Source organism: Gopherus flavomarginatus, chromosome 6, assembly GCF_025201925.1.
Source record: "Gopherus flavomarginatus isolate rGopFla2 chromosome 6, rGopFla2.mat.asm, whole genome shotgun sequence".
Classification (NCBI taxonomy): domain Eukaryota; kingdom Metazoa; phylum Chordata; order Testudines; family Testudinidae; genus Gopherus; species Gopherus flavomarginatus.
Window position 1 is genome coordinate 117,672,118 of NC_066622.1, and position 422,356 is coordinate 118,094,473.

A 422,356-nucleotide genomic window follows, 5' to 3' on the forward strand; every position below is an offset into this window, starting at 1 on the left:
TTTTCTTTGTTTTTAGGATACTTTTTCTCCCAATTACTACTTCATTTAAACACCCCTACATGAATCATTCTCCATTAGAGATGACCTGCATTTGGATAGTAGCTTCCAGACACAATCTGGCTATTTTGGATTGTGATAATTTGCAAATTCAAAAAAATTTTTTGCTCTTATTGGGTTTAACTCATTCAGTGTGCTTTGTGCTGTACAGTACACAAAAATGAGACCCTGCCCAAAGGGGTTTATCTAGCTGTATAACTTGGAATAAGGTATCCATTAAAGACATACATTTTAAATGCATCTAAAACTTACCCAGATTTCACCTGCACAAAAGAGAGAAATGGACAAAATGAAACCATATTAACATTTGGTGAAATTTTATCAGAAACATATCCTTGCTCACCTCTCAAAAACTGTCCTTGTCGGTGTGTTCATAGAATTTTCTAGTGGGGGTGAGAAATGCAAATCAAAACTGAGAAATTAGAGAAACAGAGTTCTGCACATGTTTTGACACCTTTTGGTGGAGGTGCGGAATATCTTAAGTCTGAGGAGAGGTAGACGGCTAAAAGGACTTGTACTATTTCATTTCATGTCAGACTATACAAATCTTTCAAACCCATGTGTGATCCGAAGATACCCTTCATAGTGTAATTACTGCCCTTAAACTCACTAGAAGCAGGGCCGTCCTTAGGCATAGGCAACATAGGCAGCTGCGTAGGACACCTGAAAATTTGGGGCACCACTGGGTCTTAGTGTCCACCCTCTTGTTTTCCTATTCCTGTTCTGACCCTTCCTGCAGGCTCCCACAGATGGCTGCTCTAGCCTGGTGAGTCTTCCTTGGGAGGGAATCTAGTAGTTAAAAGTGAAAAAACCTCCAGCCTGCCAGACCTATTAGCACAACACTGAAACTGTTAAAGAGACATTCAAGGGGTAATAAAGCCATTTAACAGGCATTTGCCAACCCCAAGGTATATACTGACAGGTTTCAGAGTGGTAGTCCTGTTAGTCTGTATCAGCAAAAACAAGGACGAGTCCTTGTGTCACCTCAAAGACTAACAAATTATTTGGGCATAAGCTTTTGTGGACTAGAACCCATTTCATCAGATGTCCACGAAAGCTTATGCCCAAATAAATTTTTATACTGTCAGTTTCTGACTTTACTGACAAACACAGTTGTGCATTAATGTAATATTTACACAGAACATGTCAGTCTACAGGACCTTAGTTTAAAATTTGCTTTAAAAATATTTCATTAGTGAGCTGGTGAAGATTATAAAATCACATTTCTAAAAAATGCTTGCATAGAGTTTTAGATGCACAATCATCTTTAGCCTTAAATGTGTGGATCTTCACACATAGTTTTTTAAATAAATCCTTCAAAAGACCTCCCTTATCTAAAATACACATTTTAATTACTATAGTTAAAAAAAAAGTGCTTCCAAGTCTTCCTGTCCTTTCTGTCCATCCCTTCATCACCTCTCCCCCCACTCCCCACTGAAGAGAGCCCTTAAAGGGACAACAGTCCTTCCCTTCCAGATAGCTGGACAAAGAGTTCCCTTTCTTTACTTCTGACTATCCGACAAACTAGTTTTAAAAGAACCCTCCAGCAAAATCAGTACCTTAGTAAGACAAAATCCTTGTTATACCTAAAATCTTTGGAAACATATTTTTTTAAAGTTGGTGAAATTTCATAACCATGTCTCTTGTTATGGAGATCACACAAAGTAAATTACTGTTCCCTTTTTCTAAAAGCAATGAACATTGTTATGAACACACTAAACCTCTCTGATTAATTTAAAAGAATGTCTTTGTTTCAGTGAGTTAAATATGTAGTAATCTGGAATGCTGGCTTAAGATTTGAGTACATTTAAAATATAAATTCAACTTAGAAATACTGATGAAGAAAATGTAAAACAGAGAAGAGCTGCATCATGTATTCCATTATATGTAATGTTGTATTCAGCAGGAGAGCTGACTCACCCTTACTATGAAGTTTTTGCAAATAAATCTCTGACAAACTTCAGGGCATATCAAAAAACATGTGACTGACATTTTTTATTCCCAAATTTTAGTGCTTTTAATTAGGTACTTTCTTCATGTCCATTCTGCATGAGGGAGAGTGAATGGAAGTCTCTGCGGGGAACTGTGACTCTCCGCCACCATGAGGCAGGCTGGGCATCTCATTATCCTTTGCTGTCAAGTCCCTCCTCCCCCTCCCCCACCAGGCTGTGAGCTTGGGCTGCCATCCGGCATAGGGGCACCAGTTTAATAATACTGCCTAGGGCCCCATAAATCCTAAGGACGGCCCTGACTAGAAGAGTGGTTCTCAAGCAGGAGTGCAGAGACCCCTGTGGGGGGTGGTGGTGGAGGCTGTGAGCAGGTTTCAGGGGGTCTGCAAAGCATGGCTGACATTAGATTCACCAGGGCCCAGGGCAGAAAGCAGTGTGTAGTACTGCAGTCTGCAGTCCTGAGCCCCATCACCTGGGGCTGAAGCTGAAGCCTGAGAAACTTAGCTTTGCGGTGCTCCCTGTGGCGTGGGGTCCCAGGCAATTGCCCTGCCTGCTACCTCCTAACGCAGGCTCTGGCTTTTATATGTGGAAAAACAGTTGTTATAGGACAGGGGGCTTGGACTTTTTATAGCATGTTTGGGGGGGGAGGGGCTCCTAGTTACTAGATAGCAAGTGTGAAAAACCAGGATGAGGGTGGGGGGTAATAGGAGTCTATGTAAGAAAAAGCCCCAAATATCAGGACTGTCAAATTTGCACAGCTCTGTGGGGTTTGTGAGTGTGCTTTTGTCTTTGTTTTTTGTTGGCAAAGGCCCAAGCTTAGGCCCTCATCCTGAAAATTGTTCCACACAAGAAGAATCTTGAGTGGAAAAAATTGCAGAATTAGGACCTCACACATATGAGTTACTTTATGTCTATGAGTATTCCCCCTGATTTCAATAGAACTACATGTGTAAAATGCAGGCAGCTTTGTGTTTCCAGGATTGGGGCCTTTCTTTCTCCCTTCCCTGGGAGAAACCCTGAGACACATTAATTGCTGCATTTATATGTATCTTGGTGGCGGGCTAAGGGTTTGATGGGCATAAACTACTGTCTGGGTTTTTTTTTGTTTTTTTTTTGTTTCCCAGCTAACTGTTGACAATGTGAATGAGGAAGATATTTTTTTTAAAAAACAACCTATTTTGTTCATTAAACTTTTAAACACTGTAAAGTAGAAGCCCCAGGGATCAGAAATAACCTACAATAATATGAAACCAATAAAGAATCTCTCTGTTCTTATTACACGTTCATGTTGATTTTCCGACTAAGCTATCACCCTGTGTGTAACAGAAATCACTAGAACACTATACAACTCTCCCTGAGCAGCGAGGAGAAGCTTCATCCAGCTCACTTATCACTAGAGGGGGAAACTTCTAACACATATACCAGTCACTGCAGCAAAAGAGGGGGAGACTTTAAAGCTAACCTTAAAATTAATCCCACAGGAGGGAGTCTCCTTCCAACTGAAGGAGGCTTGGCAGGTCTGAGAATGGGGATGATGTGTCGTTTCAGGAACACACCACCGTGCCTGAGTAACCTCTCCTCAACAGAAAACTGTTACCGTGTGCAGGGCGAGAGTGGAGGGCCTTAGGACCCGGCGGAGACGCCGTGAGGGGCGGCAGGAGGACAATAATTTGTTCCATTGTAATGAGAACGGTAAATGTTGGCAAGGGGCAGATTTCCCAGGCCTGCCTTCTTTCACCAACGATCTTTAGTGCCTCCTGCTAGCCAACACGGACAGTGTGCTCATTTATTGCAACGGTCAACAGATAGTTCTTGCCAAAAAAAAAAAAAAAAAAAAGCAAAAAGCCAAACCCCAAACAACTTTTTTTTTTTTTTTTTTTTTTTTTTATAAAAGCAAAGCCCAGCTCATCAGCAGTCCATGCAGGAGCAGGAGGGGTTTGGGAGTTAACTGCATGCAGGAAATCTCTCACATCCTGCGTCCCAGCTCGCTCCTCTCTGTAACTGTATATTATGGTGCTATTCTCCAGCCCTAGCTGATGAAAGTTTGTCTCTTTCAGTCTGGGCTAAGATGTCAAAGCGTCTCCATGCAGAGCAGCGGCGTTTCCCACCTCCTCACCCCCCAGCCCAGAGATTCATGCTGCTGCTGAGCCTAAGCTGGCTCTTTATAGCATCGTCCAGGGCTCAAGGTAAGTTGACGATGCTTTTATACACATACACACACATTTCCAGGGCACAAGCCAGCATAAGATACGGCCAAGTTTGGACCCCTTCACCCGCGCCGACGCAATTAGAAAGAAGCAGAGTTTCCCTTGGCATTTCCCCGCCACCCTGGGGCTTCTGCATATTTGCATTCCCCCCCCCCCCAAAAAAAAATCCCCCTCCTCTCCTAGCTGCAACCTCTTCTTCCAGTTACCATCCCGTCCCGTCTGCTCTGCAAATCCAGCTCCTCTCTGAGAGCAGCAGCCGCACCGCGTTCCCCAGCCTCCCCAGCTCCTCTTTTGCTCTGGTTGTGCCGCTGTCTTTGCGTGTGAGGGGGAGTTAGCTTAGTTCACGCTGCGTCGGCTGTGTTCATTGCAGCCCAGAGAGCCGGGCTGGAGGGCTGCTGCCTGCTTAGCTGCAGCTCCAGCAGCAGAGTACCCAAGCTTGCATTAGCCCTCACGCCTCTCATGCCCCTTCCTCCCCCCCCCCCCCCCGGGGCAATGTGGCAGGCGATTCTCGTTACTGATGCAGAGGACCCCGGGACAGAGGGACACACGCCATACAAAAGTTGATCTAATCGGTTACTAAGTTCTGTCTTTGCTTTCAAGTTTTGCCTTGACAAACTCTAGCCGCACATTGCGCAAATCAGACCCAGTCTCACCTATTTGGGGATGAAGGAGCGTGGGAGACCTTTTTCTAAAGTCTCTCTTTTCTTTCGGAAGGATTTTGCTGTGTGTTTCAACGAGATACCAGTTACACTCGAGATTGCTTTGAAATCTCACCTCAATTAATTTGCCCTAGCAACTTGAAATGCGGACCTGCATAAATAGCTCAAGGACTGAGGAGTATTCACACCATAGCCTTTCTTTTGGGTACTGTTCCAGTATGTAGAGAATCTTCAACTGTTTCTCGCCCCCCTTAAACCTGTTGCTATGGGCTGTTCACCTGGTTCCCGTTTATTTTACAATAAAACACTCGCGTATGTTCAGTTGAGGACTTTCAAGCACTTTACTGAAAATTTAGCCTTACAACACCCCAGTGAATTTGGTAAGAATTATTTAGGGAAGGGCAAACAATTTATAAGAAGTAATCTATTCAAAACACTTTGCTTCTCTGTTTATGAATTTTCTGCACATAAATTGGGAGAAATGGATTTATCATTCAAAATTACGTGTTAATTCAGCTATTAATCCTGAGTCTGTAGACTCAGTGGAGGACAGTTCCACATGAATATTTGAAAGTGGATATTTGTACTTTGCTGGTTAGTTTCCTGGGTCATGTGGTATTGTTTCTGGTATCTGAGTGGATAATTTCTGTAAGCAACCACCAACAGTAAGAATTTTGAATTGCATGTTGGTGTAGAATTTGAAATCTGAACTGTTAGTCAGATGTGAGTCATAATCCACTTTAGATGAGTATTTGGGCATTTCGGCTTAACATCTGTTTTATTTTTCCTCCTTAGTGAAAGCTTTATTTTCTATCTAGAATATTCATGCTAAGGGAACACAGAATTTATTTAAATATTTGAATAAATATTTGCTTAAAATGTTTAACAGTATTGTCTTAGATTTGTTATGCCAGTTTCTCAGAAATATTTGGAGTCATCTTGTCCCCAGTTCACTCAGCAAGTTAGTGACAGAGTCAGGAATCAAACACAGAGGTCTGACTCTGTCCCCTGCTTTAACTAGTAGCTGACATTGTATAATTTATGAGAGAGAGAGGGAGTTGGTAAATTGCATAAATATATAGCACAGCAATGAAAGAAGTACCTGTTCCTACAGACCTGTTTGCATGTGTCTACTATTCCAATTTGAAATTTAGCTTTTGTTTAGTCCCTAAATTTATGCACAGCAGATTTATGCTGGGAATGTGGCTTTGTTTTTGCTAGGAAAATTAACGGTATGGTAACTAAGTGTTAACCCATGTTAACTAATGTGATAAGAAAAGATACCCTTATCAACATGTAACCCTTTGGGGTTTAGAGAGCATGGCCCCTTTAAATCTTTTTCCTAGCGGGTAGCGGGAGAGTGAGAAAAAAGGAGGGAAATTCTAGGGGGCTTTCTGGAGCTGGGGGAGAGAGAGAGAAGGGCTGCAGCCTGCAGGCCATCCCAAAGGAAGCAGCAGGGAACCTGCCTGAAGCCTGGGAAGAACAGGGCGGCTGATCGGGGACACCCCAGGACAGGAGCCAGGAGGAGCCCTGTGCCAGGGAGGAATTGCCGGAGAAGGACAGGCCGGAACTGGACCCAGTATCACGGCTGCCCAGAGCTGCATGGGGCTGTGAGTACTGGGGCTTGTGACTCTGCATTGGGAACAAGGAAGGAGGCTGCTAGATAGTTAAGTGAGGAGGTGGTCGCTCTGTGTGGCTTTGCAGAGAGTGGCAGAGGAGGGCACTGGAGGGGTTTGTTGGGAAAAGTTCACTGGCGCTGAAGGTGACCAGGAGCACCCAAGACTCACCACTGGACTGGAGCTTTGCTCAGGACTCCTGAACTCTGTGTGCAGACACATTGCTCAGTGTCTGCCCTTCCAGACTGTGCTACCACTTTGTCCGTGGGGCCTTGGCTTGGATGCAGCCTTGTTTTACTGCTCCTCCTATATTTCCCCTTGTTTTCTCCCCTCATCCCTCTGTAAATAAATAGTTCCCTTTCTTATATCCATTGTACATTTCCTGTGGGTATGTGTGTTCACTCTGGGGGGTTTGGAACAGGTGCCTCTGGGGTGGAAGGGATTTTTCCTGCTGCATTCCTGCATGTGCCTTCTCTTGGCCAGAGCGGCCTGCAGAGCAGACTCCATCTTGGCCCCAAGGGCACTAAAGTTACAAACATGTTAGTTAACATGGGTTAACCTATGTTAGTTAACAAAACGTTATCATTTTCCTAGTGAAGACAGAGCCATAGTCCTACCACAAATAGAACTTCATGATCCACTTGATCTGAGAACATGCATATTCTATGTAATTGTGCATGGGTGAACTCGGGCCATTATTTCAGTCAACTGACATCCCCAGATTGTGAGCTAGGAAGACATCAACTGGTCACAGTCAACTGGTAGCATACAAACCCATCAGGTGTGAGAACTAATCCTTGTCTCTGTGTGGGCCCAGGGGACAACGATGCATATGAGCTTGTGGAATCAAGGCATGGCTAGTGCTTCTTCAATTACTTGTGTTGCATCTGGGCTGAAAACTTGCAGTGCGGGGTTCATAATATAACCTGCTTGATTTTGGTATTTTGAAGAAGGAAAGATTTATACATCTGAGATATTAAACCATATATAATGGTTTCTGTGCTTGCATAGTAGTACTTCACATGGACAGTTTATGAGAGTTTAAGTGCCTAAATATTTATGCAATGAATGTTAATGGCTCCGAGAGTTTAAGATCATGGATGAATAGGCATAAACTATAACTTCTCTTAAGGGGCTACCATCTGTCAAGAGCCACTTACTGGATTTGACTCTTTCCTCATGTCTTCCCATTTCCAATCCTAAACTTTCTAAGTTAATAACTATTAGTTCTTACAATTCCCAGTCTCCTGCCTTTCTTACAGTTGCCACTGAACGTGTCCTTCTCCCACCTTTCCCCCCCGATCACATCTTATCATATATTCTCTTCTCTCTCAAATCTTGTCATCTTCTTTATTGATACCTTTGGATGAAATTTACCCTTTGTGTTGGTCTTCAGCATAGGAATGGATTTCATCCTTAGTAAACCTGCAAAATTAAACACTTACTTTCTTGTCATATTGCTCCCTCTGGAGTCTTTTTGGAGTCAATAGAAAATCTCCCTTTGATTGAGCCCTGCTTGATTCCCATGTAACCCTCAGAGCTCTTTTTAGTGTCATCTTGAAACTATTGCTGAGGTTGAGGGGGATAAACTTGGACTCTGTACAACCACTGCTCATTTGACTGTAGGCCAAACTGACTTTCCTACAGATATTTTGGACACCCTGTGTAAGTTCTGTAACTGGTGTACATAGGTGTGGCTCTGTTGTCTTTGATGGAACTGTGCCAGTTTACACCAGCTGAGGATGTCCCTCTTCTGACCCCGCCCTGAAATGCTCTGTTCCAGTTGATCTTGTCCGTTCCCCCTGCCTGCAGGGGAGGTATCCAATTTGTTTGTTTTTGCCATATTTCTAATCTCCCTTTTTCCTTGATGGTTGGAAATGTTGCTCCCTAGCTATGAGGAGCAACTTCTACGTAATGATCTACTGCATACATTTCAGACTACTTGTCATCCTGCTCACAGCACTGAGACTGCCATGACAGCAGCTCTTTAATGATCTGTGAGTGACTGCAACAAATCAGGGTTATGTTTATCTGTTATTTCTGCTGAAACTGTCAGCTGGAGTTGACACACTATTGATCATGAAATTCTGTTTAAAAAGTCTGAATTCCTGTAATAGTTTATTTGGATCTTCACCAGCCTGGTTCAGATCTCACATTTCCTAATCCTGACAGTTTTATCACTAGTGGCCCTTATGCTTCTAACATTTCTCAAATTGCCAGTGCAAATTGTCCATGGAGCTTGCCAGCGTTTCATTTTATTCAGTATTGGTATGCTTTTGGGCAGTATCATTTGTACTAAAAGGGCTTCATTGTAACATGCAAATTGATAACAGTGAGATCTATTTTTCAAGCAGACCGTATGTCACTTTCAATCCTCTGCTAGTTCAGAGCCTGTAGGGGCAATGGAGCAATGTGCATATTTGTATCTCTGGCAAACCCAGAGCTTGTTGTTGTTATTGCCAAGCCTTGCATCTGAGAGTCTAACTATTAAAGCCTGTGTCCCTTACAGACTGACAGGATGATTTTGTTCTTGGCTTTTCGCAGCGAAAGGCGTTGTAAGCTGGAAAATACCATTCTTAGGGGTGTTTTCTGTTTAGGTCTGAAATATTCGAATGCTTACAAGGCAATGCTCCATTACATGGGCAAGCTTTCCTTGGCTCTCTATCTCCTGCAACAACTAATTCTGCTCAGAAGGTCTGACTCTCTTCTTGGTATTCATATTGGAGGGATCTCTTGTTTGCTCTCATCCCTTTTTCTATTTCCATTTTTCTCTCATTCTGTTTTTGCCTTTTACCCAAAGCCTACCTCAAATATTGGGATTTTTTTTAAGTTTTACATTCAAACATATATAAACATGTATATTGTACGTTGAGGTGTATCGTTCACATCACAGTCAACATCTCTAAAACTCATATGATAAGGGATCTTGATCACAGGAAATCTCCAATATGAAAAGAACTAAGGTCTGCATTGTGCCTGTTAGGCAGAAACTTTTATTTGGGGCACTACTGAGTCTCCAGTAGCAGCACCGGAGGTGCTGGATCAAAACTGTAGCCTACTGAAGTCACTGAGAGTGTTGCCATTGACTTCAATGGATTTTGGACTAGGTACATTGTGCCACAAGCATGCAGGTAGCTTAATGTGGGGGAGGGATAGCTCAGTGGTTTGAGTATTAGCCTCCTAAACCCAGGGTTGTGAGCTCCATCCTTGAGGGGGCCACTTAGGGATCTGGGGGGCAAAATCAGTATTTGGTCCTGCTAGTGAAGGCAGGGGGCTGGACTTAATGACTCTTCAGGGTCCCTTCCAGTTCCATGAGATAGGTATATCTCCATATATTATTTTTTTTTATTACTGTATGTTGGTTAGTACAGTCTTGTAATGAGTTGCAAAATGCACTCTTTTCTTTGTACAGCTAGCTGTAGTGGCCAAAGGAGAGTAAGGATTGTGGTTGTGACAACTGGGGAAAGGTATGTTCCTTTCTCCCCCAGAGAGAGACTGGCCACAGTCTGGCCTTAAGTGGAAACTGAGATGTACTGATGGTAATGGAAATACACTTAGTGTCATGTATAAATATGTAGCCTTCTTCAGCTATATTTATTTCCGGACGGCATCTTCAGAAACCAATGTCACGTACTAAATGGTTTTTAGTACAGTGTAATTCTGTCCCCCTAAAAACTGTGGGTCCTTATTGCTACATTTCCCTCTCCTTGCCCTGGCGCTAAATTAGGATTAAATATGCCTGGTATGAATTGTCCAGGTGCAGTTTATTCAGGCTTCAAACAGAGATAAATTGCAACAATTTAAATCATGGGCCAGATCTTCATCTGGTCTGAATTAACATAGTTTTAATGATGTAACCCGGCAGAGCACAATTTAAACTGGCTGAGGACTGGTCCCTTGTAGATATTTGAAATTTACACCAGCAGTTAAAACCCACCACAGACAAGGTCTAGGTCCAGCTGCTGAGACAGAGATGCACTTAGGTCCAGATCCTCAAAGCCATTAGGTGCCAAACTCTCATTTAAATCAATGGGAGTTAAGTGCTTCAATCCCTTTAGAGGATGTGGGCCTTAGTCTTTATCCCTATGAGTAGAGCCCTACCAAATTCACAGTTCATTTTGGTCAATTTCATGGTCACAGGGTTTTAAATAATTGTAAATTTTATGATTTCAGCTATTTAAATCTGAAATTTCACGGTGTTATAATTGTAGGAATCCGGACCTAAAAAGGAGTTGTGGAGGGGTCACAGGGTTATTGTAGGAGGGGGGTTGTGGAACTGCTACCCATACTTCTGCACTGCTGCTTTCAGCGGCGCTGACCTTCAGAGCTGGGCAGCTGGAGAGCGGTGGCTGCTGACCGGGAGCTGAGCTCTAAAGGCAGAGCCACGGCCAGCAGCAGCGCAGAAGTAAGGCTGGAATGGTATAGTATTGACACCTTTACTTCTGCGCTGCTGCCTGCGGAGCTGGGCCCTCAGTGAGCAGCTGCCACTCTCCAGCTGCCCAGCTCTGAAGCCAGCAGCGCAGAAGTAAGGGTGGCCTGGTATGGTATTGCCACTCTTACTTCTGTGCAGCTGCTGGCAGGGCTCTGACTTCAGAGCTGGGCACTTGGCGAACAGCCGCCTCGCTCCGGCCACCCAGCTCTGAAGGCAGTGCAGAAGTAAGGGTAGCAATACCATGACCTTCTTCTAAAATAACCTTATAACCCCCCCCCGCAACTCCCTTTTGGGTTAGGACTCCCAATTTGAGAAACGTTGGTCTCCCCCATGAAACCTATATAGTATAGGGTAAAAGCACATAAAAAACCAGATTTCACAATCCGTGATGCATTTTTTCATGGCTGTGAATTTGGTAAGGTCCGACCTATGCGATTTTTATCTAGTATGAAGAATTGGGCTGTGTGACAGGCTGGTACTCAAGTGAAGCATCTTTTTGCTGGTGGGGAAAGGCCATATAATTCTACTCTGAGTGCTAAAATTATTGTCCAGGTGGAAAGTGTTAATTGATGGAATCCTGTCTGTGTGGCTAACAGCAAGTTTCTCCTCTATTAGTCACAGGGCAAAAATTGAAGTTTGGGCTTTCTTCTCTCTTGAGCTCCTGTTTAGTTATAGGGTTCAATTTTAATGTTTTTACTCAATCTTATGAGATCATTTTGACCTAGTAACTAAAGTCATCAGTCAGATGGAGGTTAAGGGGTTTCTTCACTAGAGTCTTTACCTTCAGTTATCTTCCCACTGACTAGAGGTAGTTAACATCTATAAAGGCTAGTCTGCCATTCCAGAAACTTCTGTTCTAGACAACAAATGCTTTCAGTTTACTCTAGATTGATCCCAGGATAAACCACAACCATTTGGGCAGTATCCAGACTAGCCTATGCAAAGATGCTAACTCTTAGTGAAGTAACTTGAGGTAAAAACTAGAGTACAGATAACTCAACTTTTACATTACTTTACAGAGTTTTAATTTTTAGTAGCAGTTTCTTCCTTCTTTCTTTTTGTTAAATAAATGTAAGAAATAATTACATTCGCCTGACAAAATGATTGGCCCCTACACAATCATTTGCTGGTATTTTCAGGATCAGGGTCTTAAGGAGGTTGGAAAAGAGAGGAATGTTGTCAGAACTAATTATCTAATGTTTGCACATCACTTTGAAAACACACTGCTATCTAATGTGAAGTATGTGTCAATGGTTCAGTGAGTGACTTAACAACTTCAGAATCCAGTCTGTAAAAATTGTGTCCACTATTTCACTTAACATCTTTAAGCAACCTTGACCAATTTTCCAAGTACTTCCAAACCCAAGAAATGCATAGAAATGACTTAAGTTAAGTGCCCTCCCTGCGGTTTGGAACTTGAATAAATATGAGAGAGCTGTGGGTTGATTTTGTTTGTTTGCCCATCCAGAAGTTCAACATGACGAATCCATAGATTGGATAAATGCATTCTTTCTTGTACCAAATATATGATCTAATATGGCAACAATGGAACATTTCATGGCCTGTTAACCATGCTGGCTATTATACAATGAGGCATAAAAAAGCTGAATGCAGAACTTGGCAAAAAAAAGGGTCATCAACTAGTTTATTCCACAAGATATTTGTTAACAGTTAACATTTGTCGTCATTAAAAGTATGTTCTAGTTATATGTACACATTAAGAGAAAAAGCCTTTTCTGACAATATGGTAGCAGTTTGCTATTTTCTGTATGTTTTTTAAATTTCTTATTACTCTACAGAGAACAACTGATCGGGTGCAAAAAAAAAATGTCATGTGACAGCCTATCCATGAAAGATTAAAGTATGAACTTCCCTGGGCCCAAATGTTGATGTGACTTTTTCTTTTTAATAGAATCACGAAAAATCCTCCAGCTCCCTGGTATTAACAGCACATTAAAATAAGTGACATGAACATACACACATAAATAAACATGGGACTTGGCATCTTCTGACTACTATTATTCATCAGTAGTCGTCAAAGTGTGCTCCTGGGCATCCACTAATTTCTTAATGTGCCTAACTCTGAGGAACTTCTGCTAGTTCATTAAAAAATGAGTATTGTGGCGAGTATTATTTAATCCACGTTATCTGAATTCTGTCACTGGTTTCACCCATTAAAACTGCTAACATTGCACACGTGTAGCTGAGAGCAGAATTTAACCTCAGATATAGTCTATTGAGAAGTATTGAGCCGTATCATTTGTAACTGGTGCTTCTCTATGAACTGGAGGTCATAAATATGACTTTCAAATGAATCTTTCTTTTCTTGTATTTTTGCCAGGGCACCCTGAGGACACGATGGACGTTTTTCTTGGCTGGAACATTTGTTTTCATTGAAAGAATGTATAAATAAAATAGGAAAGGATTGAGTGGAGATCAATGTCCTTTAAGTCCCGCTAAAGGGAAAGCCCCAAGGTGAATGCATGCATTTTAGGTGTGCTAATAGAACCATTGCTGGAAGTTTCAGGTTACAGAAGAAAGGATTTTGTATGTTAATGGGCCAGATCCCCAGCTGGTGTAGATTGGCATAGCTCCATTGATTTGGCCAACCCTATGTAAATCCATTTATAGGACACCAGGTGTCAAAGAATCTTTTATGCGAGAAATGTTACCGTTACTTTTGACTAATATATATCTAAATTTAATGAAAAGACTTAAATGGTAGCTTTGTTAGTACAGGTGAAGTCAATTTTCTTTTTCTATCATGTAGCACCAGTAGCAGATATAGGCATAAAAACAAAGGTTCATAATGGACATAACTACCCATCTTCGAATCCCATTCACCAAACTTGCGTAAATTCCACAAAATGCTTCTTTTTAACATTTACCTGAATTCATGCTGAAATATGCTTCAGCCACATTCTCTCCTCCTTTCTATATGCTTTCTGGAAACATTGGAACAAGTGACTTTCATGCACACGAATGTATGTGAAAAGCACATTTGAAGCTCACACTCGAGGTATTCCTTACTGCTAGTGGTATATGGGATGGAATACTGTCTGACAGCAGAGGTGGGGGTTCCCACCTCCCTCACCAGAGCCCTGACTCAGAGGCTATTGAATAATCCGGAAAATGATCTCACTGCACCTTCTACAACTAGGATGGAGAGAAAATTTAAATTTGAGCTTTGCACCCAGCCAATAAATCTTAGAGCAGTCTCTTTTTGAGGTTCCAAAAAGAAAAAGTTTTCATGTTTTTCTTCTGCGTGGATCTCAGAACCTGCAAGGTGGGTGAGGGGGAAATGCTGCCACTAATTTCAATGGAGTCACTTCAGATTTCTGTTTGTATAATGGCAGCAGAATGAGACTTGTGGTTTAATAAGCTTTATGGTTATTCTGGCTGGGCAAATAATTTGCTGCTAATATTTTACTTGACACACTTCACCGCTTTTTCTGCTCATAGAAGGTCTCTGATTTATTTGATGTTTGATTTTTTTTTCTAATTCTGTGGATCACAAAATATATATATATATGATGCTTGCTATTTGATGTTGGAGCTGTATGGATTACTTCTGATTAACTGATCAAAAAGATACTTGGTATTTCTCTTCCCTGTAAGCGTTCCTCTTGTTGGACACTATAAAACCCCCTTTGAGGTCAACGAGCTGCTTTCCATTGATTTGATTGTGAGCTGGATGGAGCCTGCAATTGGAACGAAGGCTTGGCGAAGTCCCTAGGCTTTGATTATCTTACGGAGAGGGAGCATTTGAGGTAGAGTGTGGATGAGTGAGGTGGGATTGTTCACCACCCTGCAGAGTTCAGGGGGAAAAGACAACACAGTTTTAGGCTGTAGTATCTTTCAGTGTCTCCCCATAACAGTGAGGATTGGAATCATGTTGCCAGGGAGTGGGGCTGCTGGAGACCCAGTGCTAGTGTGGGGACACAGCACCCCCTACAAGTGGCGTTGGCCTCCTACAGGCCTGATTTAGGTGGCATTCTCATGGCCCGTTTCATGAGGGTGGCCTAACTCTTCACTCCCCCATCTGGCAAAGCAGTTGGGGAAGAGGGTGGTATCCTTAATGGAAAATCTCACTGAGATTTCCTCCCCTTTAGCATTTTCCTTCTCGTTTTTTCATGGGATGGGACATCTGGGACCATTATTGTAGTCCACGTTGTATGCATCAAGCACTCCTGCCCCTATGTCAAATCCTGTCTTCAACTTACATTTTTTCTAAGCTGCCATATGCTGCTTTCTTTGCAAGCCTTCTTGGTTTAAATTCATCTGAGACAGACTGAACTCCAGGAGGCTGGGCTCTTAACTTCTTCCACATCATGGGAAGCACTGTGCACACGTGGAACACTTTATAAGCAATATAGCTTGGTTTACTGAAACATATTCTATTTCAAACTTTGTATAGTCTTTCCCTCTCACTGAATTTTGAAATGCTCAATCCAAAAAGAACCAAAATTCTGTTCTTTCACTGACCTTGATTCAGACTTCCTTTGTCAATCACAAACAAACTGCAAACAGGAATGGGCAACAGTTTCCCCACTAGAATGTATTTATATTCTATGGAATACACACATTTTATTTATATAAATAAAATGTATTCCATACAAAGAAAGTAAGCATAGATCCTGCTTGTTAAAATGCACTATAACACTTCCGGCCCCAAACAAATCAATGGCAAAATATTATTTTCAAAATTCTGCTTGTCACAGTTCATTGTGGTGAACAGGCTGGATATTGAAATATACAAGATTCCTGTCTGAGTGCATTAGAGTAGTAGTCTTGTGCATTTCAGTATCCATTCTGCATACAAATCATGCTCACGTTGCTTTTGTTTTAATCACCCCAAACACTCATGTTTGCCTTATTTAATCATATTGAAATCTGTGGCACTAATTGTATAAGGTGAGCAGGATTTGGTCTGAAAACAAGGCAGAGAGTCAGTACCAGGTGCATGTATAAAACTGAAACTTAAGAGTTAAGATTTGTCCTGGCTTTACTGTGGAGCCATCTAGCAGAGAACCTAAATTTGAATTTTAGCCATGTTACAGCACTGTGTTTGAGGAACAAATAGACTTTCCAGAATCTGGACAGTAGGGTGAACAAAAGTTATTGTTAAGGTTGTTAAAAAATGTAATTGAGCGGATAAAAAAATTAATGAATCAGGCAGTTGAAAAAATGAATTGGCTGTTTAATCGCACTGTGAAACAATAATAGAATACCATTTATTTAAATATTTTTGGATGTTTTCTATATTTTCAAATATATTGATTTCAGTTACAACACAGACTACAAAGTATACAGCGCTCGCTTTATATTTATTTGTGATTACAAATATTTGCACTCTAAAAAAACCCAAAAAAGTAGTATTTTTCATTTCACCGCATACAAGTACTGTAGTGCACTCTTTTTATCATGAAAGTGCAACTTAAAAATGTAGATTTTTTTTGTTACATAACTACACTCGAAAGCAAAACAATCAAAAACTTTAGAATCTACAAGTCTACTCAGTCCTACTTCTTGTTCAGCCAATCGCTAAGACAAACAAGTTTGTTTACATATACGGGAAATAATGTTGCCCGCTTCTTGTTTGCAAGGTCACCTGAAAGTGAGAACAGGCATTCTCATGGCACTGTTGTAGCTGGAGTCGCAAGATATTTACGTACCAGATGCACTACAAATTCATATGTCCCTTCATGCTTCAACCACCATTCCAGAGGACTTGTGTCCATGCTGATACTCTATAACAATTCAAAGCAGTATGGACCGATGCATGTTCATTTTCATCATCCTGATTCAGATGCCACCAGCAGACGTTTGATTTTCCTTTTTGGTGGTTCGAGTTCTGTAGTTTCCTCATCGAAGTGCTGCTTTTTTAAGACTTCTGAAAGCAGTCTCCACACCTCGTCCCTCTCGGATTTTTGAAGGCACTTCAGATTCTTAAACCCTGAGTTGAGTGCTGTAACTATCCTTAGAAATCTCACATTGATACCTTCTTTGCATTTTGTCATATCTGCAGTGAAAGTGTTCTTAAAATGAGCAGCATGCTGGGTCATCATCCGAGACTGCTATAACATGAAATACATGGCATATTGCGGGTAAAACACAGAGCAGAGACATACAGTTCTCCCCCTAGGAGTTCAGTCACAAATTTAATTAATGCATTATTTTTTTTAACGAGCATCACCAGCATGGAAGCATGTCCTCTGGAATGGTGGCCGAAGCATGAAGGGACATATGAAGGGATTTACTGCAGTACTTGTGAGGTGAATTGAAAAATACTATTTCTTTTATCATTTTTACAGTAAAAATATCTGTAATAAAAAATAATAAAAGGTGAACACTGTACACTTTGTATTCTGTGTTGTAATTGAAATCAATCTATTTGAAAATTTAGAAAAACTTCCAAAATATTTCATATCAATTGGTATTCTATTGTTTAACAGTGCGATTAAAACTGCGGTTAATTGCAATTATTTCTTTTGAGTTAATCATGTGAATTAACTGCGATTAATCGACAGCCCTAATTTTTTGGCATGTGTTAACTTAGAAAAAGTCTCATGCAGTCTAATGCAATAGAGATCATTTTGTAGTTTAATAATGACATGATACGAGAACTGAAAAGTTATATAGCTATTATACCAATATATAAACCATGTGTGTTAGAAAGACAAGTTCAGTTTTGAAATATTTGACTTAACTATGCTTTTCACTTTCAATCTGTGCCAAACATGTGCTTGAATGACAGATGGAGTCATATGGTTCCCTGAATAAAGCACTTTATTGTGCACAGTCATAGAGCCTTCCAACTGTTGTATTACAGAAGCTGGGAGATTAAGATGATTCAATGTCTTAGGGGGCATATTCTACAATGAACATTTTATTTTTGTGTGAGGCTATCGCCCCCCATACCCCGTTTGAAACTGTCACTGGTTTGTTCAGCTGGCCAGTCAGTGACACTGACCACATTAACCTTCAGCTTAGAAGAATAGAACATACTTTTAAGCTTTCATTCCCATGTTTATGTTCATTTTTTGGACACATGATATTTTCCACAAAATTTATGGGACTGTTTTGGTGGGCTGTTCTCTTTTGCAGACTGTTTCATCAGCAAAGATTAAATTTAGGAAGAGCAAGTGGTGACAGGAAATAGTTCTTAGAATTAGAAAACTGAACTATTGAAGGGTATGTTTTAATTCTGCTTAGTTAAAGGGATCAGTAAGACTTAAATTCATATTTCTCATCTGAGCAGTCAAACCTCATGAAACCGAGCAGCTTGAAAGATCAAGTGGACATGCCACAAAACCATATGCAGATTAGTTCAAAGTTGGCAGACCTGTCAATTTAGAGAGAGGATCTTTTTTGATTAGAAGCAGAAGGAACAAAAAATTAAATTCAGAAGTGCATGTAGCCCATCTCTCTGCTTCTTTTCCTCAGGCTCATCAAAGGCGTTTGACTTTTTTTTTTCTTCAAAATTTTATACAAAAGTAGTTATTTTGCAGGGGGAAGGAAATAATTGTTTTACAATTTACAGAATTGTTTCTCAGAACGCTTTGGTGCTTAAATGTCTTGGGGAAGGGATGAGAGAATTTTACAAGTCAATACAATTCTGTGTGTAGTAGATGAGGTTATTTTTAATGTCTCCGAGTACTCTTAGTAGAGACCTCAGCAGACTCTATTGTTTGAACCACGTAAACAGTGTGTGTTTCTACTGGTGGTTAGAACAAAATAGTAGATGAGTTGTAATCCAAGTCAAACTACTGATCATTTGACTCTTACTTATGCCTCTGAAACTGACTAAAACAAATATGAACAAGAATTCTTACAATATACAGTACAACAAAATAGTGTCCAATGGATCTTATCTCTCAAAGAATGAGTACCACCTTTGAAGCTGATCTGTGAAATACTCTTCATGTCTGTTATAGTGACCTTTTGGTTCTTATTTCAAGACACAGTGAAATCTTTATGTATATCCACTTAATGCGCTCTATGACTTTGGGATATTTTACATATGGCACAACATTTTACTAAGCATAATGCTAATAGTAATGTAGTGATTACAAATCCTGGTGCAGAGTCCTTTCTTATGTACTATGGACTTTGTTCTACCTTAATATTAGGAAAGCATAATTCCCTCATAAAATCTACACAGCCAATATGAAAAGGCTGAGTCATCTTCTCAAGCACAAAAAACATAAGGGCCTTATTCTGATCTCACCAGAGTAAATTGTGCAATTCCATTGAAGTCAGTGAAATTATAACCAATGCAAGTGAGATCAGAATCAGGCCCTTAATTATCAAAGAATGACTCTACTCTGAAAGGTGACTGTATAAAAATGGCTCGTCTTTACTCATCAGAACGTCTTCCCTTGTGTATTCAGGATCATATCTGCTCACTTCTGTGATTAAAATAACATTTTACTAGTTTTTACACTTGTCAGTCCTGGAGAGCCAATAGGATAGGGAACATAACTGGAGATCAAGCCATACATGTAGAGCAGGCTGGGCTGAGTTGTGAGGGGCGATGAAGGTGAGGGAAAGAAATTTTAAATTTCTTCTCATGGTCAAGGGGAATCCAGTGAAGCAATTTAAACTGTGGGAGGGGTGACAAGGTGGCATTGATAGGCAAGGAAATGGTTTTATCTGTGACATTTTGGAGGACTGGAGGAGAGTGAACTTGGTATCTGGGAGGCAAGAGAGAAAGAGGTTGCAGTAGTCAAGTGGGAGATGACATGGGGGGTGGACGAGTGTTTTACCTTTGAGAGTGGAAGAGAATATTGTGGAAAAAGTAGCAACAATATTCATGAATATGTGAGAAGAGGGAGAGGTCAAAGATGATGCTGTGATTGTGAGCCTAAGAGACAAGGAGGATGGTGGTGACAGGGATTGGGAATAAAAGTTCTATTTTGGTCATATTGAGCATGAGCTGACAGTGGCTGTCCAAGGTAATACCTGTTAGAGAGATGTGGATCTGAGTGCAGAAGAACAGGCCAGGCTCAGTGAGGTAGACTTATCTCTATACTGACAACTCGCTATAGTAGAAACCATGGGAGCTGGTGAAGTCTCCAAGGAATAAGATGTAGAGTGGGGAAAAGGAAGAAGCAGGGAGAGAATCCCTGTATGACTTTTATGGAGAAAGGAGAGGGAAGAGGAGGAAAAGCTACCAAAGGAAGCAGTAAAAGAGGTAGGAGAAGTAGAGAGAGAGAAAACAGTGAGGAGACCGGGTTACAGAAGCAAAAGGAAAACAAGCTGTTCCAAAAGCGTATGTGATCAACAGCACTTCAGTAGAATATGAAAGAAGTAGAGAACTTGAGACTTATTAACCACTTGTAGAAAGTACTTTATCTCTTGGTCTTTATGTAACTGAAAAAAGAATAAAGGGGCACTGCATCAGATTGTGGGTAGCATATGGATCATAAGAGTTCTCTTCAGTGCATACTGAAAATAGAAAATAAAGTTAGATATTACTGTGAAACTTTTCTATGTGAACAATGTGAGACATAATTCTCAGTGAAGAAGAAGTAAAGAGAATTCTACTAAAAAGGAAAATAGATGGGTGATTATAACAAAAGAAAACTAGATCTAATGAAGGCTTATGGAGATACAAAGGATCTGATCTCTCCTTTCATGCAATTTTACCCCAGTCTAAGCTTGCTGACTTATTATTTTATTGTTTTGTGTTACTGTGACATCTAGAGACCCTCAATAAAGATCGGAGCCTTGCGGTGCTAGGTATTGCAGAAACACAATGATAGTGTTGGCCCTAGAGAATTTACAATCTAAATAGACAAAGCAACCAAAGAGTAGAAAAGAATGAGTATGGGAAAGTGAGGCACAGAACGATGAAATGACTTGATCAAAGTCACACAGGCAGTCTATGGCAGGGCTAGGAACTGAGAAAAGGTCTCATAGACCTTAAGACCAGAAGGGACAATTGTGATCATCTAGTTTGACCTCCTGCACATTGCAGGCCACAGAACTTCACCCACCCACTTCTGTAGTAGATCCCTAACCTCTGGCTGAGTTACAGAAGTCCTCAAATCACGATTTAAAGACTTCAAGTTATAGAGAATTCACCATTTATACCAGTTTAAACCTGCAAGTAACCCATGCCCCATCCTGCAGAGAAAGGTGAACCCTCCACCAGGGTCTCTGCCAATCTGATCCCAAATATGATGATGAGTTAAACCCTGAGCATGTGGGCAAGACCCATCATCAGATACCTGGGAAAGAATTCTCTATAGTAACTCTCAGCCCTCCCATCTAGTGTCCCATCGTTGGCCATTGTGGATATTTGCTGCTAGCAGTCGCAGATCGGCTACCTGCCATTGTAGGTGGTCTCATCATACCATCCCTTCCATAAATTTATCCAGCTTAATCTTGAAGCCAGTTCGTTTTTTTTTGCCCCCACTGCTCCCCTTGGAAGGCTGTTCCAGAACTTCACTCCTCTGATGGTTGGAAACCTTCATCTAATTTCAAGCCTAAACTTGTTGATGGACAGTTTATATTCATTTGTTCTTGTCCACGTTGGTGCTTAACTTAAATCATTCCTCTTCTTCCCTGGTATTTATTCCTTTGATGTATTTATAGAGAGCAATCGTATCTCACCTCAGCCTCCTTTTGGTTAGGCTAAACAAGCCAAGCTCTTGGAATCTCCTCTCATAAGGTAGATTTTTCATTCCTTGGATCATTCTAGTAGCCCTTCTCTGCACCTGTTCCAGTTTGAATTAATCTTTCTTAAACATGGGAGATCAGAATTGCTCACAGTATACCAGATGAGGTCTCACCAGTGCCTTGTATAATGGTATTAATACTTCCCTCTCTTTACCGGAAATACCTTGCCTGATGCATCCTAGCACTGCATTAGCCTTTTTCATAGCTGCATCACATTGGTAGTTCATAAGCATCCTGTGATCAACCCATATATCCAGGTCTTTTTCCTCCTCTGTCACATAAGTCCCTGGTTTACACCAAAAATTCTTGTTGTTAGTCTCTAAGAGTGTGACTTTACACTTCTAAATTTTGTCCCATTTCTATTACTCCAGTTTTCAAGGTCCTCCAGATCTTCTCTTATGATATTGCAGTCCCCCTCTTTATTGGCTATGCCTCCCAATTTTGTGTCGTCCTCACATTTTATTAGCAGAGTTGCACTTTTTATGCCAAGGTCACTAATAAAAATGTTAAATGAGATTGTTCCCAAGAACGATCCCTGAGGAATTCCACTAGTAATCTCTCTCCAGCCTAACAGTTGACCTTTTCAGTTGTAGTTTCCCCTTTAACCAGTTTCTTATTCACCTTTCAGTTCTCATATTAATCCCCATCGTCTCCAATTTAGCTAATAATTTCCCATGTGGAACTGTATGAAATGCCTTACTGAAATCCAGATAGATTAGATCTACTGCATTTCCTTCTTCTAAAAAAAATCCGGTATCTTCTCAAAACAGGAGAGATTAGATCTGGCACAATCTACCTTTTATAAAACCATGTTGTTTTTTTACCCATAATAACTGTTTAGCTTTATGTCCTTAACTACTTTCTCTTTCAAAATTTGTTCCAAGACCTTGCATACAATTGAGATCAAACTAACAAGCCTGTGGTTTTGAGGATCACCCTTTTCCCCTTTCTTAAAAATAGGAACTGTATTGGCAATTCTCCAGTCATAGGGTATGACCCCCCCAAGTCTATAGATTTATTAAAGATCCTTGCTATTTATTAAGCTTGCAATTTCATGTGTCAGTTCCTTTAATATTCTTGGATGGAGATGATCTGGGCCTCCTGTTTTAGTCCCATTAAGCTGTTTGAGTTTGACTTCCACCACTGATTTGGCAATTTCTACTTCTATATCCTCGTTTCACCTAGTCACTCTGGTATCATCCCATGTTGAGCCATGCCTAGATTCTCTTTAATCTTCACCCCATCCTCTGTGTTTAGCGGTCTCCTGAGTCTCATTCCAGTGCCTTAATCATAAGATCATTTTCCTGCACTTGAGTGGAGTTAACGCCTATTTTAACCTGAGAACATAACAGTAGAACCAGGCTCAATATGTGAGGGTTGAGAGGGCAGTTAATAGATTAAGAGAATAGCAGGTAAATCCATAAAAAATAGACATGTCTTTTCTATTCAAGCTGGCTAATGACTTTGTTACCCTTACACACAAATTCTCTCATTAGTCCACTCATGGCGAAATCAGCACCAAATGTTAATAGAGCTCAAATACACATTGGGCCACGTTTTACCTTTAGGAGGAAAATCATGTCTCCTTGCCTTTATTTCAGCTACCATGGAGGGAGCCCTCGCAGTGGAACCAGGGGGGTTCTACTGTGGAAGAATGTATGTAGAATTCTGGGGGCCCATACTGGTGGGCCTCATTCTGTGTGGTGAGGATTCCCTGGTGTTCACTACTATGGTGGAGGCTGAGAGAAGAGCACTGCTTCAGCCATCTAATGCTTCCACCAATTAGCTCTGCTTCACCACCAGCATATCTGGGCAGTGTCCAGCTCAGCTACTTAGGCTGCACATTGATATGGGATTGCATGGCTGTATCTGAGGGCAAAATAGGGTCCACTATTCTGAGCTGTCCTGTATTTCTGTGTTCGTTTTCCTTCTGTTCATTGACGCTAGACACCAATTCTTCCAGGCTTCTTTTGACTGCTTGATTTCTGTTTGCATTCCCCCCTTTTAATTGGATTGTTACGGATTCTATTTTAATTTCTTACTGTTTACTTATCTCTCCACCAGACACCCTACCATATATCTATATACCTATGTTCAGTACAGGTACCATAGCTCTTTTTCATATCCTGTCATAAACATACAGCTAAGGGTAGCATAAAATCCCTCTTTACCCTGTAAAAGGTTAATCCCTCCTTTATGTGTAAAGGGTTAAGAAGCTGAAATAACCTGGTTAGCACCTGACCAAAAGGACCAATAAGGGGAGAAGATACTTTTAAATCTGTGGGGGAAGGTTTTTGTTTTGGGTTCCTTTGTTCTCTCCGGATTAGTGAGGAACCAGGGCAGGGAAAATAGATCTCCCAAATCCATATCTGAACTAAGCATCTAATATTACAAAAATAGTAAGTAATAGCAAGAAAATGCGTTAAATTATCTTTTGTTTTAGCTTGTGAATTTTCCCTGTACTAAGAGGGAGGTTTATCCCTGTTTTTGTAACTTTAAAGTTTTGCCTAGAGGGAAAATCCTCTGTGTTTTAAATCTAATTACCCTGTAAATTATCTTCCATCCTGATTTTATAAAGGTGCTTCTTTTACTTTTTCTTTATATTAAAATTCTGTTTTTAAGAATAATTGGGTTTTTAGTGTCCTAAAAACCTAAGGGTCTGGTCAAGCTTTCCCAGGAAAGGGAGTGAAGGGGCTTGGGGGGGATATTTTGGGGAAACAGGAACTCCAAGTGATTCTTTTCCTGAATCTTTGTCTAACTCACTTGGTGGTGGCAGCAGTACCCATCCAAGGACAAGGAAGGATTTGTGCCTTGGGGAAGTTTTTAACCTAAGCTGGTAGAAATAAGCTTAGGGGGTCTTTCATACGGGTCCCCACATCTGTACCCCAAAGTTCAGAGTGGAGAGGGAACTCTAACATATCCACACCTTTTCTCATCATATAAATACCTCTTTTCTCTCTACTTGCTTCATTAGCTCCTTTTTTTGGTCTATCCAGGTTATACTTTAAAGCATTGCAGTCAAAGTCTCATTTTAACTCTCTCTTTTTAGCCTGCAGCCTACTTAACTTTTATTTCCTGGAGTGTTTACGTTTTTGTCAGTTATACAGCCCTGTACCACTGAGCAATGAGTGGGTATGTAGATCTGTAGTAAAAGCATTGCATTGACAGGTGGATTCTGTTTAGTACAATATTTCAGGAATAGGAACTACTTGTGAGGGACAAAAGTAGCTCTTTCTCTTCCTTCACCTGTATGTAGCTATGTAAAGGATAGACCACATTTTAGAGACTTTGCAAAGTACAGAGAAATGATACTATAGCTAGAGGTGCTCCATATCCTAAAAAGGGGGCATGGCTGGGTGGTGTGGGGCAGAAGTATAATAAGAACCTTGACTTTCTTCTCTGCCTCCCCCCATGCCAACATGGGAGCCATCCCATTTTATATCAATTAAGATTTATTTTTAGCACCAATCCAGAGCCTGTACGGGGATTTTTAGAGCTGTTCTCTTTGACAAGCATAATACTGTTAGTATTTTTGGAGAGAAAAATGCCCATTAAATTATGTTGCATGCAGATGGCTATTTTATTTTTTGACGTTGTAATATGAATCTAAGTAATCTGACTGTGTAGGTAGAGCATTAACTCAGGGCTCATGTTCTCTCTCAGATATTTTCTTCACTGATGTGCATCCTGGACACGTAGGGATTCTAAATACTTTGTAACCAGCTTGAGTGTCTAGATAGAGGAGTCTGAGACCACTAAGATAAGTGACTATTAAGGCTTTTGGTGAACAAAGTTCGTATTAACTTGTTAAGTGGAGCACAACTGCAGATTGCTACATGGAGAAGGATAGCATGGTGTAGATTAAAAAGTATTTGGGGAATAATAAAAAGTCTAGGATTAAAATTGCTAAACCCTTTGTGCACAGTAAACTTGGAGGCTTCAGTAACCTAAAACTGTATCATTATGTCTGTGCAATGATTCAAATGTTCAAACTATGAGGACCAACTGACTCAGCCAAAGAAATGGAAAGCACAAAAGAGGAAATCTGTGATCATCATCTATCTTTTAGGGAACTAACACTAAGTAACAAGCAGAGAAGGACACTTAAATTACCCAAGAGAAATCAAGGATCTGGTTACACAGAAGAGAAATCCTAAATACTTTTTTATGTACACTGTGGGTCTGATCATGCCAACATGCAGCTGAAGGGCAATGATCCATCCCCCTGTTAACTTCTTACCTTGAATATGGAATAATAATCCTGATAAAATCTGAACTATACTACCTCATCCTCCTTCACATCCCTCTTTAAGGCTCTCGTTAGCCATGAGGGCTGCAGAACCCAATCTGTTGATTTTGGCTAAACAGACCAGCTATTCCACTTGTCCTTTTTTCCTTCTCCTACCGCAAATCTAAAGACACAAAAAATAAGTACAATATACATAACTAACTTAACAGTGCCAATTCTTTACCAGGTTCGTTGCTCATCATGTTGTATCTCCATGTCCTACCCTTTCTCTGTGTCTTTAGACTATAAGCCCTTAAGGGTAGGGATTGTCTCGTTTCTGTGTTTGTACGGCATCCAGCACAACAGGGCCTCAAAACTGATCAGGAGCTTTGACCACTACCCTAATATAAATATGTACTATAACTACTACCTCTGCATCGTGTTAAATAGCGGCTGCTGTTATTAATTAATTTCTCTACTTTGCAGTATGGAGTTGGGGGTGCAAATGTTATAAAATGGCACCTGGGCTGCACATCTCATTTTAAGACTAGGGGTTTCAGCTGCTCATGAGCTACTGCTGCTCTAGCTCTGCTACTTCGAGCCACTGAATCCTTCTTTTCACTCTCCCATCCAGCCTCTATTTTCATTGCATTTTTTACAGAAGTGCAAAGTTTGCTGAAAAGTAGAAATAGCCTTGACAGCCATAGGGTTCTGTCCCCTGTTCTCTTAGAATTCAGTGAGGTTTTTGCCATTGATTTCAATGGAAAGAAGCATCTGCCTGTTATGTTTTAATATTTCATTCTTCCTTGAACTTATTGTGTGTTGAAATATTCTGCCAAGTCACCTTAATAAGGATTATGTTGTCAGATCCTATTTCCTACTAACACACAACTTTTTTTTTCCTATCCCAGGAGAGAATGCGGACAGTAAATTGGAATCCTCGAGGCAACAGATGTCAAAGAACCAGTCAGAACATTATGAGATAATAATTCCCTACATTTTGAATGGAGAACAATGGAAACCAATAAATAGCATTGATTCAAAGGTTAGTTTTCATTTTGCTAACTATTGCAGTACAACATTATGCAACAACTGAAAGACTTTACATGAAAAAAAATGACTATACTTCACCACTAAAATGTCTGCCAGCTAGACATGATTATTTGCCTAATTTGAATGAAATCTTTAAAAAAAAAAGTGAGATCTTTGAGTGGTTAAAATGAACTCTTGCCTCAGTTCAAAGTGACATTTTTATTTTTTATAGCAAAAAGGTAAATTTCAAGAAACATAACTTCAGTATTCTGAGAGAGGTTAACATTAATTGCTTGAAATCTGTTGACAAGTTTTGACAAACGTTTGTGGGTTTTTTGTTCTTCAGATAGGAATCTGGGAAAGAAAGCACAGGGATGACTTTGGAAGGGAAGGAGTTTGAAAGGTCACTTAGAGAAATGGAAGATTTTAGGTTAGGGAAGATATTTTTGTAAAAGACAAGGCTGGGCTTAATAAAAAGTCAGTGTATGCGACTGACTATATTCTACTTTTATGCACCTGCTCTCTCACAAATCCTGGGACCATTCACCCCGGAGTAACTTAGAACATATATGTAGGTACTCTGTGACAAGGACTGCTCCCTGTAGCTTACAGTAATGTTGCTTGTTAGGGCTAGTTCAAGACATTGCATATCGTCCATAGAGGGGTTTGTGCCTAGTCATGCTGCTCAAGGAGCAGTCAAGGGAATGAATTCTGACTGAGTCACAGTTTGCTCCCTGCTTTCCTGCTTGCTTCAGGGGGGAAATAATCTGCAACTGGCTGTAACCAGTTAGATTGCTTCCCCCTTAGAGGTGGCTCAGATCTGGTGGTCAGCACTGTAGAGGAAGGTGGAGCCAAGCCACTGCCTATTTCCAGTCCCACCCACATTTCACCCGGCACATGGAGGAGGAGGACCACCCCCACTGAGCTTTCTCTCCCCTCTCATGCAGACATTGGTGATGCAGGTGGACTGCACAAAGGAGTAAAAGGACATTTTATGCCCATTAGTTTTCTTCATGGGCGTATAGATCAAGTGCCCAACTTGCTCCCTAACTTTTGCATGCAAATTTTTGTTTTGTTCCAATTCACTTTTTGAATTATTCCAAAAGTCATGTATGAAAAATCATGTGTAAAATGAAACAGAAGCTTAGCAAAAAAAAAGTAGAGTTGTACTATAATTTAAAAACCTTTTACAGGAAATCGTATTAAATTACCATAAGTGCTCTCCTTTTGAGGGACACTGCTTTTAAGTTGTGCTAACTAGCAATTGACAGAAGTGGATGTGAAGAGATTTTAAAGCAATGGATGAGACTTCTTTTAAAAAATTTCATGTTTAAATTTTTCTTCCTTTTTTTGTTTCAAATTGGAAAGAAAGAATAGTCATATCTTTTTTGAATTTGAATTTCTGTCCTGCCAAGACTGATGTTGTTGTGAATCTATAAAACCGTGAAATATTATGAGAGAGAAACTGGGATGGCTTTGTCCTAAATGTATGTGCAAGTCTATTTTTAGAACATTTAATTGGAAACAGACGTTCTCCTTGTAGAGTACTTCAGGCTGCTGTAGTTTTCTGAAAGGGTTACAATGGAGTACCTTTTATGTGAGTAATGATAATGATTTACATCATTAATTCGTTTCCCAGATTTGCTTGCAGTGTAAGATGAACATTAGAAAAGATTTGTGGTTTGGTAGAGAGATCCATTTGCTGTGTCAGCACTTCTTAAAATATTTCTCTTCCATGGAAACTGTTATAAATTAAATACATAAGTGCAGATCAAGCTGTGGGAAGAACAACAATGTTATACTGGTTGAGGGAGAAAAATTATGAATAGCTTTTCATGTTATTGATCAAAAGCAGGAAAGTTAAACAATGTGTTGGGAGTTAAATAAGATCCTTTGTTCTTTACCTCTTTTGAAAGCGTGCCACCATTTTTGTTTTGTTTTACTGTATATTCTTGGCGAGAGGTAACCAGGGGAGTTACACTGTAGTAGAAAATATAGAAAGGTAAACAATTCAGTCATTGCATGTGTGTAATGCTGAAGTATTAGTTGCTTGGGTATGTACTTCAAAATAGATAATTACAATCTGCTGTGTTCACCCAGGCAATAATCTACTTTGACCTCAAAAACTTTAAGGTAAGTTGATCCTGCTTATCACTTTTATGGGAGAGCATCAAATTAAACACAGAGAATTGTGTTGGTCATTCAGTAGATCACACTAGCTCTACCTCCTTAAGGCAAGATTCTCTTCTCAGTTATTCCAGTACTTGATGGAGATATGCCTGATTTACATTGGAGTATCTGAGATCAGAATCTGGTCCTGAATTAATACTGAAGCAGTGTCTTATGCAAGGGGCCACCCATGCAGAATAACCAGTAGAATTGGGTGATAGCGCCCAGTCTTGCTTAACTAAAATCAGTTACGTTGTCATTGACGACAGTGGGACTGGGACTCAAACTCTCAACAAAAAAAATTGTTAACCTTCTTAATTGCAGCCTATTCTTTATAAATATAACTGACACATGAGCTTTCAAGGATACCTAACAATATGGGAAATTCAGGGGGAAATTACAAGCCATTTTCAAGCAAGAAGAGATTAAAAAAAGTGGTAGAAGAAAAAACCAAAATTTCAAATCGGGATCATTTGAAATGACCTGTAATTCAAAATTAATTTTGTGATTTTTTTTCAAACTGTGCAGAAACAAAGTGAGACTTTTATAATGGAAGTTGGAACATTAATATGGAAAATGATACTGCTTCTCTGAAATATATATATTTTATACATATCTATCCACACCCCAAGCTAACTTATCACTTTATATTTAAACAAATAACCTAGGCATCTTTGACATAAGTTACAGTGGGACGTATATCTGTGATTGTGAATATGCAACTCTCTATATTTGTGATTGTTAGAGAGCCCCAATATTGTATGCAGTATTGTTGTAACTGTGTCAGTCCCAAGATATTAGAGAGACAAGGTGGGTTGGTAATATCTTTTATTGGACCAGCTTCTGAAGTTGGTCCAATAAAAGATATTACCTGACCCACCTTGTCTCTCTAAAGATTCACAAGGCATTTTTGGGTAAGAGTAGAACTGTTAGCCACAGTGTTCTGACTAACCTCCAGTCTGGGTATTTAATTCTGCCCAACTACATTCCTTTCTTAGTTTTAAGTAGATATAGTATATTTTTTCTTGTGCTGCCCTAGGAAACAATCCTGCAAACACTTACTCCCAGGGGTAGTGTCTATTATTGTGAGTAATCCAGTTGTCTCCAGTGGAACTACTTATGAGTAAGGTTATTCATGTGTGTGCTTGGAGATTCAGGGTCCTAAACAGTTATGTGGCATTGCTGTGTGCTTTTAAGCAGCTGCCACATTACACAGAGATATGGCTGCTTTTTAGTGTTGGGAGAAATTATTCCTCTATATGTGTGCATTGAAGAAGGTGCTGATAGTGGTATTATATTTTAAGGCTGAATTCCAACTTCCATTCTAACTCTCCCTTTTTACTTGTTCATAACTTTCCCTAACAAATCCATTTTAGTGCTGACATTTTCCATGCTTGGTCTCAGCCCAAAGGTGTTAGCAAAATCATTTCAGAGGCTTTTGTGTTATTCAAGTGAGAAAGAAATACTCTCTCCTCAGTTGCTCCAGGCTGAATTTTCACTTCAAATCTGTTTTGAGACTTAAAAGTCAAGCCAATTTTGATGAAAGTTGGGCCAATAACTTTATAGTGCACAGTAGGAGTTTTAAAATAAGAACTTTAAGGGACCATTTGCTTGGCCTCAACCTTCAGTCCTACACTTGGTGTAATAACACCCTACTGGTAAGTCTGTAAGCCAGATCACTGAATCACAAGGAATTTAGAAAGTCAAGTAATGATGCCTGAGTTAAAAATGGCTCTAATTGGAACTGGGGCCAGAGCCATGGTCAGGAGCCTGCCAAGCCTATCATTGCCACAGGGGAGAGAAATGCCAGGCCATCCTCAGGCTAGTTTACTAGCTCTGCTGCTGAAGCAAGTGGAGCATGTAAATCTCCAAAGCCAGTAAGATGCAAGTGGGTGGTGGGAAGGAAAAAGTCTTAACTAATGGGAACAGAATGGATGTAAAGAAGGCAAAGTGTGTGCACAGGTAGCACTGTGAGCGGTTCTTCACGGTTTTGTTCGTATGAGTACTCCACATCAGGATGTGCATACACCCGCCTTCTGGATTGGAGATATTTTTTTTTGTCAGCAGTGTCCATGGGTCTACACCTGTGCCCAGTATATCCTCCAACTCTGGTATGAGGGTATAGAGCAGTGGTTCTTAACCTGCTGCCCAATCAGCACACAGCTTCTGCCCATGTGACAATCTCAGGGCTGTATAGGTAGTATTGGATGCAGCCCATATAACAGGTTGGGAACCATTGGTATAGAGGGATGGGCTGACCCCTGCCTCTGCAGCTGAAGACAGAGTGTTGTGGTGTCTGCTAGCTAGCTACACAGCTTACTTTGTTTTATTCTTTTATTTCTTACTATTCCTTTCTGTTTAGTTTTATTGCTTTGTTTTGTTTTTTAGCAGAAGTTATGCTTTTGGGGGCCTCCCCCCTCCATTTCTATGCGGTCAGGTCCTCCTTGCCCTTGGTCCGTGTTTTGTTTGCAGCCTTTCCTGCACAGGTTATGCCAAAATCCCTGGGTTTAATAGCATGTCTTCTTTCCTTAGTGACAGGCATTCCAGCTGTCTCGGAGAGTCTCACATCCCATCTAAGTTCCAACTACAAGGCCAGATTTACAAAGCTGAGGGAAGATAGACTTAAGCCCCTCCTTATGGAATGTTCCCTAAGACCTGCTGGGTCCATCATCACCCAACTCTCTGGTATGTTGGCCTCAGCCACTCATAGTACTCTGATGATTTCTTCAGCCCTGGTAAGCAGAGGCCATGGGGCAACTTCAGATACTTCAAAGCCTTCTAAAAGGAAAAGACCCCATTTCCCAGAGGGAGACTCTAAAAGAAGGGGAAAAAACCACTTCTGGAGTTCTTCAAGGTGTTCTGTCCCTACAGGTGATCAACCACCCACTCATCCCTTCTGTTCCAGAGTCCTTGCCTGTGCACTTTGTGTTTGAGAAGGAACTGGAGCGGCAGTGGGTCTGCCCCTCGCCATATACCCGCATACCAACATGAAAATGTGTAGGCGTAGGTGTGGACCTGTGGATCCTGATGACAAAAAAATCTGAGTTCATGAGAGCATGCTCATCCCAACTTTGAGTATGGATAGGGACAGAACATCTTGAATTCCAGTTACCGTAGTATTAGTAGTTACCGTAGTATTAGTTAGTAACTTCTCGCACATCCTACAGGACTACACCACAGAGATGCACATATGGCTAATGCTACTGGCTGTGGACAAAACACAAATGGGAGGGTGTGAAAAAAGGCATAGCCAGGCCGACATCTTCACATTGCCATAGTACGTGCAAATCACTATCCAGAGCAGAGATGCAAGAACATGTTCCCTGCAACACGTTAGGCTGTCCCAGTGTAGAATCATTCCCTCTGCCGACAGGATTTCAGTTAGCAAGCAGATACCTGCTGACGCGCCTGGCTTTTTGTCATTTGGCCAGAATTTGGTTCAGTTCTTAAAGCACTTTGGGATCCTTGGAGCTGAAAGACACTGTGCACATATGCAATATGATTAAGTGTGCATATGAACACATGAACTAGTCCCCATGTCTTACTAAATGAGCATAGACCTTGAATATATACTCTTCAAAATGTGAGCTATTTCCCCCCTCCATTTTGTGGCATAGCATGTGAGGCGTTCAAATGCTGGTTTTCCCTTTCTCATTCTTTTTATGGCATTCATAAGGCACCCCATTGGCATTTTGGGGAAACAAGCATATGTGAAGACTGCAACGGGAGCAAGGGCCAGATTTACAAATGTATTTAGGTTCTAGTGGGATTTATATAACTGCCTAAGTAGGCTGGTTGCCTAATTCCCATTGGTGTCAGAATGGAAGGCAATGGGAGTTAAGTGCTTGGCTTGCTTAGATGCTTTCGTAAATCTCACTATGTGTCTATTTAAATCTTTTTTGTACCCAAATACCTTTGTAAATCTGCCCCCTAGTCTTTAGAGGTGGAATATTGGACTACTCCACATGTATTTTCCCTAGTGTCCTCCTTGGAGAAAAGTTCCTCCTTCCTGTAGTGTTTTTATATGGTCCCATGACACCTTTCTGTTAACTTTTCACACTCAAACTTTCTTTAAGATGACACTTTCAACTGTCAGTGCCTGTTTTCCTGTCAAGTGGCTATGGTTTGTCTTCATTACTGTTAATCAGCCTAAGCCTCACTGCTGTTTCAAGCGGCTCTGATATATTAACATAATCTGTCAACATAGGGAGCATCCATGGATGTAGAGAAAATAGTTTGTAACGCTATAATTTGGGACACACACAAATGATAAGAGAGAAATTGGTCCCTGGTTTCTTATTAAATGATGTGAGTGATCATAAATAGCTAGACACATGTAACAAACAAGCTTCAGTAGACTATGAGCCTAATTCTGCCTGCTTTAGGCACAATGAGTATTACCGTTTTGAGTAGTGCCAGTGATTTCAGTGAATAGAAGAAATTACTTGAGAAGTAAGGTGATCCTTTAGTGTGCTTAAGGTTGGGAAAATTGGACTAATAATTGGAAGGAGGAAACTCAGTGAGTCTCCACAGGTGGAGTTTCTGTCCTCTCTATGGTATGTTGAGGGGTTGACTCTGCAACACAGCAGGCAGAGGTGAGACCCCCCAAACACATTGAGATCATGAAATCTGCAGGAAGATCCTTTGGATCGTGGAATCCAGGCAGAAGGCATGGTCATTTGTGTGGATCCCCACTGTCTCCACACAGCTTCTTACAGTGACCAATATAGTTCTAAAACTCTTTGCTCAAAATGGGGTGGGGGAGTCAGCAGATATATTTGGAGATACATCAGAAACATTTTCAATAGAAAAGAAATGGACAAAAAATGTGTGTGGGCCCCACACTACAAGAAGGATGTGGAAAAACTGGAAAGAGTCCAGCAGAGGGCAACAAAAATGATTAGGGGGCTGGAGCACATTATTTATGAGGCGAGGCTGAGGAAACTGAGATTATCGTCTGCAGAAGAGAAGAATGAGGGGGGATTTTATAGCTGCTTTCAACTACCTGAAAGGGGGTTTCAAAGAGGATGGATCTAGACCAGTGGTTCCCAAACTTTAACAACCTGTGAACCCTTTTCACCATAATGTCAAGTCTCGCAAACCCCCTCCTAAAAATGAATATTTCCAGGGATTTTCTCTTTTATCTGAGTATAAATTATAAAAGCAGTGATCTTGGAAATATAAAATTTGTTTTTATGACATGCTTATTACACACTATTATTAATTATTATTTATCATTACATTATTTTTATTACATTTTGAAAATGACAGCACTCTTCAAAGATCTTACTTTCGTAGCTTGTATCACTTTGAATAAGCCTATTATAAGATGAGGCTCCTATGTTTCATCAAGAAGTATCAGATGTGAAACAGCATGAAGGTATATAAGAAGCCAACTCAAAGAGTTCCTCTTACACGAGCATTCAGGTCTTGAGCAGTTCAGGTAAACAATGCACGTTACAGCAAAACTTAAATTTGTTCTTCATAATAATTTTAAAAACAATACTTGCTGCCCATTTAATTTTAAAAACAGCAAAAAATAGTCACCTCCCTTTCCATTTCTTATAAGGAATCTTGAAGTTTAAATCTCTTCAGTGTGATACAGATGCTTGCTTTGATCTGCTTAATTCTTGGAAGTCCAGGGGCTCCGGGCTGCTGGTCCTGTGTGCCCAGGGTCCCTAGGGATAGCTCTGTCTGCCATCAGGGAATTTTTTCCTGAGAACTCCTTGTAACATTTCGTGAACCCCCAAGGGTTCACGAACCCCAGTTTGAGAACCACTGATCTAGACTGTTCTCAGTGGTAGCAGATGACAGAACAAGGAGTAATGGTCTCAAGTTGCAGTGAGGGAAGTTTAGGTTGGATATTAGGAGAAACTTTTTCACTAAGAGGGTGGTGAAACACTGGAATGGGTTACATAGGGAGGTGGTGGAATCTCCTTCTTTAGAGGTTTTTAAGGTCAGGCTTTACAAAGCCCTGGCTGGGATGATTTTGTTGGGGATTGGTCCTGCTTTGAGCAGGGGGTTGGACTAGATGACCACCTGAGGTCCCTTCCAACCCTGATAGTCTATGATTCTATACTTTCACTAACATATCTTCTCTAGAGCTTTATTTAAAAATAGAGACTCTTCTAACTCTATTAGAATGCTGTAGTGTGATTATGACTCCAGTACCGCTGACTGGAAAATCCAAATATAGTAAAAATTCATTATGACTAGAAAAAGTGATTTTGTGTGCCGTTAAAACTGCCTAACCAAATTTTAAACTCTCAAGGACAGATCCTTAGCTGGTATAAACCAGTGTAGCTCCATTGTCTCGAGCTGATTTACACCAGTTGAAGATATGGCCCTCAAACTTGCAAAACAAAATCTGGAAGAATTAAAAAAATACTTGGAAATCATAAAAATTGAGTTTCATTTCTCATAGCAACTTTCTTATGTTTTTTCCTGGTGTTATATTATACTTGAACACAAACTCCAGCTCCAAACTGCCATGATTAAGACCAGCTATAAATATGTAGTTAAGCCACATTTCTTCTATTCTTTAACTGTATTAGGGTCACAGCTCAATAGGTTGTGCACGTAAATTGGCAAGAATATCATAATTTTCTATTGCTTAGTGTATATTGCACTTGATTGAGTTTAGGAAGAAATAGTTTTTGTATTTCTCCTTGCCTCAGTCATTCAGTTCTTTATAAATTACTCTGATTAACACATACTACACTCTTGATGATCTGCATGTAATCAGGATAACCTTGAATGTAATTAATAGTTGTCAGAGGATGTGATGCTATTTCACAGGTTGAGTTTCAGGTTGAGGTTTGAGTAAAAAAGTTGAGTTGTCCTTTTTGCCTGCTTCACTGTGCGTTGCTACTGTGAGGGCCCAATCCATTGCCTGTAGAAATGAATGGGAAATTGTCCACTGACAGAAATGGTAGCTCAACGGGGCCCCAGTGGAGGGTTCAGGGAGGAATGGGCAATAACACTGATGTGGAGGAATGTAGGTAAACAGTTCACAATAATTATGCAAGGTGATCCCAAATCAGAGAAACTCTGAATTTTTATGTGTTATAATGACCATTAATTTAGGGTTTGATCCTACAAACCCATCCTTACAGGAGAAGTCCCTCTGAAGTTTTTCATACAGCGTATAGCCCTCCTGCAAGAGATAATTGTTTTCATTTGCTTCAGAAGAGCTGTGAAAGAAGATGATCTGCCCCTTTTAAGGGCAAGAGGCTTTTTTGTCAGTCAGCCCTGTTCAGTTAGCCCTACTATGCTTCACCTGGACAGGCTATGGGACTTAAAAGGAAGAAAGCTCAGCAGAAGCGGGTGGCAAGGGTAGCAGAGAGTGGTTGGGCTCCTGTAGGAGATCCTGAAACACAAGGAGAGAAAAGACTTCAGCTATGTACTGGTGGAAGTGGCCTGGCAAGGAAGGGAAAGTCTCCAGGCAGGAGGATCTAGGAGTGGCTGACTGGAGAAGGGCGTGCACTAGCTAAGGACAGAGGCCAGCTTTGCAGGGGGTTGGGCACAGAGCCTGGCTGAGCTGAAGAATCACTTGCTGCTACATTTTGTTTTATTGGACTGTATCAGGTGGACTCTATTACCCTGGAAGTGGTTTAACATTCTCAGAAAACTTAACTGGAGAGTCAAATCACTGCTACGACATAAGCAGGTCACAAGGGGACAAAAGGGAAATTGAGGCAGAGCTGCAGAAACATCCCATTCTGTCATAAGGTGGTGCTCTGGGACTGTGTTGTACAAGCCTCATGCTGCTCCTTCTCAGGTAAAGTAATTTACAAAGCTTAGACTTAGAGTTGTGTCAATGGGGTTTATGCAGCTAAATCTAAGCAACTCTTTGAAAACTTAGGGGACAGTGTTCCCATCTGTGATGTTGCATACTGTATAGGAGATACCAGTTAATAGGATATCTGAGCTTTTAGCAATTATGTTCTAGAAGATAATAATAAGGTGATAAATAACAGTCACCATGGATTTGTCAAGAAAAAATCATTTAAACCAACCTGATAGCTTTCTTTGACAGGGTAACAAGCCTTGTGGATGGGGGGAAAGCAGTAGATGTGGTATATCTTGACTTATTAGTAAAGCTTTTGATACTATCTCGCATGACTTTCTCAAAAACAAACTAGAGAAATGCAACCTAGATGAAGCTACTATAAGATGGATGCAAAACTGGTTGGAAAACTGTTCCCACAGAGTAGTTATCAGTGGTTCACAGTCATACTGGAAAGGCATAATGAGAGAGGCTGGGCTGGGTTTGTCCTGTACATGCCCTGATGAGGAGAGTTTTGCGTGGCCCTGTTTTAAGCCATGAGGACACATTTTCAGCCTCACAACTATGTGCTCAGTGCATCATGAGCCTTCCAAAGACACCTGACATGACAAACTTTACATTGGATACCACACAATCATTTTATAAGAATGAACATGGAGTGTAGGGTGTTCCCCCAAGGTACAGAGAGTCACAGCAATATAATGTTATATTACTTTATAATAATACAATGTTATATTACTTTGCATTTATCAACACTGAATTTCATCTTCTGTTTTGTTGCCCAGTCATCCAGTTTTGAGAGATCCCTTTGTAACTCTTCACATTCTGCTTTGGATTTAACTATCTTGCGTAATTTTGTATCAACTGCAGATTTTGCCACCTCCTTGTTTACCCCTTTTTCCAGATTGTTTATGAATATGTTGAACAGCACTGATCCCAGCACAAATCCCTGGGGGACACCACTATTTACCTCTCTCCATTCTGAAAATTGATCATTTATTCCTGCTAGAATGAAACCTAAGAAAACTGAAATAAGTATTTACTTAATTTTGTATGTGTGCTTAATTTTTTTTATTTACAGCCAAGGTTGTTCCTTTAAAAACTTGGCTCTCGTATTTGTAGCATTCCACATATTTAGTAGAGGAAATGTAATAATGATTATATTAAGTTACCAAGACAATTGACTTTTTTAAAGGTAATCACTCTGCTTTCCTTTTAGCATTTATGTTGGAATAGCAGCCATTTTAATTAAATAACATTCATTACAGTCTACTAAACCCTGTTACAGAATGTACCCCTGTATTTGCACCTTATACACTATTACAATAACCTTTGTACAAAGTATGCCTTGTAAGGTATCATATGGAAACTCATAATTTGCTTATCAGTATCATCCTGATAAAATGTGTGTGGTTACATTGTATGTGAAGTTATAAGATTATGCTGTATGGTGTTATTAACACATGTTCCAAAATGAGATTGGCGCACAGGTCGGTCTCAAACAACGGAATATATGGTCTGCTTAGTTTGCATTTAAGCAGTAAACAGAGTCATCAAGCAGGAAGGAAAACGATGGAAACTCAAACAGGTGAGTAAAAAGCTGCAGGGAACATACTTCCCCATTGACATATTGTCTCCTGGTACCCAGCTGGAAATATTTTTCAAGAAGGGTGCTGAAACTATAAAAAAGGCAAATACCCCACGGTATCCTGCCCCTCCCCATCCATGGCATTCTCTATACCTGAAGCAACAAAGGAAGCCTTCATTAGATTCTGGAAAAAGGGGTCCTGACCTAGAGGGTTTGGTCAGTAAGACTGCTGAAAGAATATGGTGAGAAACTTTGCCTAAATCTGTTATAGTTAAGTTAGGCACCAGTAGCATTTTAACTTTATTTTCTTGTAACCATTTCTGATTTTTATGCCTCATTACCTGTATTCACTTAAAATGTATCTCTTTTTAGTTAATAAACTTGTATTATTTTATCTAATCCAGTGGGTTTAAATTGAAGTCTTCAGGAAACTCCATTTGGGGTGGTAAGTTGTCTATTAAAGAAATAACTGACTTTATATAAACTTTGTATTGTCCAGGACAGGGTGAGGCAATACAGGACATATTTTTCTGGGGGAAAACCTAAGCTTGGGAGTGTGATGGGGTCACCCTGCAGTATAACCAAGATTAGTGGAGTTATGGTGTGGCTGGGTAGCAGCAGCACAGAAACAGACATAGCTGGGAGTGACTTGCATGCAGGAGGCTGTTTGTGAGCAATCCAGCTGGAGGCTACAGTAGCACTACATTGTAAAGGGGATCCCAGGTTAAAGGGCAGGAGTGACACAGGTACTCATTAGTTTGGATTGTAACCTGCTATGTCTCAAACCCATATTTACAAATCAAGTAAAAGCTACTTATGTCCCATAATGAAAGTGAGTCATATCAAACTTCAGAACTAACAGGGGAGCCAGTTTGGCCTAGTGGATAGAGCAGTGGACTGGATGCTCTTCCTGGTTTTGCCACTGGCCTTTCGGGTGACCATGCTTTTCCTGCCTCAGTTTCTCCTCTGTAAAATGTGATAATGACACCGGATCTCCTTTGCATGGCATTTTGATATCTACTGATTAAAAGTGTAATATAAGAGTAAAAAGTGCCCAATGCAGTACTTCCCATATTAAACTGCAAAAAATGGCATCCTTTAGTACCTACGTGCTAGGATCCTCTTAGATCTATCAAACTAGGGAATGTTGGACTTGAGTTCTTGGATTGGAAATGTCAGAGGACTATTAAGAAGTGCTGTTGGTAATTCAATAGGGGATGTTGTTTTCCATAAGTCAGTACTGAACCGATGCCCCAGTTTCAGCTGGATATAGTGTTCATTTCCTGCCTCTAAAGTGTTGGGGTACTGGGAAGTGTTAAAGTGTTGTTGGGTTTCATCCTAGAATATGGTACAGTGTGTCAAGTTTGTAAAGTTCTATGGGATGCTTAAGCTCTATATAAAAGGACCTTGTTATTAAAAGGCATTGCTGCTTCAATATACAGAAAATGGGGAACAGGGTTATATTAGATAATTTATCAGCCTCTTTGTCAGCATTTTGCAGTCCCCTGCAGGGTGAAAATCTCTTCCATAAGCATATGTCATGCTGAGAAGTTTGGCTGGAACTCAGTCCTACTTGGCCAGTGAAGGTTGGCAGTGGTATGATGGTCTTGGCCAACTCAGTTTTCCCACTGATCCTACTACCCTAGCTCAACCTGCCAGAGATTGTTGTATCTGATGGTGCTCCTCAGAGGTTATTTGTCACATTTGTTTCCTCTGACCCACCAACTATGAGGTAGCGTCTCAGACTTAGGGCCCAGAATCTGTTAATACATTCCTATGTAACATGATGTAGTCTAATGTGATGTTCTTTAATGTGAATTTTCAGACTGGTATTAAAAAAACCCCAAATCATATTTTCCATCATAAAGGGAAAAAGTAATTTTGATCTTATTTAGGAATACAGTTAATGCCTGTAACCCAGTAACCCTTTAACATCATATTAAAAGCTTCAGCTAATTTGCTGCAATTTTGTTGTATTATAGTGTGTGTGTAAAATGCTTGTACTGAGAGCATATTGAATTAATTTAGCCCATTCTTGGCTATTTCTTTCTCGTAACAGACTCTGGAAGCGTAAAGTATGAATTTCGATGCTGGAAAGTAAAGTCTTATTTTATTCCAGCTGTGAAAATGTGATCTTTCCTCTATAGGCAAAAAGGAATGTCTCCTATGTTCATATGCTTTCATGATAACATACTTTTAGTGCGTGGTAATAATAAAACACATGGGCTGCCTTTAGTAAAGATGAATACATTCTAACTGCTGTGTAAGGTTCTCTCCTGTAATAATAAACCTTAAAGGTGATGAGTGCTCCGAGCTCCATTGCTGCTGAGAGTAGTATACATCTCACAGAATCAGACCCTTATCTCATAGCATTCCACAGATTAAACTAAGTACAATGCAGCTTACTGTCTTTGAAGGATGAAGGGCTGAACTGAACCTATAGCTTCAGTAAATCCAGCTATTGTAAATGTGATGTCTGTTTGATTTACAAGTACTATAAAATCATCCCTGCTTTCTGAGGGCAGTGTAACCAAAAACACACAAAATATATGCAGTTAATGGCTTATTCAAGGCAGTAAGCTACAGTCAGTGGATATGAATAAGGTTATTTTTAGAGTAGAACCCTTATTTTATGAATTAATTGGGGACTGAGGAATTCATAAAATGTAACATCTGCAGTCTAAAGTACAATGGGTACAGAGCATACGTTGCAATATCATGCACTGCATCACTTTCTTATCATCCTTAAAACCACTTCAAAATGATTTCCAGTGCATTGAAGGCATCAGAATGTAAAAGCATGTCAACTTTATCTTCATCAGCAACATTTTTATGTAATTTTTTTTTAATTTATTCTTTTCCCCCTGTGTTTGAAAGAGTTTTGTATAACTGGTTGTTTGCAATACTGGTGTTCATAAAATCAAGGCTTTACTATACTCTAATATCAGCACTAATATCAAGGCATTACCTATAAAGAGTTTTCAGATCGTGTTAGCAAATGGCACCTTTCTAGAGACTGTATTTGTTTATTTAGGTGTTTCATTTGAAAGTAAGAGTCTTACCAAGAAAGATGCTGCTGACACATAGCTAGATCCCAGCTCACTTCAATAGTTTCATTGAAGTCAGTGGGACCATTTGCATAAATAAAGCAGGCAAGGATTTTAACCCTTAGTTTGTAGACAAGTCTGACCTATGTTATAAAATGGCTTAAAACTCCATAATATAGTCTAGAATAGATCCTACTTTTGTGAGTCATTTTATAACACAATCTTGGTTGAGTATTTAAATGGTATTAAAACTTTTATACCGGAAACTGTTTTTGCAAAACTGATCTCCAGGAAGCTGCTAACGCAATTAGTAAACTTTTTAAATACATGGTTTAAAGGTGGTGGTGTTTGAGGTGTTGTGAGGTGCGGGAAGAGGGCATTGTTAATTGTATTCAATTTCTGCCTTGAAGAAATTCTAAGTCCTTTTTTTTTCTCTCCAAGGATGTAATTTCAGAATATAGTTAAGCTTTAAAAGCTCAAACTGTTCTAAATGCTATAGATTCTGTGAAGCAATGAAGCTTAGTGAACATAAAATATGGTAATAGAATACAAGTTAATAATAATAAAGACTTGGGCATTGTGGGTTTTTTATACTTTTGCCTTATTTCACTTGCAAAATCCTTTTTGCTACTTACTTCCATAGATTCCAATGCCTCATCAGCCCACACCATCACTGTTAATAATTTGCACCTTATTTCCAGTCTGAATTTTTCTAGTTTCAAATTGCAGCCACTGGATCATGTTACTTTTCTCTGCTAAATTGAAGAGCTTGTTATCAAACAGTTGTTCCCCAGGTAGGTATTTATGGACTGTAATCAAGTCATCCTCAAAGAGCTCCATCTATTTAGTTTATCATTATAAGGCAGTTTTTCTAATCCTTTAATTATTATTTTAGCTCTTCCATGAACCGTCTCCAGTTTATTAACATCTTTCTTGAATTGTGAATTCCACATATGGACACAGTATTCCAGCAGCGGTCTCACCAATTGCAAATACAGAGGTAAAATAACCTCTCTACTCCTACTCCAGATTCTCCTCTTTATGTATCCCAGGCCTGTTTGGTGCTAGAGCCGCACTGGTGGCTCATGTTCACCTGATTATCCACTGCGACCCCCAAATATTTTTCAGAGCCACTGGTTCCCAGAATGGCTTCTGCCTGCATTGTGTAAGCGTGGCCTACAGTCTTTGTTCCTAGATGTACAAATTTATATTTAGCCATATTAAAACACACACTGTTTGTTTGAGCCCAGTTTACCAAGCAATCCAGATCTTTCTATATCAGTGGCTTGTCCTCTTCATTATTTTTCACTCCCACGATTTTTGTGTCATCTGCAAGCTTTACCAGTGACGATCTAATATTTTCTTTCATATCATTGATAAAAATGTTACATAGCATGGGGCCAAGAATTGATCCCTGTGGGACCCCACTAGAGACACACTCGCCTGATAGTTCCCTGTTTAAAGTTTCATTTTTGAGACCTATGATTTAGCTAGATTTTAATCCATTTAATGTGTGCCATGTTCATTTTGGATTTTTTTTAGATTTTTAAACAAAATGTCATGTGATAGCAAGTCAAATGCCTTACAGAAGTCTAAGCATATTACATCAACGCTATTACTTTTATAAACAAAACTTCTTATCTTTTTTTGGTGAGATTGCAAGTTAGTTTGACAGGATCTATTTTTCATAAACTCATATTGATTAGCGTTAATTATATTTCCCTCCTTTAATTCATTACTAATTGAGCCCTGCATCGCCTGATTTATTATCTTGCCCGGGATCATCCTGTTTACTTTTTTAAAATACTGGCACATTACCTTTCTTCAAGCCTTCTTGAATTTCCTCAGTGTTCTAAAATCAACATAAATGGTAGAATGAGCTCTTTTAGAACTCTTGGATGCAAGTTATCAGGCCCTGCAGATTTAAAAATGTCCAACTTTAATAGCTGCTGTTTTAATATCCTCCTAAGATACTAATGGAGTGGAAAGAGTGCTATCACCATATGATATGACTACATCATCTGTTTTTTTCCCCCAAATACACAACAGAAATACTAATGAACATGTCAAACAATATTAATGAACTGCTGTTTTTGCATTATTATTTATAATGCTACCATTTCCATCTATTAATGGACCAATATCATTGTTATGTTTTTTTCTTCCTTGTATACTTAAAAAATCTTTTATTGTCCTTAAGTCTGCTGGCCATAGATTTCTTCTTGTCCCTTTGCTTCCCTTATCTGTTTTCTACAATGCCTAGCTTCTGATTTATATTAGTTACTATCATCTTCTCCTTTCTTCCATTTTTGTTAAAAACTTCTATATTTTTGTTTTTATAGCTGCCTTTACTTCGCCTCTAAACCAGGTTGTTTTGTTAACCAATATCTTAAACTATGCTTAAACAGTTTTCTTAAACTATTCTCAATTTACTTTTCACTTTTTACAATTCCCTTTTTTTTTGCTTAAATTCTTCCTCCAAGCTGATCTGTCTGAACATTGTTTTCAGCTTTGTGAAATTGGCCCTTTTAAAACACCAAATATATATATAATATGAATCAATGCTCTGGACTGTATTCTCTTTGCATATAATAAATGTGATCAAATCATGATCACTTGTACTTCAGTTATCATTAATTCTGTGATTAGTTTGTCTTTATTGGTCAACATGAGATCTAATATACAATAGATGGCAAATTGTACATTTAAACTTAATAAACCTTGAATTCTTAAAAGAACTTTTGATTTTGGGGAGAAATGTTACTTATTTCCTTGATTTCCTCCCACGATATTAACTTGGTCTTCATAAATGAGGAAGAAATAGGCTTTTACCTAGAGTAAAAAAAAAAATCCATTTTCCTTTAATTTCCCAACCTATTCCCCTCCTCGAGTTTCTGATGAAGCCAGTGGGGTAGGTTCTTTAGATATAAGTAGATAACTTCCATTAAATCTAATATTGCTGATGGTTGTTTATATTCTTGTTTTAGGACACTTCTACTATGGACAAGGGTACTACCAATATCCATTTTTAAACAAAATCCCAGGAGTAGGACTGCATGTGATTGTGATATTTATACGTACACTTGTTTTGCTTTTGCCAGTGCGTAAAACATTAGAGAAGATGTGTCGGACTCCAACTTACAGAGGTTCTCTTCCAGATAGGTGCTCGTAATATTGCTATTTGGTGGTGCTAATTATAGTCCTATTACTGATATTAATTGAATTCAAATATACCCTTCACCACCTTGAGATGCGATTAGGCCAATCAGTGTATTTTTGGCAGCATTTTCAAACAGGGTTTAAAGTTTGACCGCCATATTTCTTGATGATCATGAGAGCTGTGGGTGGTTAATTTAATTTACATGGAATATATGGGCCCAAAGAGGCAAAGGTATTAACATGACCCTGTCACTGCCCAACATTAAACAGTTTTAAACAAGGTTTAGGGTTGGTATACAGAGACCTGAGCCTCTGCTTAGTACCATGGTAAACACACCATTAAAATCCTTTTAACCTTTTATTGAAGATACAGAACAGAAGGGGAAAAGGTTAAAGCATTTGTAATGTAAACTGTTAAGTAAAGCTTTCATTTTAACAACATCCCATGTTTCCTTTCTCACTAGCGGGACAGAGATTTTTAAAAAGAAAATCCCCAACCCCACCCTGCTGATTTGACACTCTTTTAGATTGTATTAAAAATGGCAATAACTGACCTTTTTGGAGGGAAGGAAAGAAAAAGTTAGTTGAGATGGACCGGAGCTGCTGTTAAAGTCCAATCCTGTTTCCTAGAGGACAAAATAAGGCACATGCACACAAAAGCGGAAAGAAGAGAACAGCAAAGATAGAAAATGCAACTTCTCTCTCAGGTGCGTGTTGACTTTCACTTGCAATCTGACACCTGGAAAAACATCAAACAGAGCTCACAGTTTTAACAACTGTTCCAAGACCTGGAAACTTTTATATCAGCATTGGGCTATTTTAGGGTATTTCTTTTAGCTTCCTTTTCTGGTCACAGGCTCACAGATGTGTTGCAGAAGATGCAGTTTGGATTAGACAGAAAGAAAAAGGAGAGGCATAGGAAAGAGAAGAAGTAAGGTGGGAACATACCGGTGGAGGAAGGGGGAAGACAAACTCAACATCCCAGATGGTGTTCAGGATTTAGCTGGAGTTGGTGGAGGTGACAGTGCCATCTGGGTCCCTGTCTTTGGCCTGGTCTGGTCAGGACATTTCTCATGATTAGGAGGACAAAGGCTCAGTGATGTCACAGTGGATTCCAGGGCTCCAGGAGATGATGGGGGTGGCGGCCATGGTAGTAAAACTCGCTCCTTCCTGTTCTCTCATTTTTCAGTCAGCCAGTGTCTGCTTCTTTCCTAATTTCCCCCCAAATCCTTTATTTTAAGGACCTGAAAAAGAAGTGATGTGTGGAATGGCCTGTCCTCTTATTATCTGGTACCCCAATTAGGCCTAATAGCCAAGGCACCAATTTTGGTTCACTGATTTCTAGTCCCACGATTATCTTATTCACCATGCATGATCTTAACATAGTCCCTGAGTTATATCAGTAGGCCTTTTTGTTTGGACTAATTCAGTCACCCAGCAACATTTGTCTTTATATTTGACTGGAACTTTTTGTAAACTTTTATCTGCTTTCCCACAGTTGAGCTCACAACTAGGGTAAAGTTGTAGGCCCACTTAGTACAAGTGTACAGTATCTCAAAAGGGCAGGCCCCTAAAGAGTATGTGAAGGACATAAATTTACTCCGTGTAAAGGTCAAGCCTAGGAGTTTATTACACACAAAAGTGCTGGCGGAGTGTCACCTCTCTTATTAGGCTTAGAGGCATTGTTAATTAACTGATTACAATAGAATATATAGATTTTTGCTTATGGGCGGGGGAAAGTGACAGGGTAGGCAGTTCCACACCCCGGGATAGGTTTTGCAGCAAGACAAGATAAGCACATTAGCCAATGGTTAATAGGTTATATAATGTTTTTGCTCATGGTTTTAAGTTAGCAAGTTAATATTTAATTAATACTTTAATAAAATTATTAGTATAAAATATATATATGTTGAATTTTGATTTGGGGTCCATAGGAATGGAGCAATTTCTTTGATTGTTTAACAGGTATATTTTTAGGGGTTAAAGCAAAGAAACAGTGAAAGTATATGACAATAAAGATTGGGTTTTTTTTATGTTTTAAGGGAAGCATTGGTTCCTGGGAAGGGAGGTGGAAGGATGCCAAATCTTATACTGACATGTGCCAACCTTTTATAAACTCAGGGTTGGATCTGTGGGAAGAACATTTCCCTACAGAAAAGACTAACACAATAGGAACAGGGATTCTTTCTTCAATTTGCAACTTTAAGACAATGGCAAAACTGCCATTGATTTCATGGGTGTGAGATCAGCCCTTTGTTTAGGTACCTAACTTCATCAACCAAAGTTGGACAATTCTTTTTCTTGTGAATCTGTGTGGGATCACAAGATCTTATGCAGCTGGGAACACAGACCACATTCTAAACTGGTGCAAATTGGCATAGCTCCATTGAAGTCAATGAAATTAAACTAACTTTAGCTGAGGAATCTGTCCCATCATCTTTCTTTGTGCATTGTAGCATTAAGTGCACATTGCATTTAATAAATAATATTAAGAATCTCTTCAAAGTTTGACAAATAAGAATGAGACAAAAGTTCTTACATTCATCAACCCAAAATAGCCTTAGCAACATTTCCTGCTTAAGGGGGCTGTTTTTCATTGCCAGGTATTGAACCTCTCCCTTTTTCAAACTGGAAAGGAGTTTCTGAAAACCAGTCTGTCACAGGAAAAGCCAGTAATAGGAGCAGCATAATTCTATCCTTCTTTGAGTTTCACACAATTATATTCCTGTTTCTAACTCCACTTACGTTGACACGGTCATGTACATTTTCGGTTAGAGAGGACAGGAGTGGTATACTTAAATATCATAACCAAATACAGTTTTGTTGGTTACAACATACAGAAACATTGTATAAAACAGTCTCTCTTTTTTTTTTTTTGGCATTTATGGACATTACTAAGGAAGAATTGGCAAGGAAAGTTGTCCAATGAAAATAAGTTGGAGAAGCTTTAAAGATATTTTTCTGTAAAATAAACGTCCAGAAGCTGTGTAAATGTACTTTTTAAAGTTAAATTCCTGAAGCACAACAAATGTATCTTTTTCACTGAAACCATAACAGTAACAACTGCCCATGTCCTCAAACTCAAAATGACCCAACAGACAGCCCATCGAATTGTATTCAAACTAGCCTATTATATTGATTAGCTTGCAAAGAAAACTCTCTTGCAGTCAGGGCAAAGTGGACTTTAACCATTTATTGCCAAGAGGTTGGCACTTCAGAGTGCTAGTGCTGTAGCTGCTGGAATATAGGGGAGGACATCAGCAGTGAAAATGTAGAATATAACTAATAAGTCAGAATGCATTTTTTCCAGGGAAATATAATATATCATTTATATTTAATTTGGGATATTTGGATGAATTTTAGAGATTCATATTTTCTTGAAAATTGGAAGAAAACCTGAGCAAGTATGTACCTCAAATTATTTTTCTGGGATAGCTATTCTCTGATCTCACTCATGCAGCTCCCTGTTTTCTGTTTACTATGAGCAAACTTCTGTTTTCAGTACAAAACCTGAATAACTAGGCTGTATTCTAGCAAGTTCCATGGGGGCAGGGAGGGAAAGCGTGTTTCAGAGAGTCTGCGTGACAGGGAATTACATAGGGCAAGTTATTGGTGAATCAATCAAAGGATTCAGAACACTAGGATAATGTGGTGTTTTTTATTGCTGGTTCTAACATGGTGTTTTGAGTTTTCCTCTTGCTAATGCATACAAATATCAGAGCAGCTCCTGGATCCCTATGACCCCTTTATAAATGTATGTACTTTTTCGCATACCAAATTGTAAGAAGTATTATGGTACAATATAAAGATATTAATGTTACACCATATTGACCTTCATTTCCCCAGTTTAAGTTTAACCAATAACAGTGACAAAGACATGTGAGCTGTGAAGCTTAAAGCACAGTGTAGTATTTCCTCAGATGCAAGATGTGTTGATACTGAGCAAAACACATGCTTGAGAATTTATTGCTGGAATGGTTTAGGCCCTGATTGTGAAAGCTGTCCATAAAAGATTGCTCCCCTCCCACCCTCTAAAGGATCAAACCCATGAAGGGCAGTTTAAGAAAAGGAAAGGGTAAAATATTTTAAGATGTAATTTTCTGAATTAGGTACACCTCTACCCCGATATAACATGACCCGGTATAACATGAATTCAGATATAACGCGGTAAAGCAGTGTTCCGGGGGACGGGGCTGCACACTCCGGTGGATCAAAGCAAGTTCGATATAACATGGTTTCACCTATAACGCGGTAAGATTTTTTGGCTTCCGAGGACAGCGTTGTATCGGGGTAGAGGTGTATCTGAATTTTAGAAATGGCGAGTGCTGTGCTCTGTTGAAAGAGCTCTGAATTTGGACAAGTCGCAGAAGGGGATTGTCAAAGGCACAGATGGGAGTTGGGTACCCAAATTCCACTGATGTTGAAATTGGGCACCTAACTCCCATCAGTGACTTTGACAATAATCCCTCATAATCTCTTTGCCTCCAACTTTCCACTTGTAAAATTGGAATTTCATTTACTTGCTTCCATGGAGTTCTGTGCAGATTAATGTTTGTAAACGGCTTTTAAGTTTAAAAGTATTATGAAACTGTATTATTATTTTTTGTGCTTAGAAGATTGAGGTGCCCAGGAATATGTTACAGTTCTGGGGAAATAGAAATATCAGGGTTGGGAAATGAGGTATGTTTTGCAAAGACAGGGAAAACTGTGTGCAATAGGTATGTGTTAACTTCTGTGTCTGAAGAATTTGGTATGTGCTGTGTATATTGTGTTGCATGCAAGTAGTTCACTATTAAATTATGGAACAGTTTGTTTTATAGACAGTACTTAAGTATCATGAAGAATGTTGATTAGAAAGTTATAGTATAGGCAGAGCCCAATACATGTTGATATAGGCCCCCCTGCCAAACCCTACAGTTGAGCCCCCTTTTGTCCTACAAGGCCCAAGGCTCAGAATGAACCTCTCCTGCTGTCTGTCTCAGACCGCTGTGTTATGCCAGTTAGGAGGGTCCACTCTCTGGGAAACAAGGGGAGCAGGGGACATCAATAGGGAATATGCCTACAATAGGGTATATTGGGAATGGTGTTTAGAGATTTGTTAGAGGGAGGTGTCCCCATCCAAGGCTGTCTTAAAAAGAGGTAGACATTCGGATTTTGCTGGGGACTCAAGCTATTATTGCTAGAGTCTTCAGATATTACAAAACAGCTGGCCCATCTTGCCACAGAGCACTGCACCATATAAATAGCATGCTAGCGTTTAGCCCAGTCCCTGCTGGCATGCAGCTTTATGACTGGGTATGAGCCTGCTGCTGCAGGTTTGGCAATCTTGTCTACCTCACCTTGGTGACAAGTTTTGGTGTCTGCCCACCTAGTTTGCTCTGAGTTGTGATGCTTTTTAGTGGGAAGCCTTCAGTTCTTTGTCATTCCCTTGTCCTGATGTTTTTCAGAGTTATGGAACCAAAAACATGTTTTTAATCTCCTCTGTATATTGAGATGAAGTTTAACAGAAGTCAGTGTTTTTGTTTGCTCTAAAGACATGCAGTCTAAACTCTGCAAGCAGGTTAGAATGCCATACAGGGGATTACAACTTTCATTAGCCCCTCTCCTTCCTCCTGGCCAGGTAAGGAGAAAGGTCCTGAATAAAGAAGCAGCCGAGTTCTGGGAAAGCAGGACCTGCAGGGAAGCTGGAGGCAGAAAAGATTTCCTGGGCAGAGACAACGCGTCACTGTTGATGGGGAAGAGGTCACAACTGAAAGGTTCTCATGATATGCAGAGGGGTTCAGGGCAGGGCATATAAGCCCTGGCAAAAATCTAGGGACAGAAATGTGACCCCATGTGGCCCCCCACAAGCCATCTCTGTCCCATCATATGCAGAGCTGTGTGTGGAACAGGCTGGAACTGCTGCACATTATAGCTGATTGCAGATCTATGTGGGATTTATGAGGGGGGCAGCAGTGGCTGGCCTGGGAACCAGTGCAGAAGGTGGCCCCAGTGAGAGACATTAATTGAGCCTCGCTTGCAAACCTGCAAGCTCCTACTTGCTTGCATAGTGACTGAGCTGGAGAGGATACTCCATGTGCTAGGCTTGAAGAGCTGTGACTCTTGATTGGATTGTCCCAGGGACCCAAACATTCACTACTATTGCTCACTGTGAACTGTAACAATGAAGTCTCTGTACCAAGGATATTTGCAACCTTCCCCTTTCCTGTCAGCCCTAGTAAAATACCCTTTCACTTACCCGTGTGTCTGAATAGTTAGTAGGACCCACCAGGGCTAGTGCTAACAAGGCTTAGCTGCTGCAGCACTACAGTGCTTGCCTCTGAGCTGTGGTACTCCTGGCATGCTACTGGCAACTTACAGGTTTGGTGTACTCCAGCATTGAGCAGCCTCAATATTTATAGAAATTTGAAGTTTAACTTCCAGAATGGAGAGGGAAGACCAGTGCAGTGGTTAGGGCAATAGCTGGAAACTCGGGACACTTTGGTTCAAGTCCCTATTCTGCCGGAGATTTCCTGTATTAACTTGAGCAAATCACTTAGCTTATCTGTGCCTCAGTTCTCCATCTATAAAATGGGGATAATAGCACCTCCCTACTTCAGAAGGGTGTCTCAAGGATAAATTCATTAAAAATTTTGCAGGGCTGTGATATTACAAGACTATATAAAGTATTGAAGAGTGATATAGTCTTAACCAATAATAACTGCCAGCATGAGGAAATCACAGCTCCTGGGCCATGGGGGTTCAAAAAATGTACAGCAGTGTAAAGGCACCTCTCATTTCCTAAACCCACATAGACAGGATATGAACAGTCTCTTACTTCCATATCTTATTGTCACCAGTTCCCACAGTGTATGTTCTTACATCATTTTACTCAGTCTCCCTTCTTAAACTAGACACTATGCAGTGTAAAGAACACAAATTATGTGCACAGATTAATCTAATGAAAGCATCTGAAATCTTCTTTGTAACTCCATACTGATTTCATAGAGAAATTGTTACACAAAAATCATCACTGTTGACCAGAAGTATTTTGTGGCTTTCCTAGGAGCATAATGGCCATAAGCCATGTTGGGTAGCAGCGACAGAGCAGTATTTGTGTCATGTATTATGAGAACCATCCAAGCTCTGAAATCTCTTCAGGCAGGGTGGGGTGTGGGTAACTGCTGTGCAACAAAAATACACAAAATCCTAAAATGACAATTTAACTGTTTACAATGAGCAAGGGGTAATTCAAAACACATTCTGGGACATTTGGGCTATAAAGGCCTTCTGGTAAATCACACAGGCTATGTCCCTGAACTGTTTTATTTTCAATTAGCAATGAGCTGAAATGTGAGAGCTTTTTCTATTTTAATTTAATGTGAAATGCTCACGCAGAGAGGTGTTCCGCCCGAATTTTCTTTCAGGACCTTTTTAGTTTTTTTGCAGCATGTGCTTTCTACATTTCAGCATTGGTACCTCTGATACAGGCAGTGTACTGTGGAGTACTGAAATATTTTGTGACTGAGGTGGTGGTGGTCCACTTACTAAAATGTTTCAGATGTTCAGCAGATTTTCACTAAACACTGTCTTGTTTCTTCAGTGTAATGTGTAAAGGGCTGCCAGCTCTTCCTAGTTTTAAACTGGAAAATGTGGTGTGTGTTTTTGGTTTTCTACCTACTACTCACTTTATAGTTTCAGATTGTTCTAATGAGGTTTCTAAAACAGGCAGGGAAGAGAACTCTTCAAATAGTGGAGATTTCCCCTTGGACAGAGTGCAGGCCCATTGCTGATGGAAAGTCAGCAGCATTCAATATCGTAAGTGCATCTAGTATAAATAGCTAGACACTTCACTGGTATATAATTCTTACTTCTGAGAGTCAACTGCTTGCAGATGGATGCCATCAAAATCTAATCTTCGGAGACTTTTTTTCAAATCTGGTGTCATTTTTCATTTGGTTTTAATATGTAAAAGATTCTCCATGCTTTAAATATGTAATCCAGAACTTTCTGATTGAGAAGATAAGCAATGTTTGAGTCATGATGTTTAAACTATGAAAGAGCAAATACATTTGTTTAAGCAAAATGATACATAAAATAGGCATATCTGTCTCTGATGATCTTAACCTTTTTGTAGACCTGTATTGGTATACCAGTGTGTGGTGTTACTTGTCTATATCAGACACAAAAGATGGAGTTGATGTACGAGTAACTAGGAATGAGCTATGAAAAAATGGAAAAATCCATAAAATTTAATTTAGGGCCAACTCTTTAACTCAAGTTGGGTTGGCACAAAGGGGAATTAAAGCTGTCCTGAAGAGGCAGTTGGCTATTCCCCTATCATAAAGGAATACTCAGATGGCAAAAAGCATGCATAGCCAGTTCTATGCTGCTCTCTGCTCGTGTTGGGTATAGAGGTAGGCCAGATGGGGCATGGTCAGTGTGGTGAACTCTAGCAATTCTTTGCTAGCAAAAGAAGTCACTAGGAGGCAAGATCTGTTTGCATAAATTGGAGCAGCCGTGTGGCTGCTCTAACTAAAATAAAACCTAGTTCTTGTATAGCACTTTCTGTCAGTAGATCTCAAAGCACGCTATAAAGAAGGTCAGTATCATTATCCCCTTTTTACAGATAGGGAAACACAGAGAACAGAAGTCATTTTGCCCAGTGTCACTGAGTAGGCCAAGGACAAAGCCAGAAAGACTCAGTGCTCTCTCAACTAGGACACATTGCTTTCTGAAGACTGGTTTACCAGAGGACCTGCACTGGTATTGGGGGAGATTGAAAGGTAGCTTAAAGTCACCTTTGTCTTCCTGCCCCTTCAGCTATTCTGGATCATGCCATTATAACGTAAACTAAAAATTGTTTATACCTTCACCCACGAAAAGTATCACATGAGACATCAATGAATATTGATTAGTATCCATGAAGCTTTTGAAGAATGGGAGATTTCACCTCCCTGTGCATCCCAGAGTAAACGTTCATCTTGGAGAAAGGAAAATGAAAGTAATGTTTATGGTGAGTTATTCCATTATCTCTTCATCTTCTGTAATCCCCTGATTGATTTCAGGTGTTTAAATGTTTGTATCTTCCCACAATTCTGTTGGGCACAAGACCCCAGCATCAACAGATTTAGCTGAAAAATAGTCTCATTCATTCTACTCCCTGGAACTGAGGTCAGGTAATTAAAGTGCTTTATAAGCCTCTTGCAGAATTTGCCGTTTGTTCTCTGCACAGTTTAACAAACAAAGTACTTATTCATTTACATCATGGGATAGAGCTATAGGAAGGTGACTAAACTTTTATAGTAAGGCTGCAAATGACTTTTGAGATTTTTCCTTCTGTTATCTCAGGCTGCTGTAGTGTATTGATTTTTGTTTTTTCTCTAAGGGGCTAAAAGTTTTCAGCAATGACACTGAAGCCAGCTCTGAAAATTGATTATCCGTTACCTCCTTGTTGGTTATTTTCTCTCATGCCCTTCAAATGGAGGAAGGATGTGATGTTTCTAGTGGGTTTAGCATGAAGGGCTCTTTGCTGATCTACAATATATTAATTTGTGTAACCTTAATAAAAGGGCTTATTCTTTTTTTTTTTTTTTTTGGTTTGTTTTTTAAATGCACAAACTTTTCTGGTATGTCATGTGAGAGAGCTTGTCCTGGAAAATACTATTTTGTAGGTTTTGTCTTTGAGCTTTGTGGTCTATGTTAAAATATTTTTTTAAAAGTAGCCTCTTTTAAAAAGCTTGCTAGGAAGATATTTATTGCACTGTAACATTTTCTGGTGTACTGATATTGTACAACCGTTGTACACCAGTGCAGCTGCAGTGCTTCAGTGAAGATGCTACCATGACAATGGGAGAGCTGCTCCCATCAGCATAATTAATTAACCTCCATGAGAAGCGGTAGCTATGTTGACAGGAGACGCCCTCCCATCAGAACAAGAAGCAGTGGTCTCAAGTTGCAATGGGGCAGGTCTAGGTTGGATATTAGAAAACACTATTTCACTAGGAGGGTGGTGAAGCACTGGAATGGGTTATCTAGGGAGGTAGTGGAATCTCCATCCTTAGAGGTGTTTAAGGCCTAGCTTGACAAAGCCTGGGCTGGGATGATTTAGTTGGTGTTGGTCCTGCTTTGAGCTGGGGGTTGGACTAGATGACTTCCTGAGGTTTCTTCCAACCCTAATCTCTGATTCTATCAACACAGCTTTGTTTACACTGGGGGTTAGGTCAACATAGTTGCATCACTCAGGGGTGTGGATTTTTCACACTCTTGAGTGACGTAGTTATACCAATGTAAATTTGTAGTGTAGACGTGGCCTGGTAAAGTGGTGTCCCTTCCATAGCATAGAAATGAATTTATAATGAAAAGAATGCTCAGATTCTCTTTTAGTAGCTCATTTACCAATTTAAAATATGTTGTGAACTTCTCTACAGCAAAAGTGTTTATGTATCACTCTGCTACGTAAGCTGCCCTCCTCATAGATCATATTTACATATGTTACTCTTTTTTTGACCCACGTGGCTAGCCAAAAATTCAATGCAGTTTGGTTTATTTATGAAGAGTCTACAAAGTGCTCTGTCTCTGAACAGAGAAAGGATCAAATAGCAGGAAACAACTTCTTTTGCTCACAGTACCAAGAGCACTCTTGTCAGCCTGCATCCCTGACCCAAAAACCTTTTCCCGGATTTCTTCCAGGGTGATATACCATCCTTTCAGCTGCTCCTTCAGGGTGTCTGTGTGTCTCCCTGGTCCTCTGTGGTCTGTCTTTTTATACACAACACAATCCCCTCTCCCCGACACACATACAAAAATCTCCTGGTCGGATTCACGTAGCCCTTTGGTCTTTGGCGGGGGCTTATGAATAATTTATTCTTAATTATGTTAACTGAAAGGTGCATACTCATTCATCAATTTCAGCAAGGTTTTAAGTAGACCAATAACAGGGTTTTGCCGAGCTCATAATGTTATTAACGACTGGAAGACCTATAAACTGTCAAAAAGAAAGTAAATACAAAATGTTACCAGAGTGTATTGAAAGGCCATAATTCTCCCTTGATGGCCATTAATATTTTGAGGTATGGGATATTGCTCAGAAGAGAATATTGTTTGTTTTCTCTACTCAGAGAATCTGTACTGTGTCCTTTTATCCTAAGGAATGCTTTTTTGGACAACAGTTTCTGAGCTTTCTAGGCTAGTTAGTGGCAGTGATTCATTTTATACATGAATGAAGATGTACAGATGAGGTATTTGGAAATGAATCCCATTTCTAATTACTCAGAAAAATGTGGGAATACAGTTCATGGATTGGTATAGTCATTCATTTTCCTAGAAAAGCTACAGATCTTCATTTCCAGTAGAACACAGTCCAGGATATAAAAAATGATTCATTTGTCTTAGGAATGGAGCTTTGGAAAGTTCCTTGAAGTATCCTGAGTAGTCTGAGAGAAGAGGTGAAATCTCCTCTTCCACTAGTTTATAAAAAAATGTTATCTTTTTTTGTAGTAACTCATTTATCATCTTCAAAAGATCATCAAAGACAAATTGCAGTTTAAAGGAAGAGAAATTAGATACTGACTCTTCTCTTCTGGCTCGTATTCCATTACTTCTCACGCAAAAGGGAACATTAATCCAGAAGCACATCTGTGATTGCAATAACAAATTAACAAAGAAGATTTAATCTGAGCCACATATTATAGAGGGATGTTTAAAGAGCATGAAGTCTGAATTATGGGATTTTTGGCACATAACTGGGGTAGTGAAACAGAGACTGGTCTGGAGGGTGGAGGATCCAAAAGGAGAGAACAACATGCAAATTAAGCCAAATAATTAAGCAATTTAAGGATTCATCTGGGCAGCCTTGAGAGTTCATTTAGAGAAGCAAACTGCATGTTATTGCTGCTCCAGAGACTGTTGAACTGTCAAGTGTAGTCAAGGATATTAAGTGCATCTATTTGGGTATATGCGCATTCTTAAATTTCTCTGAGTTTGAAGCTCGGAATATCTTTTGATGTCTAGAACAAATTCCAGTTAGTCCTTGGCTACACTACTCAGACTCCAAGATCTCGAACTCAAATGATGTAACTTTTATAATATTGATGGTTGATATTACCAGTGGTATCTTAAACCACTGTGACCTGAGCCAAAGGTTCACATTCCCTAAGGGCTACGGCAAGAGTAGGCAACCTATGGCACACGTGCCGAAGGCGGCATGCGAGCTGATTTTCAGTGACACTCTGTCATAAACAGATAGCTAAGGGTTAATGTCTCTTTCACCTGAAGCACCTGACCAGAGGACCAATCAGGAAACCGGATTTTTTTTCAACTTTGGGTGGAGGGATTTGAGTGTCTGAGTCTTTGTTTTCTGCCTGCTTTCTCTGAGCTTTGGAGAAGTAGCTCTACTTTCTAGTCTTCTGTTTCTAAGTGTAAGGACAAAGAGATCAGATAGTAAGTTCTATGGTTTCTTTTCTTTGGTATTTGCATGAATATAAGTGCTGGAGTGCTTTGATTTGTATTCTTTTGGAATAAGGCTGTTTATTCAATATTCTTTTAAGCAATTGACCCTGTGTTGTATCATCTTAATACAGAGAGAACATTTGTACTTATTTTTCTTTCTTTTTATATAAAGCTTTCTTTTAAGACCTGTTGGAGTTTTTCTTTACTTCAGGGAAATTGAGTCTGTACTCACCAGGGAATTGGTGGGAGGAAGAAATCAAGGGGAGATTTGTGTGTTGGATCGCTAGCCTGATTTTGCATTCCCTCTGGGGGAATAGGAAAGTACTTTTTGTTCCCAGGATTGGGAACAGAGAGGGAGATTCACTCTGTTTGGGTTCACAGAGCTTGTGTCTGTGTATCTCTCCAGGAGCACCTGGAGGGGGGAAGGGAAAAAGGATTATTTCCCTTTGTTGTGAGACTCAAGGGATTTGGGTCTTGGGGTCCCCAGGGAAGGTTTTTCAGGGGGACCAGAGTGCCCCAAAACACTCTAATTTTTTGGGTGGTGGCAGCAAGTACCAGGTCCAAGCTGGTAACTAAGCTTGGAGGTTTTCATGCTAACCCCCATATCTTGGACGCTAAGGTCCAAATCTGGGACTAAGGTTATTACATGAGTGGCAGCCGGTGGGATGATATAGACAGAATCCAGAAGCCAGTGGAAATATTTTATTTTTCTCTTCTCTGCTAAGGGCTTTTTAGCAGAGAGAAACAGTTGGTTTTAAAAGGGAACCAGAGAGAATTTTTTTTTTCTGCTCTCTCTGGCAGTTTGTGGCTTGCATGTTAAGGGTCTTTTGTCATGCAATAGCCCTCCCATTAGGAGGCAAGTACCAGCACTTATAGGCATGCAAATAAAGTGGTTTTTCTGGTTTCCCTTCATTGAACATTAGCTAGAGAGAGAAAAGGAAAATTAGCTAAAGGCACTGTTGCTAGGCAGACTTCAGGAGGCAACAGAGAACCTGCAGTTCAGAAGATAAACACCGGAGGGCACCCCAACACAAGAAAACAGGAACCATGACTTCTAAGGCAAAAATTGACGCCGAAGAACAAATCAAAGAAGCTGAACACAGGCGACAACTGGAAATAAAACAAAAAGAGATGGAGATGAAAGAAAGAGAAGAACAGATCAAAGAGGCAGCCTACCAAAGAGAACAGGCAGCCAAAGAGGCAGCCAAGGAGGCAGCACACAAAAGAAAACTAGAAGAAGAAGAGGTGGCCTACCGAAGGAAACAAGCAGAAGAAGAGTTGGCCCACCGCCAAGAAATGGAAAAGCACCAAAAAGAAATGGAAAAAACAACAAAAAGAGAATGAAGAGAAGGAAAAACAGAGAAAACATGAACTGGAGTTGGCAAAAGCTGGGCTGCATGTGCCAGCCAACCGTAACAACCCGGCGCCAATTATTGCTCCACAGCACAGGAAATTTCCCACCTACAAGGCAGGTGATGACACCGAGGCCTTCTTGGAAAATTTTGAAAGAGCCTGTCTTGGGTACAGCATTCCCGAAGACCAGTACATGGTAGAATTGAGGTCACAGCTCAGTGGACCTTTAGCAGAGGTGGCAGCTGAAATGCCTAAGCACCAAATGAATGACTATAAACTTTTTCTAACCAAGGCCAGATACAGGATGGGGATAACCCCAGATCATGCCCGTCGGCGCTTCAGAACCCAAAAGTGGAAACCAGAGGTGTCATTTCCCAAACACGCCTACTACATTGCAAAAAACTATGAGGCCTGGCTAACAGGAAACAACATTCAAACCTTGGAAGAACTGAACCTCCTCATACAAATGGAGCAGTTCTTGGATGGTGTTCCTGAAGACATCACGCGGTACATACAAGATGGAAACCCCAAGAATATCGCTGAGGCGGGGGAGATTGGAGCCAAATGGATGGAACTGGCAGAAAGCAAGAAAGCTACTGTCAAGGGGAACGATTACCCCAGGGGGCACACAGACCATAAACCCTACAACCGAGGACAGCCAAAGACCCCACATACCACCCAAGTAAAGCCACAGATACCCTACCCTTCAACCTCACCAGTCTCCAGTAACTCACCTCGGCCCAGTGACCCATCAGATGGAAGATGCTTTAAGTGTAATGAACTGGGACATATCAAGGCCAAGTGTCCCAAGAACACCATGCGAGTGCAATTCATTACACCACCATCACACCAAAGATCCCCAGGCCCGGATGCCTCTCAAATACCCTTGGAGCGAAGGGAAAATTTGAGAGTGGGCGGAAAGAAGGTTACTGCGTGGAGAGACACGGGGGCACAAGTGTCAGCTATCCACCAATCCTTCGTTGACCCCAAATTCATCAACCCAAAGGCCAAAGTTACAATTTACCCCTTCATGTCACAAGCTGTAGACTTGCCTACAGCTCAACTGCCTGTCCAGTACAAAGGCTGGTCAGGAATGTGGACTTTTGCAGTCTATGACAATTATCCTATCCCCATGCTACTGGGGGAAGACTTGGCCAACCAGGTGAGGCGGGCCAAGAGAGTGGGAATGGTTACACGTAGCCAAACCAGGCAAGCTTCCAGACCCATTCCTGTTCCTGAACCGTCCACAGAGGCCCCGTCTGTGTTACCAGAGACCCAGACAGAGGTAGTGGACCCAGATTCCATGCCTACCACTGAAACAGCCACAGCATCTCCAGTCCCAGGCCCGGAACTGGAACAGCAACCAGCACCAGCAAGTGCAACTACATCTTCAAACTCAACGCCAGTGGGCGCCAGTGAGCCAGAACTGGCAGAAGCAACAGACAGCCATACCCAAAAGGCTCAGCCAGAGCCTGAAATACCCTCAGGTGCACCAGCGGAGAGCGGTTCACCAGCAACGGAAACAACCCCATCACCTACATCGCTTCCAGAGGGACCAAGCCCAAGTCCACAGTCTGAGGAAGAACTGGTGACCCCAGCCTCAAGGCAACAGTTCCAAACTGAGCAGGAAGCAGATGACAGCCTTCAGAAAGCTTGGGCGGCGGCATGGAGCACCCCACCGCCTCTCAGCTCTTCTAATCGATCCCGGTTTGTTATAGACCAAGGACTTTTATACAAGGAAATTCTTTCTGGTGGACACCGGGAAGAATGGCAGCCGCAAAAACAGTTGGTGGTTCCAACTAAGTACCGGGGGAAGCTCTTAAGCTTAGCCCATGATCATCCCAGTGGCCATGCTGGGGTGAACAGAACCAAGGACCGGTTGGGGAAGTCCTTCCACTGGGAGGGGATGGGCAAGGACGTTGCCAAGTATGTCCGGTCTTGTGAGGTATGCCAAAGAGTGGGTAAGCCTCAAGACCAGGTCAAGGCCCCTCTCCAGCCACTCCCCATAATTGAGGTCCCATTTCAGCGAGTAGCTGTGGATATTCTGGGCCCTTTCCCAAAAAAGACGCCCAGAGGAAAGCAGTACGTACTGACTTTAGTGGACTTTGCTACCCGATGGCCGGAAGCAGTAGCTCTAGGCAACACCAGAGCTAACACTGTGTGCCTGGCCCTAACAGACATCTTTGCCAGGGTAGGTTGGCCCTCTGACATCCTTACAGATTCAGGGTCTAATTTCCTGGCAGGGACCATGGAAAAACTGTGGGAAACTCATGGGGTGAATCACTTGGTTGCCACCCCGTACCACCATCAAACCAATGGCCTGGTGGAAAGGTTCAATGGAACTTTGGGGGCCATGATACGAAAATTCATCAACGAATTCTCCAATAATTGGGACCTAGTGTTGCAGCAGTTGCTGTTTGCCTACAGGGCTGTACCACATCCCAGTTTAGGGTTTTCACCATTTGAACTTGTGTATGGTCACGAGGTTAAGGGGCCATTACAGTTGGTGAAGCAGCAATGGGAGGGGTTTACGCCTTCTCCAGGAACTAACATTCTGGACTTTGTAAGCAACCTACAAAGCACCCTCCGACACTCTTTAGCCCTTGCTAGAGAGAACCTAAAGGATGCTCAAGAAGAGCAAAAGGCCTGGTATGACAGACATGCCAGAGATCGGTCCTTCAAGGTAGGAGACCAGGTTATGGTCTTGAAGGCGCAACAGGCCCATAAGATGGAAGCATCATGGGAAGGGCCATTCACGGTCCAAGAGCGCCTGGGAGCTGTAAACTACCTCATAGCATTTCCCAATTCCTCACTAAAGCCTAAAGTGTACCATGTTAATTCTCTCAAGCCTTTCTATTCCAGAGACTTACAGGTTTGTCAGTTTACAGTCCAGGGAAAGGATGCTGAGTGGCCTGACGGTGTCTACTACGACGGGAAAAAAGACGGTGGCGTGGAAGAGGTGAACCTCTCAACCACCCTGGAACGTCTGCAGCGGCAACAAATCAAGGAGCTGTGCACTAGCTTCGCCCCATTGTTCTCAGCCACCCCAGGACGGACTGAACGGGCATACCACTCCATTGATACAGGTAATGCTCACCCAATCAGAACCCCACCTTACCGAGTGTCTCCTCATGCCCAAGCTGCTATAGAACGGGAGATCCAGAACATGCTACAGATGGGTATAATCCGCCCATCTACCAGTGCATGGGCATCTCCAGTGGTTCTGGTACCCAAACCAGATGGGGAAATACGCTTTTGCGTGGACTACCGTAAGCTAAATGCTGTAACTCGTCCGGACAACTATCCAATGCCACGTACCGATGAGCTATTGGAAAAGTTGGGACGTGCCCAGTTCATCTCTACAATAGACTTAACCAAGGGGTACTGGCAAGTACCGCTAGATGAACCTGCCAAGGAGAGGTCAGCATTCGTCACCCATGCGGGGGTGTATGAATTCAATGTCCTTCCTTTCGGCCTTCGTAATGCACCCGCCACCTTCCAAAGGCTGGTAGATGGTCTACTAGCTGGACTGGGAGAATTTGCAGTTGCCTACCTCGATGATGTGGCCATTTTTTCTGACTCCTGGCCCGAACACCTACTACACCTGGAAAAGGTCTTTGAGCGCATCAGGCAGGCAGGACTAACTGTTAAGGCCAAAAAGTGTCAAATAGGCCAAAACAGAGTGACTTACCTGGGGCACCAGGTGGGTCGAGGAACCATAAACCCCCTACAGGCCAAGGTGGATGCTATCCAAAAGTGGCCTGTCCCAAGGTCAAAGAAACAGGTCCAATCCTTCTTAGGCTTGGCCGGATACTACAGGCGATTTGTACCACACTACAGCCAAATCGCTGCCCCACTGACCGACCTGACCAAAAAGACCCAGCCAAATGCAGTTAAGTGGACTGATGAGTGTCAAAAGGCCTTTACCCAACTTAAGGCAACGCTCATGTCTGACCCTGTGCTCAGGGCCCCGGATTTTGACAAGCCATTCCTAGTAACCACAGATGCATCTGAGCGTGGTATAGGAGCAGTGCTCATGCAGGAAGCAACAGATCACAACTTCCATCCTGTCGTGTTTCTCAGCAAGAAACTGTCTGAAAGGGAAAGTCACTGGTCAGTCAGTGAAAAGGAATGCTATGCCATTGTGTACGCCCTGGAAAAGCTACGCCCATATGTTTGGGGACGGCGGTTCCAACTACAAACTGACCATGCTGCACTAAAGTGGCTTCATACTGCCAAGGGGAACAACAAGAAACTTCTTCGTTGGAGTTTAGCTCTCCAAGATTTTGATTTTGAAATTCAACACATCACAGGAGCTTCTAATAAAGTTGCTGATGCACTCTCCCGTGAGAGTTTCCCAGAATTCAGTAGTTAAAAAGTGTTCTTAAAATGTAGAAGTCTGTTAGTTATATACTTAGGAGTATATGTAAAGGTGTATGTGTTGTATTAATCTGTTTATTTTCAAGTTCTAGAAGGAAATCGCCGCCAGTGAGCTTCCCCACTGTCTGCAATTTGGGGGGCGTGTCATAAACAGATAGCTAAGGGTTAATGTCTCTTTCACCTGAAGCACCTGACCAGAGGACCAATCAGGAAACCGGATTTTTTTTCAACTTTGGGTGGAGGGATTTGAGTGTCTGAGTCTTTGTTTTCTGCCTGCTTTCTCTGAGCTTTGGAGAAGTAGCTCTACTTTCTAGTCTTCTGTTTCTAAGTGTAAGGACAAAGAGATCAGATAGTAAGTTCTATGGTTTCTTTTCTTTGGTATTTGCATGAATATAAGTGCTGGAGTGCTTTGATTTGTATTCTTTTGGAATAAGGCTGTTTATTCAATATTCTTTTAAGCAATTGACCCTGTGTTGTATCATCTTAATACAGAGAGAACATTTGTACTTATTTTTCTTTCTTTTTATATAAAGCTTTCTTTTAAGACCTGTTGGAGTTTTTCTTTACTTCAGGGAAATTGAGTCTGTACTCACCAGGGAATTGGTGGGAGGAAGAAATCAAGGGGAGATTTGTGTGTTGGATCGCTAGCCTGATTTTGCATTCCCTCTGGGGGAATAGGAAAGTACTTTTTGTTTCCAGGATTGGGAACAGAGAGGGAGATTCACTCTGTTTGGGTTCACAGAGCTTGTGTCTGTGTATCTCTCCAGGAGCACCTGGAGGGGGGAAGGGAAAAAGGATTATTTCCCTTTGTTGTGAGACTCAAGGGATTTGGGTCTTGGGGTCCCCAGGGAAGGTTTTTCAGGGGGACCAGAGTGCCCCAAAACACTCTAATTTTTTGGGTGGTGGCAGCAAGTACCAGGTCCAAGCTGGTAACTAAGCTTGGAGGTTTTCATGCTAACCCCCATATCTTGGACGCTAAGGTCCAAATCTGGGACTAAGGTTATTACACACTCTCACTGCCTGGGTCCTGGCCACTGGTCCGGGGGGCTCTGCATTTTAATTTAATTTTAAAGGAAGCTTCTTAAACATTTTTAAAATCCTTATTTACTTTACATAGAACAATAGTTTGGTTATATATTATAGACTTATAGAAAGAGACCTTCTAAAAACGTTAAAATGTATTACTGGCCGCGAAACCTTAAATTAAAGTGAATAAATGAAGACTCAGCACACCACTTCTGAAAGTTTGCTGACTCGTGGGCTACAGTATCAGAATTAGCAGGGTGAGAACCACTACTAGAAATAACATTAGATTTGGAGACTCTAGGAGCACATGAGGAATGAGAGCATTGACCACAATGTTAACAAGTTGTCAATCGTCCTTTTATTAATCATTTTATTAATCAGGTGAACAGAGCCTCAACTACTGAGGCATACACAGAGAGAAATAAACCATAAACTGGCTAACATCAAAGCTTTTATACATTAATCTCTATGGTACCTTTGGGGATGCAAGTATCTCTCCACAAGTGATCATTTGTGGAGGGTTTCCTGATGGAGTCTTCCTCCCTATTCATGCTGGTGAGTACCTCTTTTATTCTCTTACACCCATGCCCATAACCCTTATGCATTGACACAAGGATTGAAACCTGTTTTCTGCACTTCCCATAAATGTTGGGGTGCCCCGCTTCTCATTGGCTATACTCTTTGTTCCTTATATCTTCTTTAACATTTATGTCAATAAGTCCCCATAGTAAGGATTGCAGGATTTCGTATGTTATTATAATTGGGGCATCTTGCGGTAGTGACAGGCACATGGTAGCATGTTTTCCCAAGCATCACCCATTAATACGTCCTTTATGATAATCTTGCAACTTTGCTGTTACAGAGTTACCCCTGGGTCAACTACTCAGGCCTGAAAGCAGTTGACATAACGCCTGATATGGGTCAGCTGAAATTTGACAGGCCTCAAGCTTGCTTTACAGCCTTACTTATATCCCTTACCAATAATATATCCTTATCAATCCTATACCCCTGTAGTAGTATACTACATATTCCTACACTTATACCTAACACTTAAATCTATTCATCACTGTAGTGGGGCGGCTCCCCACTCCAGAGAAAAGAGGGTTAAAGTCAGCCATGGGAGAAAGTTGTGGCTAACAGCTGCTAAGATGGGCTGCTTGGGGAAGTGGCTGCAGCTGGACCACACCCCAATCAGGCCACAGCTGGCCTGTATAAAAAGGCTGTGAGCTAGAGAGCCAGGAGAAATCTCTCTCTCCAGGCTGGGAGAGAGCAGGGCCTGGCTGCCTGCAGAAAGAGTACTGGAAGTGAAGCAGGGCTGGGGGGAGCCAGAGGAGCAGGGGAGCTCCAGGGTGGCAACTCCCAAGACTGCAGGGCCTAGTCCAAGGCCCATAGAGGTACTGGGAGGCTGAAGAAGGCAGCAGGTCTGAACCCCCTTGCCTATGATGAGTGGCTTTTACACTGCAGTCTGCCCCAGGGAGAGGGGGCTTGGTGATGACTGGCAGTAGCCCACCACTGAGGCAATTAGAGAGTTGAGGGTTTCCCAGAGAGAGGAGACCCATAGAGACTGGTGGGGGATTGCCAGGGGGCAGCCCCAGAGTAAAGGGGCACCGGGGTCCAGGAGGGACATGAGGCCAGCTACAAGCAGGACACTGGCCTGCAGAGGGCACCCAGGCTGGAAAAGAGCTAATTCCCTGAGACAACCAGCAGGAGGCACCGCAAGGGTGAGTCCCGCTCCTTTACAAACACACACTGATTACATATAAATTAACCATAGCAATAGAAAACACATTACATTATTATATAAAGAGATTAGCTACAATGAATTAATGCAAATGAGATTGGAACTCCTTCCTAATTAGGAACTATATGTTTTGAGGAATATGAAAGGACCTAATTTAGAGAATGATGTTTGGAGAGCATGAAATGTGGCTTGAAGGAGATGTATGTGTATTTCATATAGGCTACTGAGCCCGGCTAGATTTTGTGTTGATGGGAAAGGCAACAAAATATCTGAAATCCTACTTTAGTGGTAAAAGTAAGTTATGTTGGTCTTTCGAAGCATTCTGTATGGATCTTTAGTGCTCTTCTACTTCAGTGAAATGAGCAGGGGGCTTCAGTTCAGTTCCTAACGAACGTGTCTATATCCCCAGATAACTTCTACAGCAATCACCATAGCACCACTAATTAACAGCTAGAGCTGATCATTTTTATCAGAATGTGTTGTTTTTCTGACCCCACCTTTTGCTTCGTTCCCTACTCCTGAGGGCATTCTGCACCAAAAATTAAAAATTCTGGTACACAAAATATTTTAAAATTCTGCAAGTTTTATTTGTCAATAATCAGGGCCGCCCAGAGGATTCAGGAGGCCTGGAACAAAGCAATTTGGGGGGCCCCTTCTATTAAAAAAGGTTGCAATATTATAGAATACTATATTCTCGTGGGGGCCTGGGCCAAATTGCCCCACTTGCTCCCCCCTCTGGGCAACCCTGCCACCTGGTAGTAATTGTAATAGATCTGATTATTATGTTCTGCATTTATAAAGGGCCCTTTGCTGTGGCAGGTAGAGCACTTCTCTACAGCAATTAAAGGCAGGCGCGCCTGGGCAGACACAGCAGTCAAGTTATTGCAATGTTTTCCAGGAAGAAAGCAAATGAAAAACTGAACAAAATCTCAAACTCAAATCAGTCTATCTTGCCCCAGAGCTCTTGAAACCTGCCAGCTAGTTCATTTTATTCACGCTCTGCATATGAATTAGTGCTGATTGTGAACTTGAGAACGAATGTGTGGGGGCGGGAGGGACCGTGTTTTTGTTCTGTGTTTGCACAGCACCTAATGCAGTGGGCCATTGTCCATGACCGGAGCTCCTAAATTGAGCTAAGAACTTGCATGATGACGATAAGTGGACTGTTACTGCCCAGTGTGAACTATTGATCCTGTGTCAATTGGAGGGACATGATATTTACTACTGTAAATCAGTTGAGTACATAAACTCAAGTGCAAAGACACACCAAAGGGTATATTATTGACTGGAGTTCAGGTTTATCGCAGAAGATTATTGCTCTGCAAGTTACCAGCGCAACTGGGTTTTCACCGTAGAGCTATGTACGCAGACACAGCTCTAGGTTACCACACAATGTGCTGTGGGACCATTAGCATGGTGCGGGGGCCAGTGAGGTCTCCTGTCTGTCAGGCTGCAGACTGTCCTGAATTCCATTAAAATCAGCCTGGTTTCCAGTCATTATATCACTGGGATACACAAGCTGAAGGTTGTTGTAGGGAAGCTCTCACTCCCACAGTACATTTTTTAAGGGCTATTTGAAGAAAAAAAACCAGACTGAGTTTTGGACTGTAGAAATGCAAAGGGGTTGTTTCCTCTTGAGGGGGAGAATTTCTGCTTCCAAAAGTCAACACTGTGCTTACAAGTCAAGTTTTCCAGTCAAGTATTGATTAGGACACAGCATTGTCCAGACACAGCGGGAACTATTTCCAAATGACTGGCTTGCCCTTCCTTGCTGAGGTCTGACAAACTCATTGCAGAGAATACTTCTAAATGCCCCCGCCACTGCTCCAACTTCCACTCCCAGCTGTGCGCAGTCCCTTCAGCCACTCACTCACCCATAACCACTGGGTGCGCTCTGTGTGCCCTCTTCAGCCACCCCAGCTCTGCGCACTCCCTGCAGCCAGAGTCACCCATAGCCAATGGGCGGCCCTGCAATAAATAAATGCAGTGGCTCCCAGCATGGCAGTGGGGTGCATAGGCCCCTGGCTTGCTGAAGGTTTGAGATCACCCTGCAGCCCCCACACCTCCTGCCCCCAAGACACGGACTAGGGGTGAGGCTGCACCTGACCCTGACACAGCACAAGGCCTGGGCCTGGGCCTGCCCCAGAAACACCCTGCCCCTCCGCACCAGGCGCACCAGGTGTGGGGTAGGCAGCTCAACCAGGCAGGATCCAAGTGCGGAGGGGCTCACTGTGGAGTGAGAGGATTCTGTGTGGGACAGTCTGGGTGCAGGCAGCTCAGTGTGGAATGTAGGTGTGGGGGGATCGGATGCCCAGAGGCTCATTGAGGGGATTTGCAGGGGCAATGGGACTCTGCAGGGATTTCCCAGTGAAGGTGGTTGGGGCTCAGCAGAAGGGTCTGGGTGCTGGGGGAGTGGGGATCTGGGTGCAGCTAGTTGGGGGTCTGGATGTGGAGGATCAGGCTATTGCAGGGGGTGGGGCATCGGGGTGGCGGTTTGAGTGTAGGGAGTTCAGAGGGGGGTGGTCTGGGTGCAGGAGTGGGGATCCAGAGGCAAGGTGTCTGGGTGCAGGGAAGCTCCAGATGCAGTGGTTGAGGATTAGTGGGGTGGGTTTTAGATATGTAGGGCTAGGGGGGTTCTGGATGTACCCGGTGAGGCTTGGCAGGGGTGTCTGAGTACGGGAAGTCCGGAAGCATGGGGGTTGGGTGGATGAGGGAGAAGTTCGCTGTACAGTGACCCCTCTCCTCACAGTTGAGGAGTGATGGGGGCAGGAACCAGGGGAGGGTGCTGAGCTTCCTGCAGCTGAGGGAGGTTTCTGGGGGTGGTTCTGACACAGCCACAGACACTCCTTGCAGGGGAAGAGAAAGTCCTGTCCTCTCCTGCCTCCAGCCCAGCCGGGACTAGCAGCTCAGGGTAGGAGCCACTGGCTGGGGTGTCTCCAGCCTTACAGTGATTTACCTCTCTGCCAACTGCTCTGGGTGCCTGAAATGATGCACCTGCTCTGCTAGGGAGAGATGTGTGACTGCTCTTGCAGCTTCCCTTTGCTTCCCTGTCAGAAAGTATTTTTTCTGTGGGAAAGCAAAGAAATCTGTGGGTGACATGAATTCTGTGCATGTGCAGTGGTGCAGAATTCCCTCAGGAGTAGTTCCTTCCAGCCGCTTTGGTTCTCCCTCTGTGGGTGAGGAAACTGCCATGCTGAGACAGGAGAGTGTGAGGATCAGGGGGCCGAAGACAGGTGGATAGATTTCAGAGTTGACTTCACAGTCTACTGATCCCAACCCTCCAATTTTCCTCACGTATGCACCCATTGACGTAAGCACACCTGGACATCCCCTTCTCCGAAACCAGTTCCCTACTGCTGCCAGGGCCCCACAGCAACTCATTTATTTTAATGCTCTGCTATCTCCCATCTGTTTGTGGTTTCTTCTTCCCCCTCTCCGAACACAGCATATAGGTTGTATGGCAAGGGGCACAGGTACTCCTCTCAGGACAGGACAGGCAGACAAGAACTCAGCACTCTGAGGAATGATCAAGGAGTTGTTTAATTCTTATAAATGTGAACCTTCAAGGAATGTCATGTTCATTGTAAACCTTTTCCCTCTCCAGGCCCAGATGCTAAAGGGATGGGTGCCTTATAAATGTGTGCAATAATAAGCAACCTTCAAAGGGGTGGAGAGGAGACACTTGTAGGGTGCTGACATTATTGTCAGGTTCATTATTCAGTTACAGGTTTGGGGAAGTGCGCTGGAGTCCTGGACATGTGGAGATCTAAGGGTGGTGGAGTGTGCTAAAGGATTTGGCTGTTGGGAAAATATATTTCAAGATGTGTGGTGAATACAATTCGCATGGTGTGAGAAGCTGCTGCGCATAGCCCTTGACTTACCTAGTCAATGTTTGAATTTGATTTACTGTGTTCATTTTTACAGTATGGTGATCCTTCTTTGTGTAGAAGGCAGCATTAAATTGGATCATAGTATTCTCTGTCACTAGAGGAAGGGAAATGAACTTTACTTTTAACACCTATGGATGATAGATCATCTACTAAATGTGAATCTTTATATGAGAGAGTTTATCAAAGAAGTTTGCCTACATTTTAAATTGGTGGTTATCATCAGCTGCTTGTTCCCATTACAATTACTCAGATTGCAGAGGATCTTTTGTAACAAGTTCTGTTTAATAACTAAGACTACCCAGATAGAAAGCTATTGCTTTCTCACTGCCTTCTCTGTTAAGTTTTTGTGTTGTAAGACTTCACTATAAAATATTTGTTTTTCCTGCAGAGGCTTAGGCAAAGCATTGTATAAGCAGAGTAAAATGTGTTTCAAGAATGATATATTTTTCATTAGCAAAGTGAACATGTGTGAGTCAAACATGCAGTATAAATACTGTATAATAACTATGAATTTTACTTTTAACAAAATCTAGTCTTTCATCTTAACGTCACCTGTTAGTGAAGTGTCAGTTTATGACACAATTCCTGACATAGGGCACTCCCCGTACAGCCACCAGTCTGTTCTGAGTAGACCTGACTGCTGGGTTCCCTGTGCTTCTAACCAGGATGTTTCTAGCTATGGGTCTATATGTCACACTTCCAGGCTAGAATCTTTTGTCTGAGTCCTTCCTTGGGATGTGGGATTCTGCAGTCCAGCACCTTAGACCCCCAAACCAGTGTATCAGCCCTCCTGAGGTTCCCAGTTGTTTACATACTCGCCCTCCGCCTCCGCCCACTGAATCCCACCTAGCTGTGGGCACTCTGGCTTCTAGTTTAACTTCATCTGGGGACAACATGGCATGAAAGCAAGGAACACAAGCTTAGCAAAAGAATGTCTTAACCACATTCACGTCACACTTAAAAGCATTTGAGAGTTACAGATCTTTGAAAAAATAAGTCTTGAGAAGCCTCTCTGTGGCTAATTTCATCTCTTACACATAAGGCTGAGGTTTGTCAGTATTCAGACTGGGCACAGTGCCTTCTGCTCTCTCTCTCTCACACACATGCACACACACTTTCAGCTTCCATGTGGCAATGATTGTCCCACTGCTCAGAGACTCAACCTCCCCCCTTCAGTATAGTCTCCCTCCTTTTTCCATGTGTCCAGGTTGAGAAGCTGCATATCCATCAGCCATGCTGCTGCCCTTAGAAAATCCATTGTTCCATGGTGTTTGTTCAGCAGTTGAGGAAAAAATGGCCCTACATTAGGTTGTGGTGGCTTCTGAGTGATAGTCCTTCAATGAGGCGACAAACACTTTCCCTACATCGCAATAGACTGTTGTTTGTATGTTCAGCACACAGAACTAAGTGAAGATTACAAGACAAAATGGAGTTCACAGTTTGGTGCAGATGCATCCTTCTCTGTCACAAGTATATGATTTTTTTTCCTTTCTTGGCAAATCTGAATTGTCTTCTCCCTTGTGCAATTCATCTTCAAAGTAGGTATCTATTGAAAATGAATGCAATGTACTATATTTTTCTCCAAATATGTTCTGTCCTCTGTTGCCTGTGCTCTTTAGTACCGGCCACTGGGACCATAACAGGAAATAAAAGAACTTGGAAGGAATACACTAAAATGAAAGATGATATTGTAGATGACGTTGGGTTATTTCACTTGCATCTTGAGATAACCATTGCAGTTTTATCATCCTCCTTGGGAGGCTTCATTTTCACTGCAGCACATAAACTATTGTCATTTTTCTATTTTTACAACCAAAGGAACATTGTGGAGGAATATCTGTAGCTGTTCACAGAAGCCTAAAGTTTTGTCATAAAATAAGTAAAAGTCTAACTCTTTATTCTAGAGATAATTTCTTTTAAATGGTCCCTAGTAAAGGTAAATGTCTATAACTTGTCTTTCTTGGTCATCAGTGGGAAAAGAACCCTGGAAGCTATAGCAGACTCATTGTAGTTGAGGCACAGAGAGGGACAATTGGTACATACTGAACAATGGATTATGTTTATACTTATTGCAGGGATTCAGGTGGGGTTTCCCTTATCTCTGACAGGATGTTTCATGTTATAGCAAATCATAGGATTGGGCCTGCCCTATGGAAAGTGAACACTTACTCCTAATCATAGTGGTTATTAGTCTAAGGCCTGGTCCACCCTAAGCAGTTAAACCGATTTTAACAGCGTTAAATCGATTTAACGCTGTACTCGTCCACACTACAATGCACTTTATATCGATTTAAAGGGCTCTTTAAATCGATATCTGTACTCCTCCCCAACGAGAGGAGTAATGCTAAAATCGATATTAACATATCGATTTAGGGTTAGTGTGGCCGCAAATCGAAGTTATTGTTATTGGTTAGCTACCCACAGTGCAACGCTCCGGAAATCGATGCTAGCTTCGGACCATGGACGCACACCGCCGAATTAATGTGCCTACTGTGGCTGCGTGCAATTGATTTTATAATATCTGTTTTATAAAACCGGTTTAAGTTAATTCAAAATTACCCTGTAGTGTAGTCGTACCCTAAGTGTTCACAGAATTGGGTCTCTCTTTTGTATTTCATTAGTCTTACTCCAACAACTTGTTTTTTAGATATCCCTGAATGGTTTTTTTTATCTGAAAGCTTGCTGTGAAAATAGGGTATTGATTTACCTATTTTTAGCTTATATACTTGGGCTTTACCTTAATGGGATAGCCATTTTAGGAATGAGGTTGGGATCTCTGCTCAGTTGAATATTAATCAACAACAACAACAACAAAAGAAAACACTCGACAGTTTAAAAGTTTAACTTTATGAGGTTTCTGTGGATTCCTGTATGTTTGGCCAGAAGCACTTTGATATGGTTTAGTATAGTTCCTCATGGGAAGATCACAAAAGTTACAGTTTGACTGTTGAATTAAATCTTTGGGCCCAATTCTTCTCTCACATCAGCAACTCAGTAGTTACAACAGTGTAAAATCAACGTGAGTGGGAAATCTTGCTTCCCAGCTCTAATTCTGTTTTCAAGAGCAAAATTGATTCATGCTGTTCAGATTGTCTGTTTCAGATACTTAATTTATTTTGAAAAGATTAAGAAGGATGCCTCTTGAAAAGGATATATTAAAGTAGTCTTTCCCCAAATAGGCATGGTGCCCTCATGTGTTTTCCTGCAGAGGTCATGAAACCTTAGTCCAGACCCTTACCTGGTCTAAATTGTCATGGCTCCATTGACTTCATGAGAGAGAACTCCACTCGGATAGATGGAATTTTCCTCCCAGGTAGGCGGATTTGCCTGCCCTGCCTACATAAGGATTTGTATGGCACTCCACCCTTTAAACCTAAACATGGATCTTGGGATGCCTACAGAGAGCAAGAACATCTTCAGTGAAACCCTTTGGATGCTGACGAAAGAGGAGCCAATTGGCTGCAATGAAATCTGTCAACGGAGAGTAGGGTTGCCAGTTTTGGTTGGAGTATTCCTGGAGGTTTCATCACATGATATATTCTTAAATTAGAGATTAATCTTTAATTCCTGGAGACTCCAGAACAATTCTAGGGGGCTGGGATTGCAGATGTATAGAGTATCAGAGGGGTAGCTGTGTTAGTCTGGATCTGTAAAGGCAGCAAAGAATCCTGTGGCACCTTATAGACCAAAAGACGTTTTGGAGCATGAGCTTTCGTGGGTGCATCTGACGAAGTGGGTATTCACCCACGAAAGCTCATGCTCCAAAATGTCTGTTAGATGTATAGAGGGATCTCTGACAAGTGGAATTTTGGTTGGAAATCTGAGGTGAAGCAAGATGCATTCAGCAGCTCTTCCCTGGCTCTTCTCACTCTCTCCTCTCCTGAATCATGGAACCCCAACTCCACAGCAGGGCTACTGTGGTGGCTGAAAAGCAAGAGGAAAGGCATCAGAGCTGCTGCTCTCCCCACCCTCACTGCTTTGGGCCCAACATGCCACAGGTAGCTACTGTGTACATCACCCAACAGAAGGATAGCATGTGGCCAACAGTTTGTGAACAAACCTTTGCTGTGTTTATGGCGGACTTACAGTTTGGGAAGTAGAAATGGAAGGGAAAAAGTTATGAATGTTTGTGGACTTTAAATTGCCTAAGTATAATAGGAGAAGAGAAAGTCCTAGATTGGATATGATGTCTTTCCAGACATTAAGGAAAAAAATGGTATAAACTTCGTTTTACTGTGCATGTTTGTGCACATTTATCATCCCATAAAGGTTGGGATTGCAAGTATTTTTGATGTGTCAGAAAGAAAATCTTTTTTTTTTCGTGTTGTGAAGAATTTCTTCAGGTTCCTACATTGAACTCACCCATGTCAAAGCATTGAAGGACTGTGGTTCTTTGCTGCTTCCTAAAAAATGCTGTGTTCTCTTTCGCGATTAGTTATTTACTTCCAGAGGGATGAGTGCATTGCACTTTACAAAACACCATAGAGTTCCCTACCCTGAGCAACTTGCAAAACAATCAACTAAATCTAAATATTTATTCTCTTTGTCTGCATGAAATATCATTTGGTTCTATAGATGTTTGCACAGAATGTACTCTGCCAGTGTTTGTTTCATTTCCTATGGTTTTAGTTTAGAAAGAAGTTTTTAATAGGAGAGAGAAATATTCTTAGGGTGGAAAGTAGTGCAAACCATTTGTAATACTCTGTTGTAATTATCTTAAGTAGATACGCTTGTTGGAGAACTTGTGTTTGTTGGGCTGCATTTTAGTTATCACTCTGATTCCCCAGGTAGTCTTGGATCTGATGGATCTTCTTACACTTCTCTCTTTTAAGTATGTGCTACCACGTGTTGTGAGGATATGTAATGCCAACATAGACATTTGAGAGGTAGGCCTGTGAGGTAATGCATATGTCTGACCTTGATTATTTGTGTTTAATTTTTTTCAGGAGCTTAGAGGAGAAAATAAACATGAGCCTACCCTTACAGTGAATGTTTGTACTTCTTACAGAGATCAAAAAACAAATGTGTGCCAGGATGCCCACATCAGAAGCATACCATTGAGCTTCCCTAAATGTCCTCAAGGGAATGGTCAGATCTGGAACTGACTGAGGCCCTGTTAATTCTTCTTTTACCATTGGTTTAAGGTTACCCAGGACACACATTGTCTTTACTAGTTTCTCCCCAGACTCCCACCACCCCATGTGTGTGTGTTACACACATGCACTTGGATCTCTTCCTTTTCTTTGCCTTCCATAAGAGGGCATACTTTGGTCTGGCCCACTGCTGAGGCAGCTCGGCCCCCAAATAGGTATCCGTTTTCTCGACCGCCTCACCAGCACTGGCCAGAACCACTTGACTCAAATTTGGACTCCCACAGGCAGAATATGCAGGAATTGCTCTTGGACCACTAGGTCCATGATTTTTTCTGTGGAGTTTGTCTCTGGAGCCAGTCAATGACTCATGCAGTCCCACAACTGTTGGGCTATTATCTGTGGTCATACTCCCTGTGGGAATAGTTTGACCAGAAACATTTGCTGATACCTCTTCTGAGTCAAGCCCAGTGAGCCCAAAATAGCTGCATATTAGCCCATCTGTTCATTACTCATTCTTATATGCTGCCTGGGCCACTCCCATCAGGGGATCCTGTGGCCACCCAAGATGACTCCTCCGAGCTGGCCATACTGGCTACCTGCACAGATGTGCAGAGGAAGGTCTCGGTGTCATTTTCTGGACTCAGCTTTGCTGATCCAGCTACAGGCCTGCCTGAGCTACCCTTTCCTGATCATCAGATTTCTTAAAGCCTATTTCTCCAGCTGTTTTAGGAACTGCTCCTGGTGCTCCGTCCTCTGCCGCTGCTGTTCAGCAGCAAGCTGTGTCTCCTGCAGGTTTTCTAGAAGTTTACAGGTGGATGGGCTGGGTCTGCCTCTGCTGTTCCTGTGTTGCTGGCCTACTGCCATCAGGCATAGAATGTCTTCCACCGTTCATTCATAAATACCACCCCCCCTCCAAACAAAAGGGCTGGGGGGAGGACACCAGAAAATTCTTGCTAGTTATCTCCCATCTATCACTGGCTCTTCCGTATTTGTTCCAATATCCCCTTGATTCCAGGGATCTAGTGAGTGCCCACATTCTCCACTAGGGTGTCATTGCATCGCCACTCCCTATATGCTTCTTTGTAGTGGAGCAAAACATTGCATCTGCTCTACCTTAGTTTCTCAAATGGAGTTTCTAGCCTGCTCTGGTCATTTGTGGGTCTGCCTGCCAGCTTGGTCACTACAAATATTCAACCTTCTTCTGGGGTAGCAGAGTCCAGCGCCACAGTCCAAAAGAAACACAAAATAATGGAGTCTTTGTCCCAGGTGGACTTAATTCTCAGCCCTTCTGGTGGTGGTTGTCCCCCCACTTCCCTTCCGGTGGACCTGACTCTGCTGAATCCTGCTTACCAGCTGGCAGGTCCAGGTACACACAGAGTCCCAGGTCAGAACCTACCTTCCTTCCATGAAGATAATGACAAGCAGAAATTTTATTAGTTCCTGGCCCTAACCTGGCTTCTCTCCCCAAGTTAGAGCTGTTGGTCTGCTCCCTTTCCCTGCCAGCTCCCAGCTAAGCAGGCTGTCCTCTTTTTAGCCCGTCCTTCAGGCCTGGCGTCCATTTCAGGTGTAGTGGTTGGGGCTGATGGAGCTAACAGCAGTTCATTGACCTTTTACAGGTCAGTGTGAAGTTTGTAACCCCATCACAGTGCTTACCTCTAAGCCCTCAAACTATCCTGTTGTACAATACTTTACCTTGACCACCAGATTATCAATTAGAATGTGACCTTGGTAAGTAATTGCTGAAAATAGTTACCATTTGGTGACCTGTCATAATTGAAATGAAATGGGGGTCTCAGTCCAGTTCCTAGTTGACAAGTGTCCATGTTAAGGTTGACACAAATTGTCACTGTTACTGGCAATCTCAGCAGAGGCCCAGAGAATAGGCACAGATGCTGAACTAGTTATTCACCAGTAGAGGTGCTCCCACAGGTCAGGCTGGAGGCATTCTTGTAGGGTGGTGTTTGGAGATTGTTGTACATTCTTGCTCTAGGCATATAGGCTCTAGCCAGCAAACACATAGGCACCTGCTTTCTTCAAAGTACTTAGCAGGTGTCTAAGTTCTTTGCTGAATGAGAGCTATAAGATTTGACCAGAGTCAAGTGCAATTTTCCATTTTGAATCAGGCCCACAGAACTTTAGGCGGGTATTTTCCAAGAACCCTCATGAAGTTAAGCCCCCAACTCTTATTGAAAGTAAATGCCCAATACATTAATTCTCATAAGAACTACATCACTTGATTTCCACTAAGGTCAAACTTGGGGGGAAAAGTAAGTGTTCATTACCATATCGGGGTGATTGGCAGGTTCTCGTGATGCGTTAGGGATCTAATTTAACCACTTTCAACTCAAAACAGCAAAGACTGAGGTAAACATGCACTTGATGAGTGTTAGCGAGACCATGACAAAACCAAAGAGCTGTCTGCAAATCACAGAAGCAGAGCCAATTTCTAAATACTGTCTTAAGTGATTTATGCACTAGTCAGAAATTAATTGCTGACTGAAATTTAAATGATATATCTATTTGGTTTCATTATGAAGAGTTTTTGTTCCATTTAGAGTTTATTCTAGTTTATTTATCTTCCAAAGATTTTTGCTTCCCCTCTCATTTCTTAACTTCCATTAAGCACGCGTTATTTTGCCTTTGCACTGACTCATGTTGCTGTATTACAAATATTGCACCATGACAACAACCAGACTTGCTTGGCGCTAGCCAACTCTGTCAAAATAAATGACCTTCATCTTCCACATTTGCATGTGGTTGGTGCATTCTGTGGGGAAATCACATTCAGGCAGCTGTGGGCAAATCTAGTAATATGAATGTCTGACCTAAGCTTTGCACAAAGATGAAACATTTCCCAAAACCTAGTTTCATGTGCTCCTCTCTTACAAGGTGAGTGATTTCTCCTCCCCTGAAGTAGAGCCCATGCAGTTAATCATTGAATGTGAAGGTCTATAAGCTCATTTTTGTTGTTGCAAAGTTTGCCTGTCTATTTTGGATCCATGTTTACTAGTGGCATTTTTTTAGACACAGGCACCTGATTATTATATCAATATACCACATATTGTCATTAAATTGACACTTGGGTGAATACAATAGAAATGTATGTGTCTACATGCTTTGTACACTCTGATGATTTGTGCACTCAACTATGGGATTTGACATTTTATACAATTTAAATTTGGACTTCCAAAATTTATTAATACTGACATCTGAAATTTTATAGAAGACATTTCAACTTTCAAGTTATTTTTGTGCTATTTCTCTAGTCCTTTTATTTCAACATGCTTTTATTTCTATTATATAAATGCTAAGAAAACATTTTTTAGATAGGGTAGTGCCAGCATAACTCATTTATCTTAATCAAATAAAAATGCTGAATCTTTTGATAGTGAAGAAAGTACAGAGTCCTATAGCTTAGGAGTGGCCACTCCATCAGCTTCCTCTTCCTTCAGATGTAAAATCAAATTATTTCTATCCTGATCTTGACAGCTGGTATCAAGGGGAAAGCTAACAGCACTGCAGCATGGTTACAGTAAATTCCAAATCTGCAGCCTCAAGCAAGGTGTAGTCCAGCTATGAATAATAGTTTTTCATAGATTACTTTGCAACAAAAATATGCTCTGTGCAATGCCCTTTGTAATTAAACTTCCAGTATGGATGCAACAAACATGCTGAATAAATCTACTCCATTAATATTTTCACACATGAAAGCTGAAGATGATTGTATGGCTATTGCTATAGTAACATCTTTGCTGGTTAGTCAGTCCATCAAGACAGGGACAGGTTTAAGGATCTGTTGTTAACAAACCAACATTGGGTTCAGTTTGAGGCATAAGACAAAAACAAGTACCAGTGAATATAGAATAATATACATACTAATAATTATTTTTATTATTTGTATTCCAGTACTGCCTAGACATCCCAGTCAAAACAGGGGATACATTGTGCTAACTGCTGTACTTATAGGATATGTCTCCACAGCATCTGGGAGTCTTCCCAGACTAGAGGCTTGCTCCCAGCTGCAGTATAGGTGTACCCTAAATGTGTTATCTCAACTTGACCGCAGACATTCTGTGTGAGATGGGCTCTGAACGTGCGTCTCCTGAAAACCCATCTAATGCTTTAGCCACAAGACTATCCTTGCTGTCGTCTAACTTTTCACCCCAATACCAGTAGATGTCTTGTTGGGAAATGATCTAGAGTCCTGGCCCTGAATCTGGGGCCACTTGTGTTGTTACTCAGAGCAAAAATCAGAAAGCCATAGCCCTTGGTTCTGACCCTGAGCTGTGAGCTTTCTCACAACATAAGGCCTGGAGAGCTTTCCTGTGATTCTTTTTTAACTTAATAGTGATTTCTAAAAGCAATATTTAATTAATTGTTTTACTTCAAAATTCTTCTGCCTGCAGTTTTCAATTTAAATCTGGAGATGAAAGTTAAGTGCAGAATGACCACAGGAGAGCTCTCCTGAAAGCAGCTTCAGTGCCAGGGAATAAGTCCAGACCAGGAAGTAGTTGTTTACATAAACAGTTCCAGCCAATGATGGCTATCATCACAAGTTGCAGCTGCTCTTAGCCAATCAGGAGCATGGAATTTTTGAAGCCAGGATTTTTTTTATGGAACAAATGATGTTTCCTAGTCAACTTACATTTTCATTTGGCATAGTATTGCTCTTGTATTTCTCAATCATTCATATTCCAGACGAGCAATAAATCTAAAAGTCATTGCCTACTCTACTCATCAGGTAGACATGCATAATAATTCTAGTTCCTTTATAAGAAATGAGAGGGTTTCTTTCCTGCCAGTTGGCTCTTGGATATGTCATATCTTTTTCTCTTTTGGTCTGTTTCTGTCAACAGTAGCCTAGCATCTCATTCACAAGAGATGATTTAAATTGTCCATTATTTGTTTTATTTATTTTTCAGGGGATTTGTCAGAGTAATTCCTGCTTGGCCTCAACTGAGGGTCTAATTCAAATTGTGTACTATTTATTCAGTGTTTCAATATTTTTTGTTCTCAGATTACTAAATAAATTGCACTAATCCTAATTCAAACCTACAGAAAAAAACAAACACCAAAAACGAAAACAAAACAGTTGACTGTAAATTTGCACATATTTTTTTTTAATTCAAGTACAAGCTAAGAGAAGTATGTGCCTTATAATTATGTCATGTGAGAGTGCATAATGAAATTAATTTAAGTACTCTGAATTAGGAGAGAAGTGAGGAAAACAACAGACTACTTTAAATGTCTTAGGGTCAGAGCTGTTTCTTAATGCACAAACCATTCTCTGGTCTCATGGGTACTAGTTGCGTACTGGAAAAAAGCAGTGGATTGATGGGATATCCCAATAGAATAGGTCAGAAAGCAACAGGCTACTTGAAAAAGCGGTTATAGACTTGGCACGTCTGTAGTGTGTTGTTTTAATAAAAGTATTTTAGTTTCACATTTTGTAATATTGAAGGATCTTGCACATGGAATAAGTGGTGTCAGCATGGAAATTGATGGTCTATATTCCTCATTATTTTTTGCTTGTCTTACAACATATGACTGCAAATTTTTTTTGGTTCTTTCTAAAAGAGACTGTACATAACACTTTTTACATACCACAATGATGTGGTGGGTTTTTTGTTGGTTAATCTAAGCAGAAAATATAAACCATATAACTGACATCAGCTTTTATCGCGAGTGGGATTTCTATTGAATCTTGCAATGCATTTTCAAAAAGTTGTCTCAAAGTGGAAATTATTATGCTTTTGCAATAAACATATACAGTTTTGAAAGACTTGCAAAAACAAATGGAGGAATATTAACATAACTTCCTATGAAATAATAATGTTGAGCATATTTCAGAGGTTTATACATTAAAACCCACCTTCTTCAGAATAATCCCTAATTCTCTTGCATATTTGAAATATATTTATGTAAGGTGCTTATATGGCCTCTGTTATCACAATATCAGAGCACCTCACAATCTCCAGTGTAGTTATTCTCTCAACATCCCTGTGAGATAGAGAAGTGCTATTATCCCCATTTATTTTCCAGATCAGGAGCAAGGCTATACATCTCTTAGGAAGTCTATGGAGGAGAAGGAGGGAATAGAACTCAGATCCTCCATGGTCTAAGGCTAGAACCCAAACCACTGGACTATCCTTCTCTAGCAGTGACAAAAGGACTCACTGTTCTGGATGAACTATTATTTAAATTACCTATGCACCTTTTGAAGAGTGACAGTTTTATCTTTTGATGGTATGTTCATCATTTTTTATATCACAGCCTGGTAGTGTTAATTGACTGTCAATGAAATTTTATTATGAACTCACGAATAAACATATCCATAATTTACATATTATCTAAAAGGCTTTAAGGCTAGGAGAACCCATTATGCTGCTGCAATATCTTAATTCCTTACTGTGTAACGTTATAGTTAATTCTGTTTTGTCCTCTTAAATTCTATGGTGTGCATATCTCCTGGGCTTTGGAATCAGTGCACTAATATTAAAGTGGTAATCAAAATTCCCTCTAAATATTCATGCAAATAAATGACTCCCATGTGTCTGAATGCCAAGGCTGCAGTCAGAAGCATTTATTTGGTATTGTAGAGCAGGGGTTCTCAACCTTTTTCTTTCTGAGGCTCCCCCGACATGCTATAAAAACTCCATGGCCCAGCTGTGCCACAACAACTGTTTTTCTGCATATGAAAATCAGGGATGGCATTAGGGTATAGGAGGGCAATTGCCCAGGACCCCTCACACCATAGGGGACATTGCAAAGCTAAGTTGCTCAGGCCCTGGGTAGTGGGGCTCGGGGCCCCTGGCTGCAGTCTTGTGTGGCGGGACTTTGGCTTTCTGCCCTGGGCCCTAGCGAGTCTAATGCCAGCCATACTTGGCAGACCCCCTGAAACCTGCTCGCAGCCCCCCAGGGGGCCCTGGATCCCTGGTTGAGAACCACTGTTATAGAGGGATCTATTTATTGAAAAGTACACTGGGACACAGTATTTTAATATTGTTACTGTTTTGCAAGGGGGGGGGAAAGAAGCTGCACATAAATCTGCACTAGTGACGTTTGAAACAAATGATTTAAAATGGAAGTGACCATCTCTCTTTAAAAGTCTAGTCTGTACTTAATGGTGTGTTTAAGAGAGTTGGAGTTTTGCCAAGTTTTTAATATAGTGAATTTGGAATTCCGCCTCAATCACCCACATGCGCACACACAAAGAGCAATCTTGCCATAATGATTTCAATTTTAATAAAGGGTTGTGATTTTCTAAATCACTTATAAATACTTATATTTAAAAGACGTGTCATTCAGTCAGTCTGAGGTAGTACAGACTCTTTAGTGAATAAATCAGAAATTTGGAAGCATTTTTTTTATAAATCAGTGAAATGCTAAATCACTGAAATTCAAATGTTTCAGCTCTGATTGACCTAATTTAGTTTTTCAAAAAGTAAATTAAATGTGCAGGTGATCCTCTGAGGTAACTATAAGAGGACTGTTTGGAAATAGTGACCATAATATAATAACATTTAACATCTCTGTGGTGGGAAGAACATCTCAACAGCCCAACACTGGCATTTAATTTCAAAAAGGGGAACTATGCAAAAATGAGGGGCTTAATTAAACAGAAATTAAAAGATACAGTGACTAAAGTGGAAATCCCTGCAAGTTGCATGGACGCTTTTTAAATACACCATAATAGAGGCCCAACTTAAATGTATACCCCAAATTAAGAAACACAGTAAAAGAACTAAAAAAGAGCCACCGTGGCTTGGCTTAACCATGTAAAAGAAGCAATGAGAGATAAAAAGAAATCTTTTAAAAAGTAGGAGTCAAATCCTAGTGAGGTAAATAGAAAGGAGCATCAACACTGCCAAATTAAGTGTAAAAATGTAATAGGAAATCCAAAAAGGAGTTTGAAGAACAGTTAGCCAAAAACTCCAAAGGTAATAACAAAATGTTTAAGTACATCAGAAGCAGGAAGCCTGCTAAACAATCAGTGGGGTTGGATGATTGAGATACAAAAGGAGCGCTTAAAGACAATGAAGTCATTGCAGAGAAACTAAATGGATTCTTTGCTTACGTCTTCACGGCTGAGGATGTTAGGGAGATTCCCAAACCTGAGCCAGCTTTTGTAGGCGACAAATCTGAGGAACTGTCACACACTGAAGTGTTACTAGAGGAGGTTTTGGAATTTAATTGATAAACTTAACATTTCTAAACAAATCACCGGGACCGGATGGCATTCATCCAAGAGTTCTGAAAGACTCAAATGTGAAGTTGCGGAACCATTAACTATGATTTGTAACCTGTCCTTTAAATCGGCTTCTGCACCCAGTGACTGGAAGATAGCTAATGTAACACCAATATTTAAAAAGGGCTCTAGAGGTAATCCCGGCAATTACAGACCGGTAAGTCTAACGTCAGTACCGGACAAATTAGTCAAAACAATAGTAAAGAATAAAATTGTCAGACACCTAAAAAAACATAAATTGTTGGGCAAAAGTCAACATAGTTTCTGTAAAGGGAAATCATGTCTTACTAATCTATTAGAGTTCTTTGAAGGGGTCAACAAACATGTGGACAAGGGGGATCCAGTGAACATAGTGTACTTAGATTTCCAGAAAGCCTTTGAGAAGGTCCCTCACCAAAGGCTGAGACGTAAATTAAGTTGTCATGGGATAAGAGGGAAGATCCTTTCATGGATTGAGAACTGGTTAAAAGACAGGGAACAAAGGGTAGGAATAAATGGTAAATTCTCAGAATGGAGAGGGGTAACTAGTGGTGTTCCCCAAGGGTCAGTCCTCGGACCAATCCTATTCAACTTATTCATAAATGATCTGGAGAAAGGGGTAAAAAATGAGGTGGCAAAGTTTGCAGATGATACTAAACTGCTCAAGATAGTTAAGACCAAAGCAGACTGTGAAGAACTTCAAAAAGATCTCACAAAGCTAAGTGATTGGGCAACAAAATGGCAAATTAAATTTAACGTGGATAAATGTAAAGTAGTGCACATTAGAAAAAATAACCCCAATTATACATACAATATGATGGGGGCTAATTTAGCAACAACAAATCAGGAAAAAGATCTTGGAGTTATTGTGGATAGTTCTCTGAAGATGTCCACGCAGTGTGCAGAGGCAGTCAAAAAAGCAAACAAGATGTTAGGAATCATTAAAAAGGGGATAGAGAATAAGATGGAGAATATATTATTGCCCTTATATAAATCAATGGTACGCCCACATCTTGAATACCGCATACAGATGTGGTTTCCTCGTCTCAAAAAAAGATATATTGGTACTAGAAAATGTTCAGAGAAGGGCAACTAAAATGATTAGGGGTTAGGAACAGGTCTCATATGAGAAGAGATTAAAGAAGCTAGGACTTTTCAGCTTGGAAAAGAGGAGACTAAGGAGGGATATGATAGAGATATATAAAATCATGAGTGTGGTGGAGAAAGTAGATAAAGAAAAGTTATTTACTTATTCCCATAATACAAGAACTAGGGGCCACCAAATGAAATTAATGGGAAGCAGGTTTAAAACAAATTAAAGGAAGTTCTTCACACAGCACACAGTCAACTCGTGGAACTTCTTGCCTGAGGAGGTTGTGAAGGCTGGGACTATAACAGTGTTTAAAAGAGAACCGGATAAATTCATGGTGGTGAAGTCCATTAATGGCTATTAGCCAGGACGGATGAGGAATGGTGTCCCTAGCCTCTGTTTGTCAGAGGGTGGAGATGGATGGCAGGAGAGAGATCACTTGATCATTGCCTGTTAGGTTCTCCTTCTGGGGCACCTGGCATTGGCCACTGTTGGTAGATGGGATACTGGGCTAGATTGACCTTTGGTCTGACCCAGTATGGCTGTTCTTATATTCTTATGACTCTCTTAAACTAGAAACAGAATTTCAAAACAAGAAAGTATTGTCTAACATTTCAATGAAGCTTATTTGTTAAGGTGCAAACTGAGCATCAATGGTCTTTGATGGATATACCAATCTGACACTTGGCAACAAGGGGTTAAGGAACTGCTCTGGACTTAGCCAGCTCTGCCCCACTACACGTGTAAGAGATGTACAGACTGGAGGAGGAGGTAGAAGGGAGCAGAACAGCTCACTTGCAGGCAGACAAGGGAAGAGGAAGGACCGCTATCTGGCAGCTTCTGAGGAAAGGGCTGAGGGAAGGGAGGACCTGCTTCCGTTATACCCTGAAAGGGAGGCATTTCCTTCTCTTGCATACTGGCTCTGTTTGTTTGTGTTAGTTTCCCTTGTTTTGTATATGGACTACCCTGGATGGGGAGAGTCTTAGAACAGACGTGGCCACCCCAAGAGAGAGAGCTGCCACACCACCACCAACTGCGAAGAGGCGCCCAGCGATGAGCTGATCCCCTTCACACCTTCCTGTTACAGGCTGTAAACTTTGGACATTAGATGGGTTGTAGGAAGTGGCCAAGGGAGGGCAGCCTTAAGGCTCTTCTAGCTGTCAGTCCCTTTGGTCGCCCTCACAGGACCCTGGGCCGGAGCCTGGTGGAGTGGCAGGGCCTGGGCTCCCCTACCAAAACCCTTCTCTGCATATCATAGGGCCTAATCCCCTGATCAGTAGGCAACGCTCCCCCCAAGCAAGATGATCACGTGGTCCTTAATATAAATGTGGGCTTTGTATTACGACTGACTTTGCACATGTAAACTGTAATTCAGCATTCAAGTGCAGTATTCAAGAATTACTGGATGGTTATTGACTCACTAGGCAAAGTAGTTGTGATGGGTTGGGTCACAGAGACCCCCTTGGGACTTCCACCTGATGTGCTGAGACTACCTCTGAGCCCGTTTTCCCTGACATCTTGGGACATCTCTAGCACCCAGACACCCAGTTCCCGTGGGATCCAAACCCCAAATAAATCAGTTTTACTCTGTACAAGGCTTATACAGGGTAAACTCATAAATTGTTTGCCTTCTATAACACTGATAGAGATGCACAGCTGTTTGCTCTGGGTCAATTAATAAGCAAGAAGTGATTTTTATTAAGTATAAAAAGTTGGATTTAAGTGGTTCCAAGTAATAACAGATAGAACAAAGTAAATTACCAAGCAAAATAAAATAAAACACGCAAGTCTAAGCCTAATACAGTAGGACACTGAATATAGAGGAAATCTCACTCTCACAGATGTTCCAATAAGTTTCTTTCACAGGCTAGACTCCTTTCTAATCTGGGCCCAATTCTTTCCCCTGGTACAATCCTTGTTCCAGCTCAGGTGGTAACTAGGGCCTGGACTACACTTGCACATTATATCACAATAAAGCCTCTCAGAGCGCTCTACTTTTCTCCCCGTCCACACTGGCAAGACACATAAAGCACTCTGACTCCCTGGCTGGAGCGCTCCTGGTACTCCAGCTTGGCGAGAGGATTAACAGCTGTTGCGTATTGAGCGAGACGCTTCAGTGCCAGTGTAAATGAGAAGTAACGTTACAATGCTCTAATTGACCTCCAGAAACATCCCATAATTCCCTTAACTGAAGTGGCCTCTCTTGTCTTTGTTGTGAACTCGGGACATGGAAGTGCTCTTTCAAAGCTCCATTTCGGAGTGCTGGCTGCTTATCTGGTCTCAGAAAAAACCAAACCACTAATGTTTGCTTTGAGTGAGAGAGAGAGAGGCGGGAGGGCTCTCTTTCGGAGTGCTGGCTGCTCCGAGGGAAAAAAAAACCAAACAGCTAATGTTTGCTTTGAGTGAGAGAGAGAGAGGTGGAGGATGGAGGGGGGTCTGAACTTACAAGACAGTGTGCTGACACACTCTCAGCACCCCAAAACTCCACTCTCTCTCCCCCCCACACTCCCTGTCACACTCCACCCACCCCCATTTGAAAAGCACGTTGCAGCCACTTGAACGCTGGGATAGCTGCCCATAATGCACCGCTCCCAACGCAGCTGCAAGTGCTGCAAATGTGGCCATGTCAGTATGCTTTCAGCTCTCAGTGTGGACAGACGGCAGCACTTTCCCTAGTGTGCTCTACAAAGGTGGGTTTAACTTAAAGCACTCTGCAGCTGCAAGTGTAGCCAAGCCCTAGGGGATTTCTCATGACTGCAGCCAGCACACAGGTATACAGGAAGACTTACAAGTAAACAGAGCCATTTACAACCAATTATCCTGGTTAATGGGAGCCATCAAGATTCCAAGCCACCATTAATGGCCCACACTTTGCATAATTACAGTAGGACCTCAGAGTTATATTTCATATTTCTAGTTTCAGATACAAGAATGATACATTTCTACAAATAGGATGATCACGCTCAGTAGATTATAAGCTTTGTAATGATACCTTACAAGAGACCTTTTGCATGAAGCATATTCCAGTTACTTTATATTCACTCTCATTAGAATATTTTCATAAAACCACAGAGTGCAATGTTACGGTAGTGTTTTAATGCGTACTCCTCCACACTCCTAGAATCTTACAATAGTTTGTTTCAGGCCTTTAATCTTCTCTCTGAGGATCTCTTATTTAATGAATGGAGCCTCATACCTCCTTGATATAGGGAAGAATTATTATTGGGAAACTGGGGAACAGAGAATTGAATATCTTGCCCAGTATCTCACAGAAATTGTGTCAGAGCTGGAAATAAAATTTAGAAGTCCTGAATAGGATTTTTAATTTTTTGGTGCTGTTCTCCAGTTGACATCTCCTTCTCAATGGTGCTCTAACTATGATCTAGAGAGATCAAATAGTTTGTCTGTTTTCACAGAGATTATTGTGATTATTTTCTTTATTTCTGATCACTCTGCCTGGAATGGCAGTCGTGGTGGGTTTTTTTTGTTTTGTTTTGTTTTTTAAGTTAAAAACCTTGGGAGGGAGAGGTTAGGGTTTTGGGTCTTTTTGTTTTTGTTTGGGTTTTGTTTTGTTTTACAGTAAGTTTATAAAAATACCAGTTAAAATTTACAATTATTCCTAGGGAAACATAAATTGATTCAGCAGTGCTGCCTTTCCCACCAAAGTTCCAATGATGATCACAGGTCTCTGCTACCCAGGGGGTCTATGCTGTAGGCCCTGATTCAGCAAAGTACTTAAGCACAAGCTTCAAGTACATGAATATTTTGACTGGAGTCATATAACTGACTCCCCAATCTCAGCACCGCAGATTTGGTTACAGGTGAGGAGGAAACTAGATGTGACTATAAACATCTTAATTGCAAACTGCCCCACAAAGCCTAAGGCTGATTCAGCTCATTTAAAAACACAACAGTGGGCAAGAGCTTTCATGAGGCATTTGTGGCAAGATGTTACACCAGCATTTGGAGAAGAAAAAGATTGTTTCATAATTGTATTGGGGACATTCCAGAAGGCCTCCAGGAACTGATCTGCAGTGTACTGCTGTGGTTCTGTCTTACAAACTGAATCAGAGCTATATTCCTGCCACAGTCTGATCTCAGGAAGAGTACATGTGATGTAATTGCTTACCGTGTATAGACTCTTTCATCTGTCTTTGTGAAGCAAGTGTGATACCCTGCTGATTCCCAAACTGCCGTTCTCTCTGTTTATTAACAGAGAATTATGGCTTATGAGATGTTGCATTGCAAAGAGTTAATGTTCTCTCAATGTTATGTTCTCCCTTCAAGGAATAAGGGCCCTATCGTGTCAGGTTCCCTGAGTTGCCATTGTATGCAGCAGGATTTGGGTGCTTAGCACATTGCAGCATCAGTCCCTAAGAGAATATTATTGGCATTGAACTTAGTTGTCATCTTTTTCGTTTTTCAGAGTCACCCAGCACTGATGAAGTTTCTAATACAAACTGAAAGTAAGCGACTAGTCATCAGTCTGGAGAGAAATGAGTAAGTAGATCTAATTCATATTCCTTGCACACAGGAGGTGCTAGTGGAGGGATTATAGTCTTAAAACTGATGGGGTGTGTAATGTTTGGATCTGTGGGAAAGTCTACTTCCTAGTGCTTATGGAAACAAACTCCTGCCAATAGTGTTTCATTCCAGTTTGTATTTTGGCTCTTATAATTCTGGTTACTGTACTGTAAGAATCCAGTATCTCTATATATGACATTGAAAAGAAAAGCATTTCCTCTCAGTGTTTTCCTTGTTATCAGCCTTTTGTTTTTCCTGTGGCAACTTCCTCTGTTTACATATTGAGGGAAACCCTGTGGGTCCTGGAGCATCTTCCTGGAGGGTCTGTTCTTCCCTGATACCCCCTGCTGCCATTGGCTGACTGCCTCTGCACACACACTGTGCCCCTGAGATACAGAGCATGAGTCAGTCAGTATTAATCCCCTGCTGGAATTGTCAATGGTTCCATGGGCTTCTTGGAGGGGGAGATGAGATGATGCTACATAAAGCAGTTACCATCTGTCTTGGTCCCACCATCCCTGGTAAGATGATATTCCCAAACTGCAAAGCCCCAGCTTTGTGATGTTCATGCAGTAGAGCCTCTAGGGGGGAGGTGAACAATCCCTATTCAACCCTTTTCTCTCTAATCTGCACTTACCAGCCACACAGACTGTGTTTTGTGCACATTTCACCTGCACTTGCTGGTTCTGTATGAAATGCCCATAAGTAGACAGGACAGAGCTGTGTGTTTCTCTTTGGTACCGCTAGTTCGGTCCATTATTATGAGACTGAGGTCAAGGCCCCTGGTACTAGGCACTATACATACACATAGAAACAAGGTCCCTGTCATGAAGAATTTACAGTCCAGTTAGACAAGACAGACAAGGGCTGAGGAACAGAGGTACACAGAAATTAAGTGGCTTGCCCAGGGTCACTGAGGAAGTCTGTGTCAGAGCCATTAATTGAACACAGATCACCCAAGTTTTATTCCTTTACCTTAACCAAGAGGTCATCCTTCCTCTTTAGGCCTAAGTTCTCATGCCAACAGTATCAACTACATTCTGGGAAGCAGACAGAGGTGGAACCATCCAAGTGAACAGAAAATGTTCTCTGTGTCTCATACAAAATACTATACAGTTTGTGTTACATTGCAGATCCAGGGTCAGATGCATTCTGTGATCACATTTTCTTAAAACTATAGAATAGCGAAAAGGATTTTCTGCAGGTTTTCTAGCTGATGAACTGTAGGAATAAACACTTCTTGTCATCTAACAGAGAAGCTGCAAGCACAGACATACAACGGTTGTACTGTATAAACTTTGGCGGGGAAGGGCATAGAGTGAGAGATGAAAGCAAATGTCCACAGTATGAAATGTGCTGCGTTCAAGCTGGTGACAAGTCAGCGTGGACCTCAGTGAGGACACCTCTTTACTATTTCATGGTAAAACCAGGAATAATGCTTTTTATTACCAGTCAGTTGGATGACCTGAACATCATCCCTCTGTGGCACAATGTCCACTGCACTCTCCCAGTCGGTGTTATACCCAAATCACAATGGTCGTTGATTTTCAGTGCTTCTTAGTAGTTCATTTCCTCTGTCTGAAACAAGGTGCAGATTGCACATTCTGAGATTATTCAGTTCCAATTGTTCATTGCAGCTAAAAGACTGAATTTGCTTAGTAAGTATGGTATTAGTTTTATATTCTTTTAACTTTTGAGAAAGGAGATACCTAGTTTTCTGAATGTAGAATATGCCACAATTGAGGAAGCTATTCATATTCTCTATCAAAGATTTAAAAGAATGTAAACCCACTAATATTGACATTAGTATACATATTAAATCCTGTTTTACCTGTAGTCAACAATTGGATTTAGATGTCTTCAGGACTGTAAGTTGTGTTGACTTTAAGAGATAAAAAGCACTTGAAAGGACTGCAAATCAGCTAATATGAGAACTCAAGTATCTGCTTGACTAACAGAAATGATGATATGCATCAATTTTGGAATAAAGGGGTTTACTTTTAAAAAAAAATCCTTTATTTACAAATTATCGTTACTTACCTATCCAATAAGTTCTTCAGGACCGAAATGTTGTTTTTTTAATGTATATTTTATTCATTTTTCTAAATAGAACAAATATACCAGATTCATCATAATACACAATGTAAATAAAGAGGGTTAGGCTAAAGGGAAGGGAGGAGAAGTGGCATACCTATCTTCAGGGTCTATATTAATTCTAGACCTCTAAAAAGTCATCCCTAATTGCTTTGCATTTTGGGGCACTCCTTTTTTGTGGAATGCCTGTCATTTGCTTGCTGCGAGGCCTGGCTCAGTGATACGGCTGACATCAGTATTTGGTGAGGATTGACTTTTCCATTTTTGCAGGATAAATTTAACAGTGACCAAAGCTGCACATTGGAACCACAGTGCCTTGTCAGATAATCTCCAGGTATCAAGGATGTATCCCAAAATGAAACGTAGGTGGGAGGGCTTCAGTTTAGCATCCAATATCAAATTGGTCCTCCTCCCCACCTCTTACCAAAATTCTTGATACAAGGGCATTCCAAAAACATGAGCTTTCATAGGTCTCACCTCCACTCTGAACTTTAGGGTACAGATGTGGAGACCTGCATGGACACTTCTAAGCTTAATTACCAGCTTAGAATACCAGCTTAGATCTGGTCTCGCTACCACCATCCAGAATTTCTGAGTACCTGGATCACTCCCTTTCCCCCCAAAACCTTCCCCTCCCTGGGTAGCCTTGAGAGACTCCTCCACCAATTTCCTGGTGAGTCCAGATCCAATTCCCTTCTAAAAAAAAACAGGGAAAAAATCAATCAGGTTCTTAAAAAGAAGGCTTTTGATGAAAGAAAAGAAAGGTAAAAGAAAGAAAAAAAAAAACCTCTGCGGGACAGCATATCAGCTAATTTCACAGACAATAGATTGAAAACACAGGATGTTCCCCTGGGCAAAAATCTTAATACACACAAGAATACCCAATTTGATAGTTCCCTTAATGGCACCAAAACAAGTCACAAAAGAAAATAAACATAAACCTATTTATTCCTTTCTAAAACTTACTACTCTAAGAGGCTGGCTCCTTGATCTTTTTCACTCCCGCTGAAACTGAAACTGATTAAACAAAGGAAACTTCCCTCCTTCCATTTGAAACTTCCCTCCTTCCTGTTCCCCCATTGGCTCCTCTGGTCAGGTGTCAGCTAGGCTAGGTGAACTTCTTAATCCTTTACAGGTAAAAGAGGCATTAACCCTTAACTATCTGTTTATGACATGAGCTAATGTGACATCAGCAGTGGTCAGCATTTATGAGTCCATTACCATTAGCCTATGTGGGGATCAATCAGTATGTTTGAACACGTATTTTTTGATTAATAAGCAGTAGCCGCAGGTCTAAAGTTACTTTTTTAACATTAGATACAATTGTATTCCCTTGGGTCGGAGATAGTTGTCCATCCAAATCTCTATTCTGAACAACTCTCAAATTATCAATCTTTGGCAGATATTTTTGGGCCAGAAACTTGTAGAAGGATACCACTGGCTGAGTAAATCAAGAAGTTTCCTCCAAAATAAGTAGTTCTGGAGCTCCCAATGCATCTGGTCCAAATACATTCATAAGTAAAAGCTTTAACTGGAGATATTTCCATGCTCCAGAGCAGAGCAAGCCAAATTATTGCTGATGATCTACAAATGGTTTTAAATTTACAATTGTCAATTAACTGTGACACTGTCATAATGCCTCTGTCCATCAAATCCTACCACCGGTTTTGCCACGGATTTTAAGGATAGGATTGCTTCATAGAACCACCTCTACAGGGAAGACTGGATGGGAACAAAATTGCCTTGCCAAGTTTGACCAGGCTTGCCTCACAGCCATTATTGTGGGACCTCTGGAATCATCAAATCTATAATAATTTGATCCTACAATACCTGAAACAGGGAGAGGGTATACCAGTTCTCAGTGTCTGAACATAAGGTGGGGTCTCTGGGGTCATATCTAACACCCATAAAGATGTCTGACTTAACAAAAGGGAGATATAATTGTCCAAGTTGGGAAAACAATATCTGCCCAGAGATAGGGGGAACTGTACTTTGTTGAGAGGCAGTCTAGGTTTCTTACGTGCACCCTAAAGGAACATTCTGAAAATATTATTGAATTTCTTAAAATAACATTGAGGAATAGAAATAGAGACTCCTCCAAACATACAAAATTCTGGGAAGGACATTCATTTTCAGTATATTAATTTTACCCTACACACTGAGGGTTAACGAACTCCATTTTCCCAAATCATTAGCCAATTGGGCGATAATTGGTTCTATATTTATCTTAAGGATGTTCCGAATATTTCTGAGAATCAGTATTCCTTTTTCAGGACTGGAATGTGTTTTTTAGTACATGTTTGTACAGCACCAGCACGATGAGTTCCTAGCCTCCACTGACTATCTGGGCACTTTTGCAGTACAATAAATAAATATTACTTATTACCCTCACTTCTGGAATTTGTAAAATACTAAGCTATTGACAGACACCAGACCACATAAATTGCTGGCCATAAATCTTGCAAGAGTCACTTCTCCCTTCTTTCTGTTTGGTGCTATTGACTTACGTTTTAAGACAAAATTTAGTCTTAAGGATTTTTTTTCCATTTAATTTAAGATTTTTTTTACTCAAATTCAGGAAATGAAAAAGTTAAGAATCCAACAGCAAAATTAGCACAGCAACATCAATAACTTGGTTAAGGTACATATTGGTGAACACCATTTTTGTGTATGTTGCTTTGCAGGGTGTATTGGATTAATATCTGTGTGGTATTCATAATTACTGTTGACGTGCACGGTATTATGCAGCTATATAAGAAGAAATAATCTATGCTTCACAGAGTTCACAATCTAAGGACTTGATGCTTTTCCCACAGAAATCAGTGGCTCCATTATAGTGGTGTCAGTGGTGTATGTAGAGGCAGGTCCTGTGTTGCAATATGTAGCTATAGAATGATGGGTACGAGAATGGTTGGAGAGAATGTAACACATGCTTCTGAAATTTGTGTTGTTTAGAAGCAGCACCATGCTTACCTTTGTTTCCAAGAATTTTGGGAGGTCATTGTGGCTAGGTTCTCAAATTCATGAAAAGAAGCCTTCAGAAGAAAAGAATAGAATAGGCAGGATGCTTAACTAGGGCCAGATCATTCCCTAGGCAGATTATTTCCATTAGAATTATTTTGTGAGGAAGAGTGTCCCCACCCATCTCCACAGAGCTGGTTGGGATTTCATCTCCTAAATCTCCCCTGAGGATCCACAAAGACAAAACATAGTCTGTCTTCCCTCCTCCCCCCACCACATGCTTTCCAGGTTCCTGACAGCACAGCTCCTTCACAAGCTATGCTGCTAAGAAATCCTTCACTGCTCTGGGATCTCTGTGGAAGGGAATTTCAACCTGCAGGACTGAAACCTAGTCATCCCTGAGGTATATGGGTTTGTGGGACATGGGTTCAGACCCAATCCCTTGGATCTTAAAACAAGGAAAAATCAATCCGGTTCTTAAACATGACTCCTAAATCTCTTCCCATCCCCTTTCTAGCAGCACAGCCCCAATCAATCAGGTTCTTAAACACGACTCCTTCCATCCCCTTTCTAGCAGCACAGCCCTACTCCAGTAGAAGGGTTTCTGCGGGCTCACAATAGGAGGTGGGGAACAATTCAGTGCAGCAGCACTGTTCCTTTCCACTCTTCTCCAGGCTGTATTCATGTAACCTCTACTTGTCAATATGGAGGGCATGATATGGCCCCTAGTGATTATAGCTGCTGGGGACTGGGAGTTGGGTGGATTCTATTCCCATCTGTGCCACAGACTCACTCGCTCTGATGGTGATTAAATCACGTATCCTCTCTGTTTTCCATTTGCAATATGGAGATAAAGACACTTGCTTCACATAGGCATTGAGGCTTAATTGATTAATTTGTATAAAGCCTTTTGAAATCCTCAGCTGAGAGGCACTAAAGAAACACAAAATAGAAAGTACCAAAATTAACCTTTTGGAGAATGGAGTTTAATATATGAAACACAAACTGCCTCTTACAAAGATGAGTGTTGGAAAAAAACATTGTCAGTGTGCTTGAGATAAAGTGGAATGCTAAGTACAAATACCTTTACAATTTGTCCTTAAATAAAATGATGACAAAGTCCTGACATGCATGCTCTGTAACGTTACTGCCGATTGTTTCATGTAAAATATGTTATCCCTTGGGGAATTGGGGCAAAAACCTAAATGACATAAGTTCTGCATTGGGTTATGCAAAAACTGGGTACAGTTTTCCAGACTTAGCAGAAACAGCTGCTCTGAGTAGCCTTCATATTAAAACCCATTTACTGAAAACTAGAGATTTTCCAAAGCTAGAGTTGTATTTCAAGAAATGATTTCAGATGCATTTGCTGACCCAATTGGGGAATGGTGTGTTAAACCATCTGTTATCTGTGGGAATATTTATTGTGAATTAAATAGTTCGTTGATCTTTTAGGATCAGAAGATGTGTTCGTTTTGTTTTTATGCAGCATTTATAGTTGGCACCAGGAAGGATTACGTAAATACATACTCAGACACATACATAGATTTCGGGTTTTCTTTATGTTCTTCAACTATCAAGCATACTTTAAATCTCCCTACATAAATGTTTGCTAGTGTTCGAGAACTTTTATTTTAGTGACCAGACAGAAGTCATATTTGGTAAAAGCAGAATTATTTGCAATAAATTCCATTTGTCTGTCTTAGAGGACTATCTTGGGAATGCATGTTGTAGGCACATTTATGATTTAGTTCCAAAATATGATTGCACTTCTGGGTGCCTTGGAGTTCTTCAATACCTCAAAATGTTTTAGAAACACTTGTCATCTGAAGAGACTTTCAAAATCAGCAAATCATCTACCAGCTACAAAAGAAAATTTCACTTGAAGTAGCCCTCACTGTCTTATACTGCATTACATGAAATAATACCAACGCAGTTTAATTGTGCAAGCTACAGTAATTTATGTGCTTGTAAATTCCATTAAAGTTAATGGGAGTTATACATGTGGTTTAAAGAGAGAGCAGATTTAATATAGTAAATGAAACTAGAAAAAAATTAACATTAAATATGAGTTTGTCAGTGGAGTGGTAGAGTCTATGTGGCAAATCTATAACTGTTTTCTAGGTGCAATTGTATGCTGATGGTAGAAACATACTGTATACAAAATAGGCATTGTCATAAACAGATGGTTAAGGGTTAATGTCTCTTTCACCTGTAAAGAGTTAAGAAGCTCAGTAAACCTGGCTGACACCTGACCAGAGGACCAATAGCGGGACAAGATACTTTCAAATGTTGGTGGAGGGAAGTCTTTGTTTGTGCTTTTTGTTTTGTTCGTTGTTCGCTCTTGGGACTGAGAGGGACGGGACATCATTCCAGGCTCTCCAAATCTTTCTGAATCAGTCTCTCATGTTTCAAAATTGTAAGTAATAGTCAGGCAAGGCGGATTAGTCTTATGTTTGTTTTCTCAACTTGTAAAGGTTTCTTTTTGCTGGAAGGATTTTTTACCTCTGTTTGCTATAACTTTGACTCTAAGGCTAAGGGGGCAGGGGTCCCTCTAGTCTATATGAATCTGAGTACCCTGTAAATCATTTTCCATCCTGATTTTACAGAGATAATTTTTACCTTTTCTTTCTTTAATTAAAAGCTTTCTTTTTAAGAACCTGATTGATTTTTCCTTGTTTTAAGATCCAAGGGATTGGGTCTGAATTCACCAGGGATTGGTGGGGGGAAACGAGAGGGGATGGTTAATTCCTCCTTGTTTTAAGATCCAAGGAGTTTGGATCTGTGTGAAGCCTCTCAAGGCATCCCAGGGAGGGGAAAGTCTGGGGGGAAAAGGAGGAGGGTGGTTAATTTCTCCTTGTTTTAAGACCCAAGGGGTTTGGGTCTGGGTTCCCCAGGGAAGGTTTTGAGGGAATAGAAAGTGTGCCAGACACTAAATTCTGGCTGGTGGCAGTGTACCAGACCTAAGCTAGTAATTAAGCTTAGAAGTGTTCATGCAGGTCCCCACTTTTTGTACTCTAAAGTTCAAAGTGGGGAAAAAACCTTGACAGGCATCTATTCAGCAAAGCATTTAAGCACATGCTTAATTTGAAGCGTGCGAGTAATCCAGTTGAAGCACTTTGCTAGCTTGGGCCATAATTAAGAAACACAGCTTTGAACAGATTGAATCACTTGGATGTAAAAGGGTCAATCAGACAAAGATGGAAGGTTAAAATAGGGAGGTAATTTAATAATAAATTAGAGCATCTGAGGGAAGAGTGGGGAAGAAGAATAGCTTTGTACTGAGGGCCATTCATTGAGACTCAGGAAATCCAAGGCCAGTTCCCAGCTTTACCTCAGACTTCCAACATGACCTTGAGCATCTCACTTATTATGGGAATAATAATTCCCCCTAACCTGAGAAAAATAATATGGCATATCTAAATGGAGATACAGAACACATGGATTTCACTGCAAATTTCCCTTCAAGTTTGTTTTAAGTCCAATTGATAATGTATTTTAATAAAGAACAGAAAAATATGATCCTCTCCTGTTCCCCTTGCAGATTTCCCCAGGCCTTTCTCTTGCTGGGGCATAATTTGCCCCACTACAGAAGAGACCAACCATCTAACCTGGCAGATCCTTGCAAGTCTAGATATCCAGAAGTCTAGGGCCATCTCGGACTATGCAGTGGCACTATGTCCCTGGCAGTAATGATACAGTGGAGCCACAATACCAGGGATTCCTCTGGTTGTGAATACCACAAGGGGAATCCCAAAGCAGAAGGTTCTCATGGAAAAGATAATTCAGCCCTGGTATGTGTTAACTTTTCCCCTGTCAGCTTATGGTGGCTGGAAAGAGGACGATGTGTGTGTCCCCATTATTATTATTATAATTTATTATCGTTTTGACCTGTCTACTCCTGCCCCAATTTGTCTTCTTCCCAAGGGTGGCTATCCAAACCACCAGAGAGGTCTCCAAGAAGCCTGGATTAAGTGGGGTTGTAGAGGCTACCTCTTACACAGGAAGGAAGAGTTGTATGCCTGGTGGATCCTCTCCATGCACAGCTCAGGGGCACACTCCCTCCCTGAGATTTATTGTACAATGTAGGCCTAGACTGTGGCTAGGCCATAGACTTCCTGCATGACCTCGGGCAAATCACTGACCTTTACTGTGCCTACATTTCCTCATCTATAAAATGGCACATTTGGGAAGGAAGGAGATGATTAAAACAGAAATGAAATACCCACAGGCCAGATTTGCATACTTGGATGACTAAAGCTAGGCATCTAAATCCATATTTAGGCCCATAAATAAAAGTGATCTGATCTTCAGAGGGGATGAGCATATGCAGCTCCCACTTAAGACAATGAAAGATGCTGGTGCTCCCCGCCTCTGAAAATCAGGACATTTTATTTAAGGACCTAATTATGGATTTTGGCATCTGATCCAACTCCCACTCAATTAAATGGAAAGACTCCTCCTACTGATTTAACTAGGAGTTGGATCAGGTCCTAAGCCCTTAACTTTAGGCGCTCACATTTGAAATTTTGGCTTAAACCATCCATAGACTCTTTTCTTAGTCATAAAAATACTTTGTGCACATTTCTGTAGGAAAAAAAAATCCCTCTGTTCCTCCCAACCTGTTCTTTCTGAATAGGAATCATGACGGGCCTGTTGATGATGCTCTAGCTGGCATGATTTAAAAAGAAATAAAGGACTTCCACTGCCAAAGAAAATAACTGACAATATTTGTTAATTAATTGACATATTTGTGTATAATCATTGGCTTGAAATGTGGATAAAGCAAACGAGTCAAAACAAACAAAATTATTAAATGGAGAAATAGGGCCTCCCAGAATATACTTACTGTTGTAATTCACTGCTATAATTTGGTCAAGGAGACTGTAACTCCCTGACTAGTTTTATCTGCAAGTACTGGAGCCAGGAGCCATACTGTGGTGTTTCAGAGCAAGCTGACAATTGTAGTTACACTTTAGTGGCAATAAAAATTTGTTCTGAAAGTCAAATGTAATTCACTTCCACATTGGTACTAGTCTAAATGTGTGCACCACACTGAGATATTGGGAGTCAGTTATTAACAGTTCGTGGGAAGAGGTAGTGTTGATATAATTGTTTTATTAATTTTGAAAAAATGAAATAAGGTCAATACTACTACTTAGCCTATGTGCTACATGCCTCAAGTGGCACGTGACCAGGATTCATCATCAAATTTGGTCTGATTGTTGGATCATTAGCTTCCCTGGCTTGGGTTGGGTACTGATGTGGAGTGCAACCTGAACATCGATCCATGCCCCTGATAAGGCTAATTGCAGCAGTTGTTTGGTTGTATGATTGCATGGTTTATGCATAGAATTGAATACTACTAAGTATTGTAAACTGTTGTAGCTTTGCTAAAAGTAAACCATGTTATTGTTTCCTAAAGTCAGCAATTATTTGTTAGTGTTCAAATATGTGTGCTTTGATCTTTTTGCAAGTTTTTTTTAAACAAAAAGGAATATTCTGTGTTTTGTGAGGAAAGAGAGGTATCTTTCCTGATTAGATGGCTAGTGCTGGTTACAAATTTCACTAGTCTCCTTAGTAACTTTGATAAAGTTGGTAATTATCCTGTAAAATTATCTAGCATTGGAACTGGCAAGCAATTTACCAATTGTAGGCAAAAGCCGTTGTTAAGGATAGAGTGAGACTTTCCATATAATGCTCTGTATTCATAGTCTCTCAACGTTCTGGAAAAAAAAATCTTTTTGATGAAATTGTTCATGCTTGATCTCAGACCAAAGATTATATTTTTAGAAGGTTTGAGCAAAATCTACTTATCAATTTTTGTTATATGGGGAAGAAAATATATGTACTACTTCTCCTACTGTTAAGACATTTCACCCCATACAACATAATAGTGGCTGAATTTTACAAGATGAAACTTTACAGGTGGCCAGTCTTCACCTAGAACTTGTCTCCAGGCCAATTTATGTAAACAGTGAAAGAATAAGTAATGGGGTTCCAAGTAACATGGAATTTATACGTGCACAATTTGAAATTTCCTCCAGTTTCATGGCCAGATTATTCCACAGTCTTGTAAGTAATATTGGAAATTGGAAATAGCAATGTTAGTTATGTACATGTGGATTTGGCTGCTACTTTGCTGTGTAGTTCCATTGTTGTACCAGTTTTTTGGGCTATGTCAAAATGGAAGTACTCACTGAAATCAGGAGAGAGAGCTATGATGGTTTGATCTGTCTCCCCCGCACCCCTTTTTTTTAAACTCACAAAAAGGAAGGCTGGGGAAAAGATTAATTTCAAATATTTACATTAATATAACACTTAGAATAGTAAGGAGAAAAGGACCAAACTGCTGTTCCAGAGCCGCTATTGTGACCACCATGATGATTGCAAGTCACCATGTCATGAACATGTCCGTGCCCTCTTTATCCCATGTCCTCCAATGTCCTGGGAAACAGCTGGATTGTGCCACATAATGAATTTATGGAAGAACATGCTTATACTACCCCTAGGCCAAAAGATTGTGGAGCCAGCTGGAGAATGAAGACGTATGAATCTCTAAGAACATTAGTTTTAGACGCTGCAACCTGGTAATAGCTTTGAATCAAGAGAACACAAGGTATTGTCTTGTGCAAAGTTTCTGTGTCACTAGCATCAGAGTAAGGCAAAGAGTTGTATCTGCTAATGAGCTTTATAAAAAGTGTTAGGAGAATATCTTGTTAAATACACAAGCAAGTATAAAGGAATGTTAGCTTTAAATTCTTACTTCCTCTCTTTAATGTCATGTTTTCAGATAACTTTATTCTAACATCACTTAGTAGGGAGGCTAGAGAAGAGAATCAGCTGTAATAATGCAAGAGGAATGTCTACTTCCTCTCCTGTGGCTTGTCAAGAAACAGTACTGATGGTGATGTTAATAAAAACAGAGAAAATATAATAATCCATGGCTTTAAAATAAATACCTGTAATTAGCAAAGAGGAGAGGGAGAAAAATATCTTTCCATAAACCTTATAAACACCCAACTAAATATTATGTTCCAGCACTTGTGGTATATCAGCATCAGAACTTAAATGAAGGCCTCTCAGATGCCACCAAAGCAATTTTCATTTTGTAAGTTGACACATTAATATTTCCAACTAACCCCACACATTGTTTGAAAAGCTCTCAGATGACTTCTTGATTATTCCCCCACAGTGGTCCCATCTCCCAACCAAGTAGATCTCAGAGTTTGCAACCATTTGGATTAAAGTGGAAATACTTGGGAAAAAGCATGCTGTTTTTCCTTAGGTGTTCAATGTTTTAGTGACACTGACAGTTAGGTGGTGACTTTGTCTTACAGTGTCTGAGAGGCATCTGCTTCCCTTCACAGAAAAGTTGGCAGGTACTACATTCTTGCTCTGAAAAGACAAAGAAAATTTTAAACATTCAGCCCTGATTCTGAAAATGTTCCTTTATTGAATTTTCTGCTAGATATTTTCATTTTGATGCTCAGTTCTTATTTAAATTCCTGAGACTGAGAGATGACAGTAAGTTCACTGGCCTCTAGAATTTATTTTCTCTTTGCTCCTAGTGACACACTCTGGGCTTGTATTCAATTTCTCAGAATTGTTAGCCTCTTCCAAAAGTTCTGCAGAAAAAAATGAATCTTGTTGCCTTGATAAGAGTTTTATTGGGAAAGATGCCAGCTACTTAATTATCTTTTATTATTTACTGTTGAAATTTGTATATATATTTTAAAGGTGTTAGTGAATACAGAATGCACTGAAGAGCAATCCATCAAGGGAATTTTCCCACTTTTTTCATGTAACATCTAGAGAATGAAGGCATCAAAAAGAATAATTCAATTCACTCCCTGGTCCTTCTTCTGGAACCCAAGCTACTGCTACACCATGTGTGGGACTCCAGTTAGTTTCTCTGGAAACTAAATGCAGGTTCACTTTCGGGCCCAGGAGGGCAACAGGCCTTTTTAGCCTGCCGTTAAACGACACTAAGCTTTCACTGTAGCTAATGCAGCACCTAACTGGAAACTACAAGATACAATCTTCTAGTAGCATTAGTTGTCGGTCTCTTTGTCAATGTCTGATTTCAATAGAACCACCACTGTTAGCAAGGGATTTGCTGTTGCTGGTATCTTGGGACATGTTGCTTAAGACTGACTGGATGTATTTGCTCTTCCACATACCATTCTTCCCCAACTACCATTCATTCTTTGTCGTATGTATGATTATTTAGCCAGAGTCAAGTTCTGGATTGTACGTCATTTTAAATATCAGTGGAGTATAGTACATGTGCTACTGTCCTCCCTAAAAAACAAAATAAAGCACAGCTCATGTATTTTAGGAGTAGCACATCAAAGATTTCTGTAAATAGGTAGTGAACTTTATAATCTTTCTAAAGCTGCATATTTTAGTATGCCGTTCAATCCATTTATTTTATCATAATATTATGGCTACAACCAGGGCCGTCCCTAGGAAGGTGCGGGGCCCGGGACATCGGTGCCGAGTTCCTATCTGCCGGGGGGTGCTTCCCTTGGCCGCACTCCTGCCCTGCCCCTTCCCATCCCCACTCCACCCTGTCTCTTCCTGCCCCATCTCTTCCCGGCCCAGTTCCGCCCTCCAGCGTGCTGTACCCTCTCCCCTCCCCCACATCACCTCCAGACATGACAAAACAGCTGATTGGCGATGGGAGGGTGGGGGAGGTGCTGATTGGCGGGGCCACCAGCAAGCAGGAGGCGCTGGGGGGGGAGGGGGAGGTCGGTACGGGGGCTCCTCCTCTCCCCCCCACCTCACCTCGCCACCCGACTCCTCACAAAGCGAAGGGCCCCCCAAAGTGCGGTGCCTGGGGCAGTCACCCCGATTTGTCATATCCTAGGGACGGCTCTGACTGCAACATCCATAAGTATTCTAGATCTGCTCATTTCCAATAAGCAGTCATGCTCCCGTGCTTCAAAGCCTAAAATACATTTTGGGTTTGAGGAACCAGGTGGAGGTAACACCACAGAAGGGAGAGGTTCGGGTGAGGAAGGACAAGAGCTACAGTAATAAGAACACATGACTATATTGCCAACCTCAAGTTGTTCAAAAATTGAGTCAGAGCCCCAACATCACACGATTGCTTTAAAAATTATGAGATTCTTCTTATATAGACTCCTATTACCCTCCACCCCGTCCTGATTTTTCACATATTCTGTCTGGTAATCCTAGTTCCTAGCAATTTATTTTTTCTCAGACCTCACTGGATCAGTGCAGGGATTGCCTATTCCTTGCCCTGACCCACATATTTACACTGTCTAAATGTTATAGATAAGGGGAGCAATGCCCTGTTCCTACATGATATTCTATTTTGCGTCTAAGAAAACCAAGTTAGGAATGGTTAGCATAGAGTGCAGCTTTGATGTGATATTTTCCTGATGTCTGTGGCAGATGATGTTTTTCTAAACTTTCATTGTTGTTTTTAAAATGATGTTCAAATGTCAATAAAACAAATTTCTAAAACATGTGACGTTGAAATGGTCTGTGTCTGGCTCTCCTAACAAAATAGGAGTCTCATTTCAGACAAGTTGTACTTCCACTGAATTTTACAGAGGTTTTGTAGAGCCAAATTTTCATAGTAGATACACACACATTTTCAGTAGGAATGGTGTGCATTCATGTGAGCAGGAGATGGCCCATATTATTCTGTGTGACTGTTACAGTGCTTCCATTTGTTATAAAATAAATGGAAAGTTCATGTCTGGGGCTGAAAGAGAATGGTGACCCTTTGAATGTTGTGATTTTTGAAAGATGCATGTGTTTATTTTTTATCATTGGCTTACCAGGAGTTTCAAAGGTGTAGTTTTCATCACACTACCACAGTTCTTCACATAAGGCTTGAGATTTCATTCTACTTTCCTTCACTCTTAGTTTTGTCAACAGTTTTCAAGTTTTCAGTTTTCAGTTGGCAGATTTCAGTTGGCACAGTTTTCACAGTTTTGAGTTGGCACACTACAGTTTTCAGTTGGGAGTGGGCATGGTTCTCCATTAACTCAGTATAGAACACACTCCAGGACTATGTTTTTCTCCTCCCCCCTTTAAGTAAAGCAGGTCCTACATTTCCCAAAAAAACACAGTTTATGCTTGTAATTTAATACTGTGGCAATAAATGCCTTATCAGTTCTGAAACAGCAGTCTGGATAATTCTAAGCAGATGTTTCTCTCTCTTTAATCATAACATCATTTATTTCTTGGACAGTCCTGATTAGCTGTTTTTTACATAATGAAAAAGGATAGTTAATGGCCACTCTTATGTGGGGGTGAACATGGTAAAAAGAACAACTTATTCGCTTGAGAATAAAAGACTGATGAGCCAGTAAAATTAAGCTAAATGGAATGTGTCTTCATTATGAGTCATTAGAAAAGATGACACTTTGGCTAAGAGATGAAAAATCTTTGAAGACCAGTTGTAAAAGCACAATCTAATGCTTAATAAATATATCACGGCAACTCATAAATTCTTTGTATGCATTTTATTTTGTTTGCAGTAAATGTCAGGTTTGATGAAACAACATTTCCAGTATTAGACATGACCCCTAGTTGGGTGTTGGTTTTGAAGAAACACTTTTGAAATTATTGGCTGCAAAGATTAGTTTAACGCTATAATTTAGTAACCACATCAAAAGTTGGAATAACAGTGTTTAAAACCCACTATGATTTGCTGGAAACAGGGCATTACGAGTACCTGTTAATAAGTAAAGTTTTCCATTATGGATCTGGTGCTCCATCTTGTGTGTGTGTGTGTGTGTGTGTGTGTTGAAATTTTATCTACATTTTCAAATGAATCTAACTGCATTTTGTAGTGGTGGGGTTGATGATAGGATGGCGGATATTGGCGCTTTCTCTTGTTTCAGTTGGACTAATAATAATAATAATAATAATTAATAATTAATAACTTTATTTATGAAATGCCCAAATACTCAGGGTGCTACACAAAGAATTAAAATAGAATATATCTCAAATTATCCTAATACTGATCAGGTAAAACCAGAAAAAATATTAAAAAGCCACACCAAATAGCATCATTAGTAGGGGTTTGGAATAGGGTCAACATAAACGCTTGCAATAATTATGATAGAAAACACCTCTGAAACAGAGTTTTGCATGTGTGGGAAAAATTGTGGAGGAGTGGGGTGATGTGGGTTTCTGATGCAAATGAATGTCAAATGTAAGCATCTACTATTTTCAAAGATTCATTCACCTGCCAAACTGAGGTGCAATGTTGCAACCCCTAAAATGTGATGTGTCTGTTACATAGTTTCTGGTCATTCAAAAGGTGGCTTATAAACTGTAATGAAATGTTAATCAGCTATAGCTTTTTAATATAGTATGTACTGGATAATATTTTGTTTTGGAAGGATGATCAGGGAGTTGATGGTTAAAATTTGCTCTGACTTGATCAATGACTCGAATTATTAGATAAAATGAAAAACACTATTAAAAAACAGAAATGTTTAATTTGTTAAAAGTATAAATAGATCATTGCTAGTCTGTGCTAATTTGATGAATAATAATAAACTCTTATTTCATCTGTGTACCTCAAAGTATTTTACAAACCAAGATAGGTAGCAGTATCCCTGTTTTACAGATGGAGAATATGAGACATGAAAGGGGAAGGTTATTAGCTTAGATGAGAGTATAACCAGGTCTCCTGATTCCCAGTCCAGTATTCTGTCTACTGGATAATGTTGCCTCTAGTGGTATTGTTTGTAGTGTGACACTGTTTTATTGGACACTAATACTCCAATAAATATACTGTATATCTTTTTTTGTTTATTTAGAAAGAAGACGGTGAATCAACTTTTGAGAATCAGTTGCTGCATTTAGTGAAAGGAAAAGGGGGAAAAAGCGAGTATCTTGCCCTAGTGTCCAATTTTAGTGATTTTCTAAAGCATCAGAAAAGAAAGTAATGCATAAATAAAAAATGCACTTGATTTCCTTTAAACTCACAGGTATATTGATTTAGTGTAATAATAAGGCTTATCTGAAATGGGCTTTTCATAGTTGTTACTGAAAGGGTTTAGGCTAGGAGCCACTTTCTGATCTATTAAAGAATAATTGGTGTTATTTGCAGAAGAGACGTGGTTGTGTACATATTTGGAGCCATTTCCATCAAAATTGCAAGTGAATTCTTCTAAGAAGGTCACAAATGCGTGAACATGAAAATGGCTTTGTATTAGAAAAGTTTGTTGGAGTGGTATTATCAGAGACAGAGATGTTGGTCTCTTAACTTGACAATTCTTAGAAGAAAAATACATAAACATTCTCTTGGCAACGCCAGGACTATGGTACTTCAGTCTGGTTGGAGGCAGGGGAATTCGCTACTTTGTTTTCGGGGGGGAGGAGGATTTAGCCTGCATTGCAATGTACAGCAATTGACTATAGATTATTGTCACAGTCTCAGAACATGTCTGTCTCCTTGCTGCAGTTAATGCAACTTCTGTGAACCAAAGGAGACATGCTAATTTTTTTTAAAAAGCCCAGAATGAGGGGAATGTGACATTTTTATCTCCCTCCACCCCTCACTGAAATTATGTAAGAATGTGTCACTGCCTTGAAGAAGTCAGAGATCCTTCCCAAACCCCACAATTGGATGCACCCCAAATAAAGTAGGTATACCCTGGAGCAATTAGTTGGAAATGCATCTCAGTGACTGGAAGTGGAAGTAAATGGAATAAAAAAGGACCAGCAATAACTTTTGATAGATAATGAATTCACTTAGTAGGAAAGGATAGAGAAGAGATTGAATTGTTTAGTGCTTTAATGTAAAAGTCTTTCACATCTTACTTATAAGCCTTTTAAATCCCTAGTGTGCAGTTCATATGGTGACCTGAGCCACATTTTGTTCCTGTACATGGGAAAGATTTCATGTTAGATTTTTTTCAATTCGTATGCAGATAGCGCAGAATTGGACTTGATTATATTGGTTTACTTAGCAAGTGATAAGAGGCTTCTCTGGTATGCACTGGGGAGAGGAGGAGCCCACACAAATCAAAAACTGCTGCACCAGCACAATTTTTTAGAACAAAGTAATAATCCCTCTCTGTTCTGTAAGCTCTCCACAAGGGGCTGGATTCCAATAGCCTTACTTGTGCTGAATAGCACCTTTCTTCCCAAATAGCCCTGCTGGCATCAGTGGAGTTTCCTAGGGAGTAATGCACTACAGTATCAGAATCTGGCCCTATGTATAAGCTGCGTTTACTGTAATGGGCAAGCTATCTTTGCTGTGTTTGGATATGCAAGGAGAGAGAACCTAGAAGCTTTAATGGTCCCTGAATGAAAGGGCTGGGGAGCCACTAATGTTGCAGGCAGAGTTTCACCTCCCCCTTGGGGGCTGGGTGGAGAGATTGTGATCTGGGCTCTGAAACTCTCTCCCTTAGCTAGTGTCTGGAGAGCTAGTGCCTGGAAGGGAGAGAAGGGCAGTCACAATGAACTTGATTGCCACAGCCTGACTCAGTTGTTCAGGGAATACAGCTCCTCTGCTAGTCCCTGCTCTGAGTGTGGCTCCTGTGATGGTGAGGACATCAGGAGCTACTCACCTGTTGTTCTTCATTGTGGCTCCACCCCCTTATTCACAGCCTATAGCAGCTGGCTGGATTCACATGGCGGAGAAAGCTGCACCACAAAGTAAATGGGGGAGCAGAGGCAGCTTCATGATTCTCTAAGTCACTTTCAATTTATTCTTGTTCAGCACCTGGGGTAGTGCAGCTACACGCCAGCCTTATTCAGGGCAGATTTTAGGGTTACAGTGTAGCTCCGTAAGTAATGATTTTGGGTGAGGTTGTGATTCATTTTGGCCTACTATATGAGGAAGGTTTCAGAGTAGCAGCCGTGTTAGTCTGTATCTGCAAAAAGAACAGGAGTACTTGTGGCACCTTAGAGACTAACAAATTTATTTCAGCATGAGCTTTCGTGAGCTACAGCTCACTTCTTCGGATGCATCGAATGGAACACACAGACAGGAGATATTTATACATACAGAGAACATGAGAAGGTGGAAGTATGCATTCCAACAAGAAGAGTCTAATCAATTGAGATGTGCTATCATCAACAGGAGAAAAAAAAACTTTTGAAGTGATAATTAAGATGACCCATAGAAAGTGTGAGGAGAACTTAACATAGGGAAATAGATTAAATTAGTGTAATGACCCAACCATTCCCAGTCTCTGTTTAAGCCTGAGTTAATTGTATCTATTTTGCATATTAATTCAAGTTCAGCAGTCTCTCTTTGGAGTCTGTTTTTGAAGCTTTTTTGTTGCAAAATTGCCACCTTCAAGTCTGTCACTGAATAGTTAGAGAGGTTGAAGTGTTCTGCTACTGGTTTTTGAATGTTATGATTCCTGATGACAGATTTGTGTCCATTTATTCTTTTGCGTAGAGACTGTCCAGTTTGGCCAATGTACATGCAGAGGGGCATTGCTGGCACATGATGGCATATATCACATTGGTAGATGTGCAGGTGAACGAGCCCCTGAAGGCGTGGCTGATGTGATTAGGTCCTTTGATGGTGTCACTTGAATAGTTATGTGGACAGAGCTGGCATCCAAAAACAGACTGCTGAACTCGAATTAATATGCTCTTCACTCCCCACCGAAATAGTAGAAGGCATTAGACAGCTTAGAAATTCTAAAACTAGGAGTGTTTTTTAACATAACCAATGAACAAGCATGCAATATTAAGTAGTTTTGCATTTTAAACCACTGGTAGGGTTTCTACTGATTACATTAAACAGAACTAATGCAAACTTTACATAAATATTTTAATAGTTTTTTTATTGCATTATTTTAGAAAATGTTTAAAGATCAGCTAATGTAAGGCAGGAGCACTTCATGTCCATGCCTCTATTAGTTCTTTTTTAATGGTTTTATTAACACTGTTTAATTGAATATTGACATATGGCACATTTCTGCACGGAGCCTATTTTATGTAGGGATTTCACATGAGCTGTTTAGATGATGTTCAGTAGGACGACATAAGAATGTTGATTAATTGCATGTGCATTTAATTGTATTTAAACTAATTCCGTATAAAAGGTAAAACAGTGACATTGATATTATTGCTAGAGGTTTCTTTTGTGATTAATGTTCACTATTTTATATGTATTCTTTATACCATTTAAATTAGGTACATTTCAGCTCCCAAGATGCCCAGTTAGCCTGTGTGATCAAACTCAGAGCTTGGGGTCTAAATATTTTAGTCTACGAAATGTTCTCCCTTTTATCTCTCCTGTTATGAATAATTCACTTGTCTGCTTATTTTCAAATGTGAATCCCATTCTTGGAGGTGGGGGTGAGGGGAAGAGAGAGGGGGAGAATCCATACAGGGAAAAGTAAGTACTACATTATTGTTAACCTTGCCCTTTAAAACCATTCACACAGTATAGAGGTATGTAGACAGATGCATTGTCTTATGTCAGCTGGCTAAATAAATTCTTGTTGTGAATGTCCTTTGCATGCGAACAGAGGAAGAACTGGCAAGGCCATATATATTTAACCATACTAACTTGGTTGCTTTTCTCAGGGAAAATGGATTTTCTTGATCTTTTGCTCATATCTTTGTAGAAAGTTGAGATAGGATGAAAGTCAGTCCAGCAGCAAGGGGATCTGTTCAAAATCATATGCAACCTTTAAGCTGCTCATTCAGACTTTGTGTGTTGTGGAGTGCCTTGCCTGGGCCTTCTTCACTGCGATGAATGTTACCCTGTTTATAAGAACTTTTGAGCCCCCAAAATGCTCAGCAAGAAGGTTGAAATCATGACGTCTCCCTCTCCTTGAGTGGTCATGTCAGGTGACCGTTTTTGTATACTTGCATGTTTCAGGAGGTAAATAGGTGTGTTCTGCATTTTCAGCTTTTTTTGATTTAGCAATGTCTGCATTTTAATTTAAAGATGCACTAAAACAGTGAAAGCAGCAAAGAGTCCTATGGCACCTTATAGACTAACAGACGTTTTGGAGCATGAGCTTTCGTGGGTGAATACCCACTTCGTCAGTGGGTATTCGCTGTGCATCTGATGAAGTGGGTATTCACCCGCGAAAGCTCATGCTCCAAAACATTTGTTAGTCTATGAGGACTCTTTGCTGCTTTTACAGATCCAGACTAACATGGCTACCCCTCTGATACTAAAACAGTGGTTCCCACACTTGTTCCACCGCTTGTGCAGGGAAAGCCCCTGGCTTGTTTACCTGCCATGTCTGCAGGTTCGGCCAATCGCAGCTTGGAGCAGCGAACCATGGTGGACGCGGCAGGTAAACAAACTGGCCCGGCCCACCAGGGGCTTTCCCTGCACCTACCTAAGAAACAAGGAGGAGGAAAGATGAAAGTTAAGAACATAAGAAAGGCCATACTGGGTCAGCCCAAAAGCCCATCTAGCCTAGTACCCTGTCTTCCTATGCCAGGTGCCCCAGAGGGAATGAACAGAACAGATAATCATCAAGTGATCCATCCCCTGTCGTCCATTCCCAGCTTCTGGCAAACAGAGGCTAGGGACACCATCTCTGCCCATCCTGGCTAATAGCTATTGATGGACCTATCCTCCATGAACTTATGTAGTTCTTTTTTGAACCTTGTTATAGTCTTGGTCTTCACAACATCCTCTGGCAAGGAGTTCCACAGATTGACTGTGCATTGTTTGAAAAAATATTTCCTTTTGTTTGGTTTAAACCTGCTGCCAATTAATTTCATTTGGTGACCCCCAGATCTTGTGTTATGAGGAGTAAATAACACTTCCTTATTTACTTCTCCACACCAGTCATGATTTTATACACCTTTATCATATTTCCCCTTATTTGTCTCTTTTCCAAGCTGAAAAGTCCCAGTGTTATTAATCTCTCCTCAGATGGAAGTCGTTCCATACCCCTAATTATTTTTGTTGCCCTTTAAACCCTTTCCAATATACCTTTTTTGAGATGGGGCAACCACGTCTGCACATAGTATTCAAGATGTGGGCATACCATGGATTTATATAGAGGCAATATGATATTTTCTGTTTTATTATCTATCCCTTTCTTAATGATTCTCAACATTCTTTGACTGCCGCTGCACATTGAGTGGATGTTTTCAGAGAACTATCCACAAAGACTCCAAGATCTCTTTCTTGAGTGATAACAGCTACTTTAGAGCGCATATTTTATGTGTGTAGTTGGGATTATGTTTTCCAATGTGCTTTACTTTACATTTATCAACACTGAATTTCATCTGCCATTTTGTTGCCCAATTACCCAGTTTCGAGAGATCCTTTTGTAGCTCTTTGCAGTCTGCTTGGGACTTAACTATCTTGAGTAGTTTTGTGTCATCTGCACATTTTGCCACCTCACTGTTTACCCCTTTTTCCAGATCATTTATGAATATGTTGAGTAGGACTGGTCCCAGTACAGATCACTGGGGGACACCACTATTTACCTCTCTCCATTCTGAAAACTGACCATTTATTCCTACCATTTGTTTCCTATCTTTTAACCAGTTACTAATCCATGTGAGGACCTTCCCTCTTATCCCATGACATCTTAAATGAATCCTGTGAAGGAAGAGAAGACTGAGGGAGGAGGAAGGAAAGGGTTTGGAGCAAAGTGTCAAGCAGCACAGGGTAGAGAAAATCTACTTAAAATTGTAGAGAGCTCTCTGGATATCCAGTGGTTCCTATTTTGGCAACTTCTGCTCCTAGCTGACTATATGTCTGGCTTTTCTCTGCACTTTCCCCCCCAAGGTGGGAGGAAAAGCGGCACCACTTGGGTCCTAGTACCCCTAGTGTTGTGGGGGGGGGCTGTGTGTTTGTGTGTGTGTTCCTGCACAATGCTGGGACCAGGGAGGTGCTGGGAGGTGGGTGTAGCCATGGCTGGGCCCCATTTTGCCTCCTTCCTCCAGTGCAGTGGCCCCTTCTTTGGCTGTTTTCTGCTCCTGCCAGCTAGTGTCTTGGCTGGCTCCTCTTTGACATTTTCTTTCTTCCTGTGCTAGATTAAAGGGTCCTTCAGTACCCATATTTGTGCCCCATGAAGGTAATTGTTCACTGTAATCAAGATGTCACGGTTCAAGGCATCTGCATTTGTATTCCCCATTGTGGTCAGAAAGAGCACCCACTCTAGGCTTTTGGCACCCCATCTGTGGTCTCTTCTGGGTGGAGACACATGTGTTTCTCCCTCTTGACCAGGATTTTTCCAGGCTGCCCAGTTCCCTGCCTACACTGTGATCCCCAGCAAGCCACACTACCCAGATGGCTTTCCTTTCTCCTCAGAGGCTATGTTAATTGCCACTGATTTTAAGTTACCTTGCAGGCCTTTCTGAGTGTGCACATATATTCTTAATGTAAAAGCATTACAGAGAAAACATTAAAAACAAAAGTGCTAATAACTTTATCAGTGGTCTCCCCCTCCCAACTCCGTGAGGGCTGTGGTCAGTGTCAGTGTCATAAACAGATAGCTAAGGGTTAATGTCTCTTTCACCTGAAGCACCTGACCAGAGGACCAATCAGGAAACCGGATTTTTTCAACTTTGGGTGGAGGGAATTGAGTGTCTAAGGTCTTTTGTTTTCTGCCTGCCTGCTTTCTCTGAGCTTTGGAGAAGTAGTTCTACTTTCTAGTCTTCTGTTTCCAAGTGTAAGGACAAAGAGATCAGATAGTAAGTTATATGGTTTCTTTTCTTTGGTATTTGCATGAATATAAGTGCTGGAGTGCTTTGATTTGTATTCTTTTTGAATAAGGCTGTTTATTCAATATTCTTTTAAGCAATTGACCCTGTGTTGTATCATCTTAATACAGAGAGAACATTTGTACTTATTTTTCTTTCTTTTTATATAAAGCTTTCTTTTAAGACCTGTTGGAGTTTTTCTTTACTTCAGGGAAATTGAGTCTGTACTCACCAGGGAATTGGTGGGAGGAAGAAAAGGGGAGATCTGTGTGTTGGATTGCTAGCCTGATGTTGCATTCCCTCTGGGGGAATAGGAAAGTACTTTTTGTTTCCAGGATTGGGAACAGAGAGGGGGAGTCCCTTTGTGTAGTTTCACAGAGCTTGTGTCTGTGTATCTCTCCAGGAGCACCTGGAGGGGGGAAGGGAAAAAGGATTATTTCCCTTTGTTGTGAGACTCAAGGGATTTGGGTCTTGGGGTCCCCAGGAAAGGTTTTTCAGGGGGACCAGAGTGCCCCAAAACACTCTAATTTTTTGGGTGGTGGCAGCAGGTACCAGGTCCAAGCTGGTAACTAAGCTTGGAGGTTTTCATGCTAACCCCCATATTTTGAACGCTAAGGTCCAAATCTGGGACTAAGGTTATTACATGAGTGGCAGCTGGTGGGAGATAGACAGAACCCAGAAGCCAGTAGAAATATTATATTTTTCTTTTCTCTGCTAAGGGCTTTTTAGCAGAGAGAAGCAGTTGGTTTTAAAAGGGAACCAGAGAGAATTTTTTTTTCTGCTCTCTCTCGCAGTTTGTGGCTTGCATGTTAAGGGTCTTTTGTCATGCAATAGCCCTCCCATTAGGAGGCAAGTACCGGCACTTATATGCATGCAAATAAAGTGGTTTTTCTGGTTTCCCTTCATTGAACATTAGCTAGAGAGAGAAAAGGAAAATTAACTAAAGGCACTGTTGCTAGGCAGACTTCAGGAGGCAACAGAGAACCTGCAGTTCAGAAGATAAACACCGGAGGGCACCCCAACACAAGAAAACAGGAACCATGACTTCTAAGGCAAAAATTGACGCCGAAGAACAAATCAAAGAAGCTGAACACAGGCGACAACTGGAAATAAAACAAAAAGAGATGGAGATGAAAGAAAGAGAAGAACAGATCAAAGAGGCAGCACACAAAAGAAAACTAGAAGAAGAAGAGATGGCCTACCGAAGGAAACAAGCAGAAGATGAGTTGGCCCACAGAAGGAAGCAAGAAGAAGAGGAGGCGGCCCACCACCGAGAAATGGAAAAACAACAAAAAGAGAATGAAGAGAAGGAAAAACAGAGAAAACATGAACTGGAGTTGGCAAAAGCTGGGCTGCCTGTGCCAGCCAACCCTAACAACCCGGCACCAAATATTGCTCCACAGCACAGAAAATTTCCCACCTACAAGGCAGGTGATGACACCGAGGCCTTCTTGGAAAATTTTGAAAGAGCCTGTCTTGGGTACAGCATTCCCGAAGACCAGTACATGGTAGAATTGAGGTCACAGCTCAGTGGACCTTTAGCAGAGGTGGCAGCTGAAATGCCTAAGCACCAAATGAATGACTATAAACTTTTTCTAACCAAGGCCAGATACAGGATGGGGATAACCCCAGATCATGCCCGTCGGCGCTTCAGAACCCAAAAGTGGAAACCAGAGGTGTCATTTCCCAAACACGCCTACTACATTGCAAAAAACTATGAGGCCTGGCTAACAGGAAACAACATTCAAACCTTGGAAGAACTGAACCTCCTCATACAAATGGAGCAGTTCTTGGATGGTGTTCCTGAAGACATCACACGGTACATACAAAATGGAAACCCCAAGAATATCGCTGAGGCGGGGGAGATTGGAGCCAAATGGATGGAACTGGCAAAAAGCAAGAAAGCTACTGTCAAGGGGAACGATTACCCCAGGGGGCACACAGACCATAAACCCTACAACCGAGGACAGCCAAAGACCCCACATACCACCCAAGTAAAGCCACAGATACCCTACCCTTCAACCTCACCAGTCTCCAGTAACTCACCTCGGCCCAGTGACCCATCAGATGGAAGATGCTTTAAGTGTAATGAACTGGGACATATCAAGGCCAAGTGTCCCAAGAACACCATGCGAGTGCAATTCATTACACCACCATCACACCAAAGATCCCCAGGCCCGGATGCCTCTCAAATACCCTTGGAGCGAAGGGAAAATTTGAGAGTGGGCGGAAAGAAGGTTACTGCGTGGAGAGACACGGGGGCACAAGTGTCAGCTATCCACCAATCCTTCGTTGACCCCAAATTCATCAACCCAAAGGCCAAAGTTACAATTTACCCCTTCATGTCACAAGCTGTAGACTTGCCTACAGCTCAACTGCCTGTCCAGTACAAAGGCTGGTCAGGAATGTGGACTTTTGCAGTCTATGACAATTATCCTATCCCCATGCTACTGGGGGAAGACTTGGCCAACCAGGTGAGGCGGGCCAAGAGAGTGGGAATGGTTACACGTAGCCAAACCAGGCAAGCTTCCAGACCCATTCCTGTTCCTGAACCGTCCACAGAGGCCCCGTCTGTGTTACCAGAGACCCAGACAGAGGTAGTGGACCCGGATTCCATGCCTACCACTGAAACAGCCACAGCATCTCCAGTCCCAGGCCCGGAACTGGAACAGCAACCAGCACCAACAAGTGCAACTACATCTTCAAACTCAATGCCAGAGGGCGCCAGCGAGCCAAAACTGGCAGAAGCCACAGACAGCCATACCCAAAAGGCTCGGCCAGAGCCTGAAATACCCTCAGGTGCACCAGCGGAGAGCGGTTCACCGGCAACGGAAACAACCCCATCACCTACATCGCTTCCAGAGGGACCAAGCCCAAGTCCACAGTCTGAGGAAGAACTGGTGACCCCAGACTCAAGGGAACAGTTCCAGACTGAGCAGGAAGCGGATGACAGCCTTCAGAAAGCTTGGGCGGCGGCACGGAACACCCCACCGCCTCTCAGCTCTTCTAATCGATCCCGGTTTGTTATAGACCAAGGACTTTTATACAAGGAAATTCTTTCTGGTGGACACCGGGAAGAATGGCAGCCGCAAAAACAGTTGGTGGTTCCAACTAAGTACCGGGGGAAGCTCTTAAGCTTAGCCCATGATCATCCCAGTGGCCATGCTGGGGTGAACAGAACCAAGGACCGGTTGGGGAAGTCCTTCCACTGGGAGGGGATGGGCAAGGACGTTGCCAAGTATGTCCGGTCTTGTGAGGTATGCCAAAGAGTGGGTAAGCCTCAAGACCAGGTCAAGGCCCCTCTCCAGCCACTCCCCATAATTGAGGTCCCATTTCAGCGAGTAGCTGTGGATATTCTGGGCCCTTTCCCAAAAAAGACGCCCAGAGGAAAGCAGTACGTACTGACTTTAGTGGACTTTGCTACCCGATGGCCGGAAGCAGTAGCTCTAGGCAACACCAGGGCTAACACTGTGTGCCTGGCCCTAACAGACATCTTTGCCAGGGTAGGTTGGCCCTCTGACATCCTTACAGATTCAGGGTCTAATTTCCTGGCAGGGACCATGGAAAAACTGTGGGAAACTCATGGGGTGAATCACTTGGTTGCCACCCCATACCACCATCAAACCAATGGCCTGGTGGAAAGGTTCAATGGAACTTTGGGGGCCATGATACGAAAATTCATCAACGAATTCTCCAATAATTGGGACCTAGTGTTGCAGCAGTTGCTGTTTGCCTACAGGGCTGTACCACATCCCAGTTTAGGGTTTTCACCATTTGAACTTGTGTATGGTCACGAGGTTAAGGGGCCATTACAGTTGGTGAAGCAGCAATGGGAGGGGTTTACGCCTTCTCCAGGAACTAACATGCTGGACTTTGTAAGCAACCTACAAAGCACCCTCCGACACTCTTTAGCCCTTGCTAAAGAGAACCTACAGGATGCTCAAGAAGAGCAAAAGGCCTGGTATGACAGACATGCCAGAGATCGGTCCTTCAAGGTAGGAGACCAGGTTATGGTCTTGAAGGCGCAACAGGCCCATAAGATGGAAGCATCATGGGAAGGGCCCTTCACGGTCCAAGAGCGCCTGGGAGCTGTAAACTACCTCATAGCATTTCCCAATTCCTCACTAAAGCCTAAAGTGTACCATGTTAATTCTCTCAAGCCTTTCTATTCCAGAGACTTACAGGTTTGTCAGTTTACAGTCCAGGGAGATGATGCTGAGTGGCCTGACGGTGTCTACTACGACGGGAAAAAAAGACGGTGGCATGGAAGAGGTGAACCTCTCAACCACCCTGGAACGTCTGCAGCGGCAACAAATCAAGGAGCTGTGCACTAGCTTCGCCCCATTGTTCTCAGCCACCCCAGGACGGACTGAACGGGCGTACCACTCCATTGATACAGGTAATGCTCACCCAATCAGAACCCCACCCTACCGAGTGTCTCCTCATGCCCAAGCTGCTATAGAACGGGAGATCCAGAACATGCTACAGATGGGTATAATCCGCCCATCTACCAGTGCATGGGCATCTCCAGTGGTTCTGGTACCCAAACCAGATGGGGAAATACGCTTTTGCGTGGACTACCGTAAGCTAAATGCTGTAACTCGTCCGGACAACTATCCAATGCCACGTACCGATGAGCTATTGGAAAAGTTGGGACGTGCCCAGTTCATCTCTACAATAGACTTAACCAAGGGGTACTGGCAAGTACCGCTAGATGAACCTGCCAAGGAGAGGTCAGCATTCGTCACCCATGCGGGGGTGTATGAATTCAATGTCCTTCCTTTCGGCCTTCGAAATGCACCCGCCACCTTCCAGAGGCTGGTAGATGGTCTACTAGCTGGACTGGGAGAATTTGCAGTTGCCTACCTCGATGATGTGGCCATTTTTTCAGACTCCTGGCCCGAACACCTACTACACCTGGAAAAGGTCTTTGAGCGCATCAGGCAGGCAGGACTAACTGTTAAGGCCAAAAAGTGTCAAATAGGCCAAAACAGAGTGACTTACCTGGGGCACCAGGTGGGTCGAGGAACCATAAACCCCCTACAGGCCAAGGTAGATGCTATCCAAAAGTGGCCTGTCCCACGGTCCAAGAAGCAGGTCCAATCCTTCTTAGGCTTGGCCGGATACTGCAGGCGATTTGTACCACACTACAGCCAAATCGCTGCCCCACTGACCGACCTGACCAAAAAGACCCAGCCAAATGCAGTTAAGTGGACTGATGAGTGTCAAAAGGCCTTTACCCAACTTAAGGCAACGCTCATGTCGGACCCTGTGCTCAGGGCCCCGGATTTTGACAAGCCATTCCTAGTAACCACAGATGCATCTGAGCGTGGTATAGGAGCAGTGCTCATGCAGGAAGCAACAGATCACAACTTCCATCCTGTCGTGTTTCTCAGCAAGAAACTGTCTGAGAGGGAAAGTCACTGGTCAGTCAGTGAAAAGGAATGCTATGCCATTGTGTACGCCCTGGAAAAGCTACGCCCATATGTTTGGGGACGGCGGTTCCAACTACAAACTGACCATGCTGCACTAAAGTGGCTTCATACTGCCAAGGGGAACAACAAGAAACTTCTTCGTTGGAGTTTAGCTCTCCAAGATTTTGATTTTGAAATTCAACACATCACAGGAGCTTCTAATAAAGTTGCTGATGCACTCTCCCGTGAGAGTTTCCCAGAATTCAGTAGTTAAAAAGTGTTCTTAAAATGTAGAAGTCTGTTAGTTATATACTTAGGAGTATATGTAAAGGTGTATGTGTTGTATTAATCTGTTTATTTTCAAGTTCTAGAAGGAAATCGCCGCCAGTGAGCTTCCCCACTGTCTGCAATTTGGGGGGCGTGTCATAAACAGATAGCTAAGGGTTAATGTCTCTTTCACCTGAAGCACCTGACCAGAGGACCAATCAGGAAACCGGATTTTTTCAACTTTGGGTGGAGGGAATTGAGTGTCTAAGGTCTTTTGTTTTCTGCCTGCCTGCTTTCTCTGAGCTTTGGAGAAGTAGTTCTACTTTCTAGTCTTCTGTTTCCAAGTGTAAGGACAAAGAGATCAGATAGTAAGTTATATGGTTTCTTTTCTTTGGTATTTGCATGAATATAAGTGCTGGAGTGCTTTGATTTGTATTCTTTTTGAATAAGGCTGTTTATTCAATATTCTTTTAAGCAATTGACCCTGTGTTGTATCATCTTAATACAGAGAGAACATTTGTACTTATTTTTCTTTCTTTTTATATAAAGCTTTCTTTTAAGACCTGTTGGAGTTTTTCTTTACTTCAGGGAAATTGAGTCTGTACTCACCAGGGAATTGGTGGGAGGAAGAAAAGGGGAGATCTGTGTGTTGGATTGCTAGCCTGATGTTGCATTCCCTCTGGGGGAATAGGAAAGTACTTTTTGTTTCCAGGATTGGGAACAGAGAGGGGGAGTCCCTTTGTGTAGTTTCACAGAGCTTGTGTCTGTGTATCTCTCCAGGAGCACCTGGAGGGGGGAAGGGAAAAAGGATTATTTCCCTTTGTTGTGAGACTCAAGGGATTTGGGTCTTGGGGTCCCCAGGAAAGGTTTTTCAGGGGGACCAGAGTGCCCCAAAACACTCTAATTTTTTGGGTGGTGGCAGCAGGTACCAGGTCCAAGCTGGTAACTAAGCTTGGAGGTTTTCATGCTAACCCCCATATTTTGGACGCTAAGGTCCAAATCTGGGACTAAGGTTATTACAGTCAGTCCATCCAACCCTTCCCTAACGACTGGGGCCTTATGCTTTGACAGAAGGTCCTGTCCATTTGATAGATCAGAAACACTGAACAGACTCAGTTTGAAATATCCTTCCTTTGTTGTCTGATCTCTAGAGAATCCAGTTTGAACCTGTGTATGCAAATGTTCCCAAGAGAGGGTGCCTTTCTGGAAGTGTTACAGAGTTACTGAGTGAATTTGCCTAATCACTTCCCAGTGTTCTTAGTTACTGGAGGGCCTGTGGTTACCCTCCTTCATGGAATCACACACAGTCCCTTTACCACAACGTTTTGTAAGATCTCCCAAAATATTGCAGGAAATTGCCATATCTGTCTCACAAGTCACCTCTCAAACTTCTTTTTGATAAACTAAGTAGACTGAGCGCTTTAAATCTCTCTCTGTAAAACATTTTCTACAGTCCTTGAATCATTTTATGGCTTTTTCTTACACCCGCTGCAATTTTTCAACATTGTTGTACACCTGATGCCGTATTCCAGTATTGATACCTCTAATGTTGTAGAGAAAGGTAAAATCACTTCCATACTTCTACTCATTGTTCTCCTGTTCATACATCTGAGGATTGCATTGGCTACCACAGCATTGCACTTGAAACTCACCTTGACTTGATTGTCCACTATGATCCCTAGATCCTTTTCAGAGTCACTGCTTTCCAGGGTACAGTCCCTCATTCTATATGTATGTCCCGCAGTGCTCGTTTCTAGGTGTATGTCTTTGCCTTTGGCTGTGTTAAACCACAGGGTTTGGGGGATGGGGTGTTTAATGGGCCACAGTGAATCTAGCCCTGTGTGACAGCCCAGTCCTCCTCATTATGTACCATTCCACCGATCTTTGTGTTATCTGCAAACTTTATCAGCAGGGCTTTCATATTTACTTCCAAATTATTGATGAAAATATTGAATAGAGTCAGGCCTAGTAACAATTCCTGCAGAATTACAGGAGAAACTTGTACATTCAGTGATTCCCCACTGACAAACTTCTTGAGATCTGTCAGTTAGCCAGTTCTTAATTCACTTTATTGTGCTTTATTGATATTGTATAGGGCTAATTTTGTAATCAGAATGTCACATGGTACTATCAAACTTCATAGAAGTCTAAAGAGCATATATTATGAAACAAACTTGTAATATACTCAAGCATCTGAGTTAACAGTGCAGCTCAGTTCAGTATTGGCTCTGCATTGCTTTCAGAAGTAAAAAGTGGTAAAAACTTATTTTTGTCACTAAATTAAGCAGGTCTGACTAAGCAGACTCACAACAATCAGATCCGTTAAATGAGATGGTATCATTAGAACATATTTTTAATAACTATGCTAAGGAGAGACTTGATATTGAGGACTAAAGGCAGAGTAGTCTATAGAGCAGGAAGTTGTATTTGATGGATGGGGAAAAAACAAATCTGTAGTGGGTTTTGTAGCAGAAAAGGCTGCATGTGAATAGGAGTAGGACTTGCTTTGTATACTGTAAATGCTGAGGAGAAGAAATGAAGGCGAGGGGAGACCTGACTCTGGTTTAACATGAAAGGGGCAGAGAGGACAGTAGAAAAAAGAATGCCATTATAGAATTGATGGAGGGTAGGAAAATCACAGAGTGCACAAGGGAGCTGACGGCAACCCAGAAGTCTGAATGATTAGTAGATCAGATGTCTTGCCAGGGGCAACTTGTTGTTGAGTAGGAATAAGAGAAGCAACAGATAGTAGGAAATTCAGTCATTGGGACTATTGACAGCTGGATTTGTGGGGGCCATGAGAACACAGCAGAGACTTTAATATGGGGCATGAGGCTATCAGATCAGTAGACAGCCTTGTAAGGAGTGCTTAGAAGAAACCCAGGACTGTAACTCATCTTGGCAATAAAAGGAAATTGTAGAAATAGGTATTGGAAGCTAAATTTAGATGTGTACGTTTAGTCTTTCTGTAAGTGGACGGTATCAGTTCTAAATGCATGACCATCTAGACTAAGGAATACTAGTATACTAGACAGACTACAGAGAGGAGGGGTTCAAATTCATTAGGCATTCAGGAATCGTCTGGGAAAGGGAGGACCTTTCTCAGGGAGATGGGCTCCACCAGGAAATGCTGGAAAAGGAAATATGCCCGCTAGGTGGAAGGGGTCATGTTTTTAATTAGAAGAGAGGTCATCATGGGATACACTCAGCCAGACTACAAAAATTGTTTGTTAACTTTGTGGTATCCTGAGGTGCATTTTGGAAAGAATTTGGTAGGGTGTCTCACATTCCAACAGTAAGAAAAAAAAAAGATGACAATGAATTATATACATCAGTCCAAGAAAAAGTAGAATGTCATCTAAATAAGGCTAGTAGTAATGGAGGTATTGTTTGTATTAAAATGGGCAAAATATCTGTATGCTGAATGTTGCAGACCAAAGCAAGGTAAGAATGCCTGGCTAGTTTTGGAAGAGGAGATTGACATAAATGACACAATTTCCTAAGGTGATTGACATAAGTTCCCAGACATGTGATGAGATGAAATCAACCTGAAATGATGATTCCTGACTACAAGCTGTACAGGAAGGATGCTCGGTCACATGGAAGCATTACTCATTAAGAAGTCTATAGATGATAATAAGAGGGATGATCATGGGACAGAATCTGTTAGCTTACAAACCCTAGGTAACAAAAAAAAAAAAACACAGTTGGAGGATATGCAGTAGGCACCTAAATCAGAAAAACTAAATGAAACCTAGTAGGTTTGCCTGTTGGAGCCCCTATAAGACAAGAGGCAAGTCTGTTTTTGTGTGTGAGATGCACAGTACGTTATAAGAAGACATGAATGTAGGTGTTTGTAACGGCAGCAAGGTTCCTCTGTTGACCCACTCCATTAACAAGTGTTAGAGCCCTGGAAAAAGCTACTGAGTAAATTCTGCTGACTTACTGTGATAGGTGTGTCTTGTTAATTTCACCAGACTGTAAAGGAGAAAAAAGAGAATGAGAGTTTTGGTGGGGGAGAGGTTTTTGCAAGGAAGCACTGGGAATTTCCAAGCTTAGAAAGAAGGATTAGTCTGAAGTTCATGATGTGCTATTGTTGCTTTAACTATTAATGAAGCCAAACTTCAAGAAGTAGGTAAGTTTGCACAGGATACTGACTGTATTCTGTATATTTACTGTATATTCCAGGGGCGGCCAAACTTACTGACCCTCTGAGCAACATACAGCTATCTTTGAGTTGGAGAGCTGGGGCACATCTGCCAGAGCTCAGGGCTTCAGCCCCACTCCTGCTGAAGCCCCAAAACCCCCGTCCCCACTGAGCAGAAGCCCCTACCCCACCACCCCATTGCAAGGCAGACTTCCTCAGCTCCCCTCCGCCCAGTTTGGTAGGTGGAGAATGGGGGGTGCCATGGAGAGGGAGGGGGATCTGCAAGCTGCACTTTAATGGTAAAAGAACCGCATGTGGCTCGTGAGCCACAGTTCGTTTGCCCCTGGTATATTCTGTTCAGAACAAAGTGGGAACTCCACTTACTGGACTTCAATTAAAAACAGTGATCATTGTACAACTAGATGAGAGCAACTTTAGTATTTAGATTGTGTTCTATAGGAATATAGTAAATGGAGACACTCAAAGTGAAATTTTGGCCTTATTTAAATCAATGACAAAACTCCTATTGACTTCAGTGAAGCCAGGATTTAACCTTCATATATTTTATTGTCCCTTTTCAATCTAATAGATTTGAACTGCTACAAATTACATTGAGGGAGGCTTAAGCTGATATTTATTTCCACAGTTTTTGTCAGTGTTATTTATAAAATACATTTTGATTTTATTTTGTTTGTGCATCAAAATTCACCCCCAACAGACTTATATCGAGAAAAAATGAAAAGTAAAGGATATTTCTTTCATATAAACTCTGCAAAAATGTAATGTTGAATGTCTTTTCTATATCATTTTAAAAACAATCTCAGGAGTGATCTAAAAGACATATAATTTGCTACTAAATCCTATAGGTTGGATTAAACATGATATAAAGGATATAAATTGCATGGTGGGTTTTTCAAATAATTTCTGTATTACCCATTAGTTTTGGAGAAAATGTTCAAAGACAAAAAGGCCGTTGGGCACCTAAACTCTCATTTGTGCCTTTTGAAAATCTTTTTCTTCACCCCTCTTAAACACTACTTATTTTTTCTCTAAGAAAAATTACAGAATGTGCTGTAAACATTTTAGTTGCAGTATTTAAGCTTCGCTGCGTCCCTATGAGGCAGGTAAGTTTTATACCTTCTTCAAGATGGACAAAGAGGGACAAAGGTGAAGTGGCTTGTCCAGCATTATTGAGCAAAATGGGGCAGGACCAGGAACAGAACCCAGGAGACCAGACTCTTAGGGGCACTGTTCTCATGGCTAAATAATACTTCCCTGTATTATCAATGCCAGTGTATTAATCACTGCAAAAAGTAGGACATGCTGGGAGGATTTTTTAAAACAAAAACTAAAAGCTTATTATTTTTCACATCCTGTCAGTTATGATATTTAATCTTACCTGTGTCTGAATTTGACTGATTTTATTCGATTGCCTCAGCTTTGCAAGAGTATGTTGTTGCTGGGACATGGCCACTCCATGTGATACCTCTATCATCTGTGTAAAAGATTAATTCTAAAATTGATTGGCGTATTTACACTCTCAAAGGTATTTTGAATGTATTTAGGACACCACCATATGAGCATTGTCACCATTCTGATTCTAAAATGAAGGCTTCCATAGGCAGCTAAGAGAAGCTCCCTTTTGCGGTGCGGAGAAAAAAAAATCTCCCTGATAAATCTGAGAAAGGTACACACTATAACATTGCCTATATTTTCATTAATTCTTCACCAGTTGTTTATTCATCATAATCTGGATGTTGTTTTTCAGGGAAATTAATCTGATTTTATTTTGCTTCCATTCCACTGTATCTGAAGAATCGCTTAAAATTATTCATTTCTTCAATAGATCTCTCTTCTTCTTTTGACAATAAACTGTTTATTTCCAAGAAATGACTCATCTATAATAGTTATGCATTCCCTTGTAAAATAGCAGCAAACTCATACATCCTACTCCTTTTTATGTGATCATGACCCAAAGTACTTCACTCTACACTCTCTCTCTCTGTGTCTCTCTCTCTCTCTCTCTCTCTCACACTCACACACACACACACACACACACACACACACACACACACACACACACACACACACACATTACATGTATTAATCTATTATGTTGACTTTCATTCCAATTTTATTAACTGTGAGGAGATTTCAAAGCAAGGATTGAAGCTAGGGTTTTTAAAAGGCCTGAAGGGAGTTTGGTGCCCAAATCGCATTGAAATTCAACAGGGAGCTTGACTCCTGTCAATGCCTTTGCAAATACCAGCTACAATAAATAAACCTGTTTACAATTCAAAATACCATTTGCAACATAATGATATTCGATGCAGGCCATGGGAATTCCTCATATAGTCATTCTGGAGAATCAGTCTCTGTATCTATAGGAAATGAGATTATCTACTGTTGTTTGGTTTGAACTGTCACTCTAATTCTTGAAAGCATAAATAGCTAGGTAGTGGTTGCTTGATATTTCATTTAAATTCAGAGTGCATTGTGCTTCCATTTATTTTTTTATGTCTGTGACCTAGCTGCAATGTTACAATACATTTTGAGCTGGCTTCATTTGAGAAATTGATATCCTGACCTCAGTAATCAGACTTTCTAACCTGAGGAACAAGTAATTTTAAATGTTAAATCTTTAAGGCTAGGCATTGGTGAGGAGTCTGCCAAAATTATGGATGTTCTTGGAGACCTGGGAACTTACGATGAGACCTGAATTGTCATACAGAACTGTTTGTTTTAGCTCAGTCTTGATTTAGCATTTTTTACATCGTTAATATATAGTTAGATGGCAGCACAGTTACAACAGTAAACACTTTCACTAACTAGCATTTTTCTATTATCTAATCAGATGTGCTTTGTCCATCTAACCCAATCCATCCAACTATCTGAAACACACTGATCTAATTTCTGCATTTATTCTGTACTTATAACAATGGTATCAGAGTACCTTAGAAAACAGCAAAGTCTAAATTCCATTTGGATTTGATTCTCTTGCCCCTGTTCCCTTTTCCCTGCATGTACATCTTTTGCTCTCTTTCACTTTTCTCTCTTCATTCTCCCAGCAACATCTGTTAATCTCCTGGAAGAATATTGGGCAACTGCTCACTTGTCCCGAATTCTCACTCAGATGGGATTTCATTCTGTTACCTCTCTTGACCAATGTCTGAAAGAGGGGGTTTAATAGAACTGGCCATAAAATGTGTGGTTTTTTTTTTTTTTTTGGTTTTCTGTTTTTTGCATTCCTGCAGAAAACTTTAATTTTTTGATGAAAAATTGAAATCTAAAATATTTCAGCTGAAAACCCAAATATTTTGATTCTGAACCAAATGCATCTGCATCAAATGATTTGCTCTAACTGGAAGATCCTATGTCATCAGGTTTTGTTTAATTTTCTCCAAGAACACTGCACATTCCACCAGGATAAGTGGTTCAGTGGTGGCAATGCAGGTGGCAACTGGTAGAGAAATGGAGTTAGGAAGTAGGCAGAGAAATTCTTCAGAAAGATGAGATGGATGTTGCTTATGCTTGCATGAGTTTTTGTCTGAGGAAAATAATATAATGATACACAGGATTCCTTCTGTACAATAAGCACTCCACATAACTTCAGATTTTAAGCTACCTAGAACAGATAGGCAAAAAAACGTTAACATATTTTACCTTCTATCCTTGCATGTAATTCCTGAGGACCTGGCACTAATACCCTACAGACAACTACCGCTTCACTCTGCCACTCTACTGTTCCGTTTCCCGTTCTGGGATTGATCAGCCCATCACATTGTGTTAGACGCCCCAGCAAAATGACAGTACAACATTTAGTGATGCACTGACTCCTACCTATGATATAAATTAAATAAAATATCTAGTATATAAGTGCTACATACAAATTAGGGTACAAATCCAGTTGAGCTGTTGACAAGTGCTGTTGAGCATGAGCCAAGTTACAATTTAAAGTTTACATCATTTTGTTATTTAATTGATACAAAACAACGGGAATTAACGTGTCTTACAGTGCTGCCAAAATACAGATTTTGCCTAGTATGTCAGTTTCTTGAGTTTGGGATTCATTTTCATTTGATCATTCCCACGGTGGACAATGAGTATTTTTCCTCTCAGCCACCTCTGATGTACCCTCTCAATGGCCTTTCTTTCATTGCCCTTTCCCCCATAAATATGTTTCCTCTGGACACTTCTTAGCCAAATGACTTTTAGCCTTTTGTCATTATTATTAGGGCAGAATCTAAGATGTTTATTGATATATCTAAAAAACAGAAATGGACTCAGACTGTAGAATTTAAATCTAGATTTTAAACACTCCAAAGTATTGGGCATGTTTGAGCCTGAAGTGCTGGGTTTGGCCTGGTAAAAAGATGGCCCATTTGAAAAATTGGTGTCCGGATCCAGATTTGGATGTCGAGCATGCTGCTAAAGTTTGGGGATGTTTGGAACTGTTGCTGTGGTTTGTGTCCATTTCTATTTAAAATTAAAAGCCAACACAACAATAAATAAAGTAATAAAAACAACGAGGAGTTCAGTGGCACCTTAAAGACTAACAGATTTATTTGAGCATAAGTTTTTGTGTATAAAAACCACACATCTTCAGATGCATGGAGTGAAAATTACAGATACAGGCATAAATATATGTTGGCACATGAAGAGAAGGGAGTTGCCTTACAACTAACACTGCTGTCCCTCTGATAAATAATTTAATGAGACTGTAAAAACTTAGTGACATACATAGGTGCCAATACTGCCATGTGCTGTGCAAGTATGGACTTCTGCGCCCATGTGGGTCTGTGGCAGGGCAGGGGTAAAACCCCTTGAATGCCTCACTAAAATGCTGGCTACGCCCTGCTTTCAGGCAGAGAGGGCATGGGCAGAGGCTCAAAGCAGCCAGCAGGGAGCCCAGCTGCAGACCCTAATGGAGGCTGGCTCACTGCAGTAAACTAAGCTAAGCAGCGACAGCTGGGCTGAAGGCTGGGAGGGCTATAAAAGCCCTGAACAAAACTCAGGAGGCTAGCCTGGGAGGGGACAGGAGGCTACAGCTCTGTCTCCTCACCACAGGAAGGGAGCCTCAAGGGTCAAGAGACCCTGGAATGGTTGGAAAGGGGATAACTGTTGGGGGATAAAGGGGACTACAGTAGCACTGTAGTCTAAAGCACAAGGGTGAAACATGGGAAGAAGGTGTGAGAACTGCTTACCAGCCTAAGCAGAGGGCACAGGGCGAGAAGGAGGAAACCTGTGTGGACCCTGTGACATGGTCCATGTGCAATGTATGATAGGATCAAGGCCCAAGGACTTATCTACATGGGCAGTTGTTCTGGAATAGCTATTCCTGATTAACTCCCTGTGTGGATGCTCCAGAATAAGTGTGCAGTATTCTTGAATTAATTTAATTCATTTTGGAAGTGGATCAAGGTAATTTAGAATAAGGTACTTTTATACCATAATAAAAACATCCACACAGGGAGTTAACCCAAAATGACCTGCATCCACAACCATCAGAGAGGAAGTTTGATAGACTGTAGGGGAAGGAAAAGGACACAGCACTCAAGTGTATGCGTGTTGCAGGGGTGGAGAGGCAATGCGAGAGGGCATGTATGGCTAGGAAGGGAGGGCGCCTGCTGCCTTCCCATTGGCTGGAGATGTGACAGTGGGCTAATAGATTGATTGGCTTTGAGGGCTTTTCCTTTGCCTATTGGTCAAAAGCCTCTTGTTCTGGCCAGCTACCTCACCTTCCCTCCTCTTGGTATGGAGTCAGTACTGTGTTGCTTATCATATTGGCTGTCTTACCAACTGCTTGTTCTGAATCAGGATGGCATTTTTCCCATTAGACCAAATTGGTAAAATGTGTGGTGGGCTTTTTCACCTTCTTTTCAGCAGCATGAAGAGACAGCTGGGTTACAACACTGATTTTAAAAGGACTAACTTTGGGAAAATTAACTCTTTTAGCTTGTTGCAGCTTGTGTCCAGTGCAGATAAGGAAAAAGCAGTAGAGCTGCCAGAGGTAAATGATCCCTGTGATTGCACTGGTGGTCATTTTGCCAATTGGAAAATTAGGGACCTGAATTATTCGCAGACTGAGATCTTCCCTTAGGAACGTCTCCTGTCTTGGTTCTTGAGGGAGGAAGAAGCAGAAGTGAGATGAGTCCTCGGTGTAAGCCAAGGTAGCTTTACTGCAAATTATTGGTTGTATGATGGGAATTCTGAACACCGCAGTGGATCCAGTTAGATACCTGGTAGGAGAAAGCAGGGCATGCAATGCCCTTCCCCATGTTAAATCATCAAAGTTGTGGACTGTTATTTAAATCCATCCTGTGTGTCTGTCATTCATTCACTTGCATGTACTGATCCATAGTTACTCTTTAAATTCACACCCTATCTTAATCCTAATTAACTTCCCTGTGTAGACAAGTACTTATTAATATACAATAAGAGCATTTAGTCTATTGTCCAGTTGTATATTTCATGTAATACTGGAAGAAGTTAAAGATTTGTGATAGTGGAGGCAATGGGTATTTTACTAGAGCCATTCACATCCGTCAGTTGCCTGAAATTAAGGATGTTCTCTTATAAAGTATGAGTTATGTTGGAATGAATCTCTGGCAACCCACATCTTGTTAGAGGCAAAGACTTAGAATGTGATAATGGAATAATACTTAAGAGATATATTACTAGATCAAAGTCTATTGATTTTAATATCAAATCTCAGTTTTCTTTATCTTTTACAAGAGGTCATTTCTTTAATTTTCTGTGATCCATATTGCAATACTCCACTGTTTCTTTGCATGTTTATGTAACCTTTTCAGGAAAAGTTGGGATGCATTTTTAAAATGCATGAACTGCCGTTTGACATGTTTAGATGAGTTCTTCAAACAGGCACCTTTCTAATGCAGGATTTTATGTAAAAGTGGGATGTTCCTGTTTCCACCATCTAAAACAGACATGCTGAAGGGAGAAAGGGACAATTTATATTCCAAGAAGCTCTTACTTCTTGAGGGTGGAGTAACATCTGGGACTACAATACAGATTCAGATGTCTTGAAAGAATGCAAGCAGTAATGGTTTTAGCCAGAAAAAATTAAACTGATGTATTGCTAATAAAAAAAATATTTGTATTATCACCCTTGGCTAACATTCCTGACTTTGCTTGTTATTTTTATATAAATTATTGAAAATGGTGTTTTTGTGTGTAATCCCTGAAGAACGCTATTTATTATTCCGAATACAGCTGACATATGTACAGCTGCCAGCACCATCTTTGGAAGATATAATCTTTTTACTCTTGCTGTGCCTTAATGTATACTAAGCCATGCCAGTGCGATACTGCATTAGGGAAGGGACAGTATATCAGATACTTTACATGCCATACCATGCTATTTAGTGTCATACCTTATAGACTGACACTAAATAGCACGTTCTAGGGTTTTGCTTGTTCTTCATAGACAAAGGTTTTACCAACAGAACCTAAATTTAGGCAAAGCTGACAAAATGTGCGAAGGATGCTGACTCTGGGTCAGATCCTTCCTTGGTGTAAATCAGTGTAGCTTCATTGACTTTAATTGAGCTATACTGATTTACACTAGCTGAGGATCTGGCCCAATATATGCTAAAATAAACCTAGGCAAAAGCAAGCCCATATCCTCCAGCAGATATTTGCTAGAGGGAAATGGCCCATTCTGAAGAACATTCAGGCTCATGATTGGCTGAATTGATGCATGCCTTGGGTCAGTTATGCATGTATTGAGTCAGTATTATGATCTCCATATTATGACCTGGGAAAATGTTAAGCAGTGCCATCCTGACTGGCATAATTAATATACAGAGAATAATAGCTTTCCCTGAATGCACGTTGCTACCAGTCTGATCACACATGCAGTTCTCTGTATCAGGATTTGCTCATTAGAGGGATTTTTAGAACCATGATATTCACCTCTTCTTCAAAATACTAGAACAAGCTACACCAGAAAAAAGCATTTTGCACTTAAGAAATTCATGGTTGTAATGGAGAGATTAGCAGAAAAGTTTGGATGAAAATATCCTGAATTCTTTGTAACATCTAATGATACATAACAAAACCTTGGTCCAGAAGAGCCTGAAGCTTCAAAACATGGTGCAGGGCTCATCACTTTAAGAGGGCTGCTAAAGGAGTGAATATTGTTGTGGAATGATGTATAGGGAAAATAGGGGGTATATGGGGTGTGGGTTGGGGACTGTTTTTGTACTGCATGGCTTTTCAGTACTGTTTGTTGTGGAGATGCTATTTATTTTGATTATGCTGATCTGATGCATTTTTTAAAAGATTATCAGAAGTGCCTAGCATTCTGATAAGCACCTATCATTCATTTAGAAATCCAAATAAATGCATAACCTTTGTGTTTTAGGGTAAGACTGTGAATCTTTTATTCCCATCAGTGAGTCATTACTCACATGACTGGTTTCACTGCAGTCAGTGGGATTGCCCTTGTGGATAACTCTCTTCACCAATGGGAGTAAGGAGTTCACAATCTGAGTGAAATATCAGGATTTATTGTTCCTATATGTAAATATCTCTATCTAATGTAAGCACAGATTAACATTAATCTTAACAGATATCAGTAGTTGCTTATAGTTACTGTGGGCCTGATCATGCAAATAGCTTTGGAAGTTTTGTATCCAAAATTATCTATTAGAGCAATTTACCAAGAGTGAAGGTGGATTCTCTATCACTAACAAGTTTTAAATCAAGATTGGATGTTTTCTCTTGGTTTGTTTTTGTTTTTTGTTTTTGTTTTTTGAAAAAGATCTGTTTGAGAAATTATTTTGGGAAGTTCTCTGGCCTGTGTTTATACATGAAGTCAGATTACATGATCACAGTGGTCCCTTCTGGCCTTTGAATCTTGGACTCTGTGGCCCTTCCATTAATGTCATTGGGAGTTTTGCATGCTGAATGAGTAAACAATGAGGCTATACTTTTATTAGGTCATCTTGGGTGTAGCAATAACTTGTAGGAAAGAAGTCACATAGAACAAATTTTGCTGTACATTAAGATGGGACTGGCAACTGCCACATCCCACGCTTTCTCCTAGTAACAGTGGAACCTAACTGCTTGAGGGAGAGATTTTAAAATAAGCCCAAAGGAACTAGGTACCCAGCTCCTACTGAAGTCCACTGAGATTTAAACACACAAATCCTTTAGGCCTCCTTGAAAATCCCAGCCTTAGGCATTTTTAATAAGGAACTAGTAGGCTTTTTCTACTAAATGGAAACTGACACAGTACTTTAGTGTAAAATCAAATAAATGTCAGTTAGAGAGTCAATTCTGCTATAATATATAAGCTACTAATATGTTTGTTTCAAAGGTTTGTCTTGCACTTAATATTTAAGTACTAAGCTCACACTGACAAACAATGTGTATGTGAGTTTGGATTGGCAGTTACAGTACTGATCAGTATTTTTGCAGTCAGCACACAAGGATTTCAGAATAAATGTTACATTTTCCCTTTTTTGTGCCTATGCAAGTTTTTGTATGCAGCAACACAAAGATATCTGCAGGGGAAAAAAATCTATGACTGTAAAATGCTGGGTCAGTTTCCTAGAGTATGTATCTGTGAGCCAATATATCAATAACATATGCGGACAGCCTTATTTGACAGAAGTACTTGGCCTCTCATTGTTCAACCTGTCCCACTTACTGTCGTAATATTTTTTCTTAATAATTAGTCATATTTAGTCAATTTCCAGTGAAATTTAGATGTTCTGCTATGCTTTTCCTCACTGTTTTGAGCTGTGATGTTTTGAACACTAATCAGTTTTGCTTTTTAAATCAGAACTTGCAAACATGTCAAGTTTCCCTTTTTTCGGTTTTTAATAAGTGACCAATTGGGCTAATCATGACAGCAGACTTTTTGGTAGTGCTGCAAGATGTTTAAGTCTGTTGTCATATAACTGGCTATAGTTTTGGATAACTGTAGGCACACATGGATTTTCTGTAGAGCAATATGAAGTTCACTGGCAAAACAGTGATCCGAACAATGTCAGCAGAAACATGTAGCTGTGCACTCTCATCTTGTGGGGTTTGGGAAAACATGGATTTAAGTAGAAATTTCTACTTTTAAAGAGATTATAAGTTTTTTTAACCCATATATGAGAACAGCAGCACCCTAAGAGGCCTGTTTGCCCCTTCATATATTGATATAATGCCAGCTAGTTATTTTGAAATGTATATCAGTGTCCATTGCCAAGCATATAAATGCCTTGCATCCATTCAAAACCGGCATTAGCAAAAATCAAAATATAAGTCTTTCAGCTTAAATGGCCAAGCAAAGAACCTCCTATTCCAAACCAAAAATCTTATAATGGCTGTTACATTAGACCACAGGTGAGTCAAAAGCTTGATCCAACTGTTAAGATTTCTATTGTATGTGGTCTCCACTGGGAATAACCTATGACCAGGCACAACAATTTGATCACAAGAACTGGCAACTGGAGCAACAAAGCAGATTTTAACTTCTGCAAGAAGAGATAGGAAGAGAGGGCAATCTCTCAGATAACTAGTTCTTGGGCCAGTAAGGCCTTTGCTTGTAATCAACACCTTGAATAGCTAGCGAGTACAACGTACAGATCATTTGTGTTGTGTGCTCATAATAGCTCACTCCATTTGAGGGACTGTAGTGAGGCGGTGTGGATCCCCTCCGCCCCAGAGGAGGAAGAGCCTAGCCGGAGGCCAGAGTGGGCAGAGCTAGGGAGCTCTGAGCCCGCCCCTCAAAGGGTCAGGCAGTGACCTGGAACTATAAAGGCCGGGCCTCAGAGCTCAGTAGGAGCACAGCCGCCGGAGAGAGCAGAAGTCCCTAGGGGAGCTCGAGACTGGGAACCTCCTGCAGCCCAAGGCAGCTGCCCAGACTGGCCAGAGCTACCCCGCGCTCACTACCTGGAGGAGCTGCAGGAGCTACCCCGCGCCCGCTACCCGGAGGAGCTGCCGGAGCTACCCTGTACCAGCTACCCGGAGGAGTTGTCGGACCTGCCAACCAACCCCTGCCACGACGAACCCATGCTCCAGGACCCTGCAGAGGCTGATGCCAGAACCCAGGTAGGGCCCGAGGGGGAGTGTGGAAGTGGCCTGGGGGCAGCCGACCCCAGTCTGGCTGCAGCATTACCAGAGCCTATGTCTTCTGGCCAGGATCCCCACTGACTAAGCAGCGGATCTTCAGCCGCTGCTAGGGCCCTGGGCTGGGACGCAGTGGAGTGGGAGGACCTGCGTCCCGCCTGCCACCCAACTCCTGGTTGGCAGACTCCCCTTCTCCCTGGCCTGAGGAGACCGAAGCCTATTATTACTGCTCAGCCCTGCCTGAGAGCCTGAGCATCCTGACTCAGTGTTTCTAACCCTACCCTGACCTAGGGCCAGGCTTAAACTGTTATTACTGCTCAGCCCTGCCGGAGGGCCTGAGCCTTCTGACTCAGTGGTTGTTGCCCCTCCGGAACCAGGGCCAGACGCAACCACATTGCAACCGACTACTGCAAGGGCTACCGAGGGAGACCCCCTGGCCAGACTAGTTCCCCGGACCCATCCGGGTGTAGTGAGCTGGTGTGGCTCCCCTCCATCCCAGAGAGGGTGAGCCCCAGTGAACTCGTGTACAGGGACACACTGTTATATTTTGCCCTACTTAATATAGTGGGTGTTTTTCAAGGATAGTCCCAAGCGGAGTATATTATAGCAATGTAGACATTAGATTAATAAAGCTTAATTAACTGTGACAACAGTCTTTAGGCCAACCACAGTTAGGAAACACTACTATGTGCTACACTCCAATAATAGTAATGGACCCAATTTAATCTTAAAACTGCAGACCAGGGCTGACACCTCTAAATAGGATGCATGCTATCCCCACCCACTACTACAGCCTGATCTATTTTGCACCCATCCATTTCTTTACCTTTATGCATTAAGTTGTGCATAGGTCTTGTACCTGGCTCTCTACATGGGTGAATTTTAGGTTGAGAGTACAGAAACCACAGTATCTGATTCAATGGAAAGGCGATATAGAGCTGCATGTCATTGCCTGTTAATGAGGTGATATTGCAGGCCAAAATGTAACAAAGTTCCTGTGAAAGCTTTGGAAGCCCGGATCTAATCTGCAGAAGAGTTTTGCTTTGGTTTAGTGAAATATAGCCTTTGGTAATGGTTTATTTGTAATTTAACAGTTTTTCATGGTTGCTTAACCTCAAATGTTTTGGATTTTAGTGCTTTTAAACTTCTCTGTTAAAAGTTGAATGAGAGAGTATGTATGGAAATACAACATGAACTGAGAAGACTCGAAAGACGAGTTGACTGGTCAGTACCCAGTCAGAATCATTAGTTGTGCATCCTTTCATTTGCCTATAGAGGGAATACATATAAAATTAATAAAGAAAGAATTCAGGTTTGAGGCTGACATAGTGCAGCATCTGTTCTACCAAAAAGATTCTAGACCTAGAACGACAGAGATTGTAAAGGGAACTGAGAGAACTATATTTGAATAACATGAGCTGTGTTTATAATCTGGTTGGCTTCAGGGAATTAAGAATTGATCCATTTGGAGATTCAGCTGAAATTGCTGATACTTCATATATAATGTCATCCAGGAGGGTTTTATTACTTGTTGTATTGCATGGTAAAATACCTTCATCTGAAATTCTCTAACTATAATTGATTATTTGATTTTGAGGAAACAAGTTATAATATGCTGAAGTAAGGAGGTCATAGGGTATAGGATAAACCAATTAGTTTGGAACTCTTCCAAAACTATAAATAAATGCCAATCAGGAAGCCTATGCTGTAAAGGAAGTGCTAATATTTAATGATCTCCTCATGAGTAGATCCTTGTTTGCAGCAGCAAAATGGACAGTCCTCAGTTTTCCCTATGAACATGGGTACGTTTATGTCACGGAGGTTATTGAACTCAAGGAATCCATGACTTCCAGAGAAATCCATGACATTCTCTGCTTCAGCCCCTGGGGCTGCAGGACTCTGGAGCTGGCACCCAGCGAGGCCCTGGCAGGGTTCCTGCAACAGGTGACGGGGGGGCCTGCAAGGTTTCAGCGACAAGTGACAGACTCCTGAGGTGGCCCTCCTCAGGGTTCCAGCGACGGGCAACCTCGGTGATGGGAGGGGGACGCCTTGGGCAAGCAGGTGGGGATGTCTGGTTTTCTCTTTGGGGAATATGGTCACCCTGCAGCTTCCAGCTGCTGCGGGCAGAGGGGGAATCCCACAGCTCGCAGCCACCACAGTGATGGGGGAAACCAAGGAGCCACAGCAGCAACAGTTACAGACAGCTCACAGCTTCTATGAATTTTTGTTTATTGCCCGTGACCTGTCCATGACTTTTACTAGAAATAACTATTACAAAAACTTAGCCTTACCTATGAGCATTCAGAATGCGCTCCTTTTACAGTGGACCAAAAGAAACCACTGACACTGTGGGTGAATGTTTCCAAAGTATTCAGCATTCACCTAACTCATCTTCCATTGAAGTCAGTTAGTGTTTTATCATTGCTTCCACTAGAAGCAGTGTTAGACCAGTACTGTGTGCTACTGAAAATCTCATCCAGTAGTTTTTGAAGAAGTAGTATGCAAGCCCAAGAGTCAAACAGATTATTTCTAGATGATCAAGGAGCCACAATCAGTATGTTAGGACAGATTATCTGGCATTCGCATTATTCTGGCAGTGATGAAGGAAGCAGAAACCTCCCATAAGTCCTCTACTGGTCATTCCACCAGTGAATCTGGGGCAGGAAGCATGTTGGACGGCAGAGGAGCATGACAAAACCAGGGACCGGAGATGGCCGGTGCATGCCATACTGCAGCTATCTCTAGCTACTGTAGTAGTGTTACCATGGGCAGCCGGTACAAGCAAAGAAGATCAGGGAGCTGTAACTAGTTTTGTTCTCAGCTTCTCCTCCTCCTCCTCCTGCCTTAGCTGAGATTCTCTGGTAGGCTGAGTAGAGGTGGAGGGGGACACCCACTTGGGTAGGGCTGCCCCTAAGCTTAGTAAAAGCCAGTCAAACTACTCTCCTTGGGGCTCTTACGGCCTGGCAGGGAAGCAGACAATGGAACCAGCCAGAGCTACTCTGTTCTGTCTTCATTGGCCACCTGCTTCATCACAAGTGGGGAGCTGCTATGCAGCGGCAGCAGAAAAGGAACAGCCGTTCCTTTCTCTCACCAGAGCTGTTCCTGGAGATGAAAACAGTGCCTTTTTCTATCAAACAGTTCAAGTCGGAGCTGCAGGGTGCAGATCAGGAGACAAATTTTCAATTCATAATCAAATATAAATTTTCTTCTTTGCCCGGTCACAGTTTGTAGCCTCAGTGGTCACATGACTCTCGGACCACAGGTTGGACACCATCTTTTAGAGCTTTCGGACTGGCAGCATCAGTACCATGAGCACGAGAAGACAATTTAGAGTCCATTTTCCACCCTCAACTGTGAAACCAGCCAGCTTCTGCTCTTTACAATCCCTGTAAGAGCTGATTCATTGTTCGTAAATAAAAGGTGATGCACTTGGTCAGGGTTGAAGTTTGTGCAGTTCTTTGACATGGCTAATGAAAGGGGAATCCTACCAATAGTTGTATCTGAACATGAGAGCATATAGCTGGTCAAATCAGCCCACATTCTGCTATGCAGATTTTGAATGTCCGCTGTGTGACACCCTGACACCGTGTATTCACCACTGTCATATAATTAGGATATGTTTTGCATAAAGTGTGCCATGTGAGGTATCATTCTAAAAGTCTTGATCGGCTAGATTTTAATATCTCATTGGATTGTATGTTCTATCGTATGTGAAGTTATGAAATTTGGCTCTGTATGTGTTACTGAGAGATGTTATGAGGTAGAAAACACCCACAAGCAGCCTTTCAGTTAAAACAGTATAAAGGCCAAACAATGTTAGTCTTACTGCACACAAGCAGAAGAGATTACCCCAGGAACTGTGTACAATAGAAACCTCTCAGAGGTAGCACTACGCATTGGAAACTATTTGACCCAGGTCACAGCAAAAGAGCTTTCCAGCAAGTGGGAAGAAGGTATAAAAGGGGGAAATGACATCATGATGGTGCCTCACTGTCTCTACAACAACACACCTGAAAACACCTGAGGAACAAAATCTGAACTGGGGGAAGTGATGGTCCTAGGCTAAAGGGATTTCTAGCCTGTGTATGAAAACTTGGGAAACCCAAGATGCAAAGGAAAGGCAGCTTGTGCCTTAAGAATCTGCCAGCCTGTTTGTCACTCAGGGTGAGAATTTGCTAATTCATATCCTACCTATCTGGTATGTTAAGCTCAGTTTGCATTTTTGTTTGTTTAGTAGGTAATCTGCTTTGATCTGTTTGCTATCCCTTATAATTACTTAATATCTATCTTTTGTAGTTGTTAAACTTATTTTATGTTTTAATCCAAACCAGTGTGTCTTTGACTAAGGTGTCTGGGGAAAATCTGAGCTTGGTTAACACAAGTGTGCATGGTCCTCTTCACATTGAGGGAGAGGTGGACCAGGTAGTAAACCCATATACTAGCCAGATTTGACCAGGGCAGGACGGTACTGCTCTGGGATCCCAAGCTGAGAGGCTGGTGGTTAGAGAACCTGCACGTAACTGCAGCTGGGTACTGCATCTCCTACCTGTGTGAATGCTGGTGAAAGTGCAAGCCTGGAGGGCTTTGCAGCTTGTCACAGGAGCACAGTGTGAGAGGGAGCACAGGCTGGTGGGTCAGAGGACTAAGTGTTACCCCGATTCCAGGTGGCACCCCGAGAGGGAACCTGTCACACGCTGGTCTGGAGCTTAGGTGGGCAAAGTGGATGAATTTGAAGACGTGGTTGTATAAATTCAATATTGAGAGGTTCAGGAATCAAATTAAATTGTGTGCAGGGGTATGGGACTTGCTCTGTAAGATTGTTTTCTGGATTCCCTCTGTTGCTGAGTACACTTTCTGTGTATGGTACGGTATGTTGTTTGTCAGCCTTTTCCAGCGATTGACAGGATGCAGCTGATACAGCAGATGTAGAATGGGTTATAAACTCCAGCATAAGCATTGACAGACCTTTAAAAAAGTGTTTATATCAAGAGAAAATAAAACATTGTACAGTTCCCCCAGCAAAAAGTTTGTCCTTGTGTGCGTGATCACTTGGGACAGTGGGGGCAGCTCTCTGTTTGCCCTCACTTTCCTGTTTTACTTCAGAAAGACTGTTCTGGCTCCCACAACTGCTTGTCACTTAACATTACAACAAACTGGAATGGACCTGGCCTAGACTACAATAGTCTGATCTGCCTGTGGTGCTTGTATGGCCCGCATTACTGTAGTACTGAGCATCTCAGTCTTTCATGAGTTTAACCTTACTATGCCCTTGTGAGGTAGTTCAGGGCTATTATCTCTATTGTACAGATATTGAACTGAGGCATAGAGAGACTAAATAACTTGATCAGAGTCACATGAGAAATCTGTAGCAGAGCAGGGTCTTGAACTGCGCTCTCCTAAGTTCCAGGCTAGCAGCCTAACCACTGGAACCTTTCTCCTCTGAAAGTCTTGATTTTAAGTGACATGCTTACTTCACAGGCAGTGTACAGGAAGAGGATGGTAGCATACAGGCAGTTTTGAGACCCCTAAAGATGTTGGCAAAGCAGAACCATTTATCAAACCTCACATAAAGATTTGGTTTGTGGTCGTGATTTGGATGATTTTCACTGGAATCGGGAAGGCACTTCTTATCTCATTCACACCTCTTCACCCATCCCTACTGTGAGGCACATAGATGTTAATTTAGGGACAGAGCTAAGTATCTCTGAAATGCTTTACTTTAATGTCCTTTGTCTTCAGGCAGAGTAGCGTGATCCTGGTTGCAATTTTGAAAGAAATTGTAATTTCTTTGTAACAGTAAAGAAAATTAGTTATTTTTTATAGATTTTATTGCAAATCAATAAAAAGGCAAACTTAAAATTAGGGCTGTCAAGTGATTAAAAAAATTAATTGTGATGAATCGTTCGATTCATCACACTGTTAATAATAGAATATTTATTTAAATATTTTTGGATTTCTACATTTTCAAATATACTGATTTCAATTACAATACAGAATACAAAGTGTATAGTGCTCACTTTATATTTTTGATTACAAGTGTTTGCACTGTAAAAAGACAAAAAAATATTTTTCAATTCACCTAATACAAGTACTATGATGCAATCTCTTTATTATGAAAGTTGAACTTACCAATATAGAATTATGTACAAAAATACTTCATTCAAAAATAAAACAATGTACAATTTTAGAGCTTGCAAGTACACTCAGTCCTACTTTTTGTTCAGCCATTCATAAAATCATTCGCTCAAACAAACAAATTTGTTTACATTTGCAGGAGATAATGCTGCCTGCTTCTTGTTTACACTATCACCTGAAAGTAAGAACAGGCATTCTCATGACACTGTCGTCTCTGGCATCATAAGATATTTATGTGCCAGATGTTCATGCTTCAACTACCATTCCAGGGGACATGGGTCCATGTTGATGACGGGTTCTGCTCAAAAACCATCCAAAACTGTGTGGACCAACGCATGTTCATTTTCATTATCTGAGTCAGATGCCACCAGCAGAGGGTTTATTTTCTTTTTTGGTGGTTCGGGTTCTGTAGTTTCCACATTGGAGTGTTGCTTTTTTAAGACTTCTGAAAGCATGCTCCCTACCTCATCCCTCTCAGATTTTGGAAGGCACTTCAGATTCTCAAATCTTGGGTCAAGTGCTGTAGCTATCTTTACAAATCTCACATTGGTACCTTCTTTGCGTTTTGTCAAATTAAAGTGAAAATGTTCTTAAAACAAACAACAACATGATCTGGGTCATCATTCAAGACTGCCATAACATGAAATATATGGCAGAATGCAGGTAAAACAGAACAGGGGATGTACAATTCTCCCCCAAGGAGTTCAGTCCCAAATTTAATTAATGCATTATTTTTTTAATGAGTGTCATCAGCATGGAAGCATGCACTCTGGAATGATAGTTGAAGCATGAAGGGGCATACGAATATTTAGCATATCTGGCACGTAAATACCTTCCAGTGCTGGCTACAAAAGTGCCATGAAAATACCCGTTCTCACTTTCTAGTGACATTATAAATAAGAAGAGGGCAGCATTATCTCCTGTAAATGTAAACAAACTTTTTTGTCTTAGCCACTGGCTGAACAAGAAGTAGGACTGAGTGGATTTGTAGCCTCTGAAGTTTTACATTGTTTTGTTTTGAGTGCAGCTATGTAACAAAAAAAAATCTACGTTTGTAAGTTGCACTTGCAGGACAAAAAGATTGCACTACGGTACTTGTATGAGGTGAACTGAAAAAAAACTATTTCTTCTGTTTTATCATTTTTAGAATGCAAATATTTGTAATCAAAATATACACTTTGATTTCAGTTACAAAACAGAATACAAGATATACATGAAAATGTAGAAAAACATCCATAATATTTAATAAATCTCAATTGGTAGTCTCTTATTTAAGTGTGATTAAAACTGTGATTAATCATGGTTAATTTTTTTATTCACGAATGATTTTTTTGAGTCAATTGCATGAGTTAACTGCAATTAATCGACAGCCCTACTTAAAATCCATTAAACTTCATGCTCAAGCTATTATAATTTTTACTAGCTAAATAAGGATTAAACAACAGAGTTATTAAATCAGAATTAGAATTGAGTTAATAAATCAATGAGTGGGAAATACTGTGAAATTATTGGCTGAACACAATCAAGATTTAAATCATGAAGTTAACATGACACATTCTATTCTGAAAACCTAAGGAGACTTACTCTACTTCTCAGCCCTCGGTAGCAATATGTAGACTCCTTCAAGGTGGCTGTTTACTAGATGACTTCCACAGCTGACTTTCTCTGGTTAATTTATGTCTGCTGTAATACAGAATGATTAAGAACCCGTAATTTCCCTTGTGAGAGCAGAGTGATTTCTGCACACACATTTTTACAGCCCAAGGTAACAGTAATTTAAGATAGGATTTACTTAGAATATGGATGCGCCTGTCCAATTTCTTTCTCTCTCACACACACACTCACACCCCTTAAAAAGTGTTAGAGAAAAAATTATTAATGTGAGTGACAGATACCTCAGCCAAGCCGTAAGTTAGGAAAAAGAGAAAAAGTTATTTTAAGAGGAAACTGTTAACTCTTGAGCTTGCGAGTCTGTGGAACATCAGAGTGAGGACTACAGTTCAGGGAACCAAGTGATATCATCTCTTGTTTGTACTTTATAATGGTCAACAGGCATCCTCTCAGCACTTGGCTGGGATAGCCTGTAGAGTCTTGGTCTCCTCCTTCCTGGGGAGTAGGGGGTGACAGTAGCCTTTCTTGGTGTTGCGGTGGCCTCAGAGGATCACACCACTTTCTGCATTTCTCTGGCTCTTTAAGGCCACGTCTACACTACAGCATAAAATCGAAATTATTAAAACCGGTTTTATAAAACTGGTTTTATAAAATTGATTTTACGCGTCCACACTAGGGCACATTAATTCAGTGGTGTGCGTCCATGGTCCTAGGCTACCATCGATTTCCGGAGCGGTGCACTCTGGGTAGCTCAGTAAAAGAATGAGACCAATAACTTCGATTTCCGTCCACACTAACCCTAAATCGATATAGTAATATCGATTTTAGGGTTACTCCTCTCGTTGGGGAGGAGTACAGAAATCGATTTTAAGAGCCCTTAAAATCAATTTAAAGTGCCTTGTAGTGTGGACGGGTACAGCGTTAAATCGATTTAATGCTGTTTAAATCGATTTAACGCTGTAGTGTGGACCAGGCCTAAGATTACAATTCTAGCTTGCTCCACCCAATGATACCTCTCATGAGATCGTTCTGAGCAAATCAGATGATCCTGATCCCGATAATATGGTCAAATCCAGATTGAAGGCGAGCAAACTGGAGCTTTGGTCAGTCTGGACAATCCCATCTCTTCTGGGCATTTCTGTAACCAGATATACTTCACAAATATGGAGAGCGTGCAGTTAACAGACGATGACTCCGAGGGTGTAGTTTCGGATCCCTCCTCTGTGGTAGAAGCTAAAGGATGCAGGTGGGTGAAGTTTCTCTAGGCCTCTACACATTCTGGATGTGATCAATTCCCCTAATAAGTCTATTATTAATACTTCATTGATACTTCCACTCATCCATATTTCATTTTCTGCATTTCTTAAAATATTTTGGGCCTTTTACTGGCAAAGAATTGGGGAGGTAAATGTTCATAGTCTGACTGGGTGAGGGTCATCTCCTAGCAAATGTTCTGTTAGACGCTATTGATATAAACCTTAGATAAGCTAAAGAAAAATTAAGCGTTTCAAGAAAATTTAGATGTATAGGCTAGGTTTTACTCAGATAAGCCCATTTCCCTCACACAACAAATAAGAATAGTAAGTACTTTATGTTGAAATTCTGCAGGAAATGTAAAATTATTCAAGCAGGCTCCTTGTCACTTAAACTTTTTATGTGTCAAAGCTGTAAAGAAAGTGTCAGAGGATAGTCGTACTGCACTAATTTAATTCAGCCAACCTGAATTGCCTCCTTCCTTAGTTATCATTTCTGAAGCCTGTATGATTCATTAAACTTTATTCGGTTGGATGTGCATGTTCTCTTTCTTCTTGGAAGAATCATAAGAACTATTTATGCTAGCATTGATGTGGTAATGTGTCATCTAAGTCCTTGTCCTATTAGAAATTTCTTGCGTACTTAAGGACTTGCCTACATGGGAAAGTTATACCAGTGTAACACAGGATGTGAATTTAAAACTAGTATAGTTGTATCAGTATAACTCACCTGTAGATCAGTTTTTTTCCGAATAAGAATGCCTTTTCCCAGGATAGCATATGTCATTTTGGAAAAGTTTAAGTGAAGTGAAGAAAGGCCTCTTGTATACTACAATAGGAGTGTCCATATGGGGAATTGTAGTGGTATAACTGTAGTGGTTTAACAATATAAGTATAATTATAGCAGTATAACTGGAAAAAAACCTCTCTTGTTGGTAAGCCCAAAAAATCTTGAGCTGCCTTTTGCGTTTCAGTAATATAAATTTGGAATACAAGAGACTGGAATATCTAAAATGATTGTTTATTTGATTTTCTGAAACTTGTTTAAAAGGAAACTCATTCAAGAAGTTCATTTTTTCACTTTCAGGTTCAAATCAAATTACATGTTCTAATTAATGCACCTAGAATTTTTAAGTATAGGAGAGATCAAATCCTCACCTAGTCCTTGGTGGTAGAACATGCAATATCCAAAATATACAAAATGATGTAGTGTTTAAATCTAACTCATTTTTCTAAAACAAAACAAACAAACAAAAAACCACACCCCAAAACAAATGGGGTGATGGTGAGAGGAGAGGGTTAATTGTATCTTCATGATTTAGTTGGAGATTGGTCCTGCTTTGAGGAGGAAGTTGGACTAGATGACCTCCTGAGGTCCCTTCCAACCCTGATAGTCTATGATTCTATGTCAGCCGTGAACATTTTAGATTCGTGTTGACCTTGAATGAGTAACCTAAACAAAATATCATAGATTGATCCCTGTGTTTATTAATTCTGTACTTGGCCACAAGCAAGATGCAAGCTCAGATTGGAGCTCCTCAGTGGTCCTCTAGTGGTTCTCAACCTTTTCCCAGACTACTGTACACCTTTTTTTGCTTACAAAATACAAAAATGTCACAGCACACTATTACTGAAAAATTGCATACTATCTCATTGTTTACCATATAATTATAAAATAAATCAATTAATCAAACTTGTTTTATTGTTCACTTGGGAGTACAGTTTAGGTGTTGACTGAAGCCATTTTTGGTAACATTTACTGGATCTTTAGTTTTGTGTTATGTCCTTAGTCACCAATGTTAACATTATGGTCTCAACACCAGATTCTAAAGCTATAACATTTAATATCTAGTTTGCAGTGGGGAAGAGGGTTAGAGTAGATTTAAAGAACTGCTACTAACACTTGCAGTTAACATGTAAATAGCATTAGTAGTAATTTGTTTTGCAGTCATTCAAGGAACACTTGTCATAATACATTAAATTAGCGCTAGTGTTATGATGTCACATTGAAATATTTAGGATTCCTCTCATACGTTCTTTTGTAACTTACATCTTCTAAAATGGTAAGCATTCCACACTGTATATTTGACTGCATAGGCCTGAGAAAGATGTGTCAAATGAATAAAGACGTGAAGAATGATCACTTCCTTCGAGGGTAAAATTCTGGCCCCACTGAAGTCAGTGTGAGTTTTGCTGTTGACGTTGATGGAGTCAAGGTTTCACCCCAAACATCTTAAGATGCAGAATAAGCAAAATAAACTGATCTTCAAGATGTGCAGGTCCAAATCCAAATTTTTCTGTAGGTAAGAGACCAAGGTTTTGGGCTGAGTCTAAATGAAAATTGAAAATTGAGACCAAAAGAAAAGCAATATTTTAAAATGAATGCTTTACTGTCAATGCATAGTTAAGCTGCAGGGAAAACTACTCAGAAAGTAGAAGTCTATTTTTACACAAATAAGCCATCAAAGAAAGGCACATAAAAGAAGACACTTGTGCATTCAGGTAGATTGTGTGATAAAATCTTATTTTTCAAAGGAAAAAGATCAGTTATCCAAAAAATGTATGGTGAGCTGATCTGAAAGCCTAATGTCAAACAACAGCATGTCCTCTGGTTACAGAAGGAGCTGCAACAGCAGCAGGAATTACTGAGTTGGGAATCTGATGCAGAGCCTGTGTAACAAGAGAACATCCCAAAATGGGTAACATTCTCTCCTAAGATCGTGTAACAGATCTCAGCTCTGCTCCTTCAATAGTTCTGTATGGAAGAGAAGAACATGATATCACAGCCAAGATCCATCATGCAAATCTGATAGGAAATTTTGCCTATAAAGGATTATTATTAACCAGTGGTAAGTAAGCGACAGAATTTTGTCTGTGGTTTGTCACCAACCTCTGATAAAGAAGTCATCTGATAAATAGGCCATTGATGAAGAGCACAGATTCTACATGTAGAGTTGTGCATCTGACTTACTAGTGAAAAGTAACTGCTTCTCCATGATCTTATATACAATATGAAATTGGCAGTAAAATGAACAACTAGGTAAACTTTTTAGATCCCTGTGCACATTTACAAAATTGTTTGTCTTGTAGAATAAAACAAACATGATGAAGACTGGATTAGTTTGTGCATATATAATCACAATGTCCTTTCTGTGGGAATGTCTATGTATAAGTGGAAATTTATTCACAGATTTGCATTCAGGCAAAGCCCCCTGTCCTGTCTCATAGATTAGACTTAAATTATGCAGCTAGGCCCAATAATTTATGCAGTGGGCATGCACTGAATTATATAGTTATGTTAGTTAATCACACAATCATTTGATAGCTTCCAGTTTTATTGAAACACTTCCCAAAATATATCCCAAAGTGAAAACAGAACAAATGTATGTTATCAGCATTGTAGGAAGGCAATGGAACAAAGATTTCCTGGCATTTCCACAACGGACAAGTCAAAACACCATTCATTGACAAGTTCTCCTGCCCTATGTGTGTAGTAAATTAGTTACTGAATTGACTCCAACCAGAAGTTTGTGAGGGTTTGAGAGTCGTGTTTCTAGCAGCACTTAGAGTTATCTTTGGATTTATTGCTCAGTGAGGCAGTGTTGCCAACTCTCATGATTCTATTGAGAGTCTCAGTAGGTTTGGTGTGTGATCTTAAATCCCCCTGGGAATCTCAAATTTATTTAATTATTTTTCTTTTTTAGAGTAAGTTTCTAGCCCTTGTGGTTGTGGAGAAATATTGGAAAATGTGACCTAAGTGCACCGCCAAGGCCTAGAAGCGAACAGGGAAATAAAAATATATTCTTCTTTGAGTGCTTGCTCATGTCAAATCCATTCTAGGTGTGTGTGTGCCCATGTGCACAGTCATCGGCGATTTTTGCCTTAGTGGTATTCCTAGGGCTGGCTGTGGTGCCCTCTGGAGTACCACATTCATGTGTTGGTATATTAGGTGCTGCCAACCCTACGTCCTCTCAGTTCCTTCTTACCGCCTGTGGTGATTGGTCGGAGTGCCTTATCTTGCATCGCAAGAGTGTTAGCGGTTCTTACAGTCTATTGTTCTGTCTCCTTTGTTGTTAGTTGATAGATACTTAGACCTTTAAGTTAAGTGTTAGAGTAGTTGTTTCAGAGTTAAAATCCCAGATGAGACTTCACCTCAGAGAGGAACATACCCCGTTCCCCAGGGTTTAAGCCATGTACTTCATGCAGCCAGCGAGTGCCCATTAGTGGCCCCCGCAAGAGCTGTTTCAAGTGTTTGGGGGAATCCCACAGAAAGGACAAGTGCAGGATCTGCAAAAACTTTCACCCTTGAACTCAGAAGGAGCAGGATATTTGCTTGAGGGCCCTCCTTATGGAAGCTGTACTTCGTCCTACTTCGGAGCCCTCTCAATCAGACTCCACACCTGGCACCTTGGCGTCAGCGCGCAGCACACCACCAGAACACAACTGGCACTGTTCGGCCTCCCCGGTATCTAAGAAGCGATTGAAGTCAATGGGTCTGCCAGCACCACAGAAAAAGGGGGCTTCAGGCAAAGAACCTATGTCATGCCATGTGCCCACCTCAGAGCTGCTCAGGGGTACTGCTGTGGTCAGACCCCCTAGTCCAACCAGGAACCAGCCTCTGACTCCTGGAAGCGACAGGGCTCCTGGCCTCTAGTGGGCCCATTGTCCAAAGAGCAAGTAAGTCGACTCGCACTGCAGATGCCAAGCCAGGTGGCTGACCCGGCCAAGGCCCTGGCAGCTACAGGAAGCCAGTTATAGGACTGCCCCCTAAAGTAGCAGAGCATCCCTGATTGCCTGACCACAGGCACTGGTCCCCATTGCCGTGGCCTCATACCCTGGCACTGCAGCCTTGGTCCCTGATTAGAAGACACAGGTTCCTGACACCAAGGTCTCCGCCTGCAAGGCACAGGACATCTGTCATGACACTGATCCTCATGCCCATGGTACCATTGTGCCTCCTGCCAGAGTTCACTATGGTGCAGATCACCATCGCCTAGGCAGTCTCCCAGGCATCAATCCCACCTCCACCCCCCGGGTGTGGGATCATCCACTGGTCTCCAGCTCCCTGGTACTGCTCTTTGGGCAAGCATCGGTCCTCTCCCTCTTGTTACTGGTCGCCGACGATGGTCAGTTGGCAGACTCGGGCATCTACGGCTCCACCGTGATCACTGGAAGGGCAATGGTCTGAGCCTGAAGGGGAGTTCAGCCCCTCACCTATAAAGTTACTATATTGATTAAAACTAGAAGTTTGTGAGGGGACGAATCACCACTGACCCATGAGACCGGTGCAGCTTCTGCTGCTGCGGCGTGAAGGCAGGGGCAATACAAGAACCCCTGGAGTGTACCTGTTATGCCAGTTCCGTACATCCACCATTCCTCCCAGGCTGCATCAGAAAAGTTTCCCCTGGCACCCGAGTCAGAGCATGGTGCTGAATCTGACGTGGCACTTGGGGCCCGGATGCCCAAGGAGCTGTCCCCAGATGAGCAATGAGAAGCAGCCCCTCACCCGCTGTGCAGAAATCTTCATTGTCACTGGACAAGGTGGTGGCAGGCCCCTCACAAACAAGCAGCCCCCCCACAACGACTTCAAGGAGAACCAAGGCCTGCTCAAAAGGATGGCTGCCAACCTGAACTTGGAGGACGAGGAGCTAGTGGTGGAGTCTAACCACTTTAATGTCATACCTTCCTCTACCCTGGCTTGGGTTGTATTGCCTGTCCACCCAGAGGTCCTTAAAATTCCCATGTCAGTGTGGCAGACCCCCTCTTCCATTCCGCCTACCTCTAAGAGGATAGAAAAAAAATATTGTGTCTGCACAAAGGGGTTTGGGTACCTGTACACCAACCCTGCAGGGGGACCCCTGGTCGTGTCCATCATCAACAAAAGGGACAGGCAAGTGGCACACCAAAAAATAAAGATGCCAAGAGGCTGGCCTTGTTTGGTAGGAAAATTTATTCAGCAGCCGGCCTGGAATTTCGAGTGTCTAACCATCAGGCCCTGCTAGGCAGGTACAACTTCAACCTGTGGGACTCCCTCAGCAAGTTCAAGAAGGGCCTTCCACAGGACCAAGCCCAGGAGTTATCTCCCTTGGTGGAGGAGAGCAAAGCGGTGGGAAGAGGCGCCCTCCAGATGGTCTGGGATGCTACGGACTTGGTGGGCAGGGTAGTCACCTCCACGGTGGTCATGAGGCGCAGCTCCTGGTTAAAATCCTCTTGGCTATCTCAGAAGATACAGACTACCCTTCAGGAGCTTCCATGTGAGGGAACAGGGCTCTTTTCAGAGCTTACAGTCACATGGCTCCACGGCCTTAAAGACTCCTGTGCCACCCTATGTTCCTTGGATCTTCACATCCCTCAGCAGGCTAGAAAGTCGTTCCATCACCTGCCGCCTTCACCTCTGTCAAGGTCCTGGGATGTTCCCCAGCCCAGCTCCTAAAGAAAGAAGGACAGAGAGTAAGGATTTAAACAGCATCACCCTCTGTCTTCCTGTTCCTCCACCCAGCCAAGGAAGGCCAAGGAAGCCAGAAGCAAGTGTTTTGAGGATGCGCCTGAGGATGGCGCCCCAGTCACTTTCCAGGATCCACCCACTTGCTCTTTCCTCAGCCGTCTATGCCCCTTCTGGTTGGCCTGGTTGTAATTTGACCTCGGATCGTTGGGTACTTAACATAATATCTTCGGACTACACCCTACAGTTCATGGCCAACCCTCACTCTCATCTGTCCCTTCCCCATCCCCCTTCAGGGACCCTTCTCATGAGTAACTCCTCATTCAGGAAGTTGAGTGTCTTCTATGCCTGAGAGCAGTAGAGGAGGTCCTTCCAGGCTTCAGGAGAAGTCTATTTCCTAATCCCAAAGGCAAAAGGGAACCTCAGACCCATGCTGGACCTGCATTACCTCAACAAGTCTCTCAAGAAGTTAAAGTTTTGCATGGTGTGTCTGGCCTCTATTATTCCCTCCCTGGATCTGGGAGACTGGTATGCTGCCCTTGACTTGAAGGACACATATTTCCATATTTCGATTTTCCCAGGGTACAGGCAGTTCCTCTGTTTTGTGTTGGGCCACCACCATTTTCAATTCATGGCGCTGCCCTTTGGTCTCTTGTCAGCACTGAGATTGTTTACAAAGTGCATAGCACCTGAGTCAGCTTCCCTGAGGTGCAGAGAGGTGCAAATTTATCCATACCTCGACGTCTGGCTAATAAAGGGCCAGTCCTGGGATCAGTTACAGCGGCATCTCGATCTGGTTTGCTCCATCTGTTGCAACCTGGGGCTGTTGATAAATGAGAAGAAATTGCCCTTAGTGCCTGTACAGTAACTCCTCACTTAACGTTGTAGTTATGTTCCTGAAAAATGCGACTTTAAGCAAAACGATGTTAGTGAATCCAATTTCCCCATAAGAATTAATGTAAATGAGGAGGTTAGATTCCAAGGAAATTTTTTTCAGCAGACAAAAGACTAATTAATACACACACACACACACACACAAAGTATAAGTTTAAAACAAACAATTTAATACTGGTACACAGTGAAGATGATTGTGAAGCTTGGTTGAGGTGGAGGAGTCAGAGGGTAGGATATTTCCAGGGAATGCCTTTTTGCTAAATGATGAACTAGCAGTTGGCTGAGCCTCAAGGATTAACTCTCACACTCTGCTGTACAAGGCAGCAGGAAAGGAAGGAGGACAGACAGAGACAGAGAGACATACCTTGTGTGTGTGTGTGTGTGTGTGTGTGTGTGTGTGTGTGAGAGAGAGAGAGAGAGAGAGATGCGCATTTCCCCTTTAAGTATGAAGAGTGGGGTCAGAAGTACACTGCCTTGTTAACTAGATCAGCAAGCTGAGACCGGACTGCAGATGCAGCTGCTGCTGCCTGGAAGCTCCCTCTGTTGTGTGTCCCCCCTGCTCTATGGAAGTTGGGGTAAGCGGGGTGCAGGAGCAGGGGGAGGGGGACACCCTGACATTAGCCCCCTGCTTACTTCCCCCCACACAGCACGCAGAAGTCTCAGGGAGAAGCTCCAAGGCAGAGGGCAGGAGCAGCACATGGCAGTGGGGGGATGGACAGCTGCAACTGACAGTCTGCTGAGCAGCTGCTGCACAGGGAACTTAGGGGAGCTGATAGGGAGAGTTGATAGGGGGGCTGTCGGTCCACCCTGGTTCCAAGCCCCCACCAGCTAGCTCTACCGGGCTGCTCTTCCTACAAGCAGTGGACAAAGCAGGTGGCTGCAAAATGACGTTAGAACGGAGCATTGCACAACTTTAAACGATCATGTTCCCTAATTGATCAGCAACGTAACGATGAAACGTTAACCGGGACAACTTTAAGTGAGGAGTTACTGTACAACACAGAGTTCATTGGAGTGGTCCTCAACTCTACTCAGGCCAGAGTCTTCTTCCCTGAAGCTCGGTTCCAAGCCATGGTAGAACTGATCTTATGCATGCAAGCCCACCCTCCCACCATGTACCTACGATTGTCGGGCCACATGGTGGCCTGCACTTACGTGGTCCAGCATGTGTGGCTCTGCCTCAGGCTCCTACAAGTGTGACTGGCATCGGTCTATGTCTCCAACAGACACAGCATGGACTGTGTGGTCAGGGTCCTAGAACACATACTGTCCTCACACATGGTGGGGGAATCCTGCATCGATGTTGGAGGGGGTTCCCTCCATGGCTCTGTCCCCATCAGAGGTGCTCGTCTCTGCTGCCTCGGACCTGGGTGGGGTAATCCCAGCACTCAAAGTCTTTGGTGTGTCACGATCACTCCCTGCACATCAACGGCAGGGAGCTCAAAGCAGTTAGCCTGGCCTGTCGAGCCTTTCTACCTCACATAAAAAGCAGGGTTGTCCAGGTCCTGATAGACAATACAGCAGCTATATTCTATAACAACAAGCAAGGCAGGGCCTGGTCGTCTGCCCTTTGCCAGGAAGTCCTCAGACTCAGGAATTTCTGTGTACAACACGGCATCCATCTCGTAGCTGCACACCTCCCCAGGGCCAGGAATTCTCTGGCAGATCACCTCAACAGGACCTTCTCGTCTCACCACAGATGGTCCCTCCATCCGGAAATGTACAGATTCATCTTCCAGATGTGGGGAACTCCCTGAGTGGATTTGTTCGCTTCCAGGCAGAACAGGAAATGCCACATTTTCTGCTCGATTCAGGGGACTGACAGAGGTTCCCTGTCAGATGCTTTTTTGATCCCATGGTCGGGGCTCTGTTATACGCCTTCGCTCTGGTGCTGCTGGTTCAGAGTCCTCATGAAAATAAAGCAAGACGGTGGAGGCACAGGTAGGTCTCACCAGCACTCGTTCGGCATGCTGCTGTTCCTCTCAGTGGCTGCTCCGTTACAGCTACCGCTCAGGATGGACCTGCTGCCCCAAAACCATGGCATCCGTACCTGGCAGCGCTGCACCTGATGATATGGCTGATGCATGGTTAAATGCAGCGGAGCAGGAGTGCTCGGCCACCATCCAGCAGGTCCTGTTAGGCAGCAGAAAGCCCTCCAGCAGAGCGACCTACCTGGCCAAATGGAAGTGTTTCACTTGTTGGACCTCAGATAAAGGTATTTGGCCCGATCGGGCTTTGCTGCAATTGATCCTGAACTACTTTCTGCATCTCAAGCTCCAGGCCTGTCCCTTTCAAATATCAAGGTCTACTTGGCCTCTATTTTGGCCTTCTGTCCGCTGCTCGAGGATAGGTCGGTTTTCGCCCAGTATGTGGTTGCCAGGTTCCTCCAGGGCCTTGAGCGCCTTTACCCACACGTCAGGGACCCCTGTCTTCCTGCTTTCTTCTTCTCCTGTCCTGGAAGGTTGCATTCCTAGTTGCGATAACATCAACCCACCAGGTCTTCAAGATTAGGGTGCTTACCTCAGAACCACCCTATGCGGTCTTCTACCAAGACAAGGTCCAGCTGAGGCCACACCCAGCTTTCCTGCCTAAGGTGGTCTCGCAGTGTTATATGGGCCAGGACATTTCTTTGCCTGTCTTTTTTCCAATGCTGCATAAATCAGAGAAGGAGCATGCATTGCATTCCCTAGACTTCAGGAGCCATTCCTCAAGTCAACGCAGTTATTCGTTGCGGTGGCTGACATGATGAAAGGTCATCCAGTGTCTGCTCAAAGAATTTCTTCTTGGATCATTGCCTGCATTCACTGCTGTTGCGATCAGACAAGAGTGTCACCTCCAGCAATCGTAACTGCCCCTTCAACTAGGGTGCAAGCCTCCTCAGCAGCTTTCCTATCCCAAGTGCCTATCCAGGACATCTGTGGGGTGGCCACCTGGTTGTTGGTCCACACATTCATGTTCCATTATGCACTTACCCCAGCAGACCGGGACAATGCTGACTTTGGTAGATCAGTACTGCAAGCTGCTAGACTGTGAACTTGACCCCACCTTGGAGGATACTGCTTCTGAGTCACCTAGAATGGAATAGTCATAAGCAAGCACTCGAAGAAGAAAAAACGATTACCTACCTTTTCATAACTGTTGTTCTTCGAGATGTGTTGCTCATGTCCATTCCATTACCGGCCCTCTTACCCCTCTGTCGGAGTTGCCATCAAGAAGGAACTGAGAGGGCGTAGGGTCGGCAGCGCCTAATATACAACACAGGAACACAGCACTTCAGAAGGTGCTACAGCTGACCCTACAGATAATGCTAAAGCAAAAATCTCCGATGACTGTGCACATGGGTGTGCACACGCCTAGAATGGAATGGATTTTCAAGCCAATCTTATTATTTTGGGTTGCCTGACTTGTGATTTTTTTTGAATGCTGATGGTTGGGAACACAGTTGAGGTGAATGGGCACTGCAGTGGGATTATTAGGGATCACCTTCTGGCATTCGTGTTTTACTTTAGAACATACAGGGAGCAGAGGGACAGTTCTCATTTGCTGCTGTTGCTGTTTGGAAACTGTTGTATTGTGCAAGGTTGTGAAAGTAATGAAATGAATGGAGTGTATGTATAAGAACATAAGAATGGCCCTATTGGGTCAGACCAAAGGTCCATCTAGCCCAGTATCCTGTCTTCCAAGAGTGGCCAGTGCCAGGTGCCCCAAAGGGAATGAACAGAACAGGTAATCATTAAGTGATCCATCCTCTGTCGCTCATTCCCAGCTTCTGGCAAACAAAGACTAGGGATACCATTCCTGCCAATCCTGGCTAATAGCCATTGATGGACCTATCCTCCATGAATTTATCTAGTTCTTTTTTGAACCCTGTTATGGTCTTGGCGTTCCCAACATCCTCTGGCAAGGAGTTCCACAGGTTGACTGTGCGTTGTGTGAAGAAATACTTCCTTTTATTTGTTTTAAACCTGCTGCCTATTAATTTCATTTGGTGACCCCTAGTTTGTTTTATGGGAAGTCGTAAACAACACTTCCTTATCTACTTTCTCTACCCCAGTCATGATTTTATAGAACTCATATCTCCCCTTAGCCATCTCTTTTCCAAGCTGAAAAGTTCCAGTCTGATTAATCTCTCCTCATACAGAAGCCATTCCATACCCCTAATAATTTTTGTTGCCCTTTTCTGAACCTTTTCCAGTTCCAATATATCTTTTTTGAGATGGGACAACTACATCTTCACACAGCATTCAAGATATGGGTGTACCATGGATTTATTTAGAGACAGCACGATATTTTCTGCCCTATTTTCTATCCCTTTCTCAGTTATTTCCAGCATTCTGTTCACTTTTTTTACTGCCGCTGCACATTGATTGGATGTTTACAGAGAACTATCTACAATGACTCCAAGATCTCTTTCTTGAGTGGTAACAACTAATTTAGACCCCATCATTTTATATATATAGTTGGGATTATGCTTTCCAATGTGCATTACTTTGCAGCTGTCACCATTAAATTTCATCTGCCATTTTGTTTCCCAGTCATTCAGTTTTGAGAGATCCTTTTGTAACTGACCATTCATATTGACCATTTGTTTCCTATCTTTTAACCAGTTACCAGTCCATGAGAGCACCTTCCCTCTTATCCCGTGGCAGCTTACTTTGTGTAAGAGCCTTTGGTGAGGGCCCTTGTCAAAAGCTTTCCGAAAATCTAAGTACACTGTATCAACAGGATCCCCTTGGTCCACATGCTTGTGGACACCCTCAAAGAATTCTAGTAGATGGGTGAGTCATGATTTCCCTTTACTAAAACCATGTTGACACTTCCTCAAGAAACTATATGTCTGACAATATTACTTTTATTATAGTTTCAGCCAGTTTGCCCAGTACTGAAGTCAATCTTACAGCCTGTAATTGCCAGGATCACCTCTGGAGCCCTTTTTAAAAATTGGCATCACATTAGCTATCTTCCAGTCATCTGGTACAGAAGCTGATTTAAATGATAGGTTACAGACTACAGTTAGTAGTTCTGCAATTTCACATCCTTCAGAACTCTTGGATGAATACCAAGAGTTCAGGTTCTGGTGACTTATTGCTGTTTAATTTATCAATTTGATCCAAAACCTCCTCTAATGATATCTCAGTCTGGGACAGTTCCTCTGATCTGTCACCTAAAAAGAATGGCTCAGCTTTGGGAATATCCCTTGCATCCTCAGCCGTGAAGACCGATACAAAGAATTCATTTAGTTTCTCTGCAATGGCCTTATCGTACTTGAGTGCTCCTTTAGCACCTCAATCGACCAATGGCCCCACTGATTGATTAGCAGGCTTCCTGTTTTTTATGTACTTAAAAATTTTTTCCTATTTACTTTTTGAGTCTTTGGCTAACTGTTCCTCAAATTCTTTTTTGATCTTCCTAATTGTATTTTTACACTTCATTTGCCAGTGTTTATGCTCCTTTCTATTTTCCTCATTAGGATTTAACTTCCACTTTTTAAAGGATGCCTTTTTGCCTCTCACTGCTTCTTTAACTTCATTATTTAGCCATAGTGGCTCTTTTTTGGTTCTCTTACTATGTTTTTTAATTTGGGGTGTACATTTAAGTTGAGCCTCTATTTTGGTGTCTTTAAAAAGTTTCCCCGCAGCTTGCAGAGATTTCACTTTTGGCACTGTACCCTTTAATTTCTGTTTAACTAACCTCCTCATTTTTGTGTAGTTCCCCTTTCTGAAATTAAATGCTACAGTGTTGAGCTGCTGTGGTGTTTTTCTTGCCACAGGGATATTAAATTTAATTATATTATGGTCACTATTATCAAGTGATCCAGCTATATTCACCTCTTGGACCAGATCCCTGGACCAGATCCACTTAGGAACAGATCAAGAATTGCCTCTCCTCTGGTGGGTTTCAGGACCAGCTGCTCCAAGAAGCAGTCATTTAAGGTGTTAAAGTTTGTCTCTGCATCCTGTCCTGAGAGAAGGCTGCATGGCAGTCATCATATTCAGCAAGCCTCTCCTAAGCCTACAAACAGAACAATCACTTCAGGCTCTCCTTCTCAACTCCTCCAGCTGGCCACAGCACCTTCCATCTTGTGGAGCTGTAGGAGGGGAGCAGTGTTAAAAGATGGCTCATCTCACCCTGGCACAAATGGTAAATCCTGCTGGACCATTCCTTCCAGTACCTACACAGAACCCTGAGAGTAGGCCAGGAGAGGTTGTCTATTGCTTGTCATTGCTACAGTTCTGAGTGGGGAAGGAGCTCCCTCTCTGCTCTGTTTTAAAGGCAGTGGTCAGGGAGTGGATGCAGGCATCCTCCCAACCTTCTCTTTTTGGTGAAAATCCCAGGAGAAAAAAAGAAAAACAGACCAGGGTGCAGAAAGCAGGAAAGCTCAGTGAGAGGTGGAGACCCTCAAGTGCAGGAGGCAGCATTTTGTTGATCTGTGTGACAGACAGAGGTGGCTCTATGTATTTTGCCGCCCCAAGCACAGCAGTCAGGCGGCTTTCGGCAGCGTGCCTGCAGGAGGTACAGTGGTAATGCAGATTCAGCGGCATTTCTGCGGGAGGTCCTCTGGTTCCACGCCTTTGGTGTACCCACTTGGTGTGCTGGTGCCCGGAGCCGCCCCGGTGACAGACAGGGATTTAAGCTGTAACTTGAGCAAAAAATGAGTTGTGTGTCCATTTGCATTGTTTAACAAATCACACTGCATTAGGGCCCTGCCTAAAGAAATGGGAAGGAGAATCTTTTTTGCATGTAAAATAACTGATCATATGGTGAACAGCTGACATTTAGTTAGATGCTGATTTAATAAAACAGTAGTAACAGCCCATACTGCAGTCCGACATAACTATCTGGAGTGACACCTAACAAAGCTGTCAAGTGGCATCACTGACTTTTTTTTTTTTGCCCTTTTTTATGTCTCTATTTTTTTTTAAATGGGAGAAAGTACAAAGGGACTTTAGCTTATGTAGACTTCAACAATTACTCTTCGATAAAAGATTTGCAATCTGGCCAAAATGTGCTAGTATGACAACAAATTCTTAACAGATATTTTTTCAAAATCTCAAGCGCAGATATTTACATGTTTCAGTGCTCCTGTGATTTTCACAATGGCGTTCTGTTTATTGCAAAGCAGTGGTTGCAGAGTAGGTCAGAGTGTGCATTAACTGTTTAATAGAAGGCTTCTTATACATGTACTTAAGTAAACCCAACTTAGGTTTGAACATCACAGTAAGTGATGGGGCTACCTTGATGCTTTTGGAAGAATTTTTTTTAAAATAAACTTGAGTTCTAATATATAATAAAATACAGGATGGAAGCCTCAATTAGTGACCAGAGTCATCCTCTTTTGTAATGGGATGCTTCTCCATTACAAAATCTGAGAGGAGGGTTTAGTTATACATGATGAAACAAAGCACAGTGATGTACATTGTAAGTTCTAACAGATTTATTTGGGCATGAGCTTTCATGCATCTGAAGAAGTGGGGTTTTTTACCCACAAAAGCTTATGCCCAAATAAATCTGTTAGTCTTTAAGGTGCCACTGGACTCCTCGTTGTTTTATGTGAATACAGACTAACATGGCCACCCCTCTGATGATTGTAAGTTCTATGAGGCAGGGGACCATCTTTCTGTTCTGTGTCTATAGAGTGTTTAGTACAACTGGGTTCTGGTCCATAACTGAGCCTTCTAGGTGATATCACAATATAAATATAAATAATAACACTAACATGAAAGCAATGGAATCTCAACTCCATGGAGCAGGAAACATTAAAAACTCAACATTTTCCCATCTGTACCTTGATATCTCCTAATCCAGGAGTTCTCAAAAATTACCATAGCACAGGCCACAATTTAATAGAGTGTTTACCTCATTGACCATCTGCCATTGTAGTCTGAAAAGCCCGGACTGCCTTCTCTCCAACTCAGGATGACTTAACCTCCCTGTGACAGCTCCATGGAGAAGTCATTTTAGGAAATTATTTAGCCTCTTTTAATGTGATTTGTGAGTGGGAAATATGGAATAGAGTCAGCACTGTGACACTGTACCACTCTGCACAGTCCACCGCTGAGTGATCCATAAAACACTAATGGTGTACAGACCACAATAGGAGACTCACTGTATTAGTCTAATTATAGAAAGATATATCAGAGGTGTTGTAAATATACGGGGGCACTTGGATCCTGGGTTCTTGATCGTTACCACTGTGTGTGTGTGTGTGTGTGTACACACACATATGTGTTGTTGAAAAGTATTTGAAATCTGCAAAACACAACTTTCTTGGCAGTAGAATGTACATTCTATAGAGGAATTTCACTGCAGTGGCATAGGTGCTGGAACTACAGGTGCTGAGGGTGCAGCAGGACCCCGGGCTTGAAGTGGTTTCCATCATATAAAGGTGTAGACGGGTTCCGCCGGGGCTTGAGCCTCCCTGAGGGGGAGGGGAGCCACACCGGCCTCACTGTCATCCCCGGGGCCACTCCTCGAGCCCGCGGTCCTGCCCTGGGGAGGTCTGTCCCTGCAGTTACAATCAGCTCTGGCCCTTTGGGGCAGGGCAGAGCAGTGGCAAAGTCAGGAGGGGCCCAGCCCTTGGTCCGGCCGGGGCACCAAACACAGTTACCATCTGCTCTGGCCCTTTGGGGCAGGGCAGAGCAGTGGCAAAGTCAAAAGGGGCCCAGCCCTTGGTTCGGGCGGGGCACCAAACCATCGGCTCTGGCCCTTTGGGGCAGGGCAGAGCAGTGGCAAAGTCAAAGAGGGCCCAGCCCTTGGTTCGGGCTGGGCGCCAAACACAGTTACAATTGGCTCTGGCCCTTTGGGGCAGGGCAGAGCAGTGGCAAAGTCAAAGAGGGCCCAGCCCTTGGTTTGGGCTGGGCACCAAACACAGTTACAATTGGCTCTGGCCCTTTGGGGCAGGGCAGAGCAGTGGCAAAGTCAAAAGGGGCCCAGCCCTTGGTTCGGGTGGGGCACCAATATGCAGTCAATTGGGAGCTCAGGCCCTCTGCTGCAGGGCTGAGCAGCAATGCACAGTTAAGGAGGAGCTCAAGCCCTCTGTCTCAGGGCTGAGCAACAATATACATAGTCAATTAGCATAAAGCCCAGGCCCTGGCTCAGTGCGGGGCAACACTCAGCTCTGGGCTCAGGCCCTTCAGGAGGGCTAAGCAAACAACTAGCCTTGATGGCCTCCTCAGGCCAGGGAGAGGGGGAGTCTGCCACCCTTGGGAGGGTGGCAGGGGGAACGCAGGTCCTCCCGCTCCACTACGTTCCAGCCCGGGGCCCTAGTAGCGGCTGTCACCGCTGATGGTCAGTGGGGATCCTGACCGCAACACACTGACATGGGCTCAGATAAATCTGCAGCCTGACTGGAGTCAGTGCCCCCGGGCTACTTCTTACCTCCCCGTCTACTCCTACCTGGTCCGGGGCCTCCGTTCCGGGGACGTCCAGAACCATCGGTTCCTCCCAGTCTGGGCTGGGCGGCAGGTCCGGTAGTATTTCTGGGAACGCAGGCCAAGCCTGGTCTGGGGGCTCCTTGGGGCCGTAGTAGGGGCGAGGCAGCTCTGGCAGTTCCTCGTCGTAGCAGCCTCGAGAACGCTCCAGTGGCTCCTCGTCGTATCGATCACGGGGACGCTCTGGCAGCTTCTGGTCTCGGCCTCTGGCTTGGGCAGTCTTCCAGTTATGCGTGTCAGCGGACACGTCTGCTCCTGCCGGTGGCAGACCTGCAAGTGAAGGCTGGGGCCCGGCTTTTATTCTTCCGGGTTGCCGCCTGACCCTCTGAGGGGCGGGACTTCCGCCCAGAGGCCCCGCCCCCATGGATGACTGATGGGTCTCGACCCTCCCTGAAGGGGAGGGGAGCCACACCGCCTCGCTACAACAGGGTTTCCAGTTTGGTTCAGTGGCTCTCAGCACACCCACTATAAAAATTGTTCCAGCACCCCTGTGCAATGGCTTTTTTTAAAAAAAAAATAATAGAAAGTGTCACTTTCAGTATTTTCCTTAAATGTGAATTTAGTTGTGATTTGAGCTGTTGTTTTTGGAGGGGGGGTTGTATTTCTATAACTGTGTTATTCTGTTAAATGGATGCTCAAAGAAAAACCACAAAACTCTGATTAAAAATACACCAGGCACGATAGGGCTAGTAATTTCTGATTGGAAATCCCTGCTATTGTTGTTATCATTATAGATCAAATTTACAGCTATCTGCAGGTGCTAAATCTGGGATGGTTTGGTTCAGAGACCATCAAACTTCAGAAGTATTTGGTGTTGCTTTATCTTTTCTACCTTTTTTTTACAGCTAAGATGCTGAAATGTCATCTTTTAATTTGTTTTGTTTTGTTTTTTTCCTATTCCACTATTAGGACTAGAGATGGTTGTAAAAAGTGTACCAGATAAAATAGAAGACCTGACTCAATATAGAAAACTTGCCAAAGCCTGCAATATAATCATGGAAATTAACCTGCTTAGGAACAGAATGTACCCACCCACCCTTAACATGATGATGTTGATGATGTTGCTATGTGTCCATCAAAAAAAAAATTGCTCACTTCAAGCAAATTGGTGACTAGAATTTTGCAAGACTCACCAGAGGACCCTCTATAGCCCTTGTATTCAACTTTCTTTTAGGCAGTAAAATCCCAGCTCTCTTCAGCAAAACAAAAAACCAAAATAAAATCACAGCCCTGAGATTAAATATGGTTTTTCTTCTCAGTGGTTTGAGGTATTGAGTCTCATTCTGGCCTTCTGAATAATTACAGAGAATCATTTCAAAGAGGCCTAGCCTAGCAAATGTGAAGCAGTTTGGGACCTCATACACTTTGACGCCAGATGAGTCCTGTACAGTTCTATCTGGGATGACAAAAATCTTGTTGAAGAAAAAATGCTTTTGTCTTTTGGCACATACAAAATGTAACATTCATGTTGACCGAACTTGTGTTTTCAGTTGAGGCTTTTGCTGTGAAGGTTTAACTGCAACTTTAATTTTATTTGTCATAAATCTGCCTTTTGAAAGTTAGTCTTTGAAGTAAACCCATCTCTGCTGTAATTATAATTCTGCCTAAAGTACCCTTATTTGTAATAATTTCAGAAACCCGTGATGTTTCTTATTTTGCTAGTTCTTGGATTATAGAGTGGAGTGTTTTATAATGAAAAAGGCCATTTTTAGACTTCAATGAGTGTTGTAGACATTATAATTTTTCCATTATAAGCCAACTATGGGTCATATGGCTGGAACAGAAAAAAGATGGGAAGAAGTCAGAAAAAAATTAGATGACCTAAACCAACAACAATAAAAACTCTTAATAATTGCACCTAAAATTATATCTAATCAAATAACAATCATGATAGACATTATCCTGTTTATGTTCCTGAAGACAAGAAAATAAAACACAAGGAGTTCTTTGCAGATGTTATCACCAGGAGGGAACCTTAAAACTATAAACCAACTGATTAGTGTTTTTGTGAGCCAAAAATCTACACACTGTCTTCTGGTTTGAAATTTCATGTTAGTTACACAACAGCTAAACTAAAATAAACACACATTGTCCTGTGTATTTTATGACTTATGTAACCTCCGGCTATTTAGCTGAAAAATATATGCTGTTGTATGGAATAGCAACTCAGAATACTGTAAAAATAATTACTTTAAAATCTATGCCCCACATATGCAGATGGTTAAGACACTATGGCTGACTAAACAGATGAAAAATGACAGGGAAAATCCATGCTCTAGAGATAGTACCATTAGTTTACAAATGTGTACAATATGCAAAACATTGATGACTTGCAATATATACTTCAGTCACATTGCTCTCCAGAATTTACTATGTTTTAATGCCAGATGTTCTACTTCTTGCATCTCTTGCTGTATCAAATAGCTTTTGCTTAAAAGTTACTGTACACAAGTCTTGTCTAGACTATGTTTCAAATGTGGTAGCTAAAAAGTTTGAACCATGATGTTTTAAAACTCTGGTATAGACGGGGCGAATTGTATTTTAATACATGCTACTTGGTCAATGTAGACTTCTGGGATCTCCTTTAAGGCTTCACCTTTATGAACTAACATCCACTAAAATGTTAATTGTCCTGTCTGCACTTGGGTTTTAAAACATGTTGTTGAAATTGTTTTAGGTAACCCATTTTTAAAATATATCTTTTATCCTAATCTAGACAAGTGCAAAGAGTCTGAGCCAATGCTGATTGAAGTAAATGAAAGTTTTTCCATTAATTGGAATGAGCACTGGACCCAGGCACTAAGGGACAAATTCTTAAGTATTTAGATACCTAACTCCCATTCATTTGACCCATTAAAGGTCTAAATGTGTAAATTTGGCCCTAATCAAATAGTCTTTTGAATGGTACAGTCTTGTTCACCTTCTTCCCCTAAGTAGTCTTGCTGATGTCAGTGGGACTACTTGCCTGGGTAAGGATTTGTTCTCTTATAGATTATAGAGATTGTGCTATTATAGTTTAACAGGTTAGGAGATCTGCTGTATTACAGGACCACATATAATTCTGTATTTAAATGTAGCCTTGAACCTAGATTTTATTCAGTGGAAGTTGCTAACATAAATTATACTGCTTATTATATACTTTTCATCCTTATGAACCTTGCTTAGTATATAAGTATCTAATTATGCCCTGTAACAGGAAGCTACTTTTAGAATAATAGCTCTTTTTATCTTTCCTTTATGTGGGACCATTACTAAGGGGCCAGCATTCATACTATTCACTCTAGCTGTAAGTCATGTTAGACATAACGGAGATTTGCAACTGCTTCAATAGTCACATTTTTTAATGGAATGTGGTTAAAAAAGCAATTCCTTTAGTTAAGTCCAAAAGCTATACAGTGAATTTCTTGGTTTTTCTTTCTCGGTGAAGACAGCTTTTTCTAAAATTTATAAAGTGCAAGTAAATACTGGAGGTACACAAGGGGATTTTTATTCTGGTTTAAATCTATTTGAGTTGTTATCCTTTATCCTTATTTGTGAGTCATTTAAAGAGCAATTTCCAAGAGCTACCATAACAGTAGTAACTGTCATAGACATTATAGTTATCAGGAGCCATCAACTCTCCATCCTAATAAAATGTTAGTGTTCCTGTTAGTTTACCAGACTTTTTTTTTTTAAATGCCAAATGCTACTGGCAGTGTTTTGCCCTTAGAATTTCATAACTGAAGTAAATCTCTCTCGAAACAAGTATGGGCTGCAGTTGTGAGTGTCTTCTGGACTGTAATGCATTTTCCACATAAATATAATATTTTTAAAAACCCATATGGTTTAACAGGCACATGACAATTAATAACTGCTCTACATTTTAATATGTGGGGAAAATTGTTTTCTACAAGAAGTACTCATCTTTTTCTAGCCACATCTGTGACTTTTGAATATGTACGGCAAGGATAGCTAAGCCAGGAATTTGGCAGTAATAGTATATTCATAAATACACATGAAATGTGGGGGGAAACTTTACAGAATTGAAAGGGCAGCTTGTAAAGGGTAAGCATACATATCTTGAGACAAAAATTATGAGTCATTACCAGTGTATAAAACTTTTGTTTTGAATGATTGAATGTTAGATATCATTAGCTTTCCTCAGATATAGCACATTCCTGATATTCAAAAGGTGTTAACAATTGAACAGTTGTTTACAAAAACAAACAGGGTCCTATACCAAGACAGTCCAAACTATTTCATATCCACTGACCCTGGTGAAACATCTTCAGTGTAAATACTCTCCTACAGAAGCAACACATTTAACATCCAAGGAAGAAGCCTGATTTTGTTTTTGTTTTTTAATCCACTAATTTCACCTCAACAAGTATTTCACTGAAAGAGCCAGTGAAACTAGTGGGAACATCTGGCCACCCTTGATGTCTTCCTTGCATGAATGGGGGGAAATGACACATAGGCCTGGTCTACAGTACGCGTTTAAACCACATTTAGCAGCGTTAAACCGATTTAACCCTGCACCCGTCCACACAACAAGGCCCTTTATATCGATATAAAGGGCTCTTTAAACTGATTTCTGTACTCCTCCCCAATGAGAGGAGTAGCGCTGAAATCGGTATTGCCATGTCAGATTAGGGTTAGTGTGGCTGCAAATCGACGATATTGGCCTCTGGGCGGTATCCCACAGTGCACCATTGTGACCGCTCTGGAAAGTAATCTGAACTCGGATGCACTGGCCAGGTAGACAGGAAAAGCCCCGCAAACTTTTGAATTTCATTTCCTGTTTGCCCAGCGTGGAGCTCTGATCAGCATGGGTGGCAATGCAGTCCCAAATCCAAAAAGAGCTCCAGCATGGACCGTACGGGAGATACTGGATCTGATCGCTGTATGGGGAGATAAATCTGTTCTATCAGAGCTCCATTACAGAAGACGAAATGACAAAGCATTTGAAAAAATCTCCAGGCTATGATAGACAGAGGCCACAGCACAGTGCTGTGTGACAAGCGTAATGGAAAACCAAAGAATCAAATGGACGCTCAGAGAGGGAGGGAGGGGGTGCTGAGGACCAGCTATCCCACAGTCCCCGCAGTCTCCTAAAAGAATTTGCATTCTTGGCTGAGCTCCCAGTGTCTGAAGGGTCAAAAACATTTTCCCGGATGTTTTAGGGTATATGTCGTCAATTTACACCCTTCCCCCCTCCCCGAAAGAAAAGGGAAAAAAAATGTTTCTCACCTTTTTTCAATGTCACCCTATGTCTACTGCATGCTGCTGGTAGACAGGGTGCTGCAGCGCTGAACACCAGCATCCCTTTCCTGGTGGCAGATGGTACAATATAACTGCTATCCATCATCATCATCAGTCCGTGAGTGCTCCTGGCTGGCCTCGGTAAAAATGGAATGACTCCTGGTCATTCCCAGTAGATGATACAGAACGGCTGGTAACTGTCTTCATCATAGCAACTGGAGGCTGAGCTCCATCAGCCCCCCGCCCCCTTTCATGTCCAAAGAAAAGATTCTGTACTGCCTGGACTATCATAGCAGCCGGAGGCTGGGCTCCTCTCCCCTCCACCGTTTAATGTCCTGCCTGGACTATCATAGCAGCTGGAGGCTGCCTCCCTCTCATTTTATCTCACTAAAAAGTCAGTGTTTCTTATTCCTGCATTCGTTATTACTTCATCACACAAATGGGAGGACACTGCCACGGTAGCCCAGGAGGGTTGGGGGAGGAGGGAAGCAACGGTTGAAGTTGTTGCAGGGGCACCCCCTAGAATGGTATGCAGCTCATCATTTCTGCGGGATCTCTGGGGCTCTGACATGGAGCGGCTGTGCTCTCTGGTTCTCTAGTACACTTGCCCCATATTCTAGGCAGGACTGACTCTATTTTTAGACAAAACATAAAGAAGGGAATGACTCGGGGAGTCATTCCCATTTTTGTCCATGCGCCCCTAGCCGACCTCAGCGAGGCCAGCCAGGAGCACCCATGACAGCAGCAGATGGTACAGAACGACTGATAACCGTCATCTCATCACCAATTTATAATGGCGTGGCAGACGGTGCAATAGGGATGGTAACTGTCTCTGCTACCTTGAAAAGGCAAATGAATGCTGCTGTGTAGCACTGCAGTACCGCGTCTGTCAGCAGCATCCAGTACACATACGGTGACAGTGGCAAAAGGCAAAACGAGCTCCATGGTTGCCATGCTATGGCGTCTGCCAGGGCAATCCAGGGAAAAAGGGCACAAAATGATTGTCTGCCGTTGCTTTCACGGAGGAAGGATTGAGTGACGACATTTTCCCAGAATCACCCGCGACACTGTTTTTGCATTGGGATCTCAACCCAGAATTCCAATGGGCGGGGGAGACTGCGGGAATTATGGGATAGCTACGGGATAGCTACCCACAGTGGAACGCTCCGGAAATCGACGCTAGCCTCGGTACATGAACGCACACCACCGCATTAATGTGCTTAGTGTGGCCGCGTGCACTCTACTTTATACAATCTGTTTTACAAAACCGGTTTATGTAAAATCAGAATAATCCCGTAGTGTAAACATACCCATAGACTAAGGCCTTTAGGTAAGCCCTTCTGGCCACATGTCTGGTTTTATCATTTAGCATTCTGATGCCTCATCAGGCCATTCTCCTGACAGTTTTTACTTTTTCTAATTTGTAGCAGGGTAGAGGTTAAATCTTTGAAATTTATTTGTTAACATGATGTTTCATGTGGCATCTGTCAACAGCAACTAAATGCATCTTCAGCCAGTATTTGTAAATTATATTTATACAAGCTTGCCAGTGTTTGTTTCATGTCTGCAAGAGTCTGTGCCTCATCACAGGCATCAGCTATGACTGAAAGCCAGAGCTATTGTATAAAGAGATGCTTAACTTGCGTCTTCAAATTTCTTATGAAACCGAACCATTATCTTGATTAGCTGATATTAAGTAAGAGTTTTAAATCAAAACTGCACTTCTAGTGTTAACAGCACACCATTGAACTGGCTAAGTTATGTTTTGATTTTTATTGTTAGCTCAACCACCAAAAACATTTTTAAATTAAGGGGAAAATTAACATCATATCTTTTCTGTAGGGTTTTATTATTGTTTTCCTTCTGCTTCAGCATCTCACTTGAAACAGTGAAGAAACAGGAAAAATATAGTCTGGAAATTGGTTTCTACATCTCTTCCTGTGGGATCTATTTGACACTGATACCATTATCACTATTACCGTTATCACATTAAAGGTTTGAACACCTACTAACTGTGAACTGTTGTTAGGTAATAAATCATGCCTTTATGTAAATTTTTGTAGCAAAGTCTGATGGGTTGGAAAAATATTTCCTTTATTCAACTTATTCCCTCATTTTAAAAAATCTTTTATTTTGCTATTCTCCATGTAGGTACCAGCAGCCAGCCGAGTTCTGGATTATTCACAATACAGTAACTCCTCACTTAATGTCTTCCTGCTTAACGTTGTTTCGAAGTTACATCACTGCTCCATTAGGGAACATGCTCATTTAAAGTTGTGCAATGCTCCTTTATAACGTTGTTTGGCTGACTTTACAAGGGAGCATTGCACAAGTTCCTCTTCTCCGTCTCCTCCCCCTCCCTTCCTCCTTCTCTACCAGCGCTTCCCCCGCTGCCAAACAGCTGTTTGGCAGCGCTTAGGATTTTCTGAGAGGGAGAGAGGGAGCAAACGAGCGGGGAAGCTTCTGTCCCCCCTTCCCTCAGCAGGCAGGGCCACCTGGAATGCAGGGGCTTTAGGGGCTGCAGGGCCCTGGGCTAAGGGGGCCCTGGCCTGCAGCTCTAAAGCTGTGCAGCCAGTGGCCAGAGAGAAGCGGTGCTTTCCCCTTCAAAGCGCCGCTTCTCTCCCGCCAGGTTTGAAGGGGAAAGAGCCACTTTTCTCCGGCCACTGGCTGCACGGGCTGCCCCTGCTCCTCCTGAGTCCTCCGGCCCATGCTCGCAGGGCTGCATTCTGAAAGGGGCTTTAGAGCTGTGGGTCAGGGCCCCAGGGCTTCCTTAGCCCAGAGTCCTACAGCCCCAAAAGCCCCTGCGTTCCAAGTGGCCCTGCCTGCCGGTGGAGGGGGGATAGTTCCCAGAATCACAGCCATGGGGGCGGTGCTGCACTGTACAGAGCCACCTGCACACCCCCTGCACCAAACAGGAGCTTCCCCAGGTAAGTGCTCTGCACCTCCTGCCTGCCCCAGCCCTGAGCTGCCTCCCACACCCCCACCCTGAGCACCCTCCTGCACCCTAACTCCCTCCCACACCACCCTCCACCCTAAGCACCCTCCCTCACCCTAACTCCCTCCCAAACCCTGCATCCCCAGTCCTGAGCCCCAGGGGTAAGCCAGGGGAATCTCCCCACCACAGTACAGTACAGTACTGTACAGAATATAATGCTTTTTGTCTGCCCCCCAAAAAATTTCCTTGGAACCTAACCCCAAGCATTTACATTAAATCTTATGGATTCGTTTAACATCGCTTCACTTAAAGTTCCATTTTTCAGGAACATAACTACAACGTTAAGTGAGGAGTTACTGTACTTGAAGTGTCATCCATTCCTAAAGGAATGTACATGTCATTAGTTGAGTGACTTTTCTTTGTTTCTTAGTTATCTGTCCATGGAAGCATCCCTGTTTTGGAACTGAGGAAAGACACACTGTATCTTGCCGTGATATTTCAGACTAGTGATCTGGGTCTTGAACTTGTCACTGACATATATCTGGGCATGCTAGAAACATGTACAATGCAAATTCCACATTAAAGTAGCGTTTGGGAATTTTCTGCGTGTTTTGAGTGTTTTTCTTCATAATTGAAGTTTTCATTTACAAAAAATAAGTTTATAATGTAGTCTGTATTACAAAGACAAACTCCATAAGTGAGCAGATGCCATGTCGTTTTACTGAGTATTCAGGCTGACAGACTCCAACAGTAGCTCTGAATTGCCTTCATTCATCTTAACTCTTTGTTAATTCTCAGTCATCATGATGGCAATTTTAATGTTGGTATTGTTTGTTATTTCATGCTGATCCTCTTACTAGAAGGCAACAACTAATATGTCTCATCCAGTTTGGTTTGATTCCACCAGGAAAGTTTTAAAAAGATTTGAATGTTTTTATTAACATTTGTGGTTTGGGGTGGTGGTGGTGGGGATTGTTTGTTTGTTTTTTTTGTCTTGCCAGGCCTGTGTCCTGTTATGAAAGAATTTCAAATTCTGTAGAGCAAGTGGCTGGTATATATCTGTTTACTAGAAATGCATCCAAATGAGACAACGTCACTGGCTTCACTGGAGCTTCACCCTCTTATGCCAGTTCTGAAATTTCCCCTCTGAAGCCCTTGAAACAGCAAAAGTGATGTAATAGCAGCAGGCTTGGATACTGCAGTTCCCTTTCAGATTTCATGCTGCTGCTCATCCTGCTGCTCTCCAGTGTGTATTGATAAAAAGTGAAAATGATTTGGACGAAAGGAAGGGGAAGCTAAGTGAGGTTTCCCTAGGGTGTCATTCTGTTGTATTAGCAATTGGTCTACTATGTTAAAAGCTTTACATTCTATGATATTAGTACTAAATTATATCTTTTTAAAATTATCTTTTGTGGGGGGACATTGTAACTATATATACCCTGCCATCTTGTTAGACAAATATAAATATGGTTAAATATGAAATCTTTGTACCACAATGATGTAATAAGAAGATAAAACAAAACTATAGCAACAACTAGTTAGGTAAAATAAAATGAACACTAGGGTGCTGGTCTTGTCAGTTGCAATTCATTCACAGTAAAATCTTTACAGCAAGGTGAGATTCTTCTTTGAGTGATTGTTCACATGGATTCCAATCAGATGTGCGCGCGCCATGTGCATGGTCATCGGAAACTTTTTCCCTTAGCAGCTCCCATCACCTTCATGGGGCTCAATATATGACCCTGCCAACCCAACCCTCCTGCAGGTCCTTCTTACCAGCGTTGGAACTGCATTTCACTTGCTTGCAAGTGTTCCTTTAGCTATTACTTAGTTCTACACAGTTTTCTTTCTGGTTTGTTTTGTAGTTAGTTTATTGTTCGGTAGTTAGGGTAGCCTTGGTGACTGGGTGATTCTCCCTCATCCCACTTGGGGCTTCGGGGCATGCCTCAAGCCCAGGGATTTAAATTTTTGCCCAATAAAGCTTAAAGCCTATGCTCAATAGCGACTCTCATGAGTCATGCCTGAGGTGTCTAGGTGAGGCGCAACAGTCTGAGCTCTGTAAGATCCGTAAGGCTTTCAAGCCCAGGACTAGGAAGGAACACGACTTCCGTTTGAAGCTGCTATTAATGGAAGCCGCACTCTATCCAGCGGCACCCAACCACCAAGTCCCTGGCCTGAGCTTGGTGCGGAGTGCCCTGGTGTCAGTCCGCGAACCGGTAATGAGGAAGGACTCCGGTGCTAAAGACCCTTGGTACCGGAGATCCCCAGCACCGGTCAACATCCCCAGTGCCCCAGAAGTCCCATAAGAAGGCGAGCTGAGGGTGCTCGCCTCAGAGATCGAGACCATCCGGGGATACTTTACTGCCTCAGAGGAAGGACTTAACTTCCAAAGAGCAAGACCTGATGCCAGTTGGCACCATTGAGTCTGGCATCCAGTGACTCTCCATCAGGGCACTGCTTGGTGGAAGAGTTGGAACTCCTCTCCACCCCAGATACTTTCAAGGCTGCAAAAGAGCTTATAGAAAGTACTGTGCCTCAGCCCCTTGCTGTTAGAAAGAAGCTTCCAGCATCGCCTAGACAGGTGCCATCTAGAGGCAAACCTGCATTGATGAAGCCCTCTTCCTCACCAGACCAGCACCGTTCATGGCACTGTTCCCAGTCTACATCACTGCAACACACACTCCGCCCAGCACTGGTACAAGATCACCCAGTGCAGGGAGCACCATGTTCTGTGTCTCTGTCATCGAGGGGATGGCAACATTCATGGGCACCCTCTATCAGCCGGCACTAAGAAACAGCACTGAAACACAGGAGCCATTCTCCAGCACCAGATTCATGGCACTGGTCAAAATCACGGGACAATGGGCATTGATCCTCTACACGATCATCACGGCTCCGATCTCCAACTTCCTGTTCTCGGCACCGAACTCCAGCTCAGGGATCGTCGGCACTGCCATGGTCATTGCCCTTGGGATCCTTGGACTCTGAGGCTGACTCCTACTACTTGTGACGCAGTAGGCACAGGTTGGATAAGTGCCGGAGACATGCTCGGCTGACCTGGCTGCCACATTGGCCACCCGCTGCACAATGGCCCTTCTGGACCCCCTGAGCTTACCATCAAACCCAGAGTAACCCATCCAGGGTTTCCTTAACTCTGACTCCACCCCCATGGGAGAGCTTGGGAGTCACCTGATTGGAATCGATGTGAACAAACACTCAAAGAAGAAAAGACGGTTACTCGCCTTCTTCTAACCGGTGTTCTTCGAGAGGTGTTGTTCACGTCCATTCCAATACCCACCCTCCTTCCCCTCTGTCAGAGTAACTGGCAAGAAGGAACTGAAGAGGGGTTGGGTCGGCAGGGTCATATATTGAGCACCATGAGGGCACAACTCTAGGGGGCTCCCTGGCTGACTCTATGGGAGCTGCTAAGGGAAGAAGTTTCCGATCACCGTGCACGCAGCGCTCGCACAGCTGACTGAAAAAGACATGAACAATACATCTCAAAGAACATCAGTTACAAGAAGGCAAGTAACCATCTTTTTTCAAGAACACATTTTTGGCCTAATTCTGTTTCTGTTGAAAATTACACCTTAACTGTGCCCTTAAACTGAAGCATGTATGATTCTGTGAGAGAAGGTATGCTTAGGCTTCATTTATTAAAATATAGAACTTCCCCTGCCTATAATTTTTTTTAAAATAATCCAGCTTTTTATAATGTCAATTCAGTTTCTTTTTTCCTGAATCAACAAGGTTATGCACTGACATGTATATTTTATCCTGGATAGGGAGAGCAACTTGTAGTGAAAAGCCTGAGGATATAATGGTAGGGTGGTGTTCAGCTAGAAAGGAAATGTGAGTTTGAAGTCAACCGCAGTATTCCTTGCCTCCAGCAGCCGGGCTGGTAAGTGGAGGAAGGGGGGCTGATGGGACAAGAGAATTATGTGAAATGCGCACTGAAAACAAATGTCTCAAGCCACAAAACTGCAACTATGTTATTACCTTAAGGAATAATCTGTAAATAAAAAATAGATATAGGTGCTAGGGACATTTAACATCGTGACAGTAACCTTTTCCTTCTTCTCCTGGGTCTAACCCATTAACATCTATTTTATTTTTATTTGAATTTAAGTTGATTGTGTAGATTCAGAGATTCCAAAGTCAGAAGGAATCATTGTGATTATATAGTCTAACCTTCTATATAACACAGGGCAAAAAACTCCCCCCAAATAATTAATTTTAAACTAAAGTATATATTTTTTAAAAATGCCAATCTTGATTTTAAAATTATTGTTAGTTATGGAGAATCCTTGATAAATTGTTCCAATGGTTAACTACCCCCTACACCTTATTTCCGGTCTGAATTTGTCTAGCTTTGTCTTCCAGCACTGAAGTTGTTTCCGTTCCGCCAGAGCTGATTTATTTTTATTTGAATTTGAAATGGATTTGTGTTGTATTGTATTGGCTTTTAATACATTGAGCAATACCCCAGTGATTTTGTGGGGAAATTGTTAGATTATCAAACATCAAGGACGGACTTTTCAGAAGTGCTAAGTGGTTAGCCTAACTCTATTCCCATTTATTTCAATGGGAGAAGGTAGGTTGACACTTAGTACTTCTGAAAATCCCATCTGCCTACTAGATAAATAAAGTGAAATATCATTATTTATATGGGCAGTCAAGGCAAGTTATAGTTTTAAGTTAATCTGTAAACTGGTTCGGCAAACCATGTTAAAATTACAACACATAATTTGGGGAACATCTCTTTGAAGAAGTAAATTACTTTGAAAGGTCTCCTTTCTTGTGATATTTCATGGCATTATATATTTTTTACACTTGAAAGAAATATCAACACTTCCTGGTAACTCATTCTGTGAATCAGAGTTTTTTCTTTGTATGAAATGGAACAAAGATCGTGTCTGAGAATGTAAGTGAAATAATAATGTCCTCAAACAGATGCTTGGAGCTCACCAGCTACTGAAAACAAAATACAGGCTAATCACTGCCATCTCTGTGTCTGTGCTCACACTGTTTCAGCTACTATTTTCTTATTGGCTAGATGACTTTTCTGAAAGGTAATAGCTGCTAAGTATTTAAATAGAATATCATAGCCCTGAGGGAATAGTCTAAAGTTACTGTAGCATGAATGCCTGACAGCAGAACATTGTACACTGCGTTGTTTGAAGACAAAAGTCAAAGAAGGTTATGGAGTAGACTTTACTGATGCAAACTTAAAACCAGTTAACAGTAAAAGAATTTGTACAAATGAAAACAACCCAGTAATTGTATTTTTAGACAATTACAAATATATCTATGAGCACTTATCAAGGCAATAATAATCCTTTTTCATTTTCCCATTCCTTTTTCTGACCATCTGGCAGTGGCGTTGGAATAATTTTTATGGTGGGGGGGGTGCCAAAAGCCACTGAACAAAACTGTAAACTCTGTATATGATGAAAACCACTTCAAGCTAAGGGGGTGCTGCCGCACCCCCAGGACCCCTAGTTCCAGCACCCCTGCCATCTGGTGCTAATGCCTCATAACATTTCCTTCTATTTCTTGAAGTTGCGAGAACTGAAAGATCCAGAGTAATGTTCATAAGATATTTTTGTACTAATAGTGTATTTTGTCCTGATACTTAACAATGATTCTTTTGGCTCATCTAGCACTTTGTGTCTTTAAAGCACTGTACAGACATTATTTAATCAAGGTCAGCTGTAGGTTGTGCATGGTTCTATGTGAGTGACATGTGAGGACCCATACAGCTTCCTCTCCACAAAATGAAAGGCTGCTAGTAGGTGACTTGCATCACTTTTATGAAACGGTGATACATTGCAAAAGCGTTTCCATGGCATAAAAGCCCTTCTTACATTATGGGCATCAGACCAAAGGTCTGTTTTTATGGCAATAATTCTGTGTCATCAACCAATGTTATGGGCAGTTCGCAGGAGCCGTAGTAACTTAAGCATATGTTGAATACTTTGCTGAATAGTGTTGGACTTAGGCACTTGCTTTAACTTAAACCTTAAAGAGGTGCTGAAGTGCTTTGCTGAATCAGGACCTGAGTCAGTCAGTTTTCTTTTGTTTAGGTGGATCTATCACTCAGTTACAAGAAGGGGGACATTTTTTAAAAAAATAGATCAATGTAATTGTAAAATTACAGAAAAGTGGCAGACGAGCAAAGAGGCATCATACTTGAAACCGCTTTTAACTATGCATTTTAAATTGACTAGATTTCAAGTTCATTACAGCAGTGATTACTGGGATGTTTTATGCGTATCTGCCTCTTTGCAGATATTGCATAGTTCTGCCTTTCCCTCCCCTATGTGTTGTCCTGTTACATACGCCCATGAATAAGTATCTTCTACTGAATTCTACCTTCTTGCTCTGTCCAGCTATTAGTTAATTCACTTTTCTTATTAAAATATTGTGAGTGAAGTCCTGGCTCCATTGATATAGATGGGAGTTTGCCATGTCAGGATTTCTCCCAAGAGCTGTAGAGAAATATCCTAATCAAACCAATTGCAGAACCAACTGCAGGATAGAGTAAGTAATCAGATGAGCAAAACTGCTCCCAGCTTCTGATGAGGAGAAGAATAATATCTCTGTGGAAATAAAATTAATCATAATATGGTATGTCTGGTTTTTAAGAAAGAGATGTAGAGCCTAGGAAAGGGATTTGTCTACCTTTCGTCTTCAGTACTACCACAATTGACATGTTATAATAACTATATACTAGTTTCAAGGTTCTGCTGTAACAAGAGCTGCACCTCTTATGGAAGACTCTAATTCCCAGACATGGACAATTGCGAAGGAAATACTGGCAGAGTCTAGACTATCCAAGAAAAGCTGTATCAGTGAATTTTGACCAACATGTAATGTATATATTACAAGTATCAGCGGCTCTGATTTTGTATTATAAAGAACTTCATATCTTCCCTTGCTATTTACATACCTTGTTACACACATTTTTAGATAGTTTTGATAGGAACCTATACAACTAGTAAGACCGTTTGTTCTGTTGAGAATCTCTCTAAGATTCCCTCCCATCTGAGATTCAAAGGACAGAATAACAGCCGTATGGGAAAACAGTAGACCTTAAAAGAATCACTGATGGATTCTAGATTTGCCAGTATTGTGCAAAAGTACATAAACAGAATGTCAGCATGCTTTATATAACTATTCATCTAAAGATTTCATGCAAATCTATGTCTGAGACAATGATATTTAGAATCATGTTAAAGGAGTAAGTCACGTTTCCCTCTCTCTTTCTGTTAGTTCTTTGAATCTGGCTTCAGAAGCTGTGGGAATTAATTGTACCCCTAGCTTGACTACTTACACTGCACTGGTTGGGGAGGATCAGTGGTATCAGCAGTTTTGGGCTGATCTGTCTTAAATTTGGTGATGAATGGGAGTGATACACAGAATATTGGTGTGCAGTATATTAATTCTATCTTAGTGCATTGACTTTGATTGAGGAAACAGATTCATGCCTTCCAGAAGTCAGAAGAGAAACATGTTGGGAAGTAATTTGGTATGATGCTGTTGGGATGGTGACGTTTCTTGATATATCTGTTGTGACAGCTGAAGATGTGTAGAAGTGAAAAGTGGAAAAGAAAGACAGTTGTGAGTCCAATAACAAGATGAATCTATACTATTTGTGACAGCTGTTGGCAAGCATGATATCACTTTACTCATGCAGTCTACTGATACTTTGGAACATTACAAACTTCAGTATCATGTTTTTAGGCAACTTGTTAGAGGTAATGGATTTTGGCAGCTGCATGCAGTATTCACCAGTCTAGATGCAACCAAGGCTTTTCTCCAAATACAGGCCAACGCATGTAACCTTTTTGTGGAAACTTTGTTACACCACTTGGTCACCTCTTCCATTCTGGAGCTAATTACACCTATTAGACATCTTTGCTTCCAGCCCTTCAAAACCAAAAAGTACACAAGGAAATAAGAGCAGAAACAACATCAGAGTTGTCTGCGATGAAGAGAGATTTTTGTTGCCTTTCCTTTGCTAAAGCTCAGTGCCACAGACCGATTGGTGTGTTATACACTGGGCCAACTTAGAGAGCTTTTCAATAAAACAATGCTTTAAAATAAAGACGTCAGCAGACAGGGCCACCCAGAGGGGGAGCAAGTGGGGCAATTTGCCCCAGGCCCTGCAGGTGCCCCCCAAGAATATAGTATTCTATAGTATTGCAACTTTTTTTATGGAAGGGGCCCCCGAACTTGCTTTGCCCCAGGCCCCCTGAATCCTCAGAGCAGCCCTGGCAGCAAATGTTCCAGATGCAAAACACTGTTGAAAACTGACATGAATATGTCTCCTCCCTGTTCCCTCCTACCCCGCCGTTTTTCTACCACCTGGGCTTTCAAGATGTATTAGCCAACTTTCCAACTTTTAACCATCAGGAAGCTGAGACAAGCCTAATACTCTCTTGGTCAGATCTTGTTAATGTTTAAAATTTGTTGGTTTTGGCAGGCCACTCTGTAGCTTGGCAGATTTGGCTCTCTGTAGCGTCACTCACTTTGCTGTTTCAGTGACATTGTACACTAAGCCTTTCACCCTTCTGAGAGGATAAGAGAAATTTCCTCCAAGGATAGCAAATTTCAGGAATTCCACAATACCTTGGCTTTTTTCCATTCACAAGCTAAGATTACTGTCTTGTGTTGTTTTCAACAACACAATAGTTTTGTTTGCTGCCTGCTTTTAATTCAAAGAACAGACCCTTTTGTTTTGTTTTTGTTTTGTTTTGTTTTTTCAGAACTATATCCTCTGCTGTGTGAAATGGTGTAATTCAGGAGCTAATAAAGCAGCTATGCTGATTTACCCCAGTTGAGGATCTGGCTTAGAGTTTATAACGTGTACTGGGGTCACTGAACACGTGTACAAAAATATCTCTGAAACCAAATACATATATTCATCAGTTGAGCCATTATCAGCTAATGACAGTTAAACCCTGTACCCCCTAAACACACACAGACATGCACACATCCTTACCTTCCTTCCCAAACACACAATTGAGTCATTCCAAGGAAAGTCTAAGTCATCCCAAGGAAAGTCTAAGTCAATAAAAAGACCATGCAATGTGCCTAATAGATCAGTATTCTTTGTATTAAAATAACAAGCAAGCTCTTTTGGATCAAAGCAAAGAAACAGCTGTTAAACAGAGGTCCATCTTCTGAGAAGGACTTCTGCCAGTCCAAGACTATAGAGCATCAGCTTGATTGCTACCACTGATCTCAATTGTCAAGTTACAGCGTGAAGAGGCAGTCTGTCTCAAAAAATATAACAGGCCCAAATTGTGTGTGTGTGTGGGACGGGGGGTTGTTTTGTTTTTTGTTTGTTTGTTTAACTATCTGGAAGCCTCTGCAGTTTCTGGAGCACAGTTGGAATATTCATGCTATTTGAAACAGCACAAAGTGGACAGGTGCAGTTCAGCCACAGTTGGAAGTTTCCAAGTTACAGTCAACTGCAGTCTCAAGTAAAGTGAATCTCCATAGTTCAGTCTGGAGCGGACAAGCTATGGATAACGGTGCTCTCTATACAACCCTCCCTTCTTCATTAAAAAACATAAGGTTAATTAAGTCTATTGGTGAAGCTTAGGAGTGGCTCCCAGATGGAAAATTAGACCAAAATGAAAATAAAATGGAGATGAGTGGGTTCCTTTTTCTGCAGTGAGAGAGACATTAGGAAAAGCCAACCACTTGATACGCAAAATAAATAGAGGGGAAAAAAGGAAAAAAAATTCAAATGAGAAGATGAATTATTCAGTACGTTAGAGGCGTATAAAGTGCCTATTGCTTGTTGCTTTGGCAGTATTGAAATCTTTCTGTCTCGATTTTTTTTTGTGCATTTATTTAATTGCATTGTTGGTTGCTGTAGATCAGTGGTCCCCAACCTTTTTGGCTGGCGGGCGCCAGCCGAAGGACCACTGTGGCAGTGGAGCATCTACCGAAATGCTGCTGGCAACGCCTCTCGATGACGCTGCTTGCTGTCAACAAGCGACGTCATTGAGAGGCGTCCCTGCTGAAATTCGGGAGCGATGCATCTCGATGCCGTCACTTGTCGACGCCAAGCGGCGTCAGCGAGAGGCGCCCCAGAGTCCAGGATGCGGGCGCATTAAGATGCCGCCTGCGGGCACCACGTTGGGGACCGCTGCTGTAGATGCTGGACTAACAGCCCTGGAAATGGAAGAGCTCTGTTCATATACAGAACAGGTAGAGCATAGCTCAAATTCAGTGCAAGCTTCTCCACATTGTCCTGTTAATGTGCCTCAGCTCTGACTTGCTGTGATGGGACCTTATCCAGCCTTCTTTGACCCCTTAGTGTAGACATCAGCTCCCTGACATTGCCCATCCAAGAAAAATACACCCAGACCAGGTGATCACCAAGACAGCCCTCTGGAGGCATAAAAGGGCCAAGAGGAAATACTGACCAATCAAGAACCAGCAGGCCAGTTAAAAAGACTTGCCTGCTTTTGCTCAGGGGCGGAGCTGGGTGACACTGGGACAAAGGAGGAGCACCTCAGGGCTAACACAGGCCCAGGCCATGGCCTTGCCATAAATGCTGCAAGTTGGTGCTTGCATTTTGAAAAGTTTTTTTAATTCTCCGCTTCAAGGCGCAGACAGACGAATCCTGAGTTTCTGTTTTGTTTTTTGATTCTTTAGGAACTGGTGCCAAGCATATGACACACACTTCCCTGCCCCAAGCAGTCAGCCACACCTTGCAGACTAAGGTGAGGAGTGACTGCAGTACCACACGTGGCTCTGAAGAGCAGCCTTGCCTCTCACACCTGCCTTCTAACTCCTATCAGTGAATGAGTAGTTTGGGATTCACCCTTTCGTTAACTTCCTTGCACAGACATGATGCCTGAATTAAAAATGTGTAGTTGGTTAGAAGCAGGTTGTGTGTCCTTTCCTCATCTCAGACTAGAAATCCATTTGTCAGAGACTACTCAGCAGCTATCTGATGCTAGAAAACTTTCCATTTATACAGACAAAGACCTAATTCAAACCATAGATGTGGAGATGAAAAGCTCAGTATACCAGTCCTCCAAACCACTAGTTTTCGTCTGCAGTTTTAACTCTGATAGCATCTTCTTTTTCTTCATCTAGCTGAACATGGGATAAAACTTTTTCTGTTAATTGTATCTCTGCCTCCTTTGCAACCTGGCATCTATTTGTGTGGTGTGTGCTTTCTCTTAATCTTTTTCCACAATGCTGGTGTTGACATGTACAAATGTCAAACAGACACAGTAGTACTAAAACTCCTCATTACACACCTTTACTATGTGTTTAGTTGTTTGGGCAGCTGGGAAGATATTGATAAAATTCTATCCTGTACTTTGCTATGGTTATTCCTGCACTGTGGTACACCAATGATTAAACAAGATATGGTCATTGTAGCCTTGTATTTTATTTAAAGTGCATCTAGTGATGTTATTACACCACCATGGGTTTGGCGTCAGTTGCCACAGTTTCAAGCTCAATAGAGCGAAATTGCCGCTGGTGCTTTTCTGGGATTTGGAGGCTCTAGGAACACACAAAATTCAAGGATAATGACCACAGACTCGATCACAAGTACAAAGACTTATCCGTACTACAAGTTTTTTATTAAAGCAATAAGTAAAGTTACAATTGCCCATACATATAGAAATCCTACAAAAAAACTATGCAATAATTATAACTATAATCATACTCACATCCTCAAAGGTATTCTAGGCTCTGATGGACTTCTCCATAGATGATCATCAGGGATAGTTTCCTCTAGGGTTTTCCCGTGAGTATTCCCTAGAGCAGGGGTCGACAACCTTTCAGAAGTGCTGTGCCAAGTCTTCATTTATTCACTCAGATTTAAGGTTTCGTGTGCCAGTAATACATTTTAATGTTTTTAGACGGTCTCTTTCTATAAGTCTATAATATATAACTAAACTATTGTTGTATGTATATTAAATAAGGTTTTTAAAATGTTTAAGAAGCTTCCTTTAAAATTAAATTAAAATGCAGAGCCCCACAGACTGGTGGCCAGGAGCTAGGCAGTGTGAGTGCTACTGAAAATCAGCTCGCATGCTGCCTTCAGCACATGTGTCATAGGTTGCATACCCCTGCCCTAGAGTCTTCCCACTCTTACCCAACCAAGGAACCCTCTTTTATATTGTAATTCTGACTACACCTAACACCTTATGCATTTGCGTGAAGGTGTCAACCTTCTTTTCCTTTTCTGTATTTCCACAACTCCATGAATATTGGAGTTCTCCATTTTTCATAGGTTGTTTGTAGTGCCTTTTATTCTCATTAGCATCTATGCATGGCATGTACCCTGTGGTCAAGACAGGTGTTCAAAGAAGTTACAATCAGATATCTCGTGGTCTTGGACAATACATTGTGGTCTGTTGCAGTTCATTTTTCCATAACTTCACCTATTGACACATCTCATGCAGTTACCTTGAGACCTTATGAGTATAGGGTTATTCCTAGGTCACTCACTCATTTCAAGTGTTCTGTGGCCTAATATGTCTAAGCTAAATCTTACGGATCTCAGCCTGTTGGCCTTGCGTTCCAGCCACGTTTTACTTATATAGCTAATACACACTCATCACTCCTAAATACTTATCAATCCTATACTTCTGTAATCCTACAATTTAAATCTTTGTAGACCAGGGCTAAAATCTCAGAGTATCACACAAAGTTATTTATTTCTATTCCAGAGATTACAGAGTTGGGTTTCTCTTCAAATTTTTCTTTGGATGAGTAGTTTCTTGGCTCATCCAATGTCTACACGTGGAGTGAGAAATCTAGCTGGCAGGAGGCTGACGGAAATAAAACAAAGGAAATGTATAAGGATTAAGGGAAACAACCGGAAGAAAGAGAGTGGAAATGGTATCTGGCTTTAAGCTGAAGGATACCCCTGTCTTTTGGTAGTCTGGATCTTCAGATTGCAAGTTTACTTTTGGACATAGACCTTGCCCTGTTAATTTATGCCTTTGCAGGTCTGTTGTGAGGATTAACTAATGTCTGGGAAGCTCTTTGTAAACTTAAAGGGCTATAGCAGTTGGAAGAATTACTGCAGTATGGTTTGCACAGTGTTTTTTTTTTTTTTTGGAGGATGGCGGGTTGCCATTGTTGATTTTGGGACAAGTTAAGTGGGATTTTATTGTTGTTTGGTTATTAGTGTTGGGTGCCTTTTGGAGTTCTTTTTTGCAGGTATCTGTATTTTTCATATGTAAATGTAAATAATTTTAGTAAGCATATTTAAATGTCATATGTTTTGTGCCTAAAATGTCTCAGAAAAATAAATCAGTAATTATCTGTTTTGAAAACAAACTATTGAAAATCTGAAATCAAGGAACTTAAAACCATCCATGGTTATGAGGCTAGAAATTCCTTTATTCCTCTGTTCTTCTAAACTCCCTCCCTCCCTTAGTTTACTACTGCTTCTAAATTCCCAGTAATCTCCTCCTTCAGACTTAGAAATTCTTGATTATGAAAAGAAACTTTGTTCCTACTATCGGATTCTTCTCGTAATAATTGAATCCATCAGTCTCAAGGGCACCTCCCTATAATTATTAAAGTACTTTTGTTGCCACTTCATATGTTTAAGATGAATATCACTGTTGCTCAAATATAGTTTGAATCTGTGGAAACTTTCTCCAGGATTGTGGCACAGTTTCAGACCATATATACAGGTGAACTCTCCAGAGGATCTATAGCTATGGGACCCTTGCGCATGGCCTAACCCAGTAGTCTCCTCCTCTTTTTGTTGTTTGAAGAGTCAAATTTGAAAGAATGAAATTGTCTTATCTTTCCTGACAGCTAGGTAAACTGCCACTTTCTAGTCCCTAGAATGAGACAGGATCCTTCTCTTTGTCCTGCGTGCTTTTCTGATTCCTTAGTGACAATAGGTGTAGGAGTATTTTTATGTAGCTGCCAGAGTTCTGTGAAAAACCTATTTTGAAAATAAAATCTCAATCTACATGTGAAGTATTCAAATAAATGCAGAATTGAGGCGAGTTCTCGCTCACTGAATTTATTCCTTGGGGTGGGAGGAAACCTATGTGTAATCATTTTGTCTTTTATTATTTATCCAGTTTCCAGACTGAGCTGACATATAAAACTGTCTTTAAAATATTGATCTGTTCCCTAATATCTGTCAACTCTCAGATTCAGGGTCAGATTCTACCAGCTGTGATTTTACTTTTTTCATTTCTTCTCTTATCTGACTCAGGCGTGTTTCTCCTATCCCTTGTTACTGGTGTAGCCTATGTGTACTAATGCAGAATCATTGGAATAATATCCATACACATAGTTATTAAGCAACATCTCTCTGAGTAACTAGAATGTGGATTATAATGGGGGCATTAAAAAGGCATATGTATGTCATGTTTTTTAATGTCATCTCTATTTACTTTTAGTTTTAAAGTAACCTGGAAAGTCTTGTAAAAATGTAAGAATCTGATGATACTTCAGAGTCAGGGATCGTTTATGAGACACAGTCTCTTCTAACTGAAATACAGTGAAGTGCTCCAAAATTGAGCAGACCTCCACATGAAATTTTCTACTACTGCAAACCAAGCTTAGAAACTCTAGAGACAACCTGAATCTCAGGACTCTCTGCTGGTTAATAAATGTTACCTTAACTTTGCCCCTTGTAAATGTTTTACAAATAATTTTCTATAAATTCCAGTATCCTTGACTTATCATTGCATAGAAACAGTAGAAGACAATAGGCATGATTGCTAACCCTGCTGTTTTTAAATTCAGGCTGTTAATTCAATGGCTTCCTGTAGAAATTTATGGCTTAAATTTATATTCAAGGGCAGCTTTTTCTTACTACAAATCATCTAGTTCCTGATATTGAGAAATCTAAATTAGTTCAGAGGTCTTTTGAAATGGATTTTACAGCTCAAAAGAGATTTCAGTATAAATAATTTAAAACTTAGTTCAGTCAGAATGACACTGTATAATTGTGTCCAGGTGGTTTTTCATATATAGGCGTGGTTCTTCACTGCATTATGTCTTGTGTAGTTATTTACACTTGTAAAAAGTGAGGTAATAAACTACCAGATTACATTTTGGCACTCATACTAGCAGTAGTGTTATTATATCTGCTTTGCACAGTTGTGAATGGCTGTATGTGGTGTAAGGTAGTGGGGACTCAGGTGCATATATATTTTATTATAAACACCTACCTAAAAATACCCATGACCAAGATTTTCAAGTCACTAGTGATTTTGGATGCCCAACTGAGACAACTTAAAGGGGCCTGATTTTCAGAAGGTCGGCGCTCAATACTTTCCAAAAAGCAGGCCCCCTTAAGGTGTCTCAAGCTAGGCTTCCAAAATCACTGTCACTTTTGAATATCTCGGCTGCGTGTACACACACACTGTGTGTGTGAGAATGTATGTGTTCTGAGTGTGAGAGAATATATGTGATTTATTGAAACTGTATTTTCTGGCAGATGAGTCAATACAACTTTTTAAGACTGAACAATGACTCACTTTGCTGTGTTAGGGGAAAAAAATTACAATCAAAATGAAGCATACTTTTAATTATCTGTAGTAATTTGGATGAAATATATAATGAGCTTGATAAATGCAAATGCTCTAGGCATCAATTCTTCAAGCTGAAATAGAACCAAAAGTGTCTGAAAATGCATTGTTAGTTCAGAATACACAATGTTTTTGAGCTATTGGTTACCAGAAGTGATTAAAATGACTTATGTAAGATAACTGTCATCTGTGTCAGTGACTAAATGTTATTATAAACTAATTACTTTCTGGAGTTGAAAAGAAAATTGTATTCTTCTGCTGAAAGTGCTGAAGGATATAGGGCCTTATCCTCCTCTCACACTGGCTTTACACCTGCGTATCTTCATTGATTTCAGTGAAATTATTCTTGTATAGCACACTATGAGAGGGAGTATTGGTCCTTGGAGCTGTAATTTTTGCTCAGTCAAAAACCCTGAATGGGTGAAATCCTGACTCCACTGAAGTTAATGGCAAAACTCCCACTGATTTCAATGGAACCAGAATTTCACCCAGTATATTTAAGAAGCCAACATAGTATTCTGCATATATATGTTTTTCCTGGATGTTCATCTGTTTAAAGTTGTATCAGAGACAAGTGCCAACTACCTCTTGGTTCTCAGTCTGACCCTGTCTAAACAACATCTTCATGTCAACTGTTCTGAACTCTGTGTTTAGCAAGGCAGCATGTTTCTTCCTTGGGAGGGAACATCAGTCTGCATTTAACAACCAGCCCAATTGTTGCCCCTTTCACTGCCTGTCCTTACCCCTGAATACCCTCTTTCCTTGGCCTTTCTCCTTAACTGCCCCTCACCCCTCTCTGAATTTTATTCTTGTAATGTTCTCCAGGCCATTCTGCCTCTGCCTGTCAAGTGGTATCTGAGAGATCAACTGATCTGCAGGGCCAGGCTTTCTCTGGATACTGGCACCCCAAAATCCAGTGAGCTCTGAAGAGAAGCCCCAGTAGTTGGGATCTTTCTGTTCCTGATTTTGTGCCTTTCTTATAGGGCAGAATGTATAGCCAGAATAATGGCAGAATATTGAAGCAGAAGGCATAAAAAGGATTTTAACGTTTTCTAATGAGGGCATGGGAAAGATGGTGAAAAATGTAAAGTCAGGGTACAAAAGAGAAGGAAGAATAATGGGAAGACAGTAAAGAATGGAGAGGAAAAAATGCAAGAAATATAGGGTGAGGGAATGAGGATGGGAAAGAGAGTGAGGGTGAGGGAATGGGGATGGGGAAGGAGACAGGCATCTTGATGGAATTTATCAGGGCATATATAGCACTAAGATGGTGTGCCCTTTTAGGATGGTTGCACAATGTCCCTAGTCTTTAACAGTGCTTTTGTTTGCATATATTAATATCGCATTGTTCCAGTTTCAAGTCAAGTATTTAACCAGAGTTAGTGGAAAACTAGCCATCATCTTCTTAGAAAGAAGCATAGTTACTGGAAAGCCACAAGTGATTTCTCCTTAGCCGTTTGAAATGTGCTTTGCAAAAGGCTGGCACATCTGGTTGGATAAACTGCAGTGTGTCGAGAGAGAGTGGGTAAGTGAACAAGTTGGGATTTCCAGATTCTGAAGCACTGGAGGCTGAAAGGTATGGTGAATTTCAGCAGAGGTGTCAGGAAATTTGCAGTTAGCGCTGTGCACAAAAGCTGATGCCACTAGTGAAACCAGAAAATAATCCAGTTTTTGCTGGACTGGAGAAAAATTTAAAAATTCCGTGATTTCACTCTGTAAAGAGGAACCCTTACTCACTTGAAAACTACAGGAGCCCTGCCCCCACTGAAAATGACATGCACTTAGGGTATGTCTACAGTACAATTAGACACCTGCTGCTGGCTGCTGTCAGCTGACTTGGGCAAAGGGGCTCTGGGTAAGGAGCTGTTTAATTGCAAAGTAGATGTTTGGGTTTGGGCTGCAGCCTAAGCTCTGGGACCTTCCCACCTCGCAGGGTCCTAGAGCCTGGGCTCCAGCCCGAGCCTGAACTTTTACACGGCAGTTAAACAGCCTGTCAGCCTGAGGCCTGCAAGCCTGAGTCAGCTGGCCTGGACCAGCTGTGAGTTTTAATTACAGTGTAGGCATGTTGTGACAATGGGTATCCTTCTGTCTGTTACTCTGCTGCGGTGGAATTGTTGCCCAAAACACTGAAATCATGGTCATATTGAATTCAATAAGAATTTGTAGTTGATTTCCATGGGACCAGGACTTCACCGTACAGCTCCCCATAACTATAGGTAAGGCCTTGATTTTTTGTTTGTTGCCTGTGACCAGTCCATGGGCACCATGGGTGCTGGGGGAGGTGGCCTGGGACCCCTGCTGGTGCTGGGGGGTGGGAGGGAGCTGAGCCAAGGCACACACCTGGGACCCCTGGTGGTGCTGGGGGCAGGTTGGCAGGGGCTCCCAACCCAGCTCTGCCTCTCTGTAGCTCCTAGATGGTGGAGAGGCACAAGCATTGGCTGCCACAGCCTACTTCGAGGTAAGTCTCCCCCACACCTCGCAAACCCCTACCCTAGCCCTGAGCCCCCTTTCACACACCCAAATGCTGATAGCCCAGGAGCTGCCTGGCTCGGGCAGCCCCTGAGCCAGGACCAGCTCTGTGCAGAAGTCACGGAGGTCACAGAAAGGGTTGGAATCTGTGACTTCTGTGACAGACTTGCCGCCTTAACTATAGGTGTTGCCTTTAGCTTCAGTATATATTCTTAAATCACAGCTGGAATTTTGCTGTTGAGACAGAGTAATTGATTTGCATGGAACTCTCTGTTTTAACTGGAAAAGAAAATTGTAAGAAGAAACTGGGAAAGCTCTCTTGGTTCTAGAGCCGTAAAGCTCTAGCCCTGCAAAGGCTTACATGTGTGCTTAACTTTAAATGAATATGTGCATAAATCTTTGAAGAATTGGGGCTTAATTTAAGATTTTTCAAGGGTGCCAGAAGTGATGGTCATGCCTTGGTCTCTCTTACAGAGTTTTCCCTGCACACATCTCTCTCTTCTTAACCTCATGCTTTTAGGTAGGTTGCCAAAATTGAACAAGAAAGACAGTAAAGAAAACCGGGGACATAACTGCATAAACTACCAAAGTTTTACAAATAAAATATGAGATCTGAGAGGTCATGTCAGATAGTTCATTCTTGTGCCAGAAGGAGAATTTGTGGATTTAGAAGAATAAAGCTAAAATATTATTTTTGTTTCATGTAACTGACAGCAGCTTCATATGACGTGAACACACATAAAAAGGAGGACTTAAGAATGGCATTTTCAGGGCTGTAGGAGAGTTAGACACCGAAGACCCATTGATTTTTCAATCAGTCTCTAATCTTAAAAGCATAGAGCATTACAAATAAAGGGATAGTGCCTTTTGTAACCCTATAGTATTGTTAGTTATTTTTTAATAACTGCAAATTTCCACATTGGAGTTACTTAAATTTCTGTTTTATAGTTTTTTTTTCCATATTATGGCTAGTTTTCACTGACCCTTTAAATGGAGTTCTGTGCTATTCTGGAAGCATGCAGATGAAGCTGAAGTTTCAGGGATTTTGTCAGATGATGTCTCTTCAGCAGCATAATTTTATTTGAATAAAAACTACATCTTTAATTGAATGAAATGTTTCAAGTCTTAGTCTGTCAGCTTTTCAGTCCAGTATCTCCTATCTTGCTGTTCAATGGAAATAATTAATCCGAGAAACATCACACTGTTATTATGAGCAGATGTTTGTAAGGAAGGTCAATGCTAGTGAGGTTAAAAAAGAACACATGAAAATATTACTTTTAGCCCTGGTAATATTGCCATCTTTTAAAGCATGTTGAAACATCTGAACATTTTCTGATTAACTGTTTTTGAGTCGTGGCTGCGTAGTATTGTCTGAATACTATGTATATGTAATTCTATATTGTATTCTGCATGCAAGATGAGTATGTTGAACGAAGCCATTAGATTTGTGTGGGTTTTAGTAGATGTTTTGTAATAGGAAGTATGCATTTCATATGAAACCACAGGGTTGTCATCTGAGGAATAGATCCACAGATCTATGGCAGGTGAGCCAGAAGTTTTAGAGTTGTGTTAGTCTTTAGTCTGGCCAAAGCCAATTCAGAGAAATGAAGTAATACTCTGGATTGTGTAAATCTGTCTGGTTTCAATGTACATTACAGCAATACACATTACTTTTTGCTCTGTGCCTTGGATACCTCAGTGATGTAATGGTTTAGTAGTTATTTCTAGCATAATATTTTAACTTTTGGCACATTCCTTCAGAATTTCACAGTCACTGCCATTATGGTAAGTTTAAAAGAAGAAGTTCATGTAACTAATATAATAAAATCATTTGAAAGCAGTCTGACTGCAAAGCTTACCTAAATTTATGGAATTGTATTTTCAGTCAAATTTGAATTAGTTAACAATCACTGATATTCTTTTAAACTAATATTACAATCTGTGGCCAATGGTGTTCTGTAGCCCTTTCTGAAGATTTCTGCTTTTCATGGCATAGCATAATATTCTATTATTTAGCTAAACTGATAAATAAGGTGGTTTATATTTTACTGCTATGGTGGAAAGACCATGGAGGCTTCATAAAATATTCCAAGCGAGCAGTTTGTATCGGATAATTGGCTACTAGAGAGATAGTGAAAATTAACTACCAGATTCTTTAATTTGTCATGAAATCTGGGGTACTTGAAGTAGAACTAAGAAAATGTTTTAGGGCATCTGTGAAATGTTAACACAGAATAGATGCTGAGAGAGAAATTCTGATTTGGGCTATGTAATCATACAAGAGGGTAAGGAGATGAAGAATGCCTTTCCACTCCTACCTAGACTATCTTAATGAGACATGGATGTAAGCAAGTCTGCTCACTCTCTGTTTGGAGAGGTCTCATTACCTCTGGAAGTTGTTTCATGGAGATAGAGGAGCATGTTTGTGCAAAACTGTTGCATGCACATAAGTATTGCAGAATTCCAAATGTAAAATCTACTCAAATATAAATTAATCTCAGCCACCTATTCAGTGGCAGTTCAATTTGTAGGAATTAGTCTGAGAGCTGATTTTCACCATAAAAGTCTGCTGTGGAGTGGTGATGGAGGAATGGGAATTCCAGATCTCACTGGCTGCAGTGATTATGCTGTTGGAAATTCAAACGTGTCAGTTTTTATTTGAAATTGAGTAACAGTCGTATTCATTATGAAAATGCTAAAAGATCTTAAAACATCTCCTGCTGTTATGGTTGTGGGACAAATCTCCAATAATTATCCTGGATTGTGGGCAGTCATTGTCATACACCTTTAAAGCCCCATGGCTTCTTTCAGCAGATATTAGTATTTTCAGGTTTCCAGAATTTGGCATCTGCACAGTCTATTATTCACCAGACACATTCTCAAATTGAGTACAATCCAGAGAAGACCATTTCTTTCATTGCTTCATAGCCCACCCAACAGATCTTTTGGGTTTCCCCTTATCCTTCCCTTAATGGCTGTGTTAGGCATAAGCTCACTAATGACATCCCATTGTGTCTCTCAGAATGTTTGAAACAGATAAAAAAGATTGATCAATACCCTATTGAAGGGCCTAGGTCATTTTAAAGAGAATTTGACAGGCCATCTCTATGCATTTAGGAAATATGAGGCTGAGGTGTGTGAGGGGAAGGGTAACTCCTGATGGAAAAAGTCATTTTTGCCACACTACCAATTATCAGTAGATCTCCTCATCACTGATTTGGAATTGGCATGAGAAGTGGCTTATACTGTTGTCACACTTTCTTCTAAATGGCTTAACAGCCATGGAACCAAGATATTTGGCACAGAGCTTTAATCAGAATGGAAGACTATAGATGTTTTTCAGTTAATCAGTCCCTAACCGGTACAGCATAGGAATGTACAAAATAGCCCTATTGTTTATTTTAAGACTTTGCAAAACCTAGATTTGAATCTTTGGGATGAAAGATAACATGTACTGCACCACACTCTGCCATATTTGCTGCTGCTGCTTTGTAGCTTTTTTTTTGGTTTTGTTTTTTTTGGTCATTATCTACCATTCTGAAATTTCCTTGGTGGGATGGGAGTTGAGAAACAATTATCCTTAGATTCCAAATCATCCACTGATCATCAGCTGTGGTTAGAAAGGATTTTCCCCCTATAGTAGTGCACAGTTGGCTGGGTAGAATATTACTTGCTTTGCTTTTGTCTCAAACATTATATAGAGACTACTTCTGAAAGAAGATTACTGGACCATTGGACTTTTCCAGTATGCCATTCTTAAATAAGTATGCATATGTCTCTTGTTTATTTTTCCCAGGGTAATAAGAAGTCAGCTATAATTGAAAATACTTTTGTTTAAACATATTGTCTGGTGTCAGACTTTAGCCAGGCTTCTACATTGGCCTTACAAATTTGTGTATGTAAATTGGGTACTTAAACAAAATACTGCTGCGTTTGTGTGTGATCATGCACCACTACAGTTAATGGGGAGCATTAGCACTGACTGCAGTGGATGCTGGATCACGCCCTCTGTGTACACAGTGTAGCAGGTAGAAATACAGAGGCCTGTTTTTCAAATGCTGATCACGATTAACTCAAAAGTTTTACCTGTTGGCTGTGTAAGAAATAAGGGAGTGGCTACTACCATATATACAGTATTGAAATTTTGAATGCTTGATTGTTTTCCTAGTTCTATTTTGCACCTCTCTTTTCCTCAGAATCACTGTGCTAATTAAGCATGGTAAGTTTCAGTCTCACTGGTTCTTTAATTATGACATTGCAGTTCTTCCATAGCAACACCCTGGAGTGTAACAGGTAGGATATTATGAAGTGGAGATATTCAATGGGAGAAAGTCCAAAAGCATTCCAAATCACTTAAGATAATTAAACAGAGGGGAAAGAATATGGTGTGTTTAAAGAATATGTAGTGATTGTATGACTAGGGTGACGTTAGATGCATGAGCCTGGGAAACTCATTACCATGCTTCATTCATTCTGTATATTGTAATGAGAAACAAAAGTTGAAAAATGCCACTGCCAAGCTAGCCCAGCTGAATATTTGAAGATATTTTCACTGAGACCACTGCTGCAAAAAAGACAACAGCTTTAATAGACTTGTTTATTGCGCTGAATGCATATGGTAATCCAAATGGTTACCAGTTGGAGAAATAACTAATTCCAATGTAAAGGTCAAGATGACCAGGACTGACATGCTGCAGCATTAATGGATGACATTTTAAATAATAATTTTTTGGTACATCTTCCTGCGCTCCTATCTCCTCTCCCTCCCCCCGATATTTACAGACAAGATTTCAAAATGCATATCAAGAATTTTTATACAAATTCTTGCAACCAAGACTGAGAGCAAGGTAGGGAAAAGGAACAGACACTTTGTCTTTACTTAACTTTGCTATTCCTGTCCCTCCTCAGATAAAAATTCTGAATGATAAAGGGCCAGCTCCCTAACTACGGTAAAACTCCAGCCGCGCATCTGAAGGGGAGGTAGAAGGTGGCTCTAAAACGCCTTGCCAGTGCTCTGTCTCAGGACAATTTCAGCTTCTGGAATAAATCAGAACAGCCTCAGATGCTGTTTTGTCAGCCAAGGATGGCCACAGTGGAAGGTTTTCTGGACCTGGCTCTAGAACATCCCCTCCTTTCACTGCCCATGATATGCCCCTTTCCTCAGGATTGGAAGAGTTGGTGGCATAAACCAGATATGCCATGCTTACACTACCCAGAGACTCCCCAAAACTGGGAGCAGCCCCTGTGGGGCAACTGTCCAGCTGTTTTATGCTTGAGAGGTTAGATGATGGTCCAGAGTTCTGACCTGAGCTTTAAAACGATGCATTGCTCTCACAGAATAGTTGGAACACAGAACAGTGTTACTAATTCTCATGATTTAACCACAAGTCTTATGATATCTGGTGGTGTTCTTAAGGCCCCAGGTCTTGGAGTCATGTGATTACAGAAGAATCTGCTTTCGTTTAAAAACAAAGAAGTAAGTTGCAGAGAAAAGCTTAAAAGCATGAGCCCTAAAGGCTCAAATATCAGAAGGCAAATAAAAGCAACCCAAAATATACTATTTTAAGCCAATCTCATGATTTGGGGGGCTCATACATCTTGTATGCTTGGGGTTGGCAACGTAGGGCATTAGTTAAAGAGTTAGAATTATAAATAAGAAAATAAAGGAGATCATTGATATAGCAGGATTAAATTAGATATATAAAGTGAAGCTAATGGACTGCATTTCCAAGCACTTTTCAGTGAGGTTAAGCGCTGAAGGGGGGAGTATTGCAGAAGAAATCAGAAACAGATCCTACATCTCACTGTTCTTAGATTAATGAAATCTATATGCTGGATGTCCAAGCCCTATTCCCAGACCTGTCAGCCCTCAAAATCAAAGTGACAACAATGGATGTGTGTGCAGTGGAGGAAGCTATGTCTCAGCTTTTCTGGTTACTTTCCACCCACAGGAGATTTTATTTATTTATTTATTTACTTATTTTTAAGAGCAGTTTTTGAAGAGTTTTGGGAAATTGCTGTGAGAACTTCTATTTTAGGACAAATATGGGATTTCTCCTATTCCCTCAGTTCCTACTTCACTTCACCACATCTCAGAGTTCTGATATAATTCTTAATGGAACTAACCTGGGAATGACTGATAACAAATAGTCTGTGTTGTTTTCAGACGTCTTTCAGAGAACGCAAACCCAGACTCCCAACGTTGCTTTTGAATGCAGGCTGTTATATAGTACTGCCAGAAGCAGGCCAGTATATGGGTTAGTTGTTTTTAAAACTTCTTGTCTCTCTTTCCCACAAGCCACTGTTCCTCCTAACTTTACAAACCCCACCAAACTGATACTGTACAGATTGTAGCAGTGGAAGCTTCATCATACTGCCATGCCAGTGAGTCCTGTTCCAGAGGACATCTACCTGCTGAAATTTATCAGCCAGGCACGACTTAGTGCCAGTAGTAGTAGCTGCTTTTTCTAATGAGGGCTCTTATCCATTGGGGTTGAATGGAGCCCACAACCGTGTCTCATGTAGCCCATTGAATCAGTTGTGAATGACTTGTGGACACTAGCAAACTGAGGCAGATTTGAACCCATAACTTAGAAGTGAAACATGTCCCAGGCCATAGAATGATAGAAGTGTAGGACTGGAAAGGACATCAGTAGGCCATCTAATCCAGTCTCCTGCACTCAAGGGAGGACTAAGTAATAACTAGACCATTCCTGACAGCTGTTTGTCTAACCTGTTCTTAAAAACTGCCAATGATGGAGATTCCACAAACTCCCTAGGCAATTTGTTCCAGTGCTTAATTACCTTGACCGGAAGCTATTCCTAATGTCCAACCTAAACCTTTCTTGCTGCAATTTAAGCCCATTGCTTCTTGTTCTATCCTCAGAGGTTAATGAGAACAGTTTTTCACCCTCCTTGTAAAAACCATGTATGTACTTGAAAACTGTTATATCTCGCCTCAGTCTTCTCTTCTCCAGACTAAACAAATCCAGTTTTTTCAATCTTCCCTCCAAAGGTCATGTTTTCTAGACCTTTTATCATTTTTGTTGTTCTCCTCTGGACTTTCTCCAATTTGTCCACATCTTTCCTGAAATATGGTGCCCAGAGCTGGACACAATACTTCAGCTGAGGCCTTATCAACTCAGAGTAGAGTGGAAGAATTACTTCTAGTGTTTTGCTTACAACACTTCTGCCAATATACCCCTGAATGCTGTTCACTTTTTTTTCAACAGCGTTACACTGTTGACTCATATTTCGTTTGTGAGCCACTATAATCCCCAGATCCCTTTCCACAGTACTTCTTCCTAGGCAGTCACTTCCCATTTTGTATGTGTGCAATTAATTGTTCCTTCCTAAGTGTAGTACTTTGCATTTGTCCTCATTGAATTTCATCCTGTTTCATTTAGTTTAGACCAGCAGTTCTCAAACTATGGGAGAAGCCTCACAAGGGAGGCCCGGGAATGTATCAAGGGAGGCATGAGCTGTGTGGGGTTTTTTTTTTTGTTTTGTTTTGTTTTTGTGTGTTTGTTTTTGAAGAGCTCTGGCTGTCAGCCCTGAGTAGCTGGGGCTCGTGCAGAAGGGCTTTGCATACCTGGGAGGTGGGGATAAGGGAGACAGCCAGAGCCTTGCCACCCTAAGGCTGACAGCTGGAGCTCTGCCACTCTGGCTCTTCTTCCTCTACCCCATCTCAATCCTTCACCAGGAGGCAGACTGGGCTCAGACTCTCCTTCCTCCCTCCAATCTCTCGCCTGGGGGTGGCAGGGTATAACAAGGAGAAATTAAAACAGGAAAAATCCATGCTGAATATCAGGAAACAAATCATGACAGTCACCTCTTTAAAGCAGTGGAGCCTGTATTGCTTGTGACATTTGAAACTGGATGAAGCAGAAATTAGTTGCTGTACTAATAATAATAATGTGCTCTTGCGTTTGCAGAGAGATTTCTCAGTTTGATCTAGTAGATCTATTCCATCTCTGGCTTCTCTGATTCTGTATCTGTTTGACATTCCTAAACTGATGGCAGGATCACTATGACCTTCGGAGATAATGTATTGCTGCTTGGGGATCACAGTGTGGTTTTCGGTTTTTGGAGATAAGAGGCTAAGTTGTGTTGCACTATCATACCTATTAGTGAGTGGATTGAAGAAAGATCCTGTTTGTGTATCTGAATGTAGGATTAGCATTTTTTAAAAATCAGCAGCTCAAGTTTCTGGGTCATTCGCTTTTTTGTTAATTTAAGTTATATCCATTATGTACTCTGGGCTTAGACCAGTGGAAGCAGCTGACACCTGAAAGTTTGTAGGCAAATCTGACAGGTAAGTTTAGAACTACTGGTAATTTACAACTGCACTATATTTGACTTAGCTCAGGATAGGCAAAGCATGTCCAGCCCTGCCCTGAGAAGCTTGGTTGTTCAGAGAGACAGAAAAGGAAGAGCTGCTTCATGACACTGTTATTGACTGTGCTGTATTACATAAGCAATTTAACTCAGGAGATGCACGTTTTTCATCTACAAAGAGTTAATCAGGAAGCTCTGGTGTTCCATTAGTTTCTTTCCTTTCCTTTTTTCTTTCTTTTCTTCTTTCTTTCTTTCTTGTGTTCCCAGCAAGTAATGCAGTTCCTGATACTATTTATTTCCCTTGTTTCCACTTCTTCGTGCCATGCAAAAAATTGATAATCACTTGGCACTGTTGAACATTGTGGATTCATGGCGTTTGGAACTTCAGATGTGGGCATGAACTGAATCAGAGCTCCTGCACTATGATGTGTTAATGTTATTTTGATCCATGTTCTTTCTGAATTACATTTATCCAATTAGGTTAAGTAGCTTGCCATCTAAATTGATCTACTTTCCTGTATTAATCTTCTTTGCTATAAGTCAGAAAAGGAAATGTAAATCAATTTAGTGAATTACATCTCTTTCTGAGGGAGGCAATTAAATTACCTAATGGATACATATGTTACATTTGTTGTTTAATATTAGTGCCATAATGGGAAGTTCAAGCACACCTTTCCTGATTGCTGAACGTGAGTGCTTGTTATACTTATTTTTTATAAGCCTTCAAGAAATGCCCTTACACGACTTAGTCTCTTGATACTCATGCTAAATGCATATTCTACTGTACAGCTTTTAAGGCATTTGATGTTTTAATAGAGGGAATAACAGCTTTGCCTGCCAAAAAATATTGGGTACCCTATGGGCTGTTGTATTAAGTTAAATGGAATATATGGTCCAAAGTTCAGGACCTGGAACTTTCCAGGAAAGACATAAGAGAAATGAAACAAATGATGCCAGTGAATAAGGTCCAGTGGCTGGAAGTCAAAGCTACACAAAGTGAGACTAGAAATAAAAGACACTTTTTTGACAGTGAAGGTAATTAATCATTGGAACAACATGCACAGGGTTGTAGTGGATTCTCCATCACTAAAAATTATTAAAATCAAGATGGGATATTTTTTCTGGAAGAAATACTCTAGATCAACCACAGCTACTGGACTTGAAGCAAGAATAAATTCAAGGAAGGCCATAGCTTGTGTTATGTAGGAGCTCAGACTAAGGGCTTATCTACACTTACAGTGCCACTGTAGTGCTTAGTAAAGGTGCTTCCTATGCCAATGGGAGACCTTTGCCCCTCGGCATAGATACACCACCTCCACAAGAGGCAGTAACTATGTCAAATGAGAATCCCTCCCATTGACGTAGCACTGTCTACAGCAGGGGTTAGGTCAGTAAAATTACATTGCTCAAAGGTGTGGATTTTCCACATGTGATCACAATGGTCCTATCAGGCATTAAAACCTATTTAGCCTTTCCCGAGCCCTCTCTCAGAGGTGGAATGAATAGAAATTTACAGGTCACCTTAGTCATTGTTCCCGTCATTATTATTCTCAGTTTTGATCTCCGTAATGATGCTATTGATATCAACATCAACAGTCTCCCTCCTCCAGTACCCAAGGAAATGAGCTTTCCTCTCTAGTCACTTCCTTAAAATTCCGTTCTTCAGTCTAGTGCTCCAGCACTGAGTCGCTTTCCTTGCTTCCATCTTTTATCTCATTAGATCACTAGGTTATTGTGAAACCCTTGGGAATAACAGGGCATGTGCCAAGAGTACTGTTCAATCACTTTGCCTCTCTGTTACATCTCTTACCCTGTCCCATGCCAGTATTTTGTCTACTTAAATAGTAAACCTTCTGGTGCAGGCATCCTGGGTGAAATCCTGGCCATTGGAATCAATGGCAAAACTCTCCTAAATTTCAGTGGAAACAGGATTTTACTCTTTCTCCTTACATGTCTATAAACCACAAGGCTCACCAGGATTGCTATATAAATGGTAACACTAATTAATGAAACAGCTGCCTCTTTATGATGATGCTTTTAGAAGCACTGGCAATAAGGGAATGTAGATACTTAGGGTTGTCAGGTGTCTGGTATTCGACCAGAATGTCCAGTCGAAAAGGGACCCTGGCAGCTTCAGTCAGCACTGCTGGCCAGGCTGTTAAAAGTCTGGTTGGCAGGGCTGGCAGGCTCCCTACCTGGCGCTGTGAGGCTCCCAGAAGCGGCAATGTCCCCCTGGCTCCGAGGCGGAGGAATGAGCGAGGTGCTCTGCATGCTGCTCCCTCCCCATGCACCAGTTCCGCAGAGCCCATTGGCCAGGAATCACTGCCAATGGGAGCTGCAGGGGCAGCTCCTGCGGATGGAGGCAGTGTCTTGCTGTGCCTCTGCCTAGGAGCCAGAGGGACATGTTGCTGCTTCCTAGGAGCCCCCCGAGGTAAGCTCTGCCCAGATTCTGCTCCCTATAGACTCCAGGACTGGAAGGGACCTCGAGAGGTCATCGGGTCCAGTCCCCTGCCCTCATGGCAGGACCAAATATTGTCTAGACCATCCCTAATAGACATTTATCTAACCTACTCTTAAATATCTCCAGAGATGGAGATTCCACAACTTCCCTAGGCAATCTATTCCAGTGTTTAACTACCCTGACAGTTAGGAACTTTTTCCTAATGTCCAGTCTAAATCTCCCTTGCTGCAGTTTAAGCCCATTGCTTCTTGTTCTATCATTGGAGGCTAAGGTGAACAAGTTTTCTCCCTCCTCCTGATGACACCCCTTTAGATACCTGAAAACTGCTATCATGTCCCCTCTCAGTCTTCTCTTTTCCAAACTAAACAAACCCAATTCCTTCAGCCTTCCTTCATAGGTCATGTTCTCAAGACCTTTAATCATTCTTGTTGCTCTTCTCTGGACCCTCTCCAATTTCTCCACATCTTCCTTGAAATGCGGTGCCCAGAACTGGACACAATACTCCAGCTGAGGCCTGACCAGTGCAGAGTAAAGTGGAAGAATGACTTCTCGTGTCTTGTTTACAACACACCTGTTAATGCATCCCAGAATCATGTTTGCTTTTTTTGCAACAGTATCACACTGTTGACTCATATTAAGCTTGTGGTCCACTATGACCCCTAGATCTCTTTCTGCCATACTCCTTCCTAGACAGTCTCTTCCCATTCTGTATGTGTGAAACTGATTGTTCCTTCCTAAGTGGAGCACTTTGCATTTATCTTTATTGAACTTCATCCTTTTTACCTCAGACCATTTCTCCAATTTGTCCAGATCATTTTGAATTTTGACCCTGTCCTCCAAAGCAGTTGCAATCCCTCCCAGTTTGGTATCGTCCGCAAACTTAATAAGCGTACTTTCTATGCCAACATCTAAATCGTTGATGAAGATATTGAACAGAACCGGTCCCAAAACAGACCCCTGTGGAACCCCACTTGTTATACCTTTCCAGCAGTATTGGGAGCCATTAACAACTACTCTCTGAGTACGGTTATCCAGCCAGTTATGCACCCACCTTATAGTAGCCGCATCTAAATTTACTTTCCTAGTTTATCTATAAGAATATCATGTGAGACCGTATCAAATGCCTTACTAAAGTCTAGGTATATCACATCCACCGCTTCTCCCTTATCCACAAGGCTCGTTATCCTATCAAAGAACACTATCAGATTAATTTGACACGATTTGTTCTTTACAAATCCATGCTGGCTATTCCCTATCACCTTACCACCTTCCAAGTGTTTGCAGATGATTTCTTTAATTACCTGCTCTATTATCTTCCCTGGCACAGAAGTTAAACTAACTGGTCTGTAGTTTCCTGGGTTGTTTTTATTTCCCTTTTTATAGATGGGCACTATATTTGCCCCCTTCCAGTCTTCTGGAATCTCCCCCGTCTCCCATGATTTCCCAAAGATAATAGCTAGAGGCTCAGATACCTCTTCTATTAACTCCTTGAGTATTCTAGGATGCATTTCATCAGACCCTGGTGACTTGCAGGCATCTAACTTTTCTAAGTGATTTTTTACTTGCTCTTTTTTTATTTTATCTTCTAAACCTACCCTCTTCCCGTAAGCATTCACTATATTAGACATTCCTTCAGACTTCTCAGTGAAGACCGAAACAAAGAAGTCATTAAGCATCTCTGCCATTTCCAAGTCTCCTGTTACTGTTTCCCCCTCCTTACTGAGCAGTGGACCTACCCTGTCCTTGGTCTTCCTCTTGCTTCTAATGTATTGATAAAAAGTCTTCTTGTTTCCCTTTATTCCCATAGCTAGTTTGAGTTCATTTTGTGCCTTTGCCTTTCTAATCTTGCCTCTGCATTCCTGTGTTATTTGCCTATATTCATCCTTTGTAATCTGACCTTGTTTCCATTTTTTTTTATATGACGCCTTTTTATTTTGTAGGTCACGCAAGATCTCATGGTTAAGCCAAGGTGGTCTTTTGCCACATTTTCTATCTTTCCTAACCATAAGAATAGCTTGCTTTTGGGCCCTTAATAGCGTCCCTTTGAAAAACTGCCAACTCTTCTCAGTTGTTTTTCCCCTCAGTCTTGATTCCCATGGGACTTTACCTATCAGCTCTCTGAGCTTACCAAAATCCGCCTTCCTGAAATCCATTGTCTCTATTCTGCTGTACTCCCTTCTACCCTTCCTTAGAATTGCAAACTCCATGCCCCCTCCCACACCCAAACTCCCTCCCAGAACCTGAACTCTGCACCCCCTCCCACATCCCTACCTCCTTCCCCATCCCTCAGCCCCCTCCTGCACCCTGAACCCCTCATTTCTGATCCCACCCCAGAACCTGCACCCCCAGCCCAGAGCCTGTACCCATTCCACACCCCAACCCCCTGCCTCAGCCAGAGCCCTCTCCCATACTCCGAATCCCTTGTCTCCATGCCCCAAGCCCAGAGCCCCCTTCTGCACCCCAAACCCCTCATCCCTTCCCCCACCCCAGAGCCCACACCCCAACTCCCTGCCCCAGCCCAGAGCCCCCTCCTGCACCCTGAACCCCTCATTTCTGGCCCCACCGTGGAGCCTGCATCCTCACTGGAACCCGCTCCTGCACCCAACCCCCTGCCCCAGCCCAGTGAAAATGAGCGAATGAGTGAGGATGGGGAGAGTGAGTGACAGAGGGAGGGGAGATAGAGTGAGCGGTGGGTGAGGTCTTGGGAAAGGGGCAGGATAAGGGTGTTTGGGTTTGTGCAATTAGAAAGTTGGCAACCTTAACTAAACTTCTTTCCCTTAAATTAGCAGCCATTCCAGAGACCGTAAATGCTTGGGGTATGTCTACTCTGGAATAATAAACCTACGGCTGGCCCATGCCAGTTGACTGAGGCTTCCGGGGCATGGGCTAAAGGGCTCTTCAATTGCGGGGTAAACATTTGGGCTCAGGCAAGAGCCCATGCTCTAGGATCCTGTGAGTTGGGAGGTCTTAAGAACATAAAGAACACCATAATTAAACAGCCCCTTCACCCAAGCCCCATGAGCCTAAGTCAGCTGGCACTGGCCAGCTGCAGGAGTCTAACTGCAGTGTAGACATACCCTTGGTGTAGTCATAATATCTGCTTTACTACTACTCAGATTGCCTCTTGTCCAACACAGTGAACCACTGACAAATGTTGCTGGATCTTAACATAAAATATGACTATGCAAAGAAAAGTACCACACACATGCTGAAATTTGGGATGAGATCCATGAATAAAGCTTGTGGTGCAAAGATATGCTTTTTTTAGTGTTACCTCATCCTCCTTTTCTCTTCATTTGCCTGATTCCTCCACTTGTCATTTTCTACTGTAATCTAGGTTGTAAGGTCTTTGAAACAGGGACTTCCTTTTTTTAAAAGTGTTTGTATAGTGCACCCATATAATGCGATAGGTCCCTGATCTTGATTGGGCATGTAGGCACTACCATAACACAAATAATAAAATTATAATAATAATAAATGTTAGTTTACCAGAGATGTTAACGTGTGTACAAGCTGAAAAAAAGTGTGTTAACAGAGATGCAAAGATCACTAATTTTGGAAAATATGTATTAATTTCAAGAACAATACAGTTCATACTTTGCAATAAAAAGAGATGGACCAGTTTGGACAAATGAACTTCCCAAATGAAAAACACATTTTTGGAAGAAAGCAGAACATTTCAAAACTCTATGCCAAAGACATATTCTGTAATCTGAATTCTCTGGTCCATTGCAGGTGTGCAGATGATACTGCCATTTAGTTTAATATCATCATCCGTCTGGAGCTTTCATATTTCACTAAAATGTTTGTCAAAACCTCAAACACTCACAAATGGTATTTTTTCACCTGTGTTGAGAGCCAATGTAAATATATATTCTTCCTTCTGACCTTGTTAGAAATGCTTTCTAGATGAAAAATTGAAAAACAGATCAATACCTTAACTTGAAGGAAGACAGTCCCTGAGCAGAGATTGCACTCAAAAGTAAAGCTTCCCCTATTCCCTGGGCTGTCCACAAGTAGAAACTTCACATACACATACACACACACATACACACACACGCATGCACGTACTTTTTAGAAAATTACAATTGTGAACTCCAAAAATCTTTGCCAAGATCTTTGTTCTTGGTGTAGTTTAAAAGAAGGTACATGTAGCATTGAACATTTACATGGCTTGGAAATTCTTTTGCAAAACACCTTAGACCACTTACATTTCCTTGCTGACGTTCCTTTGTCCAGGAACCTTTAAGTGCCATGATTATAAATCTTCCTGAGAACTTGAGTCAGAAGTGGAAAGTCTTTTATCAATAACAACTCTTTCTTCAAGAAACTGTTGTATGGGTACCCATAGTAGAACCTTCTGATCTTTTTTCTTTTTTTTTAAATATTCTGGGACAAAAAAGTTAATTTTGTGGAGCATCCCTCTCATTTATTGAAAACTAGTCTAATGCAACTGCTAGTCTACTGGAGCCAATCTCTCTCTCCTCATCCCAACTTCTTTTCATACACTTTTTTCATGAAAAGTGAACTGCCCTATGTTCCTTTCTACTCATTTTACATTAGAAACATATTTCCACAGCAATGACTTTCTTGTTCCCCTTTGTTTACCTGAGTAAACTATTAAGGTGTTGTCCGAGTCCCAAACAAATGAACGCCCACCTCACAGACGTAATATTCAGTATTGGTGGATATTTCAAAAGTGCATAAATGACTTAGAAGCTCAAGATTCAATAAAAATAAATGGGGCTTCTACCCTTATGTTACTTAGTTTCTTCTGATAAGTTGCTGTGTGGAAAAAGAATCCCATAAAATATACCTCTTCCATAGATCATTGGCTGCTTGCACCATGAAAAAGTAGTGACAATGTTGGGATGTGTTGTTTACTTATAATTACAACTTTTAATCTTAAAGATAAAACCTTATCCTTGGGGAATCTCTGATGCCAGGAGCCAAATGCTGTTAGAAAGTAGGTGTCCCTGAATTTCAAAGACAGCTGATATTGCCCTTGCACTACAGTAGCAATGGTCAGTGATGCTAAGCTTAATATGGTGAGTTACTGTATAAATCACAAGATGCTTCAGTTGTGACATTTTGGAATGTAACAAAAATTAAATGGGCACCAACAAATCCCAGGAGGTACAAACATATAAGGGTTCATTCAGTAGTTTGAGTGTTGACCTGCTAAACCCAGGGTTGTGAGTTTGATCCTTGAGGGGGACACTTAGGGATCTGGGGCAAAATCTGTACTTGGTTCTGCTAGTGAAGGCAGGGGGCTGGACTTGATGACCTTTCAGAGTCCCTTCCAGTTCTATGAGATAGGTGGGTATATCTCTTCACTGAACTACTTGAAACATTCTAAGGTTTGTGCTCCTTGAACTTGTGGGGTAAAATTTAAAAAAAAACTCCTCATTGGCCTGACTCTGCTCCTGTTGAATCCAATGGGAGTACCATGGACTTCTCAGCGAGCAGAATTACACTAGGGCTGAGCATTCTTGAAAATCCCACTGATGATATTCCATCATTTCTCCCACCTCCCTGTTACCCAAATTGCTCAAATGGCCCTAATGAAATACATCAGTCCAATAAATCCATGGTATGTTTTCAAAACCCATGTTTTACATTTTTGTGCACATGTAAATGTGTCAGCAGTGGCTAGCCATTGGCTGATGCACACAGTGCGTTAGATAGCAAAGGGCTGGATAGAATACCAATCTCCTAGAACTGGAAGGGACCTTGAAAGATCCTCAAGTCCAGCCCCCTGCCTTTACCAGCAGGACCAAGTACTCATTTTTGCCCCAGATCCCTAAGTGGCCCCCTCAAGGATTGAACTTATAACCCTAGGTTGAGCAGGGCAATGCACAAACTGCTGTGCTATCCCTCACCTCCAAAATAATGGAGATATCCTATCTCCTAAAACTGGAAGGGACCTTGAAAGGTCATTGAGTCCAACCCCCTGCCTTTACTAGCAGGACCAAGTACTGATTTTGCCCCTCATCCCTGAGTGGCCCCCTCAAGGATTGAACTCACAACCCTGGGTTTAGCAGGCCAATGCTCAAACCACATTACCTTTTTTCCAATATGTATCATTTTTTCAGCATCTTTACCATGACTGAATTACCTTTAAACTATTCCAAATGTCTAGATTTCCAGTTTGATTGGAAAGATACTAAAAATGACATTAGGGATTCAATATTGAGCTGTGCTTATTTTTAATCTTCATTTGGCGGAAAGGACATCTGGCAGCTTCTAGTCAATTTCAGTCAGAATAAAAACTTATTATTAATCAGGGAACTTTTTAAGTTCCAGCCTACTAACCTATTAGGTTTCTTTGCTGTTTCGAGTGATTTCCAGATACATTTTTTTCCTAATCTCGTGCACAGTTCTGCACTAATTCATGCTCTACTCACGGTGACCTATTATGAGGATTTCTGTTTCCATGCTTGTTAATTTTAAACTTCTTATTCTATCTCAGATGGAACCATGGAAGAACAAATGTCATGATTATTTGATCTTACTATTACAGATGTCTTTTTGTTTTCTTTTGTTTTTTCAGAGGCCTCTTAGCTGATAGCTTCACAGAAACACACTATATGAAAGATGGCACTGATGTCATTCTCACACGCAATTACACGGTAAGGTTTGTGTCTTGGGGAATAGATGATGCTTCATCATTAAAACACCATGTGAGTGCTGCCAGGATGGGAGAGTGAAATAAAATACTGGCTGGGTATTGTTTTTAGATTGTTGTCTTTGGCAACTGCTTGTCCCTATGTACCTAAGCAAGAATTTTGAGGGGAAAATTTTCAAAGTGAGGCTTGGGGAGTTTCACCAATGGCTGTCATTGAAGCCTATAAGATTTTTACTATTAAAGCCTTATGCAGCTCTTTGAAAATGCACTTGTTAGAGTTTTCTAGTAGGCCACAAACAGCCGTTGTTGCACAGATAAGGAGTGAAGGCCTGATTCAATTAAAAAGAAAGCCCTAAAAAGCTGGCTTCCGCAGGGCCATGTCGAAGGTCACCTAAAGGCATTCCAAGGTCTGTGTGGGTTTCTACAATGCAAAAGCAAGATGTAGCTTTTATTTTTTGTTCTTATTAAATCAGGCCCTAAGATATTTTTTAAAAAAATATCTGGCTAACTTGCTCTTCACTAAAATGAGCACAAAATGCCTCCCCCCCACTTTTTAAAAATGCTTTTTATCCATAAAGTACTGTTTTAAGGCACTCACATTTTTGTCCTCTGATGGCAAATATGAATTCCTTAACTAAAAACAGTGCGGCAATTGATTTTAATTATGAAGTTTATCTTTTATCTGGCTTAGTAGATCCAGCTCGGATGGAATATTTCTTTTATTTATTTATTTACTTACTTACTGTATCAGTAAAAGCATCTTACTCCATGTTATCTGTAATGAGTCTTGCAGATGACAACTGGGGAAGTATTTTCACTCATGTCTTTTTAACGCTAAGAAATATCTTCGTTGTGAAAAGCCAGTCATGTCCAGACTAAAGCAATCAATTTTGAAAGTTATCAGCCTCTTTCTGTGTGCATGCGTGCATGCATGTGGTGGTCATATCTTATTGCAATGGAAAATGGCTGATCACTTCTTTTGGAAGATTGTATAACATCACTAGCTATCTCATGGGCTGACTTTATAAAAGGAGGGATGTATAGTCTGTGCTGTAAGTAAACTGCAAAAAAGCAAGTAGATGAAAAATTTCAAAATGGTTTTAAAATTCATAATATTCAAATGAGGAAAGAATATACAACTTTTTGTATATTGAAGCAAACTAATCTCAGCTATGTGTATTGATGACTGTAGAAAGTTTACTCTTTAGAAATACATTTGGAAGAAAAGTTTTAAGTAGGCAACGTACTTTGGTACAATGATGATGGCAGAAGACCCAAATAAATTGTATTAATGGTGCAGTTTGCTACCTAAAATAGTTTGAGCAGACCAGTACAACGCATTTTTGATCAAGAGCAACTGCAGTATTGTTTAAAAGAAGTGTCTTCCTGAGGTTCCATAATTTTATTTTACATCTTTTTTCATTCAGTATTCCTAAATTACCTGTATGGTGCACTCTAAACTAAATCAAGTTACTGATTTATAGTTACCTGGCTGTGGAAATGAAATCAGGTTTTGGTCATTGTGCTATTTGCAGTCCTAAGGGCATGGCTACACTTGCAGATGTTGAGTGCTTTGAGTTAAACCAGCCTTCGTAGAGCACAGTAGGGAAAGCGCTGCAGTCTGTCAACACTGACAGCTGGCAGCGCACTGGCGTGGCCACATTAGCAGCTCTTGCAACGGCCACAGAGAGCAGTGCACTGCGGTAGCTATCCCAGTGTGCAAGTGGCTGCAACGTGCTTTTCCACAAATCCAATCACAAGATATGATCTGATAGGTTTATCGTTTTCAATATTGAACTTAAAGGAACTTTACCTTCTTGCAGCATGTGGATCTTGAAGAAGTTATGAAAATGAGTAGATGAGTTCAAAGTTAATGAAATATCTAGTCGTGTGTCTGAAGTGGGAAGAAATAAGAACCTTTTCTATAATACACTCTTTGATAATGTCAGTTGCACTTTAGGTGCCATGTGTATCAGCCTAGGAATCATCATCCCCTTCCTCTTTCACCAGACACTTTCACAGACCAGACAAGTCTACACTTAAAACGCTGCATCAGCACAGTTGCATCAGTGCAGCTGTGCTGCTGTAGCACGGTAATGAAGACGGTCTAATCCGCTAGGAGAGAGCTCTCCGATCAGTGCACTTAATCCATTTCCCCAAGTAGCTACGTTGATGGGAGAAGCTCTCCTGCTGAAAAATCCACACCCGAGTGTGACATAGTTATATCAGTGTAGGTCTGTAGTGTAAACCAGGAGTTTGCTACATACACTGAGAGCACACAGATATCTGGCTTCCATGAGCAGCACCAGTTATAAATTGTGCTCCTGCCTCAGACTCCAGACTACTAACTCTTATGAATTTTAGCAGATGTTTATGTAATGTGACAGACCCAGACCAGTGGGGTACACGAATCCGGTAGAGGGCAAATATACTGGTCACTGGATGAGTAGTTTTCTGTTCCCTGAGTGACCAGAGCAGGGGCTGCACTAGAGTAATCAGGAACCTGCTAGGCAGACAGGCTGATTAGATCACCTGCAGCCAATCAAGGCAGGCTAATCAGGGCACCTGGGTTTAAAAAGGAGCTCACTCCAGTCAGCCGAGGGGGAGCCAGAGGAGAGGAACTGTGTGTGAGGAGCTGGGAGCAAGAGGCGCAAGGAGCTGAGAGTGAGAGTGTGAGTGTGTGCTGCTGGAGGACTAAGGAGTACAAGCGTTATCAGACACTAGGAGGAAGGTCCTGTGGTGAGGATAAAGAAAGTGTTTGGAGGAGGCCATGGGGAAGTAGCCCAGGGAGTTGTAGCTGTCATGCAGCTGTTACAGGAGGCACTATAGACAGCTGCAATCCACAGGGCCCTGGGCTGGAACTCGGAGTAAAGGGCGGGCCTGGGTTCCCCCCAAACCTCCCAACTCCTGATCAGACACAGGAGGAGTTGATCCAGACTGTGGGGAAGATCACTGAGGTGAGCAAATCTGCCAATAAGCGCAGGACCCACCAATGTAGAGGAGGAACTTTGTCACAGTAACCAGGCTGTCTCAATGTCATTGAATGATAGCCCAGGTTTTTCTCCAGTTAAGGATTGGATGAGTTTAATTGATCATTGTCTTTAAAGCAGAAATATTATGGCCATGCCTAACAGCTGCATGCCCTTAGTTGTGAGTGAAGCAAGCCTCTAGAGAGAATTCAATGCGTGGAATTGCTCCTCTTGTTTGTGATTTTCTTTCTTATCAGAGTGTTACTAGCACTTTACTGAGGCAGATAATGAAGACACACTAACAATGTCACTGACACACCATTTTTCTCGTTGCTTTAACTATGGCAAACCATGTAAGTTCAATTTAGATTATAACCCACTGTTCTGTATTTTGTTACATTCTCATGTTAAAAAAATGCTCCAAATAAACATTTTCTTATGAGATAAACTAATTTGCTTAGGATTCATATCTGAGCTATGCCATCGTACCCTGGTCTTTTTCTTGGTTATTGCTTTCTTTAAGAAATCAAGATGGGCTTTAGAAGTGTGCTGTGTGCAGCTGTGTAATTGAAAACCATTCCCTGACACTGAAAAGGTTAATTAATGCAGCTAAATGTGAATGAACCAAGTAATAAAAAGGCATAGTGAGATGACTGTCAGTTGAAACATGAATGATAACTTTCCTTTGCACTAATAAGATAGTAACCTTTTACAAGAATATTTTCAGCTTCCGGATAGCATTTAAAGGAGCTGTGAAAAAAGAAATGCTGAACGTGACACAATCATTACTTTCCAGCCAGTCACATAATTGCAGATGTAGTATAACCTTTAGTCAACAATAAAATTAATTTTGATTGCAGCAAGATATGTATCTTTATTGAGTCAGTATCTGTGTTATGGTTGCCTTTTGCAAGCAGTTGGATTATTAAAGAAATACAATAACCTAGCCATAAAATGCCTTTCAAAATAGAAGACCGTCTTATTTTTGTTTGTTCCTAATAATGTGCAGCTACCCAGCTAGTTAATTTAATAAAATGCTTCCCTTCCATTCCACTTTTCATTTGCCCTGTGAGTTTCTCAAGCCATAGATTTGAGACTAGATTTAATACATCTCACACTATGCTTAATTACCTCCTATGAATTTACATCCTATTACTAAAGAAAATTTACATCTAAGCAAAATGTTGATGTCAATGAGATTTGTTCCACTGTGTAATGTTATAAAATGCCCGGTATTTTAGCTTTCAGATAACATAATCAAGGAGAAAAAACTTGTCATATTTTAAATACACTGTTGATTGTTAGGGATGCCAAAGGTACTTGTGTAGACTCCTCTGGTCCAACATTAAACATTGAGAATGCCCAGTACAGTATTTCATGGAGGCAGAAAGATTGCTATCAGTGGGATACTGGATGCTGTCGCCTGAAATCAGACAAAGTTTTTAGATAGAAACGAAGGGAGAACCTTATAAACACAAGGCACTGAATAGAATTTATGACTACCTAACTGTTTCCCCCTTCCTTCCTTTTTGCAATTAGGGTCACTGCTATTACCATGGTACTGTGCAAGGATATCCTGATTCTGAAGTCATTCTCAGTACCTGCTTTGGACTCAGGTAAGTAAGCTTTCCAAAGACATCTTGGACATCTAAAAACACATATAATGACTACAATCAAATCCCATGCTTCAAGGTTTCAGGTGGTTGCCTGCAGAGGTCAGGAAGGATTCCCCACCCGCCCACCCCCAATAAATAATTAGCTAGATGTATTCTGGGTTGATGTTTTTTCCATATTCCTCTGAAATATCAAAGCTTGGCCAAACCTGCAGTTGCGACACCAGACAGGGTGGACCAGTGTTCTGAGGTGGTACCAAAAAACCTCTTTCTAGAGCAGTGGTTCCCAAGCTTGTTCCACTGCTTGTGTAGGGAAAGCACCTGGCGGGCCAGGCTGGTTTATTTACCTACTGTGTCCGCAGGTTCGGCCGATCGTAGCTCCCACTGGCTGCGGTTTGCTGCTCCAGGTCAATGGGAGCTGCTGGAAGCAGTGCAGCCAAGGGACGTACTGGCCGCCGCATCCAGCATCCCCCATTGGCCTGGAGCCAGCGGGAGCCAGTGGGAGCCACGATGGGACGAACCTGCGGACGCGGCAGGTAAACAAACCAGTCCAGCCTTTCCCTGCACAAGCAGCGGAACAAGTTTGGGAACCACTGCTCTAGACGCTTGATTGGTGTGTCTTGCTCAGGGTCATACTACTCTTTAGATTTGGGGTAAGGGATTTTCCTCCAGATCACATTTGGAGGGACCTTGGAGTTTGGTCTCTTGGCACCCGAGTCTCTCCTGTTCTCTGGCTGTAGCAGACAGTTTAGTCCTTGATGACTGACATGCTGTTGTCTCTAACTAGAATCTTTGGGCTCAATATAAGGGAATGTGATTGAAATGTAATGGCCTGTGATATACAGGAGGTCATGGTTTGTGCATGATTTGTGCAACCCCAGTATTAAAGTTGAATGTGGGAACTAGGAATGAGAATTCATAGAATTTAAGGCAAGGAGGGACCGTTAGATCATATAGTCTGACCCCCTGTATAAGACCATTACATTTCACCCAGTTATCCCTGGATTGAGCCCAGTAACTTAGTTTTGGTAAAAGCATATCTACAGGAAAGGCATACCAACATGATTTGAAGACATCAGGAGATGGAGAATCCACCACTTCCCTTGGTGATTTATTCCAATGCTTAAATACCTTCCTTTAAAAAAAAAAAAGCCTTATTTCTACTTTGAACTTGTCTGTATTCAGCTTCCAGCCATTGTTTCTTCTTCAAGTATGGCCTCTATTTGTATTCTACTGTGGGTGCACATGTGCTCCATGCATCAGAGACTGGAAGATTTTTGCTAGCGGTTCTGTTGGTTCATGCCTGTGTCTTTCTCCTCTTCTTGCTCTAAACCAAGGGTATAAGGGGTGATGCGGGCCGACCGATTCTTCAGTTCCTTTCTACCACTCATGGTCCAAGATGGAGTCTTTCAGTGTCCACTGTGTTTGCTACTGCAGCATTTGCTTTCTTCAGTAATTACCAGTAAATAATTGTTTATAGTATTTAGGTAGTTGTCGATGGCATCTTAGTTCTTAGCTTAGCTTAGTTGTTAGTCATGACATAGCAAACTGTCATGTGTTAATGTCTAAATATGGTTTTGTTCATTATTCCAAGTTCATGGAATTCACTGACAAACTCATTCAACAGGATTAAGTGCCGTTCCAAGCACTTATTGAGATAGGTACAATGATTGCTAGATCATCCCTTCAAGCTTCACTTGGCACAGCCTCCTAGTTGATGGCTATGGCTTTTTTTCATGTATAGACTGTTGTGGCGTCAGTCCTCTGGATTCCCAGGGATGTCCAATCTACAGCGAAGGATTTGCTCTTCTAAGGGAACAGTCTGTTCAGTGAGAATATGGATGATTCATTATGCTCATTGAAGGACTCAAAGACAACCCTCCACTCCATGGGAATCTACACTCCACCACCAAGGAGGAAATTCTGTAGGCCACAGTCTCATAACCAACACCTCAACTCTTTTTCCATCAAAGGGGCTATGAACCACTACAAAAATGGCAGAGGATGCAGAGGAACAAGTACAATGCTCTTCCCTTTTCCTCCTTCAAACTCCAGCCTCGCACTGAGAAACATTTTCGAGAGATCTGAATCAAACCAGTTGCCAGTCTATCTACCAAACATTCAAATACCCAATTTGGTGACCGTCTAGTTCATTTCTCCCAAGCCTAGCAAATGATAACAGAAAAATGAGTCCTTGACATCATTCATATCCTCTATATTATAGAGTTCCTCTCCTCCACTCCAAACCCCCCATCCATATCCGTCTTCAGGGATCACTCCCATGAGAGGATGCTCATTCGGAAAGTAGACTCCCTTCTTCAACAGGGACCCATAGAACTGAGACATCCCCAACACTGGGGAAGGGGGTCTTACTCAAAATATTTTCTCATTCCCAAAAAGAAGGAAGAATGGAGATCCATCAATATTGCAGGCAGCTTGATGCCTTTATCTTAAAAATGAGGTTCAGGACAGTCACCCTGGCATCAGTAATTCCCCCTCTGAACAGCTGCAACTGGTTCACAGCTCTTGACATGAAGAATGCCTGAATTCACATAGACATACACCCCATGCACAGAAGATTCCTGAGTTCACTGCAGGTTTGAACTATTGTCATTACAGGGTGCTCCCCTTTGGTCTCACAACAGTGCCAAGAGTATTCACAGAGGTGTGATAAGTTGTGGGAGCCTAGTTGAACTGCCACAGTTCATCACTTTTCCCTTACCTTGAAGACTGAGTATTGCTAGGGAGCTCTCATCAGGAGATTCTGACAGTGATCTTATCTCTGCTTAACCTTCTGTGCTCACTGGGACTTGGTGTAAACATAGAAATGTCCGTTTTAGTTCCCATACAGACTATAGAGTTAATTGGGGCAATGCTGGAGTCTGTCAGTGTCAAAGCATACCTTTCTTGGGTCAGATTCCAATCAGCCATGGTATTCAGCTCCAGATGAGACTGTTCACTCTGTTCATGTGTCATCCTTCTAGGACATATGGCCCCCTGTACCTATGTTACTCCCTTTGCAAAACTTTGCCTACAAGCTTAGCTCCAGATGGTATATGTGCCCAGCAGACACAATATGGAAAAATTAGTCTCTCTCTCCCACAAACCGCTTGGAAGAAAAGCGAGCAAGTGTAGGGGGAGCTTTCTTCATCTCTTCCCCCCCCCCAGAAGAAAGACATTGATCACAGACCATTCCTTGTTAGGATGGGGGCACCCATCTAGATTAGAGAGACATGGAAAGTGGAGACTTTCCAAATGAATTTCAGGCTGCATGTTATGAGTTAACAAACACTCCTCTTCCCCAAGGTCTGAGAGCCCACTCTACTAGGGCCAAGACCCCATCAGTAGCCTCACTTTGGGATATTCCTCTCATTGAAAACTGTAAGGCAGCAACGTGGGGTTCTGTCCATGCCTGCAATAGACATTGCACTCTGGTGCAAGCTTCTCCAGCTGATGCATCTTTCAGCACAGCAATACTCCAGTCATTGGTACCACAAAGATTCTTGCATCTTCTTCCTCAATTAATACTGTTGTCAGTCACCCACAGTGGAAAACACATAGGGACCATCACTTGAAGGAGAAAGAAGGGTTGCTTATAGTGTATGGTAACTGGAGTTCTTTGAGATGTGCAGTCCCTATCTGTATTCCACCATCTGCCCTCCTTCCCCTTTACTTCTAATCTTTGATGCCTGGTTCATGGTAGAGAAGGAATCGAAGAGGCAGTTGGTCCATGCTGCCCTTTATATCCTTGGTTCAGCACATGAGGAGGAGAAGGGTGCAGGAACAGACCAGCAGACACTGTTAGCAAAATACTTCTGGACTCAGGTGCATAGAGGTGAGGCATACCCAAAGTGGATTACAGATAGGGACCACACATGTTGAAGAACTCTAGTTACTGTAAAAAGTAAATAACTTTTCTTTCTTATTATACCTTTCTCCACTAGATTAAAAATCCATTTTAAACCCAGTATTTTCTCCCCATGAAGCACTTATGAACTAATCAAGTCACCTTTCACTTCTCTTTTTGAGAAGGTAAACAGGTTGATTTCTTTAAGTCTCTCACTGTAAGGCATTTTCTCTAGCCCATGAATAATTTTTTCAGCCCTTTCTCCAATTTTCAAACATCCGTCTAAAAATACAGTATTCCAGTATCAGTCTCATCCATAGAGCAGGCTGAAATTTGGGATTTTCAGTTCATGAGAAATGTTGACTTTTTGAAATTTGATTTTGGTCCAATTTGGAATTAAACCAGTTTTTCTGAAATTTCTTGTTCCTCGAAAACCTGAAAAAACTTCATTTCAGAAACACAGCCACAATGTGTTTCCTAAACAAAATATGCTCCCTGGACCAGAAGCTGCTGATTGAATTGACATATTTGTAAGGGGAAAGACAAGAATTTCAGTTTGTCCATAGTTGCTGGGATTCCCAAGTCTGCAACTCTAGTGCAGAATTGCGCTTGGAGAAGAAAGTGGTGAGATTTGTGATGGTCCTCTGTTCTGGAGGGGGTGGGGGAGCTTTATCCCGGAGCTTTAGATGAGTTTGTTAGATATCCTGGGCCCAGACCATAGAGTGCTTTGAAGATAAGGATCTAGACTTTGAACTTGATTCAAAATTTTCTGGGAATTCAGTGTAGAGGGTGGGTTCCCCATTGACAGCTATATTTTGAGATCTGTCAGTTAGTCAGTTCTTAATCCATTTAATGTGTACTTTATCAATATTGTACAGTGCTATGTTTTTAATCAGAATGTTATGCTATACTAAGTCAAAAACCTTACAAATGTATGATACTATATCTATGCAGTTACTTCTATCAACCAAACTTGTAATATCCTCAAATAACAAAGTCAGGTTTGTGTGACGAAAACTATTTTCCATAAATGCATGGTGACTGTCATTGATTATATTCCTGCCCTTAATTCTTTATTAATTAAGAATGCATATTCCCTGCTGCTGCTCAAGAGGGACGTCAGCAGGCTAGTAGAATTTTGGGGAGTCTGTATGATTCCCATTTTCACAAGTCAGCTGTGCCCAGGTGATGCTATATTTTATTCTGACAGTACACTGGCTGGCATATCTATCAGACTGTGACAGAAGCTGGTTGCCTTCCAGTCCTTGTTTAGCTGTGGAGTCCTCAAACTTGTCCCCCTGTGGTAGTGAGCAATGGTATACACTAGCAATGACAGAACTGCTGTGCAGCTGCTAACTTCTACAGCTTCCAACAGCCCAGTAGTTCTGAGAATTTGCTTCCTAATGTGACTATGAAGCTCAATAAATTGTGGTGGTGAAAGATATGACCCATAGCAAGTAGTTTAGATGCTAATGTTAACACACACCAAAAAAAAAAAGTGAGAGAGAGACACAATGTCAAGAAAAAAATTAAATTACCCAATTTAATAATTTCTCAGTCTACTTTCAGAAAGGCACTGACTGATGGTAGTTTTTAAATACACCATAGACATAGTTCAGGAACCAATTACCCTTCCTAGTTGGTCAATCACAGAGTGGTATTTACTCACAGAGCAGTTCCAAATCACAGTAATTAACTGTAAATTGGCTCTAGTGTTCTCCCTGGAAAACCAGTTTTCCTGTCAAATTTCCAGCTGTCTCAGACTTTTCTGAGTTTGTTTAATTTATCTACAAACAGCATGACTATTTGAGCCTTTCCCTCCTCTGTTTTGCATTCTGTATGGTGGTGGTATTTTCATGGCTTTTATATTATAGCCTTGGAGATAATAGGAGCAGAGGAGGAAGAAAACATAGAGTGAACAAGCAATTTGTTACCAAAATTCTTATCCTTATTAAAAGGGCAACCTTGGCCATAGTTAGTAGGATTCCACTGTTGTTTTCCAGCAAGAAAACATTTTTACGAGTGCTTTTCCATCTATCTGGCATCTCCACTAACTTTTATGCTAGTTAATCTATTATGTTTGTGATATTTTAGACAGCATTAGTCATATATAAGCCATTGTCATGGCAGGTAAAAAATAATTTAGTGCCCCTTAAATATTTTAAAGAATTGCATGAAAGCAGTGCTAGATGGTCTACCACAGCTAGGGGAAATTTGCCGTTTGTGTGGAAAATAACAGATAGTATTAGCCCTGCACCCCAGAGCTATTTACAAAGAAAAAAGTTAACAAGAAGGACAGTTTGACTGCACGTTAAATGTGGTTTCTCTCTTTTCTCTGATTCATTCTCTCTTTCACTTTTGGTGAATTTTGTGCTCACAGCTGAATGACAAGTCTAGTCCTCTCTTTGGATCCAGTCACTGTTACCCAGCTCCTTACGCAGTCATTTATTCCAGTACAATGTGGATGTAAAGCCTTATCCAGTCAGAATAGAAACATTTTTCATTCAAATTGCACTGGTGCAAGTAACTGCATACAGGGCAGGTTGGTGGTAAACTAGGCCCCTTATTGGTGTAGCATCTTCTTTGCCAGGGCAGGCTTTCCTATTTCCCAGCTAATGTGGTTCAGCCTTAGCATGCAGGGAGAACATCTAGGGTGAGGATATATCTCAATATCCATTTAACCGCTGCATTCTCTGTTGGGACTGGCCATACGAGTGCTCATGAGTAATAGCGATTTTGTGATCGGAACACCTGTTGAGCTAGACCCCAAAACTCATTTCACAGCCTAGTAACAGATAATAATTACTTTGTCAGTATCTGAGCTTGAACAGAAACATACAGTTGAAAGGCTACATATTGCAATATCAGTTCCCTGAACCATCTACTTCCCCCCTCCTCTGGAATAAAAGGCCAGATGATGCAAAATGCTAAAGGCCTGCTGTGAAGTCCTAAGGGTGCTGAGTACCTTGCAGGTTTGGTCCCACCGTTCACGTAATACCTCTCTCACAAAAACATTTTTAATAATCTCTTGTCATAAACGTTAAAATACATATTATTAGTATGAATGTTTTACTAGTATGCACAAAAAATAGTTTAAAACAGTGCAGGAAATTCAGAGCTAAAGCAACCACTTGGTCCCTAACACATTCCATCGTGCCTGAGTATTGTAGAAATTAATGTCTAATGTATAACATTACAAAGCTAACGTGCTGCAGTTTCCTTGTTTATGTTGCTTTTCTCTCCAGGGCTCTGTTTTGATCTGATATAGTCCCAGGAATCCAGCTCCACATGGAGTTTCACAAGAAAGTATTGTGATGCAGTCATGGGCTAAAGAGGGAAGCCTTGCCTCATGCTCCTAGATTCTGTTTCTGGCTCTGCCACACAGTTGCATGAATTCAGACAAGTCACTTCTGTGCCTCAGTTTTTCCATCTGTAAAGTGTAGATAATAATTCTAACCTACCTCCCATGAGTGTTGAGTGAGTCATACAGTTTAAGCACCATGAGATCCCTTGGTGAAAGGAAGCGCAAACTATTATAATTATTTCATTTGAATTTCAGGACGTCGTCATCCTGCCATCTGAAACTAGCAGTCCATCTTGGACACCTTTCCATCTATACAGGAGAAAGACTCGTGCCTTTGCCAAAGACTAAGATAATGCATTAAAAGGCATGAAACTGACCCAAAAGAGAAAGTTACACATTTTAGAAAGCTGTGAAGCTTATATATACCATGCAGCCATGTGGCTAAGCATTTAAGACAAATTATTAGCTTATATATGGCATTTGACTGCCTATCCTGTGTTGTATAAGGAATAGAGTGAAATCTGAAAATTTGAAAAGCACATGTTGCTCATGCAGGTGGAAGGGGTTTCGTGTGGAGATAACTGAATCACATAGAGATAGAAAGAAGACTCAGTTTTCTTCTACATACACACTTTCATATTCCCACTGTAATACTTTCTCTCAGACATAACATTAGAATGTCTTGCTTCACTTAGGACTACAATAGCATAAAGAGAGTTAGATTGACACTGATAGCTACCTAAAATGCAGGTAGTAGGAGAGTGTAATCATGCCATTGTCTGCATGCTGCTTAACTTCTTTGGAGGAGGAGGAGTTGAGTGGCAGGAGAGAGGCTGTATATATTGAATGCATGAAATAGGAATGATGGATAATCAGTGCTTCCAGCACTTCCATCTGGAAAAGGAAACCAATTAGATTTTTCAGACTATTTGGGAGGTGATGGTTTGGATGAGGCAAGGTCATCCTGCCATCCTATAGAAAGTACTCTTCTTTCTTTCCCAGGAAAAGGGGGCCTCCAGTTTAGTAGCAAATATGTGAGTCTTATGGGCATGATTTTCAGCCTCCACATGTGCTTGTACAACTTTAAAGTATCCCTCTACTCTAATATAATGTGACCCGATATAACACAAATTCAGATATAACGTGATAAAGCAGCTCTCCGGGGGGGGTGGGTCTGCGCACTCCTGTAGATCAAAGCAAGTTCGATATAATGCGGTTTCACCTATAACACAGTAAGATTTTTTTGGCTCCTGAGGACAGTGTTATGTCGGGGTACAGGTGTAGTAATATATGTCTGCTTCCCTTTTGCATGCAGGGTATACAATATACACATGCAAAACCTATTTGTCTGAAGAAGATTTGCATGCACAGACCCCTTTACCTGAATGCACAGATGCAAGTGCTGGAAAAGTGCATATGCAGGTACAGGTGCATACACAAGAGGAAGCCATGTTGAGATCTCACACTGATCAGCAGACACTAGGTGGGATTTTAAAAAGTACCTCAGTGATGTAGCAGCATGTGTCTCGTTGAGAGTGAATGGAACTTTTGCTCCTATGTATCTTACGTATGTTGAAAATCTTATCCAATCGCCCAGGTGCAGCATATTTGCTAAATAATAAGCACAACAGAGTCATACATACATGAAATGTTTAGTCACTGCACAACAGCAAATAGAAAGTAAAATCATTTCTGTAGGTGCTATGGTATTTAAAAGACCCTCCTTATCGACCCCAAATCTGGGGCCAAGTTTGACTTCAGTGTCCCTTTACTGTTTCCCTATATTATTCATTATATAGTGCTACAAAATAACACACTAAAATGGCATTGATAATAACTGCCCTCTCTTTTCTTCCTCTAGTTCCTTTGCCATCTTCCCTGGTTTGTCTTGCCATTCTAATGGTTAAGCTCACTCATAACACTTTCTCTGATAACACAGTTACTGCACTTTGACTCCCAAGTACAGGACATTAAATTCTGTTATCACTCTGTGTAACTCCATCCTTGAATTCTGGACACCAGGATTTCAGACCAATAAGCAGTGACATTGGATAAATATCATTTGCAATGTGAAACGATTAACCTGCCTAACTAGGTGTTACAGTAGTCTCTGGACATGGGTTAATTTTTATATACTGTACTATGGAATAGATTTTCAGATTGCTGAAGAACATTTTGCTAGCATAAAGCAGGTTCATGTGAATATGGGGTATATCTAAATGAGAATTCCCTTATTATGCTGTAGTACCTGAAAACAACACAGCCATCGTTTTAGTGGTTGCTTTGAATTTCTCTCTGTTGTTGATTTGAGTCAGACTTTAAGTTCTGATGTATGTAATAATAAGCTCCTATATTGTGCTTTTCATCAGTAGAACTTATAGCTCCTTACAAAGAAGGGAAATTTCATTACTTCAGTGAGGCACAGAGAGATGAAGTGAATTACCTAGGGTCATCCAGCAGGCTGGTGGTAGAACCTTGAACAGAACCATAGTCTCGTGAGTCCCAGCCCTGTGCTACATCCAGAAGGCCATACTGTTACAAAGAGGAAGGAAGTTATGCTCTTAAGGCAATGTAGGTCAAATCTTGGACTATTTACTCAGGCAAAATTCTCACTGAAGTCAATATAATGTAGATTGGACTCCACATTTGGAAAATTGGTACATATCAACAGAATAAAGGCTATGTTTCTTATTCCTTTCAGGCAGCCTTCATTTCATGCTCATCCAAAACTTGAGCAAACTCCACATTTGTGAACCCACATGGACAATTGCACATACACACTGTGTAATTGCACACTTACCTGATTGGCTTGCACTCCTGAGGGTTCACAGTGCTCATAAAATGGAGGCTGGCAGAACATTTTCCCTTACAAGTATAACTGAAAAGGAGCTGAAACAATTTTAGAAGACTCTTTCCAGCTGAGCTTCTCTGCAGAGTTATGAACCTTTGAGAACAGTTAGGCAGAGGAAATACAGAGAGACATTAGCTAATGGCAGTGCAGTTTCCAGAACCAGGATGATGTGTGGGCATGGGGGATAGGCAATGAGCATGAACTACTGAAGCTACAATATTCATAATTAGTTAAATTCACATCTGAGCAGAGGGGCAGCATGAGATCTGCTCAATACTTAACTCCCTAGACTTAAGTGGCACTTCACTGATACATAGGCCTTGCATTGAGCCTCTGTATAAGGGTGAATTTCACCAAAAGTGAGTACACAATATACACAGATGAGACAGTCTTCTATTTTAGTACATTTCTCATGTACTAAGGCAAATTACATATATGTTCTTCTCCCAGAGGTAATAGGGTTTTTTATTGTTTTTATTTAAAAAGGAGCATAACTTTGAGCGTCATTAAAACCAAATGTTTAATTGCATTCATGGGTATCAGATTTATTGATTTACTTAACTCTCCACTTGCAGTGCAGCAGAATAATATATCATAGCTTCGGATAATGCTGCCTTAGCCAAGTTTTCCTTTAATATCACAATTTCTCAGACAAGTATGCATCAGTGATTTATATTGGCAGGGCCCACTCTTCTGCTGACAGGTTGGAAAAGAAAAATCCCGTTTGTATTTTAAGATTTCCAAAAGCCTGTTGATTTATGAAATATTACTGGCTTTGCATTAGGTTTTGTTTTTTTAAAAAAAGGAATGGGGAATGGAATAGACCATTTCACTTTGTCATGTATTAAATAAGTGGAGTTATTCCCTCTAATTACACTTCCCCTCAGGAAGTTCCTGGCAAGTTAACCAGCAATTAATAACTGCATTTGTTATTTTATGTTTTAAGTTTCCTTTCAGTGGGATGGATAGAGAATTCCACGTTGTGTTCTCTCCCACTCCACAGAGGAGGGGGTCTGCCCATCCTGAGGAGGGATCAATCCTCTGCAGCTTTGTTTGCCTTGTCAGGGCAGTAGTGAAGGCTAACGGGGCTTAAATATCTGCTATTTGGGGATGTGGGTAAGGGATTGGACCGGAGTTAACTATGGGGCCAAGGAACCCTTTCTTTTCTGTAGGAAGGAGTGGGAGTATGGAGGTTACTGAGCAGGAAGATGAAATGGAGAAAGTGTGATGGGGTTTTGAGGACAGAGATAGGAGGAGGAGATGAGGCTGTGAGGGAGAGAATGTACCCCCTGTGACAGATGCTAGCCATGTCATTTAATGCAATACTGGAAGGTGATCTGGTACTATGGTGATGAGGGGCTCCTAATTTTGCTTCTGTTGTCACTCAGCTATTCAAGAGGTAGTGTTTTCGGGAGGCAAACTCCTTCCCACCAAGCACAGCTTCTTCCAGTTCCTTCCTTGCTCCTTCATAGGTTTCTTCCAACTTCATGACCCATCACTAGCTGGAAGGATTGGGGAGAAATGAAGAGGCGCAGGGCCTGTGTGCATATGGCACAAGCCTTTCATAGATCTCAGGAGATCCATGATGGATCCCCATCAGTTCTATGAGCTCTCTCTTTTTGATACTTCAGTCTCTAATGCTGTCATTTAGGCATCTTTTCTGAACACATACGCCTTGTCTACATGTCTGGCAGCGTGTAGGATACAGGTAGCTACACGGGAGTAAAAGGCTCTGTCAGGAGAGGCAGTGAGGAAAGGCTCTGGCAGTTGCCCACTGCTGGAGCCTTTTCCTGCTGCCCTCTCCCTCCGTCCCGTGCCAGCTTTTCTTTCATGCAGTGAAAGGCTCCAGCAGTGGGGAACTTCCAGAGCCTTTCCCTGCTGCCACTTTGCTGCCCATAGACTTTCCCTGCTGGATCCTTTCGCTGCAGCGGAGAAAGATTTTGGCAGCAGGGAGGCAGCAAGACACTACACTGATATTTTTAGCAGAGTCGGTGTGGGAGGCACTGCTTGGGTATGTAGAGAGCCATGTAGGGTATATAACCTAAGGGTTCTGGCATGTCAACTCTACTCACCTAAGCAGTGCCTCCCTGTCTACACTGGTGTTTGTACCTGTGCTAGGGAGGCGTGCACTGTCTGTACTCTGCATGCTGTTGTAACGGTACACAGATCTTAAGACACTGCGAAGACAATAGTTACCCCCTTTCCATTTTCAAAATACCTGGCAAATTCATTGCCCAGTTCTGTTTCCGTTAAAGTCAATGGCAAAATTCCCATGGGCTTCACTGGGCACAGGCCCTGGCCATTAACTATTTACAATCTCAAAGGACAGGTTAAAGAACTCCACCAAAATTGAGCACTTATGTTGCACAATGTCACTAGAATCCTTTAATGGCTCCTCCTGTCATATTTGCTCAGGTCCCTGTTCTGTACGTTATGTACTTATTGCATTTGTAAAGCATGGATCAACGAGCATTAGTGCTGGCTGGGAAATGGAGAACAAAACATTGAAATTATACAGTATTCTGTCTGGCATCCTAGTCCCGTACAGTAAGACCAGTACTGGGGCCTAAAATAAAAAATAAAGCTCCAAACAGACCACCATCCAGAACCCAGGGCAAAGCCAACAGCTACCCCATCAAGCAAACAGGAAAATTCCCAGTTAACATAAAATTTTGGAACAAAAAAAGATTGCTGTAGCCTTGACAGAAATAGAAAAATGAAAAATAATGATGGGAACCTAAAAATGGCCAAGGGTAAAAATTACTGCACTCAATGGACTTTACATCAGCAAGGGGCTGGGGCCCTAGAGGACAGAGCATCGGTCTAGAATGCAAGAGATTTGGATTTTATTCCCGTCTCTGTCACTAGGTTGGTGACTAATCTTGAGCAGTCATATAACTTCCTTGTGCCTCAGTTTTCCCATCTGTAAAATGGGGGTACAAGTACTGACCTCCTTTCTAAAGCTCTACAGATGAAAAGAACTAAATAATTTAATTATTTATTATTCAACATCATGTCGTAACTGCAGCCAGCAAGGACCTCCAGGAGAGAGGACTGCCAGAGAGGACCGTGAACTGAGAAAACTACTCTTGGCTGAACTTAGATACAAAGGCCCTGACACAAAACTCACTGAAGTCAATTAAATTCTTTCCATTAACTTCAGTGGGCACTGGGTTAAATGCAAAAAGTCAGTTCACCCCATTATATTATAACTGCTGGGCATTTTCTCCGGTAAATAAAAGCTAGGTTATGGTGGGGGGTTCACATTCTAATACGATGTAATAAAAATGTGCAATATTTTAGATAACTGGCCTGTAGTAATAATTCTTCCCCAGATGTTTTCTAAAATTTGAATGGTTCTTGGTAAAAACTAGTAATATACAATGCCGTGGTGGTAAAATCAATAAATGTCTCACAGCATTGACTAGTTTTTATTCATTAAAACAAAAGGGTATTCAGCGGAAAATCCCAACTGTTGGCTATTCTGCTTTGGAAGAGAACATCCCAGCTGAGCCATATCCTGTCTTGGCCTTTGAGAATGTGTACACTATGCAGGAGTGGGAGAAACTCATGTTCATGAGGAAGAGGCAAAAGCAGTGTGGGAGTAATCAAGCCTGTTTGAAATATCTGTGACAAAAATGTGCAAGGAAAAGAGTAATTTTAGATTTATTTTATTTGCATCGGATTCTAAACACTGAAAGGCTCTAAGGTACAATTACTTTCAGCCCCACCCCACCAAAAGAAGGAAAGATATAGAAGTTTTCAGCTAACTACATTTTTAAGGTGCTGTATTTGGCACAGATTATTGGAAAAAATGCATTTGTAGGAAAAGAAAATTAGTGAGAAAACAGAGAGCCAGCCAAGATAATGCATATTTGATATTCATTATCTTGTTACAAATGGTCAAAACCAGGTGCTGATATCCTGTAGGCAGCACTCAAAGAATAATATTACATTAAACTGAAAGTTATATTTTCCTTTATGTTGAATTTGCAGATTTTTGTACAGCATGATGACCTGTATGCAAAGGTAGAGCTGTTCTTAAAAGGTTGTATTCTCATTCCAGATGGGTATTTCAGTGGCACAGTGAATTGAGGGTTCCAGTCTCAGTACTTTAGTTGAAGAATGAGATTAGTCACTCAATTAGGTGTCTCCTCTTCACTTGCATTCACATTTCCTGCTCCTGGGGAAAATACAATGGAAGGGAAATAGTGGTTATTGAGTGACTTTGGACAATGATTGAGATTACAAAATAATACACTGGGGAAGCTATAGTAATGATACTACCACTTGCAACTTGTGCATTGTACAGTGTGAGCAACTTCTTTGATAAATGTCTGTGATCATGATGCTGATGGAGAAGTGAGAGGTTTTTAACTAATTGTATAGTACAAATAAGGACTTTGTGTGAGTTTCAATGCAAAATATAACATGTATTATCTTACTTTTAGTAATCTGTATAGTTTAAGAAACAACACCTAAGTGTTGTGTAGTATTTAGTGTTCTGTAGCTGCCAATGCGGTAAGAATGTCAGTGTAACGGTGCCCGGCCAGGGCTCGACCCTCCCTGAGGAGGAGGGGAGCCACACCGGCCTCACTACACGCTGTCCGAGTCTGCCTTTTTGTCAGGGCTAGGTGACGCTGCACAGTCGCTTGGAACTCCGGCCTTCTGCTACAGGGCGGAGTAAATAGAAAGTCAGCTCGGGGTCTCAGGCCCTCAGTCCTGGGGCTGAGGGCCTCCTTGCCCGAGGCGCGGGCCGCTCGAGCCCCTTGATGCAGGGCCAAGCAGTGGCACAGTTTAAAGGGGCCCAGCCCTTGGGTCGGGCGGGGCACCAAACACACAGTTGTAGAGGCTCAGGCCCTCTTGGCTCAGGGCTGAGCAAACAACGGTTCAGGCTGCTCAGATCCTTTGGTGCAGGACGAGCAGTGGTACAGTTTGAGGGGGCCCAGCCCCTGAGTCAGGCGGGCACCAAACACACAGTTGTAGAGGCTCAGGCCTGAGCAAACAATGGTTCAGGCTGCTCAGGTCCTTTGGTGCAGGACCGAGCAGTGGTACAGTTTGAGGGGGCCCAGCCCCTGAGTCGGGCGGGCACCAAACACACAGTTGTAGAAGCTCAGGCCCTCTTGGCTCAGGGCTGAGCAACAAGATATAGTCAATTGAAACCTCAGGCCCTCTGTTCCCGGGCTGAGCAGCAATACAGTCAATTAGGAGCTCAGGCCCTCTGTTCCCGGGCTGAGCAGCAACACAGTCAATTAGGAGCTCAGGCCCTCTGTTCCCGGGCTGAGCAGCAACACAGTCAATTAGGAGCTCAGGCCCTCTGTTTCAGGGCTGAGCAATAATACAGAGTTAGGTGGGAGCTCAGGCCCTCTGCTGCAGGGCTGAGCAACAGTACAATTTAAAGGGGGCCCAGCCCTAAGTTCAGGCGGGGCACCAACCACGGAGTCACTAAGCTCAGACCCTTTTGGCTTAGGGCTGAGCAAACAAACTACTCTTAATGGCCTCCTCAGGCCAGGAGGAGGGGGAGTCTGTCACCCTTGAGAGAGTAGCAGGGGGAACGCAGGCCCTCCCACTCCACTGCGTTCCAGCCCGGGGCCCTAGCGGCGGCCAAGACTGGGGATCCTGGCCGCAACACACTGACATGGGTTCCAGTACACTTGCCGCCTCACTGGGGTCGGCTGCCCCCGGGCCACTTCCAATCTCCCCCTCTGGGCCTACCAGATCGGTGGCGTCAGCCCCTGGGAAGTCCAGTAGCATGGGCCCCTCCCGGCTGGGGCTGGGTGGTAGATCTGGCAGTACCTCTGGGAAGTCTGGCCAGGCCTGCTCTGGGGGTTCCTCAGGGTCACAGCAGGGATGGGGCGGCTCCAGCAGTCCCTCCTCGTAGTGAGTGCGGGGAAGCTCCGGCCCGTCCAGGCAACTACCCTGGGCCTCAGCAGCCTCCCAGTCACGAGCACTCTCTGGCAGGTCTGCTCCTGACGGCGGCTGGGCTTCAACTGAGCGCTGCCAGTCGGCTTTTATACTTCCGGGTTGCCTCCTGACCCTCTGAGTGGCGGGTCCAGTGTCCTGTGGCCCCGCCCCTTCTGGCATCCGGCGGGGCTCAACCCTCTCTGAGGAGGAGGGGCGCCACACCACCTCGTTACAGTCAGAATTGCCCATCTCAAACAACGAAGGTGTAAAGCTCTTGGAGGAAATGGTTATCACTGAATTATAAATGCTCCAAAACAGTGCATCTCAGCTTCAGCTATGTGGGTTGCTGTAGAAATTTAATACCCATATCTGATGCTTTTAATATTCAAATTGTTTTTCTAAAGGTTTAACAGTCCAAAAAACATGCCTGAGTGGTGGGTAAATATGAGCCTCAAGTGACTTGCCAAAGGCTACCGAGGGAGAGGCAAATGAAGGATTTATTGGACCCTGGTTTTGTTCAGAGCAGTAAATTATGCCTCTCTCTCATAAAGATCTTCTTGTGGAGGATATTACACAGACTTTTTAATATGGTGAAAAACCCAATCTTCATCCTCAAAGTAAAGATCATTAGCATTAACAGAAATGAACCTTTGGTTGAGCAGGCTGAACCACAGTTGCAGTTGTTTTATCCTAAAACTGTGCTGTCAGCTTGGCACCAAATTTTATTTAATTGATTATGAGGCATGGGCTTTGATTTACTTCATTTTTTCTTTTAATTACTTTTTTCCTATTAATTCTGGCTTTTATTATTATTATTTCTTAAAATCTGCATTTATAGTGTTCATCAATCTTCTGGGACACTTTTCACGTACTGCCTCAGGAAGCATGCTGAGATCCATCCTGACATAATAAGTATAATATCTTATATGTACAGAGCACCTTTATCACAAGTACAAACATATGAAGAGTATACACTTCATATGCAGAAGGAAGACACACCACTGAAATGAAGCCAGCTCTAGGCTGAAAAAATGACAGCTACTTCCCAGCACACATGGACAGTACACAGCAGGTTAGGTCAGGAATTAAAGAAGAATGTCATAGTGAGTTCCAGCTTTCACAGGAATTTTAGGCAAGCAGAATGGGAATGGGGAGGGGAGGGATAGCTCAGGGGTTTGAGCATTGGCCTACTAAACCCAGGGTTGTGAGTTCAATCCCTGAGGGGGCCATTAAGGGAACTGGGGTAAAAATCTGGGGATTGGTCCTGCTTGGAGCAGGGGGTTGGACTAGATGACCTCCTGAGGTCCCTTCCAACCCTAATAGTCTATGATTCTATTTCTGCTTTAACTTTGCCAGTGTTCAGGGATTAAAACTCCATATTTTACAGTTATGGTAAAAATTAATTATACTATGCATTTTTGTAGTGCTTTTCAGCTGAGGTTCTATTTCAGGGGTAGGCAACCTATGGCACGCGTACCAAAGGCGGCACTTGAGATGATTTTCAGTGGCACTCACACTGTCTGGGACCTGGCCACTGGTCCGGGGGGGCTCTGCATTTTAATTTAATTTCAAATGAAGCTTCTTAAACATTTTAAAAGCCTTATTTACTTTACATACAACAATAGTTTAGTTATATATTATAGATTTATAGGAAGAGGCCTTCTAAAAACATTAAAATGTATTACTGGCACACGAAACCTTAAATCAGAGTGAATAAATGAAGACTCGGCACACCACTTCTGAAAGGTTGCCAACCTCTGTTCTGTTTAATTAAGCCTTACAACAGCCTTGTTAGGTAAATGTTATCCCCATTTTACAGAAGGAGAAACAGCTGTGGAGAGCTGATTTGCTTTTGTTACACTGTAACCCAGTAAAACCTGATCTCCTGATGTCATGTGCTGTAACTCTTCAACAATCTCTCTGCTGCCTTTTGATACTGCCTGACAGGTTTTCCCCTACTGTAACCCTTAATTAGCAAATGGACCTGAGGAAGGAAGAAACTATCTCCAGTACCCTGCCTAGCATCACCTTTCTCAATAAGAGCAGGCTCAAATAGCCAAAGCTTTGTGTTCACTGTTTCAGAGAATTCAATTGGTTTTTTATCCTCTGCTTACTGTTATGTAGTCCAGGGGTCGGCAACCTTTCAGAAGTGGTGTGCCAAGTCTTCATTTATTCACTTTAATTTAAGGTTTCGTGTGCCAGTAATACATTTTAACATTTTTAGAAGGTCTCTATAGTCTCTATATTATATAACTAAACTATTATTGTATGTAAAGTAAACAAGGTTTTCAAAATGTTTAAGAAGCTTCATTTAAAATTAAATTAAAATGCTGATCTTACTCTGCTGGCCCGCTCAGCCTGCTGCCGGCATGGGTTTCCATTAACCTAGGCCGGCAGCGGGCTGAGCGGGGCCTGCGGCTGGGACCCTGGCTGGCAAGGGGCCGGCAGCTGGAACCCCAGACCAGCAGCAGGCTGAGTGGGACCGGCGGTCGGGAACCCAGACCGGCAGTGGGCTGAGTGGTTCAGCCCTCTGCCGGTCTGGGGTTCCGTCCGCCGGCTCCTGCCAGCCAGGGTCCCGGCTGCCAGCCCCACTCAGCCTGCTGCCTGTCTGGGGTCCCAGCCCTGCCCACATAGAGTGGGTACCTATCTTCTCCCTGGTTTTAGCCCATCTCTTCCTCTCTCTTTCTGCACTGAGCTGAGGGTGGGAGTGCACTGAGCACAGGGCTGGGGCTGAAGGAGCAGGCTGAGGGTTGGGGTGTAGAGTCTGGCCAGGAGCTAGAATGAGGGAGGGGGCTCTGGGTTGGGGCAGAAGGTTTGGGTGTGGAGCGCTTACCTGGGCAGCTCCCATTTGGTGTGAGGGGTGCAGGTGGGAATGAGGGGATGTAGGAGTTTCCATTTGGTACTCAGGGGAGTGTGGGGGGGGGTGCAAGAGTCAGGGCATGGGGTGTGGAGGGGCTAGGTATGTGGGGGGGGTACAGGAGTCAGGGCGGGGATGGAGGTGTGTGAGGGGGGTGCAGGAGTCAGGGCATGGACTGTGTGGGAGCTGGGTATGTGTGGGGAGTGCCAGAGTAAGGGCTGGGGTCGTAGGGGGTGCAGGAGTTAGGGCAGGGGGCTGGGTGTGTGTGAGGGGGGTACAGGGATCAGGGCAGGGGCCTGGGGGATGTGGAGGGTGCAGGGCTCAGGACAGAGGGCTGGGGAGGCATGAGGGGTTTAGGAGTCAGGACAGAGGGCTGGGGGAGGTGTGGAGGGTTCAGGACTCAGGGCAGGGGGCTGGGGGTGTGGGCTGGAGTCGTGGGAATGCTCCCAGCCCCCTGCCTGGAGCGGCTCACAGCAGAGGGCTGGAGGAGATATGCCGTGATTCCGTCGTCCTTCCCCAAGACCCTTCCTCTTCTCCAGAGCAGTGAGCACGTTGCAGCGTTGCAGCTGCAGTTCCGGCTCCACTTCTCCCTCTCCCTCTCCAGGGCCACCAGCTGTTCGCCACAGGGAGGGAGAGGAGAAGGGGCAGGAATCTAGCACGCTGGGGGAAGTGGTGGGGGAGGAGGGAGTTTGGCTGCCGGTGGAGTCTGCCCTGTAGCAGCAGCCGGTAGGACCAAGCTTCTGCCCCCTGCCCCCGCAGGAGAGAGTGGGAGGCAGGGGCGAAGAAGAGCAGGCTGGCCCGGGCAGGATTTTTAATGTCAAGCTGCTGCCTGCCGGGGTCCTGGCCATCAGCCCCTCCCAGCCTGCTGCTGGCCTGGGTTCGGCAGCGGACTGAATGGTGCCAGCAGCCAAGACCCTGGCAGGCAGCAGCGTGCCATTAACAATCGGGATGGCACGCCTGCCATAGGTTGCCGACCCCTGATGTAGTCACTGCACTAAGGATGCAACTCATTATAAAGCACTTTGCAATACCATCTAATATGAAAAATAGCTAAATGTCATACTCTCTCTTCCTACTTTAACTTCCATCTTGAAGCTGAAGTCCTGGCTTCTAAACCACCTTTATGCCCGTCTGTGTCAATTTCATGCCAGTCTGGTCCATGATATAAATTAGAGCAACCTTTTGATTCTGTGGTACGACCTTACACGGGCAGCTTTGACTATCAGCTCAAATGATATTATCATAGTATGAGGCTATTGTACTTTACACTAGCCACCAATAACCCCTGAGGGGCTTTTCCAGCAACTAGGGATTGCTGGGGCATTGGCACACTCTGGTCACACTCCCTATGCAGCGGGGAGTAAGTTGGAGGTGGTGTAAGAGCACTATGGTAGCGCTCTGACACCAGTGGGGGTTCCCTTAGGTAGGGGAATTTGCTCTTGCAGTGAATGTGGCAGGACAGTATCCAATGTAATAACCCTTTTTATGTGAGCTGTAAGAAGTATGAAAGGAGAGTGGTTTTCTGGCCAGGGCGCAGGACTAGATGCCAGGAAATACGGGTTCTGTTCCAGGCTCTTCCACAGACTTCCTGTGGGACTTTCATCAAGTTACTTGTTTTCTGAGCCACTATCTCTCCATTACGTACAGTAGCTCTCAGGTGTTTAGCAAGGGTTACTTTATTAATGTTTGTAAAACTCTTTGAGCTTCTTAGGTGGCAGGTAATATTGCAGTGCATATTATTATTCTTGGAGTCTATTGTATTAAACAGAAATCCAGTGGTTAATGCATCTGGGCTCCATTATAATTCCCTATCATACAGTATCCGATAACTCATTTTGATACTGAGGTTCATCTTTGAGCTGGCAGATTTGCTGCTTGCAGCAGCATTCACTTTAAAAGTTATAATACATGTTGCTGATCATAATGAATTGTTCTTGTTCGTTAATATTTGCCAGATACAATGCAGATGCATTGTAACTCCTCTCCGCAGTGGTGATGCATCGCAGGAAGAATGGAAAACACATCAAACACAAATGTAATTTTGCTCTGTAGCACAACATTTCAGAGGAGGAGTATTTTCTCTCTGGCTTTACTTCTTGTAAAGTACGATATGCCTGCGCGACACATACATCACAGGTGTCTCAGACCCCAGTAGGTTTTGACATTATAAATCAGTATTCATATTTCATCGTCATTATTAAAACTTGTAGGTTGGCTGAAAACAAACACACATTAGCACTTAAAAGCAATGTGTCATTTTCTGATCTTTTATAAAACAGGGGACTTATTTTATTTGAAAATAAAACCTACATTCTGGAGCCATTGGAAAATGCTACAAGTGAACACAAGATCTACCAAGCCGAGAACCTGAAAATAGCCTCTGGATCTTGTGGCAACCAGTTCAACGTCTCTGGCATCACTATTGATGACACACCACTGTCTTCTCAAGCATTCACTATGAGGGTAGGTGGAAAGATAGTTTTATGTTTGTGGATTGTTGGTGATATCCTTATGCTAATTTCCAGAAATTGGTGAAATATCCAGATCAAAATTAATTGTTGCACTACATGTGTATCATTTAAAGCAGGGGTTCTCAAACTAGGGGTCGGGACCACTCAGGGGGTCGCAGGGTTATTACCTAGGGGATCACGAGCTGTCAGCCTCCATCCCAAATCATGCTTTCCTCCAGCATTTATAATGGTGTTAAATATATAAAAAAGTGTTTTTAATTTATTGAGAGGAGGTTGCACTCAGAGGCTTGCTATGTGAAAGGGGTCACCAGTACAAAATTTGAGAACCACTGATTTAAAGTAATGCGTGGATGGTGAAATCGAGGCTCCATTGAGTGGGGCTAAGATTTCACCTTGAGGTGGTGACCATCATGAAATCAAATAAAATAGAGATGATTAGAAAAGACCCTGCTAAATTCTCTCTTCTTTGCTGGTGCTGGATGGTTCCTTACATTACAATATCAGATGGTTAACCCAGCCTAGTTCTAAACAGCCCAGCAAATGGAGCTTCTGCCGTTTCTCTTGGGATTGAGATTCCAGTGTAGAGAGATTTTCCCATTTCTAAAGTTCATCATATGACTTCTGGTGTTATACCTCTCTGGATCTACCTGGACATATGGTTTAGGACAGTGGTTTTCATCCTCTTTTCATTTGCAGATGCCTAAACATTTTGAATAAAGGTGCATACCTCTTTGGAAGTCTTAGACATAGTATGTGGACCCCCAGGGATCTGCAGACCACAGATTGAAACCCACTGATTTAGGAGGCTATCACTTCTCCTCCCATACTTAGGTCAAAATATGGCTTTTTCCAAGGAGAAACTTTGGGGAAATTGCTCCTTGCCAAGGGTGCGCTCTCTCTTGCTGCTGCTCCTTGTGCACAGGAGGAGCACAGTTTGTTCCTTGCATTAGGCAGAATGTTCCCTGTGCTGTGCCAGCACTGCTTCATTGACTGATGCAGAGGGAAGGGATGCAGTCACAACCCTGCCTTCCAGGGCCGCCCAGAGAGGGAGGACAAGAGAGGCAATTTGCTCCGGTCCCCATAGGGGCCCCCACGAGAGTTTTTCGGGGCCCCTGGAGCAGGGTCCTTCACTTGCTCTGAGGGGGCCGGAAAACTCTCATAGGGCCCGGGCCCCCGGAGCTTCTTCCACTCCGGGTCTTCGGCGGCATTTCGGCAATGGGGGGTCCTTCCGCCCTGGGACCCGCCGCTGAAGTGCTGGGTCTTCAGCGGCAATTTGGCGACGGGGGTCCCCTGCTGCTGAAGACCCCAGGCCCCCTGAATCCTCTGGGCGGCCCTGCTGCCTTCAACATCCTGCTCCCTGGGGAACAGCAGGAGCAACAGGCCTTATGCTCCTCAGATTGTGAGTGAGCCCTGGGTAGCTTCCAGCCCTGCGCAGGGGCCACTCACAATCTGAGTCTTATTGCTTTGACAATCGATACTTGTTTAGTTTTTTTACACTTTGTCCATGAAGTTAATCTCTCCAGTTTCTTAGGCTTCTATTCATCAAAACATTTAACCACATGGTAAGTTCTCTTAAAGACAATGGAACATAAGCATGTGTTTGAAGTTAAACGTGCTTAAGTGCTTTGCTAAATCAAGGTCTTTAATCATTTTTCTTGCTCGTATTTTAATTCCTCCCTGTTTTCATTAATGAGGTGGTGCAGAACTGTAGGCAAATTAAAAATTCTGGTAATGCATTTTGATTCCTGTGCCACTTGCAATTCAGTCTTAAAGAAAGCAGCTGACAATCTAGAATAGCTTTTGGCCCACCCAAGGAGGAAAGGAGAATGCTATAGCCATGTTACTTTCCTAATAATACATGTAGAAATTAAACAAACCTTTTTATTATAATAGGAAAGTATCTTATGCACACAGAACATGTTCTCAGCATTTTATTCTAGGAATATATCATTTGTAATTGTTTTCATGTAGAAGAAAATGCCCTTGACTTTCAATGCATCTAGCTAATGGAAATTGTATAAAATAAATAACTTTCAAACCAGATGGAAAAAATATTGCCACAAATTCACGTGCATTTTGGATTGGGATTGTAGAAGGGAATGGTTGAGATATTCAAGAGTAACACAGTAGCACAAATCTGCACACGGTTTTTATTAAATGGGAAATATTAGTGTTTATAGCCACATTGCCTACCTAGTTCATTTAGTCTTTGTGTTAAGTTCAGTGTTAAGGAAAACAGCTTAAATGGCATCAAGGGATGTTATTTATGTACTGGAACAAATTCATTTGCCTTTCAGGAACATTAAACAGTACATTACCAAATTTCTTTTTCTCCAAATACATGTACATTTGCTGTAAATATGTTGCTATGTCTTTTTGTAATGCTGTAAGTATGGGTAAGTCAGGACATAAATTGCACCACAATGCAATTAGTTTCAGAAGACAAGCTGAAAGAAGTGATAATTAAGTACTTTTTATAAATAAATATTGTATCTGAGGAACACACGCAGCCTCTGGCTAAGTCACAGGAATAGATTCAGTACACTAATAAGTCACCACAGGCTCATATGATTGGGCCCCTCCAGTCAACTGTTCAATTTCTAAATCTTCCCTGTTCCAAGCAGGTTTACTTTGGGATGGCTTAAATTGATTGGCATGCCCAAGCATTTCTCACATGTTTACATCTATGCTGTCATGTATGGTCTTAATATTAGCTTTGGGAAAAACCAAAGCATCTTACAAATCTGCAGTTTTCAGAACAGCAGCTCAGAATGAGTCTCAGACATCTATTAAAAACTACAGTGGCAGAGCACACATAGGAACATGTAGTCATTTGTTTATTTCAGTAGTGTGGCTTTTCACCCATGCCCAGTATTTGTGGATAGAGATTTTAAAAGGAAGGTAAATCAAGATGCTTAATCATGCAAATCCCCAGACTTCACACAAATGGTGCACTCAGCCATAGATTTCTCCAGCCCAGAGAGTTTAGAGCATTTGCTCTACCTGTAGTTTGATTATTATACAGATACTGTGGTTTAAATGTCAAAATCTGCTTATAATAAAACGTATAAACCTTCAGAGTTATAGAGTTATTAAGATTACAATTGCCAGTAATTTTTCATCCTCCTCCTCTAAGTTTCTTTGCAGGACACTAAACATTGATGAATTTAGTAACATTGATGAAGGTAGTAACATTTTGCAACCTCTAGGATGAAGCTTGTATTTCTGTATTTTGTTTCACAATTCTTATCTCTGTCCTGTTTTGCTTACCTTTCTTTTCCCTTTCCCATTATCTCCCTTCTCCCTGAGTCTGTCCAGATCCAATCTTACTCCCCATTCCCAGTTTTGCCTCAGCAACCTTTCTTCTCCATCCATCACTTCCACTCACCCATTTTTTCCTGCAGTTCATGTTTCTTTGTAGCTTCCCATATTTATGTCATTCACTGATTCCCCTCTATCCCCCACTATCTCCACTAGTTCACTCCCCATTCCCTCCTCACTGGTGTTTCTTAGTGGTCATAGATTCATGGGCTTTAAGACCAGAAGTGACTACTGTGATCATCTTATCTGACCTCCTGGAGTGCACAAGCCATAGAACATCCCCAAAATAACTCTTAGAGCAGATCTTTTAGAAGAATATTCAGTTTTCATTTTAAAATTGCGAGTGATGGAGAATTCACCATAAACCTTTGTAAATTATTCCAATGGTTAATTACCTTCACTGTTAAAAAAATAAGGCCTTATTTCCACTCTGAATTTGTCTAGCTTCAACTTCCAGCCATAGGATCATGTTACACCTTTCTCTGCTAGATTGAAGAGCCATTATAGACTGTAATAACTTCATACCATAACCGTCTCTTTGTTAAGCTAGATAGATTGAACTCCTTGAGACTATCACTATAAATCCCATTTTCTAATGCTTTAGTCTTTATCATGGCTCTTCTCTGAACCCTCTCCGATTTATCTACATCCTTCTTGAATTGTGACAACCAGAACTGGACACAGTATTCCGGCAGTAGTTGCACTGGTGCCAAATACAGAAATAAAATAACTTCTTTCTTACTAATCGAGATTCCTCTGTTTATGCATCCCAGGATCTCATTAGCTCTTTTAGCCACAGCATCACATTGAGAGCTCATGTTCAACTCATTATCCACCAGGACCCCCAAATCTTTTTCAGAGTTACTGCTTCCTAGCATAAAGTCCCCCTGTCACCGGGCCTCAGTGGGTCACACCTGAGAATACTAGATTCAGGACAAACTGCTGAGAAATGGAACAGACTTGCCCCAAACTGGTGGTTATTCTTCCTTAAGGTATACCATAGCAGTAACAAAAGTAAGCTTCTTTCTCACCACATTGGCTAACAAGAAGTCAGAAATGCAGTCTCTTTAGGTATCATAATCCTTGTTTCAACACCCAGATGCTAGACTTAATGATGAGTGGTTATTTAAAACCAATTTCATCAATGAAAGGGTTCCACTGATCCCAAAAGACTAGCTACATATCCAGGTCAATATATAACTCAGATCTTATCCAATAATCATGCTGTTGCCAATCCTTTAGTAACTGATATCTAAAGATGTATTTTATAAGAGAAAAGAAAGAGGTGAGAGTTTAAATGGTCAATGAAATCAAATACATATAATAATTGCAAAGTTCTTGTAGCAGGTTTGAAGCAATGACGGAATAAACTGCTGGCTTGCAAGGTCCTGCTTGCTTGCTAAAGCTTGGAAGGTCCTCAGTCCCTTGGTTAGAGTGCTCCCGTTAGTATAGGTCCGTGGTCCAGGGGTCAGAGCAGGAAAGAGGCAAAATGGCTCTTTCCAGGGTTTTTTATAGTTTCTCCCATGTGGAGGGAAACTCAGTCCCAAGCAAAGCTCCCAGCACAGTTTGTGGAAAAGTACAGGCACAAGATTGAGTCCAGTGTCACATGCCCTTGCATGCCTCAATGAGTCATAGAAACAGTCATTACCCATATTTTGGCTAAAATGTCCACAGGAAGACCCATTGGGTGGGAATAAGCTTCTTCTGTGACCCATTGTACTCATTAATGGGTCAGCAACTTGAATGATCCATTCACAATCTGCTGGCTAGACTGGATGTAAGCTACCTGGTGGGTGTCACCCCAGGAGCAAATACATTTGAAATATTGGTACGTAGTCAATATTCATAACTTCAGATACAAAGATGATATACACATACAAACAGGATAATTATATTCAGTAAATCACGTTACATGACAAACTTTGTATAAGATTTGTTGCAGTTTTATAACAGTGGTAGCAGCAATGATCTACCTGGTCATATTTTAATCATATAACATCACACCCCCATCCTGCAAGTATGACCTACATTCTTTGTTCCCAGATGTATATATTTACATTTTGCCATATTAAAATGCATATCGTTTGCTTGCACCCAGTTTACCAAGCGATCCAGATAGCTCTAAACAGTGACCTATCCTCTTCATTATTTACCACTACCTCAATTTTTGTGTTTTCTGGAAACTTTATCAGGGATGATTTTATGTTTTCTCCCAGGTTATTGATAAAGATGTTAAATAGTGTAGGGCCAAGAACTTATTTCCCATTTACAGCTACATTTTGAGGCCCATCAGTTAGCCAGTTTTTAATCTATTTAATGTGTGCTATGTTAATTTTATATCAGTCTAGTTTTTAATCAAAACATGGTGTGGTATCAAGACAAATGACTTACAGGAGTCTAAATATATTACAGCAACACTATTACCTTTACCAACCAAACTGTATTCTCATAAAAAAATATGATTAGTTTGACAGGATTTATTTTCCATAAACCCACGTTGATTTGTATTAATTATATTACTCTCCTATAGTTCTTTATTAGTCGAGTCCCTTATCAGCTGCTCCATTATCTTGCCTGTGATCAATGTCAGGTTGACAAGGCTGTAATTACCAAGCTCATCCTGTTTACCCTTTTCAAACATTGGCACAACATTCGTTTTTTTCGAGTCTTCTGGAACGTCCTCAGTCTTCCAAGATTTATTGAAAATTAACATGAACAATCCAGCAAGTTGTTTGGCCTGCTGTCTTAAAGCTCTTGAATGCAAGTTATCTGGACTTGCTGATTTAAAAATGTCTAACTTTAGTAGCTTCTGTTTAACATTCTTCAGACATACTAAGAGAATGGGAAGTGTGTTATCTTGATATGATGAGACTGCATCATCTCTTTTTTCCCCAAATACAGAAGAGAAACATTTAGTGAACACTTCTGTCTTTTCTGCAGTATTATTGATAATTCTACCATTTCCATCTAGTAATGGACCAATACCATTGTCAGAATTCCTTTTGTTCCTATTATATTTAACAAACTCCCTCTTATTGTCCTTAAACTCTACAGGCAATAATTTCTTCTTGCTGCCATTGACTTCTCTTACAAGTTTTCTACAATTCCTAACTTCTGATTTATAGTCTTTACTATCACCTTCTCCTTTCTTCCATTCGTTATACATTATTTTATAAAGCTACCTTCACTTTCTGTCTAAACCAGGTTGGCTTTTTAACCAGTGTAGCCTTCTTGCTCAGCTGTGGGATTGTGGCTTTTCTGGGCATTTAGTAAGACGTTCTTAAATTATTCCCAATTATCATTCATATTTTTCTGATTAATTTTTTTCTCCCAACTGATTTGGCTCATAAATATTTTCAGCTTTGTGAAACTGGCTCTGTTAAAGCACCAAACATATATATCACTGGTCTGGACTTTATTCTGCTTGCACATTATAAATGTGATCAAGTTATGATCACATGTACCTAAGCCACTATTGATTTTTAGCTCTGTTGACAGTTCCTCTTTATCCGTTAGGTCTAATATAGAATTCCCCCATGCTGACTGCAACACTTTTTGAGTTAGGAAATTGTCATCTATAAAGTTTTGAAATTCCAAAGATGTTTTAGTGCCAGCAGCATAAGACCTCCAGCATATGTCACTCAAATTGAAGTCCCTTATGATCACTCAGTTCTTTTTCCTTACACATTATAGATAGCTGTGTAAGAAAGCGGTTTTCCTGTTCCTGTGATTTAGTGGTCTATAGCAGGCACCAACTTGTACCCCATCTTGTGTCCTTTGTTAGGACATTGATCCTTAACCATTCAAGCTCATTTTCTTCCGAGTTATCAGTGACTTGGAAACAGGTAATGTCATTTTTAACATAGAGTGCCATTCCCGCTCCTTTTTCCTCACTCAATCCTTACTAAATAGGTTAAAACCATTGAATTTAACATTCCAGTTGTGTGAATCATCCCACCAACTTTCAGTAATATCCACCAGATCAAATTTATGCTGATAAATGAGCATTTCCTATTCCTCTTGTTTGTTACCCAGGCTCTTAGAATTGGTGTATAGGCAATTCAAGAATTTCTTCTCCTTGTGTCGTTTGGTCCCTTGACTAATTTTGTTCTCAACATCTCAATTTTGTGCTAAGTGGTCAGTTGACCATTATGTGAAATATTACAAGCTGTTACCATAGTGCTTCTCTGAAAGTATTGCAAGAAACAGCTGAGGTCTTTCCACCAAAAAAGATTTTAATCGTGCAAGGGGCACTGACCATTTCAAATAGAGCAAGGTGGAAGGTTACAAATTACAGAAAGGCCATTTGCCTACCTGTACTGCCCAGCTTTCTTGCTGATTGGGTGAATGCCATGTAAACATCCTCTCCTCTGATTGAAGAGGGAGAGGGTTATGTAAAGAGGAGAAAAGAGACCAAGAATTGAGTGGCATGAAGCTTGAGAAGGAAAATTTTAACTCTCTTTGACAGTGTGTTTGCTGGGGTGACCGAGAGCTGATACTCAGGTGTTCAGGGTCATTTGATGCAAAAACAGATGTCTATTTATATTTGTTTTGGCAGCACAAGAGGGAGACTCTGAAGATAACAAAATATGTGGAGCTTGTTATTGTTGCAGATAATCGAGAGGTAAGAAAGTTTTAAAGAAAAGATGCAGTTAGTACAGGGAGTATTGGAGGGAAGGTGATTGTTCAGTTCAGTTTTCATGGTGTTCAAACAATTGTGCTTAAGAGACCAATACTGTGCATTGCTAAAACAACATTTGTCATCTAAGTAGGGCTACAGTAACAGAAAGGACTATTTAAAAACAATGTAAGGGTGACAAGTATTTGTTCCAAGGCTAAAATGTTCCTTGCAACACTTTGGAAGGAATTTAGTGCTCACAAACATCTGGGACCTCTTTCAGTAATTTAAATGGATGCCTGTAAGTATTCACTGGCCATGACCCAGTGAGGTGGTTGAGCCCCCAATGCACTATTTAACTCTGACCTCTGGAGACCATCACTGTCTAGAGTAAACAGCATAATTCAGTGTTGTTGATGGTTGTAATTTGGCAATTATGCTGAATTAAGCAAGACTGTATGCAGTTTGCAAAGTGGGTTTCAAAACAAATAAAAGAGACAGATTGTCAAAAATATCTCAACGGGCTGGAGTGAAACCAAAGATGTGAAATCTTGGTACGAACTGTTTTCCAATTTACATTTTTTCTTTCAAAATGTGACAGACTCCGCTTCTTGAACACTGCTGGTTAAATAGAAAACATCACTTTCTTGCAATAGCAGAGACCGTTAAAAGAAGAACCTTTCCAGTTTTGCAATAAAAACAATCCTAGGGAGATTCTGTGTAGGAGTGTAAGGGATTTTAGAATCTTTTCTGAAAACAAAATCCCTTTATCAAATTTGTGCCAAATTTTGTGCCATTTTGAGCCAAATCCTAGTCCTGCGGAAGTCAATGGGCCTTTAGCCTTTTATGCATTTAAACCCCAAATGTTAATGTCAGTCTGCCAGTGGTAGGTGATTTTTGCAGGCAAATGTCACAATGCTAATGCTGATTATGCATTACTCTTTTACATTCTAAGTTTCAGAGACAGGGGAAGGACGTGGAAAAAGTTAAGCAGAGGCTGATAGAAATTGCAAACTATGTCGATAAGGTAAGAACATCAAAAATATTTCATTTTCTCAAGCCTCACAAATATTTCCAAGGGGTATTGCTGTGAAATCTATGCCATCTAGGCTTATTGGGAAGGAAAAGCCTTCTGAAATTCAAAAATTGTTACACACCATTCCTGCAAAGACAAGAAAATGGTTTCTCAGTGAGAATGTGTCAGCCAGAAAGAATGGCAAGACCTAGATTTCCAGCACCACAGCATTTTTACTAGGACAGCCATGAAACAGTTTGGGGGTGCTATGCATGTGGCAGTGGGATGACTAAGGTTCTGTTAATGCAGTTTTTAAGACAAACATTAACCTAGACCTGACAATATTATTTCTAAGTGCAAGAGAAGAACCACAGTTGTAACAAGACAAAGATACTTTGTTTAGGTAATGACCAACTGGGGCATTCCAGTGACTGGGGTGAAAGTTTGTTGCATTCTGAGGCATTGTCTATACTAGAACATTTTTATGTTGCCAGCACCATTGCAACTCCTCTGCATCCCTGTTACGCTCCACATGTCCATAAACAGAAGTGCCTGCAACACTATGCAAAAACATACCCCACTACTGTGACTGTCCTTGCTCTGAGCAACGGTGTGCACTATATGGTCCTCCAGTGTGTCACTTTGTACTGTTGCAATGCTAGTGTAGACAGCAAGTACTACTTCAGAGGTTGCATTGGTGCAATAAGTCGTTCTAGCATAATTCCACAATGCTTTTGCCCATCTTTTGTCACCTCTCAATCCACCTACCAGCCAGCTCTATGCAGGTCTGAAAGTACCCATTGCAGTACTTAGCTGTTGTTGACTATCTACACAAGGGCAGGTCTACTAGCAGCCATGGCTTCTCTGTTTCTGCTGCTCTCATGTGTTGACTTCTCAAATGTGGTGCTCACCCCGTACGCAAATCTTGCAGAAAAATATTTCCAGCCAAACAGCAGTGGCAGCAAAAGTATGAACTACCCCACCATGTCCTGTTCAACTCAGTAAGTTGTGAACTCAGTACCCGAAATATCTCAAAGCCTGCCTGGAACCAAAATACTTTTTGAGGCACATTCCTTCCTTGTAACGCTCATGGATGTGGAAGGCTCACCAATGTGCAGCCACCTACACGGGGCTTGTGATAGAACCACAATTTAGGCTTTAGATTTTATTAGGCTGGCCTGAAAATGTGGGTAATTGTTGGACAAATTGTGGAAAGGGGTAGGTTTTGAAAAGGGATTTGAAGAAGGAGAGGGTGGTTGGTTGAAGGAGTAGGGAACATACTCCAGACATAAGGGCCAGCAAGGGAGAAAGCTATAAGGTATCGTGGAAGTAAGTTAGAAAGAAGCAAGACAGGAAGCAAAATTAGCAGCACACAGATCCCAAGTTGTGCAAATGGCAGGAAACAAGAGTTGAGATGTGGGTAAGGGCATAGCCACATGGTAGTTTGAAAGTGAGGATGAGGAATGAGATGTAGAGCTAGACTTCTTGTATTTAATGTGGTTTCTTTTAAATATACTATATACACCAGGATTCTTCAGGATGAAAGGAATCATACAATGTTCAGTGTTGTTAAAAAGAGCTTGCTGAACACAAACCAACCACCAGGTAAAATGGGATTAAAGCTTACAGTACTGTGCCATATGTTTGGAAAACCTAGGAGAGTCCAGTAAAGGAATTGTGACTGAGTCTGATTTAACTGAGAACTTACCAACTGGTATCTCAAAGACAATTACTCAAAGTCAGGCAATTCTAGATTAAAAACAAGCTGCTGGACAGAACTCGGCTTGTTCTGTAACTGTGCTGCTGACTTATTAAAGGAAGGAGGGAGTTTGTTTGCTACCTGTTTGAAACTAAAATTACATGTTATATTCATTTTGGCTTCAGTTTATGCTCTCAGTGAATTGCACTGCTACCTAAATAACTGCAAAGCATACCAATCAGACAAAGACGCTGTATGTGCCTGGTTTTGTTTGGACTGTAAACCATAACCCTGCTAGAATGGTCCCTGGCCTATTAGGTATTCTCTATACTAGACTTATTTTCCCAAAATTTCCTGCCATTGCTGGCACTTGTGCACGTTTATCAGCGGTGAAGTCTCTATTATAGATAAGGTAGCTATTGGTATTAGAACCACTTTGTCATCGAGACCTGCTGTAAGCAGGATTAGATGACTCTGGCAACTGGCATTTTAGTTACAAGTCTACACTAGCACTCCCACCAGTTGTGTTGCATTGGTGACAGCAACAAAGGGAAATGTTAGGATTCACTTGAACTTGCGATGAATTTGTCTGGAAATTCATTGGGTATGGAAGCAGTTGCCCTGCTGCACCATGGAGGAATGTACCAACCCTGGCCAGGACATGGAGATTCTACCATGAGGCCTGCTGAGAATTTTAATGTTTTTCCTGAATGTTTCCTGGATAGTTAGCCGTGGTCAGATCTCTTTCTCTGGGTCATGACAATGCTCTGTCTGATGCCAGTGATTTCAGGTGTTCATTTATGTGGAGACACATTGTACTCTCCTCCTCCACCCTAACAGGAAAGGTTTTTTCCTGGGACCAAATAGATTTCTGAGAGGCTTGTGTGAACCTTATGATTTTGCTAACATGTGCTGATGTAACACGTTCCTCTAAAATAGGATGTAGAAAGATTCATTTGTTTGCCTCACTAGTTCTACAGGCCATTAAATATTCGAGTAGCCCTGGTTGGAGTGGAGGTGTGGAATGACATGGATAAGTGCTCTATAACACAGGACCCCTTCACCAGCCTCCATGAGTTTCTGGATTGGAGAAAGCTGAAACTACTACCTCGTAAACCCCATGACAATGCACAACTAGTGAGGTATAGCCAGCAATGTATTTCATATTTGCATGACTATTGGCTGGGGTTTCCAGGAACTGAGAATCTTTATACATAGTTCTGTTACTTTTTTTTTTGTTAAAATATTTGGGTAATTGTGTTTTTGAAAGCAAAAAGCAGCCCTCCGTCCTTCACAAGCTCACAATTTCTTCCCAGGACCCTGCATTAGTGTGGGAATATGCTATGTCAGCTTCCTCACACATCCCTCTGAGCAGTGTTTGTGTAGAATTGTGCGTAGGGCACAGTCACACAAACACTTACGCACATGCCTACCGTTAAGCGTCTGAATAATCTCACTGAAGTTAATGGGACCACTCACATGCTTCCAATGTAACTATTCACAGGACTGGTGCCTAGTTTTATCAGTTTTAACAGACAAGGGGCTTGATCCAAAGCCTGTTGAACTCAATAATATTTATTGTTATTTATTATTGTAGCACCAAGAAGTCCTAGCCATGGATCAGGACCCTACTGTGCTAGGCACTGTACAAACACAGAACAAAAAGAAAATCCCTGCTTCCACAGACCTAGATTGAGATCACCAAGCTCATTTTTACAGTAGAACCTTGATTTTACAAACACCAGTCTTGTGAATGACCAGTTATACTAACCATTTTTGCAGATGGAAAAAATATCACATCATAAAGATGTTGTCTACAAAGAACAAGTCAATATCCCTTCATATTCCATTCCTTCAGTGCATTGGAAGTTGCTTTGCAAGAGGTCTGAAAGACATGAGAAAGTGATACAGTCCACTGTTCTGCAACTTATGCACCATTCCTATTGTAATTTTGAGATGGTCAATTTTATGAACTTTTCAATTTTTAAGAACTCCTCAGTTCGTAATGTAAAAGTCTTACTGTATTTGTGACTTAAATAAAATTAGAAACCTGTCATTGTATAGCTTGACAAAGTGGATGAGGTAATATCCTGGGACCTACATGGCTACAACAACACTGCAAAAATGATATGGCTTAGACTGATTTATTTTCTATAAACAAGTGTTCATAGGTATAATGACAAAATCTTCCATTGGTCATAATGACAATCAGATCAAGAAAGTATATTTTTTTACAGAGAATATTTATACTTGACTAGAGCTAGGATATGTTTTCTCTTAATTATTTTAATTTAGTAGACAACAGTAAGTTGAAAGATCAAACATTCATAGATGAATGACTTTTAGCAATTAAAACAAAAATGTACTGAGGCATTCAGTATCTTACTTAAAGTATAGGAGGAGGTCTTCCAAATTGTTGCAATATCATTAATTGCTCTTTAAATACTAAAATCTTTCAGTTGGATTAATGAATTTTAGGGTACACTTTATAGCTAATACATTATAAATTTGCACTGTGTTGTATTGACACTTGCATGAATTGCAAGCATGTCTATGTATGTGCATTTCCCAAGTTAAATTGTAATGGCAGTTTTCAATTGTTGGCATTGTTGTAATATACTGTATTCCCCCCACCCCCAAAAAAAGTCCTACTGCAGCAGAAACTCCAGAAGATGCTCAAATGCATCTTTCATATAGCAGAGATTCTGTCATTGTCATTTCCACAGATTTGCATGACTAATTTCTGATCCTTATTGTTTTCAACTTTCAATGTCTGGAGCTGGCATTTTGAAAATGGGATCGTTGCCTGAGATTGGCAGGAAAAAGAAGTTATAAAATATTAGGATCCTCTCATTTTGCATTAAATGATGATTCTGTGGTTTGTCTTCTCCCCCCCTTCCTTCAGTGGGATATACTTCCAAGGGACTACCATTGGCATGGCACCTATAATGAGCATGTGCACTGCAGAGCAGTCTGGAGGAGTTGTTATGGTAAGTATTGGGAGCACAAAAGCTGAATTTGGTCCATCTTGTGCAAAAAGTTTCCATGAGTTATTTAATACTGTATCTTGTCATGGAAAGTCTGCTTTTTAGTACTGTTTTCAATCTAAACTCTTGTTTTGTCTATATCTTCATACAGTGTATGTATAATTGTTTTAAGTATCGTATTTCATAGTGAATGAAATAATAGCTTGCATTAAAATATAGTTTAGCCTCTTTATAGAAATCGTTGAAATCAATTAGAGTATTCACTGGGTTATAAGCATTTGCAGGATTAGTATAGAAATGAACACGTTTGCTGTGCATATAAGGCTATGTGCAATGAAAGCCTCTCATAAATGTTTGATAAGAAATAATAGTTTAAAATACTGCATTTACCATGCACCAAGGATATACATTTACAAAGCCTCTAGTGTAATAGTTTATTTTTCATGTTTCTAGTAAAGTGGTTTTATTATAATTGTCAGACTTCAAGCACAATCTACACTAGCAACAGTGGCAGCATTCATGTTAACTACATTTCTCTCACAAAGAGTATTACTGTTGCTTTTGTTGTCAGCTTCCAGACATGTGACTAATACACATAATTCATGAGTTAGAACATTTTGGCCTTTATCAGAACTTGTCACCAGTGATAAATGCAACATAATTACATGTCCAAATAAAGAAAAGATGCACCGAAACCAATATAAACATTGAAATTCTGACTTTAGATAGCTACTCAGCTCATAAGACCCCCTGTTGTGTTGAGTTATTTAAGGATCTTAAAATAAAATATTGTTTTATATACTACACTTGGCATATATAGTAGGTTCTGGACTGGCATGCAGAACTATTGTTGATTTCATTGAAAATTACATGCATTGAAAGTCCTCAGAATATTAATATAGTGGGAGCTGTTAACCTGGAGGACCATCCTCAGTTGAATTCCTTGATTGCTTCGTTTTAAACTATCTCATACCCAGTATTCCCATGCTTTGTTACATTGTATTTTAATGCAAAGTTTTACCTTGTTCACTACAAAAGTTCACTCTATAAACAAAAAATAAATTCCTTTATTCAACTAGTCCTGTTACAAAAATGAATGTCTCTTTAAAATGTTTGCGGGGTTATGGGTATTAGGCTGATTAATAATGCTTCATGTTTTCTAGAATTATAGAGAGAGTGTTCTAGAAACCATGGATCAGGTTGTGCAGCTTTATTCACAAGGAGTCCCACTGAAATAAATGGAAGCACTTGAAGTCCTACTAATGTAATTTTTGCACAATCTTAGCCCTAAGTGCTTTTCTAACTTTTTTGCTAAATCTTCCTGAAAAACAGACAGTTGGCCAAAAACAAAACAAAAACCCACAACCAACCCAAATCACAATCACTGAATAAAATTCCTGTATAAAAATGAAATGCACCACAAACAAAACTTCAGAAAGAAGGATGTGTAGGTGAATTAATTAGTGGTTTCTAACCCTAGAGTGTACAGCGCTCAAACTCTCCAACACATGGCACATATTCATGTACATGCTCTTTGTAATGCTACATGCCCTACTCCAAAAGAGCTCCCACCAGTCTGGAAGTATATTTCTAAGCACAGAGGTGGTGGAAGTCACTATATACCAAATAATCTGTGAATATCAAAAGGGGTAAGGATCATAGAATCATAGGATTGGAAGGGACCTCGAGAGCTCATCTAGTCCAGTCCCCTGCACTCATGGCAGGACTAAGTATTATCTAGACCATCTCTGACAGCTGTTTGTCTAACCTGCTCTTAAAAGTCTCCAATCATGGAGATTCCATAACCTCCCTAGGCAGTTTATTCCAGTGCTTAACCACATTGACAGTTAGGAAGTTTCGTCCAATCTAAACCTCCCTTGTGGCAATTTAAGCCCATTGCTTCTTGTCCTATCCTCAGAGTTTAAGAAGAACAATTTTTCTCCCTTCTGCTTGTAACAACCTTTTATGTACTCGAAAACTGTTATCATGTCACCTTTCAGTCTTCTCTTTTCCAGACTAAACAAAGCCAGTTTTTTCAATCTTCCCCCATAGGTCATGTTTTCTAGACCTTTAATCATTTTTGTTGCTCTTCTCTGGACTTTCTCCAATTTGTCCGCATCTTTCCTGAAATGTGGCACCCAGAACTGGACACAATACTCCAGCTGAGGCCTAATCAGCGTGGAATAGAGCGGAATAATTATTTCTCGTGTCTTCCTTACAACACTCCTGCTAATACATCCCAGAATGACGTTCACTTTTTTTGCAAAAGTGTTACACTGTTGAGTCATATTTAGCTTGTGGTCCTCTGTGACCCCCCGATCCCTTTCTGCAGTACTCCTTCCTAGGCAGTCATTTCCCATTTTGTATGTGTGAAACTGATTTTTCCTTCCTAAGTGGAGTGCTTTGCATTTGTCCTTATTGAATTTCATCCTATTTACTTTAGACCATTTCTCCAGTTTGTCCAGATCATTTTGAATTTTAATCCTATCCTCCAAAACACTTGCAACCCCTCCCAGCTTGGCATTATCCACAAACTGTATAAGTTACTCTCTATGCTATTATCTAAATCATTGATGAATATATTGAACAGAACCAGACCCAGAACTGGTCCCTGCTGGATCTCACTCATTATGACCTTCCAGCATGACTGTGAACCTCTGATAACTACTCTCTGGGAACAGTTTTCCAACTAGTTATGCACCCACCTTATAGTAGCTCCATCTAGGTTGCATTCCCTAGTTTGTTTATGAGAAGGTTATGCAAGACAGTATCAAAAGCTTTACTAAAGTCAAGATCTACCACTTCCCTCCTATCCACAAGGCTTGTTTCTCTGTCAAAGAAAGTTATCCTCCTTGTCTGGTCTGATTTTTCTGTCTGCACTCTTATTCAAATCTAATATCTAATCTATCTTGGTTCTTTTATCATGCCTCTCTGAGCACCTGTCCTGCTATGTACATTCTAGGTGGTTTGAGTCTCTTTGTGTTAGATGAGGCTCATATTTTCTATGAATATTATTGCAAGTTAAGTGTAAAGGTAAAATGTTGCTTTCTTGCTCAGACATATTCTGCTGTACACATTCAGGCAAAACACTTTGGACTGTCTTGGGAGGTTAGCTTGAGTGAGAAGTACAGAACTGAGCCACTGAGATTTATTTAATCTAAGAAACACCTCAGTGGAAAGTATTTTTTGTAAATGTCCCAGTTTACAACTTAATGAGCCTGCCGGGAGTCAGTTGTAGGACTGAGGTGCTAGTTTGCAGCAGCATTAGACAACGTTATTCCTCAGTGGAGTGCAGCAGAGTTCAGTTGAAAGCAACTGCATATTTGGTATAACAGCCTATAACGTGTTCAACAGGAGAAGATTTCCTGTTTGGCAATTGTGAAACTGTTTACTAATGACTTTTACTACTGAACTTAACTTAAAAAAATGTAGAGGAATAAATCAAAGCCTCATTCCTCATAAGTCTGTTCATTTCTCAAGTGCTGCTGAGTTTAAATAGTCTCACTATCAAACTGGGCATATTACTGTTTGTTTGAATAGTCTTAATTTATGCTGTTTTCCAATAACCTCTTTTGCTGAGACATCACATTCTTTGTCTTTAAAAACCCACTCTAGAAACCTGATAGCATTCAGAATGATCCAAGCAAGTAATGAGAACCGCATGTGCTGTAATAATTACATTTCAGATCATTTCTTGCTCTAATTTGGCCATGGACCTTGCAAATCATTATTCTAAAAATTATTATCTTAGGAGATGTTGAAATAAGAAGAATCTCACTGTTTGTGCAGATAAATGGCTGTGAGCATGAAAGTAACAGCTGGGTTCTGTACTAAGGTTGCCCCATACTGAGCACCCCCTCGTGGCGAGGGGTCACTCTGCAGAGCCTGTTTCCTCTTCTTGAGGGCCTCTTACACAGGGTCTCCACACTTTTTCTGTGGTCAGAGAACCCCTCCTTGCAGGTCTGGATTTATTCACAGAAAATAATTCAGATCAAAACTCAAACTCCCAAATTGACATCCCACAGACAAATGTTTCTCTTCCTACTCACAGGCCTCCCTGCCTGGAGAACTTTTGCACTCTCTCCTCTGCTTGCTCAGGGTCTCTCCTGATTTAACAGGCTACTCCCAGCCCTTCCTGGCTGGAATCTTAGTCCCCAAACCCAACAATTTCTGCTCTCCCTGAACATCTCCACAACCTCCACTGCAGCTTCCAGCTGCTCTTGATAGGAGAATCACTTGATTCCCTCTCCAGTGGGTCTCATGCTCTAATCGGAGCTGGCTTAGCCACAGGCTTTCCAGCCCATGGGGCAAGCCACCCTGTTACAGGCTCAGTTTATTGTCTCTCTCAGTTGTTCAGAATTTGAAGAAAGTTCTAAATGTTGACCACATCTAAAAGTGAATGCTGCTGCTACAGATCCCTAAGTTAAAGGCATGACTTCTGTGCTGCTTTGTTAAAATGTGTGGGCATTACATCACTGTCCTGTCAATCCGCAGCCCTGTTTTACTTTTGCTTCTTCTGTGGAGTCAGGTGTAATTACAGCTATTGATTAAATATTTGGGAAATTGAATGCATGCACCCACAGAGATCAGTCAAGCTAGATATTAAGACATCTTGATGTGTAGCTTAGTGTCATGAGAGAAGTTTTTTAAAAACCATTATAAATGTACATGTGTGCACACCGCAGTTTGTCATAATAACAACAACAAAAATTAGCTGTTCAGCTTTCCCGAAAACAGCCTGTCAAGGTTTTTTCCCCACTTTGAACTTTAGAGTTCAAGAAGTGGGGACCTGCATGATTACTTTTAAACTTAATTACTAGCTTAAATTTGGTACACTGCCACCAGCCAGAAGTCAGTGTCTGGCACACTTTCTGTTCCCCCAAAACCTTCCCTGGGGAACCCAAGACCCAAACCCCTTGGGTCTTAAAACAAGGAGAAATTAACCATCCCCCTCCTTTTCCCCCCAGACTCTCCCCTCCCTGGGTTGCCTTGAGAGGCTTACACAGATCCAAACTCCTTGGATCTTAAAACAAAGAGGAATTAACCATCCCCCTCCTCTTCCCCCACCAATCCCTGGTGAGTTCAGACTCAATCCCTTGGATTCTAAAACAAGGAAAAATCAATCAAGTTCTTAAAAAGAAAGCTTTTAATTAAAGAAAGAAAAGGTAAAAATTATCTCTGTAAAATCAGAATGGAAAATGATTTACAGGGTACTCAGATTCATATAGACTAGAGGGACCGCACCCCCAGCCTGAGATTCAAAGTTACAGCAAACAGAGGTAAAAATCCTTCCAGCAGAAACACCATTTACAAGTTGAGGAAACAAACATAAGACTAATCCACCTTGCCTGGCTATTACTTACTATTTTGAAACATGAAAGACTGATTCAGAAAGATTGGGAAAGCCTGGAATGATGTCCCGTCTCTCTCAGTCCCGAGAGTGAACAACAAACAACACAAAAAGCACAAAGACTTCCCTCCACCAAGATTTGAAAGTATCTTGTCCCCCTGTTGGTCCTCTGGTCAGGTGTCAGCAAGGTTCACTGAGCTTCTTAACCCTTTACAGGTAAAAGAGACATTAACCCTTAACCATCTGTTTATGACACAGCCATTTTAAAATACATGATGCACACAGTCTCAAGCACAAATAGAATTTTAGCAACAACATTTTTGTATTAAATATTACAAGATTCAGGAAAGCCTGAAATGAGAGCACTTTTTTGTTGTTTGTTTTGAAGATAAAATTCCTTGAATTTACTCCGTGAGCCAAATAACAGTGGCCATTTGCCTTCTGAAATGATTACATTCTTTTTTCAAATGTGCTTTTTACTTGAGAATTGATTGATTTACTAAAAATATTAGGGAGCTGAAAAAGGAATCTATAAAATCTAAACCAAATAATTTATTAAGGGCTTTTCTTATGTGAGGCTGATGTTTTAGACACTTTTTTACCTTTCACTTTTTTTTAGTCCTAAGGCTGGCTGAGACAATAACAGAAGAGTTATTTAAGCTGAATATATTCATTTATGCTTTTAGAGCAGGCAGCAGTACATACTAATTCCATTTACTGTCTGATAAAATGTAAATCATGCATTTCTATTATATGTTTTATGCCTTTTGGGAGAGCTTTTATAAGAAAGATGGATTTTTTCCCAAGGAAAGTTATTGATGTCATACAGAGCTTTGTGGAAAGATCTCTTTTATTCATGGCCAGGCCAAAACATTAATCTGATCAGTAGCCCCTAACCAAACCACACAGTGCATTTCTCAGAAACATTTGTTTGGGAAAACAACATTCCCACAAGGATCAATGCCAGTGTTTCTATTTTTTTACTTTTACACCAAGTAAAACACTTACAGGAATTAATTAGAGGCCACCTAAGGACATTGTCTTTTTTACTTTTTTAATTAAAAATGAGGTCCTGTAAAATGGTTGCTTGAGCTCACACTTGCTATAATTTCTGCTTCAGCTTAGTAGTGGATGTTAGAGACAACACCAAACCTCTTCACTGCACTGTGGGGATTGAGCTCCTGAAGTACAGGACTTTCTGCCCTCTTTCTCTCAGTCCCTCCTCTTATGCCACTGTTGTCCCCATCCTTCAAGATATGTGCAAATCATTCTCTGCTGTTTATGCAATATCCAAATTCTAGCTATAGAAGAAAGATTACGAAGATAGTCAAAGCTGCCTCCCCTATCTGAATGCCCAGTTGCCATAAGGAATTGGGTGTCTTGATGCCACAGGCTACTTTGATAATCCCAATCTAAATGGCTTGTTTAGGGAAGAGAGGATGTTGATAATTGGTAATTTTATCCATTTAGCAAGAACAAAGTAGTTGAAATTGTAATGCAGAGGCTTATAAAACAATTTAGGATATCAAGGATGGATCCAAACGTGTTCTTTTATGAGTCATTCTTTCTTGTACATGGGCTTCATGATTCTTTTTTTTTTCTTTGAGGATCATTCAGACAGCCCTCTTGGTGCAGCAGTAACCCTGGCTCATGAGCTGGGCCACAACTTTGGGATGAATCATGATACCCTGGAGAGGGGCTGTACCTGCAAAGCATCTACTGATAAAGGTGGCTGTATCATGAACCCCTCTACTGGGTAAGTGCAAACATTAGTAAGCGTTAGTTGGTGGGGAGGAAATTATGCTGTAATTGGTTATCTCAGGAAGCTTTTGAGTAAAAGTTTACACAACGAGGCCAGTCAAAGCTTCCCGCAAAAACCCCTCCACAAGTAGAAACAAAAAAACTTGTTAGTAGAGGAAAATTTGCCATGTTGAGTTCTCTAGCGTGGAAGAGAGAAAAATGCCATAAGAAGCAATGAATTGTTTGTCGTTTCGAACAACCCCGGTTATAATACAGTGCAGGCATTTTTATCAGAACTTCCACTACTGTCATCTTGCCAGCGTGACATCTCAAATAATCATAAGGGGGAATGACCAGAATAAAGACCATGACCAAAATTATTATGTAGGAAATAAAGTGTTAGGCTTTCTGTTATTTCACTTTTGGTGAAGTTCATTCCTGTGCAGAAGATCAGCACAAACGTGATGCACCACATAACTCCCAACTTAACCCTGTTTTGAAGAAGACTGAAATGGGATGTGAATGCTATGTAGGCTTTGCATGGGGTGAGGGATGAACTTTACCTGTATTTTTTGCAGCTATACCAGCATGAGCTCTGAACAAATCAGATCTCATAAGCTAAGCAGAGTCAGGCCTATTCAGTATTTAGATGGGAGTCATCTGAGGAAAAAAATAAGGCAATCTAGGAAGTTCTGGTGATGAATCAATAGGTGACACTCCTCTTTCTGAATCAATACTGAGGAGATACTCAAGCATGGTGTTAGGAGGCTGCTGCTGACAGCCTGACCTTTTATGGACATCAAAGATACAATGGTGTTTTCTAGAAGAGGTCTTGGACTTCTGGCCAAGTTCACTAATTACAGCCTGTTCTACAATATTAGAAACTGAAACACACAGCCTTGGATGTGCATATGTTTTGTCATCTACATTCTGTATATGTGGGCTTTCTTGTATATTTTACTCTGTCAGTTACGAAGCTCTTGAGTCTTAGGATTTGTGACGATGCTCAGGGCTCTTTCGTCTCTGCTGGTGCAGTGACTGCATGTTTCTTGGAAAGGAGGTAGGGGAGGAGAGGGAGTGTCATGCAGGAGAGCTCCCTGCTGATCAGCCAAATAGCAGCTTTGGCATCTGCTTCAAAGGCAAACTGTTATCCTTGTTAAGAAAAGAAAAAAAAGTGCTGGCTAGTGGCCAGTCATAGCAAGCTAGGGGACAAAAAATGAAAAGAGATTGGTGTGTTTGTGGGGGAAAGGGAGCAATTTCTAAAGTTTTGCATAAGAAAAATAGCTTGGCTTTTCTGAAACAATAGGTAATAAATATCCTTGCAGAATTCTGTTCAGCAGCACATCACAGCTATTACACACACTAATAAAACAAACTGAAATTGGTAACATGACCATGAGGAGTGGTAATGTGATTGGTAACTCCTGACTTCATATCTGCAATGAACAGATAGATTTTATATCTTAGTGCCTGAATGATGTACACAACCTTTAACGATCAGCTCAATTAGTATTTGTGCACCTGGTCACCCCGCAACTTCAAAAGAAACCACAAAAGGGCCCTGTGGGAAGAAGTCTTCCCCAGGTTCTTCCTTCAGTTTGCCCTACCTCTATGGATTAGGGAGCAGTGCTATGCACAGAATTCTGTTGATTCACACAGGACCCCTGTGTCTCTGTGTTGGCTCTGCAGCCCTCTGCCCCTATGGGCTCGCTGACAGCTCAGGTCCATTAACTGCTAGGGTTTCCCCTAGTAACCACAAGTTCTGGGCCTCACTTGCCCTCAGTGATGGTTCACCCAACACAGAGCAGGTTGTGAAACAGTTAACATAGCCTCAAGCATTAGTTTTCCACTGTAAAAAGCAACAAAGAGTCCTGTGGCACCTTATAGACTAACAGATGTATTGGAGCGTAAGCTTTCGTGGGTGAATACCCACTTCATCAGACGCATGTGGATGCTGATCAGGTAGTTTCTCAGTTTCTTTGATAGTGTATAGCATAATCTCTGATTGTGGTCTGTCCAGTAGATAGCAATGGATTTTTCACCTTCAGTCCATTTGGTATGATGTCCATCTGTTTGCATTTGGAAAGGAAGATGATATCTGTCTGTATTTGTGCAAGTTTCTTCATGAGGTTGATGGATTTCCACTCCAGACGGCTAAATGTAGTGTCTTGCGTGGTGTCAAGTATCAGAGGGATAGCTGTGTTAGTCTGGATCTGTATAAAGCAACAAAGAGTCCTGTGGCACCTTATAGACTGTAGACATGCATCTGATGAAGTGGATATTCACCCACAAAACCTTCTGCTCCAATACATCTGTTGCCACGTAAGGTGCCACAGGACTCTTTGTTGCTTTTTACAGATCCAGACTAACATGGCTACCCCTCTGATACTAGCTTTCCACTGGCTTTTATGCTTCTCCTCATCTACTTCCTGGTCCTCCATGGATCTCCAACCTGTGAAGGCTCCCCTTGGGGGGATCTGTTCAGAAGGAGACTATGGGAAGCTAAAAATTAGAGAAGAGCAAGATTATTTAAACTACTAAAACCTTCTCTTTTTATTCATCTAGCTTCTTTCATTTGTTCTTCCTGGGATGCATGATAAGCACTGACTGAAGTGAAAGCTGTCTTTAGACACCATATAACCATGCTATGATGTGACAAAAGGCCAGGTCATGGACCATGTAGAGAATAGGTGTCTCTGAACCACCTTTCTGCTCCTCTAATCTTGAGGCCATCCAGAGGCTAGTTTCTCCGGCCATACTTCAGGTAGTCTAAATTATGCCCGCAAGAATGGCCCACCAGACAGGAATCACAATCTCCTTTCCTCCATGCTTCTCAGAGGAGCTGGCCCAAAGGCTTTTAATAGTAATAACATTCTGATTGCTAAGTCCCCCTGGAGGACTAAGTGCATGTTTCTAAAACAAGGCATTTTGGAGTTAGGAGAGAGAGGAGTAAAAGTGAGAACAATTGTCAGAAACCAGAGTACACACAAACTCAACCCTAGGAAGAGATGTGACATTCAGAAATCCAATGGGATCCAGTTTCCTTTTTCTCCCGGAAGGCCCAGTCACATTGGTGACTTGCCAAAGGATTGTCTTGGCAAGGTCTGTGAGGGGAACTACAGTGAAGTTCCAGGAAAAATCATTTTTAGTAGCTAGTTATGACTAAAAAGGACCACACAACTGTTTTTTTAGTCTTTGGGATGGGAGTACTGCCTGTTGCCTCTGTCTTATTGATGAGGGCTTTGTACACACATTCTCCACTAGCTACCCCAAATACTTGGTTTCTTGCTTGCCCACCTGGCATTTTTTCAGGGTTTGCTGTGAGATTGACCTCATGGAGGACTGCAGTATTGCAGCCAGATTTTAGAGGTGAATAAGCCACTCTTGGCTGTAGACCACAGCATCATCTAGAAATGCCACTGCATAAAAATGATGAGATCATAATACCTGCTCTGTCAACTTCTGGAAGATGGCTGGGCCCGTGTCACCCAAAGTCGTGGTGGAAAGTGGACAAAGTGGAACAAGCATATCAAGATAGCAAAAGCTATTTTTTCCTGAGAATTGGGGGAAAGAGGAATCTACCAATAGCTCTTGGTCAGATCTAAAATAGTAATATATTGGATGTGGCTAAGACACTCTAGTAAATCATCCACCCGTGGCATAGGGAAGGCATCAAAGCTGGAAATGGCATTTACCTGTCTGATGTCCACACAGAAACAGATGGTCGCCTAGAGTTTCAGGAGCAGGACTACCAAAGGTTAAACGATTCCTTGATTACCCCCAGTCTCAACATGAATTCAGCTTCCTGAACCAGTACCTTCTTCATCCCTTTTGATATTCAATAGGATTTCTGTGCCAGCTTGGCCCCTCTTACTATAAGGGAGGTCCACCCTTATAGCAATGAGAATATGTCCTTGAATACCTTCGGGAGGTTACTCATTTTCCCTCACTGTACCACAGTTAGCTGCAGCCCCAGAGCTACATTCTCAACACTCACAGGTTCAGGAATCTGGGTCCTAAATCCTCCCCATCATCTTCTGAGGGAATGAAAACACTCTGCTGCGCCCTCCAGGGTTTTTACAAATTAATATGAAAAATGTGTCTTTGTTACTATTTGTCTGGGCACTGCACCTTGTAGTCTACAGGCTCAACTTGCCAGAATGCCTTGCCACTTAGCCAGGAGCTTGCTCCAGGGAGGTCAGTTTTTTGTGGGGGAAGGTTATTGACTTACAGTGGGAATTATTAGCCTCTGTCTTTACCTTTAGGGTTAGCTATGAAGTAGCTGCTGCCTGTCTGTCATAAACATTCCAGGAGATATACTTTACGCTCTTATAAAAGAATTCAAACAATATATTGTTAGTCTAAAATTACCAGTCTGAGTATTTACCAAAATATATACTCTCTGGGACTATTCTTATATGTAGGTTACTTGTCGAACCCTGAAATATTTGCAGGCTTGGAGGCTAAGAGTGTGGTCAGTTCAGAAAATGCTAGGTGAATGTTCCCTACTTGGAAAACATTCTCAGAACAGTAGAAATATCAAAAGAAAGAGGATATAAAGAAGCCCAAATACATTCCTAAGGCAGTGTCTACTTCCAGTATATGTATTCCCGTCCGATCCATGCCCTCTAATTTCTGTTGATTTAAGCAGGGTATTACAAAACTACAAAAGAAGAAAAAACTATCTCAGGCTGAGATTAAGCTTTAAAAAAGGATCAGCCCCAAAGAAGTCTTTATTCAAGAGCTATAAAGGGTAGGAAAAACATAGGTTGGAACGACAGGCCTGCTGCAGCCTTAATTTTGGAGTCACTAATGTGGTTTTGTAATGAAGGAAAATGTTTGAAGTTTTTTCATTTTAAAGTGATTTCATTAATTATTGCCATCTTCTTTGAAGAATTTAACATTAAAAACTTGTCTTGGAAAGTATTACTTAGTGAAAGCAGCCTCCTGGGATCAGGACCCTAACCTCTGTTGAATCTGTCCATTAATGAGCTTCCTGTAGCTTTTAGTCTTAAAAGGTACCTGAAAGATGTGCATGCCACTTTTGTATGAGCAAGAAATACTTTAAAGAGTCAAACACTTTAGCAAAGTATATTTGGCATAATATTCCATATAGAATTATGGATCAAAAGAGCAACATGGTACCTCTGCTTTCCCAGAGATTCAAATATCATCTAGCAAAAATATACGTCACAGGACAAGAGTGGGGCTTTTGTGATAAATAAATTGCATCAACAAAAACGTGTTTAATAATACGGCACAATTTCCTTTCTAAGCTGGTCTTTTAATTATACTTTTTTGCCTCTTTTAGTTCTTTTGAATTTAAACTCTTTTTGAGAGAGGAAAAATGGTGAAAAGCCCAAATGGCAGGTTTAGAGTCTTAGTAAGTACTGGGCATAACAAGAATGGACTGGAGCCAAAGGGATAGAACTAACTGTGGAGCCATTCCTGTAGTTCATGTATGTTTTATCTTATCAGCTTTAGTATCAATTCGAAGAAAAAAGCATTTTATAGTTCATATTCCTCAATGTTTCTGTGTTTGGCCTTACACAGCAGACCCACCTTTCTCCTGGATACAGAAGGAGGGGGTCATTATGGTGACATTTCAATGACAGAAAAGTGGCGAGGTCTAAAAAGTGGCTGCCTTCGAGACTATGATCCGATCCAGTCCTCTTTGTGTCCTGCTGTAGGAGAGGTAAAGATCTCCTTAAAGTCTGCCCCCCCAGCCCACTGTGTACTTTAATTCCTATCCAAGTAACTTTACAACAAAATAAGTCCTATTATCCTAGAAATGTCTTGAGCTTCAAGAATAAGGTATAAACAGCCTTTACAGCTGGCAAAGAAAGCTGGCATGCACAGCAAACTGGCCACTTCAGCAATCCGTATTAACCCCACTGCATTCACCACACTGGTGGATGTGCAGGTGAATGAACCAGTGATGGTGTGGCTGATCTGGTTAGGTCCTGTGATGGTGTCGCTGGTGTAGATATGCGGGCAGAGTTGGCATCGAGGTTTGTTGCATGGATTGGTTCCTGAGCTAGGCTTTGGGTGGCAGGCCAGTCCTTACCCACAGACAACCTGCCAACCTGAAACATATTCTCACCAGTAACTGCACACCGCACCATAATAACTCTAGCTCAGGAACCAATCCATGCAACAAACCTCGATGCCAACTCTGCCCGCATATCTACACCAGCGACACCATCACAGGACCTAACCAGATCAGCCACACCATCACTGGTTCATTCACCTGCACATCCACCAATGTAATATACGCCATCATATGCCAGCAATGCCCCTCTGCTATGTACATCGGCCAAACTGGCCAGTCTCTACGGAAAAGGATAAATGGACACAAATCAGACATTAGGAATGGCAATATACAAAAACCTGTAGGAGAGCACTTCAACCTCCCTGGCCACACTATAGCAGACCTTAAGGTGGCCATCCTGCAGCAGAAAAACTTCAGGACCAGACTTCAAAGAGAAACTGCTGAGCTTCAGTTCATCTGCAAATTTGACACCATCAGCTCAGGATTGAACAAAGACTGTGAATGGCTTGCCAACTACAGAACCAGTTTCTCCTCTCTTGGTTTTCACACCTCAACTACTAGAACAGGGCCTCATCCTCCCTGATTGAACTGACCTCGTTATCTCTAGCTTGCTTGCTAGCATATATATACCTGCCCCTGGATATTTCCACCACATGCATCTGAAGAAGTGGGTATTCACCCACGAAAGCTCATGCTCCAAAACGTCTGTTGGTCTATAAGGTGCCACAGGATTCTTTGCTGCTTGAACAGAACAGGTAATCATCAAGTGATCCATCCCCTGTTGCCCATTCCCAGCTTCTGGCAAACAGCTAGGGACACCGTCCCTGTCCATCCTGGCTAATAGCCATTGATGGACCTATCCTCCATGAATTTATCTAGTTCTTTTTTGAGCCATGTTATAGTCTTGGCCTTCACAACATACTCTGACAAAGAGTTCCACAGGTTGACTGTGTGTTATGTGAAGAAATGCTTCCTTTTGTTTGTTTTAAACTTGCTGCCTATTAATTTTCATTTGGTGGCCCCAGTTCTTGTGTTATGAGAAGAAGTAAATAACACTTCCTTATTTACTTTCTCCATGCCAGTCATGATTTTATAGAACTCAATCATATCCCCCCTTAGTTGTCCCTTTTCAAAGCTGAAAAGTCCCACTCTTACTAGTCTCTTCTCATATGGAAAACATTCCATATCCCTAATCATTTTTGTTGCCCTTTTCTGAATCTTTTCCAATTCCAGTACATCTTTTTTGAGATGTGGTGACCACAGGTAGCAGGTTTAAAACAAATAAAAGGAAGTTCTTCTTCACACAGTGCACAGTCAACTTGTGGAACTCCTTACCTGAGGAGGTTGGTGAAGGCTGGGACTATAACAATGTTTGAAAGGGAACTGGATAAATTCATGATGGCTAAGTCCATAAATGGCTATTTGCCAGGAAGGGTAAAGAATGGTGTCCCTAGCCTCTGTTCATCACAGAATGGAGATGGATGGCAGGAGAGAGATCACTTGATCATTGCCTGTTAGCTTCACTCCCTCTGGGGCACCTGGCATTGGCCACTGTCGGTAGACAGATACTGGGCTAGATGGACCTTTGGTCTGACCCGGTACGGCTGTTCTTATGTACATCTGCCCGTAGCATTCAAGAGGTGGGCATACCATGGATTTATATAGAGGCAACATGATATTTTCTGTCTTATTATCTATCCCTTTCTTAATGTTTCCCAACATTCTTTTTTTTTTTTTTTTAAGTGCCACTGCACATTCAGAGAACTATCCACAATGACTCCAAGATCTCTTTCTTGAGTGGTAACAGCTAATTTAGCCCCCATCATTTTATATGTATAGTTGGGATTATGTTTTCCCATATGCATAACTTTGCATTTATCAACGTTGAATTTCATCTGCCATTTTGTTGCCCAGTCACCCAGTTTCATGAGATCCTTTTGTAGCTCTTCGCAGTCTGCCTGGGACTTAACTATCTTGAGTAGTTTTGTATCATCTGCAAATTTTGCCACTTCACTGTTTACCTCTTTTTCCAGATAATTTATGAATATGTTGAATACGACTGGTCCCAGTACAGACCCCTGGGGGACACCAGTATTTACCTCTCTCCATTCTGAAAACTAACCATTTATTCTTACCCTTTGTTTCTTGTCTTTTAACCAGTTACCAATCCATGAGAGAACCTTCCCTCTTATCCCATAACAGCTTACTTTGCTTCAAAGCCTTTGGTGAGAGACCTTATCAAAGGTTTTCTGAAAATCTGAGTACCCTATATCCACTGGATCCCCCTTGTCCACATGCTTGTTGACTCCCTCAAAGAATTCTAGTAGATTGCTGAGGCATGATTTCCCTTTACAGAAACCATGTTGACTCTTCCCCAACAAATTATGTTCATGTATGTGTCTTACAGTTTTGTTCTTTACTATAATTTCAACCAGTTTGCCCAGTACTGAAGTCAGGCTTACTGGCCTGTAAATGCCAGGATCACTTCTGGAGCACTTTTTAAAAATTGGCATCATATTAGCTAACCTCCAGTCATTTGGTACAGAATGAAGCCGATTTAAATAATGGGTTACAGACTACAGTTAGTAGTTCTGCAATTTCACATTTGAGTTCCTTCAGGACACTTGAGTGAATATCATCTGGTCCTGGTAACTTATTACTGTTTAGTTTATCAATTTGTTCCAATTTGTACCTTCCCTGTACAATAGTAGCCACAGTTGGAGGAAAGAGTTGTGCTGGAGAATTTTTAGGGGAGCTACTGCCACTGTTTGGAGCTGAATCCTGGCCTGAATCCTGAAAATCAATGAACCAAGTTTTAATCAGCTCCTCTGTGTTATGAGCTGAGCTTTACTTAATAAATAAATGGTTAGGAGGGGATTCAGAGAAGAGCAGTGATGCTGATCAGGAGGCTGGAGTGACTGGCTTGTGAGGAGGAAGAAGAGTTGAGGGGGATAAGTATGCAGCATGGCTAATGGGAAATAAGTGCACACCACACACCTATCTGAATGGTATAACGTCAAAGAGGGCCAGGGATGCTTTAGGGTTGTACCCAAGAGTATACCAAGGAGAAAAGGATGAAATTAAGAAAGGGGGCAATCATTGAGTTGTATGTACCTGTGGCGTGGTCTCCCAATGGGATTGCATGAATCCCCAGCTCCTGGAAATTTGAAAAAAAAAAATGCCATAGGAAACAATTCTGCATTAGCAGGGAATTGGATTGGATATCCTTAACAGGCCTTTTCCCTCTTTCCATTCAAGGCACTGTTCATCCCTGTGCCCATATGGAGGCCAGTGCACTACCTAGGGTTGCACCACTGGGAAATGCCGGTGCCAGCCTCATTTCCCATCATGATGTGCCTCTGGCACACCCCTGGCAGTAGGGGAGCACCGTTGAAGGAGGTATAGAGTTAATTATGCCACCTCTGGCATTATAAAGTAACAGCAGCAATACCATGAATTTCTCTTCAAAGGTCTGATTCTTTATTGTTCATTTGCACCTTTGCAGAGAGAATGTAAATTGGGTGTAAAATGCTATCTTTCTTATTTGGTAACATTGTAAAGCCACTTTGTGTGGATATAGATGATTATACAGGGTCCAAGGAAATGGAGACTCAAACACTATGAATCTCTGATGATGGTATACTGTTGCGTGTAGGTTGTGCACACTGCTGTATTAAATGAGTTGTGGCCTAGGGAATCTGGTTACTCGTGCAGTGGTCATAAACTCAGTGAAGAAAAAAGGATGACATGGAATTGGACCAACTCTTTATTAACCTCTTGGCCATTGATAATTTGTTTACAGGATTTTAGTAGGACTATTCCTCTCAGTAGGAAATGACTAATTTTGATTAATTGGCTTTCATCTCACTTTAACTATTGACTTTTGCTGGGTGGGGGAGAGAAAAGAACATGGAGAATATGAAACAAGTTAGCACGCAGTAGAAATTCTACCTGAGGTTGGAAAAAATATGTTGATTGCACATTCATTTACTGCTGAGGTTTGGAGAAAACTTTTTAAAAAAATCATAAAAGCATCTCCCCCCCCCAGCACATTTTAATTAAAATTGAAACCTTTTACAGTTAGACGAGAAAGAAGGTGACTAATGGGAAGGAGCAGATGGTGTAACTTGGGCAAGATAGAAGTATTACCTGGTTAGAATCTGTTTAGTTACCCTCCCAAATTAATTTAATTGGATTCTTTAAAGTGCTATTTTAAAAGAGCATTACTAATACAAAGTATGTTCTAATTTCCTCTAGGCACCATTGGATGTTCCTCACTCAGAGCTGGGGTACATTAGTTACAATTAAAGCTAAATAAAATTTTAATGTGGAAACATAATGGTGTTTCTGTGTTGATACTGCCAGGTGTCCACAACTCTTTAATTTTTTTTCATGAGAGCCTAAAAGAGACTTTGCTATACAGGTTCCCCCTGTTTGCACCACTACTGTCTGTGATTTCTTTATACCATCAACCCAATTGTCCAAGTTTTATTAGATCTAGAAAAATTTGCTCTGTCTTAGAAGTAAAGTTGTTTTGAAAATGTAACTTTTTGTGCATTTTGAAAGAATGGGATGGTTTTGTTTTGTTTGTGATGGGGCAGTTCCCATATGACTCAAAAACAGTTGAGTTAAGCTGCTGCAGCACAGAAGGATCGCAATGCCTCTTTGGATGCCCTAACTTGAGTGTCCACGTTTGAACACTGGGCCCTATATTATTCTTTCTTTTTTATCATTGGTTGCATGTCTGTATTTCTGCTGCTGAGGAGAAATTGGTTGTGGTTTATGTGCATACATCTAGCCTACATTCTGGCAAGCTGATTATTAGTGCAGTTTGTTGCAATGTTTTCTGTGAGCCTCTGACTTGGAATTTTTAATAATTTATTTTCACTTTTTTTTTCCAAACCTTCCTGCATTTTTGCATTGATAGTTCTCATACTTTTTGTTCTCTTTTTTTAAACTAGGTCATCCTATGCTTTTATTAAAAGCCAGATTTGCAAGTGCTCATATCTGCCGTTGGGGCCAGATTTGCAAAAGTTCTCAGCACCCAGTAGTTCCCATAATGACACTTATGCCATATTTTCAAAAGAGCTCAGCACCCAACATGCACCTACTTTGCTGACCTTTTATGGCCATTTATTTAGATGCTTAAATGGAAGTTGAGCCCTTTTGAAAATTCCAGCCACAACACTAAGTTACATTGCTAATTATTATACTTGTTCTCTTAAAAACAATGCCATGGATAGTCATAGTAATATGACTTATAAAGGCTGCATGTCTGCCAGATGAACTGCCTGAATGTCATTGTGTGAGATGCCTTATTTTCTCTTTTTTTGACAATGTGTTATAGAGGGTCTGTTCCCGCCTCTTGTGTATTGCCAATTAGTGTTAATGAGTTTTAAGGATGCATATCAAAGGAAGTCTGGTAATAATACAGATTTGATAACTCATCTAAATATATATTTGCATGATAAGCGGTTGGTTAAGGTCTCTGGAGAATCCATTCTGCTCAGTATTGTCAACTCTCAGAAACTTCTGAGAGCTTAGTTATTTTGTCGTCTGATTTTTGTTTTGCTTCTTATTTTATGACTGACATAGAACAAAAGCAGCAAAGAATCCTGTGGCACCTTATAGACTAACAGAGGTTTTGGAGCATGAGCTTTCGTGGGTGGATGCATCTGAGGAAGTGGGTATTCACCCACGAAAGCTCATGCTCCAAAACCTCTGTTAGTCTATAAGGTGCCACAGGATTCTTTGCTGCTTTTACAGATCCAGACTAACACGGCTACCCTCTGATATAGAACAAAAGAAATTAAATCCAAAAAGTACACTATTAACGATAAAACATTTAAATTAAAACCCATTAGCAACAATCTAGAAAAGTTTAAGCCTGTTCTTAACTTGCCCTTATATACATTAGGTGTTCCAACACAATCCCATTTCTGGGCTGTGAAAACATTCTCTCTGATGAGATTTTCAGCAAGCTGGCTTCTGGTCTCAGCCAGATGTGCCATGAGAACAGCAGTTTGGCTTTGGTACCAATCTCAGCTTGAATCTGGAAGTGAAAAACCATTTATCCCAACTCTACAGAAAGTTGGTCTGAAGTTTAGTGCTAAAAGAAGCAAAGAGTCATGATGGAAGTGGGCCAGAGTTCTGGGGGTGGGGGGAAGGATTTTTTATTTTACACAAATTGGTTCTCCCCTCCTTATTCCAAAGACCTTTTAGAACCGAGCCACCATAGAGCAAGTCAAACACAAGTTAACTCCAGAATTTCTTGACCTCCCTTGGGTTGCTTTCAGTTGAACAGACTTTGCTTTCGATTTCTCAGACCTGCTGTTTACAGGCTCATAGACTTTAAGGTCAGAAGGATGTTAAATTGCAGAGTCAGCGGACCCATCTGGAATGATATCTTTAACCATTTGAAGAAAATGAAATTATCTTTTAGATGTAAACAGATCCTAATTAAACTCTGGAGCTCTTTGTCTCCAGCCCAGTGCTAGCTGAGCTCTGCACAGAGGCAGACTTTATTTAAAAAAATAAAATAAAAAAAAGTTGAATTACTGATATAATAAATTGCTTGTGACAGAACTAGCTCCATTTTGCCAGCAGTACAACTGCTTTTTAAAAAACTTAAGCAACATATCCTTATGCCCTAGTAATTTAGTACATTGCATTCCAGTTCTTCCTTTAGTAGGAAACAACCATGAGATTACAGAACAGACTTATGTCAGCATTTCATTTAGCTTCCAGAAAATCCCTGTGTGCAACTAGGAGACTATCAGTGCTCATTTGGCATCCTTTATTAATAATTCAGGTATATCATAGATACATTTAATTGTTTTTTGGGGGGAGAACAGTCAGAGTTCAAGTGTTAGTGGCATTAGTTATAACAGGGGTAGGCAACCTATGGCACGTGTGCCAAAGGCGGCACATGAGCTGATTTTCAGTGGCACTCTCACTTCCTGGGTCCTGGCCACCGGTCCAGGGAGCTCTGCATTTTAATTTAATTTTAAATGAAGCTTCTTAAACATTTTAAAAACCTTATTTACTTTACATACAACAATAGTTTAGTTGTATATTATAGACTTAGAGAAAGAGACCTTCTAAAAATGTTAAAATGTATTACTGGCACGTGAATCCTTAAATTAGAGTGAATAAATGAAGACTCGGCACACCACTTCTGAAAGGTTGCCGACTCCTGAGTTATAACAAGCTGTACATTTTCCAACCCTCCTCAGTAGTTTGTCACTATTAACAATTAAAACACAGTGCTGTGTCATTCATAGGTTTTTTAAACAGTTTAGTAGACAAAATGTGTGCTTCTAGAGACCCTAGTATGTTACTTTTATGGTGCATTCCTGATCAGAACCAGATCTATCCAGAACCAGATCATATTCAGATTTACAGCAGCAATTTTCTATAATTGCCTTAACATGGACAAACGTTACTTTTCAAAGGAAAACACATTTTATTTTGTTCTAGTAGTTTACAAGAAATGCTTAAGGAGAAATCATGTTGTCCAATTTATGAATGTAACTTAGGGTGACCAGATAGCAAGTGTGAAAAATCATGACCCTTTTTTTTGGGGGGAAAGGGGGGGGCAGAGTTACGTTGCGTATATAAGACAAAGCCCCTAATATCGGGACGGTCCTGATAATATAGGGACATCTGGTCACCCTAGTGTAGCCATTTCTGTACTGTTTTGCAAGCAGAGACACTGGTATGTAAGAATACAACTACATTTTGTCTTGTCAATATAGTGTACATACAGAATATAGCTCTGTTAGGAACACTTTTTCCCCTCGTGCTATGACCCATCTGAACAAAACATGTAAAGATATTTCCATTTACCTTTGTCTTGGCTTTACATTTCATCAGTGGAACCACATTTCAATTGCAGGGGTAAACATGCAGTGCATGGAGATTTAAGCACACAATTTTATTGTTAATTGGTTGATGAATGATGAATGCCAAATTCTCTGCATCAGAGGAAATTTACCCTAAAGGTTATATCCTAAGATCACTTGAATGCTCCTTTGTTGGGCATATACTGTATGCCCTGAATTACTTAAGGAGTTGATGTTGACTTGGATGTCTGAGTCGTTATAATTAAATTACACTTAAGGCTGCATTTTTGCTACAGCTGTCATGAGAATCAGAGTCCATCGTGTGTGGGAGGGATGGGACATTTGAGAGAGATGTCCATTTTACCTAAATAATTGCAGCCTGCAAAGTGGCCCAAGGGCCTTTTTCTTTTCTAATGGCAAAGTATTGCAGAGCTCAATGTGCGCTTACAGTAGGTTACTAATTGCAGAAATGTGAGCGTTTTCCATTTCAGCTATTTAAATGGATGGCACAGAATAAAAATTACCTCCCCTTTTTGGAAAAACTACTTTTTTTTTGGAAAAAAATACAGTGGCAAAACAACTCTGGCATCCAATGGAATCCTCAGATTTCCCTGATCTCTTTTACTATGGCACGGAGACTGCACTAATCTTGGTCAGTCTTATCCTCTTGGCAATGGATAAAAGTTCAGGTGTGAAATCCTGGCTCCATTGAAGTCAATAACAAAACTCACATTGACTTCAGTGAGATCAAGATTTCGCCCTAGGTGTCCATGCTGTTCCTCTTTAGATCTATCAGCCGCATTGGATTCCTTTTGAATGCAAGGTTTTGTTGGCTCACCTGAGGATCCTGAAGGGATTGATCTTAACTGGGTTCACTCTTCTCTTGAGGTGCATCTGCACTGCAATGGGAAGGGTTGTTTGTAGCATGTGTGGACATACTAGCTTTGATCTAACTGTTCAAGTATGTACCCATGGTATTGGGCAGACAGGGCTAGTCCATGCAGCCTCCCATGCTGCCTTGACTTCTCTGCTTAGATCTAGCACAGATATGCCTACATGTGCTGCTATCATACGTCCAAGTTGCAATGTAAATATACCCTAAGAGGGTCCCAGAAATAGGTGATGACTGCATGCTGATTAGATACAAAATTGAAACTAACTAGCCTATTTTCATTGTCCAAGATGATGGAAGAGCAAATTAGAAGTTAGAATAAATGTTGAGAGGTAAATAAGATTTCAACAGTTCTTCTAGTTTCATTAATCTAACACATTATAGATTACACCAGGTAAAAACTTTTAATTTTTAACTGGCTGGTTAAAAATGTAGGCTTATTTTCGTTCTCTCTCTCTCTCTCTCTCTCTCTTTCACACACACACACATACACAGAGAGAGAGCTCTGGAGGTAAGTTGGTTGCTGCTGAGGTGACCCAGTATTGTATCTCCCCCTGCTGCTCTCTTATTTTCCCCTTCTTGATCTTCTCAAAAACTGCATGAAGTAATTTGCTAGTCAAATAACACTCCTTCTTGGGGTCTGGTTTATTAAGAGAACATTGTAGCTCAAGTGCCAACTGAAAACAAGTCTTCCTCTAACTCCACAATTTGTTCAACCCCTGGCTGGGCTCAGGAATTTTCCCAAAACACAGGTCCTGCTGACTGGCATTTCATCAAGCCTCTTCCTCTTAAGGCTTCTGTTCCTGTCTCTCACTGCAGGTAACTTCAACCAGGCTTTTTCATCCGTCTTGTGTTGAGATGTCTTTCCCCAGTCCTCTCTGTCCATAGATTTTTCTTTATATTCCCAGCAGGTCACTCTCCTCTTCATCGATGGAGCAGAATCCTTCTTACATGAAGTCCTGCTCCTTCCCTATCCCCTGAGGCTATCAGATGATCAACTGATCCAAAAGGCCAGGCTAAAACCCAAAAACATCAACTGGGGCCAGATAACTACGTATACTGAGGGATGGAATTTCATTAGCTCATGACATGATTTCAGGACTCTGACTTTTAAAAAAACACATTTATAATGTGCCCAATTCCCTTAAAAAGCCAGCCCTCCCAGGGCTTTCTCAAGGCTGAGTTTGAAATAGCTCATTCTTGCATTTGGTGCTATCACTAGAATGTACATCTCTCTCTTTTAGGGACATTTGCTCAAACTCAACCAGAAGAAATGGAGTTGATGCCGGAATTACTTAGAGAATCACTGTGGCTTTTCTTATGCAAACTAGATGACAGTGGTAATTTCTTCTGAACTTAACTTGTGAGTCTAACTAGCAACATGAGTTGCTTATTTGGGACACTGTCTTGGTGGTTGTGGTGTTCTCACCGCAGTTGCACAAAGGGGAGCCTTTGATTTTCAACTTGTGCATCAAGTAGCTGCATCCTCCAGGGTTTGTTCAGATGTAGTTCAATGTGGTCCACAATCTGCATGTCAGGTCAAAACCAGGAAGATGGTTTGTTGGGTCAGAAATAATGTGCTAATTTGGAATGGTAGATGAGGTTCAGACACTTCGCCATTCCCTGACCAGATACAGAGACATGAGCTGGTTGTGTGTGGCCCATAGTGGTTTTCGTGATTTCAGGTGTTGTGGAGGTACGTTATCCATAACCTGCCAGATGGGAAGTTTGGGGTAGTCTTCAGTGTGTTTAAATTCTTGTGCTGTAGCTATATCTTGATGAGTAGATGGAGATTCAATGTTTGCTAATACAGAAATTCACAGTAGAGGTGTTGATTTTAAAGTTCCCATGATGATTTACATGGTCTGATGCAGCTGCCGTTCCATAAGTTGATTATGGCAATTTCTTGTCCACACTGGTGCACAGTATTCTGCAACTGACTACACCCAGGGCCAAGGCCCATGTTCGTAGGACAGGGCCATTGATCCTCATCTTATTCCCACTAACTTTTGAATAAGTTGACATGAGACTTTGCTCTAGAGGCTACTTTCCTGAGGTGATCATGAAAGGTCAATGTGTGGTCAAGAATGGGACATTTGAGAGAGATGACACCGAGATATGTTAGCTTTGTGTCATAATGCAAGGTTCACCACAAAACTTGTGCAATTCTAATGTCAAGGTGGAAAGCAGAGACTACCAGTTTGTCCAGATTTGGTCTCAGGCACCATTTCTGGAAGTACTCCTCTGTCATTTTAACGTCAAACATAAGGGTCACTTCAAGTTCTTTAAAGCTATGGGCCTGAGTTGCATCACTGCTAATAGCTAACAAAATAAGCTGTTAGCAGTGATACTATGGTATACAAATGAAGGACTGGAAACAGGGAATGAATGTATTTATGCTTGGGTATAAATTTCATGGATTTATTTTGGTTTGTTGGCAATTAACTGGATTTGATAATCCCACTGTTTGGGGATTCTGCTGTATCATCCTGGGTCCATATCTGATCAGCCTTTCTGGGGGCTGAGGTAATCAACCAGTGATCTCCAGTTCCCTACATTCAATTTTGCCTTGGTTCTCAATCTGCTCCCACTATCTGGAATTAAAAATCATTTCCATAGTCCATCAGAGGATGAAACCACATTATAAATGTATATTTTTAAAAGTCAGAGTCCTGAAATCATGTCATGAGCTAATGAAATTCCATCATCAGGCAATACAGACCTGATACTTCTCGAGACACTTGTAAGCCATTCCAGACAGGGTCTCTGTAATCTAACCAAAAAATCAGTAGGAAACAGAATGTCAGCAGTGTGTTTTGAACCACAGCATGAGTCATGTATCTTCATTCACTTATCACTTGCTGAGGATGTTCCGTTTTGTGTAACAAATATAAACACAGAGTAATCTAGTTTGGATTCTTATCTACAATTTCCTCAGATGCTGGTAATCACTACAGGACACAATATGACTGCTACCATGTTTCTCCTTACCCTTGCACCACCATTGGTCTGGCCTTTTCATCCCTTTCTCTAATATTTGTGGCCTCTTTAATTTTTTCTTTAGTCAGCATTGGATTAACATCAAGTACTAAATAGTAAATTGTGTAACCTGAACTCTCAGCAGTCTGGAAAATTTTTATTAATGAGGTAGAAGAGTAAAAGGAAACAGAGCAAACGATGAGCCAGGAGTGAATTCAAACGGATTATAGCTACTTTCCATGGCTGGCTGGTTTCCAATGGGAAAAACAGTTGTTTGAGCACAATTCCCATAGAGCTTTTGCAAGGCAGATAACTCCAGAATACAGTTAGGATACTGTCAAGATTGATAAATTGGTTAATATTGCTTCACCTCCGGAATACAGGAATGAAAATCACAATAGGCCTCTCAACAAGAAAAAACTTTTCTGACTGTACATTTGTCAAAGTAAAAGTAACTTCTAATAATGTTTTACTTGGCAGTTTTGTGACTGCAAAAATATTAAGCCGGGAGAGTGTATACTGTACAGAACCATAAGTGTTGTTCCTCTGCCGAAAGTATTTTTCAGAATCATCGAACCATGTTTCATTACTACTTTCTACACTTGAGTCTTGCATTCAGCATTGTAAATCTGCCCTTCAGAATATTTCTGGTAGTTAAATTCTCACCCTGAGTTTTTCGGCAGAGGACAAGTCTACCAGAGGTTCTAGGCACCTGAGGTGAATATTATTTGAATGTAGACTGGGAATCTTCAGAATCACCAGGGCCCAATTCAAATAAACCTAAAGCTTTTCAGTGAAAAGCCTTTCTTTTTATAATCCTGGAAATTTCATTGTAACAGAACAAGCCGTTATTGCCACATTGCAATTCAATTAGCCACTAGCCTGACCTTCACAATTACATATTGGGAGTGTAAAAGCTACATTGTAAAGAACATGCCAAAAGCTATATAAGAAATCTAGGCTTGCTTTTAAACCACTGATGATGAACTATACAAGTGAGAGCTTTGATGTCATGTGTAACAACATGGCCCAATTTTGTGTTCTACTTTATTGATGCTCTAGGGATTAAAACTATAAAAGAGAGAAAGAGAGAGTAAAAAATAGGCTAGGAAAATAAGTGTGAGTTGTCACACATTGGGTTCCTTTTGAAGCAACATTCATATTTTAGTACTGTGTAATGGAAAAAGCCCTTTAGCCACATCCTCTCCATTCAGCTGAAGAGGGATTGTGGAAAGATGCCCCCTATCCCAGCTCCTCCTGGGATTGTTTAACTGCTGGGTCAGTTCCCAGCAGGTTGCTCTAATTTATGCCACCTGCCTATGGCCCCAAGGGGTTATTGCAGCAACCAGGAATCAGTGGCTTGCAGGCATGCTTCAGCTATCCCCCTTTTCCCAGCCACATCCCCTTTGCCTGCCATGGGGGGAGTGGGATTGCATAGGAAGGGAAGCTCTGCAGCAGTGAATGCTTCTTCAGCGTCTGGGTACACCTCTTTAGGAATGCTTTACACTGCTTGACCCATATAAAGCTATCTTAATACCCAACAGGATCTGGCCCCTAATCTTCAAGCTATTTGCTTGCATTAGACTTGTGGGATCTTCTTTAACTAAATGATTCTGATTTCTTTTAAAAATATGTAAATGGAGCCATCATTTAAATGGAAGTCTGAGATATAACACCCCCCATATGACACTTGTCTAACTTGAGACGATTTCTGTGAAAACTTGAATTATACGAAGGCAGATGTAATGTCCCTGTTGAAAATCTAGAGCAGGGATAGGCAACCTAAGCCAGGCATGCCAAAGGTGGCACACGAGATGATTTTCAGTGACACTCTCACTGCCTGGGTCCTGGCCACCGGTCCAGGGGGCTCTGCATTATAATTTAATTTTAAATGAAGCTTCTTAAACATTTTCAAAGCCTTATTTATTTTACATACAACAATAGTTTCATTATACATTATAGACTTAGAGAAAGAGACCTTCTAGTAACGTTAAAATGTATTACTGGCATGCGAAACTTTAAATTAGAGTGAATAAATGACAACGACTTGGCACACCACTTCTGCAAGGTTGCTGACCCCTGATCTATAGTATTTAAACATCTGTTTAGATATCAGATAAGCTTGGGTTTTACCTGCTGCTAAGTGCATGAAGGCTGCTACGTTCCTTTTGCTTATTTAATTCATTGCTGTAAGATGCTATACAGTACACTTGGAGTCTGAGAGATGCTGTTAATTGCAGGATGAAACTGTATTTGCTATGTTTAGACATCTCAAAAGAGGCCTTAAAAAGTGAGTTTGGAAAGATTAAAAGAACATTAATGTCTTGAAAGCTAAACCAAACCCACGTGGATGATTTTTTTACTGAAAGGGAATGTTGTGTAGTGGTTCAGGAGTTTGCATGTTTGGAAGCGGGTCCTTAGCCAGTTTAAGTTGTCATACTTCCATTGAAATCAACACCCTACTGAAGTCAGTGGCACGAGGACACTTTATGCCAACTGAGGATCTGCCCCTCGTAATCATGAATTCTGTTTCTATCTCTCTCATTGATTTTTGCTATGTGATCTTGGGCAAGTCGCTTAGGGATAGATTTTTAAAGGTATTTAAGCACCTAGCTCCCATCAGTTTCAACAGGAGCTAGGTGTCTAAATACCTTTAAAAATCTGACCCTTAGGCCTAAATTAACCTCAGGATCATTCCTCAGCTTGGTGTCTGCAAAGGGAGTGATGATATTTAAGCCACCTTCATAGGGCTGATGTACATTTTAATTGGTTGTTTGCGTGTAAAATACTTCAGGTCCCTGGCTGAAAGATTCTGTATAAACATTGTTAGAATAGGGACATCAATGAGGATGGAGAGAGAGCTGGAATAAAAGCAGCATATAGGTACTGGAATTGTGGTGAAGAAAACTGTTATGGCAATGTTCTAAAATTCCTGGAAATAAAAACACTGCAGAATATGATTCTAAGCAGTGATAGTCATAATAATCTGAATGTTCCTCTAAAGGGGATTGGAGAAGGTTTATAGGAATAAATGGAGCAGAGGAAAAAATCTGCTCAGAACAAGTGCAGCTGTTTAACATCAAATTGCTGAAAAGGAAGCGAGCTAAAGTTCAAAATGTTACAGACTAGTACATGTGTTTAAGGGCACTGGTGATTAGGAAGGCAGGGAAAGAAAATCACATTTTACTGAAATGAGACACTAGGAGAATCTGAGGCGAGATGGGGCTTGATCCTGGAAGGTGAAAAATGCTTCTGTGAGGTGCTGAGTATCCTGTACTCAGTGAAGTCAATGGGAATCAAGGATGTTCAGCACCATTGTGGTATCTGGCAGGTTCAAGCCCATAGTCACAGAGTCAAATGCCATCTTGGAATGACTCTGCTGACCTCAAATAGATGAAGAGTCAATGGAGTAACACCTGGGCTGAACTGTGCCATTTTTTTCTAGAAATGTGTGATTAATGCATACACATGCTGCCACCCAGACACTCAAGTTGTCACATCATGGGTTGATAACTGCCTTGGTGTAAGCGATCCCTGGGTTTGATCCTTCACTAGCACCTAGTGTATCCACCTGGAAATGTCTGAGAAATAAACTAGGCGCAGAACCAGTGGAACCCATTAAGGAGATTATTTCTCAAGTGAGGTGGCACATTAATTAGGAAAAGGTTGGGGAAGATAGAGACTTTGAATTTGGGAGGTTGTGGGTTTGATTAGAATATAACAATCACTAACCTTTAGCAACAAACCAAGTAGGACCCTCAGACACAGCTCCCGAAAGCACTGAAGGGCCATGATGTTGGGATTCAGGCAGAGGTGAGTAAAGACTGGTCATGCTGGTGCAGCTCTTCTACCTGCCTTTCTCGCAGCAGCTTTTTCATTACGTCCTCCAGTCTGAAAGATTTAAGAGGGACCCGAGCCACATGGGTAACACAAGGGAGGTTTGCTAGGAGTCTCCACTGTCTTCTTCATGATGTTCCCTGGGCAGATCCCGTCTGTGAGAAACTAAATACCAGGGACAATCCTCAAGAGGATGGCTGAGGAGTGCCACTCATTGAAAAGGGACTGAAGTTCTGCTGTCTGGACTGGAGCATCCAAGCTCAGGTGGACTTAGTGACGAAAATCTAATGATTTCTGAGGGTGTGAATTGAGGTCCAGCCTGGCCTTAGAACCATCAGAACAAACTCATGATCCTGTCATTGTAACCCTTGCCTTTCTCTCCCCTTCTCCACTCTCTTCTGGTGTGTTCTCCTTTTTCTTTATTGTGAATGTAAGTTGTATGGAGCCAGGGCATCTCAGGGAGGTCCTACAAGGGCATTGTAAAAAGAGTAAAAATAACCATTTTCAGGACCTCATGAGCCAGGGGTTTCTTCTCCTGTGCAACATGCTATGAATTACAAGATATTTTAATAATTGTATCTCATATGGCACTTCTTGGCCATTGATTTAAAAACAGTTTACAAAGGAGGTATCATTATCCTCACTTTACAATGGGAAAATGGAAGCATATAGAGAAGAACCAGAGTTTTCAAAGTATTTATGTTCCAAAAGATGCAGATAGGCATCTAGTGTGATTTTCAAAAGCACTTTGATTCCCCGAAGTGACTTGCCCAAGATCACCCAGCAGGCTGGTGGAAGAGCTCAGAATAAAACAGAGGTCTCCCGAGTCCCAGTCCAGTGCTCTATCTACTAGGCCACACTGTCTCTTGTGATATTCATAATCTAAGAAGCAGTGTGGTGTGGCGGATTGGACATGACTAGGAGTGAGGCGTTCTGGATTCTGCTCCCAGCTCTGCAACTGACCTGCTCTGTGACCTGGTATGACTTGCTGCACCTTTTGGTTTCTCTTTCACCTTTTGTCTTTTTATCTATCGAGACTGTAAGCTCTGTGGGGCAGAGACTGTCTCTCTTACTGTATTTATGTACAGTGCCTACCACAATATTCCTCAGCCCTGTTCTGGTGGGTCCGCCTCTGAAATTGAGAGGTTAAGACTCCTGACTGCTAGAGTATACAGGGCAGTAATGTGTGCTGCAGTGGTAGCATTAACAGAGGATTCTGAGTTTCTTAAAGGGCACTCTCAATGATGCCACGTCACTTAGTTAATGAAAAGAACAGGTCAACAAGGACTAAACTTAAAAGCAGATGTATAGAAAAAGAGCTGGCATTTACACAGCTTAAATATTTGAAATAATCATGAATGGAAAACGTTCTGAATGGAACAAAACCAGGCGCGGTCGCTAATGGGGTCACTTATTACTAATGGCATCATCTTGCTAAAATGAATGCCTCATCTGTAGATGTGAACAATGACATCTTGCTTCTGATGGAAACTAGAGCATTAATTTCATGAGACTCTACACCCCAGTTTCAGTATCAAAGGGACATGGATGATGTTGTTATGGAATGCTGGTAATTCAGGAAAGCTAGATGTTGTGGGCCAAAGTTGTCCCTGCGGTAAGCCCACTGAAGCCAGTGGTGTTGTACCAGGGATGATTTTGGTGCTATGGGTGTATATCTTCATCAGGCGTGTTTGAATTGAAATTATCCGTGGTGGGTTAAATTTACCCTTATGCAGAAAATCTATTCACCATTTACATCCCACTTAGGATCTCAAAATAAGTTGGACTCAAGTAGTGCTTAAATTAGCCTTGTGCTGGGCCTCTGCACAGAGGTGAAATAAGATCTATAAAAACCATATATGATAGTGGCTTCAGTGATGGATAATGAGATATGTGGAGTATTTTACTAGCTGTCGGTCGATAACCTGAATCTGTCACAGGATGGGAGTGATGAAAGCTGTTTCCTTCTGAAAATTCTTTAGTGGCCTCTTTGAAATGAGCTGATGGTCTGAAGTGAACTCCTACAAAGTGAGGACCTGTGATAGCACTCAAGCTGCCACCATCCCCATTTAACACCTTTGTTGAAAGTTTTAGGAGACAGATAAAGGACTGCGTGGAAGCTGGAGATCAAACTACCTTCTCATGTCCAGAAGTGGTTACTCTAGATCAGATCAGATCTGAGGCATTTTGGCAGAGCAGTGTCAGGAAGCTTGCTGTATCTGTTCTCTGGGGGATTTCAGTCCACATGATGACTACCCCATCAACTTTCACAAGCTCTAACATTCATTTAAACTAATAACATGCCTAATGCTGTTCCATATGATAGTTATTGCCCTCCCCCCCACCCCAAGTAGCTCATGGTGCTGCTGAAACAGCTTAAAAATAACGCAGCCAAAACATCATAGCATAAAAGCAGAAATATCAAATGATATGACTGTCTTGTGGAGAAAGGGAAAAGTGTTTACATCAGAATGTCAGTGATGTCAGAGACCAGTCCTGCTCCCATAGAAAATTCCCAGTGGCTTCAGTGTGTGTAGGATCCTCCCCTTCGTGGGTGAATTCACTCTTCAAATGCTGTTTCCAGTTGTGCTTGTATCATTGTTTGTTTATTTTTGGATTGCTTGGTTGAAGAACAAATATTTTCAAACAGTCTTTTCTTTCATAAATAACACGTGCTCTACTGATGTCAGCTGAGGAAATCAGTGTCAAGAGCAGGAAAAGCCAGAAGATGAATGGGTCTCTTACTTAAAAATAGGAAACAGCTTGAAGTTCCTTTTGGGGGATGAGAGGGAGAGGAAGAAATCTCCTTCAATAACAATGACATTATTTTGTCACTGGTACAGAATAAGGGTTCTGTTCTCCCAGTGGTGGATACATGCACCTCCTGTTCATGTGAACAATTCTGGGCATTCATGGAAGGAAAGATGTGACCCTAAATATTCAGAGTTTTGACCAGCATGCTGCTGTAGCAAATTTACTGAGCTGTTGAAACTGCGTTACAAAAACAGCAGAGAAGGAAATAAAATGTATTATCTATGTTCCCACGTCAAATTTTGACTGAACATATTTGTCTTTATGTCTCTCTTTCTTCACATTGGTGGGTTTCAAATAAACCCTTACCAAAAAACTGCAGGATCAAGTCTTCAGACATTCACAGCTTGAGGCAAGAATCATGCCTAGTTAAATATGCTTTCATGTTCCAAACAGAATCTGTGAATCAGTTATATGAGTGATGCTTGCGTTCAGATCAGAATTTGGAAATGCTGTATGTCTGCCTACTTGTTCACATTCACATACACAGAATGTTCTGTGCAACTTTTTCCCAACCAAACCAAGAGTTATCAGGAATCACCAATCGCGAGAACTGTGTGTGGCTCTAAAGCTTGTCTCTCTCACAAACAGAAGTTGGTCCAATAAAAGATATTACCTCACCCACCCTATTTCTCTAATATCCTGGGACCCACATGGCTACAACTACACTGCATACAATCAAGAGTCCGCAGTTATGCTAATCTCCCCAGTTCTATACAAGGGTAGGTAGGAAGGTTTCTCAAATTCCCTTTATTTCCTTCCCCATTATCCCCAGATCCCTTCCCTGTTTTCCCTAAGAGCCCAAGGCTTCTGAAAAGTAGTCTGACTCCTCTCTCATGCTCCTTCGGCACTGTCATCCTATTAAACATTAACATTTTCCAGAAACCAGTTCCTTAAGTGAAGATGCCTGCTAGCTTATTAGAGTCATGTGTCAGTGAACCACAGCATTGTTTAGTTTAGCAAGTCAAGCCCCATAAGTGTTCAGTGAAAATTATTTTCTTCTTCAGAAGCACATCTGCATCCTGTGCTAGAGAGTTGATTATTTTATTTCAGAGGAATCTGTGAAAAGGTAATTGTAAGGAGGAGCAAATTAATTCTTTGTGTAAGCTACTCTCCACCTTACTGTAAGATCCTAATTAACCTTTCTAAATCAATATAGGAACTTAAACCTCCATTCCATTTACAACTGTTTCAATCTGGGTTGTTTTTTTTTAACTAGAAAGGATCCTCTCTCTGCTGTCTCTGGGCATGGTCTCACCGGCTCTGAGAAGAACAGACTCTACTCTGCATTATTAGAAATAACAATTGATTCATTAAATTCTGTAATTCAACAGTATAGGACTTTCATTTATTATCTTATTTGCTTGTTAAGATCATACCCTGTTCTTAATACGTGATTGATAGAAAGCATTTAGGGAACAAAGCCCAGTCATCATCAGTCTGGCTCCCTGTGCTGCCATGATGTTGCATTACTGCCTGAGTGTAGAGTGGTCGTGAATAGGGTCCAAAGGCTTAAGGGAAATAAGGCAGTTTGCATGTTATTTGCCAGCTGGTTCCGATCCAGATCTAATGTAATCATGCACATGTCCCAGTGGAGAGAGGGAGCTTTGGCATTCTTTACAGGGTGATAGCGTGATTTCCACAGTAATGTACCAGTGACCCAATCCAAGTACTACTGAAGCAAGTGGTAAACATCCATTGACATCAGTGGGTGCTGACTTGAATCCTCTGAAGTAAAAGCACAGAGCATTGCGGAGCCCACGAAAGCTTATGCTCAAATAAATTTGTTAGTCCCTAAGGTGCCACAAGTACTCCTGTTCTTTTTGCAGATAGAGACTAACATGGCTGCTACTCTGAAATGGAGCATTGCAGAGCATATTTGGAGATTTGTGTGCTAATACCCTTTGAGCATCTTAGAAAGGAAGTCAACATATTCATGCCCATGGGCAGTAAACTGGGGAGACAAATTCTGCTGTTATACCGTAAATCCATAATATGAGTGGCTTCAGTATTTACTTTGGATCCATCCTGGTATAAAATGAGAACAGAATTTGCCTCAGACCCATGATCCCTAAGCCTTGACTTCAAGGTGAGTTTTGCTTGCTTGGAGATTGCAGGAGCGGGCTGTAACTAAAATAAGTTGGTATTTTTCCCACTTGTTTTCCCTAAGAAAACCATGAGTCCACCAAGATGAAGGCAAAGGGGCCTACAACTTCTCTCTAATAAAATGTGTTGGGTTTTAACTTTAAAATGAGTGAAATCTATAATTTTGGGCCAAATTTTCACAGGGGCCTTAAACTAGCTCCTAAGGCCCTGCCGATGCAAGACGTTCTGCACTTGTGGACGGTGGAGGATCATGGCCTAAACTAGCCCTCACAATTTTGCGTGCATAATCAGCTATGTAGACATACAGCTCCTGATGTGAAGGCTCAAGTCTTGTTTGCATCCACAAGTTAGGTGGTTAAGCATGGAAATTCTCTTGGAAATCATTGAGTCTAGTCTCAAAATGTTTCTTGGAATGGTTCAACCTACAGTGAATTTCTACAGCTGAATCCTGTGTGGAATGGTGAATAAAGGAAACCCTAGTGCTTGTTTGTGTATAGAGGTCACAGAGGAGGTCACCAGAACAAGGGAGATTTTTTTCATCTGAAAATGCTAATCTTTCTCTTTTTCAATCTTTTTCTCTCCCAGCTATCCATTTCCCATGGTGTTCAGCAGCTGCAGTAAAAAGGACCTGGAAAACAGCCTGGAAAAAGGAATGGGGATGTGTCTCTTTAACCTGCCTGAAGTTAAGGAATCATTTGGTGGACAGAAGTGTGGGAATGGCTATGTGGAAGATGGAGAGGAGTGTGACTGTGGGGAACCTGACGTAAGGCTCTCTCTCTCTTAGAATTACTGCTTTTCTCCTTGCTACCAATCTGTTATGGAGAAGAGGGCAAAAGTGCTTGCAAATTAGTCAAAGTACTTTTTTGAGACTGATGGGTATTAAATAAAATTCTTATTCCTCCTCCTTCATTTCTCAATCTCAAACCTTAATGAAATTCCCCCAATAGCTGTTAGAATCCGCTTACTTTTCATTGTGTCTGATTGCAGTGCAATAGGAAGGCCCAAGTGTCATATTAGTGTGGTTTTACAAACTACCTGTATCTCTTAAGATTAGTGACCAAGAATTTTAATCATGTTCCTGTTGGGATTTGCAACATGGAAATCCATTTCAGTGCTAGTTAATGACCTGAAACCAACACAAATTGGTTAAAATTACTCAGATTTCTCAAGGTACCATATATTATCTGGAGATTTCTTTCCTTGGATTTGGAGCTACTTGTTTTTATAAACTAAATAATATCATAAAATATTGCTCCCAGGAAAACCTGCTTCCATTTTAATGCACAATGCATTTCCCCTTTTGATCTGAATTTTTTCTTTGCAACCATCGGATTCAGTTGCTTTACTAATAGAAATAACCTACACTACTTCCAGAAAGGTTACTACTACCTCAAAGCTGATTCCGTTTAATTTAGTGAATGTGTTAAAGGACGGCTAGAATCAGGAGAGATGATGCAGAATACCAGGATTAAAATGATATCTGATCAGACGTCCATACTTCTTTTAGTCTCAGTTTTCGTTGGTCATATTGAACTTCTGCCAGACTAACTGAATTGAACACATCAGCAGATGAGGCATTTGTCTCCTCTGATAAATGTGGAACTGCTGACAAAATAGACCCAGGATAGTTAAAACGGCAAATGGCTGCTGTAGCCTTTCCATACAGGATATTGAATTTATACAAACCATAAGGATTTCCTGACAGCTCACTCATTCTTCGGGGTAACAGGGTTGAAGAAGTAGGCTTATCTTCTTGTTTAACGCCAGTAGAGTGTCAATAGCTTGCAAATATCTTTCCAATCCAGTTACCATTCTCATTTTTCTTGAGTGTAAGTGACACCTTTTTAGAGTCAAAGCCACTTAATACCATTGAATAGTATCTTGATCTGCCTCTTCTCTCTCTGTTTTCTTAAATAGCTTAGAAAACTAACACTCGGGTACAATGGATTTAACTTGCACTCTCTCACTGTGGTCTGAGAGGTACCAGCGAATCTGTTGTATTAGTTAATGTTTCACTATCAAAGTCATTTATACCAGTGTCCGTACACCAGTGCTAATGCTATATGGCACCAGTCACAGTGCACCTCTGTATATGAGACTGTAGCATGCTGCACATTATAGTTGTTTTTATCAGCTTTCAAGATGAAAGATCACTGCAAGCATATTTATGTATAACAAGTGGTTTATCCAACATATTAGAACCACATGTTACAATTTTCATTGCTCTGCTCATAAAAGCTTTACCCAGGAGTATAGCTGTATTTAATGTCCAGGTTTAAGAATTTTGTGCACTATGTGATGATCACACAACGGACCTTGAGTTTATGCCTCTGCAGGACCCATTAGCCAAAACATTAGGACCAAGTTCTGAGATCCTTATTCACTGAGTCATCGAGAAGTATGTGTGAAGACAAGAGGTGAAATCCCAATTAAGACTAGTGTCAATGCAAAACACCAGTTAAGTTCAGCATTCCCCATTCTGGCCCACTTTAAAGCTTTATGTACAGAGAGAGCTTAGATATGTGCTGCAGACTTATTCTGCGTGATGAGTAACAGGGGAGTGAGTGATTAGAATTGTGCAAGAGTGATTTTGAATTTTGGTTGGAATTTCATTCATAGTCTATATCCTATCTTTGAATATTCTGTAGCATCGATAGATGGCAGGCTGACTTAACACTGCTGGACAGCAGTTTTATCTGCTGCTATTTTAGATCTTAGACAGCTGTGATTCGAGTGCAAGTGATTTAGTTTGCAGCTCATGACTATAATGTCAGAAACATAACCACTATTTTCTTAAAGTTTTTATTGTATCAGTCTAAGACTGATAAACAAACTGGCCCAGCCCACCGTTGCTTTCCCTACACAAGTGGCGACCCCAGTTTGAGAAACACTGCCCTAAACAATTGCAATATCTGTTCAGTATTTTATCTAGAAATAACTAACAATTAAGGTAGGTTAGGTTCATTTTTTTTCTTATTCTGTTTAGAAATAACTGACAATTAGGATTGGCTAGATTCATTTTTTTTTCTTATAATGTCTTGGAGACTGTCCAATATCTTTAGGGTCAGAATCTGTTATCGGTGATCCAGTGGAGCCTCATTGACAACAGTGTCACTGCACACACATAGCTGAGGACAGAATTTGGCAATGAGGCTTTGGGCCAGGATTCACCACTACATTCCTCTAGCTTCATACTAGTGTAACTCCACTGATTTCAGTGGAGCTACAGCCACTGGTGACTCTTACATGCATATATTGTACATGTTAATAATATCAGGGGGCTGATCTTCAGTAAATAGGCAGAGCTCTATGGCCCTTGCTGGTTTACTGCAGTTACTTATAGGGTCACAGATTTCAAGGCCAAAAGGTCAACTAATTTGATCTCCTACATATAATTTCACAGTATTTCCTGCATCGAACCCATAACTTCTGTTGGAGCTAGAGCGTGCTTTCTAGAAACACGTTGCCTCTTGATTTGGAACCAATTTTTATTTAATGGTGTCCAATGTTAATTTATTCCCCATCTAGGAATGTACAAATCGTTGCTGTAATGCTACTACCTGCACTTTGAAAGCAGAAGCAGTGTGCGCCCATGGACTTTGCTGTAAAGACTGCAAGGTGAATTTGTAGAACGGTTTCTTATTGCTGTGGAGTGGCAGAATTCCATAATCCTCTTAATTGCAGATTATCAAACAAGGAGGCAGAACAAACAAATTGGTATAATTAAGTATTAAAACACTTCTAGTGTTTCACGTAAGCTGTTTTAAAAAAAAATATCAACCAGAAACAGCAGTTGAAGATACAGGGCCAAATCAATAGGCCCACCTTAATTGTGCCTGCAGTATTTGTGGCTGTTTCCACTCGTGCATGCAAAATCCCTGCATTTATATGAATTTCTGCATGAAGATTTTTGCAAACACTTTGGGATGCTATGCCATGGCAGGCAATCAAGGTACGTTGGAAATGCTTCATATGCTGTGTCTGGAGGGGTTCTTAAGGAGGATGAATGTTAATGAATTCTATTAAAACAAACCTTTTTTGTTGGCAAGTCATAAGTGACAGCAAATTGTTAGCCTTGTGGCTACGGTTATGAACAGCTAGACAGGGTTGCTACAGACAGTGATATTCCTAAGTCCTCAAAACAGCTTTTGAATATGAGTTCGTAAGGTATCTAGGCAAGGTTTCACTGAGGCTAGCAGGCACTGTTTTAAGCCTGCTTAGATGCTTTTCAAACACATACCGTTTATCAGAGTCAGTCTTTAAGCCATTCTGTTTGTTGTCTAGAATACCTTGTTGATGCAGTTAAAAATTTAGCTTGACTCCAGTACATAACCATTGTCATCTTGTTGATAAGTAAGTACGGAGAATGGCCGAGTCGCCAGTTACTGATTCATTTCTTTCAGCTCTGAAGAGGATGAAGTTATTCTGTTAAGCAATGCAAGGACAGGAGCAGCTATTTGGACTGGCTACTCTCTGGTGGGTGGGGAGATCTTGAAACATGTAAAGAGAAGGATCTTTTATAAGAGGCCATCCAGTTCAGTATGCAGGAAAGAGGGAGAGGATAACCTCTTCTTAAGTTAGTTGTATTAGTTAAGGCTAGTACATGTAATGTTATATGGTTAGTTTGCTGACTCAATAGTTATGTCATTACAATCACCTTGAGCATGTAATGTAGACCCAATATCGGCAGTGAACCACTGAAAATATTTTTAGCCTCACTTTTGATCCGCACATACAGTTGCCCTTTGTCATAAAACACCACCTACTTTTATGTCTGCAGGAGCAATTAAGGAGGCCCCTTGAAAAACTGATGCTAGTTCTTTATCTGTCCATTTAAAAACCAAACCACTGCAAAGTTAATTAAAGGCTAAATTCTACTCTGAGGTGTACCACATAATCCGTACACTTTCATCTAAGAGCAGAGTTGTGCCCTTGCTTTGAAAATGTGCCAAAAACCTTTACACAATATGTCAAATAATTATATATAAAATGCTCAATTGTCTTTATGCTGTGCTTAATGGTCAGTTGGTGCAGAGCTTCTGAAATAAAACATTAATGTGTATCATAAATTATACCACTGGAGATCTTTTATTGATTGGAATTACAGCAGCTTTTTTCTTCCTTCAGCTGAAGCCAGCGGGAATTTCTTGCAGAGACTCAAGTAATTCCTGTGATCTTCCGGAGTTCTGCACTGGAGCTAATCCTCACTGCCCAGCTAATGTATATTTACACGATGGACATCCATGCTACAGAGTAGATGGGTATTGTTATAATGGCATATGTCAGACTCATGAACAACAATGTGTCACACTCTGGGGACAAGGTAAGTTCTGAATACAAAGAGCTGGGTATTCTAGGTATTATGTCAGTTTTTAATAAAATAACAAATATCATATGACTTTGGAAGGCTGTGCAGGAGAGTGTTATGTACTGCAATATGTACCCACTGTGATCAGGAAGACATATGAAGAAGTTGTGCCAGTGTTTTGTTCACCAACATATTCATAGATTTTAAGGCCTATAAATAAAGTTCAGATTAGTAAAGAAGTTTAGTTTTAGGCATTTAGGGCCAGATCCTCAGCTGGTGTAAAGCAGCATGGCTTCATTGAAGCCAATGGAGTTACTCCTATTTACACTCTCTGAGGATCTGGCCCATAGTATTTTTCGTTCTGATGGAACAATTTTAGGATTTGTTTTCCCTTTTTGTTCAGAGTGGTATCTAATGGTTATAGCAGGAGACTGAGAGACGGTGTTCCTGGCTGCTACTAGCTGGCTATGTGACTTGAGGCAAATTACTGTACTTAGGCCCTGATTCTGCCATGACTTCACTGGGACTTAAACACGAATTTAAAGTTAAGCACGTGCTTAAATGCTTTGCTGAACTGGGGCCTTGCATCATCCTGCAAGGTGCTGAGCACTCTCAACTCTCTTTGAAGTCATTAATGCAAATGGAAATGAAGCATTAAAACCTCAGGAGTTAACAGCCTGATTTGTGTGTATGTTGTGTGTACATACACAGTCCCACACAAAAGTTGCATCTGAACTACTCCACCAAATCCACCAGTACACTAGCAACCTTACATACAAACCATAGACATACTTAGTGATTAAATCCACTTTTAAATCCCACGGATACAGGAAGTTTTCTCATGTAGAAAAGAAAAACCCTTTGCAAAACAGTTTTCCATACAATGGAATGTTACTCAGTTGAACTGTTAGTAATTCCTGTCACTGAGATAAATCCAGCTGAAGGTCAGGAAGCTGAATTCCCAGGGCTCTGTTGCCATCTTCATTTCCTGAGGAAGAGGTTCCTCTGGAAGCTCCATTTCTCAATGCCAGTTCTCTCACTACCGTCTTTAAAAATTCTGTCCAACGTGGGCTGTGCTACATCACAAGCCTACCACAGAGAGGAGCTACTGGGGCTCATTTAATGGGAAAATGGTCCGAGATCTTGTTGAGCCCAGGGACCAGTTGGTCATGAAACACCTTACCTGGAATTACTTCATTTGTCTCATGATTAGTTTCAATAACATGGGCGTGCACTTGCACACCCCACTTGTGCCAGGTCTGCACTAGAACAATGACTCTCTGAGTTACAGCAACAGCCAGAAATGGTGCAGCTAAGCCGGAGGGAGTAACAGTATAAGGTTTTTATGGCAGGGTGATAAAACCCCTTGAGACGTTTAGCATTTGTGACATTGCACGGTTGCTAGCTGCTGCTGTATTAATTTTCCTACTGTGGTTGCCCCTACAACATGAATGGCCCTCTCTCTTATTCTTGGAAGCTACCATAGACATTTCTGAGGGAGAAAGAGAGGAGACTGCCAAACCCAAATCGAGAGGTCTGATTCTGATCTCACTAACACCTTTGTAAATCAGAAATAACTCCACTGAAGTCACAGAGTTACACTGGTGTAAATCCTCTCCAGGTAAGATCAGAATCTGCCTCCTTTTTCCCATGAGAATGTGTCAAACACCCTGAGTCTTTCTTTCTAAATGCAGTTACTGATACCTGGTAGGTTGTGGCTTCAATAACTGTGTTATTTTTAAGGCACAAGGCCTGTGCTATACCTACTCTTCAATACAGTCATGTTTGTGAGAATCAGGGTGAGATCCTCAGTTGGTGTAAAATGAAAAAGCTTCATTGATTTCACAGGATTTACCCCAGTGTACACCAGCTGGCCCACAGCTTTTAAATAATTGTTGAATCAAAACTCCAACTGTGAAGGAAACAAAAAAAGGTCATATATATCAGTACAGCAGTTGGGAGTAAATAGAATGTGGTCTCCCAGATTAGTATCTAATTGCAGGACCATCTTTCCTCTATGCTATTAGGTGGAAAATAGGAGCAGGGTAGAGCAGAATTACAGTAGAGAGAGAAAGAGAACCAAGCAAGGATGTTAATCAGTGAAGAATTGTAGCAGAGCTGGAAATATTTACCATTTACCATTACAAATAGCAGTAATGTAATGCTGGCACAAAACAGTCTCTCTTAGAGCCTAACATTTTTATATTAACCTTAAAACAACAGATGTGTAGCTTGACTTTTTTATAGCAAAACCAGATTTTAAACTTGATTGTACAGCAAAACTCCCAGCTGGTGCCAATGGATCTCAGATGTGTGAGCTGAGAGCAATTTTTTCCCCTTTGATTCAATGCCATGTAAGAAAGTGAAGTTTCAGTCGCCTCATCTACACAAAAAAGTTAGGTTGGCCAAGCTACCTCACTGAGAGGTGTGAAAAATCCACACCGCTGAGCAGCATAGTTAAACCAGCCTAACCCTGGTGTAAACAGAACTAGGTTGAGGGAAGAATTCTTCTGACGACCTAGCTACCCTTCTCAGAGAGGTGAATCTTGATGGGAGAACCTCTCCTGTCAGCATAGGTAGTGTCTACACTGAAGTGCTACAGCAGCATAGCTGCAGTGCTGCAGCAATGTTTCAAGTGTAGACAAGCCCAGTGTTTTCTGTTGTTCTTTTTATACCTCAGTAATGTGGGAATCATAAAAATACTTCCTGTAAAACAAAAAGAGACCCTGAACAGTCTAAGATACTTTTCTGAGCCACATCTTTATAATATTAACAGCACTTTAAAATGTATAAATTTCACATTTGAACCCAAACTGTAATAATTATTAAAAAAACCCTACTGTAGCCAGAGAGAAACACAGACCCTAGTTCACTCTCTCACTTGTACACATCACCTGCTCTTCTTTTTCTTCCCAATAAGCAAGGTGGAATAACAGGAAGTCATGTGAGATAAAGCATAGTAAAAGCAGCAAAGAGTCCTGTGGCACCTTATAGACTAACAGATGTTTTGGAGCATGAGCTTTCATGGGTGAATACCCACTTCATCGGATGCATGCATCCGACAAAGTGGATATTCACTCACGAAAGCTCATGCTCCAAAATGTCTGTTAGTCTATAAGGTGCCACAGGACTCTTTGCTGCTTTTATAGATCCAGACTAACACGGATACCCCTCCGATACTTGAAAGTATAGTAAGGTTTCCTATATAAATATATTCAGTCCTTGGTCTGCGTGTCCATAGTAAGGTTTCCTGTATAAATATATTCAAGTCTTTGGTCTGTGTTTCCTTACAAAGACCCAGTAACACACACACACACACACCCATGATAAATGTTGACCATACCTTTGTAGATCTAGTTAAAGAAAAGCAATGAGAGATATTTGAGTTTGTTTAAATTAGGAAGAGCAATGAGAATCTGTTTCAGGGAAAGAAGAACTATACTGTACCATGTTTCTTCATTGCTTCAAGCAGATAAGTCCAGTTAACATGGAGAAGTACTTCTCATGACCCTGCTGCTCAATAAAACGAGCAGTATTTTAGGGTTAAGCATTAATTATACCAGGATATCATCTTTTTAAAAATAATTTGGCGTGTTTTCCCAGAGTCCATTTAATCTTTGTAAATTAAGTAACCCAAGACCAAATCCTACTCCGCTGTGGAGCCCTCAAGATTTGCCTAGGTGTCACAGAACCTTGCACCTATCTTTAGGACATTTAGTGCCTACATGGCTGACCATCCCCATATGCTTTCCCCAGGGACAGATTCTGTGTCTTTTCCACCCTTTGACCTCCACCATTTATGACAGTTGGGTAGTAGGATATGATGTCAGGGTAAAATCCCTGAGTGACAGACAGGGAAACTGAGTGGCTCCTCTTGACTAAGACTTTGTCTACACTGGCAAGTGAACGACAAAACTTTTGTCATTCAGAGGTGTTAACCCTCTCCGCCGCTCCGAAAAGGAAAAGCATCACTGTGAACAGCGCTTTGTCGGCAGGAGCGCGGCCGCCACTCGTTGTGGGTAGAAGTTTTTTTGTTGGTGGGAGAGCGCTCTCCTGCCGACAAAGAGAGGTTGCACTGCACACCTTTTAGCTGCATCATGTAGACATAGCCTAAGACAGCACCTGAATGACAATTTAGCATTAGAGCTACCAAACAAAGAAAGTAAGGGGCTGTTTGGAAGATAAGGAGTGGGAAGGAGTCTTGCAATACTCCTTGAAACCCCAAACCATTTCCTTCCATCAGTCATTTACCCACAGGAGCACAGATCATAGACTGACATGCAACTCTGGCCTACTTTTCAGTCAGTCATTTGCAGCCGAAGAGTGCAGTGATGTTAAATAATCCGAGTGTATGAAAGAGAAGTCCAAGCAGCCTCCTAACCCATACCTAGACACACTTGGGAAAAGTGCATAACCTCTTGGATGCGCTAAGGCCTCCCCAGCTAGAGTTTGGTCCTAAATCAAGGCCACTGACAAAACATATGTTTTGTGTTTCACTAAGTCTTTGGCTGGACAGAAAATAAAAGAATACATAGGGAACAGTCTAAAAATAACAGTAAACTTGTCAAAGAGCATCCCCACTGTGCTCTGCCCCCAGTACACACAAGATTTTTCTCCTATTTCACTCTTGCATGTGTAAGTGACAAGGTTAGGGCAGTAGTATCTTCAGAAGAGCTGTGTGTAGCTCAAAAGTTTGTCTCTCTCACCAACAGAAGTTGGTCCAGTAAAAGATATTATTGTACCCACCTTGTCTCTAATATCCTGGAACCCACACGGCTATGGCAACACTGCATACTCTTGCATGTGTGTCATTTTTAATACTAAAAGGGTAAAATGCTTCTACTCAACACATTTTTTCACATTTCTAATTCTAAAAAGTCATATTGCCATTGATTTGACCTATCGACTGTAATATGACTGAAGGATACATCAGTCGTAAATGTCTTTGTATAATGTCTGCTGCTCCATTGGCATTTTCTGGAAAAGCTCGATATGCAGATAAAACTATTGGAAAGAGACAAATTATTGATTTCCTGGGAGTGAGGGGAATGTTAATCTTTAGACTGCTGGCATTTTCTACACTGACAGGCAAATGAATCTTTAGGAAGGGGTGGGGGGGCAGATTGTGCAGCCAAGTGACACGTGGCCTTGTTGGATGGAGTGTGTCTGCTGGTGCTATACCTAGCCATTGCAAGTAACAGGGAGTATCATCTGAGCTAGTACCCCGTTGGTATGAGAGAAGAGGTCAGGGGGCTCTGCTAGATGACCATTCATTCCCTATGAGGAGTCTGTGACTCTACAACATGCTTCCCTCCCTGGTGCTGGCATCCTTCAGGACATACTGCACTGCTCATCTGCTTCCTGGCCTTTTCCAAGCATGGTGTAAAGAGGGCTTTGGGGAGCCAATTGCAGGCACTGGCTTTTTAATAATTAGCGGGCAGTTGACTTTGTGATGTGACAGTTTGGACAGCTGTGGTTATTTGTTTAGGAAGAGTTCTTCTGATTGTATGTGTGTGTTTGTTGTGGGTACCTATGGTCAAGGCAGGCACTCTTAAGAAAAAGAAAGAAAAAAAGCCTACAGCAGTAAATCAAGATAAATTAGGACATCACACAGGTTGGCCCCATCCAAATTGGCTGTTTAAACTATGGTTAAATCATTTTACCTGGAACTCTGGTCTTGCCAAGCTTTAAATTGATTTATATCCATCTGCATGACTGGTAAATACAAATTAACTTTATATACCCAAATTCACAAGTATTTGAACATGATAAAACGTGATCATCACAAATTTAGGGCCAGTCCAAAGAGAACTACAAAGTTAGTATCAGGGCCAGGTTGGGACTCAGAGAGTTCCCCAGTGAAAAGCAGAACAGCTTAAAAATTGGGCTGTTTTATAGACTGCCAGCAGCCCAGCAGAGCTGCTCAGGCGTCTAGGAATCACCCAGATGGATGGTTAGGGGCCAGTGATGCGGGCACTATATCAGCTCTGTGCCACCAAACTATTCCGCCTATACAAAGAGACTTCTCCACTGGCCAGATAAAGCAGGTTGAGGTCTGCTTTTGCACCACTGGAACAGCACAAAGCAGACTTAACAGATACAGAATCAAGACTTTAGCCTGCAAAACTTAGGATTCCTGCGTGTCTTTCTTGTATTTATTTGTACAGTCTTACGTGATTGATAGTCATAAGTGTAGTGTCTGAGCATCAGGTCTCCCACTCACCCTATGGGGTTATTTTCCCATTTGAGAGACAAGGAACAAACACAGAGAGATTAAATGTCTTGCCCAGGGTCTCACAGGAAGTCTATGTCAACAATGGGAATTGAACCTACATTTCTTGAGTCCCCGTCTAGTCCCTTAACAAGACCATCCTTCCCCTCCTTTCTGCTTATCATTCCAGCACCTATTACTTCTGTGTTGTAACCTCCCCTACTGTTAGAACTCTCTCTTCTTCCCAGATTCTAATCCTCCTTCTTCTCCTAGATGGTATTTTAAGGTATTTTTTAATTAAAACAGGTCAGAGAAGCATCTGAAACCACACAACATTTCTCTGTTTCTATATTATAACTGAAGAAATGAATGTATCAGTTTGCACATCTGAAAAAAAAATCTATCCAGACTGACAACTTTAATGGCATGTTTTAACATGATGTGATTTCAGATGGCTGATTTAATTCTTTGAAAAAAAGATTTGTACGGGAAAGGCTGATAGGACCTTAATTATAGGGTTGCAACGCTATAATTATCAATAGCAAAGTGAAATAAACTCCGCTCATCCAGATCAAGGAGCTTAATATCCACTGGAAATATTTGCACAAACCATTTTGCTTCTGCCTCTTGAAGTAGCTAAATAGAGAAAGACAGCACTTTCTGCTTCAGTTTGTGTACTGAAATTGTGATAAATGGACTTCTTCAAGAAACACAACATTATGATTTTCTTCTGTAAGTGTCCTTTGAAATCTTTCTTTTAACCCAGTAACTCCATCTGTTCACTTTCCTCTTATGTTTATATGTTTGCAGCTATAATAAAATCCAAAGCTCATAAAAAGATCAGTCTGGAGAAGGCTGCAGCCATCTGAATCCCAAGCCAATGAATGTTGTGCCTTCAATTAGGAGACAGAAACGTAGCACTAGGCTTTGGTTTCCAGACTGCAGTTGACCAGTGGGAGTCAGTTGCTTTTACACGCAGAGTATTTAGAGCCTGGTAGGAATGGACTTTCTGTTCTCTAAAAGGTCTAGTCTCTTAATAAGTAACATCAGTTGGAGTTGAACGTTCCTGATGCACTAGAAGAGACAGACATGTTCCCTGTTCAGCAAGGCCCCTTTTGTCATCTTTAATGTGCTGGCTGCTTACACATTTAAAAATATAGGTGTGTGTCCCACTCAAAAGTTTCAGTCAGAAAATAAAAATACACTTCTTCATCCAGATTCTTATCCAAGTAATGGCAATTGCCTCAGTGAACCCTGATTGCTGGTCTTGAGGCAGTGCTGGTGCATGTAAGCAAGCAATGCTTTTGCTCTTCTGGACCCACATACCATTCTGGTGCAAACATATCTGTGCTTTGGACTGCCAGAGTGAAGCATTCTCTTGATACACGCTCAGGGGAAGTGTTCATTACGGTAGTAATATAACATACTGTGTAAGAGGTTTCCCAGCTGAGAAGAAGAGACCAGAAGCAGGTGCACAAGATCTATTCAGTGCTGCACTCCTTAAGTCAGTTATGAAAGCTGGGGCTAAATAATTAAGTCTGTGCAGAGGTAGGAAGACACAGAATTAGGTATATTTCGTTTTTTAGCTTATCTCTTCTTCTTCCTCATCTCACTTTCCCTCTCGAAAACCAATCATAGCCTGTGCACGTTTTAATGTTTGATGCTGAATAGCCATTGGCCCTGAACTGGAAAGTCAAGAAGGAAACCACATAGAAAGTGAAATTTGCATTTTGGCTTTCATCTGGGTAGTTTCTTTGTCTAGATGCTTCAGTCAATTTACAATTATTGCCCGTGGTTTTCTGAAAAAAAGTGCAAGGAGCCCGTGTAAGTCCTTTTTAATAGTCTCAGATTAGAGAAATATCCTGAACTCAGCAAGCTTGATAGTAATCATTCAAAGAATTTCAGGCTCTTGTCCTTCTCTCCAGGAGAGCAGCAGCTCATATTTTGTTCCCTCTATGCCCTATTTTCTCGGTTTTCCAGTTTCAATGTGTAAAAAGTTAGAGGAAGGCAGAGAAACCATCTAAAACCTCTCTTCAAGATTGCGCATTTTGTCAATTGTAGCATTACCTTGCTGTTCAGTTAAGGATATTCTATTAGTCAAGCTTCTGACTGTAAAATGTAGATAATTAATTGAGGCTTTAGTCTTTGCATTATTAGTGAAAAGATTCACACTAACTGTAACTCTTTTTATCATGTTTAATTTTATTCTCCAAGAGTATCAAACTCTTTTTTAACCTCCCTCTTCTAAAAGTTTTTCCCAAAAAGTGCAGGATTTTTGCTATATATACATGCCTGGAAACAGCTCAAAAACATTTGGCAATTGTAATGCTCAATAGGATATTCTGTTTCTGTTGTTAAGGGTTAGGGTCATAGTGTGCTAAAATTGTAATATTCTCAGCCTGCAGGTTTTCAAATAATTTTGTTTTGTTATTTCATTTTCCTGATCTGACAAAAGTCCAATGCTTGTTGGCTGTATTTTACACGAGGGCCTTTTTTTGTTAAGGGCCACTGGCATAGCTATATCAATGCTATCAATGGTGTGAGTGCTGGTGCACGCAGAGGTCCAAGCATCTGCTTGAACTTTAACCACTGTGTCATCTAACTCTTCTCAGAGCAAGTCGGGTGCTTGGAATGCCAGCAATGACTTGCATGTGGTGTATAAGTACCTCCATAGGGAGAAAATATCAGGGACCAAATCTGTTTACCTTATCAGATAAAGGTGTAACAAGAACCAAATGGCTGGAAGTTAAAGCCATGCATTCAAATTAGGTATAAAGAGTAAATGTCTAACAGTGAGCGCAATCACTATTGCAACAACCTACCAAAGGCAGTGGTGGATTCTCCATCTCTTGAAGTCTTCACATCAAAACTTGGGTGCTTTTGTAGAAGATAATGCTTTAGTCAAATACAAGTTATTGGTCGGAGTACAGAAGCAACTAGATTAAGTTCTATGGTCTGTGTTATACAGGAGGTCAGACTAAGTGATCTAAAGCTCCAATCTGGCTTTAAAATCTATGAATCTGTGACCTGTCTATACAAGCATACCCACCTTTGCTGTCACCAAGGAAGCTGCACTGGTGTTGGGAAACGTTTACATTTAAAAGGCTAGTGCAAATAAGGTGCAGGTGTCATGTAGCTTCATAGTCTCCTAGCTCTGCCACTTCATTAGAGTATTACCCTTCCTTCAAACCAGTCCTTCCTCTTGTTTGGAATTTTTGAAGAACTACATGTGTTTTATGAGCTCTTTACATATTCCTTTCTCCTCATTTCACTCAGTGACCTAGCACTTCTCTTTTGCTATTCTGTAGCTCTTAAATTCTCACTTAGCTACTCTGAAGGGAAGAGAGCCAACTGGCAAACTATTCAATATCTGTCTTAGCCAAACTAGTTACAATTGTTATGTCCTAGGAGGATATATGAGGGACACCATCTAGAAATCTTAAAGGAGAATTAAGCCTGCCATGTTTATCAATTAGCCTAGCCAAGAGAGACCACCAACTGTGGACAACCCATACATTCAGGTTGCTCCGTTAGCAGGCTGAGCCAGCGCAAGTGTTTTGCTGTGCCTTGTCTGTATGCAGGCTGCCTTTTACCTTCAACTACACCACCAGTGGAGCTCAAAGAAAATGATTAAAAACACTGCATCAGATGAAAGTCTTGATTTGTTTTTGTTTCAGGTGCTAAACCCGCCCCTGGGATCTGCTTTGAGAGAGTCAATTCTGCAGGTGATCCTTATGGCAACTGTGGCAAAGACGCCAAAAGTTCCTTTGCTAAATGTGAACCCAGGTAGGGTCTCTTTTTGCAGCCAGAACAACTAACATTGCAACACAAGCCACAGTTTTTGGATATCTTTAAAATTATTGAAATCATTTTTCCCTTCAGAGATGCTAAATGTGGAAAAATTCAGTGTCAAGGGGGAGCAAATCGACCTGTAATTGGTACCAATGCTGTTTCCATAGAAACAAATATCCCGCTGCAGGAAGGAGGCAAGATTCTGTGTCGTGGTACCCATGTGTACTTGGGAGATGATATGCCTGATCCTGGTCTCGTTTTGGCAGGCACAAAATGTGAAGATGAAAAAGTAAGATTCAAAAATACTTTCCAAGCAGCCAATTCTCAATGTATAAAAGTGGAGCTTTACCATCCTTGTGTTTCAAATCTGTGTGTACTAAGACAAGTGTCACTTTTTTATTTTATTATCTTCCCTCATAATGAGCCAGATTTTTACCTGCTCCTTCACTTTGCTTCTGTTTTTGAACCCACAGTTTTGCATGTAGAATGTAAATCATTTAGACATCTGATTTATGAGCACAGTCAAGTACTTTTCGTACAAATAGCAGAGATTTTACCTGCTGCAAAATAATTCCAGAAACCAAAATAAAGGCCAATTATTGAAAATCTATATTTATTGCTGAGAGCTATATCTGGACATTAGGATTGCAATTAATCAGGTCTGCATGTTGTCTTGATTCAAGATTTGTTGTTTACACTATTGTACAGAATTCATTTGTTAGGTCAAAAGATTTCCATACACAGGGTACCTACTACTTCTTGAATGTCCTTTAGACCCATTCAAAGCAACCAGTTTGTGTTTAATGAAACATAAGATTCAAAATATAAGTGTCCATGAATTTTCATAACAATATCCAAAACTTTCAGAGTCCAGGGAGTTTCTTGGTATTTTTGCAAAATTCTAATTAGCCTCACACCAGCTTCGTAATGTGTTCATGAGATTTTGCTAATCATTGCTCACACTTCCATTTTTCACTTCAGAAAAAGCTGTTTATTGAAATTGAGGCAATTAAGAAGAAAGGCAGCTTCTGCCTGCAAAGAATGGCCTTTCACTTTAAAGGGAAACATAAACCAATTGTTGTGCAGCCACCAAAGCAGATTTTTGCACACACATGTGCGCGTGCACACATTTCACAAGCATTGCTAATTGTCTTGCACATTTGTAGTACAACTTCCGTCTTGGCACCGCATCCATAGTTTTGGGTGGAGAGGAAAAGAGCAGAGTGGGAAATGGGAGACAGAAGAGCCCTGGGGACATTAGAGTGCCGTGAATTTATTGGGGGAGGGAAGAATGGTGTCTCGGAACTACTGAGGAGGAGGAGGGGGAAGGCATGCTATTGGAGGATTGTGGGCAGAAAGGAAAAAGGGGAAGAGCCTAGAAAAGTTTAGGTAAGTTAAAACAAAACCATTCATATATCCAAATGCTTGAGTTTTGCTGAGTTATCACAATTTGTTAGGCATATTGGCAACCGATTTAAAACATGCCCTAATTATGACTACAAAAACCATATTATAAGAAAACGCACCACCCTCCAAAAATGTTTTCAAGTAATTCTGTTATAAAATGGGCTATGAAATGGCTTTTCAAAGAGAAAACTAGTGAGGAATCCAGTGGTATAAAGTCCCCGCATTCCAGTTCAGTAGTGAATATCTAATCTTTCTAATCTGTTTAATCGTGTACATATACACACACTATCAAATATACAGCCTAATACTTATGAAATTGTATGTTTTACTTTCAAGGCATTACCACATTTGTATTATGGATTCAGAATATGAATTTAAATAGTCTTGATTTTTTTTATGCTGAAGATATGCAGTTTGAAATGCAGCCATTTTAATGTGCTCAGAATTCTCTGTGCTAGCGCACTCTGAATATCTGAATTGTGAATACTGCTGTAATCAGAGCATATTCACTACATGCACGCACGTGGATGCCCATTCACTCTGTTTCCCGTTTTTCTTTCCCCCAGGGGATAACTGCCCTGAATAGACATCCCTTTTGGCTACTACCCTCACTTTTACCTGGCCTGCTGCTAATTATTGTGACTGCCTTGTAATCCTACTAAACTGAACTACAGAGTTAAAGAAGAGCAGAATTTGTACACTGGGTTTTTTATTGTTGAGCTAGTATAGTAACAGTCATTCCAATCGTAATATTTTTTTCAGCTTGAATTGGATAACTTTTCAGTTACATCAGTCATTTCAGTTTGTATTGGTTGGTGCTTTTATTAATGATGCTAATCTTGCTTTATCCCAACTTTCAGCTGTGTGGGAAGAGTGATGTTAACTCTCTGTAATGATTGCAAAACAAAGAATTTTGCATGTGATTATATGACACTCTATATTTGTTAATTTCCACTTAACAGAAGGGTAAAAGCTCTTCCTCTAGGCTAACGCTAATTTGTAATTTCCTGTTAGATGATTTTTACCTAATCTGCAACTCTATTTATAGTTGATTTAAAAAATAATTTAGCTTGAAAAAATTCAGTTAGAATCATTTAGATTTATCAGATGAGATGAAATTAGCCCCTCCCCCAGCGTTGATCAGTGTTCTTTTGAAAATATTAAAAAATTTCCAGACATTCTGGGCCAGCTCTTCCACTGGTGTAAATCAACATACCTCCACATAATGGTGTAAATTGAGCTATGTCCGTTTATACCAGCAGAGGATCCAATCTTTTAATTCAGGAAGTGGTCTGTTGGCTTGTGAGAATTCTAATACAGCCAGTTCAAGTACATGGAGAAATCTGGTTTGGCATGTTCATAGTTCTGGAAGAATAAGAACACAATTATTTAAATAATAAAGTGTTTTAGTAGTTGTTACTTTTCAAAAACTAAGAGACAAATCCTCACCTGGTGCAAACTGGTGTAGCTCCATTGAAGTCAGTGGAGCTATGCAGATTTACACTAGCTCACTAGCCTTCGATATCAGATAGATCTGAAATTCAATCTTGCAATACCCTGCATGCCAGTCAAGAGTGATACCAACCTTTCCCATGACCTGGGATTGAAGTGGATTTGAATCCAAAGGATTTACAAGGATGATAATATAAAGGACATACTTTTAAAAAGTATTCAGGCATTGCTGACCTCAGTGTCTCAATGCCTAACTGATTTAGGAACTTAAGTCGTATTCAAAAGTGTTTGAGGCATGGAGAAGCCCAAATGCCATTGACTGCCATGCTTGGCGCATAAGTGCCTGAATTCCTTTTGAAAATGAAACTTAGGCTTCTGAATCAGTTACATGTTGCAACACTGAGTGCAACACCACCTAAATATCTTTAAAAATCTGGGCCATAGGTTCTGATTCTGATCTCCCTTACATTGCTGTAAATCAGGGATAACTCCACTGGTGTGAAATCAGTTGCTGCGTAGGCAAATCAGTACAATTGCTACTGGAAAGGTGATAGATGAACAAATGTAGCTGTAATGATGTAAAAGTTTGCTGTGTGCACCCTAGGTATGTTTTTTTCAGCAACATTAAAGCTGTTCTCTCTCATTTTGCAGATCTGTCTTAACCGCCGGTGCCAAAATACAAGTATATTTGGTGTTCATGAATGTGCAACAAAATGCCATGGACGCGGAGTAAGTATTACAGAAACAATTTTTTGCAATACCCAGTTGAGCAATAAATCATTCATTAATAATATCAGTCAAAGTCTTTTCAACATTTCACTCTAAAGAGATTAATTTTCAGTGCCCTTTACAGATTGCGAGAAATTAAATGTGATTTTTATTTAACAAAAAAAATTGATCAAGTAGTAATTTTTCTTTTTTTTTAAATTAACATTCTGTGATGAAAAGGAATTGTGTCATCTTCAAAGTGATTTTAAGCCTACCCTTCCTTCATGAAGAATTTCTAGTAACATTTCAAACAAGTTGATTCTCTGTGGTCCCAGCAGTAAGTTGCATCTGAATTGAGATTTTTCAAAAAGAATTAAAATAAAAAAAATAGCAAAACCATGGTAACCGCAGTGTGGGAATTTCAGACCAGTCACCTTAACTTCAGTACCCAGAAAGATAATGGAGCAAATAATTAAGCAAATCAATTTGTGAACAATCTAGAACAAGGGTTGGCAACCTATGGCACATGTGCCATAGACGGCACACAAGCCGATTTTTAATGGCACACTGCTGCCTGCCAGAATCCCAAGGACTTGCAGAGCCCACACAGCCTTCTGCCCTGACCCCCCACACACACACACACCCAGCCCTTTGCCCTGACCATCCCCACACACACACCCAGCCCTCTGCCCTGAGCCCTGCATCCCCCCCCGGCCCATGCCCTGTGCCCCACACATCCACCAGGCCCCTGCCCTGAGCCCTGTACCCCCCTCATACACACTCAGCCCTCTGCTTGACTTCTTCACCCACCCATGACCCTAGCCCTGACTGGCACCCCCCTCACATGCCCCCAGCCCTCTGCCCTGACTCTTGCAGCCCCCTCACACCTCATGCACCCCCCATATCCTGACTCTTGCACTCCCCACATTCCCACCCCCACCCTGAGCACCAAACGGGAGCTCCTGCACACCCACACACACATTCCCACCTGCACTCCTCGCACCAAATGAAAGCTGCCCAGGTAAGTGCCCCACACCCAAACCTCCTGCCCCAACTCTGAGCCCCCTCCTTCATTCTAGCTCCTGGCCAAACTCTTCACCCCTAGCCCTGTGCTCAGTGCACTCCTACCCTCAGCTCAGTGCAGAGAGAAGAGAATGGGCCAGAACCAGAGAGAAGGTAGGTACCCACTGTCATAAACAGATAGCTTAGGATTAATGTTCTTTTACCTGTAAAGGGTTAACAAAGGGAACCAAACACCTGACCAGAGGACCAATCAGAAAACAAGATTTTTCAAATGTCAAGGGAGGGAAGTTTTTTGGGAGGGTGTTCTTTGTCTTGGTTCGGTGGCCCTCTCGGCTCTGAGAGTGATCTCTCTATCTCCAGGCTTTCTAATCTTCTGTTTCCAAGTTGTAAGTACAAGGATAGTAAGACAATAGGTTTTATATTGTTTTTTTGTATTTACATGTATGTAGTTGCTGGAATGTTTCAAATTGTATTCTTTTTGGATAAGGCTGTTTATTCAATTTTTCTTTTAAGCAATTGACCCTGTATATTGTCACCTTGATACAGAGACCATTTTTATGTCTTTTTCTTTCTTTTTATATAAAGCGTTCTTTTTAAGACCTGTTTGAGTTTTTTCACTGGGTAAGGTTAAGGAATGAAGGGAGGGGGAAAATCTCTTTGTGTTAGATTTACTAAGCCTGACTTCGCATACTCTCTGGGTGAGAGGAGAGAGAGATTTGATCTCTCGGTACTTGTGTTTCAAGGACTTGAAGCAGGGGATTTCCTAGAGTACCCAGGGTGGGGAAATCTGAGAGGAGGTAAAGAGGGGGAAGGGAAGTGGGTTATTTCCCTTTGTGGTGAGACTCAGGGCATCTGAGTCTTGGGGTCCCCCAGGGAAGGTTTTGGGGAGACCAGAGTGAGCCAGACACTGGAATTTTCTGGCTGGTGGCAGCGATATCAGATCCAAGCTGGTAATTAAGTTTGGAGGTTTCATGCTAGCTTCTCATGTTCTGAACTCTAAGGTTCAGATCTGAGTAGGAAAGTTATGACACCCACAGTAGGTGGGCAGGCCCGGGACTCTAGACCAGCAGCAGGCTGAGTGGGTCTGGCAGCCGGGATCCCGGCTGGCAGGAGCCGGTTGTCATAAACAGATACTTAAGGGTTAATGTCTCTTTTACCTGTAAAGGGTTACAAGCAATGAACCTGGACCACCTGACCAGAGGACCAATCAGAAGACAAGATACTTTCAAATCTCGGGGGAGGGAAGTCTTTGTTTTGTGTTCTTTGTTTGTCTGTTCTCTCTGGGTTCTGAGAATAACCAGACGTACCTACAGGCTCTCTAATTTTCTGTTCAAATAGTAAGTATAAGTAGAAGGCAGTTTAGTCTTTTTTATTGTTTTCTTTATTTGCAAATGTGTATTTTGCTGGAAGTATTTTAATTTGTATTTGTGCTGGGGGCTTCTCTCTAGTATCTATAAGCTGAAAGACCCTGTAACCTTTACCATCTTAATTACAGAGACAACTTTTACTTTTTTCTTTCTTTTATTAAAAGTTTTTCTTTTTAAGACCTGATTGATTTTTTCCCCCCTGTTAAGGCTCAAGGGAATTGAGTCTGTACTCACCAGGGAATTGGTGGGAGACAGGGAAAGAGAAGGGAGGGGGGAAGGTGGAATCCCTCTGTTTTAGATTCACGGAGCTTGAATCTGTATTACCTCTTGGGGAGAGGGAAAGAGGAGGGGGCAAGGTGCACTCCTCTCTGTTTTTAGATTCAAGGAGTTTGAATCACAGTGATCTTCCAGGGTAACCCAGGGAGGGAAAGCCTGGGAGAGGCAACGGTGGGGGAAAGGGTTTACTTTCCCTGTGTAAGATCCAGGGGGTCTGGGTCTTGGGGTCCTCTGGGAAGGTTTTGGGGGGACCAGAGTGTACCAGGCACTGCAAGTCCTGGTTGGTGGCAGCACTACAAGATCTAAGCTGGTAATTGAGCTTAGAGGAATTCATGCTGGTATCTTGGTATCTTTTGGACGCTAAGGTTCAGAGTGGGGAATTATACCATGACATGGTGGCAAAGGTGGGATAGATGGAATCCAAAAGCCAGTAAGATTATTATTTTTCTTTTTCTCTGCTAGCTGCTTATAAGCAAAGAGAAGGGGGTTTTTAAAAGCAAGTCTGCAGGTTTTTTTTCTCTCTTCCTTCTGAGTACTCTGAAGGCAGACATTAAGTTTAACGAGGGTCTAAACAAAGCAGGCTTAAGCTGTGAACAGCAGAGACCAGCAAAACATATTTGCAAATCAAAGAGTTTCTTTTTTTTTTTTTACTCTATCGGGAAAGGCTAGTTAAAAAGTGTTAAAAAAGACACTGTTGCTAAGCAACCCTAAAAAGGCAACAAAGAAGCAGCATTTCAGGCAGTAAACACCAGAGGGCACCCCAACACAAGAAAGCAGGAACCATAACTACCAAGGACGCACTGAAACAGGAACGGGCAAGACTGGATGCAGAGGAACAAATCAAAGACGCAAACCACAAGCGAGACATGGAAAAGAAACTACAAAAACTAGAAATAAAACAAAAAAGAGATGGAACTAAGAGAAAAAAAATGGAGCTGAGAGAGAGAAGAAAAAAGGCAGCCCACAGAAGACAGATAGAACTCCAGAGGGAGGCCCACCAGCAGGCCCTGGAATTAGAACAGGCTAAGCAGAAGAACACAGCCGATCCTAGCAGCCCTTCGCCAGTTATTGTTCCACATCCCAAGAAATTTCCCACCTACAAAGCAGGTGATGACACTGAGGCCTTCCTAGAAAATTTTGAAAGGACCTGCCATGGGTACAACATCCCTGAAGACCAGTACATGATAGAACTGAGGCCACAGCTCAGTGGACCCTTAGCAGAGGTGGCGGCTGAAATGCCTAAGGAAAACATGAACAATTATAAACTTTTTCAAACCAAGGCCAGATACAGAATGGGGATAACACCTGAGCATGCCCATCGGCGGTTCAGAGCCCTAAGATGGAAACCAGATATGTCATTCCCCCGACATGCCTACCACATTGGAAAGAATTATGAGGCCTGGATATCAGGAACAAAGGTTAACAATATGGACGAGCTGCACCTCCTAATAAAATTGGAACTGTTCTTAGAGGGTGTAGCTGAGGAAATAGAAAGGTACATCCTAGATGGGAAACCCAAAACTGTAACCGAGGCAGGAGAGATTGGAGCCAAATGGGTGGAAGTGACAGAAAAGAAAAGCTACTGTCAAGGGGAGCAAATACCCCAGGGGGCACACCGACAATAAACCCTATAACCGAGGGCAACCCAAGACCCCATCTACAACCCAAGGAAAGCCCCAGACTACCTATTATCCCATCTCACCAGTCTCCAGTAACCCACCTCGGCCCAGTGACCAGTCAGCTGGGCGATGCTTTAAGTGTAATGAACTAGGACATATAAAGGCCAACTGCCCCAAGAAGCCCAACTGAGTGCAGTTCATTACACCACCATCACACCAACGATCTGGGATCCCGGCTGGCAGGAGCTGGTGGATGGAACCCCTGAGCAGCAGTAGGCTGAGCCGTTCAGCCCTCTGCCGGTCTGGGGTCCCGGCTGCTGGCCCTGCACAGCCCGCTGCCAGTCTGGGGTTCTGGCTGCCGGACTCTTGGCAGCTGGGGTGCTGGCCACAGGCCCTGCTTAGCCTGCTGCCAACCTAGGTGAAGAGAACCCCAGACCAATAGCCAGCTGAGCGGGCCAGCGGCATAAGACAACATTTTAATTTAATTTTAAATGAAGCTTCTTAAACATTTTGAAAACCTTGTTTATTTTACAATACAACAATAGTTTAGTTATATAATATATAGACTTATAGAGAGAGACCTTCTAAAAAACATTAAACTGTATTACCAGCACACGAAACCTTAAATTAAAGTGAATAAATTAAGACTTGGCACATCACTTTTGAAAGGTTGCCAAGCCCTGATCTAGAAGATAAGTATGCTATAAGTAATAGCATAGATTTATCAAGAACAAATCATGTCAAACCAACCTAACAGCAGAGTAACAAGCCTTGTGAATAGGAGAGAAGCAGTAGATGTGGTATATCTTGATTTTGATAAGGCTTTTGATATTGTCTCAGATGACCTTCTCATAAACAACTAGGGAAATAAAACCTAGGTGGAGCTACTATACAGTAGGTGCATAACTGGTTGGAAAACCATTCCCACAGAGTAGTTATCAGTGGTTCATAGGCAAGCTGGAAGAGCAAATCAAGTGGGGTCCCGCAGGGATCAGTTCTGGGTCTGGTTCTGTTCTATATTTTCATCAGTGATTTAGATAATGGCATAGAGAGTACACTAATAAAGTTTGCAGACGATACCAAGCTGGGAGGGGTTGCAAATGCTTTGGAGGATATAATTAAAATTCAAAATGATCGGACAAATTGGAGAAATGGTGTGAAGAAAATAGGATGAAAATTCAATATGAACAAATACAAAGTACTCCACTTAGGAAGGAACAATCAGCTGTGCACATACAAAATGGGAAATGACTGCTTAGGACGGAGAACTCCAGAAAGGGATCTGGACAACAAACATGCTTCTGGAATGTATTAACAGGAGTGTTATTAAGCAAGAAACAGGAAGTAATTCTTCTGCCCTACTCCATGCTGATTACGCCTCCACTGGAGTATTGTATCCAGTTCTGGTTGCCACATTTGAGGAAAGATGTGAACTAATTGGAGAAAGTCCAGAGAAGAACAACTAAGGTCTAGAAAACATGACCTGTGAGGGAAGATTGAAAAAACTAAGAGGGGACGTAACAGGTTTCAAGTACATAAAAGGTTGTTACAAGGAGGAAGGAGGAAAAATTGTTCTTAAACTCTGAGGATAGGACAAGAAGAAATGGGCTTAAATTGCAGCAAGGGAGGTTTAGGTTGGACATTAGGAAAAACTTCCTAACTGTCAGGGAGTTTAAGCACTGGAATAAATTGCCTAGGGAGGTTGTGGAATCTCCATCATTGGAGATTTTTAAGAGCAGATTACACAAACACCTGTCAGGGATGGTCTAGATAATGCTTAGTCCTGCAGTGAGTGCAGGGGACTGGACTAGATGACCTTCTGAGGTCCCTTCCAGTCCTATGAGTCTATGAAAGTTACATGAGATAGATTTAGATTTAAACAAGTTATGATAACCTATTTCAGTTCACAAAACTTTTTAGTGATAAAGAGCACCTAAATGTTTTTAAACACAATTTATTTTTCATGAATGTGTTAATTATTTCAAACTACATCATTTTAATCTTGATTTGCTGCACGATTGGTTCATTTGTTTCCGTGAAAGCCTGTGCCAACAGAAATCATGCTTCAAGAACTATAGGAACTAAAAATCCCTTTTTATAATTAATAGATAATATTATAGCTTGTGTTTTGAAAAGATTTGTGGAGTCCATGATAACATAACTTCTTCAAGTGCTTGCTCATGTCAGTTCCATTCTAGGTGTATGCATGCCCATGTGCACAGTTGCCTTAGCAGTATCTGTAGGGTCGGCAGTGGTGCCTTCTGGAGTGCTGTGCTCACGCGTCAGTATAGTAGGCACTGCCGGCCCTATGCCCTCTCAGTTCCTTCTTACTGCCCTTGATGGTTGGTCGGAGTGCCTTCCCCTTGCCTTGCAAGTGGATAGCAGTTCACACTAAGTCTCATTGTTGTTAACTTTGTATATTGTTTGTTTACAGTAGGTAAGTGTTAAGTAATGTTACTTAGTAAGTTAGAATCCCAGTGGGGATTTAGCCCCAGGGTGGAGTATGCCCTGATCCCTGGGTTTTAAGCCTCGTTCTGACTGCAATAGGCCTATTCCTGTTAGTTAGCTGTCACACATGAAGGACAAGTGTCGCATTTGCAAGAACTTTCATCCTCGAACTCAAAAGCAGCGCAACATTCATCTAAGGGCCTTCCTCATGGAGGCTGCTCTTCGCCCAGCATCAGCACCTTCCCGCTCTGACTCTGTGCCCACCACCTTGGCCTTGGTGCGCAGTGCACCGCCAACACTGGGGTCTGCCTGGCCCTGCTCCCTTTCGCCGGTGGCCAAGAAGGGTCTGAAGAAACGAGACTCCCCGGCACCAAGCAAGAAGAGTCAAGGGATGTTGGGCAAAGGACCCAGTTCAGGCCACCCGCCCACTCCGGAGCCACAAGGGGGTACCTCTCTGGCTGGATGCCCCAGTCCGCCCTAAGGATCCACAACTGACTCCCAGAAGCAGTAGGGCACACAGGCACTTGGTAGGGCCATCAACATCTGAGGACCTCCCGGTGACCAGGGATCAGAGAGCTCTCCCAGCGCCACCAGTGCAGCGTATGGTGTTGGATCCAGCTAAGGTTTCCCAAAAGGGTAAGCCAGCCATGAGACCTCCTCAGAGGGCAGCCGAACGCTGTTGGTCCCCAGAGCAGATGCAGCATTCCCCATCTCCGTGGCTGGGATCCCTGACTCTACAACCTAGGTCTCCTGTCAGACAGCCCAGGTCACCAGCACAGCACTTGTGGTCACCATTGACATGCCTATGGTGAGATGTGGTCTCCGTACATCCAACACAGATCATCCTCCTGCCAGCCTACCGTCAGCATTGATCTCCATTGATGCATCATTCCCTTCAGATATGGGACCAGTCATTGGCATGGCACTGATTTCCCTGCCTCCAGTACTGGTCTTTGGAGAGGCACCAGTCCTTTAATTCGAGGCATCACACTACCATGGCTACGGTCAGCTGCCAGACACATGCTTCTATGACCTCACCCTGGTAACTGGAAGGGGACTTGTCCAGATCAGAACAGGACTTCATCCCCTCGCCATGACAGCAGCAGCTCTTGTAGGCACCCAAGACTAGGCTTCCACAGTGCTGACCTGGCAGCAGGGCCAGTGGCAGGAGCAGTGGCCATATTGGAACGCAAGAGGCGTGCCAGTTATACCAATGCCCTTCTCGCATCACTCCTCCCTTGCTGCCTCAGAGAAGCAATCCACAGCACTGATGGCACTGGGCTTGGTGCGCAAAGTGGAATCTGATATTGCAGTAGAGGAGCAGGTGCCCGCTCCAAAAGAACCTTCCCACACAGGGGACAATGTCCCAGACCCTCCCCAGGTGGTCTAATCCTCATCTTTGTCCCCAGACAAGGCAGTAGCAGGGCCATCAGGCACCAGTCCTGAGGACTTTAAGGAGCACCAAGCCTTGCTAAGAAGGATGGCTTCAAACTTGGGCCAGGAGGTAGAAGAAATAGCAGAGTAGCCTGACACTTTATTCAACGTGCTTTTGAAAGTTTATTTGATCACAAGCCTTCAGTTTAGGGTGTCAAACCACCAAGCTTTATTGGGGAGATACAAAATTTTAATCTGTGGTACTCCTTCAAAAAGTTTAAAGACTCGCTACTCCAGGACTTGGCCCAAGAGTTCACTGCCATCTTGAAGAAGGGTACCACAGTGGTAAGGACCTCCCTCCAGATGGCCTGGGATGCAGCCAATTCGGCAGCCAGGTTCAGTACCTCCACCATGGTAATGAGGTGCATTTCCTGGCTTCAATCCGCAGGTCTGTCCCAGGAGATGCAGTCCTCCATCCAGGACCTCCTGTTCGATGGGAGCAGTCTCTTCTCCAAGCAGACAGATGCAAGGCTGCATGAACTTAAGGACACTTGGGCCAAATCCCCTCCTGCACCAAAACTCCCTCCCAGATCCCATGCCCCTCACCCTCTCCTGCACCCCAACACTCTGTCCCATCCTGGAGCCCCTTCCTGCACCCAAACTCCCTCCCAGAAAGAAACTAATATTACAGCTGTTCTAAGGTAAGAAGTAGGCCATTTTGAATTAACTCAACTATATTTTACATGTTTTCAGCCTGAAATGAAACCACAGAACGGATTTATGTTAATTAAAAGGCAAGTTTAGTACAGCATTAATGCCATAATTGTGATCATTTTGTTTTAAATTAGGAAAAAGACTTGTATACAGGGGCCCCACAAAATTTAATAGCCCCGGGCCAGTAGGAGAGTTAATCTGGCCCTGATAAGGGTAACCGGCCCAAGCAGGCTTCGCTGTGGTTGATATTGGACTACTTTCTGCATCTCAAGCTCCAGGGCCTGTCTCTTTCTTCAGTTAAGGTCCACTTGGCCCTATTTCAGCCTTCCACCCTCCATTCTAGGGCAGGTCGGTCTTTGCTAAAAACATGATGATCAGGTTTTTGAAAGGTCTGGAGCAACTCTATCCCCATGTTCATGACCCTGTCCCTCCTTGGGACCTGAATCTCGTGTTGACGCAGCTCATGGATCCCCCTTTTGAGCCTTTGGCTTCCTGCTCCCTTCTTTTACTCTCCTGGATGGTCTAATTCCATTTTATAAGGACAAGGTCCGGCTGCGACTGCACCCAGTTTTCCTCCCTAAGGTTGTTTCACAGTTTCATATAACCTAGGACATATACTTACCTGTTTTCTTTCTAAAGCCTCATAAGTCAGATGAAGAGCATAAATTACACTCTCTGGACATCAGGAGAGCATTGCCTTTTACATTGAAAGGATCAAGCTGTTCCATAAGTCAACGCACTTGTTTGTCATGGTGGCGGACAAGATGAAAGATCTTCCAGTGTCCGCCCAGAAGAATTCATCAGGGATCACCTCCTGCATCTGTTTTTGCTATGATTTGGCTAAAGTGCCTTCACAGTGATTGTAACTGCCCAGACAACAAGGGCGCAAGTGCTGATTCAGGATATCTGCAGGGCCACTACCTGGTCATCCATTCGCACTTTCATGTCTCCTTATGCACTTACCCAGCAGGTCTGAGATGATGCTGTCTTTGGTAGAACAGTGTTGCAAGCCATACAACCGTGAACTCCATGCCCACCTCCATGGATACTGCTTGTGAGTCATCTAGAATGGAATCTACATGGGCAAGCACTCGAAGAAGAAAAAATGGTTACTTAGTTTTCATAACTGTTATTCTTTAAGATGTGTTGCTTATGTCCATTCCATTACTTGCCCTCCTACCCCTCAGTCGGAGTTGCAGACAAGAAGGAACTGAGGGGACGTAGGGCTGGTGGCACCTAGTATACCGACACATGAGCACAGCATTCCAGAGGGCACCACTGCCGACTGTATAGATACCGCTAAGGCAGAAATCTCTGATGACTGTGCACGTGGGCACACACATACCTAGAATCTAATGGACATGAGCAACACATCTCAAAGAACAAGTTACGAAAGGTAAGTAACTGGGTTTTGTCTGTGTGCGGAAATAAACATTAACTTACAGATTGGCATTTATACGTCAGTGCTATGGAGCACACATGGTGACGTCTAAGAAGCGAAACAAGAACTTGCAGAGTTGTAGATGGTAATCCTTGCAGAGCTTTAATTTATAAATAAGTACAGCATAAATGATATTTTTAACTGTATAGGGAAAACAAATCAGCTGTAATGTTTTATATGACTCTAGAGTATTTCCTTTAAAAGTACTGTGAGAGGAAGCGAAGGCTGAGTAAATTATTTTTATTGAACTATGCAGACTCCCCAAAATACGGCCATACTGAAAACCTGCAAATTGGCTTCCTCAGAAAAAGCATCTTGAGAGGTTATTTGACCTAACTAGATTGTCTTAAGCAGGCTTCTACTGATCAATCTGTTGTCAAGTTTTCCCACGGCAAAGGTTCCTGCAGAGCAGTGATGATCAATGTTAGTAGAACTAAGGACCCCCTTGGCACCTTGCCATAAGTGCGAGTCTGAGAGTGATAAAGTGTAACTCTGCCTTGCTAGCCCTATGCAGCACAATGTTTAACTCATTCAATCATACCATAATGGCAAAAGGTGGATTAGCCGTAGCTTAAAATCCTGGCAGCACCTCATTTGGATGGGAGGAGAAGGTCTTCCCCTGGGTGAGAACTGAAGGACTAGCCCTTTGTTGGAGAGCTGAAGGTTTCTTTTTTTTTTTTTTTTTCCATATCTCTTCCAAGAATAAAGCACAGGGATCCCATTAGTTCATTCTCCCTTGTGCAATGGAAACAGGTTGTTATTACCCAATTGGGTCTGTTCCTTGGTGCTCCCTCATGCTGCAGGGAGCACTCCCTCAGTGAGCCATGTGCTTCTATCTCTGCCAAACTATAGGCTAAGCAAATAGAGCACCACTGTGGGTCACTAATATATATATATATAATTTTTTTTCAGGTCATGTAAATCTAGTGTCAAGGAGAAAAGTTTTTGTCACAGGAACCTGGGGCAGGTCAGGTCTCTTCAGAGGTGCCCACCTTGCACTATCCTTCTAATCTGTCAAGATCCCTCTTCCTTCAACCTGCATATCCCATGAGATCAAACTCTGTCCTGCTTCCAGTTCCCTGTCTCCTCCCCAGGGGTGGCTCTAGGTATTTTGCCGCCCCAAGCATGGCAGTCAGGCTGCCTTCAGCGGCTTGCCTGCAGCAGGTCCCTGGTCCCGCGGATTCGGCAGCACTCCTGCAGGAGGTCCCCCAAAGCCGCAGGACCAGCGGACCCTCCGCAGGCATGCCACCAAAGGCAACCTGCCTGCCGTCCTTGCAGCGACCGGCAGAGCACCCCTTGTGGCTTGCCACTCCAGGCACGTGCTTGGCGTGCTGGTGCCTGGAGCCACCCTTCCTCCTCCCTTTAGCTGGGAATGTTGGTCAGCCTTAGAACTGAGGCCTGAGAAGTGGCAGAATCAGTAGGCAGTCCAGCACAGGTAGGTTAGGACTTGTTTACAGAATTCAGCTGGGGAATTGAAAACTGAAGCCTAAAACCTGACAACTGTTCCAGCATCTGAAGTTCAACTCTTGGAAAACTAAAACATCCAGGTTTCTTTAGTAGACCTTTCCAGCAAATGCAGTTGTATTGGTGCTGGCTACTGGAGTAAACAGGGACCGGGAAGCAAGCTGCTCAGGCATTATTAGAGTGTTAGGAAGGTGAGAGGAATCTTGTTCCTTTCAAGGGAGAAGGAACGGGAGTTGTGAGAAAGTGGGGCTCCTGTTAGAGAGGAGAAAGGGAGACACTGAAGACAACTGTACTGAGTGTTATTTCAGATGATTGAAGATGAACACCACTCCTCTTTGATGCTCTGAGGTTTATAGTTCCAGTAGAGGTACTAGATGGCACTTACAGTTCAAGTTATCACCTGCAATACGTGAATAGTGATTTAGGTTCCACGTTGCTATTAGGATATACACATTTTGAAAAATGTATAAGTAATTGTATTTAATTGAGGTTGTGGCAGCAGGCTGATTTGGATGTGTCCCTGTTGTGACATGAGCTTTAACCCCCATGCATCTACCACTGCCGGAGTGAAAGCTCCTATAGTCTGATAAGATTCAATCTAAGCTGCCTGGAATAACATTTTATATTACTTCATTTGTCATTTTGTTTTGAAGGTCTGTAACAATAAAAAAAATTGTCACTGTGAAGCTAACTGGGCCCCTCCCCATTGTGATAAGCCAGGGTTTGGCGGCAGCATGGACAGTGGACCAACCAGACAAGCAGGTTAGTAATAGCTGGTGCTTTCCTACCATTCCATGGTAGAAAGTGAAAATCCAAACGAGTTTTATTGAAAATGTCTGAGACTGCAAAACTGTTAATAAATTGAGCAAGCTAGTCCAAATGAATTGGCACTAATTAAAATTTAATGAAGCCAAAAACACTGACAGTTGATTGTAGCAATGTTGTTGCATAATTAAAAACACAACAACCCAGAGATTTTGTTTGTTTTCAAAAGTACACTATCCAGTTAGGTAGTTCTGGGATGTGGGGCGATGGTATATTGGTGTGAGCACAAGATTATGAATCAGGAACTCAAGTTTTAACTCTAACTCAGTGTGTGCACATGAGCAAGTAACTTAACTTTTCAACTGCGGTAAGGGCTTACAGGGTACCCTGTAACAGTTCCCACATATTTATTAAGTCTCTATATCATATTATCATATAAGAGATAGACACAGTGTTTTTGATCTACCTTGAGATACATCAAACTCCAAAGCATCCTCCATTGACTACAGCATCACTGTATCAGCACCAGCATGGGTTTTTGGAAAATAAATCTTCTCAGACTAACTTGATTTCTTTTCTGGATGAGATTACAAGTTTGGATGATAGAGGTAACAGTGTTGATGTAATGTACTTAGACATCTGTAAGGCATTTGACTTGATACCACGCAACATTTTGATTAAAAAACTAAAATACAGAATTCTCATCACAAACATTAAATGGATTAAAAATTGGCTAACAGAGAGGTCTGAAAATGTAATTGCAGTCAGGGAATCATCATTGACCAGGTGTGTTTCTAGTGGGTTTCAGAGATTGTTTCTTAGTGTGATGCTATTTAACATTTTTATCAATGACCTGAAAGAAAACTTAATATTCACTTATGACACAAAGACTGTGGGAGAGGTAGGTAATGAAGGTGACAGGTCATTGATACAGAACAAACTGGATCACTTGCAAACCATGTGTATTTTAATATGGTCAAATATAAACAAAGAATACTTACAGAATGGGGGACTCTGACCTGGAAATAAACTTGGAGGTCATGGCAGATAATCAGTTCTACATGTGCTCCTAGTGCGACCCTTTCACCAAAAGGGCTAATGCAATCAATCCCTGGATGCATAAACAAGGAATCTTGAGTAGTGTTAAGGATATTACCTCAGTATATGGCACTGGTGGAATATTGTCTTGTTCTGGGGTCTACAATTCAAGAAGGATGTTGATAAATTGGAGAGGTTTAAGAATAAATCCGCAGGAATGATTAGTGGCTTGGAAAACATGTCTTACAGTGATGTACTCAAGGAGCTCAATCTATTTAACAAAGAGAAGGTTAACAGATGGTCACAGTTTGTAAGTACCTATGTGAGGAACAAAAAATTGACAATGTGCTTTTCAATCTAGCAGACCAAGGATATAACAAGATCTAAAGGCTGGAGGTTTAAACTAGACAAATTCAGACTACAGATAAAGTGCAGATTTTTGACAATGAGGGTAATTAGCCACTGGAACAATTTAGCAAGGATCATGGTGGATTTTCTATCACTAGCAATTTTTTAAAACAAGATTGGATGTTTCTCTGAAAGATATGCTCTAGTTCAAAAATAAACTAATTCAAGGAAGAGCTATGGCCTATGTTATATAGGAGGGCAGACTAGATGGTTACAGTGGTCCTTCTAGCTTTATACTCTGTGAATTATGAGACTGATTTTCAATAGTGTCTTTGTACTGTTTGTGCATGCAAAGCCACACCCACAATTGTGTGCCTAATGTAAGCCTGAAATTGCTGTCGTTACAAGTGCAAATCGGGAATTTGTGCAATCAGATGGCCAGACATTCATGCATACTATTAACTGATTTGCATGCATGATTTTTAAAAATCAGAACCTCAGAATATGACAAATCCAGAAAAATAAGCAACTGTGATATGGGAACTTTAAGAAGGGGCTTTTGTAGTGGGAAAAACTTCTGAATATGTCACAATTAAACATAAATGCATTTAACTTACACATATATTTAAAAGTTCCTCTCAAATTTGATGATAATGGAAGATGTATATATTTCCTTTACCCTGTGCCTTCAATTTCCCTATGAGCAATCCCTGAAATATTGTCCGTTGCATCCTATTTCTCCCCTAACCAGACAGATTTTTTCTATACATGTTGATAATCCTTGAAAATCTTTAGACAGTTGTGGGTGTGGCTTTGCATGCACAAACAGTACAAAGACACTGTTGAAAATCAGTCTCATAATTCACAGAGTATATAGCTAGAAGGACCACTGTAACCATCTACTCTGCCCTCCTATATTTATGTTTCAGAGTACGATAACTTCAGTGATTTCAATGGAGTTCTAATTTGTATCAGTGACAGGAGAATTAGGCCCATAGTCTACTTACATTTGCATATGTGGCCTATGATTTCCTGGGAAGTAATCTGAGCTCTTTTCATATGAATAATGATATTCAAAAGTAAATCGGATTGTATTCTCTATGTACTGGATCCTGCAGTGAATTGTAATGCTGAACTAGTGACCTCACAATCATTTCCATGGCAACAACATGACATTATGATTTCACTGCAGGACATAGCAGAAAGATGATTCTGGGTTCTGAGGGAGAAAGATCTTATTCAAATACCAAACATCCAACAAAATAGCAAAGAAACTGAGCTCAAGAAGTGAGCAAGTACAGTTATTAATGTGCAAATATTCTCATTTTTCCAGGTTTGTCTAACACAAGTCCTTCTTTAACTCACCGTGCTATGGTTAAGTAGTGCAGGGAACTACAAAATCTGACTGTACATATCATGTAGAATGTGCTGCACTACACAGTGGTAACTGGGGAGAAGGCAAATATGGAGTGTCTTCAATAATTCTGTTAAGTATCAGAGGGGTAGCCGTGTTAGTCTGGATCTGTAAAAGCAGCAAAGAATCCTGTGGCACCTTATAGACTAACAGACATTTTGGAGCATGAGCTTTCGTGGATGAATACCCACTTCCTCAGATGCATGTATTCACCCACGAAAGCTCATGCTCCAATAATTCTGTTCTCTTCTTTGGAAAGGAGCCCTTCAATGTTACTTTTAAAATAGTTTTCTGCAGTTTTATATATCATGATACTTTTGCCATCTATTTTCAATAATCACAGTATATTCAGTAGTATTGGGAATAAACAAATATAGAAATTGCTAGGGGAGCTAATTTTCCTTCCCTGACACTTGTGATTTAAATATGAGCAGTTGATACAAGGTTTGGATTATGATCTTAATAGTTTGCACACCTGTAAATCAAACTGTAGAAGAATTAGCTCAATAAAAGACACGCAGTCATTTACCTTAGTTAAATGTGACACATGGCTTGATTTGTCTTTAGTAACTGATTTTACCCAGCTGACTTTTACTAAATCCATGTACTCAGCACATTATAGCTTTATTAAATAGGAGCACTAAAAATTTAACAGAATCGTTATGTAAAGGTAAATTAAATGTAATTGCCTATATTCAGTTTACTAATTTTATTTAGCTTATAGTACTGGAAAGAGATTTATTACTGGTACTCTGAGCTAAAGTGCTCTATGTCGTTGTCAGTCAGCGCATACTTTATTGTCAATTGCATTGGCCAATGTCTAGTTGAGGTTGGGGTTTGTTGAAGATCGAGCTGGCTGAAATTCAAGATAATGCTGGTAGGTTGCCATTGTAAGTATTATAACTGTACCTTTTACTGAGGGTGAGAAATTCCATATATTGTTAGAGTTTGTAGTTCTGCAGTATTATTGCATCTCCAGCTGCTGGAAGATGATCATACAGCAGACCTGTCTAACAGACTCTTTTTCCATCTCCTCCTGACCACAAGATTGTGACTGGTTTTTGGTTTTTTAGATGCAAAACTTGCAGGCATGATTGATTCATATCTTTGTTACCTTTAGATTAGACTATTGCATTGTGCTCTGCACAAAACTGCACTTTAAATCATTCTGGAAACCTAAGGCAGTGTATGAGGCAGCCTGCACATTAAATGGTGTGTCTCATCACAAGCACATAATACCATATTCTTAAATTGCTTGCTCCTTGATTTCCAAATTGAGATTAAGATGTTGGCTTTGACGTATAAAGCCTTAAGGGCTTGAGACCTTCCCACTCCCCAGCCATACTGCCACAGCTGCAGTTGGCAGAGAACCTTGAGCTGGAGCTCTCTGTTGGTATAAAAGAGAGAGGGAGCGCTCCTGGCAGGGTTTGCTCCGGATTGGGTTGGATGGAATCTTTGATTAGATTATTTTCTGGTTTTGGAAGAGCAGAAGCAACCAGCATTATTCATTATTGCATATTACTGTATTTAGAGCAAAGCCACCCTGTTATACCAATTATATTAGACCAGTAAAAACCAGCAGGATCTTATTAAAGGGGACAAGGCAAAGATACCACATTTATTATAATAACAATTTATGACTAATAACTAATATCTTAATTCTTATACACACACATTATACCTATTACCTATACACACACACACACATTCACATTATACCTAATACCTATACACACACATTCACACACACACACACATCCACATTCATCAGGTGTTCTGCAGCTGCTGCATAGTTACCAGTCCTGAAGATAGCTTAAGTTCATGGCTTGATTTTGCAACTTGGGTTCGTAGCTTGTGGCAGCTAACTGGCCAGGAAAGCTGGGCACAAGGCTGAGCTGGATCTCTGTTGGGCAGGCACCGACGTTCTTCCATGTTGGCAGCAGAATGTTACCCATCTCGCCCTTCTTTTTTATAGGCTTTTAGTTTGGATTCAAAGTCTATAGGTCTTGCTGTGTCATGCTGCCTCTGGGTTTAGATTGATCACCCATCAATTGCAGGCGTGACTTTCAGCCTTGAACCTGGCTTTGATCTTCCTTCTGTTGTTCTGTTGTCCTTTTCTTTTTAGAGTGGATGCTTCTTACTTTGTTTAGGGCTGTTGTCTAGGTCTTCAGCCGTTGGTATTTGAACTTTATCTCATCAGGACAGGCTGGGGCTGGAGGTTGATTCTGTCATCCACACATACCTCATTCACACATCTAAACTAAACTAATAAGATTACAGCAAGATTTGCAAAAATGAAGGTTGGAGGAAGCTTTTACAAAATGGAGTGAGTGTTTTAAAATGGGGTTTGAATTACAATATGGAACAGAAGTTACAGTGTAGGCAAGTGTAGTGAATGGTGAACAGAAGTTACATTAATAAAGTGAACAATTAAAAACAATTTCATTTATTAGTTCTACAACCCATTATTCCATTCCATCTGCTGTTACTGAGCTCAAAGGAGCATAACCATTGTCACAGCAGTTAACAACCTGCAATGTAAAAGGATGACATTTGGACTGTAAAATCCAGAGTAATGCAATCCAAATACGACTGTGAAGTGGGCCACTGGAATACAGTGGAACCTGGTAAAGAAATTGCCATTCTGTAGTGTCTTAAATAAATACAACCGTGAGTGGTCTTGTTACTTAATTTGACCCTTAAATGGTAAGAATTATGTTTTCCCACCATAAGACAACTGATTTTTACACTTTCACTAATATCCATTTGGAGTGGAGAAAACTTTGGTAAACTGAGACACAACCATTTTGCTATCAGCTCTTGAGTTTTGCGTAGTATCTCAAATTGAAGCTAACAAACTGTCAAAGTTTTTAGTATTTGTATCACTGAGAGTTGATATTTAATTGCCTCTTCCATCTTTTAGTGCACCCCTCTGTATTTTTTTTTCCAGTTTTCTGCTTTGGATATTTACACAGTTGAGGAATGAGTCTATCAGCTTGTATTTAACTATTTTGTTTTTGGAGTTGACAGAAACAAATGGTGTGAGAATTAAGTTCATGTGTAATCATGGCAGAAATACTACCATATTAATTTCCTTATGTATTATTTACTAATTTCATTTTGTATGTTGCTAGAAAGCAGGCCTATGCAGCAATATCTCACTCTTGATATTAGACAGATTTCATCATAACTGACTCCATCACAAGTCAAAAAATGTGTTTTATTTCAGATAGTAGAAGTTTAACCATAGGAATACTCGTAACCATTCTGTGTCTTATTGTTGCTGGTTTAATCATCTATCTCAAAAGGAAGACTTTGATTAGACTGCTATTTACAAATAAAAAGACAACAATAGAGAAACTAAGGTATGATAATTTTTCTTAACTACCCACTCATTTAAATAAACTTCAATAGAAACTGACTGTACTCATTACATTTCTCAGTACTTATGGTGCATATATGAGACATTTACTAAAAGTGGATTCATTCATTAATTAATATGAGTTTTTCAGAAGTGTTCTTTCTTCACTTCAACTTCATTGACATCAGTAAATAAAATGGGGTTTGACTATATGCCTTTTTATTATGCTTTCTGTGATAAGCAATTAAAAAGTAAAGGAAACTTTGCCTTGATTTTGGGTTGCTTGAAATATTTTCATTATCTGGCTTGGCCTTTTATCTAAACTCAGTCAAGTGAGCTAAAACTTCCGTATTTGAGGTCATTACTACTTAAATGCTAGACTCATTAGAACAGTCTCTTGGGTGCTATAAAACTGCATTTCCACAGATTGCAAGAGCTAATTTAACAGACTAGTGGCTTCAAAAAAAATCAATATTTATTTTTATTCTTGCAAGATTTTTAGATAATTTTTACATTTCCTTGTTTTTCATAGAGAGCAAAAATAAGAAAGCCCTTTCAAAGTGTTATTCTGAGAAAGATACTGTGAAAAAAGTAAAGCTGTAAGAACAAAGTTGCATTCAATAAGTGTATACTTGTATTGCAGGTCTGTGAGTCCAGCAAGGCCTTCCAGTTCATTTGAGCCTAATCATGTTCATACCACAACTCTCAGTAAAAATCTAGTCATAAAGCCACAAAATTTAAACATACATCAGGTGGGTTCTTAACAGTCAAAATATCATTATTAGAATTTGATATACATTTCCTGTATATTTGAAGTAACTATGACACTTATTATCATTAAGTATTAAAATTATATAAAACTATGAACTAATTAAACAAGAGCAGAAAAAGTGGGTCCAAAATGCACTTTGGCTTCCAAGTTCCAAACAGATGGAGATTCAAATGTTGAAAGGAGATACAATTAGCCTCTGGGATACAGCCAGCCATCTCAGACAGAAGCATTACCATCTGAACAGCCAAGGATTAGTGTTTGAATAGGCTTCTGGAAGTTGTTAATTGCTTGTTCTCTGGCTACAGAAAAGGAGTTTTGGGGGACGGTAAAGCAGGGAGGGAAAGAAGGGAAAAGCAAGTGCAGAACACGGAAGATTACAGTGTTTCAAACAATATTGTTTGTATCCATAATATTCACTGGGATTTTTTTAAACTGCCAATTTTATTATTTTATGGCTCTATAGAGAGATGGTCCGAGAAGACTGCTACCATATCAGACTATTGACAACACTAACCCTGTAAAGACATCTGATTTACAGCGGTCAAAAACACCACAGCGAGTCCTACCACCCCTTCATCAGCTACCCTGTCATCAAGCTGTACCTGCACGGCCACTGCCAGCTAACCCATCTCTTAGGCTTGCTCAGGTAAATCTACATTTTCTTTCTTATATTTAGATAGTGATGTCAGGCTACAGCCTGCAGCATGAATAACAGCATATAATAAATCAGAATAAAATGTTTTATCACTTTACATATATGGGTTCTCCTGCGGCATTCCCTGTGTGATTGATAGTGTAGTGAGTGGATAGCCAGACAGCAGTCATTATGGCTTAGCTCCTCAGCTTGTGTAAAGTGGTGTAGCTCCAGTTAAGTAAATGGAACTGTTCTGATTATTCTGAATGAGGATTTGGCCTTAACTATTTCTTGTACTTCAGCCAATTAAAAGACCAAGTTAGTACATGGTTGCAATATATAGTACAGGTGGGAACTTTACTATGGAACCTCTCTGTAACTGGGTAAACATCAAGGGTATTTTCCAGTTTAGCATACATGTCAACACTAAAATTTGCAGTGGAGTTATCCTCTGTGTTGTAACTGGTTTCCCTTTCTTACTTATATGTGTTGATGAAAGGGACTTTAAGCAAGGGAATGTTGGCCAGGTGACCACTATTATTGCTGCTCCTTCCTATAAGTAAAGATCCTTTTTACCATTACTCATGTGAGAGGAGATGGTCTTGTGGCTGAAGTGCAAGACTGAGAATCAAAGGTACCTCTTTGCTGTAGAGTTAATTTGCATGAGCACCATCCAGGTTAGCCTAGCCTGTATGTGTGCAGCCACACTACAAATCTCCAGGTGAATTACTGTGTGCTCCCTGGTGCTGTACTCAGCTATATATAGTGTTAGGACTTCTCTGGACATATCCTTTGATAGTTCTTTGTGCTGCTGTTACCTGAACCACTATGATTCTTTCCTGGTGAATTGTGGAATAATTTTTCTGTCCTTCTGCGCTGATACACAAGGAATTGTGGAAGGGCACTGGAAAAGTATCAGCGCTCAATTGATTTAACTTAGGTGATTTAGCACCTCCCTCTCTTCTTCACTCCCATGGACGGTGTAGCAGGGTGACTACCCTGCTCCTAAAATAGAAGAGGTTAAAAGCAGCCCTGGAGACGGCTGTGGCTGGGGACAGCTGATTGGGGAAGCAGCCGCAGCTGAGCCACATCCTAATTAGGCCACAGCTGGCCCTATAAAGGGCCATCAGCCAGGAGCTAGGGGAGTCTTTCTCCCTCTAGCTCTGGAGGGAGATGGTCCTCCTGCCTGAAAGCTAAGGGTACTCAGGGTGGAGCAGTGCTGGGAAAGGGGCAAGCTGGGCTAGGGAGCTCAGGCCTGGTGACCTCCCAGGCTGTGGCCTGATAGCAAGGCCTAAAAGGGTACTGGGTTAGGCAGCAGGTCCAGAACCTCCCTTGCCTATGATGACTGGCTTTTACAGTGCAGTCGAACCCCTGGCCACATGCAAATGCCCATCTATTCAAGTCCTCCACCTGGTGGGTCAGCAAACTAACAGCCATGATGGCTGACCTGCTTTCTTTCCCCCTCACACCGCCCCATACAGTTTTCCATAAAGAGAAAGTCTCCTTGTGCCTTCATTTTAAGTTCCTCCCAAAGTTCATCTCTGAGTTTTAGCTCAACCAGTACATCTATCTCCCAGTCTTCCATCCTAAACAGCATTCCACTCCCGTGGATAGGACATCTGCAATCCTTGGACATCTGCAGGCCTTCTACTTGGATAGGACTTGCGTCTGTCATGCCTCCCCACACCTCTTTGTAGGCACAGTGGAACGGTTGAGAGGGCAAGCCCTCTCCTCACAGCACATATCCAATTGGGTCTCTAAGTGCATTACAGGATGCTATGCGCACTCTAAAGCAATGCCACCTGGCAGAATTACAGCATACTCCACGCAGGCGCATGCAACTATCTCTGTCTCTCTGGCAGATGTCCCTTGGCATGTGAGCTGCCGCATGGCAACATGGTGCTCTGTCCACACTTTCACAGCGCACTATGCCATCGACCTGTGGGCAGCCACAGAAGCCGATATAAGACACGCTGTCCTACAGCAGGTCTTCCCCATTACGTCCTCGCACCCACCTCCAAGCTGATCATTACTCCATACTCACCTGCATTTGAAATACATATAAGTGTATCACTCAGAGAAGAGGATGTGGTTAATTACCAGTAACTGCAAAAAGAACGAGGAGTATTTGTGGCACATTAGAGACTAACAAGTTTATGCCCAAATAAATTTATTGGCCTCTAAGGTGCTATAAGTACTCCTCGTTCTTTTTGCTGATACAGACTAACACAGCTACCACTCTGAAACCTGTCACCAGTAACTGGAGGTTCTTCAAGATGTGTGGTCCCTATTTGTATTCCAGTACCTTCCCCTATGGTGCGGAGACTCTTATGTTGTGGTAAGAGGGAGACTGAGGGTGTGTTGCCCCACATAGCCTCTTATAACCTCACACAGAAGATGTGGTGACATCACGAGGCCATGAGGGGTCAACAGACACTGCTGCTGAAAAACCTTCCAACTCGGGCACATGGCATGCCTGTGCATCAGTGTTTGGAATACAAATAGGGACAACACATCTCAAAGAACCTCCAGTTACAAGTCATTACCTCTTCTTCTCACTGTTTGCCAAGGGTAATATTTAAAAGTCTATGACCAATATAAAATTTTCTTTTGTATAGAAGTCTTCATGAAACAGTTTGATTATCCATGTCAGATCTTCAGCTGATGTAAATCAGCATAAAAAGTTATAGCACCTAGTGAATCCAGTCCATAATTTAGGTCTTCATTCATGTTTTCCTTGGTTATTCTGTAATCAGTTGCATGCTACTGCTGTTTTGCCACACCACATTCTCATCTAAATCAACTCGTTACAGGATATCCTTACTGTACGACAGTGGTTCTCAAACTTTTGTATTGGTGACCCCCTTTCACACAGAAAGACTCTGAGTGCAATCCCCCTTATAAATTCAGAACACATTTTTTAAATATTTAACTCTATTATAAATGCTGGTGGCAAAGGGGGTTGGGGTCAGGGATGGAGGCTCACGACCCCTTGAGGGATCATGACTCCTAGTTTGAGAACCCCTGCTGTGAGATATAGTTGGTAAGGAGCCAGACCTGTATTTACTATCTGCATGTTCTGCCACAGTCATCTCAAAGTGGCTTTACAGTCAGCTCCCTGATACAGAATCCATTGAAGCACCTTCTTCACTAGATTGATAAAGACCCCTCTTTCTCACAGTGCATTTTAGATTAGAAACCTCTTCCATAAGCATATTCAAAATAGACCAAAGGAGCAAATTAAAGTTGATATACATTGTTTATAGCTGCCTACTATATAAGAAATATACTTTCTTTCTCCTAAGCACAGCTGTAACAAGAGCTAGTGCCATTATTGAAAACAGCCCTTTCCCCAAATACAGATGAAAACCTGACATACTGAACTCGACTCTAGGTTACTGATATAAAATTGGAGAAAGAAATCTATCCATAAACACATTTAGCTGATGCTCTGTAGGGGAAAAAAACAGGGTCAGGAAAAGGGCCTTATTAGCAGAGAGAGCTTGCGCAGTGAAGCACCACCTTTGTGGTACTGAGGGGCATACTAGCAAGTTGCCAGGAGCTCAAAGGTCACAACTCATTTCCATGTTCATTTCCATACATTGACATGGCTTGTGTCAATTTGTATTCCCCATGATACACTTAGAATATGTAACACAACTATAAAGATGCAGCTATTCTTGGTTTCTTTTCTCTCAAACATTCATGTCTCTCCTTCCGAGAGCCACTGTTTTCTTATATCATTTTCTCCCTGTTAGGTGATTTCTTCTTCTGTCTCTCTCTCCTATCACATCACCTCCTCCTAACACTCTCTGCCAATCATCTGCCTCTACAACCAGTCTTACTTTTTTCCTGTGCACCTCCCTCCTTGCTCTCCTCATTTTCCTCCTCTTCTCCATTCTGTTTTCCCAGCTGTCATAATTACCACACCATGCCCTTCCCTATTGTCCATCTACTTCATTGCACCTTGCTAATACCATAATTAACCAGTGTAGCTACCAGCAGATAAAGGGTTTGTCTCCATTTGGAAGATATTCCAGAATGAGATAGGGTGTGTATTTCCAATTTTCTCATTAAGCTCAGGGCTAGCCTTACCATGAGGTGAACTGAGGCAGCCGCCTCAGGTGCCAGCCTGTCAGCGGGGGGGCCCCCTAGGACCCAGAGTGTAGAAAATTGTGTCTGCTGCTGATGCATATGTATTCTCTCTGCTCTAAATGCACAGAGATGGTGGAGTGCTGTGCTGGAGGAAGGAGGGCACAAGAGACATAACAGGCAGGCAGGAGAAAAGGTGAGAGGGAATAACAGAAAGCAGCAGCAGGAGCTGCAGGGAGAGAGGAGGAGGAGCAGGAGCCTCTTATGTACCTCTCTAGCACCCCCAGCAGCCTGGACTGATTAACACCAGCTTCTCAAGGAGCTTCCCTGTTACTTCCCTGAACCCACTTGAGGAGAACAGGCAGTCAACTGAAGTAGTAGGAGCCAGTTAGGCCCTTAAAACGCTGATATCTTCCCTCACTCAGGCCCTGCTAGCAGCCTTATTTGTCCCCTTCAACTGAGTGTTGAGAGCCACTATAGCTGGCACAGAACAGCAGTCATGAGTGAAAGAAGAAAACGCCCCCCTAGGGCAGCATTCAGAAAAAGAAAGAAAGCAAAGGAAGCTTTTCTATCTAAACAGGAAGGAGCTCTCCTGTGATACATAGAGACAAATGTTCACGGTGAGACTTCCGGCCCCAGTGAGGATGTGAGTGGTGAGGAGATGCCAGTTCTTCCAGTTAGCTAGACTGTAGGTGACCTGACAGCTACTGCAGCATCCATATCTTCATCTCAAATGGATGTAACCATGCACATTCCTGAAGAAAAGTGTAGATCAGAGAAGAGTGTGGTGGACATGCAAGAAACAGCTGCTGCTGAGTTTAGTTCCTTAAGTATAGATGATCCATGACTGTGACCCACTTGAGCAGTAGCGTGAGGGACTTCCTTGTACTGCATGGGCCACAGCAAGTGAAAAACTTCATGTTCCCCAAAGACAATGAAAATAGAAGTTTCCATCCAACACATTAATGGCCTGAAATCCCCAATGGTGACAAAGTGGAGAAGCCATGGCTTATGTACTCAAAAACCCAGAATGCTGCATACTGTTTTTGTTGTAAACTCTTCTAGTCTAATGTTCCAGCCACATTGGGTTCTACAGGAACAAAGGACTGGAAAAATCTGACTAGAAATCTGGCATGCCCTGAGAAGGCAGCAAATCACCAGAGAGCATTCCATAGGTGGAAAGAGCTTGAGATGAGACTAAGGTTAAAGGCCACCACAGCTGATCAGCATCAAGAGAAGATTGCATCAGATTCTCTTTACTGGCAAAATGTTCTGAAAAGGCTCATTGCCATTGTGAGAATGCTTGCTACCCAAAACCTAGCACTGTGTGGCACTTCAGATCAGCTGTATGTGCCAAACAATGGAAACTTCCTTAAACTTGTGGAGCTGATGGCTGAGTTTGATGCTGTACTCCAGGAGCATCTAAGAAGAGTTACCACCCAAGAAATGTACACGCACCACTACCCTGGAAAAAATTCAAAATGAGATCATACAGTTACTGACAACAAAAGTCAAACAGAAGATTGCGGCAGATCTGAAGTCAGCAAGATATTACTCTGTTATTCTGGACTGCTATCATAACATTTCTTCCCAGATCTGGACCTTAGCGTCCAAAATATGGGTGTTAGCATGAAAACCTCCAAGCTTAGTTACCAGCTTGGACCTGGTAATTGCTGCCACCAGCCAGGAATTATACAGTGCCTAGCTCACTGTGGTCTCCCCAAAACCTTCCCTGGGGGACCCCAAGACTCAGATTCCTTGAGTCTCACAACAAAGGGGAATGAACCATTTCCCTTCCCCCTCCTCCCCTCCAGGTGTTCCCTCCCTGGGTTCCTGGAGAGATATACAGAAGCAAGCTCCATGAATCTAAACAAAGGGATTCTACCCTCCCTGTTTCCAGTCCTGGAAACACAAGTACCGAGACAGCTAATGTCTCTTCCCCCTTCACCCAGAGGGTATGCAAAGTCAGGCTTAGTAAATCTAACACAAAGAGATTTTCCCCCTGACTTCTTCCTCCCACCAATTCCCTTGTGAGCTGCAGACTCAATTCCCTGGAGTCCCCACTAAAGAAAAACTCCAACAGGTCTTAAAAAGAAAGCTTTATATAAAAAGAATGAAAAAGGACATAAAATATAGTCTCTGTATTAAGGTGACAATATACAGGGTCAATTGCTTAAAGGAAAAAAAAATGAATAAACAGCCTTATCCAAAAAGAATACCATTTAAAACATTCCAGCAACTACACACATGTAAATACAAAAAAACAATATAAACCTATTGTCTTACTATCCTTGTACTTACAACTTGGAAACAGAAGATTAGAAAGCCTGGAGATAGAAAAATCACTCTCAGAGCCGAGAGGGTCATCGAACCAAGACAAAGAACAAAGAACTCACACCCAAAACTTCCCTCCACCCAGATTTGAAAAAGTCTTGTTTCCTGATTGGTCCTCTGGTCAGGTGTTTCAGGTTACTGGTGTTACCCTTTTACAGGTAAAAAAACATTAATCCTTAGCTATCTGTTTATGACAACTGCACACCTGACATCAGCCATATGGACCAAATGACTTTAATGGTGCGTTTTGGAACAACAGAACCTAGTGAAAATGTCCCTGCAATAGTGACTGTCAGAGAGCATTTTCTAGAATTTATTGACATTGATGATACTACAGGGGCTGGTATGACAAATGTGCTTCTTAAAAAGCTGGAAGATACGGGAATTGCGATAGCTGACATGAGAGGTCAGGGCTACGATAACGGGGCCAACATGAAAGGAAAGAACAGAGGAGTGCAGACACAGAGCTGAGAGTTAAACCCTCGAGCTTTTTTTGTCCCTTGCAGTTCTCATTCATTGAACTTGGTGGTCAGTGATGCAGAATCAGCTTCTAGTGAGGCTGCTGAATTTTTTAAATGTAATTCAAAGCATCTGGGATACCGGGAGGAAGCACGAGCAGGAAAGTACAAGAGGGAAGGACTCCTGTCTCAGACTGAGAAAGTCAGACAATCAGCGAGTTATCTTAAGTGCCTATACACAAATGCAAGAAGCCTGGGAAACAAGCAGGGAGAACTGGAAGTCCTGGCACAGTCAAGAAACTATGATGTGATTGGAATAACAGAGACTTGGTGGGATAACTCACATGACTGGAGTACTGTAATGGATGGATATAAACTGTTCAGGAAGGACGGCAGGGCAGAAAAGTTGGGGGAGTTGCATTGCATGTAAGAGAGAAGTATGACTGCTCAGAGCTCCGGTGTGAAACTGCAGAAAAACCTGAGTCTCTGAATTAAGCTTAGAAGTGTGAGCAACAAGGGTGATGTCGTGGTGGGAGTCTGCTATAGACCACCAGACCAGGGGGAAGAGGTGGACGAGGCTGCCTTCTGGCAACTAGCAGAAGTTACTAGATCGCAGGACCTGGTTCTCATGGGAGACTTTAATCACCCTGATATCTGCTGGGAGAGCAATACAGCGGTGCACAGACAATCCAGGAAGTTTTTGGAAAGTCTAGGGGACAATTTCCTGGTGCAAGTGCTGGAGGAAATGACTAGGGGCAGAGCTCTTCTAGACCTGCTGATCACAAACCGAGAAGAATTAGTAGGGGAAGCAAAAGTGGACAGGAACCTCGGACGCAGTGACCATGAGATGGTTGAGTTCAGGATCCTGACAAGGAAGAAAGGAGAGCAGCAGAATATGGACCCTGGACTTCAGAAAAGCAGGCTTTGACTCCCTCAGGGAACTGATGGGCAGGATCCCCTGGGAAAATAACATGAGGGGGAAAGAGTCCAGGAGAGCTGGTTGTATTTTAAAGAATCCTTACTGAAGTTGCAGGAAAAAACCACCCGATGTCTAGAAAGAACAGTAAATACAGCAGGCGACCAGCTTGGCTTAACAGTGAAATCCTTGCTCATCTTAAATGCAAAAAAGAAGCTTACAAGAAGTGGAAGATTGGACAAATGACCAGGGAGGAGTATAAAAATATTGCTCAGGCATGCAGGAGTGAAATCAGGAAGGTCAAATCACACTTGGAGTTGCAGCTAGCAAGAGATGTTAAGAGTAACAAGAAGGGTTTCTTTAGGTACGTTAGCAACAAGAAGAAAGTCAAGGAAAGTGTGGACCTCTTACTGAACTAGGTTTGTGGCAACCTAGTGACAGAGGATGTGGAAAAAGCTAAATGTACTCAATGCTTTTTTTACCTCTGTCTTCACGAACAAGGTCAGCTCCCAGATTGCTGCACTGGGCAGCACAGTATGGGCAGGAGGTGACCAGCCCTCTGTGGAAAAAGAAGTGGTTTGGGACTATTTAGAAAAACTGGACGAGCACAAGTCCATGGGGCCAGATGCGCTGAATCCGAGGGTGCTAAAGGAGTTGGCGGATGTGATTGCAGAGCCATTGGCTATTATCTTTGAAAACTCATGGCGATCGGGGAGGTCCCGGATAACTGGAAAAAGGCTAATGTAGTGCCCATCTTTTAAAAACGACAGGAGGAGGATCTGGGGAACTACAGGCCAGTCAGCCTCACCTCAGTCCCTGGAAAAATCATGGAGCAGGTCCTCAAGGAATCAATTCTGAAGCACTTAGAGGAAAGTGATCAGGAACAGTCAGCATGGATTCACCAAGGGCAAGTCATGCCTGACTAACCTAATTGCCTTCTATGAGGAGATAAATGGGTCTGTGGATTAGAGGAAAGCAGGGTGTGTGTTATTCCTTGACTTTGGCAAAGCTTTTGATACTGTCTCCCACAGTATTCTTGCTGGCAAGTTAAAGAAGTATGGGCTGAATGAATGGACTATAAGGTGGATAGAAAGCTGGCTAGATCATTGGGCTCAATGGGTAGTGATCAATGGCTCCATGTCTAGTTGGCAGCCGGTTTCAAGCGAAGTGCCCCAAGGGTCGGTCCTAGGCCGGTTTTGTTCAATATCTTCATTAATGATCTGGAGGATGGTGTGGATTGCACTCTCAGCAAGTTTGCAGATGACAGTAAATTGGGAGGAGTGGTAGCAACGCTGGAGGGTAGGGATAAGATACAGAGGGACCTAGAAGATTGGGCCAAAAGAAACCTGATGAGGTTCAACAAAGATAAGTGCAGAATCCTGCACTTAGGATGAAAGAATCCCATTCACTGTTACAGACTAGGGACCGAATGGCTAGGAAGCAGTTCTGCAGAAAAGGACCTAGGGATTATAGTGGGCTGCATAAGTAGGGGCACTGCCAACAGATAGAGGGATGTGATCATTCCCCTCTATTTGACATTGGTGAGGCCTCATCTGGAGTACTGTGTCTAGTTTTGGGCCACACAACACAAGAAGGATGTGGAAAAATTGGAAAGAATCCAGCAGAGGGCAACAAAAACGATTAGGGGGCTGGAGCACATGACTTATGAGAAGAAGCTGAGGGAACTGGGATTGTTTAGTCTGCAGAAGAGAAGAATGAGGGGGGATTTGATATCTGCTTTCAACTACCTGAAAGGGGGTTCCAAAGAGGATGGATCTAGACTGTTCTCAGTGGTACCAGATGACAGAACAAGGAATAATAGTCTCAAGTTGCAGTGGGGATGTTTAGGTTGGATATTAAGAAAAACTTTTTCACTAGGAGGGTGGTGAAGCACTGGAATGGGTTACCTAGGGAGGTGATGGAAACTCCTTCCTTAGAGGTTTTTAATGTCAGGCTCAACAAAGCCCTGGCAGGGATGATTTAGTTGGGAATTGGTCCTGCTCAGAGCAGGGGTTTGGACTAGATGACCTCCTGAGATCCCTTCCAACCCTGATATTCTATGATCTATGTATTTTTCTCTGCATCAACTCATCGATGGCAAATTTTGAAGCAACATCTGGGAACATCCTGTCTGACACTGAAACCACCAAGTGCCACATGATGGGAAAGTCGAGTGGGGGCGATAAAGCCTATCAAACACCAAATTGGGAAGATAGATGATGCCATAATTGGCATTATGGAGGATAATGTTATGACAGGAACAGTTTGTGAGAGAACAGTGGCAGAGGGAAATGGAATCACCAGAAACATACATAACTTCAAATTTCTGTGTGGCTTAGTGTTGTGGCATGACATACTGTTTGAAATAAATGTTGTAAGCAAGAGACTCCAAGGTGTTGACCTTGATATATCTGGAGCAATGGAACAACTGGACGAAGCAAAGTCATACCTACAGTCTTACTGGTCAGATGAGGGATTTCAAAACATTCTGAAGAGTTTTCAGAAGTTGGCAGAGGAACTTCACACTGAAGCTATTTTTCCACCGAAGAAGGCGATATTTGATTACGAGGCATGGGATAATCCCATAAGAGACCCCAATCAACAGTTCAAAGTTGAATTCTTTAACCAGGTGCTAGATTGTACGATACAGTCAATTGAAGAACATTTCATGCAGCTCAAAGAACACACCAGTATATTTGGGATGTTGTATGATATTCCAAAACTCCTCGCTATACCTGAAGACAACCTGCACCAGCAATGCAGGGCACTAGAGACAATGTTGACACATCATGATATGCGCGATATTGATGCGAGTGATTTAGGTGATGAACTAAAAGCCCTGTCAAAATACATTTCAGCAGGATCAACTCCAAAGGCTGTTCTGGAATATTTGTGCACAAATAAGATGACTACCTTCTTTCCAAATGGTTTTGTTGCTCTGCACATACTTCTAACACTTCCTGTAACAGTTGCCAGTGGAGAACACAGCTTCTCCAAGCTGAAATTAACAAAAACACATCTACGCTCCACAATGACACAGGAGAGGCTGGCTGGCCTTGCAACCATCTCAATAGAACATGAGCTGGCCCAGACTGTGGACCTTCAGGAAGCAGTTCAAATCTTTGCAACCAAGAAGGCACGGAAAGCACCATTTTGATTATTCAGAGTAAAATTCCAGTGTTTACTATGCAGACAAAAAAAGTTACATTTGCTGTTCAGGCATTTGAAAGTTGTGTTACTTAAAATGCCGTGTTCAAAAAATTTAAGTTGTTAGTTCTCCTTTATTGGGGTAGGTAGCAAAGCAGTACCATGAGAGGAGTAGAACAGGAAGAAGGCAGAATTGAGACCTTTCAAAGTTTTGGCCCAAGCAAGGGGGGCATGGAGAGCTCAAATGATGCCCTCACCTCAGGTGCCAAAATGTTGTGGGCCAGCCCTGATTAAGCTCTATCTACTACCAATGTGAATTAGGCTAAAACCCAAAAAAGACACTTCAGTGGAATGGCTATTCTGGAATAATTTCCCCATGGAGGCAAGTTGAAAGGCTGATTGATCTGTAACCAAGGTGTTGGCACTTCCTCGTTCTGTGCCCCGCACTACCCAGTAAGCAGTTCCATTCCCTACTAATGGGCTGGGCGAAAGGAAGGTGCTACTAGCAGAGAGCCATGGGAGAGGAGCTATGAAATAGTAGCTACCTGCCACTTAGGATAGGTAAAATGGATAAAGTAACATTTCTGACCTTTGTTGATCTTGTCCGTTTAGACTGTAAGCTCTTCAGGCCCGGGACTGTCTAACTATATATTTTTTAGTGTGCTTAGCACATTCAGGTCCCCATCTTCATTGGAGGCATCTAGATATTACCATAATACAAATAAATAAAAGAATTTTCATTAAAGCCTGATCTTGCAAACACAAGTGAATAAATAACTTTACACAGATGAGTTACAATGCTCATCTGAGTAAAGCTACTCACATGCAGAAGCAGGTCACTTTCATATTATTGTAGGCAGTCAGTGGAACAAAGGTTTTATGATGCAAGAAGACTAAATTCCTTCTAATTACTTGCCATCTCCGTAATGCTGATTTTTATTTATTTGGTCATTAATTCTTTGGCAAAGAAAGACTAACTGCAACCAACTACAATGGTACAATAAAATTGCACACAATCATTCATGTGCCAACCACGTTGAAATGTTTTTGGTTTTTTTAATCCATTACCTTAGGGAACCTATATTCATAATCATAACTCAATGTAGTATTTCAGTAAGAGGCAATTCCTGCAATATGCCTTCTTCCAAAATGGTATATTGTGCTTTAAACATAGATACATACATGCAAGTTTTATTCCTCAAGAAATCTAGCACATGTGGTTTCTCGACCATGGATTATTTGAATAGACAGGCTGCTTCTCTCTTACAAGTTGTCCATTTTATATCCACTGAAACTTACCAAATTTTGAACAATTTCATTTGCTAGGATCTATAATTGACTTCATAAGCATCATCATTATATTCCTATCACACAGAAAGATATTTACAAGAAATTGCTGTTTTTTTCCACTATGGTTGATTACTTCATTACTATTTGCAATATCCCTTGTATTTTCCTTTTATGAAGTCTATTCTTCACACACAAAACAGCACTGATAAGAAAAATGTTTTTTCCTTTATTTTGAAGGAAGAAGTTGATAAGAGCTTAAAATTCTTTTGGATGATGGTCAAGGTTGACTTGTATGGAGTGAGAGATTATCTTATCATAGTAGCCAAACAGAAAAAAAAATGTATTTAGTCTTGCCATTCCTCACGTGCATACAGCATTAGTACTAGTTATGCAGCGACTGCATGCAAGGAGAGGAGGGACACAGAACTGTAGTTTTAAAAAATAAAACTGTTCTAAACTTGAACTGACTGAATCCAAAGTTTACTCAAAGTCCAGCTTTTTCCTTCTTTGTGATCATCAGGTTTAGTGGTCATTCCCCATTTCCTTTCAAAAGTGCAATGCTTATGTTGAAAATGAGATGCTTAAAACAGATAATGAAAATTTGGTGTTCAGAAACCGTTTTTGCTCAGCTGCACACATGCCAAATTGCCAGTATTAAATGGTGGTCTTTTTTGGATCATAAACTGTGCAACAAGCATTCTTCTCTCTAAGACCAATGAAACAATGTTACCATCTTTGGAGCAGATTGATGGCCACACAGTAATGACATTAATTCATGCCTTGCAGCAAGATTACTACTATTCTTTACCAATTAACTACTTAGTTCCACAGTTCTTTTGGCTGAAATAAATTGCAGCTGCGTTTATAACAATTCCATGAATGCTCACCAGTCAAGCTCGAATCAGACAGATTGATTCTAGGGTCATCCAAAATTTGTGTTTTGAAGTCATTTCCACTGTTGTCATCTCCTGTAGGAAACCTTGTATGTGTTTACTAATTGTAAACTAACCAGGCCGAAAACACTGCCTCCGGAAACAATGGAAACTCATCCTGGAGACTTGGATGTGCTATTGGAATGCAGCTGCATCTAGATTTGCAGAGGGAGAGGGTTGCAAGAAAATAAAAGTTGGGCTTGTGCTCTTTTTTGCTCCTTGTAATGTATAAAGATGACCTGAAAGGATTTCTTTAAATAACTAAAAATTGTGTTTGCTTTTTAAAATATTTTTAATGCTAGAAATTCAGGCCCTAAAAGACACACTAACAGAAGAACTAGTGAAATTATGACATCACATGAGTTAAACAAATGAAAACTGAGCAACTGAAAAAGGAGGAGATGTTTACTCAAGTTGTTTAAAACTGTTTGTTTTGTTTAGTTTTATGTTAACACCTGCTAACTTCCAATGATTAATTACAATTTTGGACAAAAGATGTCTTTTTAACACCACTGCTTCAATAAAGGAGTGAGATCACAATGCACATGCAATGAGACCCATCAGAGTTTCTCCCATAAAGATAGTGAAGATCAGATTTGTTATTCCCAATATTCCTAAAATAAAAACAAAGAGAAGGAAAAAGCCTAAAAAGAAATCCTTTGCAGCCCTCTTCATATATCATAAGACAATAAAAAATAGTAGAAGCTCATTTAAAAAAAAAAAAACAACCAAAAACACTCCTGTACAGATCACCCTTATAAACATATGTGGACACAATGGACTAAATTCATCCTTGATCTAATTGCATTGTTGTTACCTACCCTCCCTTGATTTGCCTTTTATTTTTTTAATTGCATGACATAATTGAGGGCAGAATATGTCCTCCAGTCCAAAACATGGATTATGGAATTAACTTTCCTACTGCAAATTTGGTAAGAGTGAGTTTTATCTAAAAAGTTCTTTTGGTGTAAACACATACACCATGGTTCTGAAAATATGCAATGTAACGATTTGGAAAATTTCAATCACATTTGAAATATAAAAATTACAGTCTATAATTTGGACATTGTGTGATATACTGTAGGATTCAAATGCATCTCTCTGATGAACATTTAAAAAAATAAACAAAACAACAAACCTTAGTGTTCCATGTGTTCTATCTACCGCATACCAAAGTAGAAAGCAACTCCGTTTAAAATCAAGTGTTTGTTTTTTCATTTTGTTTACAAAGATTACATGATCTGATTTTTTTTTTTTAACAGGAAACTCTGAAACCAAACCCTCCTCAAAAGCCTTTACCAGCAAATCCTCTGAACAAAACTGCTCGGTTTAACAATGCCTCCAGCCCAATACTTGGACATCAGAAACTTGTGCCTTACATTACTCCTGTAAGGTTAGTTTTGCTAATCAAAATATTTTTTTATGACTTATAGCAAATACTTTACTGCCAGTTGTAGACTCTCCCTTACTCAGAGCTGACTTGCCATATTTTTGGAAAAAAAACCACCATCCTCTCCGTTTAAATGGTCTGTCATCAAATAAGGTTCCCTGCAACTCCCTCACCTATATATTAGCATTGTGCTTATATCTTACTCTGGTAGAAAACAAGTATATCACAGAGGAGATCAAAAACGAAGACATCTATTATACAGCAATGAGTTATATTCTAACTGCACATAAAATACCATTGTAGAGTACCTTTGTTATGTATCTTGGTAATAAATAATCATTTTCTCTGTTTACCAAATATGTGAAAGATAGGGCCAGATTCTCAGCTACTGTAAATAAATGTAGCTTTTTTTTTTTCAATGGAGGTATGCCATTTTATACCAGCTGAGGATCTGTCTTTAAACACCTAATTCACTTTATTTTTTAAACTCTTATGTAATAGTAATTTCATATTGTACATTACTCGGACTTTAAGGTCAGAAGGGACCATCGTGATCATCTAGGCTGACCGCCTGCAAGCAATGATGAAGAAAGACTGTGGCAAAGATCACAAGAAAGAGATAGAGAGCATTACCCTACAGCCCTCATGAAGGCAAAACTCATTCAAGAGCTATATGATCTTATATAATGTATGAAAGACCGCGTGCAATAACTTTGCACATTGAGATGATATTCTGCTGTATCAACAATGCTTTATTGGCAGGCACCTCCTATAACGAAGCTTGCCATTATTTTATAGTTTCAGCATTACCAGAAAGTAATGTAGTTGGCAGTGGTTCAGAAATTTAGTGTCACAAAGGATGCAAGGATTTCATTACATTACTTGGGAAGAATTCTTGGTGAATAAAACTAAAAACACACAAGATAAATAAGTTCAAACAGGCATAGCAAAGACTTACAGTAAAATTATCCATACTGTAGATACAGAAAAGTTTAGAAGCTTCAGTACTTTGCTTGTGATTTCTGTGTCAACATGCAATTTAGTCCATGCTCATTAAAAAGAAAAATACAGTTTTTCTTTCAAAATCAGGGCACTGCAGTTACTTTACATGAGGAAAACGGTGTGGCAAGATAAGAGTTTGTTTTTACAAACTCCTGCTCCCTCCCTCCAAAAAAGTGAACAAACAAGCCGATAGTGATGTTGCAGCACAAACACTGAAGTGTGATTCTAAAAATCTTCAGCAGCACAAAAGAGATGTCTCTTACAGCAGCTGCTTCGAAAGAATCCAGTAGTTAGCCTTTTCAGACAGCACAGTACTGCAGCAGACAACTAGAAGTGGGGATGATAGCATTGCCACCTTTTTGAAAGATGATAGCAATTTAATAGAGACTCATTTGATAGGAAGTTTTGTGAGTTTTTTGACTAGTGTAGGCCTGTATGTAGGAAACGTACACTGAGAATCGTCATTATATTCCTCCCTTAGCCATCTCAGCCCCATACCTCCGCCACACACAAACATTTAATTCTTTTAGGTGATATTTTAAAGGCACCTCCTAGACCTTATCTTCACTAGGAAGTTTTATCACCCTTTAGCTAAAAATTTTCACCCATGTTAACACCGGTTTATCTCCACCAATGGTAGCACCAGTGGGGGATCTAGTGTAAATAAGGCTCCATTAACTTCCAAATTTCCATTTTATTATTGTATCATGTAACCCTAGAGTTTAAATCTTCTACGCAATAAAAAAAATGAGTCTCAAAGAAATAAAAATAATGGAATTGGAAGCAATAGCAGTTCTACCCTGAGATACCTAGTGTGATGCTCTGCTCAGAAAACTGAAAAAAATCGAACCACAATAACATTTTACTTTCCTAATAATTATGTACATTATGCATAGCTCTTAACTTACCAGTATTACTCTTCCATGTGGAAGATCCATGGGAGGGAGAGGGGAGTTCCTCCAAGACCCTGTATTGTGTATTATGCATCCCAGTAAGATGCTCTTAAGAAGCAGTAACAATACTTCAAGGTGGCCACCCACACATCTTTGAACTGGTACCTACAGTACAGGACTAAGAGGCATTTTTTAAAGTATCCTAAATTAAGTGACCCCTTAGGGAACTAAGGAAATTTATAACACACACCTAAAACTTAAGCCTAGTTCTGCCACGGGTCAGAGGGTAATATTTTAACAGATAAAGGGACTTGGATGAGGGTCACACAAGGAATCTGTTTCTAGAGCAGATCTGATGGTGCCTTTAAAAGAAGTTGGATGTCCTACCTTTTTTAAACATAAAAGTTCTGTGCTGCTTCTTCACAAAGTGAAGATAAAATTGGTAAATCCCTTTATTGCTGAATGAATTAAGCTATATTTCCTAATGCTAAAATTAAAAACAGAAGTTTAACAATTTCTGACATTTTCATTTATATATTTCTCATCTTTTTTTAAACAGATCTGCACTTGAACATCCACAAGTACCCAGATCCAGCAACACTGCCTATGTGAAATGACAAGAAAATCTGACACCATTCCGAAAAAAGTGAAGACAGAAGTTTGCACTATCTTTAAACTCCAACTAGAGTGGGTTTAAAAAAAAATAACAATACTTAGAATTTTTAAAGTTTAAAACACCATTATTTTTAAGAACTCTGAGCTACTTCTTTTGGTGCTGTGCTGTGCTATGGTGCTCACGTACTTGCTCAGGTACTTGTAAATTATTAATTTATGATGAATATTTATTACAGTGCAGTGCACTGTAGTAGATATTTTTTTACCATAGCTGAGTTTTCCTAGGAAGGAAGCCTTTTTTATAATATTTTAGTGAACTTGAAACATTCTGCTTTGTATCTTATGTAGAGTGTTTAGTTTTGATCTGTTCTTTATAGAGTACTGATACTCATGGATAAATCAGTGGATAAACAACTCTAGTGATCTCAGTGGTTTATAACAAACCTGTGAATGATTACATCAGCGTGAGCCATGTTTTCTGGAATACAGTGAAATGCCCAATATCTGCACACAAATGTATACCATATCTGTTTAACCAAAATAACTGTTACTAATTGTACTGTAATTTCAAGATGCCTGGTATCACTGTTTGAAATTGTCAGGAAATCTGTGCTTAACCAAAATAACTGTTACTAGTTGTACTGTAATTTCAAGGTGCCTGGTATCACTGTTTGAAATTGTCAGGAAATCTGTGCTTAAAGAGAGCATATTGGTTTTGGACAAATACTGTATATCATAAAATTGTATTTTTAGCTCACGGTTTTATCAAACACAACACAATCGTTCCGTATCAATGCAGATTCAGGCCTTCCAATGTAATCACATTTTTTGATGCTTTGGTAATTAGATAAATTCAATATCATATAAGATCTTACTATGCAATATAGCTATACAGTCAAATACTTTGAAAACATTAAGATGCTATATTTACAAATAATTGTTTTAAAAATAGATTATATGCATTTCTGCTGCCTCACTTCTGCTTATCAACTGTATTTTACATATTTACTGCTGTTTTGTATCTAGCTTCTAAAATGTTATTCTGTCTCTTATGGATTTTTCCCAAAAGACTCATACTCCTGTGAATGAAGCGTTAAAAAGATGTACTTTAGTATAAAGATATGTGAGGTATCAGAAATCAGAGAGGATCTTCGTATCTCTTGAGCTGTTATTACAGGATCAGATCCCGAGTTAACACCCATGCTGACAAAACAGTTACAAGGATCATAGATGGGTTAAAACTAATCTGAACCATAACCGTTAAACCTTGGTACTTTAAGATTGACTTTCATATGATCTTGCTTTTGCTTATATGACCTACAGTGAGATGATGCATCATCACTAATCAGACAACTCTTGCTATCCCAGGATTCATTTTAAGTCTGCATGAGAAATCTCTGAAAAATACCTTTAACCAACTTGTAAACTAAAAATTTACAACTACTTAAAACAGCTGACTAAACAGGGGGATATATGTCAACGGTTATTAAACACTTAAACTTCTTAAAGCAAAACAGCTCAAGCACATGTAATGATTTTGAGATTAATTTTATAGTTAAAGGCTATGATACAAGTATGTGACAAAGTATGACCTACTTGAGACTTGGTGATTCATGTCCTGATTGGGAAATGCCAGAGAGATCTGGACCCTTTGAAAGCATTCCCTCATTCTAGAGAGGTAAAAAAACTTAATGCTTTGTTGTTTCTGTTACTGGTAAACAACATTCTCATAGAACCTGGGGAAGAGCATGTACATGGGCTCCCCACAGAACAATGCATAAAGGTGCATTATGTTAGTGCATGGGACTGGAAGTACAAATGACCATCAACAAACCAGTGAAAATTACTAAATATGCAAAGTACAAAAACTGTATAAAACAGAGACAGACATGGGGTTTTAGTAATCATAGGTGTTGTTTTTATATAGATACAAGTTTTCATATACAAGTCTGATTTTTCCACCTACATGTCTTCTTTTAAATGCCTAGTTACATGGCTGCTGTACATGGCTTTTTTCCTGGCAGGTACTTTTTTTTAGCATCAGTTCTGTTTGATTCTGATTATTTGAAAATGCAACGTTATTCCACTATTTGCTAATGCTCAATAAATTTTACTAGTTATAGTTTGTTTTTAGACATTTACAATAAAGTTGAAGGATGATTCATTCGTTAATTATCTTTTAGTACACTAGGAAATTTACTTTTGTAAACTCATTAGTGCCAAAACTCATTCTACATACAGATTATCCCTTCTGAACAGCAACTAAATAAATCTATCCACAAGAGATTATGCCCCTATGGATCATCATCACATTTCGCAAAATATAGTTAAATATGAATTTAGCTAACAGAAAAAGAAATAAAATACTAATCTACTACACATTTAAGAGAGCGTGGGGTCTAATGGTTTAAATATGGGAGTAGGAATTGGGAGATCCTGAATTTTCATCCTTCTCTTGATACAGATTTCTCTTTTTGATCTTGCACAGTTACTTAACCTCTCTGCATCAGTTTTCCCAACCTGTGAAATGGATATAGTAACACTTAATTACCCAATTCATAGGATGGTTTTGAAGCTTACTTAGTTATTAGTTACAAAGCACTTTAAAAACTATTGAAGTGCTACACGTTATCTTAAATCATCTCATAAACTTTCGTCTCGCTGTCAAATTCCTGCTTTCGCGTACTCTCTTCTGCTTGGTGTTTGCTTCTCCAACATACCAATATGCCTTTTCAATATACATTCACATCTACTTCAAACCAACACAAGACTTTTGTATGTATTAATTTATGTTTTTAAACAAAGCATTAAAAAGTGTGACCAGTGACTAAACAATCATTAACAGAGCAGTCACAGAAAAATATTTTTAAAAGCACTTTAAGGCAGGATATATAAAAATACAAGGCATGTTTTCACTAGGTTAGACTCGGGGGGAAAAAAGGGTGCTATTCTAAAAAAAAATGTAGCAACTGATACGTAATTTTAACTGTTTAAACTGCAGACCATTTAGCACAGTATGATCTGAGATTAAAGCTACATAAACCAGCACATTTCTTTTTATGAACCATTCATTTACAATACTTCAGTTAAACTTAAATGTGCTTAACTTTTTCACACACTTAGCTATATAACAGTTTGTGTTACTTTTGTACACATTTCTTATAGAATTTGTTATTTTAAGGTATTACAAGTGAACACAATGTAATGCTGCAATAGCAGGACACTATTCATTGTTAAGAATACTATATTCAATAAACAGTAAACAATTGTTTTGTCTTATGTAATTACTAAAATGATTTAGAAAATTGCAAGCACCACATCAAGAAAAAAATATAAGATACTACCTAAGAAATCAGTACGGTAACATCTTTCTTTGCTAGGTATGTCAATTATTTCACTTCGACACTCTAAATAACTGTAAAATTTCACTATGCAACAGAATTATTTTCCTTATACATTAGCATATCACAGGCACTTTTTTGTTATACATGTATGCAGATATTTTCTAAATATGTACTTAAAAATTTGAAAAAAATTATAGGAGTTTGAACTATCACCTTCATATATGGTAAACTAACAGAAAAAACTTGTTTACAAATAGTGTTTTCTTTAGCCATTGGGAGTCAGAGCTACAAGCTCCCATTTTAGAGCTGCATTTGAAATAGCTTACTGAGCATATGAAGGAAACATAGATGTCTAACACAAGCTTAATTTCTCATACCACATTCCTTGCTAAACGTTTGCAGAACAGAAATTACGTTAATACTGAAGGAGCAGTTTATCTGCTTTTCTATTACCAAGGAGCAGGAGCAGCTTTAGGCAGGCTAGACAGCTACTTTTGGTGTCATATGTTTGGGTATTCTGAAATTTCCTTAAACAACTTGTGTTTCAGCATTATGTAAGTTTGTCATTAGTTTAAGAAGCTTCCAACTCCCTCCCAGCTGCAGACCTTGCTCTATTAGTAGACCTGTACATGTAATATATACATTACCACTTTGCTTGTTTTGAACATTATAAGAAGGTATTGTGGAGAAAACAGTATGTAAATATAATTAAAAAGACTTTTCTTGATACATATGCATAAGAGGGCTGAATTAAGGTTGCACAGGCAACTTTAATTCTGGTATTTCCTTTTCAGTGCTTCTGTTTGCAACTTTAGTAATATTCTTCTAACACTTTTGTGTGTGTAATTTCCTACATTTTTAAAAAAGCAAACTAAAAACAAGCAAAAAAATGTAACCCCTTTTCCCCCTGAAATTCCATATTGTTCTTCAGCAGGGTTGGAACCTTTAGATTCACCTCATAGATCCCTGTTCTTTGAGTAAATTCATTATAAAGGGAAGGAAGATTGTCAAATAAAATGTAAAGTGACAGACAGAAGAGTAAGAAATAGTCTAGTTTCCTTCCAGCACAAAGTGAAAGATAAAAACATCATGTGTTAGATGACAGCTGTGTAAACAGCCCATCTCTGGAAAAAACGTAGATGCAGAGGATAAACATAAAAACAATCCATTATTTGTTAATTGCCATGGCTAACAGTATTACTGTTTTCATGGTTCCATTTCGACTTTACATCTTACAAAGGTAAATAGAGTGGAAAAGAAAGTTAGCATCTGCACCAAAATGTGAATCATATTAGTTGGCTGACAGTTTTTTGAAAGGCTGGATTAAGAGAACAGAATTTTCACTGCAGAAATTATCTTTGCCCTGGAAAGAACTAGGAATGCTCTCCTGATTCAAAAGAAGATTTAGCTTCTAGAAGAAATAGCACAAATGGAGGAAAATCCTCGAACTGTTGCATTTTCCCCTGCCCTCCCAGGCATCTTCCAAAGCCCCTTCTGTTCTGCATAAAACCTGAAAATGAAAGAAGATTCACAAACAAGTTCTTCATTAATGAAGTAAATATTTCTGATAGTACAGTCGCTTTGTTATCAATCTTCTTCCTACAGGAATTCAAGATACTGAGGTTTATTTTATTTTTTTCAAATTAATAGAATTTTAGCATACATTTGTTTTTTGAATTTTAGTAAATTGAATCCATATTGGCAGTGCTGCTGGGCAACTGGACTGCTTAAAACAACATAGCATCAAGGATAGGAAATGTTGGCATCGTTTTGCCAAAAAAAAAAAAAAAAAATCCACAATGCCATTCTTGGTGTCTTAAAGGTTAAAAATACCAGTCTAACACTGGTTAGACCGCCCCACAAAATGAAAGTTACTTCTTTTAATTTACCTTTATAGAGAAACACAAAGTAAGTGCAGCTTATGCTTTATTGCATATGATAGCATTATCAACAGCATAGAAAGTACAATGATTGACACTTAAAAGTAAACATTTACACGTGAGAGAACTGATGTGCCCCATTGTAATATTTCATTGTAGTAAGGAAAGTATTGCAACATATCATGATAAAGGAAGACATCTACATTTTAATGTCAATCAGTGTATATTTTAAAAGTGACAGCAAGCAGAAGATTTTCAAAATATAGTTATGTGATGTGTTTTATATAAAAAATATCAACTATAATTACCATTATCTTGCATCTGATGAAGTGGGTATTCACCCACGAAAGCTCATGCTCCAAAACGTCTGTTAGTCTATAAGGTGCCACAGGACTCTTTACTGCTTTTATATGAAATATGGTAATTGTCAGTAAATAGCATTGATGTGCACTCCCCCGTCTACAAACTTAGGAGTACTTTAATTACATTTTAAATGGTCTTCTCATGGTGAAAATTTAAAGCATTCAAATTGTATAAAACTCTGCTACTTGTTTTCTCACTGTTCATAGTAACATTTATCTCATAACATCAACATTTATCTCATAATTTGTACAGTTTACATTGGCTGCTACTAAATTGTGTTGATTTTTAAGTTTTATTATTAATTAATGTTTAAAGCTTATCACTATTTAACTCCAACTAGCCATTTCTGGATTTACTAATATCTTGCACACTATATTGTGAATGCAAGAGTTACAAGCAATTTTTAAAATAATAAAACATTATTTAGTGACCAGGCCAGGTTAAATGTTGCATTAATGATTTGGAGTTCTTTAGGTTTGAACTCCAAAAAGCTGTTAGGCTGTACCTTTAGTGACGATTAGACTGCACCTTTAGTGATGATTTCCCCTTACCTCCCCAATATAGGCTTTGTCTTCTCTACTGAAAAGGGTAACTAACACACATGAGCTATCCCAAGGTAAAAAAACAGTGAAGACCAGTCACTTTACTTTTACCATGAAGTGAACTCAGTGAGGTCAATCCCTTGAAGTGGGTATAAGGCTCTTTATCTTGTGATAAAACTCATCACGTTTCTACTGCAGGATAGATTGTGCATGCGTGTTAGTTGCCGCTGCAAGACCGTGTATGAGGAGGTCCCTGATTATCTACATCAGATAATAGTTACAGTTAACGTCACAACTCAGCTTCCACCATGAAATCCACCTTTCAACTTTATTTATTACATACACCTTCCTAACCTAACACATTATCCTGGAAAGATATTACAGTCCTTAAGACTTAAACTTAGTGCTTCACTCCTGTGGCTGAGTCTGGGCATGCTGCACAAGCAAGATGCTCATTTCCTGGGGAGAAAGAAGGGACTTCCTGGCTATTTTAAGCGTGACACTGACAGGCATCAATGGGAGTTACTGAACATTTTCTAGCCAGAGGGACAGTTACTAGGAGACAAAGGAAAAGAAGAAGAGGGAAGTAATAATAAAAAATATGTCAAAAAGAATCTTTGTCATGAGCTCTGAGAAGGGCTTAGAATTGGAAGGGAAATGATATACAAACTACATTTATGAAAACATTATTTTGATTTACATCTAACTCTAAATGCAAGAGAATATGAAGTAGTGTTAGGGAACAATGGCAGTACAACATACATATATATTTAGATACAAGACAACATCCTCAAGAAGCTGAGCTACACATTTTAATAAGCATCCAAGAATCTGTAACAACTGAACAGTATAAGATAAAACAAGCAAATTCTAATGCTTAGCTGAGGGCCAGTCTTCATGTTTTCACCTTGCTGGTAGAAAAAGCGCTCCTTTTCTTTTATTTAGTTACCTCACGTGCCTGTGAGCCAAGAACTGGTGGAGGACAATTGGTGTTCCCACTTAATTTTCTCTTATTTTCTTCTAACAAGATGACCACGCTCTAAACAAAAAAAGGCAGAGAGATTAAGGGAAAGGGAAAGGTTTTAAAAAACAAAACCACTAGAAACCAGGAAATCAATATGTAAAATAATTATTCATACGTGTCTGTGAAAACCTCTAGCCATTTCTAGAAGACCTTTGCCATACTGAAAGACAAAACAATGGCATATTCAAAATCTTTTTTAGATTTTTTTTATAATTTTTTATAATATGGTGATTGTCTGTAGCTACCTCATTTTTAACAGTAGCATCTGCTCCTTTATCCAGCAGCAACTGAATCAACTCTTCATGGTTATTTAATACTGCCACCTGCAATATAATTAGAACAATACTATAATACATAGCCTTATATTACAATACTGGTATCTGCCACAAGTTAGTATATGTATGTTACATTACACAGGCCCCAATCTTGTACTGGGATCTGCCAATGTGAACTCCAGTGCCCATGCAGAGTTCTACTGCCTTCAGGGCCGGCTCTAGCAATTTCGCCGCCCCAAGCACAGCGGCACGCTGTGGGGGGCGCTCTGCCGCTCGCTGGTCCCGCGGCTCCAGTGGATCTCCCGCAGGCTTCCCTGCGGGGAGGTCCAGTGGTCCCACAGCTCCAGTGGACCTCCCGCAGGCGTGCCTGCGAATGCTCCACCAGAGCCACGGGGCCAGCGGACCCTCGCACGCCTGCGGGAGCAACACCGGAGCCGCCTGCTGCCCTCCAGGCAACCGGCAGAGCACCCCCCGCAGCATGCCGCTCCAAGCACGCGCTTGGCACGCTGTGGCCTGGAGCCGGCCGTGACTGGCTTCAGTGAGATTCCAAATGAGTGCAGAGATCAGCACTAGCTGAATCTGAGGCAGGATCTGGGTTTTACACAGCCAAGAGGGCTCTGCAATTATATGTAGACTTACAAAGATCAAAATACCACACACATGTATTTATCAATGTTATGAATTTAAAATGTACAGGCTATGTTCCTCTGTGATAAGTGAAATGATAACATGATATAGAAAGCATGTTATCATCTTTATAGAATACATAACTATAGTACTTCAGAAAGATAAATTCTGAAAGGGTGAGAGAATCAGAGGACTCATCCTCATAAAAATACATTTGAGCCCATGAAATCTACTCAAACTAAGTACTGTTATTTTACAAACCAAACCAAGAGTTTTTTAATGTATAATGTATTAGTAGAGGAACAGTAGTAATTTTTTTCCTTGAATAAAAGCCCTCTAGGAGTGAATGAATAACCACTGCTATCCTACTGCACATCTGAGTTAACAAGAATTTTCTAACTGTAGTCAAATTCCCGACCTTAATTGTAAGTACACAATTAAACTGATTATTAAAAAAGACATACCATTAAAGGTGTTTTGCCATCTTTATCTTTCACATTCACATCTGCTCCTGCTTCAATTAAAAGAGATGCCACATCTTTATTCCCTGTTACTGCAGAAACTCTCATCAATGGTGTCCATTCTAAGCATGTATCTTTAGCATCTACCTATTGCAGAAAGGAAGACATTTCTCATACTTGAAAAATAAAATCCCTATTTAAATAAACAAGGATTTTTCACATTGCTGAACAACTGCTGAGTTGAACAAATTCACAACTCTGAGGATGCCATATTTTTAAAATGTGCAATCCAATTGTGCCATAAACCTAAAGGGACGAACTCACATATTTAAAATAAATTATATGCTGAAGAGCTTTGCTGGATCAAGGCTACATTAGGAGTTACAATTCTGGCCGGCCTCCCAGAGGATATTAGAAGTAGTACTTAGGGTGCATATTTTAATTGGAATCCCAGAAGTTTTCTCCTGCATGCGCCTTTTAAGAGGAAGCAATGTATTCCTTGCTCTGCACCCAAGTTGGATGGTAATTGCTTTAAGAAAGTAACATTTGAAATGACTCCTGTATGTTTTCAGGCCTTTGAAGTTTGTGCATGGAGAACAGATTTCTTCTTCATCCAAAAGAATCATAACATCATTATGTATTTATTATTTATTGCAGTTTAAAATAACAAAAATGCAAAGCGTTAGGCACCCTACACATATAATTAATATTACAACAAAACCTAAGCAGTATGCCAATCATTTAAATAAGAAATCTTCTATCAAGTCACCAACAAAAAAAAATCTCCTTTCTACCCCTTGATTCTGGAACCTTTGTACTACAGCTCCAGTAGTAAACCTCAATATGGCTGGATATCTGATAAATTAAGTATTCAAAGTCCATATTTTTTATGGTAAAATAAAATAAAAATGTATACCAAAGAAGAACATGGTAATAACCTAGATAAAATTATTTTAAATCTGAAAAATAGAAACATACCATTTCTATGCCAATATTCATGTTTTTCAGACTGCAATATGCAAGTTTAGGTCCTGAAAATATACAACTCATTTTCCTTTAGGTTAGAGTGATTGTGGAATGCAACAGGATCAAACTTCATTCCAAGATTTTCAGATTGTTCAGTTATCCGTAACCTCTACTACCCTACTCACTGGGCTAAGAGTGCTATGTGACAATAAATTTATAATGTGAGGTTTAATTTTTGACCTATCTAGCACATAATCCCCTTCTCTTTCACTTTGCACTCGTGCAGGAAACTCTATCAACATGACTTTTCTTAATCTGAACTTGTTTTACAGGTCATTTCTTGGTGCTTTACAGTTCTAGTATTCTCAATTAGAATAATATATTTATCAATCTTTATCTCCATACCTTTAACTTTTCATTTAGCCTCCCTGCAGTCTTCAACCACAGCTTGACTAAATTATATCCACCAATTTGCCAATATTTGCTGAGCTGTTACTAAGAATATCCCATTTTGTTTGCTAATGCAAGTTTGTGTCTCAGATGGTGCAAAATCAAAAGTAGGCATGACTGCCTGTCTCCAATTTCATGGAGGCTTGGGAGCAAAACAAAATGCCAGATTTTTATTAAAACTATAAAACCTTCAATTTTAGGCTCTTCAGGGTCTGTCTATTTTCCCTATTAGCTATCTACAAAACAATTACCAAAGTATAGTAATTTATTTATAAAAACAACAGAATTAAAAGGCAGCACTTCTCCCAGCCTCCTATAGCAGATTCTCCATCTTCCTATCAGAACTCTGACCTGCACCTTCCCCCATTTTTTCTTCAGTTTCACAATTCCTAGATGCTCAGGACCTATGTCATGGTCATGGTCACTATCCATTGAGCAATAAGATGCACTCCTTTATCCCAAGGGGCTCAGATATATACTTAGTGAGCACTAACATTCCCAAAGTATCACCAGGCTATCAAACAACCTCTTTATGTCCCATAAAAATGCTGTTTTCTCTTAAGAGCACACAGATAAAATCCATACCTGACAGCCATCATTAATCATCCATTCAATAACCTCACAATGTCCTCCATCCACAGCCCAGTGCAAAGCTGTACAACCTCCCAGATCTCTGACTTCCCAAGAAGCTCCTTGTTCTCTGAGGTATTTAATAATATCCAGGTGACCAGCAAAACAAGCTAACATTAGGCTGTAACATAAAGAGAATTATTTTGCTGGAAGAACAGGACATCATTATTATTCTTACATTGGTGACTTATTTTAATTTGGACAGCCTTTTCTTGTCAACTAGTAATTTTGAGCTGACAACCACCAACTTTACTGATATTTAATGTACAGCTAAGCTGTAGCTGTCCTTGGGAGAGCGTGAAAGAAAGGCACAAGACCCTTCACTTCCTCTGCTGCACCCCACTCTGCCTCCAGTGCTCCAAAACAGAAGAGAACCATAATGCTACAGCCAGCATTACCCAACTACAGAGGAGAGAGTTACTAGTACTAAACACCATAGTGCCACCTTCCTGCATACTGGCAAGCACGTGGAGGCCTGGGAATAGAAATGGCCATTAATGAGTTCATCTTCAGACAGTGACACTGGAACCATTATGCCTTCTCCAGCCCTGCACAGGCATAAGAGCAGGGGTGGCTCCAGGCCCCAGCACGCCAAGCACGTGCTTGGGGCGGCATGCCCCGGAGGGTGCTCTGCCGGTCACCAGCACGCCTGCGGGAGGTCCACCGGAGCATCAGTAATAATCCTATTAATCTCTGTATCTTTGAGAAGCTAACAGAGAATACTAGATTTTAAGGGTAATGGTGTGCAGAGAGCAAGGGAGACGATTTTTCTTTGCTTTAGACTGTAATATAATTTTCAGTGCCTTGTGATCACCCTGACTGCCATTCAGTATTTCACAGTGGGGATCATGATCTGGTGGATGGGAGCACTGGACTAGGGAATATGGCTTCTAGTCCCTGTTCTACCACTGCTGTACTGAGTGACACTCAGCAAATCACTTCACCTTTCTGTTTCTCATTTCCCCTCTCACCCTTAGTCTGTCTTCCTATATTTTAACACCACCTAGTACAAGGGGGCACAGGCACCAACTCAGTGGGTGCTCCAGTGCTGGAGCCACCACTGGGGAAAAAAGGTGGGTGCTGAGCACTCACTGGCAACCCCTCTATCAGAACCTCCCCATCCCCATAGTGCCTCCCAACCCCCAACGGGCCCCGGGGAACAGCGCCTCCCTCCTCCCTCCCTGCACCTCACGCCCACCACAAACAGCTGGTTTCCAGCATGCAGGAAGCTGGGAGGGATAGGGGAGGAGCGAGGATGCAGCATGCTTCGGGGAGTGGGCAAAGCTGGGTGGGAAGAGGCGGGATGGGAGTGGAGCAGGAGTGGTAATGTATGGGGTGGGGGCGGGGCTTAGGGTAGAGACAGGGATCGAGCCACCCCTCTCCTCCCCCCGGCATTTTGAAAAGCCAGCAACTGTGCAATGGTGCCCCTGATGTTGGCTGGGGCATGCAGGCACTACTGTAATATTAATAACAATAACACTGTCAGAGAGACATATGGTGGGTGAGGCAATATCTTTTACTAATAAGATATTACCTCACCTGAGACTAATATCCTGAGACTGACACAGCTACAACTACACTGCATACAATAACGCTATCACTCAGATGATGCACTTCCTACCCTAACACAGTTCTGGCTCTTAAAGCGTTAACTGAATCCTTAAGGTGAAACGAAAATATAAATACGTTTTTTATTCAGAGTATTAAAATTAAAACAAAATTAGTCTGTAATAATAAAAATAAATAAATAAATAAATAATAATGCTAAGATGATGTTTTGACTGGCCACCTGCCTAGATAACATCTAAACAATTGTCTCAGTGATTCATTAATCTCTCTCTCTCATTAATCTCTTTTAAATAAAATAATTATGTAGCTACCAAACTGTACATTGAGCTAATATACTCACACTTTGTGTTTCTATTACCCTTGTCTTCTCCCTCCCATAAAATTTGGTTCTACACCCACCTGTCCTGTCTTGTCCCTATTTAGACTGTAAAGTATCAGGACAAGGACTGTCTTATTTTATTTTTGAATAGCACCTGTCACAAGGGAGCTATTCAAGTACACAAACAATGAAATCACACATTTAATTTTTGAGCCCTTAAATTCATTGTCAACCATAATAAAATTGCTCTATGTTAATCATACAAGAAACATGAATCAGTAACCAATCATCATAGTTTTCCCTTTACTTTTAAATTGGAAAGAATCTAATTTAAATTTATCTATCAGTGTTGTGTATATACACTTGCTGATCTTAGATGATATCCAACAGTCTTCAGTCTTCCCCAAAACCATGAACCCTGGCATCAAATGTGTCCATGGATAGAAATGAAAACATATTTTATCAATGCACAGGAAACAAGACAAATACATTTCTTTGGTGAATGTGGAATAAAGTTCACTGAATATTGATGCTCTGTGTATAAGAAAGTATATATAAATTATTGAGCCTGCCAGTTCATTAACAGGCAGAACAGAAGCATGTGTGCATACTACAACCCCAGAAAGCCATAACCGGCCCACTGATCATCCAAGGGGGCAGGGAAACAGATTCGTGATCTGACAAATAGAGAAGCAGATGGACAAATATCCTGGGACACTTGAAAAGGTTCACCACTGGGAGCATTTGTCTTTTGAATCACGTATGGAACCAGATGACTCTACCTCTCATTGTCTAATTTACTAAGTACCAAACAGAGTAGCCTAGTTATGAGTGGAGAGGACAAGCAGGATAACAGAACTGCCAGAAAGGGCTGCCTGGACCTAAGAATGGAATGGGGAAATCAGAGTGGCTACACTAGAAACTCAAGTAGCTACAAATGGACTGGGCTACCTAAATGCTTCAGGGGTGACAGCTGTAAGGGATCCCAGCAGATAGGTAGCAGTCTTATCAGAGAAGGATGTAGGGTGAGAGCTGCAAGCGAGGGGACAGGCAGTAAAGAATATACCAGAAGGAAATCACTGGAAGCTCAAGTTCAAAGGAAGACATTTTGTAGAACACCGTGAGGTCAGACTAGAAGGAACCCAGACAGCACCAAGATAGTGGCACAGATTAAGACAAGGTCCAGGAGAAACAGAGAGACCTAGCAAGCTTAACTAGATGTTAGGAGGCACCACCTTATGCAAATCAATTAATTGACTAATTTGCATGTTTAAAATTTGCTTATTACCACATAAACTTGTTTTAAAAAATTGTGTGCAAAATTAGTGATGATGAAAGGCACTGTCATAATAGTCCTGGTAAATGATACGTTCTGTTTATCTCCAGGGCAGCAGCAGCCTCCATAGCCCATGAACTTATCAGTCTCTATGTTGAGTCTGCCATTATTAAAGCATTGCGGTGAGTTTGTGATGTGGGAGCAGACATACACCAAATTCATCTCACATAGGGGCCACCAAAGAGTCACTAGATGGGATCAACTTTCACCTGAATATGAATTTCGTAGAGGCTCTAATACAGAACAGCATACAGTGCCTAACAACTACATATCTATCATGTCTATCAGTCACTTCTCTTATCTTACTAAAGTCTGTTCTAGTGTTTATTTGAAGAAGGGGTTGTTCCTTGAAGATATTTTTTATTTGTCTCTTTTCTTTACAAATGTATGAGTGAATTTAGAGATTAGAGCCACGCAGTGAGAGTAAATACTGTGTAAGCTTTCTCTTCAGACCTGTGCTAATGCAGCTGACTCCTGATCTACTATTCTCTTTTCTAATGAAGTCCTGTATTCTTCCTGAACAAACATTCCCAGTTTACTGAACTCCATAGTAATTTTATGATGTAGTCAAATGGAAACTAAGATTAAATCAATAAAACTCATTTTCAGTTGTGACCAAAACTAGAATTTGAATATCAGTTTCCAGAACTGAAAAAATATTGATGCAGTAATGCATAACACCAGTTCCCCAAAATCTCTGGTGAAACAATATATCCATGCAGTACCTGTCCTTTCCACTTCCATTCTTCTGATTTACATCTGTTCCATTCTGTACCAATATTTTCACAAGCCTATATAACATAAAATATTTTCATCAAGAACAATGCCCAGTAAACTAACATTTCTCATTAAAATAGAAACTCTGAAAAAGTAAATAAAAACTTAGTTTTGCATATAGTCTATTACTGATAGTAAAATATATAAAGGCAACTTTGACAATTTATAAACACTCTGGATGAATTTTATAAATTGTCAAAGTTGCCTTTATATTATGAAAAAACAAAAACATCAATAATATTCTATTGTACTTTTCCTAAACTGACCATCTATTATTGTGCTCAAATATAGTAGAAAAGTGTAAAAATCTATCATGCACAACAAAGAGATAAAAGAAAAGCAGTAATACCTATCATATCCTTTCTGAGAAGCAACCATCAGAGCAGTAAAGCCTAGTTTATCAGGAACATCCACCTTCACATGTCTTACGGGAGGAGAAAAGAAAATGTTACAAACTAGCGTATCTCAAATATTTTCAGAGACAACTATAAATCTTTCCACAACATATTTCTAAGGAGTGTCTTATAAATTCAAAGCATTGTGATCACCTATTAATTTTGCCCACAGTGTGAAAGTAAAAATCATTAATCATTTTATCAAAAATTCTGACTACTATTTTTGCTGACTTCTATTGTTACGGTTTGTTTTTTATTGTTTTTTCCATAGAAATTCATTGACAAATATTTTTCAAGTTTTCTTTTTCCAAGAAAAATAAGCTACTTAAAAAATTATAGCTGCCTAGATAAAATCATTATTTTTAGGGAAAAAAAATTTCACCATGTCAGAGTTGAGGTTTGAAATATAATGGAAGTCAAATAAATAAAATATTCTAATAAACATTTGAAAAAAATCAGGAAAATTGCACAAAGTTTCACAACAACCTTATTCTAACCCTGTTGACTTAACTAGGATACTAGTCTATTATACAAATGAAAGTAACTAGAAATTGCATGTTACTGATTGCAACTGAATGGGATGGTAACTTGCTGAGTGATTAAGATATACACTTTTACATAAATAACTCAATGAGTCTGTGTGCATCCCTAGGAATATGATATTCTATGACATTTGTGGTCAATTGTGACAAATAGACAAGAGAGATGTGCCTATGATATGGGGAAGATGGATCAGGTTGATACAATGGGGGAAGTAGAATGCATTCCTTTACTCACACTGGGCTTCTAAACATGGATGGTATCTCTGCACACGCAAAGAGCTGTGGAGCTAAATCCTGGAATGGGAGCCCATCACCAGGTCTTCATGAAGGATGCAGATAAGATGTACCTCAATCGGTGCAACACGTGAAGCCTTTCCCTTGCTTTGTCAGATATAGTAGGTTCAGGCCAACACATTCTGGCCTTATCTCTCGGTTTTCCCAAAAAAACTTGCTCCTGCTGATACATCCTATACTGTCTACCCTGCACACCTGCCACAAGTGGTACAGCACTTTAAACAGCTAATTACTAACACCACCTAAAACAAACCAAGTTTATCAGGCACTAAGTAGAAAGCTGGCACCTATGGTCTCAGCTATGCATGTGAGGAGTGCAGCCAGCAGAATGAGATGTGCTGGCTCCACCACATCTCACCTCAAGGGGCCATTCCCTACTTACCTGGTGAAAGCCACAATCCATCCACCATCTAGTATGGGGAGGAGGCGACAGTCTTAGTTCTAGATCAGAGGTGGGGAAACTACAGCCCGCGGTCCCCCTCATCGGGTCATGTAGCCATTTTTGTTGTCAGAAGGGGGTCATGTTGCAATGAAGTTTGAGAACCCCTGCTCTACCTTTCTGTTTCATCAGAAGTCCCCTTTTTCTTATGTTATGAGAAGGGGTGAATACAGGTTCCCATTTTCTTTATTTTGTACCCTTTTATGATATCCCCTCTGCCTTATTTGTCAACTCTGTAAAATAAACACTCCCAGTTTCTTCAATTGCATTTCACATGGAAGTGTTTCCATGCTTCTGATCATTCCCATTGCCTGTACACCTCTGACTCGATATAACACGGGTTCGCATATAGCCCGGTAACCCCGGGGCTCCGGTAGTGGGACTCGGGTAGCGCTTTAAAGGGCCCAGGGCTCCAGCTGCTGCGGGGAGCCCTGGGCCCTATAAAATCACTGCTGGAGCCCTGCTGCCGCTACCCCAGAGCTGCAGCAGCAGGGCTTGGCTGGCGATTTAACGGGCCCAGGCTCCCCGCAGCAGCCAGAGCCCGGAGCTCTTTAAATCACCATCAGAGCCCTTCAGCCATTACCCTGGGGCTCTAGCAGCAGGGCTCAGGTGGGTGATTTAAAGGGCCCAGGGCTCCCCGCGGCTGGGCTCTTTAAATCATCACTGGAGCCCTGCCGCCACTACTCCAATATAACAGGATTTCATCTATAACGTGGTAGGGATTTTTGGCTCCTGAGGACTCCTTTATATTGGAGTAGAGGTGTATTTGGATCCCATCTATTTCTTATATACACTTCTTAAGGAAGAATGATCAAAACCATATGGCATATTCCATTTGTAAAATGATATAACACAGAAAGCAAATTTGTAATTTGTCACTTTATCATAAAACGTGCAGTCTAATTTTTAGGACATGGGAAAACTAACTCATTGAAACAAAACACAACAGCATCATGCAGTTTACATAATTTCATGTCCACTGTAACACTTTATAGATATTTTATAATCTGAATATTTTCTCACCCTCCCTGAAGAATGTTAAGAACTGCCTCTACATCATTCATACTGACAGCTCGATGAAGTTGCTCTCCGCTCATCGGCTCTCCTGTAGAAAACAAAATAGGAAAATATTTGCAAAACAGTTGAGATTCATTCTAGTGGTGTTGCCAAGCATTGAAATGCTGCAAATAAATGATTAGCTTTCATATTTTTCAGTACCACTTTTGGATATTTTCTAGATTACTAAATTAAACAAAAGAATCTGTATCACTGTTACATAGCTGTTTTTATTTAAGAGGTGACTTGAAGTGTGGTAATACTCACTGGCATCATTCTCACAATGCTCATTACTAATCTTTGTCTTTTTTCATTACCATTTTTAAAAATCAATTATTTTAGTGGAAGACTAATCCCTTTATATACTTCTGTATTGGAGATGAACCTATATCTGCGAACTACCACGTTAGAGATTAAACTACTCTACTGCTCAGTCCACATAGTACAGTCCCTTGAATGCTGTGGTGATTAGGAGAGATCTGGCTTCAAGTTCTCTCTTAATTCTTTCTTGAAGAGCAAAACTGCTGTGTCCGACCATGACTCCCTCCTGTCTAGGGTTTGGACCATGATCAACCTACCTTTATTCACTAAGATATCTTCCTACAGCCCCTTTGTCAAAATAAAAATAAGAACCAAACACTGCCCAAAACTAGATTAATAGCGGTTCTAGATATCTTCTCTCATAACAAAATCCAGTTGTAAAATGGTATTTCCTAAACAAATCAAATGTATTGTTTCTCGTGCCCATAAGTGTGTCCAGTTTCAATGGGCCATCTCTAAAACACACTAGTTCCTGTGGTAACTGGTAAAGACCAGATTTCTAATCCATATGCCACACTTTTTGTGTTAGTCTAATGATGAACATGGGCATTAAAGAACCAAAAAAATAACAACCTTCTTTTGGAGGCAGAATGATCTCTTTCCTATTTACAGAGAACACAGCTGTAGTTGTAGTTGTTGCTACCTAACCAGGCCATATGAAAGAAAATGAGGAGAACACAGCAAATGGATTTGATTGCTCAGCCTCTAGGTCCAGCATAAAGTGTTGCATGTCTCTCCCATGAAAATTAACTAACCTTGGAAAAATAGTTACTCAGCTTTTTGTAACTATTGTTCTTCGAGCTGTGTTGTTCATGTCCATTCCAAGCAGGTGTGTGTGCACCGTGTGCATGCCAGCCAGAAGATTTTCCCTTAGCAGCATCTGTAGGGTCAGCCCTGGTGCCCCCAGGAGTGGTGCCTCCATGGCACCCTATATAGGGACCCACTGACCCTCCACCCCCTCAGTTCCTTCTTTCCGGCACTCCGACAGAGGGGCAGGAGGTGGGTATTGTAATGGATATGAACAACACAACAGTTACAAAAAGGTGAGTAACCATTTTTTCCTTCTTTGAGTGATTGTTCATGTGCATTCCAAGCAGGTGACTCACAAGCCTGAGTTTAGGTGGTGGGGTCAGAGTTCATTGCAGATTTGAGCACCGCCCTGCCAAAGGCTGCATCGTTTCTGGCCTGGTGCATCACGGTATAGTGCGACGTGGATGTGTGGATTGAGGACCATGTGGCAGCCCTGCATATCTCCTGCATCGGGACCTGAGCCAGGAATGCTGCGGACTGTGCCCTTGTGGAGTGGGCTGTGATTGGCGAGGCAGGCACCTTGGCCTGATTGTAGCATTCGCGGATGCAAGCCGTGATCCATGAGGAGATACGCTGTAAAGAGATGGGGAGCCCCTTCATCCTGTCGGCCACAGCTACAAAGAGTTGGGGTGATTTTCTGAACGGTTTAGTTCATTCAATATACAATGCCAGGGCCCTGCGAACGTCCAGGGAATGCAGCCTATGCTCTGCATTGGAGGAGTGTGGCTTAGGGTAGAACACCAGGAGAAAAATGTCCTGGCCCATGTGGAATTGGGAGAACACCTCAGGAAGAAACACAGAGTGTGGCCTGAGTTGGACTTTGTCTTTGTGGAAGACAGTGTATGGAGGCTCGGATATCAGCGCTGTGAGGTCTGATACCTTCCTGGCCGAGGTGATAGCCACGAGGAATACAACCTTACAGGAGAGATATAGCAACAGCACGTAGCCAGTGGCTCGAAGAGGGGCCCCATGAGGGCGGAGAGGACCAAATTAAGGTCCCAAATAGGGACTGGTTGTCGAGTATGCGGGAACAGCCTATTCAGGCCCTTGAGGAAGTGACAAACCAATGGGTTTGTGAAGACTGAACCATCGTCAGCTCCTGGGTGGAACATGGAGATGGCCACCAAAGAGAGGGAAAGTCCTCGCTGTCTCAACTGGAGTAGGTAATCAAGGATGAGAGGGATCAGGGCAAGCAATGGAGCCTGTCCCTGCTGTTCAGCCCAGATGGAAAAATGTTTCTACTTGGCCATGTATGTGGCCCTGATGGACAGTTTTCTACTACTGAGGAGGACTCGTCTGACCTGCTGTGAGCATTGCATTTTCACCGGGCTTAGCCATGGACCACCCAGGCTGTGAGGTGGAGCGACTCCAGTTTCAGGTGGTGGAGGTGGTCCCGATTCTGTGTGATCAGGTCCAAGAGCAGTGGCAACGTAAGGGGCGCCTGTATGGACATGTGCAGCAGCGATGTGTACCAAGCGCTATCAGTATGACGCGAGCATGATCCTTGCGTATCTTGAGGAGTACCCTGTTGACCATGGGGATTGGAAGGAAGGTGTAAAGCAGGCCACCTTCCCACAAGAGGAGGAAGGCATCCGTTAGAGACTCTGGACTGCACCCCATGAGGGAGCAGAACTGTCGACACTTCCTGTTGTCCCTCGAGGAAAACAGGTCTATCTGGGGATAATCCCAGAGACAGAAGATTGAGCGTGCCACGTCTCGGCAAAGGGACCACTCATGACCATGGAATGAGTGGCTGAGGGCATCCGCGAGGCTGTTCTGCACAGGTACATGAGGTAGGATGCTGTTAGGTGAATTGCGTTCTGTACGCAAAAGTCCCATAACGCGAGGGCTTCCCAGCACAGGGAGAGGAGCGTGCACCCGTTTGTTGATATAGAACATTGCGAAGGTATTGTCCATGAGGACTGCAACGCACCTGCCCACCAAGCGAGATTTGAAAGTAAGGCAGGCAAGGTGAACAGCCCGTAGCTCCATTACATTGATATGTAGGGAGAGGTCCTCTGGGGACCAAAGGCCTTGGGTCCTGAGATTCCCGAAATGCGCCCCCCACCCCAGATCCGATGCATCTGTCACCAAGGAAAGGGATAGGTGAGGGCTGGCAAAGGGTACTCCCGCACAGACCACCCACGGGTCGAGCCACCACTAAAGGGAATCCAGCACCGTTCAGGGAAGCATCACCACTGAGTCCAGCGCGTCCCTGCTTGGTCTGTACACAGTCGCTAACCAGGACTGAAGAGGGCATAGCCTGAGCCTGGTGTGACTCACCACGTAGGTGCACACAGCCATATGTCCCAGCAACTTGAGGCAGTTCCTCACTGTGGTGGTTGGGAAACGGCGGAGACCGAGGATGATGTCGGACATAGACCAAAACCTGGCCTCTGGTAGGTATACTCTGTCCTGCGTTGAGTCCAGAACTGCCCCTATGAACAATATCCGTTGGACAAGAGATAGGGTAGACTTGGCCTCGTTCAACAGGAGACCGCGCTCGAGGAAGGTCTGTCTGATAAAGACCACCTGAGCCTCCACTGTGCCTTCGAGCAGCCCCTGACGAGCCAATCGTCCAGGTAGGGAAACATCTGAATTCCATGCTTGTGCAGGAAAGCTGCTACAACTGTCATGCACTTTGTGAAGGCACTTGGGGCCGTTGACAGGGAGAAAGGCAGTACTGCGAACTGGAGATGGGTGTTGCCCACTACGAATCTGAGATAATGTCTGTGCTGAGGAATTATTACAATATGGAAGTATGTGTCCTTCAAGTCAAGGGCGGCGTACCAGCCTCTTGGATCCATGGAGGGGATGATGGAGGACAGGGAGACCATACAGAACTTGAGCTTCTTTACAAACTTGTTCAGACACTGAAAGTCTAGAATGGGTCTGAGGCCCCCTTTCACCTTCGGTATTAGGAAATACCAGGAGTAAAAACCCCTGCCCCTGAGTCCCTGAGGAACTTCCTCCACTGCCCCTACTATGATGAGGGACTGCACTTCCTGAATTAGAAGTTGCTTGTGAGAGGGGTCCCTGAAGAGAGAGAGGGAGGGGGCTGGTGGGGCGGGAGGGAGGAAAATTGGATAGAATATCCCTTCTCTACCGTGCAGAGCACTCAACTGTCCAATGTGATTCAGGACCAGGCCTGACAGAAAGGGGACAGACGTGACAAAAAGGTAGGGTTGGTAGGATCCAGAGTCCTGACTGGTAGGTTGTCCTCGACCGCACCATCAAATTTGGGGTCTAGGCCCCAACGGAGGCTGCGGTTGGTTGGACAACTGGCCGGAGGGCTGTTGTTGCCTCATTCTGCCGTTTCTGCTCTGCCTACATGAGGGCTCTGGGCAGTTCTGGGGTGGTACGGCTGCAGAGCCAGCTGCAACTTGAATTGCCTGCATTGGGTGGCTTGGGTGGGCAGGCCTAGTGAGCGTAAGGTAGCCCTTGAGTCTTTTAGGCTATGGAGCCTCTTGTCCGTCTTCTCAGAGAAGAGCATGGTGCCTCGAAGGGGAGGTCCTGGATGGTCTGTTGGACGTCATGTGGAAGGTCTGAGACCTGAAGCCAGGCTCCCCACCGCATGACCAGCCCGGTTGCCAGTGTGCAGGAGGCAGCATCCGTCGCATCCAGGGCCGCTTGGAGGGATGCCCAGGAAATTAGCTCCCCTCCTCTATCAGAGCGGAAAATTCTGTTCGCCATTCTTGGGGAGGGAGTTCAGCGAACCTGGACAAGGCTGAGCATATGTTATGGCCATACTGGCTCACTATAGCCTGTAGTTGCAGACCCCCCGTTGAGTACATCTTTCTACTAAAGAGGTCCAACTTCTTGGCCTCCTTGTTCTTCGGTGTAGACCCTTGGAATGTCTTACGCTCCCCCTTTGGTTGGCCGCATCCACAACCAGAAAGTCTGGGAGAGGGTGGGTATATAGGTGCTCATGGCCCTTGAAGGGTACAAAGTAGCACCTCTCTGTCTTTTTTGCCATAGGGGCCAGCAAAGCTGGCGTCTGCCACAAGGTGCGGGACGTATCAGCTATCGTTTTGATCAACAGTAGGGCGACCCTAGACGGGTCTGAGGGGAACAAGATGTCCACCACTGGATCTACAGCCATCTCGACCTCCTCCGCTTGGATCACCAGGCTCTGGGCAGCATGCTTAAGTAGCTGCTGAAGCACCCAGTTTTCCTCTAGGGCCGGTGCCGCTGAAGTTCCTGCAACCGCCTCATCTGGCGAGGAACAGGAGGAGATCACCTGCAATGGACCTTCCTCTGTACCCTCAGCCTCTGCAGGGTTCTGCGGCACACGGTACTCTGGTTGCGTGGCCGGTGCAGATGTAGGATGCGGCACCACGGCGGTACTGGGGTTGATGCTGAAAGACGAGGCATGTTGTGCAGTACCTGTGGCATCGGAAACATGGTCCCCGTTGGTGCCGGTGTCTGACTAGGCAGTGCTGGGTTCTGCTGTGGCACACTCTTGTCGGGACATTGGTGCCAGCAATGGAGACATCTGCGCCGGAGCAATCGATGTCGAGGAGACCGATGCAGACCTGGAGCGCGGGCTGTGCGCCTGTCCCAGGGACTGATGGTAGGCCCAGGGAGTCAAGAATGACCACTGGGAAGGTGGTTGCCACTGTTGCTGCCACTGTGCCGGGTAAGGTTGTTGGCTTGCCTGAGAAGCGGACCTCCTGCTCCTCGATCTACTGGAGCGGTAGGATTCCACCTCTGAGTTCGAAGTTTCCAAAACAGGAAGACCGAGGGGGAGCAGTACCCACTGTCGCTGGAGAGTGGTGCCGCGAGGCCAGGGAGCGCTCTGTCTGTGTTGGTGCTGCCGGAGTGGCACGGGGCGGGGACTGGGGCTACATCATGGCCGGCTTGCCCCTTGATTGGATCGGGGGTCAGGCCGTGTCTGGTGGCTCTTTCCACCAGCGCAGGGAGGCTGGTACCGGGAGGCTTAACAAGTCAGAGGCCGCCTCGAACGCCTCCAGCATCGATGGGAGACACACATCCTCGCTGAGGTCCTGGGGAGCTAGACCAGTCCGAACTCGACCCGCATCCCCACCGGGGCGGGAGTCAACGGGACATTGGGAGGATGTCATTGTGGCTCAGCTTGTCCTACGCACACGTGGATGCTGCCAGCCTTTTAAAGTCCTGGTGGGATGATCAGTCCATCACCAGCCTCTTCTTTTTCGCAGGCACCAGAGATGGTGATCTGTGCCACATGGAGGCCGATGTTCTATGTCCCGCTGCTCTCCGGTGCCGGGACTTAGAGGACTTAGACTGGGCCTCCTGTCTTGTTAGCGGTGCCAGAGCACTGCGCACCAAGGATGAGGTGCTGGGCACCGGATCAGCAGGCTCAGGGTCCGACTGTGGCCGGAAGGCCACCTCCATCAGGAGAACTCTGAGTCTCTGCTCTCTGTCCTTAAGAGTCCTGGGATGGAATCCCCTGCAGATACTGCACCGATCTCTTGGTGGCTCTCCCCGAGACACCTCAAGCAGGATGAGTGCGGGTCACTCTTCAGCATAAACTTCCGGCAGTTCATGCAGAGTTTAAACTCTAGCGACCCACGTATTCCCCAGCAGGGTGACGACTACGTTGGAGGGAAGCTCCCCAACAACTATTAACTAACACTAACTCTAAACTATGAGAGAGAAAACAATTATATACACTTAGACGAGACATTGCTAGGCTTGCTGCAAGAGCCAGCAAAGTTCCAGCTAGCCATCACAGGCGGTAAGAAGGAACTGAAGGGGTGGAGGGTTGGCAGGCCCCTATATAGGGCGCCATGGAGGCATCACTCCAGGGGGTGCCAGGGACAACCCTACAGACGCCGCTAAGGGAAAATCTTCTGGCTGGCATGCATGCAGTGCACACACATCTGCTTGGAATGCATGTGAACAATCACTCGAAGAAGCATGTCTGGTTGCACTCTGAAAAAGTAAGGGCAAGGATGAAAAAGGGCCTGGTAAACTTCAAAAAGTGGAATATTTTAATTTTATTGTTGGATAGGCACCTGATGACAGCATGCCAAGTGAGTCAAATCCTGTTGCAAAACAAGCAACTAGTGGTTAGCCACATTTCAGTTTAAAAAGCTTCAAACTGCATATTTTCTAGAACCTGTATGGCTTTGCATTTTAGAAAACTACATGTTAAAATGCAGTATTGACTCAAAGCAAGATTAAAATCATTCTGATTAGAGAGTGTGGAAGTATTTAAAGAAAGAAAATGTGGAGGGTTAGTGTGAAGATACTGCAGTTGTCATCTTTTGAGATTTTACAAGATAGCTACAGAGCTGATGAGTTAACTTGCTTGAACAAGACATTTGTTAACAGTTTTCAATTGCCAGAATATGCTTACAGGTCTGTCACATCTTACACTGGGGTTACGTTCCACAGTCAGAGCATAAAGCGAAAATTGTGTATAGTAAAAATGATCCTTGAAAATTCCTTAACTCACCCATAAAGTACAGTTTTGTGTATACAACCCTGTACATTACTATGTGTTGTATACAGCAATATGCAGTACAGTATATAATAAAGACTACATATGCAAAATATAATTTTACAGTATTTTTTATAACATAACAGAAAGATGGAAGAATGAAAGAATAAAAATGAAGACAGTACAGTAAACTTGAACAGTCACCAGTCATCCTGGATATTCTTGCTAGTCTTGTACTGTACACACTCCAATGATTAGTCTTCCCCTGATAACACTATCATTGAGTCACCAGGGCTTGATGTCGATCCAGGAGATGATGGGCCAGGCTTGAGTGATGGAGAGCGAGTCGTAGAGGAAGTGGATGGCTCTGGTTCAGCTCGAGAAGTTTTTTGTGTAGGCTCTGCTGCTGCTGGTTGTTTTTTCTTTAAATACATGATGATTGGCAACTGTCACTGTTGTCTCTTGAGCTCCTCAAACATTTCTTGTTACGGTCTCAAAATCATCCATAATACTACATGGGATTTTGAGACTTCGTTCCGTAGAAGGATCATATTAAAAAATTAAATCATTCAAGTGTTTCACTGCTTGGAACACTTCAGAAAATTTATGAAGATTCCAAGTTGCTGGCTCTTCCTGTTCATCATCATCTTCGTCTTCTGTAGATGATTTTATCAGTTCCTCTAACTCTTCGTTAGTCAATGTTTCTCTATGGCTCCCAATTAATTCCTCAATTTCTTCCTCGAGAATGTCGATGAAGCCATCACCACCCACTTGCCTGGCCACTTGAACAAGGAGTTTCACTTCTTTGTCAATGGTCAGGAAACCCTTAAAATCGTTCAGTCTTCCCATAGGTTTCGCCAACATGCATTGACTGTTTCAGGCTTGATTGCATCCACTGCCTTTTTAATATAAGTGATGCAATCTGCAATGTTGAAGGACTTCCAACACTCCATCACATTAACATTGGGATCAGCATCCATAGTGGTAAGGATCCATGAGAATGTAAGCCTTGTGCACGCGGCCTTGAAATAGCTAATGATGTCTTGGTTGAGAGCTTGGAGGATGGAGGTGGTACTGGAGGGGAGAAAGACGATTTCAACATTGTTATGCGCAAACTGGAGTGCCACAGGGTGGCCAGGAGCATTGTCTATGATCAAAAACACGTTCAAGTCAAGTCCTTTCTCTTCAAGGTACTGCTTGACCTCCAGAACGGAACACTTGTGGAACCAATCTAGAAATAATGCTGCTGTCACCCAAGCCTTTTTATTTGATTGCCAGAACACAGGCAGGAGATTTTTGTTCTTACCTTTTAGGGCACAGGGATTTTCAGCCCTGTAGAGCAAGCCCAGCTTTATTAAATGCCCAGCTGCATTGCCACAAAGCAACAGTCACACGGTCTTTAGGTGCTTTGAAGCCAGGGGCTTGTCTTTCTGATTTCGAAATGTAAGTGCAGGTGGGCATTTTTATCCCGAAGAGCCCAGCCTCATCAGCATTAAAAACTTGTTCTGGAAGACAGCCCCTTTCCTACATGATTTTCTTTAATTGTTCGGGGTAGGCTTTTGCTGCCTCCTCATTGGCAGATGCAACTTCACCAGTAGTCTCTGCACATTTTTGAGGTTGAAGTGGCTCCTAAAACTGTTAAGCCAACCTTGACTGACTTTGAATTCCTTCTTATCAGAAGGCTGTCCCTCTTCAGTGGGAGGTTTGAACAGTGCATAGATGCTAAGAGACTTTTCTCACAACATGTTGCCATTGATAGGCACAAGTTTACAGTTCATGTCTTCCAGACATAAGTTTAATGCCTTTTCAGTCTTCACTAAAGTCTTAATCACACACTTGGCTCGTCACCCTAGCAGTTACTGGTGCACTTGATTCCACAGCTTGACGAATTTCTCTCTTTCAAATCTTGATGGCACGACTGCTAAATTCGTTATGGCTGTATTTACGCGCCACACTGGCGAGGGACATACCATCTCTCAATAAGTCCAACACAGCCAGTTTTTCCTCCAGCGTTGGAGCAGATCGCTGTTTCTTTGGTTGAAGATGAAGTAAGTGACTTGCGTTTAGGGGCCATGTTATACGAAAAATACGTACTGTATCTTTAAACAGTACAGGTACAGTAGAATCTCACTCAGGGCGGCGAGATGTGCACAGTATGAGGCGCAGAGGGAGACTGAGTACTGTAGTTGGAACAGCAGATTCTCTTCTCCCATCTCACACTCACTCCGGGGCATACACACTATTTAAACTGATTTTTTGTTCTTTTTTGGCCAACCCTCCAGGGTTATTATAGGGGAGAACCTTATTACAGGCCTAAAGACATGCTGTTGCTGTCAAGTTCCCACAAAAAATGTATTTTAGTGGGAACAGTAGATTCACATCTCACGCTGGTGGAATTGCCCGCACTTTCTTTTTTTTTCCCTGACTGTGTAAAGCTGAAATCATGCATGTTAAATGCATCTTAGATGTGACAGACCTGTATTTTATTTGCCTGAGAACCGGCTTCAATAAAATTTATAGAATTTGGCATATTACTTTAAATCTTAATTCTGCAATGTTTATAGTGTTTTAAGTTCTTATTAGCTAGGTAGCCCAAGGGTGGTATTTTTTAGGGCAGTGCATCTATATTTGAAAAGTTCCACAAGTCATTCAACAAGACTCCAAAGTCAGCCATTGCATCAGGAACACTAAACAAAAGCAAAGAGAGTGGACACTACAAAAGGGAGTGATGCTGTTGTAGCTTCTAAAACAGTTTACCATGAAAGAAAAGAAGCCAAGGGAACAAGAGAGAATAAGAAAAAATTAGAAATAAAACAGATAAATTAAAAGAAGATAAAGATAAAGGAGAAAAGACATAACAGCATTTTGGTGAATCAGATTTAATTCACATATCTTACTTCCTACATTTCACTTTACTGCTTTAGAAAATGCTTCACAGTTCTATTAGGGATAGAGTGTGACATTTAGCCACAACCCTGCATTATGGGTAGTGAAGAGACATACCACTCCTGTAGAAGGGCCAGGGTGAATAAAAATCAATGATTTTTAAAAAATGGATTTTTTAAATTTAAAATCAGATTTTTTGACAAAATGCTTTTTGAGGAAAAAACCCTATGTAAAGCTAACGTATCTTAATTAAAGCTATAGCTCAAAGATATCATTATGGAATAGGTATTATAAATTCTAACTCTACAGTATGAGACAATATATTCATGTAATGTTTAAGAAAAGTTTGGTAAATGAGTTCATGGATTAGGGACCCAATCTTATGGAGTTCCAGAGGCTTTCGTATAGATTATTTAGGTTAATCTTTCTATCTACCCAATGGGACTCAGTGCTAAGTCTAGAAGATACCATCAGAGATGCTTAGTTTTGCAGTTCTCAAACTGTGGATTTGTGTCTCCAAACATAACATGCTCGTTAACAGCAAAAATGTTTTAAAATAAATAAATATAGAAAGGTAGGAAATATCAGACCTCAACTCTATTGTCCCTCTGGAAATTTTTGTACAGAGAGTCAATCCCTTACCTCTCTCTAACAGTGCAAAGTTTCAAAAAGTTCAATGAATAGAAGATTGTTGGGGGCGGAATAGATCTGGACAAGGACAAGAAGTCTGGAGATAAATGTGAGAGGAGAGGGACAGGCAGTAGAAACAAAAGTGAAACTGTTTGAGCAGCATATTCCAGAAGTCTTGAGGTCTTTCTGAGTGTAGCCTTCATTGATTTGAGATCTACCATACCATTCTCTCACTAGAAGGGAAAACCAATAATGGCAGCAGGTCATAAAAGAGACCCAGTTTGTGTCTCATCTATCTCTGAGTTGTGAAGAATATGTATTAAGGTTATAATAACCAAAAAGAATGCACTTTTATGTAGAAATCCATGATTAAATCGAGTCTTCCTGACTAGTGATTTAAATTGTGAGATCTGATTTAAATCAAATCGACCCTGAGAGGAGCATTGTGAGGAAGAAGTTTCCCTGGTATACTTCAGATTCCCTCTCTTGGGTTCTTGGTTGGCTGCCTGAATCTCCTGTTTCAGGTAGCTTCTTGAGAGGCCATACAAAGGTGCCTGAAATCAGCTCAGAGGCTCCGTGCTCTTCATTCATCTCTCCCTGCATACTGATTGAGCAGGTATTGAACTGCTGCTCACAAATAATGGCAGATTTGCAGTTGGTGGCCAGCAAAAGGAGCAGCAGGCTGCAACCCAGACCAGGGAGTTAAGAAGGAAACCTTAGCAGTCTGTCCCTTTCCAGCACATAACCAACCCCCACAGGGAAGAAAACAAATAGTTTCTTGGGACCCTCTAGCATTCAGGGGGAAAAGTACTTCAGCCAGGGGAGAGAGGGGCAAAAGGAGGGTTGGGGGGACAAGCATCCTCAAGAGAGAAAGGGGAAGCCTTAGAAAGGGAGAGATCCAGGAAAAGCCCAAGGGAGAAATCAAACAGAAGATGGATAGGAAACCTCAAGAAGACAGAGAAAGAGATGGAGGAACAGCTAACTCAAGGGAAAGAGGAAGGTAGGGGGAACCAGAAAAAAGAAGGGCTGGAGGAATACTTAGGGCAGGGTAGGGGATATGGAAGATAGATACAGAAGGAAAGACTGGGAAAAACCTCAGTGGAATTGATGAATTATTTGGAAGAGGAGAATTGATAAAAGCTGATGGCTTGGGAAAAAATGATGGGGTTGACAGTGAAGAGGAATATTATACAAATGAGATACTGCACCATCCTCAAATATGCCAATTTGGGCAAAATGTAATTTGCATAAAAGCCCCAGATTTCCACACCTTACAAGCCTTAAGAAAGGAAATGAAGGTTGTGATATTGCAGTCTATACGATTTTATAAAAAATATGCTAATAAGTGAATATAAAGCAACTGGAATATGCTTCATGCAAAAGGTCTCTTGTAAGGTATCATTACAAAACTTATAATCTACTGAGTGTGGTCATCCTATTTGTATCAATGTACCACTCTTGTATCTGAAACTAGAAATATGCAATATAACTCTGAGGGCCTACTGTAATTATGCAAAGTGTGGGTCATTAATGGTGGTTTGGAATCTTGATGACTCCCATTAACAGGACAATTGACTACAGATGGCTGTGTTTTACCTGTAAGTCTTCCTGTATACAAGTGTGCTGGCAAGTGGGCAATGAAGTCTTGCAGTGACATGTGATCATGTCACCTGAACTGGAATCTATCTTTAACCTAGTGTCTTTCCATTGAGAAGGAGGAGGTGGGAACCCAGAAAGGGACAAAGGATTCCCGCCTTATACAAAAGATATATAAAGGGGTGGAACAGAACAAAAGGAGTGGAGCCATCATGAAGAATCCCCTAGCTACCACCTGAGCTGGAACAAGAGCTGTACCAGGGGAAAGAATTGTGCCCAGGCCTGGAAGGTGTCCAGTCTGAGGAAAAACTTACTGAAGCATCTCTGAGGGTGAAATTATCTATATTCAGTTTGATTAGACATACATTTGCGCATTTTATTTCATTTTGCTTTGTGACTTACTTGGTTCTGTGTGTTACTACTTGGAACCACTTAAATCCTACTTTCTGAATTTAATAAAATCACTTTTTAATTATTAATTGACCCAGAGTATGTATTAATACCTGGGGGAGCAAACAGCCATGCATCAGTGTTATAGAGGGCGAACAATTTATGAGTTTAACCTGCATAAGCTTTATACAGAGTAAAACTGATCTATTTGGGTTTAGACCCCATTGGGAGTTGGGCATCTGAGTGTTAATGACAGGAACACATCTGTGAGCTGCTTTCAGGTAAACCTGCAGCTTTGGGGCAAATAATTCAGACCCTGGGTCTTTGTTGGAGCAGATGAGTGTGTCTGGCTCAGCAAGACAGGATGCTGTGGTCCCCAGCTGGCAGGGAAAGCAGGAGCAGAGGCAGTCTTGGCACATCGGGTGGCAGCTCCCAAGAAGGTTTCTCTGATCCAACCCATTGCAGGATACTGTTGATGGTGATTGATGAAACACAGAAATATCCCAAATACAAGACCCAGCAGTACATAAGAACAGCTGTACCGGGTCAGACCAAAAGGTCCATCTAGCCCAATATCCTGTCTACTGACAGTGGCCAATGCCAGGTGCCCCAGAGAGAGTGGACTTAACAGGCAATGATCAAGTGATCTCTTTCCTGCCGTTCATCATCTTCTGACAAACAGAGGCTAGGGACACCATTCCTTACCCATCCTGGCTTATAGCCATTAATGGACTTAACCACCATGAATGTATCAAGTTCTCTTTTAAACACTGTTATAGTCCTAGCCTTCACAACCTCCTCAGGTAAGGAGTTCCATAAGCTGACTGTGCGCTGCGTGAAGAAGAACTTCCTTGTATTTGTTTTAAACCTGCTGCCTATTAATTTCATTTGGTGACTCCTAGTTCTTGTATTATGGGAATAAGTAAATAACTTTTCCATGTTCACTTTCTCCACATCACTCATGATTTTATATACCTCTATCATATCCCTTATATACCCCTTAGTCTCCTCTCTTCCAAGCTGAAGAGTCCTAGCCTCTTTAATCTCTCCTCATATGGGACCCATTCCAAACCCCTAATCATTTTAGTTGCCCTTTTCTGAACCTTTTCTCGGGCCAGTAATTGGGGACTTTAACTACCCACACATGTGTTGGAAAAGTAACATGGCACAAACTGTCTAATAAGTTCTTGGAATGTATTGGGGACAACTTTTTGTTTTAGAAGGAAGTAACCAACAGAGCAACCATTCTAGACATGATTCTGACTAACAGGAAGAAATTGGTTGTGAATCTGAAAGTTGAAGGCAATTTGGGTGAAGGTAATCATGAAATGATGATTTCATGATTCTAAGGAAAGGAAAGAGTTAGAGCAGCAAAATAGGACAATGGACTTAAAAAAAGCAGAAAAAATAAACTCAGAGAATTAGTAGGGTAAGGTCCCACAGGAAGACAATCTAAGGGAACAAGGAGTTCAGGAGAGCTGGCAGTTTCTCAAAGAAACAATATAGGTGCGACAGTGAACAATCCCAATGCAAAGGAAAGACAGATACGGCTTATATAGTTGGGGATTGGTCCTGCTTTGAGCAGCGGGTTGGACTAGATGACCTTCTGAGGTCCCTTCCAACCCTGATATTCTATGATTCTATGCATCAGGAGATCATTAAAGACCTGAAAATCAAAAAGTGCAAACATGGGCAAATTGCTAAGGATGAATACAAAAGTATATCACAAACATGTAGTGACAAAATCAGAAAGGCTAAGGCATAAAATGAGTTATATCTAGCAAGGGACATAAAAGGCAATAAAAAGAGGTCCTATAAATACATTAGAAGAAAGAGAAAGATGAAAGAAAGTGTAGGTCCTCTGCTTGGCATGGAAGGAGTGTGAATAACGAATGACACCAATAAGACTGAGGCTTTTAAAAGGCTAATAGTAATCAGATACTTAGCACATATTAAGAATAAGGAGGAAGGAATGCAAGCCATAATAGGGAAAGAACCTCAGCCAGAGGTTATGGGTCTATTACAGGATTAGCTGGGTGAGGTTCTGTGGCCTGCGATGTGCAAGAGGACAGACTAAATGATCATGATGGTCCCTTCTGGCCTTAAAGTCAGTAAGCCTAAGAGACAGTTAGATACATTCATGTTGGCAGGGCCTGTTGAAATTCACCCTAATGTTCTTAAGGAATTAGCTGAAGTAATCTCAGAACGGTCAATGAGTATCTCTGAGAATTCATGAAAGAGAGATGAAGTCCCAGAGGACTGGAGAAGGGCAAACATAGTACTTCTCTTTAAAAAGGGCAACAAAAGTAGAATTATGGGGAATTATATACTAGTCAGCCTAACTTCAATATCTAGAAAAATACTGGAACAATCAGTTCGGACAAGCACCTATAGTAGGTTAATAAGTAATAGCCAATACGGAATTGTCAAGAATAAGTCATGCCAAACCAAACTAATTTTCTTCTTTGACATGGTAACTGCCCTAGGGAATGGTGGGGAAGCTGCAGACTTGATACACCTTGATTTTAGTAAGGCTTTTTACACAATTCCACATGACATTCGCATAAGCAAACTAGGGAAATGTGGTCTTGATGAAAGGGGGGTGCATACTTGGTTGAAAGACGATATCAAAGAGCAGGTATTAGTGGTTCACTGTCAAACTGGAGGGACGTATCTAAAGGGGTTCCACGGGTGTCTGTCCTGGGTTCAGTACCATCCATTACTTTCGTTAATGACTTGGAAAATAGAGTTGGAAGTACGCTTACAAAATCTGCAGATGACACTAAACTGAGAGGGATTGCTAATGCTTGGAGGACAGAATTCAAAATAACCTCAAAAAACTAGAGAACTGAAATAATCTAAATGAAATTCAATGAAAATAATGCAAAGTACTACAATTAGAAAGAAAAAAAATTAAATGCACAACTACAAAATGGGGAATAACTGACTAAGGACTGAAAAGGGTCCAGGGTTACAGTGGATCACAAATTGAATATGATTCAACGAAGTGATGTAGTTACAAAAAGGACTAACATCACCCTGGGGTGTATGGAAGAGTTTCATATATAAGATATGAGACAGATAACTGTCCTGTTGTAATCGGCACTGGGGAGGCCTCAGATGGAGGACAGTGTCCAGTTCTGGATGCCACACTTTATGGAAGATATGGACAAAATTGGAGAAAGTTCAGAGGACAACAACAAAAATAAAAAAAAATTATAAAACCTAACCTATGAGGAAAGATTAAAAAGAACTAGAATGTTTAGCCCTGAGAAAAGAAGATTGAGTAGGGAACTGATAATAGTCTTCAAATATGTTAAGGGCCATCAGAAGAGGACTGATCAATTGTTCTTGTCCAATGAAGGTAGAAGTAGTAGTAATCAGTTTAATCTGTAGCAAGAGAGATTTATGTTAAATATTAGAAAAAACTACCTAACTATACAGATAATTAAAGACTGAAATAGGGAAACCACAACCTCTCTAGGAAGTCTGTCACTGAAGGTTTTTAAGAACAGGCTAGACAAACACCTTTCAGGGATGATCTGGGTATACTTGTCCCTGCCTCAGCACAGTGGGGCTGGACTATACGACTTCTGAGTCCCTTCCAGACCTGCATTTCTATGACATTATAGTTAACCACAGAACAAAGATAAACGGTAAGGAATTTTTAAAATGGTATGCTTTAGTAGCAGGTAATTTCTCCTTGAATTTCAAGACCAAAGCACCAATTACCCATTAGTATGTACGCCAACAATACAATGAGAGTTATTTAATCTACAAACAACATATATCACAAACATTTTCAGGACACTCTATTTCAATTAAAAATAATATAAATTTCTAAATTGCATATTAAAAATGAAGTTTATTAATATATATATTATATTTGTATTTAATTTCAACCAGAAAATAATCAAAGAGTGGGAACATTCAAATATATTTTAATCCATGATTTGGAATGAGTGTATGCAGGGGTACAGAATTCTTATGCCCTTTTTCCATTTAGATATCCTGAAAAAATATGAAAGTTGTTAATTATGTATATTAATGTCTAATACAATAAAGATATAAATATAAATATAATTATTTACAGTCTTGCATAACTGGCATAAATGACTGGAGAATCAACTACCATTAATGTTGTCTACCTGGATACATCATTGCAAATTTCCTGTCCACACTACTGAAACATACATATTTTAAAATAATCTTCAAAACTCTAAATTCTTCCTTGGCATTGCCACTGCAAAACCTCCCTGTCAAGGTTACATATCCATATGGCAGGGCATCTAGTTCCCAAGGTAACCACAGTGTGAATCTGCAGGGCAATTTATTTGGAGAAGAATAGTTATCTGGTTGTGTAAGGGGCCAATGTAAGAGTCAGAGAAAATAAAAGTGAGATATATGAATTTTTTAATGTTGTTCCAAAATTTAATACAAATAATTTTAAAAATTAACATTTCATATGGTGAATTTAAGCATGCATGCCTCTGCTTTCATATGAGAGTTCTGTCCACTCACAATAAAACATAATAATTAGAAAAGCACAACAAATCTGCACAGGTGAAAGTCATACATTTCTCTTTTGAAATGAATCCTTCATGCATTATAAATGAGTCATTTGGTTACAGATGTGCAAGCAGTCATACTATAATGTGGTGATAACACCTTTATTTATGGAATTTAAGGTTCTATTGAAAGCAGTGAATAAATGATGAGCTCATTGGTGAAGACATTCACCAATTAACAAGCAGCAGCTGTTTGTCTCTCTTTTTTCAGGGCCCAATTGATTAAAATTGCATGCCTCATTTAAACAGTATTTTCTTATACTTTTCCTGGAGGAAAAAAAGGCAGAACACCCTTTTTTCAAGCAGAGTAGTTTCTTTTCTGATTTATTAAACCACTATCCAGCTGAATGCAAATTAGAAACCTAGAGTCATATTCTGTTTTCATGTGCATAATATAATGTGCACAGACTATTTTACAAATGAGTTAATGGAAAATATTTACATGCAACTGCAATATTTAAAAGAAAATAGCCTGTATGGCAAGTTATTCTGGTTTAAGCCATATTTGCTTCATTATTTAATATAATTGTTTATATTCATAGGAATATATTCATAGGAATTGCCATATCACAATGAAGAGTGAAGGTTCCAAAAGTGCAGTCATTGTGTCACATTTACCACAGAAATGCAAAATTAGGCAATGTTGGTTCATTGGCAGTGCCAGAGTACTGCAGTAAATTTACCACATGAAGATTACATGACTGTGACTGCTAAACAATGAGATGCGAGTGTATGATCAGTATATAAGTACCTACATGGGGAACAGAATGTTGATAGATGGCTCTTTAATCTAGCAGACAAACACACAGGCATAACAAGACCAATGGCAATCATGCAGGTTGCAGACAAAAGCCTGAAAACATGACTAAAATGTGACTTAAAAGACTATGAACCCAACATTTATTATTTTTAATGATTAAGCCAATTTCATGATTTTGGGGGCCTAACTCATGATTGTTGAACACTTGAGGTTGGTAATACTGCATCTCCCTTTGCTTTTCTATGTTCAAGAATCACATCTTGCAGTTGGTCTCTTCTGCTAAGCAGTAAATTATACCTCTTCAGCTTTAACTTTTAGAATGACAGCAGAAACACAATTTGTTCAGAGCACACAATACACAGATATGATTCCTGGACACACACAAAAATAAAGAAAACTAACATTCTCAAAAAAAAATTCTAAGTAAATTATATGAAATAGAATAGGCCAGAAAACATGAAAAATGTGTTATTAGGAATATTTTTATTCACAAGGGATATATATTCCACCACTTACAGCCCTGTCTCGGTCACTCAAATTCGGAAGATATCTTTCACTGATTAAAGTATTTCTGATTCTTTCCCTTGTGCTACTCCCCAGTGAGACAATCCAAACCACAGAGTCCCACTCTCTGTGGCACAGAGACATTCTCTAGCCTTTCTTGAAACCTGTGGCTGACAGACTCAGATATTTTTTCTGTTCTTCCTCTTTATGGGAAAGACCTTTATTTCAGTTTGAGAATAAGCCTAGTTTTGAATTCAAGTGAAGTGAGTAAAAAAAGAAACCACAGTAGCATTTGATGGAACTAGTAACACTCCTGGCCTATTTTCTACTCCAACACTTGGGGTCTGAGTAACATGAAGAGGAAATTGAAATAGCACACTATATTTTGAAAAATTAAACTACTATTTTAGAGAATACAGAACTAAACAGTTTGTAGGTGACTCAGAACTCATATAACTCTTAGAATAAGTAATAAACATATGCAATATATTTATGTTTCCAATATACATTTCAATGTTTGTGAATTCCGAACTACAGTCTTCAATTCAACAGCTATTTTATATCAGTTTTTAAAAAAATAGTAAGGAATTTTGTAATTTTTGTCACCTTATAATAAATTAAAGTCTGTACTTACTTGTAGTGGATACTGAGACAGCTGGACTATAAGAACACTCCCCTGTAGAACCAGTGACCTTTAGTCGAAATCTGTAGGTTGTTCTTGGCTGAAGACCTTCTATGACATGTTGTCTAGCATATCCCCTAAAAAATCTCTTATATAATAATTCATATAGTATTTTTCAAACATTTTGGCAAACAACATTTAAGCATAATGTCCTGATGCATAACTGCTCAAGCAAAAATGTACATACAATTTTAAACCACTGCTCCCACGCTGATCTATCTACAGGATCTAGACCTTACAGCTGTGTCTACATTGGGACAGGAAGAGAGCGAGCAAGTGGGGAAGCTGCCCCTCCCCCCCGGCAGGCAGGACCACCAGGAATGCAGAGGCTTTAGGGGCTGCAGGGCCCTGGGCTATGGGGGCCCCAGGCCTACAGCTCTAAAGCCCCTTTCAAAATGCGGCCCTGCAAGCATGGACTGGAGGACTCAGAAAGAGCAGGGCAGCCGCGCAGCCAGCAGCTGGAGAGAAGCGGTACTTTCCCCTTCAAAGCCGGCTGGAGAGAAGCTGCAGGCCAGGATCTCGTAGCTCCCTTAGCCCAGAACCTTGCAGCCCCTAAAGCCCCTGCGTTCCGGGTGGCCCTGCCTGCCGGGGGCAACTCCCAGAATCGCAGCTCCCAGACTCGCAACCATGGGGGCGGTGCCGCACTGCACCAAGCCACCTGCACACCCTCTGCACCAAACAGGAGCTACCCCAGGTAAGTGCTCTGCACCTCCTGCCTGCCCCAGCCCTGAGCTGTCTCCCGCACCCCACTCTGAGCGCCCTCCCATACCCTAACTCCCTCCCAGACTCCGTACTTCCAGCCCTGAGCCCCAGGAGGAGAATGGAGGAAAAAAATGAAAAACGAGGGATGAGGGGGAGGGGATAAGAGAGAATGCTCCCCCCATGGGGGGGGCAAAAATGAAGCTGAGCACAGGACCCCACTAACTCTAAATCCACCACTGGTGGGAGGGGGAGGAGCGGGGAAGCGTCGCATCTCCATTCCTCCCCCTCCCTCCCAGAAAGTCCTAAGTGCTGCCAAACAGTTGTTTGGCAGCAGGGAAGTGCTGAGAGGAGCAGGGATGCAGCGTGTTCCGGGGAGGAGGTGGACTGAGGGTGGGAAGAGGTAGGCCTGGGGTGGAGCGGGGACGAGAAGAGGCAGGCCTGGAGCAGTCCCCGGCAAAGTCAGCACCTGTTCTTCTGGGGGTGGGGGAGCTGCTGCTGTGCAAGGTGCTTCCTAGCATCCTTGCCTGCCTTATTGTCTGCAGTGGGCTGTGCCTGTGTGGGATAAGCCAGGGACACCTCCTCATCACAGTACAGTACAGTGCTGTAGAGTATATAACGCCTTTTCTCTGCCCCCAAAAAATTTCCTTGGAACCTAATCCCCTGCATTTACATTAAATCTTATGGGAAAATGGGTTTCATTTAACATCGTTTCACTTAAAGTTGCATTTTTCAGGAACATAACTACAACAGTAAGTGAAGAGTTACTGTACCTATATAACTATATCAATATAACTAGTAAAACTTTCCCATGTTGACAAAAGCCTAATTTATACACTCATTTAAGGTTAAGTGAGCATGTAAATTAGATATTTTCAAATGGAAACTGCCCCTTAGAAGCATAAACAGACATTTGCCTATACTAATCTGTGCATGCAATTGCTGCAACTATACCTGAAAATTAGGCACAGATTTGAGAGCATCTTTATAAACCAGGTGCTGAATATATTGTTTTGTTGTCATTTATGGGTTAAATACATTTTGCAGCAGGAATACCCCAATGGGGGAAAGAAGCAGGGGTCTAATAAGTTTATTTTACATAACAAATACAAAGTGAAAGGGTTAATTAATTATTTACAAGAATTCTATAGAGTTTGCCCTTTGACACCTATTGCATCCAAGATGCAAAATTTCTGCTTCTAAAAATGCTATATTTATCAGAATTTTTTTTCCAAAACCCAGCATCTTAAAAACATTTTAATTTTAAAATATATGAAATGTGAAAAACTGCTTTGGCAGAGCATAAAAGGTCAGTATTAATACAGTCTAATTCTGCCACCTAGTGACAAATCTTACACTGTAAGGTTTTCTAAATACTGGGAACCATATTATGCGTTACTGAAGAATCTAGAGTCAGTGCAGCATGCCATACAGTGCAATGCAAGAGGTGACTAGTCTTAAGAAGTTTGATCTCCTGAGGCTTTAGGGGAAGGCAGGTTGTACTGTGAAGAACAGCATACAACATCAATCCATGGACTGCTTTACAAACAAGCTGCTCATCTTACAGATTTTATGTTGGTGCCTGTTTATAATCAGACATGAGCAATAGGGAAGGGAAGGAGCAGATCCTACAGCCTCTGCCCTCTAACCCTAACATCCCTAAGCACTCTTAGCATCATCTTAGCTCCTTACTCCTATAGAGCCAAGTTCTGCACTTTGCTAACTAATCATTATTCAAGTTAGGCACAATGTGGAAGGGTAATAAAGGGACTCAGTGCTCATTTTGTGGGAGTAGGGAATAAAGCCACTTTGTGGGGGGGGGGGGGATGACTAGTGGCCCTCTCTCCCACATTTTGCCTATACAGACCATAACCCATGGAAAGAAAAAAGAGAGGTCATCCCTAATAATATTAAATATATTCTCATGGGAACTGGCCATCTTCTCCCAGATGATTGTACCACTTTGGACTGTCAGCCAGCAGGTTGCATGGTAGACAGTTTTCTTTTCAGCTATCTGTCAGCCAAGCAGAATCCACACCTCACACACACACACACAATGTGAAATTCTGGCCCCAGTGAAGCCAACGGGAGTTTTGCCATTGACTTCATGAGTGGCCAGAATTTCAACCATTGTCTCTCAACTTCACCTAACATACTGACAGCCATATATAGCAGTTAAGGGGACAATCACTAATTGTGACCAAGGGAAGTGAATGGAAATTAACAGCCATGTAGGTGTTACTCAGTTGCTTCAGGTATGCACCCCTCATGATCAAGCAAGGTGGAACAGAGTAACAACATACTCTTTTTTTTACAACAATTATAGGTAATACGTGGTACTACCTCAAAAATTGTGCTTCTATTAAGTAATTTATTTCAAAAGAAATCAGATTTTAAAAATTGAATGAAAAATGTAATAGTTTTCAGAACATAACAAAAACAACATTGCCATCATAATAAATATTTAGCATTTCTTCATCTCTTTTCATCTTCAAAATGCTTTGCAAGTCATAACTTAAGATAAAACTTCATTAATATTGCACCTACGTATAAATGGTACCATAGGTATGTAATTTGGGGTCCTCTTCTTCAATTGAAATCTTTAGCCATTGCTCTTGAGGTCCTTTTCTTTGTGCTGTATTTTCCAAATCCCAAGAGAGCTGAATGTTGTGGTGGGTCACCTCACCTACAACTGGAGGATGTGGTTTGGGGATAGTATGTTTTCCTAAAAAATATTTCAAAATATTATTTCTGTAACAAAGAATATAAAAAGATCTTCATATGTGCGAAACTGCATTTTAGGTGTTCATTGATTAGTTTTGTTATTCCTATTTTGATTAAGATCTTGCATTTTTCAAATATTTTTGACGTATATCAGATTTACCCAAGAGTACACACTCATGTATAGAGGAGAACACTCTTAAATTTTTTGCATTCCTTTATCTTGCAAGTAAGATCATATTTTAACTCACCACTTGACAAGGAAATAATACATAATTATTGTGCAAAGATGACTTAAAAAACATAATGCTGAGTTGGTGCAGTGGACATATATGTAGTTTGAAGTGTGTACGGACTGTGTTTTAAGTACACTACAATTTGTACATAAAAAGAAACTCAAGACGGAGAGTTCTCTACAATATCCAAGATGCCACAAGCTTTGGAACACATTTTAGAAAGCCTATAGTGTTATAGTTTATCAATAGTCAAGTGTCCCAAGTCACAAAACAAAAAAGTCTAGGAATAAAAACATAATAATCAATGAATTAGGCTAAGATTTCAGAAGTTACATACAGTTAGTTAACACTATACTCATTTAAACTAATCAGTGAAAGTCTCATTATATTAAACATCCTTTACACATATAGTCTAAGGAATGCAAACTGACTATTTCACATTGTTTATTAAATGTTCAAGGGATGACGTGTCTCATGCTATCGGCAGTGGCTCACAACTGTGAATGCCTATCTCAGGGCAGACTGTTAGAAAACAGGGTAGACATCCCAAGCCGGTGGTATTTCATCAAACCAGTAACAAATGTGAACTCGTGGGTCGCTACACCAGTCTTACCATGGAGTCACAGACTCTCCAGTCTATCTTGCCAAGCAAACTGAACTTCGTGATAAAAGTTTACTTATACCAAAAATCACAACACATCAGGTTGCTCCCAGTCTCAAGAGACCAATCACTTACCTCGGATCTTACACAAAAGACAAGGCAGGTAGCCAATTCTGCAGTAAACTAAATGAAGGTTTATTAACTAAGAAAAGGAAGTGAGCGTTATTGAGAGGTTAAAGCAGATAAAATACATACATAAAGGTGAGTCACAGTTTGTAATTCCAAATGGTGGCAGTGATGTAATAAACTGCTGGTCTCCAAAAAAAATATTTCAGGGCTACCCAGAATAACTCTAGGAATCTCTGTCTTCTCATTCAGTTTCTCTGACTTGTTAGAATACAAACAGTCCAGAGATGCAGGATTTTTCCTCGAATCCATATTTAAATTTTTTTTTACAGAAAGCAAGTTGACAGTGTCTCTACCAACATGGGCTTTTCATTTGATGACAGTGAGTGAGGAAAGCACTTTGAGCCTCTGACCTTCACTCATCACACACCATGGCCACTTGCTTTGAAATTAGCCTTTTTTCTGTTAAAGTTTTTCATTTGCATTTCATAAGGCTTCTTTCTTGTCTGATGATTTATTCAGTTACAGGGACCTTTACAATGTAGATGTTTGCTATTACATTATATCATGACACACAAGTAAAATAATACCTGTAAGATCCATTAGTTTTCATGTAGTTTAAACACCAAATACACTCTTATACATTTAACAGTTACTTTGATCTATACTAAAGTGAATTCACCTGAATACTCTTTGGCAAGACTTGGTCTGCTAACATCACAATGTCAATCATCTCTTCAGCACTATGAGTAAGCAACTGCTGAATAAACCAATACCATTTTTTTCTCAAGTTTTGAGTTTTTCAACTGTGTAAAGGTAGGTTCTTGTCCTGAAGAGACACTAGGTGCAGGAGAGAGGGGGTGGAAGAGGTGGGGGCCTGAGACTATCTTATCTCTAGTCTACATTTGGGGGGGGGGGGGAATCGATCTAAATTACGCAACTTCAGCTACATGAATAACATAGCTGATGTCATCGTACTTAGATCTAATCACTGCGGTGTCTTCACTGTGGTGAGTCGACTGCTGATGTTCCCGCATCGACTCTGCCTGTGCCTCTCAGCCTGGTGGAGTACAGTTGTTGACGGAGAGCGCTCGGGGGTCAATTTATCGTGTCTAGTCTAGACGCGATAAATCGACCCCTGCTGGATTGACCGCTGGCTGCTGATCTGGGAGGTAGTATAGACATACCCTCAGTCATACATCTCAACCTGGCCCAACTGTAGGAAGCAATATATAGCAAAGAACCAAAGGTACACAAACATTATTTATGCAGGAAACTTAAAAATTATGTGGGATTCATTCCTTTAGTGTAAATGACTACCACCTGTTTCATAATTATTTGGTTTTGATGTAGATAATTTCCAAAAATAAAGATGAAGGGACACTAAATTTGTGCAGATCTAAGGTGACCCTGGATCTAAAATGAGTGACATCCCTTGAAATGAGGGACATCTGAGAGGTAAGAACCTGGTACCAGAGACTAAAAATACAATTAAAACTGGTTCAAGTCCTTGCCTCTAACTACCAGCAGTCACTGCTCCAGAGCTGCTAAGCAACCAGAGAATTCCAGGTATAATTTCATTGCCCTCCTCATTGCTTTCCATAAGCCAGAGGCAGCTACAAACAGCAGCAGCTTCAGCTAGCCTCCACATTAACGGTATTGTAATCCTATCACGTATCCCACAATGTGGAGAACAACAATGAGATTCCTCAGGGAAATGGGAGAAAAGAGGGAACTGTTAAACCCCATGTAGAGGCGGAAAGAGGACAAGAAGACTCAGAGAGGGGAGGAGGGTGAGAAGCTGGGAGAGAAGATGAACCTTATACTAGTGACAGGTAAAAATAAAAGGGTACCCAGCAAAGGTGGCAGAAGAGTGGAAAGAGGGAAAAACTATACTGAGGGATAATTTGGGAAACGGAGGAGAGGATTAGTGCCCCCATAAGGTTGCCAAAATGAGGGAGCAAAGTTATTGCCTGCCGCAATCACACTAGATAGGATAGCAGGTTGCTAGATTTTTTCCCCCAGTGAGTTACAGCCTAAACGGGGAAAGGTGATTTTGTGGGAGAAGATCACAAAATATTAGTGAGAATCTATGGATTCAGATTCACATTTTCGAATGTTCACTTTATCTTAGAACTTTTGAAGTTCTCCTATCAATAGTTTTACATGTGTTATATGAATGGCAAAGTCTGTAGTGCCAGCAGTACACCACTGTGATGAAACAACACATACTGAGACAATATCAAAAGTCTACATACATTGAGTGTAAGATATAGTGGATTTCTGGTAGGAGAGCAGCTCTTTAAGAAAACTGTATTGGTTTTGAAGTTTTAAATGACAAAATATTTTTATTTTTAAAACTTGCATTCACCAGAATATGCACTTGACCCTCCAGTAGTTCAGGGCCCAGCTATATGGAAATTGTTCCTAGCAAAAATATTAATATGCTAACAATTATAAATGTACAATGAACTCAACAATTTCAGCATGAGGTTTTCTTAGAATATTTTCAATAATACCATTATGAACAGACAAATAGTTTCTCCATAATTAAGACTGCAAAAAGGATTTCATTACAATAAAGAGATTTTCACATGCATTACTCTTAAAATTCAAGTCTCTCTTATGCAGAGTAAGTCCCAGGGTGTAACAGTTTTTTCCACAGTCATAAACAGATAAATAAGAGTTAATAGAACAGAAGCACTTCATATCTCTTTTGCCTGTAAAGGGCTAACAAGACCAGTGAGCCTGGCTGTCACCTGACCAGAGGACCAATTAGGGGACAGGATACTTTCAAATCTTGAGAGAGGGAAGTTTGTGTGTGTGCTGTTAGTTTTTGGGACCAGACGTGCAACCAGGTTTCTCTCCAATCTCTCCGATACAAGCTCTTATATGTCCAGAATAGTGAGTACTAGGTAAATAAGGCGAGTTAGGCTTATGTTTCCCAGGGAGGGAAAGCCTCGGAGAGGCAACATTAGGGAAAGGGTTTACTTTCCTTGTGGTAAGATCCAGAGGGTCTGGGTCTTGGGGTTCCCCAGGCAAGGTCTTGGGGGGACCAGAGTGTACCAGGCACTGGAATTCCTGGTTGGTGGCAGTGCTACAGGTTCTAAGCTGGTAATTAAGCTTAGAGGAATTCATGCTGGTAAACCATCTTTTGGACGCTAAGGTTTAGAGTGGGGAAATATACCATGACATGGTGTGCAGCGTGTGGGATAGATAGATAGATAGATAGAAAGATAGATAGAAGTCAAAAAGCCAGTGAGGTTTTTATTTCTCTCCCTGCTAGCTATCTGCAGGCAGACTGAGAGGTTTGGGTTTAGAAGCAAAAGCCAGTAGGATTTTTTCTCTCTCTTTCCCTGCTAGCTCTGTGCAAAGCAGGCTAGAGGAGATTTGCTTTTAAAAGCAAAGGTCTGCAAGTTTTTTTTGGTCTCTCCCTTCTGAGTACTCTGAAGGCAAAGGCATTAGAGTTTAACAATGGTCTTTTGTTAAACAAAGAGACTCCAGCTGTGAGTCACCATACACCAGCAAAACACATTTGCAAATGAATGTTTTTTTTTCTTTCTAACTCTGTCGGGAATAGCTAGGTAGAAGGAGTTAAAAGAAAGACTCTGTTGCTAAGCAACCCGAAGAAGGCAACAGAAAAGCAGCATTTCAGACAGTAAACACCAGAGAGCACCCCAACACAAGAAAGCAGAAACCATGATTACCAAGGACACCCTGAAACAGAAACAGGCAAAACTGGATGCAGAGGCACAAAATTGAAGACGCAGACCACAAGCGAGACATGGAAAAGAAACAAAAAGAACTAGAAATAAAACAAAAAAAGAGATAGAACTGAGAGAAAAAGAGATGGAGCTGAGAGAAAGAGAAAAAGAGGTTGCCCACAGGAGAGAGCTGGAGATAAGGAAAAAAGAGAGGGAATACAGGGAAAGAGAGAGGGAAGAGAGAGAAAGCATGAACTAGAATTAGTGCAGGCTAAGCAGAATAACACAGCCACCCCAACAATCCTTCGCCAGTTGTTGTTCCACATCCCAGGAAATTTCCCACCTACAAGGCAGGTGATGACACTGAGGCTTTCCTAGAAAATTTTGAAAGGACCTGCCATGGGTACAGCATCTCTGAAGACCAGTACATGATAGAGCTGAGGCCACTGCTCAGTGGACCCCTAGCAGAGGTGGCGGCTAAAATGCCTAAGGAACACATGAACGATTATAAACTTTTTCAAACCAAGGCCAGAATCAGAATGGGGCTAACACCTGAGCATGCCCGTCGGAGGTTCAGAGCCCTAAGGTGGAAACTAGATGTGTCATTCACCAGACACGCCTATCACATTGGAAAGAATTATAATGCCTGGATATCAGGAGCCAATGTTAAATCTCTGGACAACATGCACCTCCTAATACAATTGGAGCAGTTCTTAGAGGGTGTTCCTGAAGAAATAGAAAGGTACATCCTAGAGGGGAAGCCCAAAACGGTAACTGAGGCGGGGGAGATTGGAGCCAAATGGGTGGAAGTGGCAGAAAAGAAAAAAGCTACTATCAAGGGGAGCGAATATCACAAGGGTCACACCAACGATAAACCCTATAACCGAGGGCAACCCAAGACCCCACCTACAACCCAGGGAAAGCCGCCAACTCCCTATTCTCTCACCTCACCAATCTCCAGTAACCCACCTCGGCCCAGTGACCAGTCAGCTGGGCGATGCTTCAAGTGTAATGAACTGGGACATATAAAGGCCAACCGCCCCAAGAACCCCAACCGAGTGCAGTTCATTATATTTCCATCACTTCAAAGATCCCCAGGCCCAGATGCCTCTCAAATACCCTCAGAGCGAAGGGAAATTTTGAGAGTGGGCGGAAAGAAGGTTATCGCGTGGAGAGACACGGGGGCACAAGTGTCAGCTATACACCAATCCTTAGTGGACCCCAAATTCATCAACCCAAAGGCCCAAGTGACAATTTACCCCTTCATGTCACAAGCTGTAGACTTGCCTACAGCTAAACTGCTTGTCCAATACAAAGGCTGGTCAGGAATGTGGACTTTTGCAGTCTACGACAATTATCACATCCCCATGCTACTGGGGGAAGACTTGGCCAACCAGGTAAAGTAGGCCAAGAAAGTGGGAATGGTTACACGCAGCCAAGCCAGGCAAGCTTCCAGACCCATCCGTGTTCCTGAGCCGTCCACTGGGGCCCCGTCTGTGTTAGCAGAGATCCAGACAGAGGTAGTGGACCCGGATCCCCTGCCAATGACTGCAACAGCCACAGTACATCCAGTCCCAGACCCAGACCTGGAAACGCAACCAGCACCAGAACTATTGCCAGCACTGACGCCAGCGGTTGCAAATGCATCTTCAACCCCAACGCCAGAGAGCGCCAGCGAGCCTGAACTGGCAGAAGCAGCAGACAAGCAAGAGGCTCAACCGGAGCCTGAAATACCACCTGGTGCACCAGCAGGGAGCGGTTCACCAGCCACGGAAACAACCTCATCACCTACATCGCTTCCCGAAGGGCCAAGCCCAAGTCCACAGTCTAAGGAAGAACTGGTGTCTCCAATCTCCATGAAACAGTTCCAGACTGAGCAGGAAGCAGATGATAGCCTTCAGAAAGCTTGGGCGGCGGCATAGAGCACCCAACTGCCTCTCAGCTCTTCTAACCGATCCCAGTTTGTTATAAAACAAGGGCTTTTATATAAGGAGACTCTTTCTGATGGACACCGGGAAGACTGGCATCCACAAAAATAGTTGGTGGTTCCAACTAAGTACCGGGGGGAAGCTCTTAAGCTTAGCCCATAATCATCCCAGTGGCCATGCTGGGGTGAACAGAACGAAAGACAGGTTGGGGAAGTCCTTCCACTGGGAGTGAATGGGCAAGGATGTTGCCAAGTATGTCCGGTTTTGTGAGGTGTGCCAAAAAGTGGGAAAGCCCCAAGACCAGGTCAAGGCCCCTCTCCAGCCACTCCCCGTAATAGAGGTCCCATTTCAGCGAGTAGCTGTGGATATTCTGGGTACTTTCCCAAAAAAGACCCCCAGAGGAAAGCAGTACATACTGACTTTTGTGGACCTTGCTACCCGATGGCCAGAAGAAGTAGCTCTAGGCAACACCAGAGCTAAAACTGTGTGCCAGGTCCTAACAGACATTTTTACCAGGGTAGGTTGGCCCTCCGACATCCTTACGGATTCAGGGACTAATTTCAGGGCCGGGACCATGAAAGAACTGTGGGAGACTCATGGGGTGAATCACTTAGTTGCCACCCCGTACCACCATCAAACCAATGGCCTGGTGGAAAGGTTTAATGGAACTTTGGGGGCCATCATACGTAAATTCGTGAATGAACACTCCAACGACTGGGACCTAGTGTTGCAGCAGTTGCTCTTTGCCTATAGGGCTGTACCACATCCCAGTTTAGGGTTTTCACCGTTTGAGCTTGTGTATGGCCACGAGGTTAAAGGGTCATTACAGTTGGTGAAGCAGCAATGGGAGGAGTTTACACCCTCTCCAGGAACTAACATTCTGGACTTTGTAAGCAACCTACAAAACACCCTCCGACACTCTTTGGCCCTCGCTAAAGAAAACCTAAAGGATGCTCAAAAAGAGCAAAAGGCCCGGTATGATAGACATACCAGAGAGCGTTCCTTCAAGGTAGGAGACCAGGTTATGGTCTTGAAGGCGCAACAGGCCCATAAGATGGAAGCATCATGGGAAGGGCCATTCACGGTCCAAGGGCGCCTGGGAGCTGTTAACTACCTCATAGCATTTCCCAATTCCTCCCTAAAACCCAGAGTGTACCACGTTAATTCTCTCAAGCCCTTTTATTCCAGAGACTTGCAGGTTTGTCAGTTTACAGCCCAGGGAGGAGATGATGCTGAGTGGCCTGACAGTGTCTACGATGAAGGGTAAAGTGATGGTGGCGTGGAAAAGGTGAACTTCTCCACAACCCGGGAATGTCTGCAGCGGCAACAGATCAAGGAGTTAATGCACTCTCCCATGAAAATTTCCCAGAATCAACTGGTTAAAAATTGTCCTTACAATGTAAAGAATCTTGTAGTTTTACATAATTAGTAGTATAGGTAAAGGTGTATGTGTTTATTAATCTGTTTATTCTAAGTTCTAGGAAAAAATCACTGCCAGAGGGGTCCCACACTGTCAGCGATTTGGGGGGCATGTCATAAACAGATAAGGAAGAGTTAATAGAACAGAAGTACTTGATATCTCTTTTGCCTGTAAAGAGTTAACAAGACTAGTGAGCCTGGCTGTCACCTGACCAGAGGACCAATCAGGGGGACAGGATACTTTCAAATCTTGAGGGAAGGAAGTTTTTGTGTGTGCTGTTAGTTTTTGGTTGTTGTTCACTCTAGGGGTTCAGAGGGACCAGACGTGCAACCAGGTTTCTCTCCAGTCTCCCTGATACAGGCTCTTATAAGTTCAGAATCGTGAGTACTAGGTAGACAAAGCGAGTTAGGCTTATGTTTGTTTTCTTTATTTGCAAAGGTGTATTTGGCTGGAAGGAGTTCAAATTTGTATTTTGCTGAAAGGATTTTACTTTGTACTTACATACTTAGGCTGGGAGGGTATTCCCAGTGTCTATAGCTGAAAGACCCTGTACCTATTCCATTTTAAATTTACAAAGATAATTTTTACTGTTTTTTTCTCTTTAATTAAAAGTTTCTTGTTTAAGAACCTGATTTTTTTTTATTCTGGTGTGAGACCCCAGGGGACAGGGTCTGGATTCACCAGGGAATTGGTGGAGAGAAAGGAGGGAAGGGGGAGAGAGAGGCTAATTTCTCTCTGGGTTAGGATTACTCTCTCTCTCAGGGAGAGTCTGCGAGGGGGAGAGAGAAGGAGGGGGGGAAGGTGCATTTTCCTCTCTGTTTAAGATTCAAGAAGTTTGAATCACAGTGATCTTCCAGGGTAACCCAGGGAGGGGAAGCCTCGGAGAGGGAAAGGGTTTACTTTCCTTGTGGTAAGATCCAGAGGGTCTGGGTCTTGGGGTTCCCCAGGCAAGGTCTTGGGGGGACCAGAATGTACCAGGCACTGGAATTCCTGGTTGGTGGCAGCGCTACAGGTTCTAAGCTGGTAATTAAGCTTAGAGGAATTCATGCTGGTACCCCATCTTTTGGACGCTAAGGTTCAGAGTGGGGAATTATACCATGACACCCCTGTTCTAGCATATATTGTAGTTTATGGTAATTTTCACAATACACGATTTTCCTCTTACGCAGTGACTTTAGAACCTAACTCCCGTGTAAGATGCGACATGGCATCCAGTTCACAAAATCCTATTTCAATAACAGAGCTTGCTGGCTTGCAATGCACATCTGCAAGGAGGAAATTGAGTAGACCTTTCTTCCCATTAAATCTAGCCTTCTGAAATCCTTTTCTTTAGGCGCAGATTTATATCTTCCCTGTCTTGCTCACTCATTTGCCACTGTCACAACCAGGGAATTTGGAGTTGGATGAGAGAAAAAAAGATTCAAAATCCTGCACTGGCACATAGTACACTTTGTTGTAGGCTTTAACAAAGCTGGGGTATTCCATAGAGATTTAGCAAGTTCTAGTATTGCTTCATTTATAGTGAAAGCAACTTCCCCAGGAGCCAATAACTGGAGGATATCCACTAATTTATGGGTCTTCTCCTGTAGAAACTCAGCCTTAATACCTCAGGCTGATGCCATGTGCCAGAACAGACAACGATATGACCTGAAGTCTTTTGGTAATGGAGACAAGGACTTGGGTTTCATTGTGTCATCTGGTGATGAGGAGGAAGATGTAGCTGGGATCAGTGGAATCCTCAGGAATGACTTCGACTGCCCTACAAAGGACTTCCCAGGGATTCCATGGAGGTCACTGTGCATAAGGATACTGCACTGACTGCCAGAAAGAACTAGGCCAGGCTCCCATGTCTCTTCTGTGGGAAAGGTACTGATCCCGGTACCAACTATGATTCCTGCTATGTCAAAATGACTTTCAAGTTCAAGAGCAAGACAGGGAAAGGGCACGAGATGCTTCTGAGCTCAAGTGTGAGGATCCTCCAAATAGTTTGATTGTGGTAGTGGGGCTGCTCCTAACACCCCATTGGAGTGGACCACATCAAACACCAACATTACCCCTGGCTCAACCTCGCAGGGCCATCACTAGTGAGGAACAGTTGATGGTTCCTTTTCCCAAGGAATGGTCCCCTGATCCACATTCCTTCTCAGATAACCAATTCATGAGATGCTTCTCACTTTACTCAGGGATAGTTACGGAGCTTAAAACTCAGACTCAATACATGTGATGATACCATGATCAGCCTTGGTCTGTGCAGAGCTTTGAAGCACCGTGTGGACAAGAGCAATTGGGAGGAAGTTGGAAAGAAGGCCTGTAGCAGGTGGAAATGACAGAAGGACAGACACCCTTCAGCTCATGAAAGTTAGCAGGTATGAGGGAAGAAATGAAGTACAATCAGTTTTTAGAGATTCTTATATAACCTCTCTGCTACCATAAATTCTTGGGTCAAAATCAGGACAATATTGCAAAATACAGTAACTCGTCACTTAATGTTGTAGTTATTTCCCTGAAACATGTGACTTTATGTGAAACAATGTTAAGCTAATCCAATTTCCCCATAAGAATTAATATAAATAGAGCGGGTTAGGTTCCAGGGATTTTTTTTTCGCCAGACAAAAATTATATACATATACAGTACACATTTTAAACAATTTTTAACAAACAGTTTAATATTGTACATGGCAATGAATGATTGTGAAGCTTGGTTGAGGAGGTGGAGGAAGGATGGAATATTTCCCAGGGAAAGCTTGCTGCTAAATGATGAACTAGCACTCGGCTAAGCCCCCAAGGGTTAACACACTGTTGTCAATGTAGCCTCTCACTCTACAAGCAGCATGGACTGAGGCAGGAAGCACAATAGATGCAGGGCAGTAGCTGCAAACTCTTCCCTAGAAAAACAGAAGATGAGGAGAACACACTATCCAGCAGGAGGGCACCACTCTCTCCTCCTGACAGCACATGCACAGCTGTACAAATGCTGACTTTCCAAAGTGCTGAGGGGTGAGTGCATGAGAGAGAGACAGACGTGCATTGCCCCTTTAAATACGCTGATCCCACTCAAGTATGTTGCCCTTTTAAGCAGACTAGCCAGTTCAGATAGGAAGCAACAGCTTCCAGCCAGCTCCCTCCTTTCTGTCCCTGATCCCTGTCCCACTGCTCTGCTTTGTGGAGAGGGAGTACCAAGCGGGTTTGCAGGAGCAAGGGGACATCCTGATATCAGCACCTCTCTCCCCTCCTCCCCCAGCAAGCAGGAAGCTCCCAGGAACAGCTCCAAGGCAGAGGGAAGGGCAGGAGCAGCATGGCAATGTAGGGAGGACCACCTGAACTGCTGCTGGGCAGCTGCCAAGCCACATACCTTACAGGGAATTTAAGGGAGCTGATGGGAGGGCTGCCGGCCCCCCATTCCCCAGTTTTAATCTCCACAAGGAGGAGCTGCTTTTCCAGAGAATCCTGCAAGCAATGGACAAAGCAGGCAAACAACGTTATAAGGGAGCATTGCGCAACTTTAAACGAGCTTGTTCCCTAATAGATCAGCAACGTAATAACGTTAACCGGGACAACATTAAGTGCAGAGTTACTGTACTTTTCTCATAATTCCTTTTTATACTCTGTGGAAGATTTTAATTCATTTCTAAAAAGATTCCTCTTCCACATTTCATTTTTACACACACACACACACACACACACACACACACACACACACACACACACACACACACACAGTGGTGAGCTGGAGCTGGTTCCCACCGGTTCGCAAGAACTGGTTGTTAAAATTTGATGCTGGTGTAGAACTGCCTGTTAAGTGGCGGATGGGTGGGACTGTCCTATCCCCCACCTGAGCTCCCAGGAGTCCCAGCTGGGCAGGGGGGGTGCAAGGCTCCCGGCCCCTTCCCTACTCCCGCCCAGGCGCAGCGTGCCAAGCAGCCGGCAGCTCAGCTCCTGAGTCTTGCCACTTTGAGCGGTCGCCAGCAAGGTGGGTGGGGGGAGCTGTGAGCTTCAAGGCCACTGGGGGATGTGGGGGGAGAGGAAGTGGGGAAATTTGCCCCAGGACCTGGCCCTATGAGGATGACTCCCCTTGGCCCTCCCCCTCTCCCCCCTACCCCACACACACAGCCGCAGCGTGCCAAGCCACCAGCAGCTGTGCAGTTCAGTTCCCAAGTCCTGCTGCTTTGAGCGGCCGCTGGCAAGGTAAGGGGGGAGGGGGGCTATGAGCTCCAGGGCAGCCAGGGGCGGGGGTCAAGTGGGACAATTTGCACCAGGCCCTGGGCCCTGCAGGGGCCCCTGGCCCCAGTCATTTCCCTACACACCCCCTGAATTTCCCCAACACCCCCCAGTTTTGTGAACTAGTTGCATGCCAAACCTGGTGGCTGAACTTTGCGACTTTGTCCTCACCCACAACTATTTCACATTTGGAGACAATATATAACTTCAAGTCAGTGGCACTGCTATGGGTATCTGCATGGCCCCATATTATGCCAACATTTTTATGGCTGACTTAGAACAATGCTTCCTTAGCTCTCATCCCCAAACGCCCCTACTCTACTTGCACTGCATTGGTGACATCTTCATCATCTGGACCCATGAAAAAGAAGCCCTTGAGGAATTCCACCATGATTTCAACAATTTCCATCTCACCACCAACCTCAGCCTAGACCAATCCACACAAGCAGTCCATTTCCTGGGCACTACTGTGCTAATAAGTAATCGTCACATAAACACCACCCTATACCGGAAACCTACTGACTGCTATACTTACCTACATGCCTCTAGCTTCCATCCAGGACACACCACATAATCCATTGTCTACAGCCAAGCTCTAAGATACAACCACATTTGCTCCAATCCCTCAGAGAGAGACAAACACCTATAAGATCTCTGTCAAGCATTCTTAAAACTACAATACCCATCTGCTGAAGTGAAAAAACAGATTGACAGAGCCAGAAGGGTACCCAGAAGTCACCTACTACAAGACAGGCCCAACACAGAAAATAACAGAATGCCACTAGCCGTCATCTTCAGCTCCCAACTAAAACCTCTCCAGCACATCAAAGATCTACAACCTATCCTGAAAGATGACCCCTCACTCTCCCAGATCTTGGGAAACACGCCTGTCCTCACTTACAGACAGCTCTCCCAACCTGAAGCAAATACTCACCAGCAACCACACAACACAAAACAAAAACACTAACCCAGGAACCTATCCTTGCAACAAAGCCCGATGCCACTTCTATCCACATCAAGGCCGGCTTCAGGAAGAGCGGAGTACGATTCGAATAGTTTCGACGGGGCCCCAGCAGGGATGACTCACCTGGTGGCACTCCGGGTCTGTGCCGAAGACCTGGAGCGAGTGAAGAACCTGCCGCCGAAGACCTGGAGCACTGCTGGGTGAGTAAATATTAAAAAGGCACCTAAGTTAGGTGCTTTTCTTTAGGGTGGGGCCCAATTTGGGGGAATTGGCCTAAAGCCAGCCCTGGTCCACATATCTATTCAAGTGACACCATAACAGGATCTAATCACATCAGCCACACCATCAAGGGCTCATTCACCTGCACGTCTACCAGTGTGATATATGCCATCGTGTGCCAGCAATGCCCCTCTGCCATGTACATTGGCCAAACTGGACAGTCTCTACACAAAAGAATAAATGGACACATCTGACATCAGGAATCATAACATTCAAAAACCAGTAGGAGAACACTTCAACCTCTCTGGCCATTCAGTAACAGATTTAAAGGTGGCAATTTTACAACAGAAAAGCTTCAAAAACAGACTCCAACTAGAAACTGCTGAACTTGAATTAATATGCGAACTAGATACAATCAGTTTAGGCTTAAATAGAGACTGGGAATGGCTGAGCCATTATACACATTGAATCTATTTCCTCATGTTAAGTATCCTCACACTTTCTTGTCAAACTGTCTCAAACTACAAGTTCCACTCTATGCATCCGATGAAGTGGGCCCACAAAAGCTTATTCTCAGATACATTTGTTAGTCTCTAAGGTGCCACAAGTACTCCTGTTCTTTTTGCGGATACAGACTAACACGACTGCTACTCGGAAACATGCCAATTTAGTGACTGGAAATTTGAATTGAAATTGAAACATTAATACACACTTTAAAAGTGTATGATAAAATACAAGTATCTGAAAGTATAATAGATTTGAAAAGTATGAACATAGACTAGCTTCCTTATACAGCTGTTTTTTATGACAATGTCAGTGCATTCATTTCAATTATGTTGGCCAACTTAATTTCAAATGATAATTTGTAAGTAAAGTCTAAATGAGCTCTCCCTGACAGCTAATGATGAGCTGGAGGCTGGGGGGAAAGGCTTCAGGACCAGACTGTATTTACATTCACACCTAATCTACCTTAGTATCCAGAGCTGTGTTGCCCAAGTGATAGATTTTGGCTGGGGTTGGGTTACAAATCACTTGAATGCATTGGCGGGGAATGAAATATTGTTATTCTTATTGTATGAGTAAAGGGCAGTAGAACTGTCCTTAGCCTGTGCTGACTGAGTGCATCAAGAGAGAGGGTGGGGACCTGTTCATCTCCACTGTTTTAAAGACAGAGCTGATTAGGCTCCATAGATAGTCTTTTGTTCTGTTAAGCGACCACTGCAGCTGAAATCACTGATAATCAGGTCTACGTGCTTAGTCCTGCTGTGGGTACAGTGTTTGTGTAAACGACACCCAGACTACACTAGTAGTGAGGTTCCCTCGCTGAGAGCTCAGCTGAAATCACTGAGAGCTGGCAGAACCTCAAGAGACCAACTCACAGAGGTCACAGTGACAGGTGGCAGCAGAAGATGACTGCACAGGGCCATTGGCAACAGAGTGGTGGAGTGAACGGTGGCACAATGAACAGCCATGGCCAGAGCGAACAGTGAGCAGCTGGAGGGACGAGCAAGGTGCCTTCTTGCCCCCCCACCTGGGAGGTGTACTCACGTGAAAACACCTCTGAACTCTGAGTCTCCACTGACCAAGGACAACACTGGTGAGTGGGGTGCGGTGAAGGGAAAGTGAGGGGCACGTTAAATAAACATTTGTTTGCTGGACTATATTTTAGTGACATTGCTCCAGAATGCTAGATTTGTGACTGGGAATGGAAACTTACATGTTTCCTAGTAGGTCAAGATTTTTAAAATGCATTATTTGCCAAGGTTGTTATCTCACATTGTTGCTATCTTGAGAGGTCATTATGTTGGGGAGTTTCTGTACTAAACATTTTTATTATTATTATAACTAATTTTTATATAAGAATGGTCATACTGGGTCAGACCAATGGGCCATATAGCCCAGTATCTTGTCTTCCAACAGTGGTCAAGGCCAGGTGCTTCAGAGGGAATGAACAGAACAGGGAATCATCAAGTGATCCATCCCGTTGCCCATTCCCAGCTTCTGGCAAACAGGCTAGGGACCCTCAGAGCATGGTTTTGCATCCCTCCCCATCCTGGCTAATAGCCACTGATGGACCTATTCTCCAGGAATTTATCTAGTTCTTTTTTTAATCCTGTTATAGTTTTGGTCTTCACAGCATCCCCTGGCAAAGAGTTCCACGAGTTGACTGTATGTTGTGTGAAGAAGTACTTCCTTTTGATTTTTTAAAACCTGCTGCCTATTAATTTCATTGGGTGACTTCTAGTTCTTGTGTTATGTGAAGGATTAAATAACATTTCCTTATTCACTTTCTTCACACCAGTCAAAATTTTATAGACTTCTGTTATATCCTGTTAGTCGTCTCTTTTTAAGCTGAAAGTTCCCAGTCATTTTAATTTATCCTCCTGTTTCGTACCCCTAATCATTTTAGTTGCCCATCTCTGTACCTTTTCCATTTCCAATATATCTTTTTTTGGGATGGGGTGACCAGATCTGCACACAGCATTCAAGGTGTACATGTACCATGGATTTATAGAGAGGCAATATGATATGTCTTATCTATCACTTTCTTAAAAAAAGGGAAAGAGTTCAGAGTAGCAGCCGTGTTAGTCTGTATCAGCAAAAGACAACAGGAGTATGTGTAGCACCTTAGAGACTAACAAATTTATTTGAGCACAAGCTTTCATGGACTACATCCGACGAAGTGAGCTGGAGCCCACAAAAGCTTAGGCTCAAATAAATTTGCGAGTATCTAAGGTGCCACAAGTACTCCTGTTCTTTTTAAAAAAGCAAACACAACGTTGGGAATCATTGACTGCCGCTCCACATTGAGTGGATGTTTTCAGAGAACTATCCACAATGACTTCAAGATTTCTTTCTTGAGTGGTAACAGCTAATTCAGACTCCTTCATTTTGTAAGTATAGTTAAGATTGGTTTTCCAATGTGCATTACTTTGCATCAACATTGAATTTCATCTGCCATTTTTGTTGCCCAGTCACTCATTTTTGTGAGATCCCTTTGTAAAACTTCGCAGTCTGCCTGGGACCTAATATCTTGAATAGTTTTGTATCATCTGGAAAAATGGGTAAACAGCGAGGTGGCAAAATTTGCAGATCATTTATGAGTATGTTGAACAGTACAGTCCTTGCATTGTAGGCACGGTCCACTATCAGTGCCAAACACCTTTTGCTGGCCCTCAAGGTCTTTACCAAGTTTCTGGTGGCAATAACAGCCAGACTCAGATGTGTATCTCTTCCTAGATGACATCTTGATCAGCACTCTACCCAGGCAGCACCACACCGTGCCACAATCAGGATGCTGGATCTGCTTCAAGCACACAGATGTGATAACCACAAGAAGTGCTCTTTGACTCCCTTAACAAAGGCAGTTCATGTGGCAGTGGACATAGACATGTGTTGCAATTTCTGTCTATCACTGAATGTATTCCACAAGATCCAGAACCTAATATCCATGTTGGTAGAGTGTGCAAGGCTGACTCTAGCTCAATGTCTATTGCTACTGAGCCTCCTGGTTTTGTCTATAGGACTCATCCCATGGGTGAGGTCCCATATCAGGTGCCTTTAGGCCTTTCTCCTGAAAGTATGTGTAAGCAGAATCAGAATGAGCTCTCCCAGACATCTGGTGGTGAGCTGTGGAAAAAGACTTTAGGGGCTGATCTCATTTGCACTTCTTTTGGCATGGACAGTGAAAATCAATGAAGTCAGCTTCAGGCTTCCATAGCTGAAATATTTAGGTGTAAAACAGTGCAAGAGAATGCTTATTTGTTTTACCACTCCTGTTTTAATTGTCAACAACAATAATAATAAAGGAAATACCTGTTGGTGTTAGTTTTGTAAAAGTTTGTTCTGGCAGAGTTTTGGGACAAATTTAAATTGACAGTGTCCTTTTAAAAAGACACTGTCAACTTGAAATCTAGTCCGTTAAAAAAAAAAAAAAGTTATTTCAGGTTTACACCAGCTCCTAAATTCCCTTTTAAATTTCTACACATTAACAATCACATCGTCAAACAGAAGTGTGTTTTATTTCTCTGTTATTTTTAAAAAGTTGATGTTCCATTAAAACAACTCATCTGACTGCTGACAAGGTTTACTTTTGGTTCATGTACCAGCCAATGAAAATGAAGAAGTCTTTAATAAAATAGTTTAGAAAAGCAAAAAATTATTAAAATGCTTTAAAGCAGGTTTTTTAATCTTAATTCAAACAACTGATTTAAATTGCTTTCTATTAAATTAACCTACCCTGCAATCAGATATTTGAAAAAACTGTCAAATTAAATAATTGCTTTTTAAATGTTTCTCTTTATTGTTTGTAATCCTCTGGAAAGCACACAAGTAAGATTTTTTCTCACTGGTTAGTCCTTTGTTTGGCACTTTTTCCCTTGTGATTTGACTGCAGTTGAAATTGACATGGTTGGTTTCCTTTAATCACTGTACTCTGTACACTGTAACTGAACTTTGTCAATGTCTCATGCTTTGAAAATAAGTCTTAGTTTTGCTTTGGCATCAGGAGGCTGTCCCATGAAAGCATATGCTCAAATAAATTTGTTATTCTCTAACGTGCCACAAGTCCTCCTGTTCTTTTTCTTCTAGTATAGTGACTTTCAACTACATTTGGACAGTGTTATATTTCTTTAAAATGCTATTATTTTAAAGTGGTAGCCAGTTAGGACCCAGAAAATCCCATGACATTACTACAGTCACCATTTTCAATTAATTTTTGAACACGTGGACTTAAATCATGGCCCCACTGAAGTCAGTGGCCAAGATTTCAACCTTGTGGCCTTATCCATGCCGAACTTTTAGTAAAGTTGATGGGATTGGCCTGCATATGTTGTTTGTTCTTTGTATGATTATACTGCATAGGATCCCAGCTGTGGGCTGAGATCCCATTTTGCTAGGGATAAACAGAATAAAAAGACAGTTCCTGCCCCAGTGAACTTACAATCGAAGTATAAAACAAAGCATAACTAAGGGTATAGGAAGACAGGAGAGTACAAGGAAACAATGGGACAATATTGGTCAGCAAATTAAGCAGTGATGTGCAGAGTCAGGCCCTCTGTTTTAAAGTTTTAGCAATTTTTGTAGCCAATATTCAGTATAAAGAAATCACTGTATTCTCAAATTGAAATTTCTAGTAATAAGAAAAACTGATTATATTGTGCTATTTTCACAAATAAAATATGTAGAATTTTGCAGAATTTGAAAATATTGTGTGCAGAATTGTTAATTTTTTGGCACAGAATGCCCCCAGGAGTAGGAAACTGAATAGCATGTTTATCCCAAAAATAAAGCTTTCGGTATAAAAACAAAGCTATTTCCCCTTAGATCAAAAACAGTTACCTCGAGTGGGCAACAATGCCTTCAGCACCTGCAACTTTGAGCCTTTTATTCCATTATACATCACTTTTTTAAACTGAAGGAATAGTTTTCTATTCTAAAAATATTTTTTTCTGTATAAGTATGTGTTTGTATTTATAATAATTTAAGGTTAAACTTCATATGAATAGCTCTTTATTCTTATCACCTTTTCCATGATTTTATTCTTTTAGGGCCAAATTCTAGCACCCTTACTTGCAATGTGTATCACAACACTCTGGAAGAGTCTCACTGAAATTAGCTTGAGTAAGGATGGCAGAAATTTGCCACAGCAAGTAAGTATAGCCCTTAGTCTTTATTTTTTTCTCCCGATTCATATATCAGATTCAAAGAAGGAATAGCTGATAATGCAAAGCAAGGAAATCCTTAAATGCTGAGTAATTCTGCTAGAGTAGTTCATTTAAATAATTAAAAAGATTTACACCAAAAGGGAGGCTCAGGTCTTTTTTATTTTAGGTTATTCATGAGTTTCAACTGTCTCCAGAGAAGTTAAAGTAAACTCCCAAATTGAATTTGAAGCAAGAGATTACAAGAATAAGTAACTTTAGATTCTGCCTGACAGATTTTAAAAAACTAATCTGATGCCTCCTAGTACAGCTCTCCCTAGCAAATACAATGTTTATAAGGTCTGTTTGTCTTTTTTGTCATTCACAGTACCTGTCTGAGGAAATCAAGAGACTTTAGTAATTTTTTTGTTAAAGCATCATTCTGAGAATTTAAGAAAACTACTATGTGTAGTAGGTTTCTGTTTTAATTTACTTACAGCAAGAGAATTTCTGCTTGTGGCCTAGAAAATCCTAGTTTAAGTTTCTGTGGCAGTGGTATTCTTCACAAAATTGAGATATATAGCTATGCATATAAATACATGTGGGTCCTGCACTTCCTGGTGGATTCTGCTAGCCTCAGAGGCTCACTTTGACCCTCCACATAGCCCTTTTCTCTCAAGAGGCAAGGGTCACAGCTTACTGAGCCATTTTCATCATAAGCCAACAACAGAGGTGAGAAGAAGCAATCCTCCCTCACACAGTCTCTGTTGTCTCCCAATCTCAGTGATTAATCAGGAAGGGGAGAGCCCAGGCCCACCCTCTACTCCAGGCTCCAGCCCAGGGACCCTAAAATTAGCAACTGTGGTAGCTGACTTTTTGGAAATAGGACATGTACAATTCCCTGGGCCAGCCACTTCCCCACAGCAGCCCCCACTCAATATCACCTTCACCATTACCTCAGGGCCTCCTTCCTTGCACCTGATATGGTTTTGTACTGCTTCACTCCTCCAGCAGCACAGCTCCTGACACCCACCTCACTGACTAACCGGGAGGCTTTTAACTAGTTCCAGCCAGCCCTTGATTGGCTTCAGGTGTCCCAATCAACCTAACTATCTTCACTGCCTTCTAGAAGGATCTTAATTGGCCCCAGGTGTCTAGATTAACCTGGAGCAACTGCCATTTGGTTACCATGGTACCAGGGATTTGTTTGGTTAATATACCTGTTCCTCACTACTTTACTGTAGCCATCTGGCCTTGCCCCATCACTATATATTAAAAAAACCCAGAAACACATCATCAGGTATTAAATGAGCCCAAAGTAAATCAGTATATGGAGGATAACTGTATTATAGATAGTGCTTTATCCATGGAAGTGATAAGCATTTAACAAACCAGTATTTGTCATGCATATTACAAATCCTGTTTCTGGCTGAGCTCCTCATTCAATATAGCTTTCTCAAAAGATGGGGCAGTAAACATAGATTATATTACTATTTATTTGGCTTGTGATTTTTTTTTATATGCCAACAAATCCATCCAGTGAAACTGTAGTATCACTTGCTGTCATACTGACAGATAAATAAGGCCCAGAGAATGTTATTTTAGGCAGCACATAAGCAATAAAGTTGCTTTTGTTAGTTGCCAATGGTAATTTCACAGGACCAATGTGAACATTTTACATGGAATGCCCAGGATCAATGGCCAGTGTTCGCTCCATGCCAAGTTGCTACTAGACTTACTTAAAACAAGAATAATGTTTTAACTGTTCATAATTTGAAAATAGGTATAGGTTTTCAAAGACAGAGTATAAAATGTCTGGTGTGCTAACTTTGAGCTCCCCGATAGACAACATTTGGTACAATTGCATCAAATAGAGCGAAAGAGTTTTGTGATATCAAGTATTTTTATTACATTAAACCTTACTTGTGCCAAATATTACATTGCTCAGAGGACATGAATAGCATGACACAGTCAGCTGCAGCGGCACAGGAGGCGGCGAACAGAGCGGCTAACAGGGGAGTTTCAGTGGGAGTGCTGTTGGAGGAGCAGGTTTTTGTGGTTTTTGTAGTTTGTGGTGTTTGTGTGTGAGTGAGTGAGTGTGTGTGCAGGCTGCTAGGGGCTGTGTGCTGAGAGCGAGGCTGAGCCCTGAGTTGGGGGCGGGGCTTACCTCATTAGGGGTCCTATATAAGGAGCCAGGCACTCAGGCAGCGGCACAGTCAGCTGCAGCGGCACACAGAGCGGCTAACAGGGGAGTTTCAGTGGGAGTGCTGTTGGAGGAGCAGGTTTTTGTGGTGTGTGTGTGTGTGTGTGTGTGTGTGTGTGTGTGTGTGTGTGTGTGCAGGCTGCTAGGGGCTGTGTGCTGAGAGCGAGGCTGAGCCCTGAGTTGGGGGCGGGGCTTACCTGATTAGGGGTCCTATATAAGGAGCCAGGCACTCAGGCAGCGGCACAGGAGGCGGCGAACAGAGCGGCTAACAGGGGAGTTTCAGTGGGAGTTTCCAGGGGGAGGTTGCAGGGGAGATCAAGGCAGAGGAACCAGGAAGGCAGACCAGGGAAGAGGCAGCCCTGCGCTGGTCGGTGCCCTGCGGTGCGGTGTGAGCTGTGGATTGCCAGGCACAGAGTTGCAGCGCTACGATGGAGGCAGAGGCAGCAGGTGCAGACACACTGAGGATGACTGGGTGCGGCAGCTCCGGCATGTACATGGTCCTAGAGGGAGCACCTGAAAGGAGTTTCATCTGCATGAAGTGTCGTCTGATAGAGCTGCTGGAGGAAAAGGTAAGGGGACTGGAGATGCAAGTGGAAACTCTGGCTGAGTTTAGAAGGGGATTTGAGCAGATGATGGAACACAGACATGATGAGGCACAGGGGACAAGCTCAGGCGAGCAGACAAAAGCAGGACCTAAGGACTCTGAGGAGGGACTGCTGGGTGAGGAAAGTGGACGGTGGAAGCATGTCACTAGGAGAACCAGACAGAGGATAAGACGGGCCAGCGATGGACAAATAGAACTCAGGAATAGGTTTGCTGAGTTGGGAAATGAAGATGGAACACAGCGGGCTGCTGAAGGAGTAACGGCAAGGAAGAAGAGGCAAGCAGCTAGTCCTGCAGATGGAGGGGAGCAGTCAGTGGAGGCAACATCAAGTACGAGCCCTAGGAGGATTGTGAGGTCGAATACAAATCCGGAGGAATCACGGCCAGCTGCTGTGGGGGATAGACCGGAGAATCGCATTGTCACCAGGAAAAGGCAAGTCTACGTGATTGGAGACTCTCTACTGAGAAGAGTAGACAGGCCTGTAACTAGAACGGATCGGGAGAACAGAAGAGTGTGCTGTCTGCCGGGGGCTAAGATACAGGATGTGGACTTGAGCCTGAATACGATCTTAGCGGGAGCGGGAAAAAATCCGTTGATTATCCTTCATGTGGGAACGAACGATACAGCTAGTTACTCACTGGACTGTATCAAGGAGGACTATTTCAGACTGGGGAAGAGGCTTAAAGACATCGAGGCTCAGGTGATCTTCAGTGGGATTCTGCCAGTTCCTAGAGCGGGGCGACGAAGGAGGGACAAGATTATGGCGATCAACAGATGGCTCAGGGAGTGGTGTTATAAGGAGGGCTTTGGGATGTACGGTCACTGGGACGCATTTACGGATAGACAACTGTTTGCTCAGGATGGACTTCATCTCAGCAAGGAGGGAAATAGGATTCTAGGATGGAGGCTCGGCAACCTCATCAAGAGGGCTTTAAACTAGAAAGTTGGGGGAGATGGTTGGGAAATGTTCGGGAGATCTCCACGCCAGAACATAACCTGGAGAGGGAAGTAAACAAAGTGAGCGGGGATACCCTTGCGGCCCCAAGATTTGATCCAAGGAGGAATAGTGGAGTAGAAACCAGAGTAACGGGTGATGCTGGTGGCAGACAGTTTGTGCACGACGGGGGAAAGAATGTCACTGACGCCAAACGCCGAAAATTAAAAGGTTTGTACACTAATGCGAGGAGCCTAGGTAACAAGATGGAGGAACTGGAGTTACTCGTGCAGGAAGTGAAGCCGGATATTATAGGGATTACCGAAACCTGGTGGAATAGTACTCATGACTGGAGCACGGGTATTGAAGGCTATGTGCTGTTCAGAAAAGACAGGAAGAAAGGCAAAGGTGGGGGAGTAGCCTTGTACATCAATGATGAAATTAAATGTAGCGAAATAAGATGCGATGGAATGGATAAGACGGAGTCCGTCTGGGCAAAAATCACGCTGGGTAAAAAAGCAACTAGAGCTTCCCCTGAGATAGTGCTTGGGGTGTGCTACAGACCGCCGGGATCGGATTGGGATATGGATAGAGACCTCTTTAATGTCCTTTAATGAAGTAAACACAAAGGGGAAATGTGTGATTATGGGGGACTTCAACTTCCCGGATATAGACTGGAGGACGAGTACTTGCACGAATAATAGGGGTCAGATTTTTCTGGATGTGATAGCGGATGGATTTCTTCATCAAGTAGTTGAAGCACCTACGAGAGGGGATGCCATTTTAGACTTGGTGTTGGTGAGCAGTGAGGACCTCGTAGAAGAAATGGTGGTAGGGGACAACCTGGTTCGAGTGATCATGAGCTGATTCAGTTCAAACTAGATGGAAGGATAAACAAATGTAGATCTGCGATTAGGGTTTTTGACTTCTCGAGGGCTAATTTTAAAGAGTTAGGAAATTAGTTAGGGAAGTGGATTGGACGGAGGAATTAGTGGATTTAAATGTGGAGGAGGCCTGGAATTACTTTAAGTCGCAGCTGCGGAGACTGTCGGAAGCCTGCATCCCGAGAAAGGGGAAAAGAACCATGGGCAGGAGTTGCAGGCCAAACTGGATGAGCAAGCAACTCAGAGAGGGGATTAGACAAAAGCAGAAAGCTTACAGGGAGTGGAAGGAAGGCAGGATCAGTAAAGGAAGCTACCTTGCTGAGGTCAGAACATGTAGGGATAAAGTGAGGAAGGCTAAAAGCCGCATTGAACTGGAACTTGCAAAGGGAATCAAAACCAATAGTAAAAGGTTCTACAGCCACATAAATAAGAAGAAAACAAAGAAAGAAGAAGTGGGGCCGCTATACACTGAGGATGGAACGGAGGTTAAGGATAACCTAGGCATGGCCCAACATCTAAACAAGTACTTTGCCTCGGTTTTTAATAAGACTAGTGAGGAACCTTGCGATGATGGAGGGATGATAAACGGGAATGTGGATATGGAAGTGGATATTACTGCAACTGAGGTAGAGGCCGTACTTGAACAGCTCGATGGGTCGAAGTCGGAGGGCCCGGACAATCTCCACCCGAGGATATTAAAGGAACTGGCGAGTGAAATTGCGAGCCCGTTAGCGAGAATTTTTAAGCAATCGATAATCTCGGGTGTTGTGCCGTATGACTGGAGGATTGCTAATGTAGTTCCTATTTTTAAGAAAGGGGAAAAGAGTGATCCGGGTAATTATAGGCCTGTTAGCTTGACGTCTGTAGTATGTAAGGTCTTGGAAAAAATTTTAAGAGAGAAAGTAGTTAAGGACATAGAGGTCAATGGTAATTGGGACGAATTGCAACACGGATTTACTAAAGGTAGATCGTGCCAAACCAATCTGATCTCCTTCTTTGAGAAGGTGACGGATTACTTAGATAAAGGAAATGCGGTAGATATAATTTACCTAGATTTCAGTAAGGCGTTCGACACGGTTCCGCACGGGGAGCTGTTAGTTAAATTGGAAAAGCTGGGAGTGAATATGAAAGTTGTAAGGTGGATAAGGAACTGGTTAAAGGGGAGACTCCAGAGGGTCGTATTGAAAGGTGAACTGTCGGACTGGAAGGAGGTCACCAGTGGAGTCCCTCAAGGATCGGTTTTGGGACCGATCTTATTTAACCTTTTTATTACTGACCTTGGCACAAAGAGCGGGAATGTGCTAATAAAGTTCGCGGATGACACGAAGCTGGGGGGTATTGCTAACACGGAGAAGGACAGGGATACTATTCAAGAAGATCTGAACCACCTTGTAAACTGGAGTAATAGAAATAGGATGAAATACAATAGTGAAAAGTGCAAGGTCATGCATTTAGGAATTAATAATAAGAATTTTGGATATACGTTGGGGGCGCATCAGTTGGAAGCGACGGAGGAAGAGAAGGACCTTGGGGTACTGGTTGATAGCAGGATGACTATGAGTCGCCAATGTGATACGGCTGTTAAAAAAGCAAATGCGATTTTGGGATGCATCAGGCGGGGTATTTCCTGCAAGGATAAGGAGGTGTTAGTACCGTTGTATACAGCGTTGGTGAGACCCCATCTGGAATACTGTGTGCAGTTCTGGTGTCCCATGTTCAAGAAGGATGAATTCAAACTGGAACAGGTTCAGAGACGGGCTACGAGGATGATCCGAGGAATGGAAAAACTGCCTTATGAAAGGAGACTCAAAGAGCTTGGCTTGTTTAGCCTGGCCAAAAGAAGGCTGAGGGGGGATATGCTCTCCCTATATAAATATATCAAGGGGGTTAACGTTAGGGAGGGAGAGGAATTATTTAAGTTTAGTACTAATGTAGCCATGAGGACGAATGGGTATAAACTGGATATTAGGAAGTTTAGACTTGAAATTAGACGAAGGTTTCTGACCATTAGGGGAGTGAAGTTCTGGAATAGCCTTCCGAGGGAAGTAGTAGGGCAAAAGACTTTCCTGGCTTTAAGACAAAGCTTGATAAGTATATGGAGGGGATGTTATGATAGGATCGTTAATTTGGGCAATTGATCTTGAATTACCACCAGACAGGTCTGCTCAATGGTCTGCGGGGAGATGTTGCATGCGATGGGTACTGAGTTGCTGCGGAGAACTCCTTCTTGGGTGCTGGCTGGTGACTCTTGCCCACATGCTCAGGGTTTAGCTGATCACCATATTTGGGGTCGGGAAGGAATTTTCCTCCAGGGCGGATTGGCAGGTGCCCTGGAGGTTTTTCGCCTTCCCCTGCAGCGTGGGGCACGGGTCGCTTGCTGGTGGTGTCTCTGCAGCTTGAGGTCTTCAAACCATTTTTGAGGATTTCAATAACTCGGTCCTGGGATAGGGGTTGTATAAAATTGGATGGGTGGGGGTCTGTGGCCTGCCTTGTGCAGGAGGTCAGACTAGATGATCAGATTGGTCCCTTCTGACCTATGAGTCTATGAGTTGGATTGGGATTGTTCCTTAAAGAAGTAAGAGGAGATGAACTGTCTTTCAGAATGTCAAACTTTTTCTAGACTCTGTACCAGATTCTTAGGGTGAAAATGTGTAAGATTCCAATTTTAGTCATGAGATGATGGCCTTTTCTTTCAAATTCTGTACTATTTGATGAAGGTGCCTAGTTACCTTTCTTTCTTTAACATTTGCTGATAATTTAGAGAAATAGTAAATGTGAATATGCGGAGGAACTGCTTGCTTCCCGCCCCTGTTACTTTTACTGGCTTGTAATATATCTAATTACAGCCTGGGTTTCTTTTTATTCTGTATTAATTTTAAAACAAAAGTTTGATTAAAACTGGCATTCCAGTTACCATATCATCATTTTAAATTGAGATGATGTGGAATTATCATTTACTGATTGTGAAAATATTCTGAGAGAAGTAGTTTAATTGATACAATTTAAAAAGGGTTGTACAAAAAGAGCGAAAGGGTATAATGTAGTCTTCCCTTGATTTGTATGTGTAATTCTTGTTGAACTTAATGAGTTAAGTTTACTCATCAAATAAACAAAGGAATCCTATTCTTTATACCTTTACTATGGTGCACTATGAATGTCTGTCAGAAAATGGTACTTATTTGTGATTGTTTCATAACCACAAGAAAATCTCATAACATTGAAAATATAAATGAAAATTGATTTTAATTTTGGGCTAGCTTCATAAAGGTATATGCCTAAACCAGGGATCGGCAACGTTTCAGAAGTAGTGTGCCAAATCTTCATTTATTCACTCTACTTTAAGGTTTTGTGTGCCAGTAATACATTTTAACATTTTTAGAAGGTCTCTTTCTATAAAAGTCTATAATATATAACTAAACTATTGTTGTATGTAAAGTAAATAAGGCTTTTAAAATGTTTAAGAAGCTTCATTTAAAATTAAATTAAAATGCAGAGGCCCTCAGACTGCTGGCCAGGACCCAGGCAGAGTGAGTGCCACTGAAAATCAGCTTGCGTGCCGCCTTCGGCACCCATGCCATAGGTTGCCTACCCTTGGCCTAAACTGTTGAATCAATATGTCATATGCAATGTATTTATTTACCACCAGTCTGGTACAGACTGACATATTGACCAAACAATAAATGATTCACTGCCTCTGTAAACCCCAAACTCTTAAATCACCTTCCACTGTTTGTACAGAACTCAAATAAACAAATTAGTGCAAACATTGTGGAAGTTATTCTCCAAAGGAAAATATAAGCAAAGACAAGCTTTAAGGCTGAAAAGTGGTTTTGCTGAGTAAGATGAGCCATGCAAACCTTTTTTTCTTGGAAAATTAACGAACAGAAATTTAATGTGAAAAGCAATAAGCCACTAGACAATTATATCCCCTAATCTTGTGTTTGGCCTGACCATAATTTATTTTTTGGTGAACTCCCCCTCTGTTTTTTCTCATATGTATTTCTACTGTACTTCTAATACACCACTACCTCGATATAATGCCACCTGATATAACACGATTTTGGATATAACGCGGTAAAGCAGTGCTCCGGGGGGGGAGGGCAGGGTTGTGCACTCCAGTGGATGAAAGCAGGTTCAATATAGCACGGTTTCACCTATAATGCGATAAGATTTTTTGGCTCCCAAGGACAGTGTTATATCAAGGGAGGTAGAGGTGTATGTGGATGATATGGCCTGTGTAGTTCATAAATTGTATTAATGGGTATTTAGATAGCACTGACAAAAGTGAACATATGTTATACCACTAACTGTGAGTTAGCATTTGTAATTTTTTTTAAACTGTGCATGCGCACACACACACACACACACACACACACACACACACACACACACACACACACACACACACACGTGTTAAATTTCTAACTTACAAAAGCATAAACAATGACAGTCCTAAAGAAACCACAACTGGTGATACATTGATATATGTTGATTGTACATTGAGTATATATTGAAGTTTTGAGATGTCAGTCTCTTAATATATTGCCTCAGGTTTATAATAAATAATAATTGGAGATATACCAATCTTCTAGAACTAGAAGGGACCTTGAAAGGTTATTGAGTCTAGCCCCCTGCCTTCACTAGCAGGACCAATTTTTGCCCCAGATCCCTAAGTGGCCCCCTCAAGGATTGAACTCACAACCCTGGGTTTAGCAGGCCAATGCTCAAACCACTGAGCTATCCCTCTCCCCTTTATCTATCCTTTATAGTCTTATCTTACTCTCCTTTTTGGAGTTAATTTTTTTTTTTGTTTTTGGGCTTGGATTTTTACCAATTAATTGGTCACATCACCAGGAGAAAATGAAAATGAAAAGCAGGTTATTCACACTTTACCACAGTTGTAGAATTACAGCTCCTGTGCAGACTGTGTAAAAATGTCAACCTTAGTGCTATAATAAATTTTATTAGGAGAACAGAAAGAAATGCGGTGGTTGACTGGAAAAAGGCTAATGGAGTGCCCATCTTTTAAAAATGGGAGGAGGAGGATCTGGGAAATTCCAGGCCAGTCAGCCTCACCTCAGTCCCTGGAAAAATCATGAAGCAGGTCCTTAAGGAATCAATGTTGAAGCACTTTGAGGAGAGGAAAGTGATTAGGAACAGACAGCATGGGTTCACCAAGGGCAAGTCATGCCCAATTAACCTAACTGCCTTCTATGATGAGATAACTGGCTCTGTGGATGAGGGGAAAGCAGTGGACATGTTATTCCTTGACTTTAGTAAAGCTTTTGATACGGTCTCCCACAGTATTCTTGCCAGCAAGCTGAAGTATGGGCTGAATGAACGGACTATAAGGTGGATAGAAAGCTGTCTAGCACGTCGGGGTCAAAGGGTAGTGATCAATGGCTCCACGTCTAGTTGGCAACCGGTTTCAAGCGGAGTGCCCCAAGGGTCGGTCCTGGGGCCGGTTTTGTTCAACATCTTCATTAATGGTCTAGATCAGGAGTAGGCAACCTATGGCAAGGGTGCTGAAGGCGGCACGCAAGCTGATTTTCAGTGGCACTCACACTACCTGGGTCCTGGCCACCAGTCCGGGGGGCTCTGCATTTTAATTTAATTTTTAAATGAAGCTTCTTAAACATTTTAAAAGCCTTATTTACTTTACATACAACAATAGTTTAGTTACATATTATAGACTTTTATAGAAAGAGACCTTCTAAAAATGTTAAAATGTATTACTGGCACGCAAAACCTTAAAGTACAGTGAATAAATGAAGATTTGGCACACTACTTCTGAAATGTTGCCGATCCCTGATCTAGATAATGGTGTGGATTGCACCCTCAGCAAGTTTGCAGATGACACTGAACTGGGAGGAGTGGTAGATACGCTGGAGGGCAGAGATAGGATACAGGGGGACCTAGACAAACTAGAGAATTGTGCCAAAATAAATCTGATGAGGTTCAACAAGGACAAGTGCAGAGTCCTGCACTCAGGACGGAGGAATCCCATGCACTGCTACAGACTAGGGACTGAATGGCTAGGCAGCAGTTCTGCAGAAAAGGACCTAGGGGTTACAGTGGAAGAGAAGCTGGATATGAGTCAACAGTGTGTCTTTGTTGCCAAGAAGGCTAACAGCATTTTGGGCTGTATAAGTAGTAGCATTGTCAGCAGATCGAGGGACATGATCCTTCCCCTTTGTTTGGCGTTGGTGAGGTCTCATCTGGAGTACTGTGTCCAGTTTTGTGCCCCACACTACAAGAAGGATGTGGAAAAATTGGAAAGAGTCCAGTGCAGGGCAACGAAAACGATCAGTGGGCTGAAGCACATGACTTATGAGAATAGGCTGAGGGAACTGGGCTTATTTAGTTTGCAGAAGAGAAGAATGAGGGGGGATTTGATAGCTGCTTTCACCTACCTGTAGTTAACAAGTTTTGTCTCTGGAGAGACCAGGGTTGGATGTCCAGAATGTCCTCCAGTTTCCCGGGGAGAGGGGGAAAAGATATATATTGGCTCACTGGCTCTAAGCAGGAAGAGCTCAGCCCTGGAGACATCCTTGTGGGGCCAAGCAGTAGTTTCCCCAGGAATTGAAATTAGGGGGGATGTTCGAATTTACAGGGGGGAGTGTCAGGATCGATGAGATGTATAAAAGAGATATGAATAAAGTAAATGTTTTGTTAGGATAATGCAAATTTAACCTAAGGATAATGTAAGTTACACCAAAACACATAACAGGTCTAGATTTCTTAAAAATATATAATTAAAAAAATGTATTTAATTTAAATTGACTTTTGAAAAGTAAGCCGTCATGGGATAAGAGGGAAGTCCTCTCATGGATTAGTAACTCGTTAAAAGAGTAGGAATAAATTATCAGTTTTCAGAATGGAGAGAGATAAATAGTGGTATCCCTGAGTGGTCAGTACAAAAGTGCTGCACCAGGCCAAAGGGTGCTGCTCCAGGCGTCATGGGTCAAGGGACATACTGGCCACCGCTTGCAGCAGTTCCCATTGGCGATCGGCTGGACCTGCAGACGGGGCAGGTAAAGAAACCGGCCTGCCGAGAGCTTTCCCTACACAAGTAGCGGCCCCAGTTTGAGAAACGCTGACTTAGATATAGTGTTTGTTGAAGTGCCAAAAATGTTTTTTGTCTGCAGTAACTTCTGCTGCTGCTGTAGAAAGAATAATTTTCTTCATTTGGACTATATAACTCTAATATGAAAAACCAATGAGAAGTCAGAATAAGTCCACTGACTTCCAATTTGTTTCCACTGTCTGTAACTGCAGTGTCACCTTTGCCTTTCAAGCTCTGTGGATGAAATCCTGGCTCCATTGAAATGAATGGCTAAATGCCCATTGACTTCAGCAGGGTTAGAATTCCATATTCCATTTCCTCCCAAAACTTCTGGGTCTGCAAACCTAACATCACCCCTCTGTGCCTCTAAGCATGTACGCAAGTGCCTCACTGCCGCCTCTGTTGAAATCCTCATCTATGCTACACTCCTATCTCTGACTGTTACCAGTCCCTTTCATATTTTCTTGCCTCCCTCTGCGCCTCCTCCCTCCGCAATTCCTAGCAAGCCAAATTCCAGCATATGAGAAACTCTTCTTCCTACAAGTGAGAAGACAAAAGCAGGATCACATCACCCCAGACAATTCAACTGGCTCCCCATTTATTTCAGGATCCTTTTCAAAATTGCCACCTTTGTTAAGCTTTGGCTTTATTCAGCTGAGCTCACACATCTGGCGTCTGTCTACTCATCTACCATTACACTTCTCACTGCCCCATCAGACATTCTAGTCCACACCCGACCTTCTCATCTGCAACTTCTTCCATCTGGAACAGACTGTCCTAACACTGTCTAACTGATTCTCCATCTAATATAAAATCTCAACCAAAAATATCTCTTTTTTCCCTTGCCTACAGAGTACTTCAATTTCTCTGTCCTCCTGCTGTTGGTTAATCTCTGTAGTTGGGTTAACATTCTAAAATATTTGGGAAGCAGGATGTATGAATCAATGACTACATAAAAACTCAGTTATATTACATTACTGACTAAGGAATAGAAAAAGGAGGTCTTGCGTTTTCTAACATAAACAGAACAGGCAACAAATTTACCAGGGGCCAACTCCATCTTTCTATCATCAATCATCTCAACATGTAGATATTTAGACAGTACTAACAGCCATTCTACAGTCCGACTTTGAAATTCTACTCAATCGAGACAAAAATTTTGTGACAGACAAATCTTCATCACAGTGGTAAAGTGTCACCCGTCACTCCCCACATTTGGTGCCTCGGCAGCCAATTTGCAAGACACTGCTATATGGCCGACACTGCTATTTGGCTGCCACAGTGCAATTTATAGGATTTTGGCTTATTTAATAAAATAGACTCATAGGTCAGAAGGGACCAATCTGATCATCTAGTCTGACCTCCTGCTCAAGGCAGGCCACAGAACCCCACCCATCCAATTTTATAACAACCCCTATCCCAGGACCGAGTTATTGAAATCCTCAAAAATGGTTTGAAGACCTCAAGCTGCAGAGACACCACCCGCAAGTGACCCGTGCCCCACGCTGCAGGGGAAGGCGAAAAACCTCCAGGGCACCTGCCAATCCGCCCTGGAGGAAAATTCCTTCCCGACCCCAAATATGGCGATCAGCTAAACCCTGAGCATGTGGGCAAGAGTCACCAGCCAGCACCCAAGAAGGAATTATCCGCAGCAACTCAGTACCCATCGCATGCAACATCTCCCCGCAGACCATAATAGACAACTGACACACTGACACGCCTTATGAACACTATTGTGATAGTATAGAGATATACGACAAACAAGATGATCAGTCAACAGAGGGGTTTTTTTAAAATCATGTAAAATTATTAAAATTCCATAGACTAGTGATCATTTGAAACAGGTGGATAGCATTCTTTCCACTAATATATCTAAAATACATTCTAAGAATAGCAACATTCTAATAGAAATATTTTAATAATTAACAAAACATAATGCAGAAAATTACATACTTGAAATTATAGCTTTTGTATATTGCTATATAACTTATATAGTGGAAATGCAGTTTGTGCCTCACCATTCAACCTGACACATTGTTACAACACGTGCTTATGTAGTTACAACATACATGGAGTGAAATCCTGGCTTCACTGCAAAACTCCCATTGGCAAAACTCCTAGCGACCTCAAACGGGCAGGATTTCACTCATAATATTTACATACTGTTTGCAGGCCAAATATCAGGCTAAAACTCCATCATTTTCATAAAATTGTAACAAACAAGAAAAAGATTAAAATGGCAAAGGAGACTATTACGATGCCCTTTTTCAGACTATACAGTAACAATGCTCCATATATGTTAATTTTTTTTAAACTTTAAAGGTTCCACTCACAGAACCCAATAGTCTTTGATACAGCTTTATCTATTTTATTACAAATATGAATTATTTCTGTCACTGTTCTATGTAGAAAAGAAAACAAGGAGATTTTTAGCTCTCTGGAATACATGAATCCAAAGTCATTGAAAGGCTTTGAACTGGGGGTTTACTATAGGATTTACACCAATCTGTAACCAGACTCCATTCCGCATTCTCTGGCTCATTCAGGCATTGAAAGATGGACCTCCAGTGTCTGAGGCCTCTTTAAAGAGTTTCAATGCCATTGTCCCTTCTCTCACTTCTTTTACACACACAAACACACCCTCCTTACATCCCCAGTGCCCTCTGACACTCCACTATCTCACCCCTCACCAGCACCACTTTCTCTCTCGGAGGTCACATGCATCTCCAGTGCAAACTGCCATCTCACTACTAAACCACCACCAGCACACTCCTCTCGCCAGTGGGGTCACATTCCCAGTACCTCCTGTCATCCCACTACTCGACCCATTTCTACTATCCCCTCCTCTTTCCAGGGTCAATCCTCAGCAGCTTCTGCCATCCCACTACTTCACCCCTGATAGCCCCCTCCATCTCTCTCCAGCGTCCCCTACCTACTACCCCACTACTTCACCCTCTGACAGCCCCCACCCCCTCCTGGGCCATGCCCCAGCACCCTCTGCTATCCCATGAGTCCACCCCCTTGCAAGCCCCGCCTCCCCTCCCCTCTCCAGGGTCACATCCCCAGCACCCCCTGCCATCCCACTACTTCAACCACAGCCAGCATCCATCCTCTCTGCCAGGGTCACATCCCCAGTTTTTCCTGCCATCCCATTACCCCACACCCTTGCTACTACCCACCTCCTCAGAGCTCCCTGCCATCCTACTACTTCACCTCTGCCAGCCCCTCGTCACTCCCCAGCCATCCCACTACTTCAGGTCTGCCACACACACCCCGGTCACTCCCCAGTGATTCCCCTACTTCACCTCTGCCAGCCCCCCGTCACTCCCCAGCCATCCCACTATTTCAGGTCTGCCAGCCCCCCCATCACTCCCCAGCACCCCCAGTAATCCCTCTACTTCGCCTCTGCCAGCCCCCTCCAGATCACTCCCCAGTGCCCCCGCCACCCCTACTTCGCCTCTGCCAGCCCCCTCCAGGTCACTCCCCAGCGCCCCGGCCACCCCCCTACTTCGCCTCTGCCAGCTCCCTCCAGGTCACTTCCCAGCGCCCCTGCCACTCCCCCACTTCGCCTCTGCCAGCCCCCCATCACTCCCCAGCACCCCCAGTAATCCCCCTACTTCACCTCTGCCAGCCCCCTCCAGGTCACTGCCCAGCACCCCCACCACCCCGCTACTTCGCCTCTGCCAGCCCCCCCCAGGTCACTGCCCAGCGCCCCGGCCACCCCCCCTACTTCGCCTCTGCCAGCCCCCCCCCCAGGTCACTCCCCAGCGCCCCGGCCACCCCCCTACTTCGCCTCTGCCAGCCCCCCCCATGTCACTGCCCAGCGCCCCGGCCACCCCCCTACTTCGCCTCTGCCAGCCCCCCCCCCCAGGTCACTGCCCAGCGCCCTGGCCACCCCCCTACTTCGCCTCTGCCAGCCCCCCCCCAGGTCACTGCCCAGCGCCCCCGCCCCCCTCCTACTTCGCCTCTGCCAGCCCCCTCCAGGTCACTGCCCAGCGCCCCCGCCACCCCCCTACTTCGCCTCTGCCAGCCCCCTCCAGGTCACTGCCCAGCACCCCCGCCACCCCCCTACTTCGCCTCTGCCAGCCCCCCCCAGGTCACTGCCCAGCGCCCCGGCCACCCCCCTACTTCGCCTCTGCCAGCCCCCTCCAGGTCACTGCCCAGCGCCCCCGCCACCCCCCTACTTCGCCTCTGCCAGCCCCCCCCCCAGGTCACTGCCCAGCGCCCTGGCCACCCCCCTACTTCGCCTCTGCCAGCCCCCCCCAGGTCACTGCCCAGCGCCCCCGCCCCCCTCCTACTTCGCCTCTGCCAGCCCCCTCCAGGTCACTGCCCAGCGCCCCCCGCCACCCCCCTACTTCGCCTCTGCCAGCCCCCTCCAGGTCACTGCCCAGCACCCCCGCCACCCCCCTACTTCGCCTCTGCCAGCCCCCCCCAGGTCACTGCCCAGCGCCCCGGCCACCCCCCTACTTCGCCTCTGCCAGCCCCCTCCAGGTCACTGCCCAGCGCCCCCGCCACCCCCCTACTTCGCCTCTGCCAGCCCCCCCCCAGGTCACTGCCCAGCGCCCCGGCCACCCCCCCCACTTCGCCTCTGCCAGCCCCCTCCAGGTCACTGCCCAGCGCCCCCGCCACCCCCCCACTTCGCCTCTTCCAGCTCCCTCCAGGTCACTTCCCAGCGCCCCCGCCACCCCCCCACTTCGCCTCTGCCAGCCCCCCCCAGGTCACTGCCCAGCGCCCCCGCCACCCCCCTACTTCGCCTCTGCCAGCCCCCCCCCCAGGTCACTGCCCAGCGCCCCGGCCACCCCCCTACTTCGCCTCTGCCAGCCCCCTCCAGGTCACTCCCCAGCGCCCGGCCACCCCCCTACTTCGCCTCTGCCAGCCCCCCCAGGTCACTCCCCAGCGCCCCCGCCACCCCCCCACTTCGCCTCTGCCAGCTCCCTCCAGGTCACTTCCCAGCGCCCCCGCCACCCCCCCACTTCGCCTCTGCCAGCCCCCTCCAGGTCACTCCCCAGCGCCCCGGCCACCCCCCTACTTCGCCTCTGCCAGCCCCCTCCAGGTCACTGCCCAGCGCCCCGGCCACCCCCCTACTTCGCCTCTGCCAGCCCCCCCAGGTCACTCCCCAGCGCCCCCGCCACGCCCCTACTTCGCCCTTCTCCCCAGCGTCCCCTCTTCTCCGGGTTCTTCCTCTCCGGGCTCGCTCACCCTTGCTCGGCTCCATGGAGGGCGGGCGGCGGCTACCCCAGGATGTCTTACACCGCCTCTCTTCACCTCTGGGCGGAGCCCGGCGTGGCGTCCCGTCCCCACGGCAACGCTGAGGGGGACTGGTCGGCCCACAGCTAGGCGGAGACAGGCCCAGAGGGCTCCTCGAACATCGGGCCGCGGCAGCGCCCCTGCCCCGCGGCTTGGCCCGCCGAAAGAGGGAAGGCGATAAACGGCTTAACGCCTGGTATCCCTCCGTCAGAGGCTTCTAGAACGGAACTTCCAGGCCTCCTGACCCACCCAGTGTATATCCATGCGCCAGGAGCCCCCAGAAAGCCATCACCTGCAATGGGATTCTGTCATAGAGCCCCCATCAACCAGCAGTGCCCTAGCCCCGACCCACATCCCTCATCTGTCCTCAGGTCCCCTTTACCCGCTCTGAATGTGTTTGCTAATGGTCTCAAGGCCCCTGGCCAATCCTCTGTCCCCCCACTCCTCCTTGATGAAGGGTTACATAGTAGCTGTGGGTCCAGTTGGTAACACCTGTTGGGTGCAGGATCTCAGTGACTCTGACGGGAGGTGGTTACGGGGTGTGCGTTGCTCCCTGTGGAGGGATTCAGTGTCCCTTATGAAGAGGGGTCTTTATGTTCCTGGGAAAGGCTAAGCAGAGGGTGTGGGAGTCAAGGGGTTAAGGAACGCACAGTGCGTAAGGGCTGTAGTTGTTTATGGTAGATATACTAATGGATGAAGGGGTTGTGTGGCTTTTGGCAGCAGATATAAAGTGGGAGAGGGGAAGCAGGGATTGTGTGGCTCTTGGTGGAGCGATACATATTGTGGGAGTGGCTGGTGGCTCCTGCTAGAACAGCGTTTCTCAAACGCAGCCACCAGGGACCTTTCTTGCAGCCAAAACTTTCTGGGCGGTGATAGGGAGGAAGCAGCAGCTCCTCCTGCAGTGCTGCCAGCAGAGGTTCGCCCCTGCCCCCCCTGAAGCCACAATTTCACAAACACTGGAGGAGTGGGCAGCTGGTGTGATTTCCCCACCTTCCTGGGGGTGATGGGGCTCACACTTCCAGCTTCAGCCCTGGGGTGGTGGGTGGCAGGCTCCAGCTCTGGGGCTTCATGCTCCAGCTGCATGGCAGTGAGTGCTGGCCCTGGCCTCCATTGTCCCTGGCCCCTACTGCCTCCCCATCCAGGGCTTAATTTGTCATCCAGCTTGCTGAGGCTGAGTAAATCTGCTCTGGAAAGTGATATTTGTATGTTTGTTAATATCACTTTTCAGTGCCTCCCAGCTAGCTAGCAAGTCTGCTTCTGTGAAAAGTGATATAACACACAAATATCACTTTTCACAGCAGCAGACTTAGAAGCTAGCAAGTCTAATTTAAAAAAACAACCAAAAAAAGCAAAAAAAAACAACATCAAAAGACAAGACCATGAAAAGCACCTTATTTGTGTTTCTATTCTGTGTAGGTCCAGAAAAGAATAGAGACAACAGTACATTGTTTTTATTATTGAGTTTGCAACAAAAAAAAAACCCTTCCGTGAATAAATGACAATGATTTGGATAGGTATATGTGCGTATTTATTTGTTTTTCCTAAAATGAATTAAGTATTTTAGGAAAAATTGTCAGAGTGGCCACCTGCAAGAGTTGGTGGCTGCACTCTGAGGCCATCAAAAAAATTGTTGTGAGAACTCCTGTGCTAGAAGCATAGATGGAGCAGAGGAGGAAACTATGTCTCCTGGCAGAGGAATATCTACTGGGTGAGATGACGTAGGTGGATCCTAGTACAAGGCTCTGTGGTGGCTGAGGGGAGTACCATGGCTCCTGGAGGAGGGATACCTGCTGAATGAGGTGGAGTACATAGATTCTAGTGCAATGGTCTATGGGTCAGAAGGGCACCGAGGCTGCTGGCAGAGGAATGACTGTATCTGTAAAGAAAGCTAAATTTTCTTCATCTCTGACCATTTTGGATTAAGAAAGCGTGTGCATGCCACAACATAATGTGGATCAAAACTTTGTTTTTCATGAAGCTTAAGATGTATTTTTACTGAGATGACAGTAGTATACAAAATTATTTAAGAAGGGGAGGAAGAATGGGAGGATGGATCCTCAACTGTTGAATTCATTTGGAGCAGAGAGAACTGAGCAACTCCTAAATTTGGATCTTTAGTTAACAGATAATGCAGATATCTCAAAAAAATTGCTCAAATAGATTTTTCTAAAACAAGTCTGGAAACCATGTTATTAATATGTAGCAATTTGAAAAAGAGCACTATCTTGTACTTGAAGAAGAACTCTGTGTCGCCTTGAAAGCTTGTCTCTCTCGCGAACAGAAATTAATCCAATAAAGATATTACCTCATCTCACTTTGTCTCAAACATTCTGGGACCAACATTGTTACAACACTACTTCAGGTATCACTAGATAGAATTTAGCCTCATAGTCACACTGTTTCTTTCTTTCTAAAATGCTAGAAATTCCCTCTACATTTTCTCTCTCCAAAACTAATGCCTGGAAAGATTTGCTTTCTCTGAAGTTAACAGCATAAATGATGTGAACGTTGGTAGCATACCATACCAAGCAGCAGGAATTTCCTTTTCTTGCCAAGAGTTCCCGTTTCCCCTGGTGAGTAGGAGGGAGAAGTGCTGATGTCACAAAGATGTTTCTCTGTACTCCATAAGGCACACCTGGAGGCTACATGAATTTTTCCCTCCTACTGTCAGGTCTGCTGATGCTTTCTCACGGTCTTCACTCTGGGTAAATGTCCCTTCTGGAGTTTACCAGGATTTATAGACTGCTGAAGTTGTATACTTCCTTTTTCAGAACGCTAAGGACTTGTCTGCACTAAAAAGTTTGCCACCTCAGTTACACCGTCATGCCTAGTTTATGCAAGTATAAATTACTAGTCTGCTACAAACTATACCCCTATAGTGTGGATGCATTTATACCAGTATAAAAGTGCTTATACCAGTATAGCTTATTCCAGTTCAAGAAGTGAAATAAGTTAAACCAATATAACTGGGTCCACAGAAGGGCTTATACTGGTATAACTGTATTGATAAAAACATCAGCCCCCCTAACCTGCATAGTTATACCAGGACAACGTTACAAACATAGAACAGGCCTAATTCAGGGCATCAGGGTCCAACTGCAGCTGTCCCATCTTCACTGTTTAAGTCTTGAGTTGATCTAAACTCCCACTATTGTTTCTCAGTCAGACCATTTTTCCATGGGGATCTTCTAGAACATTTTCCAAAATGGGTCTAAAACTCATACTGCTACTAACTGAACACCTGGGGACAGGTGCTAGTACACCACATCACTGCATGTAGTCTCATTTTGAGACCTGTTTTATTTAACATATATTTACTTAAACATATCAAAACATATACACATAGTCCATACTAATAAATATGTTATACAACAAGCTGTTTGATCTTCCTGTTTCGGTGATTTTCTCAGATCACTGGTATATTGTATAATGGGGACCAGTGAGGAAACTATACCATACTGCAAAAGTCTCATTTCCAATCTGGGAGGAAACTCAAAGTACCTCTCAGTGGCTGAGGTGATGTTATTTGCCCTACAGTATATATATTTTGAGGATATACTATATTTGAACTCTCTCTAAGAAGTAGGTGGCCATGCTGTGCTCAGACTGTGCCCACTCAGGTGACCCACCTGTATTTGGCTGTACAGCCCAGGACTCTGTGGAGCCACATCTACACTAGACATTGACCCATTCTTGGCAACCATTGTCATCAACAGGTTCCTTCTGAACTGGTGTGGAAGTGGATAGTGTGCATGGGTCAAAACTATTTTTAGCATTATTGCAGAAAGTATGATGGAATAGTGATGTAATAAGCTTTTGGTAACATTGCTAAAATGTTGTTGCCCCATCTACATGAGCAGTCAAACTATTGTCAGCATGGGTTCAAGGTAAAATCTGTTGCTGACAACCACTGTTAGTAATGGTCAGTGTCCAAGTGTAAATGGACCTTTAGAGTAGACAGAGAAGTTGAAATCTGTAGGAACTGTGACATATTTGAACTTTTTGGAAGCCCCTGTACCGGAAGCTTTTGCTGGAAATCTGTTCACTGAATGCACAGAAATATTCTTATTTTAATATTCTTAAAACCTGTTTTTTTTGGTAAGCCCATGGTGCATTAAAGTTCTTCATTAAGGGTTCCTTAAATAAAAATTTAATGAAATGTCTCTGATCTCTCCCTTTTGGGGTAAGACTGTGAAAGGAAGGACTGGGGCAATTTGAGACAGCTTTCCCTGTGGAAAAGTTCCTGATGAAATGTACTTATATCTGAATGCTTGTTAAATATACTTCTCATACATGAGGGAAATACAATTGCTATGTCACAAAAAAGAATCTGTAGAGATTTAACTCCATTGCATATGCAGTGTTCATTGTACATAGCCATTATGTCATGGCTAACGTTTTAGCACCAAAGCCCTCCAAAAATATGGAACAAGGGAGTGAAGAGGGGTATGTACAAGGGAGTAGGATTTAATGAGAAGAAGGTGTTACAATGAAAACTGGATAGAAAGATAATAAAGAAGTGGGAGAAAATGAAGATCTGAACAAAAGGAAGAAAAGAATATAAAAATTGCTTAATGGATACAACTGCAGACAATTTCGTTAGTAGCTGTAATTTAGGAATGGAAACTGTGGTTTTCAAAAATGAAATGCCAAGCGTGAAGATTCCCAGATCCTTTTCTCCAAAGAATATGCCCGTTTCAAAGAGAATAAACTAAAACATTTGATTACAAAGTATAAAAAAGATATACTCTCTTAGATAGCATTTGTTTTCTAAAATACACTGGTAACAAATAACTGTTGTCTGGCCAAGTTAAAAGAAACATTTTGGGATCAGAGAGCTCACACATAGGGCCTAATCCAAAGCCCAGTGCCATCAATGGAAGTGACCCAATGAAGATTTTGGATCAAGCATATCAGGAGAAGTATTTGTTAGCAGTTTAAAGTTATTTTTTTTAAATCAACTTTTAAATAATCCACAACACTTTTTGAAAAAAATCAGGGATGGTGAACCCAAGATATGTCTACACAACACACTTAGCCTGAGTCTGTGGGACTAGGGCTTGTGGATTCATGTTTCCAAGCCCACACTTGAGCATACACACTGCAATAGAAACTCAAGCCTCACAACTGTGGATGCATGTCCATAGTGCACTATGCAGACCCAATTCAAAACTTCAGCTTCTGTAGTGTGTACTATTGTACTCCAGGATTCCTATTACCCCTGGCATCTGAAACCGCTCTGTTGCTTTCTCCATACTGGGTTATGGGAGAATGTGGTTTGTCTGTCCATCCTGCAGGAGTTGACTGGAAGAATTTTGGGTCGCTTTAGGTCATGAACAGATCCAGCTGAGCCATTTTATTTCCTCACACTCTCTGCAGCCAGAGCCAACAGGGATCCTGCCCTGGTGGAAGAATTTCTCTATCGCATGCTGTCAGTCCTGTTTCAGGCACAGGCAGAACATCTGCAAGACACTGGTGGACATTTCAGCAGCAGTTTTTGACTTGCTGAACACACCTCTCAGTGGGGCATTCTAACATGCCAGCTGCAAACCAGCTGATACTGCTCATTTCTGTTGCCCTAGCTGCAGATTGCCCCTATATATATCAGCGCTTCTGGAGTGGGGCCATAAGAACAGACTTTTGGGGATCACACTGTCATGCGCACCTGAGATGACCAGCAGGGGGTCCAGAACTTTCACAAGAAGAAGCAGACATTTTTGGAGTTTGGGGATCAGATTGCCCCTACCCTCCAGCTCCAGGACATCCACATGAGGGCAATCGTGCTGTGCCAGAAGTGAGTTGCTATAGCCATCTGTAAGCTGGCTACCCCAAACTTCTACAGGTCTGTGTCTAACCAGTTTCTAGTTGGCAAATCAACTGTGTGGGATGTTGTGGCAGAGGTTTGTGAGGTGATCAGAACTGTTATTTACCTGAAGATGGTGGGCATAATAAATGCTTCTGAAATAACTGCTGGTTTTCAGATAATAGACTCTCCAGGCTGCACAGGACCATTGATGGGACTCATATGCCTGTAGTTGGCCCTCCAAAAGGAGAACATAGGCCACAATGGATACCACTCTACCGTTATGCAGGTCCTGGTTGACCACAAATGCAGATTCATGGACACTAACGTGGGATGCACTGGCAGGGTGCAGGATTCCAAGGTGTTTTGGAGATCAGGACTTTACCTTCATAGAGAGGCTGGGACATTATTCCCATCAAATGGCATTGTTATAAATGGAGTCAGTGTCCCCACTGTTTAGGGTGACCAGATAGCAAGTATGAAAAATTGGGACGGGGGTGGAGGGTAATAGGCACCTATATAAGACAAAGTCCCTAATATCGGGACTGTCTCAATAAAATCAGGACATCTGGTCACCCTACCACTGTTATTGTATAGGTCCCCTGTTTTCCCCTGTTCCCATGGCTTATGAAACTGTACCCTGATTTCAGAGGACCTGCCAAAAGAAGGTTCAACTACACACTCAGTTGCTGTAGGACGGTGGTAGAATGTGTATTTGACAGATTGAAATCCCACTGGCACTATTTTCCAAAACTATTTGGATGCCAGTGTCATTAACACTGTCATTAACACAGTTAAGCATTGTTGGGGCTTGCTTTGCTCTGCACAATTCCTGCAAGGAAAGGGGGGAAATCTTTTCATCAGGCGTGGACTCGAGACCCTGCTGGATATCTGAACTGGTACACAGAGCCAGACAACACATCTGTCCAGACTGGTGCTAGATCCAGACACACAAATCAGGGATGCTTTGGGAGTTCACATAATGAATTTGCACAATCTCATGCATGAGGAGGAATGAAATGGCGTATGAGGTTATTCTGTGTGAGAGATCTTTGTAAATGTGTTGGTATTGTGCATGAAATCTGTAAACACTTCCATGAAATGTATGGGGATGTGTTACATATTTTATCCATACCGGCAATGTACTGCCATTTACAGTTTCTGGAATACTGTGATAACAGTTGGCAAATTTTTATTCTGAAAGATTGACATTTGGCATGGGATGACCTTCATTAAAGTTGGTGCCACTTTGATGATTACATACAATAAAATTTGTTATTGTACCCTTATGTGCAAATCCAACATTTTATTTTACAGAGGTAATTATATACTGTAATAACCAATGATGCATACCAGCTGCCATCATGGCATGCAGTGCAATAATATAAACTAACTTGGTCAGGAAAAAAAAAAAACAGTCAAAGGTCCATATTGTCCTCAGCCTTGCTGGCAATTTTGCACTACAGGCCATACCTGGACCGGAATGAATTAACACACAGGGTACATTTGTCCATTCCATGTACTAGAGTTTGCCTGTGATATGCTCCAGCCATCCTCTGAGTTGTCCAAAGAATGGATGCTCTGCAGGACTTGATAGTGATAAGGGGACTAAGGCCCTGATTTAGGAGCAAGAGATGAAGGTTGCACTAGAGCCTGCAGTCTGGTAGCCATCAGCTCCAGTAAGGGGAGGAACACAATATAGCACAATCTCACTGATCCATGTCCCCATAATTTATCACAAAAAGCTCTCCCTGGTTCTCTACAAAGATTTAATAGCACAAACTGTAGAAAGTACCCACATATCAACATTAAGTCTACAAAATAAATATAATACATATTTACTAGTATGCTACAAAATATTACCATAAACGTTTACAATACAACATATAAACGTAGTTCAAGCCAGTAGCAAAACTTGCATTGAGATCAATGGGAACAGGCTCTAATTTGTCACTCATCTGCAATGGATCTTCCATTCATTTATTCAAACTAATAAGGTTCTGTTCTATACTAATATAAAAGGATATCCTGTCAATATTTCTGAGCCTAGTATAAAAATGGCCATCTTGCTAAAAAATTAAATGACTTATGGAATTAGTAAAGGAAGAGAATGTAAACTGATTGTTACCTTGTTTTATTAAAGGCTTAACAGTCATAACAATTATTATTTAATTAATATTTAATTTTCAAATATATTTCTGGCTTTTTAAACCATTATTCAAGAGATCTGGAAACTTGTTTAAACTGACTGTAGCCTATTAATGATAGTTTTTTTTTAAATTTATTTACTTGCCACGGAACAACCTGAATTTCAACTTTGAATGAGCAACAAGAAAATATGTTGATCCCAAAACTTAACTTGTAGCCAGAGTCTATGCTGAACTTGAGGAGAAGGAGTGCTGGCTGCTGCAACTAAACATATGAAAAGCCAATGTGACGCCAAGGCATTTTTTTCCTCTCAAGGACAAGCTACTGATCTCTAGTGCATGACAGTTGGACGTGTCCAACCTTATGCTGAAAATGAAAACTGAGTTCTAGCAGTCCTTGTACATGTCACAGTTACATCCCATAACATTTCAGGGAGAGCACAACATACAGAATTAGCCATGTCTCTGTGATGTGCAGTTTGCAGCACAGCTGGCTGAGATGCAGCTGCGGAAAGTATTTAGCAAAGCTGAAGTGTGGGCAGACAAATCATCTGTTCCTTCTGTCATTCAGAGATGCTTCTGTTATAACCTTAGTCCCAGATTTGGACCTTAGCGTCCAAAATATGGGGGTTAGCATGAAAACCTCCAAGCTTAGCCACCAGCCTGGACCTGGTACCTGCTGCCACCACCCAAAAAATTAGAGTGTTTTGGGGCACTCTGGTCCCTCTGAAAAACCTTCCCTGGGGACCCCAAGACCCAAATCCCTTGAGTCTCACAACAAAGGGAAATAATCCTTTTTCCCTTCCCCCCTCCAGGTGCTCCTGGAGAGATACACAGACACAAGCTCTGTGAAACTACACAGAGGGACTCCCCCTCTCTGTTTCCAATCCTGGAAACAAATAGCACTTTCCTATTCCCCCAGAGGGAATGCAAAGTCAGGCTAGCAATCCAACACACAGATCTCCCCTTGATTTCTTCCTCCCACCAATTCCCTGGTGAGTACAGACTCAATTTCCCTGAAGTAAAGAAAAACTTCAACAGGTCTTAAAAGAAAGCTTTATATAAAAAGAAAGAAAAATACATACAAATGTTCTCTCTGTATTAAGATGATACAACACAGGGTTAATTGCTTAAAAGAATATTGAATAAACAGCCTTATTCAAAAGAATACAAATCAAAGCACTCCAGCACTTATATTCATGCAAATACCAAAGAAAAGAAACCATAGAACTTACTATCTGATCTCTTGTCCTTACACTTAGAAACAGAAGACTAGAAAGTAGAAAGTACTTCTCCAAAGCTCAGAGAAAGCAGGCAGACTCACAAAAGACCTCAGACACAAAATTCCCCCCACCCAAAGTTGAAAAAATCCGGTTTCCTGATTGGTCCTCTGGTCAGGTGCTTCAGGTGAAAGAGACATTAACCCTTAGCTATCTGTTTATGACACGCCCCCCAAATTGCAGACAGTGGGGAAGCTCACTGGCGGCGATTTCCTTCTAGAACTTTAAAATAAACAGATTACTACAACACATGCACCTTTACATATACTACTAAGTATATAACTAACAGACTTCTACATTTTAAGAACACTTTTTAACTACTGAATTCTGGGAAACTCTCACGGGAGAGTGCATCAGCAACTTTATTAGAAGCTCCTGTGATGTGTTGAATTTCAAAATCAAAATCTTGGAGAGCTAAACTCCAACGAAGAAGTTTCTTGTTGTTCCCCTTGGCAGTATGAAGCCACTTTAGTGCAGCATGGTCAGTTTGTAGTTGGAACCGCCGTCCCCAAACATATGGGCGTAGCTTTTCCAGGGCGTGCACAATGGCATAGCATTCCTTTTCACTGACTGACCAGTGACTTTCCCTCTCAGACAGTTTCTTGCTGAGAAACACGACAGGATGGAAGTTGTGATCTGTTGCTTCCTGCATGAGCACTGCTCCTATACCACGCTCAGATGCATCGGTGGTTACTAGGAATGGCTTGTCAAAATCCGGGGCCCTGAGCACAGGGTCAGACATGAGCATCGCCTTAAGCTGGGTAAAGGCCTTTTGACACTCATCAGTCCACTTAACTGCATTTGGCTGGGTCTTTTTGGTCAGGTCGGTCAGTGGGGCAGCGATTTGGCTGTAGTGTGGTACAAATCGCCTGTAGTATCCGGCCAAGCCTAAGAAGGATTGGACCTGCTTCTTGGACCGTGGGACAGGCCACTTTTGGATAGCATCCACCTTGGCCTGTAGGGGGTTTATGGTTCCTCGACCCACCTGGTGCCCCAGGTAAGTCACTCTGTTTTGGCCTATTTGACACTTTTTGGCCTTAACAGTTAGTCCTGCCTGCCTGATGCGCTCAAAGACCTTTTCCAGGTGTAGTAGGTGTTCGGGCCAGGAGTCTGAAAAAATGGCCACATCATCGAGGTAGGCAACTGCAAATTCTCCCAGTCCAGCTAGTAGACCATCTACCAGCCTTTGGAAGGTGGCGGGTGCATTTCGAAGGCCGAAAGGAAGGACATTGAATTCATACACCCCCGCATGGGTGACGAATGCTGACCTCTCCTTGGCAGGTTCATCTAGCGGTACTTGCCAGTACCCCTTGGTTAAGTCTATTGTAGAGATGAACTGGGCACGTCCCAACTTCTCCAATAGCTCATCGGTGCGTGGCATTGGATAGTTGTCCGGACGAGTTACCGCATTTAGCTTACGGTAGTCCACGCAAAAGCGTATTTCCCCGTCTGGTTTGGGTACCAGAACCACTGGAGATGCCCATGCACTGGTAGATGAACGGACTATACCCATCTGTAGCATGTTCTGGATCTCCCGTTCTATAGCAGCTTGGGCATGAGGAGACACTCGGTAGGGTGGGGTTCTGATTGGGTGAGCATTACCTGTATCAATGGAGTGGTATGCCCGTTCAGTCCGTCCTGGGGTGGCTGAGAACAATGGGGCGAAGCTAGTGCACAGCTTCTTGATTTGTTGCCGCTGCAGACGTTCCAGGGTGGTTGAGAGGTTCACCTCTTCCACGCCACCGTCTTTTTTCCCGTCGTAGTAGACACCGTCAGGCCACTCAGCATCATCTCCCTGGACTGTAAACTGACAAACCTGTAAGTCTCTGGAATAGAAAGGCTTGAGAGAATTAACATGGTACACTTTAGGCTTTAGTGAGGAATTGGGAAATGCTATGAGGTAGTTTACAGCTCCCAGGCGCTCTTGGACCGTGAATGGCCCTTTCCATGATGCTTCCATCTTATGGGCCTGTTGCGCCTTCAAGACCATAACCTGGTCTCCTACCTTGAAGGACCGATCTCTGGCATGTCTGTCATACCAGGCCTTTTGCTCTTCTTGAGCATCCTTTAGGTTCTCTTTAGCAAGGGCTAAAGAGTGTCGGAGGGTGCTTTGTAGGTTGCTTACAAAGTCCAGAATGTTAGTTCCTGGAGAAGGCGTAAACCCCTCCCATTGCTGCTTCACCAACTGTAATGGCCCCTTAACCTCGTGACCATACACAAGTTCAAATGGTGAAAACCCTAAACTGGGATGTGGTACAGCCCTGTAGGCAAACAGCAACTGCTGCAACACTAGGTCCCAATTATTGGAGAATTCGTTGATGAATTTTCGTATCATGGCCCCCAAAGTTCCATTGAACCTTTCCACCAGGCCATTGGTTTGATGGTGGTATGGGGTGGCAACGAAGTGATTCACCCCATGAGTTTCCCACAGTTTTTCCATGGTCCCTGCCAGGAAATTAGACCCTGAATCTGTAAGGATGTCAGAGGGCCAACCTACCCTGGCAAAGATGTCTGTTAGGGCCAGGCACACAGTGTTAGCCCTGGTGTTGCCTAGAGCGACTGCTTCTGGCCATCGGGTAGCAAAGTCCACTAAAGTCAGTACGTACTGCTTTCCTCTGGGCGTCTTTTTTGGGAAAGGGCCCAGAATATCCACAGCTACTCGCTGAAATGGGACCTCAATTATGGGGAGTGGCTGGAGAGGGGCCTTGACCTGGTATTGAGGCTTTCCCACTCTTTGGCATACCTCACAAGACCGGACATACTTGGCAACGTCCTTGCCCATCCCCTCCCAGTGGAAGGACTTCCCCAACCGGTCCTTGGTTCTGTTCACCCCAGCATGGCCACTGGGATGATCATGGGCTAAGCTTAAGAGCTTCCCCCGGTACTTAGTTGGAACCACCAACTGTTTGTGCGGCTGCCATTCTTCCCGGTGTCCACCAGAAAGAATTTCCTTGTATAAAAGTCCTTGGTCTATAACAAACCGGGATCGATTAGAAGAGCTGAGAGGCGGTGGGGTGCTCCGTGCCGCCGCCCAAGCTTTCTGAAGGCTGTCATCTGCTTCCTGCTCAGTCTGGAACTGTTCCCTTGAGGCTGGGGTCACCAGTTCTTCCTCAGACTGTGGACTTGGGCTTGGTCCCTCTGGAAGCGATGTAGGTGATGGGGTTGTTTCCGTTGCTGGTGAACCGCTCTCCGCTGGTGCACCTGAGGGTATTTCAGGCTCTGGCTGAGCCTTTTGGGTATGGCTGTCTTTTGCTTCTGCCAGTTCTGGCTCGCTGGCGCCCTCTGGCGTTGAGGTTGAAGATGTGGTTGCACTTGCTGGTGCTGGTTGCTGTTCCAGTTCCGGGCCTGGGACTGGAGATGCTGTGGCTGTTTCAGTGGTAGGCATGGAATCCGGGTCCACTACCTCTGTCTGGGTCTCTGGTAACACAGACGGGGCCTCTGTGGACGGTTCAGGAACAGGAATGGGTCTGGAAGCTTGCCTGGTTTGGCTACGTGTAACCATTCCCACTCTCTTGGCCCGCCTCACCTGGTTGGCCACGTCTTCCCCCAGTAGCATGGGGATAGGATAATTGTCATAGACTGCAAAAGTCCACATTCCTGACCAGCCTTTGTACTGGACAGGCAGTTGAGCTGTAGGCAAGTCTACAGCTTGTGACATGAAGGGGTAAATTGTAACTTTGGCCTTTGGGTTGATGAATTTGGGGTCAACGAAGGATTGGTGGATAGCTGACACTTGTGCCCCCGTGTCTCTCCACGCAGTAACCTTCTTTCCGCCCACTCTCAAATTTTCCCTTCGCTCCAAGGGTATTTGAGAGGCATCCGGGCCTGGGGATCTTTGGTGTGATGGTGGTGTAATGAATTGCACTCGCATGGTGTTCTTGGGACACTTGGCCTTGATATGTCCCAGTTCATTACACTTAAAGCATCTTCCATCTGATGGGTCACTGGGCCGAGGTGAGTTACTGGAGACTGGTGAGGTTGAAGGGTAGGGTATCTGTGGCTTTACTTGGGTGATATGTGGGGTCTTTGGCTGTCCTCGGTTGTAGGGTTTATGGTCTGTGTGCCCCCTGGGGTAATCGTTCCCCTTGACAGTAGCTTTCTTGCTTTCTGCCAGTTCCATCCATTTGGCTCCAATCTCCCCCGCCTCAGCGATATCTTTGGGGTTTCCATCTTGTATGTACCGTGTGATGTCTTCAGGAACACCATCCAAGAACTGCTCCATTTGTATGAGGAGGTTCAGTTCTTCCAAGGTTTGAATGTTGTTTCCTGTTATCCAGGCCTCATAGTTTTTTGCAATGTAGTAGGCGTGTTTGGGAAATGACACCTCGGGTTTCCACTTTTGGGTTCTGAAGCGCCGACGGGCATGATCTGGGGTTATCCCCATTCGGTATCTGGCCTTGGTTTGAAAAAGTTTATAGTCATTCATTTGCAGCTTAGGCATTTCAGCTGCCACCTCTGCTAAAGGTCCACTGAGCTGTGACCTCAATTCTACCATGTACTGGTCTTCGGGGATGTTGTACCCAAGACAGGCTCTTTCAAAATTTTCCAAGAAGGCCTCGGTGTCATCACCTGCCTTGTAGGTGGGAAATTTCCTGTGCTGTGGAGCAATATTTGGCGCCGGGTTGTTAGGGTTGGCTGGCACAGGCAGCCCAGCTTTTGCCAACTCCAGTTCATGTTTTCTCTGTTTTTCCTTCTCTTCATTCTCTTTTTGTTGTTTTTCCAGTTCTCGGTGGTGGGCCGCCTCCTCTTCTTCTAGCTTCCTTCTGTGGGCCAACTCTTCTTCTGCTTGTTTCCTTCGGTAGGCCACCTCTTCTTCTTCTAGTTTTCTTTTGTGTGCTGCCTCCTTGGCTGCCTCTTTGGCTGCCTGTTCTCTTTGGTAGGCTGCCTCTTTGATCTGTTCTTCTCTTTCTTTCATCTCCATCTCTTTTTGTTTTATTTCCAGTTGTCGCCTGTGTTCAGCTTCTTTGATTTGTTCTTCAGCGCCAATTTTTGCCTTAGAAATCATGGTTCCTGTTTTCTTGTGTTGGGGTGCCCTCCGGTGTTTATCTTCTGAACTGCAGGCTCTGTTCCCTCCTGGAGTCTGCCTAGCAACAGTGCTTTTTTCCTTTTCTCTCTCTAGCTAATGTTCAATGAAGGGAAACCAGAAAAACCACTTTATTTGCATGCATATAAGTGCTGGTACTTGCCTCCTAATGGGAGGGCTATTGCATGACAAAAGACCCTCAACAGTCTCTTAATGGCTTCTCGCTTAACATGCACGCCACAAACTGCCAGAGAGAGCAGAAAAAAAAATTCTCTCTGGTTCCCTTTTAAAACCAACTGTTTCTCTCTGCTAAAAAGCCCTTAGCAGAGAAAAGAAAAATATAATATTCCTACTGGCTTCTGGAT

The 422,356-nt window shown here is 41.8% G+C and overlaps 2 protein-coding genes across 4 annotated transcripts; one reads left to right on the plus strand and one right to left on the minus strand.

Annotated features, from left to right (window-relative positions):
- The first annotated feature begins 3,977 nt into the window (after positions 1 to 3,977).
- On the plus strand, positions 3,978 to 334,727 carry ADAM12 (ADAM metallopeptidase domain 12). 2 transcript variants are annotated; one of them, XM_050959376.1, is made up of 23 exons: positions 3,978 to 4,192; positions 26,746 to 26,879; positions 88,274 to 88,347; positions 202,313 to 202,391; positions 206,896 to 206,972; positions 228,012 to 228,195; positions 236,083 to 236,148; positions 237,098 to 237,169; positions 239,829 to 239,998; positions 241,762 to 241,846; positions 248,801 to 248,949; positions 276,040 to 276,217; positions 278,983 to 279,072; positions 280,582 to 280,777; positions 290,651 to 290,759; positions 290,856 to 291,054; positions 294,276 to 294,353; positions 306,712 to 306,820; positions 312,853 to 312,988; positions 313,628 to 313,736; positions 314,220 to 314,402; positions 328,822 to 328,952; positions 331,404 to 334,727. In XM_050959376.1, the coding sequence occupies exons 1-23, from the start codon at positions 4,075 to 4,077 to the stop codon at positions 331,459 to 331,461; spliced, it is 2,784 nt and encodes a 927-aa protein (XP_050815333.1). In that variant the 5' UTR covers positions 3,978 to 4,074; the 3' UTR covers positions 331,462 to 334,727. The 2 variants fall into 2 exon arrangements, with proteins under 2 accessions (XP_050815333.1, XP_050815332.1); XM_050959375.1 differs by lacking the exons at positions 313,628 to 313,736; positions 328,822 to 328,952; positions 331,404 to 334,727 and having other exon boundaries at positions 3,992 to 4,192; positions 314,220 to 314,378.
- A 1,942-nt stretch (positions 334,728 to 336,669) lies between these two features.
- Positions 336,670 to 407,723, minus strand: FANK1 (fibronectin type III and ankyrin repeat domains 1). Of its 2 annotated transcripts, XM_050959627.1 has the most exons (11): positions 407,691 to 407,723; positions 371,569 to 371,746; positions 368,275 to 368,399; positions 348,716 to 348,797; positions 346,372 to 346,446; positions 345,971 to 346,036; positions 341,977 to 342,142; positions 339,979 to 340,122; positions 338,858 to 338,935; positions 338,728 to 338,772; positions 336,670 to 338,627 (listed from the first exon to the last, which is right to left on the minus strand). In XM_050959627.1, exons 1-11 carry the CDS (start codon positions 407,704 to 407,706, stop codon positions 338,526 to 338,528), a joined length of 1,077 nt encoding a protein of 358 aa, XP_050815584.1. In that variant the 5' UTR covers positions 407,707 to 407,723; the 3' UTR covers positions 336,670 to 338,525. The 2 variants fall into 2 exon arrangements, with proteins under 2 accessions (XP_050815584.1, XP_050815585.1); XM_050959628.1 differs by lacking the exon at positions 338,728 to 338,772.
- Positions 407,724 to 422,356: the final 14,633 nt, after the last annotated feature.

Bases quoted from the DNA above. Each gene is read 5' to 3' on its own strand.
- ADAM12 (XM_050959376.1), top strand. From the start codon at position 4,075: ATGTCAAAGCGTCTCCATGCAGAGCAGCGGCGTTTCCCACCTCCTCAC. The intron at 241,847-248,800 runs GTAAGTATTGGG...TTTTTCTTTGAG, and splicing joins AGTCTGGAGGAGTTGTTATG to GATCATTCAGACAGCCCTCT. The intron at 291,055-294,275 runs GTAAGATTCAAA...CTCATTTTGCAG, and splicing joins CAAAATGTGAAGATGAAAAA to ATCTGTCTTAACCGCCGGTG.
- FANK1 (XM_050959627.1), bottom strand. The intron at 346,037-346,371 runs GTATTACTGCTT...TATGTTATATAG, and splicing joins TCTCAGAAAGGATATGATAG to GCTTGTGAAAATATTGGTAC. The intron at 340,123-341,976 runs GTATGGATTTTA...TTTCTGCAATAG, and splicing joins TGATTAATGATGGCTGTCAG to GTAGATGCTAAAGATACATG.